Source organism: Pelobates fuscus, chromosome 4 (assembly GCF_036172605.1).
Source record: "Pelobates fuscus isolate aPelFus1 chromosome 4, aPelFus1.pri, whole genome shotgun sequence".
NCBI classification, from domain to species: Eukaryota; Metazoa; Chordata; class Amphibia; order Anura; family Pelobatidae; genus Pelobates; species Pelobates fuscus.
Window position 1 is genome coordinate 207,115,947 of NC_086320.1, and position 546,403 is coordinate 207,662,349.

General features: G+C 40.6%; 3 protein-coding genes across 4 annotated transcripts; 1 reads left to right on the forward strand and 2 right to left on the reverse strand.

The window, feature by feature from the left end:
• Positions 1-15,199: 15,199 nt before the first annotated feature.
• LOC134608770 (dynein axonemal heavy chain 5-like) lies at positions 15,200-330,937 on the reverse strand. The gene is made up of 77 exons (XM_063451865.1): positions 330,628-330,937; positions 327,309-327,455; positions 321,183-321,283; positions 319,722-319,910; positions 317,797-317,871; positions 317,590-317,691; positions 317,145-317,216; positions 315,113-315,214; positions 312,627-312,813; positions 309,838-310,003; positions 305,825-305,918; positions 305,600-305,698; positions 290,776-290,957; positions 289,875-289,994; positions 289,068-289,269; positions 287,381-287,476; positions 282,850-283,023; positions 282,665-282,754; positions 281,451-281,606; positions 280,327-280,466; positions 262,857-263,008; positions 260,802-261,009; positions 257,537-257,624; positions 254,627-254,750; positions 253,927-254,093; positions 253,534-253,626; positions 252,513-252,710; positions 251,330-251,410; positions 250,809-251,213; positions 249,479-249,597; positions 246,591-246,727; positions 241,790-241,952; positions 240,897-241,008; positions 239,261-239,389; positions 234,352-234,551; positions 230,620-230,773; positions 225,828-226,094; positions 225,133-225,261; positions 224,831-225,046; positions 224,011-224,157; positions 222,861-223,033; positions 215,646-215,824; positions 211,425-211,612; positions 207,879-208,073; positions 206,312-206,446; positions 205,490-205,679; positions 200,995-201,212; positions 200,538-200,849; positions 194,348-194,437; positions 194,028-194,264; positions 192,320-192,487; positions 187,903-188,109; positions 184,513-184,842; positions 182,866-183,072; positions 181,462-181,704; positions 171,729-171,883; positions 137,855-138,519; positions 135,393-135,673; positions 132,550-132,765; positions 130,173-130,340; positions 126,472-126,690; positions 125,733-125,909; positions 109,101-109,295; positions 106,259-106,414; positions 103,342-103,524; positions 97,447-97,617; positions 90,799-91,177; positions 90,142-90,413; positions 86,410-86,574; positions 84,444-84,711; positions 73,676-73,797; positions 72,984-73,331; positions 71,699-71,887; positions 62,579-62,711; positions 29,974-30,182; positions 25,205-25,426; positions 15,200-16,335 (listed from the first exon to the last, which is right to left on the reverse strand). The coding sequence occupies exons 2-77, from the start codon at positions 327,448-327,450 to the stop codon at positions 16,117-16,119; spliced, it is 13,962 nt and encodes a 4,653-aa protein (XP_063307935.1). The 5' UTR covers positions 327,451-327,455; positions 330,628-330,937; the 3' UTR covers positions 15,200-16,116.
• A 26,219-nt stretch (positions 330,938-357,156) lies between these two features.
• Positions 357,157-465,407, forward strand: NFX1 (nuclear transcription factor, X-box binding 1). The gene is made up of 24 exons (XM_063451868.1): positions 357,157-357,311; positions 360,108-361,175; positions 378,135-378,296; positions 395,900-395,977; positions 396,286-396,391; positions 397,672-397,743; positions 401,688-401,827; positions 404,364-404,463; positions 405,133-405,350; positions 407,629-407,726; positions 413,873-413,903; positions 421,036-421,118; positions 422,632-422,740; positions 424,135-424,254; positions 424,641-424,720; positions 435,947-436,177; positions 437,065-437,138; positions 437,809-437,910; positions 451,535-451,576; positions 454,400-454,495; positions 459,868-459,934; positions 461,305-461,450; positions 462,725-462,829; positions 464,295-465,407. The coding sequence occupies exons 1-24, from the start codon at positions 357,173-357,175 to the stop codon at positions 464,368-464,370; spliced, it is 3,543 nt and encodes a 1,180-aa protein (XP_063307938.1). The 5' UTR covers positions 357,157-357,172; the 3' UTR covers positions 464,371-465,407.
• A 13,994-nt stretch (positions 465,408-479,401) lies between these two features.
• On the reverse strand, positions 479,402-510,174 carry LOC134607967 (uncharacterized). 2 transcript variants are annotated; one of them, XM_063450571.1, is made up of 14 exons: positions 510,069-510,174; positions 506,926-507,141; positions 504,375-504,600; positions 502,589-502,719; positions 500,967-501,126; positions 499,110-499,240; positions 497,625-497,759; positions 492,279-492,436; positions 491,298-491,424; positions 490,989-491,174; positions 490,481-490,624; positions 489,205-489,359; positions 487,535-487,661; positions 479,402-479,968 (listed from the first exon to the last, which is right to left on the reverse strand). In XM_063450571.1, exons 1-14 carry the CDS (start codon positions 510,151-510,153, stop codon positions 479,775-479,777), a joined length of 2,175 nt encoding a protein of 724 aa, XP_063306641.1. In that variant the 5' UTR covers positions 510,154-510,174; the 3' UTR covers positions 479,402-479,774. The 2 variants fall into 2 exon arrangements, with proteins under 2 accessions (XP_063306641.1, XP_063306642.1); XM_063450572.1 differs by lacking the exons at positions 506,926-507,141; positions 510,069-510,174 and adding an exon at positions 505,282-505,346.
• Between the last annotated feature and the right edge of the window lie 36,229 nt (positions 510,175-546,403).

Consider the following 546,403-nt stretch of genomic DNA (forward strand, 5'->3'; position numbering starts at 1 on the left):
TATGAATTTTAAAAATGCATGTTGAATCATTGTTAACCAACTCTCTGGGATGGGGAGAGGTATCATTCTCATCATGTAGAGCCACTTTGGTAATTTATATGTTTTTATAATGTTTACTCTTCCCCACCACGAGAATTCCAACGATTTCCACTCTATCAGCCATTTGTTTGTTTGCAAGCTTAAGGAGAGGAAACTATATTCAATTATCTTATTTGGGTCAGCGAATACTCCAATACTCAGGTATTTAAATGACTGTTCTGCCCAAAGGAACTTGAATGTGTCTTTCATTTTATTTTTAACTTCATTAGAGATGTTGCTAGGTAAGATTGTTGATTTGTCCATATTTAATTTGTATCCCAATACTTTTGAGAATTCTTCTAGAACTTCTATTAAATGTGGTACCGATTGAACCAGATCTAGCTTTGTTAAAATTACATTGTCGGCGTACATATTTATCTTGATTTTACTTGAGTTGGGATTAAACCTAAGATTCCATAATTTTGTCTTATGGCTATAGCTAACGGTTCCAACAACAAAATATAAAGTAAAGGGGACAGGGAGCACCCCTGTCTAGTTACGTTAGTTAACGGAAACCAGGCCGACGAGAAACCCTGACCCTTCACTCTAGCGATCGAATATGTATACAATGCATTAATATGTTCCAGGAATCTGCCTTCCTTTCCATACGCTTACAATGAAGACCACAGGGACTCCCAGCTGACTCTGTCAAATGCTTTCTCTGAATCTTACTAAATGGTCAGCATGTGAGTCCCTGATCTCTTTATGGTGCCTATAATGTCTATAAGTCTTCTAATGTTATGAATTGCCGATCTACCCGTAATAAATCCTACTTTACCTCGGTTAATAAAACTATCAATTAGTGATTTCATTCCCTCTGCCAAAAAAGAAGAATAAAGTTTAATATCTATGTTCAGCAAAGAGATGGGTCGATCATTTTTAACAAATTCTGGGTCTTTATCTTTTTTCGGTATCGTGATCATTTTTGCCTACGTTAATTCTTTAGGATTATAGTTGAGTAATCAAAAACATTAAACGTTTCCAACAAATCTGTTCTTATGTTATTTTTCATTAACTTATAAAAAAGATAATTGAATCCATCCGGATTGAAATAATTAAATTTTTGCTAATTTTGGAAAAGCGATGTTATAAATATTTTTAGGCCTATTCGTCAAATTATAAAATTTTTGATAGTATGTACTAAAGGCTGTGCCAATTGTCTCTGGTCTCAATAAAGTTTCACCATTCTTAATTATTTTATTAATGATTCTCTTTACTCTTTCTTTTTTTAAACAATTGCACATATGTTTGTCCGCTTTATTCCCTAAATGTTACCATTTTCTTTTTAGGAAATGTGATGCTTTATTAGCCTTGCTAATTAATTGATCATTAATTAATTTTTCAATCTCTAATATTTTATTAGAAAGTTGTAATGATTGAACTAATTTGTTTTGATAATGTAAGTCATCTAGGTTTATATATAGCTCTGCTAAATTTATAAATGTATCTTTATTACGTTTTTTTTCTTTGGCTGTTAAGTTTATCAGATGACCTCGAATAACGCATTGATATGTGCAGCAAGTGAACGGAGCCAAAACCTCTTTCCCTCTGTTTTCAGTAAAAAACAAGTCTGTTTGGTCTTGAATATATTTAACATTCTTATCATTTTTTAATACCCAATCATTACATTTCCAGTATGATCTATGTTTTTTAATATAATCATCTAGATCCAGAATTATAGGGTTATGATTGGACTATGAAGTTGTGGTAATAAAAATCTTTTTAATGGGGGGGCGGGGCCGGTCCGCCATGCTGACCGGTCGCATGCAGGAGAGGATCCGGAGCAATCTGGCCTCTCAGGCAAAAAGCACAACCCTGACACTCGCAAAGAGCCCAGGAGACCTGCCCACGGCTGTGGACGGGGTGGTGGACCCTGCGACCGGGAGCTTCACAACCCCAGAGGGGGGGCAAGAGGCTTTGGGGGCCGCGGCCTACTCGGGGGGGATGTGGGGTAGACGGCCGCTGCCCTGTCTCCCTTCCTGGACACTCCACATGGTGAGATGCCTGCCGGCCCCGTTTTCTCCCCCTTGGACCGGGGGGGTCATCCCGGTCCCCACTACGAAGGGCCCGAGGGGTGTGGAGGATGGACAACGGAGCGCACCAGAGGCTTACCCCTTAAGATGGCGGCCGCGCTGATCCCGGCTCCAACAGCTCCTGCACAACGGGGCTCCAGAGAAGAGCAATCAAGCTGCTCACCGAAACGAGCAACTACACACTAAACCCAAAGTTGAGTTGATGATCGACCCCTGCGGGGAAGACATCAGCATGATGGGAGCAGCAGATTAAGGCAGACAACAAGCGGGCCAAGCAAAGTACAAAGCAGTAACTTGTCAGCTGTGTAAAGCCTGTATTTAATACGCTTGTTAATGTTAAATCTACAAAATGTGCAAACAGTCATGCCACTGTTAAATCTGTACGTATCCATATTGACGCTGTTGTGGAGATTGACAACATTATGTACCTACTTGCACAATTAAAATAAAGAATTAAAAAAAAAAATCTTTTTAATTGGGGCGGAGCTTAGCTAGAAAGCTGAATGTATGCCATTCCTTAGAGCTCCGGCACGAACGATCGAAATCAGCTAAATTACTCAACTAAAATGCAATATCTGGATGCCATCCCAGCATATACCATTCCCCGACATGGTGTGGAATCGCCAGATACCTTTCCTTTACCCTCCAACAGGCAAATCCCCATGCCGACGGATTAAGGCCTTTCGCGCCCCTCAGCAGCCTAAAATCTCAGCGGAGCTGCTGGGCCTGTCATTGGAGGAACTGTTCTACTACTCGGCTGAATGACCGGCCCAGTTCCAGAGCACACACAACATGGGCTGCCGATCCCAGAAACAACCTCCAGCTGGATCAAATGACAACCGCGATATCGGCACCATGTTTCAGCGCCCTGTGACTTACAAGATGGCCACCCAGGCGGAAGGTGAGGCCTACACACCAACGCCCAGACAGTGGAGGAGCTGGCCCCTGTTCCCCTAAAACGGCCAAATACAGCAGCAGAGACACCTGAAAAGGATCCTCATATGCCCTCCACAAAACAAGACATTGCCAACCTTCTACAAAATATTAAGCAATTGTTTGCAGCTGACCTTGACCTTGTTAAAGTAGAAGTCCAAGCAGTGACAGCTAGAACTCAATCTTCTGAGGAGGAACTTTTTGACCTGAACCAAGAAGTCTCTACAATAAGAGAATCCATGCAACAAATGCAGAAAACTCAAAACGCCTTAGCCCTGAGAGCTGTCATTCTTGATGACCAAAGCCACAGAACTAACAGAGATTAGAGACATCCCAGACGCAGTCCTGCCTGATAAGTTGCCGCACTAACTGCGACGCCTGGTAGCCGCACTGATACCGGCAACAGAGGCCAAGAAGATAGCTTTGGACAGCTGCTTTCGTATCATCCAATCCCCGAAAGCTCCTGCAGCGGCTCCTCGATAAAGGCCGCATCTGGTCGGCATTAAGGGGAAAAACACCCTATACCTTCGAATCATCCACACTCACCTTTTACTCCACACTCACCTTTTACTCCAATGGAGGCGTTCCATGAGCCCAGTAACTCGCCAATTCCATGCTGCAGGGGTCGCATACAGATGGTCGACTCCGAGATCCCTGAGTGTGGAGAAGACGGAGTGACAAACCAGTTATCCTCGACAGCAGAGGCCCCGGCATTTTTCCAAGCCATTTTTCCTAGACATTCCGTAGACCACAGGATTGGGACCCAGACCGAATAACCCCATTTGAGCCAAAGGAATGGTGAAAGACCGAGCCCAGCAACCTGAACTTTGACAAGGAGCAGCTGATTAATATTTTCTTTTCTTTTATCTTTGATCTTTTATCCTCAAGAGTTATGTTTTATTCAATTGTCTTCTTTATTTGTTGTTTCACCTATTACTAACCAGTTTGTAACCACATATAACGCTCATGAAACTGTAGGGTGCTCACCTTTCCCATAGAGTGCAATCTGCGCTGAAAAGTTCCTGCCCCCCTTCCCAGGATCCCCTAGGTTAGGGGTCATTCATTCAAGAGGAGCACAGCTCACACCAACACATTGCTGCAAGAGTGATGCAGTGCTATATTACCTCACTCTGATCAGGAGTATATACTGTAACCGGACACTTCCTCGACTGACTATAGCCCCAGGCCCAGCACACAAATCAGGGTCTACATAAAAGATGTCTTAAGTTCAATGTTTCTACACTAGACTTCACATAGTCACACTGAAGTACCACTCGACACTAACCTAACAAAAAAAAAAAATAGGAATACTCTACTCACAAGTGATCATGAGTTCAACAATAGGCTATTATCATTATCTCTGTCAACATGCAACAGACGCATTGGTATCTTTAACTTGTACGCTCATACCTTTGTCACTTATTTCACCTTGATGTATGTATACATTGCAAATGCCTTAATAAAAAAGAGAATGAAAAAAAAAGTAATATTTTAATAACTTTTGCTACAGGTCTATCACTTAATATCAGTTCACTTCTTGAATATGAATTAAATGACTTGGAAAAAGACAAAAAAATTTTTTCGTTGGGGTTGAAGATTTGTCAACAATCCAACAGAGCATGCAATTTAATAATTTCAGAGAATCTCTTAGCATCATTTACCAAGTTCCTATTGTATATTTTTATTTATTTATCTAAATCAGGATCTATATTACAATTAAAATCTCCCATAATTACGACTTGTCCTACTTCAATACAATCAATTTTATATAGAACTTTTTTAATAAATGAAATTGGTGAGGAATTTGGCACTAAGACATTAGCTAGCGTATATTTCTGATTATTGATTTCACACACTAAAGTAATAAATCTGCCTTCACTATCCAAAACTTGATGATTTATTTTCAAGCAATATCTTTAGAAAAAATGAAAGCTACACATCTTTATTTCTTTTTAGATAAAGCTGCACTTATGACTATGGGAAAACATTTTGAGTTAAATTTATGTTTATTCTCCGTAGTCCAATGAGTTTCTTGGAGGGCCCCGAAGTGGATATGTTCTCTTTTCATATAATCTAATATCGTATATCTTTTAAAGTGAGAATTAATCCCCTGCGCATTGATTGTAGCCAATGGTCTAATGACCATAACTTATCCAAATTCTATCGTCAACTGGGCGGACTAAAGAACTCATCACTTTACAAAACACAACTAACATAAAACATGAATTTGATTGACTAAAAATGCCTGCCTGTAGCAAATAAACAGAGATTCCTAGCCCTTCGCTAAACATACTCTTCTCTGCTAGAGAATTACTTCCCTAACATACTTGTCCGCAATAACCTCCTTGGAGTGTCGACTAAAACCACTGTCTATGCCTTACTGCTCTATAGAGAAACAATGGCCTAGCCCCCCTAGGACCAATGTATTGACCCTTATATTCCTTTGTATGAAAAAGAAAAAAGAAAAAATACACAAAAAAAAAAATATATACACAAGTACACCTAACCAACTCAATGGTAGGAATATGCAGAGGTACTTAACTGCGTATAAGATGGATACAGCTTCCCAACAGGTTTCCCCCAAACGAACCTCAAATACAGATATGGGTATAGACAAAAATCGGATACAGCTGAATAACTAGAAAAAAAAGAATACATAGCACATAGTGAAGTACATTAACAATAATTGGATTTAACCCACAAAGATGGGTTATTTTTATTTTTATATTCCTTTACCAGGTTCTTATTAAAATTGAGCGAAGGATAAGCAGAAAAAAAACCAACTCAATTTTTCAAAATACTTAAATTCCATCAGCTAGCCAGCTGCTAGTGTTTCTTATGTCTAATTACTTTATTAATGTGAAGGGTGTTCATTACCTCCAAATTATGTGTATACTTGTGTATTATATTTAAAGAAGCCGGTGTTATTATCAACAATTTAAAATATATATTTACGAATTCCTCGACATGTGAAAATCTATTTTAGGTCAAATATATAATTATACGCGTTTCCAACATGCTTCATTTAATGTTATCCTACCCTTATAGTATAACTACTTTGTACTTTTATTTCCTATTCTCAACATAATTTATAATTAAAAATAAATGTTTCATTTTAAACATCTTATAGTGCTTTTAATTTATTTGTATCTTAACCATTCCTCCCCCCCCAAAAAAAGTATCAGAAGTGCTTCCAATTATCAAGACAATGATTTCATCTTTAATACATTCTATACTTTTGTGTCTAATTACAAAACGTATTATTTATCTAAACCATTTCTTATTGTGAAGTTTACACATTGTGCATATCTACCTATACCTATGCTGATTTCCCCTTTCCCCCAACCTCCTCTGTCTTCTTCTCTTCCATAACTTAAACCTCATTTTGTAATATATTTCATTTTTGTTCATTTCAATCCCTCTATTCTTGCTAATTACATAACTAAACCAAGAACATAGGAAAGAGGAAGAGAGAGAGCGAGAAGAAAGAAAAAAAAATATTTTAAACTTCTTTTTTCTTTCTCCATTTCATGTCTTTCCTTCTTTTCCTTCTTAATTTAAGTTATTTTCTTGAAGCCATTGTTTCAAAGACTGCGGTTTGTGGAAAATACACTTGTTATCTTCATAAGTTAAACTCAGTCGTGTCAGAAAGCACCATGCATATTTTATTTCATGTTCTCTCAATATAGCAGTAAATAGTGCAAATGCTTTCCTGTTCAATCTTGTTTGTAAAGATAGGTCTTGAAACACTTTTATTTGTGAATATGGTGAATATTTTAGGTCTTTAGCAGCATTAGCATGTACCACTAGTGTTTTGAAACGGAATGAATGCAGGCAAATGATCACATCTCTTGGTACATGTTCTGGTACCGTATTAGGTTTTATGACTCTATGACTTCTTTCAATGTAGTTGAATTCTTTATTTGGGCATAAACCACAAAATGAAAAAAAAACTTTCACAGTAGTCTTCTAGCTTATATACCAATATATTTTCACGAATGCCTCTTAATCTGAGGTTGTTTCTTCGTGACCTATCCTCAAAGTCCCCAAATTTGTTTAGTAGATTTTTTTTCTTCTAATATTTTCAGCCTTTCAGTATTAGTCCGTGTTTGAAGGGAGATGTTATCCATCTTCTCTTCCATTTTTATTAATCTTACTTCGATCTTGGCTAGGTCACTTTTAATGTCCGTAGAGGAGGTAAAAATTTTTGCTTTGATTTTAACCAGTTGTGCTTCAAAGCATTTAGCTAAGTGCTCTGCAGTGATGATAGTCAGATCTGAACATTGATTTTCTGGCGACCCATTTTCTATTTCAAGCTCTTTAGTTTCAAACAAACTTGAGTCATCCTGCATTCTGGGCTGGGTACTCTTCTTTCTTGTGATACTTCATGTTTTTTAGTTTTTTTTGTGATTTGTTTATTTTCCGTTGATTTTTTTAGATGCCATTGTATCTTTCTCTTTTTATTTACTTTGAGACGAGTTTTTCTGTGGTCTGTTACTTTGCTGCGAGACTGTCTCTATTATATTTACACACTATATAACAGTTGGCAAAGATTACACAATTTGCTACATGGAAGAAAAAAATTGAAAAAAAAAAACTTGAAAGTGGGAAGGCAAGCAAAATCAAAACATGGGTAAAACATAGTAAACAGGTAAAATGCAAGGAAAAACACAAGGAAAAAATGCCAAATAACATCATAAATAACAGAAACTGTAACAAATGCCACCAAGATGTAGTCTCTCTCTCACATGACATCTGGAATCAAGAAATGAAAGTGAAACAAAATATGTGCAAGGTGGACAAAATATTCAACAAATCCCATATAAATATCAAATGAATGCAATAAACAGATAAAATATAGATTATACCCATAGTAAAATCACAAATAAAAATAACAGCAAATAACATCCAATTTATCAAAGTCATCACAAAGGAGAAATAAATCTAATAGGAGAGAAAGGGAAGTGACTGAAAATATTTGCCTCCTGTCGTTACTAAAATTAAGATTATAGGTACACTACAGCTAGCGTAATCTAAAATGTTCCTACTTGACAGAAGGCTTCATATTTTGCTTTTTTTAATGCTCAGAAAAATAAAAAAGAAGAGTGAGGAGATGGTTTGAAATAAAACATGAAACATATGCTCTCTAGACCAATCCGCCCAATGCACCCACCGAGCCAAGGTGGTGGTAAAAAATAAGAAGCTGTCCTGAGGAATAGAGGAATGAGCCAGAGCTGTAACCTCAATGTAACAGAGAAAGGTAGAGAAGACACACAGTTTAGGAATATCCTGGAAGAATTAAAACACAGTTTAGGATATCCTGAGAAAACAAATAAAAACACAGTTTATAAGTATCCCAAAAGAATAAATAAAAAACAAAGGATGAATCCGACTTTGGCCAAAATGAAGTTGAGAAGGTGACTCCTTCCAGGGAAAAGGAAAAACCATCTATTTTAAATGTCTGATCATCTAAAACACAGCAAACGGAGACCAGCCATAACAACAGAGTGAATTTCGCTGGAAGTTGTCAGAGAGACACGTTTACATTGTCTGGGCAAGCATGGAAAAACATAGAACCATATCCCATAAGTGGTAGTATTTAGGAACTGGGTGATGTGACATCTTAATATTTGATGTAACAGTCGACAAATAATAGGATCCTGACATGAGCAGCCAAAATAGCAGATTGCATCATGTTGATAAAGGGATAGGTCCTCCCCAAGGAAATCAAAAGGACAAAAAAATTAAATGCTGGAAAAGATGCTGTAAAGGGATCAAGATGCCTTTCTAGACACAAACTATTCCAGGAGTTCAATGCGGAAAGATAGCATCTCCATGTCCCTGGGGTCCACAAGGTCCTTAGTAGGCCATCAACATTCCAGTATCCCTGGAAAGACCACTAGAAGTGGACAGTCTTGAAGGTCCAGAGGATGAGATTTCCCCAGATAGTCCATGAGGAAAGACGGAAATGACAGAAGTAACAGAGGTTTCTGGCACATCAGTTCCAGGAGATCCAGAAACCATGCTTGACTTTGCCAGAACCTAAAGGAGAGAAACTCTCTGGAGTTGAACCTGAGGCAGAACCCTCAAGATCATAGCAAATGGGGGAAGGCATACGCCAATCTGAAGTGGACAACCCTGCAGAAAGTCATCCAGGGACCTAAATTCCGAATCTGGATGCCAGCTGAAGAAAGTCAGAAATTGAGGCAAAGAAGTCTACTGAGAACAGACCCAGCTTACAATTACTGCTGTTCCACTAATGCGTGGAGAACCAATCGGTCTGTGGCAGATAGTACTCCTTGACAGTAACCAACCATGGACTGATCCACGCAGGTCTCTCCCCAGGCCCTTAGGCTGGCATCCTATGCTACAAAATAGTCTATAGATGGTCTGAAGATAGCTTTGCCAGTCTAGGCTTATATATGAAGAAGCCAACCTTGGAGCTCTGTCCTGATGTCTTGAATTAGAGGTACTAGTTGATTGTATTAGGGTTTGGCCCAGAAAAAGCTGGCCTTGAGGCACTGCATTTCCTGGTAGTGCACGAGAATAGGGTAGATCACCTGGATGGAGGATAAGAGAAGCCCAACCAGGTGTGCCAACATGTGTAGAGATACAAGATCCAATCAAAGAACTCTCCTGGTCTCCTTTCTTATCAATGAAATCTTGGACTGTGGTAAGCAAAGAATGCAATTCATTGTATATCTCAAACCCCGAAAACTGGAAGATGTGGTGGAGTCAGTACTGACTTTTCTAGATTGCAAAGCTTAGATATTCCAGAAAGTAAACCACAAATTGCGTCTGATACCTCATATGTGATGCAGCATTGCAAAATATAAAAAGATTGCCCAGACATATGAGACAGCGTATGCGCTCGGTATGGAGATGACAGCATTAAATTTGATAAAACACCATGGTGCCGAACTCAGTCCAAAGGGCATGAGGAAACTACAGCTCTCTGGAGCTGTAGGAACAGAGAAATAAGTGTCTTTTAAGTCAATGGGTAAATGAATTGTCCTTCTGGAGGAGATCTTGTAGTAGATGGATGCTCTACATCTTGAAGTAAAACATGGAGGTGTTTAGTTAAAGGAGACTGACCAGATAAAAGTCTCCTGTCTTCTTTAGCACCAGCAAGATATTGTTGAAAAAGCCTCTGGAGGGAATTGAACAGTGCCTTTGGAGAAGAGTGTCTGAATCCATATCAAGTTGTTCCTCCCAAGGTTTGCAACGGAAAGGGCAGACCATCTTGTATGAGGGTACAGGAAAACTCTGTGACATATTTCGGCACCATATGAGGGATCCAAGCATCTGACATAAAAATCTACAACAGGAGAAAGATATAAGCAAGTAAGGTTAATATAGCAACTGAAACGCAAGGTATAGTGGCTAGCTTTGCCGCTGGAATGCAAACAAAGATAGCCCCCCAAACCGGAACTGGATATTGCAATGCAGCCAACACAACGAGAAATTTTGGATTTTATGTGACTGTTTATGGATAGATGGAGAGGAGAGTCCCCGCCCCAGATATTGATGATAGGTGTTGGTATGCATAGGGTATCTATACTGGCCCCTAACTGAATTGTGGAACACATGCCACGAGCAAACAAGATGGCACCAAAGAAGATTTAAGCCAGAAGCAGGAGAGAGAGTATATTACTGACTGAGGACGCCTTTATCAGTATTTATCTTTAAATGCTATTTAAAGTGTTTTTTTTAATATATATATTTATTTTAGCTAGCCATTTGTTTATTGAATAAAATTGATTTATACAATGGAAGGTTGTTATATACTAGTCTAATTTGAAACATATAGTTGGCTTCTGCTGGCTTTGGCTGGTGGGATTTAGGAGCAGGTTCATCTTCCAGTCCAGCCACCCTCCCATGCAGCTGTGTATAAGTTTGAGTGAGCTGAGAGGAAGTGACAGACTCCCTTTCTCCCAGCTCTCCCTGCAGATTAGAAGTCACATGATTTGCATGACTCCAATATATCCAATATATCAATTTCAGCCCAGATTTGTTCTACTAAATATTATAAATATTTAAAAGAAAGATCAAGACCTCAGTATGTATCATACATTTCACCAGTATGGAGCAAAATTTTCCCATTCCCCTCATTGAACGTTTGGAGGTTTTACTGTGTTTTTGTGATTTCAAGTAATTTACAGCAAGTTTTTAAGTTTTACAAATATCCTTCTCAATGCCACGTACCTAAGTTGGAAAAAGCTGACATTTATCAGAAACGTAAACATTGCAATGAAATGTTGCAATGTAGAAATGAGCAGTCACACAGTTATTTGATTTAACCCAGCACACTAGGCAAGTGACCAAATCAAATATATGAAGTTATAATAGCACAGAGAACATTATTTGAAATTTCTGTATAAATAAGAAGTCTGTTGACTGACATTCACAGTGGGCTAAATCTATTTTCCAAACAAGGCATAAGTCTAGGTGACAAAACAAGATGTGCATTTCATTTAGAGAAACTAAATGGCATTTGTTTTATGCAACAGACATACTTGTCGGTTTACTTGTGTGGACCATAAAACGTTTCCAGCAACTTAACTCGGAACATAACCATTTCAATTTAATTTTTATCAACATCCTAATAATAAAACAGATTTCTAAATTTCAAATTCTAATTTGAACATGTGTAAATATGATTAATACAGCATAACCTATACACAACACATCGAATAGTGCCCTTTAAAGTTATAATGCTATCTTAATTGTTAGACTTATCAAACATATGTGTGATGACCATTAATAACCACATGATGATACATGCTATCATAAAGCTCGTTGCTCGCATAGACCATGATGCATAAAAAGCACAAGCAGGATTAAAATCCTCCTCGTACCAAGGAGCCCCATGAAACATTGGATACCAGAGGGTCCTCTCTTTCAGCTAATGCCTCTGTTAATGGCTCCAGATTGACAGATGAGCTATGAGCAGCACTCCACATGAGCAGTGTACATAGCCCTTTTAATCATTTTTAATACTGCAGATAAGCAATCGAGCTTACCTGCTGCAGTTTGAGCATTTCTTCACCTTAAAACAGGGAGCCCTGAGTATAATTTAATACCTGAGGGTCCCCTCTATTAGCTAGACCCACAATTAGTGGTCTTAGACTGACTGATGAACTATGTGTAGAGCTGAAGATGAGAGCTGCATATGGCCTTTTAAATTACATACCACAGCTGAACAATTGCGCTCAGGCACTGTGATCTTCAGTGTGCCCCCATGGTGAGGTCTTCCTGCATGTGCCTCTGCTTAGTGATCAGTGCTGGGCTTTGCCAGCTTCCCAGCAGTTATCACAATTACAAGAGCTGCAGCATGAGAGGGAGATCTCCCACTCATGCTGCAATCACTCAATACTGAGCTTTCACAGAGCGCTCTGTACTGGATTAGCTGTGAAATCTCTCTGCTGAATCCAGTACCGATGCCAACATTGGCAGGATTATGGGTTATATTACAGGTAGGATTAGGGGTATGATTAATGGTTGGAATAGGAGCAAGAATAGGGGGTATCATTGTAATTGAGAACAATAGCAAAATGGAAAAATTAGCTGCTCACAATAGTGTTCAATATTTTGTGATAAAATGGTTACACGAACATTTTTGAAATGCTAGTTAAAGAGCCTGGGTGTGTACTTTCTAGAAATGTATACTACAGGGAGTGCAGAATTATTAGGCAAGTTGTATTTTTGAGGATTCATTTTATTATTGAACAACAACCATGTTCTCAATGAACCCAAAAAACTCATTAATATCAAAGCTGAATATTTTTGGAAGTAGTTTTTAGTTTGTTTTTAGTTTTAGCTATTTTAGGGGGATATTTGTGTGTGCAAGTGACTATTACTGTGCATAATTATTAGGTAACTTAACAAAAAACAAATATATACCCATTTCAATTATTTATTTTTACCAGTGAAACCAATATAACATCTCAACATTCACAAATATACATTTCTGACATTCAAAAACAAAACAAAAACAAATCAGTGACCAATATAGCCACCTTTCTTTGCAAGGACACTCAAAAGCCTGCCATCCATGGATTCTGTCAGTGTTTTGATCTGTTCACCATCAACATTGCGTGCAGAAGCAACCACAGCCTCCCAGACACTGTTCAGAGAGGTGTACTGTTTTCCCTCCTTGTAAATCTCACATTTGATGATGGACCACAGGTTCTCAATGGGGTTCAGATCAGGTGAACAAGGAGGCCATGTCATTAGATTTTCTTCTTTTATACCCTTTCTTGCCAGCCACACTGTGGAGTACTTGGACGCGTGTGATGGAGCATTGTCCTGCATGAAAATCATGTTTTTCTTGAAGGATGCAGACTTCTTCCTGTACCATTGCTTGAAGAAGGTGTCTTCCAGAAACTGGCAGTAGGACTGGGAGTTGCGCTTGACTCCATCCTCAACCCGAAAAGGCCCCACAAGCTCATCTTTGATGATACCAGCCCAAACCAGTACTCCACCTCCACCTTGCTGGCGTCTGAGTCGGACTGGAGCTCTCTGCCCTTTACCAATCCAGCCACGGGCCCATCCATCTGGCCCATCAAGACTCACTCTCATTTCATCAGTCCATAAAACCTTAGAAAAATCAGTCTTGAGATATTTCTTGGCCCAGTCTTGACGTTTCAGCTTGTGTGTCTTGTTCAGTGGTGGTCGTCTTTCAGCCTTTCTTACCTTGGCCATGTCTCTGAGTATTGCACACCTTGTGCTTTTGGGCACCCCAGTGATGTTGCATCTCTGAAATATGGGCAAACTGGTGGCAAGTGGCATCTTGGCAGCTGCACGCTTGACTTTTCTCAGTTCATGGGCAATTATTTTGGGCCTTGGTTTTTCCACACGCTTCTTGCGACCCTGTTGACTATTTTGAATGAAACGCTTGATTGTTCGATGATCACGCTTCAGAAGCTTTGCAATTTTATGAGTGCTGCATCCCTCTGCAAGATATCTCACTATTTTTGACTTTTCTGAGCCTGTCAAGTCCTTCTTTTGACCCATTTTGCCAAAGGAAAGGAAGTTGCCTAATAATTATGCACACCTGATATAGGGTGTTGATGTCATTAGACCACACCCCTTCTCATTACAGAGATGCACATCACCTAATATGCTTAATTGGTAGTAGGCTTTCGAGCCTATACAGCTTGGAGTAAGACAAAATGCATAAAGAGGATGATGTGGTCAAAATACTCATTTGCCTAATAATTCTGCACTCCCTGTACATATTGGTTTTAGATTCTGTGACTACTATAAAAGTTGTAATTTCAGCATGCCTGAATTTGCGAAGTTTTACCCTTGAAAACCACAATTCACTCCTTGTAATATTTATTTTATAACATAAAAATTAATTTAAATATTAGATATTTTTAATTTTAACAATCAGGACATGTATTTTATACATATTTAGTTATGTATACATATAGGGTGTCAAACAAAGCCATATTTCTCCTTTAGAAATCATATCTATGTATGGGTGCACTTAAACAGAGAAGTTGGTAGATAGCGGAAGAATGAACACATGGAAAAAGTGTCAAAAGGGACACAAATGAGTCGCATCTCAAATCTTGGTTCTTAAGGGGTAGAATTAAAATGTATAGAGTGGTAAAAGTGGCAAGTGTAAAAGGTATCATGACAAATGCATGAAACTGTTATCAAATTACTCAGGGACAAATATTTAATAAAAATAAGATTTGTCTTGTTTTACAGATTGATAGTTAAGAACCTTATGTGATCTTCACATGTACTAAATTATCAGTATCAGTAGAAACCAGTATCCTTCTGGTCCTGAGAAGTCACACGAAAAAAAAAAAAATAAACAAAAATTAATCTTAGATGTAAATCTGTCAAAGAAGCAAAAAATATTACAATAATTGCCACTGTACACAGTGATTAGAATACATACAAAAAATGTGTGACATACAATATGAAATTGGTGTTCTGGTTGCAAATAAATTGTTATGCCTCATAATGTTATAAGGCACATATACTATTTAAAAGATCCATACATGCACATATTGAAATGCATTTAAAGTTGTGAATTCACATGTATCAAAGATCGTAACTCACCTACAAGAACATGAGATATTACATACTATGGTAAAACTAAATTACGGAAGAGACAGAGGAGCCCATACAAAGGATTTATTTATTTACTGCTTTATTTAATTTGGCTTTGCTGCATGATATAAATGCAAACCTACAACTAGATTGCATGAATTCATAAAAAGTACTACCGTTGGGTCCTGTGTTACATATATGTAATGGATTTTTACATTGGAAAATATTCTGTGATGATTTAATAAATGTGCTTACTTATTTACGTATCAGTATTTTTTTCCAAAAGAACACTTAATGCATACACAGGTTATAGCAAACATGTATCATTGGGTAAGATATGGTGACTACAGACCGGCCTAAAGTAACCTTTTGTTGGGGTGATGCACAAGGAGAATGTAAAAAAAGCTCTGGCAAGTCTACTCAAAACTTCACCCACTGAGCAATGTTTAGCATTTTCCATTTGCTTTATATCTTAATCACAGAGGATTTATTTTCTTTTAATTCAGTTAGAGTATCAGAACGTTCTCAATAGCTATACTATATTATTATATAGGATAGTGACTATGCACCTGACAAACTTCCTTCACACTAGTTCACATTAGTGATATTTACTAAATTTGCTAATAAGGCACTAGAATGTATTTCTGGGGGTTTTACTATTACACATCAAATTATCTATTTTACCACCACAGAGGATATTAAATTAAGTCAGTATTTTTAGAAGGCTGTTATCTTGAAACATAATCTGCATGGTGATTCAGTTGATACACAGTTTCCAGTGTATTCACAATCAATGTTGGGTTAAACATATATCACAGTTGTAACATGGAGAACATCAAGATTGTAAAAAAATGTTCATAACACATGGCATATTATAAATGGCTTGCAGCTGCTCGATACCCATATGTGTCGCCTTAATAACCACCACCTAACAGTCTTTGTACAATCCACCCATAATATAGAGTCTTCATAAGTGTTAGGAACTCTCCTGGTTGATTATTTATTTGTTGTCACAGAGGAGAGCAACCCCCCTCATTGTCCAGTGGTCAGGTGCTAATGTGGTTCTTAAATACAATGAGAATATATACGTGAGATCTGTTCTCCGAGGTTTCTTATACACTGGGCACGAATAAAGGTTGCCCAGTGCTTTCTTGGGGTCCGAAGGAGACATGGTGCTCACAGCGTACACGTGTACTACAGGCAGATTTGTGAACAGCACCTGAAAAAAATAACATTACATTAGAAAAATGTCCTTTACATGATACATGATCTACCAAAATCTACTACAATGCCATTATATTAAATTTCAAACTACTTCATTACATGTACACAAACACGCATAAGTATATATCTCTCGATCTATATGTGCACTATTTGGTCTATCACATAATAGCAAATCACAAGACTGACCGAACATTACGAGGTGGCAGAAATAGCAGTAATGCTGCCCATTTCAGTTACGCTCAGAAGTAAATGTAAAGATTTGTGATATTCACTATTGTGTTACAGTCTGGCTTTCAAGTGTAAGATTTTGTGAAAACCAAATGGGCCATTATTACAGCTCATACTATTCTTGGTAAAGAAGACTCACTAGACTATTGTGTTTTAATATAAACTCCTCTAATGAATGTTTTGTGAAGAACGATTTTGGTATTTAAACAATTTACTTCCAATGGTAGAGAGCATTCTGCCAATAAACGTTCTTCATGCCCTATACACACTTTGAGGGAGCACTATTCATGCATTTACAGATTCACTAAGTTCTCACCTCATAAACATTACTTATAAGTGTGTTCCACAATGTCTTTACGTCTTTCTTACTCAAGGAACTAAGTGCAGTGGAGATGTTTTGGGGCCATTAAATGATACCTACATGTTTAGTTTCAAACTGACTTGTGAGGTTATATGTGTTCTCAACACTTTCTAATTAACAACATAATATTATACTATGTTCTGTTTTATACTTTTCTCCTGTGTTTTGGAATTTTCAATCTGTTTTACTGTTGGATGCCCCTGCGAAGATGTTTTGAGAGATAAGTTATATGGGGGGTTTATTATCATCTAATATTACATCAAGCATTTCATCTTGAGGCAAAATAAACCACACGGAAAAAAAAAAGAAAAGAAACTTGTGTAACAGAAGTTCACAGCATTCAGTTTTTTCATTTTGATGTGAACAATATGTACTTAACAATTTCAAACTGAGAGCTGCAGATTAAATATGTGACTAGTAGAACATTTGGTGTGAAATATACAAAAACATTGTAAATGGAGGCCACCTCTGAATGAAACTGGCCCAACTGCTGCTTAAACATGTCATATCAAACTGATAAAAAAATTAATAAGATGGCAGTGTTTAATCACATAGACTGTTGTCTGGAAGCCTTATGTAAAATAATAAATCATTAAACTGCAGATAGAAAAAGGAGAAGAGTTATATTCTCTAAATTGTGCTGAGTATATTGCGTACGGAACACAGCATGGCATTTTATTGACGGTACTGTCAACCAAAGTCATTCCATGAAACTCATTTTCTAGTTTAGCAGAGAGATATAGCTCACAGAGGCACGTGTGACTGCAAGCACATCAATATGATCCAACAGTGTTCATTTTAAGTTGGAAAGCAGAAACTACATAAGAACAGCGTGCTACTGGTTTGCAAAAAAAAAAAAGTTTTAAGTGATAACTTAACAAACCTAAAAACCTGCTAATAAATGCTATAGGAAAGGTGATCATTAGCATGATTTAAAAAAAAAAACGAAAAAAAAAACACATAACACAATGGATTGACTGAAAATTAATTTTCACCAACTCAAAGGTTTAGTGCAGTTTAATATTAATGTTTCTATATATTGTACGTTAATTGTATAATGTTTTAATTGACATTACACACCATTCTAGTGATTGATTCATTGGTTTTTATTGGTAAGAGATATATTCATTGATATTGGTTGTTTATTGGGAATCTGTTTACCAGGGTTTTATGTGGTTGCTGCATGTATTCATTAGTGATACAGTAGGTAATTGTATAGTTACATTTGTACTTTAAAATGTTGCGTTATCTTATTCATTCTATATTTATATAATTAAAAACATTTGCAAACACGCTTCCTTGTGTCTTTTCATGCCTTTAGTGTACTTAAAATTGTCATTTATAGCAAGACTTCTTGATACAAAAATTGGCCTCTGTCTTAAACTGGCTATGGCCCTAATAGAAGTGTTGCATGTTGTACAAAAAAAGCATTACATCATATCAACTGTATACACCATTAGCAATTTCACATTAAGCAATTAACCACCCGCAGCAATCTTGTACAATATAAAAACACTGTCTCATTAAAAATCACAAAATACCACTGAATATTAATTTTATGGCTACTGAACAGAAAAATATTGCTGAGCAACAACTAATTCATCTCTTTATTGTTATTTTTACGATACACTAAAACATTTTGTATTGCATTGACACAAGATCTTGATTTGACAACCTATACTAAATTAAACCTACACTAAATAAGAAAAAAAAAGGGTGTTTCTAATGTTCTCTACTCTAATGAGCAAATGAATAATCAGCTGAACGCATGTGAAACTGGTCACTGACAAAATGAACTGTGAATATATATTATTAGAACTGCATTTTGACTTCCTTTGCACAGGTGACAACATATTCATAAATCCCCATTTTTACATCCAAGCTTATATCTACTCCCCTTCCATTCTTTAAATACCTTTAAAAGGCGATTCAGTGAATTGTAGATATCTGATCAACAATATATTTAAGAAATGTGTAAGCTCTTCTAGATTGTAAGCTCTTTTGAGCCTTACCAACCCATTGTTAACTGTAACATTTTCCCCTTTATAACATTGTAAAGAGCCGCGGAATATGTTGGCGCTATTTAAATGACGACAATATTAATAATAGTAATAATAATAATATTTGGATATATTTTAATAGTGAAAACATGACATTTGTCATGTATAGTGCACACTTGCTTGCAAATCTATAATGTTTCCATTGAAACTATAGTAAATTGGACATGTAGAGATTTTTATTAAAGTACATTTATGAATGATTACTGTATTGTGAGTTTATTGAATAAACAATTTAGTACAATGGAAACAATGCAAATGTGAAGGCAAAATAAGTCTGTCAGTTAAACAGCAGGCTCTCCCATTTGATGGATAATGTTTTAAATGTACGGTCGCAGTAATACAATAAATAATATGCAACAGACTGTATAATAATAACGTAAAATGCAAACACAACAAGAATAAGTACCACATTGTATCAATTATTGGCAAAACACCAAATGTGTAAAACCTCTCGACATCTAAAAAAAAAAAATAGTATAAAGCATACTTCTATATATAATTACATTTCATTAAATGTGGGCAAACCACTGCCTATAGAGTCTCACATTCAGGTCAAGAGAGAGCAGTAAAAAATGATGGATGTGAAATATTCTTGTCCTGTGGCAGCACTGAAAATTCACAATCCTGTTTGTGTGGGCCTTTCCATGTTACCATTGAGTGTTACCAACAAAGTAGGAACCTTTTTTTTTTTTTTTTTGCTTTATTTATTTATTTTTATAATTTTCCATTTAATTGTATGCACTGTATGTTTATAACTCTAGTTGATCATTTTTGGTAACACAAATTTGTACATTAGTTAAGGTTAACTTTAGCCACTTGGTTTGCACTAGACTTGTGCATAGCAAACAAATTAAGGTCAGCCAAATTGATTTGTTTGGGGAAAATATATTTCTTGGCTAATCATGGCAGCATCACTTATGGGTAGCTCCGCCCCAATCAGGAACAGGACAGGACAAAATCAATTAATCCAGACCAGGCTGGGTATAAAAGGTCCCTCCTCCTTCTATCCCACAGTCTTTTTTCCTGTCCTTTCAGGACACACAGGATATTTTATTTTGGGCCACCTTCCCATGTGTACCATGGGCCTCCAGATGAAGTTCAGCCTCTCTTCATCTGAAGAACTCAGTAAACAGCCTGCACGGGCAGGACTAACTGAGTTTAGTACAGATTAGTATCTGTACTATATGGGAGAAATTAATCTTATAGATCGTGATGTGGGGTCGGCTGTTGCCTTAAAAATTTCCCCTTATGACATCCAACCCCCCCCCCCTTCACCCCCCCCCCCCCCCCCCGATCTGAGGTCAGTGTTTTGGAGAAGCCAGGGCAGACTGACTTAAAGAAATGGATATCGGAAGCGATTGCTGAAGGGTTTAAAGCCTCTAATAAGATGTCTATCTCTAAACGTCCCAGAGTGGAATGCTATGTGGAATCAGAAGAGGAATCTGATATGATGGAAGACTATTCCGAGGAAGAGGAGGATGAGTGTGACTCAAAATCGCTGGATTCCAGGTCTGTAGATAAACTGGTTTGTCTGATCAGAGACACGTTGAGAATCCCTGAAGAGAGCAAGGAGAAGAAGGAGTCCGACAGATACTTTGAAGATCTGAAGCCTAACAGACCCTCTTTTCCAGTACATTCGGCCATCAAGGAAGTCATCAGTGAAGAATGGAATAGACCTGAGAGGAAGGTAACTCTAAAGAACAAAATTCCTAGATTATACCCGTATGCTCCTGAGGATTGCAAATCATGGATGTCGGTTCCGAAAATTGATGCAGCGGTCATTCACATGGCAAAAAGAACGACTCTTCCCATAGATTCAATGGCATATTTAAGGGAGCCAATGGAAAAGCGATTAGACGCCGACCTGATTAAGGCATACCTGGCCTTGGGATCAGCATTACACCCAGCAATTGCCCTTACCACCCTGTCCAGAGCTCTTAAAATATGGGTGAATAATCTAGAAGAAGATATCACTGGGGGAGTCCGTAGAGAACGCCTGTTGGAGGGCCTTAATGATTTAAAATTGGCCACAGAATTCTGTTCTGAAGCTTCCCTGGATCTCACTAAAATGGTGGCTAAAAGTATGGCGCTGTCTGTAGCCTCCAGGAGAGCATTATGGCTTCACTCTTGGGGGGCAGATTACGCCTCTAAGGCCTCTCTATGTGCGCTCCCTTTTCAAGGCGACCTTCTATTTGGCAAAGTCCTGGAAGATGCTATCCATAAAGCAGCAGATGGAAGAAAGGCTTTTCTCCCTCAAGGGAAAAGAAGATATGGTGCTTCCTACGGGAAGGATAAAAAATTCAGAGACCGATCCTTTCGAGATGTCAGAGCATACAGGCCCGGAAGAGAATACTCCAGGAATTCTAATTGGAGAAACTATCAGTCCACTTCATCAAAACCGGTCAGAGGAAGAGGATCTAGACCAGCTAATAAAAGCTTCTGAACGTTTGCTGGCCCAGCCAGATGATATAGGAGGCAGACTTAGCTTCTTTTATCCGGTTTGGGCCAGAAGTATTCAAGATTCTTGGGTTCTTTCTATCCTCAAGGAAGGATACAAGATAGAATTCAAAGAATTCCCGTCTCTAACCTCCTTTGTCCGTTCAAGAGTGGCAAGAGGAAGAAAAGAAGTTGCTCTGAACGACATTATTTTACAACTACTGCGGAATCAGGTCATAGAGGAAGTACCTTACGAAGAACGTTACAGAGGCCACTACTCTACGATATTCTTGGCCCCAAAACCTCAAGGGAAATGGCGTCTAATTCTGGACCTAAAAGTTCTGAACACTTATCTAGTTCCAAGAACGTTCAAGATGGAGTCCATTACCACGATCCTGCCCAACATCAAGACAGGGACCTGGATGACTTCTATCGATCTCAAGGACGCCTACTATCAGATACCGATTCACATCAGTCATCGCCGGTTTCTGAGGTTTTGGATTTCGGGAAATCATTTCCAGTTCAAGGGACTTCCTTTCGGCTTAAGTCTGGCGCCCAGAACGTTCACGAAAATTCTAGTTTCTCTGGTGGCCTTTATAAGAACGAAGAACATCGAGCTTTTTCATTATCTGGACGATTTCTTAATCGTAGGTCCATCCAGCCAGATAGTAAATGTCCACACGGTAATGACCATCAAAGCCCTTCAAGGTCATGGTTGGCTGATAAACCCCAAGAAGAGCTCTTTGGTGCCTTCTCAGAAGATGATTTTCCTGGGAGCAAACATAGACTCGGTGAATGGCCTGGTATCTCTGTCTTCAGACAGGAAAGAACGTATAATAAAAAAGATCAGAAGCATGCGTCAAAAATCCTTCGTCACAGCAAGAGAATTCATGAGCCTGTTAGGGTCCCTTACGTCCACGATTGGCCTAGTAAAATGGGCCCAATGGAGAATGCGACCCATTCAAAGGCACTTCCTCCTACAGTTCAAGAAAAACTCCAAGAATTGGGATCAGAAGATTCATTCTCTCCCGAGGATTTCGAAAGAGCTGTACTGGTGGACAAGAGAAGAACACCTTCTTCATGGTTTTCCCCTGGAAGAGCCGGTTTGGATGACCATAACTACAGATGCCAGCCTCCTGGGATGGGGAGCACACTTGAACGACTCTTGGATTCAAGAAGCTTGGTCATGGAAGGAGTCAAAACTTCACTCAAATTTAAGAGAAATGAGAGCTGTTCTCAAGGCATTAATAGGGTTCCGTCCTCTATTAAGGGATGCCTGGGTAAGGATACATACAGACAACAGAGCTGTGGCATCCTACATAAATCATCAGGGAGGCACTCGAAGCTATGCTCTACTGATGGAATTATCCCCGATAATGAGGTTTGCTCAACTACATTTGCAAGGCCTAAAAGCGGTTTATCTTCCGGGACCAGAAAATCTTTTGGCGGATTACCTCAGCAGAACAAGGATTCTCCAAGGAGAATGGAAACTGCACCCAAAGATTTTTCACTTGATCACCCTGAGGTGGGGTGTACCCCAGATCGACCTGATGGCTTCATACCAGAATACTCAGGTGAAGAGGTTTTACTCCCTTCATGCAGATCATCGAGCTGCAGGACAGGATGCCCTGTCTCTTCCATTGGAATTCGATCTGGGGTACGCGTTCCCTCCCCTACCTATGATTTACCGACTACTGAGGAAAGTATGGAAGGAAGGCCTCAAGGTCATTGCCATAATCCCAATCTGGCCTTGCAGACCTTGGTTTCCCCTTCTAAACAAGATGAGCTTGGAACCTCCTTGGCCTCTTCCTCTCAGCCCAAACATCTTGACTCAGGGACCAGCAGTTCATCCCAACCCCAGCCAGCTAAAATTGGGGGCATGGCTCTTGAAAAGGAGAGACTTCTAGCTCAAGGGATCTCAGAAGCTGTGGTGTCTACACTCCTTAAATCCAGAAAGGTATCAACCTCTTCCTGCTACCATAGGATATGGGAAGTATTCCGTTCCTGGTCTCAAGTTAATAGTGTGGATTTTCTTCAACCTTCTAACATCAATATTCTACACTTTCTTCATACAGGTCTGGATAAGGGACTTAGCACTCTTAAAGTCCAAGCTTCGGCTTTATCTGCTCTCTGCAACAAGTCCTGGGCATCAGATCCTCTAATTGCCAGATTCTTTAAAGCTACCATCCGTATAAGGCCTCCAAATAGGTACTACTCTCCTCCGTGGAATTTACCTATGGTACTGGAGGCGTTGTCTGAAAACCCCTTTGCTCCATTAGATGAGCTGGGTCTGGTATTATTAACATATAAGACATTATTTCTGGTGGCTGTTACTACGGCAAAACGCATGTCTGAAATTCATGCATTTTCCTGTGATGAAAATCACTTTCAAGTATTCCACGACAGGGTGATCTTGAGACCTAGACAAGAGTTTCTGCCTAAAGTAGTCTCGAATTTCCACATATTACAGGAAATTGTTATTCCTTCCTTTTATCCATCTCCTTCTACTCCAGAGGAAGTGAAACTTCATGAATTGGATGTCAGGCAGTGCCTTCTTAAGTACATAGAAGTTTCTACTCAATTTCGGAAGTCTCAACAGCTGTTTGTTCTTCCGATTGGCCCCAGGAGAGGGGAGGCAGCCTCTACTTCCACCTTGAGACGTTGGATTTCCAATACCATAGTCAAGGCTTATCAGTTGAAAGACCTTGTTCCTCCTAGCAAGATCAAATCTCACTCTACAAGGGCTTTAGCAACTTCATGGGCTAATTGGGCAGAAGTTCCATCTGACGACATCTGTAAGTCAGCTACGTGGTCTTCTCCTCTCACTTTCATCAAACACTACAGACTGGATTTGGCTTCTTCCTCTACGGCCTTTGGTAGAGGTGTTCTGTCCTCTGGTGGAATCTATCTAAATTAAACTTTTTTCAGCATTATCTGGTTTGGAGTTTCTGTTTATTTCCCACCCTATGGTGAAGCTTGGGTATTACCCATAAGTGATGCTGCCATGATTAGCCAGGAATACGGAAAATTTTATCATACTTACCGTAATTTTCTTTTCCTGGCTATTATTCATGGCAGCATCAGCAACCCTCCCTTTTTGTTTTTGGGATTAGCTTTGGGACTAGACTGTGGGATAGAAGGAGGAGGGACCTTTTATACCCAGCCTGGTCTGGATTAATTGATTTTGTCCTGTCCTGTTCCTGATTGGGGCGGAGCTACCCATAAGTGATGCTGCCATGAATAATAGCCAGGAAAAGAAAATTACGGTAAGTATGATAAAATTTTCCGTAATAGTTTGGGCAATCTGAAATTCATTCATGTAGAGTTTCGGCTTGGGCACATTTCGTCCATGCAAACAATCTGTATAACTAATTCATACAAAACAATAGAGCCTGGATATGGACCAATCAGGAAACTGAAAAATATACATATATTTAATTTAAATATAAATGCACCAATTGGTACATTTTGCTGCCATTTGATTCACAGATCATGTGTGACAAATTAACTAAAACAGGGAAAAATGGAGAAGCAATTTTTATATTATATACTTTTTTTTGCTTTTTTGCTTCTGTTGGTTATTTCTCACTTGATCGGTGAATAAAATCAACTCTCACTAGCAAAAGAATATTTTTTTTTCCATCACTCATTTGAAAACTGTTCATCCATTGTCTGGTTCATTGGCAATTCAGAGTTACGGAATGCAAACGACCCACCAATTCTCCAGAATTTGGACAAAACACAATTGGTTTGAAAGCCAATGATGCACACTTAATTACCTTTGGTGAAGACTCAGTGAGCTTTGCATTTCTACGATCCCAACCAGCTCCATCAAGGAAAAGACCATAAACATACACTCCACCAATATCAGCTGGAGGAGGCCCATTAACATCTTCTTTCATCATTCTTGTGACATCATTATGTAAAATAACACTGTCTAGGGCCCACCCCTTAGAGAGATTCATCCGAGTTGTTTCCTGTCTCATGGCAGTCAAAAATCCCTGTACAAAATATAGATTATGTGTTTAGTAAAGGAAATTCTAATCGTATAAGTAAAATAGGGTATAATCTCTAGACATGTAATATATTATTCTAGTGCAAGAATAGAACATTTCCCATAATTAAAAGGAAAGAACGTTGCTGATAAAAAAGGAAAACTAAATAAGAAAATCAGAAAAAAGAGCAGAGCTATAGCACAGCTCATGGGCTGACTGTTGAGTTTCCAAATTTAATTTGCACAAGGCAACACATTCCTGCTGTTTACATTGATAATGCTGCCAGCCCTGGTTTTTCAGACTCCAGCATGTAACATGAGAGAGACAAATATTAATTCTCATCATTATTTAGAAAAAAAAAAAAACATGTAGCACCTCCTGAGCCCACCATCTTCTGTTTACAAATCTGTATTATATACACTATAAGGCATACAGCACCTCCCTCCGCCCTCCACCCCACCACTCCCAGCAGGTAAAGGGTTAAAACACCATTTAGTCACTTGCCCCATTCCAGGGCTGGTGTCACTTTCCACTGGGCCGGCACTTTGCCTCCTCTGACGTCATCTGATGGGGGGGGGGGGTATAAAGTGCATGCATGGCAAATGCATTAGGCCCTCCCCATAGGAAAGCATTTCTTCAATGCTTTCTTATGGAGATTTTACTGCCGTTGGTTGTCCTCATGCAGAGCGTGAGTACATCCAACATCAGTTAAGCGAACTAAAGTCAGTAAGCTAGCAGGAAATGCCTCTAATGGCTGTCTGATTGAGAGCCACTAAACGCAGTCTTATTACTGCAATGTAATTATTGCAGTTTCTGAGAAACTGCAATGATTTATAGTGCAGGACTACGTGGAACTGGGACAGGGGACAGTGCATCTAGACTACTTTAGTGAGATGAATCGGTCTGGGTAACTATAGTATCTCTTTAAGGGGTTTGGTGACCCAAAGTTCCCTAGTTAAATAACAATAGGAAATGTTCCTTTTCTCAGTCCTTCTGTCCTAAGAACATACTTCAAGGCCTCTATATAAGGGAATGCCCAGTTCAGTGCAGTGATATGTCCCTCATCCTGCTGACTATGGGTCCCAATGCCATTAGCTATCAACCCACCCAAAGCCCCCCATAAAACCTCAAACCTATGTACTCTACCTTTCACTTTAATAAATATTAGGAAAATATTTTTTATAACCTAATTAAAAAAAATGAAATAATACACCTTGGAAATAGTTAATGGTGCTGTAGTTTCTATTGTTTCCTAGGGAGCATTGCAGCAGAGATATGCCAGCTTGTAATTAGCACATTGGAGTAAATGTGTTATTGTGGTAAAAATGGCATTGCTCTCTATTTATTTATTTATTTATTTATTTGGTTCGCCATGTTCTTTTAACCACAAATAATGGCACCACGAGAAAAACATAGTCATTTAAGATAAATGTTATAGTAAAGTTGCACCAAATTTCCATGCTTTTATGAATAGTCCTAAAAGCTATTTTATTTAACTTGGTTCCTTTTTTTGGAACACCTCCTGTCTTCAGTATTAATAGCATTACCATCGCCTTCTTTTAAAGTGTGTGAGTCATAAAACATGTATCTTCTCTCTGCCAATGTCCCACCCTGAAATACTTACTACAGTCATTTACAACTGTTAGCTCATGATATGTGTCAAGTAAAGATATCTCTAGATAGCTCACTAAAATATAATCCTGGGCTGTCTTTTTCATTTATACTTATTTATTTTGTAGGTATATGAAGTAAATGATCATGATTGACTATTGTTGCATTCATTCCTGAGAGATACTGAGCAATCTAGATATAAAAATGGTCTACTCTCTGATTCACGTGGGACCCTGGATTTCGGAAATATAAGCATTACAGTTTTCTCACAAGCATGGGATTAAAGATGGCATTACACAATGGACTGCAATGAATTGCTTAGAGGTAATACTTATTTCTTCACATGGTTAAAGTTTAACAACCTTAAAATCTCAATGAAGTGCTGTACATGCAGTGACTCTGTCCTTTAACCCCTTAAGGACGGCGGGGGTTCTATGCCGTCCTTTTTGGGGCAGTACTAAACGCCGGCGGGTGGCATTGAAGGTTCCCCCGGGTCTGCCTGGGAGCTATGGCAGACCCCTCTGCCCGATCTGCCCCCCCACCCCCACCCCTGGCCATGTGATCGCGGGGTCCTTGCGATCACATGGCCGGTAAAGCCGGCTTATGCAGTGCCTGCAGGGGGCCTGCTCACAGGCTGTCCCCCTAAAGCCTGCAAAAAAGTATATAAAGTTAACAAAAGTTAATAAAAAGTTTAATAAAGTAAATATATATATATATATATATATATATATATGATCTAAGTACTTTTATATGCACAAAACACATACATAAACCATTAATAAAAGTGTATTTAATATTAATATATATATAAATAAATTAATATCAAAATACACGTAGAATGACGTTAATTATATATATATATAGTTTTATATATATATATATATTTATATATATATATATAAAATAAAAATAATCAATAAATACATTTTAAAAAATAAAAAAATAAAAAAAATGTCAAAAGAATTATATACCAGTTTTAATTTGTTCTAGCTATATATAAACAATAAAAAAAAAAAAAAATAAAAAAAAATATATATATATATATATTTAAATTCCACAAATATATTTATATAATATTTTTACATAATCAAGTCATTTTATTAATTACAATTTGAGGGACCTGCCCCGACAAACCAGGATGAAAGTCCACAGAATTTGGCTCGCAAGGACTATATTTAACGCTGCAACTTTCTAGGACACGATAAAACCTGTACATGAGGGGAACTGTTTTACTCGGGAGACTTCGCTGAATACAAATATTAGCGTTTAAAAACAGTAAAACATATCACAATGGTGATATCGTCAGTAAAATGCATTTATTTTTTACTTTTTACACACAAACGGTTATCCGCTAATTGTTGTGATACATTTTACTATTTTGAAACACTAATATTTGTGTTCGGCAAAATCTCCTGAGTATAACAGTACCCCCCATGTACAGGATGTATGATGTTTTCAGAAGTTACCGAGTTAAATATAAGGCTTGAGTTTCCTTTTTTTCACATTGAAATTTGCACGATTGGTTATGTTGCTTTTAAAGACGGTATGGTAGTCTAGGAATGAGAATTAGACCCATGATGGCATACCATTTGCAAAAGTAGACAACCCAAGGTATTGCAAATGGGCTATGTCCAGTCTTTTTTAGTAGCCACTTAGTCACAAACACTGGCCAAAAGTGGGGTTCAATTTAGTTTTTTTGCATTTTTTACACACAAACAAACAAAACATGACAAACAAATATGAACGATAACTTTGGCCAGTGTTTGTGACTAAGTGGCTACTAGAAAAGACTGGACATACCCCATTTGTAATGCCTCGGGTTGTCTGCTTTTGGTCTCAAAGGCAACATAACCAGTCCGGCAAATTTCAATGTGCATTAACTGAAAATGTAATGTGCCAAATTTGTCCCTGTAACTTTCCAAAAACTCATAAAACCTGTACATTGGGGGCACTGTGTACCTGTGAGATATCGCTGAATACAAATGTGTGTACTTTATTGCAGTAACAGCTAACAGTATTGTGACATTCACAGTAAAATTGCCATGCAGAACTACATTTTTTTTTATTCTTATTTTCTCACATTTTTATATTTCATTCATATTAAATTAGGCTTAATATATAAATAATTGATGTGACATGAAAGCCGTGTTTTTCCTGAACAAAATGATATATGATAAGTGTGGGTACACATAATATGAAAGAGGTGAATTACGGATGGACAGACATATAGCGCAAATTTAAGGTTTGGTTTACGTTTTGATCACAACTCGTACAATTGGCTCAGTCCTTAAGGGGTTAAGCCTGCAACGTAAAACATTGCAATTTTGGAGTCATTGTAATGTTTACATTGCACTGTTAAATCCACCTCTAGTGTCTATCATTATGACAGTCACTAGAGGCACATCCACAGCACTGACTGAGTAAAACCCAATCACGTGACGCAGATGCCTTCTAGGAAAGCATTGACTATTTTCCTATAGGGAAGTTTGAATCTGCACACAGTGCTTGCATGGCATCTGTGGAGGGGGCCGTGGCTCCTCTGTGACACCATGGGTGGTGGAGAGGTGAGCAGTGCTGAGGGAGTTTTGCACTAAATCTTTTTTTTTTACTTTTTAATGCATCCAGTGGGTAGGACATCAATACAAGCAGGATCAGTGACACTAGGATTAGGAATGCAGATTTGTATGCCTAATGCTATACTGTCTCTTAAAGCCTTTACACAAGCCGAGTTTTCATAATTTATTTTCTGCTTACTAAACCAGTGACCAATTCAATTATAAAAACACTGCCCACCCATTTATTTTGCTGCAAAAAACAGTTAACTGTCTGTGGATGACAACACTACTTAGGTGCATTAATAGCACTGGCGACATGGATAGGTGGCATTTAAATGAGTGTAGTATAATGTATGTGAAACATTAATAGCATGTGAAACATCTTACTTGTGGATTAAAAAATCCAGTCATCCAGAACTGATTGGGTCGGCCTTCAAATAACCAGCTTCGGAACTGTTGATTTCTTTCCAACAGCTCAGTAAACCAAAACCCTAAGGTGGCTGAGTCCCAGGAAATCTTATACCACAGTTTTGGAATCCTTGCATCGTACATGTTATCCAGAGCATCTCGCAAATCTTCAGACATAATTATGGTTCCTGAAAGAAGCAACATTTCCTATTATTTAATATTATTTTGTAGAAGACAAAATACACTTTTGGAAACTATCATGCTGTTGCATTTTAAAAAGAAAGAATAAAATAAAAAACATTTTTGAAATGATGTCGTCCTCTTGAGTTTTTGAGCAAAAGAGCAAATTTTGTACATAACAACATTCAACGTCCATGCCTAAAAGAGTGTTTATTTGAGACAGGTAAATGGAAGACAAGCAGCAGGTATATGCTGTGACCAAATTTTACCAGAAGCAAACCTATTAAAGTGACATTGTTTAGAGAATATAGGCTTGCAAATAGAATATATGGCTTGTGTGTAGAAGCACTGTGACAAAGGTCTGGAACCAAATAAGCAGCTTTTATGGCTGACTTTATTATCAACACTGATGTATTTTAATCACATGGGACACACTCTCAACCACTACTTTTGAAGTCATACACTTCTGGGAACTCATCTGTGTTGGGCTGTACCCATAGCTTACTGTGGATCAGATAACATGCGTGGGTGTTGCTATGTGTCCTGAGAACAGAACTGCTCTGATAAAAATATACAAGAGATTTACAGCTACATCAGCTGAAAACCCCCAGTGTGGTGTGTAAACATACAGCAGAACATCACAAAATGGCACACATGGTTGCAAAACAACTCGTCACTTAACGCAAACAGCAAAATGGGTGGCGACTTACACTGCCCTTAAAATAACATGCTTCAAGCACATAAATTACGTAATGGGTGGGAAGCATATACTTTTCTGGACTTAATGCACTCTTAATTATTCAGAAGTACTTTTTGGCACTGTCTTAGAGCATAGCAACTACACTATATATGGATATGAATTCAACAACCATGTCTCAGTGAGTGATGATACAACTGCTTTACAAGTCTTAACACAGGACTTCCAGAATGCAAACTGTATAGCAGGACTCTCAATCCACTACAACTCCCATCCTAATCCTTTAGCTGCCAGCAATGTAAAGTCAGTGCATGAGTGCATATTCGACATTGCAAACCTAGGGCAACGACCTAGGTATTTGTAAGCATATCACAACAAGTGAAAATGTGACAGATCCCTCACTGAATATACTGAAACATCTCTGTAGGAGTGTCAAGGGTTAGGAAAAGAAATGGGATAACTAGAAACACAAGTGGCCACATTGATGTTTATTTGCAACCAATCTGCTACTGTTTATTGCAAATAAACGGAAAAACAAGTAAAAACTCAGTTGAACCAGCTGATCAGCAGAGAGAAGCTGTCTGTGCACTGTACTATAATTGCCTTTATGTAGATGTGGTGTTAATTTTGAAATCGGTCTATAGATCTGCTTATGGTTAGGGTACCAGTCAGTTCCATATGAAAGCCAGTATCTCTCATGGAAAGAGCTGTGAGTGGCAGTTAACAACCAGGTCCACTGCTTATCTTCAAAATTAAAGAAGGCTATGATTTGAAGTGGAAAAATGTATCTTAACGACCACATTAGTAAAATGCTTACATCTATAAAATAATCAAATTATATAACTCTAAAGGAATCTGGTCTGGACTCCAAACATCCATAGAAAAAAAAGGAAATTGGGAGCACCGCTGCTGAGAAATGCATGTTCCGGGTGTTCCCCCAATTCTTTTTGGGTTGAGCCCACTGCCCTCCTGCTTCAGATGCCCCTTTGGAGGTGACCAAGGGAAAGTATAACTTTGAGGAGGTTTTGAATAGCAATGTAATTTTAATAATAATTTTTATTTGGCATAGAGCAGATATACGATATGAAGTATATACATCAAACCACTATCACTTTCTTTATTTAGTTTTGACACCGTATTTTTCAGAATTGTGTATTTTATATCACATTCATTTTACTGGAGTTCATTTAGAACAAGCACAAAATTTAAATTAATGTAGGACCCACTGATATTGTGGTACTATGAAGTAGTGGTGGTCTTAACACAATATGGCCCTATGGTAGAACTGAATCCCCATATGTGTTTGCTGAGATAGGGGATTTTAAGTAGCCTTATAGAATTTGAAACTGTATTTTTATGTGTGCGCTGTTCCTTAATCCGTAACTTGCCACCCAGACACTTAGAATTACATTTTACCCCCTTATTAAGTAGATCATTCTGAGCAGATCGTGTAGCACAAGAATGTCAAACTTGCGGGCCGCATGTGGCCCACAATGAATATATTTGCGGCCCGCAAGCAGAGAGCTTGCCATGATTACTAAGGCAGGGTAGGCACCTTACATTGCATTTGCCTACTCTGCTCAAAATGTACCCAGTACCGGCCGAAGGAGAGGTCCCTGGCGGCAGTGAGGGAGCTCAGTCTTCATGCTCCTCACTGTACCCTCGCGTGCACCGTCTGTAGTGATGTCAGGTGCCGGAATATGATGACATTAATAAACTGCACGCGTGAAGGAGCAGTGAGGAGCAGGAAGGGAGACCTCCCGAGAGGCCCCACACCAGCTCCCAAAGGTAGGGAGCAATAAATCAAATGATGTTAGTGTGTGTGACTGGGGATTCCAAAGCAGCCCTGGAAAAAAAAATTTATGCCAGCCCCATATGTCATTGCGCCATATATTGATGCATGTAATATGTAAGGCTATGTCTTGCCACCCTAGATGATTGATATATATATATGTATATATATATATATATATATATATATATATATATATATATATATATATATATATATATACATATATATATATATATTGCTTTTTCCAATATAAAATATTGGTCCTTTCAGAGTAAAATTTTTAATTATACAGTAAGCATACTCACATAGGCGTGCGCAGCCTATTGCATTAGGGTGTGCACCCTAAAGCACAAACACACGCCGCATGTATGTATATATATATATATATATATATACATACACACACATACATATACTGCTGTTTGTGTGTGCTGCTGGTGCGCTGTGTGTGTGTGGGTGTTCGTAGTGTGCTATGTGTGTGAGGGTGCTGTTTGTGTGCTGTGTGTGAGGGTGCTGGTAGTGTGCTGTGTGTGAGGGTGTTTGTGTATGTGTGTTTGGGGCCTGTTAGTGTGCTGTGTGTGTGAGGGTGCTGTTTGTGTGATATGTGTGTGTGAGGGTGCTGTTTGTGTCGTGTATTTGTGAGTGTGCTGTTTGTGTGAGGGAGCTGTGTGTGTTTGTGAGGGTGCTGTTAGTGTGCTGTGTGTGTGAGGGTGCTGTTTGTGTGCTGTGTATGTGAGGGTGCCGTGTGTGCGCGCTGTTTGTGTTAGGGTGCTGTATGTGTGTAGGTGCTGTGTGTGTGTGTGTGTGTGTGCTGTATGCTTGGAGGGATTGTGAAGGTGGGGGCAGATTAGTAAATAACCCCCTCCCTTCTTACCTTATGTAGGGAGGGGGGATTCTTGCTGTCCAAGGGAGAGTGAACTCTAGCCTGCGGGCCTAGAGTTCACTCTCGCAAGATCTGAGCATTGCCGCGGCAACGCTCAGATCTCGCGAGAGGAACCTGGCGGAGCTTCTGTCTAGAGCTCCCGGGTCCTCTCCTGCCTCCCTCCATGCTGCTGGTGAGGTAGATCTTTGATCTCCCCGCCGGCCCATGGAGGCTAAGAGCAGAGCCGGCACTTAGATAGCGCCAGCTCTGCATGAGCCGACAGGGGAGATCCGGAGATCTCCCCTGCCAGCAGGGGTCAAGTCCTGGGGAAAAAAGTGTGGGATCTCTCCCAAGATTCCCACCCCCCCCAAAAAATATACACTCGTGTGTGTGTGTGTGTATATATGTATATATATATATATATACACGCGTACACACACTCACACACACATACTCAGACACACACACATATATTCACAGACACAAAACATACATTCACAGACACACACACACTTACAGGCACACACACACACACACAGGCACACACACATACATTCACAGACACACACTCACTTACAGACACATACACTCACAGACACACACATACATTCACAGACACACGCACTTACAGACACAGACACACACACACATACATTCACAGACACACATACACACTTATAGGCACACACATACATTCACAGACACACACTCACTTACAGACACATACACTCACAGACACACATACACACACACTTACAGACACATACACTCACAGACACACACACAAACACTCACAGACACACACACATTCACATACACACTTACAGGCACACAGACACACACATACACACTTACAAACACATACACTCACAGACACACACACACACATACACACACACTTACAGACACTCACACATACATACATTCACAGACACACACACTCACACACATTGACAAATTATTATTTTTTTTTACAAAAATTGTCCACCCAGCCTCCCTACCTGGAGAGCTGGCGTGGACTTGTCCCTGGGGTCCAGTGGGTCGGGCGGCTCTCTCCATACAACAAGCGGCGAGGGAGCTGTGTGCTCTCTGCTCCCTCTCACCGCGCGGGCTGTCTGCTGTAGCTGGGAGCCGGAATATGACGGCATACTCACATGCAGACACAGACAATCTCACTGACAAAAGCTGATTGATACACAGCCTCATAGACAAACAATCTCACTGATATACATGATGTCATTGACATAAAAACACAAGCTCACTCAGTAGCAGGCACACACACACACACACACACACACAAGCAAGCCCACTCACTAGCAGGTGCGCACACACACAGCTTAATGTAGTGGTTCTGGTGTCTATAGCCTGTCCCTGCAGGCTTTTCAATGTAAACACTGACTTTTTAGAGAAAAGGCAGTGTTTACATTGCTTCCTAGTGACAGACACTCAGACGGTCACTAGAGGTACTTCCTGTGTCAGTGTAGATTGGGTGAGATCATCAAGCTTGATGATCTCAGCCATAGAGGCAGGACCAGTCAAGGGAAGACCAGCACGACATGGGAAAAAAAAGGTGAGTAAAAACACACATACACACACACACATACACATACCATGACAGACACACACCATGACACAGACAGACCGTGACACAGACAGAAACACACACACACATCGTGACACAGACAGAAACACACACACACCATGACAGACAGACACACCATGACACAGACAGACACACACACCATGACAGAGACACACACATACCATGACAGACACACATCTTAAAAAAGACACACACACACCATAAAACAGACAGACCGTGACACAAACACACACACACACTGTGACACAGACACACACACCATGACAGACAGAGACACACACACACCATGACACAGACAGACACACCATGACTCTCAGAGACACACACACAATGACACAGACAGACACACACCATGACAGACAGAGACACACACACACAATGACACAGACAGACAAACACCATGACACAGACAGACATACACACACACCATGACACAGTCAGACACACACACACACTGACACATAATTTCTACCTTTGTGCTGGCGGCCGCATGGGGAGCTCAGTCTGATGGTGGCCGCAGAAGGAGCTCTTTTGGCGGCCGCAGGGGTAGCTGGCTGTTCTGTCTCTGCTCCCCTGCTCCAGCGCGCAGCTTAATGAGACCGGGGCCGGAATATGACGTCATATTCCTGCCCCGGTCTCTTTCTAGCGCGCGAGGGCGGGGGAGCAGAGATAGAACAGCCAGCTACTCTTGCGGCCTCCAAAAGAGCTCCTTCTGCGGCCGCAGGTGAGCCAGCTGCCTGCCCGGCACCAGGTGCCGACGGCCCACTGGGAAATTTCCCGGTATCCCGGTGGGCCAGTCCGGCCCTGAGTGTGTGCAAGAATGTGGAAATATGTGTATGTGTGTCAGTTTGTGTGTGCCTGTCTGTCAGAGTGTGTGTGTCTGTTAGAGTGTGTGTGTGTGTGTTGTGTGTGTATCTGTCAGAGAGTGTGTGTGTGTGTTTCAGAGAGTGTGTGTCTGTCAGAGAGTGTGTGTGTGTCTGTCATAGAGTGAGTGTGTGTCTGTCAGAGAGTGTGTGTGTGTGTGTGTCTGTCAATGAGAGTGTCTGTTAGTGAGTGTGTGTCTGTCAGTGTGTGTTGGTCAGTGTTGTGGTGGCCTCGGCTGGACAGTGGAGGAACTGGAGGTGCTCGGAGGCAATGCCACGTCACATTCCGATGTGACGTCAACATTCTCCACCTTTACAGGTTTTCAAGAAATAGCGGGAGGATCTGCTTTGGCACAGGTTGTTGACGGCGCCGTTGGGGGTATACCAGAGGCTGGACTCCAGAGTCGCATACTATACTAGCAGCGGCAATGTGAGTGGAGTCTGCTTGTTGGCTAATATTGTTTGTTTTTTTTAAAACAAGGGCCTGGGTTTTGTAGAGAGGGGTGCTGGGATTTAGTATAGAGGGGGTGACTGGGATTTAGTATACGGGGACTGGGATTTAGTACAGAGGGCGTGACTGGGATTTAAATGAGGGGGATGCTGATTTTTGTTTATACTGTACTTGTCAAAACAAAGCTACGTTTCTATGAAAATTTAAAGGACCACTATAGTGCCAGGAAAACAAACTCGTTTTTCTGGCACTATAGGTTCATTAGGTCCACCCCACCCTCAGGGCCCCCCTCCCACTGGGCTGAAGGGGTTAAAACCCCTAAATGGCTCTATTACCTACAAATTATGATGACAATCCCATATATAGGGAATAAACCTTATAGAAAGATTCCTATTAATGAGTTAAAGAAGCTGGTCATTTTGAGGCTAAATTCAGTAATAAGCGTAATACAGAATTCAACCACAGCGAGGCAGATTGGCGGCAGGCACTTCATCTTATAGTGGTACTTGCTGCCATGACAGGGGGCATGGACCCACAATTAGCTTTACATGTAGCCACAGCCAGTGGCTGTTAGTGCTAGGGAGCTGGGAGGGAAATAGAGAGCAGAGTCAGACACATAACTCTGGCCCCAGGGGAAGTGGAGTTCTGACAATTCCAATCCCTGATGTAAACAGCTAATCAGAGCCCAGTAGGCAGGCTAGTAGGCTGGCGTGTCTACTAAGGACTATGTTTGTCCTCCCTATAAGCCCCCCATAATGAGCTCCATTAGAAATCAATTAAGGCAGCCAGTGACGATGAAGTAGGCAACTTCCCATAGAGTTTGATCAGATCTTTGGGACTAATATTTAAAGGTACTAATATTTAAAGGGACAGAACACATTAAAGTTGTAAGTTTATACAAAAAAAGTTAAAAACCCAACAGACAAACTGGTGGGGTGCTCTCCGAGCAGCCCTTATGGACAAGCTTCCACTGATATCTATACCACAAATATTGTGTTATTTACATACATCTGTATTACAACATTTGGAATAATATAAAAATTTAACACAAAATTACAATCAAAGTATTTATGAAAGTCAGTCTAGAATTTTTTCACAAACTAATCTTTAGAAATATTCAGACTGATGTGCCCAATTCTGGACTGTTTGTAATATGACCTCCATTTTGGGGTTAAATCATATTATTTCATAGGTGCTCCAGTTTGAGAGAAGCCAAGACCAGCTTGGATTTTTTGTTTGGTCCATATGAAATGGCTATTGTATTGCCCTTCTTTAATAGTAAATATTGAGCTGCAGATGCGATTAGATATTCAAAGCCAATAGCATATTTCTCTAATTCACTTTCAGAGAACAAAGAATAAAAATATCCTGATGCAATTTTCTTCTCTCTTGGGATTCTGTAGAGGCCAAAGGCTAAAAGTGACTATGCCTGAAATACACTTGTGCAGATGTATTTTAAAATCCAGTTAAAGCCTGACCTTCACAGGAATGCATAGAGTTATAGCTTTCTGTATAAAGGTGCATCTGCTAGTTGCTGATGCACATTTGGAGCAACTGTGAATTCTGTCACTAGGGCTATCTGTCAATGCTTGCAGCTTGACTCACAGCTATGGAATGGGTTAGCTCAAAGTATTCTAAGCCTCTCATTACAATCCGTGTAACCTGTGTACACTTTAAACTACTTGAATACACTTATTGCACTAACACTGTAGTACACTTTTTGTATTTCCTTCGTTATATGAAAAATTAACTCTGGATTTATGTATTAAATGCCAAAGCAAATTCAAGTCCAAAAGGACAAGTTTGGATTTAAAAATCAAAGTTGTGATTAGAGTGAATTTTTTTTTTTCATTTCTTCAAAACAGCATTTTTGGCAAATTTGTATTGTGTGTTCAATTACCTTCCAATTCAGTTTATAAGAAATAAATCCCGATGTGATTTATTAAACAGTTAGTTATGGTGATTTGACAATGGAATAAAAAAATAAGCCAAAATAGTCAAACTAAAATAGAGATTACAGGAACATTCTGGGTACCATAACACCTTTACCAGAATTGAGTAGTTGTGGTGCCATTAGGTCCCTGGACTCAGTTTAAATTTAAGGGTTACACTGTTCACGAATGGCTCAACCCTACAATCTTCTTTCCAGTGCCGATTAGCTCTCCCCCTGACCTTCCGCTGCTCTCAGATCCTTCGAATAGGAAGCCTTGAATGCCGAGGACAGGACTTCTGCTGATTGGCCCACTAAGAGCTCAGCTGACAAGCTTAGTAGCTCCACATTCATAAAAACAGAGCAGAGCTACTGATTGCGAACAGTGTCAGTTGATACGCCAATTAACAGCGCCCCTGTCCACGGCAGTCCAATGCTTCCTGTTTGTTAAAGAGCAGCAGTAAGTTAGGGGCAGAGCTAAATGGCGCTCGAGAGAAGACTTTGGGATTAACTGGCTTAACACCTAAAGATAAGCCAGTGCCAGGAGCTACCTGGCACAATATCAACTTAAAGGGACACTATAGTCACCTGAACAACTTTAGCTTAATGAAGCAGTTTTGGTCTATAGAACATGCCCCTGCAGCCTTACTGCTTAATCCTCTGCCATTTAGGAGTTATATCCCTTTGTTTATGAACCCTAGTCACACCTCCCTGCATGTGACTTGCACAGCCTTCCATAAACACTTCCTGTAAAGAGAGCCCTATTTAGGCTTTCTTTATTGCAAGTTCTGTTTAATTAAGATTTTCTTATCCCCTGCCATGTTAATAGCTTGCTAGACCCTGCAAGAGCCTCCTGTATGTGATTAAAGTTCAATTTAGAGATTGAGATACAATTATTTAAGGTAAATTACATCTGTTTGAAAGTGAAACCAGTTTTTTTTTTTCATGCAGGCTCTGTCAATCATAGCCAGGGGAGGTGTGGCTAGGGCTGCATAAACAGAAACAAAGTGATTAACTCCTAAATGACAGTGAATTGAGCAGTGAAATGCAGGGGAATGTTCTATACACCAAAACTGCTTTATTTAGCTAAAGTAATTAAGTGACTATAGTGTTCCTTTAATTTTGATGAAGGTGTTATGGTTATTGGCATGTTCTTTTAAGAACATATACACGGCTTACCTTTTTGGTGCTAAACAAATATATACCTAAATGAACATGATTAAACTTAGAATGCTGGCAAACAGGAGAGAAACAAACAAAGAATGTATCATTGTATGGTCCTCCTGTGAGATTTATTTATAAAATATTTTACTAGGAAAGATAAATTGAGATTTCTCTTGTTTTCAAGTTTGTCCATGGCCAACAAACACTGCATTGTTATGATAGGGTACAATATAATATTCTAAAAAAAACAAAAAAACAATACCTATCTATCTATCTATCCATCCATACACACACATATAATTTTAGCACAGAAGATGGAGGGAGTATGGATACTATATATTGTATATTGTTTAGATTGGGCCAGTCCCTGAATAAAAAAACATGAAATAGAAATCAACTAGAAACTAGGATAATCACACAGTAACTCGTGTAGGTGTGCTTTATAGGCCCCCAGGACAAATTGAAGAGTTAGATAATCTACTAGTTGAGGAAATAGCTAAAATGACAATGAAGGGGGAAGTTATCATCATGGGTGACTTTAATCTTCCTGATGTGAATTGGAAAACAAAAATAGCTGCTTGTGCCAGGAGCACAAATATTCTAAACTCCCTACTGGGATTGTCCCTAAAACAAGTCGTTAAGGAGCCAACTCGTAAAGAGGCCATACTAGATTTAGTGTTAACAAATGGAGATTTGGTATCCGATATTACCGTAGGTGAAAGTTTAGGAGCCAGTGATCATCAGTCAGTGTGGTTTAATATAAGAACAGTGACTGAGTCACACCACACAAAAACAAAAAGTTTTAGACTTTAGAAAAACAGATTTTTCTAAAATTAGAATATGTGTAAAGGAGTCATTATCAAACTGGAGCAATTAAAATGGAGTCCAAGAGAAATGGGATTATTTAAAAGTTGCACTACTGAAGGCAACAGAAAATTGCATTAGGCTTGTCAGTGAAAGCAAAAAAAAACAAGAAACCACTGTGGTACTCTGCAGATGTGGCTAAAATAGTAAAAAACAAAAAGTTAGCATTTAGTAATTATAAAAAAAAACAGAGTGAGGAAGACAGAATGATCTATAAGATTAGGCAGAAAGAGGCTAAGCAAGTTATAAGAGCTTCCAAATCACACACAGAAGAGAAAATAGCACAGTCAGTAAAAAAGGGGGACAAAACTTTTTTTTAGATACATAAATGAGAAAAGAAAAGTAAAACAAGGATTAGTTAGATTAAAAACAAAAGAAGGAAGGTATGTAGAAGAGGATAAAGGTCTAGCTGACTCCCTCAATGACTATTTTTGTTCGGTATTTACAGATGAAAATGAAGGAAAGGGACCTCAGTTAAGAAAAAGGATAAATGAGTCATTTATTACACATGAGTTTACAAGGAAGAGGTTCTATTTCAACTCTCAAAAGTAAAGACAAATACGTCAATGGGACCTGATGGAATACATACACCCAAAGCTATTAAAAGAGCTTAGTGGTGTACTAGCAAAACCACTAACAGATTTATTTAACCAATCATTGATAACAGGAGTAGTTCCAGAAGATTGGAAGTTGGCGAATGTTGTGCCCATTCACAAGAAAGGTAACTATAGGCCAGTAAGCCTTACTTCAGTAGTGAGGAAAGTGATGGAAACCATGTTAAAGGATAGGATTGTTGAACATCTAAAAACACATGGATTTCAAGATCGGAGACAACATGGATTTACTTCAAGGAGATCATGCCAAACTAATCTGATTGATTTTTTTGATTGGGTAACTAAAATTATAGATCAGGGTGGTGCAGTAGACATTGCTTACCTAGATTTCAGTAAGGCTTTTGACACTGTTGCACATAGAAGGCTTATCAATAAACTGCAATATTTAAGTTTGGATTCCAATATTGTTGAATGGGTAAGGCAGTGGCTGAGTGACAGGAAACAGAGGGTTGTAGTCAATGGAATATATTCGAAGCTTGGGCTTGTCACCAGTGGGGTACCTCAGGGATCTGTACTTGGACCCATTCTCTTTAATATTTTTATTAGTGATATTGCAGAAGGTCTTGATGGTAAGGCATGTCTTTTTTCTGATGATACTAAGATATGTAACAGGGTTGATGTTCCAGGAGGGATAAGACAAATGGCAAAGGATTTAGGTAAACTAGAAAAATGGTCAGAGTTGTGGCAACTGACATTTAATGTGGATAAGTGAATGTAAAAACCCAAGGGCAGAGTACAGAATATTTGATAGAGTCCTAACCTCAACATCTGAGGAAAGGGATTTAGGGGTGATTATTTCTGATGACTTAAATGTAGGCAGACAATGTAATAGAGCAGCAGGAAATGCTAGCAGAATGCTTGGTTGTATAGGGAGAGGTATTAGCAGTAGAAAGGGGGAAGTGCTCATGCCATTGTACAGAACACTGGTGAGACCTCACTTGGAGTATTGTACGCAGTACTGGAGACCGTATCTTCAGAAGGATATTGATACCTTAGAGAGAGTTCAGAGAAGGGCTACTAAACTGGTTCATGGATTGCAGGATAAAACTTACCAGGAAAGGTTAAAGGATCTTAACATGTATAGCTTGGAGGAAAGACGAGACAGGGGGGATATGATAGAAACATTTAAATACATAAAGGGAATCAACACAGTAAAGGAGGAGACTATATTTAAAAGAAGAACAACTACCACAACAAGAGGACATAGTCTTAAATTAGAGGGACAAAGGTTTAAAAATAATATCAGGAAGTATTACTGAGAGGGTAGTGGATGCATGGAATAGCCTTCCAGCTGAAGTGGTAGAGGTTAACACAGTGAGGGAGTTTAAGCATGCGTGGGATAGGCATAAGGCTATCCTAACTATAAGATAAGGCCAGGGACTAATCAAAGTATTTAGAAAATTGGGCAGACTAGATGGGCCGAATGGTTCTTATCTGCCGTCACATTCTATGTTTCTATGTTTCTAGTAGAATTACCAAAAGCTAATATTTAGAGTATACAGTAGTAGGTAAAATACAGACAAGTCTAAATTACATATATATATATATTTTAAAAATGCAACAGAAGCAAGTAATATAAAAAGTGAAATAAAGCCAGTAGTGGAATGCTCATAAAACCATAAGAAGCATTAAAAAAAAAAACAAGCATATGCAAATATGAAGAAGTAAAATAATTAAACATCTTAAAAAGTAAATAGTGAAAAATAAAAATAGAGATATATATATATATATATATATATATATATTTTTTTTTAAATCCTGCATAAAAAGTAAGTCTCTTAAATAATGTCCACAATGTATGTAGCAACAGTTCTGAATGCTGATGCAGCAGATATTACTGCAAAACACTTTATCTGCTGCATAGCCTGTTTGCGATAAGATACATTTAAATTGACATGTACTATATCAAGCAAAGTGCTAATTTGAGAACAATAAAGTGGCATTGACATCATGTAAAACAGACTAAAATAGTCACAAAAATAGGTTTTTAGTGCATATATAAGTGGAATTATAAAACACTTAATGAATAAGGGTGAAATTAAAGTGCCATGTATAATTAAATGACTATATAAATATGACTATGCTAAATGGCTACCAGCTAACTATTGCACTAAGCAGTAGTCACATTTAAAAAATGTCAAAAAAACTTGAGAAAAAATATAATGTACAATTTGTTGTGAGATGTAAAATTTACTGGCATTGCACTGCTCAGTAGGTAATGTTTATTTTCTTAATTGTAATTTGTTTTTTAATTGTGAATTATTATTTTTTTATTACTTTTGCTACCTATATGAGATTTGTTCTGTAATGTCATGCTTGTTAGAGGCTCTACAGCAGAGCCAAAACGCTGTATAATAAAATTCTGCTCACTATAATTTATTAGTGTGCACAGGAATCGATTTGTATTTAATGCTGTTCACTGGTGCCTTCCTTACACCAATTTTGGCAGGTACTAACCACTGCATACTGGGAGCACTCCACAAGGCTTGCTGTTTTGGAGATGGTCTGAGTCTGTCGTCTAGCCATCACTATTTGGTCCTTATCAAAGTCACTCAGATCTTTTCCCTTGCCCATTTTTCCTACTTCCAACACATGAAATTCAAGAACTGACTGTTCACTTGCTGCCTAATATATCTCAGTTGCCATTGTAACAATATAAGCAATGTTATTCACCTCATCTGTCAGTGGTTTTAATGTTGTGGCTCAACAGTGTATGTTAGAGAGGAACCTAAAGTAACCTCTGACTTGCAAATGATGAATGAGTGTCCATTTATTTTGTCAGTCAGAGACATAACACCATAAAAGATTATATTAATCAAATGTTTTATATAGTCTATAATAAACTCACAATGGCTAATTCAGAAGCATAAACGTCATATTCCACCATTAATAGAGTGAAATAGAATAAATATAATTGTATAGTTTATAAATAAATATTTGTTACTTTTTAATGTCTATATACTGACTCACGCAGCAGTACATTGTGTATATACACTATATATATACTTATAATTAACATTATATCATATTATAATATAATATTAAAATTATAATACAATATACAATATAATATTTGAAAATAGAGAAAAAAAATTGAAATGTTTTCTTGATGCTGCTTCTTCGTGGCCAATATCTACATCTTATAAAACCACAGGGATTCTATGCTGATCAAAACAAATTTCTTATCTTTTAAGATTAATGCAGGTATTGATATCTCTTCTTCTACGATTGTGGCTTTTATTTGCTCAATCATCTTGTTTACACGATAGCTGAGATCCCCTAAGGACATGCATTGCCTCGGACACTTAAGAACAGTATACCTATCCGTGATGATAACTTAAGATTCCATATTAGAAACTGGTATGGACGCAAGGACAGACTGGATTACAGCGAGAAAAGAAGTCAGAACATATCATTATGACCGTTTTGTAACAGGTGGCACATGGATTATTACTTAATTCACTATTATGACTCTTCAGGACATGTCCGTAATATTTTGAAAAGAACCAGATGTGGTTTATATATAAAGAAACATAAAATAAAGAATAGCTACTACAATAATAATATATTACTGCAATGTAATGCACCAGACTGTGCACCTGAGTGATGTTTTAAAAATATATATTTCTTTTTTATTTCAAAGATGAACAGTTTTAAAGACCATAAAGACCATATATTCTTATTCAAAGAAACTTAAATTTTACTTTTTTTTCAATAATAAAAAAGGGGCTCGATTTTCTAATTATTTAATATTTTTTGGATAAGTGTTTATTGTAATTTAACATTTTGAAAATTATTTCATATTTAAATATTTTTTTGATAAAGTTTTGAAATGGTTATAATGGTTATAAACAGCCATCATTAAGGCAGCAACATACCTTATAAATCAGCAGTTTTGTATTTTAGAAATATCCCATCTGGTAGAAAGGATCTCTTAATTTATGTTAAAGAGAAGTCCAGATGTTTTTCCTTGCTACGCTTAGAAGGATTGTCATCCCTCACCAATGAGAACTATAAGATGCTAAAATGATCACCCGAAGTCACTTCTATATATTTACATTGATTCTTATGTTTAAGCTGACTGTTCTAGGTGGGAGCTGTCTTTTTTCACCAATAACTTTCTACATGCTAGGCATCTCCAAAATATTGTCAGAAGAAAAACAAACAAAATAATTTGAAGAGCCAAGTCAGGATGAAGAAACATGTCACATCGTTTGTCGTTTAAGCAGGGCCGGACTGGGGCCAGGGGGTTGTGCAGGGCAGACAGCTGGCTGTGCTGGTGGCCACAGGGGGAGCTGTGCTGTCTCTGCTCCCCGCGCGCTACTTATGATGTCATATTCCGGCCCCGGTCTCATTAAGCTGCACACTGAGGAGCAGAGACAGCACAGCCAGCTCCCCCTGCGCCCGCCAGAACAGCCAGGAGCCAGCTCCCCCTGCAGCCACCAGCAAAGCTGGCCTCCCAGCTGTCTGTCCGGCCCCAGGTGCTGATGGCCCACCAGGAAAGTCCGGCCCTGCGTTTGAGATAGAAAGTATTATTTTAAAAGGACATTAAAGGCACTGAGACCACTTCATCTCAATTGAGTGGTCTGGGTGCAGTACTCCAGTCTGTTAAAGCCTACAATGTGAAACATATCTGTTATGTAGAATGTCGATGTTTACATTGCATGATTAACACGCCTCCAGTCGCCGTCTTCCTGACAGCCACTAGAGGTACCTTCTCTGCTGTAACCATGTATATTGCAAATGCTCCTTCTAGAGCAGTGCATGTACTTTAGCCTTCCAGTGCTTCCCTATGAGGAAAATTGGGCTGGCTGAGATCATCAACATTGATGATATCAGCCAAAGAAACGAAGCTTCTGCGAGGAGATCAAACCTCACCTTTCAAACCGTCACATGTGAGGCAAAACTACATTGTTCTCAGGATACCATAGCGTTAATAATACATGTTTGTATTCATAATGCTGTAGTGTTTCTCAAATAAATCTGTTTGACAAATGTGGTGAGGGAATTAATCATGTGAATGGAGGGCCGCTTTGTATCCTTTAAAATGTGTTTGGTTTTTATTTTCTACTGTTATTCTGTTAAAGGGACACTCTAGGCACCCAGACCACTTCTGCTCATTGGAGTGGTCTGGGTGCCAACTCCCACTACTCTTAACCCTGCAAGTGTAATTATTGCAGTTTTTTATAAACTGCAATAATTACATTGCAGGGTTAACTCCACCTCTAGTGGCTGTCTATTAGACAGCCACTAGAGGTCACTTCCTGGGTTCTAGCACAGGAAACCTGTGCTAGAGTGTCGCTGGACGTCCTCACGCTGTGTGAGGACCTCCAGCGTCACTCAAAACCCCATAGGAAAGCATTGAAATTATTTTTCAATGCTTTCCTATGGGGAGACGTAATGCGCATGAGATCAGTCTCGCCCACCGGCCAACGCAATGAAGAGGAGGAGCGTCGCGGAGGTAGAGACAGCGGCGAGGGACATCGCCGCTGCCTCAGGTAAGTCACTGAAGGGGTTTTCACCCCTTCAGTCACCGGGGATTGGGGGGTGGGAGGGAGAGGGACCCTCCAGTGCCAGGAAAACGGATCTTTTTCCTGGCACTGGAGTTTCCCTTTAAGCATCACTAGCAATGATTTTTAATTGCATTCTGTGAAGATTTTGTAGCATAAGCAAAGAGGCAAAATGGTGGAATTCTATTTTAATCAACAACCTGCTCACTTACATATTAATTATATTCTTAAATTAATTAATTGTCAATTTAAAAAAAGTTACACTCAACATTCCCCCAGCCACATGTTGATCCTTTTTCATCTATTTCATATATATTTTTTTTAGAATCATAACTCACCCTGGGCAGCTATTTTCAGAATACTCCCACCCTGTCTACAATACCCCTCAATCCATTTAATTCATACATTTATTTATTTTTACATTTTAACAGTGAGTTCAGTTAACCTACACCTGACATAAGTGTTATTAACACATTAATGTGTTAACACTTAACAGATAATCATTTTGCTTTGTGAAGTGTTTCATATACTGAACAAATCCACATACTGCACTTTGAGATTACATTACTGTATTATTGTATGCTTTAAAATATTGTTATGTTTATGTTCTTTTATTAGTGAATAAAAATCCACAAGCAGTAAATAAAAGCCGAAATGTACTTTGTATCGGTTTACTCTATAGTATATCTAAACTAAAAAGATAAAGCCATCTGCTCACTAGCAGACTGCTTGCCTGCTATGTTGGCAGCATTTAGATTCATTTAGATTGCTAAGAAAATCAACAGATTACCATATGCTCCAGCTGTCCTAGGCAGTCTCTATTTCCCCACCCTGTTACATTTAATCCATCTAAGCTCTCTGTGTAGGAGGCAGAGGAATGAATGGACCCTCTCCAAAGAGATCTTTTTTCTTTGTCAGTATAATACCCAGCAGCTATCAAGAGGGACGACCGAAGCCTCTCTCAGCAATTCAGGCAATCCAAAAATCAGACAGGCCTTCTCAAATGTGGCAGCTCTCTTATTCAATGTACCATGTGAGATTAGCTACATAACGACATATGTTCACATCTCTCAAATTAAAGGACAAATGCCTTTTTGCTTTCCGATGAGGCACATTTTATGATACCTGGAGACCTTCTAAACGGGCTCATCATGGCAGCCCTTTTCACTAAAACAAGCATTTGATCAGGGAATTCCGTATTCAAGACCACAATAAAAAAGGTCTGCTGTGTAAACTCAGTGAGCAGACCTGGCCCGGTCGGGACATGGAACCCGGACGGAGCTGGGGGAACCTACGGCCGGCTGCACAACAAGTGAACTCACAATCGTGTCTTGAACTCAGGGGGGTATGTGGGTCGGCCGTCCTTGGCTCCAAATGCAGGAGACAAACCACATGGGATGGCACTGAGCAGGGGGATAGTTCCACACCCCGGCCGAACCCTGAAACTCAAAGTGGTCACCCAACTAAATGTAACTGAATATAAATGACCTCAAAACGAATTAATCTCACTCTCCCCCCCCCCCCCCCCGTCGTATCTTGACACTACTTATAAAGAATGTCAGCTATGTGAATGATGTCATACTGTTAGGTACAATGTCACTCATGTTTCTGAAGTTTTAATTGTTAATCTTACAAAATCTTGTTTTGTAATATATAAATTTGCAAGTTCCTAACACCACCCCAATGTAAAGCATGATATGAAGCCAGAGGAATGCCTTTGGGGTACCTCGGGCGAGTTTGTACTTACCTATTGCACAACAAAATAAAAACATGGAAAAAAATTAAAAAAATAAAAAGGTCTGCTGTTTTGGCCTCAAGCTCATAGTAAAATCTAAGTCTCAGTTTAGTGAATAGCCCTGTCAGGATTACTCATGCAGCCATTGGTAAACGTCAAAGAAATAGTAACGTTTAGGCCACAATATCCAAATATATGTATAGAATCCTTTGCGGTAGTGACATCACTGCAAATTTGTGATTTTTGTGGCAAAAGCAAGTCTTATGGCTTGACCGGTGTGCAGATATTTGTTAAACATTGTATTAACTATATATATATATATATATATATATATATATATATATATAGTGTAGATTGGATTAGCTGTATTAGTCCAGTAGACAAGATGCCAAAATACCAGAGTATTGCAGTATGCAATGATACCTTTTTTATTTGACATAATATTTCAGACAAGCTTTCAAGACTTTTCCTCTCTTCTTCAGGTCTGAAGCAATACTGATCAATCTGATATAGTTTAACACTTAAAACAACTAATGTTAGAGAAGGGGAGGGAGCGGGTGAGTTGAGTGTCATAAATAGCAGATAAAACAAGAAAACAGTAGAGCAGGGCATGCGAGTATATAGCTGCATATATGTATGTATATAAACAGTGGCGTACACACAATCCATGGGGCCCCGGTGCGAAACTGATCCATGCCCCACCCCCTATCCCCCCCACACACCCCCGACAGACACACACACACATACATAGAGACACACACACACATACACACAGACACACACATACAAACAGACACACATACAGACACATGCATAGAGACAGACACACACACACACATACAGGCACATAGACAGGCACACATACACAGGCAGACACACACACAGATACATACAGACAGGCACACATACAGACACATACATACATACATACATACAAACAGGCACACATACAGACACATACATACAGACATACACACATACACACATACATACAAAGGCACATGCATACAAACAGACAAGCACACACACACACACACATACAGGCAGACACACATACAGGCAGACACACATACATACAAACACACACAAAATGTTTAAGTTACCCTCCTGTTTCCTACCCTTTAGGTGCAGGAGGGTGACTTTCCCTGGGGTCCAGTGGTGGCTCAGATGGATGGGAGTCAGAGTTCTCACTCTGACTCCCTGTTCTTCCTCCCACGCGGGCTCGGTGTATGCTGGAAGGAGTGACATGCAGTCGCTTCCTCCCAGCTTGTGATGTCATCACAGGGGGGCCCGGTCAATCTATATCCATCGGGTGGCCCGGACAGCATGGACCACCCGATGGACCACTTGGACGGTGGCCCCGGCGGTTTGCCGTGTGGGCAGGGGCCGCAAAAGATGATGACGGGTACCAGGTCGCAGGGCAAGCGGGCCCCCTGGAGTGATGGGCCTGGTCGCAGCTGCGACACCTGCGACATCGGTATGTACGCCAGTGTATATAAATTGATCAAATAAAGGTTAAGTGAGAATATTGAAAAAGAACTATATAAGACATTAAGATGTGTGTTTATAAAAAGTTTTGGTAGTATGTGAGAAAGTCAGAGTCTACATTAAGTCCTTCATTTCTGGTGTTGAAATGTGTGATCATTTTCATATTGTAAAATATTCAAAATACATTCATGTACCCAGGGACTTTAAATATGACATGCTAATGATGGACCAAGAATAATGAAAATAGTGTAAAATATTGTAAATAAGACTTTGTGTCAATATAACACAAAGAAAATAATCACTACAAACAATCCCTGCAATTAGCACATGTAAAAATATTTTTACAGCTAAAATATGGCACTATTCCATCCATAATGTCAATGTATCACAATGGTGCAATCAAAGTTTTCGTTTTTTTCACTTTCCGTCTATTAAATGCCTATTAATACACACAAGAAGGCACATGTCTAGAGGTAAAAAATAGTACATAGATTTATATATATTATCCACACTGTTATTAGATGAACATTGAGGTGGTAATATACAAACACATGAGCTTGGAATTCTCCTCGACTCGACTCACCGATGAAACCTCCAGACCTCAATACCTAAAATATACCAACTAATGAGAATGTCTTTCCATGACATGCAATATTTAAAAAGATGCATTAAAGCTCCCAGAGTATATCTGATACATTATTCAAGTTCCCTAACATACCTTGAAATCAAATGAATTTTTTTCTGATTTTGAAAAACAATATTAGAATGCATACATTCCTGAAAGAGTCTATTCTGTTAAAAATGGGTTTAAATATTTCATTGTGCCATGGCTCATCAGAATGTAAATCCCTAACCATGCACCAAATTTTCTAACAGACAAACATATGCTGACACAGGCTACTCTCAATCAGGCAAGTAATACTAAATCAGGGGAACCCAGTGATTAAACGATACTTGTAAAATATTATTTTCCACCAAGAAGGAGAATGTGAATTTTATCAGCATGTGCTATTGAATGTATAATCTTATTTCCCAACTGATGATACATATTTAAACCAGAGTTTATTTTTGAATATATTTTCATATATGAGACTTATCTTTTTCATACTTGTACAAAAAATATTGCTTTACAATTCTTCTTATTACACCTTTGTTTGTCTTATAAAGCTCGCCAGCGTGACATTTCTAGATTTAGTCAATTAACACCGGCTGAAATTGAGTTTTGATAACCCATAAGACATTAAAGAGAGTGCTTGAACAGATTGTGCACGGTAACTGAAGTGAGACCACCAGTAGAATTACCATAAGCTGCAGTCAAACAGATAAATGGCTGGAGTACAGGGAAGGAAAGATGCAGTATGTACTTCTGTTAATGTAAACTAGAGTCAACCATCTGAGATAGCAAACATGAAAATATTCAGCATAACGATTAGTTTTCTCAGCTGGGAACAAAAAAAGTATTGATGGCACGGATCTTGACAGTTTCATTTGCAATAAAGCAATCATCCAAGCACATGCATTTGTCAAACTGTTATTGTCACCATTTCAACCTCGCTTATGATTGCTGCAATTAGATTTCTTATTACAAAGAACGTCGATCATGGCCTCTTTTCTTTTTATAATTCATTACTGAGCAAATAGATTTTTGTTTAATTTAAGGGGGGAATTAATTTTGAAATCATAAGCTTAGTGTCTCAAATCTCATGTTATATCTACCTGGAAGAGTGGCTGATTTGGTTGCGGATGTGCATAGACAAAACAAATTATGCAATTCAGCTGCAGACTTTTTAGGATTATATCATTTGGGTTTGTAGGTAAGTCTATCTTGCTTTTTTTAAAGAACGGAACTTTGATTACTTACTTTTGTAATAACCAGGCTCGTAAGCTGATGTTGAACTGACCTGATTCCCCTTGCTTTCTCATATTTACATACAATGGCCTCCGCAATATGGTGCTCTTACATATGATTCTGAAAAGGTACTTGTTCTGCATGATCTGAGCATGCGGGACACTGCCCTATGCCACTACATCCTCTCTAAGTTGTAATGGAGTTACTAATAAAAGCAGATGAGAAAGGGCTGTGCAAGTAACTCCAGATTTATAATAGCTCCTTCAAACTACAGCATCTGTCTTTTAGTCAGTTTTCACGTCAACAGACTCAGATGGCTTTCTCACAGATTTTATTATGTATTTTTCACAGAAGAAAGATTTTCCACTTTGAAGATAAAAAAAAAAAAAGAAATTATATATATATATATGGGCATTCTTCGTGAAAAAAAAATCTATTCATCCAATACAAAAGTCTTTTGATTCAATTTGAAACTACGCAATTCGTTTCGGGCAAATAGCTGGGATTTCAAAATCCGAATCATGAAGCAAACATGAGTTTCAAATCATTAGTTTCATCCATTAAAAATGAATTGAATGATTTTTTTGGGGGGGAGAAATCAAATCATTGTCAAACTAAGCAATTAGTTTATGCAATGAGTGAACAAGTCTAAAAATTGATGTGTATGGTACAGACATCTATGTGACCAAATTGGTATTAGTAGATACACACCTGAACCAAATAGTTTGGTTATTTAAAGGCAGTTGAAGGAGTACTTGGTAGGAAACTCCCCTCCCCCTTCCCCTAGAAAATATTGCTTACTGGAGGACTCTTACAATATCTGTAGTGAATACGTTTGCTACCCTTTACAGAATAGCACCTACACCGTACATTTTGGTACACAGAAAGTGCCTAGTTTGCATTTTGACTAGTGTTGTTCTGCCCACCATGACGCTATGGCATGCCAAGGCTGTTACATCAGTAAAGAGTACATGCTTAAGGACAAATAGATTGAAAGGAACACTAAGGTTACAAATAAATATATTTATTTGAATGTATTTTTAAATAAATCTATTTATTTTTAAAGTTAGTGTTCCTTTTTCACTTTTAATTACTGCCTCTCCTTGTCAAACTTAAACAGTTACAAAAAGCTGTAGAATGTACCTTTATTCCACTGCTGGAACAGTATTCTTACTGCTGTTCAATCTATTTTATGGTGAAATAGTTCATTCTAATCACTTTTGTCTAATCAGATACTTCTCATAGAGAAGCATGGAGCAAACGTGACATTAGCACAGTAATTGCTGTGCACCAACAACCCAATCCTTATCATAGAAAAGCAACGAATCAAATGCTTCTCTAAATGCATGATGACATACAACATGGAGACCTTAGAAAATCTAAGGCCTTAAGAAGCAAGCACTTCTAGTGGCTATCTGCCTGACAGCCCCTACAGAAGTATTTTTAGCCAAACATAGCCTTTTCTCAGAAACAGCAAGTTTTTACATTGTCACTCAAATTGGACAGAATCTATGCACCAAAACTAGTACATTAAAGGGAAACTCCAGTGCCAGGAAAACGATCCATTCTTCTGGCACTGGAGGGTCCCTCTTCCTCCCACCCACCAATCCCTGGTTACTGAAGGGGTGAAAACCCATTCAGTCACTTACCTGAGGCAGCGGTGATGTCCCTCGCTGCTGTCTCCTCCTCCGCGACGCTTCTCCCTGTTCTTCCGTCGGCCGGTGTGCGAGACTGATCCCGCCCACCGGCCGAGGAGACCTAATGCGCATGCGCGGCAATGCCGCACATGCGCATTACGTCTCCCCATAGGAAAGCATTGAAAACGAATTTCAATGCTTTCCTATGGGAATTTGAGCATCGCTGGAGGTCCTCACACAGCGTGAGGACGTCCAGCGACGCTCTAGCACATAGAGCAGGAAGTTCCCTCTAGTGGCTGTCTAATAGACAGCCACTAGAGGTGGAGTTAACCCTGCAAGGTAATTATTGCAGTTTATAAAAAACTGCAATAATTACACTTGCAGGGTTAGGAGTAGTGGGAGTTGGCACCCAGACCACTCCAATGAGCAGATGTGGTCTGGGTGCCTGGAGTGTCCCTTTAAGGTATGCTGTAAGCCTTTACGCATAGCAAAGCTGTTTCATTCAAAGCAACAGGCCTTCTGAAATCACAAAAATAAGATATTAAACTGTTGTAGAAAAAAAACCTTTATTTCAGTTTCACTTGCATCAGCTAGCAATGTTCTACATTTGTTCAAACTGTCAGTGGCCTAACTAAAGGCAGGTGGGCCAGTGAGGTGACTGGACATCTTAAAAAAAAACCTAAAAATATAGACATTTAAAGAAAACTTTAGATTATGTTGCCTTATTCACATGATGTCCCCAAGCCACTGTCCAAACTCACTACACATAGACATAGACTTTAACAGCATAACTGGCCACTGCAACCAGTGGAAGCTGATCCACAGGGGTAGGTGGGGCAACCTCAGACAGTTTTTGTTGCAATAAAAAACATCTAATGGTTTTGTTAAGAACGAATGATAACTGCGTGTTTGAAAAATCTGTCACGATACATTTTACGGTTTCCCCCACCCTCCTTTACTGTTGACTGGAGATGCTGCAGACAGGCTGAGCAACAAATCATCTTGACATTTGGAGGCATTGTTTTTAAAATATCCAATTTTTCTGGATTTTCTGATGGTGATGTGAGATTCTCCCTCCCATTTATTGAAATAGCAGCAAGATACAAGGATATTTTGTATCCTTTTTACATTACGTAGCTGATTCTCAAAGCAGCTGCTTACACGAAAAGATCACTAGTATAGTGCTCCTTCAGTTTCCTTAGAAGGAGGGGAGCTGTCAGGTGACCATCAGGAGGGGGTTGCTGTATGTAGAGGTTGTACTGTACCACATGTTTATGTATCTGTAACTTGGGTAGATAATGTTGGAACAGAGGGGGACTTGATAGTATAGTATGTCCCAATCAAGTAAGATAAAGAAATGCACTTACACCTTTATGTGAACACTTTGAATATAGCCCTTCAGTGGTGAAACGCATTGGTGGTTACATGTTAGTATTATTTTATTGTTTTAATGCATGTTTTTAACTATTTCCAATAAATATGGTATACATTTTACTTTTCCTCGACCTTGTCTTGTTTTGCTCTTCTGGACTGATTATACCAACCAAGCCTTATGGGTTGTGAAAAGCCATTCATTTTGTTCTGAATTTTGTAAGTAGATTTTTATTTGTTAGCACATACTTCTAATAGGATCACACTATTTGTTCTCCTGTATTTTAATCTATATACCGCTGCGCAGAGCACCCCAATAAAGCATATATCCTACAGTGGGGATTATTTCACTCCACAATAATTTCTAAGAGCCAGTTAGAGTCTCTAAAACAGGAATAGACAACTTTTAGCACTCCAGACTACATCTCCCATGATGCTTTACCAGTATTATGGATATAAGAGCTATAAGAGCATTCTGCTCGCCTAATATAATTCACTATATTGGTGTCTCCCTATTCTCTGTTTTACTCATTACATATTCCATGAGACATCACGTTTAGACCAAGAAATACACCTCTTGTCCACAAGTGGGGATTGTACCACTCATACAATGGAGCTTACTTTAAGTTCCATAAAAGTGTAAGTGCAGGGGGCGTGGCCTGACCAGGGAACAAGCTGGAAGCTCGGGAGTAGAGCTCCTGCACCCTAGCGCTATATATAGCCCACATAAGCTAATTTCACACGCAAAAACACGCAATATGGACAAAAAGAACACTAAAAAACACCCTAAGAAGGGACCAGACACTGGGACATCGGTGCTAGACATGCTCACGGTCCAAAAATCGGGGCCAGCAGGGAGCCAAAATGGCACCGGAGCAGGCCTTTCCTCAAGGTCCTCCTCACCACGAGCAACAGGGACTTCTGGCCTCACGACGGGAGACTCTGCACAAATCCTAACCAAGCTGGCAGAAGTGCAGACGTACCTGGCAGGAGAAATAGACCGGTCCACGTCCGTCCTGCGCGCCGAAATCTCGGCGCTGGGCACCAGGACCTCTCAATTGGAGGATCGCATGGACGACACGACCCGGGCCCATAACACAGTGATGGCGCACGTTAAAAAACTCGAGGCCCAAGTGGCTGAGATGGAGCTGGCGCTCGAGGACACAGCTAATCGCTCCCGAAGGAATAACATCCGGCTGCGGGGATTACCGGAGCGGGAGAACGAAGGCCCACTACAGGAGGTGCTCCTCTCAATCTTCCGACCGCTGTTGCCAACTTTGCCGGAAGAGCAGTGGTGCATGGAGAGAGCACATAGGGCACTCCGAGCCCGAAAACAAGATACCAACTCACCAAGAGATGTGATCATCCGTTTTCTCCACTTCCAGACAAAGGAGGCACTGATGCGGAGAAGCAGAGAAGAGGAGATACAGCACGGGGAAGCCACCCTCCAGCTCTACCAGGACCTGGCCCCCAGCACTCTGCAACGGAGGAGGGAATGGAGGCCAGTGACCGAGGCCCTAAGAAGAGCGGGAGTCCGGTACGCCTGGGGCTTCCCGTTCAAGCTGTTGGCTTTCCGGGATGGTGGGGCCCGAGTGCTGCTGCCTAGCGGAGACCCGGAGAAGTTCCTCAGAGGCCTGGGAGCGCAGATACCGGCGCAACTATCGCTGGGTGCAGGGACCGGAGAGGAGCTCATCCCCCTGCCGACGGAGTGGCAGGACGCCGGAGGACAGAGACGCTCACGACCGGACCGGGTACAGTAATTCAAGGTGTCACGAAGAGAAGGGGGTCCTGAGCTCAGAGGAGGGGAAATTTCACCACATCTTTGGGGCTGGGGGTAAGGGTCCACGTGGCGGCCACGGTGTACAGCATCCCCCCCCCCCCCCCCGTCCCCCGCCATCCCTTCTGTGGGCCCCGGGGAATGGGGTCGGTGGCCGTTTGGGAGGGGGGACCAGGGGATACGCTCCTGGGGGCTTGAGCTTGGACAGGGATCTGGACAAGACGGGCATATATGGCCGGAGGCTCTGCACCACAGGACACACCACCTCTAAGGGACAGAGAGCCGACGGAGCCTCCGGACCCGGAGAGGGCCTAGCAAGGGGCCGCGGACCTGATTGCCACACCGGCCGACGGGACTTTAGTCGGGGAACAAGAGGGGTAGGTGACAGAGGCGGGAGGCAGACGATAGCACTGTATGGGGGATTTAGCTTGCACATGTAGAGAACGAGGAGGGTGACTCCTGATGGCGGGAAACAACAGAGTGACACATAGCTCTGCAGTGTAACACCTCGGAGATAGAATCATATTTATATTCAGGGGAACTTGAAGGAAGGTTGCAGCAGGGGGACAAACGCGGGAGCTTAAACACCCCCCCTACCAAAAAATAAATAAATAAATAATAATTAAGAAAAAAAAAATAACAAAAAAAATAAAAAATCACAAAAACTTTAACCATTGAACAGCAACATACCCCCCCCCCCCGTACTGGGGTTACTCCCCCCCCCCTCCCCACTCCGAGAGATTCAGACCCCCTCCGTGACGTTTCAGCATAGTGAAGGACCCCCCTCCCCGACTACTTAGTTATAAAGTTACAAAACTCCAGGCAGGAGCTAGCTGCCCGCATTGTGCATATTATACAGGAACACGCAAGGGGTCATGCTGTCTGCCTTCCAAACAACATAACCAGGCGACCCACTTGCACCACGCTAGACACACAAGTCGGACAGGAACAGTTGTCCTTATTTGTTTTTATACCTTTCTTAAATACGTAAGAGTTCATGTTCTGTGTTACAAAAGCGTTCATTTTAGAACCATGTCGCAAACAGCGCAATTTGGTCAGTAAGCCATACATACCCACCTCGCTCGAGCGCGGTGCGCAGACGAGATGGAGAAATGTACACCCCACACCAGTCTGGCAACAGATAAGTCCAGACGTCCACAACCGAGCACTCTACGTGCTCACTTTCCGTTCTCTTTTTCACTCTTACTCCCCCTTATTCTTTCCATCCCGTCTCACCTGCTCCCAGTTTCCCCTCCTACCTCCCACCCTGGGGGTTGTTACCTACACTATAGGATGCTGTGTGGTGGAGGTAAACAGAGGTGGGCGTATAGAAGGCATCATCCATATCCTACCACATGTCACTGAAATTATCTTCCTTAAATGTTAAAGGGCTCAATACGCCGACCAAACGACGTCTCCTGTTCAGGGAACTAAAGAGAATGCAATCTGATATCGCCTTTGTACAGGAGACCCGCCTACCGAAACAAGCCTCGTTCCAGTTAAAAGATCACACATTCCGCACCACCTACGAGGCCAGGGCCCTTACCAAACACAACGGAGTGGCCATACTTATCCGCAACAGCTGCCCACTTCACATAGACACCATAGATGCAGACCCCAAAGGAAGGTACATTATAGCCTCAGGCGCCTTACAGTCCCACAAACTACACCTTCTCAACATATATGCCCCGAATCAACCTGACCCAGACTTCTGGGATGAATTAAAGGCCAAACTTCAGGCATTAGGACACGGCCTCATAATATTAGGAGGAGACCTAAACGCAGTAGCAAACCCCGTAGTCGATCGGAGTTCGCTAGGGGACGGCCCCAGATTGCAGGGTAGGGGAGGGCAGGACAAATTGCTCCATGGGTTCATCTCAGATACCGGGTTGGTGGACGTATGGAGAGCACATCATCCTAGCACGAGGGACTACACGTTTTATTCGGCCCCACATGGTACCTACTCCAGAATAGATATGTTCCTCATTAACAACAGATCTTTAGACATAGTCATGGGATCTGAGATAGGTTCCATATCGTGGTCTGACCACGCCGACATCCACCTCACCATTGGCAACTTATGCAGTAGCTCCCCGTGGACATGGAGACTAAACGCCTCACTACTAAACGACCCAGAGATCGTAGAACAGGTCCGCAAGGACATAGCGGAATATTTCGACTCCAACATCACCCCAGACGTGCAGCCGGAGACAACATGGGCAGCACATAAAACAGTTATAAGAGGGACGCTCATTAAATTAGCGACCGCGAGAAAGAAAGCTAGAACCCAAAACTTAACGAATTTACTGACTAAGCTACGGACGCAAGAACAGACACACAAGAGACGACCTGACGACGCCTCATTCCGACGACTAGAAGAGACTAGACTGGCCATACGCACCCTTATGCTAGATGATACTGCCAGAGCAATGACCTGGACTAAACGCACGTTCTATGAACGGGCCAATAAAATGCATACCCTCTTAACTAGAGTCCTAAAACCGAGAATGAGGCGCGGACATATAGCATCCATTCGACACCCAGATAACTCCATTAAAACCTCACCTAAAGACATAGCCGAGGTATTTACGGAATACTATAAATCCCTATATAACCACTCACCAACCACGGAGACGATGACGAAAAAGGACGAAGACGCCACCCTTAGGTTCCTTAAGGACTTGGAATTCCCGACGCTCCCCAGGGAGGCAGTGGCGGTACTAGCTGCAGATATTACCCCCGACGAAGTAGATCGAGCGATAACAACTTTAAAAGGGAATAAAGCCCCAGGACCCGACGGGTACGACGGTAGTTATTATAAGGCCTTCCGCGAGGAACTGGTACCACACTTAACAACAGTTTTCAACAGGTTCCGGACGGGAGGCACCCCAAATCCGGATATGTCATTAGCCACCATCGTATTATTGCCAAAGCCAGATAGGGACCCCCTCGCTCCAGGTAACTATAGACCAATATCCCTCATTAACCTTGACATGAAACTTCTAGCGAAAATCCAGACAGAACGACTGAACCCATTCCTAAATCATCTGATAGATGCCGACCAAGTAGGTTTCATACCTAACAGGCAGTTATTCGAAAACACCCGACGAAACATTGACCTAATCTGGCGCCAGGTGGCCACAAAGACCCCAACGATGCTCGTATCGCTCGACGCTGAAAAAGCGTTTGACAGAGTGAAGTGGCCCTACCTGTTTACGCTACTGACCCAGTTAGGGTTTCCCGAACAGTTTATGACCCTATTAACCCCTTAAGGACACATGACGTGTGTGACACGTCATGATTCCCTTTTATTCCAGAAGTTTGGTCCTTAAGGGGTTAAGAGCCATGTACAGCAATGTCCGAGCACAGGTGAAGATAGCAGGAGCTCCGCTCCATCCCTTCCAGCTTTCTAACGGAACCAGACAGGGGTGTCCTCTCTCCCCACTCCTTTTCGCCCTATCATTAGAGCCTCTACTGCATGCCCTGAGGAAGCACCCAAGGATACAGTGTATCAAAGTGGGGGGCAGAGATTTCCTAGTATCAGCCTATGCGGATGATGTCCTCCTGGCGCTCACCGACCCGGTAAACTCAATGGGGGCCCTAAGGGAAGTCTTAAATGAATTTGGGACCTTTTCCGGATACAGGGTAAACATGACGAAGTCCAGTGTTCTCCCATTGGGAGTACCGACAATGGCAATGAATCAATTGCAGGACGCACATAAGATGAGAATAGAACACCAAACACTCAAGTACCTGGGTATCCGCCTAACAACAAAACCAGAAAACCTATTTCAGCAGAACTACGCCCCAATGATAAAACAATTGATTGGGGAGATGGAGGCGTGGGTGGACAGACCTATCTCCTGGATAGGGAGAATACACGCTGTTAAAATGAATATATATTGCCAAGAATTCTGTTCCTGTTTCAGGCGCTGCCCATCCGCGTCTCCAGATCCTCCCTACAGCCTCTACAAAGGGCTATGGAAACCTTTGTTTGGCAAAACAAAAGACACAGAATTTCTAGATTTATCCTGTACCGTTCAAAGACGAGAGGGGGTTTGGGCCTGCCGAACATCTACTATTATTATGTAGCTACTCAATTAGCACAAATAGCGATGTGGCACACTCCCCCCGGTGAAAGAAAATGGGCAGACATAGAATCCTTAATGACAGGAGCTGATCTCCCGCAGCTACTAATGTGGGTCCCCAGGGAACATAGGCCACCTATTAGGATCACATGCCCGACCATATTAAACTCTCTGAAGATATGGGACACCTTCAAATTAAAATTCCATTTAGCTTCCGACCCGTCCCCCCTCACCCCATACTTACGCAACAAGGCCTTCACCCCCGGAATGGCAGCTAGAGACTTTAGAAACCTAGAGAGGATAGGCCTACAACGCATCTGCCATTTATATGAGGGGACAGAAATGATCCCATTTGACACATTGAGACAGCTAGGCCACCTAACCCCCGCCGATTTCTTCAGATATCTCCAAATCAAAGATTTCGCAAAAACACCAACCATACAAATAGCAGCCCAACAAAAAAAGACCTTCTACGAGCGCATTTGCCTGCAAGAAACCATACCCAAAGGCATGATCACGCTCCTGTACGCCCACCTCTGTTCCGAAGCCAGGGACTGGGGTAAATTAACTTACACGGATCAATGGGAACGAGACCTGGGCGAAACCCTGGAAGGGGTAGAATGGCAAGAGATATGGGAGGCTAACCACTCCTCATCGGTGTGTGTTGCCCTCCAGGAACAATCCATAAAAACAATGCTGCGCTGGTACACCACACCGGTTAAGCTGAATCAAATGCAAAAAACCCCAACAGACACGTGCTGGAGGGGATGCGGCCAGAGGGGAACGTACATCCACATGTGGTGGGAATGCCCGCTGATAGGCCCATTCTGGAAGCAGATACAAGACCTAGTCACCCAGATTTTCTCTAGAGCTCCAGACCTTGACCCGTGGCTCTTCCTATTAAGCAGAACCATAGACGGCTGGTCGAGACACGAGCAGAAGTTGATCCACAGAATCACCCTGGCAGCTAGGAGAACGGTAGCCTCCGGTTGGCTCAAACCAACCATCCCGCCCAGGGCCGGGGTGATAAGGCGGATCAAGGAAGTCCACTTGATGGAGTAAGAGGCACCTTAAAAGCCTTCCAGAAGATATGGGAACCGTGGGAAAACTCCAACCTGGCCAACCTCACATAACACACCTCAACATTGCCAACACAAGATAGGTCCCCTCCCCCGTAGCCCCCCCCCTTCTCCCACGCCCTCCTATCTTTCTGCTTTCTTTTCTGTTTATTACTATTTCCGTGGAACCTACTCTATACGTTCGACGGGAACCAAAACCTCGACCCATACAAGTAGTGTTATAGGACGATCTTCCGGGGTTAACAAGACACTCACCACACGAAACCACTAAGAAACAACACCCGCACAGCCACCACAGAGGGAGCGAATCACTGGGAACAGCATACAAGGCAAACAAACGAACAGGGGAACCACCGATAGTTAGAACTGTTCGCTCAGCTGACTTTACAGGCACGGGCGACCAATAGCACCATGTTGTTTGTTACCAAAACAGTTTTTCTTTGCATATGTATACAATCTGTGATTTGTAACATACCAGGTTTGTAACCCTGGATGACCGTATATTCAGCACCCATGTCGTATACAAATAAAGAATTACAAAAGAAAAAAAAAAGTGTAAGTGCATTTCTTTATCTTGATCTCATTTGATTATGACATACTACGCTATTAAGTCCCCCTCTGTTCAACTCTTATCTTTTCATATCACAAAGACAAAAGGACATCCCAAGACACAACTTCCACCTCCTCCGTCAATATACTTCTGTTTACCGAATTAGAGAGACTGCGGATTGCATCAGTGGTTTCTCAGAGCTATATCTCCCTTTGCTTGTATTTTGTCAACACTATGATGGATACTTGGCAATGCAGCATAGTTTTGTGTCTGGCTATTATTCCACTGACATCCTGGCTTGCATAATTGGCATTGTTTGTGTAGAGAGGTGAGGATATGGTCCTAGGGTGGATCCTTAGGGAAGCGGGTCATCAAGTTTTGTTTTGGATTTAAACCTAAGGTGTTTCTGTAAGTCAACAGCAGCCCTTGTATTAAACATATTTGCATTAAGGAATATTTTGCAGGTTAATATCTTACCATCAATTGCCAGTTTCAGATCAGTAAGTGTACTTCTAACCCGTGCTATCACTCGCTGCATGCGATCAATTTCTTGTCTTAGAAATATATTCATTGGCTGAAATGGGCCCATCTTTTGAAGACGTGCTTTAACCTAGAACAGAAAGACAAACAGACAAGAAAGCCGCAATAAATACATGTCAGAAAGTAAAGTTAATACATTCAATTGCACACAGGATCCCTATTTATATTATATTATATGATATTACTGAAGGCATTTCAGTTGTCCTGTGCTAGGAATCTAGGCTAGTTGATGAAGTAAATTGTATTTTACAACTGCTGGTAGTAGCATGAAATATTTTCATTTCCTTCTTGGTTCTATAAGAAGATTTAAAAATATGGTTACAGCATTGCATTACGGTAAAGGCCGTGGCAGGATGCAGGAGCACTGAATTTATTCACTGTGAGTATAGTGTGTTATTCTGGCTGCGTTTCATTAGCGAATATCACAAACCTTGTGTTAAAAAATAATTGCAAGCAGGGCCGGACTGGGACAAAAATTCAGCCGGGGCAATTAAAGGGAGAGCAGCCCACTTGGAGGAGCGGGGCCAGAAAGGGGGCGTGTAATGTCATCACCATTGACATGCACATACTGTACAATGTGTGGCTAGGGGCTGTAGAGTGTGTGTGTGTTTATAGGGCCTGTGGAGTGTGTGGGCCCAGGGGACTTAGCATGTAAGGGCTGTACTGTGTGCTTGTGAGTGTATCTAGGGGCTCTAGTGTGTGTATGCATATAAGGGCTGTAGAGCATGTGTATTGGTGTGGTAATGTATGCATAGGTGTTGTAGTGCGTACAGGGGGTATAGAATGTGTATTTATAGGGGATATAGATTAGTGTGTGTGCATGCAGGGGGAGTAATGTGTGTATTTATAGTGGTATAAAGTATGTGATTGCATGCAGGGAGTGTAGTGTATGTTTAGAGGGTACAGGGTGTGTTTACTGTGTGTATGTTAGTGCTGGGGGTATAGTGTGTATGTAAGGGGTATAGAGACTGTGTAGTGTGTTTGTCTGGGTGCAGGGGGTGTAATGTGCATACCGGGATATAGAGTGTGTGTTTGTGTGTAAGTGCATAGGATGTAGTATTTATAGAGGGGTACAGAGAGTGTTTATTGTGTGTATGTTAGTGCTGGGGGTATAGTGTGTATGTAAGGGGTATAGAGTGTGTGTAGTGTGTTTGTCTGGGTGCAGGGGGTAATGTGCATACCGGAATATAGAGTGTGTGTTTGTGTGTAAGTGCAGAGGGTGTAGTATTTATAGAGGGGTACAGAGAGTGTGTGTGTGTGTAAGTGCAGGAGGTGTAGTGTGTATATAGGGGTATAGACTGTGTCTAGTGTGTTTGTGTGTTAGTGCAGGGGGTGAAGTGTGTATGTGAGGTGTGTGTATATAGTGGTTGGATATGGGTTTAAATTATTAATTTTATAATTAAAAAAAAATCACCTTTACTCCCCCTTCTAACTTTGCAGGGGGGAGAGGGAGCTTGTAGATATCTGGTGGTCCAGTGAGAGGGTGCACGTCGCACACAGATCCCTGGTGGTCCAGCCGGCAGGTTATTTGGTCTGTATCTCCGCAGGGTACAGACGACGTCACTCTCCATCTCGCGAGCCCAGTTGTTTTAGAGGGTAGCTGCTGGTTACCATGGCAACACTCTAATAATCTCAGAGCTCGCGAGAGGAGGAAAGGAAGTTGCTCAGCGCGCATGAGGGGTGTCCGGCTCACTGCCTAATCTCCCCTCCGGCCCATGATGGTACAGAATTCCATCTTGGGGCTGTTGCTGCCCTGCATGAGCTGACAGGGGAGATCTCATGATCTTTCCTGCCAGCCTCAGCCCATGGCCATCATGGTCCACTGGGCATTTGCCTGGTTTGCCCTAAGGCCAGTCCAGGTCTGATTGCAAGTACAAATGAAAAAAGAGGTTAAACAAAGGAAAAAAAGAGCTGGAGGCAGTTTGTGCTTGAGATATTACTATCTCAGAAGCTGGGATGTTGGCCATGTCCACAGACTGCTTATGCATTGCCTATGCTAGAGCCAATGCTCTTACTCATAATGACTAATAATATCTCACCATTGGCTTAATGGGCTTGGCTATTAAAGTCAGAAAATGAATGGGAGCCAAAAATTACACAGTATCGTGTTCAAAAACACACATTTTATCATGTACATAATAGTTGTATATAATGTTCCCATAACAACTTTAATAAATGTTCCCATAATAAACTTTTAGTTGTTTGTTCTATTATAGTATTAATGTTTTCTTCAATTAAATATGTAGCTCCACATTTTACATAATATAATGTGTATTGTAAAGTATACAATATGCTATATATGAATGCTAGGAGTGTTACTGACTAGAGTCATAAAACCAGCTGAATTACAGGAAAAACCTTTCTTCCGTTACTTGTTGTCACAACTCCAGTTTCCCTGGGGAATTAAATATATAAGACAATGTGAACACTTACATGATTAAATGTATCCCAGATCCTACTAATGGTGCTGGATTAATCCCAAATGTAGAAATCGACAAAATGTTGAAAGTCATGTTGATAAAGAGTCAGGACAGGCACTAAACGTGTCAAGACTTACTGTAAGTTTTTTTCATATTTTTGTCCCCCTTTCTGGCAGGTGCAAGTATTTCCTTTTTTGTATTGTTCTATTATTGCATTTTTTTTTTAACACCTGTCACTTATGAGGTCTGCACTTATTTCTATGACATGTTGCTAACCACTTTTTACGATAAAGTATGCACTTTCTATGTTCTGCCTGGTGGATTGTTCTGAGATTCTTATGAGTGCGGACTGTTTGGCTGGTTTTGGTGAGTCTTACTCACTAGGCTTCACTAGGTTAATGTGAATTGACCACCAGATTTCAGGATTTAGATCATAACAGCTGAAAGGCTCACCACATATTAATATAAACTATAGTCAATGCCAAATCTTCCCATGAATGCCCTTTTGCTTTTGTTTAAGTAGACAAGCATGCATGGAACCATCTCACAGAGAAGGTTATGTCAACGGCTAAATCGAAGAAATCCAAGGATTGCTAGGCAAAACATGAGTCATGTCTTGAAGATTAAACATATACACAGTAGATTGAGGAGACAAGCTATGCAAATAGGATCTCTACTGGTATAAACCTCTATGTATATTTCCATAAGGGCATTTCAAAAGCCACATTTTCAAACCCTACATACATGATCAGTCAAGCAGACTTATGTGCATTTATTTGTAGTCTGAATGTGTTGCAATTATTACTCTGACAATCTGAATTTCAATTCACAGACTACCTGCCAGTGATAAACAGTTACTTTCTAGCATCATAATAGGACTTGATTTTAATATGTTCCTATCATCCCACCTTCGCAGTTTGATCATCTTCGTTTCCTGAACCTAATTGCATTCTACACTTCAATATGACAGGCAACATTTATTTTGCAGTAATACAGTTTTGATCATAACATTTCTAAAAAGGGCTTAAAAAAATAAATGAATTGGACACATCATGTAGCCACTGAAATTGCTGATTGTGTGAACATCTTGCTGGTTAATTATTTAATTTAATTTATATGCTTTTGTCAAACATTGCTTAGCAAAAGATTTATACATTCCAATGATATTTGTCTGTTAAATAGATTTGTGCACAGATTTGGTTGGACTTAATCATTTCAACCAAAAAGAAAATTTGTGGAAGTTCGACTTGTCCAAACATTGCCCAATGTCCAGTGTACTGCAATATGTATACATACTAAAAAATATAAGCTCTCCCTGGCTTATTTTCAATCTTCTTTTACAAAGTAAACATCAGGATGGTAAAAACAATTTAACAAATAATTGCAACATTTATAGAGGAATAACATTGGACTTACCCACTACCTGTGTGCTTGATCGTTGGCCTGTGTGATATCCTAGTGCCAATGGTTGGTACATTTTTGCATTGGGCACTTTAAATAGTTTGTGGTCTCTATAGTAACAGAACACTTTGAAGGTTGCTCTCTGGGCAAGGAGTACATTTGTGATTGTATTTCCACTGGGATGCCACACATCCAACGGCTGAACACCCAGGTGGTGGTCAAGTCCAATTTTATTTCCCTATAAATGTTGCAATTGCATGTTACATTGGTTTTATCATCCTAATGAAAGTTCTGCTTGGAACTGAAACACTGACTTTGCAAAGGTTTTATGCTGAAATAAAAAAAGATTGAAAATAAACTAAGAAGCATTTGAGATATTTGGGCCACTATCAAACACCAAGTGTTTCATTCAGCCAAAAGTGCAAGCCTTTTTTAGATATAAGAATAATGTGAATATTAGGTATATATTTTGCAGTACATTGATAGGCCCATTGCCCTGCCAATTGATACACAGATTAAGTGAGAAAGAGAACGCAAGAGAGTGAAAATGGGGAGGTGCACAAAAAAAAAAACAATCAATCAATGTTTATAGAATATATCAATTTAGAGGTATTTTATTGCTCCAAAATTATTCCTTTAGTAGTCAGCTCTCACTTTAGCAGTGAATAAAATCAACATATGTTGGTGTGCCCTAACCCTCAATCATCTTTTTTCACCTCAATCATCTATTTTTGGTGAACTCTGAATTACGAATCAAAGGAACATGTTTGACCTTTGAGAGATAAGCTTGTTTGGTTATAAGACCATATGGCATTTCTGAGATATGGAATTTGGATAACCTGTCTAAATTCAGATACACTAAAATTAGTCCCAAAAAAAGTCTACTGTTAGTTACCTGTTTAAAGAAAACAGATATATGTATGTATGCATATAATTATCCACAAATACATAGCTACAAATATATTCATGCATTAATATATGCACAGAATATAACCTGAAATTAAAAAAAAAAACTGTGACTGGCAATATCACTAATTAGTCCAAGGTTTGAAAAGGTTTGATGGATATAGTGGTTAATTAATATATGAAATCAAATTCTATATTTTATGCTGAAATCTCTAAATGTATTTTATATATCTTCCAATTTAGTTGTGGCTATTGTAGTGTATAATAACAGGGCTATTCACTAAACATCGGATTTTGTCCAGATAGACAAAATGCGTTAACTATAACGAATTCCGATCACAATGGCATGCATTCAGTGATCCGGATTAAAATCTGTGCATTCATAACCTAACCCTACACAAAGTAAAGTATTTAGAAGATTCACAAAGCATCAATATTTAAAGGGACACAATAGTCACCTGAACAACTTTAGCTTAATGAAGCAGTTTTGGTGTATAGAACATGCCCCTGCAGCCTCACTGCTCAATCCTCTGCCATTTAGGAGTTAAATCCCTTTGTTTATGAACCCTAGTCACTCCTCCCTGCATGTGACTTGCACAGCCTTCCATAAACACTTCCTGTAAAGAGAGCCCTATTTAGGATTTCTTTATTGCAAGTTCTGTTTAATTAAGATTTTCTTATCCCCTGCTATGTTAATGGCCTGCAAGAGCCTCCTGTATGTGATTAAAGTTTAATTTAGAGATTTAGATACAATTATTTAAGGTAAATTACATCTGTTTGAAAGTGAAACCATTTTTTTTTTCATGCAGGCTCTGTCAATCATAGCCAGGGGAGGTGTGGCTAGGGCTGCATAAACAGAAGCAAAGTGATTTAACTCCTAAATGACAGTGAATTGAGCAGTGAAATTGCAGGGGAATGATCTATACACTAAAACGGCTTTATTTACCTAAAGTCAGAACAAAATGCATCCAGCAGGATCAGGGGCAGATCCAGAACCTAATCTAGGGAGGGGAACTGGTAGATTATATGCAGTGCCGTTCATGTATAATATATAAAGTTATTTTATTTTATTTTATTATTTTCAATTCAAAATGTTGATCCTTACACATACATGCACAATCACAAAGATAAACTCACTAAACACATCTCACCCCAAAAAGCCCACAGACACACACACACACACACACACAAAGCTCACTACATGCAGCACAATTAATTTATTATAATTAACCCTTGCACTGCCGAAGATTATTTAACTATTTGCTTGCTAGATCCAGGCGCTGGCAGTGGACAAATTCTGAGTTTTTTGTTTTTTTAATCTGGGCTGGAATTTAAAGCATTCAGGTCCGGCGATGTTCAGTCCAGCTGAAATCCTGACCAAATCAAGACCCATTCACAGGCTTTTTTGCTAAACCCAGACATTGTTGAAAAGTGTTAAAATGTCTGGATTATGCAGTATAATTGGGCCCGTATGTAGCTGGATGGTTTTGCCCTATTAGGTACTGGGCCATTCAGACTAAATAACACTGTATACAACTTTAATTCCTTCACCTTTAAAAATGTTTAGGAATGTCATGTATAAACTGCTCAAAACACCTGTAATTAGCTAAATCATTTGGCACATCGTAGGCATTACCGCATATACCCTGCAAATCAGATTTGTTTTCAAATGCTTGAAAATTAAAATTGAGTATTAAAGATTTAGCTACATAGATATGCTTCACTGAACTGCATGCACATCATGAATCTTTAAATACACAGTTTCTTTGTATATCAATGTTAAATATGCATGTTTGCATTTTAGCTTTAAAATGCCCCTTATTGTGGTATTTGTGTTTCATTTATTTAATTATATTTTATTTAGGGAGGGGAGAGGGGTGCCTTTGTCTCCCACACACACTAGAACAGTGTGTTGTTGTTTTTTTGGAGGGGGTACTGTGTATATGGTTTCTACATTCAACCTAAAACCCAAAACAGCTGAAAATCAGATTTGTGGTTTTAATAAGTAAAAGTTGGTACACGTGCTTAATAATTTCCATAAACATACTATTAGAGTAAATGTATATATTCCAAAAATATAAATTGAGATACATTTTAATGTAATGTACCAGGAATTAGCAAGTGGTGGTTTATTATTCTTTGTAGGTAAGAATATTACTTGTTGCTGTTTCTTGTTGCTGTAATTGCACCTAATATTTGAGCACGATTCTCTGTATAACAATTTTTTTTTAGCAGTTTACTTATTTATTACAAGGTCTTGAGTTGTTTCATTAGGTAATATAATGTATCTGAGCATTGTTATGCAAATGCAAATAATAAAATAGAACTTCAGACAGAACAGTAAACTTTCATAGTTTATAGCTATAAAAATGTTACATAATTATTCGGTTGCCAGAGCTAACGTCTAAGTAAGTAAAGAAACAACAATGAGGTAATTGCAGAAGCCATTTTACAGCCACTCTACATTATTTCCCATGTAAATTTATGGAAAAACAAAGAGAAAAAACAATATACTTGAAATTAATCTTAGTGATTCTGCAGGTTTTACAATTTCCTTATCTTACTTTCATTTGATTGTGACTTTATTACCTCTCATTGCCAAAAGTTATAGGCTTTGTGGAAGATGGAAATGGGCTATAATATAAAAAAAATTATAATAAAAAAAATCACCTAATACTTGAAGGAACACTATAGTCACCAAAACAACTTTAGCTTAATGAAGCAGTTTTGGTGTATATATCATGACCCTACAGTCTCACTGCCTAATTATCTGCCATTTAGGAGTTAAATTAATTTGTTTATGCAGCCTTCCTAAGCACTTCCTGGAAAGAGTCATCAAATGTTTACACTTCCTTTATTACAAATGATGTTTAATTTAGAATATCCTATCTCCTGCTCTGTTAATAGCTTGCAAGATCCTGCAGGAGACTCCTGTATGTAGTTAAAGTTCAATTTACAGAACAGGAGCTAAAAACATTTAAAGTTGCATCTGATTAAAAAAAGAAACCATTTTGTTTTCATGCAGGCTGTGTCAGTCAAAGCCAGGGGAGGAGTTGCTAGGGCTGCATAAACAGAAACAAAGTGATTTAACTCCTAAATGTCAGCGAATTAAATAGTGAAACTAAAGAGACATGATCTATACACACAGCAAACTGCTTCATTCAGCTTTAGTTGTTTTGGTGACTATAGTATCCCTTTAAATATGGATGTATTGGGAGTTTGCTCAGTGAGTTGGCGAGTGGATCCAACCTGTCAATAAGTGTTTTTAATTCTAGAATGGAAAGCTGTTTTTTTAGGCCTTTTCAAATTATTTGTTCTTTTTGGATAAACATTTGTGTTAATTGAAAATGATTTAACATTATGAAAATAATTTCAGTTTGTAATAAATTGATATAGTTTTTTTTATATGATATGTTTTTAATATTTAATATTTTGAAAAAATACAGTTAATCCAAATATATTAAATTGATACCTTAGTGTTTGTCTCCTGCTATTCTCTATGGGAGATGTTAAAACTAACATTAGCCCCTAGTTACCGAAATTTTGTAGCACTGAAACAGTAGGGAATCACTAACTGTACCCAGAGCTATTTTAGAGATTATCTGCTTGTTGGTAACTGATTGTGACAAGCACTGGAAACAAGCTCTCAGACTCAAGCTGATAATTATATATATATATATATATATATATATATATATATATATATATATATATATATATATATATATATATATGAAATGACTGTTTACATTCAATATATATATATAAACACATACAGGCACACATTTATAATAATATGTTAATATAAGTTGAAATAGTTTAGCGCAAATGGAAAACAATTGTGCTTCCTGTTCAGACACTGGACTAATGAAATCATTTGTTTGTTTACATAACAAATATGCATGTCAATTGCGAATTATTTATCCATTTACATCTATTTAATTTTAGCTTCAATTTCTCTTTAAAAAGTTATCAACATTAAATTACTAGTTTACTAGTCACATGTATTTTCTTATAACACCACAGATTTCAAGTAAAGAAGAGACAAACAGAAGTGTTCCTAAAATAAATTGATAATGAATACGCTGTTTGACATCGGAGGCAGATGTACACGGACACTTTTGTGAGGCAATTATATCATTCTTTACAGCTATGAACAGGTGGATAGGCTGACACAGCTGGTGTTTTATGGTGCTGCTACTTATTCAACGGTTAAAAAGTGTGGTCTTCAAATAACAGCAACATGTGTTCTATAAACATATAATACTCCTGAGCAAATGATCTGGTCTCCCAAACCTTTGCACGGTATCATGCCTCTGGATTAACCAACCTCATGAGGAATGTAGTCCTCTGGTAACTTCTCCAGCATTTCGGTGGCAAGACGTTGTACGATAGTTTCACGCGTCTCACCGGCTCCTCCACCACTGTCCTTGGGCTGAATGTTAACTATTGTGCTTAATGTCTCATTCGCCATGTTTGTTTGGTAGGTGATGTCAGCATTTGAATGTAATCCAAATACCTTTAAAAAAATAAAAATAAAATAAAATGTTTTAATGGAAATAAGGAATGCTCAACCAATTTGTAAACAACTATTTATCTCACACCCTATGTTATTCCACAGGGCTTATGTACTGTGATAAGATAGATACTATCACATTGGTATGATGAGTGAAAAATCCTGATTCAAAAGATGAAACCAAAGATAACTAGCACTCTGGCTTTTAAAGGGATTGCCTAGAAAATCACCTAAAATTTGGATTTTTATATTTAGTGTTTTTCTTTAGTGATTTGTATTTCTATATTTTTGCAAGTTTTCATGATGTATTGAAAACACTGAGACTTTGACAAAGTCATTTTTCACTTCAGCATACTCATTCAAGTATTTTAGCACATAAAAGCAAAAATATAAATAACCTGACGTGAAAATTACTACTAGGAGAAAACCATAGTCTCCCTTCATCCATGAATGTAGGGTCAGAGACTCATAGGAATATGAAACCTTTCTTTCACTGGAACAAAGACTATATGACTTTTCTAACACAAAGAAAATATTAGCCACAAAACTGTCACTTCCTAAACCTGGATTTATTTGCTCTACATTATATTCTGTCCTCTGTGACTCCTTCCTCAGTATTAATATCACCTCCAAACATATTATCCATGGAACCAATATATCAATATTAACATAGAAACATAGAATTTGACGGCAGATAAGAACCATTCGGCCCATTTAGTCTGCACAATTTTCTAAATAGTGTCATTACTCCCTGCCCTTATTTTATAGCTAGGATAGCCTTATGCCTATACCACACATGCTTAATCTCCTTCACTGTGTTAACCTCTTCCACTTTTTTTAAGAGATAGCCCACAGAATCAGGCAAAAGGTCTAACACAATTGTAGGCCATTTATAGTCTCAAGCCTAATAACACAGAGCAGTATATCTCATGGCTAGGGAATGGGGCATTACTCTGAGAGGTGTTTAGTAAAAATCTAACAGTGGACAGTAAGCTCAGTAAACATTTATTATTTTAGCAAGATACTCTTTAAAGTAAACAGAAAAGTAAATATGCAAAACAAAAAAATGCTAAATATATACTTTTTAAATATATTTTACCTCAGGTGTGTCCACTAATGGTAGTTGTTCTATATGCTGGAGGAAATCGTCAATCGTTTTCCCTTTAGGGATGCCATAACCTTCATAAAAGCAGAATTTATCAGAAAACATATGATCACCGAACCAAACTCTAGAAAATGTGTTGAGCAATGTCTTGTCCAAGTCGTCAGTCACACGACCACCATACTGAACTTCTCCCAACATGTAACGCAAGCAGCTCCAGTTCACAGGACGTTTGGTACCGATATCATCCAAATGGTTCTGGACAAACTGCACACTTGCAGCAAAATCTGCCTGGTTGAATTCATATGGGATATTCCAACCTAATGGACCAAACTTTCTTCTCTCCTACTCAATAAAAAGAGCAAAGCACAAGATCAAACATACCATATGAATACGTGATAGGAAATACACTTTCACATCAAATGAAAAGAACTACTAAACGTATACAGTGTCTAATATAGACCTCACTTCGATAAGCTTTCTAAATGATTCAATGCTTTCAGAAAAAAATTCCAAATGATCTATCTTCATTGTAATGGTGACAGCTGTAGATAAATAATTTGGGGGGGGAAAAATTCCAACAGTATTGAGTCATTTAGATAGCTTATAATCAAGGATTTAATTAGAAATAAAGAAAATAAAGTCAATAAAAATACATGTAGTTAAAACATATTAAATAAACATGTCACCTGTACTGTTGTGTGGAGAAATGCTACTGCATATAGCAGGGGCTTCCACTGAAACATGTTAGTTACATCCAGTAACTCTTGTGATATGCCTGAATACGTTCTCTTCAATCCAGCTTTCACACCTAGAGGAAGGAATACGGGAATAGAAAAATAGGGAAGAAATAGAAGAACAAGCAAGGAAGGAAAACAGGCATGGAAAAGGAAGGGAAGGGAAAAAATGAAGGGAAGCAAGGAAAGATAATTAAGCTCAACTATTTACATAAAAAGCAACCATCCTGTAGCAGAACATTAATTCAATAGCTAGTAATGAATAATACAGCATATTACATGTTTTCTTTGTTTCCTGCAAACACAGATTAACAGAACACAAATACCATGAACATGGCAACAACTAAGGCCCTAATTTAGACCTGGATTTAATATTGTTGGACAAGCTATAAAATTATTTAATATTTCTGGATACACTTTTAAAGTGGTTTAATATTCTGAAATAATAAAAAATATAAACATTTTGTAACATGTTATTCTTGATAAAGTGATATATTTTAATATATGACATATATTTTAATATTTTGAAAAAAATATTTTAAAAGGTTTATCCAACAACATTAAAATAAGACATACGGCCTTGATTTACTAATGATTCAATATTGCTAGGAAAACATTGTTAAAATGATTTATCTACACATGTTCCACTAGACATTAAGGGTGACTGGAACGTTTTTCTAACAGTATTGAATCATTTTGAAAGCTTATTAAAACAAAGCCTATACTCTGCAAATACAATATGTATATATTCTGTGTGAATTAGTAAGCAGTATGCATTTTAATTAGAGTGGGCTTTGTGTCATTACAAATATACATAGTAATCAGGGTACACAATCAGTCGCATCAACCAATACTACAAATAAAAGTTCAGAAATAATCCAATCAAATCAGCTAATCATGCATTGTTAAAGGATCGGTAAGAATTAGATGTAAAACAAATGAAATCAAATAAATGGGATTGCATGCAGATACCTGTTGCTGTCACCTATGTTTCCCAAGCTGTGAAACATCCTATTGAGTAACAATGCCATTAAGGATATATTCATTGAAAATTGAGTGTGTTGGTAATCAAATAACTACAAGGAAGAGTTTTATAGAGGAAATGAACAATAGCCTTCTTGACTCTGGAATCCACTTATAAAGGTGATATTTGTCAAAGCGGTATCTCTCTAGGTAGAAGACACACCTTAAAACTGGACTCCATGTCATCACTGAGCACCACTGAAGCACAGTATTCAGGTATAGGGGATGCTTAAATTAAGAGACACCTGGAGTTCAGGTAAAATCCAGATGTTTGCTAACAGTGTCACGGTATTTGATAAAATAGGTAACAGAAGGACATTTGTATAGTAAAATATGATTTACCCCCCTCTTGGTTGTAACTTACTCTTCCTCACCTTGCGGTATTTGCGCCCAGCGGGCATGCGTCTGTATAAATGACTCTTGCAACATGTTAATGGATGCCGGCTGCTGCGGATCCATGCCAAATTATACCCCCACGTCCGCGCATGTGAATGACGACGTCGGCATGCACATGACGTCACGTGCGCACGTTTTGTGGTCAAAGCCCATTTTCGGCCAATCAGAAATGTAAAGCACTTATTTAAGATCAAATTTACTTTTCCTCATTGCCCTGTTGTGGTTTCCCTAGTGATTGTCCGAGAGTGTGTTCCTAAGCGTTTATTTCTGGTATTTGACTTTGGCTTTGTTTGACTTCCCTGTATTCTGGTATCCCTGACTTCTGGCTTTCCCTTATCGTTGTGTCTCATTCTGTACCCCCCGACCTCGGCAAGTATCCTGACTATTCTTTGGTGCGTTAAGTCCAGCCATTCTAAAGCCCGGTAATACGTTACCTTATAGTCCTAGGTGTGAAACAATTCTACGTGCTGGATCAATTAATAATCCTGACATTGGGACAGCCGCAGCTCAGTTCTCAATTAGAGCTACTCCTTCAAGCATGTTGAAAGGATGAATTATATGCCTTCATCATAGAGTCAATGATGTTCTACATTTTGAACTTCTACTAAATTAATTACCATTCAATTACATAGATACATAGTTCCACAGGCTGAGAAAAGTTCTTCAAGTTCAGGCATAACTGAACCTCACTAACCAGGATAAAGATACCACTAAGTGGGAAAGAATGGTAGAAGTGAAAATGGCAAGGGTATCTTTCATCTACCACTAATGTAGATATTGTATGATTTTCACATCAATTCTCGGTGTTGAGCTAAACCTGGCAGGAACATGTTAATGTTGTGTTTTACTTCTAAGTTCAACTGAAACTCTAGGTCCTTATGAAGTAATAACACAGTTCTGAAATATGACATTGTAACCTTACAATTTAATTAGTAAACTATATAGCTCAGTGATGGCTAACCTTGACACCATAAATTATTTCTGGACTACATTTCCCATGATGCTCAGCTAGCTTTTAGACTCTTAGTGAGATTGACGGACTAAGATTTGAATTGTAATCCCGTGAAGAATCATATAAAATCACTACTGAAAAGGCTTAGATTTTGGTGGTGGTGTTTGTTCTAGCCATAATTCTGATCTGTCTATTATAGTTTTCCTGTGTCTGTAACTAAGTGATTTTCTTTAGTCAATATCAAGTTCCAAATCTTATGCCCTTCATCTAGTCTCTTACCCTTATTTCCTGCTTTATACTTGCTAATCATCTGTGAATCTTAGATGCCAGCCATGAACTATTTTTGTTTTGTTTTTTAAATTGGTTGCCTATAAGAACATGTATGCTAGCCCCAGTTTCCTGGCAGTTGTTTTATTGCAAAGGTGTGTAACCTACAGTATAACAACTACTAATAACTCAAAGCATTACAACTACAGTTGCTCAAATCATTATCTAGAATGCTCTGATTGCAATAGAAACATAGAAACATAGAATGTGACGGAATATAAGAACCATTCTGCCCACCTAGTCTGCCCAATTTTTTAAATAATTTCATTAGTCCCTGGCCTTATCTTATAGTTAGGATTGCCTTATCCCTATCCCACGCATGCTTAAACTCCATCACTGTGTTAACCTCTACCACTTCAGCTGGAAGGCTATTCCATGCATCCACTACCCTCTCAGTAAAGTAATACTTCCTGATATTATTTTTAAACCTTTGTCCCTCTAATTTAAGACTATGTGTCTCTTGTTGGGGTAGTTTTTCTTCTTTTAAATATAGTCTCCTCCTTTACTGTGTTGATTCCCTTTATGTATTTAAATGTTTCTATCATATCCCCCCTGTCTCGTCTTTCCTCCAAGCTATACATGTTAAGATCCTTTAACCTTTCCTGGTAAGTTTTATCCTGCAATCCATGAACCAGTTTAGTAGCCCTTCTCTGAACTCTCTCTAAGGTATCAATATCCTTCTGAAGATACGGTCTCCAGTACTGCATACAATACTCCAAGTGAGGTCTCACCAGTGTTCTGTACAATGGCATGAGCACTTCCCTCTTTCTACTGCTAATACCTCTCCCTATACAACCAAGCATTCTGCTAGCATTTCCTGCTGCTCCATTACATTGTCTGCCTACCTTTAAGTCATCAGAAATAATCACCCCTAAATCCCTTTCCTCAGATGTTGAGGTTAGGACTCTATCAAATATTCTGTACTCTGCCCTTGGGTTTTTACGTCCAAGATGCATTATCTCGCACTTATCCACATTAAATGTCAGTTGCCACAACTCTGACCATTTTTCTAGTTTACCTAAATCATTAGCCATTTGGCTTATCCCTCCTGGAACATCAACCCTGTTACATATCTTAGTGTCATCAGCAAAAAGACATACCTTACCATCAAGACCTTCTACAATATCACTAATAAAAATATTAAAGAGAATGGGTCCAAGTACAGATGCCTGAGGTACCCCACTGGTGACAAGCCCAAGCTTCGAATATACTCCATTGACTACAACCCTCTGTTTCCTGTCACTCAGCCACTGCCTTACCCATTCAACAATATTGGAATCCAAACTTAAATATTGCAGTTTATTGATAAGCCTTCGATGTGCAACAGTGTCAAAAGCTTTACTGAAATCTAGGTAAGCAATGTCTACTGCACCACCCTGATCTATAATTTTAGTTACCCAATCAAAAAAATCAATCAGATTAGTTTGGCATGATCTCCTTGAAGTAAATCCATGTTGTCTCCGATCTTGAAATCCATGTGTTTTTAGATGTTCAACAATCCTATCCTTTAACATGGTTGCCATCACTTTCCCCACTACTGAAGTAAGGCTTACTGGCCTATAGTTACCTTTCTTGTGAATGGGCACAACATTCGCCAACTTCCAATCTTCTGGAACTACTCCTGTTATCAATGATTGGTTAAATAAATCTGTTAATGGTTTTGCTAGTACACCACTAAGCTCTTTTAATAGCTTTGGGTGTATTCCATCAGGTCCCATTGACTTATTTGTCTTTACTTTTGAGAGTTGAAATAGAACCTCTTCCTTGTAAACTCACGTGTAATAAATGACTAATTTATCCTTTTTCTTAACTGAGGTCCCTTTCCTTCATTTTCATCTGTAAATACCGAACAAAAATAGTCATTTGGGGAGTCAGCTAGACCTTTATCCTCTTCTACATACCTTCCTTCTTTTGTTTTTAATCTAACTAATCCTTGTTTTACTTTTCTTTTCTCATTTATGTATCTAAAAAAATGTTGTCCCCCTTTTTTACTGACTGTGTATTTTCTCTTCTGTGTGTGAGTTGGAAGCTCTTATAACTTGCTTAACCTCTTTCTGCCTAATCTTATAGATCATTCTGTCTTCCTCACTTTGGTTTTTTTTATGATTACTAAATGCTAACTTTTAGTTTTTTACTATTTTAGCCACATCTGCAGAGTACCACAGTGGTTTCTTGAATTTTTTGCTTTTACTGACAAGCCTAATGCAATTTTCTGTCTCCTTCAGTAGTGCAACTTTTAAATAATCCCATTTCTCTTGGACTCCATTTAAATTGCTCCAATCTGATAATGACTCCTTTACACATATTCTAATTTTAGAAAAATCTGTTTTTCTAAAGTCTAAAACTTTTGTTTTTGTGTGGTGTGACTCAGTCACTGTTCTTATATTAAACCACACTGACTGATGATCACTGGATCCTAAACTTTCACCTACAGTAATATCGAATACCAAATCTCCATTTGTTAACACTAAATCTAGTATGGCCTCTTTACGAGTTGGCTCCTTAACGACTTGTTTTAGGGACAATCCCAGTAGGGAGTTTAGAATATGTGTGCTCCTGGCACAAGCAGCTATTTTTGTTTTCCAATTCACATCAGGAAGATTAAAGTCACCCATGATGATAACTTCCCCCTTCATTGTCATTTTAGCTATTTCCTCAACTAGTAGATTATCTAAATCTTCAATTTGTCCTGGGGGCCCATAAATCACACCTACACGAGTTACTGTGTGATTATCCTAGTTTCTAGTTGATTTCTATTTCATGTTTTTTATTCAGGGACTGGCCCAATCTAAAAAAATATACAATATATAGTATCCATACTCCCTCCATCTTCTGTGCTAAAATTATATATGTGTGTATGGATGGGTAGATAGATAGATAGATAGATAGATAGATAGGTATTGTATTGTTTTTTTGTTTTTTTAAGAATATTATATTGTACCCTATGATTGACAGAGCCTGCATAAAAAAAAACTGGTTTCACTTTCAAACAGATGTAATTTACCTTAAATAATTGTATCTCAATCTCTAAATTGAACTTTAATCACATACAGGAGGCTCTTGCAGGGTCTAGCAAGCTATTAACATAGCAGGGGATAAGAAAATCTTAATTAAACAGAAGTTGAAATAAAGAAATCTCTTTATTTCTCTTTACACTTCTCTTTACAGGAAGTGTTTATGGAAGGCTGTGCAAGTCACATGCAGGGAGGTGTGACTAGGGTTCATAAACAAAGGGATTTAACTCCTAAATGGCAGAGGATTAAAGGACCACTCTAGGCACCCAGACCACTTCAGCTTAATGAAGTGGTCTGGGTGCCTGGTCCAGCTAGGTTTAACCCTTTTTTTATATAAACATAGCAGTTTCAGAGAAACTGCTATGTTTATATGAGGGTTAAGCCAGCCTCTAAATCCTCTAGTGGCTGTCTCACTGACAGCCGCTAGAGGCTCTTGCGTGATTCTCACTGTGAAAATCACAGTGAGAGCACGCAAGCGTCCCTGGCCTTATCTTATAGTTAGGATAGCCTTATGCATAACCCACGAATGCTTAAACTTCTTTACTATGCTAACCTCTACTACTTCAGCTGGAAGGCTATTCCACGCATCCACTACCCTCTCAGTAAAGTAATACTTCCTGATATTATGTTTAAACCTTTGCCCATCTAATTTAAGACTATGTCCTCTTGTTGTGGTAGTTTTTCTTCTTTTAAATATAGTCTCCTCCTTTACTGTGTTGATTCCCTTTATGTATTTATATGTGTCTTTCATATCCCCCCTGTCTCGTCTTTCTCCAAGTATACATGTTAAAATCCTTTAACCTTTCCTTGTAAGTTTTATCCTGCAACCCATGAACCAGTTTAGTAGCCCTTCTCTGAACTCTCTCTAAGGTATCAATATCCTTCTGAAGATAGGGTCTCCAGTACTGCGTACAATACTCCAACTGAGGTCTCACCAGTGTTCTGTACAATAGCATGAGCACTTCCCTCTTTCTACTGCTAATACCTCTCCCTATACAACCAAGCATTCTGATAGCATTTCCTGCTGCTCTATTACTACCTTTAAGTCATCAGAAATAATCACCCCTTAATCCCTATCCTCAGATGTTGAGGTTAGGACTCTATCAAATATTCTGTACTCTGCCCTTGGGTTTTTACATCCAAGTTGCATGATCTTGCACTTATCCACATTAAATGTCAGTTGCCACAACTCTGACCATTTTTCTAGTTTACCTAAATCCTTTGCCATTTGTCTTAACCCTCCTAGAACATCAACCCTGTTACATATCTTAGTATCATCAGAAAAATACATACTTTACCATCAAGACCTTCTGCAATATCACTAATAAAAATATTAAAGAGAATGGGTCCAAGTACAGATCCCTGAGGGACCCCACTGGTGACAAGCCCAAGCTTTGAATAATGTACTCCATTGACTACAACCCTCTGTTGCCTGTCACTCAGCCACTGCCTTACCCATTCAACAATATTGGAATCCAAACTTAAAGATTGCAGTTTATTGATAAGCCTTCTAGGTGCAACCCCATTGCATTGCTGCAGGCTCCGAAGTGGTACTCTTTGCCATCAGTAAATAGTATGGACATTCTGAACTTTAACACGTATAACAATGAAGTTCATATATGTATTGGTTGGCAACAATGTAGCTTTTTCTTTAAAGTTTGATTTCTAAATGTTGGAGAGATTAGGGTCAGTTTATTTGCTAATTACATATAATAATGAATAGGCACGGTTAAGCCTATTATTCCTAAAGAATTGTCATTTCAAGTTCTTTGTTCAGTAATGATTTTTTTGTATAGGTCTATTATTGTTGGAAGAAAAGTCTAATGTACTGTTAATGTTAAAAAAATGCCTCCTATGGTTTGGTCCTCTGCTACCTGCTGAAGCTGTTCTGAAAGCTCTTTAAATTTCCAAGCAAACATTTGACCCTACAAATTAGAAATGTAAAAGTCTGCAACAGAGAAGAAAACCGAACAGAAGCCTGATTTTTTTATTCTTCTATTCTCTTTGAAAAACTCTAGTTATAAGCCTAAATAATACATTTTAAGGGCAAATATATAGTACTTATCATCAAAGTAATTTAGAATGATTACTTCATTTTGCTAATAATGGATATAACATTTACAAACGTAACAATAACCTACAGTGGGTATAGCATCTGTAATGGGCCACTTATGAAAGTGCTTTAGGCAGTAAAAGCTTTCATTTTTGCCTTCCATTTAACTCAAAGTAGTCAAATCGGGTTGATTAAATCCAAGGCACTATGCAGGTATGCTAGGCTTGTAAATTTAACCTATACACTAAGATATAATTGGCAACACATGCACAGGATCCCAGAATGCGTAACCCATTAAAAAATAAAGAGATTTCTATACCATCATCATTAGAAACTGCTCTTTAAAGATCATATTCTGAAACAGAATGATTGTGTCATTTTAAAAATGCATAGCTTGATTGAGCTCTAAAAACAAAATCAGCAGGATATTCTAAGCTGGCATAATGGCTTTTGGAACCAGATTTCATGTGTAATATTTGAACTTCAACCATCAAGACCACTTCAGTTATTTGTTATGATGGCATAGATGTATGTGTATATATGTGCACTGTTACTTTTTAAATTATTTGATTTTGTCAAGCATAAAGTCATCAGTACAGTACACCAAGGTTAAAACAGTACATACAGTACTTGTATTTCAAATTTTTGAGACAGAAACTGAGAAAAAAAAAACCTCCATCAAATTTAAAGCCCATTACAGTTGAAAAAAAGAACACGGTTAAGTATAGAGCTGTTTGTAACCAGTCAACAGAAATCAGAGGACTCCATGCTATGCAGCTGTTTTCAGTATTCTGCCGTGATGGTACCAATTGCCATGCCTAAGTGTATTGAATAATAATGAGAGAACAAACCAAAAAGAAAATAAAAAAAATAATACAAGAATCAATATGACCATACTACTTGAAATAAAAGTTGTATGAAAGATGCCTAGCTTAGGAAGGGTGGGCAGACAACATTGACTCACTTTGAGACCCACCACCCACTTCCCTTGAGCAAAAAGCATGCCCCACCGCACCCCACCCTCCTACAACCCCAGCCCCTCGCACAGGACCCCCAATTTCTTTTAATGATTTGAGAGCATTATGAACTGTAGCTGTGAGCGTATACATCAAATAATTTTCACATATCTTATGTTTAACGTCAATCGAGCTAGGTACAATGTCACATAACCACTTTGTCACCAGGGCTTAGCCAGTATGTACAACCAGAATGGTCTGCCGAACACCTTGATCAGAAAGTCCCCTTCCTAGAACTGCCTCAACCTCATGCATTGCCACCACATGTGGGTTTAAGTGCCATTTTCCAAACAAAGTCTCCAATACAAGTTAGTGCTAATTTTACCCATGCAAAGTGTCACTGATGTGGTGGACTGCCTGTTCCTGAAATACACCAGGACCTTGCTTGCGACCTCCCAGATATCCTGCCAAACCTCTATCCTGCTATCCCCCTAGATCCCTCTCCCATTGTTTTACACATGCCATGTACCCCAATTTGCACATTCTGAACAGAAGGCATTATATATTAGGGAGCTCAACCCCTTTTGCCCCATTCCCTCCTCACATAAGTTTTCAAAAAAAGTAGGACTTTGCGCAGCCACCGGACGGGCTCTGCTGTGTAAAGCAAAGTCACACAGTTTCAGTTAGCTGAATAAATCTTTTGGGTGGGTGTACTTGAATCAGTTTCTTGAATTACACTTTCACTGAGCTCTTTATCAAATGATTAAACCTCTAAACTCCAGCTCTCTCTAAACCTGCAAGCTCCCTTGCCACCAACCTAGGTGAGCATTCCTGTTTTGCAGTTCCTGGGGTTATGGGGGTGGGAACGGACACCAAAGAAAACTTCACCTTCACCATGTCATACAGTGCCATAAAAGTCAGGATGGTGGGACAATCAGTCTGGAGCAATGCCCTGTTGTTTTTCTGAAGCCATATATAAAACTGGAGAAGATCAGACCCCATCAGCCTTGACTCATGGTCTACTCATCGCCGCTCTCCAGGGGGAGTGTGCCATCTGAGCACCTATATAGTACAAATACAGGTTTGGAAGACCTAACCCCCCAGTCAACATAGGTGCAACACCTATCGGGTAATCCTGTGACATTTGCCCCCCCAATATAAAGTTATCAATGATGTGCATGGATTCTACTTTAAACACTGCACATACTGATTGTGTGCTGTAGGCTAGCTGCACCTGTCTCGGCTGCCAATATCAATTCTGTACTTAGCATGGCACTGGATTCCAGGTAAGTAAAAAAGTTTTTTTGCAGGTTTTGCTGCAAGTCAAGGGGATGACCTAGTCCATAGTGTCCAATAGTGCTATTTACTCCGGAAAGGTCCTCTCTCCCTCAAAAGGGTTTGAGTAACTGCAGGCTGTAGACTGGGATTACCAAATTAGACTAAAATTATCTATCACACATTTTGTCAAAGAAACCTTAATCTTCAGGGCCAAGGATTTGGAATAATAATTTGTATATCCCACTGAAAAGGCGGGTGATATTGCTGTTTAACATGTTGTGCACCTTTACTCCTTATTAACCACTAAAAAAAATTAGTATTTTGCAGTAAATCTTATTTTGCTGTGAAGGCATCAGCATGCGTGCTTTTAATTATTACCGTAATTATATGTGACGCACATCTAAATCATGTTCACAAAGTATAATTCATTATACTTATCTACCTGCTGTTGAGTGAATATTTAATATTTCTACAGAATACTAGTATGGAAAAGAAACTCAGAAATGGACATTACTACAGTTAATATAAAAGACGAAGGATAGAATAGCCTGAGGTGTAAATGTAGCCCAGAAACTGTGGACTAGATAGAACAAGTAATTATGAGCTGCTGTCAAAATCTATCCTGTAATTCTATGTCACAGTCACTCTACACTGTATTCCATATAGTTAGCACAAGGCTGCTATGTTTAGACCATAACATGACAAAGATTTCCACTCTTACCCTGAGGTGGTTCATTTGTGAATTTTATAGAGGATTGCAGGAGATTAATTGGAAACTTGGGATGAACTTCTGTGGTGATCCAAGTCCTAAATCCCTCGTGTACAGATTCTGTGATAGTGATTGTGTCCAAAAGCTCATCCAGGAAGTCCAGACCTAAGTGACAGTTCTGAAGAAGTAGCCAGCCTCCGTCCTGCATTGACTGGTTTAGTAAGCGTCTGGCATGGACTTCTTGACCCTGTCCCATGGAAATGGCACGGCAAGGTGCATTCTATAGAAGACAACACAAAATTATTAGATTTTTTTTTTATTTGTCAAAAACACTGGATCATCATCATCGTAATATTTGAAAGAATAGTTTAAATGCAAGAGTTGTAACTTTATTTAGGTGAGAAAACTGCACCCTTGTCCTTGACATCAGGATTCAATGAAGCCCAAGACTTGTCTGGAAACAACAAATTACTCAGAGCCATAATCCTATCTCTTGTTCCAGAAACTCAGTTCTGTGTGTTACTGTGCATGTAGTCCAGTAATCTAGGTGCAGAGAATGCTTTTCAGCAGCGTTTTCTGCATGATCCTGTATGCTGGGGGCCATCCAGACATGCTGTCAGCCAGCCTGGCATACTTGATGTAATGCTGACATACATCTTCAGTAGACAGGCCAGTCACTCCTCTGGGTGGGCCTGCCCATTATTGGCGTCACCACTGACGCGTTTCACTTCAATGGTGTCCATGTCACACCCAATCTTGGGAGATATGCAGGCGTGAATGAAGAAGGACATTGGACTAGGAGCAGATGTTTGCCTATTTTCTGCTATACAGCTATTTCTAGCTGTAGTAAGGCATGTATTTAGAGCAATAGACAATTAGGTATGCACTGTTTCAATTTAAGATATATATGACACACATATTACATTTATGAAAATCCAAGCACCATTTTTAGGAATTTATGACCATGAGGCCGTTATGACCATGGTACCATTTATGTACCATTTGCTGTGTCCCTATTTAAAAAAGTAATGTTTAAAACAGCATCCTTCCAAATTCAACAATACTAGTACTAGTCACAAATTCTCATATGAGAGCCTTATAATAGGATGTGATTACATATTAATGATCTAATATATAATGTGTTCAAGTCTTATGATTAACACAGTGTATATAGAACATATTTTGTACTCTAAAATAAATAGTTATTCACAAGCGCTTTATGAATAATTGTTTATTTGCAGAGAAAGAGGTGTATGTGCCGGAGTTGATTAAAATAGCCCTGGAGCTATCTTTTATCCTCCATGTGAATAGTAAACAGATAAATTAATATATCATAAAAATCCATGGTACATTTACAAATTATTAGGAAAACTGTGTCTGCATTATAAGTAGGTAATGGAAAATATTTACTATGCAGAAGCTTTGCTTCTTATAGCAACTGTATGCACTTCATTGATTGCATTATATTCAAACCAAGAGCCTATATGGTAGGATTGTATTGTTATGAGCAGTAAAACACATTTATAATCACTACTTTCTGTTAGATTGTACTATGGATTCCATAAGTTTTAGCCAGTTGAAGCTTAAACCTGACCCAAAGCAACTATCACCCTAATTGCGAATTACACTCATTTTAGTATAGTGCAGTATATGTGAGTATTATAATGTTAGTGAGCTATTCTCAAGGTGGAGAAACTATAACACTGATATCATGTTGCTTGACCCTTTAAAGATAAGAATAGGACAAGTGATTTGTTTTCCCTTGTGTTATGAATTTTGTGCAAGCTTGTGAGTAATTTAATACAATTTTATATTATAATGGAACCCGTGGACTACGAGGTAAATAGTCAAGGGATTTATTAAAATGCCATATAGATGCACATAGGTGGTCGCATCACCTAGTCCCTTTGTCTGATATACATGATCATTAGTGTAAGAGCATAGAGAGGAGAATGGATTGCTCAGGTAACAGTGATACCTTTGATTTAGCTAAGCGTTCAATGTTCTCAGTGGGATCTGACCCCATTGATAGGAAACAGACCAGAGGAGTCCTACAGTTACTTTCTGCCCACATTGACTCCATGTCAAGAATGAAACCTTCCGCGTATTTTACTCCCAGGGATTCCGCTATGTAATGGCGAGCCTGAAAAAAAGAAACCATGCAATTAATTAAAAGCATTTAATGAAAAGAAAACATAAAAGCATCACTTGTATGGCTTATGGAAATGATTTACATAAAATATGTCTGGTAAATCATGATTTTGTATCATTGAAATGCATGCACAAAATATTGTTTCTTTTGTCAGTCATTAATAAAGCTGAGTGAGAAATGTCAGGGTAAACAAACTACTTTGTTATTGCAATCCAAACCTCGATGCAGCTTTTTACTTATATGAAAGGCCCTATTGAATTGCTGACACACATTATCATTATATGCATTTGTAAGGTGCGAAAAATAAAATTACATGTGGAAATCCAAGGCTGAATTAGTTTTACAAAATACATTAGTTAACTTGCAAACCTGCGATGCGTTAAAGCAAAGTTATATAGCAAAGGTATAGGTATATTACTTTGGGGAAAACCTCTGGAGAGGATGCATTTCGAAAAACTGAAAAGGGAAGCAAGCGCAGCATCCCTATGTCAGAGGTTTCACTTCTCGCAAGACCAACTTGCCCTTTCAGCTTTGTGAGGTTGACAGAAAAGCAGCTTATTTTTTTTATTTTTTTTTTAACAATAACATTCTCTACTGATTTAATACAAAAGCAGGAAAGCCCATGTAGCTTACTGATATTGTTACAATGAATTAGGAGTATAATACTGTCTGCTAATGAATACTTCATGCAAAAGGAATAGAGCTGCCCAGCAGGATGTAACATTCATGAATGGGCAGCCTAAAACAATGAACAATTCTCTTAATTCTATAAAAACCTCCTACTGGCAAAGACTTTCCTTATGAACGTTCACAGTAGGTGGTAATTTTAAGCAAAAGTATATATTTTAACTGACAAGCACAGTCACATACCTCTAAACTCCATCCTGAAAAAGAGCTATATTATTCTGTATTTCAAGAGTCAACTTCACCCCAATGCAGTATATTTTTATAATTAAAATGTACTTGTCACAGTACCCACAAGTTACATTAAAGAATATACCATTTATTTGTGAATTGCGTTCGCAAAATTAGTTGCAAATCAACAGATTTTCATTTAAAACTAATTTAAAATGTGTCCTTCCCCCAACTGTTAAAGGCCTCTCATCAACCAAAGTATTCTAAAAACATAGAGGACTATGGCGGGGACTAAATTAGAGGGAGAACAGGAGAACCCTCCAACAGGTGGTGCTCCTGCTCTCCATTACAGATATTCAATCAGAAAGTTCTTCTTGTACTTGTTGGGGAATGTAAGAGAGAAGACATGTTAACTGACTGTTGTCAGTTCATTCTGATACAGAGGTGCTGGCAGTGAAATCAGAAAGTAGGTATCTTACAGGAGGACACCAGGAGATGTGTGACCAAGCATGGCCAATAGCTGTGCAGAGGGGAAGCAACATGACAACAGTGGAGGATAGGTGTCACTTAATGGTTAGAGCCAGGGACCTCTAGGAAAGACAGCACTGGAGCAAGAGGCAGCAGATAAGGAAGTATATAATTTATCTTAAGGATCGTTTACGTGTTTAGTTGAACCTGGAGTGACCGGTTTACTTTAATATAACATTAAAGCCTCAATTTATTATTTCTGGATCGGCTATTCAAATTATTTTAGTATTTTGATATTTATATATTTTGAAAAAAATATTATAAAAGTTTATCCAAAAATATGAAATCCTTTGCAAAGCTTATCCAAAAATATTAGATTGAAGTTACGATAATAAAACAGTTTGCTTTATGTTAACTTGAAAAATTGGGGTGTCTGTATAGAGAATTAAAGTGCTTTACCTGTAAAATGACCTCAGCTATTTAGTCCTCTGCCCTTGCTCGTCCCTTTAACAAACAAGTGACACTGTTTCTATTATATTTTTTACAATAAAGAAGATTGGATGTGGAAGATTTTTTGTGTATGGAATTTTTTTTTCTCTTTTTTGAACAGTGTATTGGGCACAGCATTCAGCAATAATCCTGTGGCTGATGGTAAAGTGAAACTTGCAGTCTGCGGCTGATGGTAAAGTGAAACTTGCAGAGTGCAAGAGCTTCGTCAAGAGCGAAGTATTTTTAATTTTGCATTAATTTAGTTGGGACTGACTAGTGATTTGCATACTTGACTAGAGAAAACTACCGTAGTTGTTTAATTGAGTTAAAGGAATGTGGAAAAGGCAAGTGGAATTCTAATACAAGAACAAATACAATTATAGCTTAGACACTATAGGGAAACTTTAACTGACATAATCACTACAGCGGTCTGTGTGATATAAAACTGGACTCTTCTTGGATAAAACACTAATTTCAGTTATGTAAATTGAAAAAAACGTGACACAAAAAATGGCCAAATAGCCTGCCTATGGTAAGTACAGAAAACCCTTCAAAAACTCTCCTCAACAACCTCAAAAAAAGCAAAAAATCAAAGAAACAAAACCTTAACAGAATACCAGTATATAAAAATACTTTATACAGTTGCACTAACAATTTGTATAACATAAGGCATTGAAGGCTGTTAATGCAGTATACCTGAATATTGTTTAGTACCTTGACTGCCAGAATGCAGCTACAGATTTTGACTTACAAAACTTGCTTTAGAGTTTGTTATAAGGGATAAGTGTTTCAGTTAAAAGTCCTGTTGAGACCTTCAGGGGCAGTATAGAGTCTTGAAAGAGAAATGGAGAGGTTTTTACTAAATTTCCCACTTTCTTTTTCTTCTGTTGAGGGATCCCTAAATCCATGCAAAGAGTGTGCACTTCCCTAATTATATTGGAGAATGTAGGTGAAAAAATAGGTGATTTGGAAAAATCCAGCTGTAGTCTTTACTTAAAGTGTACAGCACTACAGAATCTGATGGCGCTATATAAATAATAAAATAATAATAATAAAAAGTGCCTCTGTGACCTCATAGGGTATATAATTTGCAAAGACCACCGTTGATGACTTATCTGCTTGCAGTGTGATGGCTGTGGGGTACATGGAAAGGGAAGTCCTTTGTGGTCACCACCATCTTCTTCTGTGGAATCCTCTTTAGATCCTGGTGCTACATCTGCCAAGAGTCAAGATCAGTGCTGTACTCTCGTGCATGTGTGAGAGTACAACACTGAAGTCTATGGAGGATCCTGCAAGACCATAGGAGTTTCCATAGAATAAGGTTTTTTTACCCTCAGCCGTCAATAGCGCTAAGGGCTTGAAAGAGCTTGACAGTGGTAGTTCTGCCTTTTTGTCAAGCTTTGTCAAGTGTAGGAAAAATACATAAGACAGAGTAATCCCTAATTCTCTTCTGATATTTTGTGACTAAGTTGGAAGGGGGGTGACAGAGCAGCATTGACTTTTAAGAAATTTTGATATTCTATTTATTTTGGTACAATTCAAAGTTAGTGAATAAAACTGGTATGGTCAATGATTTTCATAAGGGGGGTTCTACTTGCTCCCACTGACGTTTGTTCAATTCACTCTATAGATAAAAGAGCTAGCTCATATGACTGGTATGTTAGAGGACTGCAGTGTAGTGTTATACCATAAATGCCACAAATGTACAAAATAAGCATACATTTTTCAGTGTCATATAACTGTCACCTGTGCAATAGTTCGATCAGGACACCAACTTCGAATAAGAAGAAGTTTTCTGAATGTATCTAGCAAACTATCATATCCATCAGGTAAAGGAGCTTCTTCTGGCGCTTCTTCATCAAACCAGGTCTTCCAGGCTTTTTCATTTCTTGCCACTTGACCCAAGAGATTATTAAATGGAGATTGACGAGACAACTGCACTAAGTTGAGCCAGGTCATATCAAGTATCCATTTCTTTGGCTTTGGTTCAACCGAATTGAGATCTAGAGTTGCACCTCCTATAAGAAATACAAAATGCTACTTTAGGATTTTTTAGATGTTTTCTATGATCTAAATGACTGGGTTTGTTATATTTGAAAGATCATTTTACCATTTGGACTCAAAACATTGTATACTCACTGCCTAGGGTTACAATTTTAAGGAAATCAACTACTTGAGCGAAGACAAAACATTTATATACTTTGTATAAACATAGGGTATAGGTCTGTCTACAGAAATATTTCGGCTGCATACCTTGCTATCACACATTTTGATACAATTCTACACACCGTACCTCCTACACATAAGAACGTAGGCACCTCCACAACAAAGCACATAATCTACACAGTTTGTTTAAACAAATATTTAACCATGACATTTAAAAGGGAATATTTATATTTGTACCTTTGATAAATGTTTGGAAATCATTATGAGAAATTTTCTTAGCTTGTAAGTCTATTTTTAATGCCATCAGTAATGTAAAAAGGAACTTGTGATCCTCATATAGACCACGTGCTGTGTACTTGAACACCTCATAGGTGAGATATTCAATTATGTTGGCAATTCTTTTGGATGTGAGCTGGGATTTTGCAGATCTTTCCATGGACAGGTCAAAGATGCCCAAGAACTGGCGGAGAGATGTCTGATACATCACATTTACCAGGCTCATTTCCACAATGAGGAAATACAGGATGCTGCCACGTGTGGCTACTGGGCGATACTCCTCACGAGCAGTATTAATCTTCACCTCTGTTTCTGCTGCAACAGTCAGTTTCTCGCTGACCTTGAAAAAAAAACAATAACACATACAACAAATGTATTATTCATAGAGATGAATCACGGTAAATTCTGCTTTTAGATTTTTTTTTAAGAACCCAAGGCAATTTGGTTATTTAATGCATTAGCTACTTGATTAACCCTTTCAGTGATGCACTCATTTTTCCTGATGTCCCCTCTGGAGCCAATTATAATTTGATAAACACACGTGATCGACTCCAGCTAAAATGAACAAGATTGAAATGTCCATTTATTAGACACACAATGCTTAGGGTTTGAAAGAAAAACACTTATAATAATAACACCTTATACTGCACCGCAGAGACAGTTTTTGATTTTTAAATATCGTAATGGCATTTGCATCAAAATATTTTAAAACTTATACTTATCTCCGCCTGCGCCACTAGGATGAATTACAACATGTAGGAAATATTTTGGTCGAGATTTTTCTACCTTTTGTACCTATTGTGCAATGTTACATTACGATGTAGTCTGCAGTTTTAGTGATGTTTTAGTGATGTCAATGTCCCTAGTCATGTTTTTTTTATATAACTGTGGGCATTTTTCTATCACCAATGTATTGTAAATGTAATAAGGTGTTAAATGCCACATGTGTGCTGTAATATTCTATATTCATATTTTTCTTTTGTTATTTTAGAACAGCAAACATGTATTAGCACATACGTGTATCGGCCCTTATATCTAGCTATATATAACTATACATTTTCCTGATGGAGACGGCACAGATATTTCCCCAAAATGCTCCATCGCTGCAAATGTGTACCATATGGCCCTAGGGACTAAGGGCAAATAATATGATGCATTTTGTTATCAGAATCCAGGGAGGAACTGAATGAAAATTCACCTAAAACAGCTGTTTACAAGCATCAGGATAACATACATGAATCATTATGTCATATTTAAGATTGTTCAGGGGCAGGTGGCTTACAGCTGCTAAAAGCATTCTCTGCCTACTAAATTGTTGACTGATAACAGAAAAAAAGAGCTTTAAGCCAAGATCCACTTAAAATCTGTCTAAAATTGTTAATTGTTTATTAATGTCTTAAGGACGCAGCTTCAAAAACTGGACTTACCCTTAAGGACATAAGCAATTTTTGCATTTTATTGCACCAACACATATTATATACAGTTTTTAAGAAGGTAAAAGGGGACTTTCGAGTGATATATACATAGATAAGTTCTCATTAATTATAAAAAATGCCAAAAAATTAAGTATAGAGTACATAAATGTATAGTATTTCAGCTTATTTTGAAAGTTACAGATCACAAAATAAAAGGACTAAAATAAAATTTCTATGTGAAACAATTTTAGAAGTTGGTATGTTTGTCTTGTAGGTTTAGAAGCCATCACAAAAAAACAAAATTGCCACACAAAAGTATATATTTATACAAAGTAGACATCACAGGCTATTTACCTAAGATTATTTTGACACTTTTTATGTAACATCACAGGCTATTTAGCTAAGATTATTTTGACACTTTTTACGTAACCATTTCATCGGCCATCTCTGCTAAGTATTGGAGTAAAATTGTGTTTTTTCTCTATTTTGGCATATACACATATAACAAGGTTTTTGTAATGTGTATTTCGTAAAGCTAGTGTGTGCTATTCCTGCACAGAACCCCATATTGTGTTCAGCTACATCTGCTGAGTATAATGATACCCCCATTGTATGCCTTTGGCACTATTCTGTGAAGCTACAAGGCCATATAAGAGACAAGGCTATTTCAGTTTCTATGGTTAGAATTTTTATAGATGGATTTGACGAGCCTATGTCTCAATTTGGGGAATTTATATCAGTGTAAGTGTTTAAATAACCCCACAAAAGGCTTCCATTTGATAAAGCAGACACCCAGGGGTATCTCATATGGCATATATTTTGTCTTAACTTGTCACCATTTTTAAAAAAAAAACAGTTTAGGTCAGTATTTGTGGGGGGGAGAGGGGGGAGGGGGGAATGGCATTTTTACATACAGGTTGCATTTTTGCTGAGTATTTCTTATACTTGATATGTACCACTGCCATAAATGCCCCTAAATTATGCTCAGTTACATCTTCTGAATAAAACAATATGCCCAATGTATAACCTAGACACTATTTTGTGAAGTTACAGTGCTGTAAAAGAGACGTGACAAGTTCAGGTTTTTAAGTGTGAATTTTCATGGAGGGTTTTGATGCGTCCGTGTCCCACTTTGGAGCACTTTAGCAGGCTACATATTCCAACTACACCATAAAGGCATATCATTTCTTAAAGAAGACATCCCAGGGTATTTCAAAAGGCATATTTTGAACCTTAGCGTGGGATCATTTTTCCACTAGCTTGTACCAAGTGTAGTGGTAATAAGCATTTTTTCTGCCTTTTTGACACACAAAGTGAGTTTGCACAGTATATTTTGCAAACCTTATGTGTGCTACAACTGCATAATACTTCATATGTTGCTCAGCTATGTCACAAAGTACAACAATACCTCCATATGTACCTTTGCCAGGTATTTGTGGATGTTTGTGCAAGGGGCGCATTTGAGACGCAGCCATTCAGTTTTTCTCTAACTTAGAAGTTTTACGCTGTGTCCATGTTTCATTTCGGAGTAGTTTAGCTAGATGTTTATTCAAACTTCCCCACAAACACATACTATTTATTAAACAACACACCCCGGGGTAATTCAAAAGGCATATTTTGAACCTGAGCATGGGATAATTTTTTCGCTAGTATGTTCCAGATGTAGTGGTAATGAGCATTTTTTAATGTATTTTTTACTTTTTAAAACTTTTTTACTTTTTAAAACTTTTTTAAACTTTTTGGTTTACTTATTACATTTTTTTTTAACTTTTTTGAAACTTTTTTTACACTTTTAAAATTTGTATAAACTTTTTTTTACTGTTAACCCCTAATTAGCAGTAAGCAGCACTAACAGTAAATTCGCCCAATTTCCCATAACTCCCACCTACCCCAGCTAGCAAAATATATCATTTTAAAATATTTAAATTAATTAATGAAATGAATTGAACCCCAGGGGGTAAAAAAAAATGTAATCCTCAGGGGTTAAAAAAAATAATAATACTGTGATCTGTATTTTGATCACTGTAGGCAGTGATCAACTGGCAGGGAAGGGGTTCATTTTTATTAGGACTAGGAAAAGGGGTGGTGGGATTTTTTTACTTTTTAAATGTTATTAAAAAACATTTTACATTTTTTTAAACTAATTTTACTTTTTAAAGCTTTTTTTAAAAAGAAAATGAACGTTAACCCCTAGCTAGCCTAACACCAAATTTCCTAATTCCCCACCAACTTCCACTTACACCAGCTAGCTAAATATATAATTTTATTATAAATAAATATAAATACATTTAACCCCTGAGGGTTAAAAAAATAAAACTTAAACCTCAGGGGTTAAAAAAAAAATCAGATCACATTTTAGTCAGTGCTGAATTGGCAGGGAAGGGGTTAATTTTATTAAAGCAGGGGAAAAGGGGGGGGTGGGATTTAACTTTAATTTCTTTTTTTTACAGGGTGAAGATGATCATCACTAATCCGTCTCCATGCACTTCACACTGAACGCGGAAGAGCAGGGAGGCAGATCAGAAGTCCCTGCAGCACATGTGTTCGCTCTGACAACCTGTAGGGACAGCGCGATCGGGTGCTCCCGGTCAGGGCCGGCGATACCTGTAAGGCAGACTAGGCAACCACCTAGGGCGCCCCTTGGGAAGGGCCGCCGCCAAGAGCGCCGGCCCCCCTGATGCTGCAGCCACCCGAGCGCTCTGCAGAGAGCCTCAGGCGGCTGCAGCTTTGCCCGTGCTGGTGCGTCCATGAGGGCGCACCGCCGGGCGCAGCATGAGGAGAGGGGCTGACAGGAGGGAAGCGCTCAGCGCTCCCTCCTGTCACTCCCTCACTGTAGCGTGGCCGAGCCCTGTATGGTCCGCGGGTACAGGGGGGATAAATTGTAAGGGAGGGGGGATTAATTGTGAAGGGGGGGGGTTAATTGACAGGGAGGGGGGAATTGAAAGGGGGGGAAATAAAGTGACAGGGAGGGTGGGGGGATAAATTGAAAGGGAGGGGGGGATAAATTGAAAGGGGGGGTAAATTGACAGGGAGGGTGGGGGGATAAATTGAAAGGGAGGGTGGGGGGATAAATTGAAAGGGAGGGGGGATACATTGAAAGGGAGGGGGGAATTGAAAGGGAGGGGGGGAATTGAAAGGGAGGGGGGAATAAATTGACCGGGATGGTGGGGGGATAAATTGAAAGGAAGGGGGGATAAATTGAAAGGGGGGGGAATTGAAAGGGAGGAGGGGAATAAATTGACAGGGAGGGTGGGGGCATAAATTGAAAGGGATGGGGGGGATAAATTGAAAGGGGGGTATGAAATTGACAGGGAGGGGAATTGATGGGGGAGGAAGGGAGAATAAGAGTGGGGAGGGAGAGTGACAAGGGAGGGGGGAGAAGAGAAGGACAAGGGAGGGGGAGAAGAGAGTGACAAAGGAGGGGGGGAGAAGAGAGTGACAAGGGAGGGTGGAGAGATTGACACCCATCACACACACACACAATGCACCCCTTACACACAGAAAAAACACACAATGCATTACACACACAGACACACACACACACAAGCAATGCATCCCTTACACACACAGAAACACACAATGCATTCCTTACACACACTCAATGCACCCCTTACACAGACTCAATGCACCCCTTACAGACGCACACACTGCATCCCGTACATACACAGAAACACACCTTGCAGCCCTTACACATACAAACACAGATTCACACAATGCATTCCTTACACATATCAGGACATCCCCTACACACTCCACCCCCTGTGAACAAACTCATTGGTGGAACATGAAGGTGGGCCCTGGGACACAGACCGGGACACAGACCTTGAGCGGTGTAAAGGGCCCCCAAAAAATGGAGCTGCTTCCCGTTCTCCCAGAACATTGATTTTTGTGACCACAGTTACAAACAGCCTCCAGAGAGCCTGTTCTACACCACACCAGTGGAGCAAGACTGCAGCCAGAGCCCATCACCATCCTAATCTGATTGTAAGTAGGCAATCTAGCATATTATTCGTGGCACTTATCTCTAATTTACCTCACATTAAAGAAACATTATAGTCCCCAGAACCACTGCAGCTTAATGTAGTGGTTCTGGTGTCTATAGCCTGTCCCTGCAGGCCTTTTAATGTAAACACGGCGGCACTGCAGCACTGGCGTTAGTTAACATGGCAGAGCATATGGGTGGGGCATTGTGATGTCACATGGGGGGGGGCGGCAAACTTTACTTTTGCCTAGGGCGGCAAAAATCCTTGCACTGGCCCTGCTCCCGGTCTGCCTCAAATACCGAGGCAGACCGGAGGAGCGTTAACCCTGTGATCGCCGTGATTTGGGGTTAATTTTAGTGCATGACGGACCCAGTCCGTCATGCGTCCTTAAGGGGTTAAGGATATTAACTTCAGATGTTGAACTGTTTTTTTTTTTCTTTTTACATTTTGGAGATAGTAAATTAAATAAGCCAAACACACTGTGTGTTTTTATTGTAATTGTGTTACTATGATCGATTCTCATTTGTAAAGAGAGTTAATATTGTATAAATAATTACATTTACATGATACCTCAGCATTGCAACTCCTAATAATGTACTGCACATTTGGTGAAAAAAAAAAAAAGAAATATGACTTCAATATTAGTGGTGGGTGCATGTGTTTACTATAATTACATCAATCCATCACATGAAACACAGGTTAATTCCATTTGGTAAGAGTTGGGATATTACTGCCATCCTAGTTTGAGTAGAATAATAAATGATAACCAACCAGCCAGTTAGTGACATACCTGTATTTAAGCAGGTGTTCATACAGCCTTGTAGTATTGGAGCTCAATGCTTTTTTTTTCTGCTGTACAGCAGTGCTTTTTTGGTAATTAAGCAATATTTAATGCAACAGCCTTAATGTACTCATTTTGCATAGGTGAACTTATTAGTTAATTTCTACTGTTGTTATGTTGGATAAACAATGCTCATCACACAATATCTGGGATATACCTTTTTACACAAACAGAGTAGTTTCTCTACATTGAATTCGAAAGCATTGCATTCACTGGTTTAAATATTACCTGTGGCACTAAGGAGGTTAAATAGATTGACATACAAAATGTTCTCCTATTGATCTTATGGTATGTTTTCTCAAGCTATTGAACCCAGAGCGAGTCATTAATTTATGCTGACATTTTATGAAATAATCACAAGAGACTGTACCTCTTCTGATGTTGACTTTGTAATCCTAAGAACTTCAATCAGGGATTCGTCTTCCACTAAAGACCCCTGAGTGCTGGTCAACCGGTACAAGAGGTTGTCCTCGAGTTCCTTTGTTTTCCTCTTGTTTGAAGTTACCTCTTCCATTAATTTAACTCTTTCCGCTTCCAGTTCCTAGGACAATGCAAAATGCGATTTTAAAGGTAGCTTCATAACTAAAATGAAGACATTGTTAAATATAATGAATGGTATCTAACTAATATATGGGGTATGCTGTTGTGACAAACTCTGTATCTCTATGGTTGCTGCAAACAATGTCTGCTATGTTAGGCATGTGTTTTATTCACCTTTACAATATACACAGTGAAAGAACAACAGCATATCTAAAACAGAACTTCATGCAACCATGAAAAACAGTGGATAAACAAATTACAAGCAAATCTCGTCAAACTATTTCTATGCAACAGTATTTAAAAAAAAAAACATATTTCACATTAATTTGTTATATAAAGAAATCAACATTTAACAATAGAAACAAGTAGAAAAAAAGGGTAGGTGGAAAAAATAATATATATATTTTTTTTTTAAGGGAGGGGGAGGGTACTATCCAAATGTATAATAATAAAATAGTAGATTTGTTCCTGTCAAAATATAATGCAGAGCGTAATATAACCAATTGTGTGTCTAAATATATTGTTTTTCAATCTGTAACAGGGCATGTGGAATTGTCTATGTGAGATGTAAACTAAAAGTGCTCTCATAGTGCTGTAACCTATGCATTATACATTGTATGGTTAAAAGGAGTGTAAATAACGTTTGTTGTTACTCCTTCCTTTTCCTTCTGAAACCGTAATCAGAAGCTGAGTTAGTTTCGATAAAGACACAGAAGCAAGAAGTACCAGTGTGATTTTTTCCCTCCATTTTAAAAAGGTTATTCTTATATACCCGGTTATCCTACCCTAATAATCAAAATGGCAGCAGTCTACAGGAGAAACTCTTTACTTATATCACTGCCAAATTGCTTCATTTTGAAAAACAAATTTAGTCTCCCAAGTATTATTAACCCCTTAAGGACCGGACTGTTTTTGCGATGTTGTACATTTGCGACCAGGCATCTTTTTACACTTTTGTGGTGTTTGTGTTTAGCTGTAAATTTCCGCTCTCTCATTTACTGTTCCCATACAAATTATATATTGTTTTTTTCAGTACAAAATGGGCTTTCTTTACATACCATTATTTATATAATCTCATGTAATTTAATTTTTAAAAAAATGAAAAAATATGATGAAAAATTGAAAAAAATACAAGTTTTTTTACTTTTATGTGAAAAATCTTTTACTCATCTACAAAAGCAAATGAAAAAAACTGCTAAATAGATTCAAAATGTTGTCCTGAGTTCAAAAATACCCAGTGTTTACATGCTTTTTGCTATTTTTTTGCATGTTATAGGGCTATAAGTACAAGTAGGATATTGCGGTTTCAAAACATAAATTTTTAAAATGTATCAATATCATTTTAACACTATTATCTGTCATAAATCGCTAAATAACACCCCACATGTACATATTTTTTTTAAAAGTAGACAACCCAGGGTATTCAATATGGGGTATGTCCAGACTTTTTTAGTAGCCACTTAGTCGCAAACACTGGCCAAAGTTAGCGTTCATATTTGTTTGTGTGTGAAAAAAGTAAAAAACAAAATTGAACGCTAATTTTGGCCAGTGTTTGTGACTAAGTGGTTACTAAAAAAGACTGGACATACCCCATTTGCAATACCTTGGGTTGTCTTCTTTTGCAAATGGTATGCCATCATGGGGGTAATTCTCATTCCTGGGCTACCATACTCTCTCAAAGGCAACGTAACCAACCTGGCCGTTTTCAATGTAAAAATATTTGACCCATATATTTGACCCTGTAACTTTCAAAAACGCTATAAAACCTGTACATGGGGGGTCCTGTTCTACTCAGGAGACTTTGCTGAACACAAATATTAGTGTTTCAAAACTGGAAAATGTATCACAACAATTATATCATCAGTAAAAGTGCTGTTCGTGTGTGAAAAATGCAAAAAAAGTCACTTTCACTGACAATATCATCGCTGTGATATGTTTTACTGTTTTGAATCACTAATATTTGTGTTCAGCGAAGTCTCCAGAGTAAAACAGTACCCCCCATGTACAGGTTTTAGGGTGTCATAGAACGTTACAGGGTAAAATACAGTGATAGCAAATTAAATTCTCTGGACTTTCGGCCTGGGTTGGCAGGCAGGTCCCTTAAATTGCAATCAATAAAATAACTTAATTATGTAAAAATATTACATAAATACGCACGTAGAATTTAAATATATATGCATATTTATATATTTGAAGTCTACGTGTATATTTGTATAATTATTTATGTAATTTTGTATATGGACATATGAATAGTTTGCATTCTTTTTATTTATTTATATATACATAGATATATATATACAATTTCTTCTAAGTGTATTTTGATATAAATATATATATATTAATATCAAAATACAGTTAGAATAAAATTTCGTATAGATATATAATTTTATTTAAATTTTTATTATTATTTTTACTTTTTTTAATTTAATTTAAATTACTTATTATTCGTATTTTATAATAATATATATATACAATATATATAGTTATTATATATATTATATATATACGTGTGTAATTTAATTATAAGTGTATTTTTATATTAATATATGTACATATTAATATAAAAGTACACTTAGCATGACATTATATATATGATATATAGACATATTATATAGGTATAATATATGTCTATATATCACATATATACACATATATAATAATAATTTTTTTTTATTAACTTTCACTTTAATTTTTTTTCACATTTTACACTGGCAGGGAGACTGCCTGTCAGCACAGACAGTCCCCCTGCAGGCAGATACTTGGACACCTATTGTGACCATGTGGTCGCCCTGTTGGGAGATCACATGGCCACAGGGGTCCTAAACCGCCATGGGGAGACTGTCTGGGCTGCAGGCAGTCTCCCCACACCGGGAGCACCGCCGATCGCCGCCGGGGGAACGACGGCGATCGGGTAAGTACATTGGACGGTTAGGACGGTTCAGGACCATCACCGGTCGGCAACGCAAAAATGCCGATGACGGTCCTGAACCGTCCTCCGTCCTTAAGGGGTTAATGAGGGCAACATGCCCAGTGTACCACAACAAAATAAGCAGCCAGCTTGAACTTCTGTTCATTAAATTTGTCTCCTCCCACTCACAGTAACTTCACTTCCTGTACAACAAAATCACACATCTTTCAACCCTTTGATGACAGATGACATGCCAAGATTGCCCAGATTGCTATAATATTACACTTGTCTACATTTTTTGATGAAGTGTTTAAATATTACTTTAATAATTTCTGCCCTGAGCTGTGATAATATTATACTGTTTGATCTGCTCACTTGCTGCCTAATATATCCCACCCTTGACAGGTGCCATTGTAACGATCTAATTAATGTTATTCACTTCGCCTGTCTGTGGTTTTCATATTTTGTGACTGATCAGTGTAAATTCCTATGTGCCGTTTGCACCATTGTATACATTTACATGGGAGGGAGAGAAAACATAAAAGAGAGCAGCGAACTGATGTTATTGCTTTCTGCAGAGAAAACTGTAATGTAAATCTAGTAAAAAAAAATTACAACAGAAATAAATAAAGAAGTTGCATTAAAAAAATATATATTTTTCCACTAATAAGACATAACTTCACAATATAGAAAATATAAACATATAAATTGGTTTTACACTATGCATTTTCCAGCTTCCACCAGAACACCGCAACAATGCAACACATAGAACATACAGGATTATTCAGTAAAGTGAGAATCGTTTAAAGTGAATTTCAGATTTGAGACCTAAATAACTCTAAGCATAACTTACTTGGGATAATTTTTCCAGTTCAGCTATTCTGGTCTTAAATTAAAGGAACACTAGAGAGGCAGGAACACAAACATGTATTCCTGACCCTATAGTGTTAAAAACACCATCTAGCCCCCTCCCCCTGCCCCCCAGGCCCCTCCCCTAACCCCCCTAAATACAGTAAAATCTTACTTTTATTCCAGTCATCTGCTGCTGCTGGCTCTGACTTGCCTGCTTGGCTGACATAATCAGAAGTGTTGATCAAGCCAATCACAATGCTTTCACATAGGATTGGCTGAGACTGTCAAATAGGCAGATCAGGGGCAGAAGCATAAATGCATCTCTATGAGATAAGATCAGTGTCTCTATGCAGATAGTGGAGACACTGAACCCAGAAAGAACCTCTATTAGCCCCCTGGGGAGTGGCCAGTGGAGGTATCCCTAGACTATGATTTAAAGTTTTAAACAATGCATTTTCTCTGCAAAAACTGTGTTTAATGCAAAAAGCCTAAAGGGAATGATTACACTCACCAGAACAAATACAATAAGTTGTAGTTGTTCTGGTGACTCTAGTGTCCCTTTAAAATTTACTATGAATTAACTCTGAATTCCTGATAATTCTCACTTATGTATATAACCATGGGTAAGGCCAATTGTTGACTCATTGAAGGAATAATATTTCTAGAAAAGGGTAGATGGTGGTTTTGTGCCATGTTCCTGAGGAACATAATGTAGCTCATGGGGGTCAGAATAGGCCAGAGGGAGCCTTGACAGGGGACAGGCTGTTAATTGTCAGGCAGAAAGTGTGGGAGGAGGAGTCAGCATAAGTATTTATCAGTCAGAGGGCTAGGGGCCATTTTAGCTTAGCCGGGTCATAGATGGTACCACGGTAATGCCTTTTCCCCAGCTTATAAGGCATATAATCTATAAGCGATCACTACTTCCTGTGCTGTCATACCCACTTTTTTCTTCATTTCCTCTTTCATTCTTTGCCTACAAGAGCTTTTTTAGCAGATATGTTTCCTAGCTAAGCATGCAGAAACACTCTTTAAAGAGGACCTGTTGGAAACATCATTCTATACTTCATATTGTTTGTAGGGACTGCAAATATTTTGTTATGTTCATTGAACACAGTGAAATCAAGGTTAATACTTCCAAACATTCTACCCTATAGCAAACCTGAGAATATACCCATGGGTTCGTTTATTATGGGCCTGAAGCAGCGGTGTTTACAATTCTCTTCGCTACAGTAAAAGGAATATGAATTGCATTGCCAGCAGCATTGAACATTACTAAGAAATAAGTGGGCATATGGAGCACCATGGTGCACTTTGATCCTTTCCAATTGTTCTGTTACAGAGAAAAATCTTTATCGCACTGCAGTGCTACCAAGAAATGAGTAATGGAAATAAATACTCAAATATAGCTTCCTGCAGGCTTTTCTAAAAATGAAACACAAATATGATTTTATTTCGAAAACACAATTCACTTACCAGCCATTATTCTGCCTTCCAAAACAATGAATGGCCAACAGATTGTTACTAATATTTTTAGAAAATCATCTTAACTGGCAAAAAGAAAAAATCAACTTTAAATATATTGTACAAAGAGCCAAGTGAAGTATTACGCTCAATAGGGATAATTGCCAAAGTTACAGTAAACTTTTATCTTTTTTAAATTTTACTTATTTTATGGAAGCAAACGTTAAAATGCTGTGTCACGGCGTAAGAGTGGCATGTATTTTTGCAGGAACATGCCACTTTTGTTTGTGACAAAGGATAGATAACGTGAAACACACATATATAACATGCAAATATATGTAAATGGCAGTATTTAGTAACACAATCACATTTTCCTGAATAGATATTAATCTAAAATGCTACTAATGTCACTCTAAAGTGGTACCAATAAGACCTGTGCTAAAAAAGGGAAATGTAAAATAAAGTCTAAAAATAATATTTTTTCATCATAATATATGTTCTTACTTGTTTCTCGGTGAGAATGACACGTCCAAGGAGTTGGTCTTCCAAACCTTTCATGGTTACCGTAAAATCTATGACAGCGGTTTTTGCACTGATTTCAGGAGTATATGCTGGGTTTGCCAATTTTGTGGTAATGTAAAGAGTAAAACCTTTCATTACATCTACCTCTTTATCTCCTACTTTCACCTACAAGGAAGATCAGACAGACAATCTATAACACATAGTATTTTTTATCTATATGACTCAAATGAAATAAGGTACAAAACTTTTTATTCCAAAAACATTCTTTTTTTTTTTTAACAAAAGTTTGGATGAAGCTCTAAAATTCCCTTGCTAGAATTTGATAACATGACAGGAGGCTACATATTTGCTTAAGTCTCTTTTTACTAGAACTCCACAGAAGCACATTAACACACAGAAAAACAACCAATCAGAAAATGTTAGGTACAATAAAACTCCTCTCCCCACACATCATTTACTCTTTCTTTGCTGCTCTGGTCAGAGTACCACTGCCTTCTGCTTTTGTGGGTAGCTGTGGGGTTTTACCTTATGTCTACTTTATTTGTGGATTGACCTTAGGGGTTTATTTTGCCTTCTTCTCCCCCTGTTTATTCCGTTATTTTTTACCTAGTTTTCCTATCTATTTTTTCCCTTAGGCCTCTCTAGCCCCCCTCCCTCACCGCATCTGCTCTTCTCGGTGCCATCGAGCCGCACCCGCCGTTTGCTGCGGCCCACGTGCGTCCGGGCGGCAAGGGAGAGTATGGGTGACTGCTGCCCCTCCCACAGCTTTAGAGCTCCAACCGTGGTAGGTGCAGCTCCCTGGTTTTTCCCCTCTGGTGCCAGGGACTCCTCATGGGGCACAGGCTTCCTTCCAGGCCTCTACCCCTCTTTTCTCTGTGCACAGCTTCCATACCTGCCCTATGGTATTAGGGACTATGTATGATTAGGTTGAACATCTTGGATACTGTATGCTCCTGTTTCATTTACCAATGTTTGCTACACTGCTGGTGGGAAAACCGACTACACCAGGTCCACCTGCCTACCCTTCGGCCCAAATTCAACTCCTTTGTGTTCCACCAAACGGCTATGACCAGTGAAGGCTACTCTTCGTTTATACAGGGTCCCATTACCTCATGGATCTGGACTACTTATCGCTTTTCTGCGATGATGCCTTCGGACGGAAATCTCAACCTCTATTTACGTTCCCCTTGTTTGTATCTCAAGGCTTCACAGTCTCCCTAGGAAGTCGATCCTCATCTCGCCCCACGGGTGCTGTTCTTGGAATTCTAGATAGACGTGCCCTTAGGAGTACTTCGTCTACCACAGTCGTGAGTTCCACAATCCGCTTTGAGTACAGGAGACATCTAGGGTGCGACCAATTTCCCCTCCGCACATTAGCCCACATAGTAAATCTATTCTCAGATGAGACCACTCGCTTTGTAGGTCGAGAGGGAACAGAAAGACTCCATTCGGTCCTGTTACAGACTTTGTCGTGGACTCAGACGCAAAGCTTGGGGTTGGGGAACTGCTTGTGCGACCACATCGACTGGTGACCCTGGGGAAATCAGAGGAGCTGTCTTCCACATAAAGGGTCGAGAGCTGGTGGCAGTTTCTTTCGCAGGTCCAAGCCTGCCAATGCTCTTCGAACTATTGCGTCTGTCTGAGAATGGACAACATGTCGACTTTACAGTACATCGAACGTTTTGACGGAACCAGGTCATAATTTCCAAGTACAGTGGATCTAACAGCAGATTGTTTTTTTTCCCGTAATTTGAAGAAACACCAAGGACTGTCATCTTCATCGATCGATCTACCGTCACATCTCGCAGTTGAAGGGTCCAATCGGGATTGATCTATTTATCTCCCGGATTATTAACCAGCGAATCAAGCATTGTTGGCTTTGGTGGCTGAGCGTTAAAATAGCAAATATTAAGCCTCCAGTCATGTTATAAAATTGTAGATTATGCTAGCTTTAGTGTACATATAATTCTAATTTTATTAATGACAGGAGGCAAATATTTCCCAAACAATTTTCAACCCTCCCTTGTATGGTTAGTTGTCAAAGGTTTGGGGTAATCAGGTATTAATGCAACTCTTCTTGTTGTTTCTGCTACCTATCAATTGTTCATGTTATCCTTCTTACATAGAAGGGTTGGGGATCTCTGTATGTTACAGTAATACTGGGTGTTGCACAGGGTGCCTGCATGTTTTTTCGGAGTACATTTCATTATCTAACCAGCCCCTTCGATTCTGTTTCTCTTGTTTCAGTTTCAGTTTACAGTCCGTCCGTGGTGCCATGTTCTCGATGGATGACATTGTTGTATTCTTTATGTCCTAGGACTTTGGTTTCACTACATTGTTTTTTCTTTATTTGTTCCTGTTTTGTCGCAGCTTGAAAGAGGAAGTGATGTGTGGGGAGGGGAGTTTTATTGTACCTAACTTTTTACTGATTGGTTGTTTTTCTCTGTGTTAATGTGCTGTTGTGGAGTTCTAGTAAAGAGAGACTTAAGCAAATATTCGCCTCCTGTCAATAATAAAATTAAGATTATAGGTACACTAAAGCTAGCATAATCTACAATTATCTATAACTGCTGTACGGTTACAAAGCCTACACTGGGAAAAGTATATTCTAAACACGATGTCTTAAGAAATGAATGATAATTTCTTCATAACAAATATTCTTATACTGATCAGATTAAAACTTTAGTACAAACAACTCAAATCCATTTTATTTCTAATCGTGCTAATTATTAATCATATTAATTTTAATCATACTCATTATTACTCATTAATTCTAATCATGCTCATTATTACTCATATAACTGAATATTCACATTTTCTACGTGACTGAAATTAAACACATTTGGAAAACATCAAGGTATTGCTATATTCTAATGGTAACATTTCTAAGTTAACTTACTTTAAATGTTGATCCAGATTTAATGAAATTCTTCTCCAGAACATTGTCAAGGGCAGGATCAAGTTCTTCTCCAACGTCTTCTATCATGAGAGGCCTTCCCAAAGAAAGACTGTCTTCCAGGTGAGTTCTAAAATACTTGTGGTTTAGGGATGTTACCTGTGAATACATATGGCCTAATGACTTAAAATATTTAAATTGAAATCTGAACATTAACTAGAACTAAAATGACAATAAACCACTGTACCTTAAAAACATGTAAATACATTTATGTCTTCTAACTCAGTTCAAGAGTTCTAGATGTCTACTGAGAGGCCTATCCCGGCTCTAACAGTATTATTCACTAAAGTATAAAAGGTTCCAAACACAAATAGGTCGAAATCCAGAATTTTTTCACACTATTTGACAATGTCTGGAATTTGCAGAGTAGGCTCCAAACAATTCTGAATTTGGTTAAGAATTCAGCTAGACCAAAAGCTGACAAGCAACATCTGGACCAGGATTGTTAAAATCCATGCCTGAATATAAAAATTCAAGCTATTTACCCACTGACAGAACTAGCAGCCAGCGGGCATGTAGTTAAAAAAACTAGTCAGCGGCACATCAGTTAACCAACTGGCGGTTGCTCTGCACTTCCTAGTGAGCTGCAACATTAGAAAAAGTGATACTTAAAAAACAATATGACCCCACATTGGTATAAAAGAGGTTTAAAACTTCCCATATGCTCCCACCTGCCATTTTGCAGATAGGGCATATCTACTAAACAGTGAGCATCGAGGAGCTGTAACTATAAACTAGTGACTGGTAGCTGTGACAATAGGCACCATTACTTGAAGCATAAGACTGGCATGCCATGTAAGTCCCTGGATAATAAAGAAAAGAGCAAACAAGGTAAGGTCCTTATAAAAGTGTCTTCCAACTGAAAAGGGTCTAACCCTGTCTATAGAACAAAAATAATAAATGTTCCCTAAAGGAACGAAAGTATTGGAAATACACTCCTGTATAGAATAGAAAAATAATTAAATCAAGTCCCACAATTAAATAAATGTGCAGAATTTAAAGTGTTGTGAAGAAAGTATATAGAATACTACATAAGACTATACCACAGCAAAATCAAATGCTTAATTTGTGAGGAATTCCTTTATTATTGCTTGGATTGCGTAATATGTCTACTAAATATTAAAAAGTAGAAGCAGAAAAAGTGGTGGAATAGCATATATAGAGGAACAACACTGTTAGTGAAGGATCAAAGAAATCCTCAGAGACACTTATGTGACCCAACACATGTCACCTAAGATGTCTCGCGGTTACCTCAACTTGAAGTAATGATAAAGTCTGTAGCATATGTTAATAAATATCACTGCTAATGGGGGATCAAGACAGCCCGTATGTGCAAGCTTAAAAGATGGCTATTCTCAAGATATCTTATTGTAGTCTCCACTAAGAGTTACTATATAATAGATATATCCCAGAGTAGCCAAATATGCTTAACTATAATATTAAGCCCAACAGGCAAGCACCATAGTAGGGAGAAATCGTATGCAGCCCACCTCTAGGAACAAAAAGATTAAATATCTTATAACAAAGGGGGTAAGGGCTGACGTCTGTGGAAGAGGTAGATGCGTTAAATGTGATTAATCCTGTACCATCAAACTGTCAGTAAAGCAAAACAAAATACATTACTGGCAACCAGGATTCCAATTTGTATCTGTGCAGCCCGTACACTACTTGTAACATAGTTAAAAACGTGTCGCTTATACAGCCCTAATACAAGTGACAGATGTCACATAGGCACCCTACTATTGATAATCGTTAATACGCTACTGGCAACAAAGTTGCAAACTTGTCTCTATCCAGCCCGTTGGAGCCCTGAGAGCCAAAAATGCCTTTGTAAAAGCAGTAGTTGGAAGCAGGACAGGCAGAGAGGACAGGCAGGACAGGCAGAGAGGACAGGCAGGATAGGAAGAGAGGACAAGCCCTTCTAGAGCCCAGCTTAGCTGGGGTCACTGTAGCTTGACCCTCAGTCTTGGTAACAGTATTCGCTGGTAGATCTACAACCCCGGTGGCGTTTCGTCAGAGTAGCAATTGCTGCCCAGTTGGTAGATAGGCCCCCTGGTGGTAGGGGGCAGAACAGGGATCTGCCCATCCCTCATTTATTTAATGTAAAGTCATCACACTAGTTTATAGTTACAATGAGCACACACTGGCTGTTCACTGTTTAGTATACATGCCCTCCTCTGCTGCATAGCAGATGGGGAGTAGGGGAGGTTATAAATCTCTCATATAGTAAGATGGGAGTCATATCTACCCCATGGATTTTCACTTTTTTTTTTAATGTAGTAGCTGGCTAGCAAGTGCAGGACAGCTGCCACATGATTAACATCGCACTGCCCAAGTTTTTTTATTTTTAACTATCTACCCACTGGCTGCTAGTGCAACCAGCGGGCAAATAATACTTAAAATTATAATTCACTTGCATAAAGCAATGGCAATAATTCAGTCTCAGTAAAATCAGTGCACAAATTGGAATCCAGACACCAAATGCTTCTGACCGAAAGGTACATATTCGGCCAGATTGACCGAATTTCAACAGTAATTGTCATTAGTTGATATGAGAATTCTCAATCAAGTCGGAGTTTGTCCATTTTCAATTCAGTGTAAATGTATAGTTAGATGATCTGGGTGACAAGCCTTTCAAAAAGGGGTCTATCATCCTGGGGAGCATGCATGCCAGTCTACTTCAGGGTCAAAGAAGTGCTTTTTTTGTTTTGAAAAGAAAAAAAAAACTATTTATAAAATTTAATTTAAGATATCCATTTCTGGAAAAATCACTAAAAATGTTTACCTGCAACTCATTGTTTTTCTCTTTATTTTTAATCCAAATTTTTCCTTGACCTTGTGGGTCTATCAGGAGAGGAAATCGAGATGCTTTTGTTACGATGATTCCATTCTGGATGGACAAATCATCACTAGGAAGTCCTTGAAGGTTCCACTCACCGATGGTAGCATTATCCACAAGCATTGAGATAAGGTTGAGATCCTGAATGTCAATAACATAAAATATTTAAGTAAATATGTTTGTTATAAATACAGTCTTTATATATATTTCAGGTTAACATTACTTTAATATGAACTGTGTTCAAAGATTTATCAATTAAGCCTCTATTAACATTCTTCAATAACATGTTTATATAATAAATGTTGGCTGTTTACCTGACAAAGCTAACAGCTTAGTCTCTTCCTCTAGCCATACCAATTTGTACCCTGCAGTAGACTTCATGAGGATAAAATACTGAATAAGTCATTTAGGAATTTTAATATAGTTCTAACTAGACATAGTACCTTAAAATAAACCAGACAGACCACCAGGGATGCAATCTCCCCCTCCCTAGTCAGGTAAGAAACAGGGAGGGGGGAATTAAATGGTGTTAAAATAAATGTAAATACTACCAAAAAGGCTCCTCTCTCCCCCTCCCCCCCAATGCAGCCCCTTATTTTACACATTTACACACACTAAAACCACAAACACACACTGCATCCACCATACACACACTAAAACCACAAACACACACTGCATCCACCATACACACACTAAAAAAACAACACAAACACACACTGCATCCACCATTCACACACTAAAACCACAACACAAACACACACTGCATTCACCATACACACACTAGAAACCACAACACAAACATGCACTGCATTCGCCATACACACTAAAACCACAACACAAACACACACTGCATTCACCATACACACACTAAAACAACAACACAAACACACACTGCATCCACCATTCACACACTAAAACCACAACACAAAAACACACTGCATTCACCATACACACACTAGAAACCACAACACAAACATGCACTGCATTCGCCATACACACTAAAACCACAACACAAACACACACTGCATACACCATACACACACTAAAACCACAACACAAACACACACTGCATACACCATACACACACACTAAAACCACAACACAAACAGGCACTGCATTTTCCATACACACACTACAAACACACACTGCATTCACCATACACACACTAAAACCACAACACAAACACTCACTGCATTCACCATACACACACTAAAACCACAACACAAAAACACACAGCATTCACCACTAAAACCACAACACAAACACACTTTGCATTCACTACACAAACACACACTTTATCTAAAACACACACAACTACATCCATTATACAAATGTGCAATCTGTATCCATTTTACACACCACACAGACAGGGCATCCTTGTGGGCGGACTCATTATGGGCCCCGTGGGCAGACACTGGGGCGGGTCCGGGGGGCCCAAACTTTGAACTGCATCAGGGGCCCCCAAAATTTCCGATGGTGGGCCTGCTAGATACCATCTATATAAAATTTTAACTTGTGTTTCCAATAAATTTAGACAATGTATTGATTTTATCAGTTTCATAAAGGCTGTTCCCCAATCCTTAAACTGTGCAGATATCTGACAGTCCTGTTCCCTTTTTGTAAAGGGCGAGGGGATCTCAGGTATTATTTCATTTTTAACCAACTCTTTTGCTTTTTAATATTTCCATATCCTTTAAATATTTTACTTAATAAATTGCCTATTTCACTATTTGCATGCATAACATGTTCTTTTAAAAAGCTATGTATTCAAATATAGTTAAACAATTCATTATTTGGTAAATCAAACTCTGTTTTTAATTCATCAAAAGAGAATAACCAAGAGCCCTCGTATAGATCTTTGATTGTTAAAACATTCTGACTTAGCCATTTCATCAGGTTGATATCAGGAATAATGAATTCAACAGTACCAATATTGGCTCCTTCATAAATTGTATTAGAAATATTAAGGTTTATTTTTTTTTTAAATCTTTTACCTTTCACTCATAGTTTGTTGAATAATGAGGGAGTTATTATTTGATACTGAAAGACTCACTAGCAAATTTCATAGTACAGTACATAGTTACATAGTTACATAGCTGAAAAGAAACTTGCGTCCATCAAGTTCAGCCTTCCTACATACATTCTTGAGAAACATTATGCAAACAATTGCACAAGTTGCAATTGTTAAAAGGAACTATGTCACAAGTATTTTATAAAAGCATGCTTATAAGATCTTGGACATTCTGACAGACACTTTTAGACAACATTACAATAGTCAGTATATGTGGAAAGACTAAAAAAAATAAGACAAATATTGTAATTTCTCAAAGTGCCGCAGAAGATGCAAGTTCTAGAATTGCAGTTTTAACTTAGTTTGGGAATCAGTCAGATAACACACTTCAATAGAAACTCCATCTTCTAAGTCAGAAATTTTTCATTACAATGTCATATTTTTGGTCCATAAACTTTGAATGCCATTTATTTGAGTCTTTGAACCATGACAACTTCTGTATGCCTTTGGAACCAGGAAATACAGAACTGACACAGAAAATGAATGAAAATGTCCTGCTCTTAGACAAAGCGTGTTAAGAGTGTTACTGAAGGCTGGACACTTTCAATCACTTTTCTCCAATACTCAATGCCAAAGAAATAAGTCAGGCAGCTACCTTTGTGCTACTTTTCAAATACAAACTATACCAGTTTTAATACAAAAGAGTTTATGATTTATGGATTAAACTTTCTGAAAAATGAACTGAATGCAAAAAAATGTCATATTGCAGTTCCTTTCTGCAAATTATGCGGAATGCAAAATAATTATAAGTATTGCAGTAACCTTTTTCCTCTGGACTAACAGAAATCTGTATTGGCGAGTTTTGTGGCACCCTGCCTAGGGTTCTGGTTAATCTTATTTCCACTCTGTGCAAATTACCCACTATGATGCAGTGACAAGCCTAATGTGTACCTGATGGGATGAAAGGATATATAACGTGAACTATGCGGTATGCTAAAAATGTTGGGTTTTCAGTGGTGCTGGTTTATTGCAATGTAGGGTAGACATTATTACTACTTAATACAACCCAGCATGCAAATCTATTACTATAGTCAAGTGAAAAAGTAAGGATGTTGTGATAAAAAGCATAAAGGTAATAAACTAGTCTGGGTCTCATTGGGTCAAGATAACAGAATACAAATAAATAACAAATATACATATAACAATCATCTGTTCCTTATCAGGTATTCAAATTAGGTACATACAGCCTTAGATAAACAACACATGACATATTACATTGTATCATGATCTATTAAAAAAAAAAAAAGCCAAAACAGAGAAGCAATGTGTGAAAAACTAAGTACACCCAGGGGCGTATTAGCCGCGAGGCAAACAAGGCATTTGCCTTGGGTGGCATTTTCCAGGGAGCGGCAAAAAACACCGCCCCCAAATGCCCAGGGCAAATGCCTTGTTAGCCTTGCGGCTAACTGACAAGCTCTCTGGGCGGGCGATCTGCTGGGCGGCGCTGGCGGGCGGCTGGCGAGGGAGCACTTCCTCTGAGCTGTCTGCTCAGCTCCCTCGCGCGCCGCAGAGTGAGGCTGGGAGGCAGAGCCGGAATATGACGTCATATTCCGGCTCCGCCTCCCAGCCTCACTCTGCGGCACGCGAGGGAGCTGAGCAGACAGCTCAGAGGAAGTGCTCCCTCGCCAGCCGCCGGCCAGCGCCGCCCAGCAGCCACTGGACCACCAGGGAGAGAGGGAACCCCCCCCAGCACTCCCAAAGGTAAGGAGGCTGGGGGGGGGGGGTTAAATAAAAAAGTGAGTGTGTGTGTGTGTGTCTGTTAGTGTGTGTCTGTTATTGTGTGTGTGTATGTCTGTTAGTGTGTGTCTGCTATTGTGTGTGTGTGTATGTCTGTTAGTGTGTGTCTGTTATTGTGTGTGTGTGTGTGTGTGTGTGTCTGTTAGTGTGTGGATGTCTGTTAGTGTGTGGATGTCTGTTAGTGTGTGGATGTCTGTTATTGTGTGTGTATGTCTGTGTGTGTATGTCTGTTAGTGTGTGTGTGTATGTCTGTTAATGTGTGGATGTCTGTTAGTGTGTGTGTGGATGCCTGTTAGTGTGTGTGTGGATGTCTGTTAGTGTGTGTATGTCAGTGTGTGTGTGTATGTCTGTTAGTGTGTGTGTGTGTATGTCTGTTAGTGTGTGTGTGTATGTTTGTTAGTGTGTATGTCTTAGTGTGTGTCTGACTGTGTGTGTGTCTGTTAGTGTGAGTGTGTGTGTGTATCTGCTAGTGAGTGTCTGTTAGTGAGTGTGTCTGTTAGTGCGTGTGTGTTTCTGTTAGCTAGTGTATGCGTATCTGTCAGTGAATGTGTGTGTGTGTATTTAGAAGGCGGGGCGGGGGAAGAGTTGGGTGGGGGTGGCGCGGGAGGGGGGCGCCTGAGTTTTGTCCTGCCTAGGGCAGCACAAAACCAGGATACACCACTGAGTACACCGCATGATTCAATAGCTTGTGGAAACACCTTTAGCAGCAATAACTTGAAGTAATAATTTTCTGTATGACTTTATCAGTCTCTCACATCATTGTGGATGAATTTTGGCCCACTCTTCTTTACAATGGTGCTTTAGTTCATTGCGGTTTGCTGGCATTTGTTTATGCACAGCTCTCTTAAAGTTCCACCACTGCATTTCAATCGGGTTGAGGTCTGGACTTTGACTGGACCATTGTAACACCCTGATTTTTTTCTCTTTCACCCATTTTGTAGTAGATTTGCTGGTGTGCTTAGGATCATTGTCCTGTTGCATGACTAAATTTCGGCCAAGCTTGAGCTGTTGGACATTTGACTCTAGAATACTTTGGCATACAGAGAGGTTAATGGTGAACTCAATAACAGCAAGTTTCCTATGCCCTGTGGCTGCAAAACAAGCTTGAATCATCACCCCTCCACCACTGTGCTTGACAGCTGGTATGAGGTGTTTGTGCTCATATACTGTTTGGTTTTAGACAAACATAGCGATGCTCATTATGGCCAAACATCTCCACTTTGGTCTCGTCTGTACTAAGTTCTAGAAGCCTTGTGGTATGTTCAGATGCAACTTTGAAAACCTACGCCGTGCTGCCATGTTCTTTTTAGAGAACAAACCATACGTGTTCAGTCTTTTTCTAATTGTACTGTCATGAACCCTAACATTTAACATGCTAAGTGATGCCTGTAGAGTCTGAGATGTAACTCTTGGTTTTTTCAATTACTCTTCGAGTATTTTTGCAGGGCTATCCACTATTGGAAAGATTGGCAACATTAATGTTTTACACTTTTGAATAATCTTTCTCACTGTAGAATGATGGGCTTTAAATTGTTTTGAAATGGCCTTATAGCCCTTCCTAGTTTGATGGGCAACAACAATTGCGTTGTCTTTCCTATTTGGCCTTGTGTTAACACACACCTGAATGCTCCAGACCAGCAAACTGCTAAATCTTGGCTTTTATAGAGGTGGTCACAAGTGTTGGTAATCAATTCATCTAGGCCAGGCATAGGCAACCTTCGGCACTCCAGATGTTTTGGAATACACCTCCCATGATGCTTTATCAGCATTATGGGTGTAAGATCATTATGTGGGTTGTAGTCCACAACATCTGGAGTGCCAAAGGTTGCCTATGCCTGATCTAGGGTATGTGATTAGCAGCACGTGTCTGCTACTTAGCCTTTAATTTCTATAGAAGGGTGTACTTTTTCCCACATCAATTTTCCATTTAGACTTTTTTGTTAAATAAATCATGACATGGTGTGATATGTCATGTGTTGTTCATCTGAGGTTGTATTTCCCTAATTTTAAGACCCGCTAAGGAACAGATGATTGTTATTATATCCTGATATGTAAAATTATAGAATTCAAAGAGGGTGTTCTTTTTCATGACTGTGTGAATACATATATATATATATATATATATATATATATATATACAAAAAAATATTCAAATCCTTGCACTCACACTCAAATTTCTTGTGCATTAAAGCATTTAGTATACTTGCCGGGTGCCAGTCCTTATGGGGATGTAGATAAACACCAAAGGAATATAAAAGCCAGGGCTGCGCTCACGGTCTTTGCATTGAAAAAGTCCTTATTCCATTAAGTGAAAGATCAATGTTTCGGTCCACGCAGGGACCTTCCTCAGGTGCTACCACAATTTATTTGAGGACAAAGTTAAAACAGCAAATGTTTCGAGCAGCAGCCCTTTCTCAATGCTAATGTCCCCTTTCGCTACTATTGTTATGGGCAAATACATTACAAGTTTTAAAATGCAAATATTCTATTTCTCAAACATTTCTCATAACCTCTTACTTACCTTCAGTGCATAATATGTTTACACCATTTTGTCCCAGACGAAATACAATAACAATGCATAAACAAGCTTCAAGGCTATGCTACGACTCTCTCAGTACATAATATACTGCGGTAACCCTAAGTAGATAAAGATGTTCAGACTTTAAGACACGATCTTGACCTAAGTCAGGGAATTTTCCATGACGTGTACACCCTTTAGTTATGGCCTTGTATTTTTGTCAAGTTAAGGGAGGTCCTAAAATGATTAAAAGAAAAAGAAGTTACTTTTTCATATATAAACTACGGTAACACTAAAATGAAGACACTTAAGGTATAAATAGGTGTACTTTTAAATGTTAAGGCACAGAGAGAGGATAGATTTGGAGACAGACGCTGCTCCATCTCAAAATGACAGAGAGGCTGACATGATGATATGTTCAGGAGGGTATCTTAATCTATTAATGATATTTGCAAGCATTTTGTTTAATCTTATAAACTCTGCTATAAATTATTCTAATGGATTTTATATGTCTAGATTTATATATAATAAATATCTAAAAGACAAAACTTTATTGCTTCCAAGACAATCCTTATTTTATATTGTATTCTCAATTATTTATATATGTTAAATAGAGGATCTTTTAATAACTATGTAAAATTATGGCTAAGATATCTGTATGGCTAGCCCTGCTAAGTTCTATGCTTTAAGACGTTAAAGTGGTAAATAAGGGAACCAGCCGTGGTTACACTACACTGGTTATAATTACCAGAACATTGTCCTTGACCTATTATATTCTAAGAATGCATGTGGGATAACCAGGCTCATTGCTTTATTCTTCTAAAGGCAACAAATATCAGTATGAGTATCAATAGGTTAGAAAATAAAAGTTGTGATATTACTAAGTCAAAATGCTAATGATATACATGATGAAATGCATTCCTAGAGAGTCAGTAAAGCACATAAGAAATATCCCTTCCTCTTGTCTGCTTCCCACAAAATGTTTCCTCATCAGGAAAAGAACACCCCTACTCTAAACTGGTGACCTGATGGATAAATAGTATTTTAATGAATGCTTCTTTCAACAAGGCAACATATTTCTCCTCACTAAATCTCACTGTCTGGTAAATAACCCCTTTAGTAGTATCCTATATATATATATATATAATGTGATAGTCTATGAATATATTATAGATATATCTAAATTCCATGTCCATTATTTTCCTCACTACAAAGCTTAGATCTAAGAAAACACAGATACAATACTATTTGGCTAGTCTTTAAAGTACCAGCAATATTTTAATATCTTAATGCTGCTATAAATGCATGAAGTGTTGAGGCAAGATAAGGCATGAAATCATCTCAGCATGTGCTCCGGAGCAAGGATGACTTTCATCGAGGTAGGAATTGCACATTTTCAAAAGCTGAGAAAATTAAACCATTTGAATAACAAAATTTCTAGCTCGCTCTATCCAGATTCTAAATCTTTTTAATCTTCTCTGAACAGTACAGACAATGTGTGCCACAAAACAGACCCCTAATTCCTGCAACCCTGAACTGTTTTGACTTTTTTAAAACCATAAAAAAGTTAACTCATATATATCATCTTTTTAAAAGTTTTGCAACCTTTATTTAGTTTATATAGAGGATGCAAAAGGGTGAACTGTGTATCGTGGAAAATAATCTATTTAGGAGCAACACAGACATCATAATAAACCACAAAAAGGATGGCTGAGCGGTTTATAAATGTGGCAATGCTTCCAATGTCACATCATCTCCTAATGTATGATTTGCCATTATGGATCAACTTATATTGTGTGATATTTTATGTTAGGTATAGTATGATAATATTACAAACTATGTTATTGAGTAACTTTAAATGCTAGCAATTATCAGTTCAACAAACCCTATCACAGATCCAAGGGACAGTCAAAAATATTTCCCCACCATTGCAACACTATTACCCACCATACATGGTTATTAGTGGGTCCTTACACTTCATGCAAGGGTTCCCCCTCTGTTAATAATGGGTGTCCTGAGAACACTCAACACATTTGTTTGTATTATTTTGTGGATTTTGTGAAAAGGATTTGCTTGTAGGTAGCTTAATCTTCCAAACAGAGTGTACTTTTAGACTCAATACCAATCACTTCCCTAGTTGTTCAGAGTGAAGTAAATGCTACAAAGTTTAATAACCCCCTTATGCATCAAACCCATATGCTAATGAATTCAATTAAATAATGCATTGTAGTCAACAGGTAAGACGCCCAACTGTTTCCAAGTGGTTTGACTACTTACACTGGGTATTGGTAGGGGGCTACTAGGGCATTTCTGTAACCATTACCATTATAGCATGCTGTAATCATGATGGTGCTTTGGAGTGTTCATTTAAAAGAACACTATAATTAAAAATGAATCATCGCTTCTGTTTTTTAATTAGATGTGTTCCTTTACTGATTTACACTACTTAAACTGGGGGTAGGGTGTCCTGGCACTCCTGGCACCACAACTACTACAACTCATAGACAAGCATTGATGATACTCTGCATGCTTAGCAATTGCCAATCCAGTGCTTCTTTAATGAGTCACGCCTCAGACTTCAAATAAATTAAATAATTGAATATATTTCAGTCCAGAACTTCTATGGTATGACCTCCACTACAAATATGGAGATTGTAAATAGTTCCATTTCTCAGTAACTGCACTTTTTCATTTGCCAGACTACATGGGCAGGATCTGTGCATCTAAATCATTTCATGAAGAATAAGTGATTTTGGTGCTTAGACCATCTCTTTGAACACTGCACTTTATTAATTCATTGTAAAATACTTTAGTATGCTGGCTACACCTACCACGAACAGTTCTACACAGCACAAAGTATTTTAGAAGAAAATGCTAAATATCTCAAGTTCTGTATGACTGACAGCAAAATCAATAATTGATGCTCTGGACTCCAATATTTTCAACCTCTCAATTTGTGATGGAATGTGTGGAGAAAAATTCTCATTAACAATGTTATTTCTTCTGCATTCAAGGGTAATGAGTTCTTGTGTTCGCTACAATTCTAAGCAGAAAATGACACTGCAAACCCAAGAAACATACACGACTATTTTATTTTATTTATAAAATATTTTACCAGGAAAGATACATTGAGATTTCTCTCGTTTTCAAGTGTGTCCTGGGTCCACAAAACATACAATAGGGTACAATGTCCACCGTTTGAAAACTAAAGAGTATTGTTGTAACTCTTTCAAGCACATGGATTTATTTGGATATTACATATTGACATGGGCGTCCGCAGGGGGGGGGCACTTGCCCCCCCCCCCTGTATTTTTCAGCTTGTTCTGCTATTTTTCGTGTGAGATTTAAAATGAACTGCCGGCGCCGGCCAGTAGGTGGTGTTGTGTATGGAGAGAGACAGGGACAGGAAGCTGCATCTATCCCTGCTTCTCTCTGCTGATTGAAACCGCAGGGGAGCAACACATGCAGCCAGAGACAGATCAGGTAAGTGATGGATGGGGGGGGGGGATTAAAATAGCCTATAGATTAGGGGAGTGAGGGATGGGGGGGCAGCCTATAGATTAGAGGAGTGAGGGATGGGGGGGCAGCCTATAGATTAGGGGAGTGAGGGATGGGGGGGCAGCCTATGTATTAGGGGAGTGAGGGATGGGGGTTGTTTAAAATATCCTATAGATTAGGCAAGTGAGGGATGGGGGGAAATAGCCTATATATTAGGGGAGTAAGGCATGGGGGGGGCAGCCTATATATTAGGGGAGTGAGGGATGGGGGGCAGCCTATATATTAGGGGAGTGATGGATGGGGGGCAGCCTATATATATTAAGGGAGTGAGGGATGGGGGGGCAGCCTATATATTAGGGGAATGAGGAATGGATGGGGGGGGCAGCCTATATATTAGGGGAGTGATGGATGGGGGGGCAGCCTATATATTAGGGGAGTGAGGGATGGGGGGAGCCTATATATTAGGGGAATCAGGGATGGATGGGGGGCAGCCAATATATTAGGGGAGTGATGGATGGGGGGGCAGCCTATATATTAGGGGAGTGAGGGATGGGGGGGCAGCCTATATATTAGGGGAGTGAGGGATGGGGGAGCCTATATATTAGGGGAATCAGGGATGGATGGGGGGCAGCCAATATATTAGGGGAGTGATGGATGGGGGGCAGCCTATATATTAGGGGAGTGAGGGATGGGGGCAGCCTATATATTAGGGGAGTGAGGGATGGGGCAGCCTATATATTAGGGGAGTAAGGCATGGGGGGCAGCCTATATATTAGGGGAGTAAGGCATTGGGGGCAGCCTATATATTAGGGGAGTAAGGCATGGGGGCAGCCTATATATTAGGGGAGTAAGGCATGGGGGGCAGCCTATATATTAGGGGTGTAAGGCATGGGGGGCAGCCTTTATATTAGGGGAGTAAGGCATGGGGGGGCAGCCTATATATTAGGGGAGTAAGGCATAGGGGGGAAGCCTATATATTAGGGGAGTAAGACATGGGGGGCAGCCTATATATTAGAGGGGTAAGGCATGGGGGGCAGCCTATGTATTAGGGGAGTAAGGCATGGGGGGGCAGCCTATATATTAGGGGAGTAAGGCATGGGGGCAGCCTATATATTAGAAGGGTAAGGCATGGGGGGAAGCCTATATATTAGGGGAGTAAGGCATGGGGGGCAGCCTATTTATTAGAGGGGTAAGGCATGGGGGCAGCCTATATATTAGGGGAGTAAGGCATGGGGGACAGCCTATATATTAGGTTAGTAAGGCATGGGGGGCAGCCTATATATTAGGGGAGTAAGGCATGGGGGCAGCCTATATATTGGGGTGGTAAGGCATGGGGGGGCAGCCTATATATTAGGGGAGTAAGGCATGGGGGCAGCCTATATATTAGGGGAGTAAGGCATGGGGGGCAGCCTATATATTAGGGGAGTAAGGCATGGGGGGCAGCCTATAGATTAGGGGAGTGAGGCATGGGGGGCAGCCTATAGATTAGGGGAGTGAGGCATGGGGGGCAGCCTAAAGATTAGGCAAGTGAGGCATGGGGGGGCAGCCTAAAGATTAGGCAAGTGAGGCATGGGGAGGCAGCCTAAAGATTAGGCAAGTGAGGCATGGGGGAGGGGCGGGGCTAAATGAAGAGTCATCAAGGAGCAGGGGCAGCAAGGAGCAGGGGCAGCAAGGAGCAGGAAGGGTATTCAAGGGACAGGAAGGGTCTGCAAGGAGCAGAAAGGGACAGAAGGAGCACAAAGGTAAAGGAGCAGAAAGAATCAGAAGGCACACAAAGGTAAAGTTGAAGAAGGAGCAGAAAGGGACAGCAAGGAGCACAAAGCTAAAGTAGGAGAAGGAGCAGAAAGGGTCTGCAAGGAGCAGAAAGGAATCAGAATGAGAAAGGAGCAGAAGGGTGCAAAATAAGCAGAAAGAAGCAGAAAGGTAAAGGAGCAGAAGGGGCCAAATATAGAAGACAGTGTCAGAAGAAAAAGAAGACTGTCAAATGAAGGAGAAGAAAAGGAGATTGGAGCAGGAAGGACAAATGAAGTGAACCCTCCACTTTATTCTGGACACCACATCATAAGGCTTTGGTACCTGGGCCTGGCCGGGTTAACTCTGGACCTTCTCATCTCCCCGGTAAAAAAAAAATATCAGTGTTAATGTGTTCACTTTTATTTACTGAGTGTCAGGAAGCACAGAGTGCCGCTGGGTAGGAGTGTTGCTGATTTTCTAGAGCGGTCAGCTGGCACTCTAAGCCAATCAGTAGCTCCCCATTCATAAAAAAGTAAAAAAAAATTATGAACTGGGAACTAGCGATTGGCTTAGAGCGTCAACTGTCAACTCTAGCCAATCAGTGGCACCCATGCCTGACGTCAATCTGCACTTCCTGACACTCCGTTTCAGATGCCGAATACCACTGAGGGACCTGGAGCTGGAGTAAGCCTTTGGGGTTAAACCATTTGAGAGCGGTTTAACCCCTTAAAGGAAAGAGCACCCAGGGGCTTCCTGGCATCATAGCATTTTCATTTAGATGAAGTTGTTATGGTGACCAGAATGTTGCTTTAATTTGCTTAAAGGAACACTATAGTGTCAGGAATACAAACGTATTCCTGACACCATAGTTGTGAAAACGCTATTCACCCTGGCTTTATGTGATAATCACTATGCTCCTCCCCTTCATGACACTGTCAAAAAGGGGCCAAGCATAGATGTCATTACAATTATGCCCCCCCTGGAAAAATTCCTGCGGACGCCCATGCATATTGACTGTTACATTGCAAATGAGGAGAATCATTTAGAGTTACTGCTCTTCAGGGTGAGTCACTTTCGAAATACTGACTGCATATTATCAAAGTCAATGGTAAGATTACCGCAGTTCACAAATAATGAGTCAATATGTTACCTAAATAATACATGATACATTTTTGTACTGTGAAATGCACCACACTATCCTAACTTTACTTTCAAGTACATTATAGCATAGGTTATTTATTGTTACATCATAAGGCCATTTGACATGATATACTAACACTATATTTCAGGGGTGGCCAATCCATTGCAAACAGATGCTGTGTTTTTTTCCTGTATGTGTGGAATTTGTCCTCGGATGACAGCTAAACAGCAGCAAATTGATCATTAATGCAATAAAAGTATATTAGCTGGTAATCGTACACTATAATCCCCAATAAACTCCTGGAATGAAAGACTGATAATATACTTCTGTTTAAAAAGACTGTGTCAGGATTACTGATTGATCCAGCACGTAGAATTGATACACACCTAGGACTAAAAGGTAACGTCTTAGCGGGCCTTAGAATGGCCGGACTTTACGCACCAAAGAATAGTCAGGATACTTGCCGATGTCAGGGACACCGACTGGGATGCAATGATAAAGGAAAGTCAAAAGTCAGGGATACCAGAAATAAAGCCAAAGTCCAGTCAAACAAAGCCAAAGTCAATAACCAGAAATAAACGCTCAGGAACACACCCTCGAACAACTACTAAGTGAAACCACAACAGGGCAATGAGGAAAAGTAGAACTGCGTCTAAATAAGCCCTTTACAAATTTGATTGGCCGAAATCAGCCTTTGACCCCAGAAAGTGCGCGTCTCCCCCGTGACGTCACACGCACGCCGATGTCGTCATCAACGTGGGCGGACGTGGGGTTATAATTTGGTGTGGATATGCAGCAGCCGGCGTCCATTAACATGTTGCAGGAGTCAGTTATACAGACACACGCACACTGAGCGCAACAACCGCAAGGTGAGGAGGAATATGTTACAGACTGTCCTTAAGCCAAATGGTCAGTTATTATAATAGCTTCTCGACAAATGGATAGTTTATTTGATCAGATACATGCATGTCATTATATGCATCTTATCCTGTAACAATATATCTGTCCTTTTGGAGTTTAGCCAACATTCCATTTAACTGTTGTTAGTATTAACTGCAGTGGCCTTTTATTGCGGCCAGCCTAAGGCACACCTGTGCAATAATCATGCTGTCTAATCAGCATCCTGACATGCCACAACTGTGAGGTGGATGGATTATCTCGGCAAAGGAGAAGTGCTCACTAACACAGATTGAGACAGATTTGTGAACAATAGAGAAATAGGCCTTTTGTGTACATAGAAAAAGTCTTAGATCTATATAAATACACAAACACATGTTTTGGTATTTTCAGTTATGTGAACTGCCACTTTATTTGGGGTAAAATTTATTTTTCCTTTCTTTGTCTGGTCCATAGGGGATTAAAACTCCACCCCAAGCTGACCGTTGGGTTGTAGATTAAATGGAAAACTATACTGCAAGGTTAAGTTGTTTGTGGCAAGTGGTCTGGGTGCCATTAAGTGATTACCTTGGGCATATATGTTTTTTTTTGTTTTGTTTTTTTTGCTTTAGGTTTTTGTGATACCACCTTTTTTTATTTTTTTTGCAATAAATGTTATATTTTAACTGACCATTTAGATTACAGACAGTCTTCTTTAACAATACATACTTGTCTATGGTATGTATTGTTAAACAGTGTGCACCATTTTCTGAAAGTAATAAACAAAAGTTGGGCAAACCTATAGCCGCAGTGCTTTTATTTGTGCTGGTGCTGTCATTTGTCATTAGTACCTTTGTTAACATAGTACTTTTTCCCTTCCCAGCACAATGGAGTGTTTGGAGCAAGCTCCATCTATACCAAGTGCTGTAAAGTACTGCCAGTATTGGCACAGCACCATGTACTAAGATGCTCGACTAGTGTGTGATCGTACCCAAGCACTACTAGCTCCTTTTTAAAGTGAATAGTGACAGCTGCTTGGTGGGATGATGCAGTAGCCCAGAAAGCAAATATGCCTGTTTTTAGAAAGAACGGTTAATTGGTAGCTGTAAGTGAAAGAGCTTTAGTAATTATAGTGGTAGTATAGTTATATCTGGCACATATAGTGGATAAAGGCATGTGCCCCTATCCAGCAGTTGCTGGTTACACCTTGTCAGTTTGTCTGTTTGTCTTGGGAGGGTGAGAATAAAGTCTCAATGACTACATACTACAGCTAACACAGAGGAGTTGAAGACAGATACCAACTAAAAGTGTTAAACTAGCCTTGGTCTCCCCAGGTGTAATGAAAGGCCACCGAGTCTATAGCTAAATGCGCATTCTCCAGATTACATCGATTTAGCTGTCTACACATGAACAGGAAAACACACAATCGCATTTCATATTATATGATTTATCTAACAGCAGGCAGTACGAGTGATGTTTAACCTTTTCCATACAGACTCTTAACTTCCTGGCAAAAAAAAATACATCATGGAGACTTAATATGTTCATCAATTTGGAAACATTTCAATATAAGCGATATATACACTCCGTTATACAAATATATACATTTTCTGTTAAACCCATTTTAGTAAAGAGAATCTTAGTACATGTGCCACTTTAAGTAGATTACTGATTGCTATAAAAATCCTATTGATCATTCATTACAATTAATTGAGATTTTATTAGGAAAAACTTGCAAAGCCTAACAGTGTTAGCACTTTTTACCCACTCTAAACCTACCTACGTGCAATATAAAATACAAAACAATAATGCAAGGCCCCATATGAATCACACACATTGACCATGGCAAACAAAATTACGGTAGGTAAAATGGCAAAACAAAGTGATGAGGGCCTTAATCGAATGAATCTAAATGAAGTGTGTGCCGCTATTCTTCAGAGAGGATGGACAATATTCATCTTATTGTATAAATTACATATCTAAATTATCTAACAAATGCAGTAGGTGTATATTATGAAACCATTTAGATTTGCGTTGAGCTCTGCGTGACAGTAGTTTGCATTGTTGCTGATTATTGCACTAGTTCAGTTGAAGTCAGCATTGTTTTTTCTTGTTGAATGCATTTTTAGACCATCAGGTCACAATGAACATACAAAAGTTAAACAGAAAATGCCAAACTTTTGTTATGATCGAGAAGTGTTTCCTTTCTAACAGCACATGGATTCAAACATTTATGCCTACTCTTCTTGAGTGGGAAAAGAAAGAAAAATGATTGAACCAGGATTAATAAACTTAGCTCTACCCTTTCCATTTCTCCTTGAACACAGTCTCAAGCACTGACAGTCGAAGATGAGTCTGCATTCATTTTACACGAACAATGGATACAAAACAAATTACTCAGTCAGGGGGAAAGTTAACACGAAAACTGATGAGATAATATATGGAAAAGTAACATTAATACGCTAAGAGGCATTATAGAATCACAAAAACGAGCCCTAGAAAAATGTGAAAAATGTGAAATTTAGCATTTTGCTTTCCTATTAGATTTACTCAGTAATGATGAGAGAGCTTATCTGAACTAGTATTCTACTGTTTATAAGCTTTTAAAAATGGCAGTGTTACCATGCATGGAACTGTATGCACAGGGAAGAGGTAACACTTACATACCCATGGGGCTACTAAAACAGCTGTTTGCAGAGTTGAAGTTTGGAAACCTGTTGGGTTGAATTGCAGTGACAAAGAAAGCCGCACAAAACAGATTGTGAATCTGGTCATTTTCCTCTTAAATTCTGCAACAGCCACCAATGTTTCTCTCCCAGTCATCCCACCTTACAATCTCAGTGTGATCTGTTTAAAGAGGCTCATAATGATAATGTTCACTACACTGTTAGCTGCAGACAATAATCACAAGTACATGCATATTTGGGCTACAAACAGAATAAAGGGAGCTGGGCAATCTGTACTTATGACCTGCACTTCACAGGTACAATCCATATTACTTACATCACTGTATGGTATTTTGTTAACATTCATCTCCCTCTTCCACAGCTGAATGAGCAGGGCCCTGTATTCCTGGTTAAACGGACCGCTGTAAGAGAGGAAACCGGTGGCCAGAAGAACGTCCCCAACCAGTCGAGTGATTTGGTTTTGAAAGGTTTTGCTGCTTTCTGTCCACCTTATCTGATGGAGAAAAAATATTCATCATTATTTAACAGCATTAAGATATGCAAGGGGTGAACTTATCTACAGTAACTGAGTCATATATTACCTTTTGTGCCTTCAGCGTTGTATTTTTTGGTTAGAACATATTGTGTATTGATTGTGAAACTTGCACATTTTAACAAACCCTCAATCCACAGTATTAAGCAAGTATTGTTTCTAAATTTCTTTACTATACATTAGATCACATGTCTGTATTTCTAGTTACGTACCTTTGTTACATGTGGAGAAGAGAGGTCTAAGGGTGAAGCCCGTGATAGAGGAAGGGGAAAAGAAAGTATCCATAGGCACAGACAATTCCCCCCCTCTTCTGCCTGATGGCACCCTTTTCTATCATATTTCTACACTTTGTTTGCATCAGACAGAGAAAGATGGGAAGACAGGCCTGCAGAGTGATTCTCATTAGATTGTTACATTATTATATCATTCGATTGTGAGGATTTAACACAAAATAACGTTAAGGAGGAATAAGTTGGCATGGCTCTATCCATCTGTCATGTGTTGGATTGGATTACAAATTTACCTTTTCTCCTCCCAGTCCTTCAATTAACGCTGTTGCATTGATCATCTTCCTCCTGCAGGCTTCGGCATCATCCAGCAGTTCCTGTTTCTCCCTCATGGCCGCATCGTACATGGCCTGCACATCATCCAGCTCTTTTTGTTTGGCATCGAGTTGGCTCTGTGCATTGTTCAATTCCTCTTGGGCAACAGCTAGTTTGGCTCCTTGCATTGCCAAGTTAGCCTGGAAAATATATACTGTAATTAATTGTATGTTTCCTCATGCTAACAGATTGTAATATTTTCAATGATCATAACCTTGCTGTCTAAACAGGCGTAATTACCTAAAGCAACAAAGCTTTCAATTATTGATTCATAAGAACACCAAGTAGCTTTAATCCAAAGCCAGCATTTAAAGACTGTGCTCTGTTTTTGCTTGCCATCTCTCAGTGTACATGGAAAAACAGCCATCTACCATTTAATGAAACAGCATGTCCTTTTTTATTAATATTAAAGGCACACTCTAGATATCCACCTGTTGCTACAGGTTAGGTCACACTAGGTAGATTGTATTTCCATATTATATTTAGTTAAAATAATAATAATCAGGGTTGCTCCACAAGCCCGATCCTGCAAACCTGCAGTGTTTTCCTTTTTACTCCAAAAATATCGGTGTCAAGAAAGGGAAACAGGTGGAGTTGCTGAAAAAGATCAATGGAGAGAAGAAGGAGAGGCTGTCCAAGAAATAGAGGAAATGAGACTGTAAGACGGAAAATGGGAAATCAAAGACCAACGAAAATTAAAGAAATGGTAGAGTGGACTTGGGGACAGATGCTAATGCAACAAGAGAAATGGATAAAGGGCCATTGAAAAATAGATTGGGGAAAATATAAGCAAAGACTGGCAGAAGGAAAAACCACAGAAGAAAAAGGAAACTCTAATGGAGATATGGGCTACAGGATCTAGTGGATTAATGTCAAATGTGTTAAAAATATTTGCATTAGTATGACATCAAAGCAAACTGTTACCAGCCTGGTGCCCAAAGCCCCAATATATTGAGGTCAGTCTTCATTAGCCATGACCCAAGCACCACAATTGTATTCTTTCTATTCCTGGTTAAATAATCAGAATTGTTTCATACATTCGCAGATGACAGACTGCAGAATAATCTTATACGTTTACAGCTGCCTTTACAAGACACATTTTTTCATTTCATCTTTGAAAGGAACCGATAAAAATGTGTTGAAACATATGACAGGAAAATGACATTTTGCATTCTGTGTACAAACCAAGATAAATCACAGTATCTAATTCACGTCAATAATCAATTAAATATGCATTACAAGCAGACAGACTAACATCGAGCATGCAACAAACTGAAAATATATTCTGTTTCTTACTTAGAGAAAATCAATTTATTACGTACAGGTCTGAGACAAATACCGTGTCAGCTCTGCCACAATGAGTTTAGAGATGGACATTTTGGATCATAATCTAAGCATATTAATCAGTGCACCAAGCAACAGTAAGAAATACATCAGATCTTTCACAGGTGCACCTCTGTTTGTCCTACACCTGCCAAGTACAGTGGCACCATGTGACTCCAGGCACCATAACCACTTAATTGAGATGAAGTGGCCATCATGCCCAGTGTGTTATTAAAGGAGCACTATAGGGCCAGGAACACAAACCTTTTCCAGACCTTGTAGTGCAAAACCCACCATTAAGGTGGCTTCCCTCCCCCTCTTTATCCCACTTAAAAGCATGAAAAACTCACCTTATTTCCAGCGCCATGCCCCATGCAAAGCGTGGGGACGCTGAACAGCAAAGCTGCCTACTGTGCAGCACTGAGCCAGGAAGCACCTCCTTTGGCCATCTGAGGAGTGGCCACTTGGAAGTGTCCCTAGAGGCAATGTAAACACTGCCTTTTCTATGAAAAGGCAGTGTTTGCATGAAAACGCCTGCATATAATGATTATACTCACCAGAACAACTACAATAAGCTGTAGTTGTTCTGGCGACTATAGTGTCTCTTTAAGATACATAACTAATATATAATAAGGAAAATTACATGCTTTTACAAAATTGGAATAAAATAGATTTTACAAATATAATGTCAAAGAGATACTTGCCAGGCAGTATTTTTCAAATAGGATATTTTCAAAAATATTGCTACATCTAAAAATAATAATGAAGATTTTGGAACCAGTAAACATCTCAAAATTGGTTGTCCAAAAAGAAAAATCATTTTCTTTCATTTTAAAATTCAACTAGGGCCAATTAGTCTACCTTCATAATACCCCTGCTAATCAATCAGGAGGATACATTTAGAATCTAGCATTTGGGTGAGATGCAGGTCTATAAATATACAATTGAATGAAGTGTGACATAATATAACAAAATGGAAAAGAAAAGTAATACAGAAAGCTAATTAACTAAAGGAAGCTTACCAAGTCTCCAACAATCTAATTATTTCAGACAAGTTTTTAGTAATGAGTGGATCTGGCATTTCTCAATGGCTAATGCCAGCATCTTATAACAGTGATGATAGCTATAAATAGTTGTCAAAACTTATATTGCATATATAATACAGCAAGTTGAGACTGACTCAAAATTTGACTAATTTAAAATGCTATAAAAAAGTGTGAGAAAAATACAAAAAGCACCACCCAGCAGACAATACATGCTTCAAATTAAAATGTTGAAAACAAAAACTACTAATAAACCATCACCTCCCTTAATTAAGATGCAGCAAAGTTAATATTGACATAAACAGGCAGAAAGGGGCTGTAGTTGCCCCCCATTAAATCAGCCTACTTGAATTTGAGGGAGTGGGGCATATTAAAGGAACACTGTAGCGTAAGGAATACAAATCTGTATTCCTAATGATATAATGTCCCTGTCTAGGGTAATATTAGGTATGTCCCCACCTGGCATATAATGGGTTAAAAATAATTTTTGACTCACATTGTTCCAGCATCAAGACTCCCTTGACACTGCTTAGTGCTCCTCACCCAGTAAGGTCCCCGAGGCAGAGCCCTCTCCAAAATAGTCCAATCCAATGCTGCTCATAGAGGAGCATTGTGGACATAAAGTGGGGTGCGCGTTGTGCAAGCAGTCAAGCTTAATCATTGAATCAATTCAAGTTTCACTGACAGCCAATAGAGGTAAAACGTAACCTTAACATAAACATTGCAGTTTCTCAAAAACTACAAAGTTTAACAGGAGTGGGGACAGTATAGCTAAGAAATGACAAGTATACACATAGACATAATGCTGCTCGTATTGCTACCCACACTAATACACACACATACTGCTGCCCAAATCGTCCCCATATACCATCCACACACATTTCTGCACTGATACTACCCACACTGTTAAACACACACTACTAAACAAGCTACTTCAGGTGCTGCTACCCACACTGTTATACACACACACTGTACACACACATACTGCTACCCACACTCAGTAGCACACTTCCCAGTGGTGGAGGGGGACAGTCCACCCTGGGTGACAAACAGCAGGGGATTCACAGCACAAACCCTCCCTCCAGAGTAGACACCTGCCAACAGTGTATTTAAACAGCTGGCCAGTCAGTACAAAGACTGGTAACAGCAGCACTCCACAGAACCCCAGGTATGAGGTTCCACTCCAGCTCTCCCTCTCAGGGTAAAATTGTAGATTCAGTATATCCAGTTAGGAGACACATGGAAAAGAAACTTACCTTAAGTGGAAGAACTTCTTTGTTAATCCCATAGAAGTATGCCATTGCTTGTGTCCAAGAGCACAAGCCAGCTACATTGCCACACACTTTTTTAGCAGACTCCAGGTTATAATCTTCCATATCCAAGTAAGGTTCAAGCAGATCAACAACCTCTCCTGTGATCGAGTCCTGAAATGGCATTGAATTGAGAAATGACTATTAGATAACACATTTCCACAAGCAACATACACAGATGGGTTACTGCAGTTCATTGCGGTAACACCTATGACTCTATGGATCAGCTGGGAATTTTAGTTCAGTAACATCTGGAGCAGTTCCTGTTAGCTCCAATGCTTCACAGGTGAACATATCTCCTCTACATCTTTTTAAATTCAGAAAAAATGGTGACATTTGAAAATATATATATTTAGAAAATTCAAAATAAGTTAATATATATATATATAATATAATATAATATATATACACACACGCATACATATATATAAATTATAATATATACACACACGCATACATATATATAAATTATAATATATACACACACGCATACATATATATAATATAATATATATACACACACACGCATACATATATGTATACGATAGTAAATTAATATTATTATTATTATTATTAGTTATTCACTAAACTGAGAATGTATGGTGAATTCAAAGTGAATTTCAGATTTAAGGTTAATGTAGTAGAACTGGAACAATTATTAAGTCATCTATGTGTTCAGTTATTATTATTATTATTATTATTATTATTATTATTGCAATTTATATAGCTCCAACAGATTCCGTAGCGCTTTACACTATTTTGAGAGGGTGGGACGGGGACGTAACAAAATATAGGACAATTACAAGAAAACTTACAGGAACAATAGGTTGAAGAGGACCCTGCTCAAACGAGCTTACAGTCTATAGGAGGTGGGGTGTAAAACAGAATAGGACAGGAAATATCAAGTAGGAGTGAAGCAGAGCTGGAGGAGAGAGCAAAGCACTGTCCCATAGGAGAGCAAGAGACAGGTATGTAAGGGAGAGATTACTCTGGGAGGCCATACGCTTTCCTGAAGAGATGGGATTTAAGGCCCTTCTTAAATGATTGAAGACTAGGGGAGAGTCTGATGGCGGTAGGCAAGCTATTCAGCTGCTCTGGTCTTAAATTTTAAATTCACTTTGATTTCACCTTGGATACTCACTTTAGTAAATAATGCTGTAAAAAAAAAGCTGAATCTAACCACATCATGAAAAAATCATTACACAGTTAAAGCTGCTTTTAACTGAAGGATCCATTCTGTTCTTTATGCAATGATGCTTTATGACTACTGCCTCCTAGTGGTTATTCTAGAGCAAACAGTAGCAATTGCACTTCTATGTCATGGCCTTCCTTTGCAAACGTTTCCACTTTTCTCAGCCATAACGTTTTTAGAATATTGCTAATATAGATTTAATAGCAGGGTTAACATAAACTTCAGTAATAATGTAGTCATTTGCAAGGTTAATTAAATTAAATGAGAGCTTCCAATTCTCTAAAAGCTTTAGCCTGGGAGCGGCGCCTAGCAGATCCCAGGGAAGGAGTCAAACTGTTCTAAAATGGTTTGACTACTTACAATGGGCTGGCACTACACACTCCTGACACCATAACCACTACAGCACGCTGAAGTGTTTCTTTAATTCAAGCTTGATGATGTCTTGCTAACCCTAAAGAGGGTGGCAATAAGTAACACTTTTTTTTTCAAATAAATATTTATACTTAATATGTAACGTCATTTTTTTATTTATCTCCACATATTTTGTGTTTTCTTGCATGCCCTTTGTGCCATGAAACTGATATGAAGAAGCAAGAAACAATGACTAACCAGATATAATGGCAGTCCTTTGACTAAGAAGCAGGAGATTACCATATACTGTCTACTAGATATAATGGCAGTCCCTTGACTAAGAAGCAGAAGATTACCATATACTGTCTACCAGTTATAATGGCAGTCCCTTGACTAAGAAGTAGGAGATTACCATATACTGTCTACCAGATATAATGGCAGTCCCTTGACTAAGAAGCAGGAGATTACCATATACTGTCTACCAGATATAATGGCAGTCCCTTGACTAAGAAGCAGAGGATTACTATATACTGTCTACCAGATATAATGGCAGTCCTTTGGCTCAGAATCAGAAGATTACTATATACTGTCTACAAGATATAATGGCAGTCCATTAACTAAGAAGCAGGAGATTACCATATACTGTCTACCAGATATAATGGCAGTCCCTTGACTAAGAAGCAGTGGATTACTATATACTGTCTACCAGATATAATGGCAGTCCTTTGACTAAGAAGCAGCAGATTGCCATATACTGTCTACCAGATATAACATAAATACCTTTGGGAAAGTTAGCAGAGTGTTTAGAAACCCTGGGTAGTTCATTAATTTCAGAGCCTCTCCCCAGGATGGTTTCAGACATGGCCGTTCCGGATCAGCTGTTACTGAATCAATTTTCCTTTGAAATAGGAGTAGTACACAATCCATGATTCTCATAATTAAATGAGGAGGCCGTCCCAGTTTACGTACAGTTGCTATGTCAGCAGGCTTTATTGTCTGAAAAGAAATGCATTGTATTTACATCTTCAAGAAAATCCAATAAACAGCCAGAGGGGCATACAGAGAAATGTGTACAAATGTAGTTAATCAATTTACTTAACACAATGGTACATTTTGCACATATCTAACACTTCAGATCCATTTTTTTTTAACAATAACTTGGATACAAATCTAATATTTGCAAATTACCTTTGCTCAGCGGGAGAGTTGTTACGAATATCCTAAAAGTATGTTGCATTTTACATGTTCAGAAAATGCTTAGAATTTACAAAGAATTGAACGAGATTCCTAATGTTGCATAATCAGGAAATAAAAGAAAGGTTAAAACAGATGTAACTTTTTAGTATTTCATAAAGATTTAATCTTTATGAAATACTGATTAAGTCTGCATTGGAATTTCATTGAAAATCACTGAAATTCCAACGCAATCCAAAGCTATCATAAGACAAAATAAGGACTACTTTGCCTCATGGTAAAGCCTGAGGTTGACAAAAGGAGGAGCAATTTTGTCCAATCCAAACAGCCCTAACAAATGATGGCTGTGGTATTCAAGCGTTGTCTATAAAGGGTCCAATGGTTTGCATGTGGGAGAGTACAGCACTGACGTGGCTCGTGGCAACGAAAGCGACAAGAACTGAAGAAGACCTTTTGATTTAACATGACAGTGGCCGTAAGGGACAGTCAGAGGTAAGTAAAACTCCTCTCCCCTGCACCACGCGGCCACCTGACCCACACCAGATTTGTCAGTTTTGGTAGTGCTTGAGAAATATGCAAAGCTCCTAGAAACTGACAGATCCTCTTTAAGAACGTGTGCTATGGTTAGTTGCCACTGAAGAGGCTTAGCTTACTTGTGCCATTACAGAAAGACCTAGACATTTTGAATTTCAGACTTTTGCATATCAGAATATTTCCACCAACAAGAGTATCTCAGAAACAAAATGTCATACAGATCCATTCTGCATGAGAGACACACAAAACACAGACAACCATTTTAGCATATCTTTATCAGAATCCTGCATAGTAAGAAAGAGATCGTCAGAATTATCCTTTTAAAATTAGAGAAAACCCGGCAAATGCAAAACATCCAAAAGACAGAAAAACTCATAGTTCCACTTTTAATGAATGCACATGCATCTGTAAGAGACACATGTATTTGGCTCTCTTTGTTCCTTATCTATTCACTTCGCTGAGAAAATGCATTCAACTATCATTACATTTTCTCACTTTATATATTGCTTAATCAGCAAAATGTTGGTGATTGCATCTATGAGTCTACTGACCTGTCCCATTGACCTCTTCTAAAACTGTACAGCAAGAAAGTTATAAAATGCAGTCTAGCACTGGAAGTGATCAAACTCATGTTCAAACAATTGGCAATAAAAACATTCAAAAGTGAAAAAGTTAGAGAAACTCCAGACCCCTGAAGCACTTTAGCTTACTGAAGTGCTTTCTATGTAAAAAGTGTGACTTTTTATTATACAAAAAAGTGCAGATTTCAATAGAAATTGAATGTAAATATAAATGAACCTAGTTACACCACCGGCTGTCAAACACTCCCATTACTCCTGGTAGTTTAGCTCAGTGGAGCTAAAGTCAAGAAGCAGGCAACTGCCTTAAACATTAAAGAATGCTTGTATGCATGTTTTTTTCAGATATCTATTAAGTAGTGATTTACATATGTATATATATATAATTTATTTATTTATCGATTGTTATACAATATTTGGACAGTGGAGTAACACTTTAGGGGAGATGTCTTCTGAGAGAGTACACAATTACTCAAGGTAGGACATGTGTGCTACATTTGATTAGCCTCCTTAGAGAGTAACATTAAAAACAACGTGATAAAGTGAAAAAAGTCATTACATGCAAAATACAAACTGTAGTTCCATGTTTCCATTAAAGGAACACTATTGTCACCAAAAAAATATTAGCTTAATGATGAAGTTTTAGTGTATTCATCACGTCTAACTGTTCAATTCTCTGCCATTCAGGAGTTATATATCTTTTGTTTCTGTTTATGCAGCCCAAGCCTCACCTCCCCTGGCTGTGACTAACACAGCCTGCATAAAAATTGTTTCATTTTGAATCAGATGTTAACTTACTTTTAATGTTTTATCTCCTGCAAATCGAACTTTAATTACATACAGGAGGCTAAATTTAACAGAATTTGCCATAAAGGAAGTGTAAACATTAGATGACTCTTTACAGGAAGTGTTTAGTAAGGCTGTGTAAGTCACATGCAGGAAAGTGTACCTAGGGCTGCATAAGTGACAAGTGATTTAACTCCTAAATTTATTTATACACCAAAACTGTTTCATTAAGCTAATTTTTGTGACTATAGAATTCCTTTAAAATACAATATATGAGTGCAATAAAATAGTAAAATAGTTGTATTCCTTTATCTGTTGGATCGTAATTTATTTGAATAACTACCCAAATAGGGTCTGGTGGAAGTAGGTAAATTGCCCCCTGGGTTTAATAATTTGGGCGGCTGTATTTTTTTTGTGTGTGCAGTTTTACATATGGCTGCTAGGTGTTTAATACAATTTGAAATATCTAATAATTTTAAATTCCTAGCTGGGTTAGGTGTTCTTGAACAACTTCCATCTCTAGGTTTTTACCTCTAGCGCTGCCTCTGCTTCCGCCAAAGCAGGCCGGGCAACTTCAAGCTTCTCTTCAGCTGCAGCTTTGTCAATAGCGATTTCATCAACAATTGCTTGGGCCTTGTCTTTAACCTTTTGCACCTGCATCTTCACCTTTTCAGCGGCTTGAGCTTTCAAAGTAACTTCCTGTAAAACTCCATCTGCCTTCTTGGATGCAACAGCCAAGTCTTTCTCTTTAACTGCTAGCTCTATTGACAACTGATGCACAGAAACCTCTGCTTCCATCAACTTTGCAAGGCCTTAAGAAAAAGAAAACGTAAACAATCGTGCAGACTTACTGTTTTGTTATCCATTTGTGAACTGGTTATATACACAATAAGCTTGGTTTAAATCCAGTACCACAATTTACAACAGAACATTTCTATAATTCGAATAAAATAAAACATCAAAAATTACAGCAATGTAATAGAAAAGCATACAATGCATCTATGCTAAAGAATTCCTGTCAATTTCAAGAAAATGTAAATGTGCATGTGCATCACTTAAGCATTATTAAGACTCATTATTATTACTTATAAAGTGCCAATAAATTCAGCAGCATTGTACAATAGGTGGATTAATGGACAAATATTTGTAACCAGACGAGTTGGATGCACAAGAACAGAGGGTGTTGATGGCCCAGCTCAGTGAGCTTACATTAGAACGTTTTTGGCTACAAATAATAGGAAAATAGAAAGTTCTAATTGATACTTGCTTAATCTATGGGAGGAGGAAAGAGGTTTCCGCTATTTCCAATTCTTGCAGACATCTATAGATACAGACAGGGATGTATTTACCACAAGGCAAACAAGGCATTTGCCTAGGGCGGCACTTTCAGGGGGGGGCGCCAAAAAATGCCAGCCCAAGCTCCCAGACAAATGCCTTGTTTGCATGTTCTGGGGATGTCCACCTTTCTGTGAGTGAGTGAGTGAGTGAGTGTAGCTGTCAGTGTGTGTCTGTGAGTGAGAATGGGTGTGCCTGTAAGTGTGTGTCAGTGTGTGTATGTCATTTTATGTGTATCTGAGAGTGTGTGCCTGTCAGTGAGTGGGTGTGTCAATGTGTGTCAGTGAAAGTGTGTCTTGTCTATACAGTGTGTGCCAATGACTGTAAGTGTGTGCCAATGACTGTGTATCTGTCAGTGAGTGTATATCAGTGCATTTATCAATGAGGGCATGTGTCTGTCAGTCAGTCAAAAAATGTCCTTCACAAGAATTGGGGGGGCAAATTTAGATTTTGGGGGTGCCTGAATTTAGTCGTGCCTAGGGCAGCACAAATACAAAATACACCACTGGATACAGAATTCATCTTTGGCAGAACAATTTGTTTTTCTGAAGTGCTAACTTCAATAAAATAAAATAAAAAATACAACTAGTGAGGCATAATGGGCTAATATTAATTTTGCCTTGCTTTGTAATACAAAATAAAAGTAAAATATGTATGCATAAATATACAAGAAATCCTGTTTCCACAACTATGCTAGAATTCCCAGCTTGACATGCAAATGTGCACAGGCAGGCATCTTTTATCAGATGTAGGTTTAACTCTGAAATACAAGTATAGGATTCTGAATATTGACAAAGCAATGATTTAAAAAAAAAAAACTGGTCCCCTCCTTGTATAATAATTAGAGCCCTCACATGTCACCTATAAGTGGGGACTGTGAAGACATTTACTAAGTAGCCACCACAAGACTTATGCACAGCGAAACATTCTTGTTGTGCAGAATAGTTATTTTCGAAGATAGAACCTTTTTCAGGACACCTAATTGAGTTGGATGTTAGTTTGGCTTGGCTGAATGTCAAATTGTGCAGTGTGCTGTAAAATATATACATGATATAATATTATGTACATATTTTGCACAACACTGATAAGAGCATTTCCCCTCCATTTGGTTCACAGATCAAGTGAGAAAATGTTTTTGGCGCCCAATGTAGAATATTGCCACCCCCACCATTTGAATATATTCGTATGTTTGGCATTTCTAAGTTGGTAAGTCGGGCATATTTCAACTCAAAAATCCAGAATTCTGCCGAACAACCAATTGGTCAAATCCTACCAAATTGCAGTTTGGTCTGAAACTAATCTTCAAGCCTGGCTCACTAACTGGCACACTAACCATGGGTGTGGGTAATTGGAATATTAGGTTGTTTTTTTTTGTATTTTTTTTTAATCACACCTAACCACTGGCCATAGGTGAAGGAAGGGGGGGTGAACAGTGGCCTGTCCACCTAATATTATTTAATAAAAAATTCCCACCCAATGCCCAAATAGCATGAACTGCATGGTCCCGTACATCCCTGGACGGTTTGACTGCATTTGGTAAGGACCAATTGGGAGTTTAGTGAATTACCCTATATATGACAAATTTAGGAAAAGAAGGCTTAGGGGGGTTAAAACATGTTGGGGTTTTTACTTTAGTACAAATAAAATAAATATTGTACCTGTTTTCATACGATCAGCAAGATTTCCAACATTTTCAAATTTCTCGCTGTAAATGGATTTGTAGCCACCCAAGAATGAAAGATATGACTTTGGGGTGACATATGTTTGTCGCCTGTATCGTTCAAAATACTCAACACATTTTTCTGCTACAATGTCCTGAAATGTTCCCATTGTGTTAACAACACTATGCTTCACCTCATCCGTGCATTCAATTTTATATGAGGCCAAAAAGTGATGGGCCACTGCAACCAAGGCATCTTTTGGCCAACGCTGGAACCAGTCCATGGTACAGCCCGAGATCAGACCAGGGAATTTCAGTGCTCTTGTTCTGAATTTCTCTCCAACAGGAGAAAAGCACAGCACCACATGTAAATTGCTTCGAACACGGGAAAGGAAGTAGTCATAGAGGTTTTCAGTAGTGGGTGCCCGTCGGGGATATTCTTTCTTCATGACGGGAATTAGATCTTGCGTGATTTCATCGATTTCATCTCGTGCAAACAAGTTGGACACCTCTCCCGATGCCAAGACATTATTCATATACTCTAGGAATGATTCGTCTTTGATTTCATTATCTGTAAATATGAAAGTAACTCCTTTTCCTTTCTGACCAGCAGTACGATAGAGGAGTTTTAGGTCATCCATCAGGTTATTTATCCCATAGGTCCTGTGGTAAAATAGACAAGAGTACATATTTGTATAAGGAAATATGAGGACCACTTTTTTGATTTCAAGCACAAAATTAATTCTGCGAATGGATGTATTCTAGTTACCTGCAGCATTTCTTTTATGGTAAATAGTGGGGCATAGAGATTGATTAGAAATACTTGTTTGTATGCAAATGCAACAGTCTATAACATTATTGTCTTGTTTTAATACGTACTCCAAATGTTTCAACAGTGTAGGAAACTTTCCGATTGATTTATCTACATTAATTCCCATAGACTATCATGGTGACTTCTATAGATAAATAATGTGGAACGTTTTTCTAACAGTATTGAATAATTTGGAAAGCTTAAATCAGTACCTATTAACTCAATGCAACACTGGGCCAACAATGTTTCTGTTTCTTTACTCTTCAATATTTCTACGGTACTCTTAGCTCATACATGTGCTAGATGCCAAGAAGAAAGTTGAATTTTCTTTTTGTGTATCATAATGTATTTCTTTCTTAATTCCTTACCAATAGAATTTCCTTACTATAACTGATACGAGTACTAGGACATAGACATTGGGTATTTTTGATAATGTTACTTTCTATTGGACTTTTAATATCACATTATTTAATAAGCACATTTCAGAGCCATGATATCACAACCGCTTCCAATCTAAACTGTTTTATTAGTCTCTACTTGAAATAACCTTTTTCTGTGATTCGAGTAATACATTTCTCTGTAAGGGAAAAACTGCGAAACTCTTTTTCTTTTTTTAAATCCAAAGGACTGGGACCAACTAGAAAGCACTTCAGCAGCGCTCCCAACATGGATGGCCCATTATAGGCATTTCCACCTCAGCCCCTCCCCCCTCCGGTCTGATAGTATACCTATAGTGATGGGAGGGAGATATAGTATTATATTTATTTAAAATAATAAAATGTTTGAGTGAAAACTGTTTTTGGTTAGAATAACCCTACCTACCCTAGTCCCCCTACATTAACTTAAAAAAACAGAATTAAAAAAAAGTTAAAACCTATCTTCATTTAAGCAATGAGGCCAAGTTCTCCCCTCAGCCTGATCCTCCTCCACTGACATCACTGCCCCTCGTTGGACAGGGAGAGATGCAGGGTGAGTACGAGCCATCTTTGGATGCTTGTTGCCAGCATGTTGTGTGCTGACAGAAGATATCCCATATTTACAGAACTGACATTAGCCAGCCCAAAACTCTTGTTCCCGGCTGGGAAATTACGCCTCAAAGATGCTGTCAGAGTTGGAGTTACACCTCCGACAGCAAAGGGGTTAAATTCATAGAGAAATTCTACACACACACACTCCTGGTAGTCATGGAGCTTAGAGTAACCATTTAAGTTAGGTTAAGTTAAGGGCCATGCATACAATAAATTACATTTTCCATTTTATATCTGCCAACTAAGAAGATGCTACTGTCTTGCTTGAAATTAAAGGTCATTCCTGTACCATAAAATATATAATGTTTTTGTACATATCCCATACAGGCAACTACCATTTCTCTAAATGTTATTAAAAATTAACCCTATTTATGCTCAGACAGAAAAGCTGCATTTCAAGATAGGCTAATGCATTGCTTTCCATCATAAACAGGTTCTGTCACTAGCATGTTTGTTTTCCCATATGAACACTAACTAGATGTATCTGGGTCCTTTTATTCTGTCACTGCTAGTAAAGAGGAGAATGTGTCAAAATGTTCTTCTGGTGGTAACAAATGTACCTAAACCTGTAGACTTAGCTAAGGTGTTAATAATGACATCATCTCTGGTTAATGTCATTGACAATGATGTCGAGTTCTGAAATGTGAATTTTTAGCCCGCAGAGTGTTTTGTTCTGAACAGAAGTGACTGGGTTTCATGTGTGTTTTCCAAAGTGTCTCAGCATGATTGCAACGCTTAGAAAGATGAACTAGACAATACTGCAGGGACATGGCACAATCAATACTGCACTTTCTACAGTTTTGGAAGTACAGATAGATAAAGTATAAATCTTATTACAGAACTGATCTCATATACTTAGACCTGTCTGAATTCATTTTAAAAAGGCATCAATCAAAAAGATATATGTTCCATAGCTACTGTTAATTCACAGGTCTAATGTGTGAAATTGTTTTTTTTTTTTTACAGATCTTTGACTGATCAATATTGGCTAAATATGAAAAAGGTGAAAATTAGGTTTATGCTGACAGCACGGTGGGCAGATACAATCTAACCCCTAGTACTGGTATGTGAAGCTTATCAGAACAAGGCCGCACAAAGAATACATTTACTAAGATGGCTACAAAGTAAAACAGTCATTTGATATTATTTCACCCATTAATGTTATGGAGGTAAATTTCTCTAGATCGTATACACGTTAGTCCAAATGATGGTAGTGACCACTTTTGGCCAACATATGATTTCCCTGTGAAGTTTCTAGGCATGCAACAGATATTTTGAAGCATATGCATGCACAGCACATTGAATTAGGGAGAAAATGGCCATATACATTTTAAGTAAAAAAAGATACTAATTTATAAAATGAAACACATAATACTCCAGTGATAACTACGTATACTGAGGCAGTCATGATTTGTATCTTTTAAAACATTAAAAAAGCTAATGCAGACGTATGCAACACTCTGGACACACCTGGCACATCCTTTCCACACACCCTAATTTGAAGCAATTTATATTAAAGGGACACTCCAGGCACCCAGACCACGTCTGCCCATTGGAGTGGTCTGGGTGCCAACTCCCACTACCCTTAACCCTGCAAGTGTAATTATTGCAGTTTTTATAAACTGCAATAATTACCTTGCAAGGTTAAGTCCTCCTCTAGTGGCTATCTACCAGACAGCCACTAGAGGGACTTCCGTGTTCTTAGAACACGAAAAGTGTTTTAAGCGACACTGAACGTCCTCACGCTATGTGAGGACCTCCAGCGTCACCGAAATCCCCATAGGAAAGCATTGAATAATTGAATAATGCTTTCCCATGGAGAGGTCTAATGCGTGCGTGCGGCGGGGGAGGACAGTAGGCGGTAGGGAGAGTAGGGACATCAGTGCTGGACTCTAGTAAGTCACTGAAAGGGTTTTAACCCCTTCAGCAACTTGGGATGGGGGAGAGAGGGAGGGAGGGGGGCACTGCAGGATCCTGGAGAGTCCCTTTAATTTACAAAATATGGCACTAGGTAATAATTACATTATAATAATTAGGTAATCCTATAGTGCCTCAGATGTGTGCCTATCCTAGTGTGCACATAAGCCATAACTTCTACAGCATAAGGCAATTTATTGATACGTCTACACTTAAGACCAGGCTTCCCCAAACTCCGGTCCTCCAGATGTTGCTGAACGACAACTCCCATGATTCTATGAATGAAACAGATAGGCTGAGAATCATGGGAGTTGTAGTTCAGCAACATCTAGAGGGCCGGAGTTTGGGGAAGCCTGCTTAAGACCTTGAAGGCACCCACAAATGTAATTTCAGTAACATGTCACAAACTCTTTTTAATCTAGTTGTTTTGTGCAATGCACGTGACAATAAGGAAAATGAATGAACCACATATTTCAATTTGGGAAACTATGATAACGCTATCAGATAATGCAACATCCCAAGATTAAGGACATAATTATTCCAAAAAATGTTTTGATTTAAATCTCATTGGGAAAATGGCCTATTCCTAAACACTAATATTTGAGTTCAGCGAAGTCTCCCGAGTAAAACAGTACCCCCTATGTACAGGTTTTTCTGGTGTCTTGGAGAGTTACAGGGTCAAATATAGTGCTTGCGAATTAAATTCTCTGCACTTTCTCCCTGTGTTGTCAGGCATGTCCATCAAATTTTAATTAATCCAATGACATAATTATGTTAAAAAATTACTTAAATATACATGTAGAGGGGGCGTGGCCTAACTACAGAAGCGGACGGTCGCAGGTCTGCTGAGCTGCGGGCCTGACAACGGGAGAAATCCACTAAAATCCCTTATAATCGAACCAAACGCGACCCGAACAGCCCCAGCTGCTTCACCTAACGAGATGGGGCGGAAAGCGAAAAAAATTAAGCCTGAAAAAATCAAGCCGGGCACACATATTGGTGAGCTATGGCGGAAGGCCCAAGAAGCCTCTATCCCTAACATGGCGTCCCTCCATGGGGAATGCTCAGACTTCTACAGTGATTCCTCAGATGAGGCAGAAGAGGAGCTTACACAGGCCGCACTCAAATCGCCTCCGACCCGACAACAGCCCCCTCCACCTGCCGCTGCCCCTACCCCAGTGAGCATGGAGGCCATCAGAGACTTAATGGCAGACCACCATAAAAAAATATCGGCGGAAGTGGCCTCCATTCGAGACACTCTGACGGGCCTCAGCGGAAGACTCGGGTCTGTGGAGCACACCACGCAAACCCAAGACGCACAAATCAGGGAACTACAGCAGGAGGTTAGAGCGCTGCGGAACCTGTCTACGCAGAATGACCTACGATATGCCGAGATGGAGGATAAGCGTCGGCTGAAGCACCTCAAGATCAGAGGCATAGCAGTCTCTATAACGGACTCTGAACTGCCCCATTTTGTACGAAGACTCCTCACGGTACTACTCAACCCAAAGCAAGCCAAAGCGGTGGCGCTGGATGAAATGTTCTGCATCCCAAAACCTGCTAAGGCCCCAGAATCAGCCACACGGGATGTAATCCTGCAGTTTCAGGCTCAAAAAGACAGATCCGCAGTCCTGACAGCAGCCAGGGCCCAATCGACCTACCCTTTCGAGGGCATGACGTTAACGTTTTATGCGGACCTCTCGGGGGCAACGTTGGCCTGGAGGAGATCCCTGCACCAGCTCACATCACTCCTACGGGAGCAACACATCAAATACCGCTGGGGCCCAGCTCACACCCTGCTGATTATGAAGGGCGACGATACGCACAAACTACACAGCCTGCAAGAGGCGCCGGCGATCCTGGGGCTGCTCGGCCTCCCTCCGAACATACCAACCCAGCCAGCACCCAGGGACAGATGTCCGAACCCCCCAAGTTGGGAAACTGCCAGCACCGTTGACTTTGTGCCCAGAAGACAGGCCGGAACCACCGCCACTGCCACAACCTGAAGGACAATTCGGGACTATGTGAGTTCCTGGGACATTGCCCCACCATAAAGGACTGCATTTAAAAAGACTGCCACACATTACCCCGCTTTACCCAACCGACTAACCTAATTGTTTGCACCTCACCGATATGTTTATGTCACCAGAGTTTTAGGTGGTGATGGTGTCATCTCGTCATAACCGAGTACTTCCACTGAGCTTGTCACTGGGACCAGCTTGCGCCTCCCTTTGGCGCTAGACGAACTCACTCACCCCCTGACACAAAAGGCAGCATCCTGCCAACTTGCTATGATGCGCACGGCCCAACTCTGTCCTGATAAGGTTCACGACATGGACACACCATATACTGCACAACTGAAGTGCAAAACTTAAGGGAAAGGAAAAGATATAACACGACAGGTGCAGGGGAGATGGAGAGAGAGGGGAAAGAATACATAGGATATAATGTGACATAGACACTTGAACCCCTAGCTCTACCCTCGTGCAAGTGTAGTTTATTCTTTTATTATCTGTTTTTTTAGACTGTTCTCACAATGCCTACCGAATGCAACTTAGGATGTAAGCTCAAACCTTAGTCACTTTCTGTATTAAACTCGACCTAACCGACACGACGACTAACAGAAACAACTACTAAGCATAGTTCTTGATATATTTACGGGAGATTCTCCCAGACGTAACCTGACTAATGCGTAGACTACGCTTTCAGAGCTTTTCAGCATAACGGCCACACAAGCCGATCGTACCTCCCTTTATAGTTTTTATACGACCTATTAATCTTAACCGTTTAGGCAAACATGGGACACGTAGCGTAGACTGACTGCCCTACTAACCACACTTTTCGGGACTGTCTACCCAAAATGGCCCATGTGAGGGGTTGGCTGATCCAGGACGGGAACTGGTATTACCGTCAGGGTAACATTGGCGGACATTCCAGTCCCAAGAAAAAACTCACATTGTTTATAAATTGTTTATAATTTGTTATATTGTGTTTATTTAGACGTGCTACCACTTTTATACCTAGCAGCCTAATGCCTGAGGCCACATCCATACACTAGGCGACAGCCGATACTAGAGAGAGACCTACAGCCTTTACTACTTACTATACTTGCTCACAGCTCGGCAATAGCTTGCAACCCAAAATTGTATTACAATATGCATCTTTACCCTGATCACACTATTCACTGCATAGATAAGCTCGATCAAAACGTTGAGCATGTATTTCTCTGCCTACCTAACACAGTTAGGAAGAAATTCTCTGCAATATCCTACACTTTAATTACCTGCCTTGTTTTCCATGCAGACTTGTATGTGCCAGCTTTCATTATACAGCGATAGTGTTCAGCTAAGTAAACCTGACTCATCTACATATTTCACTACATGGCAGTCAATGTTCATCAATATTCATCAATGTTAAGCTTGTTATACTGTTTGTCTCTCAAAAAAAAAAAAAAATGTGCACGTACTCCTGCCACTGCTCAATTTATGTGACTACATATGTACGCTGCTGTGGCGTTTGAAATGTTGTTTACCCACTTGCACAACAAAAATAAAGAATTTGAAAAAAAAAAATATACACGTAGAATTTTAATTATATGCATTTATAGGTATTTAAATTCTACGTGTATACTAATGTAATCTTTTATGTAATTACATGTATTTATCTATATATATATATTTGCGGTTATTTGTATTTTATATATATATAGAATGTCATTCTAAGTGTATTTTTGTTACCAATATATATATATTAATAACAAAATACAGTTAGAATGAAATTACATATGAATTTATAATTTATTTAAAATTTTGTTTCAATATTTTATTTATTTATTTAATTATTTTATTTATTTATTTATTATTGTAATTATACGTATACATATATAATATATGTGTATATATCTATTATATATATAATATATATACATATTATATATATGTAACGTCATTCTAAGTGTATTTTAATACTAATATATATAATAATATTAATATTAAAATACATTACGTATGACGTTACATATATATAATATGTATATATATTATATATATATATAATATATATACATATATTATATATATAAAAATACTTTTAATTTAATTTTACACTTGTCTAATATATTTTTTTACACTACCTACCAGCAGGGGGACTGTCTAATATTTCAGACAGTCCCCCTGCTGGCAGATCCACAGCCAGCTATAGGGGGCCATGTGATCGCTCTTTGAGAGCGATCACATGGCCCCCGGGGGCCTGATTTTCCAGGGGAGGGCTGCCTGGGCTGTCAGGCAGCCCTCCAGAAGAGGATCGCGGCGGAGGTGAGTAGATCTGCAAGCCAGGGGCTGCAAGCCGTTACGGCGTTCTATGCTGCCGAAACGGCTTTAAAGCCCTTTAAAGCCGCAACGTCATAGAACGCCGTAACGGCCGATCTTCTGGAATAAAAGGGAATCAAGACATGTCACACATGTCATGTGTCCTTAAGGGGTTAAGCATGGGATATTTTTTTTTTTTTTTTTTCCAAAAAATGAAAACTTAAATGGGATACAGGAAAAAAAGGGGAAAGAGGTTACGTTGTACTGAAACAGCCAAATGTCAATATATCATTAATAACATGTGACATTGTCTCTAACACTTTTTATTTTCTAAACACCGTCAGGAACCAAGGTAGTGGTCCTTAGGCTTGGCCATTCAAGTAAATCTTTTCAGCTCGTTTGAAACCTGTATGTACTATCTAAGACTGAATCATTTAGTTACGGTTCAATGAAAAGTATAACCTATTTACAAAGATTGAGCAGTATGAACAATTGGTATAGTATACAGATCTACCTGTACCTGTGCTTACTTTTAACATTTCATCTACCTTTGCCCAATATATTTTAGTCTTGGGCATGTCCACCAGATATGTAAGGTGTTACCTGGGATTTCTTGGCATCTCCAGCATTTATTGTCTGGTGTATGGTACATTTTGGCTATTTTGTCTGGTGTCAAGTACCACCTGTATAATATTTTCCTTGAGATCTCTAAGTGTGAGGTGCAAGATTACAGGCCTTTAAATGCTGCAAAGGCCTTTTTCCATGTGGGGTGTTGACTCTTTCCTTATATCCTTGTGCCATTCTTTTTGAAAGGGCCAAAATGGGTCTTGGGGTTCCTCTATAAGTGTGGTGTAGTAGAATGAGAGTATTGTCTTCTGCTTTTGTACATTTAGGCACATGGGTCATTTGTGTGGGATTGCCCTCCCACCCCCCATGGGTTTTCTCAATCCTAAATGTATGGTGTAGTTGCATATATGAGAATTGGGCGTTGTGTGGGAGGTAGTATTGATACCTCAAGTCTTGGAAGCTTCTAATGACACCCTGTAGGGTCACATGGTGTACATGAGTCACGCCATGCTTTGTCCAAAGTCTGAAGTTAAATGTGGGGTTTAGAAGGAATATGGTTTTCAGTGGAGTCACTGGGGACCATTTAGTAGGCGAACAGACTCTGTGTCTATTTGTATCCCGTATGGATAACAACCGTTTGGTGGCAGGAAGCATTTGGCATGGGGAGGGTCTTAACACTTTGGGTATACAGAGAAATTGTGATAGGTGTGCTCCGTCTAAGCCTTGTGATTCCAGGTCCACCCACTGAGGGGTGTAGGTCAGGGAGTGACATGTGAGGATGTTGGTCATTTGCGTGGCTCTGTAGTATTCCCTCACGTTGGTGAATCCCAGCCTTCCTTCCTGTACTTTGCGAGATAGAAGCCTCCAGGGCACTCTCGTTTTTTTTTGTTTTGCCAGCTAAACCGCACCAGTGTTGTCTGGAAGGACTTAAGAAACTTTAAAGGGACCGGTATTTGTAGCGTGCGAAATAGATACAGAATTTTAGGTAGGATTACCATTTTGATTGACGCACATCTACCCTTCCCATGTCTTTAATGTCTTGTCTATCTCTATGTGCAGTTTTTGATAGTTCATCTTAAACAAGGCATTCGGTGATTTTGTCAGTTTGATGCCTAAAAAAGTGAGGTAATCCTGTCGCCAGTCAAAATTAAATGCCTGTTTAAGTCTCCCTATTGTACGGTCGTCAATACCTATACCCATCGCTTGGGTTTTCATGACGTTTAGCTTGTAGGATGATTGTTAGCTGTATTGATGTAGTTCTTTTTTAAGGTTGGGGAGGGAAATGGTTGGTTGGGATAGTGTCAAGAGAACATCGTCAGCGAATAAATTGAGTTTGTATTCATTCTGCCTATCTGCATGCTGTAAATATTTGTGTTCCGTCTTATAGCTTCTGCTAGTGGTTCTAGTGCGAGTTCATAGAGTAGTGGAGACAGAGGGCAGCCCTGCCGCGTGCCATTTGTAATGTTAAATGGGTCTGACAAGAACCCTGAGATTGATACTGACGCATTTGGGAGGCTGTATAAGGCCTTAATAGCTGTCAAATACTTTTGCAGGAAGTCAAATTCAGTCTGTCGAACGCTTTTTCAGCGTCTAAGGAAATTAACAGGCCTTGCGTCTGGTCTCTGTGTAGTGTCTGTACGATATCGATCACTTTCCTTGTGTTGTCTGGTCCTTGTCGCCTGGTACAAATCCCACTTGATGGTCGGTTACTATTGACGGCAGGATTGTCTGGAGTTGGGTGACTAAGATTTTGGCATATAATTTAGTATTCGAATTTAATAGCAATATCGGGCGAAAGTTCTGACAGTGAGTAGGTTGTTTGACTGGTTTTGGAAGCGTGATTACTCTTGCAGCTAGGAATTCCGAGGGGAAAGACCCCGTATGGGTCGCGTGGTTGAATGTCGTAGTGAGGTGTGGGGCTAAAAGGTGTTTGAATTTCGAGTAATATGTTTTTGTGTATTTGTGAAGTCTGCTAAAAAGAAACTATGGGGTTATTTCATATTCTGCTACATTCCATAACTGTTAAGCTTTATTACTAGCAATTAATCCAAATTCCACAAATAAGAAATGGTACAAAGTTTGAAAACTAAAGTAATCACAGTGCATGAACACTCCAATGACTTCCATAATGATTGATCTATGTCTAGACCTTAACCATTTTTATATTAGCTACAATTTTCTAATTATGTTTCTTGTTTAAATTCTTTCAATTGTACTAACTCTATTTCTGCTTAAAAAATAGATGTCATTTTATAATTTGCAAGATATAATTCTTTCTAAATACAAACTATTCCTTCAATTCACCTTCCCCCTGCACAAAAACACCAAGTACTACAGATGTTCAGCTAAAATCAAACACATTTTTGCATTAGAAAGAAACTGTCAATTTTCCTTTGTGCCAGGGGAAATGAAGACTAATATTCCTTTATAAAAGTTTGTCTGCTGACAATATGATTTGAAACACTATTGTTCCTTTGGACTGATGGAGTTTTGGGATCTAATACAATAGTGCATTCAAGATTCAAGACCCAAGGGCTACTGTAACTTTGCAGCGACAATGACGATTGAAAAACTAGCTACGAATAATTGGTGAACATGTATAGCTTCACTTTCCCAAGTTACTGGGACTGAATACAGTGGTTTTATTTTCTGCTGATTTGGTAACATTTTGCTGATCTCTATTCATGCAATTTTAAGTGAACTGTGACCTTTTGTCACTGCAGTACTTTGCACAGGATGCGAATTGCTCTGACAAAATCAGAACAAAATCCTAAGCACTGATCAAATTAACTTGAGGCTTGTAGAAGATCCTAAATAACTGAAAAATATCTACTCAATTTGCAGCCAAACCTTTAGCATGTGTTTAATATCATGAACATTACCTTGTTAATTAGATGTAAAAACAAGTATAAAAAAAAACTTATAGAAAACGGTACATGCAGTGATAACACCACAAATAAATCAATAAATGAATAAAAAAGAAGAGTAGCAGCTACACACCACTCTAGCGACTTAATGAGTTATATACTCAGAAATGGAAAATAGGGTGTGTGCGCTTAAGAATATAAAACTAGATAAATAGTATAAAAATTATCAAAAATAATTTATTAATTAAGTATAAAATAAATAAGCAAAGGACTAATTCCGATCACCACTATTATACCTTAACCGGACAATTAAATACAAAAATATCATAAAACAAAATAACAAAAAAATTAAATGACACCAAATGTATCCACAAACTAACTGCACTGAATGGCCGAAAAGATGGAATAACCTCAATATAAAGAATATATATATAGAGGTCCGATCACTAAGTGAAGGTAGGGTGGATACAAAAAAGCAAAAAAATTATATACCAATAAACACAATAGTAATAATAAGTGGGAAAAAATATATATCTGTCCTCGGTGTGGGCCCCCACCTGAGGTAGATATAACCAGAAGATGAATAAATGAAATATATAAAAATAAAAGACAAAAGACAAGAAACAATAATACTAAGTGAAATAAAATAAAATGAAAAACCAGTAATTGTCCGGAAGTCCTCCTTGGGTAGGCAGAATAAAGGTGATGTCGGGCGGATCAAAGAGCAACCAGATAAACCCTCGTTATGGGAACTCCAACTCTCTCACACTGCGGTCGGGATCTTCAAAAAAGACCACAGTGGAGGTGAAGCCGTGAAGATGAACAAAGTAGGTGCAGAGTGATACAGCAACCGCCCAGACAGCAACCAGCAGATAGAAACCGCGGTCGGTATTTTCAAAAAAGACTGCGGTATTCAGCCAAAGATGAAGACAGAACGTCAAACCCAGGGGAAATGGAAAGAAAGGAACAGCCAGCAGCCCACAGATCAACGCGTTTCGTCCCAAACTGTGGGACTTTATCAAGATCAGTACTTGTGCATAGATCACCACCCAGGGTTTAAATACCTGCTCAAGATAAAACCAGCAGGTGAACCCCCGGAGTGGATAATTATCAGTAATCAAGCTACATCAGTGAAACCTGTTAAACATAGAACATGTGCTAATGATACATACACTAAACTGACAGTTTAACACACAGGTAAAAAGTTTAACAAATTAGTTCCACACAATCTGATTTAACATTAGCGTATAAACAAAAATTTAGCGAGTTATTTCCACACAATCTGGTTTAATATTAACATATAAAGCTCCATTAAAACTATACACATAATATAAAAGAAATTTATAATAAATTCTATTAGACAGCAAAAATCTAGGTCAGAGGAAAAAAAACATCTCCATACAAAGAGAATGCAGTGCAGATGCCCCCTATATTATTCTTACATCTCAATAATATAGCTATATAATTTTCCTCAATGGACCAACTAGATATAGAAAAGGGACCTCAAACTAAAAAAGTTCTATCTCCTCGTTTAGGCCATTGGGTGTGAGGGAGTCTAATCTAAAAATCCATAAGGACTCAGCCCTGATCAGGTGTCTTTTCCTAGTAGCAAGATCCCTAGTGGGAGGTATAAACTCTATTCCCATCACTTTAATAGATGCTGGGTCACTATGAAACAACTCAAAATGTCGAGCAACCGAAGATCTCCTATCTTTGTTCAATATAGCCAGTCTATGCTCTCTAAATCTAGATTTCAGGGGTCTGGTGGTCTGTCCCACATAATGCTGATTACACGGACAAATCAAAAGGTATACAACAAAGGGGGTACTACATGTAATCCTATGGTTAACCACAAAAGTTTCTTCTCCCCTATATGATTTAAAGGTGGACGTATTATGGCAAATAAACCCACAGGTCAGACATCTGCTCCGCCCGCAACGTAAATTGTTGACACCATTCTTACTAGTAGCTGGCCCCTCCACATTGTCCCTTAGTTTAGAGGGGGCTAATATATTTTTCAGGTTTGGGGCTCTCCTAAAGGTAATCTTCGGGAGTTCTGGAATACTAAAACAAAGTAAAGGGTCCTTTCTAAGGATAGGCCAGTATTTATAAACGACACTATTAATATCATCATAACATTTGTTGAAAACCTCCCCCCATCCGCCTTTAGTACGCCACTGCTCTGAGGTTCCACTGCTCAATTTACTGCCATTTAGAAGTTAAATCATTTTTGTTTCTGTTTATGAAGCCCTAGCCACACCTCCCCTGGCTGTGATACAGCCTGCATGAAAAGATGGTTTAATTTTCAATCAGATGTAACTTAATTTAAAAGTTTGTATCTCCAGCTCTGTAAATTGAACTTTAATTACATACAGGAGGCTCCTGCAGGGTTTAGCAAGCTATTAAACATAGCAGGAGATAAGATATTCTAAATAAACAAAATGTTCAATAAAGGAAGTGTAAACAATAGATGACTCTTTACAGGAAGTGTTTAGGAAGGCTGTGTAAGTCACATGCAGGGAGGTGTTGCTAGAACTTCATAAACAAAGTTATTTAACTCTTAAATAGCAGTGAATTTAGCAATAAAACTGCAGGAACATGATCTATACTGCTTCATTAAGCTAACATTGTTTGGTGATTTACAGTATAATAATATACATTTAAATGAACATTCCATGCACTACTGCATGCTGTAGGTGTCAGGGTGCCATTAGTGCCCTGGCACCTTCTTATTGTAAGTAGTCAAACCAGATTAGAAAGGTTTGACTCCTTACCTTAACCAGGCACTACTCCCTTCTTCCACAGAAACGGAAGCTTTCCTTCTGAGCTACGTTTAGTGTGATCAGCTGAGAGTGAGCAGCTGACGCTTAGTTTTAGATCTCCATCAGAAGTAGTGGAGACAGGTAGCAGCTGTTGGACCCCAGAAAAGAAGTATTTCTAAAATGATTACCGGTATTCAAAATGAGGAGGTGCCAAACATCACAAGCACAACATAAGTATGGTGCTTAAAGTATTCCTTCAATACTGTTGGACTTCCAAGGCCATTTTATTTAGTAGTTGGTTTAAAAGTTTGTGAACACGTGCAAATTATAAGATTATTCAAAGGCCCACTATTGATTGCACAGAGCTAAAAAAAAAAACAAAAAAAAAACTGATAAGCACAGATAACATTAAAACTATATTTCTCATTAGATCTCCTTTCCGTATGTACGGTTTGTCAAATCAGGAATTGTACTGTGTTCAGTCGCATTAATAACATAGGGTATTGTTTAAATCAAGATTTTGGGTGGGGCTTTATTCAGCATGTGGTAGAGACCATAAAATGGATTTTTGCTACCTAGCAACTCTCCTGGTAAAATGACCACATCAGCCTTAGAAAATCTATATTTATTCCTGGTAGCATGGTAATATATTGTCATTTATTGCTCAAAATGTGTTGTTTTGGCTCAGATTCTGCTTCCATCTCTTATCCAAGTAAATGACGCACACACACCTGGCCACCCACCTGTTCTAAAAGAAAAGGTGATTCATCAGACCAAACAAAATCCTTCAATTGCCCCATGACCTAGTTCTGATGCTCATGTCCAAACTGAAATTGCTTTCTGCGTTGGACAGTGGCCATCATGGGCACTGACTCTTTGACTGCGCAGCCACATATGTAACCACATACGACACATTACTATGATGGCCAGCATTACATTTTTCAGCAATGTGAGCTACAGGAGCACTTCTGTTCGATCCAACAATATGGCTAGCCTTCGTTCTCCATGTGCATCAATGAGACTTGGGCATCCATAAACATGACGCGGGTTTACTGGCTGTCCTACCTTTTGGTAGGTACTCATACACTGGGAAAACACCCCACAAGACTTGTTATTTTGGAGATGCTCTGACCCAGTTTTCTAGCCATCACTATTTGGTCCTTGTCATTCAGTCACTCAGATAATTTCCCTTGCCCATGTTCCTGCTTCCAACACATGAAATTCATGAACTGGCAATTTGCTGCCTAATATATCCCAACCCTTGACAGGTGCCATTGTAACAATATACTCTATGTTATTCATTTCACCTGTCAGTGGTTTCAATGTTGTGGCTGATTAGTGTATGCTGAGTAAGCTGTTGCATAACTAATGCATACATTGTCAGATAAAATATTAATTTTATAACAAGACACGGAGGCTCATATGCATAACCCTTTCTTTACTGTCCACCAATAGCAGCAAAGAATACAAATATAATGAAAAAATTAAGAACATACATTAACATAGGCCCCTCCCCGCTCAGGTCCCGGTATATTAGGCAGCACTTCCCTTCCATATCCCTCTTTCTTTGCTGCTCCGATCAAAGATAAGTATATGTCACTTTGTCTTTATATTTATTTATTTCAATACCGTTTAAAATTTATTCTCAGTATTATTAGCCGTTTACTCTGTATGACCTTTAGCTATTGTTACTATATTATTATTAGTAGTAGTATTTTTTATTAGTATTTTATTAATATTTTATTAATATTGTATTATCATTATTCTGTTCTGATTTACCTTATTGCTTCTTGATTTAATTGTTTTCCTCTCTGCATACTTGGTAGTTGCTATTGTGCCCAGGGTCCAGACCCCCTTTATTTTCTCTTACGCTCCGTTTTACTTTCTTCATTGCTTTTTCCCGCATCGGCGCCATTTTGAGCACATTTTTCTTAAGCTGTCTTTTTCATAGTGCACACACACCACTCACCGTTCGGCACTTAGGGTCATTCGGCTGTTTGCCGCGTTCGCCTGTTTTCTCGTGAACGACCCATTCGTCAGTTTGGTATTTTGTCCTATACTCACCTTGTATTCATTTAATTCTCCTCTTTTAACCGAACGTTCGTTTTTTTCTTTTTATTCACCTTACTTAATTTTTTGCCGCGAATCTCGCGAGATTCTCGGCGGCCATTTTTCTAACTTCCTGTCTTCTTCCCTATTCCCTGTCAGAGTGTGCACTGGTCTGGGCCCTGGTGAGATCGTTTTTTCTTTGCTTGTTAGTACTTTGGGTGACTAACCCAAAACTGTTCCTTGTCAGTTTTCCTGAGATTTATTATTGATTCACTACTATACTCTCTCTATCTAAAATGCCTAAACCCAGACTAAATTCTGGTTCTCCTCCCTCTGGGGAGTCTGATGCCCCACTCAGCAGGGGAGAAGCCCCTGTCACCTCAGGTAATTTACCTGCTCGCTCCGACAGAACTACCCACTCAGATGGGACTCAGTTCTTAGCGCTACAGCGCTCAGTGACAGACGCCATTATGGCAGCCATGGGGTCCATGTCCTCTACTCTCTCCCACACCATTTCCCAGGCCCTCCTGCCACGTCCTTTGGACGAGCGCTACTCGGGCTCCACGACGCCTCAGCCGCGTCCTCCTGTGGACTCACCGGGAGATATAACCAGGAAAGCTACCCACAAGTCTAGATGTCCCTCTGCCTCCAGAAACACCATGACTGGCGTACCTTCGGTCGCCCCTGAAAGCGTGTCACAACCACGCAAGAGAGCCTTTCCGCGCCAGGCAGAACGGGCGTGGCTATGGAAATGTGCCAGAGCACAGGTAGAGAGCGACTCCGACTCAGAAATCGGGTCAAGTGAGGAGGCTAGGATTGAGTCTGACAGCGACTCTGAAGCGGATGCCGCTCATACAGGTTTTGACCTCCTTCCCTCTGCCCAGGCAGAGACGTCCGGAGGCGAACCAGGGACTAGGCACTCCGCGACGGCGGAGTCCACCCTTGTGGATCCGTCGGGCGTTCCACTCTTCGACCCGGATGATTTACACCATCCGAGATCGGCAGAGTGGCTCCCGGCCGACCATGTTGCCACATATTTGGAGAAGTGGGTGCGACACCCACTTAGTAAAGCGGCACGCAACAAATTGAGGGCAGAGTGTCCAAGGCCTGTTGTGCCTAACAAAGTTTGCGACACTCCCGAGGTAGACCCCAAGATGACCCAATTCCTTACCAAGCTAGGCTGGAATCCCCGTAAAGGGCTCGAATCCGCCTTAAAATCCTGCCAGGCTAAACACCTGGACATATTTGGCCCATTGGCTAAACTATTTGATTTGGCGGAAGACGCCAGAGCGGAAAACCGCATGGTTGACCCTGAAGACCTCCGTGGTTGGGTCCAGAGAGCCCGTAGGGATGCCCAATGCCTCCTCTTCGGCGATTCCTTTATAAAAGACCTGGGGCGTTTTGTTGGGGCATTTGCTGCCCTGGATAAGGCTCAATCCTCTATGAGGCGAGTTTTCCAGGGACGGGTCTCTACCAGGGCCGGCAGATCCAGGAGCCGTCTGTCCGGCCGGAACTATTTCCAATCCCGTGGCATGGGACGAGGCTCCTTTCACCAAAGCTCCCAATACCAGGAGGCTAACACCTGCCCCTCCTTCTTCCCATCTCGAGGACGCCCGTGGCGATCTAGAGGCTTCCGAGGACAATCTGGTTCGAGACGATCCTACGGTGAGTTACCTGAAGCCTCATGTTTTTTCTCATGTTTATGTAGGGGGCAGACTCCGACATTTTTTGCCAGCTTGGTCACAAATTACCTCAGACCCCTGGGTACTGACTACCATTCGAGGGTTTCACATAGAACTGATAGACAACTTCGTACACATTCCCCCTGCTCGACCGATCTGCTTTTCACTCCAGGATTGCAGATGGATCGACATGGAGCTTTCCACCCTTCTTACCAAAGGGGCTATAGAAAAAGCACCTCCCGAACCCACAGGGGTCATAAGCAATATTTTCCTAGTGGTAAAGAAAGGCGGACAATTGAGGCCCGTCATAAATCTGCACCCCCTCAATGCTATAGTCCGATACCGCCATTTCAAAATGGAAGGTATTCACCTATTACAGGATCTTCTCCTTCACAGAGACTGGCTAGCAAAGCTAGACCTCAAGGATGCATACCTAACGGTGCCGATTGCCTCGGACTCCCGAGACCTCCTACGCTTCCAATGGCAACGCGAGACTTGGCGGTTCACATGCCTACCCTTCGGCCTCTCCTCAGCACCGTGGTGCTTCACAAAGCTACAACGTCTTGTGATGGCATGGCTACGCAGCCGGGGAGTTCGTCTAATCGTATACTTAGACGACATACTCCTTATGGCTCAAGATCGCTCCACTCTCCTTGCCCACCTACGGCTGGCCAAAGACCTCCTGTCCCGCTTGGGTTTCGTTATCAATTGGAAAAAGTCATGCCTAACTTTCTTAGGATTCCTCGTGGACTCAAGGGAGGCGACTCTGAGCCTGCCAAGGTCCAAGATACTCGCCATACGCAAGGAGTTACGCAGAGCCCTAGTACAGCCCCTACTTACCCTGCGACAGCTGGCACGGCTCATTGGCCTACTGGCCTCATCTATACAGGCAGTGTTCCCGGGCCCACTCCACTACCGGGCGCTGCAACGCCTGAAAATCGCACACCTGAGAACCGGTGCATCTTACGCAGACCAGGTGTCACTGGACTCCGAAACGAAAGACGAACTGCGTTGGTGGATTCTCAACCTGTCAGCATGGAATGGCAAGGCGATCTTCGGCCCGCAACCAGAATTCACAATCGATTCCGATGCAAGCCTCCACGGATGGGGGGCCCATTGCGATGGGATTTCTACAGGAGGTCGTTGGTCGGCAGCCGAGTCACGGCTAAACATCAACGCACTGGAACTTCTGGCAGGCTCCTTCGCCATCCGCAGCTTCGCGAGGGACAGAGCCCTAACTTGCATACGTCTACGCATGGACAACGTCTCAGCGGTGAGATATGTCAACCACCTGGGGGGTACACAATCAGCAGTGTTGGCCACCCTGGCGAAGGACTTTTGGGAATTCTGCCTGGAACGGAACCTGATGGTTCACGCGGAGTATCTACCTGGTCTGCACAATGTCCAAGCGGACTGGGGGTCACGTTATCTCTCAGACTCCAGCGACTGGAAGTTGGACACGGAGGCGTTCTCCAGTTTATCATCTCTCTGGGGTCCCTTTTCTATCGACCTCTTCGCTTCCTGACTCAACACCCAGCTGTCTCGATTCTTCAGCTGGAGACCAGACCCAATGGCGGAGGCAGTAGACGCCTTCCTGCAAGACTGGAGCGGGGACCTCCTATATGCCTTTCCACCGTTTTCCATGATTCCACGCTCCCTCCTCCAGACCCGCAGACACCGGGCAGAATTAGTCATGGTAACCCCATTCTGGGAAACCCAGTCTTGGTTCCCCCAGATTCTCGAGATGACGATGGACTACCCACGGCTACTACCGTCACGACACAATCTGCTGCTGGACCCGATGGGACGGTGTCACCCGCTCCGGTTGGAGGGCTTCCTCCCACTCCTGGCATGGTGGATCTCCGGGGACCCTGGGAAATCCAAGGAGTTTCGGACACAACTAGATGCCTGTTGGCGGAGGCATGGGCCCCAGGAACTAGACGAGCTTATGGGTCAGCTTGGCGAGCTTGGACTGGCTGGTGCATGGCTAGGGACGCGGATCCCGTTTCGGCCCCTGTAACCATGGTCCTGGGGAAGGCTTACAGGACTATCAACCTTTACAGATCAGTCATCTCGGCAATTCATCAAGGTTTCGATGGATGCCCGGCGGGTCAACATCACTTAGTGTGCCGGCTCCTCCGGGGCTCGCGATTCTCCCGACCACCCAGGCCTCGCTACTCCACGTCATGGGATGTGTCCATTGTACTATCCTTTATCTCGTCGTGGCCCGCTGACTCAGCGCTCTTCCTGAAGCAACTTTCTGCCAAATTGGTTTGCCTGCTCTGCCTCGTATCCTGCAAGAGGGTCTCGGACGTTAGAGCCCTGGATTTCGATGCCAAGTCATACACCCCGGACGGGGTCACGTTCAACATCAGTCGCCGGACAAAAACCTCTATCAAGTCGGTGTCCTATCCTGTTTTTCCTGCCTCTCCAGCATTATGTCCCGTGGCTTACGAAAATCGTACCAAAAGTCATCGTTCACATGTATCCCCACCGCTGTTCCTGTCCTTTCGACCACCCTTCCGACCGGTCTCTAGCACCACATTGTCACGCTGGGTGCGATGGTTATTGGATCAGGCAGGCATCGATACCACGATCTTCGGCGCCCATTCGGTCCGGGGGGCCTCAGCATCCTCGATGATGACCGCAGGGGCTCGTCTGGAAGATATTATGAGGACAGCTGACTGGTCTAGGGAATCTACTTTCCGTGAATTTTACTTTCGCCCGGCCCCACATTCTTTTACGGCCGTAGTTAATCAGCTTTAAACTTGCAATATGAGCCTCCGTGTCTTGTTATAAAATTGCATGATTTTGCTATTACATGACGAAAAGTCATGATTTTATTAAAGACACTGAGGCGAGTATTGTCCCACCCACGTTTATTATTCATGTCTCCCCACCCATTTTTCGTATGTTACAACGAGTCACATTGAATATTTTGGTACGGTAAGTGGGGCCATGTCTCAAGGATAGGTTTATGTTATGATAGGCTTACTAATCCCTAGGATGTGGGTTTGTATTCATTTGGAATTTTTCTCCTCAGTTGGTACCTGACAATAGTTGCAATTATCGATCTTAACCTCTCGGCTCCTGTTTCTTTATGTTTTCACAGCCTAATCCAACAAGATGGCATGCTGTTATCCAACTTGAATGGACTCTTCCCGCTGACAATCTCTGGTCCTACAGCTCATCTGGTCGTGCTTCCCTGTTGTGAGACTCTCTAATTTGGACTATTGGACTCTGTTCTTGTTCGGACATTGTTACATGGTCGCATCTTCAGAAAGAGGGATATGGAAGGGAAGTGCTGCCTAATATACCGGGACCTGAGTGGGGAGGGGCCTATGTTAATGTATGTTCTTCATTTTTTCATTATATTTGTATTATTTGCTGCTATTGGTGGACAGTAAAGAAAGGGTTATGCAATACTCGCCTCCGTGTCTTTAATAAAATCATGACTTTTCTTCATGTAATAGCAAAATCATGCAATTTTACACATAGGTTGATGTGCAAGAACCTCTAAAACATTTTTATCAGAAATGTACACAATATAGATTTTTCCTTATTTGTTTCTTTACAGATATGGTATCATTCATCCTAGCAATATTTCAGACAGGGCCTAGAAACATAAGCATAGAAACAGAAATACTGTTTTTGACAGCGTAGCTAAAATTTTAGATGATATATGATATTTTTTATTGATTAATCTGGAGAGCTGTTTGTCCAAGCACAAAACTTGATTGAAACGTTGATAAATTTCTCCGGCAGCTTTCCTGTCCTATTAGGACATGATAAAGGTGTTATGAAGACACCGTATACTAAAACACATTCAGGTTGAAGTCATCTACATCAGCATTATTCAAATGCTCCTGATGATCAGAATGTTCTCTCTGAAGCTTCACCCTCCTGCCTCGCTCCTCTCAAGTCTACTAAATATCAAAATATGAAAGCAGCTTTGGATTGCACTTTTAATGAACAGAATGTAGACATCTTTCTAAAACTAATGGAGATTCATCTCCAGAGTAAAGAACAAATGTTCACATTTAATATTTACTTGAAATTCAGAGAGGATTTAATATATTCTGCTCAGCTGCAAACCCAAGGACAAATGTTAGACTATTAGAATCTCTGAAATGGGAAAATAGAACTGTATTTCATAGAAAATTATAAAAAGCTTGACATGGCTCAACTGTACTATCATCCCCTGAATCCTTCATGTTTTTTTACAGCTCTGTATTCTGATGAGCTATTTATATTTGAGTTTCTTATTCCTATAATGCCATAGGTCCTCTTTTGTTTAAAACAGATATGTGGATTTTCTTTTCTTTAGATAACAAATGGGAACAGGCAGTGTAAAATGGCCCACATCCCATGTGAGTTACAATACATCTATATAAGAAGAAACATTATCACATAGTTTGTATCATAGGGTTGTGAGGAAGAGACATTGCGTCAGCCACTTCATCACCAGGAACCAACACAGCTTCTTCTAGGAGGGAAGGTAGTGTCAAGGTAGTGTTAAGGTTGGTGGGAGGGAAGTTCTAGTAGGGGCTAAATACAAATAAGCATTTTTTTAATATTCAATGTTACTGCTTAAATTTACCACATTATCTCAGAAATGTGTGCATGTTTGCTCATCATGGTGTGTGTCATTACTGTGTATGTGCATGTTTGAGTTACTGGCTATGTATGCTTGTCTGTGAGAGAGTGAGTACTTATAAGTCACTGTAAGTGTGTATTGGTCAGTGAGAGAGTGCGAGTACTTTTTTATGTATGTGAGTGTGTATTAGTCAGTGCAAGAGAGTGTGCCCCCTGTGTATATTTGGAATCCAAATCATATCCCTTTTTAGTTGATCACCCTGCCCCTCCACTGCAGGTGTCCCTTTGAATGTGACTATGTAACTGTATTGTTGTCATGCCTTAATTATGATATCCTCTTACTTCCTGGTTCCACGGAGCTTAGCCACACCTCTTTATGACACGGTCTCCCTATTTAATCTGACCGCACCAGCTGATCGACGCTGGATTATTGAACTACGTTCCGTACTCACGAACCGGCTGCAACATCGTTGTGAAAGCCCTCTGTTACCGGACCGGACTGGAAGACTTCAAGTTCCCTTCACCTTTCCTCATCCACGACTAAAGCTGAACTCTCACCATTCAGGATAAACCGCCTCTGAGGAGATCTCGGGAACCAGTGTTCTATGTGCCGGAAGCTAAGTAAAACCTCTGTGATAAGCGTTGCATCTCAAAGCTGTTATTTCCTGTCTCCAAAGTCCTTCGTTAAAACAAACCCGTTACAGCTAACTTCAACTCATACTTTGTCTCAGTTAGCTGCATCTATCTTACTTCAGTTAAAGTCTATGGAACAGCTAATGTAACTTCTTATCACCTAATGAATTACTACTTCTAAAGGACTCTATCTGATTCAGTTATCGTTTACTACTTAAAGCTACAGTGCATATAATTGTGGACTTCAGTTATCGTTTTCTACTTAAAGCTACAGTGCCTATAATTGTGGACTTCAGTTATCGTTTACTACTTAAAGCTACAGTGCCTATAATTGTGGACTTCAGTTATCGTTTACTACTTATAGCTACAGTGCCTATAATTGTGGACTTCAGTTATCGTTTACTACATAAAGCTACAGTGCCTATAATTGTGGACTTTAGTTATCGTTTATTACTTAAAGCTACAGTACCTGTAAATTGGAATTAAAGTCAATACCTTTTACTTTTTATAATAAATATTCAAACTATACGAAATCTGCAGTTGTGTTCCTTCATAACAAATGTTTAGACGTGACAATTGTTGTGTGTGTGCGCTGTTCTTAATCTGTATTTATTTATGTACATGTATCTTTGAGAGAGTGGGTACTGATGTATATCTGTGAATGCCACTGTATGAGAGAGTGAGTGGCTAGGTGTTTCCTTTATATTGCATTGCCAAAGGTTTTATTACATTATCTGAAGAATGTTATAGTCACAAAAGTCAGGAGGAGAAAGCTTTCTTGATATGGATGCATCTTAAAATGTCTCTGCCAATCCAAACATACCTTTCCTAAATCAATTCCTCTACTCTTCCTGTCTCTGAATTCATTCTTCTTATCTTTTTTTTCTCAATTGTACACAAGACAAAGTAAGGACTACAAGACGCTGTTAAAATAGGTCAGTGGGCATGCCTGGGAGTAGAAGCTCAGATCGGAAAAAGAAACAATCTGTCACAGCCAGGCTCCTGAAGATGGTGGCTGATAGGAAATAGTTCTAGCCCCAAAAACAAGGCAAAAATAAGAGATAAAAACTGGATGGAAAAAAAAAATACATTGAGGAACATTTAGGACACATAGTTTTAAGAGGACCATAAAACAAAGGCTCAGCCCATGACAGTATCACTTTAAATAAAATAAATGAAATCTGTGTGCACTTTGGGTCTGGTTAGAAAACACAGAGAAAAAAGTTCTACATATAACTATTAAAGAAACACTTGACCCAAAATGACCACTACAGTGAGCTGTAGTAGCTATGGTGTTGAGTGTGTACTTGAGCTTCACATTGAAAGTGGTCAAACTGCCGGGCTTAGCTCAGAATTGCTAAACAAAGTTTCTGCTTAGGAATTTCCGGTGTTAGTAGTGAAGGTGGGGAGTGTCAGCTGGCGTAACACAGTTACGGGTTCAAACCAAATAAAAACCAGCTTGACTACTTACAATTGGTGTGCACCATGGAACTCCTGACACCATAACCACTACAGTTAGCAACTTCTTCCAGGATATTTTGTTTTATGTTTCAGAAGCTGCCTTCACATTGTTATATATGAACTATTCTTATACACTACAATCTATCTTTTGTCTTACATACTGCCCATTATTATTTGTCTTACTAATTATTAATATAGATGGATTAGGTATTTAGGGAATCTATGAAACTGAATTAGCTCCACTGTGAATGAATTATTTATTACATTTGCACTAAAGCTATAATGTCCCATTACATTCTACAGCAGCTAATATTTTATAAAACATACAGAAGTCAAACACGTATTGATCCCTCAGAAAAAAATAACTCTACTCAGATTCACAATACCCTTTGATGCAGTCTAAAATTAAGTCTAACTTTTGAAATGTGCATAGTAATAACTACAATTCGTTATCAACAATGAATATTATAAAGCAAATTGATAGATAAATGGCTCCATGGGTACAGTGATCATTTGCTAACTAAATGTAAAAATAGTTTGCAGTCTTTCTGGATATATGATTTATTTTAATACTCGCATGCTTAATTCATTCCAAATATTCTATTATTCTTTATTTGATATTTTTGATTGGAAAGCAGTGAAACATGCAATTTATACTGAAATCACGAATTGATCAAAGTAGCTTGTATAAACAAATTAACTACACTCACATTAGGAAAAAATCAATCAGAACATAAACTGTTTCCAGTTTGCGATCACGGAGGACACCTCACAAAATACAGAACTGTAAAAAACAGAAAACTGAAGTGGAAAAAAAGTTGATGGTGGGAAAAAAAACCTCTGGCTCAGCTGTAGTCACAGATTGGATGTTTTTGCCTAAATCTTTGAATTCAATTTATAATTCACATCAATTTTATACTCAGTAAATAAATCACTTGATTTATTACAAAATTAAAAGAACATGTTTTTAAAAAATGTCTTGTAAATAATGTATGAATGTATGCATTTGTAATTATATTTAAAATGTTTATAACTAACTGCCAGTCTGATTTAAAATCTGCAGCAAAACTCATGGATCTGATCAAACAGTATTCACTGTTAGTTGTTTTATGTTGTGGAAAATTCACAAAAAATGTGACCATGTTCTCTTGTGTAGACATTGCTCACAAAAAGCATGGTGTCCTCCTTAGCTGGTAGCAAAAACCATGCAAAAGCTGAGTAAAGCTCAATGCAATTTCCTGTAACTCAGAACCAGTGTGCCGAGCAAGATAGACTTTGCATAAAAAGCATAGCCAAATGACTTGCTCTTGACTGTTGGCCAGAGAACCATACAATGCTGAAACCAATCTCAGAGAACCATACAATGTAAATGTTTGCATGTAAATGTTGTGGGCAGCAGACTTTGAGTGATAAATGCTCAAGAACATGCACCGTGATCCTCAAGTCCATGAGTACTTTACATACAAGTTAGTTGCTCGTACAGTGCAAATGACACAAATGCACAAACTTAAAAAAGCAAGCAAGAAGCAACTTTTGTGGCTTTTAGGAAAAATAAATATACATTTTGGTTCTACATATTTTGTAGGGATGATAATTTTGTTATTGAAAGATTAAAAGAAATGACTGTATTCTGAATGACAAAATTTGATTTGTACAGGCACACATTTATACTTTACTTAATAATTCCTATTAAAATTGATTTTGAGAAAAGAAGAAAGCAATTTATATTGGGAAATGTTATTTTAGCTAGGAAATCAAATTTCTTCCATGAATGTATGATTTCGTCAAATCATGGCGCCACAGATGTCTGTAATCTATAATCCTCCTTGTTGAATCGCATTGCATGCATTCTAAGGAGCGTAACTCCTATCATTCTGAGCCATTCAGAGAATTAGGCTGAGCTTGATGGGAGTTGGAATGCAAGTGTTATGGAGGCAATGCATCAATAACCCTGCAGCAATGTACATAGGAACATGTGATCTATACTGTTACTTTTAATGTTCGATTATGTTTTTTTTTTTTAGGATACAATTGAAAAGTGTTCAGTCACATTGTAGGATTTGATTCTTTGTTTCACAGCTGGTTTAAGTCAGAGTGACAGTGACTGTCCTAACATTTCCCATCTAAATGCTTACTGTCACCATATGTAGCCAACCAGTTTGGAAAGTGACTGAAAATCCATTAGTTCCTGGCAGATATATTGTGATTGCTGATACAGAGGAGAAAAGATTCTTGTAGATGACTAGCATTTGCTGTTTACTTTAGAGAGATCTCTTCACAAGTCCAAAGACTGAACTTCGCTTTTAACACAATAGTTGTGGTGACATGAAGAGAAAGCAGGAAGCTGTTTGTAGCGGGAGGTCAACATTAGACATTTGTTTCTCTAACCCTGACTGTCTTCTCATCAATAGGAAAAAGCTCTAAAATCCTCAAAGCGGGACATAAAAACGCTATATTTTGAGCTTGCATTAATGAGCGTCTTAGAGGAGTTACAATCATTAGCTGCTAAATCATTATCCTGCATAGTTTACAACAATCGGTCAAGAGTCATTTTTTCGGTTTTTACCTAAGTTCACAGCAAGGGATGTAGAAAATGCTGCAATTATCCTCTATTCTTGTGAAGAGCTGCTGATTGTTCCACCAGGAAGATGTACTATATTAAAGTCCTGAAGTTTTTATAAACCATTTCATATGCTCTTTCATTGCTACTTTGTAGTGTTATTTCTTGTTGAAGTTATTGATTCAAGCAAAAAATATGTAAGATATGTAATCTCATTGCAGATCTCATCTAATATAATAATAGCTGAAATTAAATAGCATTGGATGTTTTTTTTCAAAATCGGTGTAAAGATTCTTGTAATTAAAGATGTCCTATGTCCTCAAAAACTGTCCATGTAAAGATATCCTGTGACGGACCGCCTGGCACTCCAACCGAGTGCCTCCACCTATAGATGTGCCTAGTGCTCACCGAGGAATTTCAGCACTCCACCAGACACCAGACCCCACTTCCAGCGATGCAGCTGTGCCGGGGTCTCGCCGTCCTTCACCCACCCTGGGCCCAAGACCGGGATCCAGCTTCCAGTGGGCAGACCTCTCCTACTCCCAGAGAGCATAGCAGGAACAGCTCTTATAAGAGCTAGTGATTATAATTCCTGGGGAGTATAGTGATATAGCAATTCCCAGGATAGATACAGCCATTTCCCCCACACATGAGATGAGACTCTATGTTGAGGGTAAGCATAAACAGAATTTTAATGGAGGCACACTGGTCTTTTATGCAAGTTTCCTAACGAGGGTGACCCCCAGGGTCAGGAATTTCCTGGAAGTCATAGTTTTGACTGGTCCTTTGCCCAAAACAGTTCCAGGGAAATTAGTGCTAACAGTCGGTTAAGTTCGGTAGTCTTTTACAGGTTTCCCTGCAGGGCCCATAGTCTGTGGGCAGGAGGCTGGCAAGATGGCCCTTCCAAGTACAAGGTGCTTTAAGAAGAAGTGTTGCTCAGAGGCAAGACAGCAGGATTAAGGCAGAAAGAGTCCAGAGTTCAAATCCCCATTTGAGCACTTCTGGGGCGACTACGTCTGGTTGTCTGGATCTCACGGTGAGAACTGTGACAGTATAGCTTGGATTTAACCCCTTAAGGACCAAACTTCTGGAATAAAAGGGAATCATGACATGTCACACATGTCATGTGTCCTTAAGGGGTTAAATACATAAAGGGAATCAACACAGTAAAGGAGGAGACTATATTTAAAAGAAGAAAAACTACCACAACAAGAGGACATAGTCTTTATCAGGAAGTATTACGTTACTGAGTAGGGTAGTGGATGCATGGAATAGCCTTCCAGTTGAAGTGGTAGCGGTTAACACAGTAAAGGAGTTTAAGAATGCGTGGGATAGGCATAAGGCTATCCTAACTATAAGATAAGGCCAGGGACTAATGAAAGTATTTAGAAAATTGGGCAGACTAGATGGGCCGAATGGTTCTTATCTGCCGTCACATTCTATGTTTCTACTTTCGCCACATATCTGATATCCTCAAAAACTGTCCATGTAAAGATACCCGATGTCCTCAAAAACTGTCCAGGTAAAGATGTCCTCAAAAACTGCCCAGGTAGACACCTGATGTCCCTAAAAACTGCCCAGTTAAAGATACCCGATGTCCCTAAAAACTGCCCATGTAGATGCCCGATGTCCCCAAATATCGCTCATGTCTTTTTTTAACCACTTGGTGACTTTGAAGAGCAAAACAATTCCATATAATAGACACTAAAAGGGTTATTCCGAATATCTGGATTACATGTGTACATATTTTACAGGACGCTTCACTGCCAAAATTAAAAAAAATATATGTATATATATATATATTACTGTTTAGTATATATACCCCAATGAAACAATGCATACATTTAATTATACTTTTTTTTTTGTTGGGGTATATCTAAAACAGTTTGCCATAGCTGCAGATCTCTTGCAAGCCCTCCCCTTCTAACCTCACCCAGTCTTTCTGTGGCTGTCCAAGTACAGACTTCAAAATGCAGCTCAGTGATATATCTTTGCAAGGAAGGTGCTCTGGGCAATTGCTGCCTCTTAAGTTTAGCTTCCTTGAACTAAACTACCAAGCAGAAACAGGATCAATTGTTACATTGACAGCCTGGGTGGTGGTGGGGTGTGTACGGTTAATTTATAAATGTGGTTACAAAGAGAAGTTATGTCCCAGCTTGCCTAATTAAAAATATCACTTTTATTCACTATCTTTAAACCCATCAAATCAGTGGAGACAAACAAAAACAAATAAAATGAAAACAAAAAGTGGTGTGAAAACTGAATGTGTGCCACAATTTCTAACAAAAAAAAAGAAAAAGAAAAATAATATCGGAAGTGATATCTTAATATCTACACAAGTAGAGAGAGCATAGACATGTTGGCGCTGCAGGTTTGAAATCATTCACTGTTGAATGCATTAGACTTAGACTACAAGTAAAAACAATAGTTGCAAAGTATCAAGATATCCAACTTCATAACCACATTAGTGTCAAAGTGTATCTAGCTGAAAAGTCCACAGAAGGGCATCTGAGGCTGCTCTCAAAGAGAGTACTCTCAGCCATTATGCTTGTGAGTACTTGATCAGTAAACAAAATAGAGGTAGAGGATATATGAGAGAGGCTGAGTAACTACATATAATGCTTAGTCCATAGCAAATCAGCTATGCTAAAGTTATACTTTAATATGATGTTGGAGACCCCGGTGCTTCCATTCGAGAGCCATCTATCCATGGTGTAGAAATAGAGGCAGCGAATACACATAGAATTGGTTTGCAGACAACAAACTAGTCAATTCGCACAACCACTGATCTTGCTCCCTAATCTACAACATCAGCGAGAGTTATACATAAAGTAACCATTCCTATTATAAATCGAACATGGCTTTATTTTTCAGAGGTCTATGGATGGGATGGGCTTACCAAACCTGAAAGTATATTATAGAACAGCCTTTATGTTTCAGGTTGTATCCTCACACCTACAACATAACACTGAGCAGTGGATAGAATCATATAAATATGATATATATGATGTATATATGAAATACTTGTTTTAGCTTTCTGCAGATATACGGTGTAATTTACCACAGATGTTGTCTTCTACGAAATTGCTATTCAATATTTGGGATATAGTCAGGTCTTCCTTATGTCGTTCATCAGTGATATCAAGTGCAACATCCTTGCAATCTCTCTCCTAAGGATTCCCTAACTACAATGCTAGATCTTGGACAGCTTTGAGAATCATGCATGGCTTTGAGAATCACACGTTTACTACGTTTTTTGATGGGAAGGGGGATAGAACCCCTTCCCACTGTGAAAAGCTTAACTCTGCTCTCAAGTCAGTGGTGTATTTTGGATTTCAATTTTCCCCACCCATTCCTGTCAAGGCTACACTTTGACTGACAGACGCTCACTCACTGACAGACACACACTCACTGACAGATGCACATACTCTCATATACACTGACAAACAATGACATACACACACACTCACTGATTTGACACACTGATAGACAGACACACACTATTACTCGGTCACACACACTGACAGACTCACTGACAGACGCACACTGTCACTGACAGATGCACGCACTCACTGACTGACACATATACACTTACTGACCGACACACACACATTCAATGACCGACACACACACATTCACTGACCGACACACACACATTCACTGACCGACACACACACATTCACTGACCGACACACACACACTGACAGACGCACGCACTGACAGAAGCACGCACTGACAGAAGCATGCACTGACTGACACACACACTGACTGACACACACACACACACACATTCACTGACTGACACACATACATATTCACTCAGACACACACACATTCACTTAGACACACACACATTCACTTAGACACACACACATTCACTTAGACACACACACAGACATACACACTTACAGACACACGCACATTCACTCACAGACACACACATACACACTTACAGACTCACACACATACACACTTACAGACTCACAAACATTGACTCACAGACACACACACATTTCCACCAACACTCACAAATTATTATAATTTTTAAAATCTTATTTTAAATCCACCCAGCCTCCCTGGGAAGGCTGGAGTGGATTGCTTACCTGCGGTCCAGTGGGGCTGCTGGTCGGGCAGGCAGGGGGCGGACAGGCTGAGTAGGCGGCGAGGGAGCTTTAATCTCCCTGCTCAGCTCCTCCCTCCCTTAGTGATGCTGGGAGCCAGAGTAACGTCATATTCCGGCTCCTGGCTTCTTTAAGCGGCGCACGAGGGAGCTGAGCAGGAAGAGCTCAGGTGAGCATGCTCCCTCGCTGCCCGCCTCAGGGGGGCTCAAAAGTGGCCAGTTCTTGAGCCCCCAGGACACGAGGCAAACAAGGGATCAGCCTGGGCGTTTGGGGGCGGCATTTTTTGCCGCCCCCTGCAAAGTGCCGCCCAAGGCAGATATGAAATCCAGATACGAAATCCATTCTAGCCTTGACAACAGTTGACAGTGCTCTCGATACCCACCACTCTCTGCCTTTGAAAAGAAATGCTTATATAACTAAGACCAGACAAGAAAGTATGTTCTATGTGTTATAACTCTTTGAATGGGGACGTGTCCACACAGACTCTTGGGTTTATTGCAGTTTGGTAAACATATTTGGTAAGGGAGATAACAGAATAACAGTGGCACCTCTTCTTTGGCGCTTATAAAGGGCTTACCTCTTGTGTATTGCATATAGAGCTCCAGCTTAAAATCCTATACAGATGGTATCAATTCCCTACTCAATTGTTCCATAATTATCCTACTTGTTCCTCCAAATGATGGAGATGTGACACTGAAGAAGGTACAATGTATCATATCTTGTAGGCTTGTTCAATCTTGAGACCCTATTGGTTGGCGATATCTAAATTATTCTCTGCCCTCTCCAGGTTCCTTTTGACTCTATACTTGAGGTATACGTGTTATTTTTGTCAAAACTACATCGCAAATTGGCATATCAAGTCCTAATTGCCACCCAAAATTAGCAACAGGATTTAACTACCTAAGTCACTTTAACTTTATCCTATGAATATATGGTATTAATCCAAATGCAATAATGTGTAGAGCCTGGGAGATGTGGGATGCGTTCCTAACAACTTGGTACAAAATGTTGCAATTATGTAGTTAAGTCAATAATGTTAATAGTACATTAATCACTTGTTCACCACAATAATGTAGAGATGTGGGTGATCGGTGGAAAAGCCAACGGTGTTATTCGGTTAATTGTTTATTAAGGCAGTTTCTGTTTTTTTTGGCTGCAGAAAGTATCACTACACTCGATTCTTCAATACCGATTTAGAGATTTAACAACATGGTTTACAAAGATCGCTAGGTGGAGTCAATACCATTGGGTTAATATTCTTTGGATTTATTTCTTTTTTATTTATTGCCCACATTGCTATTTTTCCTTTTATTTCTCCTTATTTTTCTGATCTATTTCAAGTTTCTACTTACCTAATAGTTTTTTTACAGTAAGTACATTAAGGATGTGAATTATCTGCCTGAATAGGTGGTTTTATCAGAGTTTGTACAGATGTTTAAACAGCAACTGGATGCATACATGCAACAACATAATATTCAGGGATATCATTTTTAATTTGTGGGCTAATAGCTTCTTAATCCTAGGGTCAAGAAGGATTTTTTCCTAGTTTGCTAGAAAATAGCAAAAACTGATGTGAGAAAGACTGAACTTGATGGACGCATGTCTCTTTTCAGCCTATGTTATTATGGACATAGAGATAATACTGTGCGGACACTGTCATATTTTGAGACAAATTATCGAGACAAGTATGTGCTTGAAGCAATTGGATGCTTTTACTCAAAATTGTGCTATGTAAAATTGTAATATTGACACCATTGTACGTATTACATGTATTATGAAAAAAAATGTTTAAAAAAAAATGCAGACATATTTGTGTAAGTATTTCTACTCTTTAATAAGTATGCAGAAACATTACACTACAGTGATGCTCAGAAGTATGCCACTTAGGGGTATTCTAGACTTGATTTAGGGTTAAGGGTAGGCTAGGTCTCAGGTCAGGATTTGGGTAGGTTAGAGTTATGGAGGGGGACTGCATACTCAAATTGCCTTAAAGTTAGGCATGTTTAGTTTTGGTGGCACCTATTTTTGAGAGGATACCTCATATGACTTTCAGCCATACTGAGAGGCATTGGGTTGTAACTCCTGCTATACTCTTTATAAGTACAGCACTGGGTGCAATTGTGTAATGATAAATATTGCCATCACTACAGCCAGTGTTACAATATTGATGCAGTCCTATAGTGCCATTATTATGACGGTGACATTTTAAAGTTAACACAAGTTTTATTTTTTGTATATCCATTTTACCTCATCATAATTTATTTTGAGTCAGTGTAGTGCGGAAGACAGTCAGCTTACAATGGGCATCCCAGGAGACAGATGGAAATTTCAATTGAAAGACATTGAATACATTTCTGCAACAAGCAGTCTTTTTGTGCTTTAAGCTAATGCAATATAATGCCTTTTTTTATGTTTCATGTATAAAACAACAGTAACACATGCTTTATCAGCAATTGATTCAAAGCGCATGGTATTAAGTGTCGGATTCCATATGCATTAACATATCTTTACCTTGTGAGAGTAATCTGAAAGCTCTGATATCCGGCAATATATGACGCCAGCCTGGTCAAACTCTGCTTCCCTGATCCTCCGACCCCAACTAGTAGGGCATTTCCTTGTGGGGTCCTTATTATTCGGGAGATCTTCACCAAATGAATCATGGCATCCTTGATAATTCAAAACAGAAAATATTAATACACTAGCATTCATCATCGATATAGCAAAACATACGGCTTATTTTCTGGGCGAACTAGCCCGGACAGCTTACCAGCATATCTTAAATGATGGAGTATAGGAGGGTACAAGAAAATTATTTATTCCTACAATAAGCCGGTACTAGAACCATAGAGCTATCGAGTACACTAGAGATGCTAACCATATGGCTATAGAAAATTAGTTACCAAATAGTAACACTATCAGGGTTATTCACTAATGTGCGAATTCAAGTAGAATTCAAGGAGCATTTTAAATTTAAGATCAATGAAGCTGAACTGGAAAAATCGACTCTGGCCTAAAATTTCAAATTCACTTTAATTTCTCACTTTAGTAAATAGCCCTGTGTAATAATGTTAGAACATAAAGATAATATTTCTTTGATTTTGACAACCATGTCCAAAACCTAAAGGGACACCATAGTCACCAAAACAACTACAGCGTATTGTATTTGTTCAGTTAAGTAGAATAATTCCCTTCAGGCTTTTTGCAGTAAACACTGTCTTTTCAGAGAAAATACAGTGTTTATGTTACAGCCTGGGAATAACTCCACTTGCCACTCCTCAGATGGCTACTATAGATGCTTCCTGGGTCAGTGCTGCCAGGGCCGGATTAACATAGGGGCTGATGGAGCTGCAGCTCCAGGCCCAGGCCCATGGAATAGGCCCATTTAAAAAAAATAAAAAAAAAAATTTTTTTTTTCACACACTACCCTTAGGTTTGCCACCTGACTGGTATTTGAGGCTGCCTGGCCGTGCCAGTATTGCAGTAATACCGGCAATACAAATGCAGGTATAAATGGAGATTACTCTGCAATACCAGCACCGGCCAGTAGGGGTCACTGTGTGTGGAGAGAGGCAGGGATAGGAAGTTACAGCATATCCCTGCCTCTCTCTACTACTTACTGATCTGTGAGGAAGCAGCAACACAGCAGAGTCCAGACAGCAGCTCTACAGGGATGGGGGGAAAGGCAGCAGGGACACATGGGGACACTGATACACTAGGGGACATATATGGACACTGAGACACTAGGGGAAACAGACACTAGGGGACAAATGGGGACACAGACACTAGGGGACACTGACACTAGGACACATGGGGACACAGACACTGGGAGACCTGGAAACACTGAGACACTTGGGGACACTGGAAAACATGGGGACACTAAGACACTAGGGGACACATGGGGATGCTGTGAAACATAGGGACATTGGGAGACACTGAGACATTGGGACACGGAGACACTATGTCCCCATTTCTCCCAGTGTCCCCATGTCCCCCATCCAGTGTCCCATGTCTCTCAGTGTGCCTAGTGTACCCATGTGTCCCAATGTCCCCATGTCTATGTCCACAACTGTCCCCATGTCTCCCAGTGTCCCCAAGTGTCTGTCTCCCAGCCAGTGTCCCCCTAGTCTCCCAGTGTCCCCTAGTCTCCCAGTGTCCCTATGTCACTTTGTCCCTAGTGTCATAGTGTCCCTAAATGTTTCAGTGTCCCCATATCTCCCAGTGTCTGTGTTCCTAGTGTCTCAGTGTGCCTAGTGTCCCCATGTCTCCCAGTGTCCCCAGTGTCCCCTAGTCTCCCAGTGTCCCTAGTCTCCCAGTGTCTGTGTTCCCATGTCTCTGTGTCCCTAGTGTCTTAGTGTCCCCAAATGTTTCAGTGTCCCCATGTCTCCCAGTGTATGTGTCCCTAGTGTCTCAGTGTCCCCATTTCTCCCAGTTTCCCTAATTGTTTCAGTGTCCCCATGTCTCTGTGTCCCCGGGTCTCTCAGTGTCCCCATATTTCTCAGTGTCCCCAGTATCCTAGTGACATGGGGACACACTGAGACATTGGGACACTGGGAGAAATGGGGACACAGAGACTAGGGGACTGGGTGACATGGGGACACTGACACTGTTATACATAGGGACACTGAGACACTGGGTGACTTGCGAGACTGAGACACTGGGAGCAATCCATCTATACAGCAGAATCAAACTGTGAGTATTTCGTTGGTGATTTTACAGAATTTTCTCTGATGTCACTCCTTGTGATTAAACAAATGATTAAGACTGTATTTTTTTTCCAAGAAAGGTGGCAACCCTAACTACTCTTCACAAACTCTTGCTTAAAGGAGCACTATAGGGTCAGGAACACAATCATGTATTTCTGACCCTATTATGTTAAAACCACCATGTTGGCCCCTTCTTGCCTCCCTAAGTATAGTAAAATATAACTTGTATTCAAGTCTGCAGCTGCTGGCTCTGCCTCTGAACTGACTGTCTGCTGATATCATCAGAAGTGGTGGTCTGAGCAAATTACAATACTTCCCCATAGGATTGGCTGAGACTGTCAACTAGGCAGATCAGGGGCAGAGCCAGCACAATTCCAATCAGCATCTCCTCATAAAGATAAATTGAATCAATGCATCTGTATGAGTAAAGTTCAGTGTCTGCATGCAGAGGGTGGAGACACTGAATGGCAGTGCTGCACACTGGGCAGTACTGCCCCAGGAAGCACCTCTAGCAGCCATCTAAGGAGTGGCCAGTGGAGTTATTTTCTCTGAAAATACAGTGTTTACTGCAAAAGGCCTGAATGGAATGTTTCTACTTACCAGAACAAATACAATAAACTGTAGTTGTTATGGTGACTATAGTGTTCCTTTAAGTTTGGAAGCTTAAGAGGGATGTATGGGAACAAAACTTGTGTGGACTGGCTGACAATAAAATTAGTTTAGGTAATGCAGACTTTGGTCTCTCTAACATGTCCCCTTTCTTCTACACTCACTACATACACCTTTTCTCTGTCCCAGACTATATACCAGGAGCTTCTGCCTGCTAGTAAGAAGGTAAGGAGACAAGTGGACATGTGAGTGCTAGGGGACAGTCCTTAGAAAGCATGGAGTGAGCGCAACATTAGACGCATTTATGTCAAGCTCAGGGTGCTGTCTGCCCTTAGTTGGACAGCCTGCATGATTGGCAGGCAGCCTGACATGCATTCATGCCAGGCTGTCCTTCAAATTCTTTGGACAGACATGCCCTCTTTTTGGGCATGTTCTCCCCTTTTGGCAGATCTGGTCACATGATTCGCACCAGTGGCCCACCTTTTACCCCGCCCATTGACTTCCTGCTTCACTGGACACTGCTGTTAGGGGTTATGGATTTACTTGAAATTTACTTTTAAATTTTCTTGTGAGAATGAAAATACAGTGCAATACCTGTGTATGGAGAGAGACAGGGATAGGAAGCTGCATTTTATCCCTGCTTCTCTCTGACTGAATCCGCACGGGAGCAACACATGCAGCCATCAGAGAGAGCCTACAGGTCAGGTAAGTGAGGCATGGGGGGGAGAGAGAGCCTACAGATCAGGGAAGTGAGGCATATGGGGGGGGCAGAGATAGCCTACAGATCAGTGAAGTGAGGCATATGGGGGGGGGAGGCAGAGATAGCCTACAGATCAGTGAAGTGAGGCATATGGGGGGGCAGAGATAGCCTACAGATCAATAAAGTGAGGCATATGGGGGGGGGGGGGCAGAGATAGCCTACAAATCAGTGAAGTGAGGCATATGGGGGAGGTGGGGGCAGAGATAGCCTACAGATCAGTGAAGTGTGGCATATGGGGGGGCAGAGATAGCCTCCAGATCAGTGAAGTGAGGAATATGGGGGGGCAGAGATAGCCTACAGATCAATAAAGCGAGGCATATGGGGGGGCAGAGATAGCCTACAGATCAGTGACGTGAGGCATATGGGGGGGGGGTGGGGGCAGAGACAGCCTACAGATCAGTGAAGTGAGGCATATGGGGGGGTGGGGGCAGAGACAGCCTACAGATCAGTGAAGTGTGTCATATGGGGGGGGGCAGAGATAGCCTACAGATCAGTGAAGTGAGGCATATGGGGGGGCAGAGATAGTCTACAGATCAGTCAAGTGAGGCATATGGGGAGGGGGGGGGCAGAGATAGCCTACATATCAGTGAAGTGAGGCATATGGGGGGGGCAGAGAAAGCCCACAGGTCAGTGAAGTAAGGCATATGGGGGGGCAGAGAAAGCCTACAGATCAGTGAAGTGAGGCATATGGGGGGGGGGACAGAGAAAGCCAACAGATCAGTGAAGTGAGGAATATGGGGGGCGGAGAAAGCCTACAGATCAGTGAAGTGAGGCATATGGGGGGGGGGTGGCAGAGATAGCATACACATCAGGGAAGTGAGGCATATGGGAGGGGGGGCAGAGATAGTCTATAGATCAGGGAAGTGAGGCATGGGGGGCAGAGATAGCCTATAGATCAGGGAGGTGAGGGATGGGGGGGGGAGACAGCCCATAGATCAGGGAAGTGAGGGATGGGGGAGGTAAAGGAGAAGGAAGGAGCAGAAAGGAGAAGGAATAGAAATGAGCACAAAGGAACACAAATGAGCACGAAGGGTCTACAAGGAGCACGAAGGGTCAGCAAGGAGCTGGAAGGTAAAGCAGCCCAAAGGTAAAGTAGAAGGAGCAGAAAGGGTCAGGAAGGAGCTGAAAATAGCAGCAAGGATCAGGAAGGGACAGACGGAGCACAAAGATGAAGTAGGCAAAGGAACAGAAATGAGCAGGAAGGGTCTGCAAGGAGAAGGAAGGGTCTGCAAGGAGAAGGGAGGGTCTGCAAGGAGAAGGAAGGGACAGAAGGAGCACAAAGGTAAAGGAGCAGAAAGAATCAGAAGGAGCACAAAGGTAGTAGGAGAAGGAGCAGAAAAGGTTAGCAAGGAGCAGAAAGGGACAGCAAGGAGCACAACGGTAAAGTAGGAGAAGGAGCAGAAAGGGTCTGCAAGGAGCAGAAAGATCAGAGAGAGACAGGAGCAGAAAGGGGAGCACAATAAGCAGAAAGTAGCAGAAAGGTAAAGGAGCAAAAGGAGCCAAGGAGGAGAGAAGGCAGTGTCAGAAGAAAAAGAAGACTGTGTCAAATGAAGGAGAAGAAAAGGAGCTTGGAGCAGGAAGGACAAGTGAAGTGAACCCTCCACTTTACAAAACTTTGGTACCTGGGCCTGGCAGGGAAACTTTGGACCTTCTCATCTCCCCAGGTAAAAAAATATCAGTGTTAATGTGTTCACTTTTATTTACTGAGTGTCAGGAAGCACAGAGGGCCGCTGGGGAGGGGTGTCGCTGATTTACTAGAGCGGTCAGCTGGCACTCTAAGCCAATCAGTAGCTCCCCATTCATAAAAAAGTAAAACATTTTTATGAACCGGGAACTAGCGATCGGCTTAGAGCGTCAACTGACCACTCTAGCCAATCTGTAGCACCCATGCCTGACGTCAATCTGCACTTCCTGACACTCCATTTCAGAAGTCGAATAACACTGAGCGACCTGGAAATCTGGAGCTGGAGAAAGCCTTTGGGGTTAAACAATTTAAGAGCGGTTTAACCCTTTAAAGGAAAGAGAGCACCCAGGTTCCTGGCATCATAGCATTTTCATTTAGATGAAGTTGTTATGGTGACCAGAATGTTCCTTTAATTTGCTTAAAGGAACACTATAGTGTCAGGAATACAAACATGTATTCCTGCACCATAGTTGTGAAAATGCTATTCACCCTGGCTTTATGTGATAATGACTATGCTCCTCCCCTTCATGACACTGTCAAAAAGGGACTAAGCATGGATGTCATTACAATTATGCCCCCCCCCCCCCCCACCCCCCCCGGAAAAATTCCTGCGGACGCCCATGCACCAGTTATAAAGTATTTTATAAAGGTGACAGATGCCACAATCACAATGTGCAAGAGAAATTTCAGGAGAATAAAATGATTATTATTGGTATTTATATAGCGCCAACCTATTCTGCAGCACTTAACAATATTATAAACGGATTCGTTAACAGCTGAGACAAACAATGCTAACAGGAAAAATAGGTTGATGAGGACCCTGCTCAAATGAGCTTACTATCTAGAGTTTAAAATAAACATAACGTTTAATAGTTGCCATATACCATGGCCCAAAATTTCAAGTCTCATGCTACTTGTAAGGCCTAAAAGTTACTAGCCACTACAAGTATGGAAGGTCAAAAGCACATTGACCAGGAGTGAATTTCTACTTGCTGAAACGGAACTTTAACCTGCCAATGGCCAGTGGAAATTTTGAGCCCTAGCATTTCAGATAGGTCCTACCCACAAAGGTACTTCAGAATAAATTGCCATAGATACATAGTGCTTAGATATGTGAGCAAAGACTCACTGTCTAGATTAGCCTTTAATCAAAATTATGGACAATTGTCAATCAATCAGTCAAAGGCAATTTTCAGAAAAAAAAGTATTCTGAGAGAAATAGAAGAATGTGATACTCAAGATATCCTAAACCTGTTGAGCTGCATTAAATTATAATCGTGGCATACAGGATGGTATTTTTAATTTGAACGATTAATGTATTATTTTTTGTTTTTTCAAATGAGATCGCATAGCACACTTCATAATGCTAAGTTTAATTATGTAACCATTTGGTATAATTTGTTCATTTTTCATTCATTTCTACAGATTGGAAACACTGCATGAATTCATCAACTGTATCCATAACATGTTCTATTTTAATTATGGTGACAACTGTCAAGTAAACCAAAGCTTGTTTGCATGTGGAAATAAAGCCAAGTTCACACAGGGATACACATTGATTGATTTACAGGACCTATTCACAAACTTGCTGTTTGATTTGTTACCCCATTTTGGGTCAAGGTACTGCAACTTCTTGTAAACAGGGACCCGGCCACTTTCCTCTCTGAATTTAGGTACTGAGAGGTTATTAATACCCCAAGATACTCAACATCTTTACATAACTAGAGAACTAAACAGCTTTGGACTCACGTGCTAAGGCAGATCCTATAGAGTATGTGATTTAATTAAATTATGGCGAGCTCCAACTACATATTGGACTGCCTATCCCTTTTTGGTAAATGGGAAATTAACTTAAGGACACCCTCACTAAAACCACACTAGTACAGAAAGTCTGAGCTGGAGTTGCCCCAATTACCCCGGCACATGTGTACTCAATTTGAAGAATTGTCTGCTTATTTAAATTTATTGAAGAATAACAACACAATCATTGAGGAAGTTTTCAAAAAAATCTATTCAACTCCCCAACTATTACATCACATTTTTTTACTAAAATATCTTCTTATAAAAAGTCACCAGTGATTATGATTTTTACTGTGGCTCAACACCATTGTTCTAAAAATGCAACTCCCTCCACCATTAATACTACGGTACATGGAAATGGAAGAGCCCAACAGTAGCAGAAAAAATATAGTATTCAATGTCACAGACAGGATACAGTTCTGTACCTTAGTTTGGGCACAATAGTCCCACTCAGACAATTATTATATAATTCGACCCACAGGGTTTTTCTGTCTAATAACTTTTTTTCTAAACATTTTGAAATTAGTTTTGTTTTATAAATATATATATATGCATATATATATATATATATATAGAGAGAGAGAGAGAGAGAGAGAGAGAGAGAGAGAGAGAGAGAGATCTATATTATTATATATATATATCTCTTTCTCTTACTCTCTCTCTCTTTCTCTCTCTCTCTCTCTCTCTCTCTATATATATATATATATATATATATATATATTTTGGCTCATCAAGCGTAGTGAAAAGTTAGCAAATGGCCTTCAAAGCACATTTTAAGGAATGGACCCTTCTACAACATCCAATATCAAAATATGACTGAAATCAAGACTCACTGGGTTATTCAGTAAAGTGAGAATTCAATGTGAATTTCAAAAATGGTAAAAATAGCTGAGCTACAGACATTCTTTAAAGTCAGATATGCTTCCAGTTCGATTATTTTGGCTTTTAATTTTAAATTCACTTTGAATTCTCACTTTTGTAGATAACTCTACCAGTCATGTAGAGCTTCAGTAAGAATATGGCAACTGAACAGAGCAGAAGGCGACTTACTGACAACTACTTGTACCATATTAGCAAATTCGGAGGCACAAGGATAAGACAGCATCACCTGTATGCTGAAAATCAGCCATTATACTTACTGAAACCTTACACCTTCATAATTTGACTAGTTGGCAGATGCTTTCTGACTAATACACGATAAAATGTCATTTTGAACTTCATATTATTTATTCTCTTTTGCAAGAACATAGAAGCCAAGACAGACAATTTCACAGCACTGTGTACATTTGGCTTTTCTATGTCTTTGTGTTTTGTCGTGCATTATTAAAGAGATGCTGTAAGCATTGTTTTTGTCAAGCACAAGAAAGTCAATCTGCTATTTAAAGGCACAGATTTAGTCAGAAATAAATTCATTTAGGCCATGGAGGGATATTTCTTACAGACATCATATATTGGAATAAAATAAAATCAGAATGTCGAACTGCATCGTTTCTGTACGCTGAACACATATTGGTTCATGCTATTTTATACCGTTATAATGAAACTAAATGTGTCCATTAATGGAAGGCCGTGGATGAAAAGTGATTAATATTGGATGGCTGCATTAAATATTACTAGCATTGCTAAGGCACATGGGTTAATGTTAATGCTACTGCACTTACAGTAATGGTATGAGTGTATGCAGTATAATGTAGCTGGTGTAGTGTTGCATAATCTGAAGAAACATGAAAGTAAAGGGGGTTAACTAGAACTATTTGGCTTGTACAACAGTTTAACATTGGTAAAGGAAAGGTTGCAAGAGAGATGTATAAATGTGAAAATTTGACCTTCTGTAATTGTAATACTAGTAAATTCATGAAATGCCGATTATAGAGCTGTGTGTACGCTATTTTGGTAATTTTGTGATGTATCTAATCCACTTTAAATCTGGCTCATTCAATTACTATAGTGACTTCCTGGATTAACAATAAGGCTTATAACAATAAGAAACGTACCTTTTGCAAGCCAGTTTAGTGAATGAGGCATTGATTGGCTGGGAGCGTCAGAGTGCCAATCAGCGGCACCCCTGCCTGGCGGCACTCCGCGCTTCCTGAATCTAAATCGGGGGGGGGGGAATTGGGGACTGGCACTGGAGGCACTGAGAACATTTTAGCCCCTTGAGGTAATAGAATTAAAGACATTAGAAAACCTGTGGTTGAATGCACTCTCAACAGATTTTTCCTCAAATGACTATCCAAACTCAAGCAGAAAATGAATCACCTGCTATTCCACAATCTGCTACTCCTAGCACCAGAGAGAGACTGGGCTGCTGGTTAACACTCAAGTGTGGGTCAGCGTCTTGGTAATCCATGCACCATAAACCTCAATGAGATGAAGTGGTTATGGTGACAAGAGTGTCCACGTGAAACTGTGATCTCAGGTTTCCACCATTCACTATATTAAAATGCTACAGGTATGCATGCACAGGGGGGAACAATTCTATCACAACAGTGAGGAATAACATTTAACTCTGAAATTGATTCCCTTCCTAAAATAATAAGCCCTTACGGATTTGTTTCTCTTATTGTCGTCTGCAAAAGATTTGCTTTGATAGATATCTTCATTCTAGGTATCTTGCATTTCTTCCTAAATTGATTGTTTAAAATACATGTGGCATTTTAAGCACATACAAGAGTGAAAAACAAATACCTTGAAAAACACTAAATCCATTGAAGCTCCTCTGACAGCTTCATTGTATTGCTGCATGAACATGTCAAGTCTTTCTGAAAGCTGTTCAAATGATGGGATAGGTTCATAAATTTTAGGAGCCTCCAAATCAGCATCATCAGGTTCATCTCCTGTAGCCTCTGGGGCATCGCGAAGGAAGTCCACAAAGTAGGATTCTTTCAAAGCACTTTGCATCAACTCTTGACCATGATCTTCTGTTGCAATCTGTATACAAACATCCACTCCAGCTTTAAACATGTTGTTTGCAAATAAATCTACATCGCTGTTATATATTAATAGATAAAAAAAGTAGTGTATCTTTTTTGCTTAGATCATTTTAATACACATGCAGACTCTTTAGTTTTATGACGCTACTGTCTTTAACGATCTTGAGAATGGGGAGGACCAACTTTCATTGCTTAATGTGACTGCCTGATGTTTTTTCACAAAATGCCAGAGACATGAGCATCGCTCTAAGCACCAGGACAACTTATGATCATTGCATAGGTCTTGGTGCAAATGGGCACCCTGTCACTGCACACTCTAGATTCTAACTGCAGTAGTTTGCAAAAGTTAGCATCTGGGCTTCCCCCTCTTATGTGTACAGAAGAGGGTAAAGTTAATTTCTGCCTTACTCTCCATGATGTTGTGTAGATGTTGTGTGTACTTACTCTCCATGATGTTGTGTCCAAGTTGTGTGTGCTGTGTGTATGTGCAGAGCAGATTCCTCCCCTGTACAGGCCACAGCCACATGTGTGCTCTATTTGTGGCTCAGGTGAATTGCTGTACACAGCCCATTTCACAAAACGGTAGATGGGTAAATAAACTGACAGAAGGCAATGTGTGGCTGCAATCAATGTTGTTGGGCAATTCCATTCACAGAGTAAATGGAACTGTGACTGGTAGCTGAACTGCATATTTCATTAACCAGTTATGGACAAGAATAGAAAACAAAAGCAGACGAGAGACCACCATGAAAGAATCCTGATTAGCACTAGGAAAGTCTAATATAAATATCCTTTTGTATCTTTCCTTTAATATTTCATCATTTTTTTTGGCAGATTTTTGAAGTATGATTTATATAGAATGCATTAAAAGATGAGAGGGTATTTTTATTTGTATTTAAAGACTATTCACAATAGCATGTTATTCACAACAAACAGCTCACAATATCTTGTGAGATTAAGAAATCATTACCCCTAATTTTGTGTCTTTATGAGGGTGGTAGTAAAGTTCTAATTAAAATATTGAAATGCAAAAGTAGTAATATTGTTATTTTTTTTTTTTTTTTTTTGGATGATATAAATTATTTTGTTAACAGTTCATTTTAAAAACAAGTTAACATATTTAACCATGTTGAAGCATTTTGTTTATGGCTTGCATTACCTTCTGCATGGTGTGCTCAAACCATTCTTTATCCTTTTGGTCAACAAATCTGTCAGCAATCACTCGTCGGCATTCATGCTGGAATAGCGCTACCAAGACGTCAGTGGTTTTACAGACATCTGAAGTTACTGTGAGGACCCCCTGCCAAATACGACTCAGATCTCGCAAGTTGAAAATGTAATGAAATTTAGCTGGGGTTGGTAACATCTGGAAAACAAAGTGATACGATAAGAGTCTTTTTAAAGCTCCATTACCCGTAATTAGCCATCAATCCTAGAAGGACCTGAAAGGGAGCATTAATCTTACATGGTGGCAGCTTTTTGTCTACTATCATTATAGTTGCGAACAATTAAAGACACCTGCCTGAACCAGTCTTAAGAAAAAATACTTGTGTGGAATTATCTTTAAAATACTTGAAACAGTGTAAAACTTCAATCTCTTATTCATTATTTTCCACATCTTTATTTCATACGTATCCTGGAATGGCTTAAAAAAATCTAAACACTAGTGAGAACCTAAAAGTGTAATTGCCACAAATACATGAGCTTTAACCCCTTAAGGACCAAACTTCTGGAATAAAAGGGAATCATGACATGTCACACATGTCATGTGTCCTTAAGAGGTTAAGGTACACTCAAGACTGCAAAAGCATTTTAGCTTGCTGAAGTGCTTTAGGTTTAAAAAGGTTGTCCTTAGATTTCAGTGGAAACTGAAACTTTTATAAATTAACCTTGTTATAAACCCTGGATGTCAATCAGATGACTGGTTCTGTTACTTCCTGGTTTGGTTAGCTCAGTGGAGGTAAACTCAAGAGGTAGCAATTGCTCAGAGCAGCTGCCTTGCAAAGACTTCTCATTGAGCTGCTTTGGGCAGTCTGTGATTGGACAGCCACAGAAAGTCTGGGCGGGGTTAGAAGGGGAGGATATATAATGTATCTGTAAATTATGGTAGCACGCTGCCCCTTAATAATATGAAATGTGAAGCTTCATCCTCTTTATTCTGACCACTAATTATATTACCATATAGCAGTCATGGCAAACCTTTGACAAGGCAGGTATTGTGGCTACTCAGGCAGCTCTTTGACTCACTAAATAACAAAGGAACGTGTGTAATAGTACAGCAAGTTCTAAGGAAATAGATTTTAAAGTGTTGATGTGTGATGTGTGAAGCTCCATAGGATGTTGTTATCTTATCAGTCAAAAGCATCTCAGTACACGCAAGTAGTATTGGTTGGTAAGCAAAGAGTGTGGGATTTTATCACATTTTTACGTCAACCAAGTAAAGTAATGGTGTCTGAAGCTTCCTCTCAATAAGCCGCATTCTAATCCAGTGCATGGTATTTCATAAGGTCTAAGCACTGGTAAAAGGCTTTTTGTCCCTGTCTTACTGCCCTGTCCTTCCGAGTAATGTATTGTTTAAACTTTAGAAGAAAAGGGTGTTCTGGCAACAGGAGGATAGTTCTTGTTTCTTGTATTAAAAGAGTTTGAGTTAAATTTATATAATGCATTGTTTAACATACTTGATAACAAGTTATCTGTTAACACCAATTGTTTTCATTGCATGGGTTCATCCCCACAAAAAAAAGCATTCTGATGACACATTAGTCTTGTACAGTAATCTCAGAAGAACAGATACTTTGAGTCCTACCTTTATTTTAGTGGCTTGCCATATTTTGCGAGTGGACGGCACCAAGGAAGATGCCAATGTACAAACATCCATTGGGAATCCTCTTTGCTCACAGAAATATCCTTCAGCTACTGTACGGAATATCTTGTCAATGGAGGAGTTTGAGGGAAGTGTACAATTAAATGTGGTAAACTGCCGTTTTAAGCGCTGAGGGATGTCATTTCGACCACCCCCTGGGTGTATCATAGCTGCTACAAATTGTATGTCCACCACACTAGTGAATTCACCAGGCTTTTCCAAATTATAGAAACCTTTTTGTTCCATGAGTTGCCGTACTATTTCATTTGTGATCTGTAATTCAAGCCAAGAGAATGTCAAATTAAACACATTGTGCCAACTTCCATGAAATAAATCTGTAAATTACACTAATTTTAATTCACCATGGATAAAATAATACAATTTATAGGGTTATTTACTAAAGTCAGAATTCAAAGTGAAAACAAAGTGAATTTCAAAGGTCACAATAGCTACACCGAAAGCATAGCTGACTTAGAGAATGTTTGAAGTTCAAATATTCTAACCTTAAATTTGAAATTCACTTCAACTTCACCTTGAATTATAACTTTAGTGAATAACCCTGTTAATATTTATTAGAATTAGTATTTACAACTTTAGCTTAATGAAGCAGTTTTAGTGTATCGATAATGCCCCTGCAGTCTCACTGCTCAGTACTCATTAAAAAGTTATTAAAGTTAAATCACTTTGTTTATGCAGCCTTAGTCACACCTTCATATGACTTGCATAGCCTTCCTAAACACTTCCTGCAAAGAGGCATTTAATGTTTGCATTTCCTTTATTGCAAATTCGGTTTAATTTAGCATTTTTCATCTCCTTCTTTGTTAATAGCTTGCTAGCCCATGCAGGAGCCTTCTGTATGTGATTAAAGCTCAATTTAAAGAGCAGGAGATACAACCTTTTAAAGTAAGTTACATCTGATTGCAAATGAAACCATTTTTCATGCAGGCTGTGTCAGTCACATAAACTCTGCATACACAGAAACAAAAGTGATTTAGCTCCAAAATGGCAGATAATAAAGCAGTGAAACTTCAGATGCGTGATCTATACACAAAACCTTCTTAATTAAGCAAAAGTTGTTTTGGTGACTGTATTGTCCCGTTAACCCCTTAAGGACACATGACTGTAGTGTCCCTTTAACCCCTTAAGGACACATGTGACATGTCATGATTCCCTTTTATTCTAGAAGTTGGTCCTTTATTTATCTTTTGTGCTCCGTGAGTCATACCATAAGATAAATAAAAGTGACATTATACAATATATTATAAAAAAACCTTAACCCTGACTCTCTAACCCCCCCCCCCGCCCTGTCTCACTAGCCACCTCAGCCCTGTCTCATTAGCCCCGCCAGCCCTGTCTCACTAACCACCCCTAACCCTATTACACTCTCCACCCTCTCCACCCTCCCACAATCACTTAGAAACCCTCAACCCTGTCACTCTCACTCTCTAACTGTGGCATGCTCACCTACCCTCACACCTACTATCACCCTTACCCAACGGATGTATGTATCTGTGTATGTGTCAGTGTGTGTAGCTTTGTGTCTGTGTATTTGCATGTCTGTTGCTGTGTGTGTCTGTGTATTTGTATGTGTATCTGTGTGTTGCAGTGTATACACTACACACAAATGCCTGCATTCAAAAGCCATCATTCACACAAAATGATTTGTACTCCTTACAAAAACATGCTTACATTCAAACACACACACATTACTCAGTGCTAAATACAATCATGCAAGGATGGGGAAATTGTAGACCCCAAGCTGGCAAAGCATTGTGGACTTGAATGACAGATAGGGATCTACATTTTGGCCAAACTTGTGCTAGAAGGCGGTCCAAAAAAAAAATTCATGCCCTGCGGACCCTCAGCAACTTATCAGTGTATGTGTGTGTGTCAGTATGTCTGTCAGTGTATATGTCTATGTGTTTTAGTAGGTCTGTCAGTATGTGTGTGCGAGTGTGTATCAGTATGTCTGTCAGTGTATGTGTCTGTGTGTCAGTATATGTGTCTGTGTGTCAGTATGTCTGTTAGTAAAACACAGATTGCATGCCAGTGAGTGGGGAGTCAGAGTCCAGGGGGCCCAAGCAAATGCTTGCCCAGGGTCCAACCATTATTAAAGACGGCCCTGAATTTACTAACATCCTGATACTGCAGCCTGAAAGATTTACTCATAAAATAAATAAATTATTCATATTTACATTTATACATACACATTTTTTATTAATTTTTTGTTTGCTGCATGGTGTGTCAGTGTCTGCAGTGCCAAATCAGTTGAGAACGCAAAAGTATACGTGAATGAGTTGTTTTAAAGGGACACTATAGTCACCAGAACAACTACAGTTTATTGAATTTGTTCTGGTGAGTAGAATCATTACCTTCAGGCTTTTTGCTGTAAACACTGTCATTTCAGAGAAAATGTAGTGTTTACATTACAGCCTAGTGATAACTCCACTGGCCACTCCTCAGATGGCTGCTAGAGATCCTTCCTGGGTCATGGCTTCCTAAAATGCATCCAAACATTCAGTGTCTCCTCCCTCTGCATGCAGACACTGTACTTTCCTCATCGAGACTCATTGATTCAATTAATCACTATAAGGAGATGCTGATTGGCCAGGGCTATGTTTGAATCATGCTGGCTCTGCCCCTGATCTGCCTCCTTGTCAGTCTCAGCCAATCCTATGGGGAAGCATTGTGATTGGATCAGGCCACCACTTCTGATGATGTCAGCAGACTGCTTGTTTTTCTGAGGCAAACGGCATGCAGAGTTACAGCTTCAGGCTTGAATACAGTAAGATTTTGCTATATTTATGGAGGCATGAGGGCCCCAGGGGGGGCTAGGTGGGTGTTTTAACACTATAGGGTCAGGAACACATGTTTGTGTTCCTGACCCTATAGTGATCCTTTAATGCAAATATAAAAATTGTATTATGTGTCTTTGAAAATTCATACGGAACAAGAGTCTGCAAATTGATATGTAAAATGGTTCTGCATATAAATGTTTTTTATGTTTCTGTGAAAATATGTGTGTTTAAATTGTGATGTGTCTTCTAAATCATAGTTCAAGTGATAAAGAATTTATATGCCAAACCCCAAAAACATGACCCAAAAAAGCCACTTTAGGTAATATAATAATCCTTTTTTATGTGTCTTTTAATACTGAGCAATTTCCCAGAAACATAAGAAAATAACTCAATGTAGAATTATATTTTTATGTATGCTCAATATATGTACAACAAAATATTTTATGAGATACTTATGTAAATTACATATACACAAATGTTCTGTCTATATATCTTTATGTGTATAAGCTAATTTAATACATTTGTCCAATATTACCTGGTCTCCCCACTCATTAATTATGGGCATATTAATATCATCAATAAAGACCGTCATTTTCTTTCCAGCCGGGGGGCCATACGTGGTACCCATTCTTTTGTCAATATAACTTTCAATGCTCCTCTGGAACATATTTGGGAGGGTTGCTGAAGAAAAGTTCAAGGACTTGGTTGCATGATATTCTGGATCATACTTGCCTGTGTAGCTCTTAAAAAAGAAACAGAAATATAATTTAGAATCACATAGAGAAAGATGTATCCCTGCAATACACAAAGCCTCCAGCACTGAAGAAGTTGGATCGCTGACATACTGTATGGCTCAGATCCTAATACCAACTGAAATTTTTTACACTGAGTCATTTAAATCCTGAAAGGCCCACAGCTGAGACTTAATAATGTCGACCCTTTTATTACGATTTGGGATGGCCTCCAGCAAAGAGAATAGTGGCAGCTGGTATATGCAGCAGAAACAGGTTTGGTTAACTGGAGTCGATTTCTCCTCAGATACTGATTCTGTACTTATCTTGCATGCCAGATGGCTTCAAGATATATTTTTGGATTATCGGAAAAGTACTGACTGTGTTTTATGTGCCAGCCTCTGAAAACGTCAACTTGCTTTAAGCTAAACTTTTGTTGTCTATTAGAAAAATAGATTAGTGCCCATGTTTGGTAACACAAAATACCCCATTAGGCAGTAATATTAATGAATGACAGATCGCATAAAATACATCCCTGCATCTGGCTAATCTGTTTTTAACAACAATGTTACACAACAAGCTTTAACAATGTTTAACAACAACATGCAGGACAGGTTAAAGTTAAAACAAAGGAACTATAAAAGCTACCCATAGTCATCATACGTGTATTGATGTGAATGAGGTTTGGAGAGCAGGGGATGTGAAGAGATGTGGTACACCTCTCATTATTCTTTTACAATATCATTGTTGGCACTGATGGTTTTAGGGATTTAGGGTACAGAGAAATAAAACAATCTAGTAAATGAATCAATAGATTAGAATTAGTAAACAGCCGATGTGATATATCGGCAACGCTGGGAGGAAGTAACAGCACGTTCCAATTAACCAATTTGTATAGTTAGGATGTACTGCACCCCTACCCAAAATGAATATGGACTCTGAGTATACTATGGGATGCCATTTTCATTGTTCTCATTTAGTTGTTAACAGTATATTCCGTGTTAATACATTTAGTTTTGGAACAATCCTCTGGTGTTAGGGGATATTCAGTGTCCGTGTTAGGTAAAGGACTAACCATAAGGGGTTTACTGCTATACATCTTCTAAACCCTAAAGCCATTAAGTGATGCTTCATATTTTTTTAATGAACTGTACTCACTATTAAGTCTGGTTAGCATTAAGTATGGTTATATATAGCATGCATGCTCTAACGGTGAATAACAATATTTGTTACTAGTCAGTGTCTTCAAACATCATGAAATATCACTTAGTAAGAGACACAAGGAAAGCATTCCATTAAACTTGATATACCTGTCAAACATAACGATACACTACCTTTAGTGCCTGTTGTACTATGTTGGGATTGTATTACTATGTTTTTAACCAATACCATTGTCTAGCTCACTTTGCAAACTAAAAACCCAAAACATATTTTACATTAGAATTGTATTGTCCTCAAGCACACTCTACATACACAGAAAGACAGCACATGTTCTCTTTTCTGTATATACAATACAAGAGTCAAAAACAGATCCATTTTTTTTTTAAATGTGATGTTAAATACATTGGTTGGTATCATCTGAAACTCATTTATAATCAAAGTCCGGTGTTGTCATATTTGTTGGGAATCTACAGTGGTTAGAGAAGTGTTTTATCTAAGAATGAATAGCCTCAATGTCTAAAGTGTGGAATCATATATCATTAATGAAGCTTAACATAGAGTTAAACACATTATTTAAAGTTTAGCTTTGCATATTGTGAGTTAAATTTAGAACAGGCAGCAGTACCAGGCTATAATAAATGATGGCAAATGAAAGCAAACAGGTACTGTACTTTCATGATCAACACATGCAACGTCAATATATATCTGTTTAATATCACTAGCAGAAACAGAATTCCTTATTTTTCATTTTAACAAAATGTTTAGCACAATGATTTTTTTTAATTGTACATGCTTTGCTAGTTTTTTCCATATCATGTAATATTTTTGAACAATGGATCTAGTTGGTTTAATATATATTCAACTTATTCTACATGAACAGCTATGATTTATATTTAGATGTAAAGATAGATTATTCCTCAAAGCATCAATCAGGCCCACCATTAAACAGGGAGTTGAACAGTACTTTTACAGTTAAAAAGAAAGTAGTATCTCAGTGAATGGCTGAATGAACTCCTAATTACCAGTTTGCTGTCTGTGTACCAGGATCATTCTCTAGTGCTGCTCATACGACAGCTATACTGCTTGTCAGAGGAGTTTAACGTAAAACCATGATGTGTATGTGTACCACTGCCAGCCTGACTCTCAACATTTCATCTCACTTTGATGTTCTAGAACGTGGGGTGCTGACAGTAAATCAATTAATCCACTCTTCTCTGCTTACATTTGGCCTTTTTATTACTGTGACATTGCATTTATCATACTGATATTGTGCCTTATTGTGGTCAACATGCATATCCTTTAGCAAGACCTGAATGATATAAGACTAAATCCAGATATCTCATATCTTGTGGCAATCGCTGTGTGTGCCTTACAGGTCACAGATCAGAACAAAAGTGGTTCATGTGTTCAGTTCTTTCAGATATAAAGAGCTAAATTATTCATGTTAAGTATGTGACAAAAATGTATTTGGAGAATAATGTATTTCCATACTAAAATAATAAGATATTGTATTTGCATTCCATACCCCGTAGTGCAAATAGTCACCTAGAAAATACAGCTATGTAACGAAGGGATATTTTTATCTGTGCTGTAAATTCAAAGAAATAAAATCCATAAAGGCCTGTGATTTAGGTTACCGATGCTGGAGTTTAAAACAATGCCTTAGTATGACTTAGTATGTTAAATGAGCCACACATTTAGGGGTTAATGTTAGACCGCCTTTAAAATAACAGAACCTGTAATGCTCTTAATATTGTTTATTTACCTAAAAGCTGCTCAGCTGGTTAGTTACGTAATAAGTAAAACATGTTCCATAACAATCTGTAAATCTTTCAAAGTGGCAAAAGCATGTTTCAAGAATAAAAATGATTACTACGCCTCTACGCATTTAAAATCTGCTGTGTCCATACCTAATGTTACATCTAGTTTGGGAGTCTTCTAAACGGACTTTAGAATTTACACTGGATGAACGCCATTACAACTTTAGACACATCATGAAACTACACTATAAGGTATGCACTTTATATACCTTTATGTATCAACAATGAATAAATAGAAGGCACTACATTACTGAAGCTGAGGTATTGAGAGTCAGTCTAAGCACAAAAGGGTGCTTAGAGAACACTGAGCTCACCAAATCAGTGGCACCAAAGACAGTCCACTAGGGCAGTCAGTCAAGCATCCCAGAACACTTGGTTCTTGGTTGCTTATATTGTGTCTCTAATTTTGCGTATAGTTTGCACAAGGAAAAAAAAAACAGTAAGGAAGGCTCTCTTTTACTTCCCAGCAAATAAGAGAGAGCCAGGTTGCAGACAGAGGTCTGTGGCTGAGATTATAGGGTTATTATTAAGGTACATGACATGGCTAATAGTGACAGCGGGGATGGGGCTCCCTGAAACTGTACTTAGTGTGTAGCATATATAATGGGACCAGCCGGTTCATTCTTTAACTGCCCATAGTTACCCTTTCAGAATATGGTGCAAATTTGTGGGCAGCAACAATGTAAATAAACACTGTAGATGCTTTCAATTTACTGATCGTAGGGCACTTCATCATATCTGTATGTTACTGATTACAGGTCATTCTACCCTTGACTGACAAACATCACAGTGGAGTTGATAAAAAAAACCTGCATGTGTATTTCTCAAAGAAAGATTTACTTAGAAACTGATATATTATGCAATATCATACTATATATCAGAGGATATGTAGAGGGCCCTGCTCAAGCAAACTAACAACCTATGCGGATTTGTGGTATGTGGATAGGTGGATATATATATATATATATATATATATATATATTTAGTGGATAGGTGAGTGCGCTGGATCTTGTGTGTTGTACAATTTGGCCCCCCAGCAGCACACCATGTATGCATGTTCAGGTGAGTGCAGCCTCCCCCCCCCCCCCCCCCCCCCGTATGTATATATTGTAAGGTGTCTTGCCCAAGGACTCTTACTGGTGGAGTGGTCTGGTCGAGATTTAAACCTGGCTATCCAGGGGCTATCCAAGATGTGATGTTACCTCTGCTCTAACCAGCCAATATTTTGCTGTTACCTTACCTTAATCATGACTGTTTTTGCAGTTCCCTGCTCGCCAATGAGTAAAACTGCCTTCCCTTGTTTCATAATAGTATGCATTAGGAAGTCTGTCCGAACGTTGTCTACATTAGGGACTAGAATTGAGGCATATTCCGGCACAGAGTCCTTCGGGTAAACATATTCAGGAACCTGTTTTAAAAAAAATTTAAAAAAATAATGCACCATCATAGTTTTGTATAACATGTTAAGGCAATATTTTATTTTCTATATGAAATTCTTATCTCTTTCTTCCCATAACAATTATACTCTACATGCATGAGCCTTAATTTACAATCCTGCAAAGCAAAAATAGGTTCCTATGAACACATGTAGCCCAGGACCACCAATTGCATTCCTCTGAGCACAATATAAACGAGCACACTCTGCTACCTTGCCATGGTGAGTGCCAAGCCACTGACATGATTGACAAAGACCTAAATGGTCGAAACATTGGTAAATCTGTACATTTGCCCTGAGGAAGGCAGTATCGCCAAAACATTGTTTTTTTTTTTTTTTTTTTTTATTGTCTCCTGCTCTCTGGTCAATATGCCTGTTTTATTATGGGTTTTTGGTTTTCTATCTTGAGCACTTACGTTTGCATGTTTAGTGATTAAGTGGTATACTAATTAATAGTTACACGCTTGTACTATTATCTGCACTTTTCTTGTATAATCCATGTTTATCTACTTTGTAAACAAATAAAAGAGATTTTTTTTTATGTGCAAATGTAATCTGGTGTATTTGGGGTTTCTACTATATTTAAACCTCAAACCAGGAAAATGTTGTCAGATTAGCAGACCTTTTTAGGTCATAGTGGATAGGTATAAATAGTGCAAATAAATGAATACATAACATGAAGAGGGTGTGCACAATCCATGCACATGTGCATGTTGCAACAACAATTAACAATGAATCACGAAGGTCAATTCACAATAAATTGAGGCACTTGTACAAAACTAGTACCCAGAATAATAATGTACAAAACTGCAAAAAAAAAATTACACTAATCACTAATGTGACATGAAAGTGAAAAGTGTAATTAGTGCTACAGTATAGTACGGAGAAAAGAGTCCACATGCCCAGTAAGGCTGAAATTCATGATTAGACTATATGTGTGCGTACATGCGTACACAGAATGAGTAACATTTCATTCCACATGCATGCTTGATTAAACATCAGGATGTCAAGCTTTGTCTTATGAAAATACAGTACAATGAACTTTCCTGATATGCACAACAGCTCATCCTGGTATAGTGACAGTTTTCAGCTGAAATGGGAAGCAATATAGTTTTTGTTTGTCCAATCTCTGATCAGTAGTTCCTATTTCCATTCCCTGTTCCCTCTGGCCTAACCAGATCATTTTCCGATTTCTCAGTTTCAAGGGGAAAGAGGAGGACATTGGGCTGATAAACTACCAATGTTTTGAGAAATGCAGAAACAAATTAGGGATTATGTCATTATACTGGCATCAACAATTACAGATACTGATACAACAATGAGATGTATTAAAGTATGTAAAATATTGGAGATTTTATTCTAGTGATAATAAAAAATATCAGCATGAGCTTTGGAATTAGCTCAAAACCCCAAACCCACTGTAGAGGTCCTAAAACCAGCAGTGCAGGTTGATAGTAATTTACAAATAGGAGCACTAATTTACATCTCAAAATATTTAATAAAAAATACACACCCTTTTAGACCAATGTTCCCATTCTCCATGTTCACTAATGACATATTCAAAAATCGTCTCATCCCCATTCACAGCCGGCAGTTCGAGAGAGGCAGAATGATTGCGAAGAAATATTTCCATCTTCATACGATCGTCCAATTCTAGCAGGGCTCCTGTTGACCACATGGCTGCAAACACGAACAGGCGAGCCACATGCTCTGGGCTGGGTTGCTTCTCCTCCTTGTCAGACAACAGACCCTAGAAATAAATGTCCCTGTAGTTATTACCAAACGTTTAAAGTCTTTAGTAAGCAGGCGAGCCACTTGATGTTCATTGTTTACCTGGAGGAGGTCAATGGCCTGCTTAATGTACATGCACTCCAATATTGGCATCTTGGCATTCACAGCCGTAAACACAAAATTGATCAAATCCTTAAGGATAGAAAAAAAAACATTCAGTAATTATAATGAATATCTTAATGTATATGAACGGCATGCTTGGGATTCACTAAATGCACAGAAATTAAAAAGACATTATATCTATGTTGTATGGATTAATTTAATAGGGAGACTCTGCAAAACGTAGACACCATCTAATAACAGAGGAATTGAGTTTACTCTTGCTATAGTGAAAGAGAAAGGAAAAAAACAGGCTCAGAAACTATATATCTATACACTGTATAGAACATGCTACTTACCTAACAGATATGAGCATGCTGAAAATGCCTTTTAGATCAACATCATTATATAAAAAGTCTTGATATGTATTTGAGAATATAATAAGCGTTATAACTAAACGTTGCAATCCCCTTCTTACACACAATTGAGGGACTTGTACCTTTCCTTTTTGGCTGCAAAGTTCTGTCCAGATGTTGATTAGAGCAGGAGTACCCAAGAGGTAGATCCCCAGCTTTTTAAAACTGCAGCTTCCATAATGCTTTGTCATTCTGAAGGCATCCTAAAGGCATACAAAGCATCATGGGAGTTGTAGTCTACAACATTTGGGGATCTATCTATTGGGCACCCCTGGATTAGAGGATAGTTGAGCCCACCTCTCAATACATGATGAAAAGGTTCTAGATTAAACATGTACTACTTTGTTGTCTATGAAACACCTGATGAGAGTACACAAATAGAAACAAGGCATGATGGATAAACCCAGTTAAAGGCAGAGGTTTAAATATGTTTGGTAAAAATTTTCAAATGATTTAATATGTTTGTATAAATGTTTACAATTATTTAATATTTTTTTTATATGCATTAAAATTTGATGTATATGTGATATATTTTTAAAATGTAATGTTTTAAGGAAAAAAGGGATGTGCTTAAAAAACTGTGATACCTATTGATGCCCAAAGTCTTTAAACAATGAAGAAAACATGTAAAATAAAATAAAATAAAATACATCATATAGTGCAAATCAAATTGGTTAATAATGTACAAATAGAGGATAGCTATACAATGTATAATACTGTAATGTATAGCAATGAATATGAAAAATGCAATTTCTAAACCACTTACCTATATCTTTAAGAAACTTCAAACATTTACCATGTGAAAAAGAATATATCTACTCAATCCTGAATGATATAATAATATCCAAATGTAACAAAACAAACATCTATTTGCATATATGTGTAGATAGGACTGATTGAAAAGATGTTACTATTAACAACAAACTGGCAAAATGCAATAAAATATAGTAATAGGGAGGTGGTCCAATAGAATTTGATAGTTCTATCCACTAACAAAATGCAGAGCCCAGACTATATATAGCTTTTTATTACAGCATTGTACATTGTATAGATAATGTTTATTTGTAAATGATTCTACAATTTGATTTGCACTATGTGGTGTATTTAGTTACATTTTACATATTTTCCTCATTGTTTGCAGAAGTTGCACGCTGATGCTAAGTTTCACTATTTTTTAAGTGCAACCCTTCTGTTTTTTTTGTTTTTTTTATGAGAGTATTACACTGTTCAGGGAAATAACCGGTTTTAGGGACTATTTTTGCAGCTATTTTTTTTTTTTTTTTTTTACTTTGAGTGCCTTTTCACATCTGTTTTTGCTTATTAAAAAATATTTAGTTCTGCATATTAAAGTAATAATCTTAAATTATAATATTTAAATTTGTTAATTGAAAATGTTATTAAACATAGAAACATAGAATGTGACGGCAGATAAGAACCATTCGGCCCATCTAGTCTGCCCAATTTACTAGAAACCAAACAAAAGCAACCTTCTAGGGAGAGGGTGTCAATACGTATAATGCATCTAAGAACATGCCTTTTAAGTCTATGTAATTTATATTTCCTCCACAGTAAAGAAACAATCAGGCATGCATAGGGTTAACACAAAACCTGCCGTTAGCTCCACCCACAGGCCTTTACCCATTTACGGATTGGTCAGTGGGCACCCAATCAATGATAGAGGCGCTATTTTTAAAGCCTCTGTTCCCCTGGAAGAGCCTTTTCGGCGAAAAGCGTGTTGGTACGTTTTGTGTATGGTGTTGGTCATGAGATGTGGGACGACTTCTACTAATACTATTAGAGACAAACCACCCATACTATATTTTCCTTTTATTTTGATTTATTCCATATACTTGTACGTATTTTCAGTTGTTTAATTTATTTTTAACTCCATCCACGGGGTGATTGTTTCACAGCTATAGTTTTTTCAGCTCTCGTTAGGACATTTCTGTCTTTCCTCAGTGAGGGGAGGGGTAGTAGTGTTTATTAAGGGGTGCCCTCGAAGGCAGAGCAATGTAGAGACGGTCTGTACTTACTACTACTTCTACTCTGTAGGATCTCTCTCCGCTCTACCATACTACTGGCAATGTTGTTTCATCTTGCTTTCCCCCTCCGGTTAATTTATTATTTAACCTTAATTGTTACTTTTGTTATTTTATTCCCTTACATTTTCTTTACACATTGCAACTTTCAGTGCAATCACTCTACATATCCCACTGAGTTACAGTAGACAGTCTCTGATTCTTGCTTTTTTTCCTTATTTTCACTTTATATTACTTTATTTAGATTATTTGTTTATTACACGTTTATACTTTTCCTTTTTATTGTTTTTGTAGGATTTTTTTTTTCTCCCTATTATAGATACCTATTTAATTCTTTTTACCTGAGATCGGGTTTTTTAATATTTATACAATTATATTAAAAGTTATGTTTTATTAGGGTTACTCTCTATCCATAAGGGTTTATCTCATGCACGGTTAGTTCTTGCGTTTTTGCAAACACTTTACTATATTTAAAAAAGAAAAAAATCGTATTTGTTGCCATCATAAATAGAGGATTCATGATAGTTATGTGATTATAATAGGAAAATAATGCTGGTGAAGACTTCTGGAGACGGTATAATAAACAATGAGATGAATATTTAATCAGAGGGGGGAAGGGCAGAGAAATGAAAATAAAGCAGAAAGAAAAAACAACATGTATATGAAAAAAATACATTTAGAGTGTGAATATTGAGAGAGATCATACATCACTTTATTATAGTAAACTTGCATAGCTGGTTTAACATATATTCAGTACCATGGACAGATATTTTGCAGTTGTGGAATGCTTTCTGTTTCTTTGTGTGCACTTATAAAGCACCTTAACCCTTTCACTACAACAATCAAGTATATTTAAAGGGAAACTATAGTCACAAAAATAATGTCAGCTTAATGAAGCAGTTTTGGTGTATAGATCATGTCCCTGCAGGAGTTAAAACACTTTGTTTATGCACCCTAGTCACACCTCTGTACATGTGACTGCACGGCCTTCCTAAACACTTCCTGTAAAGAGTCTAATGTTTATACTTCCTTCATTGCAAATTCTGTTTAATTGAACATGTATTATCCTCTGCACTGTTAATAGCTTGCTATACCCTGCAGGAGCCTCCTGTGTGTGATTAAAGTTCAATTTACAGAGCAGGAGATAAAAACCTTTTAACCCCTTAAGGACACATGACATGTGTGACATGTCATGATTCCCTTTTATTCCAGAAGTTTGGTCCTTAAGGGGTTAAAGGAAGTTACATCAGACTGATAGTGATTAACATTTTTTTTTTTCATGCAGACTGTGTGAGTCACAGCCAGGACAGGCTAGGGCTGCACAAACAGAAACAAAAGTGATTTAATTCCTAAGTGGCAGAGAATTTAGCAGTGAAACTTCAGAGGCATGACCTATACACCAAAACTGCATCTTTAAGCTAAAGTTGTTTTGGAGACTATAGTGTCCCTTTAAGAGGAAGATATTTCTCTGCCAGAAGCCACAAGTTACTGATATAATGCCTGCATATTTACTGAAAATGTAAGTTCACTGCTTGCTTCCAAACATGGGAAGTTTCAATGGGCCATGTCATTACTACAGTCAGGAAGGGGGAGGAGTCAATGGACTCTACCATTTCACTGTTAGCATTACATTAGCATTCCTGAGATTGATTAAGATTGCTATAGCAGTTTTAAAGGACCACTAAATGCACCCAAACCACTACATCTCAATAAAGTGGTTTTGGTGTAGTGGTCCTGTAGTTTTAACCCTGCACTGTAAATCATTGCGGTTTTGTCAAGAAAAGGTAAGCAAATATTCTTTTATTGCTTTTATTGCAGCTGGGAAGGCCCTCCAATCTGTGTATGGACTGGGACACTACAGTGTTATACTGTTCCCTTAAATACCTTTACTTAGAAATATATAATGTAACTGTACTTACGGTATGTGTGCATTATATACGAATACAGTCATTTTCAGTAAGTTGCAGTAATGCATTCAGGGAACTTGAAACTACCTATAAATTGACCGTTTTTGTTTATTTTTGTTATACATATTGTATGTGAGAAAAATTTCATTTTTGCTTTTATAATAATATTTCAGACCATGTGGGAAATATTGCAAGATAAAAGATACTGGATACTATCTACAGATTTTACTTTCCCAATTTTTTTGTAAAGGACGAATGAATAAGTGAAAAAAAGTTAGGCAAATTTACATAATTTGAATGTTTCCATTTGTCTACAAACCAATCTATACGCAAAATTGCTGTTATGATATGTTTGTATGCTAGGTATGCATCCCTTGCTTTAAATAAATGTTATGCTAATATACTTTCATCAAAAGGTTCTCAGTAATGAAGAGCTTAAGAGTCAGCCTGACCAAATCATGCCTGTGGGCCAAATATTGAGATATTTCATCAAGGTTCAATGTGCCTCAAAATTGCTCAGTAAATGTTTATTCATTAAAATAAGAAATTAAGCTAATAAAGACTCATAAGCCCTGCATAACTCTATCAAGTGTCTGACACCACTATTCTAATTTAGCATTGCCCATCAAACAGCTGCTTACTACAAAAATAAGTTTGCCTCCCCCCCGCCCCCTCTACTCTAACAAAAACACCCGATGTACAACTTTGAGTAAGGAGCAACTAAATGCTGAAAACTAAATGGATATAAGAAAATGCCCATTTGTAGTGCCAGGGTAGGCACCCCTAGTAGACAGACATTTTAGGTAGCTGCCTAGCCTAGCCTTTCAACTGAAAACTCCAGGCCTGGCAGAAGGAACAGTGCCTTCATAATTTAAATGTCTTCTTCGCTCGTTACTCTCTCTTTGAGAGGATAAATAGTGATCCAGCTCTAACTGAATCTCTGTTTGCTCTTATTTGAAAGTGGATTGGTTGATCACAGCTTATGGAGATGTGTGATTTGGGAGTATTAGCTTATTTTTTAATCTCTGGTTTTAGAGATATCTAGACATTTGGCAGCAATTTTGCTAGACCAATCTATAGATGAAATCTGATTATCTGTGATTTAAGATTCATTTGTATTTGTCATGACCTTTAAGGTTTCTCCTTGTAATCCTTGTAACCTTTAACCTCTAAGGTTTCTCCTTGTAATCCATCTGAGTCAGTCAGTTTGATGGGAGACATGGTCCGAAGCCTACTAGAACCATACTCACTGCAATAGCACATAGTGTTTATAAAAAAAAAAGTGCAGACTTAAAAAATAACATTTTAAAAGATACCTTTGGCAACAGCATATTTGCTTGTGTCTAATGAGGGACACAAGATTGGTGAAATGAAATACTATATTAGAATATAATGCAACTTAATGTGAGATTCCAGGGAGAGCTTAGAATTTAAATAGGTAATTAGTCCAGAGTAATAAAAGACTCTTAAGAAGAACAAGGTCTGACTTGGAAGGAAAATATGGTGGCACAGACAAAAAGGAATCGTTGAGAAACAAATGAGGCATAGAGGACCAGTAAGACAACCAAAAGATCATTGGGAAGGTATTAGGTAACAGACAGTGAGGTCCAGTAGTACAGAAATATGGAGAGTTTGGAAATTACCAGAAGCATAGAGAGGATAATTTGGAGAATCAGTATAGGGGAATAATGAAGTCATCAACAGAAATTGTCTTCCACACCACCCCAACCACCAGCGCCACCACCACCACAGGTCAATGTAATTCTAGCTTCTCTAAGAATCCTATTCACCAATATGAATACACAAAAGCTGCATGTTCTAGTATCTCTACCTGATAGACACTGTTAAAACAATTCCATAAAGTTTCATGCTGCACTGCTGGAAGGGTTTGGAGCCAAGCCTTTAATATTGGTCTCCAGTCCAGCACTGAGGAGCTCATGAAGACCATGCCGTTTCGGGATACTGTTGCTGGGGAAGCATTATCAATGTTGTGAGGTTCAAATACAATTTTGCAGTTTGGTGCCATTGGGATACGGTCACCATTAGCCAAAGTTAGGGTTTTGTTGTCATCTAAAACAGAATTGAGATTCTCAATCCAGATAGCATCAACAGGTCCATCCAATACAATCCATATGTGTTCCCCCTGGATGAAATAAATAGGCAAGAAAGTAATTAATTAAATTGTATGCATACATGAATTAAGGATGATGCAACAAAACGTATGCTATGCACGCAATACATGGCACATACACAAACTAATCATTTTTATAATTGTTTATAAAACTCACCTTCTTTGCTTTTAATGTTTTTCTCCAAAGAGTTGAAAAGATCCCATCTGTCCAGTCATTTGTGGCCACATCAAGAGTTCCAAACATTTGTGAAGCTGTGATTGCTTTGGGATTCATTCTCATTTCCTTGTGAGGAGCCCCACAATCTGTCATGGCTTTCATAAGGATGTTAATACACTTGGTCTTCCCTGCACCACTGGGTCCTAGTGTCATCATTCCTTGAAAGGCATATACCAAGTGAATTATTATTTGAAAGTGGAAAAATGCATAGGAAACTTGTGCCAATGTGTAGCCAAGTCAAGATATTGGGAATGCAGAACTCTATACATTAACCAGATATTATATATCATACATTAAATAACATTGCACATCTTCTGACCACCGAACCCTGTCTTTCCAAGTGTACTGAATGATGCCCTCGTGTTGAATTTTTTTGGGGACTTTTTTTCTGTTGTCCCCACTTAATTATCTCAAATTATAACTACCATAATGAATCTGAGACATTTAAGTCGATAAAATTGGATTAACTGGCTGTCATCATCCAAGGCTCTCAGTGAAAGTATGTTGCATTGCCCTAAGCAACAAAATAAACTAATACAATTCAAAGGCTTTAGCCAGAGACTTATTTTTTAAGTCTCAATGAAGCTAATCAGAGCTACCAAGCAGGCTAACGGGGTATCACAGACAGGAAAGCTTAGTGTCCCTAAAAAAACTATGGATTACAAGTGCATGTAATAAAATAAATATATGTATTTTATATTTTTATTAATCGTATTGCTAGAATTAAAAAGTAAGTTCTTTGTAAATATTAAGGCTCTAATTTTTTCTTTGCAAGTAATGGGTTATAGCAAATAATGAAATGAATCGGTCTATACACAGATTTCTCCAATAGTAGAAATACAGATGAATATAATTAAACTAGAAGCTGTCCTCATCTTAGCAACAGAGTAAAATTAAAGTGAGAACTAAAAACAGCGTGAGAATACAAAAATAACATAATTTCCTCATTCAACATATACTTTAAACAAAAAAAATAATGTAATGTAAATACAATGGTTTCTATAGTATTAATTCATTTAGATTAAAGATCAGAGACTTGCAACCCCACTTGATTGTTAAGAAACTATTTCTGTTTGCAGTGCTTGTCCAAAAAGTAATGGAGCATGTTAGTAATATATCTGATTTACAAAGCGCACAGCCTTGCTCAATGAGCAAATGCACTAGAAATAATTAGAAGCACAAGGGCCTGATGTTCTGTTGGGTGAGAAAAATGTGAAATAATGAAAGCTGAGGGTGTTACCTGACAACAACTATTTGCTCAAGACAGATAGTCTGTTAAAGCGAGTCATAAAACAGTGACCCAGAAACAAAGGGCTAAGCCTATTTACATGATCAATGTTTCTATTATATAATTAGCAAGGTCTAATTAGTCGACCAGAGCATTTATCTTGGAAACAGATTATCATGTAACATTTCACACCGCAAATGATCTCTGCATCTGGGACAAGTAACAGCAAGCTAGAAACTAGTTTCACTATATTTAGTCTTTTTCTAAAAGCTGTAAAACAGATTTCCGTGCAATATATACTCCAAAGACATCATGTAAATGTACCTATGGATATATCAAATGGCTGATTCATGAAAGTGTCCAATTAAATTACTGGCTAGTAAAACGACCCCGAGGAATTATATAAAATTTATCTCCGATAGTATAAAAGCCTTGATGGATATAAGCAAGTGACATAGCTCAAAGGCTAGCTGCAGTATATCACGGTTGTAGTTTTGATACCTGGCAAGCCAAATTTAGCCTTTCATCCTTACAAGGTCAATACAATAAGCACCAGTGACCTTAGTGAGAAATGTATCCTTTCTGGTTAGATGTGTTTACATAATCAAATTGACTGCTGCTACATTAAAAAATAAAATACAGATTTCTCTGTTTTAGATGTAGTTGCATATGTAGTTATATATGTAAGATAATTGTTATGTAAAATTCTATACAGTTACTCAGGTCAAAACTCTATTTAATGGAACAATCCAAGTGCCATAACCATAGTGGCTATGGTGCCAAGTGTACCCTGGTGCTCCACTTTTTAAAATTCTTTATTTTTCATTCCACAGAGAGAAATACAGTGACACATATCAGAATTGTCATACGTGCATGCACAGGGTCTCACTTGTCATCAGCAATAATTATTGAGCATGTGGAAAATGTTTATATATAGTTATGTTGTAGCTTAAGGAACTGTACGCGAGGGCTGTAATAAAGTCTCCACCCTAGGAGGATTGAGAGTTCCTAACGATTGAACCTAGTGGTGGATGTTACTCCCCTGGATGGAAATTCCTCTCTCCTAGTCTTGTCTGCAAGAGTGGAAGGTACATCAGTGAGTGCCGGGTGAGGGGGGGGGGGGGTCTGTAAAAAGACAGCATAAGTATGGATGCCCTATTTAAGTGTCTAGGGCGGTGAATGAAAGGCTGACTACCAATATCAGTGTAGAATGTGAGCCAATAAATCATATATAAAGAAAACCGATAACTAGAATCAAAAACAAAGCATTAACATGTTATAACTGTGATGCTATGGATAGCTGCTAGTAGGGAAACTGCGGACTGAGGGTTATGTATCCCCTGGTTTGACAGGTAAGTCCTGGGTGACTCGTATCTGTTCAAGTCTTTTCCCGTGGGGAAGTTGTCGTCTGGATGATCTAGGAACAAACTCTGGTACCGCAGAGGGATCTAGCCAGGACAGACTCGATTCCATCACCTGAGAAGAGTCCGCAAGTCACAAGTTGCGTAGGAGAGTCTCCAGCTCGGAGAAGCCACAGGCTTGATGTGTTGTGCGCTGATGTTGAAAGAGGAGCATTCTCGGGGTCTGCCACCAATACTGGATGCCCTTGCCTCGGAGCAGAGGTAGTAGCAGCTGCAAGACCCTGCACCACTCAATGATGCCTCTAGTGAGGTCTGGGAACATGGTCAGTGCAGCTCCTTCGAAGTGCAAAGGAGCCTTCTCTCGGGCAGCTGCCATTAGGAGAGTTTTATCCTGCATGGACTGGAAGCGGATTATCAGATCCGTGTGAGCAGAGTCCGGTGCTGTGGCTGGCTTCGGTAGCCTGAACATGCTATCTAGCCGTACTGCCTTGGCCTGTTTGGGTGGCAGCAAGGCACCTATCATGCGCCTGACGAAATGAGGTAAGTCTGTTAGGCCTGCAGTGTCCGGTATGCCATGGATTTTAAGGTTATAGCGCTTTCGTTGACCCTCTTGTTGGTGGCTTTTTGTTGTTGCTGGATTTCAGCCATTTTACTCTCCATGGAGTCAATTCTTTAACCTTGGGAGCTCGATGAGGCCTCTAGCAGGTTGATCCTGGATGTGACGCCTTCTATAGTGTCTTTAATGCCTGCCATGTCCGCCACTATGTTCCTCCGTAGTTCGGCTAGCATGGTTTTTAACTGGGTGGCTGTTACCGGATCTCCAGTGGTGGCTTGCTGGAGCTTAGGTCTAACAATTGGAGCACTCATTGCCCCCATTCCCGCTTTGAATGTCTAGTCGTCCGAGAAGTAGGAAGGCCCCTCATCCTGCAGCGCCATTTTGTCCCATATAGGGGCCTGCAAGCGTAGTAACAGCTCCCTTTTATCTCGGCTTAGGGGGCCTTGTCAGATCTGTTTTTTTTTGTTTTTTCGGACCATAGCCTTCTCCTGCATAGGGTTGTTGGGTTTAGCAGTAGCCCTTTTTTGCTCCTAAGTCACAGTTTTCCTCGCATGAGGCCTAGAGCTCGAGTTAGGACGTCTGCTCAGCTCTGATGTTGGCTCTGCCCCGTAGTCAAACCATTTTGAACTTGCACTTGACTTCATATTTGGAGTCCGCTGTGCGCTAATGCCAGAAAGCAGAAAGTTCCAAAGCATGAACTTCCTTTACCTGTCATGAACTAAGCCCTGTATTATGTTTAGTTAGATGGCTGTGAGCAATCAGATGATGTTCTCAGAGAATCCCTACTGATCAGGTGAAACTCTCAGATGGTAAGCCAAACCCTGCATTGCAGAGCTTAGCTCAGTAGAACTAACGAAAGTTCCTCCGTTGGAACTTACGACTCTCTGGCTTTGGTAGTGGAGGAGTGTAACGGCTGCCCAGCAGATCCCAAGTAAGAAGCCAAACCATTTGAAAATGGTTTGACTCTTACAATAGAGCAGTACGAGGGTGACCACTGGCACCTTATCCATTACAGCAAGCTGTATTTATTATGGTGCTTGAAGTGTTCCTTTAAAGTCATCCCAATTTAAAGGACATCAATAAGGCTCTTGTAAGCTGTAAATAAATGCCACATTGCCATATAGGTCGATATTTCTTAAAATAAAAAATAAAAAACACAGGATACTATTCAATAAAAAAAAATCAATTAGAAATATTTGGATAGTTCCATAAAAATGTTGGAATATGTTTCTGTTGTTGCTAATTTAGGGTTGTGTGTATTTCCCCATACAGTGTGGATGCAACACTCACCATGTCTGACTCGTTGGGTCTCATACAACTGAATGAGTTTAAGAATCCAGGGTGGGTGATGGATAAGGCCAGCTTCTTCGGTCTGCTTCTGAATAGCAGCTTCTAGTTCTGGGTAGCCAGCTTTATCAAGGGTAATTCCTGGGAACAGGTCATTAATTAAACTCATAAACAGAGGTTCGTCTTCATCTACCTGTGATAGAAGAATTACAAAAAAGAGAAAGTATTACTTTAAAATAAGCTTCCATAAAATGGAACATTTAGAGACGTATATCTGACATTTGAAAATGCAGAGATGACTTGTCGAGTACTTGGTCAATGATATATATTAACAAGTATAGAAAGTCCATCATTAAAATGTTTATTGTTTATTAAATAGTCTGAATTTTGTGGGTGAAAGAATTGATAAAATATATTTTTATTTTTATTTTGAATTAAATAACACACAATTGACATTTCAAAAAAATAATATACATAAAAAATCAGATATAAGCTCACAATGAAGTTTTCTCTTTACATTATGTGTCCCTCTTTAGAACAAATTCTGAGCTATCATTAGTGAATGCCAATATGTGGATTTTATGGTCGTGGATTTGGATTTTATGATTGTGATTTGAATTCCAGTTCTGTTTGGAGTGAATTTGGAAGGCTTAGTACTATATATACTGAATATATTGCCGTCATACGTGTGGTAAAAGACACAATGTATTATGCATTGCACAGCAAATGTATTTTAAATTATTTCTGTTGATCAGTGCCTTTCTATAAATTGCAACGGTGAGCAAATCATTACAAGTATCTACTGCAGAAGCTACTGTTACTCACCAGCTTAGATAAATTCATATCACGAAGGACTCTCATGACCACAGTCTTCTCTGGTTCATTTGGATTCGATCTCTTTACTGCCCCCAGAGTACGGAGGACTGACAGAATATTTCTTAACCCAAAGTCATAATGAACCTAAAAAGATAAATTGTTATGTTATAGCAAACAGACAATAATTTTATCTGCTGGTCATCATGTATTCAATTACACAGCTACACAAACACACAATTTTTAAATAATTAAAACACAAAAATCTGTTAACAGATTTCCCTTTATCATCACGTTTTTTTAGTTTGTGACAACCAAATACAGATCTAACAAGTGAGCACATTTATATTTGTGGTTGTAAGAGCAATGCACTTGTATCTTTCAGATATATGGAAGATACAACGTTATTTACTAAAGTGAGAATTGCCAGGAGTTCAAAGTGAACTTCAAAATAGGTGAATTAGAAAAATTCTCAAAGTTAATTCTCTTGTCAGTTTGGCTACTTTGGACTTACATTTGGAATTCACTTAAAATTTCTGCCAATTAACCGTTGACTTTTGTTTATATTCCCATTCAAGGCTTATATACATATCACAGGAAAAATATTCAAGAAAAAACAAAACACCATAAACACAGTAAAACCGGTCACCAATCCAATGCATTAACCAGGTTGCAGATAAATAAATATACATTGTAAGAAGTCTGCAAAACAATAGAGAGAGAGAGGACCAGAAGATAGCAAGTAGAAGAAATAGGTGAAGTAAAAATAGGAGAAAGTCATCAGGATTTCCTATGAACCAGGAAAGTCCATACTGGTTTCCCTTGCTCCATCAGTACTGTAAATACTGGCTAATAGAGCGAATACTCTATCGCTGCATTATCCAAGACTTCAGGATGGTGATAATTGTAATAAATCAAATCAGAGCGATCCTAATTAAAATATGCATATAGTACTTATAAAAAACCATGATGTGTTCTATGTCACCGTCTACAGTAATGGTCCAGGGAGAGAAAAAGAGTTCAAATGCACTTGTAACCCATGTTATATTTTACTTTTCCCTGATTTGATACAATTATGTTTATTTATATGTGGTTATTTTTGACCACATTTCAGTCATCTCACAAAGGTCTTTCAAGAAGCCAGGTTGAACGTTTTAACCGCAATCTTTGCTACGTGAAAAGGATTTTTAACTGACAAATTCATCACATGATAAAATCTGAAGAAGGTTAAAGAGAGGTGGTCATGGTCCTAAGAGCTCCTAACATTTTACTCATGGCTGCATTTTTTTTTAGTATTGTATAGAAGAAGGTACTGGTTTCTGACCATTCGAAAAGCTATTTTGGATGGGTGACTTGATGCTACACACAATCCCTTGTATCATTATTTTTCACATTGCAGGCAGATGATAAGAATTATATATGCTTTGATACTTTTTAATGCTTATATCCAAGTCTTGTATCTGGCCTTTTGACTCTCCTTGTTTCTAGGTTCCCTTAAGCACATGTCTATTTTAATTCTGATAAACCAGTCCTAAGAAACATAAGTCTGAAAATTCCATTCTAGGCTGTCCCCACTTACCTGTTTGGATAACTGTTCCTCACACAGTTTATAGAGCGTATAAAACTTGCGGCTGAGGATCTGGTTGTCCCTAAAACCAGCACTAGCCAGCTTAACTCTCATGATGATGGCACGATCTGGTACCATCATGGCCACTGTTCGGAACTGGACTTTCAGATTCTCAGGAAGTTCTTGACGTCCTGCATAACCTGGATTCTGTAGGCAACAAGGAGAGAGTATACATATGGCACATGAAAATGTGATAAGTAAAAGAGAACAGCTGGCATATGAACTAAATTAATTAACAATTAAATGCTTTAATCAAAGGATTGCCAAGCCTGAGGACCACAGCAAAACCCAATATCATAGGGTGCCCTCAATAGTGAACCCAATAACACAGAATTTTAACTTAAATTATAGTAAATACCCTCCCTCTGCTTTATCCAAATTTTGGAATAACATATTTTTGTTCAATGTGTTTTGCAATAGATCCTCTGATGATTTTTGTTAATTAATAATGAAAACAACCGAGAAACAACTATTTCTTTTTAATTATATATCTATCTATATCTATACAGACTCCTTCTTGTTATGGGATTATAATATAATATTGTGGCAGTCCAGGTCTCTCATTGGCCTTGTCCAATTATAACGCTACAAAGTTCCACTAAATGTGACTCCCTGTGTAGTTTGAAGGTTTCCTTGGCTCATTTACTGTACATTTCTTTAAAGTTTTCCTTCTTATTTTGAATTCAACCTTGCTGGAATATTAGAATAAACTATTGCAATTCCAAAGCATTTTTGTATTGATTTTTAAAACAAGTTTTAAAAAAGTTTATAGATGAAATGTCGAATTGTGGTGAATGAACAACACAATTACGAAAACTGCAAAATTTAGGCCACAATTCACTGTTTAACGAATAATCTCCTAAATATAATTAAAAAGTCTCTTCTTGTGTTCTCTGAAATGCCCTATTAGATAGTTTTAGATTATTCAGAGCCCTCAGCAAAGCTTGCCTCTCAGACCTTCTAATGTGATTGATGTAAGAAAACCCCATTATTTACATATATAACCTGCTTTTATTGAGCTATTTGAAAAATTAATATCAGGAAGTCATAATTTTGGTGTATGTAGAGGTTACAGTGCTATTTAGCTAATTTGTTACGGTTATGTGTTTTCTTTTTGCGCATAAATTTAGACAAATGTATTTTATGGCAAGTTTCCCAATCTGAAGTTACTTTGTGTTTGTAAACATTTAAAAGGAGATTATTCAAGGCAAAAACACGTGCTCTTTCGGGGAAGTACTAAATTAGGAAGCAATCGCCACGGAAAGCAATAGAATGTCTCATTTATTTATTTTTTTGTAATTAATTTTTAGATGGGATGAAAGCGTATTACATGCATAGATTATAATAGCAGTTATCTGCATATATGGTATGAAGGATGCATTATACATTACACAGATAATTCTGGGTGATAATGACATCTCCTGTTTTAAAGAATATTAAGGGTTATCAATTAACTAATTGCTGGACTAGAATTAGCATGAAATGAATAAGGCTATACAGAGCTCAAATATAGTAGCTAACAGAGTAGTAGTACACTAACCAAGATATCATACAATCAAATAGGGAAGGGAGTTCCACAGAAGAGGTGAGGCCCTGGAGATGAACGTAGAGAGTCGGTGGAGACCCATTATCACTTGGCTCATTAATTCCATTAATTCATTAAATGGCCACAGGAAGGGCTAACCAGACCCCAGGTCTGCCTGCAGGCATAAATACCATGCTCCCCATTCTGGGCATTCCAGGCCTATCTAATTCTCCCAGATCCTGAGCTGCGTCTGCTTTTAGTAGTTGTGCGGCATTTGCGCTGTTTCCTCTGAACTCTCCTGGGGTGGAAGCTAAACAAGGGTTAAATGACCTTGGGTGCCTGCAGAAAGTTGGCCTGCCCCATCCAGTGCTATTGCGCCCATTGTTAGAAAGTGATGTGGGCCCTGGAGCCTTCCCTAGCATTTAACTCGGTAAGTTAGGACGTAGCAATGTGAGGGGTTGCAGTGCAATTTACGTTGAGATTGTCTATTGTCGTCCTATGTGCAGATACTCCAGTCTCTGCTGTGGAGCCAAGCTCTGCCAGAAGGACCTACATAGTCAGTCAAATCCCTTTAGTAAGTCCCACTCAGCATGGACAGGAACATCAGCCATCTTGGGACTGCCATAAATGTACCATGAAGGGTAGCAATAAGAGAGGCAACCATACCATAACTATCCTCGTGGTTTGCTCATATTGGTCAGTGTAGTGTTTAGGGTGATCCCAGCCCAAAGGGGGACAGAGCACAGGCAAATGCAGAAGCAAATTGTCCACCTCCCCCGCCTCAAGTCATCCAGTATACCTCAGAGAAATCCGTTGTGGATAACACCCAACTGTTAAACAAAAAGTCAGTCCAAAATAATGGTATAGTTTGTACCAGATGAAATAAGGATTGTGAGCAGCCAAGAATATTTGTAGAGTTTGGTTGTCAGGCTTTAAGTCTCATAAAACCTGAGAAGCTCTGCCACCATGTGACTATCTCGACTGGCAGTCAGGCCCAACCCCTGACTTTCAAAATGTATCACTTTGCATCTAAAATAGCATGTTTAGCCTTGATAAGAATGTAAATGAGGTGCCATACCCCACGCTCCTTCACCTCAGTGTCCAGTAGGAGACCGCTACAAATAATCCTGTAACATGAAATTTGAAACACACTTTTTTCATGAAAATGATATAGAGATGGCCCCAACATAGATTTTTACACTGTTGAGACTCAACACAAGAGAATAGCTTCATATAGTTCTATCTCTTCTCTTTTGAACTAAGGCCAAGTCACATGTGTATTGTATAATTATGTGTAGGGTATAGTAATACCCTGCAGAGCATGAGGAGACAAGTACCAGGACACCCAATGATATCAGTAAAATGATTACTATTATACCTCTAGTAAACCATGCCTCCCAAATGTGGTCCTGTCCTGCCGCCCCATTTGAGTTCCCTGGTGGCACCAAGGAACTTTCCCTTGGGCCACCACTCACCCCGTCCCGAGTTCCGGAGTCAATATGTTTGGAGGTATGAGTAAGTTCTGTGACTTGTATGGATATCAGATGATATATGTAGACACACATGGCACCAGAGGTATATAGCAAGCAGTGACATTGTTGTCACAGGTCGTGTTTCCTATATATACAGACTGAGGACAAAGGAATATTATATTGGCTGGCCACCTCACCAGTAAGAATCCTTGGGCAAGATACCGAACGATATATTTATTTGCCTAGCTCAAATCTTCATAAATGTTAAGTTAGGCTGAGCGGGCCTTATTTATCTTATAATTCTAAAGTGATGTAGAATATGTTGGTGCTATATAAATTCTTATAGTAACCATATGGAATACTATGTTCCCTAGGGAATAATAACTGAAGAAATCTGTGTCTAGCTGTTTCCAAAGCTCTCCAGAAAGGTCACTCCTAGCAAGCCTTTATGATCAAAACCCATAGCATTATTTCACTGTTTCCTCAGTAAAACAGACTTACCATGGTTAAAAATATTCCAAAGTCTCTGTCCATGTCAACCACATCCCCATCAGTGAAAATGAACTGCGTCTTTTTGTTCTTCTTGCACTGCAGGACGATGTAGATCTGTTGTGCAGCCACCGAGAGGACTGGCAGCTCAATGCGGTTAAATTCATCAAAGCAACCCCAGGCACCGGACTGAGCTAAACCTGCAACAATCAAAGACAAAACGGCAATATTAGCCTATTTAGTTAACACAAGCTAGGCCTATTTATGGAAAATATATGTATTTTTGACATGTCTCCACCATGACAACAGCTTTGTTTAAAAAGCAAATACTGGATGTTTATGTTACAACTGCACTAGTACACATAAAAGGGAGGAGGTATCGCTAATTTAATAGTATGCAGCTAAGTAGGATTGGGTGAAATTTGCTGAGAGGAGAAAAAGGAGAAAAAAACATTATCAAGCTTTCCCTCCTGTCTGAGTTTTTGTATAAGGAAGACATACATTTAGTTTTCCCTAGTACGTGTTTGTTTTTGAAGAAGTTTAGAATTTTCAAATGCTAAATGTTGATATTGCCACTTTGCACATATTTAAGCAAAAATAAATGTCCATGCTAATCCCAAAAGCAGATATCACAAGGACTTCTGAGAATTGTAGTACAACGGTCAGTGTTCTAATGTAAAAAAGCCCAAATCTGGAGCTACTACATTTCCCACAAACCAAAGTCATATAACCATTCACAAAACCATAAAGTGTGCACTGTAATCAGGCAACACTGGCAACAATTGACCTGGCCTGGTGATCAAGGCTTATAGATCTCAGCACAGATAAGCCACATCATGCAGTGCATGCATTATCTGCGTTTGACATATGGAGGCTGCTGCAGTTGCTATGGGTGACATCAAAAATCTCTGCAACCTTCTTGCACAGCATGATTTTACAAACATCTCTGCATGCCCAAGAGACGTGTTTCCTGTGCCTCAATTTCCACAATTACAACCAGCATTTGTGATGTGAAAGTCATGGACACTGTCTCATCTCACCCTGCCGTACATTCTCTTTATAGTCTAGAAGTCTGGTCAGATTCAGATGCTGCAGTCCACTGGAAAATATCCCAGTACTCCATTTCAGGTCAGTCCATTGAGCTAATAGGTCACTAGTCCATTTACAAATACACAGTGTCTGTCTAGCAATGGAAGTAGACACAGTTGATGCAGGACTGTGCCAAAAGACATCTGAATGTATCTCCCGCTGCTTTCAATCCACACAGGAATGGTGTGAGGTTCAGCACACAACCCCTGTATATAACTGTGCCAGGGGTCAATTGCCAGTCCTCTCTTGACTATGAAACATATTGTGTGCCAAAATAATCAAACTGAAAATATAGTTGAATTGGAGAATTTCTACAATTCAGTTATTGAGGCCTAAATTTTGCAAATATGATGTCAACACAATACCATGCAGAGTGAATAAACACCTTAGAGAAAGCAGTGACATACATATTTTCAAAAGAATAAAGAGATGCCAGCGTTAGATGATAATATAATTATATAACTCTGCTTTTCTTTTTCATTTCTTCCAGGAGCAATTCAACAAGACTGCATTTGAATAATTTGCTCAGTCTTTTAATAGGACAGTAGACACTGAATTATTTATCGTTATTAGAGTCATTTATACAGTGTGGGGCTGCCACAGTTCAGCATGCTTAAAATTCAGACTTGTATCAGCAGAAGATTGTTACAGACATACATTGAATTCTGCTCTATAAAGGGGGCTTACTGATAAATAGGGTGGTCATGCTGGTGTTTATTAATGGACCCTTATATAAAAATGTATCGAGTACATAAATGGTGATTTTAATTACACCTAGAACTTTTTTAAATGAATGAAATGTCAGAATTAACATTTTAATATAAAATCACAAGAATTCTACACAGATGTATCCAAATGACTTTTATGGAAACCCAAATTTATATTTACCTTTATTTAATTTACTAGATTTATTTAACCAGGCAAAGTTAGCTCTCTTTTTGTTAGTAGTCCCAGGGCAAGAATACCTTAAAGTAACAGGCCTTGGCTAAGAGCCCTTACACCCCTGGGCAACAGCTGGGTTTTCTTTAGACTACTGGGTCACAGTCAGGAGGCAATGGGTTATAAAATATGCTCTGTGTAGAGAAAGCTAATCAAAAATAATCAGGCTAGTGGCGATAAGTATTATATAAGGGTGTGCTTATATGAAGAAGCTGGATAAAGCACTGCTTTCCTTTTCTCCCTGTGAGACCTAGAAGGTTAATTTGCTCAATATTATGTCATTGGCATGTTATGTCTGTATTCTCACTTAGGTGAAAAATTGAAAAGGTCATGATTGAGATGGTTAAAATGATTCTATCTTCCCATACATGGCTTGGCACTTTGCTGTCACATAACATCACTGGTAATTGCCAGCACTGACTATGCTGTTGCACATCTAGCAGAACACTGGCAATTTTGGTCCTCTGTCTCACTGTTTTTTTTTTGTTTGTATGTCCTTTTGTTTTGTCTGGTGTCCCCACAAGAGTACTCATAAAGAAAAGCAGAACAACATCATTAAAATTGTGCTTGCCATGCTTGGGGATTTTCCAGCCATGCACGAGTATTTTAGCAGTGCCGTTCATATGTGCATTCCTCGTTGGATTTCGTTAACATGCACATCAGAATGATATGCCAAGATCACTCCCTACTGTAACAGGCATATACCCCCATGCCAGCACCACCCCTACACCAGCCAGCACCACCTTTCTCATCCTAGATTCTTACATGCTAAAGAGAGATAGCTGACAGACATAGGTGAGATAGACAGATGAACCCTTAATGATTTAGAATAAAGCTCTTTACATGAGAATAGCAATCAGATAGATCTCCAGCTATTTATGAATATTTACTAATGAAAGTCATCAACTGATCCAGTCAGCTCTTGAATCTTGTATAGTATAAGAATAAAGTATGAGAGTACCACCAGCTAGAGAGCGACGGAATAAATACCTAGATAGATAGCTGGACAGACAAATACATACATACTTTGTATTTTTCTATCTCAATATTTGTATGAATGCTGGCATTTATTTATCTACATGTGCCTATCAGTCTGCACTTGTAATCATAATAAATATACTCATATTATAAGTATTTCCATATGTACGAGGTTAAAGAAATCTGTGAGCACTGCAAAATGCTTGCACATTTTTAATTTTTTCAGTTTGATCCAATTTAATCCATTTTGTTAGGCCTTCTAAAACTAGTAATTTTCTTTAATTAGTGTAGTGTCACTCTTCTGGAACACATTGGCTTGTTCTACACTGCCACCTACTGGCAGTAACTTTAGAATGTTAATTACTATGATTTCTTATTCCCTAAAAATGATAGTAAAAATAATTAGTGCCTTATTAATTTTACATTGTTCTCACATGTGCGATACATCGGCACTGGAGCTAAAGAGGAGGAACTGTAGCTCTAGTGCTAAGAGATCCTTCATATGAAGCACCAGGAGCTGTAGTTGACCCATCAGAGGAAGATGGCAGCGCCCACGATGGACAGATTCAGGTAAGTAAATCTCACTCCCACCGAACCCCCAGTGGTGATGTCATCGTTTGAGTTTTTGAGAATTTGGCAAAGTCCTCAGACGGTGACATTGCCTCATTAAACTCATTAATCTGAAGTGGATAATACATTCATGCATATGTTTGGTTTTAGGATGTTCCTGTACTCTGTCCTTCTGTACATTCCTGTACAAGCAGGACATCAAGGAATAGGAATGTGAGAAGAGCAAAATACTACATTCTATGGATATTCTTGAAGCAGAACTTTGTGGAAACACAATTTAGGCAGAATAACCAAATTATTTTTTCCTAGTTTAGCTACTTTCTTTTAGTGAAGTACTTTGTCCTTTAAAGATCTTTGCAATTTCACACAAATTTAAGATTTAGCTGCTAATCCGAAGAGAGCAAGGTAATGTAAGAGAGATCAGTGGAACTACTTCTCACATCACTATGGGCCAGAGTAATGCATGGGATCAAGATTTAAAAAAACAACAACTCTGTAGAGTCCACTTCTAAACCAATAGTGAATGTAACATACATATAAAAAGTTCACAGCTAATGTAGTATGAACAATAAGTCTGTTTTATTTTTAATCTCCTATGTATTGATCACCATAAGTCACATTGTGCAACTTTGTGGGAACCTTTGCGTCTTGTCTTACCTTTGTAAATACGCCCAAGTCCCCTGTAATCCATCTGATCAGAGCAATTGAAGACCACCACATATTTTCCAAGGCACTTGCCCATGTCCTTAGTGGTCTCTGTTTTTCCAGTTCCAGCTGGGCCTGCAGGAGCACCTCCCATACTCATTCCCAGAGCTTGAGACAGAGTGATATAACACCTGACAGAGAGAGAGGTCAATGCACATAATTAAGACTTGAAGATGGTCATTTAAAGTCTTATACCATTCTATTTCTCTCAATGGGTAAAAGAGCCATTTCATAAATACGAAAGTGCATGCAGTTTTGTAGTCCATTTTCTCTTCCAGTTCATTATACAATACACAATATGTGATAGATTGGAGCAGTATTTAAAGTGCAAGAAACAACTTTAACAATGTCTGTGGACAATTAAAACATTGTCATTATTAAATATAAATCCAGTACAGCAACTATTAAAGATCTGGGCAAACCAATCTGTGTTCAAACAGTGATGCGTCACTCCTATCCTGGAAGTAGCCTTGCTGGACACAGACGTGTTTTGAAGCTGGCGAGTGGACAGTGAGAATCATTCTAAAAGTTTTGAATGTTGGTCCAAATAAAGGTACTTTTAAATATTTGGATATATGGTTCTTGTTTTATTTTATGTACTGCAAGTGAAATAAAGTTCCTAACTAAATAAAGCGGGTCAGGTGGTGGTGGTGGTAGTGGTGGTTAGTCCTGCAGCTTATACAGATTGGATCCCAAGCATCCACGGGGCTGATCCCCACGGAGCTGGATAGTCGTGAGTGGTACTTTATGATCCACTCTACACTTGTTAGTGTACATTCATTTATTTATATACAGAACTTACAATATTGCACATATAGGTTGATTTTTCTCTTTTATCTTTCAGTAAATTATTCAGAACTACATGTGAAATTAAGCAATTATCTGGCATAATTATACGCTTTAATCTACACACAATTGTATAACATGACAGGAGGCTTCGTATTTGCTTAAGTCTCTCTTTACTAGAACACCACAGCAGCACAGAAAAAATAACCAATCAGAAAAAAATGTGGTACTATAAAACTCCCCTCCCCATGCATCATTTCCTCTTTCTTTTCTGCTCCGCATCAGTACAGGTCAGAGTACCACTGCCTCCTGCTTCTAGTTGGGGGGCTTTGGGATTTAATTGTTTATATTCAGCATTTTATGTTTATCTGTCTGGGAACTTAATATATTGTTCTGTAGCTTTATGCTTCTTTGTTTGTTTATATGTTATTGCATTTGGATTCAAGGGGGTCTTGGTGGGCTTTTTCTGCCCTTACTATATCCTTGTTTTCTTCCCCCTCTTCCTATCTCCTATAGTGTTAAGGCAAATATGTTGATGTTTTAGTGTTATCACAGCTTTGTGATACATATATAGAATCCATCATTAACTGATATCTAATTCAGTATGGAGGTGCGTACCACATACCGAGTGTACCGCTGATGCTTCAGCTCTGGTACAGGGGTATAGTACCTCACCGGTTTGCAAGGGAGACGATGCTTCATAACGACTGGGCAAGGGGAGAAAATCCCTCCATTAGAGCCAACGACCGTGCTACCGTTTTCGTTATAGAGGGCTGCCTGATCGTGCAGGGTATACATGTTTAGACTGGATTCCTCTATTTCACCTCCTGTAATGGATATACTCACAGAGGTATTACTGGGGGAGGTTCCCGGTTATTTATCCCCCCCCCCCCCGGGAGACTTTATGGGACAGTATAGGGGCTGTATGAACGGTCTATCTTGGGTTCAGCTCCCAGAATTGGGCCATTTTGTTGGTGACCCTATACCATTCCTATTGGATGTACTCCTGGAAACGGTACGGCTAACGGAGGAGCCTCAGTTATTACAAGAGTGCAGGTTTTGGTATAATCTGCACTATATACAACAAGCAATCGCACTCTGTTTAGGTTATGCAGACCATTGCGAACAAACTGCACCGACAGTTTTTCCCATGTCAAGGTGACATGAGATCCTGAGGCCTTTAGAGGGCAAACGTGCATGGCTTTGCTTGGGTAACAAGACTGGGGAAGGCCCACAGCCCGGTCTGCAGGTACGTCGTACGCATGGATCGCAGGGAAAGACTGGAATCCTCTGTCAACTTGGGTTCCCTGGTCATTAACAATCTTGGGATAAGATGGCAGTGCTGCTTCTACTCCTCTGAGAACATATTGGGAGAACATGATTCGGATATGGAGGGCTCTCCTTCTATACTCTGAATCCCTCACGGGAACCGTCTTGGTTTTGGGCTCTTGCTAACCCACCTATTCAACTACCATCTAGGAGACCTACTTGGAATCTATGGGGAACCCGGTGTGTCCCCGGCTCCTACACAGATGTCACAAGTCAAGACGCAACCTGCCGCTGGAGTACTGCTCAGGAGGTGTAGCAGGCTCGGTTATGGCTGCTGGCGTTCTCAAATTGGACAACTCCTGCTGCGGACGGTTGAAACTAGATCCTTGTTTTTTCAATATACCTGCTCTCTGGAGTCACCCATTGTGAGTGAAGGGACTTTACGTCTTGCCTGCGTGTTAGAGAACGCTATGAGTTCGCGGGACTCCAGGCTAAGAAGGGAGGTATTCCTATATAGGGATGCCTTGACTTCGGTTCTCAAATTCACATTCCTGGGTCCCTTGGCATACGGCCTACTCTTGGACATACGTGCCCGGACCGTCAGGGGTACAGGGACCTAAAGGTCTCACTATATTATACCCTATCTTGTATATGGCGTGCAGACCAGGAGCTCCTACACACATTTTGACAGGTCGGCCATGGAACAGGATCGTACGAACGAGTAATCGGATTATTTCACTCTTTCCCTACAACACGTGAGGCTTCTTCTTAATTATACAGTTCCCAATTACCATTGGATCCGACCACTTATCACTCTTCCACGATTATATATCTGGATGGAAATCTCAACCCCTGTTTACGTTTCCCTCCTTTTGGATATTTCTGGGATTCACAGTTACCCAGAGTAGTCGACCACCATTTCACTACACAAGTTCAGTTTGGGACCCTGATTGGACGTCCTTTGGGAGTTCCTTCTCTACCGCAGTCACGGGTTACACAATACATTTGGAGTACTGGAATCTCTTAGGATACAGCTAGTTTTTACCGCATTCTTGCCTGCATAATAAATTCATTTTCGGATGAGACCACTCACGGGTAGGTCCTGAGGGAACGAAAATACCCTACTCGGTTCTGTTACGGTATTGGTGGTAGACTTAGACGCATTACTTGAGGTTGGAGATTTGCCTGCAAGGTCACATCATTGGGTGACCCTGGCACGATCGGAGGAGCCATCTTCCATATCAAGAGTCGAGACCTGGTGGCAGTATCTTCTCGCGGCCCTAAGTTCGCAAATGACCTTTGGCATTTTACACTTACAGGAAAATGGCTAATAGGTCAGCTTGGCAGCTCATGGGCCGGTTGCTAGGAAACAGGTCGCAACCCCACGTACAAGGGATCTAACAGCAGATGGTGTTTTGGGGTACCTCGACAGCTGGCATCTTCATCGATCCGTCTACTGTCATTTCTCGCAGTTGGAAGGTCCATTTAGGATTTCTCTCGTATCTCCCGGAATATGTACCAACGAAACAAACAGCGTTGGATTTGTTGACTGAGCGTTAAAACAGCAAATACGAAGCCCCCTGTCATGTTATAAAATTGTAGATTATGCTAGCTTTAGTGTACCTATAATCTTAATTTTATTAATGACAGGAGGCGAGTATTTCCCGTCCGTTCTTATCCCTCCCTTGTTTAATTTTAAGAGTTTGGGTTCATTAGGTATGTATGCAACTCTGCTTGTTGTCTCTGCTACCTGTCACTTGTCTGTTTTTCACACGTAGGGTTGGGATATCTACATATTAAGGTATTTTGGTTACTACATTTGGTACCTACATGTTTGTTCAGAGTACATTTCATTGGCTAACCAACCTGTTTTTTCTCGTTTCATTTTAGAGTCCATGAATGCTATCTGGTTTGGCAGTTCTTCTCAGATGGTGGACATTGTATTCATTGTATCTAGGATTTTGTTTCTTCCCCATTATATTTGCTGCCTTTTGTTCTGTTTTGTCGCAGCTTGAAAGAGGAAATGATGCATGGGGAGGGGAGTTTTATAGTACCTAGCTTTTTTCTGATTGGTTGTTTTTTCTGTGCTGCTGTGGAGTTCTAGTAAAGAGAGACTTAAGCAAATACTCGCCTCCTGTCATTAATAAAATTAAGATTATAGGTACACTAAAGCTAGCATAATCTACAATTTACGGTACTGTTTGTATTGGTAATTGATAGTAGTAGTTGATATTTTGTAATTTTAATTTGTTAGATTGCCACTTTATTTTGTGCACAACAATGTACACAATATATATATATATATATTATATAAACATACACAAGGGGATTATATATTTATAGTTCTAATGTGACCATTTTTTATGTTTCTTCCAGTTTATTGTCAGAGTGGTCACAGTACCATTCGCAAGATTTATAACACCTGCACAGTTATTTACTAAAGCATGAATTGTCAGGAATTCAAAGAGACTTCAAAGTGAATTTGTCATTTTAGGTCAGAGCAGCTGATTTTGAAAAATTCTCCATTTCTGCTATGCTCAAAATAAATTGAGTTTAAATTTACTATGAATTCTTGACAATTCACAATATACCGAATGACCTTATTAGTTGGATCTGTGAGAAGCACAAAGAATTTGCAGTTTCGCACAATTTCCAAGTTGAGCGTATAATCCACAAAGTGCAAGGTACTGACAGAGAGATAAGTGGAAGTTAACTATTTTCAATTCGGCTATTTTGCCGTAAAATATGAAATGCACTTTAAATTCACTGTGAATAATTGACAAATAACACTTTACTAAATAACCCTTCACAGAACATGTAATTTGTTGGAGATATAATTATCACTGCTCTATTGAATTGAGAATATTAATAACATCTAGAACCCGGAATGTACTAGCTACTGGCAGAAGCTAAATAGTTATGCAATTTCTTCTTTCCTTTTATATTTTTGAACATTTTATTGATAAAGAACAATGTTCACAGAAATGAATAACAACAAATACAGCTTGCTCCCCTAATCTGTTCTGTGTTTCAGAACAGAACTGGCTTTGAAATGTAGGTGTAAACAGTCAAATTAGATAAAAATTATTTTTGTATTTCAATTCCCAAAATCTAGGTCCCCAGTATTATATAACCCTTCCTATGATGCTCTGCTTGTGCCAAGGCTTACAAAGCACTACGGGAGCTCTAGTTCTGCAATAGTTGTTGATCTACCTTTGGCAATCTCTGCCTCATATAATATTGTGTCTGCAATACTACTGGTAAGGTAGTAACTGCTATATGATGGGAATCCTTGTTTAGCAAAAGAAGCATCCAAACCTTCATATACATGTCAGCAGGAGACTATCAAAAATGCCCCTAACAGACAGGAAGCTAGAGCACAGGGGTGTCAGCAGTTAGGGCTGACCCATGTCAGAGCCTCAAATGGTCTCTTTGCCATTTATTATTATTAGCCCCAAGTCCCCTGTTTTGTATTTGCACCAAAAAAAAAAAAAAAGACGTTACCTGCGCCCTATCCGAAATCCCTATTAGCATTTAAATAACTGGAGATTTTTAGTATTAGTTGATAGTGACCAATAGAGAAATGTGGGCGTGTCTTCCCTACAGACTATCATTTAGATTTTGGTCAGTAGATGGTGTAATTACATCACCGAAAATTCTTGCAAGGGGGTCCATTTACCTTTTTGTATAATGGGTTAACTAAATTTTGTGATGCATTTGATATCACTTCAATTGTCAGTAGGTGGAAGATCACCTGCCATGTCAAGGCAAACCTCTTAGGTGAATCCTACATCAATAATACACTTTGCTTCTGTTAGCTACACTTACACTTTAATGGCCATTGGAATGATACTAAAAACCTCCAGTTATTTACATGTACATAGGGATTTAGGATAGTGCACAGGCAACGTCTCTTTTTGGGGGGCTTTTGATCTATGTATTGGGGCTGATATGTACACATGTAAACATAGACACAGAACACAAGTTAATTTTGTATGTTTGTTTTGAATTTGTGTTTTGGCTCGGAGGCTATTTGCACACACTGCATGTTCTTTACTTAAGTTCCGGCACTCTACATAAGCGCTGTGCTGAAACCTCAGTGATGGCTTAGCGGAGGTGAGTGTGGAAACCAAGCAGGAACAACTGCAGCATGAAAGAGGTCTGCAATGAAAAAGGTCTGCACTCAGCTGAGGGTGCGATGTACATGCTCCAAATACATATTACATTTCCTATCTCCCAATATAGCCTTATCCCCCTCATACACAAACACTACAGCCCATTTCCACTTAAATAAACACACCCACACTACAGCTTATATCTCCTCCTAAACACACAATACAGGCCCTATGGCCCCCTAACAAGCAGCATACAGCCACACGCAAACCCACAAGCTGTATCCACACAAACATGCAACCTCACAAGTTGCATACGCGCAAACATGCAACACAAGAAGCAGAAACCTCATAAGCACAAAATACAACAAAGAGCCTCCCTACAAACAAATAACAACACAATTAGCCTTGTTCACACACACATAACATCACAAGCAACTCACACATGCAATCCCACAAGAAGCCTCCAAAAAAACACAACAGAGAGGCAGTCTCCCCCTCCACACACACACACACACACACACACACATACAACACAGCCCTGCCTCTCTTTTGTCCGCTAGTGTCTTTCACTTGAGCGCTGCTGAAGAAACAAAGGGCCTCTTCGGAATGGCTCTATGCATAGGGAACCCTGACCCTGATGAGACACAGAGCTGCCATACCCAGTTTCGGGAAGTGTACATGTCTCTGGTGATGACACAATGCAGTCTCATTCTGGCCCCCCCCCACCTTTTGGATTGCTCCGTCCCTGGCCAAATTTTTGTCGCAGTCCAGACTGAATGACCATGCATGCTGGAGATGCTGGTGGGAGGGAGCATTCAATGCTTAGGGCGCACTTGCTGAGTGTAATGAGTCCAAGCACATATTGGAATGTGTAAACATCTGGCCATGTTGACTGAGTAAAGCAGATATACACCACCGAATACATTTTTTTAGTTATCATAACACAGTGATCCCCACACACTACACTGAAATTTAAACCTTTATGCAGTGTTGGTACCTGTCAGTGAGAGGGGTGATAACCAGTCGATCAGTGCATCCCAGGTATTCATTGCAATAACTGAACTCCACGTCTGTGATTTGAATGATGCACTTATCAATATCTTCAACAAAATAAAATCTGGACTGCTTTTGCCATTCAAAATCAGAAGCAGATCTGATGTTCATTCGAACCTAAAAGCCAATAAACAAATTATTTAAAAAATTGCCATTTGTGACCATCAAGCTGTTTATCTGGAAGGAACTCAAATTGAGTTTAGCAAAGCTATGGTTTATTAATCTGATGCAGAACAAGAAACACATTAGAATTTATTATAGGCAGCAAGATTCACTAAAAATTCCTCTCCAACAGGAGGATGCCAATGACAAGTGAGTCTCATTACTGCAGCTAGGGTACAAAATAAGCCTACTTCTTCAATCCTGGGAAGCACTTAACAGTGTAAATTACATGCCACATCTTATCTCAGTTAGACTATTCAAATTCATGTAATGCCTTTTGGACCAAAAGCAAAATATATGCTGTATTTCCTTAAAACATATGTATTAGGTTAAAGCCCGAGGTTGTTTTTTTCTAGTGCAGTAAAAGACGACCAACTTTCCAGACAAGAGTTGATAACACTAAAGTGTATTACATTTAAAGGAACACTTAAGGAATCCAAATATGCATTCCTAATGATATAGTGCTATACTCACCATTTAGATTTCTGGGCCCCTTTAAACGCAATAAATAAATACTCTTACTTACCATTTTTTCCAGTGCTGAAATCCAGTCACTACAGCCACCTGATTTAACTTCCATGATGTCACACTGACTCCTCTTCTCTTCTTGTCCAATTGAATGCTTCTCACAGAGAAGTTTTGTGGACGAGAAGTAAATGTGCACAAGCACAGTGCTTTTCCAACCAAATGAGAAGCATTGAATGAAGAACTGAATCTCACTTGGTTATAGCAGCTGAAGCATACTCTAGCACTTGTCAGGAAGACATAACATCTAGAAAAATACATCATTGCCAGATTTCCTTTAATGAATTGAGGCAAATGTAATATTGAAGAAAATTGGTAACTATCTTCTTGTTAACACTCCTGCGATGTTACAAGTCTCAACCATATGCTGTTAGCTATTGATATTTGACGTTGAAAATATATCTTACCAGATCATCGAAGATATCTTTCTGGTGAACATGAATGGTAATTAAGGTTTCGTACTTGGTCCTCTCCATCTTTGATAAATCTCGTGTTGTCATATCAATTAAATCATTAAGCAGATCAAGAAATTTCTGATTAGTTGTTTGCATGACCTATACATAGCAGGACACAGAGAGATGTAGGTTCACATTGTGAAAAAAAGAGCACTAATTACAGAAAAACGTCATAAAAAATGCATTTTCACATCACTTCATTAGCTGATTGTTGTAGCCAATTTTAATCAACTGGCTACATAAAAGTAAGAAATTAAAGATTTGCAAAAGCTAGTCAACTGAATCAGAAGCATTTATTTATAAAGTAAGAATTCTGCACTGTTCTAAGGGAATTACGATCTGAGCACGCTTTATAAATCATGCTGTTATTCAGTAAGATGCACCATGATGGAGATTGGATTTTCTCATGTCTATTTATCTTGGCAACAATAATTCAGGCGGACAGGTTCTGATGAGGTTATGTGACATTTGGGATTGGATCCCAATGAATTTTAGAAGTGTTTGCACGGGAGGATCTAGCACTCTAACCTGTGTCTAGAGCTCGATGGATTGTCATGGTCTTTGTGGACAGTAAAAAAGACAGCAAAGAACAGGTGTGGTTGCCTTGTTGGGCATAAATTAGGTAGGTGAGAGGGTGAACAATGGTTAGTATTTACACTTTTCCTATAATGACCTCAAACCTCAGCACATAGAACATGGGTAAAGCAAGGATTCGGAAACACAGATGTTAAGTTTGCTAATATGCAAAAGAGAAACTTAAACTGATCTCTACCTTTTTATCAATTTTAGAAATGTTTAACGCCTCCTCAGCATCTCTTGTCCAGATCATCTGAATTCCCAGCAGACCAATCTGTGCGGGATACATGGACTGGAAGTCATGCAGCTTGAATCCAGAGTCACTGATGGCAATGGATGCCTGTTTAATTATGTTGTGCAATGTCTTCTTTACTCCGTTAAGAAGAAGCCCTAACCATACTTCTACATTCCCCTGAAATATTAAAGACACAGTACATATAAATCCCATTGTTTTTGAATGGCTCGGTTAGTAATAGCAACTATATCTTATTATATTACCTGAGCATTGACAGTTTCCATTAGGTTTACACGTTCTCCTTCTTGAGATTCAAAATACAAAATCTGATCATAATTCTTCTCATGGAAGCCCACTCTGTTAACATTGTCAAATAAACTTAGAAGGTGTGCCTAGTTATAAGAAAACAATGGGCCACTGAATAAGTAAAATTGTACATGGAAAATACCAACACAAAACAATGGATTGCATATACAATTATCTATAGTCCATAAACTAAACAATGTATTGCCCTGGGGTATGGTTTCTAGTTACTCCTCTGTCTGGAGGGCCGGAGTTTGGGGAAGCCTGCTCTAAAGGCTGGTAATGATTCCTGGAGTTTAAATAAAGCTAAAGTGGGGCTTCAGGGGCTAAATTTAATTTTGCACAGCAAATTAAAGTAAAACATACACGGGTTTGGTAATGAAGAGGTTAATCTAGTTTGCTTTAATCTCTGCTGACTCTTCCTACAATGCAGCCACATTCTCAAAAAAAAATAATGATTGAATAAATCCATTCAAATATATTAGAACTTGTTTCTCAAATGTAATTGCACAGAAAAGTACAGAATTGTGCTCCAACACTACCTTACATTTAACGTCCCAGATCGAGACAAACGGTACCTGGAGCTATAAACTTGCTATATGATGATGATGACTATAACTTCTATATTATATAATGTACATGAGCATTATTTTACCTGAATGGTGTGAGAATCAGATGCTTGCCCAAGTATTTCCAGGAGAGCTGGGTCAGAGACAAAGAAAAACCTGGGAAAGACTAGTCGCTTTTTCTCTAGATATCCAGTAAGAGATTTCTGGCACATTTCTAGCTGTTCTAGCAAATGTGGCAATAACTGTGCCAAAGTCTCATCCCCAACACAGCACTGTACAATATTTGGGGTTTCGTGTGCCCTCTGCATGATCTTTTGCCAGGACTTATCAATGTTCTGGAATCGTTTAGCTTCCTGCAATAGAAATCATGGACAATAAATCAATAGTTATTCTACAACTTTATGTTTGGTTAGTATATTACAGATCCACATTATCTTATATTAACTTCTTTTAGTCCCTGATTCTTTTAAAGTTAGGTAAAAAGAACTAATGGTACCATGACCTGCATCACTTGAAGCATTAGGATCTAATGCTGCACCGACTTTTACCAGAATGGGTGGCTGATCCACTTGTTTTTGCAACCAAATCTGTGTGATGCTCCCCTACCTGCCCCATAGTCTAGAGTCCACTTGTGCCTCCCTTTGCCCTTTATCTGGGCCCTTCTTTTGCCTGAACAGAGTTTAATTTTTATTTGAACTGTATTTACCTATAAAGTCTCAATTCATTGAATTTTTCTTCCAGTATATTTACAAAATCTTCTATGTCCCTTTAAAAATAAATTAATATGTAATATGTCTCTTTATCAACACTAAGGGTACTTGCGATTAAACTGGCAGAAATATGATTAACCCTGCTACTTCCCCTTTATTTTTTAACTCATTGTATATCTTCTCTCTTTTTGATCACTCTACTTTCACTCTTTCACTATCTATATCTATCTATCTATCTATCTATATATATATATATATATATATATATATATAACAACATCCTTCACCCACACACCTCTTATTATTAGGAAGATCACTGATTAGTAAAGGTCAGATCACTTCCCACCAGAGTGCATTTGTTTCATTCAGCTATAGATATAAATCTACACAGTAAAACATTATCTACATAGATTGCTGAAAATATCATTGTTTGGAGGGGCGGTCTATGATTTATGATCACATCTTTCTCAGTGACAGAATGCATGCTTTCTCTAAGAAGTTTATTTCTCAAAGGTTGCAGGGGGGTGACTTAAATAAAAAAAAGAATTGGGTGTATTCCTTTGCCGAGACAGAACACAAAACAGCAAATTTTGTCACAAATGTTTAAATTCTGGAATCATTTATTTCCGTGTGACTGATCTTTAGCAAACAGAAGTTGGCAAATTCTATTCCATGTTCTGTGCGAATTCTATATAATATGTATACTATTCAATGATTTGCACAAGCACCCAGTCCTGACAATCGTGCCAGAGGCTTGGATAGATTGGTGAATTCATCTGGTAGATTTAATATGCAACAAGAAAATGTGCACTAAGAAATCGGCAAATATTTTGTGTACGAAATATCAGCTACTTTACAGGATACATAAAGTTCTTTCGAGCAGGGCCCTCATCAACCTATTGCTAGTACTGTAACATATTGCAATTGTCTCATCTAATGTTACATTTCCCCCTTTATAATATTGTAAATGTAAATTAAATAAAATACGAATTTAGATTTGAGTAACCACATGCCTTCTAATTATGAAAAACAGTTTTTGAAGCCTAACACGTCATCTGTTCTGCTTCCCTGAAGAATTTGTTCCAAAGAACAATACACAGGGTTATTTACTAAAGTGAGAATTCAAAGTGAGTTTTAAATTTAAGACCAGAGTAGCTGAAAACACAGCACTGCTGACTTTAATTTTTCTATATCTGCTATTTTAACCTTAAATTTGAAATTTACTTTGAATTTAGCTTGAATTTTTAGTTTTGTGAATAACCCTGGTAATGTCCTAGCACAAATTTATGGCTGCAAATTTCACACGACTCCAGTCACATCCACAAATGGATATAGTGCTAAGTTGATGCAACATAGAGAGTGGATCGTGAGATTCTCTACGTAGTTTCTTCTCCATGTTAATGCAAATTGACTCAGGATATGCAGCGTATTAAATATTAAAATTATTTCACCACCACCACCAAGCCAACCTTGATTACAGGCTTGTTAAATAAAAAATCAGAATAACATAAACACTCAAATGGATTTTCACAAATTGGTGTCTGGAAGCTTCCAGATTAACAGGACACTGTGTCCACTATAGCGGTTTCCTCTCATTGAATTTGATATAGTGCCTGCAGTCCTCTGGCACTGTTTCTCTTTCAGTGTTAAACCATTGTTTACGAATAGTGTAACACTGAATAAGAATCTCTGACTACCTACAACTTGGTCCCTTACTGGAGGTGTGGCTTCTACCCATACCAATTTATACCAGCAATTGGTTGCTTTAAAAAACTATAAGCGGTCAGCTGGCACTCTCAGTCAATCACAGTCTCCTATTGCTGCAAACCCTAATGCTTCCTCATTAGTCCAAACAGCACAGAGAGAATGTGTTGCTCGAGGCTCAAGTTTAACCCCTCAAGGACACATGATGGAAATATTCTGTCATGGTTCCCTTTTATTCCAGAAGTTGTGTCCTTAAGGGGTTAAAATGGTTTAACAGTGAAAGAAAGGATAGTGCCAAAGGAATCCAGACACTATAACCACTTCAACTGTTTGTATTATAGAATCCAGCTTAAGGTGAAAAATGTTGGGCTATATTAACAAAATATGTGAAAGCCCTATATGTATTAATATTCTGCATTTTCATCAGATTAAAATAAGGTAACAAGGCGTTACCATTTTTATATCTTTTTATACCTATCCTAAGTTGTCAATATACACAATTAGTCAAGGAAATACCCTTTACTACTGATCCCTTGTAGTATTTGTGCAGGAATGACTAAACCACGGACACCCCTAAAGGTTTACCAACCAATAAATTCACAACCTTCCATCAGTCTATAAATTGCATTTTATTCTGATTTAATAATTTGTAATAAAACTGTTCAAGTATGCATACAGGCAAATAACTAAATTGCTTAGTAGCAGTCATCCACAAATGCTTTTACAGTTATATGACACATTTTTATCCTCCATGATGGTATGATTTCTCAATTCAATGTAATATATTCCAACATTAAAGATAATTGTTATTGTTATTTTAATGGAATTTCATTGTGACATTTCATAGAGCCCCAGGTGACTATTCTAAGGCTAAGAGCCACTAATGGGAAAATTGGTAGAGTGTATTCATGTATTGCGTTTGTGCTGTATTTCATAGAAATGCTTGTTATATGGGGAAAGCATTCATGGCATGGCACAAGCAACTTGGTAAACCTGACAAACGTCAGGAGCTTAAAAATCCAGGTGAGAAAAATCCAGAATCGTACAAAGCTGAATCAGTAAAATGACTAGGAAATCTTTAGCATTTAGAATCATAAAGGAACTGATCATTCACGTTTTGAGAACAGGAATGACAACCATAACAAATTTAAACGGTTTACAAAAAAACTAAACTGAAAAAATATATATATTTTTTTATATATAGAAAAAAACAAAAAGCCTCGCACTCCTACTTACAAAAATGTAGAACCCGGTGCTAGATTGCACTTTATATACAAAGCAGAAAAAAATCAGCACTCCCAGGATTTTTAAACAAAGCTTCTTTTACTCCAAAGATATCAACGTTTCAGTTCGTTCCAGGAACATTCATCAGGATAACAAACATATATAAATATAAATATAAATGTTCTGCTGAGTCTCAGGATGTTTATCCATTTAGAACACACACACACACACACACATATATATATATATATATATATATATATATATATATATATACATACATACATACATACACACACACACACACACTTTTTTATTATTTATATATTTTAAATGGATAAACGTCCTGAGACCCAGCAGAACATTTTCAGCTTCTGTGCCATTTTTGTTCAAAGGAATGCAAATGTATTAGCAATAAAACCTTTACATTACAAACATGTCACACATCTTTCCTGTATAGAAATATTATTATAAGATTATGCCCTGTCTACACATGGCTGCTCTGCACATGAGCTCTGAAGAGCATTAGATCTGTAGCTGACTTATCCATCTGAGAACAGAAAGATCCACTGGACTGATCCGAAATGTGTCAGCATTAGCCCATATATCTACTATATCTGTGTTGTAAAAAGACAACAAAAATACATATAAACAAAACTTCTGAACTCAGAAACAGATGTCATGTGCTTTAATAGATGGAATTCACAATGTCACAAGCTATAATGTTGCTGTAGCTTTAACTAAAACAAATGCTATCTTAATTCAGAATTAGAAGACTACCCACCTATAAATTGCATGTCTGGGACCAACATCAACTTATACCCCCAAAGAGACATTCTGATTGCTTTAAACTGGTAAGAACTGTGGCCAAGAACTGCAACAGCTGCTGTCTCCAAATATATTTCTAAATCCAAAAGCAATTAAACATAATTGCTCAGATTATGTGTGCTACGTTCCCAAAGTCAATATTAATAGCTCAACCAATTTTAAAGAACTACTTTTATGGGGTTTTGCAACACTATGTTCTACTGCTGCTGTGGGAAATATCGATATAAAATTAGTTTCAAAGTGTCCCATCTAGGATGCAGGATTTTGGCATATGCATACAGGAAATGCGGAACATATTTAATGAGCAACATCTGTTATTTCAATTTTATTATGTTTTCCTTAATTGTTAAAAAAATCTACAGACCTATTTAGGAACTACAGTAAATGAAAACAACAAAGGTGGAATACGCACCTGGGGCAGCTGCTTTGCAATATCACCACCAACAAACACGGCTTCCAAATAAATCCAAAGATTCTGTACCGTCAGCCAGTTCTCAATGATCTCTGTTGTGTTGGATAACTTTTGTACCCATTGTTGAATGGTTGGTTTAAATGGTGCATTGTACCTGTTTCAGACGAATACATTAGTATTACATTATTATAGATAATAGAAAAAAAGTATAGATTTATAGAGTATACTGTATAGAAAATAAAAATCTAGGGAAAAGTTCTTGACATGGAGTAATTATTGTGAACATTACATTGTTTCCATGGTGTTTGTTCCACCTTTAGAATGTTGACCTACAACTGCGCTGTAGCGCCACTCCAAACAAGCACCTCGAGGAGGACCCACCCCCAACCATGGCATACTAAATCAACGCGCTACCTGCAAAGATGCTCCCGTTGTGCTGAACGCTCCTGGAGGAAGTCTCGCACCCAATCAGACTTTCTCCATTATAGATTCATATTGTGTTCATACAGTGCAGCCCTTGCCCTTGCCAAACAGTCCTATTTTTCCTCTCTCATTAGTTCATGTTCCCGCAACCCCAGGTGTCTTTGACACCTTTAATTCTCTTCTTCGCCCTGCTGTGGCCACCCCCCAAACTAACCTTACTGCTGATAACTTTGCATGTTACTTCACTGACAAGATTGAACAGCTAAGGAAAGAATTCTCCCCTCCTTGCCTTTCTGATTCTCAACCACACATAAATCATGCCTTTCCTACCCTTCAGACATTCTCCCGAGCTACTGACCAAGAGGTGGCTGCTCTCCTTTGCTCCTCTCGCCCCACCACTTGCCCACTCGATCCTGTCCCATCTCACCTTATCAGATCTCTCTCCACTTGTCTCGTGCCTTCTTTAACACACATTTTCAACTGCTCTCTCTCTTCTGGCATCGTCCCTGCTGACCTTAAACATGCCACTGTAGTACCTATACTAAAAAAAAACATCCCTCGACCCATCCGACCCCTCTAACTACCGTCCCATATCCCTGCTCCCTTTTTCCTCAAAGCTTCTGGAAAGACTTGTCTTTACCCGTGTGTCTCATTTCCTCAATTCCAACTCTCTCCTTGATCCCCTTCAATCTGCCTTCTGCCCTCTCTACTCTACAGAGACTGCCCTTATCAAAGTTACTAACGACCTAATCGCAGCTAAATCCAAAGGCCACTACTCCATACTAATTCTTCTTGACCTCTCAGCGGCCTTTGACACCGTTGATCATGCTCTCCTTCTTCAAACTCTTCAATCGCTTGGTCTCTGTGACTCTGTCCTCTCGTGGTTTTCCTCTTATCTCTCCCAATGCTCATTCAGTGTCTCTTTTTCTAATGATACCTCCTCCCCTCGTCCTGTCTCGGTTGTAGTCCCCCAAGGCTCTGTCCTTGGTCCCCTTCTATTTTCTCTTTATACTGCCTCTCTTGGCAAACTTATTACCTCTTTTGAATTCCGCTACCACCTGTACGCTGATGACACCCAGCTATATCTCTCCTCCTCGGACCTTTCCCCTGCCGTCCTGCAACGTGTCACTGCTTGCCTTTCCTCCATCTCTGACTGGATGTCCTCCCGCTTTCTGAAACTTAATCTCTCAAAAACTGAGCTCCTTGTTTTTCCTCCTCCTAATACTGATCCTCCTCTTTCGCTCTCCCTTGAAGTTTGTGGTACCAACATCAGTCCATCCTTGCAAGCGCGCTGTCTTGGCGTCATACTTGACTCTGGTCTCACCTTTGAGCCTCACATCCAGCATGTTGCCAAATCCTGTAGATTCCATCTTAAAAACATAGCCCGCATCCGCCCCTTTCTTGCACCAGATACTACCAAGGAGCTTGTCCATGCTCTAGTAATTTCCTGCATGGATTATTGTAACCCTCTCCTGATTGGTCTTCCCAAAAGCTGCACTGCACCCCTACAGTCCGTAATGAACGCTGCTGCTAGACTGATTTTCCTGTCTAGTCGTTTCTCTCACACCTCACCCCTCTGCCAGTCCTTACATTGGCTTCCTGTATGCTATAGGAGTCAATTCAAGGTACTAACTCACACCTATACAGCACTGAACAACTCTAGCCCCTCTTATATCTCCTCACAGATCCATAGGTATGTCCCTTCTCGGTCTCTCCGCTCTGCCCGTGACCACCTCCTGTCCGTTGTCCGCACCCGTACAGCCAACTCGCGCTTGCAGGACTTCTCGCGGGCGGCTCCCTTCCTATGGAATAGCCTGCCTACTGCCATCAGACTCTCCCCTAGTCTTGCATCTTTTAAGAAGTGCCTTAAAACACATCTCTTTAGGAAAGCTTATGGCCTCCAAGACTAACCCCTACCTCACATACCTGTCTCTTGCCCTCTCCTAAAGGGCAGCCCACCTTATTTGATTAAAAATTCCTGTCCTAATGTGTTTTACACCCCACCTCCTATAGAATGTAAGCTCGATTGAGCAGGGTCCTCTTCAACCTATTGTTCCTGTAAGTTTATTTGTAATTGTCCTATTTATAGTTAAATCCCTTCTCATAATATTGTAAAGCGCTACGGAATCTGTTGGTGCTATATAAATGGCAATAATAATAATAATAATAATAATACATATTCCTCTTTACATCAAAGAAATGTTTAATAAACACATAAGCACAGCAGATACAGAAAGTGATATCTGATTATAGTTAGTATTTCTGCCAATTGGGAGGAAGCCCATAGATTCTGACATCCACATCAGATTGCTCTTTAAACCCTCCATCTTGTGTTCGATGGAAATTAAAGGAACATTTCTAAGCACCGTAACCAGCTTGCTGTAATGGTTATGGTGCCAGAAGTGCCATGGCGCACTCAAATTGTAAGCAGTCAAACTGTTTTTGAACCATTCTCCGCCTCCAATACTAGAGTAGCCTAAGCACTCCAAGGTTTAATTTATAGGCTTAGAGCGACACTTTCAGCCCAGCGAGTTGAAATGGTTATGGTTTTTAAGTGTTCTTTTACGTGTTCTGTACTGGTATGTTGTATCGAACAATAATGAAATTGTGGGATATAAGCATAGATATTTTTTATCTAAAAAGGTTCTTTTGTACATGTATTGACCTCTGCAATATCAGTGGAGCACTCAGTCCTGTCATTCAATTTGTGTTCAATTTTGTTCGAGTTTGACAGATGACAAATAAGGAAATAACTGAAGAAGTTCATTTTTAATCTAAATTATATAATATCATTATCCCCAAAATTTTAAGTTTAAGGTCAAACTAGTCAAACTTAGGCTTCAATTTACCATTGATGGATAAACTTTGTAAATGCTTTAATACAGTTTTTTTCCCTAACAATATAGAAACCCTCTAAACTTGGTACCCTTCCCTGGCTGGCATTTAGACAACTGGTCCTCTTACTTCCCAATTGTTTAGCTCAGTGAAAAATTAATTCAAGAGGCAGGACACTGCCCAAAGTACCTTATTTGCAGGAGCTGTGTTAGAAGTGGGGCGAATAACTGCGTGTTCGAATTAAGTGTGACAATGTGTGTATGTGAATCTGAGGGGTATTATGTATCCTGACAGTGTGTAAATGTGCGGTTGTATTATGTAGAATGATTGTGTGTGTGTGTGTTGATGTATTATGCAGTGTGGCAGTGTGTGTAAATGTAGAGGTCTAGTATGTAGCATGCCAGTGTGGTGTATTATGTAGTGTAACAAAAACTATAACTAAAATGTAATATTGTTTCAAATGTGCATATTTACCTGTTGCTCATAATGGATCCTAGTATCATCAAGCTGTCCTCCATCAAGGCAATTTTCTCTGATGTATCAGATCCTTTCAGAAGTAACTCCCCTCTAGTTTTGAACGGGGCAAATGTAAAGGAGTGAGCACTCCATTCATTGATGACATTTTTCAGTTTAGCTTCAATATCTTTTTCCTTGACTGCGCTTATGCATATGTCCTAAAGAAAATAAATATATTAGTGATAAAATAAAAATATATTGTTAATGGTCTCGACTATAAATTTACAGAAAAAAAAAACCAACAAATCAGGTCCACTTTAACATGTTGGATTTGGTCAGCTCTCCCCAGCAGTAGTGCATTTTATCATTCTTTATATAATTCTTTGTAAGTTAAACATATTGGTAATATTACATTTACCAGTTTATCAAATGCTGAACATTATAATTTAAACTCAGAAGAATGCCCAACAATGCAATCTGATCAACTTTATAGCAACTTTATAAACATGTAATACATGCTTTACAAAGTTTTGCTTGCTTTATTTTTTATATTTGTGTTTGCTTGCTGGTTTAAAAAAAATAATTGCCAAGTGATGAATGTTTTGTTAAATTCATGAGCAACACATTTTTGCAGTTCAAGAAAATGAAATGTCTTCCTCTGCTGCATAACTTGATTTATGCCTCGAGATCAGTTTGTGGTTGGTCAACATTTAAGTTACACATAGAGAGCTGTGAAAAATGAAGCTTTATGTGTAAGCACTAAAAGTTATTCACTTACTATTCTTCCAAAAATTATATTTAATAAAACATGGCATGTCCTTTTTAATATTGGCCTACAGTTGGAACATTAAGGTTCAGGGATCCGCTTATAAAAGGCATCTATCTCATTTATTTTTCAAATGATTTTCAGGTCCATGAAAATCGAGTTCTCAACATTATTTTAATTTATTTAAGCATTATATCAACATACAGCTCTGAATCCAACTGTCAATAAATTAACTTTTCAGCTCATATTATGTTACTCCTCTAAAATAACTGAATAACTAAATACATATGCACAAACATAATCTCAGCATGGATCAGCTGACATCAGGGATGTGTTAAAGACTGAACCCAAGAGACGTGAGTCTTTTTTTTTTTTTTACTAATGAACTATTTAATACACATAAAATCTGAAATTAGGAAAATGAAAATTTTAAAATACATCCTATCCGTAAAAATACTTTGAGTTTAAAATTAGTGCCAGAGTAAACGTATAATAGTTTCTTAACATCATTACATTAATGTAACAATTTCTAAGCTCTTAAATCATTACATGCGTGTGTCACGTGTTAATCAATGTAAATACCTGGAAATAACATGATACAGCAGTTACTAGTTCTAATAAATGTAAATAGAGGGAAATTATAGCTGATGTTAAACTCTTGTTTTATTGAGGTATAATGAGTTGGCTATTTACACACTACACAAACCTTTCAACTGAGTAATAACCTCAATGGGACATTCTCAATGCCCTCTCAATCTCTCCATGGTAATATTCCTTTGCTAATTTGCTCGTATTATTTATGGCACGTAATTGGTTGTTATGTGTCCAAATAAGGAAAACGTCTAATTATTACAGCACGTTGTATGCTGAAACACCGTCCAACACTAATCAAATATCCCTTCATCATTTGTCCCAGGAGGAGAGTAATATGTGGCCTAGCAAATAAAGTGCAACGTTCTCTTAGGGCAAATTAACTGAATATTATCTGACAGATAGTGCAGCTGTTATGGTTAGTGTTAAATTTCTTACCCTATGAATATGTATCTCTATTCGCCAAGCACAATTTCATTAGAAGTACTTTTTTATTATTAAAATAGTCCAATCTTTCTACAAGTCAGTACTAACTATTCAAAGAATATTTTAGTTACCGGTATATATGAGTTGTATATTAGACTTGGGCATCAAGGTTTAGCCAATCCCTCAAGGTTTAGGGAGCTATCTACTAAGAAGCTGTAAGACCAAAATTACAAAAAGTCTTTACTAATACTCAGTAAAAAAATAAATTAGAATTAGTAAATAAGAGAGGTTAAGAAATGAATAAGGACATGCCTACTAAACTGACGACAGTTATAACAAAATATTAACAGTAGCTACCCAGTTGCTAATCCACTAAAGAGGGGGCCGGTTGATCCTATGGTGGGACAACAATTATTAAAATGGTTTTCTGGGGGGGGACAAAGTTTCTCACTGTGCTTCTACCCATGCCCCACAAGTGGGGCCATTAAAATAAACGGAGGCCACCAGCCATGGGTGGGCAATACTAAATTAATATTTAACTGAGGGACACAGTGTTCTTCCGTAACTCCACCCGTGCCCCACTTGTGGAAGCTATAAAAATAAATGGGGGAGATAGTGTCCCCCTCCAGACCTCACCCATAAATAAAATAAGCAGGGGGACATATTGGCACCCCAGCACCACACCCATTGGTGGTAAGTGGGGGCTCAAAGTAAAAAAGTGGGGTGGACTAGCTGTCCCTTCCCAGCCTCCATCCATTGGCAGCCGGATAGGCCCTAAATAATAAAGGGGATGGACCTATTGTCCTCCCAGCCCCCACTCATTAGAGGCAGATGGGGCCCAAATTAATAAGGGGAGTGAACTTATTGCCCCCCCTCACCCAGAGGTGGCAGGTTGGGGCCTTAATAATAATTGGTTGCACCTATTGTTGCCCCCACATAAAAATAATCCACCCCTGGTTACTAGGGGTTCCCAAACCCATAGTTACGCCCATAAAAAAATATCCTAGCTACCCCAGCCGCTTCTATTTTTAAATATTACACGGAAGGTGCCATGAGCCGGTAGCTTCCTCCTTGTAATAAACTGAAACGAACAAACTAAACAATGAGTTGCATTGACGAAATTCCGTTAAACAAGCAACTAGTTCTTCATTTCATTCATTGACATTTGTATTCATTCCGAAAGATGAATGGAATAATTTATGAAAAATCAGATGAAAACGAAAATGTGTTTGTCAAAAACAAATGTCGAAGTCTAATATATATAATATATATGTATATATTTCTCATCCCTTCAGGTGTAAGGTGGTATTTTTTGTGTATTCATTTTTCTTGGGTACCAGAGTCTACTGGTTCTGCGCAGTATCTTATCTGCACTGTTTTGGACAGAGATCTAAGATTTCCCACATGGAATCTGTTGAAGTCATCCTCCCAACTTGCAGGTAACAGCCTGAGTGCACCTATCGCAATTACTACTTCCTTCAATTTCCAAATCCTTTCAGTCCTTGGTATTTGTCAATCTTCTCATTTTCTTTCTTGTGCTAGAAGGAAAAGGTAACAAGCTGACAATCTGTTTGAGGACAACTGTCAGTTTGTAACCTTTTCCTTCCAGCTATGACGCCCAGTGCAGTTTGCGAGGGGAGGGGCCTAATGAGAGTGGGGTGGGGCTAATATGACAGGGCAGAGCCTAGCACTGCACACCTCATTGATCCACCTCGTTTAAACCACCCAGGTTCTGCTCTGTACCTAGGTGTTCAAAATAACAATTCCCCTCCAGAGATGGGGTAAATTGCATCCTGGTACACCCTAGACCCATCCACACCTGTCCTGTTTTCATAACTCCCAAAGTTGCATGTATGAAAGTACCATCCATGCAGTACACACATACATACATACATACATACATAGACATATATTAATATACCTCTTTATGGCTTCCAGTGACAGCCAGCCTTGATTACAAAGATGTAGGTGAATTGAATTTCCCATGATGCTTATCTAGCCTTTAGACACTTGGATGTGTTCAAGCACACATCCAAACATTTATATTAATATTGAATAGTCCAACCATGCTATCATTTAATTTACACCTAGACAATTCTGTTCTATTTTTACTGATGTTCTTTAATATTTCAGCAAGCCGGGTGTGATGAGTTTTTATCTCACAGGAAATACCTGTGTAATTGAAGCAATCTACAATCTAGCATTAATGCAGCTCTGTCACATTCTCAGATCTTTACATATTTAGCAATTATGACATGGCCACTTGCAGTATGGTGGCCTGAAGGTGAAAGTTTTACTTTCCTAAACATGTCCCTCACAGCTGCCGACGTGATCTGCCAGTGGATCATTTTTCAGGAGCTGATTTCAATGCTGTACTCACTCACATGTGCAAGAATTTAAAACTGATGTTAATGGAGTATCCCGTGAGACTGCGGAAGTACCTATATATTATGTTTTCCTTTGTGGTAGATACTAGTCACTTGTTTGCTCTTCCTTTGGGGATTTCAGAAGTAAGTTTGTGAGCGTAACACTCCCATGACTTAATTTTATCACTTACTTGTAAATCATTTGATGACAAAGAATCAATGTTATATCTCCCAAGTCCCATATACATAAACATACTTTCTTATACTGCATTCTTTTTTGACACTTTGTTTATTTTATTCATTTTGAACTATTCGTGCATTATACCATGATCTATCACGTACAGAATATTTAATAAGTAAATAATAAACCCATACACTGGTTCTTAGTTAAAGATACTGAACAGCACTTGTATATGATGCATATCTGTGTCAAACAAAGCATTTCTTGCTATCAGATGTTGGTATCCACACGAAAGGTGACATTTGTCACACAATGATGAGGACCCATCTGATATCAATTAATAAATTACTCCACACAGTGATTATTAATCAGTAATACATATATATCCCCACATGCCACATGCCACATGTCACATAATATACACGTTTAAACCTTATTATAGTGGGTTATATAGAAGACACTCTCACATTCTGGAATCTCAAGGATTACAATTAAATGGTGAAAGTCTAAGGTTTCCTGCTAAATAATTCAGCCTACAAGCAAAAGCTTATAAGGGACAGCACAAATGAACGCATGTCGAAGTCCCTCGGTAATTACCTCAATATCTTCTTTGTAGTTCAGCAACGCAGCTTCCATTATGTTCCTTAGGGAGAAGCTTTCAGACTCAACATCAAAAGTGTGCCCTGTAAGTTGTGCAATTCTCTCCCAGTGTCTTCTCATCATTGCCTGAGTAATGGATATATTGGAGAAATGTCAGAACACATATCATTGCTGAGTAATGGGTTTCATAATGTTTGCTACGTAACAATTTTACATATTATGAATAAATTATATACATTTATAATATAGTGTCTATCTGTCTATCTAGCATTATGTTTGTCTGCAGTGGGGACATTCATAGAGCAGTCCTCCAGCTGATAATTACAGAAATTGGCTGGATCAGTGGTTGACTCTTATTAGTAAATACTCATAAACAGCTTTGATATCACATATCATACCATTTATAGTCAATTATTTGGAAGAGGTGCTAGCAATCTGCACTTGTGTGAACTCAAAGAAAAAAAAAAAAAAGCCCTGTAGATAGATATAGCACAACATGGTCTTTATAGTATTATATATTCATTTTCACATTTGTAAAATGTTGGCTTGTTGTAAAATGTTGGCTTTTGCCGTTCAGTACATTTTGCTTTAGATTTTATTCCTAATAGTAATTAATATGATTAGCATATTTTTAGAACCAACATATCCAACAGCCACGTTAGGACGCCCCCACAATGCTTGTGACTGTGCACTAAAGCAGAGGGGGCACCTGCTTACCAGGTTGACAAGTGCCTACTTGGGGGATTGAGGTGGTGAAGATGGAGCTCTGATCTTCGTTCTCTTCTAGCACTGCTCCCTCATGTGTCCTATGGTGATGCCAGGATATGACATCACTATTGCTCTGGCATCACTAAACAGTGTGCGAGGGAGCAGTACTGGAAGAGCATAAAGATCAGAGCAGCCCCATTGACCCCAAGAAAAGAACTCACACCAGATCACCTTAAGGTTGGGAGGCTGGGTGAGGTTAAAAAAATGTTTTTGAAAAACTACTTTGTGAATGTGTGTGAGAGAATGTGTATCAGTAAAAGTGTGTGTGTGTTTGTCAGTGTTTGTCTGTCTGCCAGTGAAACAGTGTGTGCGCTTAAGTAGAAAATTACACAACATGTGACTGTAAATGGTGAACAGTGTAAAATCTTGCACATCTTTGCCTAAAAACATCATTCTAAATTCACTATCTCCACATAATTGATCAGTCAGCTGCCAAAAGGTTGTTTTAACACACTGATAATTAATTCTTTTAGAAGGCCTTGTAGGGACCACTTTATTGATAAATAACTGCACACGTTTAGTATGCCTCACAGTTACTGACTGTTGACTTTTTAAAAGTCTTTATAAGCCAATTGACATCATGGGAGCTTCTTGAGATAGGCTGAAACGGAATGTATTTCAATAAATATGTACTTTTCCCTCAATGATATCTCATGATTTTCTAAATGTGCTCTCTAACCATCTGATTTTTGTTTTCAGTGTAGGAACAGGTAGAAGAATGAAAAAATAATGTACTCATCATTATAGTTCATATTAACATGATTTCACAAGATGTACATCAAATGAAGGAATAAAGAAAAGAGTGTTATCGTAGTGGTAGAAACTTGTGAAAGAGAAATACTTAAAACAAAATTGGGACCCTTACCTTGTTTGCCATCATTTCAAGCAAAGGACAGCTCTCACTGAAGTCATCAATCTTCTTCTTAAGATCATTAAACGCCTGCCACTCCTTCAGAGCTTTTGGCAGCTTTCGGATTCTGAAAATCAAGAGGAAATGCCTGATGAATTTACTACTGTAGGGTACCGTGTTATATCTGACACTTTTAATCATGTCAAGATTAATATTGTATTAGTTAATACCACAATTGTTCAACCTTTTTGCATGAATGCCTGCCATAATTTTTCACGTCCAGGCCAGCGAGTGTGTACATTCAAACACATATGGACACACATATAGGTACATATAAACACCACATATAGGTACATATTAGCATGACTAAGAGAAAGTATTATCGGTGTATTGTTGCCTGTGTTGTTGGGGCACTGAAGTTGAAGCAGCCATGCTGATCTTTCTCTAAATTACTTGAGGTTTGGTGGGGTCACCACTACTGGGAGGTTTACATATGGAGTACCTTATTTGCATGTTTAAACATGTATTGTTGCTGTTGCTTTTTAAGGCTTGATATAAATCCAATATGTTTCTACAGAGAACAATCTTCTCTGTCTCATCTCCTGAATGCATGGCTGTCAAATATACTATCTGAACAAAACCAGCTTTAGACAAAGGAAAAGCAGTTTGAAATGTATAAACACGTTCTGTGGTGGAATTCTTTGTTGAGGTAATACAATAAGCTCTGTGTAAATCATAGGTAGCATGGTAACAAACACCTGAAAATGTGACAGATATGACATCTGATGCAGCACGAATAGCTATACACCATATACCCCAGAAAAATGTGATTTAATAAACATGTGACATGACTTAAAATAAAAGTATTTCAGATTGTGTCAAAATGATAATTTAAAAAACGTGTATACCGATTTTGGAAGTCTAGAAGCTCATTGTTGATTTTTTCAATATCGAGGTCAGTCCAAAGAATATCATAATATCCATTGATGTTTTCTATGACAGCATTATAAAGGCCATACAGTTTCTGGAGCAAAGACAATTCACGTCTGATCCTTTGCAGCTCCGGATAATCTAAAGAATATGGGAATAAATAGTTCTCCGTTTTAATTTAATAAAAAGGGATTACTTCAAAGACCACATTTAAAAAGTGCTCTCGGAAACAAAAAATAAAAATGAAGTAATGCATGTATAATGGAAAGGTAAGACCTCATTTCGTACCAATATTTATCTGCTTTTATTGGTAGCATCCTAAAAAACAAACCTTATACAAACCCTAAAAAATGAAGGAAATTGCTCGAGATCGTTTTAGAATTTGCTCATTTTGAGACATCCAAACCCTAGTGAGCAAGATCAAAACTGGCTACTTTTCTGGTGTCTTGGTTTTCTGCAAAAGGGCCGCACAGTCAGACACAGACATACTCCTTTTCTTATAGTAGAATTGCTAAATATCATAGGACATGTACTTCTACCTCAATTGAGGAGCTATTTGCCGATTAACCTAGAAATACAGGTCATTTGATTAATCTAAGCTTGCATCCTCATTGCATCCGATAACCTTTACGCATATCTTTAAATTAGATACAAACAGTCCTTAGGAAAAAAATGGCCTTTATGTCTTGGAATCCTACTAGATGTGATAAAGACTGCTTTATTCATTACATGTTTAGGACAGAAATAAAAGTGACTGTTATTTTTCACATGTTTCTATTCTGGATATCATAATGCAAAATTTAGCTTTTCTACTTACTAAATGGAATATAGTCCTAAATTCATAACATATATGCTGATAGATAATTACATATATTCTGATGAATAATATTGTTTAATTAGACGTGGGATACCATTTACATTCTAGTTTATTATTATTATTAACTTTAAAAATCTTTGAATATTTTTCCTACACTGTAAGCTACTTTTAGAATGCAAAACTGGAGCAAATAAATATATTCAGCATGATTAGCAGAAATATGCCAGTGGTCTCTGTGGCGAATACACGAAATGTAGCACTTTGTTCCATTATTACTCAAGTTAAGAATCCGTATATATAACCTGTTATAAACCACATTTTAATATTTATGAAAATGCACCTGTGTTTGTTAGAATAGTAAATACTGAGAATATGTGCAACTAATGAGTTGATCTGTACCATAAAATAAGTAACTACTTATAGGACACTTGTCAGCTATTGTTATAGATAGATGCAAAAGTGATTTAATTCACATTTTAATGCGTAAAGAGCAACAAAGTAAAAAAAAAGATATTAATGTGGTTGGTAAATATATATATATATAAAACACTATAATATAAATAATTGAAAATATAAATAATTGAAATTCTAATTCAAACATCTGTTATTGTCAAGTATCAATGAAATCCATAAGTAAGATAGTTATATACATATAGCAAGTTGGATATTGCAGGCATCACATTGTTTCTGACTTTTTATATGAAAAACATATACAGAATATATAAAAATAAGCAAACAAGATGGACAAAACATTTTAACTTATCAATACAGTAAACTAAACTAACTATGCTCTCATGGGTTTAGAGTATTTGGCACTGATTTAGCACTACTTTAGGGGTGACCAACTAGAGGATTCCTGTTCTTGGAAATTTACATCAGAGGATAATGGGGGGTCGGCCCGCAATCCCCCTAGTCAAGTGCCAGTCTCTAAACTCAAAAGTGGTTTTGATTCTAGATTGGGTATCTCTATCTAAGGAGTCAATATATAGTTGTCAAGTAAGAATTTTTTTTTTGTGAGCATACTTTTATTGAATGAGATTTCTAGCCAGTCCATGTGGAACAGAAAGTGTGTGAGTGTGTCATGTGTAAGTGTTGGAAAGTTTGTTAACCAACTTGAAAGTTCTGATTGGGTAGTCGAGTGATCCAAGTTGGGTCTCATTTTGGAATAAAGTATGCTGAGGGAATAGGATGATGTCCCTGGTTGTGTAAGTGGGTAATCTATGTTGTGACCCAATCTTCCTGACTAAGGTGTGGGATAATTGAGTCTATTAGACTACATGTCTGTAAGTATGCCAAGAATGGAACATAGAGAATTTGTCTTTGACTTGTTAAAATGCTAATACCGATTTTTTTTGTCTTCATTCATGAAGTTACATGGTGGTGTGGCCTGTCATTTTCCAAAAGTGGTATGGATATTTGGCTTCCCCATACTGAAAGCATGGGTTGTGTAGGAAAGGAATGAACCTGGTATATTGCCATTAGAGTCCTGTTCGTTTTCTCACCAGTTTCCACATTTTAATAGGGGATGCTAATAGAGGATCTTATTGTGCCTCCTCTGAAAGGGAAACATATGAAGTGTGTAGCAATTGGGGGAGTGGTATATTAGGACAGAGTAGCATTTCTATATGTAGTACTGTGAACTGAACTGATCCTTTTATTCAGTCTAAGGCATGGTGGGAGTGTGCTGCTAAAGTGTACAATTTGATATTTGGGCTATTAAAACTCAGGTTAAATCTTGGTTGAAATAGTTCTAGCAGGGGGGGCGGGGCCTGACAGCAAAGATGGCCAGTCGCACTTGTTCAGTGCTCCTGTGACTACGGACAAACTTATGAGGTTACCGACTAACAAAGGGGCATTAGCGGCACACGGAGACCGGGATCAAGCGTAGCAAAGCATGCTGAACACACCGGTACCACTCCTCAACCGATGCACCACGGACAACCTCCAAACGAACATGAGGCCTAACTCTGAGCTGAGCCAGCGGACTGGGGGAGGCGGCCGATTCCCCGGTTCGGGACACGCTCTTGAGCAGAAGCCTACCGCAGCCCTGCTACCCCCCCCTGTGGACCGGCGGGGGTCATCCCGGTCCCCGCAGGGGACGGTTACCCCCACACAAATATATGTACAAGCGGCAACATTAACAGCCACGAGGAGCTCACGAGTACCAGCCAAGATGGCGGCGCAAACGCGGTCTACGATTAAGCGACCATGCCTCACACCGCCCAAGCAAATAGGGGACTTCGTGGACCTGCTGCGCACCCATCTCTGGGCAAAACACAAGGCCCGGAGACAAGCCTACCGGATGGAGATGAAAAAGATGGCGGCGTGGATCCGTCCGACCACTCGACGCTCCCTATCTTTATGCCCCCCTCATACCTTCAGAGGAGCCTTTGCACCAAGCGGGACCCGAAGTAACACCATGCGGGAGGCCACTGGAGCTTGTGCTGCAACGCCTGCGGAGTCTTGCGAGCCCGCGCCACTGAGGGTGCCAACCCCTCGTTCAACGATTCTGGAAACCGGCGACAAGCGAGACATGAAACCTCAAGCTGACGACCACAGGGCCCAGTGTGGAGCGAAACCAGCTGCAGCGAGGCTGAATCCAGGGAGGCCGAGCTGTCGGGAGGCACACACACGGCCCACTGGGGAGGAAACCCAGAGGAGAACACTGCAGCCCTCAACGGCCTATACACGGGTCGCTTCCACACACCGGGAGACCGACCTCCCCTGTGGTGGGCAGGCAGGCCTACACGGCGACACAAGAGGCGACAACCATATACCAGCAGCTGGCGTTGGTTAAGTGACTTTACTGTTCGTTACGTTAACTGCCTTAATTATGCCGACCTACACATTACTAGTCAGCTTAGCACAGTTATTTTTGCCTTATTATTTCTCTATGGCTTAGCCTAAATGTGTTCCCTGACACTCCTTTAGGATGTCTCTTGTAATGTACTACAATCACTAGCACCAACATATCTCTTGCCTAAACTCTTCATATGCCTACAAGTGGTTACTCTGATATATAAGCACCTAAGTAGTCAGGAAGCTGTAGACACTCTTAAACTGATAGCTACTACTTAAAACAAGATATATTTTAACCTATTATATGCCTAAGCCTGTTTAACCCTTACAATGCTTTTGACCTATTAGAGCCCACTTAAATCTCACTAAATTGCCTCACCAGCCTGTTTCACCTATGTTGGACTTATATACATAAAAAAAAAAAAAAAGTGCAAGATCTAGCATATACCCTAATGTTTCAACTGTTAATGAAAAGCATGAGGAATGCCGTCGGGGTACCACATGCTCGCTTGTTATTTTTTCTTTCACGCACTGCAAAAATAAAGAATTAAAAAAAAAAAAAAAAAAAAGAAATAGTTCTAGCATTGCTATTTGAAGACATTTTTGTTTCCAAAGAAATGTTGAAAATAGTCGGTTAAGGGTTTTTTCACCTGAATGTGAGAGTAGTAACAGTAAGTCTTGTAGAGGAAATAGGTATTTTGGTATTATCACTGTTTTTAAAAGGGTGGCTCTCCAAGAGAAAGTTAAAGGGAGGTGTTCCCATCTGGAGAGAAGGTCTTTCACTTCAGTCATAAGCATTGATTATGTATCTAGACATTTTTATAGGGGATTAACATTCCTAGATATTTTAAATTTGAGGCTGTCCATGACAAAGTAGTTTGTGTTTGTAAGTGTAATGGTAGGACTTGGCCTAAGCTCAGGGCTGTTGACGTGGACAAGTAAATTTGCAAGCCTGTTGTCGTGCTATATTTTTTTAAAAGGGCAATTGCATTCATGAGGATCCGAGAGGTCATCTGCGAAACCTGTGAGTTTGATGGTGTAGGGAACCCATTTGTATTAGTTGTATTACTTCTGAGGAGGAGGTGAATCTAATAAAAAGGTCTATGGACAGATTTAGAAGGACAAGGGTCCGTTTGCTGTATGAAGTGATCATTATATCTTACCTGTCATTGGAAGGCCAAATAGTTCTTCTCCTCCAGAAAAAGTAGTATATTTCCTCCACAATTCATCAAATTTGGCCTGGAAAATCTGCAACCTGTCACTTGCCTCCCTTGGGGGAATACCTTCTATTCCTGGGCCACTAAAGGAATTGAAGGTACATTAATTAGCCTCTGCATCCATGCAACTGAATTCTTCAACTTCTGCTTATCACCTTGGCCTATTGAACTTAACCTCATTATAGCAGTGTTGCTATGTACAGTGAATCTACAGCAGGTAAGCATGATTATTGGAACATAATCTGTGTTCATTTCAGAGCGGTCTAAAAAGTCTTGTTAAAGACAACATTGAAGGCATTTTAAGCAGTTCGTAATATAAGACAACCTTATTATTTTTAGTATTGCTCATAACTTTTGATGTAATATGATTGATTCGGTGTTGGATGTAGGGCCAATTATGGAAGTTGCAATACACCATAGTAAAAATTCATTGCTACGTTCAAAGTGGATCAATTTCTGAACTAGTAATGAATTGTTGCAATGAAGACAGAGACAGTTCCAGATATGAGCTTAATGTGGCAATGGGAATGACACATCCTGGAACACCTTGTATATAATGTTCCTTAAGGAAAACCTTACATAATTTAAACTTATATGATGCCTGATGTATACATCATGTTTGTAAAGTATAAGGCGATTAAAGTGGATCTGTCACTTTTCAGTATTTTATAAAGGTATCTTAAAGTTCCAACAGAATCCAAACATACAATTGGACAAAGTGAGGACTACTTTGTCTTGTGGTATAGCATGAGGTTGACAAAAGGTGGAGCTCTGCCATTTAGCTGCAAGGATTTCTGCCGCCCTAGGCATAGATCCATTTTGCCACCCCCTCGTGTCACTCACTCACTGACAGACACACACTGGCAGACACACATGCTCACTGACACGCACACAGACACAGACACACTCACTCATTGACACACACACACACAGAAACTCACTGACAGACATACACTCACTGACAGACAGACACATACACTCACTGACAGACAAACACACTCACTGACAGACACACACACAGACACTCACTGACTTACATACACTCACTCACTGACAAACACACACACACGCAGACACTCACTGACACACACACACACACACACAGGCAGACACTCACTGACACACACACACACAGACATACAGACACACACACTCAGACACACACACACTGACACACAGACTCAGACATCCAGCCAACCTACCTCCCTGGGGTCCAGTGTGGGGCAGCTCCTCACTCCTCCAGCGCGCTGTTTAGTGTGCCGGGGCCGGAATGATGTCATATTACGGCACCCGGCATCAGAGAGGGCGCGCGAGGAAGGAGTGTGAAAGTGAAAGAATAGCCTCCCTCGCCATCCACAATAGAGCAGCCTGACTCCTGTCCCCCTCTCCTCCGCTCACTGGTATTTCTTGGCAGACCAGGCACCTACCATCAAGGTAAGCAGGTGCCTGCTCTGCCTTACCTAGCAGAGCTTCGGGGGCGGCCTGAAGTGGCCAGATGGACACCTCCTGGTCCCCCTGTGACAGAGATCCTCTGGGTGCCCCCACTGTCGGCGCCTGAATGATCGGCCCAGCGCTGCGGACCCAGACAGGGGGAGCGCACCAGTCAGGAAATATCCCGGTGGGTGCTCCCAGCAGGCCGGCGAATACCTAGTTCGCCTAATAGTGGCGCCGGCCCTGTTTACAGGTTAAGATGAACTTCACTGACTGGGTTCCAATCTTACGACTTGGTCGTAAAATAAATTGGTTCTTAAGTGAGGATGCGCTTGAGAGCATGTGTTAGAGAGCAGGTCTATGTTCGGGCGAATTCCTCAGAACACAGACCAGCTCACCAAAGCAGGGAATTTTGGGGAAAATTCCCTGAACATAGACCAGCTTTCTAACATTTTAAATCTATATTATGTGGTATTGTATGCTGTTTTCTAACTTTATATTACTATACAACCCTAATCTTAAGGGTTAAAGGAACAGTATAGATTTAGGAATACAAAGCTGTATTCCTAACACTATAGTGTCCCTCTACCCCTCTTCCTCCCCCCCACAGCAATTAAAGAGTTACCTTTAAAAACCCTTTAAATACTCACTGTACTCCAGCGCTGAACTCCCTTGGCATTGGGTCCATCTCTGCCTCCTTGGACGTCATTGCGAGCAGGAAACCTAATGCGCATGCGCAACCAGCAAGGAACATGCATTAGGCCTTTCCCATAGGAAAACATTTCATTAATGCTTTCCTGTGGGGATTTAAACTTCATGAAACAGCAGGAAGCATCTCCATATACTGTCTGGTAGACAGCCATCAGCGGCAGTCTTAACCCTGCAATGAAAACATTGCAGTTTCTCTAAAAGCTGCAGGTTACGGGGACAGGGACAGTTCACCCAGACTACTTCAATTAGATAAAGTGGTCTGGGTGCCTATAGTGTCCCTTAGCTTCTGTTTTTTTTCCAACTAAACAACATAGTAACCTCAATCTACCAGTGCTGCTCCCAGCTTTGGCACAAATATAACAATGCAGGACTAGTGTTATAACAGAGCTCTGCTTTTGCACATGAACCAAAATATCACAATTTTCGAGTGTATATCACAATGTCAACTAGTAACTGGCATTGCTGGCTCTATGCCTTTCCATGCAAGGAAACACTAGCTTTGACATTCATCGCCAACGTAACAAAACCCAAACACCCCCTACTAAAAACATTCCTCTTTTATGCATTCATGCACATGTAAAATTATTGTTCCATTAAATCAGATTTTGGCTATGAATTAACAATTACACTAATCAGGGTACTGGCCTGCAAACATCAATTAGCACATTAAATGAGTTATGTGGCTCACTTACGACAAATCATAATCTTTATAATACTCAGTGGCATCCGTTTGGAATTTTTTCACACCATCTAGTAAATCTGTTTTCATAGAGGGCTGTACTTTCACAAGTAAGTTCTGGGTCTGAACAACCTGTTAGAATTATTAAATAAATACAAAATTGATTAGCTTGTTCCATGTTTGTGTGGCACATAAATGTTACAATGTTGACTTACAAATCAGTGTATGCTGAAACAGTGATTCTTCTAGATTGCTTTAGACAGGAATTACTCTATAATTGTAACTGTACCTTGAATTCTGGGCACGAGTTTTATGTAAGGATATTTTGGAACTGTGAATAATGTAGAGAATGGATACAAAACTAATGAGGAGAATGAAGAACATAGTTGTGAAAAAAGGCATGAAAAATAAAATGATAAGAAGTCATTTATTTAGACTTGAAGAAAAGAGCCTGGATGCTGTTTTGGAAAAACAGAATATTCAATTATATAATAGTCCGTATGTATTGATCAAAGGAAAAATCAGATTGCCTCTATGAAGTCAAGAAAGATTTTTGTGGCAAAACTGAAAAAAGCTTAAAAGGACACTATAGTCACCTGAACAACTTCAGCTTAATGAGGTTGTTCAGGTGAGATCTATAGCTCCCTGCAGCCTTTGTAAACACTGTATTTTCTGAGAAAATACAATGTTTACATTGAAAGCTAGGAACACCTCCAGTTGCCACCAGAGGGACTTCCGAGTTGATGGAGGCATAAAACACCTCCATCCACTCAGATCTGCTGTCAGCAGAGCACAGGGCAGCACTGTGTCTCCTCCCTCTGCATGCAGACACTGAACTTTCCTCATAGAGATTCATTGATTCAATTCATCTCTATGAGGAGATGCTGATTGGCCAGGGCTGTGTTTGAATCATGCTGGCTCTGCCCCTGATCTGCCTCTTTGTCAGTCTCAGCCAATCCTATGGGGAAGCACTGTGATTGGATCAGGCTACAACTTCTGATGATGTCAGCACACTGTTTTTTTTTTTTTTAGGCAAACAGCATGCAGAGTTACAGCTTCTGGCTTGAATACAGTAAGATTGTTACTATATTTATGGAGGCATGAGGGGCCCAGGGGGGCTAGATGGTGGTGTTAACACCATAGGGTCAGGAATACATGTAGTTGCACTGGTGACTATAGTGTCCCTTTAATTTATTTGTAGTCACCTTCAAAAGCATAAACAGTATTTTTGACCTAGATTACTAGAGGTAATTGATGTATGAATCGAACCATGGACTGATGCTTATGATTTATATATTTTTTTTCTGTGGACACTTATAATAGTAGCTAATAAAACATGTTACCTGTGAATTAAGATTTTTCCAAGCATAGGCCAACCCATCCACTCGCTCTGCATTGCCATCTTGGAACAGTAACTCATATTTGAGTAGAAGACCGTATGATTCTTCAATTGGTCCAATCATCATGTCAATTTTAATCTCCGAATCCCTAATCTCTTTCAGAGCATCCATAGATCCACGCACATCGTCAAGGTCATCAATTGGTCTGTTCAATCTTTTGCTAAGATTATCAATAAAGGAATAAATCTCATCCATATCCATGGCAGCTTTTTTATTTAAGGCAGAGCCGATAACCCTCTTCCACCGACGACATTCCTGTACTAATGCCATTTTCAGAAAATCAGTGGAAAAATCTACTGATCCCACAATGCAATGAGCAGGAAGTTCATTTATTTGGGTTTCCAGGTCCTGTATATGCGGAGAGAAAGAGGAATTAGTGTCTTAATGGGAGCATTATTTCAGGTGGATGAATTTGTCAAATGTAATGAAATCAAAGTTAAACAATTTTTTTTTTTTGTGCTTACCGAGTAATAATTCAACTGACTTCGAAATTCAGACATTACTGGGTTTGTGTCCAAAAATTCCTTCACCTTTTCCTCAACATCCTATAAACAATGTGTGAAAGATTTAGGTTTTGATTCCTTAACAAGTAAGTATAATGCAAGTGTAAATAATATGATCACTAAAGTGTGAATTGTTGGGGTTTTAAAGTAAAATAAAAAAAAATAAAAAATTACATGGCGGAACATGAAGTCCACTTTGTATAACGAACAGTTCACAGTTTAGTGAATAAACACACATGTGTTGCTACTTTTTTAATAAACTACAATATATATCACATTTGAAAATGGCATGTCAATAGATCACAATTTTTTTTTTTAATTTGTAACAGTCCGTAAAAATCTTTACTCCTTAGGAAAAAAATATATGTAGAAGGCATTTAACAAAATAATTCTCCTCTCATGGGCTCCTACATCAAGAATAGCTCTCAGCGGTTATTAAGCTACAGAGTTAACCATAGATTACTAGCGTGTTACTATATTTTCATTTTGTTTCTTTGACTACTCTAATGTCAGCCTAAATAATATGCCTCATTCAATCTTATTGCCCTTAGCTGACATAACTTGAATCAGCCTGTTTATAAATTCAAAAATGTGCTGTCTTATCGCATACCACGGTTTTATACATCTTGCAATACCTGTACTTGCTGTCGTGCCATAACAACTTGTATGTCAAACTTTTGCACAATAAAAAATAAAGAATGATATAAAATTAAAAAAAATCCCACCCACCCTCCCCACTCTAGAATATCAACAAAAGACATCAACAAAAATAAAAACTTGTGTTTGTGGGTGATGATAAGGAAAAACACCTACAGCTCAAAGAAATACAGCTTAGGGAAACAAATAAAATAAAAATGTGTTTTTGATTTACAATTTAACGTTCTAGATTCAGCAACTGTTATACTGCTTGATAATAAAGATGGCAGTAAAACATGCAAATAGTGGATATTTATCACTGTACACCATATGGCGATCTTAAAGATGCGCTATATTTTGTGTCATAGCATAATGCATAATTTCTATATCTAAAACTAATTTATAAATCAATGTTATTGCTTACTATACAGTTTGTTTGTTAGAATTATAGGATTCATGGCTCGTAAAAAAGATGCTTCCGGTTGCTATTCTAGAACTCAAATTTTACCTGATTCCAAATTCCAGAAAAGGTAGTAAAACTGTTAAGAACATCAGTTGCATCTTCTTTCAGGGACAAAACAATTGTACTGAGCTGGATGACAACTTTTCCCACATCTTTATGCTCACTGATTTGTTTATCCAAAGGTTTCAGAACTACCATTTTCGTCATTTCATCACCCAAATCTCTAGCAGCATTCTGTTCCAACTAGGAGAATGAAAGGAAAGAGCGTGTTCATATTAATCTCATTTGAGGTGCAGTTGTCCAGAGATGTGCCATAGATTCTAAATAGAAAAGTAAAACCAGTATCCAGAATAATCCTGGGTGAGAAGGGTCGATATCTAAATATAAAATAGCAGTATAATATATATTACAGATAATTACTAGATAATATATAGTACAAGAAAAGATCATCAAAAAGACTTACACCTCATAGGACTATGTGTTGTGATTTACACCAAATATATGAAAATGTAACATGTCCCAAAAAGAGTCAAAACACAAACATTGAAGGCAATATACATTGAAGATTAAAATTGGATACACCTTTCTGTATTTTTTTAAATTTGGATATATAATATTCTGCAACTAAAATCTAACTTGGTTTATTAGAGCCTTATAGACATTAAAAGTATTCTTTTTTTTTTTTTTTACATTTGGAACTCCCTTAGGAATGGAGTTCAAGGTCTCTTAATTTGTGGTGTACGTTGTTGCATGATAACACGTGGCTGGGAAATCTGGTGTTTCCACCTATAGTAACGTAAACTCTACTTGCTTCAGTTACCTAATTTTTGTTGTTTTTTGTAGAAACTAGTATTATTCAAGACAGCAAAGGTTGTACTTCTGTTTTGCTATATTGAACATCTGTGAGGATATCAGTTTGTCAGTGTCTTTTTGGAAGCAATGTGAACCTGCAAACATGATCATCACTCTATCTGTTAAAAAACACACTGCATGGCTCCCATATCATGTTATCCATTTACTCCTATATCATGTTATCCATTTATTTATTACAGATTTTGTGCTGTACCTGCTGTTGTTTGTGATGAAGATGTGCAAATTTCCACAAAGGGATATCCTTGGTTGCCGAAAGAATAATATTAATAGCCTTGTTCACAGCACTCTGGAGAAAAAATACATACAATTATTTTATAAACTACTGCAAGTTGTGTTTTGCTTGCTTTAACTAGTGAGGGCCACAGGGAATTATCTCTGTCTATGGAGGATCCTGCGGGCTCATTGGATATTTCTTAGACCTCAATGCTGTACTCTTACACATGCATGGGAGTACAGCAGTGACGTTGGAAGAAGTTGCCCTCGAGGTGCAGGTTCAGGTAAGTAAATCTCATTTTTACATGCCCCCACGGCCACCTGACTCCCAGCGGCAGTGTCACCGTAACTGTCGAACAAAATGCTTTCTTACTTGTATATCATCCAAACTTGGCCTCATAACAACATTTGGGATGGCAAGGTGAATTTCAGCTCTAAAAAGAGGAGTGGAGGCATGATCCCTGGCTAGTTTTGTTGTCTGGTACTTGGTGCTTACAGTATGCAAGCGGCGCTTTAATGCATCTAACGAGACCTTGGTACCTGAAATGAAAAAGTTAACACAAGGATTTCATAGTGAAAATTCCTATTGAAAAGCAGCTTATCACTATTACTTAACCTTGAAACTTACATAAATTGACATTTCATAAATTGTAATGGTTTTGACAAACACAGAAAGAAATATAAATCCACAATTAACTATTTAATAAGGCGCTTGACAATGTAGCCCTGGGCTGTAGAAATTCACTCCTGTTAAGTGTGTCATAGTGGTAGTGTAGGACTTGAAATTCTGAGACCTAACAATGGTTTAGGTTCATTAAAGGAACACGTCATTTACGGTAGATGCAGATATTTGCTTGCAAGTCATTTATCACTATCTAAACCCTGTGTAGATTTACCCTTGATAGCATGTGACTATGCAGATGTAATGACAGCTGTTATATTAATCTTAATTGGAAAATATTATCTAAGATAACAGTGGTTTGAATGTTTCAGGTGTATATATAATAATCGCTTGAAGGCAGCACAGAGCATTGAGTATACCATTACAGAAGACAATGCATAAAAGAACCTACATTTGACCAGAGAATCAGTGTTTTTCTGACACAGATGGCCGATCACATTATAGTAACTGCAGGACAAACATTCTTGGCAACGAGTCTTTTGCTTTGCGTCAAGGTGTGCGCAATCAAACGAGTCCTATAATATCAGGAACAACAAGAGGCACAATAGGATGAAGACCTTTTTACCATATACACCCATAACCCTTAAATAAGTACGATTTTGAAATGCTTATTGTGTTTTATCATTATTTTTTATTAGATTCACAAATAAGGAACTAGTAAGGTTTTGCTTTAAACAGAATGGCCAATCATTATCTTAGAATTGCGTCAAGAAACATTCTCTACAACAAGCATGTCAAACTCGCGTCCCTCGAGCCGCGAGTACATGCTTAGTGTTAAACGGAAAAAAGAAGGGACAAAAAAGAGAGTCCCTATAAATGGGGACCTGTAGTGTGTCCAGAGAACCTTTAAACAGGGGGTAACCCTTAAGCTTGAAACAAAAAAATTATAAATCTGAGGAGCACAACAAAAGACCTCTGGGTATGCAAATACATATAGAATAGATTAAAAACACATTTTATTGTAGAACATAAGTTTCAAAGAAAAATAATAATTAAACCTAAATAAATCCCATCACATCTAAATAATAGAGGAGAACTATAAAGTCCTGTAGCTTTAATGGGGATACGGGTTAACCGGTGTTTGATGGTTGCTAAGTAGTGAGCAGTTATACAGTCTAGTAAATAATTAGCTCCAAACCACAAGCACTGTGTCTCCTATAGATAAACAACACATCGTTTTCTCCACATCACAGGTGCCTACACTACTAAAATATGCCCAGCCGGGAGGAGAGGTCATTGGAGGAGCTCTTCCTGCTCCTCACTGCTCCCTCTCGCGTGCGCCATCTGTAGTGATGCCGGGTGCCGGAATATGACATCAGATTCTGGCATCACTAAACTGCATGTGTGAGGGAGCAGTGAGCAGCAGGAAGGAGATCTCCAGATAGAAGATCCCCACTGGACCCCAGGGATAAATACAATGATGTGAGTGTGTGCAAGAATGTGTAAATGTGTGTGTGTGTCTGTCAGTGAGTGTGTGTGTGTCTGTCAGTGAGTGTGTGCAGTGGTGTATCCTGGTTTTGTGCTGCCCTAGGCAGGACAAAAATCAGGCGCCCCCCCTTCTAAATACACACACATTCACTGACAGACACGCATACACTAGCTAACAGACACACTCACTAACAGACACATACAGTCACTAACAGACACGCATACACTCTCACTAACAAACACACACATAGTACACACTCCCTAACAGACACACTCCCTGACATACACATACTCACTAACAGACACACACACACACTAACAGACATACACACACTCACTAACACACACACACACACTAACACACACTCACTAACAGACATACACACACACACACACACATTAACACACTCACTTGTGGGGTTTTTTTTAAATTCACCCCCCGCCCCCCCAGCCTCCTTACCTTTGGGAATGCTGGGGGGGTTCTCCCTTTCCCTGGGGGTCCAGTGGCTGCTGGGCTGCTGGGCGGGCGGCGCTGGCGAGGGAGCACTTTCCCCTGAGCACTCTGCTCAGCTCCCTCATGCAGAGTGATGCCGGGAGCCGGAATATGACGTCAGGGGAAAGTGCTCCCTCGCCAGCGCCACCCGCACAGATTTTTACTTAGCCGCCCACTTGCCTGGACTGTTAGCATTTGGAGGCGGCTTTTTTTGCAACCCCCTGGAAAATGCCGCCCAAGGCAAATGCCTTGTTTGCCTCGCAGCTAATACGTCCCTGAGTATGTGTATGTGAGTGAGTGATTGTGTGTGTATGTCTGTCAATGAGTTTGAGTCTGTGTCAGTGAGTGTGTGTTTCTGTGTGTGTGTGTGTGTGTGTGTGTGTGTCAGTGAGTGTGTGTGTCAGTGTGTGTGTGCCTGTCAGTGAGTGTGTCTGTGTGTGTGTGCCTGTCAGTGAGTGTGTGTGTGTGTGCCTGTCAGTGAGTGTGTGTATGTGTGTCAGTGAGTGTGTGTGTCAGTCAGTGTTGCCATGGCCACGGCTGGACAGTGGTGGACCTGGAGGTGCACAGAGGCACGCAACGCCATGTCCCATTCCAACGTGACATCAACATGATCCACCTTCCCATGGTTTCAAGAAGTAGCTGGAGGATCCGCTTTGGCTCAGGGTGCGGATGGCGCCATTTGGGGTATACCAGAGACCGGACTCTGGAGTCACATACTGGCAGCGGCAATGTGAGTGGAGTCTGTTTGTTGGCTAGAGGGGGGTGCTGGGATTTAGTAGAGGGGGGGATGGGATTTAGTATATGGGGGTACTGGGATTTAATAGAGATGGAACTGGGATTTAGTAGAGGGGGTGCTGTGGTTTAGTAGAGGGGGAAGTAGTTTTTTTTTTATATACTGTCCTTCAAAATAAACCTACGTTTCTATGAAAATTTAAGTTTTGGGTTTTTTTTGCGGCCCACATAAACTTAAAACTTGTTTATTTGGCCCGTGCTAGACTTTGCGTTTGCTTGAACATGCTTGCTCTACAAGGTACACAGTGCTCTATTCAAAAGCCTGTAACACTATTTATGTGACTATGTGTGATGGATTGTGGGAATAGATATGTAAGAAAATAAGCACTGTAATGATCACATCCTTCACCTCGCACAGGGCCAAAAAACTGAAAGTCAAAACTTCTCACAAACAATGAAAAGCTTGAAGAAAACATTAATGGTAAAGTGCCACATATAGTCAACTTTGTGAAGAATTCTTCCTTTAAAAAATAATAATTCATATACAGTAATATTCTATATTTTTATGTTTCCTCCATTGTGCTAAGGAAATACAATGCCATGTTAACAGGGTATCAGCAAAGAATGGACATGCATTCCCATGGTTACCTGTAGACAGTTTCTATCTGTTGGTTTCAGCTTGCTTTTTAGTGCATCAATCATTTCATACAAGCAAAGTTCCACTTGTTTGCTTTGCCTGTAAAACAAAAGGTAGAAAAATTATAAATCTGTAAAAAGCAACAGGAAACGCATTTATCTGCTTAGAGCCATTTGGGACCCTGTAGATTGATTTCTTTCCAGAAGAAGTCAAATCACATACGATAGCAAGACGCATTACAACACCAGACGTCATCCTCTGACACTTAAATCACTAATTACTAAAGCGCATGTAGACATTCATGTGTTCAGCTTTTTAATTTACGTACGCCTTGATTTAATAAGCTTTCCAAATGATTCAGTACTGTTAGAAAAACTTCCCAAATGATTTATCTACAGAAGTCACCATTAAAGTCTATGGGGATTTCTGTTGATGAATACAACAAGCATTACTAAGTCACAGTAGCTAAACTGGCAAATCAGGGAGCGTGGTAACGACATAAGCTATTTGTTTAATTCTTTATTATCATCAAGTGCACAGTCCAATGCATTAAAGACAGAAAACAATGTCAAGCTATTTTTAATCATGAAAAAGACAACTCAATATATGTTATTAATACATACAGTACATGACTTGAATTAATGTTATATTTTGTAATTTATTTTTTTTTAAATAACACAGCATTTGAAATTTGTATCCTGAAGAATTTCTATTAAACAGCTCCAACCTATTACAGAATTAAAATCCCAAAAGTCTCTCCTTTGGTTTGAAGTGATCTCAGGTTGCCAAGGCAACTATATGACTAACACAACTTCAGGACACTATCGTAGTTTGTTCTGAAAATGAATGTCTACTTTCCACTTGTCAGTACCATGACTGCCTATGCATGGTTGAAGCTGTGCCATGTGTTAGCAAGAGTCTTAAATCCCAGGCAGAAAACATCCTATAAGATACTCAATCATTTGAATAAACTGGACAAAACATAATGAAATGATGGATGAGGAAAAACAACACATTACTCATGGCTGGATAATGCATGACAACAGATAGCTACTTGTGATACTCAATACCTCAATTACCTCAATATTTGAAGTAATTCAAATGTTATTGATGCCTTTGAGCTACCACAGGCTCACCACATTAACTAGGTCAGCCCTGTTAATGTATGTCATGGTGACCATTAATAACTCCATGACATGGCAAAGGTGGTGGTCAATAAGTCAGGATCTATGGAGCTTTATTCTATAGCTAAATTTAAACTGCTTCATAATCTTCAAAACTGTATCTACTTTTCTGGTTGACGCCTTTAATAGCAGTGTATATGTAATTCTGAATGTGATTCACAATAAATTCACAATAAAATTTGAATTACAAACAATGAAAGGGGTCCTTATAAGCTCTTTCGAAATATATTTTACCTCATGTTTTTTGTTGTTTAAGCCCTATCAGATTTACTGTGTTGGCCAGGTTAGTATATTATACACAGAGCACATCTAGCTAAAAATGACACATTCTTCTGTGCTAGCTCCAAACAAGATTTGTGACCATGTCACTTAGGCTTTCATTGTACACAGGAGATTCACAATAAAATGCAATAAAGACGATGGAATCCATCAGGCCTAGCTCTAAAGGCATAATTGGACATATTTATAGTATTGAATGCTTAGGTTTATATGAGATATTGCATCCTGAAAGCAAAACAGCTTTTAAAGTGGCACTAACACGTCTCTGGAAATTGCACCAATTTAAAAACCATTGAAAACCTTTCCCAGAGATGCTCAGTATTCTTTTAAATTTACATGAAAAATTAAGCAAATGATATCAAAATCCAGTTGCATTCAATGCACAGCCAGGGCACATATTGCAAATGAGGAGAAACACAAATATCCTTACATTTCTTTTATTTTCCAGGCTAAAATAAAGCCAGCCAGTTAAAGAAAAAGAATAATCGATAAGCATAATAATAAAAATCCTGGGAAGTGATATTTCCCTTTTACGTATAGCAATCATGCCAATTCTATTGGATCAATTTCTTTCCAATTTCAAAAGCTTCATGAGGTCCACGTGAACTTGCACCTCTGCACATTATTACAAATAAAGTTAATCCAAAGACTGTCAACTCAGTTTTGTGATAAGGACTGGACTAGAGTTCCCTACACTCAATTCACATGGAGGTTTTAAATGTAGAAGTGCCCTAGGTAACTGTCATTGGGTTTATTGGATCCATAAGTCAATAAGCAGACATTGAGATACACTTCAATAACACATCACTGAGCAACCTTGTACAGCCCGCAATAGGGGAGTCACATTATATGTTTTAATGTGCATTTATCATGTCACCTTTCACTAGTGTACAATTTCAACTGGAACAAGGAGAATAATAAGTTATAGGTTTAAATCATCTGTATGAGGAGATTGTCTTTTTCATCATAAAGGACAATATTTCCCAAGGACAAAATTGAAGTGGTCTGTCACCAGAAATGACCTTTACATTAATCAATTGAGCACAAATATGGTCTACATACAGGGTTAACAGTTAAGAGGTTTTTTTAGTAACACATTTCAGTCCATATAACAGAATGTGAGAAGCTAATGGAATTTCCGGCCTAGATCGAATCCTCCAATGATTTTCTTGTTTTTACACCTGCTTTAAAGGGGGACAGATGTTTTTGGCTACATTTCCCATAATGCTCTTAAAGCCATAATGCGGGCAAAGCATCATGGGAGATGGTGTCCACAACATCTGGAGTGCTAAAGGTTGCCTACCTATGAGTAGTATAACATGTGTGACTTGTTTCATGCAATACTCTGTTTTCTTTTAAATTCAGTTCCAGTTCAGTACAGGCCCAGCCAGGGCAGACATTGCATTGGGAGAGGACACAGCTTATAACAAAGTGACAGTGAGCTAAGATGGAGGCACGCAGTTCCATCATATTTATAAAAACAGAAGCGTACGTTGACATTTTATTATTTTTTCTGACCTTACAAACACAAATTTTTAATAGAGAGGAAATATCAACATAGTATTAAAAATCCTGGGAAGTGAAGTGTTGCTTATTGAAAATTGAGGCAAAACTGTAAAACTGGAGCAAATACTATGGAAGTCAACGTTTTCCATGGTTATAGGTCCACCTTTAGAATTGCCTCACTTTGATGTTAGTGACAGCTTTATAAGCCTACACTATTTTGCTGTAACATCTTACCAGGAACAATTACGCACATTAGTAAGTGCTAGAAAACAGAGATGTCAGTGCATGACATTTAGTGCAAACCTACATGGACAATGTCTCTGCAGCCTCAGCAATGACCTTTTCTGTCCTCTCCAGAAATGCCGGGACTGCAATAGTATCATTCTCCGGCAGATCTACCAGTGCAGTTTCAGAGATGCCCTGCAGTAATTTCTCAATACGACATTCCAAGGTGTCAGATGCTTCTTTACAAATCTGTTCCACTTGTCTCAGAGAGCTGTAAACATTGGTAATATCTGCAAGAGAAAGAAACAAAGCTAGGGTAATACTTCTATAATGGTGATTATAGCATACATACTTCTCTTGAATGCTCACAAAGTAAATAAATCCATTAACTGTAGTGTTATTATATCCTGCAATATTCTGTTATTTCAAGATGGACAGATAGACCTATATATATTTATCCTTCCATTGTTTATAATTAAAACTATGAAATCTGGCAAATCCTCCTCCAATTCTTCAAAATGGCAAAATCTATGAAAGGCATTTATGGCAGATCAATAAAAAATGGATTTCAACCTGCAATTTTGCGTTAGTTTGTAAAACAAGATCAAACAATTGCTTCTAGATCAATCATTGCAGACATGGTGTGCTAATGATCAGAATCAGAGAGTTGCGTTCAAACAGAACTTATTTGTATATTGAGTAAAAATTTATTTTCAATAAAAAAAGGACAATGTTGATGATGAGATATGCAGTTCCTGAATTCAAGTATATAAAAGAAAAATGGATATACAGAGTATATAAGGATATATCTATGTGCATATAAAATAAACCCAAAAATTGTGTGTACAAACAATATACAACCTGATAAGTCTGAAAACAAACAATCTAGGAAAGAAAAAATACACAATAGTGTAATATGTACAAAAAGAAAAAAATACTTGAATATATGAATTCAAGTATAGACAGCATTCCTGAAACTACTTGCAGTCATGTGTGCACAGTTGCTGTACGGAGTCTCTCATACAAAGCTATGAGAGACATTGTATGGTGTATGGGTGCACCTGTAGCTGCAGCAATAATAAATAGAATGTAGGGAGACAGGAAGATGGGAGTTCCTCACACCATACTTGTGCAAGAAAAATAAAGTTGCCAACATGCTTGGAATTTCTTAGTTCTTTCAATCGTTTTACTAAAAATCTAAATTACAAAATCCCTTATACTTTCACCCTTGATAATAGAGTCAGCTTAAATAAACTGTTTTTGAATCTGATTTCAAGTGGCAAGCAGTTGACCTATGCATAGTTATCTTGGACTGAATGTGCTCTGATTACTAGGGTGAAGAACTACTTTATATTTGAGATAAATTTAACTCATCTTTTGATGACATGTTAATTACAGGTATTCAACAATGGTGGAAGGATAGCAAATCTTGAGAACTGGTTATTCACTACAGCCTGAGGGGCCAAACCAACCAAACCAAATCAAATCCAAACCAACCAGTACTCTATGGGGCCATTCACATTGAAGAATCTGGACATTGTTCACACTATTTAAAATTGTCTGAAATTAAAAAGAATTCTAAATATTTGCCCAGTGTCAGGAGGGAGGATTTGGTACACCTGTTATTTTGGGGAAATGTTCTTTTCTAGCCGCTGAGTGCTCACTATTTTGTAGATATGTCACCACCTGCCGCATGGCAATTGGCGGCGTTAAGAAGGTTTTAAACCTCCCATATATAATATAAGGATCATATGGATCCCCATAGGCTTTTTAAAAACAAATAATTTTAATGTGCTTGCAAGCATTGGCCATCTGCCACATGGCTAAGCACGTAATTAATACTTTAAATTCTTGTTTGCTTGCAAAAAGCAAGTTAATAATAATTTGCCAATGTGCATCTTGCTGGATGCATTTGGTCTATATTCATTATAAAATTGGTACTTTGTACATATTCAGAATCCTACAATATGTATTGACCTTGTTGGGCATTCCTGACCTTACACATTGTCATAGTCATAACATTGAATAGCGTGGTATTTTCTTCACTGACTGGTAAACTCAGAGATTGATTTCCAACTTTGTGTCCCAGAGTTCTGAGCCAAGTGAAAAAAATGAAAGCTACATATCTCCTTCATACATTTGTCAATGTTCAGAGAGGTCCATGAGAGCTGTGTCAAGCCTGGTGACAGGACTTCCTCAATTTCGGTGATAAATGGTGACATCAGAGGCTTCAGCAGTGCAGGAATCCCATTAGAAAATGTCTTGTAGTCAACCAACATATCTTGTAGCCTAGAAACAAACATCGTATTAGCAATATATTGGTTTGTTGAAATATAAATGCTCATAGAGAACTAGACAATAAGATGATGTGCTCTTTAGATTGAATGGTAGCTATTCAAGATTCACTTCACTGATGAAATAAAGCCATTACCAAATCTTTAATTAGTTAGACATATGGATAGATCAGCTAGCAATGTGGCAGTTTCTGCAAGCCATGTTTTTCAATTTCTTTACCATCTAAGTTGCTTTATTAGGATAAATTGATTTATATTAGAGCCCAGGTTCGGACTTACCAACTACCAGTCCAAGAACAATACAGCATTTATATTGCAGAGTGCCATTACTTGCTCTGTGGACACTGCCTACTTCACCATGCACAAGTAATTTTATTATATTATTTTGTTAATCTTGGTCATTGCAGATCTATGCTTTGGAAAGTTGGCTGTTGAGAAACATTATACCCTTCTTCAAACTGTAATATTTACTTTTTTGTACCAGTGATAAAGATAGTTACATAAGTCTCAGAAACTCTGGTCTCCCAACCATCCCAGTTTCGACAGAACAACAATGAATGTTCTGCTGTCCCAACTTTGTTCTCTGGTGTCCTGCTTTTGCGAACCCTGGGATACTCTTGCCAACAAGCATAGTGTTAGTGTGTCATTAGAACCCTGCAGACAGCACCGATACAGTGCTCTCTATATGCTCCACCTTTGAAGGGCCAGTCTACTTGATTGGCAGAGAGCATGATGTGCATTCATGCCAAGGTGTTCTGTCATTACTATGGGCAAAATGCATTCTTTCCAGAGGATTTGCCACCCTTTGGAGGAGTCAGTGACGAGAACTGCATTACTGCTGCACCCCCATTTTTACCCCTCCCAAAAGCTGACAGATAAACTACATCTCTTTGAACACCTAATTAGCAATGGTTTCTGGGATATGCTCAAAAATATGGGAGCACAGCAATTTATGAGCGACCTGTGTTGGAAAAAGCTAAGATGGTGTAAAACATGGGGATTTGCAGTAAAAACATGTGGACACATTTTTATGTGTTATCATTTTCTATTTAGCTATTTTGCATATATTTTATTACATTACCTACACGCAGGGTAAAGCAATCATGGGCACTCCAGATGTTGCGGGCTACATCTCCCCTGATGCTTTGCAGCTTTATGGCTGCAAGATCATTATTGATGATGTAGCCACAACATCTGGAGTGCTAAAGGTTGCCTATCTTTGACCTACAGAATACATTAATAAAATGCGGTAATTCCAGCTTGATGTTTCCCTTTCGCAGGAGCCTAAATTAAATGTTAGGTTTCAGGAAGTGCCGCAAGCAAGCCAGTTTAGGACAAGGTCTTCTGCTCTTACTGCTCCTCTAACGTCAAGAATGCTAAAAAGGATTTGTTATCTTTGGCGATAGTTTTCTGCTCCTGACCGCTGTCATGCATTAACACAAAGAAAGTTATTCAGATGAGATGGCACTGTGTTTTGTCCCAGTGGAGTAGAGAAGCCAGAGGAAGGAAAAATGTTTTCTACTGTTTTCAACTCAATGACCTGGAATCTGATTACAACACTAAGGGACCTTTTTATTTGTAAACCTGGTAAGTGTGGGTCAAAGTTTCTGCTGAAAGTTCTTATCCTTGAATGCTCATGTCAAGTGTAATCTAAATTAATAGCTGCTGTACGCTTCACTGAAACCCTCAGATAGAGATTCCTTTCCAACTAGAAGGAGATGTAGGCTTGTTTGTATCACTACAATTGCACACCTGCAAACTCAACATTGTATGCAGGTGTCCAGTCTGGTGGCTAAATAAACATTGCATTTCACACAACGTTTCAACACAATCTGTGTTTATCAAACCATCTCGGTAAAGACACACATCATGTTGAAACGTTGCCTGTCATTTGGGGTTCGCTGAATAAAATAAACATTGCACCTGAGATTACCGAATGCTGGAGGTTTATTTATTTTAATATTTAATGTGATATCACTCAAGAAAGAAATGCAAATATTAAAGAAAACGTGTATCATTTTGCAGAAGGACTATCTAAAACTGATCACTATAAAAAGATAATATTATTCCGTGATGGCAAACCATCTTTAGGGACCAGGGTAAGACATTGGTAATGAATTTGGTTTGGTGCATAGATCATGCCTCTGCAGTATCACTGCTTAATTCACCATTGTTGGAGAATTTCTGCAATTTCTGCAGCCATAGCCACACCTCCTTGGTTGTGATTTACATAGCCACCCTACACACTTACTAAATAAAAATCAGTGTTCAATCAGTGCATAGAGTGTATTTACTTCAGATGTTCTATCTTCTGCACTGTTAATTATCTGCTCGTACCAGGGCCGGACTGGGGAAAAGGGGCTGAGCCAGACAGGGTGTGTTTTGTCATCCCCTTTGACAAGCACGCCCTATCTCAAAGTGAGCATGTTGGTTCGATGCTCTTCCAGGGCAGACCATGCGCAGAGCTCTGCTGAAGAGCTCTAGAATGAGAAAAGGGCCCTGTATTTGTTCTGCGCAGCGCAAGCAAATTTAATAACATGCTTGCACTGTGTTTGCTTGAAATTTGTCTCTGGTGTCTCCCTATAAATGAGATACTGGGTGACAAAAATGCCAGGAAAGAGTACTGTGCATGTGTTTGGAGCCTGCTTATGGGATTGCATGTGTTTGGAGCCTGCTTATGGGATTGCGTGTGTGTAGAGCTGATTGTGGTGTGGTTTTGTGTTAATAGGTTGGTTTCAGTGATGTTGTGTTTGTGGTGTAATGTAATGTATGTGTGTCTAGGTGCTGGAGAGAGTGTGTGTATAGGGAGCATATTGTGTAGCGAGTGTGTGCATACGGGCTGTAGTGTGTGTGTATAGGTGATTTAGTGTGTGAAGGGGTTGTAGAGAGTGTGTGTTTAGGGAATGTAGTATGTGTTTGCTTACAAGGAATCTAGTTTGTGCATAAGAGATCCAGAGTGTGTATGTCAGAAATGTAGTGTGTGTAGTGTGTGTAGGTGGTGCAGTGTGTGTGTGTATGGGATCTAGTGTGTGTTTGAAAGGACCCAGAGTGTGTATAGGAGATCGAGTGTGTGTGTGTAGAGGATTCACAGTGTATATAGGGATATAATGTGTGCATATGTGTAGATTATCCAGATTTGGGTATTGTGTGTGTGTGAGTGGTGCAGTGTGTTTGGGGGCTGCTGTGTGTATGTGTGAGGTGTGCAGTGTGTGTGTGTGTGTGTGAAGGGTGTAGTGTGTATGTGTGAGGGGTGTAGTGTGTATTTATGAGGAGTATAGTGTGTGTGTCAGGGGTATAGTGTGCATGTGAGGGTGCTGTGTGTGTGGTGTGCAGTGTGTGTGAGTGAGGGTGCTGTGTGTGTTATGGTGCTGTGTATGAGGGTGCTGTGTGTGAGGTGTGCAGTGTGTGTGAGTGATGGTGCTGTGTGTGTGATGGTGCTGTGTGTGAGGTGTGCAGTGTGTGAGATGTGCAGTGTGTGTGGGAGGGATGCTGTGGGTGAGTGTTGTGTGTGAGGTGTGCAGTGTGTGTGAGGTGTGCAGTGTGTGTGAGTGAGGGTGATGTGTGTGTTTGGAGAGATTGTGTGTTGGGGGAGGCAGGTTAATGCCAATATGAATATTTTTTGGTTTTTTTAATAATAAAAAAAACACAACAGGAATCGTATCCCCCCCTCCCTTCTTACCTTTTGCCTGGGAGGGGGGACCGTGCTGCAATCCCTGTTGGTCCTAGTGGTGGTCCTGCCTCTCTCTCTCCCTCCCCAGCCGGTGTCCGCGTTTCCCCCGCCTGTGGGTCGGTGAGGGAGATCTTTAATCTCCCCACCAGCCCGTCATGGAATACAGCATGGCTGGCGCTTGGATAGCGCGTGCCCTGCATGGACCGGCCGGGGAGAACCTGTGACCTCCCCTGCCGGCCTTGGCCCATGGCCTTCGCGGCCCACCGGGCATTTACCGGTGTGCCCGATAACCTGTCCAGGCCTGGCCAGTACCATCAAATAAGCACTGCACTCAGCCTCCTGTATGAGTTTAAAGATCTCATATAAAACTTTACAAGAAGACATAGTAAAATAAGCATACCTTAGGACCTATTTCAGCACATGTGAGTGTTTTATTTTATTAACCACTTAAGGACACATGACATGTGTGACATGTCATGATTCCCTTTTATTACAGAAGTTTGGTCCTTAAGCGGTTAAAGGGACACTATAGTCACCAAAACAACTTTAGCTTAATGAAGCCGTTTTGGAGTATAGATCATGCCCCTGCAGTCTCACTGCTCAATTATCTGCCATTTAGGAGTTAAATCACTTTGTTTATGAACCCTAGTCACACCTCCCTGCATGTGACTTGCACAGCCTTCCTAAACACTTCCTGTAAAGAGTCATCTAATGTTTATCCTTCCTTTATTGCAAGTTCTGTCTAATTTAGATTTTCTTATCCCCTGATATATTAATAGCTTGCAAGACCCTATAAGAGCCTCCTGTATGTGTTTAAAGTTCAATTTATAGTGATACAATTGTTTGAGATAAATTACATCTGATTAAAAGTGAAACCAATTTTTTTTCATGCATGCTGTGTCAATCAGAGCCAGGGGAGGTGTGAAAAGGGCTGCATAAACAGAAACAAAGTGATGTAACTCCTAAATGATAGTGAATTGAGCAGTAAAACCTGAGAAGCATGATCTATACACTGCTTGATTAAACTAATGTTGTTTAGGTGACTATAGTATTCATTTAATATAATATGTAAAATATGTAAAATATGTAAAATATTATGCATATATACAGCCAAATCAAAATTAATCAACCCCCATTGAAAATCAGGAGTATTGCAATTAACAAATTAAACCAAAGCAATTGAAATAGCTGAACACAACGAATGCTTTAAGAATTTTCATCAAATTCCACTGAAAATGCAACTTATAATGACTTCTCTAGTCTTCAATAATATTCAACCCCTTGAATAGAATATGCAAAATAGGTGTTGTCTCAAGGACACCTGATGCAACTAATTAATGGCTTCATCAGTGGAGCAATGAAACAAAAGTTAAAATTTTCTGACCAAAGGATCAACGCTATGTCTGGAGGAAGAAGAATGAAGCATTTGTTGAAAAGAACACTGTCTACAGTTAAGCTGGGTGGTTTCTCAATGATGCTCTGGGGCTGCTATGCATCCTCAGGCACTGGAAACCTGCAGCATATGGAAGGCAAGATGGATTCATTGAAGTCTCAGGAAATCCTAGGAGAAAACATCATGCCGAGGAAACTGAAGCTTGGGTGTCATTGGACCTTCTAACAAGACAGTTATCCCAAGCATACCTCAAATTCCACCAAGGCTTAATTGCAGTAGAAGTTCTGTAAAATTCTACAGAGGCCAACACAGTCACCTGACTTGAACCCCATAGAAAATATCTGGTGGGATTTGAACAAGGGTTTGCAGCACGCAAATCCACAAATATTACTAAACTTGGGGCCATTGCTCAGGAAACTGGTGTCTGACTATGGATCTCGTTTGCAGCAAGTCATAACAGCAAATGGGTGCTTTACTAGTACTACAGATGCTTGCCATGAAGGGGTTGAATAATTTTGAGACTGGAGAAGTCATTATAAGTTGCATTTTCAGTTGAATTTGTTGAAACCACTTGAGGCTATTTCAATTGCTATTGTTTGATTTGTTCATTGCAAACAGCTGAAAGTCTTCAAATTTTGATAATAAACCAGATTTGTGAATACCGGTACTTTTTAAAAAAGTACCACCACCAACTGTGCTCATTGTGTCCACAATGCTTCTTTATGAGAAGATAATAGACATTGTAAACAAGCATATTAGTGCAGAGCAAAAAGGACATGAATTACATTGCTTACAGAATTGGTATTTTAGGGAAATTTGTTTTAAAAAAACCTAAAGGTTCATATTTTTATAATGCATTAAAATATATATGGTATATTTTTTTTACCTAGATTTCCCTTTAAGGGTCTAAAGTGAAATTGTAAAATAATGAACTCAACACTGTTATAGTTTAAAGTAAATTAATTTGAAAAACAATGTATTCTTCCACTTTTGTATTTGATTCTAAAACATGACAAATGAATTTCAATAGCAAGTTGCAGGCTTCCAACCAAGACAAAACATAGACAATTCTGTAAATATTTAATGAAGCCCCGAGGATAAAAGAAATGTTAGTATTTTGTAGCGCTCCTTCTTGACAGTTATAGCTGCCCAGCATGTGAATCTACTACTGTGTAAGAGCAGCACACATTTTATCATCAAATCTTGATGGATGGAGTGGTGAACTTTAAATTGATAGCCATCCTAGGACACAGCATAGCCAATTGTTTATAGCTCTATATTTTTTATTTATTTTTTTACCAACATATGACATCGAACCATACTATTTAAACATAATTGCAGAGGCATCAACTAAATGAGTGTCTGTCAGTGGGCAGGCATCTGATCAGCAGATGGTTGCCTAGTTCGTGGATGGGTGTCTGTTCAGTGGAAAATCTCTGATCAGTGCACATTGTGTGATCAGTAGATAGTTGTTTCATCAGCGGAATAATATGTGATTAGTTGAAGAGTGTCTGAGTGTCTGATTAGTAGACATTGCCTGATTAGAGGATGGATGTCTGGAACTTGGATATGAGATTTCTTGGCTTGCATTTGACAGCCTGAACATTTAACTTGCAAACAAATCATGCATTAATAAATAGATATCAAACTGTACCAAGAGCCATGTGGAAGATTAAAGCATTACTCCAACGTCCATGACCACTTTGAAACGCTTGAAACACTGCACATTTAAAGAGGTTTGCCCTATTGTGCCGAGAACTAGCTGCACCCTGGTAAATGTGTAATGCGGGTGCTGATCGTGGTTGAGGCTCCACATGTGTCTCGGCATCCCAGGAGTGAGGGGCGTGCAGTATTCACCCCTCCCCCGCCTGTCCCTGCAGCCACTCCGCGTGGGTTGCTGTGTGCAGGGGATGGGAGGCGTGCCTTGTCTGTCCTCCCTTCCAGCAGGCATACAGTATGGTAACTTGCTAGCTGTTCCCCATGCTGCTCCAGGATCTCTCAGGGTGTCTTAATCCTGGGGGATCTATCTCAGTATGTATGGGAGCAGCATGTGGAACAGCATGGTTAACTAATAATCCCACAGTCTTCACAAAGTGTCTTTTATCTGAAAAGACTGTTTACATTAAAAAGCCTACAGGCACAGGCTATAGACACCTGTATGCTGTAGTGCTTCTGGTGACTACAGTATCCATTTAATGTGAGGTAAATTAGAGATAAGTGCCACTAATAATATATTGGATTGCCTACTTACCACCAGATGAGGACAAGAGGCTGATGATGGGCTCAGTCTGGCTCCACAGGTCTGGTGTAGAAGAGGCTCTCTGGAGACAACAATTAACGAACAGGGCCCATTACACAGCTCAAGGTCCTTAACCCCCCTCCCTTCATGGTCCTTACCCCCCCTTCATGGTCCTTACACCCCCCTCCCTGGTCCTTACCCCCCTCTGTTCATGGTCCTTACCCCCCCTCCCTTCATGGTCCTTACCCCCCCTCCCTTCATGGTCCTTACCCCCCCCCCTTCATGGTCCTTACACCCCCCTCCCTGGTCCTTACCCCCCTCTGTTCATGGTCCTTACCCCCCTTCCTTCATGGTCCTTACCCCCCCTCCCTTCATGGTCCTTACCCCCCCCCCCTCCCTTCATGGTCCTTACCCCCCCTCCCTTCATGGTCCTTACCCCCCTCCCTTCATGGTCCTTACCCCCCCTCCCTTCATGGTCCTTACCCCCCCCTCCCTTCATGGTCCTTACCCCCCCCTCCCTTCATGGTCCTTACCCCCCTCCCTTCATGGTCCTTACACCCCCCTCCCTTCATGGTCCTTACCCCCCCTTCATGGTCCTTACCCCCCTTCATGGTCCTTACACCCCCCTCCCTTCATGGTCCTTACCCCCCCATCATGGTCCTTAAACCCCCCTCCATGGTCCTTACACCCCCCTCCCTTCATGGTCCATACCCCCCCCCCTCCCCCTAATGGTCCTTACCCTCCTATCTGCCTATGTAGCGTGGCCGGGTACGGGAAACAGAGGTTCCTGTCCCACGTTCCGCGCCGCCCGGCCATGCTACATTAAGAGACCGGCAGGAGGGAGCGCTCTGCGCTCTGCGCCTCCCTCCTGCCGGTCACTCAAACCCGGCTGCCCTCCACACAGCAGTGGTGCGCCGCCTGGGGCTTGCTAAAGCGCTCAGGCGGCGCAGCATGAGGAGCCGCAGCGGGGACTCCGGACACAGGGATCCGGCGCCCCCTGCTAAGGTGCGCCCTAGGCGGCTGCCTAGGTCGCCTTACAGGTGGCGCCGGCCCTGAACCCTGGACACCCTGGGTTCTTTGCTCAGATGTTTTGTGAACTCCCTAGAGGTTACAAACCTCCTGTGCATTGGATTCATGAGTAACCCATGCCTGCTTGATCCTGCATGGATTACCCTGCTAAAGAATTTATGTTTGCCTCCTGGTTCGGACATAGCCATGCCCTTGGATCATCCTGCCTACTGTAACTTATTTTTCAGTTAAGTGACTTTGCTTTGTTCTTTCTGCGCATACAGAGCCCATTCTCCCTAAACCCTTACATAAAGCCTTATATATCAATTATGTGCAAAATTATACAAGTTACTGAGTTCTGCAATGCAATTTAGCTCCCGACCTTTCAGGCATTTCCTAGAAGGGGAAGTCTCTATCTCTCCTCTCTCCCTGGTTGTGTGATCCACGCCAGCAACCCTAAATTTCTTCATATTCCTTCATTATTATTTTTTCTAATTCTCACTCTGTCTACCCCCAATCCCTAACTCCCTGACTTTGTCGGTGGGTAAGATTGTTTAACACATTTTGAATTGCATTTCATTTGTTAATGTTATATGTAACTACTCCAACATGTTTGTCTAGGAATGTTGATGGGATGATACACCGTGGGGGCTTTAGTAATAAAATAGGCTATTTTCATTCTGGTCGTGGGGGGGATCAGGTTTCACTCACTATATGGAACTTCAGCAAAGACACCACTTAAAGGACCACTCTAGTGCCAGGAAAACATACTCGTTTTCCTGGCACTAGAGTGCCCTGAAGGTGCCCCCACCCTCAGGGTCCCCCTCCCGCCCGGCTCTGGAAAGGGGAAAAGGGGTAAAACTTACTTTTTTCCAGCGCTGGGCGGGGAGCTCTCCTCCTCCTCTCCGCCTCCTCTCCGCCCCGTCGGCTGAATGCGCACGCCTGGCAAGAGCTGCGCGCGCATTCAGCCGGTCACATAGGAAAGCATTTACAATGCTTTCCTATGGACGCTTGCGTGCTCTCACTGTGATTTTCACAGTGAGAATCACGCAAGCGCCTCTAGCGGCTGTCAATGAGACAGCCACTAGAGGATTAGGGGGAAGGCTTAACCAATTTATAAACATAGCAGTTTCTCTGAAACTGCTATGTTTATAAAAAATTGGGTTAACCCTAGCTGGACCTGGCACCCAGACCACTTCATTAAGCTGAAGTGGTCTGGGTGCCTAGAGTGGTCCTTTAATGGCCCAACTCTTATGGGTTAGATGTGTGCATGGCTCACATTGAGTCTTGTCAAACTGAATTGTTCTGGATTATTTTCCCCTGTTGGCTATACCTAGTATAATGTACTCAAGGATGTTACACTTTGAAAATACAGTAGTTCTAAATTCTAACTGTACTGTCCGATGTATGCCACTATCTGACCATGACGTGTTAAAAATATGTGCCATTTACTGCATATATGGTGAGACATAAAATGAAAATCTTGTTATTCACTAAAGTGAGAATTCAAAGTGAATTTCAAATATAAGATTTAATAGATAAAATGGAACAAAATCAGCTACGGTTTCAGTTCGGCTACCCTGGCATTAAAGTGACAATATAAGCACCAAAACAACTTTAGCTTAATGAAGTGGTTTTGCACCCTGCAGTCTCACTGTTCAATTATTTACTATTTAGGAGTTAAATCATTTTGTTTATGAAGCCTGAGTCACACTTACCTCAATATGACTTACACAGCCTTCCTAAACACTTCTTGTAAAGAGTCATCTAATGTTTAAATTTCCTTTACTGCACATTTTGTTTACTTTATAATTTCTTATCCCCTGCTCTGTTAATAGTCTTCTAGACCCTTCAGGAGCCTCCTGTGTGTGATTACAGTTCAGTTTAAAAAGCAGGAGATAAAAACTTCCAAAGCAAGTTAACATTTGGTTGAAAATGAAACCATTCATACAGGCTGTCTGAGTCACAGCCAGGGGGCATATGGCTAGAACTGCATAAACAGAAACCAATATAATATAACTCCTAAATGGCAGAGAATTGAGCAGTGAGACTGCAGAGGCATAATCTATACACTAGGGATTGACCAAAACAATTTTTCAGAGCCGATGCCAATAACTATTATCGGTCACCTTTTGGGACAATTGCCAATAACTAGTGCCAGTAAATCCCAGCATGTACAAAGCTGTTACTAACAGGACTTTGATTGCTGTCAGCAGTCACACTCAAATCACTTTCAGACAGCAAGTAGATACTGGGATCACTGAGATCTTGCTTACAGTAATCTCACTCCTAGTACTTTGTCAGCCTGCCAAGGAGAGACAGCTCTCTAATTAGGCGATTTAGGCGGCCGCCTAAGGCCTTGCGTTGTCTGGAGCCTCGCGGCCGCCTTAATCACCTTAGGGCAGACTGAACTGTTGGGTTCTCGTCTATGACGGAGGACCCGAACAGGAGGGGTCCCGGTGGCTTGCCTAATATGCAGCCGGGAGCAAGGCCCGTCCGCTCAGTTTGCCCTGTGGGAGAGCCAGCCTCATGTCTGCAGCTCCGCCTGATGCAGAGCTGCAGACTGAAGTGTCTCGCGATCTCAGCCAATCAGAGCGTTGCCGTTCTGACTGGAGATCGCAAGACATTTACCATGTGGTCTGTAGCTCTGCACTCGACGGAGCTGCAGACTGGAGAACCAGCCCACGGACCACCAGGGACAGAGGGAGTCCACTGGATCACCAGGATATCGGATAACCAAAAAAAAAAAAGTAAATTTCAACCCCCTCTTACTCTGTCACCCCCCCCCCCCCCCCTCACAGTATGTCACCTCCTCTCACTTTGTCACCCCCTTCTTACAGTCTGTCACCCCCCTCTCACAGTCTGTCACCCCCCTCTCACACTCTGTCACCCCCTTACACTATGTCACCCCCCCTCTCACACTATATCAACCCCCCTCACACTATATCAACCCCCTCACACTGTCACACCTTCTCACACTCTGTCACCCCCTCTCACTCTGTCAACCCCTCTCACTCTGTCACCCCCTCTCACTCTGTAACCCCCTCTCACTCTGTAACCCCCCTCTTACTCTGTAACCCCTCCCTTTACTCTGTAACCCCTCCCTTTACTCTGTAACCACTCCCTTTACTCTATCTCCCCCTGTCTTACTCTGTCACCCCCCTCTCACACTCTGTCACCCCCTCACATTCTGTCACCCACCCTCAAACTGTGTCACCACCGCTCTTACTCTGTACCCTCCTTACACTAATGTTAACCTCCCTCTTACTATGTCACCCCCTCTCACACTATGTCACCCCTCTCACTCTGTCACCCCCTCTACCTCTGTAACCCCCTCTTACTCTGTCACACCCCGTCTTACTCTGTCACCCCCCTCTCACACTCTGTCACCCCCCCTCACACTGTCACCCCCCTTACACTATGTCACCCCCCCTCACACTATATCAGCCCCCTCACACTATATCAGCCCCCTCACACTATGTCACCCCTCTCACTCTGTCACCCCCTCTAACTCTGTAAACCCCCTCTTACTCTGTCACCTCCTGTCTTACTCTTTCACCCCCGTCTTACTCTTTCACCCCCGTCTTACTCTGTCACCCCCTCTCACAATCTGTCTCCCCCTCTCATTCTGTCACCCACCCTCTTACTCTGTCACCCTCCTTACCCTAATGTAACCCTCCCTCTCACTATGTCACCCACCTCTCACACTATGTCCTCCCCTCTTACTGTCATCCTCCCTCTCACACTTTGTCACCCCCTCTCACACTCTGTCACCCACCCTCAAACCCTGTCACCCACCCTCACACTCTGTCACCCTCCCTCTCCCTATATCACCCCCCTCTCACACTGTGTCACCCCCCTCTCACACTGTGTCACCCACCCTCACACTCTGTCACCCTCCCTCTCCCTATGTCACCACCTCTCACTCTGTCACCCCCCCTCACTATGTCACCCCCCCTCACTATGTCACCCCCTCTCACAATCTGTCACCCACCCTCACACTCTGTCACCCTCCCTCTCCCTATGCCACCCCCCTCACACTGTGTCACCCACCCTCACACTCTGTCACCCTCCCTCTCCCTATGTCACCTCCCTCTCACACGGTCATCCCCCTCTCACTCTGTCACCCGCCCTCTCACACTATGTCACCTGCTTTCAATTTGTCACCCCCCCTCACTATGTCACCCCCCACTCACACTCTGTCACCCACCCTAACACTCTGTCATCCCCTCTCATAATAATGTCACTCCTCTCCAGGGCCGGTGCTTGGTTTTTTAGGTACATAGGCGAAGATGCATTTTTCCGCCCCCCCAAAAAAAACATCTTCACCTATGTGCCTCTTAACCAGCCCCTCTCCCCTCCCCGACCAATAGTGGTCCCTTCCCTGCCCCTTAGTGTTCTTCTCCCCTCCCCCCTCTTGTCCCTGTCTCTTGGTGTTTCTCTCCCATTCCCTCCCTGTCCCTTGGTGCACCCCACACCCCATTAGTGGTTACACTCCCCTTCCTGGTGTGCCTTCTACCTCTATTGTTGCATTGCCTAGCGGAGCAGATCCCCTAAAGGAGCTTCAGTTTTCTGTACCCGGCCGAACTGACAGGGAGTGCTCTCTCTGTGAGCACCTCCTGTCAGTCTGGCCAGGTACAGGAAACAGAAGCTCCTGTACTGCGCTCTGCTCCGCTACACTCTGTACACACTGACAGTCACACGCTCAATGACAAACACACAGACGTCACTGACAGACACAGACTCATTGACAGACACACGGATAGTCACACACATACTCAATGACAAACATACTCTCACTGATTTGACAGACACACACTCATACACTGACAAACACACTCATCATACACTGACAGACACACTCCTAAACTCACATGCACACACACAGACGCACTCACTCACACACGCTGTCACTCATAGACGCACGCTGTCACTCATAGACGCACACGCTGTCACTCACAGACGCACACGCTGTCACTCACAGACGCACACGCTGTCACTCACAGACACACACGCTGTCACTCACAGACACACACGCTGTCACTCACAGACACACACACAGACATACACACTGTCACTCACAGACATACACACTGTCACTCACAGACATACACACTGTCACTCACAGACACTCACACTGTCACTCACAGACACACACACTGTCACTCACAGACACACACACTGTCACTCACAGACACACACACTGTCACTCACAGACACACTCACAGACACTCACAGACACACACACACTGTCACTCACAGACACTCACAGACACACACAAATACACTCACAGACACACACACTGTCACTCACAGACACAGACACTCACAGACACACACAAATACACTCACAGACACAAACAAATACACTCACAGACACACACACTGTCACTCACAGACACAGACACTCACAGACACACACAAATACACTCACAGACACAAACAAATACACTCACAGACACAAACAAATACACTCACAGACACACACGCTGTCACTCACAGACACACACGCTGTCACTCACAGACACACACGCTGTCACTCACAGACACACACACACACACACTGTCACTCACACACACACTGTCACTCACACACACACTGTCACTCACAGACACAGACACTCACAGACACAGACACTCACAGACACAGACACTCACAGACACACACACACTCACAGACACACACACACTCACAGACACACATACACTCACAGACACACATACACTCACAGACACACACACACTCACATACACACACACTGTCACTCACAGACACTCACATACACACACACTGTCACTCACAGACACACACACTGTCACTCACAGACACACACACTGTCACTCACAGACACACACACACTGTCACTCACAGACACTCACAGACATACACACTGTCACTCACAGACATACACACTGTCACTCACAGACACTCACAGACATACACACTGTCACTCACAGACACACACACGGTCACTCACAGACACACACACTGTCACTCACAGACACACACACTGTCACTCACAGACACACACACTGTCACTCACAGACACACACACTGTCACTCACAGACACTCACAGACATACACACTGTCACTCACAGACATACACACTGTCACTCACAGACATACACACTGTCACTCACAGACACTCACAGACACACACACTGTCACTCACAGACACACACACAGACACTCACAGACACACACACTGTCACTCACAGACACACACACTGTCACTCACAGACACACTCACAGACACTCACAGACACACACACACTGTCACTCACAGACACTCACAGACATACACACTGTCACTCACAGACATACACACTGTCACTCACAGACACTCACAGACATACACACTGTCACTCACAGACACACACACTGTCACTCACAGACACACACACAGACACTCACAGACACACACACTGTCACTCACAGACACACACACTGTCACTCACAGACACACACACTGTCACTCACAGACACTCACAGACATACACACTGTCACTCACAGACATACACACTGTCACTCACAGACATACACACTGTCACTCACAGACACTCACACTGTCACTCACAGACACACACACTGTCACTCACAGACACACACACTGTCACTCACAGACACACACACTGTCACTCACAGACACACTCACAGACACTCACAGACACACACACACTGTCACTCACAGACACTCACAGACACACACACTGTCAATCACAGACACACACACAGACACTCACAGACACACATCACATACATTCACTAATTATTTTAATAAATATACATTTTCCACCCAGCCTCCTTACCTGGAGAGCTAGTGTGGATGATGCATCCTTCCCTGGGGTCCTGCTGAGCGGCGTGCGGCTGTGCTGTGCGGAGATCAGACGCGGCGAGGGAGCTCTAATCTCACCGCTCTGCTCCCTTGCACGCCGTCTGCTGATACCGCGGGAGCCGGAATATGACGTCATATTTCGGCTCCCGCGGTAATCAGCAGACAGCGCGCGAGGGAGCAGAGCGGTGAGATTAGAGCTCCCTCGCCGCGTCTGATCTCCGCACAGCACAGCCGCGCCGGGGGCCGAGATGGTGGCTGGCAGGAGGGAGAGCTTCCCTCCTGCCGGTCACTGAAATTTTGCGCCCCCAGAGCCCGTGCGCCCTAAGGCGGCCGCCTGTGCCGCCTTATGGACGCGCCGGCCCTGCTCCTCTCATACTATGACACCTTCTCTCACACTGTCACCCCCCATATTCTGTCACCTATTCTCTCAAACTGTCACCTACCCTCCATACACACTGTCACCACGCCCAGCACTCTGGCATCCCCCTCCATACACATTTACACATTGTCACTATCCTCTACACGCTGGCACCCCCCTCCATACACACGGTCACCCCTCCATACACACTGTCAACCCTCCATACACTCTGGCACCCCCCAGAGCTACTGTCAGAGAGCTCACATTGCAGCGGCACAGTGAGCTGCAAAAATGCAAGCCTCTGAGCGATGTATACAAAGAGTAGCTTTCTATATCCAATGCTGCAAGCCCCCCTTCAATATATCTACAACTTGATATGCACACACAAGTTAACTGCTATTTTTTTTCTACTAATGGTATTAGTGGGGGCCTCATGTATGAGTTTCACCTATGGCCTCGCCAAGTCTAGAGCTGCCACTGCTGCCCTGTACATTACAGTAGATTATCCAGAGGCAGAAAACAGTGTGTGGTGACTGAGAGAAGTGAGTAAGTTATCAGTAATAATCGTTAAATTACAAGGCCGATACCGTTTATCAGTAATATGCTGAATATCGACTGGAATAATCAGCTAAATCGGACTATGCCTACTATGCGCCGTAACTGGATATTTAAGCTAAAAGTTGCTTTCATGCCTTTAGATGCCATTAAATTTGAAATTCACTTTGAATTCTTACAGAGCTGATTCAACAGCAAACATGTTAATGGAGCACTCTGTATTATATTAGCTGGAGAAACCAGCAGAGCGTCCCTGTCAATGCTGAACTGGAGAGATGGAGTGAAAGTAGAAAAATAAATACAAATAACGAATTAATATATAATACAAAATGGAAAAACAAATGACCTATTCCCCCTATATGGAAATAATATATATATATGCATTTTTAGGATATATAAAGCAAAAATATAAATCCTGAACCAGTTATATTTGATTTGTCATGTTCACATTTTGCTTTAACACTATTAAACACGTTATTTTTTTTAATCTGTAGATAAACTCATATTGTAGTTGTCAGCAATAGTAAAATCTAATCTATTACCACTTATTTTAGTTTGGTAGACAATGTAAGATGTGTAGAGTTGTACTATTGTAAATAAGCTAAATTGTCTGCTTTTCAAAAATATAAACTTTAAAAACTTTTTCCCAAAAATTCTGACCTGTTTGAACACTAGCAATAACAAAAAATACAAGACCAGCGTATAAAAGCTGCAAACCTCGAGTCTTGAATAAGGAAGTAATATTGGCCTCTTAACTAACATACATAAATGAAACTCATGCACAAAGATGTTTCCAAAATCAGGAACATTAAGCAAATATATTATTTAGAATTATGTTGCATTTGCACTAGTTATTTGGAAATTATTGAAGACAGTTTTATTCCTATCGTTTTATATTAAAAAAAACAAACACTAATTAATATATAGTTTTGGACTGTAAGTGTGAGGCAACTCAACACAGCTAACATGTTCATTATTTTTCTTGCTATTATTTTTTGTATTATTATTATTATTAATACATGGCTGTTGTCATTTTAGGACTTTGTGATGAAAAATCAGAAAGAAAAAATTCTCATCACCTTTTTTCATATCATAATATACATTATTTTTTGTTTGTTTGTTTTTTGTCAATCTTTGTTTTTGTTGTGCTTATAAGAACAAACAAGCATACGGTGCCACAACAGGAATAATATACATGTTTTATGTATAACCACAAAAAGATTTAACAGGACATAGTAAACGAAGTACTCACTTGATTTGCTGTGATTTAATCTGCTGCTCTCTTGTGCCCATATTAAGAATGACATCTGGTGCTTCTAAACCCATTTTATGTAGGTATTTTGTTTCATACAATACTTCCAGCACCATGGGGTCTAAATTTACATATAATTCCTACATGTGAAGAACAAAGAATAGTATTATAATTTTTAGTACGTATTGTTTCTATCCAGTCTGATCAATGCTGAATATCATTATTCAATTATTATTATGATTGCTTATATATAAATATATATCAGTAGTATGTGTGGTTTTAAGGGATGGAAATTACAGAAATAGTTCTCTTGCAATATAAAATTACACACAGTATGTGCAATACTAACCACCGTCTATTGTCCATTAGTAAAAGTACAGAACTATCAAACTATCAAATTTAATAACATTTAATAGTAAAATCATCATACAGCCCACTCGTTTATACACTAATAAAAGAGCACAAGTGGCCATGTGTACTGATATCTAGACTAGATAATTGGAAACTATAGGTAAAGTTTTTCATATATAATTACTAAGTTATACAGCTCAAGGCCAAGCACCTGGCGTTATCGTCAGGAAACAAAAAATGCATCATTGATTGACAACAAGGATAGAAAAAGTAGAACCGGCCAGCCTGCCTGCCTGCCTACATGCCTGCCTGCCAGTGAGTGGGCACTTTGAAATCTTGACCGTTTTTTTTTTTGTTTTTTTTTAGAAATTAACCATATCAGTCTAGCACACTTTGTGTTATTTGTACCTTTATTTTTATTTTTTTATGTTTCATATGTTTTGTAGCATATACTGTAGGTATATGACTTGCTTTCTCTACGTTTATAAAAAAAAATTAAAAACACTGCACTTTTTTCTCCACTATCTCCCCTTGTAGATTGTAAGCTTGTACAATGTCTTTTCCAGGTAATGTGATGGAAATCTTTGTAAGGTATTACTACTAAAGGCATATATTTTCTAATTCAAATACATAAAAATATTATATGTTGGGTATTTTTTCTACAGACTTTAAAACACAGTTATTAAAGTTGTTATTATTTAATTGATTTTTGAGTAAAAATATATATATTACACGATGACGTAAAGCACATCTGTTCATGAAATGACAATTACCTTTGTGTCCGGATGTCTAACCAGCAGTGATGCGTGCAGTCCATTCTTGGCTAATTCGGCACATTTGCACCATCCTCTGTGGTACAGCAGCTCAAATTCCATAAGCACAGACGCCATTTTATTATAGTTCCGAACTATCTTTTTCATTTCTAAACCCTGAAACCAGACAATGTGATAAATCCACATTTTAAAGCATATGTTACCGGCCGCATGCATTTACAGCAAAATAAAAACAATGCCTATAACTTGTTTTCACATTTATTCACTATTGGGTTTCATTATTGACTTTGGCCACATTGGAAGTGGGCAATGGCTTGTAACATCCATTTTGCCTGCTTACTACAAACATCAATGCAGCTGATTCACATCATGCTATCCAAGGCATCTACAGACATTAACCCCTTAAGGACACATGACGTGTGTGACATGTCATGATTCCCTTTTATTCCAGAAGTTTGGTCCTTAAGGGGTTAAAGGGACACTATAGTCACCTGAACAACTTTAGCTTAATGAAGCAGTTTTGGTGTATAGAACATGCCCCTGCAGCCTCACTGCTCAATCCTCTGTCATTTAGGAGTTAAATCCCTTTGTTTATGAACCCTAGTCACACCTCCCTGCATGTGACTTGCACAGCCTTCCATAAACACTTCCTGTAAAGAGAGCCCTATTTAGGCTTATTTAGGCCCTATTTAGGCTATTGCAAGTTCTGTTTAATTATGATTTTCTTATCCCCTGCTAGACCCTGCAAGAGCCTCCTGTATGTGATTAAAGTTCAATTTAGAGATTGAGATACAATTATTTAAGGTAAATTAAATCTGTTTGAAAGTGAAACCAGTTGTTTTTTTCATGCAGGCTCTGTCAATCATAGCCAGGGGTTGGTGTGGCTAGGGCTGCATAAACAGAAACAAAGTGATTTAACTCCTAAATGACAGTGAACTGAGCAGTGAAATTGCAGGTGAATGATCTATACACTAAAACTGCTTTATTTAGCTAAAGTAATTTAGGTGACTATAGTGTTCCTTTAACATTATGCTTTAGTAATTCACTGACATGTTTGAAAAAAAATCATTTGTTATTTTGGCCCAACATTTACAATTCGCTTGTCAATTTCCAGCTTGATTAATAAGCCTTCCATTTTGATCACACATTTCTAAGTGAGATCTTACCAAATCATTTCATTTATCTAAAAAGAAATGCATTAAACCTATACAAACCTTTAATAGTTCTGGCTTTGTTTTGAGGAATTTCATTGGCTGATCAATTTTTCGAAAGAGTTGCCGAGCCCACATAATCTTTCCTGTTATCTACGGGAAAATAATGTTAGTAGTTTAACAGGCAGTTTATCAATTGACTTATACCATTCATTAACTGATTTCCTTTATTGTGTTCTGATACTTACTGGGGGCATGTTTCGAGGTGTTGGTGGGTTTTCCTTTTGTTTTTGATAGAGTCTTCGAACCATGTCTAAATCCCGACTGTATCTTTGTAGAACAACCATATATTTTTCAGCAAAGTCAAGATGGTCTTTGCCAATGCGCTCAAATTTCATCAATAGGTTTACCATCTGCTCCGTCTTGTGTTTACGGAAAACAAACGGTTTAACAGCACCAAGAAAAACGAGTTAATACAGTTGTTAAAAGTCCGGACTAAAGTAATAACTTTTATAAAGTTTTAAATACCTCAATATAATGTCACTGGCAAAAGATGAAATCCTGTTTCTATCATCATACTATCCCATGTACAGTTATAAAACAGTATCCAGTGCTACACATAAATGATATGATGTCCTATCACTGATCATTGGCTGTGTTATAATAGACTGCTTATTTGGGTCCAGGTCACATCATTCATGTTACAATGAGAAGTTAATTTGTTTTATAAAACACACATAAATTACAAGATTACAGACAGTACATTTTAAAATTCACTCTCTCTGGCCATTTTCTAAGTGACATTACAATTCGCTTGTCAATTTCCAGCTTAATTAATAAGCCTGATTCTTCCATTTTGATCACACATTTCTAAGTGAGATCTTACCAAATCATATCATTCATCTAAAAAGAAATGCATTAAACCTATACAGACCGTTAATAGTTCAGAAACATTATTTTGGCTATAAATACTGTATACGTTTAAGACATAGAGTAAAATTATTCATCAGCATTCCTTGCAATTCACACATATCATAAGTTGTGGTTAAGCCTTACAACAGGGATGCCCAATAAGTCGATCCCCACATGTTGTAGAACTACAACTCCCATGATGCTTTGTATGCCTCTAGAATGCATTTAGAATGACAAAGCATCATGGAAGCTGTAGTGTTAAAACATCTGGGGATCTGCCTTTTGGTCATCCCTGCCTTACAATATAAAACACTCGTGTTTTTATAGCATATCTTTGATAGATTGTGGCATAGTGCGATATTTATTTTCAAACTGTGGCAGGTTTTTGTTACCCAGACTTTTTAAATATACCCAGTAAATGTATCTTGCTTTATTATAGTAAAGGAATAGTAAATTGAACACATTATTATGTCTTGTATGTTATTATTCTGTATAACATAAATGTGAGTGATATATTATGATACAACTTTTGTCAAGTGTCAAGTGCCACTACTTATGTCATTTTATATTACAAACGATTGGCTCACAATAAATTAACTGGAAGGAGTAAAAAGTTACAGAGAAGGTCCGAACAGGATGTGTGTTATAATAATGAACATGTGACCAGGGGTTATACAGCAGTTAAACTTGTGTTCTCATTCATTTTGACTCAGAATTGTGCTCCTGACACTATTTCTATTAACTCTGCTGCATTATAACACCACAGCTTCTTACAACATCAGGGGAGAGCAGGCAAGGTGGGCAAGAAGGCAATCGCTACTTAACCTCACATTAATCAAGTCTAAATGAGAAAGAGCAGAATGTTATGTTTAGAATACCATGCACTAGAATTGTTGCAGTTTTGATTTCTTAAAAAAAAAAAGCTTGGAACACAGTGATTCCACTGTGGATGTTAGCACATAGTCTCATAGTTTAGGCATTTAAAAATATATAAATACATTGTATTCAGTGAACTCTTGATGTCTATGTTTTGCAGTTTTTCCTTCATTTTATTCTATTCTAGAGTTAACTTCGATCAGAAAATGGCTGAATTGTCTCTCTGAATTCCTTTGTCGGTGAACAAGGAATGAAAGTGAGCTGCTTGTACATATGCAGTACTTTAATTCAGGTGAACTTACTTAAAGGCGTGAAAATGTGTGCAACTTAGTATGTGTGTTAAACCCGAGCAATAAATGCAGAGATATGATTTTAAAATGTTAAATAATTTGTATTTTTAATTTGTTTCAAAATCGTAAATTTTTCACCACATAATTGTGGTACCCACAGTGCGCCTTTTATTGATTTTAGCTGCTAAGCAAGATAATAAAATATGTCAGTGAACACAGGTGGTATTTTGTTTATTTCTTTTCTTATTTTTTACAAAATATGTAATATCTATTTCATGCAGGCCCGGACTGGCCATCGGGCAAACCGGGCAAATGCCCGGTGGGCCGCGATGGCCACGGGCCGGGGAGATCCAGCCGGTCTATGCAGGGCCGGCGCTATCCGAGCGCCGGCCCCGCTGTGTTGCATGAAGGGCCGGTGGGGAGATCAAAGATCTCCCTCACCGGCCCACATGCAATCAAACGCGGCCGCCGGCGGGGGAGAGAGGGAGGGAGACAGCCTGCCTGTAGAGAGGACCCGGCGGAGCTCTAACTTGCAGCTCCGCCGGGTTTCTCTTGCGAGATCCGTCCGTTGCCATGGCAACCGGCCGGGTCTCGCGAGAGTGAACTCTAGCCCCAGAGGGCTAGAGTTCACTTACCTCGAGGACCACCAGGGATGGATGTCAGCAGCCCCCCCTCCCCTCCAGGCTATAGGTAGGAAATTAAGGGTGGGGGTATAATATCTGTTGTTTTTTTTTAAACTTTTATTATAAAAAAAAAAAAAACCATCAAGATTGGCATTTACCTGCCTCCCCCAACACATTAGTAATACTAATGATTTAACTACTGGAGGGGTTAAAATATATGTTTATTATTATCATTGTATGAGGGTGATGTGTGTTAGGGTATTATTTAGGATACATCACCCTCATACAGCATCCTAACACACATCACCCTCATACAGCATCCTAACACACATCACCCTCATACAGCATCCTAACACACATCACCCTCATACAGCATCCTAACACACACCACCCTCATACAGCATCCTAACACACATCACCCTCATACAGCATCCTAACACACACCACCCTCATACAGCATCCTAACACACACCACCCTCATACAGCATCCTAACACACATCACCCTCATACAGCATCCTAACATACATCACCCTCATACATCACCCTCATACAGCATCCTAACACACACCACCCTCATACAGCATCCTAACACACATCACCCTCATACAGCATCCTAACACACATCACCCTCATACATCACCCTAACACACATCACCCTCATACATCACTCTAACACACACAGCGTCCTCACAAATCACGCTAACACACACAGCACGCTAACACACACAGCACGCTAACACACACAGCACGCTAACGCACACAGCGCCCTAACACACACAGCGCCCTAACACACACAGCGCCCTAACACACACACCACCCTAACACACACACCACCCTAACACAGCGCCCCAACACACAGCACCCTCACTCACACACACAGAACCTTCACACAGCACGCTAACACACACAGCACGCTAACACACACAGCACGCTAACGCACACAGCGCCCTAACACACACAGCGCCCTAACACACACAGCGCCCTAACACACACACAACCCTAACACACACACCACCCTAACACACACAGCACCCTAACACAGCGCCCCAACACACAGCACCCTCACTCACACACACAGAACCTTTACACAGCACCCTAAAACACACACACCACCCTCACACAGCATCCTAACATACACAGCACACACACACACACTGCACACCTCACACACACAGCAGCCCCCAAACACGCTGCACCACTCACACACACACACACACACACACACACACAATACTACACACCAAACATATATGTATATATACTACAGAACCCCTCACACACATACTGCACCCCTAAACACATTAAATTCCAGACAATCCATAGATTCCTACCCAACTCTGGATATCTACAGATATACACACACTAGATCTCTATATACACTCTGAATCCTCTATACACGCACACACACACTCACTAGATCTCCTATACACACTCCTGAGTCCTTCAAACACATACTAGATCCCCTACACACAGACGCTGCACCACCTACACACACACTACATTTCTGACATACACACTCTGGATCCCCTATGCACACACTAGATTCCATGTAAGCAAACACATAGTGTCTCCATAAATGGGATACAGTGAGTATCCCAATTATGGAAACCCCTGAGACAAGTTTCAAGCAAACAATGCAAGCATGTTATTAAATTTGCTTGCACTGTGCAGAACAAATACAGGGCCTTTTTTTCATGCCCTGGAAGAGCATTGAACCAACATGCTCACTTTGAGATGGGGCGTGCTTGTCATTGGGGATGACAAAACACACCCTATCTGGCCCCGCCCCCTTTTCAGTGGGCCGCTGTGAACAAAAAATGCCCGGGCTGAATTTTTTTCCCAGTCCGGCCCTGATTTCATGGATGTTGTAAAAAGCAGAGTTAACAGAACTAGTTGCCGGATCACAATTCTGATTTAACATAAGTTAATAAATAGACATTTAACTGCCGAGTATGTAAGTCTACACCCTTGAAATGTGCACTTTACATCAGGTCCTATAGTAATGCAATGTCTGATCATCTCAGGTTTTGACATTGCACACACAGCACATGCATTCTGTAGGTTAAAATACACTTACAGTAAGTGGCTTTTCAAACCATGAATCCACAAATGCTTGAAGGGACTGGTAAAGGCCCTCAATTTGATTTTTGAATTCCATGTAGTCCTTATCAAACTTCAATAAAAACACAAAACACAAGAGTGTGTTAACAAAGCACATATCAAAAGCATTTGTTTTGTTAGTTTTTTTTTTGGGGGGGGGGGGGAGGAGGAGTGTAAAATATGCATACTCAGAGTATTTTATCAGCCATTGACCTTTGAGGTTTAAAACCAGTGATTTTGACTATATTATTGACTACCTGTATATTAGTAAAAAGAGTAATATAGACTTTATTAAAAAGCTAGTGATAAATTAGTCTGTATAATTATATTTACATATGTTTATCACCAACAAACAGACATGATAAAGATTTTCTCCAATTTTCAAATGTATTTTGGGGAACAGAAATAGCTGTTACTTCTGTTATCAATCGTACTCATATTAATTAACTTCAGAAGGGTTTAAAAGGGAGTCAGCAGTGTCTGGTATTGAACCTGTTACATTGACACGTTCTAATGTTGGCACATTAACCAATCATGCTTACAGAACATTTTATGCCACATAACAATTACACATTGCTGTAGTGGTTAGGTTGCATAAAGTGCCATGGCGCAGTTCCCTGGTAAATTATCAAACCATTTAGCACCATGTCTGGCACCCTCTTGGTCACCTTAAAAATTTCCTAATTTTCAATGTCAATTACATTTGTACAGTGGTGATTTGCTGAGAGCCCTGAGCTACCCACCCACCCACATGACCATCCTCAAATCAATGTTGGGAGAGCGTGATGGCACTCAAGCAATATAACCTCTAACCCAGTGGTTCCCAAACTAGTCCTCAAAGCTCTCCTACCAGTCCAGGATTTAGGTATTACCCAGTTGTGTCTAAGGTGTTTGTAGAAAAAATTCCTAAATCCTGGATGGGTAGGGGAGCTTTGAGGACTGGTTTGGGAACCACTGCTATAGCCACTGCTGTTATGTTGCTTAGAGTTTACGAGTATAAAGGGTACTTTATACAGATAAGCTTAATACAGATATGCTTTATAAAAATACGCTTAAAGCAACTAAACAGAAAAGCTTAAATGAACACATTAGGAACACATCTGTCTTGATGTTACTACTTAATGTCTGTTCTAAAAACTAAATAAAACAAACATAAATAAATTCTTCACCTTCCCCTTACACCGAGTCTCCCTCTGCTCCTCCTCGCCTGACCATAGGCGCATGCACAGCACTTGTTGCGATTATCATATGATTCTGCCATAGGGAATCACTGAATACACTCACTCTCTGTGGCAGACCGTGATTGCACTGCACATCCCTGGCGTCACATTATGTTACAGTATGAGAGTCGGAAAGTAACAGTCCCAGCTCTCATACCCATAGGGCTTAGAGGCATGGCTTGAACCTGCACTTCCAAGCCTTCAAACTTAAAATAAGAAGTTTTGGGTAGTAGGACTGAAGGCACTATAATAACATCTTTAAGATTAAGTTGGTATAGTGCCTACAGTGTCCTTTTTCTTAGCAGTAATTGTTGAAATTTTGAGGAGCTTGAAATTATTACAGTGAAGTCACACTGTGTGTGTGTTATATATATATATATTTATATATTGTTTATTTATCTGTTTTGGTTTGTTTTTTTCTGTAGAAAATATGGTTTCACATACTTCTTGCTTTCGGTGGTCCAGGACATCATATGACTTTGCCTTGGTGTTGGTGACAATTGTTTGATAGCGGATGCTGATCTTTTCAATTCCTTCGGTTCTTATGTTCTGAAGATCAGTAAGGCTTTCCAAAATATTGCTCATATCTGATATCTTCTCCAGACGCTTACAAAATGTGTCAAGTTTGCCAAATATATAATTCTCACTGAAAGTACAATTGCAGAAAAATAGAAGTTATGGGCTCATTAAAAAGCAATACTGTAGAATCAGGATTTTAATAGCTTTATTCATTCTTGAAATTGGATTATTGAAATACCATTTATTTTATTCTTCTCAGTGATGAATGATAGAATATATTAGTCTCCTTTAATGTATTTATTAGAATGATATTTCACAACTGTACAGAATTATGGGGTAAAAAGGACTCCTGTGACAAAGTCGTTATAATACTAATTTAGTAAATTTGTAAGGGATTTCTTAAATCCTGGGGAGTAATAATTAACTTTCAGAGAGAGGCAAGATCTAGTACATCCAGTAAATATAGAGTAGATTTTCTATATTTTATTCTGCCTTAAAATCTTTAGGTAATTGTAGTTCAGAAAGTTGATAAGTATTGTCACTGTGGAAAAGCAGAAAAGCTGAAGAAGTAATCCAAAGGAAACACCAGACTGGATAATGTAGGCAAATCTGGCTTAGTTTTCCCCTAATGTTAGAACTCATTGACCAATGGTGTTTCCCAACTTCCTGAACCTCAATTCCAATAACCAGTGTTTTGGAGAAAATACAAAAAAAAAAAAAATAAGATTTTACCTAAATTCAAACTGTCTTTCATTTGGGGTTTCTCTTAACTTCTCTTTCACCCTATGGAAGGATGCTTGATACTGTTCATTAAGGAAGACGCATTCCTGGATCCTCTTCAGAAGTTCTTCTCTACAAAACACAATAGATAACTGATAGTTATGGTAACAAAAGGATGTTTCTTATCTATACTAGTTTGTTTATGACGTGTCAGAATGAATTTCAGACTGGAATTATGATGTGGCAGACAAAATATAAGAAAAAGTAGAACAAAAAGTGAGGAAGGGTGAAAGTTACGGCCAAAAATATAGTATTTTCCCTATAAACTTCTACCTGGATTGAGGAATTTCTGTCTCTATAAAAAAGTCTCGGGGGCTGTCCAAGAATTCCCCATATTTAAAGAAGATTTGTCCAAGGCATCCCCATGTCTAATGCAAGGCTATCCGAGGCTTTTCAATGTCTCATGTAGTTTTTTTTTTTTTTTTCAAGGCTTCCTCATGTATCCAAATCCTCCTCATGCCTAATGCAGAGTTATGTAAGGAGTCTAACGCATTATTTTAATGCATAATCTAAGGCTGCCTCATTTCTAATGTAAGGTTATCCAAGGCTTCCCAATGTTTAATGTAGCATTGAGGCTTTAGCTCAGCTGAACTGAAATGGTAATAAGCACCCAGGTCTTGTTTTGCGGCAAACAAAGACTTTATGGACTATAAACAGGCAATAAATATTAAATGTAAACGTTCACAAATAACATAAACATAGCATTAGAAAAGAGAAAAAAAAATAGATATAGCATAATTTCAGAAAATCTGTATGCAAAAGATAAATGTATGGCAGATCGGTTTGTAAGTTTTTTTTAGTATTGATTTTTTTAATGCCGAAAAAGTAATTGCAATGTTTTTAGTTGCTGTACCTCTCAAGGTCCCAGACCTTCACCACTCCTTGGTTTAGGTAACTCTTGCATGTGCTCACAATCTGATTGGTGACTTTGAGGAACAGAGAAGTCATATGTTCCGATGTGTTGTAATACTGTGATGTGCAGTAGATCATTCGGATGCTGTTCATTAAACTTGGGATGTGGTCAACCATTGTTGCCTAAACAATTTAAATAATTTATATAATAAATAAGTAGGAAAAAATAATAATAGACTTAATCTTCCTGAACCAGGTCACAAAATCAAATTATTGCCAATAGATATTGCTTAGAATCATTTACTCTAACCCAGAAGATGGGCACTGATATTTAGTGGAAAGGATGGTAGAAATGTATTAATATTGAGGTCTTGCTTTGTTTTGTTTTTGTTTTTAAGAAACGTGCAGTATGTGTACACTTCGAATGCTTAGGAATTGAAATTAATTCCAACAAAGCAATAATCAAGGCTTTTTTTCATGGGCAGGAAAATATGTAAATAATTAATTATCCTAGTAAAGACGACACTTGCTCTTAATTCTTCTCATGGTCAAGCTGATATAATTTACATTTCTGCAAACTGCTGAACAATGAGTGACCATATGCTATTATTTTCAACTTTAAAGGGGCACTCCAGGCACCAGTACAATTGTAGTGTAATGGATAGCTTTTGGACTCATTATTACCTTTTTTTTTTTTTCTTTTTCATGCTCAAATCTTTATAGTTTTTGCACAAAAAAAGAATTGTTTTGCAAAATTCGGCACAATATGCCTGTCTCCCTAGCCACACCCCTCATGCCAGAAAACACTTCCTTATCAAAAGTATACACACAGTTTCAGCCCTGACAGCACTGAGTGAGCTGTTTTTTAATTTACCACCTGGCAGCAGAGAGTCAGACAAGCTATAATAGTTAGCAATGTCCTTACATTGTTGTAACAGATCCCCCTGTTTTTCATTGGATCTGTAATATATGTTGTAACAGCCTCCTACCATGTTGCCTGGGAACCTCTACCTTTTGTTTTCCTGCCATCATCCACATTGCCCTGCACCTAAGAACAAAGACTGTTTCTGGCCCTTTAACTGTGTTGTGCAAAGAATGGGTACGTTTGATATGGCACTTTGGATACAGCCGAAGTGCCGAAGTAATCGAAGTGGCCGCCATTAGACAATCGAACACGTGGTGGCGGCCATTTTAATGCAGTCGAATGCGGTCAGCGGTGTGTGCCGTCAAATCCCTGGAACGGAAATCAGCCACACATTTGAACGAACACCGCTGACCTGTACCTTCCCCTACCCTTCGACACTGCGGCTGGAGACTAAGTCCCATTCGAAGATTCAAACACACTTTGTCATCTTTTTTGTGTAAAATAGACTGCCACTCAACTAACGACCACCGCGGAAACTTAACCCCGTTTTACTTCGACACAAGTCGAAGTGCGTTCGACTATTCGAACGCCACCTTCGGATGGGACTTTGTTATTTTTCAAGGCAGAAATATACCGACCGCACAGCCTGAATCTGTGGAACGTTTTTAGGCATGCAAACAGGCGTGCGGTCGGTCCAAAGAGACTTTTCAATATCTCTGGAACCACTGAATGAATTTGTACGAATTTTGAATATGTTTGTCCCCAAGTTTTTTTTTCTGTAGGATGAAAAATCATAAAGTTATAAAAATGCATAAAAAAGTATAAGTTTTAGCTTGGAGATAATTGAGTAGATACAGTAAGAAACTCAATTATCTCCCAAGCAGAGGGGAGGGAATCTGTGGGTTGTAACCATTGTCTGATTGGTTAATGTCTAATTGTTTGTGGGCGTCTCCCTTGCATGGGAGCACTGCATAAAAGGAGAGTACCTGCCATTAAACCTCAGTTCTACTTCACCCTCAATCTAGAGTCCTGTCTCTTATTGGGGGTAACTGCTATACAGCTATTCACACTAGCTCTTGTAAGAGCTTCTTCACTTGGAACACGACTGGATGCTGAGAATCCTCCTCACTGATCGGGAAAAGGACACCCTCCAGTGGTTGAAACCCTTCTGCTACACAGGGTAACCGCTACAATTGTCTCCTTACTTTATGTGTGATCATCTTCTAATGCAGGTTGTTTTGTTGTTCACATCATTCAGTACTGTCAGAGACTGAGCTGTGTGCATACCTTTCAAAAGGAAGTCTTTTTCTGGACTGAGGGGGTTTGACTAAAGAGGAAGGCTTATGGTGCAGCATTCTGCAAAACATTTATTTATATAATGATACAACATAATTAGTGCAGACTGAAATGTAGGTAGCGTCACGACACTCATAAGAAGTAAGCACCAATAAGAACAGTGTACCAGAAAACATATGCAACACTTTTGTAGGTTTGCATTTGGTCAATCACAATATCATAGAAGCACTGAAAAGCTTTATTCAGTACATAGAAATGTTGTCCAAATTCATCCACTGTAGCATAGGTCACGACCTGTCATACCTAAAGCCCCAAATAGACCGAAAATCATATTCAGATCCGCAGTGCGGGGGTTCTGCGTGGAACAGGTAGCGCAGTATGAGGAATGGGAGTATTAATAAAATATTTATGTTATGCAAATATTATAAAGATTAGAGCATGGAATAATCAAATGCTAAAAAGTAGTATGTAACAGAGCTCCCTGTACCCCAGCTGGGTACCTCCGCCAAAGGACCGCTTCCTAGCTGGAACAGGGAAAAAAACTCAGCACTTCTGCCCACAGTCGCCATGGATGACTGGGGTCCTGGAACCTCTCCCTCCTGGAGCCGAATGGGAAACTCGCTCTATACACCCCCAGGCACTGGACGACACTCAGTCCTGGGAGCTCTAGTCCTTACAAGGACTTTCCCTGTTGAATCCTCCACACTGGAACAAGCTGGGGTAGTGATTATCCCTTTCCTCTCCCAGTAACCAGATGACACATAGTTCTGGGAGTACAAGCTGGAATGTTTTAATCTTGTCAGATGACCTGCTTTTATACAATTTCAGACACAGTTAAGCACGCCCCTGACACTCTCACACAAACAGGATAACTGGACCTGAGAGGGGACAAGTTACAAGTTACAAACTCCTCCTCTGTGGCCAAGAGATAATAGAGTCAGGAACTGAACTCACTCAATTGTCCCAAGGCACAGAAAAATTTACAATATTACAAAACCCAATAAATACCTTTAAAACACACAGAATAGGGGCGGGGGCGGACCACCATGCTGACTGGTCGCATGCAGGACAGGCTCCGGAGAAATCTGGCCTGTTAAGCCAAAATTCGCAGTCCTGGTACTCAACATAAGTCCACAAGACACTCACCCGGTGGTGGAAGAGGCGGTGGACCCCGAGATCGGGAGTTTTGGGTCCCCTGAGGGAAGCATGAAGCTTCGGGAGCTGCGGCCTATTCGGGAGGAGAGCGCGGTGGACAGCCGCTGCCCTGCCTCCCTTCCCAACTGCCACACACCGCTTTCTGAGAGGCTTGCTGGTCCCGTTCCCCCCCCCCCCCCCCTTGGGCCGGGGTGGTCATCCCGGTCCCCACCGCGGAAAGCTCGAGATAAGTGGAGAATAGGCAACGCAAGACCCCCAAGGCCTACCTTACAAGATGGCGGCAACGTCAAGCTATGTGCAATCACGCCACCCACCACGACGAACGACCGCAAAGCAAGTCCGGCGAGACCTGCCGGATAAAGCATGTAAACATCGGCTCACAACTATCGCGGAGGGCTGGTCCGGGAAGATTCTGCAGGGCTTAAGCTGCAACATCCACGGATCCCAGGTATCCTCCCAGCCTAACGAAGAGTCCACCAACCCGGGAACCTTGCTCTATCCATGCATGGTGTCAGATGCAGGGAGAACGGGACTTTGTCTCTGGCATGGTGCTTGACTATCACATTTGACTCCAACACCTGCTGAGTACGTACTTGTTTCGTTACTTGTGACTTTCATTTTACGTCCAGATCAACTGCAAGTACTTTTAATACATCAGCAGGGGTGACTATGCCATGTAATTACCAAACTGTCCCTTAACTAATCAGGCACTGGAGATGGGCAGGCTTGGGGTGCTATGTATTGTTTCGTTTTTGCTTTATTCTCTATTTTGCCTACTCATATGCATTCTCTGGTCTATGTCTGCCACCTCACGCTCGACATATACGTTCAACTAGCATGCCCAGCCATTTATGACTACCTCTCATACATAAAACATGACCGCAAGCTTTGGCTTGCTCACAGAGGCTCAACTAGTACTGTTAATCGAGAACGCGATGTTGAATGTTAGATGTCGTATATCTTCTCAGCATACTCAGAATTATAGACAGCATATGTAGTCTGGAATCTCTAGCACAACTAACTAAGGATTTATAACCTGTTAAGCACACTATACACAAACAACGTATCTATATAAGTACCACGCTACGGAATGCTACAGAATAGATAACCTCACTCACATAGTCAGCCAGTATAGCCTGAATGTCTACCACTCGAAGTGCTTTCACACCACTGACTATCGTTTCACTCTCTCTTACTCACCTTTACACAAAAATGTGCATTTGTGGGGGGGCGTGGTTTGCAGCCGAGCGAGCTGTGACGTGACGGGTAGTGCTCTGCTGCGACCGCGGTGCCAATAGCTTGTATTAGCGGAGACGGAACTCGAAAATTACTAAATTGGTTGGAGATACCGAGATGGACAAAAGAGCCCCACGAAAACAGACGAAAAAGGTAACGGAGGTCTCTGTACCTGAAATGTTCGCGGCTTCTCGCGCTGTGCGACCGAGCACACAAGATGGCGGACGAGAAGGCCCGGGTACACCCCGTTCGCCTTCGAGCCCAGCGGGCGGAGGCGCTGTGGGGTCTCCGGAATCCGATACCAGCCAGATTTTGACTAAACTGGCTGAAGTTCGCAGCTATCTAGCCACGGAGATTGTCCGTACCACGACAGAAGTTAAGGCCGAGATTCAGGCTTTGGGGGTAAGGACGGCGGCCCTCGAGCAGCGGGTGGAGTCCACAGTCGTGGCCCACAATGCAGCCGCGGCCCAAATTAATCATCTTACCTCCCAACTGTCATTTGCACACTCTGCTATAGATGATCTGGGGAATCGATCGCGGCGCAATAATGTCCGCCTATGGGGGTTGCCGGAACAGGCTGGGGAAGGTGCCCTAAGTGAGGTGGTCTTGGGTATTTTCAAGCCGCTTCTCCCCGATATTCCTGATTATCTCTGGCATATTGAACGGGCGCATAGAGCGCTCCGTGCTAAGAGGGCGGACGACCGGCGCCCCAGAGATGTTATCATCAAGTTCCTATCATTTCAAACGAAAGAGGCCTTGATGCGATATGGCAGGGACCACCCGATTACTCACAATGGGGCAGACCTTGCTCTTTACCAGGACTTGACCCCTCAGACCCTGCAGAGACGGCGGGAATGGCGCCCTATTACCGAACTGTTGCAGCATCACTCTGTTAAGTATGCCTGGGGGCATCCATTTAGGCTGCTGGCCTTCAAAGACGGGCGTATGAAAGTTTTGTTTCCTGATGGCGATCCAGCGAGGTTCTTGAGTGAGCTGGGGATCCGTACCCCCGACGACTTTGTGATCCCGACGGTGCAGGCGGAGGTCCTGAATGCCCTTCCCCGCGAATGGTATTCGGCAGAGGACTGAGGTGACTTGCTGCCCCAGTCTCTATTATCAGGCGGCTAGTGGATGTCCCGGATGGTAAGGCCCTGCGGGTGGGATACCTTGTTTGGGTGGGGGATGTAGGGCCCTACATTGGGGGTTCTTTTTTCTTCCCCTTTTGTTATGGGCGCTGGCATCCGGGATCTTTGATGCAGCCTTCTTGGGCCTATGGGGCGCGCTTTTCGCGGGTGGGTCCGCTGATATTGGGGAGGGTTAGGGTTGATCGTTTATCCCGATCCTGGCCTTGATTCCTTTTTTGCTTCGTGAACATAGCCTCTTACTTACCCACTGTATGGTGAGCTTCACCGCTCAACTTATGCGTTTTTAGCTGAATATCAGTGGATTATGGACTATTGTGTACTTTGTTTATGTTTTGGCCGGGATAAGGGATCGGGATGGGGCGGTGGGCGGCGGGGGTTGCTCAAGGTGGTTATCGTTTTTATATGTTTTTATTAATTTATCCCGCACGTATGCTTAGCTTGCGTTAAACAGCGTTTTTTGTGTATTACTAAAAGAGGGGCATGTGGTTGAAAGAGGCTAGGCCCCCTGTGACTGGGATCTTTTAGGAGGCCTGCCTGGGGGGGTGGGCTGCCTTTGATGAGGGCGGGTTTTTTTTGATACTGGGGAAGGTTGGGGATCCTCGCTACCCCCGTTCCTGGCATTGTGGCCACTTTAATAGGCTGGATAGGCCCCTTCTGTCCCTTCGGATTCGACCAGCTCCGCCACCCGTTTATTATTAAGTTTTTCCTTGCTGGGCTGATGGGGGCTGGGGTCAAATGTATATTGTTGTTTTGTAATGAAGGGCAGGCGGGAGCGCTGCGGGGCGGCGGGCACGGTTTCTGGGTGTTCCATTTTTTTACTGCATTTTGCTACGTGTATTTCTACTATCTCCCCGGGCCTTAAGTTATGTTTAACCTTTCTGTTATAGCATGTCTTATCTTTGCCCCGGGGCCCATCGATTCGGGAGGGTTTGCTTGGGGGCGGGGGAGGCGGTGTAAATTGCCCCATCTGGTAACCCGGATTCGGAAGATCTATCTCTCCCCTTAGCTATATTGTGATACGCAATATGTATACCATCGCCCGTTCTCTGCCCTCCACTTCTGGTCCCCCCGCAGGCTGCTTAGGTATCCATTTCTATGTACCCCTAAAGGTAGTCCTATGTTCAGACAGCATGTTTCGCAATCACCATGTGGGGAACCGGATTGAAACACTTGAAAATATGGATCACTTACACTATGATTGATAACTAGTTATTTGTATAAATGATGTTCATTGTTAAGCATACCCAATGATGTGTGAATAGGCTTTTTACAGCTAATGCGTTTAGCCTCCCCCTGACTATATACTATGCCGGAGGCTGGGGGGAGGAGACAATGTCCCGCTGCCCTCCCCCGATTGCTTGGATCGGCACCTCCTTGGGTTGGGTTGTAAATTCGGGCCCCACCCAGGGGCGACCCAATTGTAGCCCCCCTGCCGTTTATAAAGCAGTTTTTCTACCTCCCACTGATTACGAGTTGCTGTCCTGTCTCCATATTGGTAGTGATTGGCACCCTTGAGGTGCTCATCCTGATTGGTCTGTGTTCATGCCGATCTGGGGTCCATTTGGTGCCCTAGAGGGGCGTCAACATATACCCCGTATTGTCCTGGCAACAGGTAAGACCAGGCAAAAGTTCTTTTCACTGTTACTCTCTCTATTCTTCCTTCTCTCGCCCTATTCTATTTTCCCTAGTTCAGCCCTCCCCCTACCCCGTTACCCTACTTATGCCCTACTGGGAGGGGTTGTCGCTGTGCCCGTTACGCAGCTATTACGTCGACCCTCTGCGGGTTCGGCTGATAGAATCAGCTTGCCTCTTGACTCACCGATATGCCTCTAAAGATTTTATCTTTAAATGTTAAGGGACTTAATGCTCCAAGAAAAAGACGCCTTATGTTTAGGGAACTCAAGCGCCTTAATCCTGACATAGCATTCTTGCAGGAGATGCATGTACCAAAGGCCGCGAAGTTTGCCTTGAGAGACCACACGTATAGAACGGTGCATGAGGCGAGGGCTCTAAACAAGAGAAATGGTGTGGCGGTACTTGTACACCATAGATGCCCCCTCCGGATAGGGACTGTGACAGCGGATCCGGCGGGACGCTTCTTAGCGATTTCGGGGAGTTTGTACTCCCATACGATCCACCTCCTTAACATTTATGCTCCCAATGACCCCTCTGCGGAATTCTGGGACACTATGGCCCAAACGGTTAATGACCTACCGCATGGCATGATTGTTGTGGGAGGGGATCTTAACGCCACCCCATGTCCAGCTGTAGACCGGAGCCAGGGGGGCGGGTTGCCGAGATCGCACGGGAGGGGGGGACAGGATAAATTGCTTCGTTCATTCATCCAACGCACCGGCCTATTAGACATCTGGAGAGCTCACCATCCTGAAGATCGCGACTATACTTTTTATTCCGCTCCTCACGGTACGTATTCTAGGATTGACTTATTCCTGGTTAACTCACATTTAGCGGCAAAAATTTTGAAATCCACGATCGGATCCATCACGTGGTCGGACCATGCTGAGATCACGCTATCACTAGACAAGTTGTGCACAGCATCGCCGTGGTCCTGGAAGTTAAATACTTCTCTGCTACAAGATCCGGCCGTGGTGGAGACGATCCGCACGGAACTGTCCGATTATTTCGAAAGGAATGTGGCTCCCGACATTCGCCCGGCAACGGTGTGGGCCGCTCATAAAGCGGTTATACGGGGCATATTTATCCGCGAAGCCACCTTAAAGAAGAAACGTAAAACGCAGCTACTGTCGTCTCTCTTGGAGGCTTTGGGCAAGGCTGAGGAGAGACACAAAACCGCCCCATCCGCCGACACCTTGGCGGATGTGCAGAAGTTGCGTACCTCGGTGCGTGAGACACTTATCGATGATACGGCCAGAGCAATGGTTTGGTCCAGGAGGACGTACTACGAAAAGTCCAATAAAATGGACACACTGCTGGCTCGTTCGCTCCGCCCGAGACAGGGTCATTCCCATGTCACTAGAATCAAGGACTCCGCTGGGGTATACCGCACTGATCCCACGGACGTCGCAAAAGTTTTCTCGGATTACTACGCAGCGTTATATAACCACTCCGGGAAAGGCGGCAGTGACCAACAACGCCGCGAGACTGACGAAACCAGAAAATTCTTGGAGCACCTGGCACTGCCAAAGCTGGGTTCCGGGGACACCGCTGTTCTGGGAGCGCGAATTACGGCGGATGAAATAGATGCGGCAATCTCCACCTTGAAAGGCAATAGGGCCCCCGGACCGGATGGATTCGAGGGGCGTTATTACAAAATCTTTCGGGAAACGTTAACGCCTCATCTGGAGACGTTGTTTAACGATCTCATGGAGGGGGGAGGCCGGACAAGGACATGTCGCTGGCCGACATAGTTCTCCTGCCGAAGCCGGGCAGAGACGACTCGTTTCCCGAAAACTTCCGCCCGATCTCGCTGATAAATCATGACTCTAAAATATTAGCTAAGATCTTAGCGACCCGCCTGAACCCCCATCTAAAACACCTAATCCATCCCGACCAAGTAGGTTTTATACCCGGCAGACAACTGTATGAAAATACTCGGCGCAACATTGATCTAATATGGAGGCAGGCGACTGAGGGGATCCCAACCTTGATCCTCTCGCTCGACGCGGAAAAGGCCTTCGATAGAGTTAAATGGCCCTATCTATTTGAGGTCCTTCGGCATTTTGGCTTACCGGAATCCTATGTCACTGCAATTAGGGCTCTGTATACGGATGTTCAAGCTCGGGTTCGGATAGCGGGAGCGAAGGCACTACCATTCGCTTTGGGCAACGGAACCAGACAGGGCTGCCCTCTGTCCCCGCTGCTCTTCGCCCTATCGCTAGAACCCCTGCTACAGAAGGTACGTATCACCCCCGAAATTCGGGGAATATCGATAGGGGACAAGCGATACGTGGTTTCCGCTTTCGCAGACGACGTCCTATTGACTCTGACACATCCGTCGGAGTCGATGGACGCGCTAGCAGCGGCGCTGGAATCCTATGGTAACTTAGCAGGCTATAAGGTGAACCTACCTAAATCGAGTGCACTCCCTATCTGCATGCGCGACTCCGACGTTGCCTACGTAGGGAGTGTGCATGATATTCGAATCGAGAAACACCATATTAAATACCTGGGGATATGCCTGACGGCGGATCCTGCTCAGCTCTTCAAGCAGAATTACGCCCCATTGATTCGCTCTCTGATTTCGGACATGGAACACTGGCAGGATAAACCAATTTCATGGATTGGTAGGATCCATGCAGTTAAAATGAATGTGCTCCCTAGGATCTTATTTTTATTTCAAGCCCTTCCGGTTAAGCTGACTAAGTCCGACCTGGGGGTACTCCAACAGGCGGTGGAGAGGTTTATCTGGCAGAACAGGAAACACCGGGTGTCCCGCAATATCTTGTACAGAGCACGGTCGAGGGGAGGTCTGGGATTACCCAATTTTTATTTCTATTATCTGGCGGCCCAGCTCGCGCAAGTAGCATATTGGCATTCTCCCCCGGATGAGAGAAGGTGGGTGGATTTAGAATCCTCTCTCTTGGGTCCAGACCTCCCTCAGTTCTATATTTGGGTCCCTCGGGACCATAGACCGAGGACACAGGTTGTTTGTCCAACCATAGCGAACTCGGTGAAAATCTGGGACGCAACATCGGTTAAATACGGGCTAACCTCCCAGGAGTCCCCACTGACCCCCTATCTGAGGAACAAGGCCTTCACCCCAGGTCTGGAAGCTAGGGACTTTAAAGGAATAGAGGGCACGGGCGTTCAGCGCTTATGTCAACTTTATGAGGGCGGTACACTTCTTAGGTTTGAAGAATTACAAACTAGAGCTGTTCTGCGCCCGTCGGATTTCTTTAGGTATGTTCAACTTAGGGACTACGCACAGACTCCGGCGAATAAACGGTGTGCGCTGAAACCGCTTACGTACTTTGAAACCCTATGCCTTGAGGAAAGGTTCCCAAGAGGCCTCATTACAAAACTATACACGCACTTGAGTGCATCTACCTCAGAATGGGGAGAGCTTACCTATATAGCCCAATGGGAAGCTGATCTCGGCGAAGAACTGGAAGGGGTGGATTGGCAGGAGATTTGGGAGGCAGCGGCGACTTCCTCCATATGTGTAACCATGCAGGAGCAAGCTTATAAAACTATGTTTCGGTGGTACACCACTCCGGTAAAGCTTTGCAGAATGCATAGGTTATCTTCAGATGTATGCTGGAGAGGCTGTGGACAAAAAGGAACCTATTTGCACATGTGGTGGGAATGTCCTGTGGCCCAGAATTTTTGGAGGCAAGTGGCGGGGTTATTAAAGGATCTCTTTGGCAGGGAGATAAAGCTGGACCCGTGGGTGTTCCTCCTGGCCAGGCCGCTCGAGGACTGGACCAGGACTGAACAGAAGCTGGTACATAGGGTGAACCTAGCGGCAAGGAGGGCCCTCGCACAAGTTTGGCTTCAAGCCTCAGCGCCATCGCTTCAGGTTTTAATGCAAAAGATTAAAGATAATTTCCTCATGGATAAGCTTACTGCGAGGGTCAGGGGCACGAATGCGAAATTTGAGAAAATTTCGGACACCTTGGATAGAGAGCGGCATGGGCGATTAGGAGCAGCGGGCCCACATATCCCCTCCCTTCCTCCCTCCCCTCCCCTCCCTTTCCACATACCACCCCTATCCCTGATCTCTTTTCTATCCCCACTTTCTTACGCCTCTCTTAGTCTCCTCTCTTCTTCTCCTTTTCTGTTTCACTCGCTTTTTCATCTGAATGGCTTCATATTATATTCCAACGTCTCCTGAACCCCGGATCTGTTATGCTAGGTGAGGGGCACCACGACATGGAATGTTTATAGTTACGTGTCGTGGGGCTGCTAGGTGTCCCTGATACCGGGGTTGGAGGGGGATCTCAGATAGCATGAAGGTTATGTCACCATGTAAGTGTAATTTTTATACTTGATCCCCAATTACAGGCATGATAGCCATTTTAGATCTCTTTGGATTTTATAAATATTAAAAAATTGGAAGATCACCATCTTCATATCTGGACACTTTAGAGACGATTTCCTAACGATGCAACTGATACAGCCGCACTTGCGGGCTTTATTCTACAAGATGTACGTTTTACGTGTCTAAGCCTGTGAATCTGTCCGATATGCGATATTTATATTGATTTTGTTTGTATTGATGGTGTTCAACCTTGTTATAAATAAAGAATTTTAAAAAAAAAAAAGTGCATTTGTTCATTTTGCCGCCAACTGTTATGCATTGTCTACTTCAAAGCACGTTAATGCTGTTGGGGCATGGCGTGACTGTTTGTTAAACAAACCCATGCACAAAAAATAAAGAATTATATAAAAAAAAAAAAAAAACACAAAATAGCCCCGATCTGGGTGACCAACATATCCAAAAATCACCCAGATTGGTTCAGGGGTTCGGAATTTTCATGGAAGTCATAATTTTGACTGACCGTACACACGGTCCTATGCCCAAAACAGTTCCATGAAATCAGTGCTAACGGTCGGTCAAGTTTGGTGGTCTTTTACAGGTTTCCCTGCAGGGTTTCCCTGCAGGGCCCATAGTCTGTGGGCAGGCCCGTCACTACCGGACAGGCAAACCAAGCAACTGCTTGGGGCCCCGAGCTGGCCCAAGGCCCCAAGCAGAGCCGGCAGGTCGTCCGGACCCCACATTCAGTGGGTACATACCGGGTCGCAGGGGGCCCTGCGACCCCGGTATGTACCCACTGGGCCAGCCTCTTCTCCTGGGGGGCCCAGCAGCCGGTCACCTCAGGGCCCCCCAGAGGCTGGCCCTGCTGACACCCGGCAGGCGCGCGAGGGAGCACTCTCCTCTGAGTGCTTCCTCTTCAGCTCCCTCGCACAGTACTGATGCCGGAGCCGGAAGATAGCCGGAAGCCGGCTCCGGCATCAGTACGCGGCACGCGAGGGAGCTGAAGAGGAAGCACTCAGCCAGGGAGAGTGCTCCCTCGCGCGCCTGCCGGGTGTCAGGGAGGACATTTCAGTGAGTGGGGGTGGGGGAGAGGGAGGGAGGGAGGAAATTTGAGGGGGGAGGGATGAAATTTGAGGGGGGAGGGGGGGAGGGAGGAAATTTGAGGGGGGAGGGAGGAAATTTGAGGGGGAGGGGGGGAGGGAGGAAATTTGAGGGGGGAGGGGGGGAGAGAGGAAATTTGAGTGGGTGGGGGGGGAATTTGAGTGGGTGGGGGGGAGAGGGAGGGAGGAAATTTGAGGGAGTGGGGGGAGAGGGAGGGAGGAAATTTGAGTGGGTGGGGGGGAGAGGGAGGGAGGAAATTTGAGGGAGTGGGGGGGAGAGGGAGGGAGGAAATTATGGGGGGGAGAGGAAGAGAGTAAATTTGAAGGGGGGGAGAGGAAGGAAATTTGGGGGGGAGAGGAAGGGAGGGAATTTGAAGGGGGAGAGGAAGGAAATTTTTTTTGGGGGGAGAGGAAGGGAGGAAATTTGAAGGGGGGGAGAGGAAGGAAATTTGAGGGAGGGGAGGGAGAGGAAGGAAATTTGAGGGAGGGGGAGAGGAAGGAAATTTGAGGGAGGGGGAGAGGAAGGAAATTGGAGGGGGGAGGAAGGAAATGAGAGGGAGGGGGAGAAGAAGGAAATTGGAGGGGGGAGAAGGCAATGAGAGGGAGGGGGAGAAGAAGGAAATTGGAGAGGGGGGAGAAGAAGGAAATTGACGGGGGTGGGGGGAGAGATTGACATCCATCACACACACACACAATGCACCCCTTGCACACAGAAAAACACACAATGCATTACACACAGACACACATACACAAGCAATGCATCCCTTACACACAGCAACACACAATGCACCTCTTCCACACACTCAGTGCATCCCTTACAGCAGTGTTTCCCAACCCAGTCCTCAAGGCACACCTACCAGTCCAGGATTTAGGGGTGACCCAGTTGTGTCTAAGGTGTTTTTTCTTTTTTTTCTAAAAACACCTTAGACAAAACTGGGTAATCCTTAAATCCTGGACTGGTAGGTGTGCCTTGAGGACTGGGTTGGGAAACACTGCCTTACAGACACACACACTGCATCCCATACATACACAAACTCACCTTGCAGCCCTTACACATACAAACACAGATTCACACAATGCATTCCTTACACACATCAGGACATCCCCCCCCACACACACACACACCCCTGTGAACAAACTCATTGGTGGAACATGAAGGTGGACCCTGGGACCCAGACCTTGAGCTGTGTAAATGGCCCTCAAAAAATGGAGCTGCTTCCCGTTCTCCCAGAACATTGATTTTTTGTGACCACAGTTACAAACCGCCTCCAGAGAGCCTGTTCTACACCAGACCAGTGGAGCCAGGCGGCAGCTGAAGCCCATCATCATCCTCATCTGGTTGTAAGTAGGCAATCTACTATATTATTCGTGGCACTAATCTCTAATTTACCTCACATTAAAGGGACACTATATTCCCCAGAACCACTGCAGCTTAATGTAGTGGTTCTGGTGTCTACAGCCTGTCCCTGCAGGCCTTTTATTGTAAACACGGCGGCACTGCAGCACTGTGTTAGTTAACATGGCAGATCATATGGGTGGGGCACTGTGATGTCACATGGGGGGGCGGCAAACTTTACTTTTGCCTAGGGCGGCAAAAATCCTTGCACCGGCCCTGCAGACACTGCATCCCTGTGGGCGGACTCGGGGGGGGGGGGGGGGGGGGGGAGGACCCGGGTGCAGGCGCCCTGTAGGCCTTGCGTGCATGTGGGGGGTGGGGGGGTTGGAGTTTGGGGGGGCCTCCATGTCCGCTTTGCTTGGGGCCCCCAAATTCCTTCAAACGGCCCTGCTGTGGGCAGGAGGCTGGCAAGCAGGCTCCTCCAGGAGCTCGTGGCAAACTCACGTGGGAAGGGAAGTTTATCACATTGTATTAGTGCTAAGAATGTCTCTTTAACCCCTTAAGGACCAAACTTCTGGAATAAAAGGGAATCATGACATGTCACACATGTCATGTGTCCTTAAGGGGTTAAGTTTCTTGAATTACTGATATTCCCATATCTGTATCTCACATGTCAAATCTACAAGATATCAAAAGTGGAAACTTTTTTTTATTTTTAAACTGAACTACTTACAGGTGAGGCTTTTCCAAGCGGACCAAAAAACCTGTCCAAAGTATACAAATATTTCACGTTATCTTTGGCTTCATTTGCAGCATTTGTAACACTACAGTCCTGTGCAAAAGGGAAAAAAATACAAATTAACTCTTTTCAGTAAAATAAGAATTATAACCAACAATCAGCATAAAAAGGTTTAATCTTCAGAATATTTCTTTGCAAATAAGAATGAGTATGTTTTACCAATTCTTTCCATTGCTTCAGAATCCTGGATTTTGCAGCTTGTAGAATGCTTAGAACTTTCTTCACTTTGGGACTTTTTATTTCATCTAAAAGACTAAAGATATAAACAAAATAAATTGTTATTATTGAGCTAAATGTAGATTGGAAAAATATATTTGTTTACGTCAAGCACTAGCAGCTTATCCAGGCTTATTTACTAAAGAGAGAATTGTTAGGAATTCAAAGTAAATTCAAAGTAACTTTCAAATTTAAAGGAACACTATACTGTCAGGAATACAAACATGTATTCCTGACACTATAGTTGTAATAACAGTATTTAGGCCCCCAGCCCTCCTCTCATGCCTTTAAAAGTCTTGTTGCGGCTGGCTCCGCCAGCATAGTATAGCATAGCTGAGTCAGTCTGTGTATCTGTGTTTCTGTCTGTCTGTATGTATGTATTTGTGTTTATCTGTGTGTGTATGTATCAGTGTGAGTATCTAAGTGTGACTGTATGTGTCAATGTGAGTATCTAAGTGTGATTGTATTTGTCAGTGTGTGCATCTGTGTGTCAAGATGTGTGTATGTGTCAGTGTGAGTATCTAAGTGTGACTGTATGTGTCAGTGTGAGTATCTGTATGTCAGTGTGGATATGTGAGGGCGTGTATCTGTGTGTCAGGGTGTGTGTACGTGTCAGTGTGAATTTGAAAGTGTGTGTGTCAGTGTGTATATGTGGGCATCTGTGTGTTAATGTGCATGTATGACCCATTGTATAGTGCTACAGAATTTGCTGGCGCTATATAAATAATATATTAATAATAATAATACCTGTGTAAGTATGTATGTGGCAGTCCATATGTGTAAGTGTGCATATCAAACACCAACATAGCATGCAAACAAACCCCTGCAGTCTCCAAAATTATATACAAACTCATACCTTCATTCAAACACCAATACTACACACCACTGCGCACCCGCATTTAAAAGCCAACACTACATACGAACACACCCCTGCAATCAAACGCAAACATTACATACAAACACACTCCTGTATTAAAACACTAAAATTATATACAAACATACCCCTGCATTCAAACACAAACAATACACACAAGTATACCACTGCATTCCAATGGCAGCAGTACATATAAATACACCCCTACATGCACACACATATAAAACCATGTTTACATTTAAATGCACAAACTGCTCACAAATACAACCCTGCAAGCCTGGGCAAATGGTTGATCTCCAGCAGCAAAGCTTTATGGGAGTTGTATGAAGATGGGCTTCTAACTTTTGGCCACCTTTGTGCTAGAGGGGGGCCCAAAAACGTTCTTGCACCAGGGCCCTCACTACATTATTTCCGCCATTGTTTGGCACATCCAGGGCCGGCCTTAGGGGTGTGCGAGCTGTGCGGCCGCACAGGGCGCCATGTAGCAGGGGGCGCCATGCGGCCGCACAGCCGGCCGGGTTTTTAAAAAAAAAAAAAAAATTTTTTTTTTTTTTTTTTTTTTTTAAATTTGCAGCGGGGGCGGAGCTTAACGTGCGGCGGGGGCGGAGCTAAAAGCGCCGGAAAACTGATGCAGGGGAAGCAGGAAGGAGTCCCTGCTTCCCCACCAAACAGTCACCAGGAGCTGCACTGCCTCCACAATGAGTGATTGCCAGGTGAGTGTGACTCTCTGCCTGTGGGTATTACTGTCTGTGTGTGTGTGTGTGTGTGTGTGTGTGTGTATGACTGTCTGCCTCTGTGTGTCTGTGTATGACTGTCTGCCTGTGTGTGTCTGTGTGTATGACTGTCTGCCTCTGTGTGTGTATTACTGTCTGTGTGTGTGTGTGTATGACTGTCTGCCTCTGTGTATGACTGTCTGCCTGTGTGTGTCTGTGTGTGGGTGTATGACTGTCTGCCTCTGTGTGTCTGTGTATGACTGTCTGCCTCTGTGTGTCTGTGTATGACTGTCTGCCTGTGTGTGTCTGTGTATGACTGTCTGCCTGTGTGTGTCTGTGTGTACGACTGTCTGCCTCTGTGTGTCTGTGTGTATGACTGTCTGCCTGCATAGGCGTGCGCACGGGGTGTGCCTGGGCACACCCTAATCCCCGCAGCACGCCTATGTATTGAGACCGGCAGGGGAGATCTCAGGATCTCCGCTGTCGGCTCATGCAGAGCCGGCGCTATCCGAGCGCCGGCTCTGCTCTCAGCATTCCTCCCCACCGACCCACAGGCAGGGAGGGAGGCAGGAGAGGACCGGCGGAGCACTTGCCAGCAGCTCCGCCGGGTTCCTCTCGCGAGATTTGAGCGTTGCCGCAGCAACGCTCAAATCTCGCGAGAGTGAACTCTAGCCCCGCAGGGTAGAGTTCACTCTCCACTGGACCACCAGGGATGGCGGTAGCATGGTCCCCCCTCCCTACATAAGGTAACAAGGGAGGGGGGATATTAACTAAACAACACCTCACCTCACCTCCACTGGACCACCAGGGAAGGCAGCAGGAACAAGAATCCCCCCTCCCTACATAAGGTAAGAAGGGAGGGGGGATATTGAGTCATGTACCCCCACCTCCACCCCCCACAAACACCCACACACATACAGCACACACACGCACCTACACACATACAGCACCCTCACACAGCACACACACATACAGCACCCTCACACAGCACACACACACATACAGCACCCTCACACAGCACACACACACATACAGCACACACATACAGCACCCACACACACAGCACCTACACACACACAGCACACACAGGACCTACACACATACAGCACCCACACACACAGCACCTATACACATACAGCACCCACACACACATACAGCACCCACACACACATACAGCACCCACACACATACAGCACCCTCACACAGCGCAAACACACACATACAGCACCCACACACATACAGCACCCTCACATAGCGCACACACACACAGCACCTACACACATACAGCACACACACATACAGCACCCCCACACACACAGCACCCACACAGCACCTACACACACATATAGCACCCCCACACACACAGCACACATACAGCACACACACAGCACCCACACCCACATACAGCACCCACACACATACAGCACACACACACACAGCGCCCTTACACACACACACACACACACACACAGCAGTGTGTGTGTATAAATAAATAAATATATATATATATATACACACACATACATATACACGCGGCGTGTGTTTGTGGTTTAGGGTGCACACCCTAATGCAATAGGCTGCGCACGCCTATGTCTGCCTGTGTGTGTCTGTGTGTATGACTGTCTGCGTGTGTGTATGACTGTCTGCCTCTGTGTGTATTACTGTCTGCCTCTGTGTGTGTCTGTGTGTATTACTGTCTGTATGACTGACTGCCTCTGTGTGTGTCTGTGTGTATTACTGTCTGTGTATGTGTGTATGACTGACTGTCTGCCTGTGTGTGTCTGTGTGTGTGAGACTGTCTGCCTTTGTGTGTCTGTGTGTGTGTGTGTATGACTGTCTGCCTGTGTGTGTGTGTATGGCCGTCTGACTCTGTGTGTGTCACATACAACCAATACACGCATATCACACACTGTTAATACACCCATTACAAATATCACACATAGCATACATATCACACACAGTCATCACACCTACTATCACATACACAGACAACACAAACATTACAGCATACATGGATGACGGGGGGGGGGGGGGCGCTGTGAAGATTTTTCGCACAGGGCGTCTAAATGCCTAAGGCCGGCCCTGGGCACATCTGGTGTTTATGAACAATTAATACTCAGTTTTTACTTTATTATGGCAAGTAGTATCTACAAAATACATAACATAGGAGGCAGAGTGAAGAAGAAATGTTTTAAATATTTGTATTATTTGTGTTGTGGCTGTTATCTATCAATCTATCTAATCTATGGATTTTTTTTCAGCATACAGAGTTACCCTAAAAGCTAATTTAATCACAATCACTGCCAAGTCACTGTTTATCTAAGAAATGACTGGCTTTATCATTATTAAATTTGCTATAACTTATAAACCTGTTAAATGATGACATCCGCGACTTCCAGTGTTCCAGCTCAGCAAAGGGACCTATGTCGTCCGCTTCCTTCCTCATCTGCTCACTTTCTGCAAGGACCTGCTCTATCTGTTTAATCCATACTGTCAGCATTTTCTCCAACTTCTCAATGGTTTCACTGTTACTCCCTAAAAACAATATGCTTTATTAAATGGCACCAGCACCGAAAATAGCAAATACATTTTTAGAGTTATTATATCAAATTCCTTTGCTTCATCATTATGTTACAATTACAACAGATCTAATTTCATAATAAGAACAATATCCTTTATGTTCAGCATTTTATATTCCGTTATATAAAAACACCATTTGCCTGGGAAACGTTTTATAGTTTATAATTTACAAATCAATTATTTTCAAGGATGAGAAATCTATTTTAAAAACAGAGTAGACTATGATGTTGCCTAAAGTGTTTTTTGTTTGTGCACAATAATTTCGGTCACAAACTATAGTGTTTTTTTTCTTTAATCATATAATACATTGTATGTACATTGCCACGGCCGCAGGATCAGAAAGGTACAATGTCTGCGCTCAGGAGGGCTAAGAACATTCAGCATAATTATAAACACTAAATTATTAATTGTGTTGGCACTCAATTACTGGGTGGTGCAGGTATTAGAGGTATTCCCCATCATAATTATAAACACTATAGAAGCCAAATACAGACAGGGATACAACCCATTTATGGCAGCGATGGCTAACCTGAGGATGGATATGACATTCAATCATTTATAATGGACGACAGCTGCTGTCACTGATCATTAGGGATCTATCAATTAACTACTGTTAAGTGCAAGTGCAAGTTCTTAAAGGGACACTATAGTCACCACAACAAATACAGTTTAATGTTGTTGTTCTGGTGAGTATAGTCAGTCCCTGCAGGCATTTTCAGAGAATAGGCATTGTTTACATTGCTCCCTAGGAACACCTCCAGTGGCAGTCACTCAGATGGCCACAAGAGGTGCTGCACAACAAAAGCATTGGATTGTCTGAGATTGTCAATTCTGATGATCTCAGCCAAGTATTTGGGGCGGGGGTGGAGCATGTGCCAGCGGACCTGCACAGCACTTGAATAAAGGTAAGATTTAACTTTATTTAAGGGGAGCACGGTGGGGGTAGCCACCTAGATAGGGTTTTTAGCTCTATAGTGTCAGGATTCCTAAACCTATAGTGTTTCTTTAATTGCACATGTTTCTAAGAACTTTGTTTGGGAACCCTACAAAGAGGAAATCATTACTTGTGAATGCTGTTAATAATAATAATATACTTTTTATTTAGCACTTTTCTGACACAAAAACACATTCCAACATATTCTCTGATTTTTACAGGCTTAGCAGATGATTGCTAGTTGTTACTATTACTCAAATCAAAACAGAGGACAATAGAATACCGAGAACAGACAACTCGTACGGCCCCTGTTCAGTTCTCAAGCCAGCTTTAGCTCACAAAGAGAACCTAAACCATTTACATCTCAGACTGATCCCACCCTAAGAGCGGTCAAGAACTGAAATGCTGGCAGTCTCTCTCTGCTCGAGAGATGCAACAACCCCAAATGATCCTTAAACATTGGTGGATCTTGCAAGTGAAGTTCAGTGGGTACTCCTCTAGGCACATTGAGCAATTAGACCACATTTGGATGACCCTTTTGCCCACGTTATCAAACTCAAAACATTGAAGGATGAAAGCATAATTGACTGTTTCTTTATATTGTATATATAGTATTCTCTACTCTATAATCTTTTGGGCTTGATCAGGTACCATAGCACTTGCATTTCCAGTGGAGCTATCTCATATACATAAAACACTAACTCAACATGGAATTTTATTTAGCAAATGTTTCAATGCTGAGAATGATAACTGTTAATTGTGAAGTCATTTTCTTAAAAGATTACTCCTTGCTCCATGACCATTTTAGTGATTTGAAGTTGTCATGGTGTCTGGAGTCTGTATGTACATTTAACTATGAAACACAGCACATCCAAAGTTTAGCCCCTTTGTTGCCAGAGGTGTAACATGTAACTTCTGGCTGTTAAACAGGGGGGTCATTAGCCATCCCAGAACAAGAATTGCAGGCTTCCAATGGCGGCACAGCTCCTTCCTCCATGCCACTCATGTCCTCCCCCTCAGCCTGTCCTCCCTCTACATCCCCCTCCAGGTAGAAATATGTCAGTGGACTAGGAACAGATTGCAGGGAGAACATGCCTACGGCTCTGGAATGGAAGTAAGCTTTAAGTTTATTTCTTTATTTAAGTGGTGGTGGTGAACTCGAGTAAGAAAGGTTACTCTAACCAAAAACAGTTGATTTTTAAAACACAATTTTACAGTTGGAGTAACCGTTTAACATATTGTAGGCAATGCTTTGTTAATCTGGTCTATTGCCTTCTTTATCCATTACAGAATGAAATTAGCTTGCTGCCATGGAAACAAGAAGAGAATACGTTTCAGTAAAATATATGAGTACATTCCAAGTGTCACATAATTCCGTTATCTATTCATCATCATACATTTTGCTGTTAGACTTTGCTTTAGGCCTAAACCCACTTGTCCAAAATGGAGTGTTTGCTAGAAATAAACTGACTGACATCTCAATAAAAAGTTAGTAACATTATTTTATATTTATATGAGTTTGAAGTTTGAAGTAAAATTGGAAATCTCTGAAGTCAATCTCTCCCATATATTGTGATCAGTGCCGAGACCTATCTGAGGCTGCAAAGATTTGTTACTTTTACATCACTTCAATCAGTTACTAACCTGCATTTATAAAATCTGAAGGATCATTCATGTTGTCAAGGAAATTTCCTATGTCAACTTTCTTAAGTTCAATTTTTCCTTCCAGATTGTTCCTTGCCGATGATAACGTTGCCACAAATTTATCCAGGGAGTCTAAAAACTCTTGAATTTGCAGGTTCTCCACACCCTCCTTCACAGCTCCCCAATTCTAAGTATGAAAATGACATTTTATTGAGTCGGTTATTTAATGCACACACGCTATGTGTAAACAAATTGTTCACACGTCACTCCCCAACTCAATTCATGCTCAGTGTGAGCCAGAGCTCAATGATGGGCGAACTCATTGGCCGAGAGTATCAGCTTATCACTCTCAGGCAATGAGCTATGGCCTGCACCACTGGGTATAGCTCAGTGAACAGCTTCCTGCACTTACTGAGCAACAGTGGAGGTGGGGAGCGGGGACATCAAATATTCTAAAACGGTGTAACTCCTTACAACAGCGGGGCACCAGGGCATTCCTGGCATCATAACATCTACAGCACACTTTAAAAACAGAATATACTATGCTTTGTTTGTATTCATTTTCATATTTGTCTTGAAATATAATATCATATTTTCTCAGGTTACAAAAACTGTTTTATTTTATGTGTTTATATATTTATTTTATATCGCACTCTAATAACTTTTTGGTTCTCTAACTTTATCTAAGTCGCAGAACATAATTATAGCGTTCACTCGTTTTGAATTATCACTATATTTATAGTATATCAATATAAATGTACTATAAATATTTTTGTTTCAATAAAACTATTTTGTGGCAGGGTAAGGGCTAGAAAAACATGTTGTGTCTACCATTAGTCGTACAGTTTCAGGGGGGAACATGGAAAGGTGGTCTCTTCTAACTTTAACCTGTATCTCTCGGGTGCTGACATCTTCGTCCGGTGGTTGCTCTTCTGCTCCTGGCCTTGCCAATGTCACTGTTGTACTCTCGAAGAGAGTACATCATTGAGGTCTTTGATGATCTCAGCCACAGAGGCAGGACCTGCCACGGCGAGGTCAGCGCAGCGTTGGAGAAATGGTAAATTTAAAACCTTTTCAAAGCGACCTGTGGGGGCCGGGATAGCTAAATAGTTTATTTAACACTTTAGTGTTAGGAGTGCATGTTTGTGTTCCTGACACTGTAGAGTTCTAATTTGTCTATTTATAAGGTGGCCATATTTGGAAAGTAGAAATAAGTTAGACACACACAGAGTGTCACCAGCTTAATGCTTATGAATGTAGAATAAAACCATAACAACCTATTTTCTATATCTCAAGTTATAGAATAGGTCTACAATCCATTAATAAGGGCATTGCATTGCAAACTGAGGCGAGGATATTGATATCTTACATTATCTAAAATAAAGATGTACATGCCATCAGTTTGTTATAATAATCTTGTAACATTCCAATAGCACCATCTGTTGGCGATTGCATGGAGCTGACTACAACATAAATACCATAGACACAGCATTATAGTAGTTAGCAACAAAACTGACTTCAGTTTAGAGAAAAAAGGACCCATCCATTTACAGTGAGGTTCTGGTACGATATTAATAATATAAAAGAATTGTCCCTTTTGAGTTAATGGCGTATTTTATTAGCTAAAAGCTACTGACATTTGATTTTAGTTATCAATTTAATCTTGCTCCCTCTGTTTCTTTACTGTACACACTCCTTATCCTCTGTAACACTAAAATCTAGTTCTTGATATTCCATTTGAACATCTTTTTATAACTCCGTGTCTTCTTCATTGTTCTCTAAGCGAATTAGAACTCAAGATTCGCTTTGTTCCTGCCTAGCTGCCATCTTTATGTCAGACGTGTTTGGACCTATCTTGGATTATTTCTGTCCCGATCCTGTCATTTTGATATCCTTTTGATGGCTGCAGTAAAACTCAGTGGCCACAGAAATCAAACATCTTCGCCTGTTATAAACATCTATCAGTGTGTTCATTTCTACTCCAAGCCTAGAGCTGGTGTAAGAATATAATTGTAATTTTAAAGCGCTACGGAATATGTTGGCGCTATATAAATATAATAATAATAATAGGCAAAAACCCATTATATGTTTGTGCATCCCATACTTCCCTCAATCTCTTTTGCTTCTTTAATTTCTCGCTATCCACCAGTCTCTGAGTTTTGATAAAGGCTTAATCCAGGAAGTCAGGAATGTAGAGATTGTTAAGTAAGCAACTTTTATTTAGCTAATTAATCATTTATTTAATAATTTTTTTCTGTGTTTTTACCCAATGAGCCCGTTTACCATTTTCATATACAGTATCTCTTGTCAAATCACCTTTAAAGTGGAAGATATTTGTGAAGGGCTTCAGTGTGTATTTACACTTTATTAGGTTGAAATGAAGGCCTTATAGCATGAACAATCTTCTAGAACCACAGTGTTAGTGAGCTTTAAAGTCAGCTTTAAGAAGACCCAACAAATAACACCAGTGTATTCACAGGACTTACCTCTTGGCATTTAAGTGATGGCACCAAGATACTAGCGAATAGGATTTCCAGACCCTGGAGAATGTTGCCATTTGTACACTCAAACATACTGAAGTTTACCTCCTGCAACAGACAAACAGAATACGAAAAGCTCATGTTACAAGCAAAAATGTCACGAAGGAAGTATCTGAGCAGCTACGGATAAAAGAGCAAACGACCGTGTATTGTATTTTAAGCTAAATCAATGTGTCACTCCTCAAGGTGATACAATAAATCATTGCTTGCATTCAATTCAAGTTAAGTGTGTAGAATTAACAATGGAGTCAGTTCTCACATTGACTTTAATCTTTCAGTATTTAGGCATTTGCTTTTCAGTATTGCAAAACAGTTACTGAATGGATTAATGTGATGAGCTAAGTGCCTAGTAACCAAATGAACAGTAACTAGAGACAGTGAAAAGCATAACAGTGTGTCTAAAGTTCCAAATAAAAGTTAACAACCGATCATTTGAAAACTCTGTTATGTGCAAGACGTCAGTGTTTCATTGTACTTGGCTGATAATTCTATCTTAACATTGTTCTAGCCTGATGACTAGCTAATGTATAAATAAGCAGATTTGATTTTATCCAGAGCCATTTTCTTCTGAAGACTTTGCCCTTGAGGCAGATTACAGAGGATGCAAGACATACATAGATCTTCTGTGTAATCACCTGAATTCCATTCTCAAACATATACTAATCTATAGGCTTCCTTTCCTTTTCACATTAACTGTCCTGATAAGAATGATAGAGTAATTTTAAAGGTCCAATTCCAAAAATAGTTGCCCACTTTATTTTATGAAACCTTTTTAAGATGCTCATTTAAAAAAAAACAAAAAACCTTCTTTATCACAAAAGTATGTTATTAATTCAACAACATTTCCATTAGAGGAAACTGGACTAGATGAGCACATGTATACAATCATATCGTGATGTCACTTTTGGTCTTCTTACATCAGGGTCTTTTCTAGAATTATTTACACACCAGTGCCCCCCATACTCTTCAAGGCATACTCTCTGTACTCATGTCTACAGCAATATCTTCTCTCTGTTCTAATCTCTACTATTTTCTCAGTATACTCATTTCTATAACAATATCACCTACAATTATTTGTATATCAGCCCCACCTGTACTATTCTAAGTAGCAATGCACTTTTCTGTAGACATCAATATACTAATATGTGTGGATGTACTCATCTCTATCGTAATTAATTCTCTCTGTACAGAACTCCAAACAATATCTCCTCTCAGTACTCATATATTTAGCAATGCCTTCTTTCTGTACTCATCTCTATAGCAGTATCTCCTCCCTATAATCATGTCTATATCAATATCTCTATACTCACCCTTTCAAATATTTCAGAAGTCTCTGTGCATTAGCATCATCATTCTGAGTGATAATCTACTGGTACATTTGTATCAGCACAATCAGGGCCGGTGCAAGGATTTTTGGCTACACAGGCAAAGATGCATTTTGATGCATCATTTCCTCCCGTGACCCCCTTGGTTAGGGGGTGTTAATCTGGGTTGAGTTAACATGCAATAGCCACAAGTCCATTTTAAACGCGATACAATTCTAGCATTAAACCGAATTTATAAGCATAGTTAATATGATGTTTACAATTGGACTAACTAATCTGTCAGTTGATGTATTCGTTCCAAAACATATCAATAACTAGAAACTCAGTGGATGCTATCTCCTTATCTAAGTACTAGGCTACAGCCAGTGATTCTGTTACTTTTATCTCATTTATAAGGAGTGGGAATGTCTCCATACAGTTTGCATATTGTACCGCATTTTTATTGTAATATGCTTTATTTAGATTATATCATAACCACTTCTTTTATTTTTGTAATTCAATAATGAAGTATAATCTGTATGCTCGTTTGTTATTGCAACTGTTAACTGTCAATTTATATTTTATCTCATCTGTATGCCATGCATATACGACCAAAAAAAAAATGTTTGAAAGTTAAGTTCATAATTAGAGACATCACATAACTTGACACTCACTTGGGAAATGTTGGAAGTACTGATTGCCTTTTCTGTGGTCCTCAGGAAAAAAAGGCAAGTACCTGTCAGACACTAAAGAAAAACATATGTAGATAAATTAGTACTTTATCCATTAGGTTGGAGAGTTTATATTTGTTCGTTTATAAATATTTATGAGAGCAGCTAAAACAATGCATCTCTATGAGAAAAATTCAGTGGTACCTACTGTGCAGCACTGTCCCAGGAACCACCTACAGTGGCCATCTGAGGAGTGGCAACTGGAGGTGTCCCTGGGGAGCAATGTAAACACTGCCTTTTATCTGAAAAGGCAGTGTTTGCATGAAAATGCTTGCAATGAATGATTAGAACAACTAAATTATTCTGTGAATAATCTTAAAATGGTGGAAATGGCAAAACTTAAGAAAATAAACCTAAATGTCTTTGTGTATTTGATGATATGACGTACCTCAGTGGAGCCCATCGTGATAAATAGCTTCTTCTGTAAAGCTGAATAGGATGTGTTTAAGTTAGCCCCATCTGCCAACATGGAAACATTTTTCTTATTTGGCTGGAATACAAAGGTAATTGGCATCATTAAAAATCTACAGGCAGATATAACAACAACATTGGCAAACTTATTATAAAATGTTTATTTAAAGTAATATATGCATACCTGGGCAACTTCTTGGTAAAAGAAAATTAGCTTTTTTGATCCATTTGCAGCAAAGAAATCTGCTATTAAGTTGAACTGTAACAAAAACAGAACAAAAACAGAACAAAAACATAAATTATAGTGTTAATATTATTAACATAAAGTATATATAATAACACACATTGCATTTTAAATGTCTTTAAACTCTAGTAACATTGAATATAAAAAACAATAATAATGATAGTAATTGAAGGATTTATATCAAATTGTTCTAAAAAGAGACAGTTACATTCTATCATTAATTCCATCATAATAATAATAAAAAATAATATTTATTAAAGTGAGCTAAAAAGTGATTGTTTTCTTTAAAATTTTCACATAAATTTACATTTGAGAAAGCTGATAAATTTAAAGCGGCAAGAAAATAATGTCTGTATTTACTTAATCTAGGCTTGCAACTGCCTATTCTCTGCCATTTCACCAATCTATTGATACAGTGTTAAGCCCGGTCACTCAAAGTACTAATACCATCTATCCAGTGGGCATGGTCTCTCTGACCCCTTGAAACTATGCCCATTAAAGAAACATTTTAGTGTAAGGAATACAAAACTGTATTCCTGATATAAGAGTGTTCCTCGTGCCGCCCCTCCCCCAGTCCACCAGCAAATAAAGAGTTAAAAACCCTTTCTACACTCACCTTATTCCAGCTCTGGCTCTATCTCCTTCACTTCTGACATCAGCACTGAAGGGCAAGCGCCACATCAGACCTTCCCCATAGGAAAGCATTGATTCACGGAGTCAAAGTTCGTGAAAGAGCAGGAAGCATCTCTATTGGCTGTCTCGCAGACAGCCACTAGAGGCAGTCTAAGCCTCTTGGTGGGTTAAGGGGACAAGGACGCTCCACCCAGACCACTTTAATGAGATTAACTGGTCTGGGTGCCTATAGTGTCCATTTAAGGTTAAGACTGCAGTTTACACAACTCATCCTTCTTCTACATGGACTATTTCACGAGAGTCTTAGCTTGACAGATTCTATTAAACTGTTCTCAAAATTGTGTAGCTCTATTAAGATGTTGAAAACTAAATGCAGTACTTATTCAATGATGTATTTTTATGCAGTAATTTGTAAAAGAGAATGTGCATGCTAGATTGTAAGTTCATGGACAGGGATCTCCTTTTCATTTTGTGCTACCGTATATATTGTATTGCTTTCAAAAACCCCATACTTTGTTAATATATTCATTGTAGAATAATTAAAAATAATAATATGGAAATTAATCTCAATAGTGTCCATTACTTTCATTATATTAATACTTTTACTATGTGGCTGCATCTTTGGAAATTCAGAAACACTGTATAATATAATATTTCAATAAGAAATGTATTACACTTAAATATGTGATGTGTAATACTGCCACTATTTCTAAGAGTGCAGCAGCACTGAAAGATGGTAAAAAAAATAAGTCACAAGGTCAGTGACGTACATACCGCAGTCGCAGGGGTCGCGGCTGCGACCGGGCACGGCCCACCGGGGGGCCCGGCCACTCTGCGACTCGGTATGTACGCCAGTGTGGCCAGCCTCTTCTCCTGGGGGCCCCAGGAGCTGGCCACATCAGGGCCCCCTGAGGCTGACCCAGGTGTCACCGGGCTAGCGGGCGCGCAAGGGAGCACTCTCCCCTGTCTGTGTGTGTTAGTTTGTGTGTCAGTGTGTGTGTGTGTGTGTCAGAGAGTAAGCGCGGGGAGGGGGCCCACGGATCAATTTTCACACCGGGGCCCCATGGGTCGTGTGTACGCCACTGCACAAGGTGTAAATAAGGAGTATGCATTTACAGCACAGAATATGACTGATTCATTATTGAATACCTAAGCCAACATCTTTACATTGGAAGTTCCAGTAGATGGCGATGTTGCATTGTGTTGTATTTGTGTTATATTTGAGATTTTACCTTGTCATCCGATATAAGAAATTCTTCCACTTCATTATCACCAATGCCAATTCCATCAGCCAGTTTGGAGATTAAATATTTGTGTCTAGAATCAAGTTGTGCTCTCCTTTCATCTTTTGTGACTTTGGCTAATTTGGCCATTTCTTTTCTTGCCTCATTGGAAAGCACAATATTTTTTTTCCCTGTAGGCTGTACAATAAAAATAATTAACATAAATAAAGAAAATGAATGAATGTACTTCAAATTACAAATTGTTTAGTAATAATGCATTATTATCCATGATATTATCATAATGTTCAATTGTGTGTTTGTGCGGTAATTTAGCATATGTGCTAACCTTCAGAATGTGTTTTCATTAGGAATACCTGTACAGTCATATACATTGAATAAGCATGTCTTAACATGTGTTGTGCACCCTACTACCCCAATATCCTGGGACAGTTTCTTTAGAATCTGTATTTACAGGTCATATTTGGAATTCTGTCCTCTCTCAACACCCCTATGTTAGTACTTAAACTTGTTTCCTATAGGATCTAAAGTCGGAAGTAGAAAGAGGGACAAACGTGGAGTTGAGATGTAGAAAGAAATATAAAAGCACAATCTAAAGCTCTTTTACATTGTAGGGATAGTGGGCACTAGTCTGGGTACCTTCTCTAGATTCACAGACCTGCTCTCACTTACACCAGACCCCAGCAGGCAACTTTGAAATATAAAAACATTGTGTGTATGTGTCTGTGTGTCTGTGTGAGAATCTGTATGTAATAGTGTGTGACTGTATGTAAGTTGCATGATACACTGAGGACATGGGTAAATACACACATGGACAGGGAGATTCACTGGGGAACACGGGGAGATGAATTGGGGGACATTGAGAGATTTACTGGAGGATGTAGGGCAAGGGTAGGCAGCCTTCAGCACTCCAGATGTTGTGGACTACATCTCCCATAACTCTTACAGCCATAATGCTGGCAAAGCATAATTGGAGTTGTAGTCCAAAACATCTGGAGTGCCGAAGATGGATGCACTGTTAAGTCAGTGAGGACATCAGAAGGTGGAATTTTGGCAGACAGTGGGGGAGAGGGCAGCACAGTGTCTTCTGCTGGCCCAGTTCTTATGTGTGTATCTTTCCATCCAATTTCTCGTTTGTAAAATGAAGAGAAAGACACACAAGTCAAGGAATGAGGAGTCTAGAAATTTAAATAAAAAAGCAAGAAGCCCTATATGCACAAACTGAGCAGTGTAGATCATAAAAACTAAGTTTACTAAAAGGTCGATTCCAATTCACTAAGGTATTCAGCATGCCAAGAATAGAAATGACACCCATGCACTATGGATTTTAGTGACATTTTTCATATCTACACCATATTTATTATTTGTGTATAAGTTAATCATTATGTAAATGAATTCAGAATGGATTTGTATAGAACTATCACTTTCAATTTTAAACTAACAGCTACTTACCGGAATCATTGAAGTAGGAGAAGACACAGTATTTGGCGATCCTGGCACTAGGCTCGGTCTCTTCGTCGCTCCTCGCCGCCTCTGACCTTTGACTTCTGTGTCTGTGAATTATAGCACATCATTCACATGCAATAATTTACACAGTTACGGAGATATTTGTCATTTTGCTATTGATATAGTAATTTTAATTAAAGGGACACTATAGTCACCAGAACAACTACAGCTTAAGGTAGTTGTTCTAGTGAGTATAACAGCTCCCTTCAGTCATTTTCATGTAAACACTGCCTTTTCAGAGAACACCTCCAAGTGGCCACTCCCCAGATGGCCACTGGAGAGGCTTCCTGGCTCGGGGATGCACAGTAAGCAGCCCTCCCATTCAGCGTCCCTACGCTCTGCATGGAGTCGTTGAATTTTCCTCATAAAGATGCATTGATTTAATGCATCTCTATGAGGAGGTCCTGATAGGTCAAAACAATCAAATTTCCCTATGGGAAAGCATTGGATTGGCTAAAAATCGGCCATTTTGGTGCTGTCACAAAGAGGGCGGAGCAAGTGCTGGCGGACCCATGCGGCGCTGGAAATAAGGTGAAGTTTAATCTTTTATAGGGGGGCTAAGGGGGTGCAAGACACCCAAATGGTGGGTTTAGCACTATAGGGTCAGGAATACAAGTTTGTGTTCCTGACCCTATAGTGATCCTTTAATTAAAGGCTACCTCTCATGACAGTTATAAGTAATGACCAGACCACCACTAGAGGTGCTTCATTGATTCCCAGGGAGTTTAACTCTGTGAAACAACACTGGATGTCCTCACGCTTTGCATAAGGACGTCCAGCATATTGCAAATCCTCAAAGGAGAGCAATGAGTCAATGCTTTCCTATGGGAGGCCTAATGTTCGCCATGCATGCGCATTAGGTACCCCTGTCGCCATGACACCGGAGGAGGCGAGGAGTAATGCAGCAACCCAAGGGACCTCAGATCTGGAAAAAAGTAAGTGAAAAAAAGTTTATTTTTAACCTTTTATCTACTGGGAAAGGGGAAGGGTGGGAGGGACACTATAGTATTAGGAATACAGTTTTGCATTTCTAACACTATAGTGTTCTTTAAAGACAGGGGCATTTGTAGGTTGCAAAAATACCAGGGCTTCAGCCCATGATAAATATTATGGCTGCTATCTCATACATTGACTTAAACCCCTCTTTAATTCAGGCTCTATATCCAAACCTAAACCCTTGTTTGTTCTCAAATCACATTATGGAACAAAATTATTTTAATAAATTTAGAATCTTATGTAAACATTTACTTAACAATGCCCACCTACTATAATAGCCATGTACCCACAGTTTTGAAGTAGTGTGGGTGCAGTGTCCCTGTCCCTTTAGTTATGCAATGTATAATACTGTAATGTTTATATTGCAGGGTTAAGACTGCCTCAACTGAACCACAAGTGACCATAATGCAACCCCCATATCCCTCCCAAAACTGAAAGGAGGCAGGGAAGGGGCAGGGTTATCTGCCAGGAAAGAATTAGACATCATTGGTGACCTGGTCTGACGGGCTTTGTAAAAAAAAAAAGTGGACATGGCAGCCTTGCTTAATATGTACAAGGGTCACTGACAACATGCATGCTAGCCCCCCATTTTTTCTGATGTTCCCAGAAATCAGACAATAAAGAATAAACACAGTACAATGGGATATACTACATATGCTAAAGTGCTATGGGCATTCCCAATACCTCTGTGCCAACATGTAAGTGCTTGATTATGGGCTTCATGTGTCTGAAATTAAGAACTGCAGTGGTTCTTCTTAATTAATTCATAAAAGGACCACTATAGTGCCAAGAAAAACTTGTTTTCCTGGCACTATAGTGCCCTGAGGGTGCCCCCACCCTCAGGGTCCCACTCCCGCCGGGCTAAATGGAGAGGAAGGGGGGCGGGAGTGGCGCTGGGGACTCTCCTCCTCCTTTGGCCGTCATCGGCTGAATGCGCATGCGCGGCAAGAGCAACGCGCACATTCAGTCAGTCCATAGGAAAGCATTCTCAATGCTTTCTATGGACACTGGCGTCTTCTCACTGTGAAAATCACAGTGAGAAGCGCGGAAGCGCCTCTCGCGGCTGTCAATGAGACAGCCACGAGAGGCTGGATTAACCCATATGTAAACATAGCAGTTTCAGTTTACAGCAGAAAGAGTTAATCCTAGGTGGACCTGGCACCCAGACCACTTCATTAAGCTGAAGTGGTCTGGGTGCCTATAGTGGTCCGTTAACTCTGACTTTGTAGCTCTCTTACTTAGATCAAATTACAAATGTAGAAACAAGTAATATGCATTGTTTAAGACAATGGAATGTTTCATTAGATATAATGCAAAAATGGAGTAGATTACCCTTAAGAGGCCCACTTCACAACCATAGATCCGTTCAGTTTGCTGTGTTTCATGTGTGAGGAGTTTTACAGATCTATGATTATTTCCTTCTCCTTCCATTAGCTCGGTTAGCTCTGCTAGAGCGCACCTGCCTTCACCAATAAGTAGCAGCGAGCCTTTGAGCAGCGAGCATGTCTATGCGACTCTGGTGTACCTGGTCCTACCTGCAGCTTCTTCCCTGCCCCCCGTACATGCGATCTCAGGTCTAAGAATCAATGAGAAGCCTCATTTTCCAGGGACAAACTGAAAGTCTAAGCTGGGGAAAAAGGATTGCAAAGATTGCGAATGCAGTCAAAAGAACTGCATCTTTTGCAAGCTATTTTTTTAGATATGCCACCAATGACAACATGCACAAAAAAAAGAAAGTATGTATGCATGTCTTCAATGGAGGCATAACTACAAAATAGTGATTCCATCCCTCCACTCATTTTTGGAGTCGAGTGTTCCTTTAAGGCAGGGGTAAGCAACCTTCGGCTCTACAGATGTTTTGGACTACATCTCCCATAATGCTTTTACAGCCATATTGCTGGCAAAGCATCAAGGGAGATGTAGTCCACAACATCTGTAGAGCCGAAGGTTGCCTACCCCTGCTTTAAGGAAACACATGCAGCACGTATAATAGCATTATGGAATCACATTATGCTTATCAGAGCACATAATAGCATATAATTGTCGACATGAAATTACTGACTTACTGTTTGTAAAGAAAACAAAAAGTGTGTATATATGTTTTGTGTGTATATAGTTGCTGTACACTTACCGTAAAGTCTGTTCTCATTGCAGGGACCTAAAGTGACCATTAAATATAACGCTACTTGGAATAATGCCAAGTCGATCTTACAGAACATTTGTCCTAAAATTGAATTTTTAGGACAAAATAGCTGATCTGTACATCTAGCTGAGCCAAATAGTTTGCTGCTATAGCCTAATATGTAAATTGTAAAAATGAGTAGCTGCCAGTTTGTAAAGACATCCACTGCTTTGTGTGCCACTTTTTGAAGCCCTGGGAGGTCTAGATTTATATGTAACAGATACAATTATAGTTTATTTAATACACCAGATTCCCCTTTGTTCTATTGTTCAGTGCTGCTAGGAAAGGCAAACAAACACTGGTTGCTCAGTTTACAGTGCATAGCTCAGCATAATATCCATACGGCCACATGCCAAAATCACGGAAAAAGCGACTCACAAAGCCCGAACATGCTCATTTTAATATGTCATTTGGAGTGCTATTCCTGGCACCAAAAAAAGAGGAATAGATTATTATTATTATTTTTTAATTCCAATATCTAATAATCTAATCTTGGCAAACAAGAATGGGCATTGCAAAAATGCCTGCAATAGCACAGCCATTGGGCAAGGCCATAATGTAGCCATTTGTGCATGTCTGCAGTCACATGTACCTTTTTTCCAGTTTTTCTGGCTGTCCGAATCTCTTTCAGCACTAAAATTCTGCAGAGCCAAAATGGACTAAATTCTGCTTTCACACTTTTTTTTTTTCTTTTCTAAAGCGAAAGCAGTTCAGCAGAATAAATGTTTCCGCAAAAGTCTGATCAGTATTATCAACCTTACACAGAAAAAAAGGTTATTGGGAGAACACCTTGAACATGCGTTTTTCAATACTGGTGCCAAAATAAATACAAAATACAGAGTAAGGAACAGCTGCGTTGAAAGGAAATTTAGGAAGTGACCTGATATAGGGATTTTGAAGTGGCTTAAGTTGATTCCAGGCATTTAAAGCAGCCCTGTCATTTTTTTTTCCTTTCTTGGTGTATCTTAATGGTTATATGCCTCTCATCACTTATGTTTTATTATCTTTTCTTCCTTGACTCAGATCTCAAAATCTGGTGTTGCTATTGTTTCCACTCTGTCCGTGGTGTCCACAGTTTGACTTCTATGGGATTGTTTCAAATAATGGATTACTAGTAAATTATCTTGGTAACTGAAAAGGTAACTGAAAGAAATCATGCTGAAGCAGTCCCTTAATTTTCTTATGTATAAAATAAAAATGAGAGGGAATGGAGTGATGAAAAAGGATTAATTTAAAAAAAAAACTTGCAAAGTGACAGCACCACTTTAAAAGAACACTCCAAGTACAATAATCACTAAGCTGTGTAGTGGTTATGGTTATTTGAGTGCTCTGGTATCTCCCTATTGTCAGTAGTCAAATCATTTTTGAATGGTTAGTATTCTTACCACCACCACTAACACCTGAGAGCTGGAAGTTAATGGCATAATAACAGATTTCCTAAATTTAGGGTACGTATGATTTTCATTTCCATTAAAGGATCACTATAGGGTCAGGAACACAAACATGTATTCCTGACCCTATAGTGTTAAAACCACCATCTAGCCCCCCTCGGCCCCTCATGCCTCCCTAAAAATAGCAAAATCTTACTTTTATTTAAGTCTGAAGCTGTAGCTCAGCATGCTGTTTGACTCAGAATAGTCAATAGTCAAAACCTGTCTGGTGACATCATCAGAAGTGGTGGCCTGATCCAATCACAATGCATCCCCATAGGATTGGCTGAGACTGACAAGGAGGCAAATCAGGGGCAGAGCCAGCCCAATTCAAACACAGCCCTGGCCAATCAGCAGCTGCTCATAGAGATGAATTGAATCAATGAATCTCTATGAGGAAAGTTCAGTGTCTGCATGCAGAGGGAGGAGACACTGAATGTTTGGATGCATTTTAGGCAGCCATGACCCAGGAAGGATCTCTAACAGCCATCTAAGGAGTGGCCAGTGAAGTTATCACTAGGCTGTAATGTTAAAACTGCATTTTCTCTGAAAAGACAGTGTTTACAGCAAAAAGCCTGAAGGTAATGATTCTACTCATCAGAACAAATTCATTAAAGGACCACTCTAGGCACCCAAACCACTTCAGCTTAATGAAGTGGTCTGGGTGCCTGGTCTCTCTACGATTAACCCTTTTTTTTTATAAACATAGCAGTTTCAGAGAAACTGCTATGTTTATACTGAGGGTTAATCCAGCCTCCAGAGCCTCTAGTGGCTGTCTCATTGACAGCCGCTAGAGGCGCTCGCGTGCTTCTCACTGTGAAAATCACAGTGAGAAGACGCCAGCGTCCATAGGAAAGCACTGTAAATGCTTTCCTATGCGGCCGGCTGAATGCGCGTGCGGCTCCTGCCGTGCATGCGCATTCAGTCGATGACGTCACGAGGAAGGAGGAGAGGAGGAGGAAAGCTCCCCGCCCGGCGCTGGAGAAAGGTAAGTGTTAACCCCTTTCCTCTCTCCAGAGCCCGACGGAAGTGGGTCCCTGAGGATGGGGGCACCGTCAGGGCACTATAGTGCCAGGAAAACGAGTATGTTTTCCTGGCACTATAGTGGTCCTTTAAGCTGTAGTTGTTCTGGTGACTATAGTGTCCCTTTAACTATTTATTTTTACAGACATAAGACATTCAGAGAGTTATGATATGCTCCTTACTGACAGCTAGCGGACCACCATAATGTGTTTTGGCAGTAATGATAAGGATGCTAAACACTGTGGCCTTGACTTAATAAGCCTTCCAAATGATCCAATACGGTTAGAGAAACAAATGATTATCTACAGAAGTAACCATCAAACTCTATGGAAATGTTTGTAAAAAAATAATTTGGGAAAATATTCTAACAGTCATGAATTATTTGGAAAGTTTATTAAATTGAGGCCTATGTGCTGTGCACAGTGTGCATGCTAGTCTTACCTTTGTTAATAGATACCAGTGGGGGAGAGAGAGACTGCTCATGGTCCCCTTTGGAGACACTATTTGGAGAATCTACTTCGGTTTCCTCTTCCACATTACCGAGATCTTCTCCTTCCATGTCTGCTCTGCCATTTTCATCCATTGCACCTAAATGATGTAATATTTTTATTAAACAAGAATCAGCACAAGAAGATAGTTCATTGTAGTTAGTGGGGAAAAAAATCTAGAAATGTACATTATTATGGCAGATAATCAATTCATTAGTCAGGAGGACAGATAGACAGACCAAGTGGCTGACCAAGTCAGAGAGCATATATGACACACAAGGTTATTCACTTCAAGTTTTAGGCCAAGTTAGCTAGATTTTCAGTGTAGTTAGTTTAGCCAAACATTTAAGATTCATTTCAAATTCCTAACAATTCACTCTTTAGGGAATTAATCGTTCTCAGCTAAAAAAGAAGCTCCTGGCTCTCCGCTGGCAGTACTGGAAGTAGGGATTATCGCCCGGCACACCCGGTTAAGAAGTCAAAGTGTTTGAAAATAGTTTGACTTCTTACAATCGGGGGAGCCAGGAATCTCCTGTTCACCTGATCACTATGATAGTTACACGAATAGCAGATTTATTAGCGATTATTATGTTAAAGGTATACTATAGGGAGATTTCAACTAAATTTTTTACTATGATATGCAATGAAGGTGTAAAATTTTCTAACAATTTTAAAAAAAATATATAATTATTAGGCGTATTTTAAGGAGCTGACTACACTGAAATGAGATTCCATCTGATAAGACTGTATTTCAATAGTATCCTGGTTGCAAGTTATGGAGAAAGAAACCTTTTTTTATTATGATCATGAGTGTAACACATTAATTAATGGGCTGCCTTATACAGGGCTCCCAACAGTTCTGATTTTGTCAGGACAGTCCCTATTTCAGGGTCCTGTCCCACTGACACAAGTTAGGTCCTGTGTGCCTTGTACCCAGGGACAATAGTGAACTGTCCCCAGACAGCAGCACAGATACCAAACTCACAGGCACACTAATGGATACACACACAGAAACACTCACAGTCAAACAAACAGATACACACTGTCAGACAGACACAAACAAAGATTCAGACAGCCAGACACATGCTATCAGGTGCATGCACACACAAACATACACAATGCCACACCATGTGCACATTTCCATACACAGTGCCATACGCATTGACGTTCATATCGCCAGAAACACACACTTATACAACCACTGCCAGGTACACACACAAACACACTCACAATGCAAGACACATACACTCAATATACACAAATATATTTTTAAGCCACCCTCTTTGTTTTCTTCATTTTGTAGCTGATGGATGGTTTCCCTGGCAGCCAGAGGGGATCTGGTTGCATGCTCTGATGCACAATTCTTTGCCTCCAGTGGGGCTTCTGCGCTGGGAGGAAAATTCAACTGTAAAGGCGGCGGTGTAGGTATCCTTCTCTCCCTGCAATGTACCATTCAAGTTTTAACCTATTCCCCCTGCCCTATTCTTTACTTCCTATGAAGTTCACACTGTCTGCATATTTAAGCCCACTCCTTTAAGAATTGCCATCATCTATCACCCCTCCCCCCCAATTACAACCCTGGCAAACAAAGCTGACCCGATATCTCAAAAAATGTTCCAGAACTGCTGAACGTTGTTGTAGAAAGTCTCACTCTGCACCGGACTTCCTCCACTATAAATTTATGCTGCCCTCCATCACTCTGGCTCTTTCCTCTGCAAAAGTAAATCACTTCAACACCCTTATAAGCACACTGTCCCGCCAACCCAAATGCCTATTTTACATTCCTTCGCCCTGTTGCTCCCCCTCCCCCTACCACCCCATCCGCCTCAAACTTCATTGAGAAGATTTCTACAATCAGGGAAGAGATCTCTAACCTCTCTCCCTCCCCTTCCAATACATCACCCAACCCCACTCACTCCACTGTTCTATGCTCATTGGCACCACACCACCTGTTCCCTCTATCCTATTCCCTCATATCTCATCTGCACTCTGTCTCCCTCTCTTGCTCTTCCTCTCACTAAAATTTTCAATCTCTCAATTTCCTCCGGCACATTTCCTTCACCCTTCAAGCATGCAACTATAACGCCGATTCTGAAAAAGCCCAACCTCGACCCCAACTGCCCATCCAACTACCGTCCTATATTGCTACTGCCATTTGCCTCCAAGATCCTTGAAAGAGTTGTGTATGCGAGATTGACAGACTTCCTTGAATCCAACTCTCTGTGGGCATAACCAGCAGCTAACTTTTACGTATATATTTAGTTGTGCTAAAATTAGGGATGTGACAAAATGATCCTTTTTAATATTAAATGATAATCAATAATAATGGGCACAGAGATACTAAGATGCACCCCAACTCAATCATGAGTGAAGGCCCAAGGTCACCCTTGAGTGCTCTTTTAACATTGTGAATTATAAAAACAAACAAACAAACAGAAAACAGTATTTATAAACACCAGCAAACCCTGTTGAAATAAAACTAAATTATAAATTATAGGCCAAAATATTAAGGAGAACATATTTCCAATTAAATATTCTTTAATTTCTGATTTTGCAGATTAAATGTTGCCAAGAGGTTGTCAATTCATCATATTTATTTAGTACATAAATATACTCTAATTATTGTGATGATAAAGGCTAATCTATGTAGAACCCGAAATAGATGAGCACTTACTAAAGTGGGGTGTATAGATCTAAAACCAGAAATACATTTCAAGTAAAAAACAATGGTCCGGCAGCACTCTCCAAAAATAATATAGTGCTGTTCTATTTGGTACATAGCAGGAAGCACACAAACAGCAATGTCTCAGCTCACAGCACACACATAACAAAATTGTCAGCTTGACAAAGGCTCTTATGTGAGCTGCTGTGCTATTTGTGTGTTTCCTCCCGTGTGCTAAATAAAACACTATGCTATTTTTGGAGAGTTGTGGACCATTCTTTCTTACAATTCTTGAGGCTCACTGAAAGATTGTTTTGTACAAAAAAAAATGGACATAAACATAAACATTGCAAAATTATAATATTACAAAATAATGCCAAATAAATGTTTCCCCCCCACCTGTGAAATATAGATTTTTGTATACTAAAATTTTACATGGAATCTGGTGATTCTCAGTTAGGAATCATGCAACAGTTTATGCTTACATATTGAGGCAACACTTTTCATGTACTGCCCATCTGACGTAAAGAAAATAGATATGCATAGAAAAATGTAGTGAATATTGCAAAACTAGTCTATACTTGCATTTTGATCATATGAATAAACTTACCTTTAGTGAGTGTCCACAGGTCCTGTTCTAAAACTAGACACCTGTGTTATCAGCTGCTCGTTCTCTGTCTCAATTTGTTATTGGCAGGGGTTCCAAGTTTTCTCAAGTACTTCTCTTCAGCATAGTGATAATGCCATAGCAACTGTTGTAATCTGATCTTCCACTTCTATTAAATATAGCTTTGATTTGGAATTCACGGGAATGTTCTGCAGACTAGTGGCTTCTGTTTACTCCCCTTCCTTGTCACTGTCAGAACTGTTCTGAAATCGAAATATTAAATGGGTGATTTAGCATGGACTTTGTGCTGTGCCTTCATGCTAGCCTTGCAGTGTTTTTGTAGTCTAGTTTTTTTGGGAGCTGCACTGTTGCTATGACACTGAATAGAATTGTACACTGACTCAGAGGGGGTATGGCTAGTTAACTGTATCCCAGCAATAAGGCTTTTTTTCACCCAACTACGAATCCCCCAAGGGCAGAGAACACAATAGGCACACTTTAAACTTCCAAGCAGGTTGCTAACTGACACAATGGGCAGGTTCTTTACATTAAACAATGTGTCTCTTTACAGATCATACCATAAGCTCTCGAGTTTCTCACACCTGATAGAAAGTGGCACTAGAAAAAAAAAAAAAAAGAAGAAAGGAATAAAAAAAAAAAAAACAACAGCACAGCCCCCGGGGCAATTAGAAATTTATTTCTAAAATAAAGCTGCGAAGTTAGGACATGGACGCTACAAGCGAGTTACACGATCTCAGATAAATAAATAAATAAATAAATAAAACAAAGTTGGTAAAGAATCTCTAAGCAGGCCTGCAGTTCGGGCAATACATTTAAATAATCATTTTACTAATACCTGTGTCTTATTACTGTATTTACATAGACACATTGCTGCTGGTTGGTAACTCTACAATACATCGAATTAGCAATAATAATAATAATAATAATCATCATCTTATTAAATAATAACAAATAATTTTCCCTCAGCAGCGAAGAGAGAAATGAGTAAAAGAGAAATTAGCATATTATTAACATATATACATATTCAACAGTGCAACATAAGGGAACCTCCCCCTTCCAGTATATAAGGTGTAGCACTCTCTTCCTCTTCCTCTGCTGCTCCCTCAGACCAGCTAAGTACCTTCATTAACTATTTGCCTATTACTTGTCATTTGTGTTTACATTGACTGTCCTTGTTTTTTTCAGGGCTTATTTATGTTTTATTTCTACTCTGTATTCACTATTACTATTCTCTATTACTTTACTGGGGTGGGCTCAGGACCCTCTCTTTCCCTTTGGGCTGTCTGACCCCTGCCTGTTATTTGACCGGGTCCCTGGGTCCTCCGGGTCCTCCTAGCATTCCCCCCACCCCCCCACAGACGTTTTCGGCACCCATAGACTCCCGCCGGCGGCTTACCCCGGCGGGTACTTTCTACTCCGGTTCCGCCGCGCGCACGCTCTGCGCATGCGCGGAACACGCACGGCGGCCATTTTGTTGGTTTCTTGTCGCCGGTTGTGCCGGCAGCCATTTTAAACCTCCTTACTCGGCGTTTTTTTCGTTGCTCCGTGGTGGCTGCATGCTCCCTGCTCCTGCTCCTATACCCGGGTATTTTCTCTCTCCTGCTCTGTCCTGTGCTTGGGTTAAGCAATCCAGCACCTACCTCTGTCCTATACTTTTAGATACAGTCTTTGTCTGTCATCATGCAGTCTGCCAGTGGTGATTTAGCTGACCACCCTATTCCCCCTAGGGGCACCACAGGCTCTGACTCCCAGGCTGACTCTAACCTCATAGGCTCTGAGGAGTTCCAAAGCCTCCTGGACACCACTATGTTTAACTCCATTAACAAGGCCATCTCCTCTGCCATGGGAGCTATGTCCTCTAGTATCTCCCTATCCATCTCCCAGGCCCTTAGGCAGGCCCTCCCTGCCCAACCTGGGCCAGGACTCTCTCCCATTTTCCCTGAAGGGACTACCGCAGGACGTAAGGCGCTTGGCAAGCGCAAACACACTACTGACCCCCCCCCCCATGCCCAGGTAAAGCCTGGTTTGAATGACACGCTTCAGGCTGTCGATGATGGCGCGCAACAACCGCGCAGTAGAGCTACTGGCCGGGCTACGGCAGCCAGAGAATGGAAACGGGCGCGTGCCCATGATTTATTGTCTGATTCAGACGAGGATGGGGAGGATGGGTCAGATGATCAGTTCTCAGATCCCTACGTGGACGAGATTTCAGGAGACGATGACCCCCCGGGAACACAATTCCCTTCCAGACCGACCCAGACCAAAGCACTGTCAGGGGCCCATGAGACAGAGCCAACCCCTGACACTAAGGATACCCTGGCGTTTGACCCAGACAATCTCAGACACCCTCACTCCGCTGAATGGGAGCCCACTGAACACATAGCTCAGTACCTGGCCCTCAGAGTCCGTAAATCCCTCTCACAAGAGGGTCGTAACAAACTGAGGGCGGAATGCCCCCCCCCCCCCCCCCGATCATACCCGATGCAGTGGCAAAAACCCCTGAAGTTGACCCTCAAATTGTGCAGTTTCTGGGCAAGACGGGTTGGAAACCCAAAAAGGGCCTAGACTACTCAATGCGCAATTGTCAGGACAAATTCCTCGACACCCTGGGCCCAGTCACCAAGCTGTATGAGTTACTGGAAACGGCTCAGTCGAGTGGGGCACCCGTAGACTTCGAAGTGGCGTTCGGATGGCTCCAACGCCTGATTTGCATGATAGGCAACGCCAATACGGCTATGTCGACTGAACGCAGGAAGGCCATCCTGCTAAAGATTGAGCCCAAGCTCGCGAGCATGGCCCACAATGAACCCGGTGCCTCCGCAAAAGGCCTACTATTTGGAGAGTCCTTCGTAAAGGACCTAGGATCATATGTCAAAACCTTTACGGCTTTGGACAAAGCCCAATCCTCCATCAAACGGGTATTTAGCCCGAAGGTTTTTGGCGGGGCCGGTAGAGGTAGGAGCCGTCTACCCGGCCGCAACCCCCGGGGCTTTTCCAGACCGGGAAGAGGCTCCTTCAACCCGCAGAGACCGACCCAGGAATGGTCCTTCACCCCGTTCTTCCCCTCAAAAGCATCGGCGGCTGGATGTCGCTTGGAAGACATTTTGAAGGCTGCGGATTGGGCTACGGAATCCACTTTCCGGAATTTCTATTTTAGACCCATACAACATTTTTCTGACAAGATTATAGCTCAGCTTTAAAATAGCATTATAGGAGCCTCCGTGTCTTTAATAAAATTCCTAGATTTTACTATTAAAATGATGTAAAGTCATGATTTTATTAATGACACGGAGGCGAGTATTATTCCCTCGCTCCCTCCCTGGGTTAATAGGGGTGGGATTTTTTCTTTTCGCAGCCATTTAGGTCTAGACCGAGTCGGGACTTACCTTCACGTGTACCGGACAGGCCCTCCTGGCCCACTTTTTACTACTATACACCCAGTCTAGACGTGGGATGTAGGACGTTGTGACACTGTAAATTCCTTTCAGATGTAGATGACATTAGGTTTAATTATGGTTCTACCTGCTAACTATCGTGTTTTAGGTCAGAATGCTATGACATTGAGATTTTCTCTCAGACATGGAGGATAACAGATATGCTGGAATATGTTACAACCAGTTACCAGTAGAGATTTTACCATATTTCTCCTCTTTTTTTAGCCTGATTCCACACGCCAAAGAGACCAATAAGGAACTTCGAGGTTGACTCCACAGTTTCCCTAGGAAGAGATGTTCAGCTTCCCAAGATTACAGTTTTCCAGTTCAGAGTTCTTGTTTGGTTTTTTGACTGGTCTTCAGATCGCTACAGAAAGAGGAAGAGGAAGAGAGTGCTACACCTTATATACTGGAAGGGGGAGGTTCCCTTATGTAGCACTGTTGAATATGTATATATGTTAATAATATGCTAATTTTTCTTTTACTAATTTCTCTCTTCGCTGCTGAGGGAAAATTAAAGAAAGAGAAGCATAATACTCGCCTCCGTGTCATTAATAAAATCATGACTTTACGTCATTTTAATAGTAAAATCTAGGAATTCTCTATTGTAACAAAATATTACTGGAACGCTTTCATTCAGGTTTCTTTCAACATGTGACCATATATGACTGCAGTATTAGAGTAAGGAAACAAAGTTCCATTATATATTTATATAATCAGGAATCAGAAAGTGATCAGGAAGACAGCACTCCCTGTGAATCATGTTTCATTTACACCCTTTAAAGGATCACTAAAGCCAATCATACCACTTCACCTCACTGGCGTGTTCTGTGTGCAGTGGACCTGCAATGTAAATACTGCAGTGTTTCAGAAACTACAATGTTTACACTGCAGAATTAAATACACCTCCAGTGGCTGTCTTCCATACAATCACTAGAGGCACTTCTGACCGAGTATAACGCGTTCACGTGACACGGGGTGCTCATAGGAGAAGCACTGGATGCGCATGCCACTCTTTGCGCATGTGCACCAGGCCCCCATACTACTCGACAAAAAGCACTGGATTGGACCAAAGATGGAGGAAGCCATACCTTCCCGATGACATTGCAGAAGGCGGAGAGGTGCGCAATGCCAAGGGAGTCTTGGCACTGAGTAAAACCATTATTTTATTCATTTTTCTGGAAAAAGAAGAGGGGGTTATTTATAACAAGGGACAGAGGAACTATAGCATATGAATACAGGTTTGTATTCCTATAGCCATAGTGTTCCTTTAAAGGAACATTCTAAGCACTATAACCACTGTAGCCTGCTGTAGCCGTTATGGTACCATACTGCCCTAGTGCCTAGGTTGAAAAAAAAGACTAAAGTACATTAAGTTCAACCCTGAAGCCCAATATTTTATGCTGTTGATCCAAAAGAAGGTAAAAAACAAACAAATAAAAAACTATTGTAGACACTGTCACAAAAAGGGAAAAACATTCCTTCTTGACTCCATAATGGCAATCAGATTTCTCCTTGGAACAACAACTTGTTTACATACATATTAATGTTATCCTTGAATAATCTGTTCATGCAAAAAAAAATCCAAGCCTTTAAAAAAAATTATCTATAGATCTGATTACACAACCTCTTTAGGCAAATAATTCTACATCTTACTGTAAAGAACCCTTTGCTCTGCTGTAAGTGAAAATGCCTTTCTTCCAGTCTCAATTGATGACCTTTTGTCTTGTATATTCCTGCTAATAAGCAGGTTAATACATATCAGTATGTACTGACTCTGTATATATTTATATAGTGCTATCATGTCTCTTTGAGGCTCCTTTGTTCTAAAAAAACAAATCCAGTTTTTCTAGACTTTCCTCATAACTAATGTTTTCTATCCTCCCTTACTAATTATCTAGCTCACCGCTATATTTTTTTCTTGTTTTGCAAAAGCCTTCTTTAAAACTGGTTCAAAAAATGTCACCGCATATTTGAGGTGGGTCTTACCATTGATTTGTAAAGAGACAAAATTATATTTTGATCACATGAATCAAAAACTCTTTCTATCTGCGAAAGCACCTTACTAACCTTTGCAACTGCAGACCAGGATTGCATACTGTTGCCTAGTTTTTGATCTATAATTGTTCCCAAGTCCTTTTTAATTTATTGCTATCTCTAACTCAACTCCATTTAATGTACAAGTGGCTTGTGGGTTCCTTTTTCCAAAATGCGCAACATGACATTTATCTGTATTGAATGTTATGTGCCACGTGCTTGCACAGTCCCACAATTTATCCAAAACCCTCAGTAGAGAAATTATATCATGCTCAGACCGTATTTTCTTACCTAGTTTGGCATCCTCTACAAACACTGACAAATTACATTCAATTCCCACTTCAAGATAATTTAAAAACAAATTAAAGAGAAGTGGGCCCAGGACAGAACCCTGAGGCACTCTACTTACTATTTTTGTACAATTTAAAAATGTTCCATTTACAACTATTCTCTGCACTCTATTTATAAGCCATTGTTTTACCCAATAACACGATTTTTCGTCTATACCAACTGATTTCAGTTTTACTAGTAAGCTTTTGTGTGGAGCTGTCAAATGCCTTAGCAAAATCCAAACAGATCACATCAACCACATCACCCTGATCTATATTTCTACAAAATGCTTTCATTGAATGCAATTAAGTTAGTTTGTCTTAGTTTATCGCCCCTATCTAATCCCATGGGGACCTCCTCTTGGTGACCTAAACTGACTGAAACGCAATCTTGGTAGTGTGTTGTGTTATGTTTTGTCTTTTATATGTATAAGGGATAGTCTTTGTTATTCATATATATTATGTACATCTATACATATCATATGTAAAATATGTGTACAATTGATAATATGTATTTATCTTTAGACCTTATTTTTTCTACATGTTTAGAATTAATAACAATTATACATATAAAAAAGTTTGTCATGACCTGCCTTTCACATAACCATGTTGATTCCTGCTAATTCTTGAATATTTTCTCTTAACAGCCCTTTAAATAATTTCCCAACCACAGATGCTAAGCGGTAGATTCCATGTTGAGCTTTTGCTCTTTCATGAGCTTCCAGGTCTCTGTTGAGGCAAGGATCAGCAGATCCCAGGTTAGAAGTCAACTGTTGTGGTGTGCTACTTACATCAAGGCCTAGAGTATCCATTGGGCAAACCAGGCAAATTTCTGGTGGGCCACGATGGCCATGGGCCAAGGCAGACAGGGGAAATCCTTTAATCTTCCCTGCTGGCCCATGCAGAGCCGACCTTGCTGTCTGCCTTCTAGAGCCAGTGGGGAGATTAAACACCTCCATCACCAGCGCACTGTCACTTCCAGTGGGGGAACTTCTGCCTGGGTTGGCCAATCGGTCCACCCAATGGGTATCATTACTAAACAGCCTTAAGGTGCCAGGCCGGCACCTTGCAGTATTGGTGTGCCGGGGAAATATCCAGGCACGCTTCACCCAATGGAAGGTCTGATCAGGAGTATGTGTGTATGTGTGTGTGCCAGTGTGTATCTGTGTGTGTGCCAGTGTGTGTATGGGTAGGTATGTGTGTGTATCTGTGTGGTCCCAGTGTGTATCTGTGTGTGTGCCAGTGTATATGTGTAGGTATGAGTGTGTACCAGTGTGTGTATGTGTGTGTATCTGTGAGTGTGTTAATGTGTGTATGTAGGTATGTGTGTGTATGTATGTCAATGTGTGTGCTAGTGTATGTATATGTGTGTCAATGTATGAGTGTTTATGTGCATGTGTCTGTTTGTTTGTTTGTGTGTATGTGTGCGTGTGTAGATATATGTTTGTATGTATATGCACTTAGGGGCACCCGACGGGCCCTATATCTTCAGGGGCCCGGTCTAGGCTGTGGCCGTGTCAGCCGCAAGTTGTGCTGGGAGGAAGTGACGGCAGGTCAGAGTGCCCATGATGATTCCTGTTCAATGCTGACAGTGCCGCCAAAGAGGACGTAAGCAACAAACTGGGCCATAGAGCAATGGAAGAAAGATGTCTGGTCTGATGAACCATGTTTTCTTTTAAATAAGGTGGATGGCCCTGTGAGTTGTTTACCTGGGGAAGAGATGGCAGCAGGATATGCTGCTAATGCTCTGGGCAATGTTCTGCTGAGAAGCTTTGGGTTGTGGCATTCATGTGGATGTAACTTTGATACATATTACCTACCTGGAGATTGTTGCACACCACGCACACCTTTTCATGGCAATAGTGTTTCTTGATGGCAGGATTACGGAATGACAACATTGAGAAGTGCAACATGCAAAAGTAGAACATGGTGAAAACAAAGTAAGACAGCATATAAGAAAAACATTGGGAGCAAAGGATAAAAAGAGTGTTTGTATTTGTAGTATTGTAGCCCAAAACAGTAATGCCTCCACATCTCCACAGCACAAAAGCTAGATAACTCCTAAATCATTACACAAAAGATCCAGCGCACTCACTCATCCACTAAACAGCAACTTAAAAGCTCACAGATTTTATTCGTTTTTTTGGGGTTTTTTTGTTTTTAACACCTAATCTTGACAAAAATAATGGGGGTTTAGTTACAATACATTGCATAAGCCTGCCACATTCTCTAATCTCTAGGACATGGGTAGGCAACCTAGAGCCAAACAGGCCTCTCTGGCCTATCAGGAGTCCCAGTGGAACTTCACATATCCGCTAATGCAAGAAGGTGGCGAGGGACAATCTGACAGACTTAACTACAGTTTAGTTTATATTTATCCCTATTAATACAGTTTCTATCCACTGGGTGTCAGTGTACCTCTGTGGAAAGTTAGGTTATGCTATTCTACTGATTTTACAATAATGTTTTTGTGAAACTAGTTATTTGTGGATGACATTTTCTTGATACAAATCTTAAACATCACCTAGGCATTGTCCTTGTTTAATTTGCTGTCTGAGAATGGAGATGTTGTGTGGACTCTTAGCATACTTAAAAAAAGATTTGTTTACTTAAAAAGTTTTTGCAAAATTCATGAAAAGACCATCAGAGAAATCTAAGGCAGTTGCAAGGCAAAAATATCAGAGGGCATTCACATTTGCCACCCTTCAAAATTAGTAAGCCAATCTTGAAAATTATTCAAATCCAAATAAGCTCCTAATTGGACAAGTCTAAAATGCACCTAAAACGCCCCAATTGACATGGTAGCTATGATGCAGCTCTCAAATAACTCACTCAGGCTTCGGGCCATTTTTTGTGCTGACATATTTTATTTCATAGTAACATCAGGTTTTGAACATCTTGAGTAAAAAGACAGCCACTTTCGGACATCAGTATTGCTTTTACAGGCAGCGCTAGACTTTGATAAGTACCAACAGTTCCAAATTAGCTGGAAGAGTCTGGAGTTTGGGGTACTGTCCTAGCAAATATAGTTATCTGCCTGCAGATTTCAAAATGCAATAGCATTTTGGGCTCTAGGACCTTGTAGGAAGTTTCAGCACCCCCAACCCACCTCCTCCTAAGGTAAAATATACCACATTTACATAGAGCACTACATATAAATTAGAGATTATTTATTTGGAGCTTCCTGATCACTTATCCATGCTATACAATACTCATTTACCTTGACAGAGCTACTTCTCTTGGCACCCCACCCTACCTACACTTAAACTGCTCCCAAACTCCTCTTCTTCAGTCAAAGAACCAGAAGCACATAATCATGAGCCTCTAATAGCTCCTCTGAGTCCTGAGCTTAGCCCTGCAGTACAGTGCTAGTTCGTTGGCTAAAATTGTCAGTGGATCCCTCTCTGCCAAACTTACCTCAGACAGAAAGCGTCTAGCTGAAGTTGTTAAAGTAAGAAGCATTGTAAAACATTGACTACTTACACGGGGAGAGGCACCAAGGCATTCCTTGCCACATACTTACTAAAATGCACTGCAGTGGTTATGGTGTTTGGTTTGTTATTTTAATTTACGCAGTAAAAATTATTGTTTTGCCCCCTGTCCTGCTTACCATTTTTGGAGAGAGAGTTTAGTATTCATTCAGGGTTAATATGAATCCCTCATGGTCCAGTGGGGATTAATATCAAATTCTGATTGTCTAGTGGGGATTAATATGAATATCTGGTGGTCTAGTGTAGTGGTTATGATGGTAGGAGCACACTGGTGCAATTCCCCAGTAATGGGGCAAACTATTTTCTGAGTCCGAGAACACACATCAATATCTACAATAACAAACACTAAAATAGTGTTATACAGTAAGGTATCAACCCCATGATAAAATGATATATTGCACTCACAAACACTAATTGATAGTGGGCCTTAAAACTCCTCAAATACAGGACTCTTTTCTCTTCTTTGTTCTCACATCCAAAACATACATATGGTGAGAGAAGTGGACACATAGAGTAGATCTTCACTGGTTATAAAAGACTACATTTATTGGTAACACTTACAAGATATAAACACAGAATAGGCATATCACCATATACACTGGAACTCCACTTGCATAAATTCTCATTCGTACGTCTTTATTCTCCATCTATGCTCCTCTCATTCGGTATAGTAGAAAAAAGTTCCGGACAAAAGTTTGCTTAATCCATTTTCATAAAAGGCGATAAAACAAAAAACAAAATTAATATGGATCAATAGTGGTCAAACAGGCACTAGTAAAAAAGAAAACAAACTCAAGATGGCAAATAAAGAAAAGGAAAATGGAAATCATGGGGAGGGAAATTATGACAATCTAATAACAAGGGGTTTGAGACTGGAAAAGAATCCAGCCAATGGATTAGAAAATAGTATTTGTGCCCAAAGATGGGAACAAGCTTTGGAAAGATGGTATCTCACACTAATGAAAAGCATAATGGATTTTGAAATAAACAACTTAAAGAAAGTTGAGAGAGATATGGAAAATGTAGAAGAAATGTATGTTGTAGAGAAAGAGAGTGTTGAATTGAAAAAGAAAGAAAGAATTATTTGTGAAAGGATTGGTAAATTAGATGAAAACATAGCTGTAACTAAAAACAAAAAAGAGACTACTGTTTGTTGGGCAAGAAGTGTGATTCACATTTTCTGAGTCCTGCCAAGTGTCAGTTTCATGTATAGGCAAGTTTAGGTTATTTAGCTTCTGCAGAGCTGCGGCAGCCAGATCCGGACGCAGTTGGATGCTGATCCTGTTGCTCATTCATTGGCTGATGTCAGAAGCAGAGAATGATCCCCACAAGATAAGTCACAACCCTAACAAAGGCAAAGATACAAAGTTCTGAAACTATCTCCATAGGCAACTTATGTAACCTGATGATTTCTCAGGAGAAGTCCCTGGCTCAGAGGAAGATAACTCAGTAGTGGGATAAAGTCTGTCATCTTGGATAATCTATCCATGACCATGAGGATAGTAGAAAACCATTTGGATGGATGTAGGTCACAATAAAATCTATGGAAAGGTAAGACCAAAGACATTCTTGAACTGGAAGAAGGGAAAGTAAGCCACGTGGAAGAATATGAGGAACTTTATTCTGGGTACAGGTGGGACAGACTGCTACGAAATCCTCCATGCCCTTAGTAATCCTTCACTCCACCAAAATTCTCAGGAAATTAGTAAAACAGTCTTGCAAACACCCCTGTGATCAGGAGGCATGGAGATGTTTGAGGATGGGTGTTCTAAGATGGATAGGGATAAAAAGATTACCAGATTGGTTATTGACAAGCTTTGAATACTGGGCATAGGTAATATCCTCCTTTAACCCCTTAAGGACACATGACATGTGTGACATGTCATGATTCCTTTTTATTCCAGAAGTTTGGTCCTTAAGGGGTTAAAGATGTTAAAAGGACAGATGAGGTAATGACAATTATGCATTGAATGTTATCAAGGTAGACAATGACACCAAGATTGAAGGAAGTCTCTCAGTTCGGCATTGATAAATTCCTGAAAAATGTCTGAGGCATTACACAGACCAAAAGGCATCATGGTGTATTCATAGTGCTTACTATGGTTGTTATAGCTGGACTAATCTTCACCAGGTTATATGCTCCTGATATCTAGTTTAATAAAGATATCCCTTTATCCTGTCAGTTTGATGATAAGGGGATAGTCGTATATATATATGTATATAAAGATAAATAAATCCCCTGCACTCACGCTTACAGGACAGTCCAATGCCGGGCGCACCACCAGAGCTCCAAAATATAAAAAAAAAACAATTGAAAGGCTGCTCTCCGGACTTAAAACTAAAATTTTATTCAGATAATATTAAAATATGACCAACGTTTCGGTCCCCGCTCGGGCCCTTCTTCAGGGTCAGAAGATAAGTTGTTGTCTTATCTTCTGACCCTGAAGAAGGTCCCGAGCGGGGACCGAAACGTTGGTCATATTTTAATATTATCTGAATAAAATTTTCGTTTTAAGTCCAGAGAGCAGCCTTTCAATTGTTTTTTTTTTTTATATATGTATATATATATACACGACTACATACTACAATTAGGTATGGAAAATATTTGGACACTGACACAAGTTTCCTAATTTTGGCTCTGTAAGCCACCCCAAAGGATTTGAAATAAAATAAATGAGATGCAATTTAACGCAAAGGGTTGAACAAAAATATTGTATGAAACCATTTTTATACACAATCTCCTTATTTCAGGGGCTCAAATGTAATTAGACAAATTAACAAAATGATAAATAAAATGTTAATTTGTAATTCTTTGTCAAGAATCCTTTGCAGGCAATGACTGCTTGAAGTCTGAAATGCATGGACATCACCAAATGCTGGGTTCCCGCCTTTGTGATGCTTTGCCTGTCCTTTATTGCAGTTGTCTTCAGCTGTTGTTTTCTCATTGGTCTTTCTGCCTTATGTTTTGTCTTCAGGCAGGGCCGGTGCAAGGATTTTTGCCGCCCTAGGCAAAAGAAAAGTTTGCCACCCCCGCCCCCCCCCCCGTGACATCACAATGCCTCACCCATATGAACTGCCATGTTAACTAACGCTAGTGCCGCCATGTTTACATTAAAAGGCCTGCAGAGACAGGCTATAGACACCAGGACCACTACATTAAGCTGCAGTGGGGACTATAGTGTTTCTTTAATGTGAGGTAAATTAGAGATTAGTGCCACGAATAATATACTAGATTAGCTACTTACAAGCAGATGAGGATGATGATGGGCTCTAGCTGCAGTCTGGCTCCACTGGTCTGGTGTAGAACAGGATCTCTGGAGGCTGTTTGTAACTGTGGTCACAAAAATCAATGTTCTGGGAGAACGGGAAGCAGCTCCATTTTTTGGGGGCCCTTTACACAGCTCAAGGTCTGGGTCCCAGGGTCCACCTTCATGTTCCACCAATGAGTTTGTTCACAGGTGATGGAGTGTGTAGGGGATGTCCTGATTTGTGTGTAAGGAATGCATTGTGTGAATCTGTGTTTGTATGTGTAAGGGCTGCAATGTGTGTTTCTGTGTATGTAAGGGATGAAGTGTGTGAGTCTGTAAGGGGTGCTTTGAGTGTGTGTAAGGGGTGCATTGAGTGTGTCTAAGGAATGCATTGTGTGTTTCTGTGTGTGTAAGGGATGCATTGTGTGTAAGGGTTGCATTGCGTGTGTCTGTGTGTAATGCATTGTGTGTGTAATGCATTGTGTGTTTTTCTGTGTGCAAGGGGTTCATTGTCTTTGTGTGTAAGGGGTGCATTGTGTGTGATTGTGTGTGTGTGTGATGGATGTCAATCTCTCCCCCCTCCCTTGTCACTCTCTTCTCCCCCTCCCTTGTTACTCTCATTCCCCCTCCGTCCCCTGTCACTCCCCCCTCCCTCCCCTGTCACTCCCCCCTCCCTGTCAATTTCTCTCTCCCTGTCAATTCCACTCCCTGTCAAAGTCTTCCCCCCTGTCAATTTCTTCCCCCCCGTTAGTTTCTCCCCCCCTCCCTGTTAGTTTCTTCCCCCATCTCCCTGTTAGTTTCTTTCCCCCCTCCCTGTTAGTTTCTTCCCCCCTTGTTAGTTTCTTCCCCCCATTAGTTTCTTTCCCCCCTGTAAGTGTCTTCCCCCCTCCCTGTTAGTTTCTTTCCCCACCTCCCTGTTAGTTTCTTTTCCCCCTCCCTGTTAGTTTCTTTTCCCCCTCCCTGTTAGTTTCTTCCCCCTCTCCCTGTTAGTTTCTTTCCCCCTACCTCCCTGTTAGTTTCTTCCCCCTCTCCCTGATAGTTTCTTTCCCCCCACCTCCCTGTTAGTTTCTTTCCCCCCACCTACCTGTAAATTTCTTCCCCCCCTGTTAGTTTCTTTCCCCCACCTCCCTGTTAGTTTCTTTCCCCCTCCCTGTTAGTTTCTTCCCCCCTGTTAGTTTCTCCCCCCCCTCCCTGTTAGTTTCTTCCCCCCCTCCCTGTTAGTTTCTTTCCCCACCTCCCTGTTAGTTTCTTTTCCCCCTCCCTGTTAGTTTCTTCCCCCTCTCCCTGTTAGTTTCTTTCCCCCCACCTCCCTGTTAGTTTATTTCCCCCCACCTCCCTGTCAATTTCTTCCCCCTGTTAGTTTCTTTCCCCCACCTCCCTGTTAGTTTCTTTCCCCCTCCCTGTTAGTTTCTTCCCCCTGTTAGTTTCTTCTCCCCATTAGTTTCTTCCCCCCTGTTAGTTTCTTCCCCCCCTGTTAGTTTCTTTCCCCACCTCCCTGTTAGTTTCTTTCCCCACCTCCCTGTTAGTTTCTTTCCCCCCTCCCTGTTAGTTTCTTCCCCCTCTCCCTGTTAGTTTCTTTCCCCCACCTCCCTGTTAGTTTCTTTCCCCCCACCTCCCTGTTAGTTTCTTTCTCCCACCTCCTTGTTAGTTTCTTTCTCCCACCTCCTTGTTAGTTTCTTTCTCCTCCCCCTCCCTCCCTGTTTCTTTCTTCCCCCTCCCTCCCTCCCTGTTTCTTTCTTTCCCCTCCCTCCCTCCCTGTTTCTTTCTTCCCCCCCTCCCGTACCTATGTTGTAGCGTGGCCGAGCTCTGTATGGTCCGCGGGTACAGGGAGCTTTTGTTTCCTGTACCCGGCCAGACTAACAGGAAGTGCACACTGAGTGTGCACTTCCTGTTAGTCAGGGCGGGTACAGGAGACAGATGCTCCCTGTACCCGCAGACCATACAGGGCTCGGCCACGCTACAGTGAGGGAGTGACAGGAGGGAGTGCTGAGCGCTTACCTCCTGTCAGCCCCTCTCCTTTGGCTGTGCCCGGGTGGTGCGGCCTCATGGACGCACCAGCACGGGCAAAGCTGCAGCCGCTTGAGGCTCTCTGCAGAGCGCTCGGGCGGCTGCAGCATGAGGGGGGCCGGCGCTCCTGGAGGCTCCCCTTCCCAAGGGGCGCCCTAGGCGGCTGCCTAGTCCACCTTACAGGTAGCGCCGGCCCTGTCTTCAGGAAGTGAAATGCATGCTCGCTCGGGTTGAAATCAGATGACTGACTTGGCCATTGCAGAATATTCCACTTCTTTGCCTTAAACTCTTGGGTTGCTTTCACAGTATGTTTGGGGTCATTGTCCATCTGTAAGTTGAAGTGTCATCCAATTAACTTTGCTGAATGTGGCTGAATCTGAGCAGACAATATATCCCTATACATTTCACAATTAATCCAGTTGCTTCTGTCTTCTGTCACATCATCAATAAATACTAGTGACCCGATTACATTGGAAGCCATGCATGCCCATGCCATTACACTGCCTCCACCGTGTTTTACAGATAATGTGGTATGCTTCAGATCATGAGCTGTTTCAGGCCTTCTCCATACTTTTTTCTTCCCATCATTCTGGTATAGGTCTCATCTGTCCAAAGAATGCTGTTCCAGAACTGGGCTGGCATTTGTAGATGTTGTTTGGCAAAGTCTAACCTGGCCTTTCTATTTTTAAAGCTCATGAATGGTTTGCACCTTGGGAAGTCTTCTCTTTATGGTAGACTTGGTTAATGATCTACAAAAAAAAAAGTGTGTATTAGTGCTCAAATTATAATAAAGTAGTGGAGTGCTATAAATAAAAATCACATGCACTGGGTTATCTTACCTCTAACTAAACATAGTTGTTTGGAAATCTCAACAATATCATGTAAAACAAAAAGATAAAAACACATATAGTGCAGATGGTACTGAAAAAAGTAATATGTGAAAATGATATTGTGAATAAACTCTCATTGGTTTAGAGCCCAAAGTATGTGGCTCAATAAACATGCACATGTGATGTCATTTGGTTGCTTTGGAAGACAATATGCAGGATATCTCTCTACATAATTGGTCTAAATTCCAATGGAGTATTAAAGATATCTGGCAAAAACATCAGTTATTACCTTTTGCTGATATTAAAGTTAAATTACACCTACCAAATAAATAACTTTTTTCGTATTTGAGAATTAAGAACTTTTTAAATAAAGCCTTATTAAGAAATACATATACAGTTGATACTTTAATCCAATCATTTTGTAACTATACTAAAGTTAAAAAAAAACAAACTCTAAAGCTACCAACTTAACACTTCTTTCTGATCAAAAACCTATATATATTGTTGATAAATGGAAAAAAAGATTTAGCAATGGATATAAGCGACAATGAATGGTGTTGCACCCTTAAGGATACACGGAAATATATTCATTGTTTGAATTTAAAAGAATGTCAATACAAGATAATGTATAAATGGTATTTGACACCATATAAGATTTCTAAGATGTATCCTGATCAGAATCCACATTGTTGGTGGTGTGGTTGTTTAGATGGATCCCTCTTACACATATGGTGGTACTGCAAATTGGTAAAACCTTTATGGTCGTAGGCCTATGCATTACTGAAATCCCTATTTAAAATACATTTTAAAAAAGGACCTGAGATAGCCCTATTACATTTAAACTGGGCTTTATCTTCCACTTCATTAAAGTGCCTTTTTTCCACTGTTTCTTAGCAACGAAAATAATCATAGCTAGACAATGGAAATCAAATCTTCCTTTTCAGAGGAAGCATTTGACAGATCAATTTTCATACCAACTTCGTATGGAAAGAGATCTGCATGGATCTTCCTTATATTCTTTAAATAAACATTATAATAAATGGCTGGAAATTCTAGCAAGTGATTAACTGAAAAGTAGGACTTGATTGATAATCGTCTCTAGACATAAAAAAGACTCCTACTATCGGACTGACCTATGACATATATTTCCATTTTTGAACTGACCAAGTTTTAGATTTGTTAATTTGCAGTGTTATGTTGATATACAAATGGTAGTGGGAAATACTACTAAATGATTTAAGGGTTATTTTCTTTCTGATATTCTTTTTCCAAGTAATGTGTAAATGTTGTTAATGTAATTCTCTTTTTGTATATCCTTTGTGTATATGTTGTACAAGTTATCTAAATAAGGATAAAGAAAAAAACTTTCAATAAATAATATTTTTTTTTAAATTAAAAAATGTGCACATGTGCTATTAGGGCAGCACCCCACCTGCTTCAAAGGATGTTCGCTGTGAAAACAAACAGATATGTAGATAGGCAATAATAGTTTAGAAGATAGTGTCAGGAAGCAGCGCCTGTAATGATGTTTCCACGCTCAGAACGACATGGAGGAAGAAAGGAAAATACGTAAATATAGTGTAGTATGTTAGACCTCTGTTTTTGGTGAATAAGGAAAAAAGTAATGCACTTACACTTTTCTGGAGCTAATACTCAGCTCCAGATATATACTACACTATATTTGCGTCTTTTCCTTTCTTTCTCCATGTTGTTCTGAGTGTGGAAACATCACTACAGGCGAAGCTTCCTGACACTATCTTCTATACTTATTGTATCACCAGAAAAGAAGGAACCTGGAACAATAGGACAACCAGAAGTGCTAAAGGCAAGTATTTATTGTAACAATAAAACAAAAACATTACAAACTATTAAAATAACAAACATATAACAAGTGCACTTATCCAAGTTCTGACAATTCAGTCCTGTCAATGGCAAAATGCATTTTACTGGGTACAGCTACCTCAGTTGGCAACTGTGGAATGCTTGTTCTGGAACGCAGACAAGCGCAAACTTTAGAAGTATAATATAACATGAGTATAGCTCGGGTATACTTTGCACATTTTAGTAAGTTGGTGATGTAGATACTTATCAGTGTGGCATGAGTGAGTGTGTATTGGGTGTATGTCAGTAAGGAGACAATTTTAAACATTAGAGTGTGCTGCGTGTTCCGTCGGATGGTGAGGCATTATAGTTGAAAAACTAGGTGGTTGTGTGAGTAACTTGAGGTCTCTACCATCCTGGTTGTTGGAGTTCATCTAGTGGACTATGTATGGACCTGGTATGTATTCAGTTGTCAGGTCCTGCTGGGGACGTGGGGGAGATTAGTTCTGCCGAGATTAGTTCTGCCGGGTCGCCCTACTCCGCTTGGTTGTGTCGCCTCGGTTTCAAGTTGCTCAGAGAGAGGAGAGGGGGGATGGCAAGGATCTAGAGGCCCCAGCCATCCCTGGTGAGGTGTGTGTGTTTGTGTGCCATATAAGACCATGGGTGTCAGCTCTGAAGGAAAATTCTAAACTATATATAATTTAGCAAACAGCATAAGTAAAAGGAGATTCATATGAACCCCAAACCGTGGGTGAAAAATGAGTGGGTGATGTCCCTTTGGAGCCTGGATAGTCCTGCGCCACCTCATTGTAACGAGTATATACCCCTACACGCAGGATCCAGCCAAACAGAAGACAGCACAGAGGAGAGATACGTCTACCGGACCTTAGAGTGGCCGGACTCGACGTAATAGGAGAAGACAGAGTCAGGAACGATCCGAGGTCAAGGGCACAAAGAGACAGCGTAAACGAAAACTAGCCGGGGTCTGGTACACAGGAATCAGCAAGCCGGCAAACAGTACAAACAAGGATAAAGCGAAAACGAAGTCAGAATACAAAGCCAAGGTCAAATACGGAGAAACACAACTGAACACAACAAGCACTAAAGGGAACTGTAGCAGAAACCATGATAGGGCAAGGAACTAAGGGAAAAGGGTGAGTATAAGTAGCCTTCAAACTAATGTGATTGGCTCCTGTCACTTCCACACCCCCACCAGGTAAGAGTATGGGGTGATTGGCATGACAGGAGCCAATGGGAGCCTTTTTGCAATTTAGGCTCGCACTGTCTCTTTAAGAGCGCGCCCGAGACTCGCGCCGCGCTCTTAGCTGCAGGCGGGACACGTGACCGCATCATGCGGTCACTGCCCGTCCTCCTGTTAGGAGAGTCGGATGAGCCGCGCGCTGCTTGTGCAGCCGCAGGACCGCGCGCGGCTTGAAGAGAGGACCGCGGCCGGCCCCCGGATAAGGTAAGTACCGCTACACTCATGTTGTGGCCACCGTATAGGCATCCGAGCGGGCCCTCTGAGGGATAAACGGGGTAACTCTAGCGGGGTCCCATGTGTGCGTATTAGCGGTATTGCTCAGGCCGGGCCAGGCAAGCGCATCTTGTGGGAGTCCGATGGTTTCCAACATGACCGCCGCTTCCTCAAGGTCCCTGACAGCGTGCACAAAGTCCTCTTTTATGATGTGGAGTAGCTGCGGCGATCTCCAGCGATATGGGATAGCGTTGGTGCGTAGCAGTGAGGTGAGTGGCTGGAGGGTTTTCCTCCATTTCAGAGTGTCCCCAGATAGGTCTGAGTAAAACGTGAGCGCGTGTTTTCAAAGGAGAGTGGCGAATTCACTTTGGTTGCTGCCTGCACTGCTGCTTTCTCCCTGCCGCTGCTGAATCTGACCACCAGGACCCTGGGTGCGGACTCGGGGGCTTTTTTTGGCTTCGCTATGCGAAAGATCCCGTCAGTCATAGTGCTTTTAGCCTGTTTGGGCATAAGTAGTGACCCTAGCAGCCTCCTCACCAGATGCGGGAGTTCTGCGTCTGGGATCGCCTCTGGGACACCCCGTATCTTGAGGTTATTTCTGCGCCTGCCGTCTTTCATCGCTGCCAAGCGTTGTTCCAAGGTTGCTTGCTGTGCCTGGAGGGTCCGTACCTCCCCTGAGAGAGTGGTGATTGTCTGGGCTTGTTCGGCTGCTGTCGTCTCCACTGTCCCCAGGTGGCCCACCAGCCGTTAGATCTGCTCTGAGTGAGGCCATGTCGGCTTGCAAGGTGAGCTGGAGGCCATGTAGTAGCTCCTTCCGAGTGGCATTTGTCACCGGAGCCGAGTCAGTATTCTTTGGATCTGTCTGGGGCCGTGGTGGGAGAGGGAGGTCAGCGGATCCCATCCCCAGTATCGATTCCTCAGAGGAGTCTGAGTACCCGTCCATGTCGGCGGCCATCTTGGGCCTACATGCTCCGTGGGCCTGCCGGAGTAGATCCCCTATGTTAATGCTTTGGGCTTGTCGGGCTTTTGCTTCCTCAGCTTGCGGCCCATGACCACTATTAGCACCTGTGGTCCGGTTTGCCAGCGGTGGTAAGGGGCTTGAAATTGCCAAAATACAGCGGTGAGTGTAAGAGCTCATCAGAAATGCGTCCGTCTCGGTCAGCAGCTTGGCCCCGCCCCCAAAAGTATTATTTTTTTACTATTATATTTTTTATTTTTGTATTAGTTTAAATAAAGTATATACTATTTTAATAGTGAAAAAATCCAGTCTTCATATATTCTATAGCAAAGATATAGCACAAAATACAGATAAGAGTGTTAGACGAAAACACAGATATAAGTAGTTTGGCTAGATGGTAGAGGGAGTGGGAGTAGATGAAAAGTAGATAGAAAACAAAAAACTAGGTAGCTCTAAAACTGGAAACAGGGTCACCAGTCCTCTATGAGTACGTAAAAATGCAATTATCACTTATACAAATAAGATGAAAAGATATCCAGGAGCTACAATAAATAACCAACAATTAAATACAAATTGATTTTTTTTAAAAAGTAGCATAAAGTGCAGGACTAAAAAAAAACAATGTATGCTCCACTTTTTCTTTTTATACCAACTTATACCTACCCTATTCACTGGACTAGTGAATGAAGCATGGGTTCCCATCCAATTACACGCTGATCAGTGCTGTGCAGCTGACAAAGCTTACAATCGGTTTGGTAGCATGTAGGTCTACATTGCTCAGCCACAGTGTTCTGAATGGATTTAAAGTGCTGTATGCAGGGCTGACTTTCAGCGCATTGGTCAGACTGGGGCCACTAAAAATGATCCCAGCTAACAGAGGGGTGCCCCAGGTATCTATTTATACCACTGATATCCATGGGTCTCCATGGTGTGAAATCTGCAGGACGTTCCATGTTGCCTTAACAGCATTAAAGCACATTCTATGGAAGATGGCACAAGGGATGTGCATGGGCAAAGAAAAATTTGTCTGCCTCAGCAATTCGGACCAATGACATTTTGGTTTGGAACTTCGGTAATTTGGACCCTAACCCCAACCCCAACCCTAACCACTTATTTTGCCACTTTTCAGAACGCTAAAGCGCTTTGGAACTTTGGCAATCTGGAACTTTGGACATTCGTAAGACATTCGTATTCCTGACACTATCGCTCACCCTGCCTCCTCCCTCACGTGCCTCTCTCCACATTGAATAACGGATTAAAATCCCTTTATTTACTTACCTGATCTCAGCACTGGTGTTCCTCGTTGCTGGGTCAAAGCTCCTCCTCTGTGTCCTGCGAAGAGCGGGCTCCAATGCGCGTGCGTAGCTAATGCTGTGCGCGCATTAGACCTCCCCATAGGAAAGCATTGAATCAATGCTTTCCTAAGGGACAAAATCTGATGCTGGAGGTCCTCATGCAGAGCATGAGGATGCCCATCGTCAGATACCAGACAAAAGGTCTGTTTCAATTCAGGAGGACAGCCACTAGAAATCAAATTCTGTATAGCCAAAAATACACATACAATAGGGAGTGCCACATTCACAGGTGCGATAATATAATTACCACTCAAATGGTTGAGAAATCCATGAAAAGAGAAAAAAGAAAAAAATAACTCTTAGTGCAGTATTTATTAATCACGGGAATAAAATGGAAAGTAGCTAAAATCACACTCACAAAATAAGTGGCACAATAAGAAATATTCCTTAAAGGGACACTATAGTCACCTGAACAACTTCAGCTTAATGAGGTTGTTCAGGTGAGTGCTACAGCTACCCGGAGCCTTTTTCTTGTAAGCACTGTATTTTCGGAGAAAATGCAGTGTTTACATTGGAAGCTTGGAACACCTCTTGTTGCAGTCAATCAGACGGCCACCAGAGGGACTTCCGAGTTCAGAGGCCCTAAAAAGGCCTCCCGTCCGATGCATTCTGGGTGAATGCATCAGACGGGCTATCAGCACACAAAGCACTGTGAACGCGCTTTGTGTGCTGACAGCCTGTCAGCACTGCTGTGGGCGTGGCTTCAGCTGACAGCTTCAGCTTCAGCTGACAGCTGAAGCCCGAACCCACAGGGACGATTACTGTCCACAATAGTGGTTGAAGGGGGGGGGGGGGAGACCTACTCTCCTTCCCCCCCCCGGCCCCCACCGCTGTGCGGCGGGTGGGGGCCCTAAAATTATCAATAAGGGGGGGGACCTACTGTCCCCCCCCCGGCCCCCACCCCTGTGCGGCGGGTGGGGGCCCTAAAATTATCAATAAGGGGGGGGACCTACTGTCCCCCCCCCCGGCCCCCACCCCTGTGCGGCGGGTGGGGGCCCTAAAATTATCCCCGGCCCCCACCCCTGTGCGGCGGGTGGGGGCCCTAAAATTATCAATAAGGGGGGGACCTACTGTCCCCCCCCGGCCCCCACCCCTGTGCGGCGGGTGGGGGCCCTAAAATTATCAATAAGGGGGGGACCTACTGTCCCCCCCTGGCCCCCACCCCTGTGCGGCGGGTGGGGGCCCTAAAATTATCGATAAGGGGGGGGACCTACTGTCCCCCCCCGGCCCCCACCCCTGTGCGGCGGGTGGGGGCCCTAAAATTATCAATAAGGGGGGGACCTACTGTCCCCCCCCGGCCCCCACCCCTGTGCGGCGGGTGGGGGCCCTAAAATTATTAATAAGGGGGGGACCTACTGTCCCCCCCCGGCCCCCACCCCTGTGCGGCGGGTGGGGGCCCTAAAATGATCAATAAGGGGGGGACCTACTGTCCCCCCCGGCCCCCACCCCTGAGCGGCGGGTGGGGGCCCTAAAATTATCAATAAGGGGGGGACCTACTGTCCCCCCCCCGGCCCCCACCCCTGTGCGGCGGGTGGGGGCCCTAAAATGATCAATAAGGGGGGGACCTACTGTCCCCCCCGGCCCCCACCCCTGAGCGGTGGGTGGGGGCCCTAAATACAAAGGGGGGGGGACCCTAGTTAACCCTCCCCCCCCCAAAAAAAAAAATTATCTCCCTACCTACCCCCCTCACCCTAAAAATAATGAGGGGGGGAACATTAACTAAAAACCTGTAAAAAAATAAATAAATAAAAAGAGATAAAAAAAACTTACCATTCAATGTTTTCTTTCTTCTAAAATCTTCTTTCTTCAGCCCAAAAAAGGCCAAATAAAAATCCATAATAACCGACGCAATTAAAAAAAAAAAAAAAAAAAAAAAAAAAAAAAAACGAGCGCAAAAAAAATAATCCATCTTCACCCATGGAGGGCTCCGCGCAGACTGAGCTCTGCAGGGTGGGGAAGGCTTATAAAGCCTTGCCCCGCCCTGCAATTAGGCTAAGAACACTCTGATTGGTGGGTTTAAACCAATCAGAGTGCTCTTTGTCATTTTACAAGCGTGGGAAAGTTCTTTGGAATTTTCCCACGCTTGTAAAATGACACAGAGCACTGTGATTGGATGGATTTCAAGCCATCCAATCACAGTGCTCTGTGTCATTTTACAAGCGTGGGAAAGTTCTTTGGAATTTTCCCACGCTTGTAAAATGACACAGAGCACTGTGATTGGATGGCTTGAAACCCATCCAATCACAGTGCTCTGTGTCATTTTACAAGCGTGGGGAAATTCCAAAGAACTTTCCCACGCTTGTAAAATGACAAAGAGCACTGTGATTGGATGGCTTGAAATCCATCCAATCACAGTGCTCTGTGTCATTTTACAAGCGTGGGAAAATTCCAAAGAACTTTCCCACGCTTGTAAAATGACAAAGAGCACTGTGATTGGATGGCTTGAAATCCATCCAATCACAGTGCTCTGTGTCATTTTACAAGCGTGGGAAAATTCCAAAGAACTTTCCCACGCTTGTAAAATGACACAGAGCACTGTGATTGGATGGCTTGAAACCCATCCAATCACAGTGCTCTGTGTCATTTTACAAGCGTGGGGAAATTCCAAAGAACTTTCCCACGCTTGTAAAATGACAAAGAGCACTGTGATTGGATGGCTTGAAATCCATCCAATCACAGTGCTCTGTGTCATTTTACAAGCGTGGGAAAATTCCAAAGAACTTTCCCACGCTTGTAAAATGACACAGAGCACTGTGATTGGATGGCTTGAAATCCATCCAATCACAGTGCTCTGTGTCATTTTACAAGCGTGGGAAAATTCCAAAGAACTTTCCCACGCTTGTAAAATGACAAAGAGCACTCTGATTGGCTCAAACCCACCAATCAGAGTGTTCTTAGCCTAATTGCAGGGCGGGGCAAGGCTTTATAAGCCTTCCCCACCCTGCGGAGATCAGTCTGCGCGGAGCCCTCCATGGGTGAAGATGGATTATTTTATTTGCGCTCGTTTTTTTTTTTTTTTTTAATTGCGTCGGTTATTATGGATTTTTATTTGGCCTTTTTTGGGGCTGAAGAAAGAAGATTTTAGAAGAAAGAAAACATCGAATGGTAAGTTGATTTTATCTCATTTTTTCTTTTTTACAGGTTTTTAGTTAATGGTCCCCCCTCATTATTTTTAGGGTGAGGGGGGTAGGTAGGGAGATATTTTTTTTGGGTGGGGGGGGGAGGGTTAACTAGGGCCCCCACCCACCGCTCAGGGGTGGGGGCCGGGGGGGGACAATAGGTCCCCCCCTTATTGATAATTGTAGGGCCCCCACCCGCCGCTCAGGGGTGGGGGCCGGGGGGGGGACAGTAGGTCCCCCCCCTCATTGATCATTTTAGGGCCCCCACCCGCCACTCAGGGGTGGGGGCCGGGCGGGGGGGGGGGACAGTAGGTCCCCCCCCTCATTGATAATTTTAGGGCCCCCACCCGCCGCACAGGGGTGGGGGCCGGGGGGGGACAGTAGGTCCCCCCCCTTATTGATAATTTTAGGGCCCCCACCCGCCGCACAGGGGTGGGGGCCGGGGGGGGGACAGTAGGTCCCCCCCTTATTGATAATTGTAGGGCCCCCACCCGCCGCTCAGGGGTGGGGGCCGGGGGGGGGGACAGTAGGTCCCCCCCCTCATTGATAATTTTAGGGCCCCCACCCGCCGCACAGGGGTGGGGGCCGGGGGGGGACAGTAGGTCCCCCCCTTATTGATAATTTTAGGGCCCCCACCCGCCGCACAGGGGTGGGGGCCGGGGGGGGGACAGTAGGTCCCCCCCCTTATTGATAATTTTAGGGCCCCCACCCGCCGCTCAGGGGTGGGGGCCGGGGGGGGGCAGTAGGTCCCCCCCCTCATTGATAATTTTAGGGCCCCCACCCGCCGCACAGGGGTGGGGGCAGGGGGGGGGACAGTAGGTTCCCCCCCCTTATTGATAATTTTAGAAAGCGAGCTGAGCTGTCAGTCAGACAGCTCAGCTCGCGAACGCGCATTCCGCGCACATGCGCGGTAAAGCGCTCAGGTTCTTCATAGGGCGGCATTCAATGCCGCTCTATGAAGAACGCGATTGGTCCAGCGCGAAGCCGTCCCATTGGGCCCCGCGATTTCGTCATTTTGACGAAAAAGGGGGCGCGGCCTAGCGGGGAGCTCGGCGCTGGAACGGAGGTAAGTTTTTAATATAAAACCACCGATTTTTTTTTTTTAATTAATGAAAGTTCATATAAAAGCAAGAAGGAAGGCTGGGGGACCTGTCTTTCTTGCTTTTATATGGTGACTATAGAGTCCCTTTAATGTGCATACAAGCATTTCAGCCACAAAAGGGCTCAATCCCTATACAGTGCACAGCTGCCAATGGTACCTCAGGATGCCAGTAATCCCGACCAGTCAATAGTGAAAGAAAGTAGATGCTGGATTTGGTCCAATTGCAGTCCTGTAGGTAAGGCTTTAAGCTGCAATCTCTTCTAGGGTATTCGATAGGCTCGACGCGTTTGTCCCTCTGGACTTTTTCCAGAAATGTGTGTCCCATAATTCAGAGTTTAAATATGTCATCTACGCGCATGCATGGAACGGGATCAAACGCAACGTTGCCACGTCCAATCATCCCTCCACGCATGCTCGTGCATCCAACTTGAAACACAAATAAACTTTATTGATATTATATGGAAGTTGACACAAAGTCTGAACTTAAACTCATAAATCATTTGGAACATTATGTGGCTGCGATTTAATATACAAATGAAATACCAACCTACAAATGTTGACTGTGTATATAAGTTTAGATTTAAATGAAAAATAATAGAGCCTTTAATATAAAAGTACTGTATTTAAAAAAAAAAAAATTTTATAATTGATAATTGATCTTAAAACATAAGCATTCAATACAAAGCTTTCATTACAATAAAGAATAACAGCATAAGGACATCCATATTGAATCAATGCTTTTATATGGGGAAATAGCTGACGCATCAGTCCTCGTGCAGAGCGTGAGAACGTCCAGCATCAGTTTGCTAACCAAAAGTCCGGAAACATTCTGAAAGCGCTTATAGAGCGGTCTGGTAAATGGCCACTAGAGGCAGACTTCATGCTGCAATCTGGAACTGCATTGTTTAACATTGCAGCACTAAGTGCAAGAGGGACACTGCACCCAGACCTCTTCAATGAGCTGAAGTGGTTATGGGTGCCTACAGTGTCCCTTTCAATGTGAAGGTGAAATAAAAAATTAATAAAATGCCAAGTTGTAACTATGGATGAGTTGTTGATTTTTCATTCAGAGTTTAGTGAATAACCCTGTTTGTTCTGTTTTCATTTTTGCTGTTTTAGCTGGAGTATGAACCTTCATACTGACTGACAATCTAACCTCTAGTAAATGAATAACCCACACTGTGCTAACTAAACGGAAAACGACAGTTGTGCTCATTAAATAAAGTTTCTTTAAAGAAAAAATAAAAAAAAACAGTGCGAAATATGTGCGCATGCGCACTTGCTGAACCTGAAGGCTGCGGAGCGTTGTTCTGGTGACGTCAATGCTAGGCAGTAACGAGGAGGGCGCCTCAGTGCCAGAAGGCGAGTGCTGCCTGTGGGAACGCTGCCCTGCTTATACCTTCCCCAGGACCAGCCGACAGGGGACACGGTGCGAAGACATGGCGGAGGCTCAGCCTTCAGGTAACGTACACAGCACCTGCGGGCACTGGGCTACAGCTGGCTGCTCCCTGGCGGCATGGCTCCTGCTGAGCTCAGTGACTCACAGCCAGCACGCGGGCAGCTCCTCAATGTCAGCCTCACACACACACACTGACAGCATGGGGGGTAACCTCTGGCACTCCAGCTGCCCTGGACTCCCACTCCATGATGCTCAGCCAGTTATGGAGTGCTGCAGCTCCTGTGCACTACGTCCCCTTTAATGCCTAGCTGGTCATCTGCAGCCCAGCCTTCAGAATGTCACCATCAGTCCCATGAAGCCCAGCCATCTAGCTCGCTGAGTGCCTTGACAAAGGTTTGCCTGCTGCATCTGATTTGCCAAAAACTAGCCATCACTGATACCTGCTGTCCCATAGTGTCTTGCATTTATGTAGAATTTTAACCACAATGATATACGCATACTAGTATTTATGTATGTGTAGTATTTATTACTATTGTTTCAAAAAATGCAAAGGAAAAGGATGTAACACATTAATGATTGTCAGTCAGTTTGGCTCTTATGATAAACACCCTGTCATTCACTTTGAGTTTTTATAAGGAGTATAACCATTAAGGACCACTGAGGTCACCCAGAGCATTTCATCTCAATGGAGTGGTCTTGGTGCATTGGTCCTGTCGTTTTAAGAAACTGCAGGGTTAAATCCATCTCTAATGGCTGTCTTCCTGACCGCCACTAGAGGCACTTCCACTACTAACAGAGTAAAACACAGTCAAGTGACCTGGAAGTTCATATGAAATCATTGAAATCAATGGTTTCCTATGACAAGCATTGGATGCATGCGCACAGCTCTCCGCACATGAGCATCTTCGCCGCAATACTCCTCTATGTGGAGCATTATTTTAGGCTATTGTTGGGGATGGACATGTGTCCTCATTGACGTTGCGAGAGGTGAGCAGAGCCAATGGAGTTTTAGCTCTAAAAAAAAAAAAGAGAGTTGAGTAAACTATATTTTCTTCATTTTAGGGGCAACCTATTTACATTCAGGGGCAATGGCCCTATAGTGTTAGAAATACAAACCAGTATTTTTAATGCTGTAGTGTTCCTTTAAGCCAGTGTAATGAGTTTAGGATCCAGTGATGCTGATGATTTTGTTGTTGCACTTATGTAAGCATCTTCTGGAAGTTGTATTACTCCCTTTCTGTAATGATGACACAGCAAGAGCCACAGTGGAGTGTGCAACATCTAATGACATGAAACATAAACCTGGTCAGCCTGATCCACAGGCATATACTATGATGTGTCTAATGTAGCTTGACATTAATGGTTGTGATGCTTACTTTCTGGATCATTAAAGGTAGAACCTCAGTTGTTGGGGACCTATAACTCCCATGAAGCTCTGCCAGCCTCAAGACCATTCAGTATAAATTTGTATGAAAATGATTTGCTTCACTAAAAGTGTTACTCCAACCATCATAACCACTAGAGCTCACAGTTTGGTTATAATGGTAGACATATCATTGTGCCATTCCCCTGCACTGGGGCAAGCCATTTTACCTCTTATTTGGATTCCTGCTCGGCGACCTATAATCTGCGGCAAATCATCTGGTTGCTGCAGAAGCCAGATGCCAATTCTGCCACTTAATCATTGGCTGAGAATGTCAGCTGATCGGACTCGACCAATGAAAGAAATACAGTGTTTAGAAATATGCACAGAATTGACATGGGTAATGAAGTCTGAGAATGTCAGGGCTCAAAGAATGGCAGTATTTATTGAGAAACCAGTGGGCAGATAATGTTTCAATCTCGCCATGAGATCTTTGTCAAGCTCAAACTTGAGTGACGCGTAAGGCCCCCATAGGAGAGAAATGATTCAATGCTTTCCTATGGGAAGTTTGGAAGCACTTGCTGTGCATGTGCATCAGGTCCCTGATGCTCCTCTGTAAGTAGCATTGAGTGGACTATTGTCGAGGAAGCCATGAGTTCTCTATAATGTTCTGGGAGGCAGAGTTGAGCAGTGCAGGGGGAGCCAAGGCTCAGGAAAAGGGTAAGTGTAAACTGACTTCATGTGGAAGCCACACTGTAGCCTTTTTTTTTTTGTGAGTATAGAAATCGTTAACTTTTTGAAAATATTGGTCACCGAGGGCATTTCATCTCAATGAAGTGGTCTGGGTGTAGTGCTCCTGACCTTTTTAACCCTGCAATGCAAAACATTGCAGTTTTGGAGAACTGACCGCAAATAGAGATGCTTCTGCAGCACAGACAGAGTAAAACTTGGTCTAGAAACGTCAATGCCACCCAACCTTTATCAGTGACCACTGCAGGTAATTGGTGCTGTCTACGGAAGACCTCCCGGGATCCTTTATAGACCTCAATGCTGTATACTCTCTCATGCAGCGACCGTGAGGTTCAGTTCAGTAGCTCACCTTTACCTGTCCGCCGGACCCCCAGTAGCGATATTTTTGTGGGGGAGGGTCTGTGAACTCGGCAAAGTCCCCAGACTGACTGCTGCTTTATTCTAAAGTTATTTTGATGCCTACAAAGGTCCCTTTTTAAATATAAAATGATTAGCTTGTTTACCACCTTTTTTTTAAAGTTTTGCTTTTCATACATTTAAACAGATAACTGATCAACATAACAGGAGCACATCATTTTTTCAAGCTCAATATGACTTATTCCGTATAACTAACTTCTTAAAATTAGTAGACATATGGCAAGAATCACGTTTTACTACACAACTGTTTTGTGAATACGGTCTTTTTTTTTTTTTTTTTTTTTTTAACAATGCATTGTAACTTTGTTTTTTGTATTCTAAATTTTAGGACCAACAAAATACAATCCTGATGCAGCTGATTTTATTCCACGAGACAAGTTAAATCATCAGCCTAGTTGGCGAAGTCATGGGAGGCCTGAAACTAACAGGGGTTGGAACAGAAACAGTAACATGCCATCATCTCACCAGCAGCAACCACATGGAGACAGTCCTTCACAAAAAATGCAGACATACAATAGCACAGTCAAAAGCAACCATGAACGAAGCCAAGAAGGTTCAGTGGAAACCACTAGTGCAAGCAAACCTGTTAAAAATCACAGTTTTCAGAACCAGAGGTGGCATAGGTCAAGAAGTGAGAGATCACATACCAGAAATCCTCACCGGCAGCCTCTTTCTGACACCTCAACAAGGCCATCTTTTGCTGGAACAGCGCCACTCACTGACTGGCGGATACGAACAAGAGAGCCCAGTGACTTGTGCTCTTCTGAAAGTGAGAAGGAGGTTGGTAGTGCTGACAGCAGAGGTGCTAAACCAAAGAAATTGACACATGTGTCTGGAGGGTCTCTTAGAGGCCCAAGGGACAGAACAAAGTTTTCATATGATCGGGAGAAACGGGTAACTCCGAAGCAGAAAACAGAAGAAATGTTTGAGAACATCCCACCTCGGAATATAACAAAATCTGTGCCATCTAAAGATGAGCATTTCAAAAGCAGACCTGAACGCTATGAGGGTAATGGAGCAAGTGATGCCAAGTCGAGGCATTCAGCATCTGGAAGGAATATTGTGCGTGAGCCTTTGGACTGGAACAAGCCCCAGGAGGAAGTTCAGTCTGGTAAACCTAATGAATCGCATAGCAGCAAGAGCTTGAGACATGACAAAAGTCAGTCTGCAACTTTTACATCAAAAGAGAAAAAAGTAGAGCGAGTTAAAGAACCTGTCCTTTCCAATTCTTATCAAGAGCCAAAGCCTCGCAGTCACCACTGGACAACTGATGGAGATAAACATTCGGGGAGGAAGCATCCTCCACAAGACCGTCCTGCCAAAACATCTATGCAGGCTGGGTTTAGCAAACAGTGGAAGAAACATGATGTACCAAAGAACAAGGAAACGCACACTGGTACGTCAAAACTGTTAAACCCTACAGTGCTTATTTATGAAGTGAAAATATTTTGTATTTTTGTATCTGTGTGTCTCCTAAATTATATTTGGGAGCTAGAATGGGATCAGTTTTTATGTTAAGAGTGCATGTTTCGTATAATTGCATTTAACAAACCATTGTACAGTATTTCTACTGTATATGTATGGATAATTTATATATCACAAAACAACAAGCTGAGCACTCTTAATTGGTTTCTACTGTTGTAATGAAACCGTTTGGGCCTTTTTCTTTTGAATTCAAGGCCTGTCTGGTTGTGAATATCACTGTAAGATTTAAAAGATGTATTTGTGCTGAGGGATGCACGTGTGTGTGTGTGTGTGTTTTATGTTGGTGTTAGTCTGTGTATTACAGTTCTGTACTGCTTCCTCTTGGTTTTGATGTAACCAGGGCTGTGGAGTCGGAGTCGAGGAGTCGGAGGAAATTTTGGGTACCTGGAGTCGGAGTCGGTGCATTGTTTGCCGACTCCGACTCCTACTCATACTAAATTTAGATTGGATTTTAAAAAAGCAAGTTTAAATGTCCCAATTCACAAAAAGTTATAATTAATGACTTCTCTACTGTAAGAATAAAGACCAATGCATGCAGTGCCTCACGTTACCGCAAAACGAACACGTTAAGTGACCGTGAAGAAGCATGCTTTTCATGTGCTTCACTATATGGCACAACGCACAATTAGGAGCGACAATACTTATACTTTCCATAGTGTTGTGTTCTGCTGTTACAGGGAACGCAGCGCCCATGGGTAACCTAGCCTCTCACTGATAAGGGATTAAGTAAATGTTTTTTGCAGGACTAGAGACACTTGTATAAGTGAAGGGAATGGAGGATCAATAGTTCAAGACTGAAGCTGTAAACCATTTGAAAAACTGCTGTCATTCAGCTAAGGCTATAAAAACTTGTAAACTCTGATTGTTAGCTTAACCCCTTAAGGACCAAACTTCTGGAATAAAAGGGAATCATGACGTGTCACACACGTCATGTGTCCTTAAGGGGTTAAACTTTAACATGACTATAGGATTCTACTAGGGAAATCATGGTTTATAATAAATGCCCCTTCCTGGATCCTCCCGGAGTCGGAAGTACAAAAGGCTGAGGAGTCGGAACATATATCTACCGACTCCACAGCACTGGATGTAACACCTGTACCCTTTCTGTACTTTAAGAGAAAGTTGTGCAAATTAGAATTGGCAAATACACAGTTCCATGCGATGTAGATGAGCTCAACACCAGCACCATCAAGAATCATGAATTTCATAATCATGCCTTGAGTCCCTATGTTAAAGGGAAACATCCACCACTCGCAGTTTGAAAGGAACACACAAAGCAATTCAGCTTATTGACATTTATTTCTTTTTTTTCTTTTTCCTTTGAGATTATAAACATGCAGATGTCAATAGAAATCAGCACTTTTGTAACGGTGTGGCAATACCTTTCTAACTTTGTCACATAGCTGGGTAGATTTTCTGACACTTCTACTTTACAGATATAATGGAAGTGGTAGGTGCACCTATTCTTCTTGATGAGCTGTCTCTGAGAAGTCTATTAATGGAAAGTCAGGAGTTTTGCTAAAATTGAGTTGACAGTTTGTCTTAAAGTCAGGCCTGCCAGAGGTTATGATGCAAACCAGTATCTCAGTTCATGGAAGACCTTGCATAATCTAGTTAGAACACCATTCAACCAAGGTAACATTATGAAGTGTGGTCCGTTTAAATGAAAAGATCAGTATGCAAGTCTTAGACTATGAGAGTAGTTATTTGCTCTAGAGCCTTTTTAATGCCCGGACTTAAAGGCACACTTAAGACTCCTATAGCCGTTTAGCTTGCTGAAGTGCTTAATATGTTAAGAGTGTGTTTGTTTTTTGTGTGTAGATCTCAATAGAAATTGACACTTTTATAAATTCACCTGGTCACACCTTGCTGTCAACAGGTCCTGTTCCTTCCTGGTTTGGTTAGCTCAGTGGAGCTAAACTCAAGAGGCAGCAGTTGACCAAAGCACTTGCCTTCTCATTGACCTGCATTGGAATTTATGTCATTGGACAGCTGCATAAAGTCTGGCATGGTTAGTAGGGGAAGGTCTACAAAGGCTTAAAGGGACACTCCAAGCACCCAGACCACTTCTGCCCATTGGAGTGGTCTGGGTGCCAACTCCCACTACTCTTAACCCTGCAACATTTTTTATAAACTGCAATAATTACATTGCATGGTTAACTCCACCTCTAGTGGCTGTCTACTAGACAGCCACTAGAGGTCACTTCCTGATTTATAGCAAAGATTTTCTTTGCTAAAGCGTCGATGGATGTCCTCACGCTGTGTGAGCGACGCCGACCCAAAACCACTACCGAGGGACATCGGCGGGGTCTCAGGTAAGTGACCTGAAGGGGTTTTCACCCCTTCAGCTACCTGGGATGGGAGGTGGGAGGGAGAGGGTACCTGCAGTGCCAGGAAAACGGATTGTTTTCCTGGCACTGGAGTTTTCCTTTAAGACACAAGAACTGCAGGTTTTGCAAGCTGCTCAAGGGACACTGTAGGCACCCAGACCACTTCAGTTAATTGAAGTACTCTGGATTGCTGTGACCCTTAGTGCTGCAACGTAAACCATTGCAGTTCCAGAGAACTGCAATGTTTAATGACGTCGTTGGGGGAGAAGCGTAGGCAGCTGACTCAGGTAAGTGGCTGGGTTTTAACCACTTCAGCCCTGAGCGAGGGGTGGACCTATTAACCCTATAGTGCCAGGAAAACGGCTTTGTTTTCCTGGCACTATAGGATCTCTTTAAGATGTACACCTCCAATGGGGGAAAAAAATGCTTGATTATTGGGACAGCATTGGCTTGGATAAGGTCATAAAGTTTGATTATCTCAGCCATGGAGGCGGGGCCAGCCACTCCAAGTCAAGCATGGCGTGGGAAAAAAAGGTGAGTTAAAAAAAAACAAAAAACACTGTTTAGTAATGCCGGGGCAGGAGTGACGTGGTATCCTGGCATCACTGCTGGGTATGCATGGGAGCAGAGCAAGAAGAGCTTGAAGATTACAGCTCCCTCGCCACCTTCACCTCCATTCTGCCTCAGCCAACTGCTGCAGGGTGGCAAATAATAGAAGACTGTGGGCAGACCGGAGGTGGGTGCTAAAAGAAGAGTAGCACACATGAAGCTCTGAACATGGTAGAGTTGGAGCTAAGGTAACTTTACATTGAATATATCATCTATTTCTGTGATAAATGCTGTATTTCATGCATTTGGCGCCAAATTACGGTAAGTAAGGCCGCACAACAATGGGTAGCTCCTCCCTATCCCTAATTAGACAGGAACTAATTAAAATAAGGGTATAAGTACCCTCTCCTACTGCCTCCTCCCTCAGTCTTTTTGTTCCTGTCATATCCCTTCAGGACATCTAGTCATTTTAAGACTATTATTTTTCTTTTTGGCTTACCTGAGGGTTCTTACCTTTGGCCCCAAGGGAGTTACATTGCAGAGTTAGTCTTCAGTACACGGCCCTGTGCAAAGGTGACCCCCTGAAGATTCCCCCTTAGTGACCAGGGGTTAACTTGCCAATACAATGGATTCCCAGCAGTGACCAAGCAGCAGCAGGAAGTGGCAAGAAGAATATTTCATCCTGTACACTATATATTCTATCCTTTTTAAAACATTATCTGGCATCTCACTGTGTGTGTGTGTGTGTGTGTGTGTGTGTGTGTATATATATATATATATTTATTTGTAGTCGGGGCACTTGCCGTTATAATAGTGTAACAGCATATTATAACCAAAAGACATATTCAAATGACACCATTCGGTTGTGGTGTGCCGGAACCGACAGTGCAGTAGGCCTGTAATAAAAGTGGGCCCACCTTAGAGGGTGATATGAATAGAGGGAGCGGTGGGAGGGGTGATTCGCCAGACTGTCCACGGTAAGGTGGGAGAGGATTGGCCGCCCTTTTAAAGGGAATTCAAGCCCCTCCCACAACTACAGGCCAAGGCCTTACATATGTATGTATGTATGTGTGTATACAAAGTGGGTGCCAGATAACCCTCCCTTCTACCTGTATACTTTCCTTTATTTTATAACAGAACTGATTGGCATATGGAAGCTTCAAAGAAATAAGGTAAATCCTAACTTATTTTATGATTCCCTGGTGGTCTAGGGGTAATGTGTGTCAGTTTTGCGTCTTTTTGCCGCATTTCTGTCCATAACAATAAAATTTTGATGGCTCCCGGCATTTGGAAGCCACCATCTTGCTCGGCGTCCGCCGTACTGCGCATGCGCAAACCAGAATGTTGCATCAAGGCCGTTTGTAGGGCATGCGCAATAGGGCCAATTCGCACATGCGCATTTGTGCGGTCTTGTCCTGCAGAATGACATCATAGCTGACGTTGCGTGGCAAAATCGAAATGTCTTTACCCTATGGATCTCCTACATAGCCAGAGTTTTCGGTTTTGAGGGTATTTCATTCAAAAGATATTCTCTGGATTTCAGGTATGTTGCTTACCTTAAAGGATCACTATAGTGCCAGGAAAACTATAGTGCCCTGAGGGTGCCCACTCCTGCCGGGAGGAAGGGGGTTAAACACTCACCTTTCTCCCGTGCCGGACTCCCTCGGGGCTGAGGACTCTCCTCCCTCTTCTGTCGTCATCGGCTGAATGCGCATGCGCGGCAAGAGCCGCGCGTGCATTCAGCCAGTCCATAGGAAAGCATTCTCAATGCTTTCCTATGGACGCTGGCGTCTTCTCACTGTGAAAATCACAGTGGGAAGCGTCTCTAGAGGCTGTCAATGAGACTGCCACTAGAGGCTGGATTAACCCACTTGTAAACATAGCAGTTTCTCTGAAACTGCTATGTTTACAGCAGGCAGGGTTAATCCTTGATGGACCTGGCACCTAGACCACTTCATTGAGCTGAAGTGGTCTGGGTGCCTATAGTGGTCCTTTAAATGTATATTTCACTTTTTTTTTTTTTTTTTTACATTGAATTTTTATACTGCCTTGGTATATTAACTTCAATTCTTTATTCTGTAGCAATTTTCAAGTTGCTAAAAATGTGAAAGAGATCATTCTCATCAGAATCAGATGTATCTGTTCAATAACAAAGGTCACACTCAAAGAGTCATAGGTAAGCCATTATTTTTTCGGTTCTATGATTATTAATTACAAACAAACAAACAAGAGCGGAAATTTATGTATACCCTATCATGATAGTTCTACGGGAAAGAGAGCATCTATTGCTTCTAAAAGACAACCAAATGGAACAGATTCGAAGCCTGTGAAAAAAGACCCTTAGAAGGGAAACGTCTCTGCGAGGAATGTTTATCGGCAGCAGCAGGAACCAATATGCCTGCACCTGATGATATGCAGTTTATTAAACAGGCATTATCGCAAGGTATTAAAGAGGCGGGCAAAGCATGCAAAAGGCCAAGGCATTCTGATCCTTTGGACTATTCCCAGGAAGAATCTCTCTGCTGAATCCATGGATATAGACTCCTACAAAGAGAGATTTTCTATTTCAGAGAAAGAAGCTCAAGATTTTCTGGAACCAGCCCAAGTGGATCATCTGATATCCAGAGTCCTTAAGCCTAAAATAAGTTTCTAAAGAAGAGCCTTCTACTTCTAGCAGATACTTAGCTGGTTTATAGAGAGAGAGAGAGAGAGAGAGAGATACACGTTTCCTATACATCAAGCATGTCAAATTCAAAGTGTGGCACCGGCCACATAAACAAGGTTCAAGTTCACACACACACACTGACACACACACACACACACACACACACTGACACACACACACACATACTCACTGACACACACATACTCACTGACACACACACACTCACTGACACACACACACACTCACTGACACACACACACACTCACTGACACACACACTCACTGACACTGACACACACACTCACTGACACTGACACACACACTCACTGACACTGACACACGCACTCACTGACACACACACACACACACTCACTGACACACACACACACACTCACTGACACACACACACACACACTCACTGACACACACACACACACTCACTGACACACACACACACACTCACTGACACACACACACTCACTGACACACACACACTCACTGACACACACACACACACACTCACTGACACACACACACACACACTCACTGACACACACACACACACACTCACTGACACACACACACACACTCACTGACACACACACACACACACACTCACTCACTGACACACACACACACACACACTCACTCACTGACACACACACACACACACACACTCACTGACACACACACACACTCACTGACACACACTGACACACACACACACACACTCACTGACAGACACACACACACACACTCACTGACAGACACACACTCACACACTCACTCACTGACAGACACACACTCACACACTCACTCACTGACAGACACACACTCACACACTCACTCACTGACAGACACACACTCACACACTCACTCACTGACAGACACACACTCACACACTCACTCACTGACAGACACACACTCACACACTCACTCACTGACAGACACACACTCACACACTCACTCACTGACAGACACACACACACACACACTCACTCACTGACAGACACACACACACACTCACTCACTGACAGACACACACACACACACTCACTCACTGACAGACACACACACACACACACTCACTCACTGACAGACACACACACACTCACTCACTCACTCACTGACAGACACACACATACTCACTGACAGACACACTTTTCCTTATTGCTTCTTACCTTATGGAGCCGATGGGGGGCATCTCCCTGGGGTCCCTACTGCTCTCTTGCGTGGTTTAGTGATGACTGGTGCCGGAATATGTCGTCCTATTCCGGCGCCTGGCTTCACTTAAGTTGGCGCGCGAGTGAGCAGTGAGGAGCAGAACACTGAGCTTCCTCGCTGGCCCTCCTCCCCGGCTGGGTAAATGTTAGCAGAGTAGGCTCCTGCAATATGGGGAAAGCAGGTGCCTACTCTGCTACAACACTGAGCATGCACTCGCGGCTCGCTGGGCTGCAAAGATGGTCCTTGTGGGCCGCGAGTTTGACATGCTTGCTGTACGTGATACGATTAAGGATTTAATCGGGCATGAATGGTCCAATGTTGAAATGTTGGCATCCAATGTAACCTCAGCAGAAAAAATTATGAGTCTACTAGGTTTAGGGTCCTCCACTATAGGTCAGACAAGGTGGGCACAATGAAGAATATGAGTGTTTCCGAAAAATTTCATTCGCCAACTCTGATCAGGAAATCTGCAACAGCCCATCAACATTCCTCCTCCGGTTCACCAATCCCTGTTGTGGTGGCTACACAAGATATTTCTATGCAGAGGATTTCCCCTGGGAAACATTCACTGGACTATTATAACGACAGATGCCAACCAATGGGGATGGGGAGCCCATCTTCAAAACCATTTAATTCAAGGAAAATGGACACCATCAGTTTCCTCGAACCTCCTAGAGTTCATGGCAGTGTTCAAAGCTCTGAAGTATTTCCAACAACATCTCCTCCACAAATGGGTCAAAATCAGAACAGACAACGCAACAGTGGTAGCTTATATCAACCGTCAAGGAGGAACCAGGAGTCGCAGTATGATGAGGATTGAGACCATTATTGACATGGTACAAGTACATCAAGCAGCCATCCATCTTCCTGGAATACAGAATTTTATAGCAGACTTCCTAAGAAGAGTGGAAATAGATTGAGGAGAATGGAGTCTATCGAACAAAATATTCAAGATAACAGAGAAATGGGATATCCACAAATAGACAATGGCAACAAACAAGAACGGAAAGGTAAAGGACTTCTTCTCCAAAAATCTCGATCCACAGGACATAGGAAGAGATACATTGTAAAGCAGGTGGCTCTTCAAACTCCACTCCTCTTTCCTCTGCTGAGGAGGCTAAGGCAAGAGAAAGTATCCATCATTCATCAAAGCTCCTTTTTGGCCTCGCAGACCATGGATTCCACTGCTGCTAAGTCTATGCAAAGAAAAACCATGCTGACTGAATCTCTATTTGTTTAGACATAGCCCACATAGAAAAGACACCCCAGGCTCTGTAATATGTGGCAGAAGTGGAACGCTTTCTTGCCTGCAATACAGTGTTGATTACTGATTGGGAAAAAACTTTGTCTTTCAGCCCTTCCCTTTTAAATTCCACACCATCAGATTGAGGGAGGCCCGATTTGGCTGGAAGGTTCCTTCTCTACTAGAACAAGGTCCAGTTCTCCACCCAAATATGGCCTCCTTCAATCTTACAGAACGTATAAGTCTGATTACGTCCTGTGTTTTCACGTTTGATTTGCTAATACACTGGTATTATTTAATTTTGAGTCTGAGTTTTTTTTTATTTTTTTTATTTTTTTATTTTTTTATTCCCTCCCTTGTTTTTTGCTTGAGTATTACCCATTGTTGTGCTGCCATGGATATGGCCAGGAAAAATGAAACTGTATACCTACTTACTGTAATTTTCTTTTCCTGGTCATAGGCCATGGCAGCACAAAGATCCCGCCCTAGGATTTTGCTGGAAACAAGACTGAGGGAGGAGGGGGTACTTATACGCTTATTTTAATTAGTTCTTGTCTAATTAGGCATAGAAAGGAACTACCCATGGTTGTGCTGCCATGGCCTATGACTAGGAAAAGAAAATTACGGAAAGTATGCATACATTTTCATATAAGAACATTATCTATTTTTTTTTCTTTCATTCCGTGCTTTGCTTTTTGAGCCAATTGTTATTTTTCCATTGTCCTTTTTGTTTAGTAATTATACCAACTTCAATCTTTGAAGCAAAATTATATGTCAAGTGTGGATTCAAAGAGCAACAAATAATATGCAATTTACCTTCAATAGAACAAAGGAAAATGTGCATCATTCTTAGATTGTTAGACACTTGATCAAAGTGATTGGTTACTTGTTAAATGATTTTTGTTTTTAATAATTTATTATGTGGGATCTTTAATTTCCATCATTTAGGCACTTAAATTGGCATGGTCATCACTAAGTGGTCCATGTATAGTTAACAGCATTGACTTAACAGGCTAAAAAAAAAAAATCTTAAGTGAAAAGCTTGGGTATATTGACAAAAATCATTGTTTTGTTCTAGTGCAGGAACAAATCCAGGAATTCAAATGTATAATGCACTGGTTCCCAAATTGTGTGCCGCAGCGGGCATACAGGGGTGCCGCAGAATGTATGATTATAGTACCAGGGAAACCTTACTGTTAAACAGGTGCCCGGTCGGGTACCGAGATCCCTTATGATCGCGGCCGGCTCGGAGGAAGTGACAGCCTGTCACTTCCTCCCAGCATCATGCAGGGAGAGAGCGCAGGGGGGAGAAGTGCAGCCACAGCATGAGGGGAGCGGAGTAGGAAGAGTTCCAGACCCTTCATTCGCACAAGCAGCAACAGGACTCTAAGCCACCCTCCTAGACACATAAGGTAAGGTAACAGGAGGGTGGCTGGAGATGAATAAATCACGTGTGTGTGCGTGCGTGCACGCATGAGTCTGTAAGAGTGTGTGTATATATGTCAGTGTGCTGCGGTGTCTGTGTGCACACGCATCTGTGTGTCAGGGTGTGTATATTTGTCATTGTGTATATCTGTGTCATGGTTATTTTGTGTCAGGGTGCATGTGTTGGTGTGTAACTGTGTGTGTCGGTGTCTATATGACTTTGTGTGTATGTATGTCGGTGTATTTATATGTATCTGTGTTATGTGCATAAAAATCTGTGTATGTATGTAGTAGTGTTTGTGCATACATCCATGCAGTCAAACACCAGCACAAAATACAAGCACACTCCTGCAATCTGAACACAAATATTACATACAAACACATCCCTGCATTCAAACACAAATACTTCATACAAATGTACATCCGCATTTAAAAGTGAACATTACATTCAGACACACCCCTGTATCAATCGCAAACATTTTACATAGAAACACACCCCTGTATTAAAACACAAAAACTATATACATGCCCCTCTTTACACACCAACCCTGTACATTAAACTATAGCGCCAGATATACAACTGAGAAATTTTGACTTGGGGTGCCTTGGAAAAATATTGACATTTTAAGGGCGCCTTTGATCCTAAAAAGTTTGGGAACCACTGGTATAACGCAACAAAGTAAGGCAAATTAGAAATTAGAGGTCTCTTCATTCATATACAAATAAATCAAAACCACACACCTAATCAACCATTTATTTAAACCTCACCTTTTTAGCATCACATGTTGATCTCATGTACTTGCATAACAATTTGCTAATTCATTTTTCTCCCTCTCCTCCCCTTACTGCTCACATTTAATTGTAGGGAGGATGGATTAGGGAGATGTAGAATTAGCAGGGGGTGGGGGTGGGGGTGGGGGGTGGGGGGTGGGAGAACATGGCATGGTGCTGACACTCACTCTCTCCAAAAGCAAATCTTCATGTCTGTCTATCCATCACTGGCAGACTAAGACTGTTGCCATGGTAATAACAGGCAAGCGTGATGGCAAGCAAAAAGAATATTCACGAATGCTGCGTTTGATAGCACATGGTCCTGCAAATATGTGACTCTAGAGAAAATAATGTGAGAGGCTGGCAGAAAATATAGTTGTGACGAAATGCCTTTTGTCACCGGATTTTTAGGTGACAAGCTGCCTTTTTCCCCTGGCTGTTGGAGGAGCCTGATTGTCAGCCTCCTGCCTCCTGCCTCATGACTATGGCCCTGGGTTGTATGGCACTTTACAAACATTATTTGGGCTAATGGATTTTTATTATGCTGCTGCTGGCCCTTTAAGAACCATCTGGGGACATACTGTGACTTTTGGGAACAATGCCCCTTTAAGACTATGGCCCCTGGAAGATATTGCCTGTTAAAGACTATTTTAGCAGATTGGATTTTAAAAGACTTGCTGCCCCTTTAAATTGTATTGGAGCAGTTCTGCAGCTTTCAATTGGCACTTCGGATGCAGCCGAAGTAGTCGAAGTGGCCGCCATTCGAAAAACCAACGAGGTCAGCGGTATGTGTAGCCAAATCCATGGAACTAAAATCGGCTACACATTTCAATGAACACCGCTGACCCTTACTTTCTCCTACACTGAATTTTCAGCTGCAGAGACTACCATATATACTCGAGTACAAGTCGACTTATACTCTAGTCAATGTCTGTATTATGGCAACTTACATTGCCATAATACAGACAAGGGGCTGGCAGAGAGCGTTTACTTACCTTTCCTGCAGCTTCTGTCAGCTCCCTTCTCCTCTGCGCCGGTCCGGTCAGATCCCACTGTAAGTCTCGCTAGAGCCGCGGGGTCAGAGCGTTGCCACGGGTTACCGCGAGACTTACAGTGGGACTTGACAGGGGAGCTGACCGGACCGGCGCGGAGGAGAAGATTCCTGCCAGCCCCCTCCTACACAGCCCATCCACTGGACCACCAGGGAATGAGAGACCCCTTCCCTGACCAGCTAGCAAGCAGGGAGGGGGGGACGAAAAAAAATATAAATAATAATAAAATAATATTTAAAAAATAATAATAAAATAAATAATATAACAAAAAAATTATTAAAATAATAATAAAAATGCCCACCCCCCACCAAGGCTCTGCAACACATACACACACACTGAATTCATACACACACACACACACACACACTGCGCTCATACACACACACTGTAAATAAATGTTCAATTAATATAATTTTTTTAGGATCTAATTTTATTTAGAAATTTACCAGTAGCTGCTGCATTTCCCACCCTAGTCTTATACTTGAGTTTTTTTTTCCCCAGGGGTAAAATTAGGGGACTCGGCTTATATTTGGGTCGGCTTATACTCTAGTATATACGGTAAGTCCCGTTCGAATGGATAAAATAACCGGCTGCACAGCCCAAACTATGGAACTGTTTTGGGCAGGAAAATGTGCTTGCTGTCGTCTAACTTTTTATGTACTAGGGATTTGTCTGATTTTTGGTTATGTTTATATTTAAAGTATGCTGATTCCAAATATGTATGTTTTAGGTGAATATGATGCATATCTTTAAAGTTACATGTATATGTATAAAAAGTGTATTTTTACTGCCTGTGATAAATTACATTAACCCATTGTGTTCAGTAATTATATCAGGCAGAGGGGAGGGATTGTATGTTTGTGCTGGGTGTGTTTTACGGTTTGCCTGTAAATGATTGGTTGTACTATGTCCCACCCTGTGGGATGTCCCCTTGAATGGGGACTTGCATAAAAGCCAGTGTGTGGTCATTAAAAGTTCAGATCATCTTGGACCTTCATGAAGTTTCGGCTCATGTTTGGGGGATTGGAGAACTACACTCTGGGGATTGCTATAATCACTATACTCCCCAGGGTATAATCACTAAGCTCTGCTAAGAGCTTGTTCTTGTTCCTGCTCTCTGGAATTCGGAGAGGTCCACCTACTGGAAGCTGGACCCTGGTCTTGGGTCCAGAGTGGGTGGAGACCCCAAGCTCGTGGGGTCTGCAGTGGTTATGGTGTCAGGCAGAGTGCTTGGAGTCCTTGGAAAGCACTAGGAGCATCCGTCAGCGGAAGGTACCCGGTCGGGGTGCCAGCGGTTCCGTTACAATAGTCAATCACTCTAACAGACTTAATTGACAGGTTATGTAGAGAAAGCCTAAATGAGTTATTGCATCGCAAAACCAACAAATACATTAGTCCGTTCAACCAGCAAGTCTGACCGGAAGGACACACATGATATTATAATTGTTTAATGACTGTTCCTTTCAAACAGGAAGAGAGGTATGCATTTTATTATCAGAAATTGAATATATTTAAAAAAAATATAAACCAAAATGTTATCAATACACCTTAAGCATTTTGTGCTTTAAAGCCCATCACAATCTAGGGTTTAAAGAGCCTGAACTGGTGTTTAGGATCTCATTTAGTGTTTGCAAAGCATCTGATTATGAATAGGCAGTGTGCTCTATGCTGGGGCAGGATCTGCATGGGGCTGATTGTATTAAGTGTTGAATCATTGGTCATTAAATGTGTTTCCTTACTGTGTCATTTATTTTTTCCCCTTTGATTTTTAAAATTCTATTTATTTATTTTAACAAGCTGGAAGCCTGTCCATTGTTTTTTTTTTTTAGATACTGCATAAAAGCGTGAATTCTTTTACTAAGCAGAACTCTGGAACAAGTGATTCATTGCCTACAAATTATCTTACCAATGACATCTGAGTAGTAATCAATGCTTTTCTCACTACTGAGGTTTGCCAAGACCTGCAAATGGAGCAGATTTTAAGTTACGGGATATGGTACAAATCTGTTCTGGTGCTCTCACAAAAGCAGAATTATCAGCTTTGCATTGAGGTTGTCCATTCATTAGTTATTCATGTAAAATACAGTTGGGTTGAGGTCCAAAACAAATGCCTATAAGGCATAATTTAATTGTAGAGTTGTCCCTCTGTCTTGAGAATCTGAGTTGTATTCTGCCCACCCTATTATTGCACCCTATTGCATAAAACTATTGTAAAGGAAAACCGCTGAGCTGAGCTGAGCTTTTTGGAGTGTCCACCCTTTTTTTATTTATTTATTTTTTTTATGTAAAAATAATTCTGTATTGCAATTAATATTTCCCTATTAATAAAAGTCTTGCAGTAGTTCCTAGGTATCTGCTCTTCTATCAGTAGCAAGTGATGTGCACTGACACTAAAAAGTAGATCCATCCTTATTTCTGCGCTAACTTTTGGAACATGAATCCCATACTTACTAAAATATCATTGAATCCCCTAAATAGAAGAATGGAATCGGGAGTTTCCATTCACTTGCATAGTTGGCATACAGTATTCTTTTTCTTCAGTGAATTAAATACACATCAGGGCAGAATTGTGCATGTTAGGTCAGCATCAATATGCCAATGACTGATCAATATGTTGGAAAAGGGAGATCCGCCCGCTTCCCATTACATTTCTGTTCAGTGCAGACTTGCTCCAATATGATACTCCATCACAATCCAAGCTCACTCTTGTCTCTCAACGCCATAGGTTTCACTCACTCCAAATTGTATAATTTTTATTGTAGCATAGCAGTACATACCGATAACTGGAAAGATCCATTCTGCTGCTTGTTCGTTTGTTTTGTTTTTTTCTTTATTTTTGTAGTGCTTGGATAAGCAGACATGTTTGTGAAGACGTAACAATAATGGTCAACATTATAAGATAATTTGCACTTTTTGTTTAGTTCAATATCAAGAGTAACACATTCACGTCTAAATGCTATATAAAGTAGAATTGCAAGAATATATTGCTCAATAAAGACCAGAATATTACAAGCTGCAACATATTGGAACACGCTCGAACTGAGACCTATAGCTAGGTGCCTACTCACCAATAGTTAAAGGGACACTATAGTCAGAAGAACAACTTTATCCTAATGAAGCAGTTTTGGTGTATAGATCATGGCCCTGCAGTCTCACTGCTCAATTCCCTGTCTTTTAGGAATGAAATCACTTTGTTTATACAACTCCTAAATGGCAGTGAATTGAGCAGTAAAACTACAGAGGCAAGATCTATACACCCAAACTGCTTCATTAAGCTAAAGTTGTTTTGGTGCCCATAGTGCTTCTTTAAAATGAGTGGCAGCTATATCTCATTGAGGTTTTAATTGGAATGACTACCACCACATCATATGTAAGGATCCGCTGCTTATTCAATGCAACATAGGTATTATATAGGCATATTATTAAAGAAAATAACGCACGTCCTATACTGTCACATACATTGGTATCAGCTTGAAGTTGCATAATTATAGGTAAGATCAGTGACATTTGTCTTTGTAACTGCTTAAATGTTGGGAGGGTTTGAGCAATCTGGGAGATATATTTTCTATCCGCTGTATAATTGGTAAATAAGACTACCAAACTATAAAAAGAGAATCAAAGCATGAAAAATAAGGGAATGAGTCAAATAGATTTTATTCCTATACATTCTCTAAAGCGCATAGGTTATATGATCAACCGTCGTGCCTTTATACAAACTCGGGTGTCTGGCGGAGTCAAGCTAGGCAAGCCCGCAGCACGATTATCCGTGAAAGAATGGTTTGATTCTTTTAATATCCTAGAGCCTGGAGGTGTTTGTAGGTACTGGTTTTGTAGAAGGTTCACTGGAGGTACCTCTAATACGCATGCATTGGGCCCTCCCTATAGTAATGCATTGCTGCAAAGTGTCTGATGTATGGGGCGCTGTGGACTGATCTGCTTTGTTTTTGGAGATGCTCTTGAGTAAAAGGTTTTTTGGGGGAAAAGTAGAGAAACCTTTCTTTAATGTACACTACACTTCATGGTGCCACTGTCCTCGGAGCTGTCCTTCTTTGGTATTTTCCCTGACGGCACCAAGACACCATATGTTTATTCAAATGGTTTTGGCAGCTGCCAGAAAGACCATTCAACATGCTTGGCAAGGATTTTGGCTGATTAGCAATGTGACGTACTAAGATGGGCTTGCATCTAATGGCCATTGAAGTTACTAAATAACCTCCATGTATTTAAATATGCCTAGGGATTTGAGAAGTTTGCAGGTAATTTTTTTTTTTTTTTTTTGGCGGTATGTATTGGGGCTGGTGTATACTATGGTCGTTGCTGCTGCCCAGGAGTAGTGGGAGTGTGGGCGCAAGACTTATTTTTGTGTATTTGTATTCACTAAGGCAATACTAAACTAAAACACAAGAGTAGGGGAGAGCTAAAGGAGATTGTATCCCCACCAGAGTACAGACGATAAAAATAAAGTGCTAGTTGATCCAAAATATATCTGCATAAAACAATGGAATGTGAGCAAATTTATACAAATCTCTTGTGGAGCATCAATCAACTCAATTTTCAAGAAACTGGAGTAATGAGTAGCAACAACTCCGTCTTTGGTAGAAGTCTGCAAAGTACATGAAAAGGATTATGACCCAAATCACAAAGTTATATAACAAAAAAAAAGAGTTTAGAGTGTAGTATTCAGAGAATACAAATTGAGGACAAATGGCCATTCACATAGAAGGAGCTTCTTGACGGCTCTAGAATGTACAGCGTTGCGCAGTATTCAACCCACTCTGGGATAGGTTTTTAAGGTGGAAATGTCCTATAAAACACAAAATTTACTGCGATTTCTGTATGTATCAATGTAAAATAAAAATAATCTTACAATTGTTAGAGCTGCACCTGCTCTAGTTATGCGGCGTATGTGGTATTATCCTCACCAAGGATTTGTAAACCGTCCAGATCATCTTCAATAAAATCTAAAGGAGTAGCCAGGAAATCTTAAATCCAGAAATGTATTTGTAATAAGTTCAAAAACGCTTACGCACACATAAGTTTTGTCAACAAAGGGGATTTTTCCGTTTCCTTGCATAGATTTGCTAACCTTCCTGTAAATAAAACAATTGGAATAATTTCTAACAGTACTGAATTATTTGTAAAGCCTTTTAAAATAAGGCCTAATCTTCCTTTGTTCAATTTGGGTTGAAACCTTTCAACATAAGGAGTGCAAGGTATCTCAATTCTTTACATATTGTGAACCCTACATACAGTTTTTTTAAACATATGTAATAAAGCTATTGTATAGGATTGTTTTGCAGGCAACCTAGAGTTTGACAAAATGACAGAGCGAGAAATAGGGCTTTTGTTTATGAAGCTTTGACTTGGTCAGTTTTAGCTTTTTATTTTTATGTACAGAGGTAATTTACATGTTTTTTACACGGAACAATCATATCAAATGGTCTTAATTTGCATTTTTCTTAGGTTACTGTTTTTGTTTGTTTTCACTGTGTTTTAACATTAATTTTATGGTTTGTGGTGCTTGGGATGTAACCTCCCATTATGCTCTATTTTCCTTAAATCAAATAAAATGTTTAGTTAAAACACTCATGTTTGTAATTCTTTTTGTACAGGCTCACTAATAGAACAGCTGACAGCTGAGAAGTACGAGTGCATGGTCTGCTGTGAGATTATTCGTGTCATGGCTCCAGTCTGGAGTTGTCAAAGCTGTTACCATGTGTTTCACCTCAACTGTATTAAGAAATGGGCCAGGTCTCCTGCATCACAAGCAGAAGGTTAGTTTTTAGATTTTATTGCTTTTTACTGTATGGGAGATCTGACACAGGTGTTGAGTAATCCATAATACTGATATACAAACAAATAAAGACCACCCAGGTGCAGTGTGTATACACAAAATAAAAAATTAAATTACTTCCTTTTTTGTTATAGTGTAACAAAGGATTCCTCTAAATCCTCGAGAAAATAGGAAGATAAGATACACCTAAACGTATATAAACAGAGAAAAAAAAAAAAAAAACTCATAGGGCAAAAGCTTGTATCCACAGGCGCCCCCCCCCCCCCTTTTTTTCTTTTTTTTTTTATATATGTTACACTCACAGACTAGATGAATTTATCAGGCTTATCAAATTAGATTTTCACACCTCCATCATCAATCGAATGTCCATAGACACATACAAGAAATATAGATTGACATAGTATAGAACTATTAAAAGTAAAAAAAACACACGCTTTATTGGTACACTTACAGTATACAAGAGGTTAAAATGCCCCTCAGTCCAAAGGTTTAGGGCAGAATGTTGTTAGCAGGAATATCAGGCAAAAACAAAAGTTATAAAATACACTCTACGCATTTCATCTACTTCTGTAGATTTCCTCAGGAGCAAATTTAAATGTAAGTGCTGTACAAATAAAGTACTGCATTCAATCTACTTATCTGAGCGGTATTTAAAAGTCCCTCCCGTTTGCATATGAACCTCCTTGTCCAATCCGTGGACTTCAAATCACCTGTTACGACCTGTTACTTCATTGTTTGGTGTCCTCTTCATTCGCCCTATATGGGCTTCATCTAGTCTGTGAGTGTAACATATATTTAAAAAAAAAAGGGAACGCCTGTGGATACATGCTATTGCCCTATGAGTTTTTTTTTTTCTCTGTTTATATAAGTTTATGTGTATTTTATCTTCCTAATCCATAATACTTCCTATTAATTCATGCTGTTTTAATGGATCACCCTAGTTGCTACAGAGACATCATATTAATCAGTCCAAGGCAGCACTTTACTGAGCAGCAGCACTTTTATCGTTTATAATTTCAGTTCTTTGCAATTAAAGGTTAGAGCCACTGGTCTAGACCAGCAGTCATTATTTGCATGCTTTGAATGTAGGGTACAGAAGCCATTACTTTTATGGACATGTTTCCCACCAGTACATGCAGGGTGAAGGAGAAAAAAAAATGTATGTCTTACAAAGTGTATGTTGTATGGTACATTGTATATAAAACTTCTGCTTCTGCAAATGGAAGTGTGTGTGTGTGTGTGTTTGTGTATATATGAAAAATAGAATAAAGGGTGCACTCACAGGTCTTGTATTAGCATAAAAGTGGTTTAATAGAACGGAATTCAGTTACATCTGTGAAAATAAATCTGTGTGTGTGTATATATATATATATATACACCGGTATGTGTGTATATATATATATATATATATATATATATATATATTCTGTCTTGTAAGTCTTCTGAACCCGTTATTTAACAAGAGAAAAATAATAAAATAACATGGTATAAACAGTTAAATAACTAATATTTAAATCATTATTTTGCATTTAAAACTAACAGCATGCTGCTTCCTATTCAAGATGTGACTAATAATACAAAATCTTAAATGATATAGTAGGAGCACAAAATAAATCTCAAAGTGAAATAAGTCTTGTATAACAAAAATCCTGGTTATGTAACACAAGTACACAGTAAAAATTGAACTTTTCTCTTTAAGGTATGTCCTTGCTTATAGTCGTTAATGTTTTAAAAAGGGGACGGAATTGCCACAACTATTCCACAAGTCTAATAATAACTGTAAGCCACCAAGTCTGGGATATCATAGTAGCATAACACAGTTCGATGCACACCCTTAGATGGTAGTACCTGCCACTAAAAGTCCTGTATTTAGTCTGAAAAACAAATTAACTAAAACTTTCAATATGGGGATCTAGTGGAAATGTATATTTGCTGGTATCCCAATTCTGTTGAGGTAACTATATATCCACATAATATATCAATAATGGTGCCCAGATCCTCGTGAAGTAGAAAGCGATCTCTAGCAGAAATGTATAACTTTCTGCAAATTAAAGTGTTTGGTATCTAACCTATCCCCATAACACTTATGTGGATCCTGGATCTTCATGGTGATTCTTCCAAACGTGTACAGCTACAGATTCTTGTCGAGAATAGAGTTCTTAGTCTATAACTCTACTTTGAAGTCCCATATACTGTTTCCCACACTTAACAACACACAAATGAATCATTCTGTCATTGATGTATCACCATGACGGAATAATTCTGTCATGCGCCATTTAACCGAACAGGACCATTTCCCTGCTAGAAAATGAGGAACTTAATCATTACTTGGTACCTGGGGCTCCCCTCTGTCAACTGGGGCCAATATAAGTGTCACAACAATGGCATGTGCAGCACTCAAAGTGAATGCTGCACACTGTACTTTAAATCAATGTGGCTGAACTTCCAACTTCAGCCACAGTCTGGTGATGTCTTGTCTGATTTCCCAGAGATGCATTTCGGCAAGGCAATAATTAGATAACTATACTGGGAATTAATGTCCCAACGTTTTAGTGTGAGCAGAGTTAAATCCCTGCTTACACCAGGGAGTACCAGGTATCAATTAATACCTGAGGCTCCCTTTTTCAATTGGGGACATTTTTATTGGCCCCAGACTGACCGTCTCTGTATGCAGCACTTCCCCAGCCAGTTTTCATTGAGTTTAAGACTTTAGTTTTCTGAATACATCTTTGTTGGGTAAACATATAAATTATTAAAAGAAAACTCATTCGTTCTTTATAAAAAAAATATGGGGGCACTTGAACCCCTTGAGGATCAAGACTTTTTTGAGATGCAATGTGTTTGTGACCAAAGGCTTTTTGATGTTTTTGCCATACATTCATTCCACCACTATTTTTCCACTGTTTGAATGCATCTATACATATTGTGTATTATTGTTTTAAAAAAAGAGAAACATGTCTTTATTTTGATACCCTATAAGTGTACATAATGCAAATTAAATGGGAAAACAATATTAAATTCTGGGAAACCAGTTAAAAAGCAAATTTTATTTCTTTTTTTACATCCAATTATTTCTACACACCAATCATGCCCCATAATCCGACCTCTTTTGCTACCTCATAATCAATCTCTTATTCGACCCATTACCTAACCCGTAATACCAGTCCTAATCCCACCTTTCTAGGGATTCTCCCTACTGATGTCCGCGAGAGCTCATGCTCATGCTGCAGCTCCTGGCAGAGCCCAGCACCGATCCTGCTGAAGGGGGCAGGCAGGGAGACCTTAACACTCTTCAAATCCTGGAGGTCTCCCTGACGCTGGGTTCAGAAGTGAGATTTGAATCTAGTTTATTTGCTAATACCAAGTAATTTTTACTTCGTATCAGTAAAGTTATCTGAAAGACCAATTTTCAGCTTTCTAGCAGATGCAGCTGTGACACTGATCGCAATTTAATTCTCCAAATGAAATTCCAAACTGAAAATGATGCCTGAATTCCGGCCTTAAAATGAGTGGTCAAACTCTTGAGATTCTCTTAGGACGAAATTCGGTCAGTTTGGGAATGGAGAATGAAGCATTGAGAGAATACGGAGGTGGGAGAGTATTGTGGGAAATGGAGCTGACTTAAGCTGCTCCTTGTGTTAGAGATTCAGGCGTAGGAAGAAAAATACATAAGACAAAGTAGTGCCTACTTTCTTATGTTTTAAAGAAAACTTGAAAAAGGAAGAAAAGAACCGATTCTGGGAGAGGAAAACAAGAGGAAGCGATTAGAGAAAGGTAAGTTTGGGTGACCGTGCCGCTTTAAGTTAGAGAAATACTTAAATTATAGTATAACAAACAGCACATATTCTAGGTTTTTTGTTATTGTTCAGAATGTGGACAATTGCCTCTGTCTTTAAGTGGTTAATCAATAAATTACTTGGTGTTTAATCACTTCTAACTAAATGGTGTATACACTTTTTTGCTTGGACATAAGCCACTAGTAACTTATATAATGCTTGTAAGTTTGCTGAAAATGTAAACTCACACCTTTCTTTCAAATAGTACAGTATTTTCAATGGGTCATGTCATTCCTACACTCAGGGAGTTGGTGGTGAATGGACGCCACCATACTACTCTCAGCTTTACATCAGCAGTTTAGAGATTGATAAAGATTGTTATAGCAGTTGAAGTAAAACACCCAGCTTTACATCCGCAGTTCAGAGATTGATAAAGATTGTTATAGCAGTTTTAAATACCTTTATTTTAGAACTGTATGATTTGACTGTATTTTCTATATGTGAACACTGTAAAAGAATGTGTTTTAGCATATTCTATCACCATATTTTTGTAAGTTGTACTGCTCGTAATGCCTTCAAGGTCCTTACACATACCTATAAGCGAGGTACTTGACCGTTTTTTATTTCTGTTTTTGTCTATTGTATGTGAAAAAATGATTTTTTTTTTCTTTTATTCTAACATGTCAGAGCCTTTGTGAAGTATTGCATGTTTATGGGCACTGTATATGTCTAAAGGAGTTTTTTTGTTGTAGTTTTTTTTTTTTTTTTTTTAAATATTTTTCTAAAGGCTAAATCAGTGTGTGAAAAATAAAAATTGTGTAGATTTACATCAATATTATATTGGTCTGCAAAGCAATATGTTCACTCAGTTGCTGTTATGGTATATGTATATGCTAGCTATGCATCCCTTCAAATGTTATGCTTATATATTTTTTTCAATGGAAAAAAAAAGTGCTAGAATCGGTAATCAATACAAAATTTACACTTTCTGAACTCTGTACTCTTAGTAGTTTCAGCTAATGTTACACTGTTTTGATTAGATAAATTAATAGTAAACCTTTGGGAATATGTTTTTTTTTTTTTTTAAACAAATGTGCGTAAGAATAAAAGTTGTATTGGTCGTGCCACTTTATGCTATTTTGACTTTTGTAGACCCTCAACAACTCTGAGAGAAAAAACAAACATGTTTTTTAAGAATTCTAATGCCGTTGGTAGACCTTTTTTTTAAACTGTGAGCTGAGACTATTCACATAGCGACATCCCCGGACATAGGGCTAAAACAAGAAATGAAATGCAAGCTAGTTTTAACTTACTCTAATGCATTCTTCAAATGTTCTTTTAATGAGGACTACTTCGCACGTCTTTTCATATTTTATCAATCCGAATGCTGCGACCCTTGTACAAGTGCAATACAGCATCTGTTTCAGATACCACAAATTGCATTTTTATGTTGTCTGTTCGACACCAAAAATAGCAATCTTTTGATGATCTAGTATAGCAGTGCTTCCCAATCCAGTCATCAGTAAACACCAACAGTCCAGGAGGTTAGGCATTTTCTAATTCTTTTCCTTCAGCGCTGGATGGCTCTCCACCTCTTCCGATGTTGCACTGATGACCGTGGGGATTTTCAAGACGCTGGATGTCCTCATGCAAAGCGTGAGGGTGTCCAGCGTCGCTTCACTTAGTTAAATAACTTGTAAATTGAAGAAGCATCTCAAGTAGGGATGCACCGAAATTTCGGCCAAAATCTTTTTTTATTGTAGTGCATAGTTTAACAGATTTCAGATGATTATATATCACAATGAAAGATAGTAATGAGTACACTATGGGATAGGGGAGGGGGGGAGTAAAAAAACACTATGGGACGGGGAGGAAGAACACTTAAAAAGAGAGAGAGGAACATTAAGCGGGGGGACCACTAAAAGAGAAGGGAAGTTTTTCATATTCGATTAAATTCATTAAGTCTAATATTAATAAAATATAGGGGAAAAAAAACTTTTTTAAAAATCATTTTAGGGAAAAAGTTATTTTCGGTTTCAATTTCGGCCCAGAATTTTCAGTTTGGTGCATTCCTAATTTCAAGTGTCAGTCTTGGAGACAGCCACTAGAGGCAGTCTTAACCTGCACTGTAATCTTTGCAATTTCTTTGAAACTGCAATGTTTTACATTGCGTGGTTAAAAGGACCACTATAGGCACCCAGACCACTTCAGCTTAATGAAGTGGTCTGGGTGCCAGGTCCACCTAGGATTAACCCTTTCTGCTGTAAACATAGCCGTTTCAGAGAAACAGCTATGTTTACTTTAGGGTTAATCCAGCCTCTAGTGGCTGTCTCATTGACAGCCGCCAGAGGTGCTTCCGCGCTTCTCACTGTGATTTTTCCTAGCACTATAGTGATCCTTTAAGGGAATAGGGCCACTACATCCAGACCACTAAAAAGTGATGAAGTATACTTGTATAAATCTATACAAGAAGCTTAATTCTAAGAGCAATGCCTCTAAAATGTTTTTTTTTTAATTCTTTATTTTATTGTGCAAGAATTAACAAACGTGCGAGTAATGCCACAACAGCATCAGCAAGCTTAATAACACAGAGTTAAACATGTGACATTTGAGATAGCTGCACGTTTTTGTTTTATGCGTCAAGATTAATACGTAGTATGAGTATAACCATTGAGTGTTCTGAATAATGAGAAATCAATTTGTTAAGCATATATGGTTCATGAGAAAGTATACAGGTTAAGTCACTCAGGGGGCTAACCTGTGTGACCTACTTGTGGGTGAGCGGGGTAGTGCACAGGCATGTCTAATTATTAACAACAATCGGGTACATTCACTTAGTTAGAGAACAAGACTAGTGTTGCTCGTATTATAAGACTGCTGAAATTGGACAGAGATAATAATGAAAAGCAACTGTAGTGAAAAGAGTCCCTATGGTTGCGAAATCTGAGGTTTATAAAACTATTTATAGACCAGCTTAGGGATAGAGTATACCACCGGGGAGCAGTCCTAATCGATAATGGCACAGGGTTCTGGGGGATGAGATAGCTGGAGGCAAGACAGTCTCGGTATTGGAGAGTCCCTCTGCAAATGAGTGCAAGATAGTCCCTTCAGCTGCCACTACATAGTTGTTTGTGTTATTGGGGTGTCCGCCGGGTGCTGGGCGAGGTCTCTGCAGTGTGTTTACTGCCTGCTGGTGTCCCTCCCATAGCAGCGGTTTGGGTGAGTGCTCCTCTGCCTCTCATCGCGTTGGTAAGTCCCGTGGAGCGGTGGCGGTTGATGGCAGCCGATGTGTCTTCTAGTTTCCCTGCCTGGGGAGGGAGGACGTACCTGGACCCCGCGGGGAGCCTCTGTGAGTCCATTCGTGGCGGAGGTGGGTAGCTTAGTGAGGTTCTGTGCGTTGTTGTTGTCGGTCTGCCATGGTTTCTGCTGATGCAGATAGGTGGCCAGTAGAGGTTCCGGTCTTGGCGCCATCGCACATGGCCTCCGCCATCTTAGTTTTGGGGCCTGGGTTGCGAGTCTTGGTGGCCCTGCTGCTGTGCCGAGATTGCTTTGCGGTGGTCAGGTCCCGAGAGTGGGGGCTGGGATCAGCCCCACAGAAGGGGGGGGGGGTACGGAGCCGGTTCCCCACGGGTCTGACAAATGGCTGGGTGGTGATTAGCGGGGCAGCGGCCGTCTGTCCCGCTCACCGCCGGAGTAGGCCTTGATAATGTCAGCTAGGACTCTTCCTCCAGGGGACTGAAGCCCTATGAGCCAGCCTCGCCCCGGATCCAGAGCCCCCTGTCCGTTGGGGGCCACCGTTGCCGGTTGGTGTTATGTCTGGAATCATGTTTTTAAAGGCTTATTTGATCTTGATTAGCAGGAGCTGGTCTCTCATGCTGCCATCCAGCTCGGCGGTCCGGCCCCGCCCCCCTAAAAATTTTTTTTTTAAATCCTCTTATAATGCTTAGAAAGATTTTATTAACACGTGTGAGTGACAAAGCACCTACATTACTTCTCTATTTTGATCAGGCTTAATATGGTGTTGTTATGGCAACCTTTTTGCCATACTTAACGATTGTCGGTGACAGAAAACAGAATGAATATAAAAGATTAGCAGGGGTGAATGTGTTGATCACAGATATTGAGGCTTAATTTGTTTTATTAAATTTTCATTCACATTCAGACATATTCTCAGTCTGCTGTCCACATTGCATGTCTTCACATGTGACACATTTAAAGAGGAAATGTCATCCTTTTGTTTGGGTCAATCTCTCCTACTCATCTGGTAAATGGTATTGAAGTGTTTACTGGACCAAGATCCGAAGATTGCTTGTGTGGTTCATGGGCCCTATCATTTTCCAGCAATGCCTGGCAGACCGTTGCAGTCTTTCCATTATTATTACCTGTGTGTACATGAACAAGGAATTCTGAACCAATTTACATTGGCTTTAAGGCTGTACCTGCAATTTTTCTTTTTTAGTGAAATAAAATTTACTGCTTAACCCCTTCATGACATTGGGGCCAGTATGGGACTATTTGTTTTGTCTTGGGGCCAATTTATTTTTGGGCTATAAGTTAGATCAGTGCCTGGCATCTTCTTGCACATTGTGTTTGTCTAAGGATACTTGTAAGATCCACTTAGACAAGTGTGCATCAATGACCCAGTCTCCTGCATGATGAAACACCATGATGTGAATAAAGAAGATGGCAGCGCTTGTGGGGGAACCTCTGTAAATATATATATATTCAACTTCAACTTACCCCTGGGCTGCCACACAGAGCAGGGTTGTCACCTGCTGGAGCTTTTGTCCATAATGACTGTGTGAGAACATTACTGCTTTAAAGGGCATTCCATTATTTTTAATTGTGTATGTATATATGTGTGTGTGTGTGTGTGTGTGTATGTGTATATATATATATATATATATATATATATATATATATATATATATATATATTTTATGTGTGTGTGTGTGTATGTATATGTATACAGGTAGTTCCCGACTTTACGAACTTATTGGTTCCAAAGCCTAGTTCATAAAGTGAACTGATTTCCCATAGATCGCAATGTAATAAACATGGGTTCCGTTCCTGACCAATACATTTTACCATTGACAACCTAAATTATTAAGTACAAGTACATATATGTTGTAGGAACATAAAAGGAATTCATACCATACCAAAATCATCAGTCATCTTTCTTTCTCAATGACATGTTGAATGGGTCCACCCTCAATGGTCTGGCACGTGTTGAAGTGTGCACCTCACTTGTTTCTAGCTCGTGAGACACCTGTGACATATGTATGATCATATAATGTAACTAAACCCTTTTTTTTTTTACCAAGATTAGGTGTTTTTAAAAAAAAAAAAAAAAACTAATACAATCTGTCAACATTGAAGTTGCTGTGTAGTGGATAGGTGAGTGCGCTGGATCTTATTGTATAAAGTGGCCCCCAGCAGCAACCCATTTATGCATGTTCAGGTGAGTGCAGTCCTCTTGTTTTATATATATATATATATATATATATATATATATATATATATATATATATATATATATATATATATATCTATATATATCTATATCTATATCTCTCTCTCTATCTAATTTATCTATCTATCTACCCAATCTATCTATCTAATCTACCTAATCTAGCTAAGCGTATCTAGCTAAGCTAATCTAGCTAGCCTGGGTTTTGCACTCCTCCCTGTCACAGGTACCTCATCCCAGGGCCCTATTTATTTCTAACAAAGCCTTTTTCAAGTGAACCAGCTCCTGGATCCATTACACTGGACTTACAGTGTTAACCTCAATACTTCACATTTCAGTTTTTTGGTGAAATGTCTGCCTATATCCAGTTTTGAGCACTTCATTTAAAGTCAGACTCCCTCATCCCTGGGTGTTGCACTAGGCATACCAGATCAACCTGATTGTGTGTATATGTATGTATATATATATATGTGTATGTGTATATATATATATATATATATATGTATGTATATATATATATGTGTGTGTGTATATATATATATGTGTGTGTGTATATATATATATATATATATATATATATATATAAGGCCATAGGCCTGAATTTGTGGGAGGAGTTTTCCCGCTACGTACCTATGCCGTTTTTCTGTTTGAGTGAATTGACGTAGCCACGACAACCAGCACTTCGGGCTTAGTCCTTCCCGACAATTTTCCACCAGCAGCCTGCGAATCTGGCTCTGTCTCTCCGACCCGGCCTGTAGCACCTCTGACCCTGCTCCTGTATCACAGACGCTTGCTTCCAGTCACGAGACCCAGCACGCTTAAGCATGTACTCGTGGGAACCAGTTTGCGGTGTTCCCCACGTTCCGGCCTACCAAACGCGTGGATCTGCTCCCATTACGTTCACGTACACGTACACCATTCTTGTGCTAAAACTCACGTTCGCGGGTTTCCACTTGTTTCCATATAGCCTGGTCGTTTTATCATACACAATTCTATTTAGTCCCCATATGGCTAGGTGTCATAACCGACTGTATAAAAGCATGTCAGACTTAAACTTGGGTTCATACACTCGGTTAGACAACATTCATTTTTACTGGTGTATATACGTTCACCATACACATTCAATGTCAACCCTACTTAGGGCTTTTTTCAGTACATCAGGTTTTGGCTTTAGATTTATTTTTTTATTTTGGTATTGGTTTACTTCCAATACAGTTTTACCACGTTTATAATACTGCACAATTATTTGTACACGTTTTACGTTCCATGTAAATACTTTCTTTATATGTGCTCATTGACATTGTTTTAATTTCCTAAAATTTCTATCTGCTCCAATATCATTACTCTCCAGGTTCTCAACCTATCCCACTCTCCGTTAAATCTTCCATTTACAAGATGTCCTTGCAAGGTTCATCACTTGATACACACATCACTTATCCATCTCAGAGTCAGCCAATTTATATTAGGCCAACACGGGCTGACATATTAGGAAATTACCTGCCAACAAATCTGGTCTCGTAACAGGTTCACAATTTACATACAATCTAGAGTTTAATCATTATTAGAATTTTATTTACGTCATAATGCGATATGGTTTGATGTCTTGTTATATGCTGCTAACCATACGTATGACACCTGGTTAATTCTAATTTTTATTAGGTATTTCTATTTGGACCTTTAGTGGTCACCTATAGTTCACTGTCACCAAGTCTTGCCATTCAATACTATCCACGTTACAGGTAAGTGGTCCTTCGTTGCATCTATGCTTTTCTCAACAGGTTAACTTTTATTGATCAGGTATCACTCAGCCTTTTCACGCCTACCGGTTAAGCAATAGCCCCTTTATTCTTGGGACGTCAAGGGCATGGCTCCTTATACTTGACCCACGCATTGTCCACTCCACATACAGATTCTATCATTTTAATCAATTCATGTTTCATGCTCATTTACGCTCTTTGTCTGTTTTCTGTCTAAAGGGAATCGACTTTTCTCACATTGGCTCTCACTCCCCCTAATCTTCACAGGTATACTGTAATCTCGTACGTTTTTCCTCTGTTTATAGATATCAGATCTACTTTTATTACTCATAGGTCACAGTAAGGCGTTTCCCTTACAGTCAAATACATGCACCATCTATTACTAAGGGTAAGTGGAGCTACTTCCTTCCACCTTCCCTATTAACTACAAACGCTTTATAGTATTCTGGTTGTCCTCTCTCTGTAGGGTGTACTTTCCAGGTTCTCTCTTAGAGACCATCTTTGTTACCAAGATAGGTTCATTAACCTTAATAGTCACATACAATATGTTTCAAATCTTGGTACAAGGGCAGCGAGCTAACTTTAGGTTCAGGAGCTGGTACAGGGGGGATAGCCTCACAGCAGTCATACTATCCAGACCTCAATTTCAACAATGTTCAACTTGCAACCGCCATCAACATACATCCAACAAATCCCGCCACTTACAGAAGCTAATATAGCAGGAACTGCACTCAAACCCATTTGAAATGTATCCGGGTGCACCAGACCAGCCCCAGTACCAGAAACCAAGTATTTGATGAGAAAAAAAAATAGAAGTCCAGGCACTCTCAGGATACAAAAAGGCAAATTTGTTGAACCCACTGCAACGTTTCGACCTACACAGTCTTTGTCAAGCAGAAAAAGCCAAAGACCATGTAGGTCGAAATGTTGCAGTGGGTTCAATATATTTGCCTTTTTGTATTCTGAAAGTGCCTGGACTACTATTTTTTTTTCTCATCACTTACAGAAGCTAATCATGGTTTTATGCTACTCACACAGTAACTATCCCATCACTCGTTCCATGGACGCCAAACAATTTGTCAGGGCATTTCAGTTTTAGTAGGTTAAGTTTGAGCATCCATCTGCAGGGGGCACCCTCAGGGCACTATAGTGGTCCTTTAATACTAGAGACATGTATACCCATACGAAAACTTATATATAAGATGAATAGCTTTGCACTCTCCTTAATAATATTTCTTGTAAATCTGCCTGGGTGCAAACAGCTGTGCGTTCCATATATAAACAAGAAAAAAAATCCAGGATGCACACTCAGGACTTACGAAAAAAATGTATTCCGTTATATTTTAAATCATGTGCGAACAAAAAACGTTTCGACCTCTGCAGGTCTTTTTCAAGGTTCGCACATGATTTAAAATAAAACGGAATACATTTTTTAGCAAGTCCTGAGTGTGCATCCTGGATTTTCTTTATATACCGGTGTGTGTGTGTGTGTGTGTGTGTATATATGTATATATATATGATATTCTGGTTTGCATTTTCTCTTTTTGTTGCAAATTCCCTAGCTGTTGCTTTTCTGCAGTGACATAACCTATACCTGCGTTTTAATTCAATTATTAGAGTATATTGTTGCATCTGAAGTGACTTATCTATGTTCATTCTGCTATATCAATGATATTGCATACCTAGAGGAAACCATACTAAAATGTTTTTCTTTAAAATGCAATCATGGTATTGATGTAAGTTTAAAAAAAAAAAATACTCTCCTGTGAATCGGTAGTAGTGGCGGGGATCCTGTTGACAATTTGCATCACATGACACCTCTCATCTTCCTTTCTTTTTCTTTCCCTTTGAAGTAACTCATACACAGGCTTAGTTATTACCGCTTCGATTAGGAAGAAGGGATGTTTGTGTGCTTGGAAAAACCCAGTATTTTTAAATTCTGCTCCAAAAAACACACACAAAAAAAACTACTTACTAGCACCATGACCTCTACAGTGAACTGTCGTACTTATGGTGCCCCTGTAATGAGGAAGATTTCTAATTTATTTGTAATTTTATTTCGCTGGATATTTGAGAGCACAGTTCTTTTTGATAGTTGGATAAAAAAAAAATACAGAGATGTTTATGATGCCAAATCTTACTCTACATTTTACTCTGAGACAGCCCTGCCTTGAGCTACACTTGTGAAAACTGAATTACATGAAATCTGAGTACATCTCTTGCTTCCTATTTTGCAGTCACAGCTTTACTGTAGTAGAGTAGTTTATCATAAAATGTGTGGTGTACCTTTCTTCAAACCAAGCCATATTCAATGTGACACACAACAATAGAAGCATAATTGACATAATAGCAGGTCTTTGCTGTAATACATTACATCACACATATCTTTCAAAACACCCCCTAATTTAGATTATAGAATGCACCTTTGTTTGTAAGATATTTGCACAACTCTCATGCTCATTTTTCCATGTTACTTGCTTTGAGATGTTTTAAGAGCAGAGTGAAGGCAATTAGCATATCTGTGAGCCATGTCAACTGCATAATGAGATGCTAGGAGGATAGGAAGAAATCTGTTAAAAAGAAAACAAACCTTTTTTATAATGTAGAACATTTTCTTCTCCCTTGTTATACAGAGCTGTTAAGTTATTTAGCCAGTTTAGTTTATGCACCATTTCTTTTAGTTGTAATTGCTTTGAAAGGTTGAGAAGGTACAGACCACTAGTGGGATTAGAGGTCTGGATCCCAAGTCGGGAACCAATCACCCACTGTTCCTGTTACAGTGATATCCATCTATACTGTTATATGTGGCTTGATTGCTAATATTGCTACAGTGCTAAGATCAAAAATTCTTCTTATATTCCTACATGGCCCATATCTCCATGTTTGAAGGTAAGAAGAATGGTTGTTTTCTTTCCTACATGGAGACATAGGCCATGTAAAGGTAAAGATTCTTCTTTGCTGTAGGGCTGCCAGCACCCAGCAAAGTGATGCATACAAAGGGTAGCCATTGACATAAATTTCATTTCAGCTTTTTGAAAGAAGTGCATGAAATATTTTAAAGACACATTTCTTAACAGAAATAGTGATTGAGTTATTTTGTTATAATATCAACCTGTGCACTGAAGCAGTAAAAGAAGAAATGTAATATTGCACGGCACTTCTGACTACACTAGCTGCTATGTAGCTGCATTTAGGTTAAAGGAGCACATTAGGGTCAGGAACACACACATGTATTCCTGAACCTGTAGGGTTAAAACCACCATCTAGCCCTCCTGTCCCACTCATGCCTCCCTAAATATAGTAAAATTTTACTTGTATTCAAGTCTGCACCGCTTACTTTGTCCCTGTTTCCTTTAGACATGTCTGCTGACATCAGCAGAAGTAGTAGCCTGATCCAATCACATTGCTTCCTCATAGGATTGGCTGAGACTGACAAAGAGGCAGATCAGGGGCAGAGCCAGCACAATTCAAACACAGCCCTGGCCAATCAGCATCTCCTCATAGAGATGAATTGAATTAATGAATCTCTATGAGGAAAGTTCAGTGTCTGCATGCAGAGGGAGGAGATACTGAATGTTTGCATGCATTTTAGGCAGCCATGACCCAGGAAGGATCTCTAACAGCCATCTGAGGAGTGGCCAGTGAAGTATCACTAGGCTGTAATGTAAACACTGCATTTTCTCTGAAAAGACTGTGTTTACAGCAAAAAGCCAGAAGGTAATGATTCTACTCACCAGAACAAATTCAATAAAAATGTTTGTTCTGGTGACTAGTGTCCCTTTAATTTAGCATTGCTTACTTAGATTTGATCTTTCTGAAGATGGATTTATAACGTGCACCGCCCTTATTTAACAATGGACATGAACATGCCGCTATCCTCTCTCGCCTTGACTACTGTAATCCGCTTCTCAGTATTCCTACGTGCTCCCAACTAGCTCTGTTACGGTCTATGAGTGCGGAGGCGAGGTGCATCTGCTCACACCTCCCATGCCTCTCCCCTCTGTCAGTCAATACATTGTCTTCCCATAAGATATAGCTCTCAATTTAAAATTCTGGTAGTTGCTTAGAATCTCTACATAATGCTGCTCCAAACTACCTATCCTCCCTAATATACAAGTATGTCCTTTCTAGGCCCCTACAATCTGGCAAAAAACTCTGTTCACACTCCCACCTCTGATGCTCACCTTCAAGACTTCTGTAGGACTGCAGTGTGCCTGTGGAACTCCCTTCCCTTCTCCGTTAGACTCTCACCCTGTTTCCATTCCTTCTAAAAATCATTAAAAACTCTCTTCCTCATAACAATTAACTGTTAATAGCTTTCCCTCCCCACACCTTCCTCTCCTACAACTGTCAAATGATTTTACCTTATAACATTAAGCCCTCGTTGAATACTATTCTGTCAACCTACTTTTCTACCCCTACCCTTACCTTTTATGTCACTATACCGCTCTCCCTCTAGCATGTAAGCTCATTGAGCAGGGCCCTCAACCATCTCTGTTCCTGTGCGTCCAACTCGTCTGGTTACAATTACGTGTTAGTCCTCCCATTGCACAGCGCTGCAGAATTTGTTGTCGCTTTATAAATATTTCGAATAATTATAGCTTTACTTATACAGTAGCTAAAAGTTACTTTGTACGCTATTCTATGAATTCTAACATTCCTATTGCCTGTACTACATATGCACACAATGCACATATTTGGTTTCTGAGGTATACTTGTGATTGTGATTAGCCAAGTTCATCACTTGTGATGACAGAGGAGGCAAAATCGGGGACAGAGCCAGCACCAGCCAGAGTTGAATAAAAATCAGATTATACTATATTGTGGGGGAAGGGGTGGTGCAGAGGGGATAAATAGTGTGTTTAACACTATAGGAATAAATGTTTGTGTTCCTGATCCTATAGTGTTCCTTTAAGATCTATTGAGCAATGAAGGGAACAAAGTTTGCCATCATGTGATCAGCACTTTCACAGGAAAAGGAAGTAAAGGATGGAACGGATTTGAGATGGGTGGTGAAATGCATGCGGAGGCGCCCTCAACACACATATGTGGTAGTTTATTAGAAGACGAGCCAGGGCTGTGGACATGTGCACCCAGAGCCCAAAGGATTGGACAATACAGGTTACAAAGCCTATTCCAGATGGACCTTAAATTCCAGTAGCCATTTGCTACTAGGGACAAGCTCTACAAAAATATACTCAGGATGGAGGGTAATAGGTTTTATTTTTTTCTGGTTCACAGTATCTATTTTTTAATTGATTGTGGTCCCTGAAGTAGTCCACTTAGTGGAAGAAACACATTGAACACATTTATTTTATATTTGTACTTTTTTGTGAATTTCAAAAAACAAAACAAAAAAACTTTTTTAATACCGGCTTGGAATCCTGATATTTTAACTCGGTCTTCGTGCAAAGGAGGTTCTGCCCCCTATCTACATCTGGGTAGCCCCCCTTAGCCATTCCAATTTCCTATCTTTCCTGTGAGTGCAACAATTGTAGCACTCGGTTGTAGCACTCGGTTGTTGTTTGCTACAATATTCTACTATTTGTCGCTCATTCCTTTTTCCATACTCGGCTGTATCCCTGTTTTTTATATACACTTTCTAATTTACTTTTACGCGAAGTGTCCTGAATAATTGTTCTCTCGCTGGGGTACAGTGCTTGGCAATTTCTTTTTAAAAGCTATTTTGGGTTGTAACAAAACTTTGTGCCCATAACATTTAGTTGTTTGCATTGTAACAAGTCCTATGATTAAGGTGCTCCATAAACCTCTGTTAAAAAAACATTCACATTTGGCTTTTATTTTAATCCAAATAAGTCCATACACAGGATCCTCACATGTGAACAGTAGATAAAAGCCAAGCTGTCATTCCACAAGAAAAAGCTTAATACATTTCACGCCCCAGAGGGCACAATGTAAACCGTTACATTAATGGACACAAGGTATTTATTACTCTGGTTTTAATTTGTTACCGAGCTTCCCTGGAAGTTGTATTCAGCCTTATCACAAATTAAATTGTATGTTTTGTTTAGGTGACTAAAATAACCTGGTTTCTTTCTTTGAACGTTAAGTGTTGCTTCAAGCCCCATGAGCACGTCAATGTTTTCAATTGGTCATGGTGCAATGTTTCATTATAAAATGCTGTACATACGTAGTTGTTCAATGTTGCTGCTCCTCCAGCAGTTTTCATTAGCCAACTTGAAATAAGAGTTTTGGGCTGGCTCATATTCTTTGTACATTCCATGTATAGAGGTGAATTCATTGCTTGAACACACTCCGCTGTTTCTCTCCACCAATAAACCGCTTGATTAGCATCCAGCTTTTGCAGCCCTGCAGAAGCTAGATGCCATTCAGCTGGCATGACTTGAGGCTTTGCTCCTGGTGACATTTAGGTAAGAAGCAACCCGTTGCCAGTTGGTTTGTCCCTGTTCCTGGGAATCATGTATTTTTTTTTTTTTTTTTTTTTAATTGTTTATGTGGTAAACATAAAAAACTTCTGAATCATACAATTGTTTGGGAGATTGGGGTTAGCTGTTGGGGTCAGTATATTCACAAAACTTAAACTGTTTTTCCTTCACAGATGGTAACAGTGGTTGGAGATGCCCTGCCTGTCAGAATGTCTCTGCTCGAGTGCCAAGCACCTACACCTGCTTTTGTGGTAAGTGTAGCACTATTACTAGCTATTCATCAGAAAACAGAAGCTTCTAAACTCTGATCATTTTTTTTCTTACATCTCCCCATAAAGCTAAAACATAGGAGCTATAATTTCTATCCATCTACACTAAGAAATGTTACCTTGTAGCCTCCATTTTCCTGTGGCAGGGGTATAGCTATATTTTGGTGATTTGCCAACTCCAATGTTCACGTCAAATATTTAGATCACATGACTTGTTTAGCTGAAGCAGGCACACACATCAGGCATGTGACAACACTGTATTTATTTTCTTTTTTCTTTTTCTTCTTTAGGTAAGGTAAACCATCCTGAGTGGAATAGGAATGAGATTCCTCACAGCTGTGGTGAACTCTGCGGGAAGAAGCGTTCAGGCCTGGACTGTCCTCACTCTTGCAACATGTATGTTATTGGTTTCCCTCTACTAATATAGACTACAATGTTTAGACAAATAATTAGCAAATTAAAAGTTTTTGGTTGGGTGCAATATGTAGTCTGTAATATACTGTGAAATGTAGCCATAAGGCAACAGTAATGTTTTTGAAGACTCATTGCTATGTAGTCATATTCGTGGGAATTTTCTTTTAACTAGTCTGAGCAGGAGCTATTTAAAGGAACACTTAAAGCACCAAAACAACTTTCGGTACAGAAGTGGTTTTGGTAAATAGATCATGACCCTATACTGGGTCATGAAATAACAACCTTCCTGAAGCATAAATACGAGGAGTGTCTCTGGAAGTATCACAGTTTGCGCGACCCACCAAAATTGATGTGCTATGATATAGTGGTGAACTTAACACGATACAGCCATGTGGTAACCAAATCCCCTAATTTGTTTGCTTAGTTGATTTTTAATTAGCGTTCTAAAATGTAAAGCTGTTTTTCCGTGTGTGTTAGCACTGTTCCTTAATCTGTATTTTGTATTAATTTTGGCCTTTACGGCAGCACCACTGCTGAGAAATGCATGTTCTTGGTTTGTCCAAATTCCTTTTTTCTATTCCCCACCCCCCAAGGGACCAATCCGTAAATGCACGTATAGTATGTAAACACACCTACTTTTGTGTGAAAATATGTTTGTGGTACAAAGGTCTGGCAATTATGTTATCTTCATTAAGATTAAAGGGCACTATAGTCACCAGAACTACTACAGCTTAATCTAGTTGTTCTGGTGAGTATAGTCAATCCCTGAAGGCTTTTTGCAGTAAACATTGTACTTTCAGAGAAAAGGCAGTGTTTACAGCTTGAGGACCCCTCCAGTGGCCACACATCGGATGGCTATTAGGGACAGTGCTGCATGGAAACACTGAACTTTCCTCATAGATTCAATGCATCTCTGGTCAGGAGATGCTGATCGGCCAGGTTGGTGTTTGGCTCTACCCCTGACCCGCCTCCTTGGCTGAGATCATCAGAATTGACTGTCGGACAATCCAATGCTTTCTTTTGGGAAAGCATTGTGATTGGTTGTGATCATTACTTATGATCATGTCAGCCAAGGAGGTGGATTTGGGGTGGAGCCAGCACCAGCAGACTGTAGAAAAGATTTTCCTATATTTAGGGGGCTAGATAGTGTTTTTAACACTATAGGGTCATGAGTATATGTTTGTGATGTTCATTTAAGGGTGAAGTGATATTTCTGGGTTAAATTCATATAACTAGCTTCATGTTAATGTTTTCTCTTCCAGTCTCTGTCATCCTGGACCCTGCCCATCATGTCCTGCTTTTATGACAAAAACCTGTGAATGTGGACGAACAAGGTGAGTGCGCATATTATTATTTAACAAAAAACAGGACATAAAAGAAATTTGTCAAAACTGATTCAGCAATGCGAAATGCCTCAAGGGCCTTTCAGTGGCCTTTATTATTTTTATTTAATTTTTTTTCCCTTTCTATTCATAAGTCATTTTATACTGTGACATTGTTTTTCAAATATGAAAAAGACCATTAATAATAGAGCTGGGTATAAGTCAAATTTTATGAGTAAGCTATTTTCATTAACATTTACTGAACAACAAGGAACTCAATAAAAAATCCTGTCATAAAAGGATTCCATTTGCTCAAAACATCAAGAAGCCTATTCAAAGATTCTGACTACCTGGTGTAACACACCTCAGGGGATACAAAGGTCCTTTCTGTGGTCACCCTTTTGCTGGAGATGTTGGGGGCGGTCAGATGCCTTATACTAGAACCATTTTGGAGACGGGTGTATGACATGATCATCCAGGTCCCAGACGAGGGAGAAGCTTGCAGATATGTTCTTGTTTTACACTAAACTCCCTATCTCCAGATATTAAAAAAAAATAAAAAAATTCCAAGGACTTGCTGTTAGCGGTAGGGACTCTGATCCCTGTCTTCTGGGTGCGGCTCATGGCCCCTTCATTTGCTAACTAAACAGAGTTGAGGAGATTAGGATATTGGAGGAACAAACAGCTAGCCTATTGGGCAAGAAAAAGAGATACCAGGAGATGTGGAGGACTTGGCTCTCCTACCTATCGTGAAATGACAGATACGTTTCCTCCTCAACTGACTACACACGGACATTGCTTGGCGGGTAGAAGGGATAGCATAGGGAGCCAGGAGGGGCTTCTCTATGGCCCTGGTCTTTCCCGACTCCTATCCCTCTTTACCCATTCCCTACCCCTTCTAACTCCTTTCCACTAAACACTCATTATATCTCTATTACCCTCTGATCTAATCTTTACCCCCTGCAGTTAATGTCTAAAAAGTTGAGGATTTAACCACCCATTTTGGCAACAAAACTGAAAAGCACAATCTTGAAGCCTCACCTCCATGATATAAAACAAATATGGTACAAGATCAATTATGAGCTTTGCTGTGCAAAATGCTAGCTAGTATTGTACCTATTATGAAATGTGACAAGCTGACTGTACTATTTTCTCTCTCTACAATTTTCTTTGTACTACAAAAGTAATTGAAAGTAAAATAAAGATTGTCAAAAAATTTAATAAAATCTCATAGTCTACATATCTGTGTTTTACTATAAATTTTACGAGCTTTCAGCTAGATGTTAAAGGGATATGTATCCGTTAAGGTATTTTATTTATTTTAACCGGCAAGCAAACCCTTTTAAACAAATATACAAACCAAAATAAAGCAAAATCTTTGAAAAGTATGTAATAAACATTTTATAAACGTACTATAAACTTGGTTACGTTGCATTTTTGGACATGCCTCTCCGCTATTGGAGCCTTCTGCCTCCCAAGAATCACGTACCTGTGTTTCAGGATGTTGTAAGATGAAGAGATCTTCCAATTGCATATGAGTACATTTATCAGACATGCCCAATGCACTTTTCCTGCATTTCTAGGGATAGGTCAGTGTCGTTCACCCTCCCCCACCCTCTGGGATGGGTTTGAAAAGCATAAGAAACCTGCTTTATTCAACCTGCACACTGAGGCAACTGTCTCATTCAATGCTAAAGCACTTTGGCGCTAGCAATACAAATCTGTATTCCGAACGCTATGGTATACCTGTCCATAATTGGATCCAGGGCTCATCCCCCACCTGTTTGGCTATTTATAAAAACATAAAGTTTTCCAGTGCTGAGACTCCCTCTGCTGTTTACCCTTCAGTTTCCTATGTTGTCATCAAGGAGGCAAACTGTTTACGAACGTCTCCTACCTCTCGTGATGTCATACTATGCCATCCTGCACTCTGTGGGCTTAAACAGTGCATTTTATCTGGTTATAAGGTTGTGACTGTTCAGTGTAATTTTTTTATGGCTTTACTTTTAATGTTGTTGGCAGCACTGTAAACCAGAGTCATAATGTATCATCTACGTGGACCCACTTCACCAGAAAATGCATTCAAAATCCATAAATGTTTGGTCCTTGCAACCAAGGAGCGTAAACATGCTAACCTTCTGTAAAATATTCCAATCCTTATCTCATATTCCTTCCCTCCCCCCCACACACACATACACATACTGTCCATATGGAGATTCAGTGCATTTGTTTCCTTTGGCACCATTGCAGTAACATCTGACAGTGTATTGAGTAATATGAAAATGTAATTAACATTGTGTTGTCAATCCTCTCAGCAGAAGTTTATGGCATTTGTGAAATGTCTCATTAGATTATGAATATTCTTTCCATTTTCTAAATCGTTAGTGTTCCTAAATCAGTGGATTAATTACCTACCAGCAAGTAGTTTTTAATTAATCAAAACGAGTTACCACCATGACTATTTCTCCTTTTAGAACTAGTCATGGTGGTAGAAGTCTGTATGTGCAGCTTTTCTGCTTTAAGTACTGTTCAGAGATTTTTGCAATTGTGTGCTGAGGGGCAAGTTACCCCCCAGCTTAGGTGACTTTGGCAGTCCGAAACTCTGTTCTGGAATGCCAAATGTCAATTCTGTGCATATTTTGTGTCTCATCAGTGCAAGCTGGCCTAATGGAAGCTTGTATTTCCCCTCCCTCCTTAACTGCAGCCCTACTCACACCCTACACTATTTTATTTTTGTCTCGCCCTCTTTCTCTTCCTCCCTTTGCTGTCTCAGAACTAGCACATGCACCTGGGCCGCTTTAATGGTCCAATGAAAGGCTTCTCTCATCACCAAGTGTAAACATTAGATCTCTGTTTACATTAAGTGTTTAGGATGGCTGTGCTAGTCACATGCAGGGATGTGTGACTAGGGATTTTTAAACAAAGCAGTTTACTTAGTATAGTGTCCTATAGTTTGAGACCAGATACAGATAGTATCCCTGTGGAAATCCATTGCTCCACCTCTCTATTCAGACGATACGAGTTGGCTTAACCAAGACTTTCTTAGTGATGTCTGATAGAACTTCCCTGATTTTAATATATGGCTCACCTGGCCCTAATAATTGTATATTATCAATAGGTGTCTGTTATTTTTGCTGAACCTTTGCTTTACTATCTCCCTCTGTTTTTATTTATTGTTTTTATTGCATATTTATATTCTTAGTACAATTTGCTTTGTTGACAAATGGATGATTACACATGTAGGCTAAAAATTACTATCCTCTACCTGACTGTTATTTTATCTTTGGGATGACTTTGTTATATCAGGTCTGCACAACCTGTGGCCCCCAGATGTTTTGAACTACAACTCCCATGATTCCGTTGCTATCTGTTTAAAAAAAAAACAAAAAAAAACATGGTCCTTGGCCATCTGTTTCATTAAATGAATCATGGGGAATGGCTATTTTTTTTTCTTTCAAAGAATCATGGGCATTTTAGATAAAAACAAAAAAACAAAAACTGTGGGTGAGGGCCGCATGTGGTGCAGGCCTGTATTATATGGTCCGCTTTATTCTTTTTTTGGTGAAAATTAAAAATTCAATGAAACATAAAAATGGTAAAATATCAATTGCAAAAAACACTTATTGATTTAAAAGTATTGTCTCTACATTTCTATTTGAGTGCATCTTTGCAGAATCATTGTACTTGTGTTATACAATTTAATAATTTCAAGCACAATTTGGGCATCCAAATGTATTTATATAGATATGGATATATGGATTGTTGATATTGTGTGTACATTCTTTTGAGATTTCTCTAAACAAATCCTTTTTAATATGAAATACCTTGATGCCAGTTGTAAGTAGCCGTTGAGATTCAGACAAGTAATAGGTGTAATTTACCTGTAATCTTTGCTATTTTTAAATGAATACTGCCTATACTTGTCTTATGCATAACATGTTCTATGCTTTTTGCAGCCAGTCTGTGCGTTGTGGGCTATCTTCTACAATGCACTGTGCTAATGTTTGTGGAAATCCGTTGAACTGTGGAGAGCACAGCTGTAGCCAGGTTTGCCATGCTGGAAAATGCCCAGCCTGCCAACAAATTATACATCAAGGTATGAGGTTTGAGTATTCCTGAAAAAAATAATAAAATGTGACCTCTGCTTGTTAAGCAAACTGTAATGCTCTGTTTTAATACTTGTGGCTCACAAGACCGTTTTATTAACATGCACATTCATTGTGTTACCATACAGAGCCTGATCATGTATGGTCATATCAAAATATACATCAAAAATATTGTTTAAAGAATACTAAAAGCACTGTAACCACCCCTGATAAGTGCATGGGTTATGGTGCTGAGGGCACTGTGTCCCTCTCTCCCTCTCATTGTTCTTTTTAACTGCAGTGATTTGAAAAATTAATGCAGCCTCCACCGTGCCCCCAAGTGACTATGGGTCCCCAAACCCCTAGTCACCCTTACCAATGACTAGGGGTCCCCAAGCACCTAGCATCATTAACCCTCCAAATAAAATAAACCCTACTGTGACTGATCGCCTGGCACCTTGACTGGGTGCCTTCACCAATCTTGCTTCTTTAGTGCTTACTGAGTACCACAAGCACCGCATAAGAAACCATCAGCACTGTAGTCCCCACTTCCAGCGTTACAGCTTGGTTGGGGTCTCGTTGTCCTCCACCTACCATGGACCTGAAACCAGGATCCAGCTTCGAGTGGGTAGACCAGATCGGTTTAAGAATTTCCAGGAAGTCATGATTTGACCGACCGCACGCATGGTCCCATGCCCAAAATAGTTCCAGAGAATCAGGGCTTGCGGTCGGTCTAGTTCGGTAGTTTAAAAACCGAACAAACTACTGAACCTAGTCAATGTTCTTACCCTGGAGCTGGTCCCCCACATCTAGACGAACGATTCCACCGAACAGTTCCATTCTAAATTGTATAGGACCGAACGCAGGCGATGATGGAAGTCGGTGTTCGGGAGTTTCTGTGTCCGATATTAGTTCCAGGAACTCGACAACCAAACATCGCTGCCTGCATTCATGCGAACAAGATGGCCGCCACTTCGTGGTCGTTCATGCGAACAGCGGCCACCCAAACAGACAATTAGAACACTGCGGTTAGAATCGTTACTAAGTGTTAATAGGGTTTAACAAGCTCCTGGGTGGTCTCTGGTTCATGTGGCTGTTCGGGAACCGAACCATATAATCCCAATTGCACGAACAGAGCCCTTTTGAAGTATTTTAGCCAGGTCTATTGCAGGGGGCCATAGTCCTGGGACAGGAGGCTGTCGAGCAGGCTCCTCCAAAAGCCCGTGGCGAGAATCTCAGAATCTCGCCACACCTACCTTCCCTCCTCATCCTAATAATAGTGAGGGGATGAGCAATAAACGAAATACCTGAAAATATAAAAAAAAAAATCACACTTACCGTTGTATGTTTTAATTTTTCTAAAATCATAATTTTTTTATTTTATTTTTTGCCTCAAAAAAGGGCAATTAAAAACCCATAAATCCTGTCGAACAAATAAAATAAATAGACCCAATTGCAGAAAAGAAAACACGCAGGAAAAAAAAAATGACTTTTCCCACAGGGCCTTCATCTGCCCACACTAAAATGGCAGCACTTAGGACCAAGATCCAGGCAAGATATAGAGGTTAAAAAAAAGTAAAATTGGGGACCTAGGGGCATTTAGGGGTGATGAGGGGGACAATCAAATGTAGTGGAGTCGGGAGGGAGGTAAAACAAAAAACTCATGCAGCCGTGACATTGCCTCTTTAACGGCAATAATTCTTGAAATAAATAACGGAGTTGTAAAAGTAATGGACTTATATTCTTCTACCTTGAATATTTCTTTACATGAACAATATTACTGCAGTGTACTGGGCAGACATTTATGGGATATGCTTTGTGTTTTTAATTATTTTCTACATAAGCCATCAACTCCAGTCCTGTCAAACTTACTGTTCTACATTCTTTTACTGAAGTAGAAAGCTTTTCCTAAATAGGTTAAGATGAAATAAAGATTAGGTTTGGACAATGTTTGGTTTAGCCATTCATGGGTAGAAATATGCATTTGCAGGAGTATATCATACACTTCCAAGCAGTTGATGGGGAGGCAGGTTCAAGTTGCCAGAGTGATTAGGAAATATTCCTGGAAACTTTGGCAGCTGCTCATGAGATTTTGAAACATAATACATTTGCAACAAGTTATGTCTCATGATGGCAATGAAGTAGACCTGTCAGGATAACCTCACAGATCTTTTAATATGACCAATTTCCTAAGCCGTCATGTGATTTCTGACTATACTGTTGCCTTTTGTAATCAGTGTGTCAATATTGTGTATTATCGTTGAGGCAAAATAATAAATAATTGTCCATGTAATTTCATAACTTATATTTAAAAAATTAAAATAAAGCATGACTGCTCCCAATATGCTTCAAAAACAAGGAATGTTTGGGAAGATGGGAAGATCTAATCTAAGGTTGAATGCTTAGGAGTACAGGATCATGTATGCATAGAAGCTGGGTGCCATGGCACGAGCCAAAAGTACATGTTAACGTTGTAAGTGAGGGAAAAGGCTTGTTGTATATCCGATATCATGTTTTTCTTTTTCTTTTTTTGTTCAATAAAAAAAGCTTGCTACTGTGGAGGAAGTTCTCGTGATGTGCCTTGTGGGACAGATAAGGATAATTATGATGGTTTTGGAAATTTCTCCTGCCAGAAGCACTGTGGCAAGTAAGGCATGGGGACTAAGACTAACTTCTGTTTAGGAGTGGGGGCGTAGAGATGTTTTTTTTTATTTTTCCTAACATTAAAGACATATAGTCCACAACAACTTCTACATGTACAATTAAATGTGTGATATAGCATTGCTAAGTTACAGCTAAATAATTGGTGTCAAAATGTTATGAGTTTTTTTTTTTACATTGTGTGCCTTTAAAGTTCATTGCTTGGAATAATTGAACAGATTGGCATGCCCCTCATGTCCCCAATGTCTGCTCTTGTTATGCTATACCTGCCAGCTGCTATTGACTCCCAGCAGGTAGCAAAAACCAGTTCTACTTATTTAGGGCCATCCCCAGGCGGATTCCACAAGACTCGGTTCTATCACCACTTTTAATATGTGGAAATATAGTAAGAGGTTAGGGACTGATCAGCCGTATGCTGACACTCCATCTCAGTATACCCAACATTGTTGGCCTTGAGGGCAGAGGAAAGTAGTGTAGCATATGATCAATCTACCGATTCTAAATGGGATCCACATGACCCCAGTAATGATGAAGAAAAACGTTGTGTTCCTTTGACAGTGGCATATACCACTGACTTGAATAAAACATTTTTTTTTTTTTTTTAATTGATTCTACAATGCTTAACTATTAATTGTTTGTTGTGGGTTTTTTTCAGGAAACTAAACTGTGGGAAACACAGCTGTACTGAAGTTTGTCACCCTCAGCCTTGCCAGCCATGCCCGCGACTTCCTCAGCTTGTTCGATTTTGCCCCTGTGGACAGACACCATTGAGTAAACTGCTGGAACTAGGTTGTGTGGACAGGAAAACCTGTACGGACCCGATCCCTTCCTGTGGGAAGACCTGCGGCAAGCCATTGCCTTGTGGTTCCCATGGTGAGAAGAGCCAGTGTGCAGATTGCATGTTCAGTACTAAACAGTAGGTTAAAAGTGATGGATTTAGTGTTAGGAGCTATAAGCATTAGCTTTCTGGCAGCCTAGCCATTCTTGTGGTACACCGCTTTAATTGAAACAATTATGTTTATCCTGAAACATTACCATTGGTAAAAATAAGAAAAGTCGCCTAATCACTGGTGCATTCTCTAGTTGCCTACAGATATATTTTTTAGGGCCAGTTTGTAAAGGAGAACTAAAGGCCATGTAGACATATTAGTAGTATCCGCACAGAGCTGGAACTTATGAGTATTACAAAGTATATGTTGATTGTGAGTTCTTTATGCGTTTAGCATCTCTGGATTGTTTTATATTTTAAAAGGCCAGATAATTAAAGGAAAGTGTTGTACCTAAATTATAAAGATTGTACCAACTGATAAGCCATGGTGTAAAATTTCTGTAAGGCTGTGTGTGAGATTGTGTAACAATAATCTTGTCTTCTTTCTCCTTACTAGCTAATGAAATAGGTAGTCATTCTATTGACAGTATACTCTAACTTATAACACTGGTAGATTTATGGTCTGAAATCCATTGAGAGTGCTGAAGGGAATTCATTCTATTGCTCTGTGAGAGTGCTGAAGGGAATTCCTTCTATTGCTCTGGGTAAGGGGTGAGATCAGATTTAAACAATTGGTTCTTCTTTTTTAGAGGATGAAGGATTAAAAAGTTTAAACATTATCTTGTCTGCCTGGACAGTCGTTCGCTGTCCCATACTGCAGGACAGTGAGTACATGCCAAACACCACTAGTAGTTAGATTTTCATTGCTAATAGTTTTTGCAGCTTCTATTGGTTGCCAAGTATAATGTATCTAAATCATTGTTTAACATATCGGTCAGAAGCAAAAATTGAACCCCATGTAGTGCAGGGCTAGCTCATTGACTGAGTGTGTCCGCTGATTACTCTCGGCTAATGAACAAAGCCCTGCAACGTCTACTCTTCTATAGCTGTGGTTGAAGCAAAGAGTGCTCAAATTGAAACTGCTCGAAGTAGGTTTGAAGACTCACAATGGGGGTATATAATTTTTTTTTTTACATTCTTTATTTTTGTTGTGCGTAAGATTACATACAGGCTCTCAACAGCAGAAGCAGGCTAGGCATAAATGTATTGGTTGTGTTAAACTACTAGGCTAGATATGCATTAATAAAGCAAGAGTATAACATACATACTAGTTCTGTATGCATATTAGAATGATAAACTCAGAAGGCTCACTCAGTAAGCGGGTAAAAGAAAGCAGGTGGGGAACAACACAATAGTTTAAAAAAGAGCAGAGAATATCTCGCGCTATCGAAGTATAGATGGAGAGAGTGCTGAGCAGGGTCCCACCCCAGAGAGGGGCTCAGCAAGCCGCAGAGTGATGCATGCATGTGTCAGGATCCGGATTCTCAAAGGTCTTTCAATGTAATCTCTAGCTTCAGCCACGGACTGGAACCGAACCTGTCTCCATGTTGCTGCAGAAGCACTGCGTCGCCATCTTGGGGCCTGCTGAACAGCCGAAGGCAGAGCTTCTGGATGGTGGGATAGTGGAGGGCTTCAGAGTGAGACATTACTCTTCTATGGTGGGGCCAGTTAGTACAGCCTGTGCTCCATCTTGTGCCAGAAGGCATCAAATAGTTTGTCCAGTTTTGCCAGGATATCGATGTGTTTGTCAGTGGGGCAATGCACGTGTGCTGAGTCCGCCATTCGCCATTTTAGGTGAGTCACTGCACCAGCTCTCCTCCAGCGTTTTTCCACCCCACACTCCTGCTGTATCAGGGTTACCTCCTTCGGGTAGAAAGGGATCACCCCCGCCAGCCAAAGGGGGGGGGGGGGGGGGTATACGAGGCTTATGTAGATTGCCGACCCCTCCAGGGCATTCCCGTGCCGGGAGAGTGGCCGCCTCTCCCGCCTATGTGCACCAGGCCTTACTGCCCAACCAGCGGTAGAACCGCCTTGTTCAGGTTGCCTGTCACCCCACTGCATGTTCTTTGATGTAAGGATCAGGTGAGTAGGTGATGCCCCCCAAATTCCCACTTTTGCAGGCTGTATTAAGCTTTTAAGGCTTGTGTGGGAGCTCATGCAGAACATGTCTCTCCACCATTCTGGTCAGGCCTACGTGTGTGTGTGTGTGTGTGTATGTATATAAATAAATATAAATGTTGCTAAGCAGAGATTTAGTTGATCCTGTTCAATGTTAATGCTTTGTGTATAATAGCACATTGTTTATAATTTTTCCTTTGCTAGATTTCATTCACACCTGTGAGAACCTCTGTCATGAAGGGGAATGTGGTCCATGCTCTCGTACTTCTAATATATCCTGTCGTTGTGGCTTCAAAACGAAGGTATTTTTTATGTCTTCTTGTAAAAGGTCTATATCTGTTGGCTTATATGGATCCACAGTATGCAGGTTTTTCTACAGTTCATTCTAGATATACTATGTTTGTTTTTAGTTCTTTCATACTTTATTTGTTGTCAGGATAGAAACTCAGTTGCTTAGTTTGTCCAGCAAAAATCAAAATTATATATGGCTACATAATAAAATATTTTTTTTCCAAGTCTAAACTGTCAAACTAATATAGAAATATGAAATTTGCAATAATTCTAGTAAATAATCAGGCAAATTTAGTTTTGATTGTGTAAGATGGATTTTAAGTTTGCATGTTTTTAATTATATATTGTTGTACCATGTAATTGCCGTCCAACCAAAAGTGAAAACAAAAACAATAGATGAAACCGTAACATGTGGACAGCACACCTGCCAAGATGCCACGGAAGTGGACTGGCAAGGAAGGTTTCTATAACCTGTGACTTTATGCTGCACTGCAGAATCGTTGAATTTATGCGGCACTGTTATGGCCACATCTGATTTTTGAAAAAAAAAATTTTATAAAATATATACCCTTTTCCCGACTCTACTTTTGTTCCCCGGGTCACCCCCAAATGCCTCTAAGCCCGAATTTAACTTTTTTTTTGGGTCTGCTTTATTTCTTCTCCGGATCATTATTACAGCTGTGCAAAGTTGCTAAAGTGCCCCCCCTCCTTCACTTCAATTTGTATTCCAAAAAGATAAAATCACATTGGCTGTGTTGGAAATTTATTGACATTTTAATGCATTAAATAGATATCCTAAGACAAATTGGGGACTTCTTGGTCCTGTGAATTTTTCCTACACTTGACAAAAGGCGGACCTATCTCCATCAACGTTTGTGAGTTCCTTCAGCCTTTACTACTGACAACTATGAGGAAAAAAAGCATAGTCTATGGAGGCTCCCTCTATCTCGCAGGGTCTTCCATAGACATCAGATTTGTGCATGCACAATACAGCACTGACATGTGCTTCTGCTAAATGAAGCACTAGTAGCTGAAAATGATTCTCCAGGTGTAGATGGCAGTGGTTTCGAGAGACTGCTTCTGTTCAGTAAAAACTATGACCCTATGCACCCCTCTGCCACCACACACCAATCATCAAGCTCACCATCTGGGTAAAATATACAAAAACACCTGAAGATAACAGAGCTGCTTTAAAATAAATAAATCTCTAAACTTGAAGATATGGATTTTTTTTATATACCGTATATACTCGAGTATAAGCCGACCCGAATATAAGCCGAGGCCCCTAATTTTACCCCAAAAAACTGGGAAAACTTATTGACTCGAGTATAAGACTAGGGTGGGAAATGCAGCAACTACTGGTAAATCTAAATAAAATTAGATCCTAAAAAAATTATATTAATTGAATATTTATATGCAGTGTGTGTGTGTATGAATGCAGTGTGTGTGTGTATGAATGCAGTGTGTGTGTGTATGAATGCAGTGTGTGTGTGTATGAATGCAGTGTGTGTGTGTATGAATGCAGTGTGTGTGTATGAATGCAGTGTGTGTGTGTATGAATGCAGTGTGTGTGTGTATGAATGCAGTGTGTGTGTGTATGAATGCAGTGTGTGTGTGTATGAATGCAGTGTGTGTATGAATGCAGTGTGTGTATGAATGCAGTGTGTGTGTATGAATGCAGTGTGTGTATATGAGTGCAGTGTGTGTATGAATGCAGTATGGGTGTGTGTGTATTAGTGCAGTGTGTATGAATGCAGTGTTTGAGTGTGTGATGCAGAGCCTTGGTGGGGGTGGGCATTTTTATTATTTTTTTATTTTAATACTAATTGTTTTTTTTTTTTGTTATATTATTTTTTTTAATTATTTTTTAATATGTTTTCATTATTATTATTATTATTAATACTTTTATTAAATGTTTATTATTATTATTATTATTAATATCTGTATTCTTATTTTCATCCCCCCTCCCTGCTTGCTAGCTGGCCAGGGAGGGGGGCTCCTTCCCTGGTGGTCTAGTGGCATTGGCAGTTCAGTGGGGGGAGAGGGGGGCTGGCAGAGCTGTAACTTACCTTTCCTGCAGCTCCTGTCAGCTCTCTCCTCCTCCGCGCCGTCCGTGCCCCCTCTCCCCCAGTCTGTATTATGGCAATGCAAATTGCCATAATACAGACTATTGACTCGAGTATAAGCCGAGTTCCGGTTTTTCAGCACAAAAAATGTGCTGAAAAACTCGGCTTATACTCGAGTATATACGGTAAATTCATTACCGATGTTGTACTGTCGTCGTGATAATGGGTCCATGGATCTAGCATTCATAGAACACCCACACTCTGGCCCTTATGGCATTGGCCCTTTTTAGAAACACATCTCCAGGCAGAGCAATATTTCCTAAGGATGTAGACAAATATGGCTTCTTTGCCGGTACATTATTATTATTATTATTAGTAATAATAATATTTATTGCCGTTTATGTAGCGCCAACTGATTCCATAATACTTTACAATATTATGAGAGGGGGGATTTAACTATAAATAGAACAATTACAAGAAATCTTACAGGAACGATATGTTGAAGAGGACCCTGCTCAAACAAGCTTACAGTCTATAGGACAGGAAATGGCAATCAAATAAGGTGGGAGTGAAGCAGAGCTGGAGAAGAGAGTAAAGTGCTGCCCTTTAGGAGAGAGTAAGAGACAGGTATGTGAGGTAGAGGTTACTCTGGGAGGCCATAAACTTTCCTAAAGAGATGGGTTTTAAGGCACTTCTTAAACGATTGAAGACTAGGGGAGAGTATGATAACGGTAGAAAGGCTATTCCAATAGATCGGAGCTGCCCGCAAAAAAGTAGTGCGAGCAGCGGATAAGAGAAGGCAGAGCGGAGAGACCGAGAAGGGGAATACCTATGGATCTGTGATGAGATATAAGAGGGGCTAGAATTGTTCAATGCGTTATAGGTATGGGTTAGTACTTTGAATTGACTCCTATAGGATACAGGAAGCCAATAAGGAATGACAGAGGGGTGAGGTGTGAGAGGACCGACTAGAGAGGAAAATAAGTCTGGCGGCAGCATTCATTACGTACTGTAGCGAGGCAATACGGCTTTTGGTAAGACCAATTAGCAGAGGGTTACAATAATCCATGCAGGATTACTAGAGCATGGACAAGCTCCTTGGTAGCATCTTGCGTAAGAAAGGGGTTGATGCGGGCTATGTTTTTAAGATGGAATCTATAGGATTTGACAACATACTGGATGTGAGGCTCAAAGGTGAGACCAAAATAAAGTATGATACCAAGACAGCGTGCTTGCAAGGATGGACTTATGTGGATACCACTAACTTGAAGGGAGCACAAAAGACAAGGATCAGTATTAGGAGGAGGAAAGACAAGGAGCTCAGTTTTAGAGAGATTGAGTTTCAGACAGCAGGAGGGCATCCAGTCAGAGATGGAAGAAAGGCAAGCAGTGACATGTTGCAGGACGGCAGGGGAGAGGTCCGGAGAGGAGAGAGATTTCTAGCCTTCCAGAGATGATACCTCTGCTTAGGCTTTTCTGCAGGGCTTGGTTACTTGTGAGTACTGGGTGTTGATAATCAATGCTGTTATCAGGGGCCCAGTCTGAAATATGTCTGGGGTTAGAAAAAAAAAAAACACCATTATGGGTGGGGAGACATGGAGATATTGAGGTAATTAGAAATGAAAAATCAGAGGAGATAACATTTGGGATAAAAAGATATGAAGGGTCAGATAGGTGAAAGTCATAAACTGTAAACATAAATTTACAAGACTATCCGTGAAATAAGTAACACTAGCTAAACAAAGTCATAAAGAATGAACTTAAAATAACAATAAATGCACCAACTTTAAAACAAAACAAACAAAAAAAAAAAACAGATCAGGATGGGAGATACAATAGTTATCCATTAAGTAGTGAGACTATAGGGAGGGAGGTGGAATAGAACACAATTTTAAATTAAGAAATAAAGGGAAACAATAAGTAGCACATGTAATTCTTGAATAGATCTTCCAGAGATGATACCTCTGCTTAGGCTTTTCTGCCTGGCTTGGTACATCAACATGAAAACTGAGTAATATCAATCATTTAGTTCTCATCTGTGACAGTCAGCAGAAGAACCATAGGAGGGTTCTCATGCTCTCACTTGTTGACCTAGACCTCTATCCTGACAATTATTGATAGCTTGGGAGATTTAAAAAAAAAAAAAAAAAAAATTATATATATATATATATATATATATATATATATATATATATATATATATATACATACATACATACATACATATACAGGTGGTACTTGAAAAATTAGAATATCGTGCAAAAGTTTATTTCAGTAATGCAACGTAAAAGGAGAAACATATATGAGATACACATTACATGCAAAGCAAGATAGTTCAAGCCGTGACTTGTCATAAGTGCGATGATTATGGCTTACAGCTCATGAAACCCCAAATCCATAATCTCAGTAAATTAGAATATTGTGAAAAGGTGCAATATTCTAGGCTCACAGTGTCCCACTCTAATCAGCTAAGTAAGCCATAACACCTGCAAAGGGTTTCTGAGCTTTCTAATGGTCTCTCAGTCTGGTTCAGTATGAATCACAATCATGGGGAAGACTGCTGACCTGACAGTTGTGCAGAAAACCATCATTGACACCCTCCATAATGAGGGAAAGCCTCAAAAGGTAATTGCGAAGGAAGTTGGATGTTCCCAAATTGCTGTATCAAAGCACATTAATAGAAAGTTATGTGGAAGGGAAAAGTGTAGAAGAAAAAGGTGCACAAGCAGCAGGGATGACCGCAGCCTGGAGAGGATTGTCAGGAAAAGGCTATTCAAAAGTGTTGGGGACTTTCACAAGGAGTAGACTGAGGCTGGAGTCAGTGCATCAAGAGCCACCACACACAGACGGATCCTGGACATGGGCTTCAGATGTCGTATTCATCTTGTCAAGCCACTCCTGAACAACAAACAACGTCCGAAGCATCTTACCTGGGCCAAAGAAAAACAGACCTGGTCTGTTGCTCAGTGGTCCAAAATCCTATTTTATGATAACAACTTTTGCATCTCATTTGAAAACCAAGGATCCAGAGTCTGGAGGAAGAATGGAGAGGCACACACTGCAAGATGCTTGAAGTCCAGTGTGAAGTTTCCACAGTCTGTGTTGATTTGGGGAGCCATGTCATCTGCTGGTGTTGGTCCAATGTGCTTCATTAAGTCTTGGGTCAACACAGCCGTCTACCAGGAGATTTTGGAGCACTTCATGCTTCCTTCCGCAGACAGGCTTTGTGGGGATGCTGTCTTTATTTTCCAGCAGGACTTGGCACGGCCCACACTGCCAAAAGCACCAAAGCCTGGTCCAATGACTACTGTCCTTGATTGGCCAGCAAACTCGCCTGACCTGAACCCCCTAGGGAATCTATGGGGCATTGCCAAGAGAAAGATGAGACCGAACAATGCAGAAGACCTGAAGGCCGATATTGAAGCATGAGATTGTGGATTTGGGGTTTTCTTGAGCTGTAAGCCATAATCATCGCACTTATGACAAATCATGGCTTCAACTATCTTGCTTTGCATGTAATGCGTCTATCTCATATTAGTTTCTCCTTTTATGTTGCATTACTGATACTGAAATAAATTAACTTTTGCACGATATTCTAATTTTTCGAGTATCACCTACACACTCACACACGTACAGAATCTCCCCCCCTTCCCTTCCCTTTCCTCTAAACCTTATAAGGTACACTTTAATGCTGTCTAGTAAATAACCAATAATCCAGAGGCTTAACACCAAAATATTATTTGTGACAGTGTGCCAATCACCTGGTAAATGCCATTGATTGTTTCTTGTTTGAGATGTGTGTATTTCACTGGCCTGGGGTTGATTATATTTTTTTCCGTTCTGTTCTCTTTAAGTATGACTTGAGTTTACTTTGGTGATGTTTTATGTAATACTTGCTGTGCATCACTGATTGATGTAAAAATGAAATGCAGCATGCTGTGTGTTATATGATTATATAATTTTGTATTGTACGTCCCTGTAGCTGGGCATAATACTATAAAATTTGCAATGTAGTGAGAAATGCATGAAATGTGAGCATATTTTGTTGTGTAACAATTATAAGAATTTTCATTGTTTTTGTTCCTTTACAGGAAGTTCCCTGTGCCCTAATTCAAAATGAAGGTGAGTGTAGATCTTAATGCATATACACCACACGGTGAGTCAGATTAATTGTTCCAGTTTCTTAAAGCAATGATTGCACACAGCCTGGGCATTCATGACATAATAGTTTGCTGTGAGTCCTCCTCCTAAATATTTTTTTTGCAGGTAATTGCAAGCTTTTTTCCCCTCTCTAGTTTCCATTACTAGAAATAACAAGGTTATCTATAGATCAGCTAGAAGTGACACGGTAACATTAGCTCATAAGCTGATTTTCTTATTCATTAACTCAGTATGTCATAGTGGTAATGGTGCCTTGAGTGCTCTGACTTCCTCCCAGTGTAAGTAGTCAAACTATTTAATCAGTGCCAGTCTCTGCATCTCTGCAGCCAGAAGCTTTCTGCCTGAGCTAAAACTGGAGGTCCAGGACTTAGCTTATTGGCATTCGCAATTGCGCCCCACTCGTCAGGGTAGGCGGAGTCGCAGCCCAGCACCATGTGACATCAATGCTGGGATCAGGTAAGTAAATAAAGGGCTCTTAGCCCTTTATTTACTGTGGAGAGAGAGGTTGGAGTCAAAGGGAGCTATAGTGCCAGGAATTCGCCTATACAGTTTCACTGCTCAATTCTCTGCTATTTATGAAAATGTATTAAATGGCAGAGAATTGAGCAGTGCAACTTCAGGGGCATGATCTATACACCAAAAACTGCTTCATTAAGTTAGTTTTGCTAGTGCCCCTTTAATTTGAATCAAATAAGAGTCTGGTTGCAGCAGTTATTAATCAAAACATCAGCAGTCTGCACTGTAGGTGTCTTAATTCATAAAGTGCCTTTAAAACATGCTTTTACCAATTAATATCAAATATTTTTCTTCAGGAATCTTTTCATTCTTATATGTATATGTTCGCTTTATGTATATTTAAAATAGGTTTTATTTTATGGGCTGGGGATAAATATTGTACTTGGTATATGCTAGTATGATTTTTTTTTATTGTTTTCAAATAGTATGGGGTTACAGAAGGAAAGCAGGGTGGGGATCAAAAAAGGTTTTGTTCAATATGACACGATTAGCATGTTTACAATGCATTTTTCATACAATGAGGACTCTTTCACAGTACACGACATAATATGGTGTCAGTATTAACAATTTGCGCCTTATGTGGTAGGTGCGAACATCAGATTAAACATTGGACGTGTGACAGATTACCCTTGAGAGCGTGGTGCTTAACCCCTTAAGGACAGACGACGGATATATTCCGTCATGATTCCCTTTTATTCCAGAAGTTGTCATTAAGGGGTTAAGTTTGTTCCAAGTGCTCAAGTCAGGTATGGGTTTGCTGTTCACTGTCTGGCTGTAGCTCCGTCATAAAGGTCTGACAGTTCAAATTACTAGGTGTTGTCGCCCATTGGGGCCTGTGATGTTTATACGTCTATGTGGCTTGAGCAACAGTAGATACCTGTGTGGGGTGGCTCTTTTGTAACACCTACGTTGATGATGTCGTGTGAGGGTCTGGAGCGTGTTGTCGTGTTCCTCGTCAAGGCTCGATGCCAAGGTTTGGGGGTTGAGGGGAGGGATTGGGGGGGTGGGCGGGAAGAAGGTGGTGTAAAGAAACCTGGTGAAGGTAGTGGGCGCGGTACCTGGTGAAGTCTGTCCCGGCAGGGGTCAACTGAGGGATGAGTCATGTCTAGGGTCATGCATCGTCATGTGGTGCGTTGGTGTATCATGTGAGTGGCAAGTAGAGACCTCTGGTCTTCGTGGTAAGCATTGTGTGGATTCTGAATTATGGTAGCCTTTTGTCGCAATAGGCTATGGAGGTTGTGTAGGTAACTTCTGCTTTAATAGGTAGGTTTGCCACATCTCATCCATGGAAGGGCTCATTTTCCCTATCTTCATTTGGTTCCACATAAGGAGTTCATATTCCACTGTTGTCGACATCAGGGTTGTAATTTCTTGGATTGAGGGGAGAGTAGTGGTCTTCCAGTTTCTAGCTATTAGAGTGGACACTGTGCTCAATATGAGATATATCATTTTTTTTGCTGGTTTGGGGATGTTATCTGGTAGCGACCGTAAGAGTATTGTTTTTGGTTCGTGTGGTAGGGTACAGTCCGTAGTTTCTTGAACTAATCTCTCCGTTGTTTTCCAGAGTTCATTTACAGTGTTGCAGGTCCACCATACATGCAACATTGTGCCTCTGTGTGACTTACAACGCCAGCATGCATCTGTCGCTTCTGGGTACATGAAGTGTAATCGAGAAGGTACCATGTACCACCTATATAGTACTTTACGTGACGTCTCGAAGTGGGCTGCGCGGGTGGACATTCCTTCGTGCGCTGTGAAGATTTTCTTCCATTCTTGTGGGGAGATAAGTGTTTGGAGATCTTCTTGCCAGTCATACATGAATTTCCAGGTTTCTCCCGTGTCAGTATTTGTGAGGCTATCATAGCAGTTGGAGAGCGCTTTCTTCGGGGGTAGTGCTGTCATTCATTGCAGTTCGAACTTCGTCGCTGTGGTCTGTAATGTCTGTCTCCTTGTGTGAATTGAGTTATCATTCAGTAGAGCTTTTATTTGGAGGTAAGCGAGCGTGAAGTTCGGAGGGAGAGCAAACTCGGTTTGTAAGTCCGGGAAGGGTTTCAGGCCTTCAGACGTGTAGAGGTGGAATATGTGTGATGCCTCTTTCTTCCCATTTTAGGTGCAGGAATGTGCCATTGCAATGGTGTAAGATTTTGATGGGAGCAGCTAGTGCCCAAGGGTGAGCAGAGCATAGCTTTTTTCTGCAGCCATCCCACGTTGACAGTAAGAGTTTGGTGGTGGGCAACATGTCCATGTTTCTTGGTCTTGTGTGTTGGGGGGGGGGGGGGGGTCCACAGCGTGGAAGACAGGTCTTTGTTGGTGCAGAACTGGCTTTCTAATGCTACCCATTGTGGGGGGTGTTCCGTTGAGTGTGCGCTGATGGCATTCGTGAGTAGGGCCAAATAGTAGTATGATTTTAGGTTTGGAAATCCCATTCCCCCCTGTTTTCTGTGTCTGAAGAGCAGGGCCTTAGGAACTCTGGGGTGCTTCCCATTCCAGCTGAAGCGTAGTAGAATTGCTTGCAGGCTTGTCAAATAGTTTTGTGGGATCTTGATTTGCAGTGACCGGGAAAGATATAGTATTTTGGGGAGTATTGTCATTTTGATCGCAGCTATTCTCCCGACCCAGGAAAGGAACAGATTTTTCCAGCAGTTGTTTTTCGATGTCACGTAACAGTTTTGTGTAGTTTGCTGTGAATAGGTCGGTAGGTTTGTTAGTTATTCTGATGCCTAGAAACGTTAGGTGGTCTACTCTCCAGTCGTATTCGTGGGCTGATTTTAGGATGTCTTCCGTGGTTCTAGGTACGTTGAGGCACATCGCTTGTGTTTTGGTGATGTTAAGTTTGTAGTAGGATTGTTGACTGTATGCGTGTAGTGATGGGAGAGAAATGATTGGTTGGGTGAGTGTGAGTAGTATGTCATCCGCGAAGAGATTAAGTTTATACTCCGTTTGGCCAAGTGACACACCATGAATGCTATTGTTCTCGCGGATGGCTATCGCCAGGGGCTCTAGGGCTAGGACGTACAGGAGGGGAGATAGGGGGCTTCCTTGGCGTGTGCCGTTAGTGATCGGGAAGGGTTGAGAGCAGAATCCCGAGGTCAGCACTGTTGCCGTGGGGTTACTGTATAAGGCTCGGATGACCGATAAGAAGGGTGGCGGAAAACCGTAGAGTGTCAGGGCTTCGTGTAGGAAATGCCAGTTAAGGCGATCAAATGCTTTTTCAGCATCTAGCGAGAGCATAATGTTTCTCTGTTTTAGGAGGTGGTATATGTTAAGGACTTTCCTGGTGTTTTCCAGGCCCTGCCTGCCTGCCACGAATCCCACTTGATCTGTGTATTATAGAAGGTAGTATTGTTTTGAGGCGGTCAGCATGGATTTTTGCGTATAGTTTAGCATCTGCGTTGAGCAGGGATATTGCTCTAAAGTTTTGGCATGTAGTTGGAGGTTTCCCTGGTTTAGGGATTGTGATGACGTGTGCGGACAGGAACTCAGTGGGGAAAGAGCCCTGTCTAGTCGCTTCGTTATAGAATTGAGTAAAAGGAGTGGCTAGTTCGTGTTTGAATGTTTTGTAATATGTATTAGTGTACCCATCGGGGCCTGGTGCTTTACCTCTGGGCATTACGTCTATATGGTGGGGCACCTCCTCTGGGGTGATAAGGGCAACGAGTCGTGCTGTTTGTTGTGTGTCAATAGTGGGGAGTGCGAGTTTGTTAAGGTATGCTCTTATGGACGGTGGGGTGGGATGGGGCGAGTTTGGGTCGTCTTTCAGGTTGTAGAGAGTGCCGTGAGCAAATTCATTACAAATCTGCGTGGGTTGCATTACTTTTTGCCCGGTTTGTGTATTTAGGAATTGTGTTCTCGCTCGTGCTTGCGTGTCCCTAAGTCTTGGTGCCAGGAGTTTCGGAGCTTTGTTGCCTATTGAGTAGGAAGTGGCTTTAAGTTTCTTTAACACTGCATTTGCCTTGCGGAGGTGGATGTCGTTGATTTTGTTTTGTGTGCTTCGTATTTGTTGTTGGAGCGCCTTTGTGGGATTTGCTTTTTGATCTGTGGAGGTCCTGGACCTTTTTGAGGAGTGTGAGCAATGTGTTATGGTTAATCTTTTTGAGATATGCCACTCTGCCTATCAGAATTCCCCGGATAACTGCTTTGTGTGCTAGCCACAGAGTGGCGGGGGTTGGGCCGGTGGGGGCATTGGAAGTGAAGTATAGGTCCATTTCATTCCTAATCTTTTCCTGGAAAGAAGGTTCATTAAGGAGGTGTTCGTTCAGTCTCCAGGGGCTGCGGTTTTTGAATTGGTACAAATCTGCGAGGACCAACGATACTGGGTTATGATCTGATATTGTGGACGTTTCTCGTTTGTTGGGCGAATTCAAGCCACGGATATTGTGGGTAATTATCTTCATTTTTCGTGGGTAGTGTATGTTGTGTATGAGTCTGGTGGCTGTTAGTTATGTGGTAGGGATGCGATGTCGCAGCCGTGGGGAGGAGGAGGTCACGGTCCTGTTGGTGTGGTGGGCCTGCCGGTATGTCGGGTGTGGGCGTCTGCGGAGGTCAATCAGTGGGTAACCGCAGTGTAGTGTTTGGTGATTGGAACCAGGTGTACAGGAGAAATTTCAGAACAAAGTGAAACAAGTTAAAAAAAAATGTAACAATCAAACAGTAATTGAAGAAAGTATCTTACAATGGTGACTTTCAGAGGTATGTGCCTTGACTATGGCACTTCCTGAGTGGGGGTAATGTGGTCGGGTCGAGCGGAGGTCGCTTTGGGCCCAACGTGAATCAGGTGTGCTCCGACCGCTTTTATATTTTAAGATTTAATGATTGGAGCATCCAGCGCCTCTGCGGGCAGTAGAGAGCCCGTATTGTAACGGTATAGGCCATAACCATAGCGGTCGGTAGCCGGTAGGCTGTGCTCTGCGTAAATGGTGCGGGGTTTATGATATGGCTCTATGGGAGTTCCCAGTTATTATTCCTTCTGAAGAGGGGGGGGGGGGGGTCTCAGGGGCACAAGATGAGGGTGAAAATATACAATTAGCTGTGCATTAACATCACATTTTAACCCAGAGTATAACAGGTAAGCCATAAAGTGAACTTGTTTAAACTTGCTGTATCTCGCTGAGCATCATCAGTCTTCTCTTGGGGACATGCGTCTCGTCTTCTGAGGACGCCATTATTCAGTTAGAGATTTCCCGGTATTCCGGAGGTTGTAGGTTCCGAGACATACCCCATTGCCGCAGGAGGTCCGTTCCCTCTGCTGGTGTAGGTGCCGAGATGAGCTTTCCTCCTTTTGAGATAAGCAGCTTGGCCGGGTAGCCCCAGCGGTATGGAACATTATGTTGTCTCAGTGTGTCCGCTATGGTTTTGAAGGATCTCCTTCGGCGTAATGTCTTTGCGGATAAGTCCATGAACATGAGGATGTCTGTGAACTGAGCGGGTAAGTCCTTTTTGGTTCTATGCGCCCATAGTATTTGGTATTTGATGTGGTGGTAGTGGAGTCTCATGAGGATGTCCCTCGGAGTGGTGGGTGGCAGGTGCTGCGGTTTGGGGAGCTTATGGATGCGATCTAGTAGGAACATGTCTGCCGGGATATCAGGCAGTAAAGCTTGGAATAGCTCTATGGTGTAGGCCGTTAGGTGTTGTGCTCCTATCTCTTCTGATACTCCCCTTAGTCGCAAGTTATTGCGGCGTGATCTGTCTTCTGCATCAGCAATTTTGGTCTCATGGTTGTAAAGTTGCTCTTCAATTTTGCTGAGGCGCGTTTCAGTTTCATTATGTGCCCCTGTGAGGCTATCTATATTGCCTTCAAGGTGGGAGGCCCGTGCTTCTAGGTCAGTGAGGCCTTTCCTCAAATCAGTTATAGCCTCTGAGACGGTGGTTTGCATTTTGGCAACTGCTGCATCTAGCATGGCTTGCAGGAGACTCTGTGTATCAGGGCTATCTTCTTGCTTACTCACTGTGTAGTCTCGTTCTGCATCATCCTCTGTGTCGGCGCCATCTTGGGCCTGTTGCTCGGCGGGCTTGTGCTGTGAAGTTCTGGCCGCAAAGAAGGCTGATTTATCTTTTGCCTCCGCGTTTTTTTTAGCATTGTGTTGGGACATCGCTCCTGATGTTTGGGTCGGAAAATACACAGAAAATGTCTGGATTTAGCCGTGTTGTGGAGCCCATAGAAGCGGAGCTCGTTCAGTGTGCTTCCACCCTGCACGATGTCCGGCCACGTCCCTTGTTTTTGTTTTTAAATGTATTTTTTATTAATATTAGTATAAACCTTACAACTGGAGATCTGAATTCTGCATAGTATTCTCTTTTGAAGTACATTTTGTTTTTGGCATGAGTGATAACCATTGGCTATGATTTTAGTTTTTTACAGATGGTAATTAGGAAATTAGCTTTTCACATCCATTTTATCTGGACTCGGTTAAGACATTTTGGCAGTTTTTCTCCCTTGTCACGTTTTAGTTTGTTTCCACTATGAATAGATATTTGACACTTTGCAAATTTGCTGTAAGAGACTCAATATCTTTGAATGGTAAATTCTTCCAGAAGAATTAGTCCAACTTTATAAAATCTTTCTTTTTTCTTTTTTCAGAGGATCTTACTTTTGTTTGTGATAAACGATGTAGCAAAAAGCGGCATTGCGGACGACATAAATGTAATGAAATCTGCTGTGTGGTGAGTTTTAATTTAATTGATCACCTTCAAATGTGCAGGTATTAAATGTTTTTAATCCAACCAAAACCAGTGTTTTATTAAAACAGTGCCTTTTCTTTGGAATAATTCTTACTGGTATAGTTCACCCAAGCGCCCCCCTCCCCCCCAGTGCATTTTAGAATAGCTTGACTTCTTACTAGAGTCTGGCCAGGCACCACTACCCACCTTTTCTCAGCAGCCGTGAGTCATAAGCTCATGCTTGGCTCTCCTGAGCTAAACCCTGCAATGCTATACTTATACCAGTATAAGCTTAGTTCTGAGCTAAATTAGTTTTTGGTTGCCATGGAGATGGGCAGCAGTGCTCGGCAGATCCCAGCTAAGATTACAAACCATTCTAAATCAGTTTAACTACTTACAGTGGAGTTTGCAAAGGTACTCTTGACAGTATAACACTGCCGCATGTTGGAGTGTTCCTTTAAGTTTATTAAGTAGGTTTAATCTGTACATTGTGCTAGAGCTGGCACAGGTCTGCTGCCTAGGATCGAGCTCTCCCACATGAAGTCCTCACGTCCTATCCAGTTCAGTGGACCAACTGGGATCCCTTTAGGGCTAGTTTTGTGATGTCCTACAAAATCACCAACAAAAGGATATACTAAATTAGATAATGTAATTTTCTGTAAAATGAGTGTTGCCCTGCCTTTGTTCCATCAGCACTTGTCAACACCCATGTCGTTTAGATTCTTTATAACTGTAGTGCAAACGCTCATTTATTCTATGAAAATTAAAAGGAGGACATAAATTTCAGGCTTTCCTGCTCTGTGGTAATTCGGGATACTACACTTGAACAGTGATGTATCTAAACCCTTAAAATAAGTTGAACGTACAGCAAACAATAAGGGTTGGAGAGAGGGTTTCTAAAAATGTTTCATTTTTACCTATTCTACTTTTGTTCCGTGAGCGTATAGCAAGGCAAATGGTTAAAAGGGATCTGTCACTTCTCTGGAAATTACACTTGAGTTAATCACAGCATATCTCCTATAACTTGTGCTAAAGGGACAGTCCAAACACCAGATCCAGAAGAGGCTGTGACCAGTGCCCAGCAGACCCAAGGTCACAAGCTGTTTGACTACTTACCTTGAGATGCTGCCAGGGCACTCCTAGAAACATAGCTACTGTAAACTAAAGTTATGGAGCTTGGAGTCTTCCTTTAAACTTAAATGTTGCAATTCATCTTATTATTATAATTGGTATTTATATAGCGCCAACTTATTCTGCAGCACTTTACAATATTATAAAAGATGGAAATTTCACAATAAATGTGACCATTACAAAATGTTACAGGATAAATAGGTTGATGAGGACCCTGCTCAAACGAGCTTACAATCTAGAGGAGGTGGGGTATAAAAACACAATAGGAAGTTTAGTGACACCATCGTCCACTTCAATACGGACACGGCCAAGGTAGAGGAGTACAGCAAAATGCATTTGTTCTGTTTCTACTCTTCCACAAACTATTTAAAACATATACTTGCAGGACAAAGAACACAAGTGCTCCTTAATATGCGGACATAAACTTAACTGCGGCCTTCACAGGTGTGATCAGCCTTGTCATCGTGGGAACTGTCAAAACTGCTGGCAAACAAGTGAGATACTAGGAATCATCTGTTATCTTGTTGACGTGTGCATGTTTCCAAATTAAGATACTCTTTTTAATCATAAGTATTTGACGTTCTTCTGGTAGGTTTGTTAATCTGCATTTTAATGAACCAGAATTAAGATACTACTTAAAACAGCACTGCCACAGTCTGGGGACTTTGAAGAATCGCAAAGACCCCTGGCGGTGTCATCGCAGTGGGTTGGCCTGGGAAGCAGGTAAAGATGAGCATTACTTACCTGAACCTGTCCCATGCTGACACTGCTATCTTCTAGCATTGAGGTCTATGGAGCAGATTCTTTCATAGACCGAGCCAAATTCCCTGCAGCTGTTAATGGTGAAGCCTGGAGGGATCGACCCTTCTAGATGGCAGTAGCTCTTCCCAGTGTCAGAAGTGTCAGGTGTAGGAAATATACAGAGACAAAGTAGTCCCTAATTTGTCTCAGTATATCTCTTGACTGGGTAGAAATGTCTGTAAAATTCAAGCACAGTCCAAATGAGTATTTCTTAAAGATTCGATCTTACTCATTTTTCAGGGCGAGGTGACAGTGCTGATTTAAAGGTTTTTCTCAATCTTTTAAGACAAGACTGTTTGTTTTTAGTCAGAATAGCCCTTTCCACCCTAAAAATGGAAAAGGGCTTAAACTCTGTTCCAGTGCCAAAACCAAGTACTCCATCAACCCGATTTCTTCTCCTCTAATTTCACTCTCAACCACTAGAGGGGACAGGTCTCTGGGAGGGCAGGCTGAGAAGAGAACTCTTGTTTCAGGGTGTTAAATGATGCATCAATGACACTGCTAGAATGGCGCTTCACCTCCTGCAGCAAAAGGTTTGAAATCTGTGTGTGCAGTGTTTCATATTGAAATGCTGCATGTACCGATTCCAAGCACCATGACAACTTCAAATCAATTTTAAGTTAGCTTTTCTTACCCAATATATCGTATGGTCTGCATTCCTCTGTTAAAGCAGTTGGCTTATGTTCAATGACTGTTATTGTTATCAATAATAAACAGCAGTTTGCAAGGGTTTTCTGAAACATTATGAAAGGCAAAGGCCATAAGTGTTGTCGATATGCTTTTGTATATGTTTATCTCAAAATGTCTTGTCTGTTGATTTTACTGTCCTATTAAATATTTAGTCTTATTACCAGCCTTTTCAACTGCATCACCTTGTAATGTGTTGTGTATTTAAGAGTACATTTTAACCCCCACACTATTTATTTATTTGTTTTGGGGTGTTGGTCCTTCAAAATGATGGCTATAAAATGGCATATTTAGGCACTTGTCTGATAACAACTACATGTTTGTTCGTCCACCCACTCTAAGGCGCTGCGGAATTTGTTGGCGCTATATAAATAACATAATAATTCATTGATTTTCACAGGTTTCGATGAACTCACTTGTTATTGTGGTGAGTCTGTGATTTTTCCTCCTGTCCCTTGTGGCACTAGACCACCTGAATGCAAAAACTCATGTACCCGGCAACACGAGTGTGATCATCCAGGTAGGAATTTTATTTGCTTTGTACACCAGTGTTAAAGTACATTTATATGTTAGACAATCAGTAAATGTAAACTTTTTTTTTCTTGCAGTTTTTTGAAGCAGAGTGACATGCCAGCATGTTCCATTGTCCAAAATGTATCCACATTGCTTAGAAGTAAAACTCTGTACAATGTAAAAGATATTCTACTACATTTATGTCAATACATTGCTATTTGTAGTTTTTGTCTTGTGAAAAATGAACCCAATAATTATAAAGACAAAAAAATGAGCGCTAATGTGGGAAGGGGGAGACCTAAATGTCAACCATATTAAACTGTATCTTAATCAAACGTACAATTGTACAGTTACTAATTGTATATATTGATCTTTTCTTGTGTGATTCTACAGTTTTTCATTCATGTCACAGTGAGGAGAAATGCCCCCCTTGTACATATCTCACTCAGAAATGGTGTATGGGGAAACATGAGGTAAGCACCACCACTTCTGGTGAGATTGGCAAACTATAGTAAATGTATTTCCTGGAAGTTATTCTGTATAAACAAGCTGGGTGGTTAATCCATAAGTTTTCTTTGGGTCGTTAAACTGTAGAATGGAAGAAATGGAATTGCCAAATCAGATATTTAGAGTTAGAAGTCAAAACAGTGTGCTATAGTGGTTATGGTGCTTGTGGTGTCCCTTTAATGCAAAAGTGCAGGAGACTCATGATATAATCTCTCTGTATGTCAGGTCCCCTGTTAGTAGAGGAAGTTGTTGGTAATCAGTGGGTATGTTTATCAAAGTTCTAAATTTTAAATACTGTTAAAAGCGCTAAAAAGACATTCAAAGGAGCAAAAAAATTAGGTAAAAAAAAAAACAGAGATAATCTTCCTTAAAGTGCAGAAATCAACACGTGTAAATAAATGTGTAGCAGCTTTTTATGCACTGGTAACTACCATTAAGTGCTGTACCTCCAGATATAAAATCCAGCACACTCAAAATGCAAATAAATAACAAATGTATAAGTGGAGCGCAAACAAAATAATAATGAGCCCCTGTACACACTCAATAGTGTAAATACCACAATTGAACAGTATACTTAGATTTATGTTAGAAATGAATCCAATGTCACCATGTAAAACGAGAGCACAGATATCAAATGATCGTGCAGTATATCAATATGACAACTGTGTATAGTTGATATATAAAAATGAATTTATTACACATGTAAAAAACACAATAGATGTACAGCTGCTTACAAGATAACGGAAGGTGAGTGTGCGGGCGGAAAACTCCGCTACTTACAAGTGCTAGTTTGTATAAAATCCGTAGAAGTAGTACTGGAGGGATGTAGAAATTATTTTCCCCTCGATTCTATCCCCTCACTGGATACTCTGCTCATAAAGCGATTTTCAGCTTCAAGTTCACAGGATTAAAAGTACCGCCCACTGGTGATGTCAGTGTGTATTACTTCAACTTGTTTTGCAGATTAAGTTTAGATTCTTAGGTTTGAATAAATAGAGGTAGAAGTAGGAAAGCCTCTCTCCCTGGTAAACTCACTAGATAGAGGAAAAATAAATAAAAGAACATTAGTGCTAATTGAACAGAACCATGCGGTTAAGAAAAAAACCTGATGCGTGTTTCGGTGCACGGACGTGGGCACCTTCATCAGGGGTAAGTAATAGACTGGCCACAGGCTCCCTTTTGAATCCCCCTCTCTTACGTGAAACCAGATAAGATAGCCAATCCTCGAGTGACACGTTTAATGGGGTGTGGCCTAAGCGTGTACCATGCTTTATTAGAAATACTGAGAAGATTCTATTTAGGTACAACCATATTGGTAATACAGAGAAAGCAAAACAAGGAACCTCTAGGACAGGGGTAGGCAACCTACGGCACTAGTGCCATGCACGGCACTCGAGGTGTCTTTGCACGGCACTCAAGGAACAGGCTCTGTCCTATCAGGAATCCCAGTAAAACTTCAGATATCTGTTAATACGAAGAGGTGGTGAAGAGCAATCCTCAATTTATGCATTGCAGCACATAGGGGAAGTGATCTCAGATCACTTCCTCCCAGCACTTGTGAATAGGAATCTACACTGTAGTAGAGCAGCCTGCAGCTGCTGTTGCAGCTCCTATACTTGAGCTATACCTGGCCGGCATGGTCCCCACTGGAACAGGGGGAAGCCACCCACACTGCTAGATATACACAGAAATTCAGAATAACCATCCCCTCATACAAATAATACAAGCAGCCCCCACACACTACCAAACACACAATGTGACATATCCATCCATCCACACACACAATTCCACAAGCAGCCCTCATACATAGCCCACATTCATATGTATCATACAAGATACCATAAACTACTAATGAATGTATACAATATAATAGCTCATATACGCACAAATACAACGATACAAAGCAATTGCAGTATAAATAACACAAGCAGAATACGGCAGCATACACACCTCAATTTAAAAAAATAGGATCGGCACGCGACGTCACAATCCTATATCGGCACAGTGCTGCTAAAAAGTTGCCTACCCCTGCTCTAGGATATTCAGAGTATATCAACTTCACAGGGGATTGTTACTTTTCTAGCAATAGCTACATACTTATACATTGGTAGTTCTATTACTGCTAGATTGTTACTAAAATGTAGCAATATTCAGTTGATTGATTTTTTTTTTTCACAATTTGCTAATACCTTTACAAGGAATCTCATACTCCCCACTGTGATCTGTCTAAACCATAATGTCACGGCCCAGTTAACCCCTTAAGGACCAAACTTCTGGAATAAAAGGGAATCATGACATGTCACACATGTCATGTGTCCTTAAGGGGTTAAAGGGCAGTCTTAGATTGCTTAACAAGACCGGTCTGCATATATTTTTTTCTGCATTGCAGACCTTGTCACAACATACTTTAGACTCCCTGAACGCTCTACCATTTTACTCCTATTTGACTGCTCAAGTCCTACCTCCCCACATAGACCGTAATGAATAAAGTCTGAAAGTGAGTGTCTTAGGACCATATACCGTATATCTAATATTTTTTTATTTATTTTTTTTGAGCAGTAGATGTTTAGCCACTTAAGCTTTGATACTTTGTCTGACCACTATTTGGCTGCAGTATCGTCATACAAACAAATACAGAATACTCTCTTTCCAGTCAATACCCATGTGCAGAGTTTGTTCTCTGTACTGGGAGTTACTTATCTATTTGTATACAAGGGGTTAAGCCCCAAGACACCACTGGAGTGTCTTTTTGGTGTGGAATTTTCAAGGCAGGGGCATTCTGCTTATGTAGATCTCCCTGTTTTGACCATTCATTTTTTCTTATTGGTAAACAGGAATGCCTCTGCAGTGTGATTAGTAATGACAGACCTTAGTGGTGAATAATTTCTTGAACATGTAAAATCGTATGATAGTTGAATATATTTTGATTGTGACCATGTTATTTTGACATGTTTGGATCAGTAATTTATGTATACAGGCGTACCCCACTTTTAAGTACACAATGGGACTAGTGCATGTATGTAAAACGAAAATGTACTTAAAGTGAAGCAATACCTTTTTTCACTTCCCAATGTATCTCTACTGCATTGTAATAGTAATTTACAGGCATAACTGATACTGCAACTGCAGATTTCCAGTGATTTATTTAGTGATTTCCAGTGGGATTTTATTCAGTTAACACAAAGAGTAAAAAGAAAAATCTCATTCAAGATTGTACCATTTATCTTTAATGTTTTACTCATCTGATAACCTTAAACTGGGAGGAAAAGTAAAATAAACCTGCTCCCTGGGCCATTTTCTGCCAATACAGTGCCAATTTTTATTTGTTAGCAGCTTAGTTGCACACTTTGTTTAGAAACACCTCTTCATCACTTTAAGCATGTATGGTTTAACTTTGAATCCTCAGAGTTGTGACTAATGCAGGTAAGCTGCTAAGTCAAAATTATAGAAAATGGCAGGGTAAACCCTTTCACTGAATGGCGCTGATTGAAGAAAATGGACAATGTAGGGCAGAAAAAATATATATATGTTCAGCTAGGAGTAGTCATTATAAATTTGAGATGATTAACCTGTGCCATGTCAGAAGGTGTGAAACGTTCTTGCCCCAAAGACACTGAACTGAGCTGCTCTGGGCGAGAATAGAACCTTCCATTTACTGTCCACTCGCAGACAGAAGAGGCGCGGAAAAGTCTGTACTCGCGAGGCACCTTTACGTACACTCACGGGTATGTCTGTACTCGCGAGTGTACTTAAAGTGAGTGTATGTAAAGCGGGGTATGCCTGTATGCTTGTTAAAGTGTCTCTGTCACTTCTGAGTATTTTATAGAAATATAATCTTTATGAAGTACTCATGCTGACTTTCATTGAAATTCCAACGCAATGCAAAGATACCATAAGGCAAAGTAAGAACCACTTGTCTTATGGTAAACCCGGAGGTTGACAGAGCTCAGCCGACATTTGTCCAATCTACTCAGCCATCACAAATGATGGATGTGGGATTCAGGCATCTTCTCGCTTATTAGAAACTTGATCTGTGGAGGCACCCGCAGTATCCTTGATAGATCTTTGTTTTGCATTTTCACGGATCAACTGAAGGATATCCCCCATTAAGACCCTAAAAAGTGATATGTCTTCTTTTTTGTGTAATCCCATATCGTGATTTTTGGTTGCTTCTCTTAATGTGTGGTTTCAGCCTACAGTTTGGCATATCCTGCAACTCCATATTCTAATCAAAGCCTGGTGAGGAGAATGAATGTCTATGTTGTGACATTTTAACATTGAAATAATTCATGTGTGCTTGAAAGAAAGATGTTTTTCACTTCCGCTTTTAATAATGACAGTACACACTAGGGAGCTCTTCACAGTTTTGAGCATGTGGAAATGCAAAGACACTGTCCCTTATTCTGAATAAATCTGATCAGAATACAGAATTTAGGAATATGACTTTGTACTTAGATGTTCTAAATAAAATAGGGTCTCCATGGAAACATTTGGACTTTCAATGAGATGGGTTTTGCCAGCAGTGATGTGCGATTATCTTGGATCATTGTATATCTGCAAGATTTTAGATCTGTCACATCTCATATACGGCCATGCATACATTAATGGCTTTAAAACGGTCACTTTTACTAGGTTGTATTACTGTCCCCATTAACACTGGTGGAGTACTAACTTATACATTAACAATAATCTGCATGTCAAGCTGGGAACTCTGGAATATTTGTGAAAACATGGTTCTTGAGTTATAGTGTTTTAATATTTATTTTTGGTGTTTATTCTACGCATTCGTGTGTTCGTGCTCTGGTCTTGTTAGTCTTTTAGTCTTTTGTCTCGTCAGGCGTCTTCAGTCAGGTCAGCAGGACTCGGAAGTCTGCTCTTGTCGTAGTCAGGATCCAGTGTGTCCAGATCGTCATATATGTCTGTCCTCCTCTCTGCCAATAGGGAGAGCTCTTCATTCGTTGGTACCACGTCTTTAAGGGGGGTGCACTTTGTTTTTTCCAATAGAGAGGGATTAGACTGCACAAAGAGTGCTCTTTGTCATTTTACAAGCGTGGGAAAGTTCCCACGCTTGTCAAATGACACAGAGCACTGTGATTGGCTTAAACCCACCAATCAGAGTGTTCTTAGCCTAATTGCAGGGCGGGGCAAGGCTTTATAAGCCTTCCCCCGCCCTGCGGAGCTCAGTCTGCGCGCAGCCCTCCATGGGTGAAGATGGATTTTTTTTTTGTGCGGGTTTTTTCTTTTTCGGCGGGTTTTTTTTTTTTTTGCGCTCGGGTTTTTTATTTTATTTTTAGTTCGGGTATGATGGTTTTTTATTTGCCCTTTTTGGGGCTGAAAAATGAAGATTTTAGAAAAAAGAAGACGTTGAATGGTAAGTTTAATTTTACTTTACAGGTTAGCAATTTTATTCCCCCCTCACTATTTTTTAGGGTGAGGGGGGTAGGTAGGGGCATTTTTATTTGCGTGGGGGGTGGGTGACTAGGGGCTTGGGGACCCCTAGTCACCTTGATGGGGGGCGCAGGGGAGGGAATTGACTTAGTGCCCCCACCCGCCGCCCAGGGGTGGGGGCGGGGGGAGGACAGTAGGTCTCCCCCCCATTATCATTATGGCCCCCCCACCCGCCGCCCAGGGGTGGGGGCCGGGGGGGAGGACAGTAGGCCCCCCCCCTTATTACCATTCTGGCCCCCACCCGCCGCCCAGGGGTGGGGGCCGGGGGGGAGGACAGTAGGCCCCCCCCCCCCTTATTACCATTCTGGCCCCCACCCGCCGCCCTGGGGTGGGGCCGGGGGGGGCGGACAGTAGGTCCCCCCCCATTGTAATTTATGGCCCCCACCCACCGCAAAGCGGTGGGGGCCGGGGGGGGGACAATAGGTCTCCCTTATTTTACTTTAGGGCCCCCACCCGTTGTTTAGGGGTGGGGGCCAATAGGTTTTGTGTTTTTTTTTTTTTTTTCTGTTTTTTTACAGTGAGCAGCCATAGGCTGCTCACTGCTTACTAGACATGTCCCTACCCGCGGTATACTCGCGAGTAGGGGCATATTATTTACTAATACGAAGTCATTTTTACTTAGTGTTAGTAAATTTGGCTGAAAGACCAATTTAGGTCTTTCAGCCTTTTAGTAGATAGCTCCCTAATACAGTGGGAATTAGAGAGTTATCTACTAAGCGGCTGCAAGATGCAGCCACAGCAATGAACAGGATCGGAGTTTCATTCATTCGAATGATGTTCCGATCCGAACAAAGTGGCGAATTGCGTTCTAAAACAAACTAACATACTGTTCTCATTCAGTTAGAACGCAATTCGGCAGTTTCGTCTAAAATGACAGGAAGCATCGCGGGAACACAGAGGAAAGGTAAGGATCATGGGAAAATTGCTCTGACCAGCGGAAATGAAGCACACTTTGCTCCTCCGCTGGTCAGAGCTGGTCAAGCGGAGGAATCCTCCATAAGGCAAAGAGTCCCTACTTTGTCTTATGATTTTAAAGAAAACTAAAGAAGACAGGAAGAAAAGAATAATAGATCCCGAGAGAGGGGGAGAAAAGGCAGAGATTGAGGAAAGGTAAGTTCGGCATGACAGTGCCGCTTTAATTGGGCGAATCCAGAGTACCTTACTAGCTTTTGCAATGGCTGACCAGCTTTGCATACTGTTGCCTATAATCTAGAATTGTTCCTAACTCCATTTAATTTAATACATTATCCCTACCTCGTCCCCATTTAATGTCTAAGTAGCTTGTGGGTTCCTTATTCCAAAATGCATTTATCTGAATGTCATCTGTTATTCAAATCTGATTTGTATTGTATTACCCGGGTAACATGTCGCCAGAATATGACCCATAAAGTCTCAATACCCTTCCTTGATACCCACAGGGGTAATTTAGTGTTTGTAAACAGTCCTCATATATTTTGCTAACATTTACATTTATATTGACTATGAATTAGCACAGTTTTATCACCGCTGGTCTATGTATTCTGCTATTTACTGCTAGTAATCTGTTTCCTAATTTCTGATTATACCTAACCTGCAGTCCATAGAAATACCCACACGTTTGTTTTTTTTGCCATATTAGGGTGTGGATATTATACCCTGAGCGCTCAAACAGTAATTGCAAGCTGTACAGTTATTGGTTACCCCTACATGTCTTAATTGAACTATTTGTCATCTGCCACTTTTCTGCTCAGTCCACCAATGTATCAAAGTCCCTCTATAGAGAAGTTGTTTATGTCCAGGCTGTATTTTATCAGCTAGTTTTATGTAATTGATAAATTACTTTCAATACCTACTTCAAGAACCTTTTTAAAAAGATTAAAGAGAAGTGAGCCCAGGACAGAACCGTGAGGCACTCCACTTACCACTTTTTACAACTATTCTCTGCACTCTATCTTTAAGCCGGTGTTGTATCCAAGAATGAATACAACTATTTAAAACCTATTCACGTAATAAACGTAAACAGAGTGAAAAAGAAAACCATCTGCTATTAGTGCTCAAAAGAGATGCATTAAAAAAAACAAAAAAAACTAAACCATGTTATGAATTATAGGTGTGCAAGACACAATGGATGCAGAGTCACTAAGAAAGTAATAGTCCAGGAATCTGATGGGTAGATTCAAATCTTGATTGGGGTTTGTTAGAAGTAATGACTTTCACATATGCTTTAAAAAAAAAAAAAAACCTAGTTGATTTACCTAAAAAGCTAGAGGCTCCCACGTGACTACCTCAGGCTGCAGTACACTGGTGAAGGAATATCCATTATGGAGAAAAAATAGAAAGAAATTGAATCTGTGTGAAATGGAATAAACACCACCTCCACACTGATCCCATGCACCAGGAGGGCACTCCAGCAATGCCCAAGGACTTAACCCTAGATACTAGCAAAAGAAACAAAGAAGCAAAAATTCACAAACTGTGAATATAATGCTGACTGGAGATAAAGACGTAGGCACCAAAGCATCTAGTGGTATGGAACAATGGAACCAGAGGGAGACCACTAAATATCTGAAATAACAGAAAGTATCAACACAAAAATAAACGGTGACTCCAAATAGTAAGAAATACCAAACTAGCATTATAAGGCTACTCCCATGCCTAAGTAAGTGAGGAGATAAACACCTAAGTCTGTAATATTCATATAGGCTTTAATGCATAGTGTGTCAGTTGATCTCCCCTTAGTACCCAAGCACCAGAAAAAGTGCTAAAGGGAGAAAGGTCAGTGTCTAAATGATTGACAGCCCTAATAATAAAAAGTAGACAGATGGATAAAGTAAAATAAAGAAAGCCTCTCTCCTTGTGGGACTTAGTAGAAAGTCTCACAAGGAGAAGAAAATTGTAAATCATAAGAATAGAAGAAAAACTGTAAATCAGAAAAGTAAGTGAGGAGATGAAGTTGCTAAACACCTAAGTCTGCAATATACATATAGGCTTAATGAGTCCTGGCCTTTTACTGCATAGCGTGTTAGTAGATCTCCCCTGAGCACCGGTAAATATGGTAAAAGGAGAAAGGGTACTATCTAGAGGATCAGCAGCGCTAATAATCAAAAGTAGGACTGATAAAGTAAAGTAGAGAAAGCCTCTCTCCCTGTTAAACTTACTAAATAGGCATAGAAGAGAAAAATTGAAAGGAAAAGCTTAAATCATAACAAAAACGTGTACCACGCAGTGCAGTGAAGTGCCCATGTGTGTGCAAGTTAAAATAGACCCAATAGAACCTGATGCACGTTTTGGTGCAGTATATATGCACCTCCGTCAGAGGAAGTTTATTTCTGTGTTGATACTTTGTTACTTCAGATATTTAGTGGTCTCCCTCTGGTAACATTGTTCCATACCACTGGATGCTTTGGTGCCTACGTCTTTATCTCCAGTCAGCATTATATTCACATCATAATACACAAACACATTAGGTGGAGCAAATAATATACTTCCCTCTCTTCTTGGTACAACCAGCAGTGCTGAAAATATAGAGCGAAGCACTAAGAAGAGAGGAAAGTATATTATTTGCTCCACCTAATGTATTTGTGTATTGTATGTTTAAAGGTGTAGGTGTAGGGGATACCTCACAGGTGTTTTGAGCTTACCACTACTGTATGATATACTATTTACTTTTGTTGGCATTATATTCAGTTTGTGAATTTTTGCTTCTTTGTTTCCATATCTATTATGGAGCCTCACAAAAAGCAAATTTGGAAGATAGGTGTGAACGATCACCGATAAATTCTAGAATATATCCCGGTTCTTCTCCATTTTCTGAGCCTGTCTCAAATAGACATAATACAATTGCCCTCATTAATCTAAATAAGATTATCTGTCTGCTGTTTATAAAGTGTTCATAATAGAAACTAACTCTGCAACAGTGGAACCCTAGGTTAGATACAAATCTGCAATCAAACAGTAAATGTTCTAATTATTAAACCTACATTATGAATAAGGGAATTTCATTGTGCTTTTACAATGAACTGAAGAGCTGGTACATTAATTTCTAGCTATTTTTATTTATATTTATGTTTTTATTGATAATAGTGGTGTAATACTTACCTATTTTGTTTTTACGAATTTTTATTCATATGATGTTCCTAGCACTATTGTTTGGTTTTCTAGAACAGTTTGCACAATATATGCTGAAACAAAATTACAACTATTTGTGTTTTACAAGTATTCACGGTTTGGTGGCAACTATGTATCTAGCCCAGGGTTCCACTGCAAAATAGTACATATCCATTATGCACACGTTCTAAAGAGTACACAAACTAATCTACCGTATTTCGATAAATGAGGGCAATTGTATTATGTCTCTACTGTCTCAGGAATGGGAGAAGAGCCGCAATATATTCTAGACTTTATCTTCCAAATTTGCCTTTTGTGAGGCTCTGTAACTGGTATTCTTCTACGGGTGTGACGCCCCGGCTGAGGGAGTCTCATGGGACTCTCCCGAATAACTCTCTATTGGAATGATTTAAGGAGCTTCGCCAAACACCACCAATTACATAAGCGTGTTCTATCCCTTCCTGACAGGGCGGTTGCTCTTAGATGTCCAACTGGACCTCGAGGTGCGGGCCTCCCAATGGCACTGTGTCTTCAGGGGCCTGGTTAGCGCCACTGCCCTTTAAGAGCACGACCGGGCCCCTGTGATGGAAGTCAATGCAGGGAGGTGACAACCGGTTGTCACTTCCTCCCAGCTAACACAGAGCACCGCATGGCAGAAAAAGACTGGAAGGGCTGGGAGCTCGGACTCCCAACAGCCTTAGCCAGCCACTGGACCTTAGGGAAGTCACCCTCCTGCACCCAAAAGGTAGGAAACAGGAGGGTGGCTAAAAAAAAATTAAATTGAGCAAGTTTGTCTGTTTGTGTGTTCTCTGCACGTATGTCAGTATGTGTCATACTGTATCTGTGTGTAATTCTTTTAGTATCTCTGCATGTTTGTCAGTATGTGTAGCTGTATCTGCGTGTGTCTCTGCGTATCTGTCTGTATTGTGTGTGTGTGTGTGTGTGTGTGTGTGTGTATCTGCATGTATATCAGTGTGAGTGTCTGTTGAACTGTATGTCTGTGCATCTTCATGTTTGTGAGTGAGTTTCTGTATGTTTGTGTCTATGTATATACATGGATGTCAGTGTATGCACCGGCGTCTTTGTATGTCTGTACCTGTGTTTGTGTGTACCTGAATGTGTGCCCATGCACCCATACATTTCTGATAGTGACCCACTGCAGAAACATCTTGGACACGTGTGTGTGTGTGTTGCCAGTGCATCTGCTGTTTCCCCAGAAGCAAAGTTCCATCCGTGCCAGCGTTTTCCAGCCATCAATGCCAACATATTTGGTTGTCATAATGATATTGGTTTGAACATTTTGTGCACATCTAGTCATATTAACTGCCTGCCTCCGTTAGCCCCATGCTTTTTCTTGCAGTAATGAAGCTAATATATATTAATCATTTAAGTGGTGCACAAGGCTGAAATTATCAACATGTCTTGATTGACCCAAAGTGTGCATGCACAATTAAGAGAAGAGGGAAAATATAGTTCTTCCCTTGCTCTAAAAGGTGTAGCTCAGGTTTTCTGTACAGAAGTTCGAATTAATAATGTACTTTAATAGTCTACCCTCTGATAATTGTTTGACGTATAACGAAAAGTAAAACTTATGTATCTGTATGTATGTATATATTTTTGTTTGTTACTAAAGCAGTTAATTCCTGTTGTTCATGCAGCTTAGAAATAATATTCCATGTCACCTTAGTGACATTTCGTGTGGCCTCCGTTGCAACCAGACTTTAAAATGCGGGATGCACAAATGTAAGCGGATCTGCCACAAAGGAGAGTGTCTCATAGATGAAGACTGCAAACAGCCTTGTATTCTCCCAAGAACGGACTGCGGACATCCATGCTTAGCCCCATGTCACCCTATGCAGCCATGTCCTTCATCTATATGCAATGCAAAGGTAACTCAAAAACAGAGCAAACTTGCTTTTATGGTCTGAGTTTTTAATGCATTAACACATTTCATTCTAATTAGTATTTGGTGTGTGCTGAATCATTGTTGATTGAGTCATTTTAAACTGTTATTTCTGTTTATCTTAACTTGCCAATATTCGCTATATGTAGAAAACTCAAGGCTACTCCTCACAAGGCTGACACATACCAAATTAATTATTCTATAAAAGTGAATTATATGAATAGATAACAGTTATAGCAGATCAGTAAACTGGCATTAGTTGGATTCCCCCTTCCCCCAAGACAGGTTCTTCGTGAACAGTGCTATTTCAAGGTATAATGGAAAATGTTCTTGATAATAAAGTACAAGAGAGTTGAAGGGTTGATATTCATTTTAAGTCAATCCACTTCAGCCCTTTCATACTCAGGCATAGTAAATGATAATGCATAACACATGTATTTTCACTTTTGAACCTTGATTATTTGTTTGTGGATTCCACTTAGCTTTTTAATCCAACAATTCCTAAATATCTACTAAAGCTGAAAACCTCTTGAGGTTTAAATACTTGTGTGGGTATCAATCATATTTAATACATGGTTTTCTTGCCTTCGTAATGGCTCTTACACATTCTTAGTTTACTCATATTTCTTCTCATAATCTCTCCATGTTGTCATTCCACAAACATGTCGATTATAAATGTATTGTGCAAGTGAATAAGTCGAAATTGCACGTGATACATTTTTAGAGGATGGGATTGTTGTATTCTTTTATTTTGTGTTGCCATCATGGATGACTTGTGCTATATCACAACGATTGGTATATCTTATAGAAAGTCAAATGCTTGTTTATTGGAGACTGCTGGCCAATGATCAATATCTCTACTGTCTCCAATAGATAGATCTTCAGTGTGAATGTGGACGACGGAAGGAGAACATGATTTGTTCAGCAGCATCCTCTGTTTATCAAAGGTTACTAGAAATCTGGATTGCATTAGATCTTGTCACGTATTGTTATATTATTTGATGGAACAGTAAAGATGCTATTTAGAATGGTACACTAGAGATTGTTTTCAGTAAAGCAAGTGTTACATTTTTCCATGCTACAAGGCATCAGTAATATGGGATTGGCTGGTGCTTATTAACATTGTATTCTAGCAAAGCTTATACATATACAGTAAAAGGAAAATGGATTTAGTGTATATATGCCCACTTAGTAAATACAGTATATTATTTTGGGAAAATATTTTGTTTATTTTTTTATTTTTCTATGTGCGAAGGAAGTATGAAAAATAGTTTCCCTCTAATATTACCAGTAGAAGGTGCTAATTGAAAGGTTGTAAAGTGGGAGTCATGGGCTTCCTTAAATGCTTGACAGGAAATCAACAATAAGTGACCAGTTTAATTTACTTTGACATAGTTTGTGACACTAATTTGCTATCAGTAAAGCAGTGGAAAAATCACTACATAAACCTTCAAGCATTAAAGCAAAATATTGAACATAAAGAAAAACACCAAAACGCCATGTGGGGGTATGCTGGGTCCAGTAGTGCAATGTTATTGAGTGCAATGCACACAAGACACATTTCAGGTGTATAACACATCATAAGTTCAAATAGCAAAACTATTTTCTTACTTCCAGATTTGCTGCTATATCTATGGCTGCAAAGCTTACAGAAATGCAACTTGGGGATTCTGTGGATATTGGAAAACTAGTCACCAAAAAGGAGATGAAGCAAGCAAGGTACACTATGTCTCTTTTTCTACTCCAAACTCTAATTGCCAGTCCATTTGTATGCATTTTTTCAGCAAGAATAAAAATACTAACCTTTATTCATTTACAATCATTCTCCTGTGGTGCTGCAATCCTTTTAGCCTGTAGATTCTGTCCCATAACATGAATAACAGAAAAATGTGTGCTGGTGATTTTGTTGTCCAACTTTATAATGCATCTTAATTAAAAAAAAAAAAAAAACACACCTGAAATTTTGACCCCCTAGAATGTTGCTGAACTACAACTCCCTGGTTTATCAGGCTGTCTATTGCATTTGGAAAATTCTGGAAGTTGTAGGCCATCGACATCTGGGGAAAGCCAGACTTTGAGATATTTGATCTAGACAGCATTTGTGGGTATGGTATGAGTACTTGCATTGTTTAATGCAAATATTCACCCAGTACTCCACATGCAATTTCTAGGCAATTGGGATGTGACTTTTAACTTAAAGGGACAGTGTAGGCACCCAGACCACTTCAGCTCATTGAAGGCGTCTAGGTGCAAACTCCTATCACCCTTAACCCTGAGCATGTAATTATCACAGTTTTTATAAACAGCGATTATTACCTGCTAGGGTTAACGCCTACTCTAGTGGATGTCTACCAGACAGTCCTAGAGGAACTTCTGTGCTCGAAAGTGACTTTTGGTCGCCTAAACAACGCTGGACATCCTCATGCTATGCTTTAAGACTTCCAGCGTCACCCGAATCCCCATAGGAAAGCATTGCATAATGCTTTCCTATGCGGAAAAATCCGAATGCGAGTGCGGCAGGTCTCTCCCGCTAGCTGACGAGGGAGGAGCGTGGGCAGAGCTGAGCCAGTGCCGAGGGACATAGGTGCTGGGCCCATGTAAGTGAGAGAACCTCTTGTGCACCATGGGGGGCCTTGACAAAGGGGGAAGCTATAGTGCCAGGAAAAGAGTTTGATTTCCTGGCACCATATTTTCACTTTATCATTCTGTAAACTCTGGCTCTGTATCACAGATGTCCGAAAAGCAGTATGTAAAATAAAATTAACAAAAGGCATAATTGTCCATCACCAATTACAGTTTAATAAATTAAATAACTCAGTCCTGCCTTTCATTAACCTATAAAATGTAAATGCATCACTGATCTTTGACCTACTATGCATGATAGCTCTTCAATACAGTATGTTACATTATGCCTTTTAGTGTTGTATCTCCCTAAGCAAACTTTGCTTGTTTTGTTCTCAGGATTATAATATTTTGTAATTTTGCTTTTTGTTCAACTGTAATTTCCACTGTAACGGGAACAGGGTATGACTGGTCCATGTCTTGAGATCCAGGCCTGTCCCGCTACATTGTCTGTCCCTCCTCCTCCCGCACCAGGGACCCCAACTGTCTTTCAGGCAGAAATCAATCCCTCAACCCACTCCATCCTCTCAGGCAGTAAGTGATCCCACAACCCGCCCCATCCATTCTGACAGGAAGCAATGCCGCTGCCTGCTCCTGGCACTGTCTTTGCAATGAGGTCTAATCCTTGTGCCTCCATGTCCTACGACTCTGGCTACACTGCTCCTTGGTGACTGGGATCAGGTTAGTTATCGCACATAGCGAAAGTTAAATCCACCTTTCTCATTTATTGCACCAACACATATTATATAGTGTTTTTTAAATGAATGAAAAAAAGGAATTTTATTTGATGTGGCATTTAAAAACAATCTAATTTATTATTAAAAAAAATATATATATATATATATATATATATATATATATATATATCCACAGTTCTGGCAATATTTGTAGTCACCATTTAAAAGTTAAATCACTTTTGTTTGTTTATGCAACTCTAGTCACACCTCCCCTGGCTGGGACTCTGTCTGCACAGAAAAAAACGTTTTTAAATCAGATGTTGAGTTGCCTTAGAAATGTTTTATCTCATGCTCTTTAAATTGAACTTTCATCACACACATAAGGCTCCTGTGGGGTTTAGGAGGCTATTAACAGAGCAGGAGATAAGAATTTCTAGATTAAACGGATTGTGCAATACAGGAACCTAAAATTACTTGGTTATTTTCAGGAAGTGTTTAGGCTCTACAAGTCACATGCAGGTAATGTCACTAGGGCTGTATAAATTCCTTAATGGCAGAGTACTGAGCAGTGAGACTGCAAGGGTATGATTTAAACACCAAAACTGCTTAATTAAGCAAAAGTTGTTTTAGTGCTTATAGTAACCCTTAAAACGGCTTCTAGAGACTCTCCTCAAATGTATGCTTTTGTGTGCTCCACTCCAAAGAGGGTATCTCATGTAGAGGGGCTGGGTGCACCAGCCAAAGGGAATCTGGTCTGGGTTCCAAATGTAAATTAACCCCTTAAGGACACATGACATGTGTGACATGTCATGATTCCCTTTTATTCCAGAGGTTTGGTCCTTAAGGGGTTAAAGGGCAATGGGGGGAACACCCAAAGCATCATGTTAAGCCCCTTGCCTATACCTGACCCTATGAGTAATAGACAAATCTGCTTAGCCACAGTTTTCTAGCTCCCCCTAGATTGGAAGAGAACACGTTAATTATGGTTTTGTTACTGTCCGACACTATTCTGGATTCATAAATCTGCTTGATTTGTACACCCATCTTTTTCTGTCTCTCAGACATCCTCTCTGTGTATGTGGCCAGTCATGCTTTAAAAAATTGGACACCGAAGTGGATGGCAGTGAAGATGTAGAGGTTGTGGGGACATTAGTAGTCTGTATTTTTTCGAAAGAAACTGTTCTATCAGGACCCTTTAAGATTCGGCTCTAGCTTCTTATTGTGTTTGTGCTGATTATAAGTACCATATGAATAACACACACTGCAGGGCTAGGCAAATTTATATTTAATTTTGGAGCTTTTTTTTTGCAGTGCATATTATGGACACAAACTGGCTTGAGGTACCCCAAAGGCAATCCTCGAGCTGCTTAGCATAAGTAACAAGTAGGGTAATCGCTAGGCAATGCACAATTTTATAGTATATAGTAGCAGTAACGTTGGTGGAACATAAGAGTAGTAAAAGTAGAATAATTAACAAGCATGGCATGACATATCCCCTTACTGATAAGAGAGAGGTACTATGTGTAGATAGTCATGGTAAGGTAAGGGATACAGTAGAGTTTACCACCCCAGACAGCCCCAACACCCCATATGAATGGCAGCAGAATAGATTGCATTACCCTCTGGACCTGTCAAAGTAAATAAAGTGTGAGGTGCAACGCTAATAAGTAACACAAGTATGGCAAGCAAGAAGTCCAGTACGGCCCAGGTACTCCATACTGGGTAGGCGCAGGGGTCAGAGGACCATCTTGGTAGTCATCCTATCCCCCTTAAATTTAGTGTCCCAGAGTGCTTGGCTTCTCAGGCTGTCAGCCAGGGGAGAATCCTGCATATTTTTGTGCTGCAGTTGCATTCTACTCCTCTCTCTGACCCTGTGCATTTCCTTCTGCATGTTGCTGGGAGTAAAAAGCTTCGGGGTTTGCCAGCCGGCTAATTTTACCGCCTGCTCTGAGTTTTGTCCTGCCTAGGGCAGCACAAAACCAGGATACACCACTGTCTGTGACAACATCCAGCTTATGCAGAGGGGGTTAACCATTCTATGTGAAATGTTTTAAAGCTAAATGCTGCACATACAGACTTCTGGCACCATGACCACTTCAAAACAATTAAGTGGTCATGGTTCTTGGATTATTCTAAATGGTAGAGAATTGAGCCGTAAGACTTTAGAAGTGTTACCTATACACCAAAGCCACTTCACAGCTAAAGTTATTTGGGGGCTTAGTGTTCTTTTAAAGGATCACTCCAATATATCTATTTTTAGTGCTGGTGATTTTATTTTTTAGGTTTAGGGTTCACCTTTAAAAAATAACTAAAAATAAACTCTCCACTAATCCAGCAGCAGAATGTCTCCACACTGCAGTTTTACTCTCTGTTCCCGGGAGATCATCATTACTGATGATCTCTGTGCCAATTGAATTCTTTGCTTAGCAAAGATTGGGATTATGGTGTGTGTGCAGCAATTGTTTCACTTCAACAATAAAATTCTTCTCATATAGAAGCATTGCATCCTTTAAATCTAATTTAAAGTGAGTAGGAAACACTCCCAGCTATCTTACAGTAATGAAGGTGTCAATAATGGCATTTATAGTTGGAGAGTTACTTAAAGTCCTTGCAGTGTAATCTTTGTACATTATGGACTCCTTTTATTTATTTACTGCGCATTTACATTACATTTTGCAATATGCCACTATATGTATAAAAAAAATAGCTGGGGCTTACAGAATAAACTTCTTAAACAACAATTTTATTATTATTAGGGAACGCAAAAAATGAATTAAAATAGTCCATGTTTTCACTGCTGTTCTCTCCATTGACCTTGGAATATTGGAATGACTGCTGCTGCTGTTTCCCAGTAGATGTCTTCTTTCATTTGGGACTTGCTTTTGAATTTGGGTGTTTGAGAAATCATATCATTTAAAAAAACATCCTCTGGTGCAGGCAGGTAAACAAAGAGATTCTTAGTCCTTTTCCGAGAACGTGGCTTTCCCAAGGGGAGAGAGAGAAAATTACAAGGTTACAAAGGATGGGTATACATATATGTATGTGTATGTGTGTGTATATGTATATGTATATATATATATATATAATGTATATATATATATATATATGTATACGTATATAAAACATCCATGTCAATGAGCAGGTTCTGTTTTGAAATGCATATTGCAGTGTTCCTAAATTAGTGGTACTTGTACTACCACCATTAATTCAGGTCAGAGTGTCCATATCCGCTGCAAGAATGAATTTCAACATTATTATTTTATCTGTCCGTTACTATCATAACTTATAATTGCCCCACTATAATTGCCCCACTATATAATTGTAAATAACTGCAGAATATATTGGCACTATACTAATACTCATAATCATAGATGGAACATTAAAAATAGTAATTCAAATAGAATAATGCACATTAGACTTTTACCTTTGTCAGTCTGCTCCTACGCTTTCTACTTCTTTTTTTAACAACAGGGCAATTTGCAGCGTTTTTAGTCGTGCTTTCTATATGGACAGAGTTAGTTAAAACAGAAAATGAAACATTCTTCCCATCATCTATTTGTAAAGGTAATGATGGCTCCTCCATGGACTCTATTTGTGTCTTGAATTTCATTTAGGATAAAGCTAGTAACTAGTTTTGTTCTGCTCACTCCTAATACTTTTCAAAAATGACATTTACACTGGTAATGTTTGCTGCCACAGCACAACAGACAAACATTCTAAGCGTCATGGTAACGGAATTTGGAAATAATCAAACTCCAGTTATCATTTCAGGAACAGTATAATCTTTAACAAATCATTATACTTAATTTTGGGTCTTCTTGGGGGCAAAAGGGGGTTATAAGTTATTCTGTTTCCTTTAAAAAAAAAAAAACATATTATTCTTTATTAATGATTTACAATACAATATTTCATAGTGGTAAATCTCCTAAGAAGTTGTTAATAAAATACCTTCTCTCCAGCACTGAATTTACTGTCATCATGCATGAACCATGGGTGTTTCCGAACCCCTGCCCTCCTTCATGATTTGACTCTGCTTGGTAACACTTCCCATTGCAAGGCTGCATGTAAAATTAGTCATTCTTTGATTATATTCCACTAGCAAAGTAGTGTGTGTGTGTGATATCTCAGTCAAAGGACGTCTTGCAGTCACTGTCTTTTCAAAATAACTTCTAATAAAGGAATTTTTTTTTTATCTTCAAAAGACCGTGACTGCAAGACGTCCTTTGATTGAGATATATTATATATACAGTGTAGATAGGATTAGCCGTATTAGTCCAGTATACAAAATACCAGAGTATTGCAGTATGCAATGATAATCCAATAAAAAAACATTTGCAATACTCTGCAATACTCTGGATTAGCCGTATTAGTCCAGTATACAAAATACCAATCTACACTATATCTATATATATCTTATATCTCAATCAAAGGACGCCTTGCAGTCACGGTCTTTTGAAGATAAAAAAATATTCCTTTATTAGAAGTTAGTCCATAAAATCAAAGTTTCAGCCCTCGTTCCCTGAGGAAAGCCCCGAACGAGGACTGAAACGTTGATTTTATGGAATAACTTCTAATAAAGGAATATTTTTTTGTTTAGTATTTCAAATGCTTTATTGAATTTTGTAACAGCATATGGTCTCAGCATATGTGAGACTCGCAGGTCTCTGTAACCAAAAGTAACAATGTGGCCTCGCAGGGCCTGGTAACCAAAATCAGTGATTGGTACATGTAACGAAAATGAAGCAAGCGTTAACATTATCAACGTGGTATATATCTACTCAGGTCCCGTGTAATGCTTATGTGTTATCCTAATGCGGTGAGGTTTAGTTATCTTATCGTGAAATTGTATCAGGCCCTCATAATATTACAAGTATGCCCACAGTGTTGCTAGCCTCTTTTAGTTTATTTCTCATGCTTTCTATAGATATTCTTATTGCTTTAGTGGGACGGGTTATGTGTGCCCTAAGTCAGTTGTGTTTCATTGCTTTGTTAGTGATTCTCGTGATGAGAGGTTAGTATGTGCGTTGCTGTATTGCCCTTGGGAGTGCTTCTCGCCTCTTCGTTCCCTTATACCCCTGGTTACCCTTAGGTAAAATCTGTGCTCTAGTACTGATCCAGGTCTTCTCCTGATGTGAGTTTGAGTCTGTGTTTCCCTCCCTTCTCTCCTTTCCCCTCCCCCCTGTCTTAGACCCTGGACTTTTTTCTGTATTTGTGAGTGCGGCCCAGCGGCCCGAGTTCCTTGGTTCTGCTTCCCCTGTTGGCCTTTGGCCCCTGTTATTTCTGTTTGTTTCCACTAGGTGTGCTTGTGAGCTACCTGTTTAATCTTCTATTTTTTCCTTTACTCCTCTATTTCTGTTCATCATTTTAGTCTATAACGATAACGCTAACTTAAATACTATCTGACCTGTGAGGTATAACCTATGCCTCCTTTTTCTAGAGTGTGCTAATCCACTTTCTTTTTCTGTGGGCGGATCTGGGCGACTTTTCCCCTGTTCTCCCGTCTGTCACGGTCTATCTCGCGCTATGTGGAGTTTCCCCGGGTATCAGTTCATCGCCCCCCCCCTGTTGTTTCCCGATTTCCCCCCTCCCCTCCTGTGGGGTGTATGTTCTGGTCTTTTCGTCCGTCTGGTAGTAGCTGTTGTGTTGTCTGTCTGTTGGTGTATGTGCTTTTCTGTCTCCTTTGGGTGAGTTCCAGTCAGGGGGTCCCATCTTATCTCAGCGTCCGCCCTCCTCCCCCCCCCCCCCCGTGCCCCCAGGGCTGGGGAGGAGGAAGATCCCATAGGCCGGGAAGCCCCAGGTAGAGGCTGGGGAGTTGGGCGGTCCCCCCTTCCCTGCCGCCCCGTGGGCCCTCGTCTCTCCGTCCCGTCCACTCCCGCCAGCCACCTCGTCCAGTGATACCAGATTTGGTGGTATTTTTGGGCCCTGTCTGTCTCTGTCATGATGAGCTCCTCGATTTCTCGAATGTCTTCCACCCGTCCGATCCAGTCCCTCATAGTTGGGATTGTCGTCTTTTTCCAATGGTTGGGGATAAGGCTGCGTGCCGCGTTGATCAGGTGCGGAATCACGTTTTTTTTTATACCTCGTAGGCGGTAGTTCCGTGATATGTAGTAAGTATACCTCGGGTTTGAGGTCAATGTCCGCCTCCGTTATCTGGATGACGGCTCTGTGTACCTGTTCCCAGAAGGGTTGGATGTTCTGGCATTGCCACCATATGTGGAATTGAGTGCCAAGTTCCTTCCCACATCTCCAGCATTCGGGTTCACATTGACATCCCGCTATTGTGAGTCTTTCGGGGGTCCTATACCAATGGCTCAGCAATTTGTACCCTGACTCTTGATATTTCGTACTAATCGAAGATTTATGGGTGTTTTCAAATACGTTTTGCCATTTGTCTTCCGTCAGGGGGTGTCCTATGTCCTTTTCCCAGTATCTGGTATAGTATGGTAAGGCATTGTCTGTTCTGTCTGGGAGTATCATTTGGTATAGTTCCGAGATGCAGTGGGGCGGGAGGGTCTCTGGTCGCACATGGTTTCATAGACCGTCAGTGGCCTGGTTGCCGATCCTGGGTTAGGGATGGAGTTAATGAGACTCTTCAGTTGGGGGTATCGGTATTGGGTCAGGAATCCTTGAGGGTCCGGGGCTGGCAGGTCCGCTAGGGGTTTCAATCCGCTGTCCGTGTTTACATGTTGTATTCTACACTTTGTCGGAAGTCCCAGCGCTGTCAAAAACTGCGGTGACTCTGCCGGTGGGAAAAGCGGGTTCCCCGCTATGGGGTACAGTGGGGATATCTCCGGCGCTAGATTTTTCCTCTTGGCCAGCTTCATCCAAATGGCTAACGTGGCTACAATAGTTGGGTGTTCTCGCGGGATCACTCCCTCCGTCCCCTTCGTCACCCATGGTAGCGCCGTCAATGGGGTTGATGAGAAGCTCCCCTCTATTGCTATCCAGAGCTTTCCTGGTGGGGCCTGGGTCCACTCCACTATCCTCTGTAGATGTACCGCCCACCGGTATTTGGCCAGATCCGGCAGTCCCAGCCCACCCCCCCCTCAGCTTTGGACGTGTCAGGATCCCATGGTTCAGGCGCGCCTGCTTCCCTGCCCATACGTACTGGACAAATGCTCTGCGAGCCTTGTCTAGGAACTCTTGTGGGACGTCTACCGGTAATGTCTGTAGGAGGTATAAGAGCCTCGGAAGGGCGTTCATTTTCAGTACATTAATCCTCCCCAGCCATGTGATATGTGGAAGTGTCCATTGTTGGAGGTCCCTAAGGATCCTGTCCAGGAGCGGTATGAAGTTGAGCTTGAATATGTCGGATAGTTTTTCTGGAATGCGTACCCCCAGGTATCCGAGGGCATCTGTGCACCATTGGAAGGGGAATGCTGAGCGAATCCTCCTTTCCGTGCAGGAGTCACACCCTATGTTCAGGATTTCAGATTTGCTGTAATTTATGTTCAAATTTGAGTAACTGCGGTATATTCCAAATTCTTTCATGATCTCCTGAAGAGATGACTGCGGTTCCGTAATCGTGAATAGGAGGTCATCGGCATACGCCGATATTTTACTTTCCCCCCATGTCCCTTCTATGCCCCGTATTTTCGTGTTGGCTCGTATCGCATTTTAGAACGGTTCCAAGCTGAGGACGAACAACAGGGGCGATAGGGGGCATCCCTGGCACGTCCCATTCCGTATATCGAAAGGCTGGGACAGTACGCCGTTCACCAGGACCCGCGCCGCCGGGTTCCTGTACAAAGCCCTGATCCAAGCCATCATATGTGGTCCGAAGCCCACTTGCGTCAGCGTCTCCATGAGGAAGGACCAATCTACCCTGTCGAACGCCTTTTCCGCATCCGTCGATATTAGTAACGCCGGGGTAGTACGCCGTTGAGCTGCGTGCACCAGGTTAATCACTTTCACCGTGTTGTCTCGTGCCTCTCGGTTTCGCACAAATCCTACCTGGTCTGGGTGTATCAGGACCGGCAAATGTGGCTGGATGCGGAGCGCCAAAACCTTCGTGAAAAGTTTCAGATCGGCGTTCAACGGGGAGATCGGTCTATAGTTGGCGCAGTCCTTCCCGTTTTTCCCCTCCTTTGGCAGCACCACCACGTGTGCCATGAGTGTGTTTGGTTCCAGGTAGCCTCCTGTTCTGATCGAGTTGAGTGCCGCCGTGAGGTGTGGTGCCAGGATTTGTGCGTATGTCCTGTAGTACTTGGCAGTATATCCATCCGGGCCCGGACTCTTCCCTGCTTTGGCGATCTTAATTGCCCCAAGTATTTCCTCCGTGGTGATGGGCTCCTCTAGGGCATCTGTCTCTTCCGCAGTCAGTTTGGAGACAGTGTGGCGCGACACATATTCCCGCTGCCTCTCCCCTATGGTCTGGGGCTCCCCTTCCGCGTGTCCTCCTATTGGTGGTAGTTGATATAGCGCGGTGTAGTATCTCCTAAAGGCTTCTGCTATTGTCTTAGGGGTCCGGTGGGCTTCGTTGTCGTACTGAATGGTGTGTATCCAGCATTTTTGTCGTTTGGCTCTCAGTGCTCTAGCGAGCATTTTGCTGCACTTGTTTCCGTATTCGTAAAATGATTTCCTGGCCAACTTAAATTGGAATTGGATCTTAGTCATGAGTTTGGATTGTAGATCCGCTCTAGCTGCCGTCAAACGTTTGTATGTTTCGTGTCATCCATCGTTGTTTTATGTTCACTTTCCAGGTCTGCTACTTTTGTGATGAGTTCCAATATTTCTTGTGCGCGGAGCTTTTTTTGGTGTCCGCCGTGTTGGATCAGGAGGCCTCTGATCAGACATTTATGGGATTCCCACACCATAGTTGGGTTCGATCCTTGTGTGGAATTTGTCCGGAAGAACTCCGACAGGTTCTCAAGGATGTCGGCTTGTATTGCGGGTTGTTCGAGTAGCGTTTCGTTCAGTCTCCATATCCACTGCTTCTGGTTAGGTCTCGGGTGTTTGATGGTAATGAGCACCGGTGCGTGGTCCGACCACGTCATCGGTGGTATCCTAGCGGAGAGGAGGTTGTCCAGTGTTCTATGTTGCAGAAAGAGGTAATCTATCCGTGAGTAGGATTTATGCGCCGTCGAATAGTACGTGTAGTCTCTGGAGTCGTGGTTTAGTGTGCGCCAACAGTCCATGAGTTGGTGTTCATGGAGGAGGGTTTTAACGCCTCGTATAATGTGGCTTGGGAGTGTCGTTGTTCCGGACGATGTATCCATCTGTGGTACCAAGGGGACATTCAGGTCCCCCCCCCCAATACTAACGTGCCCTCTGCAAAGCGATCCAATAATTCCAGTGCCTTTTTCAGGAAGATCTTCTGTCCTTTGTTCGGCAGGTAAATATTTGCGAAGGTAAATTTCGTCTGGTGTATTGTTCCCCTGAGGAACAGGTATCTTCCCTGGCTTTCTTTCTGTTCCGTCTCCATCTGGAAGGGTGTCTCTGTTGAGAAGAGAATCGCCACGCCCTTGGTTTTGGATGAAGGGTTATTGGCAAAAAAATCCCTGTTGGTAGCGTCGGTCTGAGAATCTGGGTGCTTGATTGTCTACGAAGTGGGTCTCCTGAAAAAAGGCTACCGACACTTTCAGCGCCCTGAGTTCCCTGAGTGCCCTTGCTCTCTTTTGTGGGGAGTTGAGTCCCCTTGCGTTTATGGTGTAAACCACCATCCCCTCCTCAGTCCCTCCCCTCCTCTGAACCCTGGGAGTGCTGCACGGCATTTTCCTGCCGGCTGGCTTGTGTCCCGGTTGCGTCTCCAGGCGGGGGGGGGAAGTGAGGGAAGAAGTGGCAGAGTTAGGAGGGGAAGGGAAGGAGAGAAAAAAAAGGGGGGGACGCCAAGTGCAGTCGTGGGACGGTAGAGGCCTCTAGTCCGATTCCTCCTCTATGTCTACTTCGCCTCCCCCTGGGTCCCTTTGTGGTGCGTCTGTCGAATAATGTGTCGTCTCCCTACGACCCTTAAAGGGGCTATGTGCCTCTGAATTTCGGTGTGAGTCGGGGTTAAGGTGTGTCCCTCCTCTACACTTATGTCCAGGTATACGGCAGTACGCCCGTGGGGTAGTGTCTGTGTTGTCCGTAATGGTTGTCCGTCCCCCGTGCCCTGTCTTTCGGATTCGAGAAGTCAGAGTGTCCTGCTACTGGGTTATGGTCTGTGGGTAAAACTGTTCCCTTGTGGCGTATCTCTGCCTAAGTGTGCCATCCATGGATAGTGTGGTCATTTCGTCTCGGAGCAGTCCGTCCGGTACAGTCTGGTGTCCGTATTGCTCTCCCTGAGTATACAACTGTATCCCCTCCTCTCTTCCGTTCCTCCTTTCCTCTTCCTGTCCTCCCTCTCCCTTCTGTCCCCCCCTCATCCCCGTCTCCCTGTGTGTCTCCTCTTGGCGGAAGGCCCCTAGACTATGCTAACTAAGTCTGAAGTCCCCTTTTCACCTCAGTCTCACTGCTGGCGTACATTCTAAGGGTGTTCTGCTGAGTGTTAGTGTTAGAATGTTTTGTATTGCGTGAACTGGCTTCTGTGCTCTCTGGTAGGTCCCCTGGGTTGCATCTCCTTTGCATGTGTTTTTATTATTATAGTGTCGTTTGCGTGGCTTGGCAGCTTATCCTGAGATGTCTTGTCATCTGGTGCCTCCTGTCCCCTACCCCCCACGTCCTCTTGTGTGCGGTCTGGGGGTTTAGATATTGCGCTCCTATCCCGCTCCCTTCCTGTTCTTTCCACCTCTCAGAACCCTGCTGGGGGGGGGGGGGGGCTGTGTATCTTTGTCCCTCCCCTCCGTGAACCGCTCTAAAACACGTCTGGTCAGGTCAATTCCTTTCCCTCATAGTAACATCCATTTAAGTGTCCTACCACTAATAAGTGCCCTTTGTACCCTCTGTTTAGATTCATCTGTCCCCTCTTAAATTTTCAGGTATTTGACAGTTTTCTTTGTAAAAGTGAACAGCAGTAGTAACAACCTATGGACATTTCCAACCTCCTTCTCCCTCCCACTCCTCCGGTTCCGGTGTATGGTACTCCCTCCCGTCTCCCCCCTCCAGCCCCCCCCCCCCCGGGATCCGGGATAGGTGAGTTCTTCTGCAGAGGTACCCTGGCTGGATAAAGCTCGTGTGGATGTTCCTTCTTGCTGTTCTAGCTGTCTATCCACACGAGCTTTATCCAGCACCTTTCCAGTTTCAGAGATTTTGTCTAACAGGCTGACTCCCTCTTTTCTGTTTTCTATTATAGTTGCCAGTTTTGTTTCCTAGTATTTTGACAGAGTTTAAATGCAGCGCAGTACTAAGAAAATAGCTAAATTTCTTAATTTCTCACACTTTTTTCGATTTTATTCATATTAAATTGTTTTGTATTGAAGCATTTGATAAGAAATGAAAGCCCTGTTTCTCCTGTACAAAATGATATATAGCAGGTGTGGACACATTTAATATGTAAGGTGAATTGCGGTTAAACAGACCTATAGCGCAATATAAAGGTTATGTTTACATTTACTTTTGATCAGAATGTGTACAATGGCCTCTGTCCTTAAGAGGTTAAAGCTGCTTCATTATCCTGCCACTTTTTTATTTTATTTTTTGATTGTAAGAGTCTTGCTTTAAATCATTTACAAGTTGGTTATGGCCAGCAATTCAGTTCCACTCTAGTTGCCATTTTGTGGCTTCTTAAGTTATTATTGCTAAGTTGTATTGTAATTATCCTCACATAATATATTTTGTTGATAAAAGACTAAAGTATAGTCTAAGATTGGATAAAAAGAGCTGGCACTGCAAATCTAGTTACTGTGTTACATTTCCCTTAGCTTTCTGCATAAACCATGCATGTGTAGGCGATTGTATTTTTTTTTTTTTTGTTCCCCAAGCCAAATATACCAATTTTATTGTGATTGTCACAGTTTTCCATGATCGTTTCAAAATAGAGGATTTTGACTAAACTCATTGTGAAAGGTCAGAACAAGTAGGCGAATTAGACTAGTTATGGAAAAAATGTTTGACCTTGTTTTGAAAGAAAGTGCCCTTCTGCATCCATCTCCCTGCTGACATGTCTTTGTTTGGATTTGATTACACAGGCTTCAGTGTGATGAAGAGTGCCTTGCTCTGGATAGAAACAGGTAAGCAAAGCTGGCACCATCTGTGTTGTATGAGTAATGCATTCTGTGTGGACAAGAAAAAATCATGGGGGCTGCATTCACTGAGAATCAAACACATGCTTGTTCAATAAGTGTTTATGTTCTATGGGTCTGAATATACATTGTGCCTTAGGTAGACTATGATATTGTGCTTGTTCTATCCTGCCTTCTTTTATTTGAAAAAGGAAAACATGTCCATTGCACGTTGTAACCCCCCTGTTTGTTGCCATATAGGTTGACATTTGGCAACATATTTATTATATTTCCAAGTTTTATAGTTTTGTTTTGAGCATGTCCCTTTTGCACTGAGACTGCTTTTACCAGATCATTGCATTTTAAGACGGTTCCTTAGTTCCTTAGTCTCTTGACATGCAACACTTATAGCTTCACTATTCACAAAGAACCATATTTCTCTGCAAAATAATTAGTGGATCCAAAGACTTTGTTTAACTACAAGATCACACACAGGGATCTGAATTTATTGTATAGAGTGCAATAAAGGACAGCGCACGAACACTTAATGATGTGTATTTTTTACATCCTAATCTTATTCATCTAGGCAAAAACGGATGCCGTTTTGGGCAAACCTTTTAGCATTTACTCCAGATTAGCCACTAGTTTTGCCTTGATAAATACGGCCTACTTTTCTGAATGCTACAGTCAGGGCCGTCTTTAATGTTGTTTGGACTCTGGGCAAGCATTAGCTTGGGCCTCCTGGTCCCCTCCCGCCCACCGTCTAGCATGAAAACACGCCTTCCACTCAAAGACACACATAAAGAAAACACACAAAAACACACACAGATTGCAGACTTAGCCACGCTTATTTACTTCCTAGAGAAAATACACACACTGACACACATACAGATACTCACTGACAAACATGCAGACACACACTAACACACACAGATAAACAAACACACCCTGACATATGCAGATACACACAATAACACACATACATATACATACACGGACACACATGCAGTTACAGATTCACACGCTAACACATACAGACACAGACAGTGACACACATACATACACACATGCAGGTACACACTTAATGACAAACATTCAGATACACAGAATAACACTCCTTTAGATCCAAACATTTGTCACACGCAGATACAGAGGGGCACACACTGACAGACACAGATACACATATAGACAGACACACACACACACACACACACATACAGACGGATACACACACAGAAACACACAAATATGCATACAGATACACAGACCGATACACACACATGCATATACACATACAGATATACATACATACAGACAGATATATATACAGATACAGACACACATGCATGTACACATACAGACAGATACAGACACAGATAAAGACACATGCATATACACATACAGAAACACATACATGAAAAATATACCATATCAGTCCTGTTTTCTACCTTTTGGGTGCTGGAGGTTGACTTCCCTGGTGGCCAGTGGCTGTCTGAGGCTGTTGGGAGTTGGGCTCTCTCCCAGTCTGCACTCCCACATGGCACTCTGTGTTAGCCAGGAGGAAGTGACTGCACTTCATCCTAGTGCTGACATCATCACAGGGGACCCGGTCGCACTGTTAAAGTGCCGCAGCGCTGACCGGGCCCCTGCAGGCTCATTGCCATCTGGTGGCCCTAAGAGCATGGGCCACCCGATGGGACCCCTCATCGTGCGGCCTGCAGTGGTAGTACCACACGGCCCGCACGCCCCACCGCAGCCGTCGGGCTCAAGGGGCAGCTGCTTTGGGCCCCCTAGGAATGACTAGGCCCGGGGCAGCTGCCCCTTTTGCCCCGCGTTAAAGACGGTCCTGGCTACAGTTTACAAAAGTGATTATAATCAGATCTACTTGAACTACCAATAATGTCACAGAGACCTTACTGAGTTAAATATTAAGTATAGAAAGTCTGTAAGAATTCCTCAGTGCAGAATGTTTGGCCAGTTTCAGCTGAACTTCAACTGGCAATGGCCTGTAAGGTTGCAAGATTATCTTGCAAATAATGAAGTGTGAGTTGTGGCCATAGTTTTTGCAGATTAACCGTAGCCATTACACAGAGCTTAGCTAACAATAGCTTCTACCTGTAATTGCATATCATACTCCCCTACAAATATCTCCTGTTTTTAATATTGTTTGGTAACAATCTAATATATACACTATAAAAATACATTTGTATTTTAAAATCTCCCCACCCAAAAAAAAAATTAAACAAAGCTTTAAAATGTTTTTCCCTAATTCTCATATTTTTTTTTTTTTTTGTAGAGCTCCTGTATATAACTTGTGCTTCAAATTTTATTTAGCAGTATAACAAAAAACACTCCCTTGGAAGAGTTTGAATTTCATGTGCGCAAACATTACGCTTGTGTGTACTTTTGTTCTTCTTGTGGCTTATACTCCATGTTTATATGCAGTAGGATGTTCGTGTTGCAAAGCACAGTTCATGTAGCTGGTTGCTGAAGATTAGTATCACACAGAGCTTTGTGTCTATTGCACAAGGCTGTGTGATGTGAATCCAGTACCTCCATGGTTTATTATGTCAATGTGAAGTATGCCATAGTTTCATTAATAAGCATGCCCTGGCTCGTAAACAAAAAATGTGTGCAATCTCGTTATGTTTATTTTTTTATCACAGTATGTTTTAGCTGCTCAAGGGAATCACACAATGTCTGTAATATGCTGTTGTGATGCAGTATTTCGATATTGTTTAAAGAGAACATAAATTATGCACAGTGTTTAAAAGTAAGCATGATTTGGACCGGTCTGCTTTTTGGCTTTCAGCTAGTTTAATTATGTTTCAGACGTCTGGCTGAGGCTTTGAATATTTCTGAAAATTCAGACCCTTTTAATACGCGTTCTGGATCGAAGTACAGTGATAGCTTGAAAGAAGATGCAAGGTAAGTGACTAATGACCGATAAAACAAGCCTCTTGGTATAATACCATGCCCCTATCTTTATTCTAAAGTATAGGATTGTAGGTTATAGTAGCCCTGTTATGACTACCATTGCTACGAAGAGGTAACATAAATGCATTTCAAGAAGTTAGATATTTACTAAAATGAAAAATAATTCACAGAAATATACTTTGTTGTTTGTTTTTTTTGTTTTTTTTTCTTCTAATTGTTTCGTTTTTATGTGATTCTGCATTCCCAAATTTGCAAATCACTGCAAATTGTTCATTCACACATGCAGAAACAAGCATACTTTGTGGCCCATATATATTGTAAAAGATCATTTTATTTTTATTTACTGGTAAAATCGCTAGTATAATTTGGAAAATAGCACTGTGTGCGGAAGTAAACACAAAAAAAGTCAGATGTGGCAGATCCTCTTAATGTTTCCCTTAATTATACTACACAATTACTCCTATATACACACATGGGCGAAGACCAGTGTTCAGCAAGTTGGTGCACATATTTATTTAAATGATTGGATGTTTAAATATCACGATAGGGCTCTGTTAACCCCTTAAGGACCAAACTTCTGGAATAAAATGGAATCATGACATGTCACACATGTCATGTGTCCTTAAGGGGTTAAATACCTTGCACTTTATACACCTGTTCCATTAATGATAATATGGAATTAAGGAGAAACATTTTTGTTATTCTCCGTAAGTCATAAAACTGCTGTTTTGCAAAAAGCTTACAAACTTTGTGAAATGTTATAATTAGGCTTTGCAATTCCCTCGAATTCTCAACAATTCATAGTTTAGAGTAAGAGTCTGCATGCTCGTATTTACTTAGAGTCTTTGCTACCTTGGAAACAGCACTTCGCTGTGTGTTGGACTTTCCATGGGCAGAGTTCTTCCAATGTATATTTTAATGTATTTTTGGATTTGAAAATCTTTTAATAGTGAAAATTGCTGCTTCATTTTAGAATAAAGCCCAAATCATTGACTCTCCCTTACACACTTAATGTGCTGAACAAGCTTTCAGAATATTTCTAGGGATCATAGTCCTGTTGCATGACCGAATTTTGGCCAAGCTTTAGCTGTTGGCCAGATGGCCTCACATTTTACACTAGAATACTTTGGTATAAAGAAGACTTCATAGTCCAACTTTTATGGTGCAACTTTGCAAACCCAAGTCTTGCTGCCATGTTCTTTATAGAGTGAAGAGGCTTTCTCCTGGCCATCATTCCAAACAAACCATACTTGTTATTTCTTTTTCTAATTATTCTGTCATGAAGTTTGACATTTAACATGCTAACTGAGGCCTTTAGAGTCTGAGATGTAACTTTTCGTATTTTGCAATTTCTCTAAACATTGCACAGTCTGACCATGGGGTGAATTTGCTGGGACATCCACTCATGTGAAGATTGGCAACTGTCTTTAATGTTTTCCATTTTTGAATAATCTCTCTCCTTGTAGAATTATGGACGTTAAATAGGTTGAAATTATAACCATTTCTAGTTTGATGGGCAGCAACAACGACTTCTCTAAGATCATTGCGTTCACACACACCTGAATGCTCTGGACCAGCAAATTGCTAAAACTTTGGGTTTTTTTTGGAGGTGATCACACTTGCTGATGATCAATTAATCAAGGGTATTTGATTAGCAGCACTTGTTTGCTACTTAGCCTCTTAATTCCTATGGCAACAGTAAGGATGTACTGAGTTTTTCACGCATGGCTTCTCCATCTTGGCTTCATTTTTATTAAATCATGACGTGTACTTTGGTTTCCGTGTGTGTATGTGTTTGTGTATGTATGTGTGTGTGTGTGTATATATAAATATAATTATATACACACCCACACTGTATAAAGTATACAGTGGTATAAGATAAGACTCTATACCCTTAGTGCAGGGCTTGACAAATTTGATTGGAATCTAGGAGCCAGCAAATAAAGTTAGGTTAAGTTGAGTTTTTCAATGTAAAATATGCAATATATAAAAGGATGCTATAGTCTCCAGAACCACTGCAGCTTAATGTATAGTATACAGCTTAAAGGACCACTATAGGCACCCAGACCACTTCAGCTTAATGAAGTGGTATGGGTGCCAGGTCCAGCTAGGTTTAACCCTTTCTTCTATAAACATAGCAGTTTCAGAGAAACTGCTTTGTTTATAATAGGGTTAATCCAGCCTCTAGTGGCTGTCTCATTGACAGCCGCTAGAGGCGCTTCTCACTGTGATTTTCACAGTGAGAAGACGCCAGCGTCCAAAGGAAAGCATTGAGTATGCTTTCCTATGGACTGGCTGAATGCGCGCACGGCTCCTGCCACGCATGCGCATTCAGCCTAAGACGTCGCTATGGAGGAGAGGAGGAGGAGAGTTCCCTACCCGGCGCTGGAGAAAGATGTAAGTTTAACCCCCTTCCTCCCCCTAGAGCCTGGCGGGAGGGGGACACTGAGGGTGGGGGCACCCGCAGGGCACTAGTGCCAGGAAAACAAGTATGTTTTCCTGGCACTATAGTGGTCCTTTAATGTAGTTGTTCATGTGTTTAAAACCTGTCCCTGCGCACTTTTTATTTTAAACCCTGCCTTTTCCGAGAAAAGGCAGTATTTACAGTGTTCCTTAGTAACACTTCTAGTGACAGTCACTCAGACAGCCTCTAGAGTGCATCCTGGGTCAGTGCTGTACAGTGCGCAGTGTGGAGGCGCTGAACGTTCCCCATTGAAATATGCATTGATTAAATTCATCTCTATGAGGAGATGCTGATTGGCGCAGCGTGGCGTTCAGCCATGGAGGCAGGGCCATCTGCGGCGAGACCAGCACAGCGTTGTCCTTTGGGATTGTAGGGGTACCGGTCACCTAAACACAGACACACACACAAACGCTCACTTTCACTCTGACACTCACTCATTGACACACACACATTAATGTGACCACCTAGCCTCCCTACCTTTTTGGAGAGCTTGAGTGGTTCGGCTTTCCCTGTGGTCCATTGGGGCTTCAGTCCTCTCCCTACTCTGGTCCATAGAACGCTGTTTAGTGATGCCGGGTCCGGAATTACGTTATATTACGGCTCCCGGCATCACTAGAGGGAGCAAAGCAAGTTTGTTACATCTCCATCTCGCGCCTGCCCGTTTGGCTCAATCTTCCAGGAGCCTCTCGCCCGTGTGCATGCCCACCCACCCTCTCCCTCAGCTGGGCAGCATGCTGCCCGCCAGCACGACAATGCTCTCCCTCAGCAGACCGACAGACTACATGCTTATGTTCTTCCTGAGCAGACCTACCAACCGCACGTAAGCCCATGCTCTTAATGAGCCGGCCAGCTGTCTGCACACATAAGCAGTCGACCACCTCGGGGGCTAAATGGCCCAGCAAATCCCAGACGCCAGGGCAAAAATCCTAGTAGCCATGGCGACTTGGCGCCTGGGATTTGTCGAGCCCTGCGTGGAGCGCTGAATAAAACATATGGTTGCTTACCTTTAACAGTCTTGATACATATAGGGATATACCCCAGATACACACAAACTAAAGAGACCATAGTGCATAGAAACATTGGCTCTTATCTGCAGTCACATTCTTGTAGCCCATCTAGTCTGCCCAAGTTTCTTAATACTTTCATTATCTCTTATATCCCTCACCATGTTAACCTCTACCACTTCAGCTGGTAGGCCTTTCCATGCATTCACTACCCTCTCTGTAAAGTATTACTTCCTGAAATTATTTTTAAACCTTTGCCCCTCTAATTTAAAGGACCACTCCAGGCACCCAGACCACTTCAGCTTAATGCAGTGGTCTGGGTGCCAGGTCCAGCTAGGGTTAACCCAGGTTTTTATAAACATAGCAGTTTCAGAGAAACTGCTATGTTTATAAATGGGTTAATCCAGCCCTCAAAGCCTCTAGTGGCTGTCTCATTGACAGCCGCTAGAGGCGCTTGCGTGATTCTCACTGTGAAAATCAGTGAGAGCACGCAAGCGTCCATAGGAAAGCATTGATAATGCTTTCCTATGAGACCGGCTGAATGCGCGTGCAGCTCTTGCCGCGCGTGCGCATTCAGACGAATGGGAGGAGAGGAGGAGGATCGGAGGAGAAGAGCTCCCCGCCCGGCGCTGGAGAAAGATAAGTTTTAACCCCTTTCCTCTCCCCAGAGCCCGGCGGGAGGGGGTCCCTGAGGGTGGGGGCACCTAAATCCCCCAATTCCCCACTAACTTCCACCCTCCCCAGCTAGCTAAATATATAATTTTAAAATACTTAAATTAATTAATAAAATAAATTTAACACCTGAGGGTTAAAAAAAATAAAAATTAACCCTCAGGGGTTAAAAATAAATCAGATCATAGTAAAATGCAATCCCTGCTAATTGATCACTGTAGTCAGTGATCAATTGGCAGGGAAGGGGTTAATTTTTTATTAAAATGGTAAAGGGGGGTGGGATTTTAAATAAACTTTATTTATTTTTTTACACAGGGGGCAGGATCAGCACTGATCCGTCTCCCTGCACTTCACACTGAACCCGGAAGTGCAGGGAGGCGGAAGGTGAGTATACACCGCACATGTGCTCGCTCTGACATGCTGTCAGAGCGTGCACATGTGCTGGGACAGCCCGATCCGGTGCTCCCGGTCTGCCTCTAATACAGAGGCAGACCGGAGCACCATTAACCCCGCGATTGCGGCAATCTGGGGTTAATTTTACCGCGTGACGGACGAGGTCCGTCACTCGTCGTTAAGGGTTTCCCCTCACTGACGGACCTCGTCCGTCACTCGTCATTAAGGGGTTAATAGTGCTTGAACTATTTTTTATTAAAACAAATAAAAATGCATAAAAAAGGCTAAAACATAAAAGTAAGTAAAAATAAATAGCACATTAGTCTGTAACAAGTCCTTAACTGGCCAAAACACGTTTCACTTTGCCTTAAGCTTCCTCAGTCGGCTGTGTTTCATATCTCATTGTAGAGCGCTATGGAATTTGCTGGCGCTATATAAATAATAATAGGTCTGACTTTTTTTCTATGTATTTTTATTAAGTATGCCGTTACCATCTGTACTATATTCTGTGTTGTTTTTTTTTTTTTTTTTTTTTAGAGGTATATCTCTATACGTATCAAGCCTGTTAATTGTAAGCAACCCTACGTTTTCTTCAGCGCTTTACTAAGGGCATAGAGTCTTGTCTTATACCACTGTATATTTTGTTTTAACATGGTGTGTGGGAAGGAGGGCTTTCCCACACGAGTGTCTGAGCTGCTGTTTTTATATTTTACACTTTAGCGCTTTTGATCTTTACACACACCCTCCATTTTGATTGTGTTTTATTATTAAATGGGTTTATATGTTAATACAATGTTTTAATTAATTTTTTATTTTATTGTTTATTATAGGAAAGATTTAAAGTTTGTTTCAGAAATAGAGCGAGAGATTAAGGCACTTGTGGATGCTGTAAACAAGGTGAGCCACAAATCTCCATCCACATGCGTTCTTTATGTCATTCTCCAAATGCTAGAAATAATGCAATGGAATCATGTAACATTTCAGTGGAAAAAAAAAAAGTGTTGGGACACAAGGAAAGGTGCAAAAACCAATAGTGTACTATTTTGAGAAGACTTAAATGACCAGGACAAATCAGAGACACAATATTTTTATTGAATATAGCAGTGGTAGGCAACCTTTGGCACTCCAGATGTTGTTGGCTACATCTTCCAGATGCTTTGCCAGCATTGTAAATTGAAGAGCTTTATGGGAGATGCAATCCACAACATCCGAAGTGCCAAAGGTTCCTGCCCCTGAATATAGAGTAGGGTGATGGAAGGGGTAGTGGAAAAGAAGAGTTGGACACGACTTTAAGTTGATTCCTACAAAAATGTAATCTGACTTTACAAAGTCATTTAGTAGCAGTTTCACTTAAATTTTCTTTTATCCCATCTGTATATACCTATTACTATAGTTTTAAGGCAAGATACCAAACACATTTGTAAACACATCTGTGCACCATCTTTACGTTCTCCAGTTAAACACAGAAATTTTTTCTAGATCTGGTATCTTTAAAGGAACACTATAGTGTCAGGAATACAAACGTTTATTTCTGGCACTATAACTCTGCTGTTTAGGTGCCATCTGTCCCCCACCTTTTTTCCCAAACTTTATGATCTCAGCCAATCCAAAGCTTTCCCACAGGAAAGCATTGGAAGTTACTGCGCATTCATGGTAAAATATTGCGCTGTGCCACCCCAATCGGCAACTCCTCATAGAGATGCATTGAATCAATGCATCTCTATGAGGAACGTTCAGTGCCTCCAAACAGATGGGGAGGCTGAGCGTCTTGCTGCATATTGTGCAACACTGACCGAGGAAGCCCCTCTAGTGTCCGTCTGAGTGACTGCTGCTAGAGGTGTTCCTTGGCAGTAATGTTAACGCTGCCTTTTCTCTGAAAAAGTGTTTACATTAAAATGCCTGCAGGAACAGCCAGTAGATACCATTACAACATTAAACTGTAGTTGTTATGGTGACTAAAGTGTCCCTTTAAATGCTATTTTTTTTTTCTCCCCTTGCTTATCGGCTTCCCCTCTCCTTTCTTCATGCACGTGTAAACACTCTGGATTTACCTGTTTATCATGCTGCATTTCTGCTCTCTCAACTCCTTTCACAGCTCTATATGAGTAGGAATTCGAACTCACATGCTTTGTGTCATCGTACATAATATTTCAATATATTTTTATTTATTTTTTGTGTGTGTGTTGTTTTTTTTGTTTTTTTTAATTATTATTATAAATGTCTTAACAAAAATAATTTACATATCATAATTTTCATGCTCAATTTAGGGAAAGCAAACAAAGAAGAGCCACTGTTTCCCACCTATGAACAGAGACCACCGTAAAATTATTCACGATCTGGCCGAGGTTTACTGTGTGGAGAGTGTTAGTTATGACAACGAACCTAAACGCAATGTTGTAGTCACTGCTGTTAAGTAAGTTTACATTTAGCCAATATCTTTAATGTAGGCAGTCTAGACACCAAGGCCACTACATACAGATGAAGTGGTTATAGTGCCATTAAGCTGCATGCTCCTTCCCCCATTTTTGATCAGTTTAACAAATCTACTGGGTACTTGTTGCTAAGCTCCTTGCTCATCTATTCCTAATGTGGATGTTCCATTTAATTTTATCCATATTTTAAAACTATCCATTGGCAAAACTGCATCAGCTGGCCTCAGCCAGTTAATGTCTTTAAGATATGGACAACATTGATGTTGCTAACATGGAATTGCAATTTCTGTGCTAGCAGTAGATGGGTGTGGGCAATCCAGTTTTGATCAAAACCACTCACATTTTGACAAAGAATGGAGACACTGTGTCCTCCGCCTAATGGCATTGTAGACACTTACACATTTTAGCATGTTATGTTAAAAGCAGTTTAAGCAGCACAACCATATTATGCATAAAACTGTAACACTCGGCTAGAAGACTGATTTTCTAATCATTGCTTTAAAGGAACACTTCACTGCACATGTTGGGAGGGGAATAGAATCATTGTTTAGTATATACACCCCCAATTAATACACAATTACATGCATGTATTCATTGGGGTTATATTGTAAAACACTTTACAAAAGCTGCAGTTCTTGTGAATTTCAACTTTTGCAAGCCCTTTCCTGATAGCCTGGAATAGACTTTGTCTCTTCACAGTGAAATATTCTATCCGAGACTGATCATTGAGAAGCCTCTGAAGGTCTCCCTTCATGCACACGCACAAGCAGCATGCTGATTTGAGGTCTGGGTGCTGGTCTCGGGTATGTAGAGATGAGGCAGGCACTCTGAAGTAGAGCACACCTGCCACTTCCGTTGGCTATGGGGAGCTAATGGAAGCAGGAAGAAATCTGAACTTTTATAAACTGTTTTTGTTATGTGATACTCCTCAAGCTGAAGTGCTTTATGGGTGTGCAGTGGTCATTTAATTGTATGGGCGTGACCATCAAAATCTGTTTAATTTCTTTCTGTTTAACTTGATTGGTCATGTCAGGCAGCATGAGGGCCATCATATTACAGGGTAGATATTTATTAAACATACGTATTCATTATCTTAGAGTAATACATGAATTATATTGATATATATAGAGATATATAGATATAAAGATACGAGTGAGCCAGTCATTTCCCACTAAACATTTTACTCCCACGTTACAAAAGTAACCTAATCTCTTAAGCATCCTCTTTCAGTTAAGAGCATCTCGTTCTTTTTCAGAGGAAAGTCTATGTGCCCAGCGGTTACTCTTATGACTGTGATTGAAAGGGAGATCCAAGCAAGGCCACCTCCACCAATTGCTCATTACAGACATCAGCCAGAACGGTAAGATTGTGTGTGTGTGTATATATATATATATATATATATATATATATATATATATATATTTATTTCAGCAGAAAAAAACAAGGCTAATTCGTAGTGTCACTGGTGATAAATGTGAAAATAATCTCCTATCTACTGAAAAGATATATATTATGGCCATGGGTTACAGTCTCTTTATTTTCTAGCTGGATGATTGTAGTCAGTACTAAGGCATTTTGCCCATTCAGTAAACTCCCCCCGGCTAGTGTGCGCTCCACTGGTTGCTAGGATACAACCTGGAACGCAAACACCTCCCCCTTCTTGGCACACACAAGGACACCACACTACACTACTTGATGAGCAGTCTGTCTAGCTGCTATAGGGGCAATCATATGGCAGGGTGAGTACACAATTTAGGTGTAATGGGTATGTGGTTGGGGCTATATATTCTCATTTTTGCACGTTGTTTATTTTTTGTCTGTCCTGATGAAAGCTCCATGTGGGAACTGAAACGTTGACATCATTTTATGGATTAAATAAAAGATGTATTTTTTTCAACTTTTCAAGTCCCTGGAGTGTGTTTTTTTTTCTGTTTATTCTACATAATTTGCCAGACCAGCACTGGGCATTACTGAAGGTGATCGAGGAGTACAAGCCTTTTATAACCTGTAAGAATTGGATTGAGAGAGGAAAAAAAAAAAATACACACCCCAATGGCCGTGCAAATGTATTAATAAAACCTACAAAACAAAGGCTGTTTTATTTATTTAGACTGTGACAGAAGATATGTGTTGGCTACCTATATTAAACATTGGTTTAAATAAAATTAAATGCAAAATCCATTTTGTGTTGAGGTCAACATTTGATTTATCCTATTTTACAGTGTGACTTTTAGTACATGCACGTTTTTAATTTAAAAGTAAATACATTTCAACTACACATTGTGGTAGCAGCATTAGTAGCAAATGTATGCATCGGCAGGAAAATAGATCTCTGTAGACCTCTATGCCAAAAGACCTCCATACATCTATATGCCAAAATAATTTACTGACAAGGGTGCGCAGCAGATGCGCCCTCAGACAGGCATTTCTCCTGCAGTCTGGCATGCACTTTGGTTAATCCCTAGCCAGTTCTTCTAGTGCTGGCTACAGGACAGTAGGAACAGAGTGACTATACTCTGCTCAGACACTGTTGCACTGACCATAAAGCCAGGATCAGTCCTTTCACAGTTTAGGCAGGAAAAAAGGGTGCACCGATAGTGGTTCTTAAAATGGTGTAACACTGATTTGCATAATGTAGACATGGTGGTGCTGCATGAAAGTAGTAATACTATGTCAAAACTTTCCATAGTGTGTGTCATTTGTGATACATTGTATATTCTATATTTCATTTAGTCATGACATGATTACTTTAAATTGGTTGTCATGTTCTTCAACCATGCCTACTACATTGCTTTGAACCTGTTTGTGTTATTTCTTCCTTTCAGAAATGGTGGAAGCAGTGGTGGACAGGCAGCAATGCGTGATGAGCCAGTAATAGATTACTTTGATGTCCAAGACTAGTCTGAGAAATGCACTAAATCAAATTGGAATATAGTGGGGTAACATCCTCTGTGGCTTTGAAACTCTGTGAAACATTCACATCATGCTTTAGGTAGCTGCTACAGCGTATGAAAGCATTCCTCCACGACGTGGCCAGGAGGCCGTCTGGGACCAGGAACCTAAGCCTTGACTATCAGAAGTGCAGAGTATATTGCTCATGTCTTTTCAGTATCTGCCATTCACACAGTAAAATTACATATTTGTTTGCATTGCAATACTTTACAATCTTAGTGCCTAACTTCTCACATGATTTTCAACAAAAGAACCCTAATTAGTTATATTACTTTCATAAATCTGAAGAAACACAAAAAATAGAAGGGTTTAAACATTTTGGGGTAAAGTGCTACATCTAAGTTGACTCTCAAAAGTGAGCCTGGTTTCAACAGAATTGTTCTATAAACATTGATCCTTTGTGCTCATTCTTAAAAACAAGACTTGGTTCTCATCACAAAGCATCTCTTTTATGTTCATTTTGAAGAGGTGCATAACTTAATATGTTGTGCTGTTTTCTAAATAGAAGTATATTTATCAAAATAAATCTGCCCTGTTACACTTTATAATGTCATTTATAGTGCTTTTCGAACATCAAAACCATAAGGATTTTCCATCTGATTAAGTTACCAGAAAATACATACAAACCATTTTAACAAAAAAGGCTATTCAGAATTCCAACGTGAATTTATTTTTCTTTTTTGTGGATTTGCTGTCAATCATTTAATGTCTCTGTAGTGAAGGACTGTGAATTCACTTTTTCTTAATCTAAACATCTTGATAACACTACAGGGTGAAGTTGGACAATGATTAGGACATAGTATTTCATTTGTATTTTACAGAGTAACTTAAAGGGACACTATAGTCACCTGAACAACTTTAGATTAATGAAGCAGTTTTGGTGTATAGAACATGCCCCTGCAGCCTCACTGCTCAGTCCTCTGCCATTTAGGAGTTAAATCCCTTTGTTTATGAACCCTAGTCACACCTCCCTGCATGTGACTTGCACAGCCTTCCATAAACACTTCCTGTAAAGAGAGCCCTATTTAGGTCTTCTTTATTGCAAGTTCTGTTTAATTAAGATTTTCTTATCCCCTGCTATGTTAATAGCTTGCTAGACCCTGCAAGAGCCTCCTGTATGTGATTAAAGTTCAATTTAGAGATTGAGATACAATTATTTAAGGTAAATTACATCTGTTTGAAAGTGAAACCTTTTTTTTTCATGCAGGCTCTGTCAATCATAGCCAGGGGAGGTGTGGCAAGGGCTGCATAAACAGAAACAAAGTGGTTTAACTCCTAAATGACAGTGAATTGAGCAGTGAAATTGCAGGGGAATGATCTATACACTAAAACTGCTTTATTTAGCTAAAGTAATTTAGGTGACTATGGTGTTTCTTTTAAAAAAGTGTTACAATTTAGTTTTGTTTGTTTTATTTTGGGTGGTATAGTGACAAAATTGATTTTGAAGTAAAACGTTTATCCATAACATATATGGATATGTTCGCCTGTATGTATGTATACTTCTTTCTAAAAAAGTCTATTGATTGTGCTATTGAAATCATCTGCAGACGACTTAAAACCTCAAATGGAAAGAATCCCAGGCACTCACTGTGATTGTTCTTCAAGCAGATTTATTGCAACGTTTCGACCTCAGTGAGGTCTTTTTCAAGCTTGAAAAAGACCTCATTGAGGTCGAAACGTTGCAATAAATCTGCTTGAAGAACAATCACAGTGAGTGCCTGGGATTCTTTCCATTTGTATATATTTCTTGGGGCTTTTTTTGCTGACCCATGCTCAGTAGCACCCTGTGTTTTATTGATGTAACTGAGTGCGACCCTATCCCCCTGTTTTATGACTTAAAACCTCAAGTCCTACCCAATCACCCAGGCTTTTTAATAACTACTGCAAGCCTGGAGACTCCATAGGTGAGTTTCTACTTGCCAGGACTGAATTTTCATTTACCAATAGCTAGTGTCGAGTGGAAAATTTGAGCCCTGTATTTAAAAATACACTAATCAGAAGATTGTTTGTGCTTCATCTCCAAGATGATGTATGGAATAGCAGCATGCATCTATCCTTAATGACACATAGCTCATCCCGCAATCCCTTTGGGTACTTAATAGATGTTGTGGGATTCTGCTGCACATCATACTGTAGTCTTACGAGTATGATGAAAGTATGAATGTAATGACCCACACAGGGAAAATTTGGCTGGCACATTGTATAGATGATATGTTATTTCCTATGAAGTAACAAGTTATATGTAATTGTACTCTGTATGTATGGCTGGTACTTTTAACACTTTTTGCTGTACTAGAGCTTTTAGAAAACATACATTTGTGCCTTTAAATAAAGGAACTTTGTATATCCCCCGAATATCTCTTTAAAAAAAAAAAAAAACTTACAATAATATTAAAAGATTAAAAGTGCAAAGATTTCACAGCAAGTTGTAGAGCAGTAATAAAATATTGTGCTGCCCATCTATTCTGTCTGGGGTTAGCAAGCTGATGACCAATACATATTTATATGGTCATCCTGGAAGAGTGTGCACTAGCTGACTGAGTGACAATCCTGGGAGGTGGCCCTACACACAAACAAAAAGGATTTTTTTTTTAATTTTTTTTTTATTATTATTAAAAAGGCTTTAGGAAACAGGGTCTTAGTACCATAAGAGGTCACTGTGCTTGGTCTGTGCTGGTTGTGTGCAATCACTGTGTGTGGTGTGTGCTGGCATTAGGTGAGATGTGTGCATTTTTGCTGACTATTCAGTGTGTGTGTGTGTGTGTGCGCGTGCGGTGCTCTGTGTAGCCTCTCCTCCTCATTGGCTTTTGCAGGACGGGGACTATGACCATGCAATGGTGATTCAGCATGCGGTTAACTCTGCTTGATGGCCCTGCTTACTGGGCAGTGGGTTGACTCTGCCTGATGACCCTACATACTGGGTGGGCTAGGGTAATGTAAATGCTCCCTTGGGCTCCTAGCATTATGCAAGTCTGAGTGCATGCTCCACTGACTTGCTTGAAAGCACCGGATGTGTGTGTAATTGAGAGCTGCACCTCAAGGTAGTGCAGTCCTCACACTACTTGCCCGGCAGCAATACCCCCCTCCCAGGGCAGTGCTGCCACTTTCCCTACAGCAGGGCTAAAAGAGCTTTACAAAGAAAAAAAATCAACCTGCCCACCTGCATGTCTTGGGTATCGGTGATATTTTCATATCTTCATTCTATGCTCATTCTAATAGCTTTGGACATATTCAATAATAACTATTGTGGGACAATTTTACCTTGGCAAAAAATGTATTATTTTTATTTAATTTATGGTTTAGTATTTTGTTTATACGTTTTGACTTAACCTTCCACCACCTCTATCCGAAGCTAGCCAGTATACCCCTCAAAATCTGTGTCTCTAATCCGTTCGAGATGGGGTGCCCACTTAGTTGACAGTTTGGCAAAATATAGGTCTGGCTTAACGTATGATTCAGTGTAAAAGCAAGTATATTCTAACTGTATTTTACACATACAGAAACCTGCCACCAAAATAGACATTGTGTACAAATACAACACCAAAGACCTGACAAGGATTATGGATTGCATTTAACCCTGCTGGTACCTTGAATGCATGACTGTCTATGGCGTTAGGCAACCTTTGGCACTGCAGATGTTTTGGACTACACCTTCCATGATGCTTTGCCAGCATTATGGGGGATGTAGTCCACAACATCTGGAGTGCCGAAGGTTGTCTATCCCTGGTCTGTCATGCAGTTCTTAAGTTGTTAAAGGAACACTCCATGACCATAACCACTACAGCGCAGAGAACTGTTTATTACCGGAGATCTGCTATGTGCTGCTCTCTGCCTTCACTGAACTAGAGGTGCTCACAGCCACTGAGCTTACTTACACTGCATAGCTTAGATCAGGAGAGCTAACAAAAGTTCAGAAGAGAAGCTAAGGCTCTCACTTCCACCTACAGGAAGAATTGGAGCAGTGCCTTACAGATCCCAGGTTACATGTTTAACAACTCTAAAACGCTTTACTTATAGAGGGGACAAAGCAATTCTGGCACCATAACCATTACAGTATACCACTGTAGTGGTTATGGTGCTTTGAGTGTTCTTTTAAGTAAGACCCCAAAAATCTTCTAAATTCAGATATACTTAATTTGTGTGTAATAATTTATGTAAAGCACATTTTTGACTGTGGAGCTTTGTAAAAGTGGATCTGTATGAAACTACCATGTTAATGGCAGTAAAACGTCAGATCTTACAAACACTCCCCTACAACTCTATAACCCATTCATGACCATAGGAAAGAAAATCCTTTTGTGACGGTTTTAATATGAATTGGGTGCTGAAAGTACATGAATTACACCAAATATAGTCTAATTTGCATCTGTTATTTTGAAGATGGAAATTTCCTCCATACCACGTGCTTAATTGAAGACACAATTACTGCCGTTGTTTTTTTCTTTCTCCCCATAAACATATTCTGATCAGTATAGTGAGAGTTAATGTGTTCTACTCTTGAGCCAAGTAAGGTGAAAATTCCAGCCTTTTTATTGGCTGACATTTCATTCGGTTGTTATGGACAACAGCCAGTAGTGGCTAGGATGTGTTTGTTGTCCCCGGTAACACAAAAATGGAGGGGGAAAAAAATGTTGTGCAATAGTATTCTGTAAAGCCTGAAATGATGAGGAGGAGTATGTTTGTCTTTTGTGGGTTTTTTTTTTTTTTTTTTTTTTTTTTTTAATGGTTGGATGTACAATTTCTTCCATAACATAAATACATACTTTTTGACCACCTTACCTCTCTGGGTGTTTAATGTAGAATGTAACCTGATTGTACAAATCTACACAATATAGTTTTATTAATAAATATATTGCTGCTGTAAATGTGTGTGATTGGAGCAGTAAAATTGCAGTGAATTAAATGTTTAGCTGTATGTGTGGGGAAAAAATGTGCAGTCTTCATAACTTCACCAGTTTGCAAGCATCTGTAGTTTAAAGAACAAATGTCACATCTTTATTGATGGTACTTTTCTATACACCCCAGCAGATACTGTTAATGTTTGCAGTGGTGCAATATGCAGTAAAGATAAGTTACATTATCTCTACATCATTTGTGGGTAATGGTGGCAAAATAGAGCATTGGTCTCATAATAAACATACCTGAAGCCACTGACCAAGATAACATCTCCAGGGGGCTGCCGAGCCCTACTGCCAGACACCTGTACGTGTGTTCCCACCTTCGGGTACTCCCATACTACCAGGCACACACAAATCAATTTCCATGCAGTCATGTAGCCAGAAATGTAAAGTCCCCCATTTGTACACTACCATAAACACACACAACTATACACTCTGTTTAAACTATTTCCATGCTCTGTGTGCACTGGCCAGCCTCATCACTAAAGCCGTGACAACCAACGGCAGAATGCCTGAATAATAATGAGGTTGACTAGACGACACAGTACAAGAAAACCATGCTCCCAACCACAGCAAAATAGAACCCAATGTAAATCAGGCTACTGCCAAACTGAAACATGGTGTGTGCTCGGGATTAGAAAATATCTCTGGGATGGGTGGCCGAAGGTTCCATTAGTCTCTTTATGGGGCAGTACTTTGAGATCCTTGGCCCAAAGCAATCCTTTTACGATTATTGCATATGCACACTATGTTTCAGCTTGCTGAAGTGCTGTATGTGTAAAGAGTGTTTCCTCTTAATTTTATAAAAAGTGTAGATTTCCATAGAAATTGTTACTTTAATAAATGACCATTGTTAAACCCATGGCTATTAATCAAACTAGTCCTGTTATTTCCTGCTTGTTTCCCTCAGTAAAGCTAGACTCAAGGGGCAGGCAATTGCTCAGAACACCTGGCTTACGAAGACGTCTCTTTAAGCTGCATTGGAAGGTTGTAAGTGGGCAGCCCAGTCTGTGGGGAAAAAAGGGGAGGAATGCTTTTGCAAGCTGTTTTTAGACATACCCATAATGAAAAAGCACAATTTAATGTGTGCATGTTTTCTTTTACTAAATAGTAAATTTTAAAAATGTATATTTATGGGTAGTAGAGTGTCCCTTTAACTCCCAACGTATAGGTGTGAATGTGCAGAGTTAGAGAGACAGTTCTTTGCTAGTTAACATAAAATTAAGCTAAGGTGGCATCCACTACACCATAGGCAAGTACGTTTTACCCGCCAAGTATATTTCAACATAGCAAGCATTCAATAGTGTTTCCAGGGGTTAATGAAAAGTAACTCAGAAGAAAAATACTTTTTTTTTTTTTAAACTTTTTTAGTAGAAATAAATTGACATTGAAGTTACTATGAACCCATGTTCATGTATTATATGGAAATTACAACTTGCACAGTAAATTAGTTTCCTACCATCTGTTTGCCATTCCCTCCACCAGTCCATGTTCACAAAGTAAAGACAAGCACCTGTACTCAAAAGATCTGCTTTATTGAGGAAGCTTACGAATAGACGGTAGAAAGTATTACTCTTATATTTATACTTGTAGATTACGAATTTCAGAAGAAAGACTCTCTTGGACATTAAATCTGCTGTGATACATTTATTTATTACTTAGAGTAAGTTATCTGTGAGCATTTGATAGTTTTGTACAGTGTACCTTGCTTTAAAGTTTAGCACTCTTCATAGAAAATTCTTTCAATGTATCAGATGTGCCGTATAAAGGTAGTGGAATCAAAAGTCCCATCCAAAACCTTCATCTGATGCAGACTATTGGTGACCATGTTGGTTTGTAAACTGTTGAGCTGGCTTCACATGAAGGCATTAATGTGCAAATGAATATGCTTTTGTAGTCTTTGTCATTGACACAAGTGAATAGTGGAGGAGTTTGTGTCATTATTAAAGTGCTCTGATGTTTAAAACTATTTCTCCAAAAATGCAGTGCTTTCTGTTCAGGTTGGACAACATGTCTTCTTGTTTTCAGAAATCATGTCCATGCAAGGTAACTGTGAAATCTGCTCATGGTGTTTTTTATTTCTCTTAAATATGCTGTTAAGTAATCTGGAGGATGATGTAATCCCCGCCTTATACACAATTTAAAAGCTTTCTAAATATTTTACTATAATTTTTTGATTTGTATTGTCAGGTTACTAACAATCTGTAATAAAGACCAGCATTCCAAATGAGAAGGCAGTGTTTTCTTTTTTTTTCCTTTATTGATGAATACTGAATTTGTTTATACTGCCGAAATATAAAGTTGCTACCAAGGTAACCTTACCTGGATTGAAGATACCTTCACACAACCATGCAATAAGGGATCCAAGCCTGTAGATCTTAAAATTGATGCAGCATGTGGTAAATGTTAAAGGTAGTAGGATAGGATGTCAAATTTAAAGTGTATCTGTCTCCTCAAACTTACCTTTTTCCTTTTGTTTTATCTTCTCTTCCTCTCTCAGAATCTGCTCTTCATTTCTTAGGGACAGCTTTGTCTTGTGTATTATTTCTGCACCTGACAATTGCTTAAAGGAAAACTCCAGTGCCAGGAAAACAATCAGTTTTCATGGCACTGCAGGTTCCCTCTCCCTCCCACCCCCCAATCCCCAGTTGCTGAAGGGGTAAACACCCCTTCAGTGACTTACCTGAGACAGCGACGATGTCCCTCGTCGCTGCTTCCTCCTCCGCGCCGCTCCTCTTTCTGACGCCGGTGGGCGAGACTGATTCCTCCCACCGGCCAGGGAGACCTACTGCGCATGCACATTAGCGCTCCCCATAGGAAAGCATTGAAAAAGATTTTCAATGCTTTCCTATGGGGAAATGAGCTACGCTGGAGGTCCTCACACAGCGTGAGGACGTCCAGCGACACTCTAGCACAGGTTTTCTGTGCTATGAGTCAGGAAGTTCCCTCTAGTGGCTATCTAGTAGACAGCCACTAGTGGTGGAGTTAACCCTGCAAGGTAATTATTGCAGTTTATAAAAAAAACTGCAATAATTACACTTGCAGGGTTAGGAGTAGTGGGAGTTGGCACCCAGACCACTCCAATGGGCAGAAGTGGTCTGGGTGCCTGGAGTGTCCCTTTAAGGAAAGTTCCACTTCAAACATGTATTCCTGACCCTATAGTGCAGGAATAGGCAACCTTCGGCACTCCAGATGCTGTGGACTACATCCTCCATAATGCTGTTACACTTATAATGCTGGCAAAGGATCATGGAAGGTGTAGTCCAAAACATCTGGAGTGCCAAAGGTTGCCTATGCCTGCTATAGTGTATAGTCCACCATTTAAGTGGCTTACCCCCTTAGGAGGGGTTAAAACTTCCAGCGCTGTGTGGGTCTGTCGCTGGCCCCGCCTCGTTGGTGACCTCATCAGAATTGCTGTTTTTAGCAAATCCAATCTTTTCCCATAAGGAAAGCATTGGCTTGGTTGAAATTGACATGGATAGGGGCGGGGCCAAATGCCATTTTGGCCAATCAGCATCTCCTCATCGAGATGCATTGAATCAGTGCATCTCTATGAGAAAATTCAGGGTCTCCGCTGAACGGTAGTGCTGCCTACTGTGCAGCATTGCCCAAAGAGGCACCTCCAGTGGCTGCACATGACTTGTGACCCCAGCTGACAGAAGGTACCCACCTGTATCCAATAATACCTGGGGCTCCTTGGTACTGGCAAAGATTTAATGCTGCTGGTACTTTCAATGCATGATTCTCTAATGGGCATTAAAGCCCTGCACTGCATTGATCCTTAAAATGATTAAATAAAGTAAAATCTTACCATATTATGTGAAGCATTTCCCGTTTTGTTTTGCTTAGACAAATTAACATAATATGAGACCCAAAGGTTTGGACACTCTTCTTTATTACTCTTCCCATTTTATAAACTGCAATAATTACATTGCAGGGTTAAGTCCTCCTTTAGTGGCGGTCTATCAGACAGCCACTAGAGGGACTTCCGTGTTCTTAGAACCTGAAAAGTGTTATAAACAACGCTGGACGTCCTCACACTATGCATTAGGACCTCCAGCGTCGCCGGAATCCCTATAGGAAAGCGGAGGAGGAGCATAGATCGGTGCTGAATTCAGGTAAGTCACTAAAAGGCTTTTAACCCCTTCAGCAAGATGGGATAGGGGGGTTTGTTTTCCTGGCACTGGAGTCCCTTTAAAGGGACACTATAGTCATCAGAACAACTACAGCTTATTGCATTTGTTCTGGTGAGTAGAATCATTCCCTTTAGACTTTTTGCTGTAAACACTTGTCTTTTCAGAGAAAATGCAGTGTTTACATTATAGCCTAGTGATAACTGCACTGGCCACTCCTTAGATGGCTGCTAAAGCTGCTTCCTTGGGCAGTGCTGCAGAGTGAGCAGCACTGCCATTCCGTGTCACCACCCTCTGCATGCAGACACTGACCTTTCCTCATAGATATGCATTGATTTGATTTATCTCTATGAGGAGATGCTGATTGGCCAGAGCTGTGTTAGACTTGTGCTTGGTCTGTTGCTGATCTGCCTCCTTGACAGTCTCAGCCAATCCTATGAGGAAACACTGTGATTGGCTCAGACCACTACTTCTGATGATGTCAGCAGACACAGGCCGTTTCAGAGGCAGAGATATTAGCTGCAGACTTGAATACAAGTAAGATTTTACTATATTTAGTGAGGCCAGAGGGGGCTAGATGGTGGGTTTAACACAATAGGATCAGGAATTCATGTTTGTGTTCCTGAACCTAAAGTGCTCCTTTAATAAAGTGTACTGGACTTTTAGCTACTGCTGTGAAACAATTAGTAATGCATGGTTTCATAGCATATAATATAATTATATTGTTTATAGGGTGGATTTAAAGTGTTTGAAGGTGTTAGGCTAATCCATAGGGCCACTTGGGGAGGTAACCCACAAGTTTTTAAGTGGGTGGACAAGGCAAGTAGTTTAGGACCATGAAGATTAATTTGACTGGTGGCGATGAAAATTTTTTTTTGTGAAAAATTTTGATTTTCTCCAACCATTGCTTGTGGGTGTATTAAAAAAAAAAAAAAAGTGTATCTTTATTAGGTTTCAGTACTGCAATGACCCTCCCCCTGATTGGCAGTGGCCCAGTGAAACGTTTTTTGAGAGTAACTGTACTGTAAAACAAATGGAACAGATTTTAAACCCCTTTTTATCCCATGAATTTCTACACCCATGGCAGCAGGATAGTAATGGACTCCTTATTGTTTGTATTGCTGTCAATAAGATCAATAATATGCTGCTGTGAAAACTGGCCAGCTACTCCTGACTATTGCCACTGCAGAGTGCAGATGAGATCAGATAAGAGAGACCTTGAGTTGGACAGAGAGAGCTGGAGCGTTATTCAGAGACATGGTATTGCATCTCCTCTATCCATCATAGTGATCCTGGCTTTGTGAGATAGTTCTGGGTGTTATATCTCTGTATTGTACTCGGCTCTGCCTGTTGCATGGTTATCTCTGTATTGTACATTGTGTATTTCATGGGTATTTGTCTGTTCAGTTAACTTACTAACAGAAAGGTCAGTGTATCTTAACGACATTGCTGTCTTATTTCAAACACACAAACAAAATAACGTAATACAGTAGCCTAGCTACTCATAGAAATTGGAAAATATTACTATAGTGTAAACGTCTTGAAAGGTGGAAATAATAATCATCGGCATTCATTTTAAAAGGTGATTTTAAAAAAAAAATCAAGAGAATGGTAGTTACCCCCACACATATATTCTCCATCAACCTCCCTGCCTCCAATCTGCTGTTATTTCACTTTTATTTTTCCTTTTGTGTAACCATGACGACCAGTGTAGCACACATGTACCTGCAATTAGAAAGCCATTAGTGCAATAAATGGCTTTTAACTTCACTAGCATTCTCGATCAGTGTGGGCTCAGAATTTCAACACCATCCACAAACATAATGATATTTCTGAAAACAGCAATTATTTCACAAAAAGTAATTCAAGTCTATCCTAATAAACTGTCACTATATAGTCAAACTGCCTGCCTTGCAGGTTTTTAATGGTTTAGTCCAAGTATTCACAGTTCTTGTTGTATAAATGAATATAAAGATTTTTGAAAGTAGAGAGCATTTATTTTTCTTTTTTTTTTTTCCTGTAGTATTTAATACGATGGATCACTGCAGGAACCTAGATGTGTACACCGAAAACATACATTTTAAAATATCGTATAAAATGAGCTTTTCTCTGCTTATTTACTTAATGTGCTCTTTCATTGATGTGGATAATATAAAAAAATAAAGCACAACTGCATCAACAGATAATATAAAATGTGAAATAAAAATAAACTTGATAAAACATAATTTACAGTTTAGCATAATCGTGCAGCCATTCTCGTTAAATTTAATCTGTCACCTAAATATTTTTTTGGTGTAGATGGTGACTCTATTGAGCTATTCAAGATAACTTCTTTGTGAGTGAATTTTCACAGCAGTACATGAAATGGAAACTATTGCTGTGTCTGAAAGTTTGCCTTTGCAGGTAAAATGTCATATTTGTTGCACAGAGTGGCGGGCCCTGTCAACAAAATATAATTTCTATCCAGGCATTTCAATAAACCACGGATTTTGTCTGGGTGAGAGAATTGCCACATTATGACCGCATTGGCAATATGCAGATTTACAGAAGCCTAATTCAGACAAATTCTGTAACTTTTATTCTGATGCATTTGGAAAATCTGTGATTTCTGCATCCAAAACCATTTTACAATACCAGAATCTCAGAATCATCAACAACGCATGGCAGCCAAAGACCAAAGATAAACTGAATGCATCCAGCAGGGCGCACAATTGCTTTTTGCAAATGAATGATAATATAAATAAATATTTACCCACTGACAGCACTAAAGGTTAAATACAAATTAAATGTGGGGAAGGGGGGGGGGGGGGGGGGTCAGCAAAGACCCTATATTGTCATACAGGTACTGCAAATGGACAGCCATTGAAACAAAATTAGAGCCCCCATGGGTTGAAGCCAGGGAATGGGACAATAGGTCTCCCTTAAATATTTAAAGTAGCCCACACCCGATGCCCATGGGTGGAGGCCAGGGAAAGGGACAATAAGTCAACCCTTAAAGGACCACTATAGTGTCAGGAAAACAAACTCGTTTTCCTGGCACCATAGTGTTAAGAGGTCCTCCCCACCCTCATGGCCCCCCTCCCGCTGGGAGGAAGGGGTTAAACACTCACCTTTCTCCAGCGCCGGGCTCCCTCGGCGCTGGGGACTCTCCTCCCTCTTCCGATGTCATCCGCTGAATCCTATGGATGCTGGCGTCTTCTCACTGTAAAAATCATAGAGAGACGCGCGGAAGCGCCTCTAGTGGCTGTCAGTGAGACAGCCACTAGAGACTGGATTAACCCTAATGTATACATAGCCGTTTCTTTGAAACAGCTATGTTTACAGCAGGCAGGGTTAACCCTAGATGGACCTGGCACCCAGACCACTTCATTAAGCTGAAGTGGTCTGGGTGCCTATAGTGGTCCTTTAAATATTTCAAGGAGCCTCCACCCAATGCCCATGGGTGGGTGCACGGGGGGGGACTATGTATTTTTCTAGTGACTGGGCAGCAATGGTTGCCCAGTTTCTAGGTTCAGATATTTACTAGACAACATCCATTATAGTAATATGGGGATTTCTATTTGTTTAAAATTAATTTTGAACACTTTGATGTGGCTGCTGACTGGCAAATGCTGGCCAGCTGCCACATACTTAACCCTCGCACTGCTCAGGGTTTTTAACTATTTGCCCGCTGGCTGCTAGTGCTGCCTGCAGGCAAATAGTTGGGATTTTTACTCAGTATTGAAGCCGTCTGGATGTCAGCTGTCTGGCGGCTTTCAGTCCAACTGGAATCTGGACCAAACAAAATCCAGACATTGATGAATTCCATGAACAATGTCTGAATTTTGCAGTCTGAATAGCTTTATATGCAGCCGGATGGATCTGCCCCACTTGGTTTGGGGCCATGCGGACGTTATTGAAGAACCCTGCTAGTTTTCCTAAAGATAAAATAGACTTTTCCATACATAGTACATAGTACAAAATAACACGTTCTGGAGGAAGAGGTTAGTGTATTAATAACTATTTAAAATATTTACACAAAACATAAACAATTAAATGTATTAAACTTACTATAAGTGATAAATGCAGAAAATTAGTAGCTGTAAAAACATGAAATTATTATAATACAAAGCTTTTATCTCCGAGTGAAAGCAGTTTTAAAAGGAAAGGCTTTGCCCCATAATCACTTCAGTAATATAACGTGGTTATGGTGCAATGTGTGACCGTTTAATCTGACTACATTCCTGACTGATATATGTGGAATTTACAGCAACATTTAATTAACAATGCAAAAAAATAAATCTCCATGTGATATTACCATCTCTTTCAGCTGCAACTGTTTCAAATCATCTCCTTGCTCATTTGTTCAAATCTAGTTTTACCTCTGTACCCGCTGAACATCAAAACTGCTTGTTCTTTCTAAATTGGTTCCTTTCTCACACTTTTTTGTGCCAGTCAGTGGCTTACACACAATCCATGGGGCCCTGGTGCGAAACTGATCCATGCCCCTAACAGCATGGGCCTCCTGATGGGCCCCTTCAACGTGTGGCCCCCGGCGGATTGCCACGCGGGCCGGGGCCACAACACATGGTGGCAGGCACCCTGTCGCAGGGGTCCAAAGGGTGCCGGGCCCCCTTGGAGTGACGAGCCCGGTCGCAGTTGCAACCCCTGCGACCGAGGTATGTACGACACTGGTGCCAGTACTTTCATTACCCATTTCTCCCTAGCATCCTTGTGACTCTAAAATTTCTCTTCTTTCCATCCCTATAACATCCCATGTCTAAGTGATAATATGCAGGTCTTTAAAAACAGACACTCTAAGCACCAAAACAACTTTATTGCATATTTTGCTCAATTTTTCATTTCTTTTTTTTTTTTTTTATTCTTTATTTTTTCTGTGCAGAGCATAACATTACGCTTGTGAAAGCCACGACAGCTGTGACAAGCCAGACAGTAACAGTGTTAAACATCATTGTGGCATACATTTGACAGCACAATTTTATAGTAAAATAATAACATGCTTCAACATTTTAGTAAGATAGGCTAGCTTACATGTAACATGAAATGCATCTCCCTATTGCTCATTACCAGTAGTGTAGCAGTCTATGCTTCAAAGGTCATGTGTATACAAGGAGGCTAGGCTAGACATGTCTACAACAGCAGAAATAATGTTTAAAACAATGAGATTGACCAACGTTCAGAATTCAATTCTGCTGTTGCAATGCTATCAGTAAAAGAGAAATAAATGGTGATACACTACTAGCAAGGCCATAGAAACATGCAAAATGCAAGTAGCTTAGGCTAGAGTCTCGCCATAAACCATACAGCTTCTTTACAGTCTAATGAATGCTGTTGCCAAGCTGATTTTTCTGTCCTGTAGGATATTTCACTGCTGTTTCAATTGTTGCCCTGGCTTCAAGTACCCTATAGGATGCAATTAAAAATATTAATTCTTACCTACAAAGCTCTGCTACATTTCTTCACTAATTCTTAGCTATCTCCCTTCTTGACCACCCTGCTATGCCGGAGACCTTCTGTCTGCTGCTCATACCCTACAGCTTAATCACACTTGCAGGACTTCTTGTGGGCAACACCATTCATATGGAACAGCCTGCCTCCCCTCACCAAACTCTCTCCTAGTCTCCATTCTTTTAAAAAAAAAAGTCCCTAAAAACTCACCTCTTTATAATAGCCTATGAACTCCCAGGGTAATTGTTATTTATTTTCCAACTTCATTAGTGGGTACATTGACCATTTAAGTCTCACCTTCCAATTCTGCTAATTTTCCAACCTGTCACCTGATTGCTATCCCCATGCTACTCTTCGGATTGTGTTTTTATACCCCACCACCTCTAGATTGGAAGCTCGTCTGAACAGGGTCCTCATCAACCTATTGTTCCTGTATAATTGGTAACAGTTTCTCATTTATTGTTCAATTCCCTCCCTTATACCATTGTAAAGCGCTGCAGAATATAAGTAGGCACTATATAAATGCCAATAATTATGTGTGTGATTAAAGTTCAATTAACAGAGCAGAAAATAAGAACTAAAATAAACAATCTGTGTGGATCTGATTGAAAATTAAATAATTATTTTAATGCAGGCTATGTGAGTCACGGTCAGGGGAGGTGTGGCTAAGGCTGTATAAACAGAAACAAAAATTATTTGACTCCTAAGTTGATAAGCTGAGCAGTGAGACTGCAGGAGCAAGTTACTGCTTCTTAAAGATACATTAGTTTTGGTGTTTATAGTGTTCCTTTAAAGAGAAGGTCCCAATTTAATTTAAGAACATTCAAAACAAAAAACAGAACATCACGTGTGCAATATAGAACAATAACTGCATCTATATCTCTTGACCTCTACATCTCAGTTTCCCGATAGTGTGGTATGCCATCTCAACAGGAAATTCATCAGTATCACCAAAATGGACAGCTTGCACTGGAAGGGCCTCCTTGTCACGTAGGAATCCATCATCAGTCCTCCAGACGTGGTCATTACTATCACAGTTACAGATTTTATCCGGTGAAGAACATGTTCCTGAGGAGAGAACCAGGATGTTGTCAGAGCATAGATATAGACATTTACTTGATAGTTTAACGATACATATAGTTTGGTACACTACTTATACTGATATATACCTTGGACGACCACTTAATTCACCCAGACCACTTTATCTCAATGAAGAGCTCTGGGTGTAGGAATCCTGTAGTTTTAACCCTGCAAGTAAAACATTCCAGTTTTGTAGAAACAGCAAAGTTTAGTCTAGTCTAGTGGCTGTCTTCCTGTCATGTGACCATAAGGAGATTGAATGTCATTAAATGCAGCTCATAGGAAAGCATTGAATTCAATGCTTTCCTATGAGGAGCATTGGATTGGCCGATTGCCAAGGAAGCAATGACTTTACAATGACGTCTGGGGTGGTTGTGGAGTGGGTAGTAATAGGTAGTAGCACAAAGTTTTGGAAAAAGCTAAGTAAAATTTATTTTACTAATTTGTACTGCTCATTGGAGGCCTAAATCTAGTTAGGGACATGTTTACAGGTTTGTCCTATCACTATAGTGTTTGTTAGTTGGTTTAGCTAAGGGACTGGATCTTCATTTAATCAGTACTGCACATGCCTAGAGAGCTCTTAAAGTGCTCTGTTAATTGGTGCAGTGCCCTGAAATTACCATAAATATGAGAATGTCCCACCAAATTGAGACCTTTGGGAAGTTTGTAGAATACATAGAGATGAACCTTTATTAAAATAGATACAAAGTTCTCTCCATCATTTGACTCCATAAATCGTCAGCACCATTATGAAGTATGAACAGCTAGTCTGTGCTAAGGGACCAACGATTAAAGCATCAAAGTAATGGCTTTGGCACGAGAATTATCTTGCTGGATTTTTCCTTATGCATCAAAGATGCTTCCAAATACCAACCGACCACTATTAAAATATATAAGAAAATAAAAAGTCTCCAGCACACCATACAGAAAAGTCCATTATCCCTTTAAACCTATTTGTAATAATTTTCACACTTGGATATGTATTCTAGCACTCCTAAACTTTTGCATATTGGTTGCTGAACTCTTTAAAGTGCACCTGAATAACAAATATGACTATGTTTTCTACATATATATGGAATTAATTACATCTACACATTGTGAATGCTGGATACATTAAATTCATTCCTATAGTAATTATAATGCCATTCTTAACACAGTAGTAAAGACTACAAATATCGTGTTCATGGCGGACCACCAAGCTGTGTGGTTTATCTGTGTCGTCCATTTTCACATGCTAATTTACAGCTGGCGGAAGTGATCCTTAGGTAAGTATAAAAGTAGTAAAAAAATGTTGCTGTCAGTCTAGTCCGGCAGGCATAGGCAACCTTCGGCACTCCAGATGTTTTGGACTACACCTCCATGATGCTTTGCCAGCAATATGGGTGTGAGAGCATTGTGGGGGATGTAGTCCACAACATCTGGAGTGCCGAAGGTTGCCTATCCCTGTATGAATGTGTACCTGAAGTTGAATTTGTTTTGTGGCTTACATTTTCTCTTCAATAAAACAACAAAACAGTTATATGCAATAGAATCCTTACCTATAGTTTTCTGTTAATAACATAGCCTGGTTTCTTTACCTCTGATTTAAAGGTTTTGTTATTTGTCTTAAAACATTCTCCTACTTGGATGCCTTTAAGAGTATGCATATCGTGATTATGTGTAACTAGCGCTATGGTGCCTCCTACAGTTGTTTTTTGTAGTAAGTGGGCTTTATTTTTCTACACTTTTTATTTCAATACTGTGACGGACGGACCGCTGGCACTCTGACAGAGTACCTCCGTCAATCGATGCTACTAGCGCTTGCCGAGGACTCTGAGCACTCCAACCGACACCCTCAGCACTGCGGACCCTACTTCCAGCGAGGCAGCTGCACTGGGGTTTCGCCGTCTCTCACCCACCCTGAATCCACGACCAGGATCCAGCTCCCAGTGGATGAACCTCTCCTAAATCCAGAGAGCGTAGCAGGAACAAATCAAGCTATTACAAGAGCTTACTCTGGGGAGTAAGTGATTATAGCAATCCCCAGAGTGTAGGTATTCCTTCCCCCAAGCATGAGCCAAGGCTTCAAGAAAGGTGCAAGTAGGTCTGCTTTATTGAGGGCTACCTGCCCGGTATTTATGCAAGTATCCAACAGGTTGACACTCCCCTAGGGGACCTGATGGAACAATGGGACACATATTGGATATTAGCCAATCACAGACAATACAAACAAAACACTCCCACAGTAACATCACAATCCCTCCTCTCTATCCTGGAGATAATTGGGAAGTAATCAAATTATCTCCCAGGACAGAGGCAAGACTCCATTAACCACATGGTTACAAAAAGACATACAATTACACAATGTTACAATTACTACATAAAACATATACATGCAACATATCTCCAGATAGCTTAGATCTGAGCGCACATTATTGCAGAATGGCGCTCAGATCACATACATACAGTTCAATCGCCATGGAGCCAAAGTCTTTTCCATAGTCTTTCGTTACACGAATAGGCTCCATGGCATAGCTATCTGGGGTAGCACTACTCACATACTGAAAGTCCTGAGCGCCCCGGCAGAAATACACAAATAAACCTTTCTGCCGGGTAAAATACAGCTATCAGCACAGGGGCCATAGTCGGAAAGCAGGAGGCTAGCCAGTAGTCCCCTCCAGGCACAAGTGGCGAAGGGCACTTCGTCACAAATACAATTCTTAAACAAGAAAACTAATTACATTGGACTGGGCAGGGGCACATATCCACAGACATATTGTCAGTGTTTGTAGTTACATGTTTGAAGAACTGTTACCTGCAGATCCAAATTATTGCCATTCAAGTGAGGTATTCAAGCTAGTGGCCTGACCTGATCTAAAAAGGTTTAGAAATGCCAATCAACCAACGACTAGTTTAATATCAAAATATGTCTCAAGTCATTGGAATAATAAAAGTCACTGGGCTAAAACTTAGAATAGAATACTTTACTGATATTAAATTTTACATGGAACTGTCCTCTTGAATTGAAAAAGCACTTGTTATATATACTGATATCCTCATATATCAGCTTCTACAGTTCAACGCCTTGAAGCGAGCAGAAATGTTGTTTGCAGCATCTTTTCCCTGTTTTATGGAAAATATTTTGGTTTCCTAAAAGGGAATCATGGGATATTGTCTTGAAAATTTAGCATCACCTTTTTTTTTAATTTTAACCTCTTTTAAGGACGAAGGCAATTATAAGTTCTGAACAAAGCAAAACATGAATCTGTGCGATTTGTCTGTTCAACCATAATTTACCTCTTTCATATTAAGTGCACCCTCACTTATTGTATATCATTTTGTTTAGTAGATTAAGGGCTTTAATTTCACATCAAAAATTTAGATATGGAACATGATTTAATATAAATAAAATGTAAAAATGTGTGAGGAATTAAGAAATGTTATTTTCCAAATTCTGTGTGGCATTTTAACTGTGAATACTGGTAGCCTTTACTGCAATAAAGTACACATATTTGTGTTCAGCAATGTCTCACGAATGTAACATGTTTTATGTTGCAGCACTTGAAAAATTATATACCAGCCTAGTTATGTACAAAAGATAACTTGACATATTGACACACACAACATGGAGACACAGTGACAGGACAAGATCAAATAAGACATGATGACATGTCACAAACAACTCCCCGAACATCCTACATGAACACATCCGAAAAACGCTAAAACAACGACCCAAACTCCCCAAAACAGACGCACACACTAACACATCCGTCCAACACTCAGACCGAATGTAAGGCCGACGTAGTAGAAGGGGCCAACACGACGAGAAACACATCAGTGACCCAAGGGCACAATACTACTAGAAACACAAGACACCGCAAACCGCAAACCCGCCTCTGCGCAGGCAACCAACGGCTTATAACAATGTACCGAGAACCACGCCTCTGCGCAGGCGAATACAGTCTACATCAAAAAATTTTTGTTAACCAAGCTTATGACATGACTACAATAAAAATATTTAAAACAAAAGAAGATAACTTGAAATTGAAAATCAGTTCTTTATAGTGAAGGAAAGCACTCATAGAGCTTCAAAATAAACAAAAGAACCACATTTGAAGCAGATATGCTTTCACATATAGTTAATGTTTCAGTCCAATGGCCTTCATATATTAAAGGGACACTATAATCACCAGAATAAATACAGCTTAATGTAGTTGTTCTGGTGTCTACAGCCTGCCCCTGTAGGCTTTTTAATGTAAGCACTGTCTTTTCAGTCACTCAGACTGCCACTAGAGATGTTTCCTGGGGCAGCACTAACGTTTCAGCATCTCCACGCTCTGCATGGAGGCGCTGAATGTTCCCCACAGAGATGCATTGATTCAATACATCACTCTGAGGAGATACTGATTGGTGTAGCATGGCATTTTGCAGCGCATGCTTAAAAGCCTCCCAATGCTTTCTTATGCTGCCTTTTAAGTAAAGTTTGGTAATGGGACTGAAATGGTTAATGTATGCTGTTGCACAACTGCAAACAAAGGAAGTTGGCATGTTTATTTTGAAGTCACGCATTTAGACTGGACGAAAGGGGATTTAGTCTAAGTCTAAGGCAAAGGAAAGGGATTTTTACAGTAAGAGCAATAAGGATGTGGAATTCTCTGACTGAAAAGTGGGTTTTTATCAGAGTCTATACAGATGTTTAAACAGCAATTGGATAAATATTTGCAAAAACATAATATACAGGGATATAATTTTTAACTAGGGGGATAATAGCATTGTGAGACAAAGATATATATGACTGCCTTTCTGGGGTAAAGAAATAATTTTTGACCACTTGTGGGTTGAAACATTACCAGGTTTATAAACTGTAAACAGTTATAAACTGAATAACATTTGAGTTTTATTTTTGTCCTGAAGTTTTGCCTGGCCTTTCAGCTATACATTTAGCATATAGTATTTGAAACTTAGCATATGGGAGAAAAACCATCAATGAACAAATGTAAAAGGGATACATTATTAATAGTCCTATACTGCCACCTAGTGAATTCTAGAGGTGGAATGAACATATTAAAGCACACAGGAACACAAGCAGAAAATGCAGATTTACAAATGACGAATAATGACACGTTGGAACGAAAATAAGCCTTTCAGAATTTTGTGATCTGTAAACCTTTGTTTTCACTCACCTACAGTATCCTTTTCTGCCCCCCTGGCAGGCTGTGCATATTTATAAGGAATTTTTTTTTTTTTAGTTTCCTACATAATTTATTATTTTTTAATATTAAGATTATTTATAAAACACCAAATTATAGCAATTTATAATGAGAATGGGAAAAAATTGTTTAAAATAGCTAATCAAGAAAAAAAAAATCCACTAAGCTACAATCACAGTTTAAGACTATTTTAGCCTCAATTTTTCCTTCCAGCTTTTACTTGCTACAATTTGTAGTTTATTGAATAACCCTGCATGTTTTTAATTTTAAAAGAAATCCACAGTTGCATTCAAATCAATGCAATTGAAAGACAAACATGTGTTCCCTAGAAGATGCTCTCCAAATATTTTTTTTTATATATAATTTTTTTATATTTTTAAGGAGAGTCTAAGCACTAAAACTACTTAAGCTTATTGAATACATTTTGGTGAAGAAATTACGCCCCTGTAATCTGACAGCTCAGCCAACCATTTCATAGTTAATTTACTTTATTTCACCTTCCCTTTTGTCAATGACATAGACTCCCTATATTTCTATACCAATTTCCCTATAGTCGCAATCTACCGGCCTCAGACTACATAATTCTTCTTAATGCAGCATTGCGTGGTGTTTGGTGTTGATTTGTGTGTGTGTGTGTATATCTTGCAATGTATAGTGTATTCCTGACACTATAGCTCTAACCTTCCCCCCCTTACCTCAGAAACGTGATTTACTCACCTTTTTTAGTGCCGTGCAGGGCTCCTCACGTTTGGCCCTCCCCTTGATCTGCCTCCTTTGCTGACATTATCAAAATTGATGATGTCAGCCAATCACAATGCTCTCCCATTGGCAATTCTGATTTTCTCAGGCAAGGAGGCAGGGTGGAGGCAGGCTGGAGGCAGAGCCAAATGTATATTTGAGAGTGTCTGGAAGGCAACGGGGACGTTAGCTTATAAACACACAGGGTGTGTCTGATTGGCTAACCTCCAATTAGTGTTAATCACAACACGTGTGAGGTGTTTCTTCCCTCTCTTGTGATTTCTGAGGTCATCACTGTGTGCCGGGTCACATGACCGGGTTCGGCACACATATAAGGAAGCTGCCTTGGAGCGTGCAGCGTCAGAAACACTGTCAGTCTGGGCAGCGGCGGCGGGGATAGCCGCAATTCGCGGACAGGTACCAGAAAAGGCCGCTCGCGGTGATAGGTTAAGCAAGGACGCTTACAGTTTGAGACCTCTACCTTAGACATTTCCTTTCTCCATCTTATGTTCAATTTGAATAAACATCGGAGTGTTTTGGTGACGTCTTTCTATCATATGTTGGTGGCGTCTTTTCTATCACTCTGCTCAGAGCTATTCAGTGCTGCTAATTGCTGGAATAAAGAATTGCTACCTACCAGCAGCCTCCTGTGTGAGATATGTATTTCACAAGAAGACACCATCAAGCCTCTAAATATTGTCCCATGAAAGCCTACACACTTGGGACATTTTGTAGCCCAACATCATTGTAATATATCGTGTTTTTTTCCACATAATTTGTAAAAACCTCTTTATTTCATTATTGACATTTTACATAGAAATAGCTATTTTCATGTTTGTTTATATAGCTTTCAAATGTGAATAAATGCTCATAAGTTATATTATAGCCAATGTGTTCACAATGCATTTTCTTGGACGCTGCACAGACTAGCTTAGCTCCAGAAACTTGACTTTTATAAAATATTTTTTTTGAAAACAAGTAAATGCATAGTTTTTTAACTGCACTGTTGAGATGCATTATAAAAACTATACAATTTGCAACTTGGACCTTCCATTTACATGAATCAAGTGTTTAACAATTTTCTCAATTAAAACATCTGGCCAAAGAGCTACATGTTGTAGTACAATCCCCAGGATAAACCAGATTCACTGGACTGTAATTTTCCAGGCAAACATGTTGCAGAGCTGGCTCAGGAATCAAATGGTGACTTGTGGAAGCCTCTACTTCGGGGACAATTTACCAGATTAGAGATACTGGTAGTGTTACAAATTGAGGGACCATACATGGGGCAGCAAGTCTAAATCCAGAACCTTTCAACATTCCGTGTACCACACAGCTCACCTAAACCAGATGTCTGATAATATATCGGCGGTGGCCCAAAAGTTGGTCTACAGATGAATCAGTGAAATTCATCACAGCAGACTATATGGGTACACATACACACTGACACACAGCAAAGTGGATTTTACATCTCAGGAATTTAAATGTCAGTGTGGCAGTTGGGAAGGATAGCGGAGGGCAGATAGAATTTAGAACTTATATTGCAATTTCACCTATACTGTATACCTACTTCTGGGCAACCCTGTATTTAAAGTAGAACTGTATATTTTAGTGAGTATTTACATACCTGATTTTCCACATGCACAGCCCCCAGAGGCCGGATTAGCCCCTCCCCAGTAATTCATCTTCTTTCCATCCCAGGAAACCCACCAGCCCCAGCCAGACTGGAGGAAACGCAAGTGACGGCAATCAAGCTAAAGCGATATATACCAAAACAATATGGAATACTATTAAATGCATAGTAATGTCTATATGGATACATTTATATACATTTACTATCTAACACTTCATTTAATCCTACACTATGTTTGTATAGGGTTTTTTCGTATTGATCACCAAGATTTTGCATTCATTCTCAGGAATATGTTTGTATTTTTGATTGCAGCATCTTTGGAATATATTTATTCAGGGCATAATATTCCTCTTTTTTTATTCTGATGACTCATTAATAAATTGCTCTGTACGCAAAGTCTACAAAACAACAGTTGTGACTATAAAATATAATAGCGTAATTGTAAAGTGCATTAGCGTGACTGTAGCTGTAAGTCAGTTTACTATCTTACAAATGTCCTTTTCATAGGGGCAAAAACGGCTTTTTAGCAACAATGTATTATTAAATAAATTTCATTAGCAAATTAGCAACTGAATCATACAACTGACACCATTAGTATGTAATAATTACTTGCATATTTCGTAAAGGAACACATAAAGCACCATAACCACTACAATGTGATGCAGTGGCTATGGTGACAGAAGTGCCCTCAGCTTTCAGAGAGTAGGAAGCTCTCTTTTTGAGCTAAGCATGGTGTACAGGGCTTAACACATTGGCTGAGAACTGTTACATTCAGCCAATGAGCTAGCCCTGCACTACCAGCCTTACACCCATCACTACGAGAAGCTCCTAAGCAGGAACCAGATAAGAAGCTGAAACTTTCTAAAACAGATTAACTACTTACAATTGGGGGTAAAAAAAAGAGCAAGCGTGGAAAAGCGCTACAGAAACTGATTTAAAAAAAGGCTGCACACCTGAAAATAGGGTAACCCTCAAACCCTTCAGTAGAAAGCTAAACAAAATGATACAGGTAGCACCAAATAAAACCAATAAATAACTAAAATAGCAGTAAAAGGATATAAAATATGCAATGAAAAATGCAAAGGTACCAAAAAAGTATTTTTAGGTATACAAGTCTTTCAGTTTCTCTAGCACTGTTCCACCCTTGCTCTCGTTTTTGTCCTCTTACAATTAGGGCTGCCCAAGAGAGTTTCAATGTAAACAGTAAAACTGATACCAGAATCCTCTCTTCTCCATCATTTTGTGACATTCTCTTTAGCACATTTTTAAAAGAAGCCTAGTCATATTATCTTTTCTATTTACTCAATGACACCTTGTGTATGTAAAATAATTGTTTCTGTCCTTATTCTACGTTATTGTGTTGATATTCTGATTTTCTTATTACCATATCTATCTTCTATTTCTACAAAAAACAAATATATTTTTTCTAAAAAGTACAGTTAAAAATGAATTGTCTGAGTAAAGAAATATTATTAACAGTAATGGCACCACAGAGAATGATGTTTGTATAAAGCGTCTATTTAGAGGTATGCACTGCCAATCGTAGAGTGTGAGCTTAGCAGATGACTGAGAAACATATTAATTTGGCTGAAAAGGTTAGTCATGCAAGTCGTAGTTTTAGTGGTACCGAGTCTAGTCTACTTGTGATTTCACTTAGTGCTTACCCTTACAAACTGTTCACAGCTTTCTGATACTTTAGTGAGCGCATTGAGCTGTGAGAGATTAGCAGTATATTTAAGCTCCCACCTATAGCATCCTGCTTCTTCGCAAGGCGTTACACGAGTGCGACGCTCACTGTCATGACCTATCACAGTTATACCTGAACACAAAAAACAAAAACAAAAAAAAAACATAGAGTGTAGCCCCATGGTCCAAGACAACATATTTATTCACAAACACAAATACAAATAAACGCCATCTTAACATTACAGATTTTGGTGTGTAAATCCATCAGAGCACCGCTAAATAAAAGTTTATTGGGGAGGGGTTTCAGAATTGCATTTTATAAAGCTGGGCAAAAAATGCTAATGAAACATACATAAAAATTAGTGAACCATCATAAATAACCAACAAAGTAATTAGTACACAATTAACCGAAAATATATATTTATTCGTTTTTCTTATTTTGTAAAATTAAACTGAAATGAAAAATGCTTGAAACCAAATGATATATGTGAATCTGAGTTACAATTTTATGCTACATGTATTGTTGTTCTGGAAAGTATTGGCATGCCCATGGGGGACTACCGAGGCGCATACTCCCATTGCACTGCCTCTATCCAGTTCAGAAGAAAAGAAAGGATAAAACCTCTGAAAATTACCTCGAAGATGTAAACACCTAATCTTTGTGGAATAAAATGAAACACCATTTGGGTTAGTGGGTGTATAGGCGTGGAACGGTTGAGAGTATAAATAAGATTGTCATTCCAGAGGGGTCCTTATGCAGAAATGAGTCTGTTGGACACATACTATCTCCACCATAGAGGATTGCAGGCCATGCATGAGAAGTCTACACTTGTGGGGAGTATTAAGCCTCTTGCCATTAAAAGCATATCTCAAATGTTGAGGACATTAATCAAACAGGAGAGGGAAAGTGCCAAAGAAGACCTAGGCTGGCTAGGTTCAGTCTCATCTTTTTCCTACTTCCATATTAGTGACATAAGGACTATTCATGTCTGTACTGAATTCATTGACTGGGAGCATTTTTTATATCTTGAGTACTTCCAATAACGTTCATTGCAGATTTGTGTATATTGAGGGGTGCATTGTTAGTTTTATCTGTTGTTTAGGGACTGATCCTTTTTCTTTCCCCAAGTTAGATACTGCAAGCCTACTATAAAGCTGAGATCACACTAGAAATGGTACACCATTGCAAGCATTGTAAAGTAATATTTGTAAAACTGTACTGTTATCTCTACACGTTAAATCAAGCGTAGTTACCTGAGTCTGACGACATATCACAGTACACCTCAAACTGGTCAACTCCATGGTTAACACCATCTGGATCAATAGAATACCGCCCAGAGTCTGAAATACCAGTCTTTTTCAGAGCAGCACATGACTCTAAGACAGGGGGCTCTGAAACTTGAGCAAAATATAGCAACAATAGTTTTAATAACTGCACACTCACGATTCGGTGCAATCTGAAACAAGGATATTTTACAGACTATAAAGAAATTCTTGGCGACCCTATTAATCAGAGGGTCTTGTATCCTCACTAATAGTGTTAGTCTGCAAGGATGGAATTGTAGTATCCTTTACAGCATTAATATTTCTTTGTGTTTATATAAATAATGCTAAATATAGTAAAATCAGCAAGTTCGAAAAAATTATTCACTTACTTCATGCTGAATAGTCTTAGTGACAGTACGTTAGAATGTATAAGGTATACATGAATGGACACCTCGATATCAGATGCATTATAAAGCAAATATTACTGACTGCTTACCTGTTCCCCAGCACCGTAATTTGCCTATATTGTGAAATGCCATTTGCATTGGCACATTCCTTGTATTTCCAAATCTAACTTCTCGAACTGGCAAAATTGACTTGTCTGTTAAAGCTCCTTCATCCATCCTCCAAACATCGTCATTAGCATCACAGTTACATGAACTGATCCCCACAGCACAGTTACCTGGTTTATAAAAATAGAAATCAAACATGCCTAAGAACATCCTCTTCACTAGCCGCCCTCAGCTTAAGGCTAAGAAAGAAAGAAAATACATGTTTAAATTAACTTTAAATTGTATGTCATTACCATTTTCTCCACATGCACATCTTCCACTATTTGTGGTGGCTCCACCCCAAGAAGTTATTTGCTGTCCATCACTGGAGACCCACCAACCCCATGGTCCATTCAGAAAATGGATATTCCGACACTCAAGCTAAGATGATAAGAAGGAGATACATAATCAGACTGTAATAACTAATATTGAATACAAATATTTCTACAAACATGCCCAAATTCACCTCTCAGTCCAGCCTCACTGACACCCTACGGCTCCTGTGAGGGCAAGTGATGTTTCCAGAGGTGGATCAGACTACTGGACAATGTGACCTTGAGCTGAATAAAGGTGAGTTTATCATTATTTGATGGTTTGTATATTTTATTTTGGGGGGGCGGTATGGAGCAAACCAACAAGGGTTACTCCAACTTAAAATAGTGTTTTAGTAAAACACTGCGTTTTGGTTATAGTAATCCATTAATTTGGCATTCTCTAATTTTAGTAATTTGGATTGTGTTCTAACTACCACTGAGACTGCTTTGTCACAATCTAATTTCTGTAGGAGTGCTAATGTATACATGTTCTCTGTTGTATTCTGTGTAATCCTTACTGAATTCTAACCCATCACATTAAGATTAGCAGCTACCCAGTGCTGACAAACACCGTGCCATTGCACCGCCATACCTCCCAACACTTTAAATGGACATAAAGGGGCACTTTAATTTTAGGGGTGTGAGTGGGGGTGTGGCCAGGCAGGGCAGGGCCGTTTTAGGTAACTTACTATAGCAATTCATACAACTAAAATGTAATATAGAACAAGAGCAATCTATTTTATTTACACTGAATTCTAAATACATTTATAGTAGTTTAAAGATACATTACTGTAAGTAACAAAATGGAGCGTGTAGAAAGGGGGACAATTGGATTGCAAAGAGGGGACATATTGATGTGGGTCCCTACAAGGGACTTTTCCCTTTCTAATTAAGGACACTTGGGAGGTATGCATCACTCACCCTCACAAACTGTTCACAGGACTCGGATACACTTGTCAGTGAACGAAGTTGATCCACAGAAGCACCTTTATATGTGATGATCCTAGAATAACATCCTGGAGCTGCACAGGGAGAAACTCTCTCTCTGCTTTCAGAGTCATGTTTGATCACTGTAATACCTGGAAGACAAACAGTCAACAACTACCAGAGAGGCTACATGCACAGACCATTGTCCAAGTACATTTGTTTAGACTCTAAAAAGGGGAGCAACCAAGGGACATTTACACAGCAGACGAGAACGGCACACTAACGCAAACAGGAAACTAATCCTAACACGGAGGGTAGAGGGGATAATACCCCACATACTACAGCGGACGGGGGGACGGGGACAAAACCAGAAAGCCCCGAACAAACGAGACCAAGAGAACCACACACTAGAGGGGAACGCTGCTCAGGCAATAGCCACATATGCAACCAGCAAATAGATAGTATGACGCATACACTACACCAACGACATTATGTATCAGATTCCCCCGAAGTAGGGAACAGGGGGATATCCTCGCAACGTTCTCACAGGGAGAAGGCAGGAGGGGTGAGGGCCGCAAACTGGGAAATGGCACGCAGAGGCAAACTCTATGGGGAGGGGGAAAACCAAAACTAAGGCTACGGTTCTAGTTAACAATAATTTGGTTATAAGTTGTGACAGTTGCACCTACTTTTATTGGGGGACACCAAGTATAGATAGACTCTAATGAGCAACGTGAAAAATGAAGCAAGTAACAGCTATACGCCAAAACTGTACATTCTTGCATTGTCAATGCTGCCTTATACAAACTATAACATTCTGTAAGCCATGTTTCCACAATCTATGTATGTGACTATACTTGCCACAATAAAAGCGTTAATAACTAAAAAGGGGAGCATAGATGAGACATATTGTACATGCAATTAAACTACTTAAAGCGGCACTGTTGTGCCGTGCTTAAATTTTCCCAATCGCTTCCACTTCTCTTTCCTTCTCTGTCTTCCTCTTTTTTTTTTTTTTTCATCTATTTCTAACTAGAAACATAAAACAAAGTTTTACGTAATTTCCCTACGCCAGCCAGTGTCGGCTGCAGGATGTTGGCTATGTCCATGAAGGATCCCGCGGTTTCACATGCATGAGAGTAAGCAGTGACATTGACTTCTGGCACTGAAGCACCAGGAGCAGAAGAGGACCCGCCAGAATATAATGGCGGCGCCCGCAAGGGTAAGGTTTATGTAAGCCCAGCCCTCTCTGGTGTCACACCGGACTCCCAGCAGCCGATGTCAACGTTCAGGATCTTTGCAAATTCCCAAACGGTGACAGTGCCGCTTTAAGTCCCTCAAACAAAAGGCATACACATATTGGTGAAAGTGCAACAAGGTGCAGAAAGACAATAATGATCCATAAAGAGTAATTGTCATTATATTTATTATTTGAATAGAAGCATGTTTTTCAGGCCAGATGTCGTAACAAGACAGCTGTCCAGTTCAAATAAAGTATCTTCAGTGCCACATCAGGCAGACACTTTTCCCGCTATTCCTATCGCACAGAGGTTGTGGGACTTAACAGGAATTTCTACGGGGCTTTATTACACCCTCAAATATGATAGTGAACTAGAACAGAGACGGTGGGGGTTATGTATAAAGAGTGATTCAGTGACAAAGTTCCAAAAGTGGTGCGATTGGCAGGAACATTTCCATAGTGATTGCAAATTTAGAACTTTAGCCTTTAACTAATTTTCCATGGAAAAATAGTGAATGTGTTTTATTTTTCATCTTTTATTTTTTTCTTCACATCTGGATCCATGTTTAGAAAAAAAAATAGAATGCATAGGGAAAAAAATAGATTAAGTATAATTGTTTTGTTAGTATTGCATTTTTGGAAGTACATGATAGCTCACTATACTAAATAATGCAGGAGTGGTGTATGATGTTTGATGTAGTTATTTCTGCGTGTTAATATAACATATCAAGTACATGTCAAAATGTGCAAATGGAAAAATATATTTCAAGTTATTCAACTAGAATGAAATTTAAAACTGTGGGGTTTATTCACTTAAAGGGACACTATAGTCACCCAGTCCACTTCAGCTCAATGAAGTGGTCTGGGTGCCGGGTCCCTCAGGTTTTAACCCTTCACATGTAAACATAACAGTTTCAGAGAAACTGCTATGTTTACATTTGGGGTTAATCCAGCCTCTTCCAGACAGCCACTAGAGGCACATCTGCGACGCTGGAGGCAAATTTCGCCTCCATCGCGCAGAGCGTCCATAGGAAAGCATTGAGAAATGCTTTCCTGTGGACACTTTGAATGCGCATTCGGCTCCAGTGACGGACGGGGGAGCTGACGTCGGACGGGGAGGACAGGTCACCAGCGCCGAGGGAGCCCAGCGCTGGATTAAGGTAAGTGGCTGAAGAGGTTTTAACCCCTTCAGCGCCACGGGAGGGGGACCCTGAGGGTGGGGGCACCCTCAGGGCACTATAGTGTCAGGAAAACCGCTTTGTTTTTCTGACACTATGAACTGACAGGAAATTTTATTAGTTTAGTCATAAATCGCAAAATTGGAAAACAACCTAATTTTTGATGTTTTTTTTCTATTTTGACATTAAATATGTCATTTCAATGTCATCTCTTCATAGTTCACAATTTAGTGAATAAACCTCTGTGTTTCATTTACAGGTAGTCCTCACTTTATGACTGACCTTTATAACGACTACTCGGGCTTACTTCCAGTTCTCTAGCGCGGGGATTCAAGGGATTCCCCACATGACTGCTGGCCACCCGTTACCCCAAAAACCCTAAGTCTTTAAATAAATCACTCTACACTAGAATTTCCCTTTTGGGTAGGGCAATGGCCACAGTAAGCAGCACTGCCATTCAGTATCCACCCTAGGCATGGGGACGCTGAATGTTCCCCATAGAGATTCATTGGTTCAATGGAGGCAGAGCAAGCTGCGGTGAGACCGGCGCAGTGCTGGAAAAAGGGAGGCAAGTGGGGCCGATCCCCAAACAATGATTTTACCACTACAGTGTCAGGAGTTCATGTTTGTGTTCCTGACACTATAGTGTTCTTTTAAAATATGTTCAGCAGTGGCGTACATACCAGGGTCGCAGGGGTCGCGGCTGCGACCGGGCCCGGCCCACCAGGGGGCCCGGCCGCCCCTGCGACCCGGTATGTACGCTCTGGGCCAGCCTCTTCTCCTGGGGGGCCCAGGAGCCGGCCACCTCCGGGCCCCCCGAGGCTGGCCCTGCTTACACCCGCGGCCGGATGGTGCGCGAGGGAGCACTCTCCCCTGACTGCTTCCTCTTCAGCTCCCTCGCGCACCGCACTGATACCGGAGCCGGAAGATGACGTCATCTTCCGGCGCCGGTATCAGTACGCGGCGCGTGAGGGAGCTGAAGAGGAAGCACTCAGGGGAGAGTGCTCCCTCGCGCGCCCACAGGACCAGCCAGCCCGCCGGGTGACCGCCCCCCCCAGGAGCCCAGCAGCACCACTGGACCCCAGGGAATCCCCTCAGCACTCCAAAAGGTAAGGAGGCTGGGGGGATTAAATAAAAAAAAAAACATGTGTAAGTGTAAGTGTGTGAGTGTGAGTGTGTGAGTGTGTGTTAGTGTTAGTGTGTGTGAGTGTTAGTGTGTGTGTGTGTTAGTGTGTGTGTGAGTGAGTGTTAGTGTGTGTGTGTGAGTGAGTGAGTGTTAGTGTGTGTGTGTGTGTTAGTGTGTGTGTGTGTGTGTGTGTTAGTGTGTGTGTGAGCGTTAGTGTGTGTGTGTGTGTTAGTGTGAGTGTTTGTGTTAGAGTGTGTGCTAGTGAGTGTCAGTGAGTGTGTTACTGTGTGTGTCTGTTACTGAGTGTGTTTGTGTGTGTGTGTGTGTTAGTGAGTCTGTTTGATGTCTGTTAGTGAGTGTGTGTTTGTCAGTGAGAGTGTATGTTTTATAAGTGAGTGTGTATGTATGTCTGCCGCTGAGTGTGTCTTTGTCAGTAAATGTGTGTGTCTGTTAGCTAGTGTGTATGCAATTGTTCGTGAGAGTGTGTGTGTGTCTTCAGCACTTACCTTTCTCCAGCGCCGGACTCCCATGGCGCTGGGGATCCCTCCGCCTCTCAGCTCCGAATGCGCATGCACGGCAAGAGCCGCGCACGCATTCAAACCGCCCATAGGAAAGCATTACTCAATGCTTTCCTATGGACGTTCAGTGTCTTAAAATGGCGGAAGCGCCTCTAGCGGCTGTCAGTGAGACAGCCACTAGAGGCTGGATTAACCCTCAGTGAAACATAACAGTTTCTCTGAAACTGCTATGCTTTCAGCTGCAGGGTTAAAACCAGAGGGACCTGACACCCAGACCACTTCATTGAGCTGATGTGATCTGGGTGTCTGTAGTGGTCCTTTAAGTGTGTGTGCATCTGCATGCAGTGGCGTACATACCGCGGTCGCAACCCCTGCGACCAGGTGCCCGCCGCCATGTGTTGCTGCCCCGGCCCGCGCAGAGTAAGCGCGAGGGGGGGGGGCCCACGGATCAATTTTCGCACCGGGGCCCCATGGGTCATGTGTACGCCACTGATGTTCAGTCAAATAAAGCTTAGTACAAGAAGTAACTTAATTACATATTCATACTCCCTCCCCATTGAATATGAAAATCTAAATTTAAAATTATTGTTGAAGAAAAGTAAAATGTAACATCTGGTCAAAATAGTTTGGCTGAAGTAATTCCCTAATGTAACTATGTTGTCTAATATTAGGACTAACTTTGGCTCAAATGATTAATTTCTGCAAGTTACCAGGCAGGAATCATTTCCTCTGTCTTGTTTGTGTTCTCAAACAAACCCCTTTGGCATTCTCATCGTGTTCCTATAAATCCCATAGAACCCAGTCCTTCTGAGAGACTGCAGGACTCACACTTCATTACCTTACTGAAGTTAGCTCATATATCTTTAGTTTTCATTCTTCAAAAATTAAACAATTATATCTTGTAACAATAATAATAATACAAAAGTAGATATCTTCAAATGATCTCTTATCTAATATCTAATTTATTATTTATTAGGCTGTCTAGCCATTGAACACCAGTTTACTTTTTGCTTTTGTGTTGCTCTTGCCGTGTGTCATGTGTCCTTGATCACGTGCTATGGCCCAGATTGGACTTTATTCTCCTAGACTCAGGACTCCGATACCTAATACAACTACAAGACTTGTATGTAGGCATCTATAGCCAAGACCTCAATAACTGGGGACGATCGATTGCCTTGTGTTAGATTCTATCATATGCACCGCAGCTTCTAACCATGCTCTGCTTGAGTTGGTCTTGGCAGTTTGTACTATATCCACTGCTGAAAGCTCATAGTTTACCTGTTGTGCTGTCAGACTCCATATCACAATCAACATTGAAGTGATTCTCCCCCTGTTCTACACCATCAGGATCTATTGTATATGGGCCAGACTCCCGGAAGCCAGCAATTTTCAAGGCTGCACAGGACTCAAACACTATCACAGGAAGGAAACACATGGTTTGTTACTGTAATCGTGACACCATTCTGAACAGAATATATGCATATTATAAACCTGTACAGAGGTTGACAGAAAAGTCATCAGTGGGTGGAATTTCTACAAAAGAAAATGATCTGCATAGCATACACACTTCCTATCAAGAGCATTGGTAGAATTGTCTTTTACAACTCACAGCAGATTCACACAGTAGCACTCATTAATGAGAGAAGCCCTTGTAAGATTTATGTAGCAGTTGTATAATGTGATTCCAGAAAGTATCATCCTCTCTCATACATACACCTCAAGGCCATTTGAAAACTAGAGAAAGTAGTATGACTAAAATATCTTGGAACCAAGAATCAACTCAACAGTTGGAGTTGGACCCGCAACTTAGGACAATAAACCAGTAATACTGTATTAGTCCAAGTTAGCTACTATTCTGGTGTGCTCTGCCTTTCCATTAATTTCCCACTAATAGAGGACGAGAAATACTTTTTCTTTGCTCTAAAATAAATAAAAAGAGAAGACCAAGCCGTTATAGCTGTGCTCTGTTTTACCATTAAACCCAAATCGGACAGTCTTCAAGAAAAATGGAACTAAAGCTTTTATATGTTAGGCTCATTGTAGAAACTTTGTTACTCAAAGAAACACTCCAAGCACTGAAGTGGCTATGTTGTCAGGAATGCCTTGATCCCTCCTTATCACTCTTTTGTAACAGAGGTGTAAGTAGTTAAATGGTTTGACTTAATGCCTCAATTACAGCCTTCAGAGAGCAACAAGCGTAGGAGCAACTGTTAGCTCCCCTAAGCTAAACCCTCCTGAAAGCCAGCAAACTAAGCTCTCTACTGCAGTGCGTGACTCAGACACAGTGTAAGAAAGAAAGTCTACATCAGTTTGTCTACATGCATTAGGAAGGCACTACATCATCACTACAGTGCACTGCGGTGGTTACAGTGCTTGGAGTGTTCCTTTAAAAAAGGGAATGGTTGAAATATTGCCCAATATATATTTATTGATATATTGTATATAATATAATATGCTCAGACTAAAACTACAGATCATATAATTGGTTTAGCTATTGTTCTCTATGAATACCCTTTCTATTGTTGGACATATTGTATTCTGTGTATGTGCTTACTATGCCTGTCATCAAAAAAATAGATTTTTAAACTACACTTTAATTTGAATTTATTAAAATTGTACCCGACTTTGCTACAGGCAAACATATTGTTTTTTATATAGAGATTACAGAAAACTAACCAGATTCTGCCAATCATGCTCTTGTGTAAGAAAGTTGTTAATCACTTATACCTTTCTAATATTTGCAATATTTAAAAATAGTCTTACCTTGGCACAATACACCTGCTCTTTCTTTTGTGCCACAGAATCCAGTATTTTTTAGGCTGCAGTTCTGCAAATCCTCCTCATCGCCATTGCAGATAACGAAAGAGATGGCAACATTTTCTTGTCCAACAGTTCTAATGAATGAAAGTAGTAAGTCAAAGTCAGAACAAACCCAAATAGAGAACATATAATTGCGATTTTACAAGTATAGAATTTCTATTGGTTTTATTTATAGTGGTAAAGGTAAAAGTAAAGAAAGTTGAAGTTAAAAAATCATAATTTAATTTGAAAACATGCATGCATTTAATCCCGAATTTTGGAAGTGCTGAACCGAAGTGCCGAATTGACGAATTTCGGAAGTGCCGAAGTGCTTTGGATTTCTGAATAATGGCAAAACAGGAGAGGGAGGGAAAAGGGTTAGGGGTAGGGTTAGGTTTTGGGGTATGGGTAGGGTTAAGGATTGGGTAATTCCTGAAGTGCCGAATTGCTGAAGTCCCAAATTTCGGAAGTGTCGAACTGAACCTAATTTTTTGCCCAGCTGTTAAAGCACCCGACAGCGCAAGTATATCAGAGGTATACTATACTATCCTATGTAATACTATATCTGAGGTATACTATACTATACTATATCGTAGGTATACTATACTATATTATATCGGAGGTATACTATATTATACTATATCGGAGGTCTACGTCCTCAGCTATGTCTCAAAATCGAGTTCTCCTTTTTGGTACTATCACTTAGGGATCTGTTGAGAACTTGCAATGCTCTAGTAGATTCTGGCGCTGCAGAGAAATTCAAAGATAAACATTTTGTTGCTTTACATGAAATACCTTTTAAGGAGAGGCTCACACCTTTGGCCATTGAGGGTAGAGAAAGTAGACCTCTCCAAACGACAATTATCACTCATGTCTGTAGTGATTCTACATAAGAAGATTATAACTTTTAAAAAGTGATTTCCTCTCCTAGTCCAATCCTTCTTGGTTTTCCTTGGTCAGTTACTCATAACCCCACATAGATTGGGTACAAAGGGAAATTCTTTCATGGGGAGTGGGTTGCAGTTAGAAATACCTCATGTGTATAAAACCAGTAAGTAAGTGCCATAATTGTCCCTACAACACTCCTTTATCTACTCCAGTTCTGCCTCAGTGCCTGTCAGTGAAGGATATTTTCAGAAAGGTTCATGCAGAGTCTTAACCGCCCCACAGGCCGTATAATTGTGTAATTGACCTACAGCCTGAATTTGCTGGTATGAATTGGTATGTCTAGAAGTAAGTGTGTACTATCTGTCTCAGGAAACCTTATTCAGTGTTAAACCGCTCAAAAATAGTTTAACACTGAATGGAGGGACTATGCCAGAGGACTGTGCTGTGCTGAATAGTACTGTTTACATCATTTTGGTGGCCTTTGAACACTTTCTTCTTGTGAGTGCAATTTTATTACATAGTGTACATTTAGAACTTCCTACTCTATAGATATTCATTTTTTCTTCTTCTACACACATTTATTTGAGAGGATACTCTACTGTAGACATTGGTATGAAAACTGCTACCCATTTGGAAGGATGTTCATATTACTTTGAGTGCCTATGAGTGCAATTTATATCAGTTAGTGCCTATGTTTGTATCTATTACTCTATGAGAGTACTATATTCAGTTTAATGAGACAAAATGGTTATATAGCCTCCTTTCTGCCCTGAAATTTAGATGTAAAAGTGCCAGCAACACTTTGATAAATCTCCTGCATTGTATTGTAAGTAAACATAGAGTACACATGTTAGAATATGACGCACACTGGAAAAAGTATCTTGCTTTGAAACCTGTACCTAATGTCTTGCTATGACTTCATTCCTGTCATACCTTGTGGCTACTGCAGGACCTGAATACCCAAGCTGACGACATACCACTTGGGCTTCTTTGTTAGTCCACCTCTTGGCACAAATGCTTCCCCTTATTCCCTTGTACTGAAATTCAACTTCACCTTCGAGTAAGTTCTGCCCTCCTTTGAGACGAATACCATCTGGAACAAAGATGTAGAAAGATATTTGTGCCTGTATATTACATAGCATTAACTGCAAAGCTTTATCGCACCTGAAGATCTATGTAAAACTGAGCTATGCAGAGACTGAATACTACTACTATTACCTACTGTCAACATTTAAAAAAACACTGTAAGCTCCAAAATAACTAACTTAATAAAGCAGTTTTGCTATATAGATTGTCTCCCTACAGCCTTACTGCCCATTTATCGGCCTTGACCACTTTGATGGCTTAACCCTAAGCCAACACTAACCCTAGCTCAGTTAACCCTTGCTCAGAAGTATTCCCTCTGCTGATGTCAGCAGAGAGATTTCCTAGCTCAAACAGTATAGTGTGCTCTGAGAGTGCCCTCTACTGTGTGACTGCAGTATGAGAAGGAGACCATTTGCATAGTCCCTTCTCCGATCATTATCAGCAAGGTGGCATGCAGAGAGACCCTGTCAAGGACTTTTCAGAACCTTAGGGTCTCCCTTGGACTGGAGGATAGCTGACAATCACCACAGCTGAGCATGATCACTCAGCCACAAGGTTTTAAATGCATTTAAACAGCTGTATGTAGTGCTCACTTTGAGCACCGCATACATCTCATCTTTTTGTCTGGGGCTATGCAATAAATACATTCTAAATATGGCCCCACCTGACAGCGGGGGACCCCAGATATGTTGTGACACCTAAGTCTCCCTGGTTTGGGCATGGATTCAACACTGCTAGCACCAAACGCTTGGATGTTCCATGTTATCCTAACGTCATTAAAACCAACTCTGGGGAGGACAGCATGGAATGCCTAAATGTTCTTGAGGGAATCAGTCAGTTTTGTTTCTGTGTATGCAGTGCTAGCCACTCCTCCATTGGCTGTGACTGACAAATGATTTTGTTTTCAATCTGATCTTACAACACAGTATGTTTTCTTTATACGTATTTATTCCTGCTTTGTTAATTGAACTTTAATCACACACAAGATGCTGGTGCAGGCTCAGGCAGTCAATTAATAGAGTATGAGATAAGACCTTTTAAATTAAACACACTGTGCGATAAACATTTTAGATTATTTGTCAGAAAGTGTGTTAAAGAGACTCTGTGAGTCAGGGAAAGTATGGCTAGGGCTTCACAAACAAAGTGCTTTAACTCCTAAATGTCAGAAAATTAGGCAGTGTGTCCCTCTAACAATATTAAGCCACAAGATAAAATATGATTATATTTGGGTTAATTTCAGGTCCAGATAAATAAAATCTTTGAACCCCATAGTATTGTATGATTCCGTGAAACTACAGTTCTCCATCTGTTATCTGAATACCCTTTTGATGGATGTTAGACCAAAACAACACCTGGATAACTATATGCACAGTCCTTCTCTAGTTTATAATTACAAAAAGTACATGATGTATTGATGCTTTGATATATTATTTTTAAGATTATTTCTTGAATTTTGTCCAGGACATTACCATATGCATGCTGGACGATTCTGTACTGCACTAGAAACCCATCAAGTTCAACAGATGAGTCAGACTTCATGATCACTGTCATTTTACTGGACATGGTCCGGATTTTGGGGGGAATTTGCAATCCACAGAACCTAGAAAATTCAGAAGATATTATACTGAGGAGGGAACTGAAGTGGAAAGGTATCTCATGCATGGGCAAATCTTACATATAGATAATAGTCCCATCTATTTTTCACTTGTTTTCACTGTACGTCTAGTCTGTAATTTACAGAACTTCTCGCTATTTCGGTATTAATTTGTAGTGGTGGATATATATAGTAATTGAAGGATGAGGTTATATATTTTATAGTCAATTAATTCTATTGCCATGCACCTGCACTGTACCCATTTTTGCTAAAAGGTTTTATTTTGGAACCCCAACGAATACAATGAAACATGAACAAATCATGCAACATATATACTTGAAAGGCGCCCGGGAGGATGGTACAACAAGGGTATTAAAACCAAATTACCATTTGTATCAGTATCATTTAGTCAATATTTCAATACAAAAAGAGAAGAAAGAAACTTCTTACACTGTCTCACTGACTTTCAGATAGGCAATAGTCATAGCATTCAATATACAGATGCACTTTTTCCCATTTTTTTATTGTTATAAGCAGAATTAAGGAAACACTTCAAGCACCATAACCACTACAATGCACTATAGTGGTTATGGTTCCAGGAATGCCCTGGTGCCCCCTCCTCGTAAGTAGTAAAACTGTTTTAAAATGCCACTCACCACCTCCACCAGCCTTAAGAGATCCAGAATCTTTTTGACAACGCCATACCCAGCAGTGCAGGGCTAGGCTCATTGGCAGAGAGCAATCATCTGACACTCTTATCCAGTGATCTAGCCCTGCACTGCATGACTTTGCTTAGGAGAGCTAACGGAAGCTAGAAAGCAGGATCTTCCAGCTCTCCGTTGGATGCAGTGAAGGTAGGGAGTGCAAAAAAAGTTTGACTACTTACAATGGGGTGAGTCCAGGGCACTCCTAGCACTATAATCCCTACAGCATACTGTAGTTGTTATGGTGTTTGTAGTGTTGTTTTACGAACCACAAAAATACTCAAACTCAATAAAGTTGTGGAGAAGTAAATAATCAATACGGAAAGTTATAACTCCACCCACTTCTTAAATTTAAATATATATAGTCATTTATTTTATCATCAGAATTTTCTTTCAGTAATACTGGGAAAAAACAGAGATTCAAGTAGGAATTTGTTTTACCTAACAGATATGGAGTTGACCTTTACCATCTCAAGCTTTAGAACAACAGCAGCAACATGGGTGAAATGTGGTATTTTATAGACTTTAATAAAACATTGTTTTTAGTCCGAGTAGCCATTAATGTTCTGATTTTCCCCCACCCCCCGGCAACCAAGGCCAAGGTCTCTCGAAAGCCTCATCTTCCTCAGCCAAGGAGGATGGTCTGACAGGAAGAATTGGGAAACACAGAGGAGGGGGCTGTGCTGCCTTTGGTTATCTGAGCACAGGATTGACATTAGCCAGCTCAGACATTGGCCATCTCTGGAACTCTATTGATGATACCGTGGAGTTACATCTCCACAGCAAAGGGCTATATCTCGAATGTGCAACATATCATAGTGAAATACAGACTCCAAGCACTGTAACCACTTTAAATCACTGAAGTTATCATAGTGCTTGGAGTAACCTTTTGAGGCCTATTTTAAGCCTAAATTACTATATTACTAAGATGATGTTTAGCATACATGCTCATATTACCTTCCAAGCAGCTTGTCATCATTTTCTTTCCCATCATACACCAGTATATGGTCATATAGACAATTCTTGTGTTCCTCCAGAACCAGTGCTATAAAGTCCAGTGTAATGTAATAACCCAGTGGAGCTTCAATGACCCAGGTACAGCTCATATTGCTCACATATGACTGAGGGAATCCAGGGCTCTGGAACCTCCCAGTGTGTTCTTCAAGCAATCCACCACATGTATCTGAAAAGAAAACCTTTAAGGATCAAATGTAAGATGAATTTTGTCCATATCTATACATAAATCCATTGACTTAAGTATTAACTCGAATTTTAGGCCAAGGTAGTCAAAATGGAAAAAGAGTCAGTGTGGCTACTTTAGCCAAAAATTTTGCCTAAACTGTGAATTTCATGTTAAATACTCAAGTTAGTCAATAACCCTGAAAGTGTTTTTTTTTTTCTTTTTATTTGTAAACATACATTCATGAGGAAAATAGTTTGTTTCCTATGTTAAGTATTAGTGGCATATTTCTACATTAAACTATGATAATGTAGTATTTTTATGGCAGAATCAGCTTTAATAGACATGTTCTAAAATTGGTGTTCTAGAGCTGGCACAAATATCGCTGCTCCTGCACTCATGTATGGGTATGGGTCACCAATTTATGAATTGGAGGATAGTATCTATAAAATATTTATCATAATATCTTGTGTAAGAGAGGATTCCCTGTAAACATGAATGCTTATGGTCCTTAAAATCTGATATATGCTCCTGTGTAAAATCTTGATAAAATGCATGGTGGTTAAAGTAAACAGTAGTTTAATTACTAACCATGCTACTAAAATTGACAACACAATCAATGACAAGACAGATAGATACTAACAAATGAAAACTAAAAATTTTGGAACGACATAAGATGCTCACCCAAAACCTTGTCAGGAAAAACATTGAAAAATATCTTGCTTTCGTCTCTTGCTTTCATAGATGGACTGGTGACTGAGAAAGCAGTTGTGTCTATATCCAATGTGCCATAAGCAGTAGAGGCTACAGGCAGAGATCCATATTTATATGTCTTCTGTCCCCCAGATTTTCCTTCTTGTGTTGAAATTGATATATCATCTCCAGTAGGCAAAGTAGGAAAAGAGGTACCATATGTGATTGGATGATTTCTCACAGTCATGTTGAATAAGTCTTTTAGTTGTGAAGATGTAAGTGGGGTCATGTTTGTTTGGTTATTGACATCGACTGACCCCTTGGTGCCTTTGATTTCAGGTGGCTTATTTTCTGGCAATGTGCTGATTTCCAAATCTGTTTTATTTTTGGCATGTATTAAGTTACTTTTTGTAGTATTAAATTGATGGGACTCACTAGGTGATGCTGTTGTTAGAGATACATACACGCCTTCCAAAGGTAAGCCTCCATATCCTTTGCTGCTTTCTAAAACCTCTGGCATAGTTTTAGAACCCTTATTTATATAGGGGTAACCCAATGTTTTTAATATTGAGAGTTTATGATCTTGAAGATGTACCTCTTTTGTGATTTCCGGGATCCCAGAGGGCATCGAGCTTGTGGTATTTTTATTTAATGAGTCTACAGTTTGGGTGAGAACAAATGAACTTTCAGTTAACATTGGAGATTTTAAAGTTAATGAGGTGATATAAGTCTCTTGTGTTGTGGTGTCATTCTCAACAATTGGAGTTATGTTCCCATCTAAATGGGTTGCTGCTAAATCTGGATTTGTCAGTGATTGAAACAACACAGATTTTGATATTACACCTTTGCTATTTTCATTTGTAGGAATGAAATTAGTTTGTTCCAACAGTGAATGTGTTTTTAAGAGGAAGCTACTGTTGGCAGATGTTGGGCTTCGGTTTAATTCAATCTGAAATTTAGGGGATCTGGTAAGATGGCTTTTATTGCTTTGTGAGAAGTCTACGTTTGACTTGTCTATTGGATCATTGTCCTCAGATCTAACTACTGAAACCTTCTCTGTAGACATAAACATTGGCACCACTGTTGAGGATGAACTGGTATTTATTGCCTTTGTACATCCAATGCTTTGACAGCTTTTATTATATTTTATAAGGAAATCATCAAGCGGTAAACCTGCTCTTGAAATAAGAGTTTCCTGACTTGTAACTGAGTCAGGGTTGTCCAAAACACTTTTTGTTATGATTTGATTTTCTGAACAATTTCTGTCTGGTTCACTTGGATCTACAATTGGTGATATATGGAGCAAGAGATCAAAACTGGTAAGATTTCTATCTGTAGGTTTTACATAACTACTAAAAATTTTTAAATTTGGTGACTGAGCTGGTGAACTAAAATTGAGCATAGTCTTAATAGTGGGAGATGTAATCGACTCCAACTGGAAGGTTTGATTACTGGGTTGTGCCTTAAATAATTCATTCAGTACAATGCCAGAAGGTTCTGTTGTTGTTATAAGTAGCCCAGAATATGCTCTATTGTAATGGGAACAGTCATCGCCTTCCTTATAACAGAAAACATCCCACTTCTCCTGCAGGTTTTGCCTTATTCCATATGAAATAATGCCAGTTTTATTTTCACCGCAGTTCCAATGTTTGTGGATCCTGGGATAGGCAACCTCTCCAGATGTTATCCATCCTGCTCTGCATTCTTCAAGGCCAGACTGTAATGCTGACAAAAGTTGGTCTCGGGTTGCTAATGTTGCCCCAAAATCTTGCTGGCATGTGGTTTCTGCTATATGGTATGTTAGCTGATATCTTGAGTGACGATCATAGTGAAATACTCCCTGTTTGCGACCTTTTAATACATAATGCTAGGTTAGCAAACTACAACAAAATTCAGCATATTAATCATTAATCCATTATAAGCATTTCTTAACGTATTTTTTATCTCACCTCTACATTCATCTCCAAGTTTAATATCTGTATATCTCTACCCCTCGGCTCCTCATAATTCATAATTCTCTTCTCTATAAAATATGTGTTTCAACACCAAAGGTAGAGGGCATAGAAATCAAAACTATTCTTCTCTTGGAACTTCTGACTAAGCTGATAATATCCATACCATACTGCAGCTGTGTACGAGCAATCTCCCTAGCTACAAAGTATGTGAGCAGCGGCTTTCTACAGACCAGCTGCTTGCGTTTACACACCCAGTGCGCACCCGCCATATGCACAAGTTTGATGGACATTGGATAGCTCAATTGAAGTGACATTTTCCGTTTGATGTCAGTCTTACAGCTGCAACGATTTTCACAAATCGCTACAGTTATAAGCCACTCTGTGCATTGACATAGTGACGGGGTCCTCTCTGTGCCATAATCTATGCATTGAGCATAGGTTGTTATAATGCTTCAAGTGACTCATTGAGGGTCCAAAGTGGTTTCACTACTGTGGCTGAAATATATGTAACATTATTTCAAGTGGAGATACCTTGGGTACTTAGTGCCTGAAAACAAAAAATTACTTTTGGAAAAACAATTACTCTGCATATTTAATCCTTGTTCTGTATGTTGCAATAGGACATACAATTTCATTAATGTGAGATTGGACACATTATTCTCTGAGAAGCAATGGGTACGTGGGGCCAGACAACACAATCCAATATGAATCCCTATAAAACCTTTAGCAAGAAAAAAAAAGCTACTGTCCAAGAAGAGACAGTGGCCCTACTGTGGGAAATCTCATGAATAGTAGACATGTGTAATTCGTTTCGTTCTGAATGTCACTTCTGATGAATTTCGGGCAATTCGGACATTCGGATGCATCCGAATGTCCGAATAGCTGAATTGCCAAATTGCCAAAATCCCGAATTGCCAAAGTCCCGAATTGCCAAAGTCCCGAAGTTCCGAAATTGCAGAATTCCAGAAGTTGCTGAAGTTGGAATGACAGGAATGAATAAGTAGATAACTCCTTAATTCACACGGTATTAGGGAGCTACCTACTAAAAGGCTGAAAGACCTAAATTGGTCTTTCAGACAAATTTACTAATATTAAGTAAAGATTACTTAGTATTAGTAAATGATGCCCCTATTCACTATACCGCGAGTAGGGGCATGTCTAGTAAACAGCCCTGAACGGCAGGTGGGGGCCCTAAAGAAGAATAAGGGGGGACATGTTGTCCTCCCCCCCAGCCCCCACCCCTGAGTGGTGGGTGGGGGCCCTAACCATCAATAAGGGGGGGGGACCTAGTGTCCCCCTCCTGCCCCCCCCCCCCTGAGCGGTGGGTGGGGGCCCTAAATTTAGAATATTTAGAATAGGGGGGGACCTATTGTCCTCCCCCTAGCCCCCACCCCTGAGTGGTGGGGGGGGCCTAAATAAAAATGTAACCCCCCCTGGTGACTAGGTGTCCCCAAACCCCTAGTCACCCCCTCCCAAAAAAGAAAAAATAACTCTTACCTACCCCCTCACGCTAAAAATAATGAGGGGGGACCATTAGCTAGATACCTGTAAAAAAAAAAAAAATATTACCATTTGATGTCTTTTTTCTTCTAAAATCTTATTTTTTCAGCCCCAAAAAAGGCCAAACAAAAATCCATAATAACCGACACACTTAAAAAAAAAAGAAATCAATCTTCACCCATGGAGGCTCTGCGCAGACTGAGCTCTGCAGGGCGGGGGAAGGCTTATAAAGCCTTGCCCAGCCCTGCAATTAGGCTCAAATCACTCTGATTGATTTCTGGCCTATATTTCTTTTTTTAACTTGTGTTGGGTATTAGTTTATTCAAACATCTACCAGTACTTAACCTTGTAGTGTTCGGATATATTACTGCATATACAAAAACTGTCCGCCCTATTGTATGACATTTCGAAAAGTACAAAAGCTCAAAAAGATAAATAGTTATAAAATGGAACCCATTGAATGGGAGTGCTTAATGAAACATACATTTTTTTTAAATTTAAATAAAATGAGTTTACTTCTGTCAATTCTTTGGAATTGCATAAAATCACATAAACTTATCACATATATATATATATATATATATAATTCCATCTGAGCTAAGGATTTCAGATAATTTAATGTAATCCTATTGTGAATCACAATATAAAAGCACTATCCCTCATTATGGGATTGAGGGATGCTTGAATGGGTATTTAACATCATGGGTCTATAAACCCTTGCACCAGTGGGAGGAGGGGCACTCTGCAGGGCGGGCACTCTGTTCACTTTTACATGCCTGCCTGTAGTGTGAGTGAACCTTTAATCTAATTCAGTAATTTATTTAATACATTTTATTTAGTTTTAACCTGTTGCCTGACTAGAATTCTGCACTTAATTCAACACTAATCTTCCAATTGTGCCGCAGTTTATTCTACAGTTATATAGTTATGAGTTTGTTGGCCCATCTTAAGGTTATGCCTCAGGTATACTTAACCAATTTGGTCCATTTTTGCAGGGCTGTAATGTGGAAATATGTACTGAACAATTATTCACTAAAATGGGAATTATCAAGAATTCCAAGTGAATTTAATATTTTATGCCTAAATAGCTGAACTGATAGCATTGCTGATTTTGTCTATTGTTGCCTAACATTTGAAATTCACTGAGAATTCCCCTCAAATACCACTTTAATGCATAACATGGAAGGCGGAATTGTGCAATTCAGAGGATAATACATTTTGTTAATTTCCTTGTTTGTATCAAAACTGGTATGTATTGCCCTGATTTCTCCCTCCGAATATGCTCAAAATCAATCAGTTATATTTCAAGGAAACATAACTTACGGTTTAAGTAGTGTTCACAGCCTGGAAAGCATGAGCCAAGTGAGAGAAATATAGTGTTCATCACACAAACTATCCACCACTCCATTCTCTGCAATTCAAAGATAATGTCATGTATACCAAATTTTCTTCTATTTTGTATAAAAGGAAATAGACTCTCCTTAAACAGGGACTTGTTCTGACACTGAAAAATTGAATGTGGATGTTTCAAAGGCACTTCCTTGGCAGGAAGTTCCAGTTTAGTTTAACTATTGACATGCTACCCATTAGTTTATTTTTAAATGTGTACAAAATCCAACGCGAAGAGATAGAATGATGCATTAAAATATATTAAACTTTGCAACATGAAAAACATTTGTATTTTATAAGGTAGGCATTCTAACTGCATGAACATTTAGGACTGGATTTAATATTTTTGGATAAGGTTTTCAAATTATTTGATATTTTTGGATAAACTTATTATTACATTATTAAACTTAAAATTATTTAATATTTGGAAAATATTTTGATATATTGTTTTTTTTTTTTTTTTTAAATATAGGATTTATATTGATGTTTTAATATTTAGATTATCAAGGCCTTAGGCCTTATTCAAATTTGAAAGGAAAATTTTTATTTTATTTTATGTCTTTTTATAATTTGATAAGTAAATGTAAATGAATGGCACTTCAATGAGCAATGGAGTCACAATACACCAATTTCTTTATGGCTAATCTAGAAGAAAAGTTTTTGAGCAGATGGACTCAAACTGTATCGCTATATTTTAGTATATAGATGTTCATCATATGGATAGAAGGAAAAGGAAATCTATAAAAGTTCTATTAAACCTTCTATTAGACCTTCTCAAATCAAAGTCAGCATGAGCCTAAAGTGGCTTTGAAGGGTGGTTCACTATGCCCAAATATACCAGTCTGGGGGAGAGGTGTGAGGGAGCTGTGTTTTTAATGGTGCTCCTCCTGCTCAGCTCTGTCACTGCACACTGTAGAGGTGCTGGCAGCCAGGATATGATGCCACTCCAGCCGTGTCATTATTAAAAGGCACAGATAGGAGCTGTGCAGTAAGAGCGCAGTGATCCCAGTAGACTAACTGGCTTATGTCTTGTAGCGTTACTTACCTTATCCGGGGGCCGGCCGCGGTCCTCTCTTCAAGCCGCGCGCGGCTCATCCGACTCTCCTAACAGGAAGACGGGCAGTGACCGCGAGATGCGGTCACGTGTCTCGCCTACAGCTAAGAGCGCGCCGCGAGTCTCGGGCGCGCTCTTAAAGAGACAGTGGGAGCCTAAATTGCAAAAAGGCTCCCATTGGCTCCTGTCATGCCAATCACCCCATACACTTACCTGTTGGGGGTGTGGAAGTGACAGGAGCCAATCACATTAGTTTGAAGGCTACTTATACTCACCCTTTTCCCTTAGTTCCTTGCCCTATCGTGGTTTCTGCTACAGTTCCCTTTAGTGCTTGTTGTGTTCAGTTGTGTTTCTCCGTATTTGACCTTGGCTTTGTATTCTGACTTCGTTTTCGCTTAATCCTTGTCTGTACTGTTTGCCGGCTTGCTGATTCCTGTGTACCAGACCCCGGCTAGTTCTCGTTTACGCTGTCTCTTTGTGTCCTTGACCTCGGATCGTTCCTGACTCTGTACTTCTCCTATTACGTCGAGTCCGGCCACTCTAAGGTCCGGTAGACGTATCTCTCCTCTGTGCTGTCTTCTGTTAGGCTTGATCCTGCGTGTAGGGGTATATACTCGTTACATTACGATAGGGCCATGGACCCCGCAGATTAGCTCAACAGATGGCGTCCCATGAGGCTAGATTTGTAGAGCAGGATCACCGTATGGATCAGATAGCTCAGGCTCTCCAGACGCTCTTAGCTAGAACCATTCCAGCAACCGCACCTAACCCTCCTACACCCCTGCTTCCTGAAGTATCGACTGTGCCTAATGCTACGGCCCATTTAACGCCTCCTCCTAGGTATGGAGGGGATTCTAAGACATGCAGAGGGTTCATTAACCAAATAGAGTTTCATTTTGAGATGTATCCACGTTCAATTCCCACAGAGAGGTCTAAAGTTGGGTTCTTTATGCACCAACTTACCGACAAAGCACTTGAATGGGCAAACCCTATTTGGGAGGCTAATGGACCTATGGTGCATGACTTTCACAGTTTCCTTACAGCTTTTCGCAGAACTTTTGACACTATGAAAAGGTCTAAGAATGCCGCGAGAGCATTAATGAGGGTTAAACAGGGTTCTAGGTCTGTAGCTGATTACGCTATACAGTTTCGTACCCTTGCCTCACAGGTAGATTGGACCAACAATGGGTTAACTACTGCCTTCATGGAAGGCTTATCAGACTCTATATTGGATGAGGTAGCAGCTAAGGAGCTTCCTGTTGCCTTAGAGGACCTTATTGACTACCTCATCGATATAGATAATAGGATTCGTGACAGGCTCTATACCAAGAACAGGAATAGACGTTTTGTTACACCTATTCACCCCAAAGTTAATACACCGGAGAGTGTAAAGGTATCTGAAGAGGAACCCATGCAATTAGGGGTTGCCAAACTCTCTGATAATGAAAAATTACATAGGAGAAGGGAGGGACTCTGCCTATATTGTGGTAGGAGAGACCATATGGTAAAGGAGTGTCCTTTGCTCCCGGAAAACTCTCGCACCTAAGACCTTATAGGGGACTGGCCTTGGGTGTGATTTCTAAGTCTCCTACATTGCCTCCTAACCGACTGCTTCTCCCTGTTTCTTTACATATGGGAGAGAGTTGATTAGTTGAAAATATATACGCCCTGGTTGAATCTGGGGCAGCTGAGAATTTTATAGACTCTGGTTTTGTAAAGAAAAACAATATTCCCATCAGGGAGAAGGAGATACCCTTGGCCGTTGAGGCCATAGATGGTAGACCATTGATATCTCCAGTTGTTACTCACGAGACTGCACCGCTACACATGTACACAGGGGTTCTACACTATGAAACCATTCGGTTCCAGGTCATCACCTCTCCCTCTTCACAGTTGGTGTTAGGGTATCCATGGTTACGTGCCCACAATCCCATTTTTGACTGGGAGACAGGGCAGATAAAATCATGTAGTGAAGCCTGCCATGAGTCATGTACTATTGAAGTCACGCCTGTGAATTCTATTAATGTTCCTACCATTCCTCCTTTGTCTACGGCTATACCCTCTCAGTATTTATCTTTAAAGACTGTCTTTGATAAAAGAGAGGCTGACAAATTACCGCCTCACAGACCCTACGATTGTGCTATTGACTTGTTGCCTGGCACTATACCTCCCAAGGGCAGGGTGTACCCTCTATTGGTTCAAGAAAACCGTGTCATGGAGGAGTACATTAAAGAATCATTAGACAAGGAATTTATTAGGAGATCCTCTTCTCCGCCTGGAGCGGGGTTCTTCTTTGTATCAAAGAAAGAAGGTGATTTAAGACCTTGCATTGATTATAGAGGTTTTAATAAAATCACCATCAAAAATGCTTACCCTATACCATTAATAACAGAATTGTTTGACAGGCTCAAACATGCTACGGTATTCACCAAATTAGATCTTAGAGGAGCATACAATTTGATACGTATAAAAAAGGACCACGAATGGAAGACAGCCTTTAACACTAGGTCAGGTCATTATGAGTATACCGTCATGCCATTTGGGCTTTGCAATGCCCCAGCAGTATTCCAAGAATTTATTAATGATGTCTTAAGGGACTTTATTCACTCATTTGTTATTGTGTACTTGGATGATATTTTAATATATTCTACAGACTTACACACTCATCACAGACATGTTACGACAGTTCTGAAGACCCTTCTTGCTAATGGTCTTTATTGCAAACTAGAAAAATGTCTATTCGACCAATCCGAGGTCCAGTTTTTAGGGTATTTGATTTCCGCTAAGGGTTTTCGGATGGATCCCCAGAAGCTCGCTGCGGTCATAGAATGGCCTCTGCCGCAAGGTCTGAAAGCCATCCAGCGTTTTCTGGGTTTCTCTAATTATTATAGACGTTTTATCAAAGGTTTTTCGTCTATCGTAGCACCTATTACTCGTATGACTAAAAAGGACGGCAATACACGTGCCTGGTCTACCGAGGCACTTCAGGCTTTTGACTTTCTTAAGACTACGTTCGCCTCTGCACCTATTTTACAGCATCCTGTCCCCTCATTGCCATATATACTTGAGGTTGATGCTTCCGATATAGGGGTAGGTGCTGTCTTATCCCAAAGAGAGTCTCCTGACAAGCCATTGCACCCTTGTGGCTTCTTTTCTAAACAAATGTCCAAAGCAGAAAGGAATTATGATGTGGGTAATCGCGAACTCCTTGCTATCATTTTAGCACTCAAAGAATGGAGACATTTGTTAGAGGGCACTAAGGATCCTATCCTCATATTTACGGATCATAAGAACCTATCCTACCTTAGCGAAGCTAAAAGATTGTCTTCAAGGCAGGCTAGGTGGTCACTGTTCTTGTCTCATTTTAATTATATAATCACCTATAGGCCAGGTGATCGGAACACTAAAGCGGACGCTCTGTCCAGACAGTTCGAGACTATTGACAAACAGGAGATTGATGTCACTCCTGTCATTCCCACAGACAGGATAATAGCAACTACTATATTGTCTATTTCCTCGTCCCTCTTGCAGGCCATACAAGCGAAACAAAGCATGGCACCTAGCGAGAGCCCTAATGATAAATTGTTCGTTGACGTTCCCGAGAGACGGGATATTCTGTCACTGTATCATGATACTAAGACTGCTGGACATCCTGGTATTTCCAAAACGGTGTCAGCTGTTTCTCGATATTTTTGGTGGGATACCTTACGTAAGGACGTTACTGACTATATAAGTGCTTGTACTACTTGTGCATGTATGAAATCCTCTCGTAGAGTTCCTTGTGGGCTGTTGCATCCGTTACCCGTTCCCGAGAGACCTTGGTCTAATCTATCAATGGATTTTATTGTTGAATTACCCCCTTCGAATGGTAACACAGTCATCCTAATGATAGTAGATCGGTTTTCCAAAATGGCTCACTTTGTGTCTCTTCGCAAGTTGCCCACTTCCAAGGAACTGGCTCTTATCTTCGCTAGAGAAGTGTTTCGATTACATGGTATTCCCTTATCTATTGTATCCGATAGGGGTAGCCAATTTATTTCCAGGTTTTGGAAAGCCTTTTGTTCGGAGATGGGTATTTCTCTCTCATTTTCTTCCGCTTACCATCCCCAGTCTAATGGAGCTGCTGAACGTGCCAACCAGTCTCTGGAGCAGTACCTCCGTTGTTTTGTGTCTCACCATCAGGACAATTGGTCTGACCTGCTTCCTTGGGCTGAATTTGCTCGGAATAACGCCACTCATGATTCTTCCGGCAATAGCCCTTTTTACGTTGTCTATGGCCAGCATCCCGTGGTTCTTCCGGCTGCATTCTCCTCACAGGGCATGCCAGTTCTGGATGAGCATTTGGCTGGTTTGCGTAATACTTGGGAGCAGGTTCAGCGTTCTTTGGTGGAAGGCTCAGGCTGACAAGCATCGCAGAGCGGCTCCTTCCTATGTTGTGGGGGACAGGGTTTTGCTTTCCACACGGAATATTCGCCTCCGGGTGCCTTCTATGAAATTGGCTCCCCGCTTCATTGGTCCTTATCGCATTATACATAAGGTTAATCCCGTTTCTTATGCCTTGGGTCTGCCTAAGAATCTGCGTATACCTAATGTATTTCACACCTCGTTGTTGAAGCCTTACGTACGCAACCGCTATACCCGGCATACTCCCCCTCCCCCTCCTGTCTCTGTAGAGGGTCATGAGGAGTTCGAAGTGTCTGCTGTTATTGACTCTCGTTTCCTTAGGGGTCGGCTTCAGTACTTGGTACATTGGAAGGGTTATGGGCCTGAGGAGCGCAGTTGGATTTCTGAGGAATGCTGTTCATGCTCCCCGCCTTGTACGTTCTTTCCATTCGCGTTTTCCTGCCAGGCCTGGTCCTGCCCGCCCGGAGGGCGTGTCCTCAGGGGGGGGTACTGTAGCGTTACTTACCTTATCCGGGGGCCGGCCGCGGTCCTCTCTTCAAGCCGCGTGCGGTCCTGCGGCTGCACGAGCCGCGCGCGGCTCATCCGACTCTCCTAACAGGAAGACGGGCAGTGACCGCGAGATGCGGTCACGTGTCCCGCCTACAGCTAAGAGCGCGCCGCGAGTCTCGGGCGCGCTCTTAAAGAGACAGTGGGAGCCTAAATTGCAAAAAGGCTCCCATTGGCTCCTGTCATGCCAATCACCCCATACACTTACCTGTTGGGGGTGTGGAAGTGACAGGAGCCAATCACATTAGTTTGAAGGCTACTTATACTCACCCTTTTCCCTTAGTTCCTTGCCCTATCGTGGTTTCTGCTACAGTTCCCTTTAGTGCTTGTTGTGTTCAGTTGTGTTTCTCCGTATTTGACCTTGGCTTTGTATTCTGACTTCGTTTTCGCTTAATCCTTGTCTGTACTGTTTGCCGGCTTGCTGATTCCTGTGTACCAGACCCCGGCTAGTTCTCGTTTACGCTGTCTCTTTGTGTCCTTGACCTCGGATCGTTCCTGACTCTGTACTTCTCCTATTACGTCGAGTCCGGCCACTCTAAGGTCCGGTAGACGTATCTCTCCTCTGTGCTGTCTTCTGTTAGGCTTGATCCTGCGTGTAGGGGTATATACTCGTTACATTACGATAGGGCCATGGACCCCGCAGATTAGCTCAACAGATGGCGTCCCATGAGGCTAGATTTGTAGAGCAGGATCACCGTATGGATCAGATAGCTCAGGCTCTCCAGACGCTCTTAGCTAGAACCATTCCAGCAACCGCACCTAACCCTCCTACACCCCTGCTTCCTGAAGTATCGACTGTGCCTAATGCTACGGCCCATTTAACGCCTCCTCCTAGGTATGGAGGGGATTCTAAGACATGCAGAGGGTTCATTAACCAAATAGAGTTTCATTTTGAGATGTATCCACGTTCAATTCCCACAGAGAGGTCTAAAGTTGGGTTCTTTATGCACCAACTTACCGACAAAGCACTTGAATGGGCAAACCCTATTTGGGAGGCTAATGGACCTATGGTGCATGACTTTCACAGTTTCCTTACAGCTTTTCGCAGAACTTTTGACACTATGAAAAGGTCTAAGAATGCCGCGAGAGCATTAATGAGGGTTAAACAGGGTTCTAGGTCTGTAGCTGATTACGCTATACAGTTTCGTACCCTTGCCTCACAGGTAGATTGGACCAACAATGGGTTAACTACTGCCTTCATGGAAGGCTTATCAGACTCTATATTGGATGAGGTAGCAGCTAAGGAGCTTCCTGTTGCCTTAGAGGACCTTATTGACTACCTCATCGATATAGATAATAGGATTCGTGACAGGCTCTATACCAAGAACAGGAATAGACGTTTTGTTACACCTATTCACCCCAAAGTTAATACACCGGAGAGTGTAAAGGTATCTGAAGAGGAACCCATGCAATTAGGGGTTGCCAAACTCTCTGATAATGAAAAATTACATAGGAGAAGGGAGGGACTCTGCCTATATTGTGGTAGGAGAGACCATATGGTAAAGGAGTGTCCTTTGCTCCCGGAAAACTCTCGCACCTAAGACCTTATAGGGGACTGGCCTTGGGTGTGATTTCTAAGTCTCCTACATTGCCTCCTAACCGACTGCTTCTCCCTGTTTCTTTACATATGGGAGAGAGTTGATTAGTTGAAAATATATACGCCCTGGTTGAATCTGGGGCAGCTGAGAATTTTATAGACTCTGGTTTTGTAAAGAAAAACAATATTCCCATCAGGGAGAAGGAGATACCCTTGGCCGTTGAGGCCATAGATGGTAGACCATTGATATCTCCAGTTGTTACTCACGAGACTGCACCGCTACACATGTACACAGGGGTTCTACACTATGAAACCATTCGGTTCCAGGTCATCACCTCTCCCTCTTCACAGTTGGTGTTAGGGTATCCATGGTTACGTGCCCACAATCCCATTTTTGACTGGGAGACAGGGCAGATAAAATCATGTAGTGAAGCCTGCCATGAGTCATGTACTATTGAAGTCACGCCTGTGAATTCTATTAATGTTCCTACCATTCCTCCTTTGTCTACGGCTATACCCTCTCAGTATTTATCTTTAAAGACTGTCTTTGATAAAAGAGAGGCTGACAAATTACCGCCTCACAGACCCTACGATTGTGCTATTGACTTGTTGCCTGGCACTATACCTCCCAAGGGCAGGGTGTACCCTCTATTGGTTCAAGAAAACCGTGTCATGGAGGAGTACATTAAAGAATCATTAGACAAGGAATTTATTAGGAGATCCTCTTCTCCGCCTGGAGCGGGGTTCTTCTTTGTATCAAAGAAAGAAGGTGATTTAAGACCTTGCATTGATTATAGAGGTTTTAATAAAATCACCATCAAAAATGCTTACCCTATACCATTAATAACAGAATTGTTTGACAGGCTCAAACATGCTACGGTATTCACCAAATTAGATCTTAGAGGAGCATACAATTTGATACGTATAAAAAAGGACCACGAATGGAAGACAGCCTTTAACACTAGGTCAGGTCATTATGAGTATACCGTCATGCCATTTGGGCTTTGCAATGCCCCAGCAGTATTCCAAGAATTTATTAATGATGTCTTAAGGGACTTTATTCACTCATTTGTTATTGTGTACTTGGATGATATTTTAATATATTCTACAGACTTACACACTCATCACAGACATGTTACGACAGTTCTGAAGACCCTTCTTGCTAATGGTCTTTATTGCAAACTAGAAAAATGTCTATTCGACCAATCCGAGGTCCAGTTTTTAGGGTATTTGATTTCCGCTAAGGGTTTTCGGATGGATCCCCAGAAGCTCGCTGCGGTCATAGAATGGCCTCTGCCGCAAGGTCTGAAAGCCATCCAGCGTTTTCTGGGTTTCTCTAATTATTATAGACGTTTTATCAAAGGTTTTTCGTCTATCGTAGCACCTATTACTCGTATGACTAAAAAGGACGGCAATACACGTGCCTGGTCTACCGAGGCACTTCAGGCTTTTGACTTTCTTAAGACTACGTTCGCCTCTGCACCTATTTTACAGCATCCTGTCCCCTCATTGCCATATATACTTGAGGTTGATGCTTCCGATATAGGGGTAGGTGCTGTCTTATCCCAAAGAGAGTCTCCTGACAAGCCATTGCACCCTTGTGGCTTCTTTTCTAAACAAATGTCCAAAGCAGAAAGGAATTATGATGTGGGTAATCGCGAACTCCTTGCTATCATTTTAGCACTCAAAGAATGGAGACATTTGTTAGAGGGCACTAAGGATCCTATCCTCATATTTACGGATCATAAGAACCTATCCTACCTTAGCGAAGCTAAAAGATTGTCTTCAAGGCAGGCTAGGTGGTCACTGTTCTTGTCTCATTTTAATTATATAATCACCTATAGGCCAGGTGATCGGAACACTAAAGCGGACGCTCTGTCCAGACAGTTCGAGACTATTGACAAACAGGAGATTGATGTCACTCCTGTCATTCCCACAGACAGGATAATAGCAACTACTATATTGTCTATTTCCTCGTCCCTCTTGCAGGCCATACAAGCGAAACAAAGCATGGCACCTAGCGAGAGCCCTAATGATAAATTGTTCGTTGACGTTCCCGAGAGACGGGATATTCTGTCACTGTATCATGATACTAAGACTGCTGGACATCCTGGTATTTCCAAAACGGTGTCAGCTGTTTCTCGATATTTTTGGTGGGATACCTTACGTAAGGACGTTACTGACTATATAAGTGCTTGTACTACTTGTGCATGTATGAAATCCTCTCGTAGAGTTCCTTGTGGGCTGTTGCATCCGTTACCCGTTCCCGAGAGACCTTGGTCTAATCTATCAATGGATTTTATTGTTGAATTACCCCCTTCGAATGGTAACACAGTCATCCTAATGATAGTAGATCGGTTTTCCAAAATGGCTCACTTTGTGTCTCTTCGCAAGTTGCCCACTTCCAAGGAACTGGCTCTTATCTTCGCTAGAGAAGTGTTTCGATTACATGGTATTCCCTTATCTATTGTATCCGATAGGGGTAGCCAATTTATTTCCAGGTTTTGGAAAGCCTTTTGTTCGGAGATGGGTATTTCTCTCTCATTTTCTTCCGCTTACCATCCCCAGTCTAATGGAGCTGCTGAACGTGCCAACCAGTCTCTGGAGCAGTACCTCCGTTGTTTTGTGTCTCACCATCAGGACAATTGGTCTGACCTGCTTCCTTGGGCTGAATTTGCTCGGAATAACGCCACTCATGATTCTTCCGGCAATAGCCCTTTTTACGTTGTCTATGGCCAGCATCCCGTGGTTCTTCCGGCTGCATTCTCCTCACAGGGCATGCCAGTTCTGGATGAGCATTTGGCTGGTTTGCGTAATACTTGGGAGCAGGTTCAGCGTTCTTTGGTGGAAGGCTCAGGCTGACAAGCATCGCAGAGCGGCTCCTTCCTATGTTGTGGGGGACAGGGTTTTGCTTTCCACACGGAATATTCGCCTCCGGGTGCCTTCTATGAAATTGGCTCCCCGCTTCATTGGTCCTTATCGCATTATACATAAGGTTAATCCCGTTTCTTATGCCTTGGGTCTGCCTAAGAATCTGCGTATACCTAATGTATTTCACACCTCGTTGTTGAAGCCTTACGTACGCAACCGCTATACCCGGCATACTCCCCCTCCCCCTCCTGTCTCTGTAGAGGGTCATGAGGAGTTCGAAGTGTCTGCTGTTATTGACTCTCGTTTCCTTAGGGGTCGGCTTCAGTACTTGGTACATTGGAAGGGTTATGGGCCTGAGGAGCGCAGTTGGATTTCTGAGGAATGCTGTTCATGCTCCCCGCCTTGTACGTTCTTTCCATTCGCGTTTTCCTGCCAGGCCTGGTCCTGCCCGCCCGGAGGGCGTGTCCTCAGGGGGGGGTACTGTAGCGTTACTTACCTTATCCGGGGGCCGGCCGCGGTCCTCTCTTCAAGCCGCGTGCGGTCCTGCGGCTGCACGAGCCGCGCGCGGCTCATCCGACTCTCCTAACAGGAAGACGGGCAGTGACCGCGAGATGCGGTCACGTGTCCCGCCTACAGCTAAGAGCGCGCCGCGAGTCTCGGGCGCGCTCTTAAAGAGACAGTGGGAGCCTAAATTGCAAAAAGGCTCCCATTGGCTCCTGTCATGCCAATCACCCCATACACTTACCTGTTGGGGGTGTGGAAGTGACAGGAGCCAATCACATTAGTTTGAAGGCTACTTATACTCACCCTCTTCCCTTAGTTCCTTGCCCTATCGTGGTTTCTGCTACAGTTCCCTTTAGTGCTTGTTGTGTTCAGTTGTGTTTCTCCGTATTTGACCTTGGCTTTGTATTCTGACTTCGTTTTCGCTTAATCCTTGTCTGTACTGTTTGCCGGCTTGCTGATTCCTGTGTACCAGACCCCGGCTAGTTCTCGTTTACGCTGTCTCTTTGTGCCCTTGACCTCGGATCGTTCCTGACTCTGTACTTCTCCTATTACGTCGAGTCCGGCCACTCTAAGGTCCGGTAGACGTATCTCTCCTCTGTGCTGTCTTCTTTTAGGCTGGATCCTGCGTGTAGGGGTATATACTCGTTACATGTCTATCCCATGCATGCTTAAACTCCTTTACCGTGTTAACCTCTACCACTTCAGCTGGAAGGCTATTCCATGCATCCACTACCCTCTCAGTAAAGTAATACTTACTGATATTATTTTTAAACCTTTGCCCCTCTAATTTAAGACTATGTCCTCTTGTTGTGGTAGTTTTTTATTCTTTTAAATATGGTCTCCTCCTTTATTGTGTTGATTCCCTTTATGTATTTAAATGTTTTTTATCATATCCCCCCTGTCTCGTCTTTCCTCCAAGCTATACATGTTAAGATCCTTTAACCTTTCCTGATAAGTTTTATCCTGCAATCCATGAACCAGTTTAGTAGCCCTTCTCTGAACTCTCTAAAGTATCAATATCCTTCAGAAGAAACGGTCTCCAGTACTGCGTACAATACTATGCTTTCAATATACCTGTAGTTAAGTTTGCCTTAAATTTGAAATACATTTTGAATTCTCAATTTAGTGAGTAACCCTGTTTGTCTTTTAAATATCATGGTTCAGAATGAGCCACGTGCTGGTCATAAGCCAGTAGTGCATTTAAAGTAGATTCCATGAGCAAGATGTTGATATACAAATTAGCAAGAAATATATATGCAATATTAAGAACCAGGACAATGCTAGTACCAAATCAAAGTGAACAAAAGTAGGTGGAGGCAATTTGGAATTTAGAACAAGTCAGGTTAGTCTATACTGCTGAACTTTAAGTTGCCAACTATATTGTTAAAATACTTTCATTAGTCCCTGGCCTTATCGTATACTTAGGATAGCCTTATGCCTATCCCATGCATGCTTAAACTCCTTTACTGTGTTAGCCTCTAACACTTCTGCTAGAAGTCTATTCCATGCATCCACTACCGTCTCAGTAAAGTAATACTTCCTGATATTATTTTTATATATTGTTGTGGTAGTTTTTTATTCTTTTAAATATAGTCTCCTCCTTTACTGTGTTGATTCCCTTTATGTATTTAAATGTTTCTATTTTAGAAAAGTCTGTTTTTCTAAAGTCTAAAACTGTTCTTTTTGTGTGGTGTGACTCAGTCACAGTTCTTATATTAAACCACACTGACTGATGATTGCTGGATCCTAAACTTTCACCTACAGTAATATCTGATACCAAATCTCTATTTGTTAACACTAAATCTAGTATGGCCTCTTTACGAGTTGGCTCCTCAACGACTTGTTTTAGAGACAATCCCAGTAGGGAGTTTAGAATATGTGTGCTCCTGGCACAAGCAGCTATTTTGGTTTTCCAGTTCACATCATGAAGATTAAAGTCACCCATGATGATAACTTACCCCTTTATTGTCATTTTAACTATTTCCTCAACTAGTAGATTATCTAACTCTTCTATTTCTCCTGGGGGCCTATAAATCACACCTACACAAGTTACTGTGTGATTACAAAATTCTAACATAACCCAAACAGACTCTTTGTTCACCTCACTAACTTTTATTAGGCTAGATTTTAACATATTCCTTAACATACAGGGCCACTCCACCCGCTTTCTTGCCTTCCCTGTCTCTTCTATACAAAGAGTACCGTGGTATTGCTATGTCCCAGTCCTTTTTCTCATTATACCATGTCTCTGTAACAGTTTGACTAGCGTTCGGGGAGTCAAGTGTCCGATATGGGTTCCAGACACTCGACGACCCAGTACTGCTGCCTCCTTTCGTGCGAACAAGATGGCCGCCATTTTCTTTTGCACATGGCGCTCGGCTATACGAAAGAGCACTTAATTGGCGGTTTGCTTTGAAGTAAATGAGCCAGGGGGGTGGTCGGTGTTCGGTAGTTTATGTACCGAACAGGGAAAAACTAAAGTAATGAAATAATCAGGGGTAGTTTCTTCACAGTGTAGCCAATGGAGAGATCTCCAGAGTTAGCACTATCCCTTAGACAAGATATAAGGTATATGGAACATGACATGAATTATCTGTTAAACTGGAGCGATCCTAACTTGGTACTAAAGCAGCACAAAGTAGGTCAGCCAAATACTTAGCATATCCCAAGTGGACCAACAATAGTCTCCAGGCAAGCTATTATGTAGACTTCAATGGAGCCCAGCATACCTCCCTCCATAGTTAAACGTTCCTAGCTGCTGTGAGGCAGCCTAAGCTCAATCAGCTAAATAGCACTCTATATAGCAAGCTAGGCAATGCTGCTTCAAGGCAGTCTAAAGATAAGAATCTTGCTAACCTAAAATTAAGGCCAGCATCGGCCAGACAAGAGTACTAGAAGCCAAATTACACCTAGGTATCCCACCAAAAGTCCCCCACAGTTAGAACAGTGCAATAAAATAAAGGAAGTGCATCAATCCAAATGGCTCGATGTGCGTTTTGGCGGTATAACCTGCCTTTATCAAGAGCAAATACGTATCCGGAGCATTCTCCCTTTTATATGGGATTTAAGCCCTCCCATTTTTGGAGCTCCACCAATCGTGTACATCTGGGAGTCAGGTCACACCTCTTAGGGCGGACCCTCCTCCCATATGGCTGTAGGCTAATCAGTGTCTTGTGATGTCTTAGAGGGGCGTGAGAATGATAAATGAATAACACTCGCTTCGCTACGGCTAGTATCATAAGGGGAGGAATTAAGGTAGTCACCTACTTTCAGAGACAGCCTGTCCCGATTAAACACCCGATTATTGTCTAGTGGAATACCTAATCAGGCAACATTATGTATTGTATTATACTATATATCGGGGTATTCTGCCATATTCAAACGAGTGAAAGATACACTCTTTAGGCTGGTATTAGAAATACACTGAACAACATTATAAATGCAACACTTGTTTTTGACCCCATTTTTCATGAGCTGAACTCAAAGATCTAAGACTTTTTCTATGACACAAAAGGCCTATTTCTCTCAAATATTGTTCACAAATCTGTCTAAATCTGTGTTAGTGAGCACTTCTTTGCGGAGATAATCCATCAACTTCACAGGTGTGGCATATCAAGATGCTGAGTAGACAACATGATTATTGCAAAGGTGTGCCTTAGGCTGGCCACAATAAAAGGCCACTCTAAAATGTGCAATTTTACTGTATTGAAGGGTATATAAACACATAGATAATACAACAGCGGTGGAGGACCCACAGGTGATCGCTCCACTGGAGTTGTAGGTGGTTGAAGGGAGTAAAGGGCATAACCCAAAAAAATACGAGAAGAAGAAACTGAGTGGAATGCACTAGCACAGTGCATCCATACTCGGCTTCTAAACCCTGAATGAAAGTGCTCCGTCAGTGTGTGGCAATACAATGCTGTGAAAGGGAGCTAAAGAACGAACTTATTTACATTATTTACAAAAGAATAATAGAAAAATAATAAATCTTTATTAACCCTCTTAAGGGAAATAGAAATGGAGTAAAAAGTAGATAGACTACTATATGAGCAATGCCGAGATAGATAGATGTGAGGGAGTAGGGCAATTAAACCCTACTGAGACATACTCGCAATATAGACACTGTGTTGCAATGTAGCTGTACAAACTCTGTTAGGCAGCTACAAGGTGGATACAGTATGTATGAGTCATGCCCAGTATAATATAGATAACTCCCTGAGTACCACATAAAGGATAAGTGACAGCGTTTAATGATAGTAGATTGAAGGACTCGTAAAAGAGTCTAGGGGGAACACTGTCATTTAGACTAGCACTATATTTCAAGTACTGACGGTGTCCCTAGTGTAGGTACAACCAATGGTTTAACAGAGTCCGAGGCAGGTATTTAGGTAAAAGGGGAGGATCGAGAGTGGATAGCAAATGATTGGTGCCTATCCACCTCTTGTCACCCTTAGAGATACCAGCCAAGGAGTGGTATAGCGCTCCGTGGTTCACACTGGACCTATTAGACCTGGTTGACAATCACTCTTCGCAATCCACTAAATGCACCCGCAAGTAAAAGTACAAGACCACAGCGGGAGTACGCTTATGTTGAAATGCCCATGTGGTAACAAATCTATCGGTGGGTTTAACGAAAATGCGAGGCCTGTCTATAGCCCGAGGTAGTGGGGATAGGAGTGAAGTAACCCCTTCAGTCCCAGTACCCAGAAGCTAGGCGTACTATCGGTGTGTTTAACGAGAGTAGGAGGCCTGTCTGTAGCCTGAGGTAATCGGGATAAGAGCGAGATAACCCCTTCAGTCCCAGTACCCAGAAGCTAGGCGTGCAAGCCTTAGAGGATTCCCCGCATAACACAATCCCCAGATTTACTAATCACAGCTAATCACAGCATCGCTCAAATAGGTAAAAATATCGTAGAGGTCCTGTGTAGGACAATCTGATTTAACTTAACTCGATAGCATTACGAGACCTAGAGATAGTCCTCAGTAGGACATTGTCATTTCACTTAGAATCGCTACTGCTCGATATTTAAATAGAATAGCGTGTGGGTCCTTAATAGGACAGTTAAATCAAATTCAATCGAAATCGCTCACAGGTATAGTAGTAGTCCTCAGTAGGACAGTTTAAATTAAATTAAATTAAATTAAAGTCGATAGTGCTCAGAGGTATAATAGTGGTCCTCAGTAGGACAGTTTTACATAACGTTAGAGTCGGTGATCGCTCAACGCGCGTTTCGGCGCTAACATGCGCCTTTGTCAAGAGCTAACCGGTACTGGGGTTGGCGCCTTATTTTAAACCCTGTTAGGGCCAGCCCACCCCGAAGGGGGGCGTGAAGATCCGAGATAGGACCGCCCAAGGAGGAGGGGCCGGGACCTTGAGTGGCAGCCAACTCAAACGCTTGAGGGATTTAACCCTTGCCAAGCGTGCGACTAGTATGTCGTTCAATAGAACAAAACTGGCTCTGCAGGGCGGGGGAAGGCTTATAAAGCCTTGCCACGCCCTGCAATTAGGCTAAGAACACTCTGATTGGCTGGTTTAAGCCAATCAGAGTGCTCTGTGTCATTTTACAAGCGTGGGAAAGTTCAATTTTCCCACGCTGTGTAAAATGAAACAGAGCACTGTGATTGGATGGATTTCAAGCCATCCAATCACAGTGCTCTGTGTCATTTTACACAGCGTGGGAAAGTTCAATTTTCCCACGCTGTGTAAAATGACACAGAGCACTGTGATTGGATGGATTTCAAGCCATCCAATCACAGTGCTCTGTGTCATTTTACAAGCGTGGGAAAGTTCTTTGGAATTTTCCCACGCTTGTAAAATGACACAGAGCACTGTGATTGGATGGCTTGAAATCCATCCAATCAAAGTGCTCTGTGTCATTTTACAAGCGTGGGAAAGTTCTTTGGAATTTTCCCACGCGTGTAAAATGACACAGAGCACTGTGATTGGATGGATTTCAAGCCATCCAATCACAGTGCTCTGTGTCATTTTACACAGCGTGGGAAAGTTCAATTTTCCCACGCTGTGTAAAATGACACAGAGCACTGTGATTGGATGGCTTGAAATCCATCTAATCACAGTGCTCTCTGTCATTTTACAAGCGTGGGAAAGTTCAATTTTCCCACGCTGTGTAAAATGACACAGAGCACTGTGATTGGATGGATTTCAAGCCATCCAATCACAGTGCTCTGTGTCATTTTACAAGCGTGGGAAAGTTCTTTGGAATTTTCCCACGCTTGTAAAATGACACAGAGCACTGTGATTGGATGGCTTGAAATCCATCCAATCACAGTGCTCTTGTCAGGCCTTAAGCCTCCCGATGTCTCCTCATGCTTCCGGGTTTGACGGAGCTTAGCCACACCCCCATTGCCGCGGTCTGCTATTTAATGCGACCGCACCAGCTGATAGACGCTGGATTATTGAAACGCGTACCGCGCCAAACTCACCGGCTCACATACCTTGCTGAGACGACCACTCGCTACTAGACCGGACCGGAGGAATATTCAAGTCCCCAACATCTCTCCTCATCAGAGAAAGATACCAGCACTCTCGGCAACCATTCACTGAAGCAACCGCCTCGGAGGAGAGCTGGGGACACAAACCCTCTACTTCTAGAAGTTAAGTAACTTACAGTCTCTGAGTTAAGAGCTAATAATGCTAAAGCTTTATTTCAACTTACTAAAGTCTGCTATCAAGTTCTCCAGCAAGCCTGCTACAGCTTTCCTCAAATCAAGTATTATTCAAGTTCAGCTGTATCTGTCTTGCTACAGATAATCTAATTTCTTCATACTAAAGTCTGCTATCAAATTCTCCAGCAAGCCTGCTACAGCTTTCCTCAAATCAAGTATTATTCAAGTTCAGCTGTACCTGTCTTGCTACAGATAATCTTATTTCTTCATACTAAAGTCTGCTATCAAGTTCTCCAGCAAGCCTGCTACAGCTTTCCTCAAATCAAGTATTATTCAAGTTCAGCTGTACCTGTCTTGCTACAGATAATCTAATTTCTTCATACTAAAGTCTGCTATCAAATTCTCCAGCAAGCCTGCTACAGCTTTCCTCAAATCAAGTATTATTCAAGTTCAGCTGTACCTGTCTTGCTACAGATAATCTTATTTCTTCATACTAAAGTCTGCTATCAAGTTCTTCAGCAAGCCTGCTACAGCTTTCCTCAAATCAAGTATTATTCAAGTTCAGCTGTACCTGTCTTGCTACAGATAATCTTATTTCTTCATACTAAAGTCTGCAATCAAGTTCTCCAGCAAGCCTGCTACAGCTTTCCTCAAATCAAGTATTATTCAAGTTCAGCTGTACCTGTCTTGCTACAGATAATCTAATTTCTTCATACTAAAGTCTGCTATCAAATTCTCCAGCAAGCTTGCTACAGCTTTCCTCAAATCAAGTATTATTCAAGTTCAGCTGTACCTGTCTTGCTACAGATAATCTTATTTCTTCATACTAAAGTCTGCTATCAAGTTGTCCAGCAAGCCTGCTACAGCATCCCTCAAAACAAGTACTATTTAAGTTTTGCTGCACCATTCTTGCTACTGATAATTCCAATGTATATAATCTCTTATAATTTGAACTGTTAACAATAATAACGGACTCTAATGAATTCTGAACCTTGTCACTGCTAAATGAAACAAACCGTTTATTATTTAAAGAAACAGTAACTGTAATTCTGGAACTGAAGTCTCAGTTCCATCTAAGTGTCTTAATAAAAGATCAAAGTCCTAAGAAATCTGCAGTTGTGTTCCACATCATTTACTGTGAACGTGACAGCTCTGTGTCATTTTACAAGCGTGGGAAAGTTCTTTGGAATTTTCCCACTCTTGTAAAATGACACAGAGCACTGTGATTGGATGGATTTCAAGCCATCCAATCACAGTGCTCTGTGTCATTTTAAACAGCGTGGGAAAGTTAAATTTTCCCACGCTGTGTAAAATGACACAGAGCACTGTGATTGGATGGCTTGAAATCCATCCAATCACAGTGCTCTGTGTCATTTTACAAGCGTGGGAAAGTTCAATTTTCCCACGCTGTGTAAAATGACACAGAGCACTGTGATTGGATGGATTTCAAGCCATCCAATCACAGTGCTCTGTGTCATTTTACAAGCGTGGGAAAGTTCTTTGGAATTTTCCCACGCTTGTAAAATGAGACAGAGCACTGTGATTGGATGGCTTGAAATCCATCCAATCACAGTGCTCTGTGTCATTTTACAAGCGTGGGAAAGTTCTTTGTTGTTAGTTCTTATTGTTATTTTTAGGGCCCCCACCCACCGATCAGGGGTGGGGGCCGGGGGGGACAGTAGGTCCCCCCTATTGTTATTTTTAGGGCCCCCACCCGCCGCACAGGGGTGGGGGCCGGGGGGACAGTAGGTCCCCCCCTTATTTTTAATTTTAGGGCCCCACCCACCGCTCAGGGGTGGGGGCCGGGGGGGACAGTAGTTCCCCCTCTATTGTTATTTTTAGGGCCCCCACCCGCCGCACAGGGGTGGGGGCCGGGGGGGACAGTAGGTCCCCCCTTATTTTTAATTTTAGGGACCCCACCCACCGCTCAGGGGTGGGAGCCGGGGGGGACAGTAGGTCCCCCTATTGTTATTTTTAGGGGCCCCACCCGCCGCACAGGGGTGGGGGTCGGGGGGCCCCCCTTATTTTTAATTTTAGGTCCCCCATCCACCACTCAGGGCAATTTCCTCCCCTGGTACTCCTGGATTTATCGGCGGCCTTCGATACCATCGATCATGATAGATTGACAGAGAGGCTACTTACTGTGGCTGGTGTGGATGACAGGGCGCTGGCTTGGGTGACTTCGTTTCTCCACGACAGGGTTCAAAGGGTAAAATTGGGAACATTTTACTCCTCTAACATCGCCCTGACGTGTGGAGTCCCCCAGGGTTCGGCTTTATCTCCAATCCTGTTTAACATCTATATGAGGCCACTGACCCATATCATCCGCCGCCACATGCTTCCCTATCATATCTATGCCGACGATACCCAGTTGTACTTTCGCCTGGCCAAGAAAAAGGAGGATCAAATCAATCTTTCTTCCTGCCTACAAGATATCCAGTCGTGGATGGGAGCCAATTATTTAAAACTTAATGGCTCCAAAACTGAATGCATCATCTTCAGTAACTAGGAGGTGAATAGTATCTTTCCCTCATGGCCGGACTAGTTTTCTCCATCTCCGAGTCCTGCCACCAAGGTCAGAGATCTGGGAGTCATTTTCGACTCTAGGTTGACACTGAAGCCCCAGATCAATCAGGTGGTAAGCTCTTGCCACTACCACCTGAAGCTTCTGAGGTCTATTTTTAGATTTATTGCCCCCTCCGATCAAATCTCGGTGGTCAACGCCATCATCGGTAGCCGATTGGACTACTGCAATGTCCTGTACCTTGGACTGCCTCAGAACATCATACACAAGCTACAGTTGATACAGAACGCAGCTGCTAGGCTACTTACGGGTGTGGCCCGCAATGACCATATCACTCCATCTTTAAAAGCCCTGCACTGGCTGCCCGTTCGTGAACGGGTTCTGTTTAAAAATGGTTGTTTGGTATATAAGGCAATCCACGGTATGGGACCAGACTATCTGAAGGATAAATTCACACGCTATGCTCCCAGTCGATCCTTGAGATCGGCTGATTTAGCCTTATTGAAGATTCCAAATTTTAAAAAGAAAAAGTGCGGAGGGAGGACGAGTGATGTTCAGGGAGCGCAATTTTGGAACTCCCTGCCTCTGACATTAAGACTTGAGAATGATCTACTGAAGTTCCGCCGGAGCTTAAAAACAGTTTTATTTGCTCAGGCATACGGGATGACATGAAATTTTTAACCTGGTTCAAATGCATGTGATTATAATGCTGTTGTGTGCTGGATATTGTTTTGCTTGTTTTTGATTGCTGGTATGCGCATCGAGACCCTATGGGTAATAAGACTGCGTTTCTTAAGAATTTTTAATAAATAAATAAATAAATAAATACTGCTTCCCAAAACGGTCTAAGTGTGGTGCATGTCCACCAGACATGTATCATTGTACCCACCTCCTCCCCACACCTCCAGCATTTATTGCTGGTTGCTGGCCATATTTTGTGCAGCTTGTCCGGTACCAGATACCAGCAGTATAGGCTTTTGCGCTGTAATTCCAAGTGTGTGGCACATGCTGTGAGCCCCTTGTGGGCTATGTATGCCCTCTCCCAGTCCCTATCTTCTATTGTCCGGCCTATGTCCTGCTGCCATGCCAGTTTTATCTCTCCTAATGTGTGTGTCTGGTATCCCCAGGACATAGTTTTTTTGAGTGGTGCGATTCCTGTACATTTGTTTTCGAAGTCGGTCATGTGTGTCTTTACATTAGTGTCTGTTTGTTTCCCCAATTTGTCGGTCACATAAGATTTAAGCTGGAGGTAGGAGAATATAGCTTTAGTGCTAGGTTGTACTTGTCCTGTATGTCAGGAAATGGTGTTATTCGACCCCTATCTATAACTTGGTATATGTGGTGTTCACCTCCCTTCACCCATGTTTCCCACGGGAATGTAGGGATCTCTAGCCCAATAGTTCGCATTGGTGTAGACAGGGGTAGTTGCGGCTTTGACACCAACTTGTGTTTCATTTTACCCCACACTCGCAGTAGGGTTTGGGTAGTGGGCAGGAGAGCATCTAGTGCTCGGTTAGTGCATGTCTGTTTCCACATTAGTGATCGGAGATTACCTTGTGGGGCTATGCTGGACTCAATTGTCACTAGCTGTGGGATGTTCGTAAGCCGGTTAATTTGGGCGATGTTGTGTAGGTAGGCAGCTCTGTAGTATGCTGTTAGGTTAGGTAGGCCCAACCCCCCAGTTTTTACTGACTGTTGTAGCATCCCTGCTGCTACCCTCACCTTTTTCCCTTCCCATATGAAGGAGTTGATAGTATGTTGCATGTTTTTCAAGAATTGTTTTGGTATGGGTATTTGTAGCGTACGGAAAAGATATTGTATCTTAGGTATTTTAACTGCTGCTATTCAACCCAGCCACGAGAGGTACCTTCCATTCCAAGTTTGCAGAGTGTCCGAGAATTCTTTTAGCATTCGGGCATAATTGTGTCTGAACAGGTGGGCTGGGTTTTTGGGTAGTTTGATGCCCAGAAATGTCAGGTAGTCGTGTCTCCAGTCTAGGGGGAATGCCATCTCTAATCTGTTTGCTAAATTTTACCAACTTTATTCCCAGAGCCTGGGTTTTTGTGATGTTTAGTTTGTAATAGGACACTGCTCCGTACTCATGGATTCGTGCCATCAACTTTGGTAGAGAGATTATGGGGTGTGTTAGCGTTACTAGGATATCATCTGCGAACAAGTTAAGCTTGTACTCCTTATCGCCTAGGTGTATGCCTTGTATGTCTGCGTCAGCCCTGATGACTGCTGCCAGGGGTTCCAGCGCTAGGATATAGAGCAACAGTGACAGGGTGCACCCCTGTCACGAGCCGTTGGTGATGTGAATTTGTTCGGAGTTTAGGACTCTGGCTGTGAGATGCGAGTAGAGTGCCTGGACAGTATTTCTGAAGGCTGGGGGGAACTTATATTTACCAAGCACTGCCTGTAGAAAGGGCCAGTTGAACCTGTCAAAGGCCTTTTCGGCGTCTAATGAGAGAATAACCCCCCCTCCCCGCTTTCAAGCAGGCTGTACAGTAAGTCAAGTACCTTCCGGGTATTGTCTGAACCTTGTCTACCCCTTGTGAAGCCCACCTGGTCATCGTGGATCAGTGAGGGGAGTATGTTGGTTATTCTGTTGGCTTGTACCTTCGCATATAGCTTAATGTCCGTATTTAGGAGGGAGATTGGTCAGAAATTTGGGCTACACGTGGGTGGTTTCCTTGGTTTGGGCAGCGTGACTATGTGTGCATCCAGCATCGCTTCTGGTGCTTCAGCTTTGAGGGTGATTGCATTGAATAAGTTCGCCAGATGCGGGGCTAGAGTGTTTGCAAATTTTTTGTAATAATTGTTGGTGAACCCGTCTGGGCCTGGGGCTTTCCCGCTCGGGAGGCGGGAGATGGCCTGGAGCACCTCGTCCACTGTAATAGGGGCTTGCAGTTTATCTATTTGTTCCCCGGTTAGTGACGGTAGGGAGACCCCTTCTAGGTATCTTTCTATACTGGCCTGAGTTGGTTGGCATGTGTTGGCATCATTCTCTAGATTGTACAGGGTTGTATAGTAATCTGCAAAGACATCACCTATGTCATTGGGCGTTACCTTCCCCTGCAGAGTTTTGGATGAATGGGATCTTAGTGTTTGCGCTTCTGTGTGATATTCTCCTGGCTAATAATTTGCTTGCCCTATTCCCCTGTACGTTGTGGGGATATTTATGGGATAATAATAGTAAACAGTTGAGAATTGCCCACTATTTCAATTCTCAGATCCCAAAGATCGTCATCGTGTAAGTGAAATGTATTCCATATAAATAAAATCACAATTCGTTATAAAAATAGATACAATTTATTGTGACAATTTAAATAATAATAATATGTAACATGCGTAATAATAATCAATGAATATTCAGTATAACATGGTATGCAATTAATGTCAATACATTCTAATGGCTAACAAAGTATAGAATCTACAACATTAGCTGTCAAGAGAAGATTTATGACGGTAGTTCACAGAGAAACGAAAGTGAAACTTACACACACAGAGCTTGCAGCTTAAGGCCATAAAACTTTAGCTGACAGTTAGAATAACCCTTTCAATGCTGGCTAGACCTCCTAGGTAATTAAGACCTATTCTCATGTCATTTTAAATAAAATAACATTTAAACCAGCTCATTTGTAATTTCCTGGAACCATCCAATAAGAGTAATCTACCATGTTCTATAAGCAGAATCTTAACTTGCCTAAACAGATATTATTTTTTTTTTTCAATCTTTATTTTTTGAGGCATGTGGTTATGGTGGTACAGAATAAAGAGAGGGAGACATGCAGGGGTTATACAGGTTGTACACATCATGGCAAATTGCAATATCTCCTAGGATTAACGGCCTCGTTTTATATTATATAAACAAGCTTAACTGAGAGAGTACAAAATAAAGTTAAAAGGTCAAGATGATGGGCATTCAGTATGATATACATGGCTTAATAACGTAGATTCTTAGCAGTAACAGGCGAGCGATTGTTATAATAAGACATGGGTTAAAACGAGCTAAGAATTTGCGCCAGACTTAATAACAGGAATATCTCAGGATTGTTTGGTCTAGTATGTAGCATGTTAAGTTAACAGTGCTGTGTGAAGTACATGTTAGGTAGGTTGTGGCGGAACCAACCTCGCCACTGAGAACTGGAGAAGCCTGGTTGCTAGCCTCCTGCCCAGTGATTATGGTCCCTGGGAGATATTGCCCTTTAAGGGACTGAATTGGGGCTTATGGACTGCTACCATAATGTACTGACCCTTTAAGAACTACTTTTGGGCATGTGGATTGTATAATACTGTCCCTAGCCCTTTAAATACTTTGTGGACAGATTGGTACTTTTGTATATGGCACTTTGGACACATTCGAAGCTGTCGAAGCTGTCGAAGCTGTCGAAGCTGTCGAAGCGGTCGAAGCGGTCGAAGCTGTCGAAGTTACCAAAGTTGTCGAAGTCGTCGAAGTGGCCGGTATCGGACAAAGGACCACGTGGCGGCGGCCATTTTAACTTCGAACACTGCCGACCCTTAACATCAACTCCACTTCGACACTTCGACTAAAGTCGAAGTACAGGCACACTTCGAATGGGACTTAGCCGTTTTCGGTCATAAAAGGACTTCCGTGTAACTTTTGATCCACTGGAGGGATTTGCCTGAATTTTGGAAGTTTTTATGTTTAAAGTATGCTGAGTCTGAATATGTGATTTGTATGTGAATGTGATGTATGGTTTTGAAGTTACAGATATTGTGTAAAAGTTATGTTTTAAACTGTATAATAAGTGGATTATCTCTCAGGCTAAGGGGAGGGGATGTGTGGGTTGTACCATATCTCGGATTGGTTATTTTATGCCTCCCCCTGGGTGTGGCCTGTATGTGTGAGATGGAAATAAAAGCCAGGCTGGATGAGCCAGTCCAGAGTTCCTGTTTTACCCTCAAAGTGAAGTGTCGTCTCATTATTGGGGGAAGGATTTATTGCATGCTGTTCCAGTTGACTGCTAGGAGTGTAAGCCTATTCGTATGGTTCCTATTCAACTATCTACAGCATTCAGAGGCTTGAGAGGATTCATATGCTTCTTCGGTTCGGTGATTGTGGTGTCTGCCAGAGTGCTTGGAGTCCTCAGGAAACGCTAGGAGCATCCTTTAACGGAGGTACCCAGTCGGGGTGCCAGGCGATCCGTTACATAGGTTCTATATTATGCATTTATACATGAACAGTTTCAGCTGTCTCTAGCCAGCAACAGAAACAAACAAATTGAACTGAGAGCAGGTTGATTCTAAACATACATGTGCATATGAAAGCATTATACACAGGCTTAAGTTCCCTAACATGTAATGTATGTATTCAGTTTCGGATAAGAAGACTTAACTTGCATATCATTTGCTGGCTTAAAACCTATTATATACGGGTTTAAGTCCCTTACTATGTCACAGATGTAATAAGCTGGGCGACAAGGTGAGGAGGGATTGTGTGCGTGCAAGTTTACATAGTGTGTAGTTGAGTGCAGATTATTAACAGGCTTAAACTCCCACCTTGTCACAGAAATAAAGGGTTAATCAACGAGATGATCCGGACATGTATGTGTTCTGTTTCGATTTTGGAGGTTTAATTTGTATATCATATACTGGCTCAAATTACTGAACATGCATCAGGGGTAAGGGGGTTAGTGATAGGAATAATATCCTATTTGTGAGATCAGGTTTAGTGAAGTAAGTTTAATACACTTACGGGGGTCTCATTTGTATCTCCGTGGGCGCATATTGGATGTGCATACTCGGCATGTCTGAGGGGATAGGGATGAGTCGGTCAGCGGTAGTCAATGTAGGAACGGGTGATGCGGCTAGACCGGGTGTTAGGGATTTGTTGTGGGTTGCGTGTCTCGTGGCAGTGATAACCCGGGACTGCTCGTGCTATGTAAGGCGTTCAAATAAGCGGTGACTTTCACATCTACACTGTGATCTAATGATGAGGTGATTAGTTAAGCAACATTATAAGCAGTAGGCTATAGGGAAGCCCTCTATGTCAGTGGGTGTATGCATGAGATAAGTGTAGACATAAAATAAAATAAAATAAGTTCTGCAGCATTACGTAATATCAGGTTGTATAGTGTCAGCGTCCATGGGAAACTGGGTAGCGTCTTTTAAAGGGTGTATGTGGAGACCACCCATGGGCTACTTGGTCACCCCTTTCCTTCAGGTGGAATCTCTGTCGGCTGCACCGGGTAGTTACAGATGTTGGCAGACAGCCAGGAGCAAGCCGTTCGTTCCCTCCAGCTCCAGGCCTGCAGCAAGGCCGGCATCCCGTTTCCACGGACCTGGGAGCTTCTCGAGACCGGGTCCTTCCCTGTTGGGACAGATCTGGAGGCCGCGGTGTTGTTGCGCCGCCTGCGGCGCGCAGGCCTCCTCCTGCGTGGTGAATGCGCCGGGGTCGTTCCCCTGGTGGCCTTTGGCCCAGACGGGCTAGTGTGGGGAGTTGCGGACTGCGTCGTCAGTGTATTGCCCGAGGGTGTCTCAGGTTCCCTCCGGCTGCTGCCGCTCCGTCGTCCAGACGTGACCGACTCCAATTGTAACTGCCTCTTTGTCGCCGCGTGTCGAGCCTCTATCTGCGCCCAAAAGGTTTCGAACAGCTCGTCCAGGTGGGTGTCCAGAGGTTTGATTGCGCTGGTGACATGCTCTGGAGGTGTAGTGTTCCTGTGGGGTTGCACATCCGCCATTTTGGAGTGGCGTGCGGCCCTTGAATAGGGATCACAGTGGTATCCAGTGTACGCCGTTGGGGTCCACGGAGATGTGTGGGTCAGCATATTGTGGACCGGGATAACCCCACCGGTCCGGGGGGGGAGGGGGGTGGGTAGCTGAGTACCATGGTAGCTGCTTGCTTTCATGAGCCGGGAGAGCGGCCGTCTCTCCTGTGCTCGGCGTGGTGTAGGCCCCAAGCCTTGGTTCGAGCATTCCAGCAGGAGTTTCAGGTATGCAAGGTATCCCCCGGTTCACCATCTGTTGTAGAACAAGTTCTGGTATGTTGGGGTTCAGGATTAGGCGATGTGCCCACGGATTCTGCTTATAATCGGGTCCGGGCTCGGGAGCTCACAGAATGTATGTCTGTTCAGCTCCACAGTCAGACTCCGCCCCCAACTTGCCTAAACAGATATTTTATCTTATTTTAGAGCAAATCAATACACCTGGATAAATATCACGATATGCTACTGATGTAGAATTATTAAAAACCTGTATTGAACCTGTGTTGAATTTTTGCACTAACTACATTTTAACCCACATTCCCTGACAGATCCTCCATTTTAAACTACATTACATGACAGAATTTCCCAGCAACATTTAGTGTAATGAATAGAGACTGTATTTTCTATAAAGACATAGCTGACTCCGGAATTATTGAATCTCCTGTAACATGCAACAAAGTATAACCAAGGCCAAGGCCAAGGCCATGTGAAGCAGGCCTAATGAAATGTTCTATTCATAAAAGAACCCTGCACCTGACCACGAGTCTGACATCACTAACTGCCCAAAATGACGCTCAAGCCCCCCTTCCCACCGAGTAAGCCTCATGCTGGGAGAGATGGCGCTTGAGCCATCTGTCCACACCCGTGTCCAGAACAATACCACCTCCCAGTGGGAGGACACCTAGCTAACCACTTAGTTCTTGATCCAATTAATAATATTGATGGGTGGACACTGACATAGTCACTTAACATTTAATCCAATTAATGATGTTTATTTGTTATTATCTGATATTCAATGATGATGTCATTTTGGTCTTATAAGGGCTTGCAAGCCTGTTTTTTGCCAGATGCCATTAAATTTTCTCGAAGTTATTTTAACCTGAACTCCGTGTGTCAGTGTGAATTTACTTCTGCGTATACGCAATTTAATCATCTCAGATTTGGACAGGAACAGATAGATTTCTAAACATATTTGTTTATTTCTAAATTAATCTACATCAATTTGGCGCCCAGAACGTGGGGCACCGGGCTATGGCCTCTGGCCGGTAAGCCGTCCTAAGGAAGACGCTGTTGGACGGAGGAATCCGGGGGGAAGGAAGGGAGATTGATCACCTCTGATTACACGGTAGAGACTTCTGCAGAGCCACCGGTATGTTCCAGCCCCTTTGATTGACCCGTCCACGTGTCTGTGACTGCTTCCCGGGAGGACATCAAAGACAGGTAATATCTTGCCCGGTGTCTTGTTATTACCCATCTGTTTACCTGCATTTAGTCTATCTGTTGCCTGGGTGTGTTGGTATTGGTCTGTCTTTAGCTAAGTGCCCAGGTAGAGTGTTTGTCTGTTTACCCCTTTTTGGGATAAAGGGGGGGTGGACCTGTGGTAGTTTGCCTGGGGGTCCTCTGTTTGTCTGTTTACCCCTTTTTGGGATAAAGGGGGGGTGGACCTGGGGGTGTTTGCCTGGGGTCCTCTGTTTGCCTGTTTACTCCTTTTAGGAACCACGTGGCTGTGGTTGTAAGGAAAAAGGGGGGTGGACCTGTGGAAGTTTTCCTGGGGGTCTTCTTTGCCTGTTTACCTCTTTTAGGAGCCTCGTGGCTGTGGCTGTAAGGAAAAAGAGGGTGTTGGATCTGTGGAGATTGTGTAGACTCATAGTTTCCTGGGGGTCCTTCTGGTGTCACTTTGATAGCCTAGCTAGCCTCATTGTGCACATAACTCTGCTTGCAGAGAGGTGGTACCCTCCAGCTTCGAGCGCTGAGGCTGGTGGAATTCCAATTTTATTTGTGGCGGGTGGATTCAAGCAGGCATTGCTTGTCTCCAGCACCACGTAGTAGTGAGACTTACGGGTGGGTCCGTAGGGGCGCTACGGGAGTGAGGATAGAGGTGGCCACACTTAGTGGACTGCTGTAACGAGGGAGGCTATACAGGATTCGGGTCGGAGATGGTTGCTGTTTCCTGTGGCCGCTGGTAGTGAGACTTGAGGAAGTCATTCTCCGAGCGGGGACACTACGAGGTTGAGGGAGGTGACTTTGGTCACACGAGTAAAGGAAAGGGACTACTGTTGATTTTATTTTAACTGTGATGCATGCACTGTATTTCAATTGTATTGTTGTTTTTGTTTAAATTGGGAGTCATTCAAACTCCTGTGTCTGTCTCTAAAATTCCACTTTACTTTTACCTTTTCTATACTTCCTGTGTTATTTACACTATCCACTCCTATTTCTCTTGTGAGAGAAGTGATTGGTCACACACTTCTCACCCCGCTCCAATCCGTGACTACCACCTCGGGTAGGCGGATTTAGTGACTGGTCTACGTTTTGGGAAGACGCACTTGAGGGGGACCCACCCTTCTTGAGTGGCAGTCGAGCATTGTAGACGTTCTGTTTCATTTTTCTTTCCCTATATCTGGGACGCCTGTATAGGGGGATATGGGACAGGAATTGAGTAAGCCCGGTAAGGGCTGGCTAGCGTGTGATTTAGTTGAAGATAGAGAGGGAGAAGAAATGGTTAAAGGAGTTGAAAAGATTGCTAAAGTGTGTAAAATTGCTGTGCCTTCATGTGGTAGATTGCAGCCAGAGAGCTGGCGTTGATTACTGACAGAGAAGAAAGGCAAGCTTACAGATAATGATTTATTGCCTACTGCTGAAGCATGGTACAGAGTAGCGAAGGCTATTCAGCAGGAAGGTTGGGTTGAGGAAGAAATAAATCACAAAGGTGTAAAATTATTTGTGTATCATAATAATTGTGTTGCTGGGGCATTCCCTCAGCCAGCGCCCCAAAATGGCGCCCAGGGGATGTCTATCCCCAAGGTTCAGTCAGCAATAAGTGACAGCCAGCTGACCATGTTCCCCTCTCCCAATCCTCCCATCTCCCATCCCGTCATTTCCCCTGTTTGTCCGGTCCTGAATTCTGATGGATCATTATTCTCCCCATCATCATCCCTAACATTCCCATCATCCTCATCCATCCCTGCACTACCTTCTCTGCCTAATCCAAGCATTTCATCTGCCATTCCTTCTCTACACTCTCTCTCCATCAATAATCCTACCCTCCCGCCTGCATCCACCCAGTTCACTAACCCCTCCTCTCTTGCTACTGTCAATCCTACTACACCCACTCCGGCTCCTCCTACTACACCTGCCTCTGCTAATCCCTCTCCGCTCTCTCCCTTTCCCACTCCTCCCACAGCCCAGGTTCCCACACCTTCAATTTCATATCCATATCCCGGATGTCCCACCTCCTTCCCTAATCCCTGCCCAACTAACCCACCCTCCCCAGGTTCCGCCCAAAACCCTGCCCAGTTGTCTTGGCCCTACCCCTTCCCTTACCCCTTGGCCCTGCCCTATCCAAACCAAGCCTACTTCCTTTCCCAAGCCACTCCCCAGACCCCGGTCATGCCCAGTCCGGCACAGTCTGCCCCGGATGTGCCCACATCCAACATGGCCGCCACTTCTTCCCTTAACCCTAACGCAGCTTCCTTTCACGCCTCCAATATGGCGGCCCCCAGTCATCCAGGACCCCTAATGATTACTCACCCCAAGCTAATAATCCACTGGCCACTCCAGCTTCTGGGATTCCCTCCTTTCCCCTGGTTCTAACACCTCAAATAGCCCCATTACTCAGAGGGGTCCAGGTCACAGGTGAAGATGAGTATGAGGAGGGATCCCAGAGCTCACAGGATGCCACGGGGCCCCCACCCCGCCGTTCCCTCGATGATCCTTTCGGACATACAGGCCGGGGGGATCGGGCCCCTCCTAAATATGTAGCTTTTAATCCTACTCAGGCTAGTGCCCTGATGAAATCACTCCCTGACCCAGAAAAGCAACCTATGCCTTTTTACCGAGGGATAGTTCAGATTCAAAAGACTTATTCCGCAGCATGGCGTGATTTACTGAGCATTTGTGGTATTAAGGCCGGGGATGCATATTGGCCCAGCATGGCCCGCCACCTCAGTACAGATCTGCTCATAAGTGACATTGATTACCCCTCCGGAGTAACTTTTTGTAACCAACTCAAAGAATGGGCTAAGGATAAACTTGCAGATCAGGCTGCTGGCCTTACTGATATTGTACAAGACAAAGGAGAATCAGTGGAAAGGTTTCATGCAAGACTGTTTCAAATGTTTACAGATTTAGGATTTGATCTTACAGACAAGATCCATTCTCAAATGCTGTCTGGTGCATTTGTCCAAGGTGTTAAAGACTCCATACGCAAGGGAATCATTGCTGCACGCCCTGAATATAAGGTGGTCCCTCTGGATACCGTACTCTTAGTTGCTAAGGGTCTGGAATCTGCCCAGACTCCTAGAAGGCCCAGTTCAGCTCCCCTCATGGTGTCCCGCACCGGACCTGTCCCAAAAGGCACCAAACCCGAGGATGGACATTGCTTTAATTGTGGTGCTAAAGGACATTTCAGAGGTGAATGCCCAGAGCCCAAGAAAGAGACCAAGAAAGTGACAAAGGCTGCACCTGTCCCCAAAGCCCCAAAAACAGTTCCAATTGTTGAGGAACCGGATGATTAGGAAATTGGCAAGCCTGTGTCATTAACCCCTGTCATGGCAGTGTCTTCAGGGGATAAGGGGGGGCCACTTGCCACTGTGACTCTACCCATTGAAGGACAACCTACCACATTTCTTGTTGACACAGGTGCAGCCCGAAGTGTTCTACGAGAACAAGACCTGCCAGACCCATCTTTTCTGTCAAATATTGATGTCTCTTGTGTTGGAGTGGACGGCCAACCAAGACACAGTCCTTTAACAACTCCATTACGTGTTGGCAACTACCCTAGCTTGCTTGCTCGTTTTGTGGTATCCTCCACATGCCCAATTAACCTGTTAGGCGCTGATGTCCTCTCACGCCTACAGGCATCTATCACCTTCACTCCAGATGGACAGGTTGAACTGTCCACTCCTCTATCTGAATCAGACACCTCAGCCTTGTGCTCCCTGCCTCTGATGCTGCATTTAGAAGAACCCCGTGGGGAAGCAAAGGAACAGAGGTCCAATTTTCCAGATGAATTAAAAACAAAGGTACCTGCAAAATTATGGTCCTCAGGCCCAGCGGACATAGGTCACCTAAAAGTTCCACCTGTGGTGGTAAAGCTCATTCCAGGAGCAAAGTTACCAAGAAAACCACAATATCCTTTAAAACCAGCTCAAGCTGCAGCTATTTCAATTCAAATCAAAGCACTCTTGGAGAAGGGTGCTCTTGTAAAATGTGAATCAAAATGCAACACCCCATTATTTCCTGTGAAGAAGAAAACTCCAAAAGGTGAACCAGAGAAGTATAGAATGGTTCAGGATCTCCGTGCAGTTAATGAAGCAACAGTCCTGGACACCCCTATTGTGCCTAACCCACACACTCTGCTCTCTGGGGTCCCACCTTCAGCAAAATACTTCACAGTCATTGATTTGGCTAATGCCTTCTTCAGTGTACCACTGGATCCAATTTGCCAATACCTGTTTGCTTTTACACATGAAATGCAACAGTACACATGGACTGTCATGCCCCAAGGGGCACAAAACTCTCCAAGCCAGTTTGCAAAGGCCATGTGCTCTATCCTTGATCCATGGCAAGCAGACCACCCAGAAGTTGTCCTGCTCCAGTATGTGGATGATTTACTGCTCTGTGGAGATGACATACCAACAACTGAAGAATGTTCAATTAGTCTCCTTTGCTATTTGGCAGAACAAGGATGCAAAGCATCACTTCTCAAGCTGCAATTCTGTCAACCTACAGTAATCTTCCTTGGACATTGCCTATCCCAAGGCACCAGACATCTCACTCGGGACCGAGTTAGAGCAGTACTGGATATTCCACCTCCAAGGACTTCAAAATCTCTACATGCCTTCTTAGGCCTCATTTCCTACTGCCGAGCATGGATCCCAGAAGCCTCTCTGCTCATGCAACCTCTCTATGATGCACTCAAGTCAGACCCATTCTGCCTGACCAATGAAGCACTGGATAATTTCAATACACTAAAACGTGCAATTGCATCTGCTCCTGCTCTAGGCCTACCAGACTACACCAAACCCTTCAAATTGTTTGTCTCTGAAAGACAAGGCCATGCTACAGGAGTCCTTACCCAAACAAATGACTTAAGAGGCCGTTAAAGGCCTATTGGCTTTTTCTCCTGCCAGCTGGATATCGTGGCCAGAGGGACCCCTTCTTGCCTTAGGGCAGTTTTTGCAGCAAGAGAACTCATTGAAAGAACTGCAGACCTGGTCCTTGGCCACCCTCTAGTTGTCTTGGCCCCTCATGACATTTCTGCCATCATCAACCAAGTACAACTCAAGCATGTGTCTCCTGCAAGACACCTACGCCTCCAATGTCATCTCCTGTTACCTGACAACATTACCATACAAAGATGTCAAGTTCTCAATCCGTCCACTCTTCTCCCACTACCTGAGGGAGGTATCCACTATGGGTTTATCATGGATGAAACCTATATCTACCTTCTTGCTGGTTCAATCAAGAGAATGCATCCTGATTTATCCTTTCATGATGGACAGGCTCCTCTCTGCGAGGGACCAGGATATGCCTTCTGTACCATGTGGTATAAGCCAAACAGCACTCCTGAGCCTTGCTATGAAGATGAGCTTTATCACCTAGTGGAGGTGAAACTCACTGCCCAAGACTTTTACTGTGACTCTGAAGGCAACAGCATGGCCTTGATTCAATTACCTTCAGAGCTCAAATACTTGTACCGTCATTGGGATACTGCCATTCCACATGTCCCTGTCACCAAGTTGAAAGCAAAATCATGGAATGATCTTGGGCCCATGGCAAAATTATGGGCCACCATGGATGAATCACAGCTACAGGAAAATGGCATTGTCAAATACCCAACAACTGACCATCTTGAAGCATGGCCACGCCACTTCCTGGAAAATGAATTTCAAGATCTGGTCATAGTGAATGATTATGACCCAGAGACACCTCATGACTGTTTTGAACAAATGAAAATGGAGACAATACACTTACCAACTGTACATGAGAATCCATTAACAAATCCTGATTTTACCCTGTTTGTGGACGGTTCAAGGTATGCTGATGAAGAAGGAAAATACCACACAGGATATGCCGTAACCACAACAGATGAAGTTATCAAATCATCATCTTTACCACCAGCAATGTCTGCACAAGAAGCTGAATTACAAGCCCTGACTTCAGCATGCAAAATCTCCGAAGGAAAACGTGCCAACATCTACACGGATTCAAGATACGCTCTGGGTGTGGCACATGACTTCGGCCTAATTTGGAAAACAAGAGGATTTCTTACCACTGCCGGTACGCCAGTCAAACACAGCTCTGCAATCAAGGAACTAATGGATGCCCTCCTACTCCCTGAAGAAGTGGCCATCTTGAAAGTGAAGGCACATGGGAAGTTGGATACAGATGAAGCAAGGGGCAACCATTTGGCTGATCAGGCTGCTAAGCAAGTAGCAAGAAAATTGCAGGAAGTGGATGAAGAAGTGTCCGGACACGAAGAAATTCCTATTTTTGCCTTGCAGACTCTTCCTACTGACCTAAGAATCTTACGGGAACAGCAAGCTACAATTACCCCCGAAGAAATACAGAAGTGGAAGAAGAAGGGAGCAGTCCTAAAGGATGGAGTATATTACAACAACTTCAGATTCTGCCTTCCTAAAAATGTATATCCAGCAGTTGTCCAATGGGCACATGGACCTGCACATCTGTCAAAAGACTTAATGGCCGCCCTCATACAAAAGTATTATGAGGCACCTGGAATCACAACATTGATCAACAGCTTCTGTAGGGCCTGTGTCATTTGTGCAAAATGCAACCCAGGAAAACCAATCAAGGTGCCCTTGAAACACCTGGCTAAGCCCATGTACCCATTCCAAAGAATTCAGATTGACCACATACAAATGCCCAAGAGTGGGCCTCATGAATATGCACTAGTAATAGTGGACATGTTCTCAGGTTGGCCAGAAGCCTACCCAGTGGCCAATATCACTGCAAAAACAACTGCAAGACGCCTACTTACAGATATTGTATGTAGATTTGGACTTCCAGAAGTCATTGAAAGTGACCAGGGCCCAGCCTTTACAGCAACAGTGACTAAAGAAATCTGGGCTGCTCTGGGGGTGACCCTAGCCTTTCACACCCCTTACCACCCACAAAGTAGTGGCAAAGTGGAACGCATGAATGGCACCCTAAAGGCCAGAATGCTTAAAATGTCACAAGAAACAAAGATGCCCTGGACAGAAAGCTTGTCAATAGCTTTATTCAGTGTTAGGCACACACCTAGAGGAAAGCACTCACTATCCCCATATGAGATTATATTTGGGACTGCACCCAGACTAGGTTGTTATTACCCGCAACAGTTGCAGCTTCAAACTGATGTTTTAGTAGACTATGTAACTGAACTTGCAAATGCCTTAAACAAAATACATGCCCAAGTTTTCTCTTCAATTCCAGATCCCGAATCTGATACGGGTACCCACAACCTGCTTCCTGGAGATTGGGTTCTAGTCAAGAAATTTGTGCGGAAACACACCCTGGAACCAAGATTTGACGGGCCATTCCAAGTTCTCCTGATCACTGCAACCTCCGTCAAATTGGCCGGCAGGCCACATTGGATCCACGCTTCCCATTGCAAAAAGGCTCCTGCCCCAGAGGAAGCAGATACCGCACAACCATGTACTTCTGGTACATCCTCTCCTTAATTAGCTTAATTAAGGCCCAGCAAGTAGCCATCACCAAAGATGCCAGTGGGTATACCTTCTGGTACAATTCTTCATGTACCCGTGTGGCTACGTATACTTTTGATTACTGTGACATTGTAGAATGCCCATTCCCTACATCACAGATTCAGAATATCTATAGAGATATTCCTCATTCAAAGGACCCCTATGTTTGTGTAGTTGACAAACAATGGGGGCATAATTGTAACCATTGGGGGGCGGCGGGATGGAATGCCGGGCCTGCCTGGGGTTACAAACCAAAAAGTGCCTTATCTAAAGTAGATGACCATGGCAGATCCCTCCTCCAAAGAATGACCCTAAGGAAGCCTGGAGGAGGCACACCCATGAAATTAATCCTAAATATTGAGCATCCCAGTCCAACAGATGCAGATCAGTATGTAATGGGAATGTATTGGAAGAAAGGTTCCTATAACAAGTTAGGGCACTTCTACCTTAAAGATATGTGCCACTCTCCAGAGTGGCAAGGGGCCACTCATATGGTCTCAAATCCATTAAAACCACACATCCAGTCCTTTAAAGACATGATGGC

Coding starts and splice junctions, on each gene's coding strand:
- NFX1 (XM_063451868.1), top strand. CDS start 357,173: ATGCTAGGCAGTAACGAGGAGGGCGCCTCAGTGCCAGAAGGCGAGTGC. Junction 459,935..461,304: donor TTGTGGATGCTGTAAACAAG/GTGAGCCACAAA, acceptor TGCTCAATTTAG/GGAAAGCAAACAAAGAAGAG. Junction 462,830..464,294: donor TACAGACATCAGCCAGAACG/GTAAGATTGTGT, acceptor TCTTCCTTTCAG/AAATGGTGGAAGCAGTGGTG.
- LOC134608770 (XM_063451865.1), bottom strand. CDS start 327,450: ATGGATGAAAATGGCAGAGCAGACATGGAAGGAGAAGATCTCGGTAAT. Junction 287,477..289,067: donor TGGACCACCGAAAGCAAGAA/GTATGTGAAACC, acceptor TTTTTATTGAAG/TTTGATAAGGACTACATGGA. Junction 130,341..132,549: donor CTCTGCTAACTTTCCCAAAG/GTATTTATGTTA, acceptor ATGCCATTTCAG/GACTCGATCACAGGAGAGGT.
- LOC134607967 (XM_063450571.1), bottom strand. CDS start 510,153: ATGGAGTGGTGGATAGTTTGTGTGATGAACACTATATTTCTCTCACTT. Junction 507,142..510,068: donor CTGTGAACACTACTTAAACC/GTAAGTTATGTT, acceptor ATGTATTAAAAG/GTCGCAAACAGGGAGTATTT. Junction 499,241..500,966: donor GGTCCTGCAGTAGCCACAAG/GTATGACAGGAA, acceptor TTCATTCATTAG/AACTGTTGGACAAGAAAATG.